Source organism: Ranitomeya variabilis, chromosome 6 (assembly GCF_051348905.1).
Source record: "Ranitomeya variabilis isolate aRanVar5 chromosome 6, aRanVar5.hap1, whole genome shotgun sequence".
Lineage (NCBI taxonomy): Eukaryota > Metazoa > Chordata > Amphibia > Anura > Dendrobatidae > Ranitomeya > Ranitomeya variabilis.
This window is the reverse complement of record NC_135237.1, coordinates 17,452,821-17,888,815: the sequence shown is the minus strand read 5'-3', so window position 1 is coordinate 17,888,815 and position 435,995 is coordinate 17,452,821. Positions and strand designations below refer to the sequence as shown.

The 435,995-nt window shown below is 47.4% G+C and overlaps 2 protein-coding genes across 4 annotated transcripts; one reads left to right on the top strand and one right to left on the bottom strand.

Moving 5' to 3' along the window:
• The first annotated feature begins 50,086 nt into the window (after positions 1-50,086).
• Positions 50,087-82,967, top strand: AOC1 (amine oxidase copper containing 1). Its single transcript, XM_077267975.1, has 5 exons — positions 50,087-50,153; positions 56,559-58,108; positions 64,210-64,498; positions 82,132-82,264; positions 82,440-82,967. The coding sequence occupies exons 2-5, from the start codon at positions 56,569-56,571 to the stop codon at positions 82,713-82,715; spliced, it is 2,238 nt and encodes a 745-aa protein (XP_077124090.1). The 5' UTR covers positions 50,087-50,153; positions 56,559-56,568; the 3' UTR covers positions 82,716-82,967.
• Positions 82,968-102,046: 19,079 nt separating this feature from the next.
• KCNH2 (potassium voltage-gated channel subfamily H member 2) lies at positions 102,047-403,367 on the bottom strand. Of its 3 annotated transcripts, XM_077267972.1 has the most exons (18): positions 403,285-403,367; positions 393,251-393,388; positions 390,211-390,362; positions 350,477-350,707; positions 265,287-265,448; positions 262,618-263,055; positions 259,926-260,140; positions 152,970-153,392; positions 150,618-150,659; positions 131,066-131,468; positions 122,098-122,297; positions 120,297-120,549; positions 120,024-120,217; positions 119,672-119,771; positions 119,243-119,509; positions 118,981-119,167; positions 110,574-110,730; positions 102,047-109,097 (listed from the first exon to the last, which is right to left on the bottom strand). In XM_077267972.1, exons 3-18 carry the CDS (start codon positions 390,284-390,286, stop codon positions 108,918-108,920), a joined length of 3,528 nt encoding a protein of 1,175 aa, XP_077124087.1. In that variant the 5' UTR covers positions 390,287-390,362; positions 393,251-393,388; positions 403,285-403,367; the 3' UTR covers positions 102,047-108,917. The 3 variants fall into 3 exon arrangements, with proteins under 3 accessions (XP_077124087.1, XP_077124089.1, XP_077124088.1); XM_077267974.1 differs by lacking the exon at positions 150,618-150,659; XM_077267973.1 differs by lacking the exons at positions 393,251-393,388; positions 403,285-403,367 and having other exon boundaries at positions 390,211-391,682.
• Positions 403,368-435,995: the final 32,628 nt, after the last annotated feature.

The window sequence follows — 435,995 nt, the reverse complement described above, 5'->3', positions numbered from 1 at the left end:
TACACCGGGACACACCTGAATATATCACCACGCACCTGTATACACCGGGACACCCCGGCTCATACCTGTATATACCTGTATACACCGGGACACACCTGAATATATCACCACGCGCCTGTATACACCGGGACACCCCGGCTCATACCTGCACACACCTGTATACACCGGGACACACCTGAATATATCACCACGCACCTGTATACACCGGGACACCCCGGCTCATACCTGTATATACCTGTATACACCGGGACACACCTGAATACATCACCACGCACCTGTATACACCAGGACACCCCGGCTCATACCTGTATATACCTGTATACACCGGGACACACCTGAATATATCACCACGCACCTGTATACACCGGGACACCCCGGCTCATACCTGCACACACCGGGATACACCGGGACACCCCGGCTCATACCTGCACACACCTGTATACACCGGGACACACCTGAATATATCACCACGCACCTGTATACACCGGGACACCCCGGCTCATACCTGTATACACCGGGATACACCGGGACACCCCGGCTCATACCTGCACACACCTGTATACACCGGGACACACCTGAATATATCACCACACACCTGTATACACCAGGACACCCCGGCTCATACTTGTATATACCTGTATACACCGGGACACACCTGAATATATCACCACGCACCTGTATACACCAGGACACCCCGGCTCATACCTGCACACACCTGTATACACCGGGACACACCTGAATATATCACCACACACCTGTATACACCGGGACACCCCGGCTCATACCTGCACACACCTGTATACACCGGGACACCCCGGCTCATACCTGCACACACCTGTATACACCGGGACACCCCGGCTCATACCTGCACACACCTGTATACACCGGGACACACCTGAATATATCACCACACACCTGTATACACCAGGACACCCTGGCTCATACCTGCACACACCTGTATACACCGGGACACACCTGAATATATCACCACACACCTGTATACACCGGGACACCCCGGCTCATACCTGCACACACCTGTATACACCGGGACACACCTGAATATATCACCACACACCTGTATACACCAGGACACCCCGGCTCATACCTGTATGTACCTGTATACACCGGGACACACCTGAATATATCACCACGCACCTGTATACACCAGGACACCCCGGCTCATACCTGTATATACCTGTATACACCGGGACACACCTGAATATATCACCACGCACCTGTATACACCGGGACACCCCGGCTCATACCTGCACACACCTGTATACACCGGGACACACCTGAATACATCACCACGCACCTGTATACACCAGGACACCCCGGCTCATACCTGTATATACCTGTATACACCGGGACACACCTGAATATATCACCACGCACCTGTATACACCGGGACACCCCGGCTCATACCTGCACACACCGGGATACACCGGGACACCCCGGCTCATACCTGCACACACCTGTATACACCGGGACACACCTGAATATATCACCACGCACCTGTATACACCGGGACACCCCAGCTCATACCTGCACACACCGGGATACACCGGGACACCCCGGCTCATACCTGCACACACCTGTATACACCGGGACACACCTGAATATATCACCACGCACCTGTATACACCGGGACACCCCGGCTCATACCTGTATACACCGAGATACACCGGGACACCCCGGCTCATACCTGCACACACCTGTATACACCGGGACACACCTGAATATATCACCACACACCTGTATACACCAGGACACCCCGGCTCATACCTGTATATACCTGTATACACCGGGACACACCTGAATATATCACCACGCACCTGTATACACCAGGACACCCCGGCTCATACCTGCACACACCTGTATACACCGGCTCATACCTGCACACACCTGTATACACCGGGACACACCTGAATATATCACCACACACCTGTATACACCAGGACACCCCGGCTCATACCTGTATATACCTGTATACACCGGGACACACCTGAATATATCACCACGCACCTGTATACACCAGGACACCCCGGCTCATACCTGCACACACCTGTATACACCGGCTCATACCTGCACACACCTGTATACACCGGGACACACCTGAATATATCACCACGCACCTGTATACACCAGGACACCCCGGCTCATACCTGCACACACCTGTATACACCGGCTCATACCTGCACACACCTGTATACACCGGGACACACCTGAATATATCACCACGCACCTGTATACACCGGGACACCCCGGCTCATACCTGCACACACCTGTATACACCGGGACACCCCGGCTCATACCTGCACACACCTGTATACACCGGGACACACCTGAATATATCACCACGCACCTGTATACACCTGGAGCGCCCCCAGACGCAGGGCCGCGGGGTACTCAGTACCGGGCCTCTCTGTCTCGGTCTTGGGGTTGTCACGGTGGCTAGACCCGGTCCGTGACCCTGCTAAGGGGCGTCCAATGAAAGGTGTGATGATGGTGCGTGGTGCAAGGTGCGATGAATAACGAGGACACAGGGTTGCAGTCTCTTTACCTCTTTACTGAAGGTTTCGGGGTCCGCAATCCAGAGCACTGCTAACAGGGCTGGCTGAGACCGGCCGGTCCGAAGGCACATCCAGAGTTCTCTTTGCAGGTGGAAATCTGTGCCTTCCTACTAGCGCCTGTGTGTTGTAGTACCTCCCTGCTGAGCACCACGGGATAGTCCTCACAACTGCTGTGTCTGTTTCTGATGTTCTTTCTCTTCGTCCCCCAGATGATATGGATAGGACGCACCCGTATGACGGGGTAGACCTGGAGTTATGTTATAGGGACCCTAGTGACGCCCCTCTCCCACAATTGCCCCTACGTCTGCTTAGGTGATTTAGGTGAGGCAGACAACCTAAAGTTAACTGTCCTGCCGCTGTTTGAAGTAATGCTTGGAGCCCAATACTTCCTCGGCGTTCCGGCCACCGGCTACGCGCCTCAGTAGGATGTTGCCGATCTCGGGGCACGACTCCTACTGGTTCTATTCTCCTTTGTGCTGTGATCTCGTTTCTCACTTCTCCACAATAAACCTCGCTTTGTGTCCTTTCTTAGGATGCCACCGCAACGGGTGCAGGCGCGGCTCCGTAACGATCTGTCCTTTTCGCTAGGCCAATGTCAGGATCCCACCCCTGACAGAGACCCCCCTGAATCTTCCCAGGAACTCCCTCTCTCACAGGATGTTGCCTGGGCAAAACCCAGTCGGCTTCTGACTAACTTCCTATCCGACCCCCAGTTTTACCAGATTGTGAGGAGTGGCCTAATACATAGAACCCTTTGCTCCCCCTGGAGGCCGGAGTGTGAAGTGTAATGTGTGACTGTGATACCTGGTCAGGTGAACTCCTTTAGTCCCATCAGACGTAACATCACTCCCCTTAGTGGCAGAGCGACATTACTGCAACGACCAGGACTCTGGGGCGCTGCACTCCCCCCCGGTTAAATCCAGTACTCCCGGACTGGGAAGAACAACAACAATACATGTTAGCAAAAGACATACAAAATTTTGAAATGCAATGAACAAGTAAATTTAACAGCGCTTCCCTTTATGGGAGGTGAGGACACTTAATAATAATAATAATAATAATCTTTATTTATATAGCGCCAACATATTCCGCAGCGCTTTACAGTTTAACAGTTTCAAACAACAATCATAGGTAACAATACACTTGAACGTTACAAACAGAAACATATTTACATTTTTACTCAAGGTTATAAATAACACTTATGACTAAGGCTAGTTTCACACTAGCGTTAACTGCAATACGTCGCAAATGCGTCGTTTTGCCGAAAATACGCATCCAGCAAAAGTTCTTGCTGGATACGTTTTTTCGTCATAGACTAACATTAGCGACGCATTTGCGACGCATTGCAAAACGTTGCGTCCGTTTTGCGACGCTTGGGCGTGTGGTAGCGGACCGTCGGGAAAAAAAAACGTTACATGTAACGTTTTTTGCTCCCGACGGTCCACTTTTTCCGACCGCGCATGCCCCCACCTCCCCGCACTTCCCCGCACCTCACAATGGGGCAGCGGATGCGTGGGAAAAATGCATCCGCTGCCCCCGTTGTGCGGCGGAGACCACGCTAGCGTCGGGAACGTCGGCCCGACGCACAGCGACGGGTTGTTCCCGACGCTAGTGTGAAAGTAGCCTAACTCTACTATAAATAACCATCATTACCCAGCCGGGTATTCTATCTACTAAGTGCAAATTTTGAACAATAATTTAACTTTTCCTTTAAGGGCATATAAGCTGAACCCACTAAAGGCTTACTATAAAATTCTAAAATATAAATTAACTTTGTCTTTATTTCTCTGACTTCGAACATGCAGGACCGCCTGGCTACTCGTCCGGGCCTACTGCCTCTTTTCTTCTATAAGCTCAATTTTTATTCACAGTATAAGATCAATCAACCATCTCTCTATGATTTCCAGGAGGACTCACTAACCCCTACGGGTTCACTTATTGAAATTCGGCTTTCAACTCTTTCCTGTCCTCAATCTCTAGTAACATCATCGAACATTTCCTATTATTTCTTAAATAACTACACACTATTCACTATTCAACATTCTTAAAGTAACATTATACTTAAGTGCAACACATGAGCATTCCCTTTAAGAGGGGACCAAGTCTCTGAGGTAGTGCAGACTCTCTATCTGCAAGTCCCTTTAAGGCAAGAACTTCTGGGCTGTATTCAAGAACAGCCTCTTCAAAAAGTTCTCCTTTTTGTAAAACCAGTAGGGGGCACCTTTAAGAAGGTGCGAACTATTTACAACACAGTTTGTGAACCATTCACCGTCCATGATATGGCAGTCCTTGTAAACAATGATGAACAAAAGCAAAAACAATAGGGATCCCGGGTAAACAAAGGGATCCCTTTAACCCCTTAGTGACAGAGCCAATTTGGTACTTAATGACCGAGCCAATTTTTACAATTCTGACCAGTGTCACTTTATGAGGTTATAACTCTGGAACGCTTTATCGGATCCCGCTGATTCTGAGATTGTTTTTTCGTGACATGTTGTACTTCAAGTTAGTGGTAACATTTCTTCGATATTACTTGCGATTATTTATGAAAAAAATGGAAATATGGCGAAAATTTTTAAAATTTTGCAATTTTCAAACTTTGTATTTTTATGCCCTTAAATCAGAGAGATATGTCACAAAAAATAGTTAATAAATAACATTTCTCACATGTCTACTTTACATCAGCACAATTTTGGAAACAATTTTTTTTTTTGTTAGGGAGTTATAAGGGTTAAAAGTTGACCAGCAATTTCTCATTTTTACAACACCATGTTTTTTTTAGGGACCACATCACCTTTGAAGTGATTTTGAGGGGTCTATATGATAGAAAATAACCAAGTGTGACACCATTCTAAAAACTGCACCCCTCAAGCTGCTCAAAACCACATTCAAGAAGTTTATTAACCCTTTACGTACTTCACAGGAACTAAAACAATGTGGAAGAAAAAAATTAACATTTTACTTTTTTTTGCAAACATTTTACTTCAGAACCATTTTTTTTAATTTTCACAAGTGTAAAAACAGAAATTTAACCACAAATTTTGTTGTGCAATTTTTCCTGAGTACGCCGATACCCCATATGTGGAGGTAAACCACTGTTTGGGCGCACCGCAGAGCTTGGAAGTGAAGGAGCACCGTTTGACTGTTTCAATGCAGAATTGGCTGGAATTGAGATCGGACGCCATGTCGCGTTTGGAGAGCCCCTAATGTGCCTAAACAGTGGAAACCCCCCACAAGTGACACCATTTTGGAAACTAGACCCCCCAAGGAACTTATCTAGATGTGTGGTGAGCACTTTGAACCCCCAAGTGCTTCACAGAAGTTTATAACGTAGAGCCGTGAAAATAAAAAATCGCATTTGTTTTCACAAAAATGATTTTTTCGCCCACAAATTCTTATTTTCACAAGGGTAACAGGAGAAATTAGACCACAAAAGTTGTTGTGCAATTTCTCCTGAGTACGTCGATACCCCATATGTGGAGGTAAACCACTGTTTGGGCGCACCGCAGAGCTTGGAAGTGAAGGAGCACCGTTTGACTTTTTCAATGCAGAATTGGCTGGAATTGAGATCGGATGCCATGTCGCGTTTGGAGAGTCCCTGATGTGCCTAAACAGTGGAAACCCCCCACAAGTGATACCATTTTGGAAACTAGACCCCCCAAGGAACTTATCTAGATGTGTGGTGAGCACTTTGAACCCCCAAGTGCTTCACAGAAGTTTATAACGTAGAGCCGTGAAAATAAAAAATCTCATTTTTTCTACAAAAATGATCTTTTTGCCCCCAAATTTTTATTTTCACAAGGGTAACGGGAGAAATTAGACCACAAAAGTTGTTGTGCAATTTCTCCTGAGTACGTCGATACCCCATATATGGGGGTAAACCACTGTTTGGGCGCACCGCAGAGCTTGGAAGTGAAGGAGCACCGTTTGACTTTTTCAATGCAGAATTGGCTGGAATTGAGATCGGATGCCATGTCGCGTTTGGAGAGTCCCTGATGTGCCTAAACAGTGGAAACCCCCCACAAGTGATACCATTTTGGAAACTAGACCCCCCAAGGAACTTATCTAGATGTGTGGTGAGCACTTTGAACCCCCAAGTGCTTCACAGAAGTTTATAACGTAGAGCCGTGAAAATAAAAAATCTCATTTTTTCTACAAAAATGATCTTTTTGCCCCCAAATTTTTATTTTCACAAGGGTAACGGGAGAAATTAGACCACAAAAGTTGTTGTGCAATTTCTCCTGAGTACGTCGATACCCCATATATGGGGGTAAACCACTGTTTGGGCGCACCGCAGAGCTTGGAAGTGAAGGAGCACCGTTTGACTTTTTCAATGCAGAATTGGCTGGAATTGAGATCGGATGCCATGTCGCGTTTGGAGAGTCCCTGATGTGCCTAAACAGTGGAAACCCCCCACAAGTGATACCATTTTGGAAACTAGACCCCCCAAGGAACTTATCTAGATGTGTGGTGAGCACTTTGAACCCCCAAGTGCTTCACAGAAGTTTATAACGTAGAGCCGTGAAAATAAAAAATCTCATTTTTTCTACAAAAATGATCTTTTTGCCCCCAAATTTTTATTTTCACAAGGGTAACAGGAGAAATTAGACCACAAAAGTTGTTTTGCAATTTCTCCTGAGTACGTCGATACCCCATATATGGGGGTAAACCACTGTTTGGGCGCACCGCAGAGCTTGGAAGAGAAGGAGTGTCGTTTTACTTTTTCAATGTAGAATTGGCTGGAATTGAGATCGGACGCCATGTCACGTTTGGAGAGCCGCTGATGTGCCTAAACAGTAGAGACCCCCCACATATGACACCATTTTGGAAACTAGACCCCTTAAGGAACTTATCTAGATGTGTGGTGAGCACTTTAAACCCCCAGGTGCTTCACAGAAGTTTATAACGTAGAGCCGTGAAAATAAAAAAATCGCATTTTTTCTACAAAAATGATCTTTTTGCCTCCAAATTTTTATTTTACCAAGGGTAACAGGAGAAAATGGACCCCAGAAGCTGTTGTACAATTTGTCTTGAGTACGCCGACACCCCATATGTGGGGGTAAACCACTGTTTGGGCGCATGGCTGAGCTCGGAAGCAAAGGAGCGCCATTTGACTTTTCAATGCAAAATTGACTGGAATTGAGATCGGACGCCATGTCGCGTTTGGAGAGCCCCTGATGTGCCTAAACAGCAGAAACCCCCCAAAAGTGACCCCATTTTGGAAACTAGACCCCCCATGGAACTTATCTAGATGTGTAGTGAGAACTTTGAATGCCCAAGTGCATCACAGAAGTTTATAATGCAGAGTCGTGAAAATAAAAAATATATATTTTTTAACAATAAAGATTTTTTAGCCCCCAAGTTTTTATTTTCACAAGGGTAACAAGAGAAATTGGACCCCAAAAGTTGTTGTCCAATTTGTCCTGAGTATGCTGGTACCCCATATGTGGGGGTAAACCACTGTTTGGGCGCATGGCAGAGCTCGGAAGGGAAGGAGTGCCATTTTGGAATGCAGACTTTGATAGAATTGTCTGCGGGCGTTATGTTGCCTTTGCAGACCCCTAATGTACCTAAACAGTAGAAACCCCCAACAAGTGACCCCATTTTGGAAAATAGACCCCCCAAGGAACTTATCTAGATATGTGGTGAGAACTTTGAATGCCCAAGTGCTTCACAGAAGTTTATAATGCAGAGTAGTGAAAATAAAAAATATTTTTTTTCCCACAAAAAAGATTTTTTTAGCCCCCAAATTTTTATTTTCACAAGGGTAACAAGAGAAATTGGACCCCAAAAGTTGTTGTCCAATTTGTCCTGAGTATGCTGGTACCCCATATGTGGGGGTAAACCACTGTTTGGGCGCACGGCAGAGCTCGGAAGGGAAGGAGCGCCATTTTGCAATGCAGACTTTGATAGAATTGTCTGCGGGCGTTATGTTGCGTTTGCAGACCCCTAATGTACCTAAACAGTAGAAACCCCCACAAGTGACCAAATTTTGGAAACTAGACCCCCTAAGGAACTTATCTAGATATGTGGTGAGAACTTTGAAAGCTCAAGTGCTTCACAGAAATTTATAATGCAGAGTAGTGAAAATAAAAAAATATATTTTTTTCCAACAAAAAAGATTTTTAGCCCCCAAGTTTTTATTTTCACAAGGGTAACAGGAGAAATTGGACCCCAAAAGTTGTTGTCCAATTTATCCCGAGTACGCTGATCCCCCATATGTGGGGGTAAACCACTGTTTGGGCGCACGGCAGAGCTCAGAAGGGAGGGAGTACCATTTGACTTTTTTAGCGCAAAATTGGCTGTCGTGTTTGGAGACCCCCTGATGTACCTAAACAGTGGAAACCCCCCAATTCTAACTCCAACCCTAACCCCAACACAGCCCTAACCCTAATCTCAACCCGATCCATAATCCTAATCACAACCCTAACGATAATCACAACCCTAACCCCAAAACAGCCCTAATCTCAACCCTAACCATAACCCTAATCAAAACCCTAAATCCAACACACCCCTAACCCTAATCCCAACCGACGCAAGTGTGAAAGAAGCCTTAGGCTACTTTCAGACATAGCGCATTTTTGAGCGCTATTTTGCGGGCGCTTTTCAAAAATGTGCAATGTCATTTTCGTCTGCCGGCAAAGTGAATGAGAAATTCACTTTGCCGTTCAGACACACCGCAAAAAAACGCGGCGCTTTTGTCTGCAAACACGCCGGCGTAAAAAGAATTGACATGTCAATTCTTTACGCAGCGGCGTGTCTGCGTATCCCCCTAGGGCCCCATATTACCTTCCACACACAGCGCCTTTGTCCTGGGTGTCGGCGTCTTTGTACGGAGGGGTTGACACCCAGGACCGGACGTGACGTCGGACAGGAAGAGGGAAGCCCCCGCCCCCCAGTGAAGCAGCATGGAGTCCTTCTGTGTGTGTGTGTGTGTGTGCGTGTGTGTGCGTGTGTGTGCGTGTGTGTGCGTGTGTGTGTCCCCATGCGACGCTAGTGCCACCATTGTGCTAAGTCGCCGTATGGGACTACTACTCCCATCCGGTATTAGGATGGGAGAGTTGTCCCTGTGTCCGGCGACTTAGCACAATTGTAAAGTTACACAAAACACCTACACACAATACACATACATGACACACAGTACATACAACATATAACACAGAGTATATACTCACCAACAGCACACTTGTAGGCGAAGCCTTCGATCCTCCAGGAAAAAATCCAAAAATAATAAACCAAATTCATACTCCCTGTCCGCAGAATCCATAAAACGAGTGTCCCACGCCGATCGGCTGCTCTCCGGCGATACACTGCCAGGAGCGAAGCTCCTAGCAGTGTATCGCGTACTGTTCCGGAGTTCAATGACTCCGGCGTCTCGGTTAACAGCAGTACAGCTGCGTTGAACTTTCCCACGCAGCACTGCCGTTAAGCGAGAGTGCCGGGGTCAATGACCGCCGGTAAACTCGCTCGCGCATGCGCAGTGACACACCGACAGGAACTATGGCTCCTGTCAGTGTGTTGCTGCAGCCGTGGAGAGCAGACATATCTCTGGATGTGTCTGTTCTCCATGGAAAATCTTGATACGTGGCACTTAAATATGTGGCAATTAAATACGTGACACGTGGCACTTATACGTGATACGTGTCACTTAAATACGTGGCACTGAAATACGTGATACGTGGCACTTTGATACGTGGCACGTGTCTCTTAAATACGTGGCACGTGAAACTGAAAGATGTGGCACGTGGCACTTTGATACGTGGCACGTGGCACTTTGATACGTGGCACGTGGCACTGAAATATGTGGCACGTGGCACTTTGATACGTGGCACGTGGCACTTTGATACGTGGCACGTGGCACTTTGATACGTGGCACTGAAATATGTGGCACGTGGCACTTTGATACGTGGCACGTGGCACTTAAATACGTGGCACGTGGCACTGAAATATGTGGCACGTGGCACTTTGATACGTGGCACGTGTCTCTTAAATACGTGGCACGTGGCACTGAAAGATGTGGCATGTGGCACTTTGATACGTGGCACGTGGCACTTTGATACGTGGCACGTGGCACTGAAATATGTGGCACGTGGCACTTTGATACGTGGCACTTTGATACGTGGCACGTGGCACTTTGATACGTGGCACGTGGCACTTTGATACGTGGCACGTGGCACTTTGATACGTGGCACTGAAATATGTGGCACGTGGCACTTTGATACGTGGCACGTGTCACTTAAATACGTGGCACGTGGCACTGAAATATGTGGGACACGTTGCACAAAAAAGTTACATGTAGTTTTTTTTGTGTCGACGGTCCGCCGAAGCACGACGCATCCGTCGCACGACGGATGCGACATGTGGCAATCCGTCGCAATGCGTCGCTAATGCAAGCCAATGGAGAAAAAACGCATCCTGCAAGCACTTTTGCAGGATGCGTTTTTTCTCCAACGACGCATTGCGACGGAAGCCAAAAAACGCTAGTGTGAAAGTAGCCTAACCCTAGCCCTAGCCCTAACCCTAAATTTAGCCCCAACCCTAACCCTAACTCTAACCCTAACCCTAACTCTAACTCTAACCCTAACCCTAACCCTAACCCTAATTTTAGCCCCAACTTGTCTTCTCCTGCCGGCCGGCAGATGGCAGCAGATGGCGGGCGCACTGCGCATGCGCCCGCCATGATGAAAAAGCCGGCCGGCAGGAGAAGACAGAAGAGGACCCAGGGACCCCGGGTGAGTATTATAGGGTCCCCGAATCCCCCTATTTCTCTGTCCTCTGATGTGCGATCACATCAGAGGACAGAGAAATAACTGATCGCTTTTTTTTTTTTTTTTTTTTTTGCGGTCGCCGGTAAACTGTTAATTACCGGCGATCGCAAAGCAGGGGTCGGTGCAAATCGACCCCGATCATGTTCTTTGGGGTCTCGGCTACCCCCGGCAGCCGAGACCCCAAAGAACATCCGGGTGCCGGGCGGCGGGCGTACTGCGCGTGCGCCCGCCATTTTTTCCCGGAAAAAAGATGGCGGCGCCCATGGGGAGACACGAGGAGCACCGGGGGAGGTAGGTAAGTATTGGGGGGCTATTGGGGGCCATCGGGGACCACATTTCTCTGTCCTCCGATGTGCGATCACATCGGAGGACAGAGAAATTAAACGGCAAATCGCGTTTTTTTTTTTTTTGTTGCGACCGCCGGTAAACGGTTAATTACCGGCGATCGCAACTCGGGGGTCGGTAAAAACCCCCCGAATCATGTTCTCTGGGGTCTCGGCTACCCTCGGCAACCAAGACCCCAGAGAAAATCCGACTCTGGGGGGCGCTATTCACTTTTTCCACAGCGCCGTTAATTAACGGCGCTGTGGTTTAAGTACCCTTAGCGGCCGCCGTTAAAAGGCGTATCGGCGGTCGTTAAGGGGTTAAGGACTAACCCTGGTCGGGTCCAAAGCAGCAAAACAGCAGGAAAACAAACAGTTAACTATTTACAGTTTCAGGTTTCCGAGGTTTAGTTGGATGGCTTCCAGGGCGGCACCTGGCACTTAACCCTTCTTGGCCTGGGAAAAGTGAGGTCCAGGGTTACACCCAGTGCTGGATAAACACCGTTAATCCGTCTTTCATGTACGGTTAAATCATGCGCAGCGATGGAGGTCTGCGCAGCTTGAGTAGGGGCATTTGCTGCAGCAGAAGTAGCGGCTGCTGCAAGATCAGTCACTGGAACGGAGTCAGCAGCTGTGGCACTAGCGGTCGCGGGAGTGGTGTCAGTCATCAGGGCAGGGTCGTCCTTCATACCTGCTTCAGACGTGGTCCCTTCGGTGCCGGTCTGCTCTGCCTCCGCTAGGGTCCGGAACGCTGGTTGCGGGGCCTTGTGCTGCGACGTTGTCATCTCTGTTTGCAGCATCTCGCTTTCCGGCAGGGCCTTGCTTTCTGGCTTTGGAGCGCTGGAACTTCTTTCCTGCTCCGGACCAGACGAGGCTGCCGACAGGCATCTGATGAGGCCCCCGATGAAGGTCTTCTTCCACCCGGCCTCAGTGCTCAGCTGCGTCAGCAGGAGTTGGTCACTGAGCTCTTCCATGCTGGCCTGCAGGAAATCAGCTTCAGCGGTGGAGGCCTGGTTACGGTGCCCCTCCGGGTAGCTGGGGGAGTCCTCTGCTCTGACCCCACACTCCGGGTGGCTTGCCATGGCGTCCTCCACGTGGCTGACTTCTTCTTTGTCCTTTTCCCGCTCTCTCCTTCGTGGGCGGTTTCGCTTTCTTTGTCTCCGCCCTCCATTGAGAATCAGGAGGCGGATCTCGGCTGCGGACGGACACGTCTTCAAAGTACAGAAATATTTAGACTGGGCGGCCATTGTCGCACTCTTCAGCTTGTTTACGCCCACTCCACGCCCTTCTTCTCCTGCGCTCCTCTCAGCGCTGTAATGGCGGCGGTTTTGGCGGGAATCGGCAAAACACAGTCTTTGCAATCAATCACGGTTCAAGCACAATTCAGACACAGTTCTAAGGCACACATGACCTGATTCCTCAGGCTTAAGTAGATCCTGTTCGTGATGCCAAGTTGGAGCGCCCGCAGATGCAGGGCCGCGGGGTACTTGGTACCGGGCCTCTCTGTCTCGGTCCTGGGGTTGTCACAGTGGCCCGACCCGGTCCGTGACCTTGCTAAGGGGCATCCAATGAAAGGTGTGATGATGGTGCGTGGTGCAAGGTGTGATGAATAACGAGGACACAGGGTTGCAGTCTCTTTACCTCTTTACTGAAGGCTTTGGGATGCGCAATCCAGAGCACTGCTAACAGGGCTGGCTGAGACCGGCCGGTCCGAAGGCACCTCCAGAGTTCCCTTTGCAGGTGGAAATCAGTGTCCTTCCTACCAGCGCCTGTGTAGTGTAGTACCTCCATGCTGAGCACCACGGGATAGTCCTCACAACTGTCGTGTATGTTTCTGTTCTTTCTCTCCGTCCCCCAGATGATATGGATAGGACGCACCCGTATGGCGGGGTAGGCCTGGAGTTATTTTATAGGGACCCTAGAGACGCCCCTCTCCCACAATTGCCTCCGTTGTCTTCATTAGGTGATTTAGGTGAGGCAGCCAACCTATAATTAACTGTCCTGCCGCTGTTTGAAGTAATGCGTGGAGCCCAATACTTCCTCGGCGTTCCGGCCGCCGGCTACGCGCCTCAGTAGGATGTTGCCGATCTCGGGGCACGACTCCTACTGGCTATCTCCTTTGTGCTGTGATCTCGTTTCTCACTTCTCCACAATATACTTCGCTTCGTGTCCTTTCGTAGGATGCCACCGCAACGGGTGCAGGCGCGGCTCCGTAACGATCTGTCCTTTTCCCCGAAAGGGACCCCCATGAATCTTCCCAGGAACTCCCTCTCGCACTAGGTGTTGCCTGGGCAAAACCCAGTCAGCTTCTCCCTAACTTCCTATCTGGCCCCCAGTTTTACCAGAGTGTGAGGAGTGGCCTAATACATAGCACCCTTAGCTCCCCCTGGAGGCCGGAGTGTGAAGTGTAATGTGTGACTGTGATACCTGGTCAGGTGAACTCCTTTAGTCCCATCAGACGTACCATCACTCCCCTTAGTAGCGGAGCGTCAGTACTGCAACGACCAGGACTCTGGGGCGCTGCACACCGGGACACCCCGGCTCATACCTGTATATACCTGTATACACCGGGACACACCTGAATATATCACCACGCACCTGTATACACCGGGACACCCCGGCTCATACCTGTATATATACCTGCACACACCTGTATACACCGGGACACACCGGCTGATACCTGTATATACCGGGACACACCTAAATGTATCACCACGCACCTGTATACACCGGGACACACCTGAATGTATCAGCACGCACCTGTATACACCGGGACACACCGGCTGATACCTGTATACACCGGGACACACCTGAATGTATCAGCACGCACCTGTATACACCGGGACACACCGGCTGATACCTGTATACACCTGCACACACCTGTATACACCAGGACACACTTGTAAACATCTGCATACATCTGGACAGACCTGCACTGCCAATACTTGGATCTCGATTCCTCTGCACACATCTGAACATGGTTGTAAAAACCTGCTGACACCTGTTCACACCCAAAGACACGTGCATGCACCTGCAGATACCTGGACATACCTATACTAACTTGTAAACACCTGCACAGGTCTGAGTTTGGTTGCAGGTCCCACTTGTAGATACCTGGACAGACGTGCACTGCACACACGTGGAGTCACCTGCAGACACCTGTCACATTTGTAGATACCTAGACAGACGTGCACTGCACACACGTAGAGTCACCTGCAGACACCTGGTCCCACTTGTAGATACCTGGACAGACCTGCACTGCACACACATGGAGTCACCTGCAGACACCTGTCACATTTGTAGATACCTGGACAGACGTGCACTGCACACACGTGGAGTCACCTGCAGACACCTGGTCCCACTTGTAGATACCTGGACAGACGTGCACTGCACACACGTGGAGTCACCTGCAGACACCTGTCACACTTGTAGATACCTGGACAGACGTGCACTGCACACACGTAGAGTCACCTGCAGACACCTGGTCCCACTTGTAGATACCTGGACAGACCTGCACTGCACACACATGGAGTCACCTGCAGACACCTGTCACATTTGTAGATACCTGGACAGACGTGCACTGCACACACGGGGAGTCACCTGCAGACACCTGGTCCCACTTGTAGATACCTGGACAGACGTGCACTGCACACACATGGAGTCACCTGCAGACACCTGTCACATTTGTAGATACCTGGACAGTCGTGCACTGCACACACGTGGAGTCACCTGCAGACACCTGTCACATTTGTAGATACCTGGACAGACGTGCACTGCACACACGTGGAGTCACCTGCAGACACCTGTCACACTTGTAGATACCTGGACAGACGTGCACTGCACACACGTAGAGTCACCTGCAGACACCTGTCACACTTGTAGATACCTGGACAGACCTGCACTGCACACACATGGAGTCACCTGCAGACACCTGTCACATTTGTAGATACCTGGACAGACGTGCACTGCACACACATGGAGTCACCTGCAGACACCTGTCACATTTGTAGATACCTGGACAGACCTGCACTGCACACACATGGAGTCACCTGCAGACACCTGTCACATTTGTAGATACCTGGACAGACGTGCACTGCACACACATGGAGTCACCTGCAGACACCTGTCACATTTGTAGATACCTGGACAGACGTGCACTGCACACACATGGAGTCACCTGCAGACACCTGTCACATTTGTAGATACCTGGACAGACGTGCACTGCACACACATGGAGTCACCTGCAGACACCTGGTCCCACTTGTAGATACCTGGACAGACGTGCACTGCACACACGTGGAGTCACCTGCAGACACCTGTCACATTTGTAGATACCTGGACAGACGTGCACTGCACACACATGGAGTCACCTGCAGACACCTGTCACATTTGTAGATACCTGGACAGACGTGCACTGCACACACATGGAGTCACCTGCAGACACCTGTCACATTTGTAGATACCTGGACAGACGTGCACTGCACACACATGGAGTCACCTGCAGACACCTGTCACACTTGTAGATACCTGGACAGACGTGCACTGCACACACATGGAGTCACCTGCAGACACCTGGTCCCACTTGTAGATACCTGGACAGACGTGCACTGCACACACGTGGAGTCACCTGCAGACACCTGTCACATTTGTAGATACCTGGACAGACGTGCACTGCACACACACATGGAGTCACCTGCAGACACCTGTCACATTTGTAGATACCTGGACAGACGTGCACTGCACACACATGGAGTCACCTGCAGACACCTGTCACATTTGTAGATACCTGGACAGGCCTGCACTGCACACACGTGGAGTCACCTGCAGACACCTGTCACACTTGTAGATACCTGGACAGACGTGCACTGCACACACGTAGAGTCACCTGCAGACACCTGGTCCCACTTGTAGATACCTGGACAGACCTGCACTGCACACACATGGAGTCACTTGCAGACACCTGTCACATTTGTAGATACCTGGACAGACGTGCACTGCACACACGTGGAGTCACCTGCAGACACCTGTCACACTTGTAGATACCTGGACAGACGTGCACTGCACACACGTGGAGTCACCTGCAGACACCTGTCACATTTGTAGATACCTGGACAGACGTGCACTGCACACACGTGGAGTCACCTGCAGACACCTGTCACATTTGTAGATACCTGGACAGACGTGCACTGCACACACGTGGAGTCACCTGCAGACACCTGTCACACTTGTAGATACCTGGACAGACGTGCACTGCACACACGTGGAGTCACCTGCAGACACCTGTCACATTTGTAGATACCTGGACAGACGTGCACTGCACACACATGGAGTCACCTGCAGACTCCTGTCACACTTGTAGATACCTGGACAGACCTGCACTGCACCCACATGGAGTCACCTGCAGACACCTGGTCACACTTGCACACCTCCGCTCACACCTGGATAGGAGCAGGATATCTAATCTATCATGTTTTAAAATGAAAATAAAGTCCCACAGTGTCCTGTCTCTGCATAATGGCCTATCTGCTTAGACATAGTGTGACAACCCCAGCTACACTATCATTGCACAGTGAGTCAGATTTGCCATTCAGGGCATTGGAAAAGCTGGGTGACAACCACTGCATAAGCTATAATGGCAGCTATAGAGGTTGTTGGTGCGGTTTACCAGCAGCAGATATTGTATAAGGGTATGGCTCCACGGTCCGGAGGGGCGGCGGTATCGCCGCAGCGGCGAAGCCGCTCGGCGCTAAGCCCCGCCCCCTTTCTGGGACGCGATCATGCCGGATGTGTTAACTCTTCACATCCGGGATGATCGCTCTGTCCCATAGGGCCCTGTGATATGCCTTGCGGGGACGCTGCGTCCCCGCAAGGTGTACGGACATGCTGCGATCTGAAAAGACGCGCAGCATGTCCGGAGTCGCAGGGCCGCCGCGTGAGGGTTTCCACGCATAGTGGAGACGGGATTTCATAAAATCCCCTCCACTATGCTGGAACATCTGGAAGCTGCTTTTTTGACGCTGCAGCTCTGCGCAGCGTCAAAAAAGCAGCGTTTCCTGACCGTGGAAACATACCCTAACTAGGAAATTGCTGCATAGATCAGGACGACTCGTTACACGTAGTCCCAGAACTGTAGAGGAGACATGGGGCACGGCCAGAAATCGTGCGACATTGTGATCAGATCGTCTGAGGCCGCTGCCGCGTCTCAGGGACCTCAGGATGTGGGGCTACATTCTGGCCCATTACTCTTCTCGCCCCCTATAACGTCGCCCGCTGGGGTCCCCCGGTGGTTTAGACGCCTTTTTGCTCGTCTCCCATCCTTCTCATAACTCCATACAAGAAATTGCTCTGCAGAATTTAACTCTTCAGCTTCAACATTTGCAATGTCTGCAGCTGTGATGGCATATTGGGAGTTGTAGTTCTCCAGCAGATTGGGGCTCAGTTTGGGGTTTGCTGCTTTTAGGATGAGACTTTATCTGGCTGTGGCTGTCCTGCTCTCGCCCCAGGAGGTGTTGTCCACACAGAGCGGCAGACACAGTTTGTATTGACCCGCGAGGAAGTTAATCTGTGCTGACCCTATTAATGTTTCACTGGGTGTTGTACGCAGCGTTATCTAGATTGGGGGCTGTTATGTGCCGCTATAAACAAGAGTGCGATCTCATAACACATCCCTGTACCAGGAGGATTACAGGTCGGGATGTGGACCAAAGAGCTAGCAATCTACAGCCTGAGGCGCCCCTGTACTCCGAGCAAAGCCCCTCACACACATAAGATGGCAGCTGAAGAACATTTGGCTGACAGGTCTCTCCCCCGACAACCCCATACACAGGAACACTGGGCTTGGCTGCGCCCTCCTGTATTCTCTGTGAGAGAACCACTGCTGGACTCCTCTGTGTCCTCTGAGAGTTGTTGCGGCACTACTCTGTGTTCTCCAGATTCCTCTGTGTCCTGCAGACTCCTCTGTGTCATCTAAAAGCCGCTGTGGGACTCCTCTGTGTCCTCCAGACTCCTCTGTCCTCTGAGTGTTGTTGCGGCACTACTCTGTGTTCTCCAGATTCCTCTATGTCCGCTGATCGCCGCTGCGGCACTACTATTTGTCCTCCAGACGCCTCTATATCCTCTAAGAGCCGTTGCGGCACTACTATTTGTCCTCCAGATTCCATGGTGTCTTCTGAGAGCCGCTGCGGCACTACTATTTGTCCTCCAGATTCCATGGTGTCTTCTGAGAGCCGCTGCGGCACTACTATTTGTCCTCCAGATTCCATGGTGTCTTCTGAGAGCCGCTGCGGCACTACTATTTGTCCTCTAGACTCCTCTATATCCTCTGATCGCAACTGCATCACTACTGTTTGTACTCCTGACTCCTCTATATCCTCTAATCACTGCTACAGCACTACTTTGTGTCCTCCAGATTCCATGGTGTCTTCTGAGAGCCGCTGCGGCACTACTATTTGTCCTCCAGATTCCATGGTGTCTTCTGAGAGCCATTGTGGCACTACTATTTGTCCTCCAGATTCCATGATGTCCTCTGAGAGCTGTTGTGGCACTACTATTTGTCCTCCAGACTCCATGGTGTCTTCTGAGAGCCGTTGCGGCACTACTATTTGTCCTCCAGATTCCATGGTGTCTTTTGAGAGCTGCTGCGGCACTACTATTTGTCCTCCAGACTCCATGGTGTCTTCTGAGAGCCGTTGCGGCACTACTATTTGTCCTCCAGATTCCATGATGTCCTCTGAGAGCTGTTGTGGCACTACTATTTGTCCTTCAGATTCCATAGTGTCTTCTCAGAGCCGTTGCGGCACTACTATTTCTCCTCCAGATTCCATGGTGTCCTCTGAGAGCCGTTGGGGCACTACTATTTGTCCTCCAGATTCCATGGTATCTTCTGAGAGCCGCTGTGGCACTACTATTTGTCCTCCAGATTCCATGATGTCCTCTGAGAGCTGTTGTGGCACTACTATTTGTCCTCCAGATTCCATGATGTCCTCTGAGAGCTGTTGTGGCACTACTATTTGTCCTCCAGATTCCATGATGTCCTCTGAGAGCCGTTGGGGCACTACTATTTGTCCTCCAGATTCCATGGTATCTTCTGAGAGCCGCTGTGGCACTACTATTTGTCCTCCAGATTCCATGGTGTCTTCTGAGAGCTGCTGCGGCACTACTCTTTATCCTCCAGATTCCATGATGTCCTCTGAGAGCCACTGGGGCACTACTATTTGTCCTCCAGATTCCATGGTGTCTTCTGAGAGCCGCTGTGGCACTACTATTTGTCCTCCAGATTCCATGGTGTCTTCTGAGAGCTACTGCGGCACTACTCTTTATCCTCCAGATTCCATGATGTCCTCTGAGAGCCGTTGGGGCACTACTATTTGTCCTCCAGATTCCATGGTGTCTTCTGAGAGCTACTGCGGCACTACTCTTTATCCTCCAGATTCCATGATGTCCTCTGAGAGCCACTGGGGCACTACTATTTGTCCTCCATATTTCATGGTGTCTTCTGAGAGCCGCCGCAGCACTACTCTTTGTCCTCCAGATTCCATGGTGTCCTCTGAGAGCCGCTGCAGCACTACTATTTGTCCTCAAGATTCCATAGTGTCTTCTGAGAGCCGTTGCGGCACTACTATTTCTCCTCCAGATTCCATGGTGTCTTCTGAGAGCCGTTGCGGCACTGCTATTTGTCCTCTAGATTCCATGATGTCCTCTGAGAGCCGTTGTGGCTCTACTATTTGTCTTCCAGATTCCATGGTATCTTCTGAGAGCCGCTGTGGCACTACTATTTGTCCTCCAGATTCCATGGTATCTTCTGAGAGCCGCTGCGGCACTACTCTTTGGCCTCCAGATTCCATGTTGTCCTCTGAGAGCTGCTGTGGCACTACTATTTGTCCTCCAGATTCCATGGTGTCCTCTGACAGCCGCTGCGGCACTACTATTTGTCCTCCAGATTCCATAATGTCTTCTGAGAGCTGCTGCAGCACTACTATTTGTCCTCCAGATTCCATGGTGGCCTCTGAGAGCCGCTGTGTCACTACTATTTTGCAGCGCCCCAGAGTCCTGGTCTTTGCAGTAATGTCGTTCTTCCACCAGGGGGAGTGATGTTACGTCTGAAGGCAATAAAGGAGATCTCTTTACCAGGTATCACAAACCACACAACACACTTCACACACCAGCCCACCAGGGGGAGCTATGCTCCTATCTATTAGGGCACTCATTACAATTAGGTAAAACTGGTGGTCTGGATAGGAAGTTAGGCAGAAGCGAGCTGGACTTCACCCAGTAAGCTGCTATCTGAGCTCCTCTCAGGTAGTGGACCCCTGACAGTGGTGGGATCCTGTCGGAGGCCCAGACGGAAGGCCTCGGAGCTGCGACTGCCCCACGTGCGGCAGCATCCTAAAGAAGAGACATTAGAATGGAATTATATTGTAGCGAGTGAGAAACGAAGTCATAGCAAAAGGAGAGGAATCCATAAGGAGTTCTGCCCGGCAAAAGGCTGCCTCCTTCTGAGGCGCAGAATCCGGTAGCCAGAACACCGAGGGAGTAAGGATCTCTACGCTTTACTTCAGAGACTGGCAGGACAGTTAATTCCACGTTAGCTGCCCGACCTTATACCCAGGAGGCACGGTGGCAACTTGTGGGGGCTGGGGCGTGATAGAGTCCCTGTAAAAAGCCTCAGGCCATCAGTCATATGGGTTTGTCCTATCCTATCCATCAGGGGGACAGACATAAAGAGACATAACATCTACAATAGTTGTGAGGACTTTACCGAGAAGCTCAGCAGGGAGGTACTACAACACCCAGGCGCTAGAGGAAGGCTTCTATTTCCCACCTGGATAAGGGGACTCTGGATGTGCCTTTGGACCGGCCGGACTCTGCCTGCCCTGTGATCTGGTGCTCTGGACTGTGGATGCTGAAGGTTCCAGTAAAAGGTAAAGAGACTGCAACCTTGTGTCCTCGTTATTCACTGCGCCTTACACCATCTACACACCGGGAAGCCTTGGGGATATACTTCACCTGTGGGAAGGTATACCATCTATCTGCCATTACATCACCCCAGCGGACCCCTAAGCAGCATCAGTCACCCTGACCGAATACCACAGGTGGCGTCACGAACATTATCCCTTTAAAGACCTTTCCCCCTTTTACAAAGGACATGCCCGTTGAGAACCGAGTACCCCATTGCCCTACTGGGGGGGGTGATCCAATTTGTCCTCCAGATTCCATGGTGTCCTCTGAGAGCCGCTGGGGCACTACTATTTGTCCTCCAGATTCCATGGTGTCCTCTGAGAGCCGCTGGGGCACTACTATTTGTCCTCCAGATTTCATGTTGTTGCTTCAGAGTCAGGAGAGCTGCAGACCTCACAAGTGCATCCAGGTTTAATGCTGCTGACAGAACACACAATGACGTCCAGTGACGAATTCTACCATTGCAATCCTTGTCCTTCCTTTTATCCTCCTTTCTGTCCAGACGTCATGACTTCTTCCTCTAGCCTCTTAAGTGTTTTGCTGCTCAAACATATTCAGCTCTAGACTTCAACCTTCAACTGTAAAACCTATAAAACTATAATTTGATACATTTTACAGTTCTGCCCCCAAAATAACACACTGTGACCCCATAACCTGCTGTTCTCCCAGAATAAATGCAGCTAATCTCCCCATAATAATGATTATAACCTGTGCCCCCACGTCCTCTGTACCATACTCATCTATCCCAGGTCCCATGTTGGCAACTAGCAATGTGTTCTTCTCTGGCCAAGGACGCCTGCAGGGCAGCGATGCCATCACAATGCCGGTGTCTTTGCCCAGGAGCCGGGTGTGACAGTAGTGAGGGGGGAGAGCGGCATCAGCACTTAATAAATCAATGGCATGTGTCCTCAGTTGAATGCAGCAGGAGTCACACATCTCACTTTTACCCGGTTAATTTAACACCCAATTAAGAAGGGAACGGCCGGATCCCATGCCTGGTTATCACCTGCAGCGTTGGTGCCATCCTCTATTGTGCTGAGATAACTGACAGTTTTCAGAAAGGGACGTGGGTGATGTATAATACGGGCCATGGTGCCGGTCTCGGTGTGACCCAACATCCGCCATGTAACCTCCACAGATGGTAGTGGAGCTGGGATCTTCAGGCGGCACTGCCATGTGCTGCCCCTCACCTAACAAGCCGGGTCAACCTATTCCTGCCCTGCTAGACACCATAGACCCTTACAAAGTCACCGATAACAGATGTTGAAGGGGTAACATCATCTGAGCTTCATGGTGGTGGCCATATATAAGTGGCATTAAGTGCGGGAACGACTTCTTGTCCTTCCAACATTCACAACTGAGCTCCAAATTACCTCTGGAAGCAACATCATCACAAGTGGTGGACCAGGCATTTCATGACCGAGCAGAAGGCTCAGATCAGTATGCTCAATGTCAAGTGGCAGCTTGAGCAGTGTAAAGTCACTGATAACAAGCCGAACACAACGTGTGATCACCCGGCAGCCAGGATGTTTTTATAGTTCAAACTAAAAATGAGTGATTCGACTCATGCTGCCAAAGTCCAGATTAAAGACAGGTCCTCCTGTGACAGTCGGTCTTCAAATTACTCATCTTTAGTTTGGACCCTTTTTTTTTTTTGCAGGGAAAATGTTGTTTCAGGTGACTTTCCAGAATAAGCCGTCCTGTGTGTACATGAGGAATAACACTATTTCTGGACATTATATGACTTGTATTATGTATTTTTCCACCAGTTTTCTCATCTTCAGCCTCTCTCTCTAATTTTCAGTTGCCTCTGAGCTAGTGGGTAGAGACTATGCCTCCTGTACACCGCAAAACAGAGACTTGAGGGATTGCTGTTCCTCTGTCTTTATGTAGCATATATTCAGAAGCAGCAGACAGATGGAGGACATTATACAATAGTACTGAGATGGGTAGCTGTGAATCCAACACCCGGGTGAAAAGCACTTACTATAAAATGGCAGAAAGGACAACATGATATAGCAGTACTGAAAAGTGTAGACACGGAGTAAGATAAAACAATTATTAGAAAGCAGCAGCATTACATTACACAGCACTACTCAGCTTTACAACTGTGAATCCAGCATTGACGTGGTTGTGATAAACACATAACAGGAAATAGCATGAAGAACAGTATTTGTGCATGAAAATGAAGGTATCCAGCTCAGGAAATAAAATCAAAAGTCTTTATTTGGACAAATTTTAAAAAAGTAAGCTGCTTGACAAACCAGTGCATACTGGAGGAAGGAATGTCTTGAATAACTGGACGCGTTTCGAACACGTATAGTGCTGTTAGTCCTCAGATTTCCCACTGGACCTCCCGTCACCATCTTTATGGATCTCTAAGATCATTGACCTTCTGTACAAGGAAGACAAGGTGTCACCATTAGATAGCAGACGTGATCATTCTTACAAGATTTACTTCTACTGGATGGAAAGTCGACAGACTGATGAATACGGAGATCTTCTTCATCCGTGCCTTGAGACAATTCTTCAGTGTAAGGTGTGGTATGTGTATAACATATAATGCAAAGACCAGGGTGTCCTGACTTCTTTTGGAGTAAGTCAGGATACAGCCAGGAGATCATGCAGATATCCCATGTCTCCTTTTTGTCATGATCCAGCATCCGCTGCCTCCAATTGTGAGGAAAGTACACAACTGACTGACGATCGATGGACGAGGCCGGTCAGTGTGCGCTTCCCAGTGCAATGTACAGGTCCTTCTCAAAAAATTAGCATATAGTGTTAAATTTCATTATTTACCATAATGTAATGATTACAATTAAACTTTCATATATTATAGATTCATTATCCACCAACTGAAATTTGTCAGGTCTTTTATTGTTTTAATACTGATGATTTTGGCATACAACTCCTGATAACCCAAAAAACCTGTCTCAATAAATTAGCATATTTCAACCGTCCAATCAAATAAAAGTGTTTTTTAATAACAAACAAAAAAACCATCAAATAATAATGTTCAGTTATGCACTCAATACTTGGTCGGGAATCCTTTGGCAGAAAAGACTGCTTCAATGCGGCGTGGCATGGAGGCAATCAGCCTGTGACACTGCTGAGATGTTATGGAGGCCCAGGATGCTTCAATAGCGGCCTTAAGCTCATCCAGAGTGTTGGGTGTTGCGTCTCTCAACTTTCTCTTCACAATATCCCACAGATTCTCTATGGGGTTCAGGTCAGGAGAGTTGGCAGGCCAATTGAGCACAGTAATACCATGGTCAGTAAACCATTTACCAGTGGTTTTGGCACTGTGAGCAGGTGCCAGGAAGCATGAAATGCTCCAAAATCTCCTGATAGCTAGCTGCATTGACCCTGCCCTTGATGAAACACAGTGGACCAACACCAGCAGCTGACATGGCACCCCACACCATCACTGACTGGGTACTTGACACTGGACTTCAGGCATTTTGGCATTTCCTTCTCCCCAGTCTTCCTCCAGACTCTGGCACCTTGATTTCCGAATGACATGCAAAATTTGCTTTCATCAGAAAAAAGTACTTGGGACCACTTAGCAACAGTCCAGTGCTGCTTCTCTGTAGCCCAGGTCAGGCGCTTCTGCCGCTGTTTACCTGGGGAATGCGGCACCTGTAGCCCATTTCCTGCACACGCCTGTGCACGGTGGCTCTGGATGTTTCCACACCAGACTCAGTCCACTGCTTCCTCAGGTTCCCCAAGGTCTGGAATCGGTCCTTCTCCACAATCTTCCTCAGGGTCCGGTCACCTCTTCTCGTTGTACAGCGTTTTCTGCCACATTGTTTCCTTCCAACAGACTTACCATTGAGGTGCCTTGATACAGCACTCTGGGAACAGCCTATTTGTTGAGAAATGTCTTTCTGGGTCTTACCCTCTTGCTTGAGGGTGTCAATGATGGCCTTCTTGACATCTGTCAGGTCGCTAGTCTTACCCATGATGGGGGTTTTGAGTAATGAACCAGGCAGGGAGTTTTTAAAAGCCTCAGGTATCTTTTGCATGTGTTTAGAGTTAATTAGTTGATTCAGAAGATTAGGGTAATAGGTCGTTTAGAGAACCTTTTCTTGATATGCTAATTTATTGAGACAGGTTTTTTGGGTTATCAGGAGTTGTAGGCCAAAATCATCAGTATTAAAACAATAAAAGACCTGACAAATTTCAGTTGGTGGATAATGAATCTATAATATATGAAAGTTTAATTGTAATCATTACATTATGGTAAATAATGAAATTTAACACTATATGCTAATTTTTTGAGAAGGACCTGTATAGTATGCACACATCCGATCCGAACACATGGAGATATATATATATATACAGGGTGGACAGAAAATAATAACATTTATTTGGATTTATATATAAAATTATATTTACTAACACAAGCATAACATTGACAATAACATTTTATTCTGCACAATAATACTAAAGCCCTTAAATGTTATCAACGCCGGTGCTCAAACTGTTTTCCATCACAACTTGCACGGCTTTGACGTCTGCCTCTTACGCTTCGACAAACATTTTTGCACAAGTGTCTTTGGGTATTAATTTCTTGAAATGCATCTCTTATGTAATTTTTCAAATCACTGACACTTTTTGGTTTTCGACTATAAACTTTGTCCCTGAGTACTCCCTAAAAGAAAAAAACCATTGGGGTCAAGTCTGGTGAATGGTCTGCCGGCCAATCAAGTGGGCCTCTTCGGCCAATCCATTTATTAGGAAATGTTTCATCAAGATACTCGCCGACTACTCTTGAATAATGTGGAGGGGCCCCATCTTGTTGGAAATAAAGGTCATTTGAATTAGGCTGTTCCTGTAACTGGGGAACAAATTGATTCATTAGAATTTCGAGATACTTCTCTCGTGTGACTGTTCCATTAACAAAATGGTCCAAAAACACCAAAACTTGAAATACCACCCAAACATTGACACCAGGCTCATTTAGTTGTTGCTCTAATGTTAAATGCATGTTCTCATTATACCAGTAAATACAATTATGTCTGTTAACCCCTTAATCCCATTGGACTTACTATCCCGTCAAGGTGATCTGGGACTTAATTCCCAGTGATGGGATAGTACGTCCAGTGCGATCGCCGCCGGGTGTCAGCTGACTATCGCAGCTGACATCCGGCACTATGTGCCAGGAGTGGTCACGGACCACCCCGACACAGTAACCCCTGGCACACTGCGATCAAACATGATCGCAGTGTTCCGGTGGTATACGGAAGCATCGCACAGGGAGGGGGCTCCCTGCGGGCTTCCCTGAGACCCTCGGAGCAACGCGATGTGATCGCGTTGCTCCGAGGGTCTCTTACCTCCTCCTCCCTGCAGGCCCGGATCCAAAATGGCCGCGGGGCTGCATCCGGGTCCTGCAGTGAGGTGGCTTCACAGCGCCTGCTCAGAGCATTGCTGGTAAGCCTCCCTGCTGTGCCTGTGTGATCGCTGATCTGACACAGTGCATAGCAAAGTGTCAGATCAGCGATCTATCAATATAATGTGATGCCCCCCCTGGGACAATTTAAAAAAGTTAAAAAAAAAAAAAAAAAAAAATCCTAAATAAATAAATAAAAAAAAAAATATATATATATATATATATATATATATATATATATATATATATAGTTACAATAAATACATTCCTTTATCTAAATAAAAAAAACAATAAAAGTACACATATTTAGTATCGCCGCATCCGTAATGACCCGACCTATAAAACTGTCCCACTAGTTAACCCCTTAAGTGAACACCGTAAAAAAAAAAAAAAACGAGACAAAAAACAACTTTGTTATCATACCGCCGAACAAAAAGTGGAATAGCACGCGATCAAAAAGACACATATAAATAACCATGGTACCGCTGTAAACATCATCTTATCACGCAAAAAACTAACCACCATACAGCATCATCAGTGAAAAAATAAAAAAGTTATAGTCCTCAGAATAAAGCGATGCCAAAATAATTCTTTTTTCTATAAAATACTTTTTATCGTATAAAAGCGCCAAAACATAAAAAATGATATAAATGAGATATCGCTGTAATCGTACTGACCCGAAGAATAAAACTGCTTTATCCATTTTACCAAAAGCGGAACGGTATAAATGCCCCCCACAAAAGAAATTCATGAATAGCTGTTTTTTTGGTCATACTGCCTCACAAAAATCGGAATAAAAAGCGATCAAACAATGTTACGTGCCCGAAAATGTTACCAATAAAAACGTCAACTCGTCCCGCAAAAAACAAGACCTCACATGACTCTGTGGACCAAAATATGGAAAAATTATAGCTCTCAAAATGTGGTAACGCAAAAAATATTTTTTGCAATAAAAATCGTCTTTTTTAAAGGGAACCTGTCACCTGAATTTGGCGGGACCAGTTTTGGGTCATATGGGGCGGGGTTTTCGGGTGTTTGATTCACCCTTTCCTTACCCGCTGGCTGCATGCTGGCCGCAATATTGAAATGAAGTTCATTCTCTGTCCTCCGGAGTACATGTCTGCGCAAGGCAATATTGCGGCCAGCATGCAGCCAGCGGGTAAGGAAAGAGTGAATCAAACACCCGAAAACCCCGCCCCATATGACCCAAAACTGGTCCCGCCAAATTCAGGTGACAGGTTCCCTTTAAAAACTGTAGTGAAACACTTGGGGGTTCCAAATTCTCACAACACATCTAGACAAGTTCCTTGGGTGTCTAGGTTCCAATATGGGGTCACTTGTGGGGGGTTTCTACTGTTTAGGTACATCAGGGGCTCTGCAAATGCAATGTGACGCCTGCAGACCAATCCATCTAAGTCTGCATTCCAAATGGCGCTCCTTCCCTTCCAAGCTCTGCCATGCGCCCAAACGGTGGTTACCCCCCACATGTGGGGTATCAGCGTACTCAGGACAAGTTGCACAACCACTTTTGGGGTACAATTTCTTCTGGTATCCTTGGGAAAATAAAAAATTGGGGGCGAAAACTTCATTTTTGTGAAAAAATATATTTTATTTTTACGGCTCTACATTATAAGCTGTGAAGCACTTGGTGGGTCAAAGTGCTCACCACACATCTAGATAAGTTCCTTAGGGGGTCTACTTTCCAAAATGGTGTCACTTGTGGGGGGTTTCAATGTTTAGGCACATCAGTGGCTCTCCAAACGCAACATGGCGTCCCATCTCAATTCCAGTCAATTTTGCATTGAAAAGTCAAACAGCGCTCCTTCCCTTCCGAGCTCTGCTATGCGCATAAACAGTGGTTTACCCCCACATATGGGGTATCAGCGTACTCAGGACAAATTGTAAAACATGTTTTGGGATCCATTTTCTCCTGTTACCCTTGGTAAAATAAAACAAATTGGAGCTGAAGTAAATTTTTTGTGAAAAAAAAATTAAATGTTCATTTTTTTTAAAACATTCCAAAAATTCCTGTGAAACACCTGAAGGGTTAATAAACTTCTTGAATGTGGTTTTGAGCACCTTGAGGGGTGCAGTTTTTAGAATGGTGTCACACTTGGTTATTTTCTATCATATAGACCCCTCAAAATGACTTCTGGTCCCTAAAAAAAATTGGTGTTGTAAAAATGAGAAATTGCTGGTCAAATTTTAACCCTTATAACTCCCTAACAAAAAAAATTTTGTTTCCAAAATTGTGCTGATGTAAAGTAGACATGTGTGAAATGTTACTTATTAAGTATTTTGCGTGACTTATCTCTGTGATTTAAGGGCATAAAAATTCAAAGTTGGAAAATTGAGAAATTTTCAAAATTTTCGCCAAATTTCCATTTTTTTCACAAATAAACGCAGGTTATATCGAAGAAATTTTACCACTAACATGAAGTACAATATGTCACGAGAAAACAATGTCAGAATCACCGGGATCCGTTGAAGCGTTCCAGAGTTATAACCTCATAAAGGGACAGTGGTCAGAATTGTAAAAATTGGCCCGGTCATTAACGTGCAAACCACCCTTGGGGCTTAAGGGGTTAATATGGCCAGATAATCACTCCATATAATGTTATCTAAAATTACTGGATTTTCTTCCATTTTGTTAAGCATAATCTCACTAGAGTGCAGCCTCCTGTCTGGATCATCCTCCAATAAACCATGAATTAGACGTGGGCGATAAGCTTCCACCCAATAGATTTCAGGATTCGCATGATGGAAGCTCGTGACATTCCCAATTCTAAAGAGACTTCTGTGGACTTTTTTGGACTCTGACCAAATGTTTCAGCAACAAGTTGTTTCTTATTTTCTGTACAGGCGGTTCTGGGTCGACCAGTTTTTGGAGCATTAAGGATGGAGCCAGTGGCATCAAATTTGTCACGAAGGCGGTCACTGGTTTGTCTCTTTGGGGCTCGAGGACCAAATGTTTCAACCCAAATTGCTCCAACTGTTTCAGCATTTTGAGATTTCCCACTCTCTTTTAAAATCAATTTTCTTTGATCTGTATTTAAATTATTTGCCATTATGGGTTATCTGAATTATCTGAAAAAAAAAAAGATGTGGGGGAGATTTATCTGTGAAAACTGGATCTGTGAAACTGACTCAGTTGCCCTTGGCAACCAATCAAATTCCACCTTTCATTTTCCAAAGAGTCAGTCTAGAATGAAAAGTGGAATATGATTGGTTGCTAAGAGCGACTGAATCAGTTTCACTTTACATCATGTTTGATAAATATGATATTTATGATATGTAATATATAAATATATATATATACTTTAGTAGGTCACCGCCAACCTCTGCAGTAACCATGGAAAAACTAGCAGCCACCACCACCCATTTATACAGACCGATTGGACACCTGTTTCTGGTAACGTGGCCTCATGAGTCTTCAGGGGTGCGGTTTACAGAGCAAGGGGGATGAAACTATTAGATTTTATATATTGAGTTGGAAAAGTAGGTAGTGTTTACAAAAATATACATAAGAAGTTACAAAATGGACAAAACAATACGGTATGCACAATTACATAAAAATAACAGGGATAACTAAAAATACCAGTCCCCCTGGAGGTCCCAGGTGGGAGATACTAATGCCATATTTCCAATCATGATTTTAGCTCTCTATAGATAGGAGACATGGCATATATAATGTTATCCATTGGGCCGATATTAATTTGCAACTGATGCTCGCCACTTCATCGCAACAACAAAAATATGTGTCTCATAACCACAGTACATAAGCCGGTCACAAAAAAAGAATACTCATAACTGGACTCTCGGCTCCAAAGAGTCTGCACTCCATCAGATAACCCACTTTAATTACTTGTTAACTGCAGGAGGTGATACTGTAGCTGAACAGGGGTCAGATGTTTAGAGGGTGAGCTTTTGTCCACTTTCCAAGTTATGATGAAGCCATGCTTCAATCCCCAATATCAGGGTGACACATCTCTTCTCACGAGATGGTTTAGATATTGGTTTAATTTTAACATTACATCAATGACCGTGTAATTAACTTTTTTAAATAAATAGAGAATTAAAAAAAGAAGAGGATATTATACAGCAGTACTAAGCAGTGTGGATGTGAAACCAACACTGAGGTAAGATAAAAGACCAGAAAGCAGCAGCATAAAGGGTTTTATACAGCAGTACTAAGCAGTGTGGATGTGAAACCAACACTGAGGTAAGATAAAAGACCAGAAAGCAGCAGCATAAAGGGTTTTATAAAGCAGTACTAAGCAGTGTGGATGTGACACCAACAATGGGGTGAAATATTTAGAATGTAACAGGTTTCAGAGTAAATGATCAGCACAGGAGGCAGGTGGAAGAGTTAGGTCTAGTGATTGATAAACTCAAATACGAGGCAGTCACTGCAGACTATCAGGGCATGCTAGTAGTGGTAGTTCCCCAACAACTTAGAATCCCCCAAGACAGACAGACTTGATTAGAGTCCAAAATGCAGAAATCTTACTCTTCAGTTTTAGCTCTCACTAGAGAAGAAAACCGGATGTGCGGAGGTTGCCGGGAACAGCAGGGCAACACTTAACTAAACCTCCAAATGTTTATATGTTGTAACCATCCTGCTGATTAGTGGGGCTCCAGGTCCTGAGACCCCCACCAATTATATAAAGCTCTTTTCAGCAAGTTGAGCTCCTGCATGGCTGAATGCACAGACTTGCTGTTCAGGCCTTACACCACTATGTGCATGCTGAGGCAGGTATTGTAAAACAATGGGGAGACAGAGAGCGCAATAGGGTCTTATCCACGTTACACAGAGGAGAATATGCACCAAATTTGCTCACCTGGTTAGGATGAGATTAGAGCATGTAGACAGCGGCTGCTGCAGATCCACAGGTCTTCACCGACCAGAGAAAATAATGTCTTCAAAGGGAAATTTGTAGTTAAAATTCTGCGCTGCCGCTAAGATGAATTTCAGGAGAGTATAGTTGATTCACAGTGGTTTTATTCAACGCGTTTCAGGGGTCTCATGCCCCCTTCATCAGGAAATACCATACAGAATATACAGGCATCACAGGTATAAATAGTTTTGCTAGGTTAAAAAAATGAGCTCCACCAGGTCAGATGACTCAGTGTCAAAGTTCAATGATAACACACAATTAACAATTCAAACGATTAGAGAGGTATATATAATGAAAAAAATACAATGACTTCTTTTATATTTCTAGGCAATAGTTCAAAATTTGCAACATTAAGGAGGAAATAAAAAAAAAAAAAAAACAAACAAAAAAAACCCGATCTCTATTTAAATGGACAAGAACCTGTAATAAAAGGAGTTACTCCAGTTCAGAAGCGAATGCCTTACAGATGAACTACCGTGGGGAATCAACAAGCTGCTATTTTCTTATTGAAAATCCATTGGAATATTTACATTGAATGTGGAATAAAATCATGTTTTATTGCAGCGCCCCAGAGTCCTGGTCGTTGCAGTACTGTGGCTCTGCCGCTAAGGGGGGCTATGGTACGTCTGATGGCACTGAAGGAGTTCACCTGACCAGGTATCACAGTCACCAATACATTTCACAGTCTGGCCTCCAGGGGGAGCTAAGGGTGCTATTTATTAGGCCACTCCTCACAATCTGGTAAAACTGGGGGTTAGGCAGGAAGTTAGAGAGAAGCTGACTGGGTTGGAACCAGGCAACATCCTGTGGCAGAGGGTGTTGCAGGGGAAGATTCAGAGGGGTCTCTGTCAGGGGTGGGATCCTGACAGAGGCCTAGCGAAAAGGACAGAACGTTACGGGACCGCGCCTGCACTACATCGCGGCGGTATCTCAAGAAAGGACAAGAAGCGAGGTTTATTGTGGAGAGTGAGAAACGAGATCAAAGCAAAAAGGAGGAAACACCAGTAGGAGTCATGCTGTAAGATCGAGGCAACATCCTACTGAGGCGCATAACCGGTGGCCGGAATGTCGAGGAAGTATTGGGCTCCAAGCCTAACTTCAAACCTACGGCAGGACAGTCAGTTATAGGCGGGCTGTCTCACCTAAATCACCTAAGCAGACATAGGGGGCAACAGTGGGAGAGGGGCGACTCTAGGGTCCCGGAAGAGCTCCGAGCCTACCTGTCATACGGGTGCGTCCTAGCCATATCATCTGGGGGACGGAGAAGAACATCAGAACAGACATAAGTTGTGAGAGAAGAACATCAGAAACAGACACAACAGTTGTGAGGACTATCCCGTGGTGCTCAGCAGGGAGGTACTACAACACACAGGCGCTAGAAGGTAGGCACTGATTTCCACCTGCAAAGGGAACTCTGGATGTGCCTTCGGACCGGCCGGTCTCAGACAGCCCCGTTAGCAGTACTCTGGATTGCGGATCCTGAAGCCTTCAGTAAAGAGGTAAAGAGACTGCAACCCTGTGTCCTCGTTATTCATCGCGACCTGCACCACGCACCATCACCTACACCTTTCATTGGACGCCCCTTAGCAGGGTCACGGACCGGGTCTAGCCACCGTGACAACCCCAGAACTGAGACTGAGAGGCCTGGTATAGAGTACCCCGCGGCCCTGCGTCTGGGGGCGCTCCATTATTATTTTCCATTCAAAAATATAAATATATATGAGAATTAATTTGTGGTGGTTTGGGGTGATCTAAAATTACGAAAATTATAATTAGTGAGTTTAAAAATTGCGTCACGTACATAAGAGTAACAATTTAAGCAGCGAACCAGCGCTCGAAGTGAGCGCAGAAACAAAATGAAAGTGACACTTCACCTGTCCAAGGGCCAATGATAGATATCATATATAACAAGAGACAATATAGCATTGCCAAGGGAGGGGAATGAATACACAGCACTCAGTGATCACAAACAACTAGGGTTGAGCGACTTTGACTTTTTTAGGGTCGAGTCATGTTTCGCGAAACCCAACTTTTTGAAAAGTCGAGTCGGGCGAAATCGGCCGATTACTACGAAAAGTCGAGGATCGGCTGGAACACGAAACCTTATGCACGTCAATGGGGATTTTTATTTATTATTTTTTTTTATTTTTATTTTTTTTCTCTCTCTCTCTCTCTCTCTCTCTCTCTCTCTCTCTCTCTCCCCTCCGTCCCAGCACAGAAAATCTCGTGTTACACATTGCAAATCCCTACTGCGCACAAGCGATAAAATGATGATAGCCGTGCACGCCCCTAACACCTATGTCATCACTCTGCCCACACTCCTTCATTGGCTAAAAAAATGGCGCTAAACGCGTCATACGAAACGCGACTTTGGCGCCAAGATCGCGTACGGCATGGCTGACCCCACACAGGGATCGGGTCGGGTTTCATGAGACGCCGACTTTGCCAAAAGTCGGCGACTAAGGGTACTGTCACACAGTGCAATTACGATCGCTACGACGGTACGATTCGTGACGTTCTAGCGATATCGTTACGATATCGCAGTGTCTGACACGCAGCAGCGATCAGGGACCCTGCTGAGAATCGTACGTCGTAGCAGATCGTTTGAAACTTTCTTTCGTCGCTGGATCTCCCGCTGTCATCGCTGGATCGTTGTGTGTGACAGCGATCCAGCGATGCGTTCGCTGGTAACCAGGGTAAACATCGGGTTACTAAGCGCAGGGCCGCGCTTAGTAACCCGATGTTTACCGTGGTTACCAGCATAAAAGTAAAAAAAACAAACCGTACATACTCACCATCTGATGTCTGTCAGGTCCTTTGCAGTCTGCTTCCCGCTCTGACTGTGAGCGCCGGCCGGAAAGTGAGAGCAGATCACAGCGGTGACGTCACCGCTGCGCTCTGCTCTCACTGTACGGCTGCACTCAGTCAGAGCAGGAAGCAGACTGCAAGGGACCTGACGGACATCAGATGGTGAGTATGTACGGTTTGTTTTTTTTACTTTTACGCTGGTAACCACGGTAAACATCGGGTTACTAAGCGCGGCCCTGCGCTTAGTAACCCGATGTTTACCCTGGTTACCAGCGAACCTCGGCATCGCTCCAGCGCCGTGATTGCAAAGTGTGACAGCAGTCTACGACGCTGGAGCGATACTTATACGACGCTGCGACGTCACGGATCGTGCCGTCGTATCGACGAAAATTGCACGGTGTGACAGTACCCTTATGAAAATGAACGATCCGTTTCGCTCAACCCTACAAAGAACAGCAGATAAAAAGGGACCCCTGGCAGCAGAAAAAAGGATGATTGAGTTAAGTGCTCCTGTCGGGAGGGGTCATTACACCCTGTGAAGCTGCCACAATCAGCACCAGCTCCCAGGATTTAATCCCAAGAGTAAATAGACCATTGTTCAGGACACAGTTGTGATGGAGACAATTTGTATGGATAAAAGGAGTGAAAGCGCTCCTCTCCAGGGCAGACTCAGACTATGCCCACATGAGGAATTTGATCAATACAGGGCAGAGGAAGAAGAATTTTCTTGTAAAAAATATAAAAATAAGAGGAATTACATGGAATAAAGGCAGAAATTACAACTAAAACATATCAATGAATGACTCCAAGATAATCCTAAATGAAAATGTATATTTAAATCTTAAATGGCTCAAAGCACAAAAGGATTAAAAAAATCAATCATAACTATGCAAATAAAAATATAAATATAGAGATATCAAATTCATTAAAAAAGGGGGGAGGGCTGCGCATTCAGATAAAACCTTGGTAGTTCTATTATATATATATAAATAAATAAAAATATAAAAATAGGGGGGGGGGGAATAAATAAATAATTTAAAAAAATGCACTATTCAGATGAAAACCTCAGTTATTTCATTTACGCCTTGTGGTTTTCGGCTCCCTAATTTGTAGATCCAATATACTTCTTTCCTATTTAGTTTCATGGATCTGTTAGGTACATGCTTAGGTATATGATCGATAGGGCTGATTTTTAGTAGTTTAAAGTCCTTATTATGCACTAGGGCATAATGTCTGGACAGACCATGAGTGAGTAAGCCTTTTTTTATATTGTGACAATGGGAATTCAGTCTGAGGTGAAGGGGCTGTGTGGTTCTCCCCACATACTGTTTACCACAGGGACATTCAATAACATATATTACAAAGTCAGAATTGCAATTCAGAAAAAAAGGAATCATAAATTTTTCTTTAGTGGAGCAGGAAATTATACAATCAGATTTATGATTTATGCTGGAACAGCATAAGCAATTTTTTGTGCCACATTTAAAAATTCCTTTGGTGGAATTACTGGTGAGAAACCCATTGGCCCCTGTATGGGATCTCAAGCGACTAGGGACTATTAAGTCCTTAATTGTGGGGACTCTTCGAAATGTGATCCCCGGATTTCTCAGAAGAATTCTATTTAAAATAGGATCATTTAGCAGTATGTGCCAATTCTTGTGGAAAATTTTACGGATTGCCTTGTGTTCGGTGGAGAATTGTGTTATGAAGTTCAGTGCATAATTATTATTAGTTACTCTTTTTTCTTTCTGCTCTAATAATGTTCCCTGATTAAATTTAATAGCGTTTTTTAAGGCGTTTTTAATTAAATGTGAAGGATAGTTCTGGGCACAAAATCTTTTCTTTAAAACATTAGACTGTTCTTTGAAGTCTGTGTCTAATGAACAGTTCTTTCTGATACTGTTAAATTGGTTGCTGGGGATATTATTTAACCATTTGTTGTAGTGTCCACTGCTGTAATGGATGTAACCATTGGTATCTACTTTATAAAAAAATGTTTTACTACAAATCTTTTCTTCTTTAACAAAAAGGGTGACATCTAAAAAATTGATTGAGAAATTATTATGGACTACTGTAAAATAAAGATTCCAACTATTAAAATTTATCGTCTGGATAAAATGTTCAATATTATTAGTGGAGTTATCCCAAATAAAAAATAAATCATCAATGAATCTCTTATATAAAATAATATTTTTACACCAATTCTCATTAAAAATAAATATTTCTTCAAAAATCCCCATAAAAAGGTTAGCAAACGTAGGCGCTACCTTCGAGCCCATTGCGGTCCCTTTGATTTGCTGTTAAAATAATTTATCAAAAGTAAAATTGTTTTTCATGCTGAGGCAGGAGCGCATTAGCGGAGAGCCTCTGCCCAGTCTATTGAGCCGCTCACCGGGGTCTCAGGTTGTGGACCCCCATCAAGCTTAAAAAAAAAACTTTGGGGAGTTTGCTTACACTGTAAAGATTACTATTCGGAGCAGCAGGCACCATCCATTGGAAATGACAAATCCACCTCTGCTACATCTATCAAATCGATACAGTAGAAATAAAGACGAGATGTTACAAAGTCACTGAACATTCCATGCTGAACTGTGAAATGTAACATGGTGTGAACTCTGTCATATCAGACGTTAATTCCCATAGATCAGGGAGATTAGCAGTGGGAGATATGGAGCGGCCTCACGGCTGCGATAACCTTCAGGACAGTTCATGTGTGACACCAAATTCCACTTGAGCTGCGATCAGCGAGGCAGGTGATCGGAATCGCAGTGACATGGATGGCACTTAATGAATAACCCGCGACGCTATAAATCCAGAATGTCAATGGCAGCAAAATACAATCGCCCCTTGCGCCATGGAGGACTTTAATCCGACACTCGTCCAGATTTGGGAATATTCTCGGGTGAAAACCAAAGCTGTAAATCAGGTGGCGCTCACAAATTGTGTAATTACTGCTCCCAATGTACTGATCATATACACTCCAGTCACACCCAAAGCTGCAGAGTGCAGAGCAGCGCTCAAAGTTCAGCTCTACATTTATAAGAAAGCTCTGGCGGTACAATACAGAAAACATCACGGATTGTTTCCAAGTGCAAACAGCAGAAGTGTGAATGCAGCAGTGGAGGGAACAAGATTAAAAGCCAAAACAATTAAATAAAAAATAAAGGCCCCTAATCATCATTTGTGGGATTTTAAATTACCAGCAGAATAGTGAGTGCAGCTCTTGGGTATAATACAGGATGTAACTCAGGATCAGTAATGTATGTACACAGTGACTGCACCAGCAGAATAGTGAGTGCAGCTCTTGGGTATAATACAGGATGTAACTCAGGATCAGTAATGTAATGTATGTACACAGTGACTGCACCAGCAGAATAGTGAGTGCAGCTCTGGGGTATAATACAGGATGTAACTCAGGATCAGTAATGTAATGTATGTACACAGTGACTGCACCAGCAGAATAGTGAGTGCAGCTCTGGGGTATAATACATGATGTAACTCAGGATCAGTAATGTAATGTATGTACACAGTGACTGCACCAGCAGAACAGTGAGTGCAGCTCTGGAGTATAATACAGGATGTAACTCAGGATCAGTAATGTATGTATACAGTGACTGCACCAGCAGAATAGTGAGTGCAGCTCTGGGGTATAATACAGGATGTAACTCAGGATCAGTAATGTAATGTATATACACAGTGACTGCACCAGCAGAATAGTGAGTGCAGCTCTGGAGGATAATACAGGATGTAACTCCGGATCAGTAATGTAATGTATGTACACAGTGACTGCACCAGCAGAATAGTGAGTGCAGCTCTGGGGTATAATACAGGATGCAACTCAGGATCAGTAATGTATGTACACAGTGACTGCACCAACAGAATAGTGAGTGCAGCTCTGGGGTATAATACAGGATGTAACTCAGGATCAGTAATGTATGTACTCAGTGACTGCACCAGCAGAATAGTGAGTGCAGCTCTGGAGTATAATACAGGATGTAACTCAGGATCAGTAATGTAATGTATGTATATAGTGACTGCACCAGCAGAACAGTGAGTGCAGCTCTGGAGTATAATACAGGATGTAACTCAGGATCAGTAATGTATGTACACAGTGACTGCACCAGCAGAATAGTGAGTGCAGCTCTGGGGTATAATACAGGATGTAACTCAGGATCAGTAATGTAATGTATGTACACAGTGACTGCACCAGCAGAATAGTGAGTGCAGCTCTGGAGGATAATACAGGATGTAACTCAGGATCAGTAATGTAATGTATGTACACAGTGACTGCACCAGCAGAATAGTGAGTGCAGCTCTGGGGTATAATACAGGATGCAACTCAGGATCAGTAATGTATGTACACAGTGACTGCACCAACAGAATAGTGAGTGCAGCTCTGGGGTATAATACAGGATGTAACTCAGGATCAGTAATGTATGTACTCAGTGACTGCACCAGCAGAATAGTGAGTGCAGCTCTGGAGTATAATACAGGATGTAACTCAGGATCAGTAATGTAATGTATGTATATAGTGACTGCACCAGCAGAACAGTGAGTGCAGCTCTGGAGTATAATACATGATGTAACTCAGGATCAGCAATGTATGTACACAGTGACTGCACCAGCAGAATAGTGAGTGCAGCTCTGGGGTATAATACAGGATGTAACTCAGGATCAGTAATGTAATGTATGTACACAGTGACTGCACCAGCAGAATAGTGAGTGCAGCTCTGGAGGATAATACAGGATGTAACTCCGGATCAGTAATGTAATGTATGTACACAGTGACTGCACCAGCAGAATAGTGAGTGCAGCTCTGGGGTATAATACAGGATGCAACTCAGGATCAGTAATGTATGTACACAGTGACTGCACCAACAGAATAGTGAGTGCAGCTCTGGGGTATAATACAGGATGTAACTCAGGATCAGTAATGTATGTACTCAGTGACTGCACCAGCAGAATAGTGAGTGCAGCTCTGGAGTATAATACAGGATGTAACTCAGGATCAGTAATGTAATGTATGTACTCAGTGACTGCACCAGCAGAATAGTGAGTGCAGCTCTGGAGTATAATACAGGATGTAACTCAGGATTAGTAATGTAATGTATGTACACAGTGACTGCACCAGCAGAATAGTGAGTGCAGCTCTGGGGTATAATACAGGAGGTAACTCAGGATCAGTAATGTAATGTATGTACACAGTGACTGCACCAGCAGAATAGTGAGTGTAGCTCTGGGGTATAATACAGGATGTAACTCAGGATCAGTAACGTAATGTATGTACACAGTGACTGCAACAGCAGAATAGTGAGTGCAGCTCTGGGGTATAATACAGGATGTAACTCAGGATCAGTAATGTATGTACACAGTGACTGCACCAGCAGAATAGTGAGTGCAGCTCTGGGGTATAATACAGGATGTAACTCAGGATCAGTAACGTAATGTATGTACACAGTGACTGCAACAGCAGAATAGTGAGTGCAGCTCTGGGGTATAATACAGGATGTAACTCAGGATCAGTAATGTATGTACACAGTGACTGCACCAGCAGAATAGTGAGTGCAGCTCTGGAGTATAATACAGGATGTAACTCAGGATCAGTAATGTAATGTATGTATATAGTGACTGCACCAGCAGAACAGTGAGTGCAGCTCTGGAGTATAATACAGGATGTAACTCAGGATCAGTAATGTATGTACACAGTGACTGCACCAGCAGAATAGTGAGTGCAGCTCTGGGGTATAATACAGGATGTAACTCAGGATCAGTAATGTAATGTATGTACACAGTGACTGCACCAGCAGAATAGTGAGTGCAGCTCTGGAGGATAATACAGGATGTAACTCCGGATCAGTAATGTAATGTATGTACACAGTGACTGCACCAGCAGAATAGTGAGTGCAGCTCTGGGGTATAATACAGGATGCAACTCAGGATCAGTAATGTATGTACACAGTGACTGCACCAACAGAATAGTGAGTGCAGCTCTGGGGTATAATACAGGATGTAACTCAGGATCAGTAATGTATGTACTCAGTGACTGCACCAGCAGAATAGTGAGTGCAGCTCTGGAGTATAATACAGGATGTAACTCAGGATCAGTAATGTAATGTATGTATATAGTGACTGCACCAGCAGAACAGTGAGTGCAGCTCTGGAGTATAATACATGATGTAACTCAGGATCAGCAATGTATGTACACAGTGACTGCACCAGCAGAATAGTGAGTGCAGCTCTGGGGTATAATACAGGATGTAACTCAGGATCAGTAATGTAATGTATGTACACAGTGACTGCACCAGCAGAATAGTGAGTGCAGCTCTGGAGGATAATACAGGATGTAACTCCGGATCAGTAATGTAATGTATGTACACAGTGACTGCACCAGCAGAATAGTGAGTGCAGCTCTGGGGTATAATACAGGATGCAACTCAGGATCAGTAATGTATGTACACAGTGACTGCACCAACAGAATAGTGAGTGCAGCTCTGGGGTATAATACAGGATGTAACTCAGGATCAGTAATGTATGTACTCAGTGACTGCACCAGCAGAATAGTGAGTGCAGTTCTGGAGTATAATACAGGATGTAACTCAGGATCAGTAATGTAATGTATGTACTCAGTGACTGCACCAGCAGAATAGTGAGTGCAGCTCTGGAGTATAATACAGGATGTAACTCAGGATCAGTAATGTAATGTATGTACACAGTGACTGCACCAGCAGAATAGTGAGTGCAGCTCTGGGGTATAATACAGGAGGTAACTCAGGATCAGTAATGTATGTACACAGTGACTGCACCAGCAGAATAGTGAGTGCAGCTCTGGGGTATAATACAGGATGTAACTTAGGATCAGTAATGTAATGTATGTACACAGTGACTGCACCAGCAGAATAGTGAGTGCAGCTCTGGGGTATAATACAGGATGTAACTCAGGATCAGTAACGTAATGTATGTACACAGTGACTGCACCAGCAGAATAGTGAGTGCAGCTCTGAAGTATAATACAGGATGTAACTCAGGATCAGTAATGTAATGTATGTACACAGTGACTGCACCAGCAGAGTAGTGAGTGCAGATCAGCTGCTACTCATTGTGGTGATTGTGGGTGCGGTCGCCACTGAACCTGCTGTGTGCTCCTCAGCTCCTGAGAACCACCACCTCTCCACACGGGGACCTGCTCTCTCTCTTACCGAGGGAGGAAGTGGGTTTCCTGGGATGAGTGACGGAGCCAAGTCCCAGGCTTCTGCTTCTCGGACCAGGCTGGCGGGGGGGCAGAAGGAACCAGCTACCAGCCTGCACATCAGAGGATTCGGGGGTGAGACGCTCCATCAGGAGTCGCAGCAATGTGGCTCCTACTACCCCCAGGTCTGCAAAGACCCAGAGAAGCCGCAAGGCTTCCATGGAGGAGAAGCCTGCTAGTGTGCAAGATGGCGGTCCTTCCGGAGGAAAACTGAGTGCTCACGGTGGTGAGGCCGACCTCACTGAGGAGGGTTGGGCACTGCAGAGACCCCGGGAGTCTGTGTCCACCTATGCCTCCTGGGTCATAAGCCACCTCCGTGAGTACGAAGAGGCTAGTAAGGCACTGAGAAGGCTTCGGGAGGATCTGCGCAGCACAAGCAACAAAGCTGCAGGTTCCTCCAAACCGAGGAAGAATCAGCTCCAGGCAGAGGTAAGGAGACTGAAAGTTGAGATCAATGAGCTTGAAGTCAGAAAAGCTTTCATTAGAGAAAAAAGTGGACCATTTAAGGAAAAACTTATTAATGAAGATCGATTCAGAGAAATGGCTGATAACAGAGAGCAAAGGCAGATGGGGCTGCAGCCTGAGTGCCAGGTGAATGATGATGATGAGGAGGAGGATGATGACCAGCAGAAAGCCCCACCTGGCAGCCTGCTTAGTCACTCACAGGCCACGTGCAGCAAGCTCCCTGCTGGACAGGCGACAATGACATCTCGTCGCAGTTCTGCTGGCTCTGGGGAGGACAGTGACAACATCGGCCAAGGAGGGGCGCTAATGGCAGGGATCAAGCTCCTGGAGTCCCCAGTGTGCCTTCAGAACTTCCATCTTGGTGATGATTTACCAGAGGAGGCACTTGGGGGCCAGAAGAAAAAGGCAAAGGAAACCACCAAACCTAAGCTGCAGGAAGCGGTAAGCTATGTGTATGCCCCCCTCCCTGTACCCCCTGAGTCGGCTGCAGGGTCAGCTCGTTGTATAAGCCCCATTGCCCAGCCCAGGTTCTGCTGTGGATCCGGTGCAAAGGCACGGGGAGATTACAAAGCAACGCAATGAGGCGCAGAGCTCCATCTCTGCTTGTAGTAGCAGGGACGTAGCAGCAGGTGCATCAGCCGAGAGGCTGGACAGTGAGGGCGGCCCGGTGGCGGGAGAACGGTCAGGCCACGATACTGTGGTCCGCTCCTCAGTGGGAGGGGGGAGCGGCCCGGTGTTGGGGGCAGCTTGGGTAGCCTCGGTGCCGCTGAATACTGTTGCCGCTGATCACTTAGTTGAGGAGCGGCGGCAGCGTGAGGGGGTTACCAGGGCTGGGAGTTCCGGTCCTCCCAAAGTCCTATTTTGTGTTGGTGCTGCTGGTCAACAAGATCCTGATGCTAAGGATCAGCGGTGCCTCACAGCAGCTAAAGATCAACGGCGCCTGGTAGCAACCATGAAGCAGCGGAAAATATCAACTGATGATGCGGAGGGCACACATAAAACCAGGGGTGAGGTCACCTCCAGTTCTGTGGAGGAGACTCAGCCCCTTGTGCCTGATGATGCGGAGGCCAAAGTGTCACCCCCTGTTGTCACTGGTCCAGCAGGAGTGAATGTGGTGGGTATGGATGCGGAAAACTCTTTGTCTAGTGGTGTGGTTGCTGGTTTGGTAGAGGATGAGAGGGTTATGGAGGTGGGTAATGCTGTTGGTGTGGATGTGGTCACTGGTCCGGTTGCCCCCCCGGTGGTGGCAGCGCCTGTCAGGAGCTTTGCCGCTGTCACCTCTGGGGGAAATAGGGCGTCCTCCTCGTCTCTGGGCTCTGGGGACGGCATGTTGCAATGGTGTCTCTTGGAGGCTCTAAAGAGGGGGGAGAGATCACTAATGGTAGAGGGTTGAGAGGTTGATCTATCCTTCTGGATAGAGAGGCATGGCCTCGGGGCCTTCCGAGAGCAAAGAGTGGGGGATACAGTGTGGTCCCTCCCAACAGCCGGGCCGGGTAGTGTGCGTAGGAATATGGTCCGTCTTCGGTGGAGGGGCAGTGATGCATGTCCTCCAAGGTCGAAGGTTGTGGAGCTCCTGCTGAGGATGGGCTTCAAGGCAATTGACATCTATGCCTTGATACATCCCTATTCCACACCTGAGTTTGATGTCAGCTTTGTTCGGCCGGAGGGGCTTGAACTCTTCTGGTCGAACTATGAGTTGGCAAAAAATGAGCCCGGCTGGCGAGACTTTGCCGTTCAGGCGGTGTCTCGCCAAAATCAAGTCAAGAAAGTGACCGTGATGACATGTAACGAGTCGCTTTCTTGTTATGACATCATGACGTGGCTTGGCCGGTATGGAGAGGTAATAGAGATGCCAAAGAAAAACCGTGACGAGTTTGGTATCTTGTCAGGGGCCTGGACGTTTATGGTAAAACGTAAGCGTTCAGGTGGTACGGTTGCCCACATACCATCATCTGCCTTCCTGGGTAGGGATCGTATCCTGGTCTTCTACCAGGGGCAACCAAAGCTCTGTCACAAGTGCGGCGACCCCACACACTTCAGCGCAAACTGCACTGTGCAGAAATGTGCATTGTGTGGGGATATCGGCCATCTTGCTGCATCTTGTGTGATTAGGTGCCACCTGTGTGGTGAATTAGGTCACCCATTCATCCGTTGTCCTCACTCCTTCGCTAACGCAGTCGTGACCCCGGTGGGAGAAAGCCGCGAGGCTGATTCTGCTGGGGAAGGGACTAGCAGGGGTGAGGGAGCTGAGGGGCCAAGGAGGAAAAGCAATAAAAAGACGCCTGCCCAGCTGAGGCGTCTAGACAAGCGCAGACAGGATAGGGAGCTGGGCGAGCCTCTGGCTACTGTGGCGGCCCCTGTCCTGGATGCCAGTCTTGCTGCTGAGGCCCCGAAGGATGATGAGTTGGATGAGGAGGTCAGGAGGATCCACAGGGAGGAAACCGCCACTGCCTCCGAATCCTCCCATTATGAAAGTATGGATGAGGATAATAGGCAGTGGCTACAGGAAAAGCGTAAGCTTGGCACCAAAAAGAAGAGAAAGAAGGGAGATAAAACATCTTCTCCCACTCTGACCAAGGTACCTAAGGAAGGAAAAACTGACTCCCCTCTGGTTGGTCTTTCTAACCGGTTCCAAGCCCTTGAGAACATCTCTTCATCTGAGGGTGAGGTTCCGGCTTCGGCGGGGCTTACAGGGGGCGCCAAGTCTCTTTCTTCTGGGAATGTAAGGTCCTTGGAGGGAGGGACTGGCCCAGAGTCTGGAAACGAGGAGGATAAAAATAAAAAACATGTGGAAATGGACACCTCTATGTCATTAAAGAGGGGGAAGGATTCCTCCTCTGAGGCAGAGGATAAGGGGAGTGGGAAGAAAGCCATCTAACTCAATCACCAATGATGGCGGTACCCACTCAGTTGACGCTGGCGTCCATTAATGTCGCCAGCATAAAGTCAAATACAGCTAGATTTGCGGCCTTTGATTTTCTCAGCCGGGTTGAAGCTGACATTTTCTTTTTGCAAGAGACCAGGCTGCCAAACATGGCAGACGTGTTTAAAGCTAAAAGGGAGTGGAGACTCGGGCCCTCCTATTGGTCTCTTGCGGCCGAGCCGTATAGCGGAGTGGCGGTCCTTTTTACCGCACCGGTGGAATGCCGACGGGTTATTGAGTAAGAAATGGGGAGGTGCCTGATCTTAGATGTCCTCATGAAGGGACAAGAGCTCCGGCTCATTAACATCTATGGTCCCCAATCTAAGTGGGACCAGAAGTGTTTCTTTATGAGGATCAAGCCCTACCTTTTTACAAGTCGGCAGGTTGTCTTTGGAGGGGACTTCAATGCTGTCACGAGGCCCCAAGATAGAGGAGGTTCCAGAGACAAGTTGACTTATGATAGCGTCGCCTTTAATAGTATAGCTAGTGAGGCTCGCCTGGTAGATGTCCACATTCGGCACACCCCAGGCCACGAGGGGTTCACCTATCATAGAGGTGACTGTAGGTCCAGAATAGATAGGTTTTATTTAAAGGAGGAAGCTGTCTCTTCAGCAGTGTCTGTTGTTGAGGTGGAGTTCTCCGACCACTGTTTAATTTTGTTTTCTATGAATGTTACAGAGACCCTCCGGATGGGAAGAGGCTTTTGGAGGCTCAATTCGTCTCTCTTGGAAGAAGCGGAGATAAGACAGTCCTTTGAGGATTTTCTTCAGAGCCAGGTACCCTTACTGGATCTTTGTAGTAGTAGGTCAGAGTGGTGGGAGATGTTCAAGGAAAGGGTGGCGAGATTCTTCCGCCAGCTCTCGAGCCTCAGGAGTCTGAGCAGGTATCGCCTGTATCAGGGTCTGAGGAGGAAACCCGAGCATCTTGTCTCAACTGGAGGTAGCCGCGAGGAGATCTCCAGAGTGAAATCTTTGCTTATGAGGTGTCAGTACGATAGACACGCATCTTTGGTTTTTGAGAGGGATTACGGGAAGTACCGCTCGCCCGACCCTTACAGAAACTGCAAGATGTCAGTGAATAGTAAAGTGGTTACAGGACTGGTCGACACTACGGGGTCCCTGGGGCGATCCAGATCAGGGATCCTGGAGGTTGTCAGATCCTTCTACTCGCACCTCTTGGGGAAGAGGGATCTTGATTGGGATGAGATGTCGGCTTTCCTGGCAGAAGCTGTCCCCGAACCAGGGGTAGACCCCTCTCTTGACGTTTTGACAGAAATGATCAGGGAAGAGGAAGTTCAGTTGGCGATTGAAGGGCTTGCTCCCAAAAAATCGCCTGGTCCAGATGGCTTAACATCTGAATTCTATAAGACCTTTAAGGAAGTTTTGGTTCCCCTCTTGACTGAGGTATTCAATGAGTGTCTTTCCTCGGGCACTCTGCCGAAGTCAATGAGGAGGTCTGCTCTGATCATCTTGTCAAAGGGTAAGGACCCGTCTTGCATTGAGAATTGGCGTCCCATAGCGCTTCTCAATGCAGACAGGAAGGTTCTGGCAAAGGTGCTGTTTAATCGGCTGGTGAAATTTGCACCCCGACTCCTTTCGGGGGCCCAGCATTGCTCTGTTCCAGGCCGCAGCACATTTAGTGCTGTGCTCTGTGTCCGAGAGGCAGTGGAGCAGGGTAGGGCTGGTCACTGGAAGGGGTACATGCTGTCACTGGACCAGGCAAAAGCGTTTGATCGGGTTAATCACGAGTACCTCTGGTCCGTCCTTCTGAGATATGGCCTGCCGGGGGGGTTTGTTGATTGGCTTAAGACCTTGTACAGTGGGGCAGAGAGTTTCCCGCTTGTGAATGGTTGGATTGGTAGCTCTTTTGAGGTTGGGTCCGGTGTTCGCCAGGGTTGTCCCTTGAGCCCGCTGCTGTACGTGTTTGCGATTGATCCTCTTCTTAGGAGGGTGGAGCGTGGACCGTTGGCCGGGATCGGGATGGATCAGGCAGCACCGGAAGCCACTCTGAGGGTGGTGGCGTATGCCGATGATGTCACTGTGTTTGCTTCCTCTCACGAGGAGGCAGGGTGGCTGATGTCAGAGGTAGATCGCTACTCGGAGGCATCCGGGTCCAAGATCAACCGGGATAAGTGTGAGAGTCTCTGGCTGGGAGGAGGAGATCCTGGTTTTGAGCTCCCGGACACCCTTCCAGGACCCAAAGTCTCTGCAAAAGTCCTTGGCATCGAATTTGGCCAGGGGGATTACCCCAAACAAAATTGGGACAGCAGGCTAGAGATCGCCACTCAGAAGGTGAACCAATGGAAGGGTTGGTCTTTGACCCTAAGGGAAAGGGTAAACCTGAGCAAAACTTACCTGCTCCCTTTACTGATTTATCTGGGCAGTGTGTGCATCTTGCCGGAATCTCTCTGGACTCGGGTCTACAGTTTGTTCTTCCAACTGTTATGGGGGAATAGACTGAACCTGGTCAAGAGGGAGGTTACTTACCGTACGAGGAGACTAGGAGGGTTGGGTATGGTCAACCCTGTGGTATTCCTTGTGGATACCTTCATTAAGATCAATATCGCAAACCTCTGGAAAGAGAGGGCTCCTCCATGGGTATTCTCCTGTAGGGGATGGTTTCAGCCTTTCTTCCAGGAATGGGAGACAGGAGGGCAAGTGAAGGATCTTCGCACACCGCATGGACATCTTCCAGCTTACGCTACCTTGGTTCTGAAGGTAATTCGTCGGTGGGGTCTGGGAATGTGGGAGATCAGGACTCTGCCAAGGAAACTACTTGACAGTAGGGTTCTGTTGACCCATTTCCAGAGGCCTCTGGCGCTCAGGGACTGCCCAAGTCGGGATCTTGGGGTGGGTTTGCATCTTTTGAATTCTATCAGGATCCCCTCGAAGTTTTGGGACTTGGCTTGGCGCTGCTTCCATGGGAAACTGTGTGTGAGGGACAATCTGAAGTGTAGAAGCTCTGAGGACAGGAATTGTCCTCGGGAGCATTGTGGTACCTTGCTGGAAAGCATGGACCACTTCCTGCTTCATTGTCCCTTCAACACAGAGGTGTACAACAGGGTGGGCGCCTTCATTGGCTGGTCTCGGCTGGCCGGTCTCTCCTATGCGGAATGGGCCTATGGAGCATTCGGAGACCTGGGTGGTCGGGACCGCTGCACCTTATTTCTAGTTAGCGCAGTGGTTAGGTATCACACGTGGAACGCACGGTGCTTAGTATCGACGCAACGAAAAATCCTCCCAGTGGACGATGTGTTTAGGACCATACTCGGTGACCTGGTGAAGGTGCGCTCTCTGGAGTATGGGAGACTGGGCGCACGGAGGGCCGCGCTCCTCTGGAGGGGCTTTTCTTTTAGTGTGCCCTAGTCTGGTCATCTCCTTTCCTGGTGGTGGGCTGCTGCTGACACTGTAGATTTTTGTTTTGTTTGATCATTATACAGTGATGTAGGGCTGCAGGCGCCGAACTTGGGCTTCGTGTTTTGTAATTATTGTGGTGTGTGCTGCTGTATATAATGTATATATTGTATATGGGGATATAGATTTGGGTGTAGGTGTTAGGTTGGGTGGTGGGAAAAGGGGGGAGGTGGGATTATCTTGGACATTGGGTTGTTTGGGGGAAAAACTGGCACTGCCTGATCTGGCCTATGGACGTTGGACATGGACTGAGGCGTGAGACGCAGGACCAGCTCTCAGGTCAGTGCGGGGGGTTGGGAATGGAGGATAGCTTGTAGTATTGTATATATTTGTTTAATTTGTAGTTATTTTATTTAAAATAAAAAAAAAAATAAAATAAAAAAGTTCATGTATATAGTCTTTGTTTTCCATTGTTTATTTTATTTGTTATTATTATTTTGTTTGGTGACCGGACCTGAAGTTATTGTTCTGTATATACTGTATAATATGTGTGAGAGGAGAGAATGAGCGGCTGGACCAGTGTTCAGTATACTGATTATTTTCTGGCTAATATTTTTGTTATGTTTTCTGCTATTATTGTTGTTATGTTTTTCATTTTTATAATAAAAGATCTACAGGATGTAACTCAGGATCAGTAATGTAATGTATGTACACAGTGACTGCACCGGCAGAATAGTGAGTGCAGCTCTGGGGTATAATACAGGATGTAACTCAGGATCAGTAATGTAATGTATGTACACAGTGACTGCACCAGCAGAATAGTGAGTGCAGCTCTGGAGTATAATACAGGATGTAACTCAGGATCAGTAATGTAATGTATGTACACAGTGACTGCTCCAGCAGAATAGTGAGTGCAGCTCTGGAGTATAAAACAGGATGAATCTCAGGATCAGTAATGTAATGTATGTACACAGTGACTGCTCCAGCAGAATAGTGAGTGCAGCTCTGGAGTATAATACAGGATGTAACTCAGGATCAGTAATGTAATGTATGTACACAGTGACTGCTCCAGCAGAATAGTGAGTGCAGCTCTGGGGTATAATACAGGATGTATGTGCCTATGTTGTGATACGGACCCCAATTCTCCTTGTATGTTGTGCTGTGATTGTCCTGGTGGCCTTTTCTCCACATGTGCCCTAGTGGCCCCTGGCGTGGTCTGCTCCGCTGTCTGGTTCCTGCAGCGCCGTGTTTATGGGCTGTTTGCGGTGGTTGTGTGCACTTTTAGCTGTCAAGGTTCAGGTTGTGCATGTTTTGCTGTGTGTGGCCCCGGCCTCTCCCTCCTGTCACTCACGGCTCCTTCCCTCCTCCCTGTATAATAAGTTCTCGCTGCAGTGCTGATAACATACGGGGAGATCCAGGTAACTGTGCGCTGCATCCAGCTCAGCAGGTGAGTCGGCCCCGTCGCTGCGGATGTTGCACATGAAGCATCACCCTCCCGCCTCACATACAATCACATCAGACCCAGGGAGTGAGGAGGAGGCAGAGGATGATGACGGATCTAATCACGGCACAGAATCAGGCAGAATAATCCCAAAACCAAAGCCGTGCGTACCATAGAGTCCGTGCAGCCGCTATGGAGACTCCGAGACGAGGGAGCCCGGATCAGTGCAGCGTGGCCCCTGACTATGGGTGATGGATCCGGAGATTTGGGCTCCTCATCTGCATAGTTCTTTCTAGCTTCTTTACAATCCTTATGTGCAGACGATCAGTAACCGCTGCAGGTTGGACGCTGTGTACTTGTGCAGCGTCCGGATGTTACAGCATAGTGGATGTCAAGAAATCCCATGTCCACCATGCGTCCACAGACCCCTGCGGAGACGGATATGTGGTGCGTCTCCCCAGACCGCAGCGTGGCAATTTCACCCGTACAACGTATTGGACGCGGTGAATCCGCACGGTTCAGTGATCACAGAGGAGTCACCTGCGTTTAATAGATGGCAGCGAATATACGCTGCATCCAGAGCGCTGCCACTTCCACATCATCTGCACATACCCTTATCGTGTCCTGTGATCTCATACAAGGATACAGTGTGTACAATGTGGGTGCAATATGGGTACAATGTGGGTACAGTGCGAGTATAATGTGTGAACAGTGTAGATACAGTGTGTGTACAATGTGGGTGCAATGTGAGTACAGTGTGGGTGCAATGCATCAGGGGGATTATTTTATGCACAATTTTACAAGAATGGAGAGATAAATCTGAGACATCCTGTAATCTATAAAACATAGAATGTTTCAGAAATTGGATGTTACATTTGTGGAATCCCGTGATCGTCCTTTCACTTTGTGACACAGAATATCGTTGAATTACACTTCATATTTTGTTCTGACCCTGACTATTATTTTGCAGCACAGAACACAATCCTGTAAGGTGCATTTGCCCGTGTCCTCCAGTACTCGCTTCCTTTGTCACACAGTATAATGCAAACAATACTGGTCTTATGACAAGATACAATTATTTGGGACAGAACAAAGAACATTTTGAATTTCGATATCATCAACAAAACTCTGTGCTGATAAATTCTTTATATACTGGCTTTGTGGATGAGAGAGATAAGTTTGTATTGTATTCTGTAGTGGATGGGCAACCAGTGTAATGACTGGCACAGGGGAGAGGCATCGGTGCAGCGGCTGGACAGACATAGGGTCCTGACTGCTGTATTCAGAATGGATTGCAGAGGAGAAAGTTTGCTAAGAGGGAGACCGATCAGTAGAAAGTTACAATATTCCAGACGATAATGAATAATAGTGACAGTAAGAGATTTTGCAGTCCCAAAGCTGAGAAAAGGTCGGATTCTGAAGATGTTTCTAAGAGGCAGGAAACATGAGCGAATGAGTGATTGGATATTGGGAATAAAGGAAAGTTCTGTGTCAAATATGACTCCAAGACAGAGAGCATATTAGATAGAGGGGAGGACATAATATTAGAGTCAGCAGAAAGACAATCCTTGGTATTTTGTATTAAAGTGAGGGTGATGTCAGGAGACAATGTGTATAATTGGTGTCATAGGCAGAAAGATGGGACTGAAAACCGAATCTACTGATTGTCCAATCGGGGCAGTATACAAGAAGAAGAGGAGGGGGCCTAGGGCTGAGCCCTGAGAATCTCCAATAGTAAGGGGAAGAGGAGCGGAGGGGGCCTAGGGCTGAGCCCTGAGAATCCCCAATAGTAAGGGGAAGAGGAGCGGAGGGGGCCTAGGGCTGAGCCCTGGGGAACCCTGATAGTAAGGAGAAGAGGAAAGGAGGGGGCCTAGGGCTGTGCCCTGGGGAACCCTGATAGTAAGGAGAAGAGGAGAGGAGGGGGCCTAGGGCTGTGCCCTGGGGAACCCTGATAGTAAGGAGAAGAGGGAGTTGAAGACTGAGCCCTGAAGATCCCTGATAGTAAAGAGGAGCGGAGGGGGCCTTGGACTGAGCCCTTAGGAACCCCGATAGTAAGGGGAAGAGGAGAGGAGGGGGCCTAGGACTGATCTCTGAGGATCCTCGATAGTAAGGGGAAGAGGAGAGGAGGGGGCTGAGGACTGAAATGCTATTTCTGTATTCTCGGCCTTCAGGATTTTGAATGCCCTTTGTTTTAGTCTGATTAAACTTTGTAGTGTCTTATTGATCCATAATGGTTTATTTTTATTCCTGGACATTTTATTACCAGAGGATACACGTTTTTTGCAGGATTCTTATAGTATACCCTTAAACATGCCCCATTTATGTTCGGTATCCCCAGTTACCATGAGATGGTTCCAGTCTACATGATTAAGCTCTTCCCTTAAATTGTTGAAATCAGCTTTGGCATTTCCCCTTTAGAATGTTTGATTGAAAATTACTTTGAGTCTTCCCATATTATGGTCACTACTTCCCAAATGCTCCCTGACGTGTAGAACCAGATCCAGCAGATCACCTCCCAAGGTCGGTTCATCTATCAGCTGAGAGCGGTAATTGTCGTGAACTGTGGATAAGAAATTGTAGCTTTTGGCAGAACCAGAAGATCCTATTCTAGATAAAATCCTCCATGATAAGGACCCTATTACTGTTTGGTGCCTTTTTAATTTGCTGCAGCATTTCCTCCTCTCCCTGTTCCTCTATATTAGGAGGCTTGTAGCAAACTCCAATTAGCAGCTTTCCATTATTGCCGTCCCCGTGTACATTTACCCATAATGACTCTACATTGTCGCAGCGCCCCCAGTGTCGTCATTGAGCACAGTTTTAATTTAGATTTAATAAAAAATACACCCCTCCATCTTTTATGTCTTTCTAAATGTAGTGTAACCCTCCATGTTTGTCATTCAGTCATGGCTCTCATCCAGCCAGGTCTCCGTAATGCCCATCGTATCGTTTTTTGTGGCTGACATAAGAGTCTCCAGTTCATTCATTTTGTTTGCAAGACTTCTTACATTTGCCAGTAGACATTTAATACTATTAGCACAAGTATTACTCCTTGCAACCTTCCAATGTTCCTTGCATGTCCCAGCCCCCCTAAATCCTCAGTGACCCCAACTGTCTTACTCTCTCATCTACCTTCTCTCCCCCCAGATATTAGTGTAAAAGCTCCTCCATCTGTCTGACCATTTTTCCCCCAAGCGCAGCTGCACCCTCACCATTGAGGTGCAGCCCATCCCTACAGTAGAACCTGTAGCCAACAGAGAAGTCGGCCCAGTTCTCCATGAACCCAAACCCTTCCTTCCTGCACTAATTTAAGCCACTTATTTATCTCCCTAAGCTCTCGCTGTCTTTCTAGTGACGCTCATGGCACTGGCAGTATTTCTGAAAACACCACCTTGGAGGTCCTGGCCTTCAGGTTTGCTCCTAGTTCCCTGTAATCATTTTTAAGGAACTTCCAACTCTTATCGAAAATTGATTCCAGCTCACCCAGTGGCTCCATGCTCATCCACCTGGGGCTCAGACACCGGCCTCACATCAAGGAAAATACAAAAAATTAGAGTCCGGCTCAACAGGACTGGATTTTCCTTTTCTTTTTCAAAACAAAATATGGTGCATACAAAAGAAAAATTTACATGGTCGACATGACCCAGTTAACACGTTTCGACTGCACTAGGCCGTCATGAGTAAGACTGCCTAGTGCAGCGTCAACTGGGTCATGTCGACCATGTACATTTTTCTTTTGTATGCACCATATTTTGTTTTGAAAAAGAAAAGGAAAATCCAGTCCTGTTGAGCCGCACTCCAATTTTTTCTAACTTCCAACTCCCTCTAACTTTGTCATTGGTACCGATGTGTACCCTGACCCCTGGGTTTTCCCAGCCCGTCCCAGCAATATGTCTATCCGATCCGCCATATGTCGAACCCGAGCACCCGGTAGACAACACACTATTCGGCATTCACGGTCTTGGCGGCAGATGACCCTGTCTGTCCATCTAATTATAGAGTCCCCCACCACCAGCATCTGTCTGGCCTTTGCTGAACTCCTATGTCCCTCCTTCCTACAGCTGTCGTTTTCCGGGTTGCTAGTAGCATCTTCCTGCTGGCGTGGTCCCAGTCCTGGGCCTGCAGTCCTAATAGCAGCCAATCAGGCATATTTAGTAGGTTGTGCCAGATCAGGACTGGGCTCCCTGGCACTTTTTCCCCTACCTCTTCTTCTAACATTTACCCAGCTACCTACTTCTGGGTCCTGGTCTTCCCCACCTCCACCTTTTCCCATATCACCGGCCCCAGCCAGCGCAAGCTCAGTTTTCACTAACTGTAAGCCATAATCATCAACATTAACAGAAATAAACACGTGAAATAGATCACTCTGTGTGTAATGACTCTATAGAATATAGGAGATTCACTTGTTGTGTTGAAGAACTGAAATAAAGTCACTTTTTGATGATATTCTAATTTAGTGAGAAGCTCCTGTATGTACTTACCTGCAGCCCTGTACGTAAATGTATCCCTAAACAGTCTACAGTTGCCTGTTTTAATCAAGTGTTGCAACATACCATAAAGGGAAGTTGTTGTGATTTTACTTTTGCATTAATAATTATTTTAATACAAAATTAAGTGCACTGGTTTAATATTTTTATTTTTATTTTTTTTTGTGCAGCCGCCATTTTCATTTGCTGGTGTAAGTGTCTGAGCACGGCACTTACACACCTAAAATACAGCAGCCCCTGTACATCGGAGACGTATGGTCAGTGTCAGTGTCTGACTGCATCTCCTCCATTGTGTCCAGATCACAGCTCTGGGAGGAGATAGAGGACATTTTTTAAGCCCATACTTGCACTACAAGTTACACTTTCCTCATCATTGCGCACATAGCTCAGTGAAAGTGGTGACAAGGTGCGGGGAGCGGTGGTCCGGGATGAGGGGAGTATGGCGGAGAGTCAGCGGTGAGCGGCAGCCTGACATTAGTAGTACAATACCAGCCACTGTCACCGCAGTGTTCAGAGCACAGTAGAGTAACATCGCGCTGTTGTGCTCTGAGCCCTGACTCAGTTCTGCTGTCAGAGGAAGCCTCATGTGATACAGCCAACAGCCACGTATCTAATGCCCATCCTGTGTGATACCCCCCAGAGCCACGTATCTAATCACCATTGTGAGATACCCCCCAGAGCCACGTATCTAATGACCATCGTGTGTGATACCCCCCAGAGCCACGTATCTAATCACCATTGTGAGATACCCCCCAGAGCCACGTATCTAATGACCATCATGGGTGATACCCCCCAGAGCCACGTATCTAATCACCATTGTGAGATACCCCCCAGAGCCACGTATCTAATGACCATCGTGTGTGATACCCCCCAGAGCCACGTATCTAATGCCCATCGTGTGTGATACCCCCCAGAGCCACGTATCTAATGACCATTGTGTGAGATATCCCCCAGAGCCACGTATCTAATGACCATCCTGTGCGATACCCCCCAGAGCCACGTATCTAATGACCATTGTGTGAGATACCCCCCAGAGCCACGTATCTAATGCCCATCGTGTGTGATACCCCCCAGAGCCACGTATCTAATGACCATTGTGTGAGAGATCCCCCAGAGCCACGTATCTAATGCACATCCTGTGCGATACCCCCCAGAGCCACGTATCTGATGACCATTGTGTGAGATACCCCCCAGAGCCACGTATCTAATGACCATCGTGTGTGATACCCCCCAGAGCCACGTATCTAATCACCATTGTGTGTGATACAGCCAGAGCCACGTATCTAATGCCCATCCTGTGTGATACCCCCCAGAGCCACGTATCTAATGACCATCGTGTGTGATACCCCCCCAGAGCCACGTATCTAATGCCCATCCTGTGTGATACCCCCCAGAGCCACGTATCTAATCACCATTGTGAGATACCCCCCAGAGCCACGTATCTAATGACCATCATGGGTGATACCCCCCAGAGCCACATATCTAATCACCATTGTGAGATACCCCCAGAGCCACGTATCTAATGACCATCGTGTGTGATACCCCCCAGAGCCACATATCTAATGACCATCATGTGTGATACCCCCCAGAGCCACGTATCTAATGACCATCATGTGTGATACAGCCAAGAGTCATTTATCTAATGACCATCATGGGTGATACCCCCCAGAGCCACGTATCTAATGACCAATGTGTGAGATACTCGCCAGAGCCACATATCTAATGCCCATCCTGTCAGATATCCCCCCAGAGCCACAAATCTAATGACCATCGTGTGTGATACAGCCAAGAGTCATATATCAAATGACCACCATGGGTGATACCCCCCAGAGCCACGTATCTAATGACCATCGTGTGTGATACAACCCATTCCTATTCTAGGCCAACTTTACTTATTTTTTTCTTCTGCTTTGTTCCCTCTTCCTAGACTTTCCAGGATGGACCTGAAATTTATCCTACAGTTGCTGATTTTAATGTCTGCTGTAAAAGCCGGTCACTTCTCAAAATCATTTTCCAAGGGTCGGTATATGGCATCTGTCTTCTCAGACCTGACCTCAGAGGAGATGACCTCAGTTCATACTTTCCTCGCGGACCAAGAGCAGCTTAGCTTAGTCCCCATCAGAAGTCAATTTGGCAAAAACTCAATCTTTATGATGGAGCTTAATTTGCCGAAAAAGAGGTTTGTCCTGAACTTTTTAGATAACGACGGCCCCAAACCTCAACGAGAAGCCAAGGTGGTCGTATACTTTGGAGATCAGGCTCAACCGAACATCACGGAATATATTGTTGGCCCCCTGCCTCACCCTTATTATTACCGCCCAGTAACTTCGAAACGCAACAAGCCTGTAAGATTTGAGTCACGGCCAATGACTTATATGGAATATGAGAAAATCCAAAAACGTCTGTTGGAGCTCACCAAGGAGTTCAACCACATCTTAGTGGAGTCCTCTGGCTTCTCCTTCTACAACTGCTCATCCCGTTGTCTTACCTTCACGGACATCGCCCCTCGTGGCCTGAATTCTGGAGAACGTCGCTCGTGGTTGTTGCTCCAGAGGTACGTAGAAGGGTTCTTCCTCCACCCTATTGGAGTCGAGCTTCTCTTAAATCATCGCTCAATGAACCCTAAAGAGTGGACCATCGATAAAATCTGGTACAATGGCCAATACTTTGATAGCGTGAAAGAGCTGGTCCGAAAGTATGAGAAGAACGAAGTGACCAAGATACACCTACCGGATGACACAACAGACCCTTATTCTACCTTCATACCCCGTGGAGATTTTAATACTAAAACTCATATACAAGGTCCAAAAATATGTGAACCTCAAGGAAAACGTTACCGAGTTCTGGGCAACTATGTAGAGTATACCGGCTGGACCTTTGCTTACCGGGTCCGTCCATCTGCCGGCCTGCAAATATTTGATATCCAATACAATCATGAGAGGATAGCCTACGAGGTGAGCATCCAGGAAGCCATAGCCTTCTATAGTGGGGTCTCACCGGGTGGTACGCAAACAAAGTACATTGACTCCGGGTGGGGAATGGGAACAGTTCATTATGAGTTGTCGAAAGGAATTGACTGTCCTGAAGGAGCCACCTACCAGGACCTCTACAATTATTACGACACAGACAAACCGCTACGATATAAGAATGCATTGTGCATCTTCGAGCATCCCACTGGGATACCCTTACGGAGACATTTTGACAGCAATTACAATGGCGGCTACAATTTCTACGCCGGGGTTGAAAATTATGTCTTGGTGGTGAGGACCACATCCACCGTCTATAACTATGACTATATCTGGGACTTTCTGTTCTACCAAAATGGAGTAATAGAGGTTAAGGTGAGTGCCACGGGGTACATCCATGCCACTTTTTTCACCCCTGATGGCCTCCACTTTGGAAGCAGAGTCTACAGCCACGTTCTGGGGAACATGCACACACACTTGATCAATTATAAGGTGGATCTAGACATTGCAGGTAAGAGAGACTACAACTGAGGACATTGCTTTGTTTTTACACTGTACATTATAGTAAAGAACTCTTCATCCTCCTTAGAATCAGTGGGACATTAGCAGATGTCGGATTTTAGACTTCCATTAAATCTTTCCCTTGTGTCTTTGTGCGCACAAACCTTTCCTGTTGTGAGGTCAGAGCACATTAGAGAGGACCTGATGCCAAAACACATGGGGACAGATTTTGCTCTTATTTTATTTCCGCTCATCTCCTGAGTATTAAGCTGTTGTGTTTTTTTTTTTTTTTAATAAATCCACATGATTCTAGAGCTACAGGTCTTTTTATTTAGTGCTAAATTTTATGGTCCTTATGAGGAGGGTGTGGCTCATAGGCTCCTCTTGGGTGTGTCTTTGCATAATTACACTTTGAGCCACTCCCCTTTGTAAAGATTATAAAAAAATTAGCACCAAATAAAACAACCCATATCTAAGGAACCGTATGGCAGATCAAAAAAAATATTCAGGGGAGCAGTCAAAATAAAATAAAGAGCAAAGATTGCCCACTTTTGGCCTAATGACAGGTCTTCTTTAAGTGTATCATAAAGCTCGTCGGCCCCTCCGAAATCTGTATCAGGGCCTCTACCTACCATGTTTCATTTATGACATGGCTGTCTTCTTATCTGCAGAGGAATCTTTGGGCCCCTCAGATACCTGGTGTCACTGCGACTCCTAGATCCCCAAACCCTGTGACCTTGTAGGTCTGTGACTCTACAGATAACTTGTATTATTAATATTTGCTGTAGAAAGTGTGAACATTATCTTATCTGTAGGGAACAGATTGTGAAAGTCTTCACACCCTTCATCTGACCCTTCAACTCTCAGGATGACTCAATTCTATATCCTCTGATAACACAAATAAATCCTCAGATAATTCCAATCATCATGAGCCGAACATATCAGCACCAGAGAGAAATCATCTAATGTACACATGGGTCCTACAGAATACCAAACTTGGAGCTGTATTATAGTAGTTATATTCTTGTACATAGGGGCAGTATTATAGTAGTTATATTCTTGTACATAGGGGCAGTATTATAGTAGTTATATTCTTGTACATAGGGGCAGTATTATAGTAGTTATATTCTTGTACATAGGAGCAGTATTATAGTAGTTATATTCTTGTACATAGGGGCAGTATTATAGTAGTTATATTCTTGTACATAGGGGCAGTATTATAGTAGTTATATTCTTGTACATAGGAGCAGTATTATAGTAGTTATATTCTTGTACATAGGAGCAGTATTATAGTAGTTATATTCTTGTACATAGGAGCAGTATTATAGTAGTTATATTCTTGTACATAGGAGCAGTATTATAGTAGTTATATTCTTGTACATAGGGGCAGTACTATAGTAGTTATATTCCTGTACATAGGGGCAGTATTATAGTAGTTATATTCTTGTACATAGGAGCAGTATTATAGTAGTTATATTCTTGTACATAGGGGCAGTACTATAGTAGTTATATTCCTGTACATAGGGGCAGTATTATAGTAGTTATATTCTTGTACATAGGAGCAGTATTATAGTAGTTATATTCTTGTACATAGGGGCAGTACTATAGTAGTTATATTCCTGTACATAGGAGCAGTATTAGAGTAGTTATATTCTTGTACATAGGGGCAGTATTATAGTAGTTATATTCTTGTACATGGGGGCTGTATTATAGTAGCTATATTCTTGTACATAGGGGACAGTATTATAGTAGTTATATTCTTGTACATAGGGGCAGTATTATAGTAGTTATATTCTTGTACATAGGAGCAGCATTATAGTAGTTATATTCTTGTACATAGCGGCAGTATTATAGTAGTTATATTCTTGTACATAGGGGCAGTATTATAGTAGTTATGTTCTTGTACATAGGGGCAGTATTATAGTAGTTATATTCTTGTACATAGGAGCAGTATTATAGTAGTTATATTCTTGTACATAGGGGCAGTATTATAGCAGTTATATTCTTGTACATAGGAGCAGTATTATAGTAGTTATATTCTTGTACATAGGAGCAGTATTATAGTAGTTATATTCTTGTACATAAGGGGCAGTATTATAGTAGTTATATTATTGTACATAGGGGCAGTATTATAGTAGTTATATTCTTGTACATAGGAGCAGCATTATAGTAGTTATATTCTTGTACATAGGAGCAGTATTATAGTAGTTATATTCTTGTACATAGGAGCAGTATTATAGTAGTTATATTCTTGTACATAGGAGCAGTATTATAGTAGTTATATTCTTGTACATAGGGGCAGTACTATAGTAGTTATATTCCTGTACATAGGGGCAGTATTATAGTAGTTATATTCTTGTACATAGGAGCAGTATTATAGTAGTTATATTCTTGTACATAGGGGCAGTACTATAGTAGTTATATTCCTGTACATAGGGGCAGTATTATAGTAGTTATATTCTTGTACATAGGAGCAGTATTATAGTAGTTATATTCTTGTACATAGGGGCAGTACTATAGTAGTTATATTCCTGTACATAGTGGCAGTATTATAGTAGTTATATTCCTGTACATAGGAGCAGCATTATAGTAGTTATATTCCTGTACATAGGGGCAGTATTATAGTAGTTATATTCTTGTACATAGGAGCAGTATTATAGTAGTTATATTCTTGTACATAGGAGCAGTATTATAGTAGTTATATTCTTGTACATAAGGGGCAGTATTATAGTAGTTATATTATTGTACATAGGGGCAGTATTATAGTAGTTATATTCTTGTACATAGGAGCAGCATTATAGTAGTTATATTCTTGTACATAGGAGCAGTATTATAGTAGTTATATTCTTGTACATAGGAGCAGTATTATAGTAGTTATATTCTTGTACATAGGAGCAGTATTATAGTAGTTATATTCTTGTACATAGGGGCAGTACTATAGTAGTTATATTCCTGTACATAGGGGCAGTATTATAGTAGTTATATTCTTGTACATAGGAGCAGTATTATAGTAGTTATATTCTTGTACATAGGGGCAGTACTATAGTAGTTATATTCCTGTACATAGGGGCAGTATTATAGTAGTTATATTCTTGTACATAGGAGCAGTATTATAGTAGTTATATTCTTGTACATAGGGGCAGTACTATAGTAGTTATATTCCTGTACATAGGGGCAGTATTATAGTAGTTATATTCCTGTACATAGGAGCAGCATTATAGTAGTTATATTCCTGTACATAGGGGCAGTATTATAGTAGTTATATTCTTGTACATAGGAGCAGTATTATAGTAGTTATATTCTTGTACATAGGAGCAGTATTATAGTAGTTATATTCTTGTACATAGGAGCAGTATTATAGTAGTTATATTCTTGTACATAGGGGCAGTATTATAGTAGTTATATTCTTGTACATGGGGGCTGTATTATAGTAGCTATATTCTTGTACATAGGGGACAGTATTATAGTAGTTATATTCTTGTACATAGGGGCAGTATTATAGTAGTTATATTCTTGTACATAGGAGCAGCATTATAGTAGTTATATTCTTGTACATAGGGGCAGTATTATAGTAGTTATATTCTTGTACATAGGGGCAGTATTATAGTAGTTATATTCTTGTACATAGGAGCAGTATTATAGTAGTTATATTCTTGTACATAGGGGCAGTATTATAGTAGTTATATTCTTGTACATAGGGCCAGTATTATAGTAGTTATATTCTTGTACATAGGGCCAGTATTATAGTAGTTATATTCTTGCACATAGGGGGCAGTATTATAGTAGTTATATTCTTGTACATAGGGGGCAGTATTATAGTAGTTATATTCTTGTACATAGGGGCAGTATTATAGTAGTTATATTCCTGTACATAGGGGCAGTATTATAGTAGTTATATTCTTGTACATAGGGGCAGTATTATAGTAGTTATATTCTTGTACATAGGAGCAGCATTATAGTAGTTATATTCTTGTACATAGGAGCAGTATTATAGTAGTTATATTCTTGTACATAGGGGCAGTATTATAGTAGTTATATTCTTGTACATGGGGGCTGTATTATAGTAGCTATATTCTTGTACATAGGGGACAGTATTATAGTAGTTATATTCTTGTACATAGGGGCAGTATTATAGTAGTTATATTCTTGTACATAGGAGCAGCATTATAGTAGTTATATTCTTGTACATAGCGGCAGTATTATAGTAGTTATATTCTTGTACATAGGGGCAGTATTATAGTAGTTATGTTCTTGTACATAGGGGCAGTATTATAGTAGTTATATTCTTGTACATAGGAGCAGTATTATAGTAGTTATATTCTTGTACATAGGGGCAGTATTATAGCAGTTATATTCTTGTACATAGGAGCAGTATTATAGTAGTTATATTCTTGTACATAGGGGCAGTATTATAGCAGTTATATTCTTGTACATAGGAGCAGTATTATAGTAGTTATATTCTTGTACATAGGAGCAGTATTATAGTAGTTATATTCTTGTACATAAGGGGCAGTATTATAGTAGTTATATTATTGTACATAGGGGCAGTATTATAGTAGTTATATTCTTGTACATAGGAGCAGCATTATAGTAGTTATATTCTTGTACATAGGGGGCAGTATTATAGTAGTTATATTATTGTACATAGGGGCAGTATTATAGTAGTTATATTCTTGTACATAGGAGCAGTATTATAGTAGTTATATTCTTGTACATAGGGGGCAGTATTATAGTAGTTATATTATTGTACATAGGAGCAGTATTATAGTAGTTATATTCTTGTATATAGGGGCAGTATTATAGTAGTTATATTCTTGTACATAGGAGCAGTATTATAGTAGTTATATTCTTGTACATAGGAGCAGTATTATAGTATTTATATTCTTATACATAGGAGCAGTATTATAGTAGTTATATTATTGTACATAGGGGCAGTATTATAGTAGTTATATTCTTGTACATAGGAGCAGCATTATAGTAGTTATATTCTTGTACATAGGGGCAGTATTATAGTAGTTATATTCTTGTACATAGGAGCAGTATTATAGTAGTTATATTCTTGTACATAGGGGCAGTATTATAGTAGTTATATTCTTGTACATAGGAGCAGTATTATAGTAGTTATATTCTTGTACATAGGGGCAGTATTATAGTAGTTATATTCTTGTACATAGGAGCAGTATTATAGTAGTTATATTCTTGTACATAGGAGCAGTATTATAGTAGTTATATTCTTGTACATAGCAGTATTATAGTAGTTATATTCTGTTACATAGGGGCAGTATTATAGTAGTTATATTCTTGTACATAGGGAGCAGTATTATAGTAGTTATATTCTTGTACATAGGGGCAGTATTATAGTAGTTATATTCTTGTACATAGGGGGCAGTATTATAGTAGTTATATTCTTGTACATAGGAGCAGTATTATAGTAGTTATATTCTTGTACATAGGAGCAGTATTATAGTAGTTATATTCTTGTACATAGGAGCAGTATTATAGTAGATATAATCTTGTATATAGTGGCAGTATTATAGCAGTTATATTCTTGTATATAGGAGCAGTATTATAGTAGTTATATTGTATATAGGGGCAGTATTATAGTAGTTATATTCTTGTACATAGGGGCAGTATTATAGTAGTTATATTCTTGTACATAGGAGCAGTATTATAGTAGTTATATTCTTGTATATAGGAGCAGTATTATAGTAGTTATATTGTATATAGGGGCAGTATTATAGTACTTATATTCTTGTACATAGGAGCAGTATTATAGTAGTTATATTCTTGTACATAGGAGCAGTATTATAGTAGTTATATTCTTGTACATAGGAGCAGTATTATAGTAGTTATAATCTTGTATATAGTGGCAGTATTATAGTAGTTATATTCTTGTATATAGGAGCAGTATTATAGTAGTTATATTGTATATAGGGGCAGTATTATAGTAGTTATATTCTTGTACATAGGGGGCCGTACTATAGTAGTTATATTCTTGTATATAGGAGCAGTATTATAGTAGTTATATTCTTGTACATAGGAGGAGTATGATAGTAGTTATATTCTTGTACATAAGGCAGTATTATTATTATTCTATTTTTTAATATTTAGGTACAGAAAACATCTTTGAAACCATTGACCTGAAATATGAGAACATTACAAACCCTTGGAGTCCTGATCACTTTATTGTTCAGTCCCGTATTGATCGTGTCCAGAGAAGCAGTGAGCGTCAGGCAGCTTTCAAGTTTGGATCTCATGTCCCCCGGTATCTAATGTTCCAAAACCCCAACAAGAAGAATAAGTGGGGACATCAGAAGAGCTACAGAATTCAGTTCAACTCCCACGGCCACAGCGTGCTGCCTCGGATGTGGGCTGAGGAGAAAGGAGTCTCATGGTCCAGGTAAGTGTGATGAGAGGACATCTGGGCTTACATTGTTCTGGAGGTACTAGGATGACCCATCATTTCGGAATACACAATAAATATAGGTGCAGCTCACAAAATTAGCATATCATCAAAAAGACAATTCATTTCAGTTCTTCAACACAAAAGTGAATCTCCTATATTCTATAGAGTCATTACACACAGAGTGATCTGTTTCACGTGTTTATTTCTGTTAATGTTGATGATTATGGCTTACAGCCAATGAAAACCCAAAAGTCATTATCTCAGTAAATTAGAATACGCTATAACACCAGCTTGAAAAATGATTGTAAAATCTGAAATGTTGTCCTACTGAAATGTATGATCAGTAAATGCACTCAATACTTGGTCAGGGCTCCTTTTGCATCAATTACTGCATCAATGTGCCATGGCATGGAGGCGATCAGCCTGTGGCGCTGCTGAGGGGTTATGGAAGCCCAGGTTGCTTTGATAGCAGCCTTCAGCTCGTCTGCATTGTTGGGTCTGGTGTCTCTCACCTTCCTCTTGACAATACTCCATAGATTCTCTATAGGTTAAGGTCAGGAGAGTTTGCTGCCAATCAAGCCCAGTGATACTTTTAGAGCATTTCATGGGTTCCTCTGCTGACAAGCTTTTTGGAGATGTAAAAATGTCAGTCTCCAGCAGGACTTGGCCCCTGTCCACACTGCCATAAGTACCAATACCTTGTTTACAAACAACAGTATCACTGGGCTTGATTGGCAGCAAAGTCACCTGTCATCAGGGCCGGACTGGGACTAAAATTCAGCCCTGGCATTTGAAGTTACACAGGCCCACTTGTCACATGGTGACTGTATAATATCTTTGTACACTTGTAGGCAGGGCCGGTTTTAGGCAAAGTGGGGCCCTAGGCAAAGTTTAAAATGGGGCCCCAAATGCTAACATATTGCACATCACACAAAAGCATTTCGGTTGTATTTACATGCGCTGAGTTCAGCCCGCTAAGGCTACGTTCACATTTGCGTTGTGCAGTGCAGCGTCGGCGACGCAACGCACAGCGCATGCAACACGCAGCTTTTTGTGACGCATGCGTCCAATTTGATTTTCGGCGAAAAAAAAAAAAGCATCATGCAGCGTCCTGTGCGCCCTGACGCTTGCGCCAAAAAAGACGCATGCGTCACAAAACGCAAGACAGCGCATGTCCATGCGCCCCCATGTTAAATATAGGGGCGCATGACGCATGCGCCGCTATGCGTCGCCGAGCCTGCGCCCGACGCAACGCAAATGTGAACGTAGCCTAAATGAGTTTGATCGACAATACTGAAGTTGTTCAAGACTTGTTTCCCGGCCTCTTTCCACCATCTGAGACAGAATGATGGGACAGAACGATCACTAACAGATCACCATACAGTATCATGTTATCAGCAGCACATCTACAGTTTACACCCGCGATGTGCTGCTGAGAACAAGGATTTTTGTTCCGGCAAAAACAATCTGAATATGCAGCATTTTACTTGTTTAGTAAAATACACCCCATTGTCCTCCATATATTATAATGTGCACCACAGTCCTCCATATAGTATAATACACTCCCTATAGTCCTCCATATATTAAAATACACTGCTCCGTCCTCCACAGAGCAGAATACACTCCTCTTAGTCCTCCATAGAGCATAATACACTCCACATAGTGCTCCATATAGTATAATGCACCGCCATAGTCATCCATGTAGTACAATTCACTTCCCATAGTATAATGCACCCCATAGTTCTTCATATAGTATAACATATTCCCCATAGTCCTCGATACAGTATAATGCAGCCCACATACAGTATAATGCAGCCACCACCCTACAGAGAATAATGCAGCCACCCCAGAGTATAATGTAACCCCCCATAGAATATAATGCAGCCCCCCATAGAGTATGATGAAATCACCACTCATAGAATATAAATATAATACAGCCACCCATAGAATTTAATGTATATAGAATACAGCCCACCTCCCCATAGAATATAATGCAGCCCCATCAGAGTATGATGCAATCATCCCTCATAAAATCTAATACAGCCCACCTCCCCATAATATATAATGTAGCCCCCCATAGAATATAATGCAGCCCCCCATAGTATACAAGACAGCCTCCCCCATACAATATAATATACCCCCCATAGTATATAACACAGCCTCCCCTACAGAATATAATATACCCCCGCAATAGTATATAACACAGCCACATAGTATATAACACGGCCTCCCCCATAGAATATAATATACCCCTTATAGTATATAGCACAGCCTGCATAATATAGCACAGCCCGTGTAGTAGTATACAGCACAGCCCGCGTAGTATACAGCACAGCCCACACAGTGGTATATACAGCACAGCCCACAGTGCTATATACAGCACAGCCCACACAGTGCTATATACAGCACAGCCCACACAGTGCTATATACAGCACAGCCCACACAGTGCTATATATAGCACAGCCCACACAGTGCTATATACAGCACAGCCCACACAGTGCTATATACAGCACAGCCCACACAGTGCTATATACAGCACAGCCCACACAGAGGTATATACAGCACAGCCCACACAGTGCTATATACAGCACAGCCCACACAGGGGTATATACTGCACAGCCCACACAGGGGTATATACAGCACAGCCCACACAGGGGTATATACAGCACAGCCCACACAGGGGTATATACAGCACAGCCCACACAGGGGTATATACAGCACAGTCCACACAGGGGTATATACAGCACAGCCCACACAGTGGTATATACAGCACAGCCCACACAGGGGTATATACAGCACAGCCCACACAGTGGTATATACAGCACAGCCCACACAGGGATATATACAGCACAGCCCACACAGGGATATATAGAGCACAGTCCACACAGGGGTATATACAGCACAGCCCACACTGGGGTATATACAGCACAGCCCACACAGTGGTATATACAGCACAGCCCACACAGGGATATATACAGCACAGCCCACACAGGGATATATAGAGCACAGTCCACATATATACAGCACAGTCTGGTTTCTCTGCTACTGACTGGTACTGACCTTTTGCTCTTGTCTGACTCTGTTTTGGTTTCCTTATTTGTACTGCATTATCCTCTGGTATCGAATCGACTCGGCTCTCTGACTAATTCGCTGTATTAGGGTATGTGTCCACGTTCAGGATTGCATCAGGATTTGGTCAGGATTTTCCATCAGTATTTGTAAGCCAAAACCAGGAGTGGGTGATAAATGCTTAAGTGGTGCATATGTTTCTGTTATACTTTTCCTCTAATTGTTCCACTCCTGGTTTTGGCTTACAAATACTGATGGAAAATCCTGACCAAATCCTGATGCAATCCTGAACGTGGACACATACCTTTACTGTTGGTCTGTGTCACGGGGATACAAGGAGGGCGAGAGCTAATAACCCGGGCCCCTGCAATTTCCCTCAGACTAGGGTAACCCTGTCTGACCCTCTACCTGAAGTTTACACTGAAGGTGTGCATGTTCAGGCCTCCACCCTCACCCTGATTCCTGATTCAGCCCTAGACTGAACACCACCGCCCACCACCCAGTGAATGCAATAGACCAATACCCACAATTATAACAAACAAGGATAAAGGAAAATATACACCACGCCGCAGTCAATCAGGAATACACTATAAATGTGCAGGGCAAAATAAATACAAATATAGGAAGGAGTAAATAAGACAAAGGAAAATACACCACCAGCAACGATTCTCCAACAACCAGCTCTCCACTCCGGACCGAGATAACTACGGATAAGACAGAAGCTATAATCGGCGACGCCCAAAGATCAGGAGAACCATTTAAAGGAAATGGGCATGGCCCAGCTTCCAATCCGAGGATCAGATAAATTAACCCTGGAGCAGCCAGACGAAAACTAGCCGACCCCAATGAGCAAACAGCGGTCAAACGCGGAATTACCGCTGTCTGTCAGACGACCTGGTCTGGACAGTGTCCGACATGACAGTACCCCGCCTTCTACGAGGGACCCCAGGGCCCTCACGGCTTATAGGACCCGGCTTGTCCGGATGGCGACGATGAAAACACCTGACCAGCTGATCCGCATGAATGTCCGAGGCTGGTACCCAGGACCTCTCCTCAGGCCCATAACCACGCCAGTGTACCAAATATTGTAAAGTGCGGCGCACCACACGAGAGTCAACCACCCTGGAGACTTCAAATTCTAGGTTACCATCCACCAAGACTGGAGGTGGCATAGGCGCCGCGTCCACAGAACCCACCACCTTCTTAAGAAGAGACCTGTGGAACACGTTGTGTATTTTATACACCGTAGGGAGCTCCAGTCGGTACGCTACTGGGTTAATGACGGCGGTGACCCTAAATGGACCAATAAACCGTGGACCCAATTTAAGGGATGGTATCTTGAGTCTTATGTTTTTTGTGGATAACCACACCCAGTCATCCACACTCAGGTCCGGACCTGGCACACGCCTACTGTCAGCCACACGTTTGTACCTAGCACCCACACTCAACAGGCGCTGTTTCACTCTCCTCCAGACTGATGACAATTGTGTTCCTAACTGGTCTTCCTCCGGAACGCCGGAAGAGCCTCTCTGACTCAACGTACAAAACTGAGGATGTAGCCCGTAAACACAAAAAAACGGAGACTCCCCAGACGACTCCTGGCGGTGATTATTGATGGCAAACTCAGCCAAAGGAAGAAAGGTAGACCACTCCTCCTGGTTATCAGAGACAAAGCAGCGCAAGTACTGCTCCAAATTTTGGTTCATACGCTCGGTCTGACCATTTGACTGGGGATGAAACGCAGACGAATGAGACAACTTGATCCCCAGCCGTGAGCAAAATGCTTTCCAAAATTTTGCTACAAACTGAGTACCCCTATCTGACACGATGTCAGACGGAACTCCATGAAGCCTGACCACCTCCTGCACAAACACCTGAGCAAGAGTCTTAGCGTTGGGTAAAGAAGGCAAAGACACAAAGTGTCCACAATCACCAAAATGACCGTGTTCCCAGCTGAGGGAGGCAAATCCGTGATGAAATACATGGAGATTTCCGTCCATGGCTTACTAGGTACCTCCAGAGGAAGTAGTGTGCCAACAGGACGGGAGCGGGCGTCTTCGCCCTAGCGCACGTGGTGCAAGCTGACACATATGAGACCACGTCCTGTCGGATTTTGGGCCACCAAAAACCGACATGACACCAACTCCAAAGTACCTCTAACCCCTGGGTGACCAGCCAGGACAGTATCATGATGCTCCGCCAACACCTTTAGGCGGAGATGAAGCGGTACAAAAGATTTGTTGATGGGAAGCTCAGATGGTACCTCCTCCTGAGCCTCGGCAATCTCAGCCTCAACCTCGGTAGTGAGGGCTGAAACCACAACACCCTTTTGGAGAATGGGTACTGGGTCTTCCCGAGGTTCTCCCCCCGGAAAACACCTGGACAGAGCATCCGCCTTAGTGTTTTTAGACCCTGGTCTGTAAGTGACAACAAAGTTGAACCGCGTGAAAAACAATGCCCAGCGAGCCTGCCTGGGGGACAAACGCTTGGCTGACTCCAAATACAGCAGATTCTTATGATCGGTAATAACAGTAACCTGATGTACCGACCCCTCCAGGAAGTGTCGCCATTCCTCAAAGGCCAACTTAATAGCCAACAACTCCCTGTTGCCGATATCATAGTTACGTTCAGCGGACGACAGTTTTTTAGAGAAATAGGCGCACGGACGCAAACTACTCAAGGATGAGCCTTGTGATAGTACCGTCCCCACACCAACCTCAGACGCATCGACTTCCACAACAAAAGGTTTCGATACGTCTGGCTGCACAAGAATGGGGGCTGAAACAAAACTGTTCTTGAGAAATTTAAATGCGTGCACAGCAGCCTCAGGCCAAACGGAGAAATTGGTACCCTTTTTAGTCATGTCAGTTAGCGGTTTAGCAATGATAGAAAAATCCTTGATAAATTTCCTATAGTAGTTAGAAAACCCAAGGAACCACTGAAGTGCTTTCAGGTTATCAGGACGCTCCCAATGCAGCACCGCTTGCACCTTAGCGGCGTCCATTTTAAACCCAGAAGCAGACACAATATAACCCAAGAACGGCAACTCTTGAACAGAAAATACACATTTCTCAAGTTTAGCATACAGCTTATTCTCTCTGAGAAGCTGTAACACCTGCCTGACATGATCTAAATGAGCATCACGGTCGCAAGAATATATGAGGATGTCATCTAGATACACGATAACGAATTTCCCCAACACATGCGAGAACACAACATTGATGAAATGTTGGAACACTGCAGGTGCGTTTGTCAACCTAAACGGCATCACCAAATTTTCAAAATGACCCTCAGGGGTATTAAAAGCCGTCTTCCACTCATCACCTTGACATACTCTTATGAGGTTGTACGCCCCCCTGAGGTCAAGCTTGGTAAACCACATAGCACCTGCCACCTGGTTGAACAAGTCAGGTATCAGTGGCATAGGGTATGGATCACGAACCGTAATCTGGTTCAACTCCCTGAAATCCAAACACGGGCGTAATCCGCCATCTTTCTTCTTCACGAAGAAGAACCCTGCTGCCACCGGCGAGGATGACGGCCTGATGTGCCCTTTGCTCAAACTTTCAGAAATGTAATCCTTGAGCGCTTGTCTCTCCGGACCGGAGATGTTAAACATCCTCGCTTTAGGCAACTTGGCCCCTGGTTTAAACCTGATAGAACAGTCATAGGGACGATGTGGCGGCAACTCTGAACAACCCTTCTCAGAGAACACATCTGCATAATCCTGAAGTGACTCAGGAACGCTTGAAGTCACAGCGGACACACATGTGGCCAGGCAATTCTCTTGACAGAAATCACTCCACTGGATTATGTCCTGAGTTTTCCATTCAATCACCAGGTTGTGCATAGACAACCATGGAAAACCCAGAACCAATTGTGCCGGAAGACTCTTGAGCACCTTACATGTGACCTGCTCGAAATGAAGAACCCCAATGTGGAGTTTAACCTCAGCCACGAACTCAGTAATCTCCCCCTGTGGAAGAGGAGCAGAATTGATGGTGACCACATGGATAGGATGAGGCAGTTTTTCAATCTTAAAACCAGCAGTGCGCGCAAACTCCTCATCAATGAGATTTGTGGTGGAACCACTATCCACAAAAATAGTGATTGGTATCTCTCTGCCAGCGACAACAACTTCGGCAGGGAGCATGCACTGAGAAATCATCATGGAGGATATATGTAGCGCCCCCACTGCCGCAGGGCCGAGGGGTACCCGGTACCGGGCCTCTGAGTCTCTGCTCTGGGGTTGTCACGGTGGCTAGACCCGGTCCGTGACCCTGCTGAGGGGCGTACAGTGATAGATGTAGATAGTGGTGGTGGTGCGGTGCAGTAAATAATGAGGACACCAGGTTGCAGTCTCTTTACCTCTTTACTGAAGATCTCTGGGTCCTCAATCCGGAATACGGTTAACCAGGCTGCGCAAGTCCGGCCGGTCCAATGGCACCTCCAGAGTTCTCTTTTCAGGTGGAAATCTGTGCCTTCCTGCTAGCGCTATGTGTTGTGGTCCTTTCCTGCTGTGCTTACGGAAAGTCCCCACAACTGTTGTGTCTGTTTCTTAAGTTCCCTCACAACTCGATTAGATGATGTTCTGCTAATCTTCCGTCCCTCCCTGATGTTACGGTTAGGACGGCACCCGTATGACGGGTAGGCTCGGAGCTCTTCCGGGACCCTAGAGTCGCCCCTCTCCACAAGTTGCCCCCTATGTCTTCGTAGGTGATTTAGGTGAGACAGCCCACCTATGACTGACTGTCCTGCCGTTGGTTTGAAGTATTGCTTGAAGCTAGATGTATGAATACTTCCTCGGCGTTCCAGGCCGCCGGTTGTGCGCCTCAGTAGAATGTTGCCTCGGTCTCACAGCACGACTCCTACTGGTGTTCTCCTTGTTGCTTTGATCTCGTTTCTCGCTCAGCACAATCTATCTCGCTTCTAATCCTTTCTTGGGGTACCGCCGCTATGCTGAGCAGGCACGGTCCCGTGACGTTCTCTCAAGTTGCCAGGCCTCTGTCAGGATCCCACCCCCGACAGGGACCCTACCGAATCTTCCCCCCCCACAACACCCTCTGCCACAAGGTGTTGCCTGGTTCCAACCCAGTCAGCTTTCTCCCTAACTTCCTGCCTGACCCCCAGTTTTACCAGTATGTGAGGAGTGGCCTAATGAATAGAACCCTTAGCTCCCCCTGGAGGCCCGACTGTGAAAAGTATTGGTGTCTGTGATACCTGGTCAGATGAACTCTTTCAGTGCCATCAGACATACCATAGCTCCCCTTAGTGGCGGAGCCACAGTACTGCAACGACCAGGACTCTGGGGCGCTGCACCCCCCCCCGGTTAAATCCAGTACTCCTGGACTGGGAAGAAAACAACAATACAGGTTAGCAAAAAGACATACAATTTTGAAAATGTAATAACGATAAGTAAGCTTGAACAGAGCTTCCCTTTATGGGAGGTGAGGACACTTGAACGTTACAAACATGGTTAAACATTATAAATTACAGGCTGTAAACAACTCCTGTTACCCAACCGGGTATTCTACTCAGTGCAAACTTTTGAATAATAAGTTAACATTGTCCTTAAGGATGTACACTTCCTATCCACTAAAGACTTTACTTATAAAACATTATGAAACTGACTTCTTCTTCAAGGGCGTACAGACTAAACCCACTAAAGAATTATTCTGAACTCTCTCTCTTTCATTCTCCTTCGTTAAATCTGCAGGACCGCCTGTCCTAACTGCTCCAGGCCTACTGCCTCTCCTTTCTTTACAGGACCGCCCCTTTCAGCCCGGGCCTACTGCCTTTTCAACTACTATACACAGTATAGAACATAACATTTACTTTCGGTTTGAAATCACTGAGCCATCCTTACATGGCTCCTAAGAGGACTCACTGACTAACCCCGTATGGGTTCACTCTCTGTCCTCATTTTTCTATCAACGCTATCAATCATTTCTTACAATCAACTAGTTGGATACATATAACTTTTACATGTAAGCATCATCATCACTTTCTTTTTGTCAAGACATTATTGCTATCTATCTGTCTTAAAGCAATACCATTCTTTAAGTGCAACAAGTGAACATCCCCTTTAAGAGGGGACCAAGTCTCTATGAGGTAGTGCAACTTCTCAAGCTGCAAATCCGTATGCAGCTAGGACTCCAATACAAGTTCCAAGAATCGTATCTTCGCAAAGAGTCCGTCTTTTGTATAAAACCAGTAAAGAGCACCTTTAAGAAGGTGCAAACTATTTACAAGCAGTTTGTATCATGCATTGTTCATGATCCAGCAGTTCTTTCAGTGATGAATAAACAGGAAACAAAACAAAAAGCAGAAGAAGGGATCCCGGGTAAACAAAGGGATCCCTTTAAGAATAACCCAGGTCGGGTTTAAAGTAGCAAAAAGCAGGGAAACAAACAGTTAACTATGTACAGTTTCAGGTTTCCGAGGTTTAGTTGGACGGCTTCCAGGGCTGCACCTGGCACTTAACCCCTCTTGGCCTGGGAAAAGTGAGGTCCAGGGTCACACCCAGTGCTGGACAAACGCCGTTAATCCGTCTTTCATGTACAGTTAAGGCTACGTTCACATTTGCGGTGTGCGCTGCAGCGTCGGGCGACGCAGCGTCACCGCATGCGTCATGCGCCCCTATATTTAACATGGGGGCGCATGGACATGCGTCGCACTTGCGTTTTGCGCCGCATGCGTCCCTGCGGCGCCCGCGTCCGGGCGCAGAGGACGCAGCAAGTTGCATTTTTGCTGCGTCCAAAATCAATGAAAAAAAGGACGCATGCGGCGCAAAACGCAGCGTTGTGCATGCGTTTTGCTGCGTTTTTGTTTGCGTTGTGCGTTGCGGCGCCGACGCAGCGGCGCACAACGCAAATGTGAACGTAGCCTAAATCATGCGCAGCGATGGAGGTCCGCGCAGCTTGAGTATGGGCATTTGCTGCAGCAGAGGTAGCGGCTGCTGCAAGATCAGTCACTGGAACGGAATCAGCAGCTGTGGCACTAGCAGTCACTGGAGTGGTGTCGGTCGTCAGGGCAGGGTCGTCCTTCATACCTGCTTCAGACGTGGTCCCTCCGGTGCCGGTCTGCTCCGCCTCCGATGGGGTCTGGAACGCTGGTTGCGGGGCCTTGCGCTGCGGCGTTGTCATCTCCGTTTGCAGCATCTCGTTTTCCGGCAGGGCCTTGCCTTCTGGCTTCGGAGCGCTGGAACTTCTTTCTTGCTCCGGACCAGACGAGGCTACCAACAGACGTCTGGCGAGGCTCCCGATGATGGTCTTCTTCCACCCGGCCTCAGTGCTCAGCTGCGTCTGCAGGGGTTGGCGGATCAGCCCGTCTGCTCCGGTCTGCTGGAGGTCAGCGTCAGCTGTGGAGGTCTGGCTGCGATGCCTCTCCGGGTAGCTGGGGGAGTCCTCGGCTTCGACCCCACGCTCCCGCTCCGGGTGGCTCGCCATGGCGTCCTCCATGTCGCTGACTTCTTCTCCCTGGTCCTTTTCCCGCTCTCTCCTTCGTGGGTGGTTTCGTTTTCGTTGTCTCCGCCCTCCATTGAGGATTAGGAGGCGGATCTCGGCTGCTGACGGACACGTCCTCACGGTGCTGAAATATTTAGACTGGGCGGCCATTGTCTTTCGCGCTCTTCAGTTTGTTCACGCCCACTTCCACGCCCTTCTTCTTCTCCTGCGCTCGTGGCGCTGTAATGGCGGATTTTGGCGGTAAATGGCAATACACAGTCCTTGCAATAAAGCACAGTAAATCACAGTTCCAAGGCACACATGACCTGATTCTTCAGGCTTAAGTAGATCCTGTTCGTGACGCCAAGTTGTAGCGCCCCCACTGCCGCAGGGCCGAGGGGGATACCCGGTACCGGGCCTCTGAGTCTCTGCTCTGGGGTTGTCGCGGTGGCTAGACCCGGTCCGTGACCCTGCTGAGGGGCGTACAGTGATAGATGTAGATAGTGGTGGTGGTGCGGTGCAGTAAATAATGAGGACACCAGGTTGCAGTCTCTTTACCTCTTTACTGAAGATCTCTGGGTCCTCAATCCGGAATACGGTTAACCAGGCTGCGCAAGTCCAGCCGGTCCAATGGCACCTCCAGAGTTCTCTTTTCAGGTGGAAATCTGTGCCTTCCTGCTAGCGCTATGTGTTGTGGTCCTTCCCTGCTGTGCTTACGGAAAGTCCCCACAACTGTTGTGTCTGTTTCTTAAGTTCCCTCACAACTCGATTAGATGATGTTCTGCTAATCTTCCGTCCCTCCCTGATGTTACGGTTAGGACGGCACCCGTATGACGGGTAGGCTCGGAGCTCTTCCGGGACCCTAGAGTCGCCCCTCTCCACAAGTTGCCCCCTATGTCTTCGTAGGTGATTTAGGTGAGACAGCCCGCCTATGACTGACTGTCCTGCCGTTGGTTTGAAGTATTGCTTGAAGCTAGATGTATGAATACTTCCTCGGCGTTCCGGCCGCTGGTTGTGCGCCTCAGTAGAATGTTGCCTCGGTCTCACAGCACGACTCCTACTGGTGTTCTCCTTGTTGCTTTGATCTCGTTTCTCACTCAGCACAATCTATCTCGCTTCTAATCCTTCCTTGGGCACCGCCGCTATGCTGAGCAGGCACGGTCCCGTGACGTTCTCTCAAGTTGCCAGGCCTCTGTCAGGATCCCACCCCCGACAGGGGCCCTACCGAATCTTCCCCCCCCACAACACCCTCTGCCACAAGGTGTTGCCTGGTTCCAACCCAGTCAGCTTTCTCCCTAACTTCCTGCCTGACCCCCAGTTTTACCAGTATGTGAGGAGTGGCCTAATGAATCGAACCCTTAGCTCCCCCTGGAGGCCAGACTGTGAAATGTATTGGTGTCTGTGATACCTGGTCAGATGAACTCTTTCAGTGCCATCAGACATACCATAGCTCCCCTTAGTGGCGGAGCCACAGTACTGCAACGACCAGGACTCTGGGGCGCTGCACTTACATAAGCTCAGATTGGACTCCTCCACCCCCTCTGAGCTCAGAAGTTTTCCGCCGTTGCGTTTTTCTTTAACAGCAGAGGACAGATATTAATAAAATGACCAGTTTTAACGCAGAAAAAACAGGCTCCCTGCTTCCTGAGTACAGGGGTACGACTCTTAACATGTGACACCCCTCCAATTTGCATAGATTCCGTGGGCTCACGTGCAGCAACCTCACGTGAACCTAAACCTTCACCCACAGGCGGCGTCTCATGATTCCCCTGACGCAAACGGCGATCAATGCAGACAACAAGACTCATAGCGGAATCTAGTGAAGCAGGAGTCTCGTACATCAGGAGGGCTTTTTTAACCCTATTAGAAACTCCATGAATAAAGTGACTCCACAATGCTGGCTCATTCCACTGAGTGTCAACCGCTCAGCGGCGAAATTCAGAACAGTAATCCTCTGCAACACGCTCCCCCTGGCAAATAGTGCGTAACTTAGATTCTGCTAGAGCCATTCTGTCTGGATCATCGTAAATGTGTCCTAGTGCAGAAAAGAAACCCTCCACTGAGTTAAATGCAGCAGAATCAGATGGCAACGAAAATGCCCATGCTTGGGGATCCCCGCTTAATAATGACAACACCAGGCCCACACGTTGAACCTCATTACCAGAGGAGATCGGGCGCATATGGAAATACAGTTTGCAAACTTCACGAAAAGAAACAAATTTACTGCGTTCCCCAGCAAATTTTTAAGGCAAAGGAAACTTGGGCTCATTAACTCCTCCTGTCGCTCCAGCCTGTATATTAGATACTGTTAGTCCCTGTTGCTGCACTGCTCCCCTCAACTCAGTGACCTGTAGGGACAGCGCCTCCAACTGGCGGGTTATGGAAGTCATGGGATCCATGACAAAACACAGAGAAGAAAAAAAAAAAGGAACCCCTTTTTTTTTTTGTTAGGCCGATTATAATGTCACGGGGATACAAGGAGGGCGAGAGCTAATAACCCGGGCCCCTGCAATTTCCCTCAGACTAGGGTAACCCTGTCTGACCCTCTACCTAAAGTTTACACTGAAGGTGTGCATGTCCAGGCCTCCACCCTCACCCTGACTCCTGATTCAGCCCTAGACTGAACACCACCGCCCACGACCCAGTGAATGCAATAGACCAATTCCCACAGTTATAACAAACAAGGATAAAGGAAAATATACACCACGCCGCAGTCAATCAGGAATACACTATAAATGTGCAGGGCAAAATAAATACAAATATAGGAAGGAGTAAATAAGACAAAGGAAAATACACCACCAGCAACGATTCTCCAACAACCAGCTCTCCACTCCGGACCGAGATAACTAAGGATAAGACAGAAGCTATAATCGGCGACGCCCAAAGATCAGGAGAACCATATAAAGGAAATGGGCATGGCCCAGCTTCCAATCCGAGGATCAGATAAATTAACCCCGGAGCAGCCAGACGAAAACTAGCCGACGCCAATGAGCAAACAGTGGTCAAACGCGGAATTACCGCTGTCTGTCAGACGACCTGGTCTGGACAGTGTCCGACATGACAGTCTGCTTCATAGCAGGATTCTCAGCTCACCACTCTGTTGCCATCTAGTGGAGTTTGTGCTACTCTGCATTAACCCTCAGTACTACAGCGTGACATCACCTGACCCTAACCCCATAGAGAAACTATGGAGTATTGTCAAGAGGAAGATGAGACACCATACCCAACAGAGCTGGAGGCTGCTATCAAAGCAACCTAAGCCATAATCGTCAACATTAACAGAAATAAACACGTGAAATTGATCACTCTGTGTGTAATGACTCTATATAATATATATGTTTCACTTTTTGTATTGAAGAACTGAAATAAATTGACTTTTTGATGATATTCTAATTTTGTGAGATGCACCTGTATATAGTGAGATGTGAAGTCTTGCACAGGTGAGATGTTTATAATGCATTTCTCCAGTCTCTTCATTCTTTAGTGCTAAAGTAACAAAATTTTAGAACGTGAAAGTTTGGCTATAAATCTGTTGTATTCTGAAACATCTACATTATATGACATTGGATAAAAACTTGATTTAAAAGATTAAATAAATCTATTCTCCAGCTTTATCAATGTTTGATGAAAGCTTCCGTAACTTTGTGGTAAATTCACTGACTGGTGGAAGAAAGAATACAGAACTGTTAATAAACTCAATAAAATTAAGACCTAACAAAGGTAATCCACAACAATTGCACTTTGCCCTTCGAGATATAATGATAGACCCACATTACTGGTCTCAGGGACAGCATCAATACATGGATTACACAGCCTTCTAAAGTGCATAGTCAATTTTGTGGATGAAGGCGAGGATTACATTTAATTTTAAGCTAAATTGTACCCCCCCTCTTCACCTGACGGGTGTCATTGATTTATAAGACTGCTCGTATCAAGCTCCCATGAATAAAATAAGCAGAAAAAAACCTCCGGATGTGCCCATAAATATTGTGAAGGGTGAAACGCGTTGAGGTGACAACGCAGACGCTGGGGCCTGTAGTATCACAGCTCAGAGCTTTTGCTACATTTTGGAATTATTTATTCCCCTAAGCGAGGGGCAATGTGTGCTTGTTAAGTCAGGGGTTAATTTTATTGAGTTTATAGTTCTGTATTATTTGTTCCACCACAGTCAGTGAATTAGTTTAATTGTTGGCAATTTTCTGAGGCTTTAGGGTCGTCTTTCAGCGACAAGTAACTTTATCGTAGGCTGCATGTCGGAATTATTGACTTTGTTCAAGATCTCTGCTTGCTGTCAGTAAATGGGAACAGTGTACTTTGTATTCAGAACCTGTATATACTTAAAGGGATTGTCTCTTCACAAAATTTTGCCTGCAAACAATTTGTGCTTTACTTACCCTCCTCAAGCTGCAGCCAATCACTGAGCTCAGCAGCGCTGCCAATGTAGCCGGCACAAACCATTGAGCTCAGTGATCGGTAACAGCGCTGTCATGACAGACATAGACTGGGGAACTAATAGTGACAGAACGCTGGACCGGGGGAGGGTTTGGAAAGCTCAGATTTTTTTTTTTTGCAACTAAGATAAAGTTCACATGTTCAGTATTCGGTCAGTGTTTCACATCAGTGACTTACTAAAGCACTTTTTTTGGTTTTGCAACCTCATTGAGCTTTGAACTTCATAGCCAGGTGTATGCAATCATGAGAAAAGCTACTTAAAGTGGCCACTTGCAAGTTGTTCTCCTGTTTGAATCTCCTCTGAAGAGTGGCATCATTGGCTCCTCAAAACAACTGTCAAATGATCTGAAAACAAAGATTATTCAACATAGTTGTTCAGGGGAAGGATACAAAAAGCTGTCTCAGAGATTTAACCTGTCAATTTCCACTGTGAGGAACATAGTAAGGAAATGGAAGAACACAGGTACAGTTCTTGTTAAGGCCAGAAGTGGCAGGCCAAGAAAAACATCAGAAAGGCAGAGAAGAAGAATGGTGAGATCAGTCAAGGACAATCCTCAGACCACCTCCAGAGATCTGCAGCATCAACTTGCTGCAGATGGTGTCACTGTGCATCGGTCAACTATACAACGCACTTTGCACAAGGAGACGCTGTATGGGAGAGTGATGCGAAAGAAGCCGTTTCTGCAAGCACGCCACAAACAGAGTCGGCTGAGGTATGCAAAAAGCACATTTGGAGAAGCCAATTTCTTTTTGGAAGAAAGTCCTGTGGACTGATGAAACCAAGATTGAGTTGTTTGGTCATACAAAAAGGCGTTATACATGGCGGCAAAAAAACACAGCATTCCAAGAAAAACACTTGCTACCCACAGTAAAATTTGGTGGAGGTTCCATCATGCTTTGGGGCTGTGTGGCCAATGCCGGCACCGGGAATCTTGTTACAATTGAGGGACGCATGGATTCCTCTCAGTATCAGCAGATTCTTGACAATAATGTTCATGAATCAGTGACAAAGTTGAAGTTACGCAGGGGATGGATCTTTCAGCAAGACAATGATCCAAAACACTGCTCCAAATCTGCATTCATGCAGAGGAACAATTACACTGTTCTGGAATGGCCATCCCAGTCCCCAGACCTGAATATCATTGAACATCTGTGGGATCATTTGAAGAGGGCTGTCCATGCTCGGCGACCATCAAACTTAACTGAACTGGAATTGTTTTGTAAAGAGGAATGGTCAAAAATACCTTCATCCAGGATCCAGGAACTCATTAAAAGCTACAGGAAGTGACTAGAGGCTGTTATTTTTGCAAAAGGAGGATCTACTAAATATTAATGTCACTTTTCTGGTGAGGTGCCCATACTTATGCACCTGTCAAATTTTGTTTGAATGCAGATTGCACATTTTCTGTTAGTACAATAAACCTCATTTCAAGGCAGAAACATTACTGTGTCCAACAGTTATTAGATATATGAAACTGAAATAGCTGTTGCAAAAAAAAATAATTTTTATAAAACATTAAGCTTAAGATTAATAGGGGTGCCCAAACTTTTTGATATAACTGTATTTAACCCGTGATTGTCCCACTCCTGATTGACGCTACAAATACTGATGTAAAATACTGACCAAATACTGAACGTGTGAACGTGGCCTAACTGAGCATATAGGGAGAAGTTTGGGGACGGACAACACCTTTAAACTGTTGCTACAATTGTATCCAGTGTGGACAATTGTTTTGGAGCTCGGACTCTAGAGTGATACAATGTATCGGCTCAGATAAGATGTAACAAGTAATAGAGGGAACAATTTGTGGCCGATGTGTTTAGCTCACAGAGCATGACGGCCTGCTGGGAGTAGTAGTTTCACAGCAGCTGGGATGTGGCAGACTTCTCCATTGATGGGTGGTCTCTAGTGTTGAGCGATACCTTCCGATATTTGAAAGTATTGGTATCGGATCGGCCGATATCCGAAAAATATCAGATATCGCCGATACCGATACCAATACAAGTCAATGGGACACAAATATCGGAAGTGATCCTGGATGGTTCCCAGAGTCTGAAGGAGAGGAAACTCTCCTTCAGGCCCTGGGATCCATATTAAAGTAAAAAATAAAGAATAAAAATAAAAAATATGGATATACTCACCCTTGGACGAGCCCTGGCTGTCACCGCTGCAAGCGTCTGCCTCCGTTCCTAAGAATGCAGAGCGAAGGACCTTCGATGACGTCGCGGCTTGTGATTGGTCGCGTGACCGCTCATGTGACCGCTCACGCGACCAATCACGAGCCGCGACGTCATCGCAGGTCCTACACTCACTGCATTCTTAGGAACGGAGGCAGACGCTTGCAGCGGTGACAGCCAGGGCTCGTCCGAGGGTGAGTATATCCATATTTATTTTTATTCTTTATTTTTTACATGAATATGGATCCCAGGGCCTGAAGGAGAGTCTCCTCTCCTCCAGACCCTGGGAACCATACGCACCGCACACGCCTGGGAACTTATAGGAACTACCGATTCCGATTTCCTATATCACAAAAATATCGGAACTCGGTATCGGAATTCCGATACAGCGAATATCGGCCGATACCCGATATTTGCAGTATCGGGATGCTCAACACTAGTGGTCTCATCTCGCTGTCCTTTTTATGCCCCCCTGACCTGCAGATACAGCCTGGCAGTGACCCGACACAGAGAATCGGAGCTGGCCAGCAGCAGCCTGTACATCCAGTGCGACCCCTGGGACCCCGACATCTATTTTGAGAATTTCATCCGTAATAACGAGGACATTGTGAACAAGGTGAGTACGGTCTACTTGGTCTTTAGGCCTCTTCATTACTCCGGTGTTTGTCTCCATCTCGTCCATTTTCACCTTCTTCCCTTTTTCTGGTCTTTTCTGATGATTTCGTTTTTCCTTCTCCATTTTTTTTACAAACATTCGTGTTCATTGATGTTCCTTCTGATTTATGATTTAGGATCTTGTCGCTTGGGTGACAGTCGGCTTCCTCCATATCCCCCACGCTGAGGACATCCCAAATACTTCCACACCAGGAAACGCGGTGGGTTTCTTTCTTCGACCTTTCAACTTTTTTAATGAGGACCCATCCGTGGCCTCCAGGAGCCCGGTCATAGTGAAACCCACGGACAGTGGCTTCACCAAAGTGAACATCCAGCGTTGGACTCCTGAAGTGCTCGGTCAGTGCGTGACGGACAAACCCTTCCGGTACAACGGAACTTACTTCTCCGACTGAATCCTGAGGATTCACCAAAAATCGGGACATAGAAGATGGAGAGAAGGAAGGTCAACATGAGGAACGTTCCATCATCTCTGGGAACAAAGTGTCAGATTTAGGCCAAATAAAGAAATCAAGGAAGGTGCAGACAAGACACAAGAAACCAGTGGTCTCACACCGCAGAGTGCCCACTTACATGGTCATAAATATATTTGCAATATCAAGTAATTCTATACCATGCCATTAAATATAAAATATAAATAATACCTCAACAATAAGGCAAATTATTACCGCTATATACCAGACTGGTGTGAAGACATCGATGCATCTCTGGAAAGTTTTCCATCAACCATTTCTACTTCTTTGTTGTTTCATCACATAACATCTTATGACAGCCACATATTGCTCCAATAAGAGCCTCAATGCCCCTATATAAGAAACCCCTATAGTGGATCAAAAAGACAAGCTTCCTATATAGAGAGATAGAAGTAAAATTTTGGTCTGCAGCCACCACTAGGGGGAGCTCCCTGTATACAGAGATACATGATAAGATCCTGTCTGCAGACACCACTAGGGGGAGCTCCCAGTATACAGAGTTACATGATAAGATCCTGTCTGCAGCCACCACTAGGGGAACTCCCTGTATACAGAGATACATGATAAGATCCTGTCTGCAGCCACCACTAGGGGGAAGCTCTCTGTATAGAGATACATGATAAGATTATGTCTACAGTCACCACTAGGGGGAGATCACTGTATACAGAGATACATGATAAGATCCTGTCTGCAGTCACCACTAGGGGGAGCTCCCTGTATACAGAGATACATGATAAGATTCTGCCTGCAGTCACCACTAGGGGGAGCTCCCTGTATACAGAGATACATGATAAGATCCTGTCTGCAGCCACCACTAGGGGGAAGCTCTCTGTATAGAGATACATGATAAGATTATGTCTACAGTCACCACTAGGGGGAGATCACTGTATACAGAGATACATGATAAGATCCTGTCTGCAGTCACCACTAGGGGGAGCTCCCTGTATACAGGGATACATGATAAGATCCTGTCTGCAGCCACCACTAGGGGGAGCTCCCTGTATACAGAGATACATGATAAGATTCTGTCTGCAGTCACCACTAGGGGGAGCTCCCTGTATACAGAGATACATGATAAGATCCTGTCTGCAGTCACCACTAGGGGGAGCTCCCTGTATACAGAGATACATGATAAGATCCTGTCTGCAGCCACCACTAGGGGGAGCTCCCTGTATACAGAGATACATGATAAGATTCTGTCTGCAGTCACCACTAGGGGGAGCTCCCTGTATACAGAGATACATGATAAGATTCTGCCTGCAGTCACCACTAGGGGGAGCTCCCTGTATACAGAGATACATGATAAGATTCTGCCTGCAGTCACCACTAGGGGGAGCTCCCTGTATACAGAGATACATGATAAGATCCTGTCTGCAGTCACCACTAGGGGGAGCTCCCTGTATACAGAGATACATGATAAGATCCTGTCTGCAGCCACCACTAGGGGGAGCTCCCTGTATACAGAGATACATGATAAGATTCTGTCTGCAGTCACCACTAGGGGGAGCTCCCTGTATACAGAGATACATGATAAGATTCTGCCTGCAGTCACCACTAGGGGGAGCTCCCTGTATACAGAGATACATGATAAGATCCTGTCTGCAGTCACCACTAGGGGGAGCTCCCTGTATACAGAGATACATGGTAAGATCCTGTCTGCAGCCACCACTAGGGGAAGCTCCCTGTATATAGAGATACATGATAAGATCCTGTCTGCAGCCACCACTAGGGGGAGCTCCCTGTATACAGAGATACATGATAAGATCCTGTCTGCAGTCACCACTAGGGGGAGCTCCCTGTATACAAAGATACATGATAAGATCCTGTCTGTAGCCACCACTAGGGGGAGCTCTCTGTATACAGAGATACATGATAAGATTCTGTCTACAGTCACCACTAGGGGGAGATCACTGTATACAGAGATACATGATAAGATCCTGTCTGCAGTCACCACTAGGGGGAGCTCCCTGTATACAAAGATACGATAAGATCCTGTCTGCAGCCACCACTAGGGGGAGCTCCCTGTATACAGAGATACATGATAAGATCCTGTCTGCAGCCACCACTAGGGGGAGCTCCCTGTATACAGAGATACATGATAAGATTCTGTCTGCAGTCACCACTAGGGGAAGCTCCCTGTATACAGAGATACATGATAAGATCCTGTCTGCAGCCACCACTAGGGGGAGCTCCCAGTATACAGAGATACATGATAAGATTCTGTCTGCAGTCACCACTAGGGGGAGCTCCCTGTAGACAGAGATACATAATAAGATTGTGTCTGCAGCCACCACTAGGGGGAGCTCCCTGTATACAAAGATACATGATAAGATCCTGTCTGCAGTTACCACTAGGGGGAGCTCCCTGTATACAGAGATACATGATAAGATCCTGTCTGCAGCCACCACTAGGGGGAGCTCCCTGTATACAGAGATACATGATAAGATCCTGTCTGCAGCCACCACTAGGGGGAGCTCCCTGTATACAGAGATACATGATAAGATCCTGTCTGCAGCCACCACTAGGGGGAGCTCCCTGTATACAGAGATACATAAGATCCTGTCTGCAGCCACCACTAGGGGGAGCTCCCTGTATAGAGATACATAAGATCTTGTCTGCAGCCGCCACTAGAGGGAGCTCCCTGTATAGAGATACATAAGATTCTGTTTGTAGCCACCACTAGGGGGAGCTCCCTGTATACAGAGATACATGATAAGATCCTGTCTGCAGCCGCCACTAGAGGGAGCTCCATGTATACAGAGATACATAAGATCCTGTCTGCAGCCACCACTAGAGGGAGCTCCCTGTATACAGAGATACATAAGATTCTGTCTGTAGCCACCACTAGGGGGAGCTCCCTGTATACAGAGATACATGATAAGATCCTGTCTGCAGTCACCACTAGGGGGAGCTCCCTGTATACAGAGATACATGATAAGATTCTGTCTGCAGCCACCACTAGGGGGAGCTCCCTGTATAAAGATACATGATAAGATCCTGTCTGCAGCCACCACTAGGGGGAGCTCCCTGTATACAGATACATGATAAGATCCTGTCTGCAGCCACCACTAGGGGGAGCTCCCTGTATACAGAGATACATGATAAGATCCTGTCTGCAGCCACTACTAGGGGGAGATTTTTACAGAACTACTGCAGGCTTTTGCAGCCAACTCTAGCTCACTACACAACTTATAGGTGTATAAAGCCATAATTAGAAGGTGATTACTATATACAGATATCCACAGATGCAAATTTATACACTTCACCACTCTAGGGAGGTGACTACAGCCACTGATAGGCGAAGCTCACTACATACAGATTTACACAGCTAACACTAGGGGGAGCTCACTAGACAAATATTTATACAGCCAAAAATAGAGGGAGCTCACTGCATACAAATTTAAATAGTCACCACTAGAGGCAGCTCACAATGTATAGAATTATAAAGATGCCACTAGTGAGAGATAACTACATACAGAGTTATTTATACAGCCGCAACTAGGGAAGCTCAATACATATACATGTATATAGTCACCACTAGGGGGAGGTCAGTACATAGATTTATACAGTGGCCTACAGGGGGTGCTACATACATACGGATTTATACAGCCACCACTAGTGGGAGCTCACTACATACAGATTTATACAGTCACCACTAGGGGGAGCTCACTGCATACAAATTTACAAAGTCAGCACTAGGGGAAGATCATTTCATATAAATTCATGCAGTCACCAGTAGAGGGAGCTCACTACATACAGATTTATAGTCACCACTATGAGGAGCTCACTGCATACAGATTTATACAGCCACCACTAGGGGAAGCTCACTACATAGATTTATACAGCCACGAGAGGGAGCTCACTACATATAGATTTATACAGCCACCACTAGGGGGAGATCACTACATATAGATTTATACAGCCACCATTAGATGGAGCTCACTACATACAGATTTATACAGCCACCACTAGGGGAAGCTCACTACATAGATTTATACAGCCACGAGAGGGAGCTCACTACATATAGATTTATACAGCCACCATTAGAGGGAGCTCACTACATACAGATTTATACAGTCACCACTAGAGGGAGCTCACTACATACAGATTTATACAGCCACGAGAGGGAGCTCACTACATATAGATTTATACAGCCACCACTAGGGGGAGATCACTACATATAGATTTATACAGCCACCACTAGGAGGAGCTCACTACATACAGATTTATACAGCCACCACTAGGGGAAGCTCACTACATACAGATTTATACAGCCACCACGAGAGGGAGCTCACTACATGCTGATTCTTACAGTTACCACTATGAGGAGCTCACTACATAGAGATTTATAGTCACCACTCGAGAGAGATCTTTACAGTTGGAGAAATACACTGCCAATTTTGCAAGTTTTCCCACCTACACAGAATGGAGAGGTCTGTAATTTTTATCGTAGGCACACTTCACCTGTTAAGTGACAGAATCTTAAAAAATCCCAAAAAATCACATTGTATGATTTTTCCATAATTAATTTGCATTTTATTGCATGAAATACACTACCGTTCAAAAGTTTAGGGTCACCCAGACAATTTTGTGTTTGCTGTGATAACTCATACTTTTATTAATCAAATGAGTAGCCAAATGAATTGAAAATCTAGTCCAGACATTGACAAGGTTCGAAAAAAAAGATTTTTATTTGAAATAATAATTTTCTCCTTCACACTTTGCTTTCGTCACAGAATGCTCCTTTGCAGCTGACCTTTGGCATTCTAGCAGTTAATTTGCTGAGGTAATCTGGAGAACTTTCCCCCCCCCCGTGCTTCCAGAAGCCCCTCCACAAGTTGGTTTGGCTCGATGGGCACTTTTTGAGTACCATACGTTCAAGCTGCTCCCACAACAGCTCAATGGGGTTGAGATCTGGTGACTGCGCTGGCCACTCCATTACAGATAGAATACCAGCTGCCGGCTTCTTCCCTAAATAGTTCTTGTATAATTTTGAGGTGGCTTTGGGTCATTGTCCTGTTGCAGGATGAAATTGGCTCCAATCAAGTGATGTCCACAGGGTATGACATGGCGTTGCAAAATGGAGTTATAGCCTTCCTTATTCAAAATCCCTTTTACCTTGTACAAATCTCGCACTTTACCAACACCACCAACCAACTTCACTCAAATGTACCTTCCAAGTTATCCCCCAAGTACCCTCACTTGTATTCCCTTCCTTTGAAGTCGCTGCTGTCAGACTCTACGTCCCCTTCTCCATGCGAGAGGCAGTGGTGTATCGTCCTCCCGGCCCCTCTCATCAGTTCCTGGATCACTTTGCCACCTGGCTTCCACACTTTCTTTCCTGTGACACCCCCACCCTTATCATGGGTGATTTCAACATCCCCATTGCTTCTCCCCTCTCCCCATCTGCTTCTCACCTTTTATCTCTAACCTCCTCTTTCGGCCTCTCGCAGCATACTTACTCTCCAACGCATGAAGATGGAAACTCCCTTGACTTGGTCTTCTCCCGGCTTTGCTCAGTGGATGATTTCAGAAACTCCCCTCTCCCGCTCTCTGACCACAACCTTCTTTCATTCTCTATCAAGAACTGCCATCCCGCTCAGGTCACCCCCACTTTCCACACTTATAGAAACATACAGGCCATTAACACCCAGAAACTTATGAAGAACTTACAGTCCTCATTGGCCCCAATCTTCTCCATCTCATGTCCTGATTCTGCTCTGAAGCATTACAATGAAACCCTGCAAAGTGCCCTGGATGAAGCTGCTCCTCCTATACATAGAGCAACTCGACACAGACGGCGACAACCGTGGCACGCGCTGCAAACACGTTTCCTGCAGCGGTGCTCCAGGTGCGCGAACGTCTGTGGAGAAAATCTAATCTACCCGAAGATTTCATCCATTATAAGTTCATGCTAAAAACATACAACTCTGCCCTTCACCTCTCCAAACAAACCTATTTCAACACCCTCATCACCTCACTGTCCAATAACCCTAAACATCTCTTCGACACTTTCCAGTCCCTACTCAACCCAAGAGAGCAGGCCCCAACCACAGATCTCCGCGCTGACGATCTGGCCAATTACTTCAAAGAAAAAATTGACCACATTCGACAGGAAATCATCTCCCAATCTCTTCATACCAGGCACTGTCCTCCCTCCCCCACTGCATCTAGTTCACTCTCTGACTTTGAACCAGTTACAGAAGTAAGCAGGCTCCTTGCATCTTCTCGCCCGACCACTTGCACCAGTGACCCCATTCTGTCACATCTCCTCCAGTCCCTTTCCCCGGCTGTCACCTCTCACATAACAAAAATATTCAACCTTTCCCTCACTTCCGGTATTTTTCCCTCCTCATTTAAGCATGCCATCATACATCCATTACTTAAAAAACCCTCCCTCGACCAAAACTGTGCCGCTAATTATAGACCTGTCTCTAATCTTCCCTTCATCTCTAAACTCCTGGAACACCTGGTCCACTCCCGTCTTACCCACTATCTCTCAGATAACTCTCTTCTCGACCCTCTTCAATCTGGCTTCCGCTCTTTACACTCTACTGAAACTGCCCTCACTAAAGTCTCTAATGACCTACTAACAGCTAAATCTAATGGTCACTACTCCATGCTAATTCTCTTGGATCTTTCCGCAGCATTCGACACTGTGGATCATCAGCTCCTCCTCCCTATGCTCCACTCCATCGGCATCAAGGACACCGTTCTCTCTTGGTTCTCCTCCTATCTCTCTGACCGATCCTTCACTGTATGTTTTGCTGGTTCCTCCTCCTCTCCCCTTCCCCTTACTGTTGGGGTTCCTCAAGGATCAGTCCTAGGCCCCCTCCTCTTCTCTTTGTATACTGCCCCTATTGGTCAAACAATCAGTAGATTTGGTTTCCAGTACCATCTCTATGCTGACGACACCCAATTATACACCTCTTCTCCTGTTATCACGCCGACCTTTTTAGAAAACACCAGTGATTGTCTTACCGCTGTCTCTAACATCATGTCCTCCCTCTATCTGAAACTGAACCTGTCAAAAACTGAACTCCTCGTGCAGGGCCGGACTGGGACTGAAATTCAGCCCTGGCATTTGAAGTTACACAGGCCCACTTGTCACATGGTGACTGTATAATATCTTTGTACACTTGTAGGCAGGGCCGGTTTTAGGCAAAGTGGGGCCCTAGGCAAAGTTTAAAATGGGTCCCCAAATGCTAACATATTGCACATCACACAAAAGCATTTCTGTTGTATTTACGTGCGCTGAGTTCAGGCCGCTAAACGAGTTTGATCGACAATACTGAAGTTGTTCAACGCTTGTTTCCCGGCCTCTTTCCACCAGCTGAGGAATAATGATGAGACAGAACGATCACTAATAGATCACCATACAGTATCATGTTTTCAGCAGCACATCTACAGTTTACACTGGCAATGTGCTGCTGACAACAAGGCTTTTTGTTCCAGCAAAAACAATCCGAATATGCAGCATTTTACTTGTTTAGTAAAATACACCCCATAGTCCTCCATATATTATAATGTGCTCCATAGTCCTCCATATAGTATAATACACTCCCTATAGTCCTCCATATATTAAAATACACTGCTCAGTCCTCCACATAGTATAATACACTCCTCATAGTCCTCCATATAGCATAATACAATCCTCATAGTGCTCCATATAGTATAATGCACCGCCACAGTCATCCATGTAGTACAATTCACTTCCCATAGTATAATGCACCCCATAGTTCTTCATATAGTATAACGTATTCCCCATAGTCCTCGATACAGTATAATGCAGCCCACATATAGTATAATGCAGCCACCCCAGAGTATAATGCAGCCACCCCAGAGTATAATGCAGCCACCCCAGAGTATAATGCAGCCACCCCACAGAGTATAATTCAGCCACCCCAGAGTATGTAACCCCCATAGAATATAATACAGCCCACCTCCCCATAATATATAATGTAGCCCCCCATAGAATATAATGCAGCCCCCCATATTATATAACGCAGCCTCCCCCATAGAATATAATATACCCCCACAATAGTATATAACACAGCCACATAGTACATAACATGGCCTCCCCCATAGAATATAATATACTCCCCATAGTATATAGCAAAGCCCGCATATTATATAGCACAAACCGCATAGTATACAGCACAGCCTGCATACTATAGCACAGCTCGCGTAATAGATAACACAGCCCACACAGCAGTATTCAGCACAGACCACACAGTAGTATACAGCACAGACCACACAGTAGTATACAGCACAGACCACGTAGAAGTATACAGCACAGTCCACACAGTAGTATACAGCACAGCCCACAGAGTAATATATACAGCACAGCCCACAAAGTAATATATACAGCACAGCCCACAGAGAACTATATACAGCACAGCCCACAGAGTACTATATACAGCACAGCCCACAGAGAACTATATACAGCACAGCCCCCAGAGAACTATATACAGCACAGCCCACAAAGAACTATATACAGCACAGCCCACAGAGAACTATATAAAGCACAGCCCAGAGTACTATATACAGCACAGCCCAGAGTACTATATAAAGCACAGCCCAGAGAGTACTATATACAGCACAGCCCAGAGAGTACTATATACAGCACAGCCCAGAGAGTACTATATACAGCACAGCCCAGAGTACTATATACAGCACAGCCCACAGAGTACTATACACAGCACAGCCCACAGAGTACTATATACAGCACAGCCCACAGAGTACTATATACAGCACAGCCCACAGAGTACTATATACAGCACAGCCCACAGAGTACTATATACAGCACAGCCCACAGAGTACTATATACAGCACAGCCCACAGAGAACTATATACAGCACACAGTAGTATACAGCACAGAGCACAGCCCACAGAGAACTATATACAGCCCACAGTAGTATACAGCACAGAGCACAGCCCACAGAGAACTATATACAGCACAGAGCACAGCCCACAGAGAACTATATACAGCCCACAGTAGCATACAGCACAGAGCACAGCCCACAGATAACTATATACAGCCCACAGTAGTATACAGCACAGAGCACAGCCCACAGAGAACTATATACAGCACAGAGCACACAGTAGTATACAGCACAGAGCACAGCCCACAGAGAGCTATATACAGCCCACAGCAGTATACAGCACAGAGCACAGCCCACAGAGAACTATATACAGCCCACAGCAGTATACAGCACAGAGCACAGCCCACAGAGAACTATATATAGCACAGAGCACACAGTAGTATACAGCACAGAGCACAGCCCACAGAGAGCTATATACAGCCCACAGCAGTATACAGCACAGAGCACAGCCCACAGAGAACTATATACAGCCCACAGCAGTATACAGCACAGAGCACAGCCCACAGAGAACTATATATAGCACAGAGCACACAGTAGTATACAGCACAGAGCACAGCCCACAGAGAGCTATATACAGCCCACAGCAGTATACAGCACAGAGCACAGCCCACACAGAACTATATACAGCCCACAGTAGTATACAGCACAGAGCACAGCCCAGAGAGCTATATACAGCCCACAGTAGTATACAGCACAGAGCACAGCCCACAGAGAACTATATACAGCCCACAGCAGTATACAGCACAGAGCACAGCCCACAGAGAACTATATACAGCCCACAGCAGTATACAGCACAGAGCACAGCCCACAGAGAACTATATACAGCCCACAGCAGTATACAGCACAGAGCACAGCCCACAGAGAACTATATACAGCCCACAGCAGTATACAGCACAGAGCACAGCCCACAGAGAACTATATACAGCCCACAGTAGTATACAGCACAGAGCACAGCCCACAGAGAACTATATACAGCCCACAGCAGTATACAGCACAGAGCACAGCCCACAGAGTACTATATACAGCCCACAGCAGTATACAGCACAGAGCACAGCCCACAGAGAACTATATATAGCACAGAGCACACAGCAGTATACAGCACAGAGCACAGCCCACAGAGAACTATATACAGCCCACAGCAGTATACAGCACAGAGCACAGCCCACAGAGTACTATATACAGCCCACAGTAGTATACAGCACAGAGCACAGCCCACAGAGAACTATATACAGCCCACAGTAGTATACAGCACAGAGCACAGCCCACAGAGAGCTATATACAGCCCACAGCAGTATACAGCACAGAGCACAGCCCACAGAGAACTATATACAGCCCACAGCAGTATACAGCACAGAGCACAGCCCACAGAGTACTATATACAGCCCACAGCAGTATACAGCACAGAGCACAGCCCACAGAGAACTATATATAGCACAGAGCACACAGCAGTATACAGCACAGAGCACAGCCCACAGAGAACTATATACAGCCCACAGCAGTATACAGCACAGAGCACAGCCCACAGAGTACTATATACAGCCCACAGTAGTATACAGCACAGAGCACAGCCCACAGAGAACTATATACAGCCCACAGTAGTATACAGCACAGAGCACAGCCCACAGAGAACTATATACAGCCCACAGCAGTATACAGCACAGAGCACAGCCCACAGAGAACTATATACAGCCCACATCTCTTCTCTTCCTCCCCTCACCTCCTCCGAGAATGGCCCCACAGTCCAGAAAAAAAAAAAACTCTCCTCACCTCTCCTCGTGCCCCGCGTTGCTTCCTGGTTCCTGCTCCTGTCTCAGCAGCTGCAGTCTGCCCGGGACACAGCAGGTGCGCGATGATATGACATCATCGCGCACCCGCAGTGTCAGAGGCAGAGCGGGGAATGATGGGAGAGGAGCGTCTGTAGACGCTCTCTCCTCCATCATTGCATTCAACTGTACCGGCGTCTATACGCCGGTATAGTTGAATGCGACGGCGGGGGCGGCGGATTGAGCGGCCCACCACTGGCACCGGCCCTTCTGGCATTTGCCAGAAGTGCCCTATGGCCAGTCCGGCCCTGTCCTCGTGTTCTCTCCCTCTACTAACCTACCTTTGCCTGACATTGCCATCTCCGTGTGCGGTTTGTTATGATCTGGTGACCTTGGAGCCGCATGAGACTTTCTCAGGAGTAGGTGGAACCTGTACTGACCGCAAACCCTAAACTGTCACCGCAACTAGAAGTAGCCGTGGGGTGTACCTAACACATCCTAGACACCTCGACACAGCCGGAGGACTAAATACCCCTATAGATGGAAATGGGAATTCTATCTTGCCTCAGAGCAGAACCCCAAAGGATAGGCAGCCCCCCACAAATATTGACGGTGAGTATTAGAGGAAAGACACACGCAGGCAGAAATCAGGATTTAGCAAAAGAGGCCACGCTAGCTAAATAGGAAAGGATAGGACAGAATACTAAGCGGTCAGTATTAAAACCCTAAAAATACCCACAGCAGATAATACAAAAATTCCACCATCTAACTAAAGACATGGAATGTATATCTGCATCTCCTGAGAATCCAACTTGACTGAAATATCCAAACACAGTCTAAGCTGGACAAGAAAAAACATTGAATAGTACTGAATTGTAAAGCACACAGCATGTGTGCTGTAGAAACAAAACCAGACACTTATCTTTGCTGATTTGGCAGCAGGGCAGGAGGAACCAGACAGAGATGCAAAACCTCCAAGAACAATGGACAACTGGCAAGGGCTAATGAATCCTGCACACATAAATATCCCAGTCAGAGCTGCAATCAGCAGGGACACCTGCCCAGGATTGCAACCCAGGGACAACTGCATTACTACCAACAACCACCGGAGGGAACCCAAGAGCAGAATTCACAACAGCGGTTCCACCATTACTCCCAAGCAACAAGCCCGCTGCCTTGGGGTCATCCTTGATTCCGAGCTTTCATTCACCCCCACATCCAATCACTGGCTCGCTCTTCTTATCTGCATCTCAAAAATATTTCTAGAATTCGCCCGTTTCTTACTTTCGACTCTGCAAAAACTCTTACTGTCTCACTTATTCATTCTCGTCTGGACTATTGTAACTCTCTACTAATCGGCCTCGCTCTTACCAAACTCTCCCCGCTCCAATCTGTCCTGAATGCTGCTGCCAGGATCATATTCCTCACCAACCGTTACACCGATACCTCTACTCTGTGCCAGTCATTACACTGGCTACCCATCCACTCCAGAATCCAGTACAAAACTACTACCCTCATCCACAAAGTACTCCATGGCTCAGCACCACCCTACATCTCCTCTCTGGTCTCAGTCTACCACCCTACCCGTGCCCTCCGCTCCGCTAATGACCTCAGGTTAGCATTCTCAATAATCAGAACCTCCCATTCCCATCTCCAAGACTTTACACGTGCTGCGCCGATTCTTTGGAATGCACTACCTAGGTTAATACGATTAATCAAAATTTCGTACAAAATATCAGTGGCGCTCGCTACACTACTTCCTTGCAGCAGATTTTATCACAGTACCACTTATCTGTGTCGTCTACTCAAAGTAATATATAGATAATAATATATCTGCGCTAGGAATAATCCCCCTTTTTTTTTTTTATTATAAAACAATGGGTCAGAGAGCAACCTTTCTTATTTTAGTTGCCAGCTAATCACGATAATATCTATGCTTTTACCTTTCTAGACGCAGAGGAAGACCTTTAGTTTTTTTTTCCTCTTTTTCCGTGCCAACCAGGCTCTTTATAGATAAGATTTTCATCCAAACTTGGATACTATAAAGTGAACGCATAGATTTTCTTTAGTATAAATAAGGTGCACTTATTATCCCAGATAAATATAACAAAATAAATAGAAAATACCTAAAACACACATATAAAACAAGCAGCTCAAGTTTTTTAGGATGTTTACCAGAGGGGAGGTTACCTTCTATATACCGGTTTGTTTCTCCGCTCCTATGTAGCTGTAGAAAACTTCTTGTTCTTTGTCCTGATTTCCGGGTACGATGAATGGATTATGCCGCTCCTGGGGGTGGTGAGCGCTGCTCCGGCCGGTAGCAGCGCTACAACGCACCCGTGACTAGCAGCCAATAGCGTGGGGTGGCTGCGCGCTGTATGAATTAGCCGCTCGGTCTCCCGACAATGCAGGACCTAGCGTGACGTCACAGTCACGTGTTAGTACACGTGACTGGCTATGGATAGCGCGATGGACCAAAAAGACCGACGCGTTTCGGAATAGACGTGTTCCTTCTTCAGGGACAAAGAACAAGAAGTTTTCTACAGCTACATAGGAGCGGAGAAACAAACCGGTATATAGAAGGTAACCTCCCCTCTGGTAAACATCCTAAAAAACTTGAGCTGCTTGTTTTATATGTGTGTTTTAGGTATTTTCTATTTATTTTTTTATATTTATCTGGGATAATAAGTGCACCTTATTTATACTAAAGAAAATCTATGCGTTCACTTTATAGTATCCAAGTTTGGATGAAAATCTTATCTATAAAGAGCCTGGTTGGCACGGAAAAAGAGGAAAAAAACTAAAGGTCTTCCTCTGCGTCTAGAAAGGTAAAAGCATAGATATTATCGTGATTAGCTGGCAACTAAAATAAGAAAGGTTGCTCTCTGACCCAATCTAATACGATTAATCCCCAATCCCCACAGTTTTAAGCGTGCCCTAAAAACGCATTTGTTCAGATTGGCCTACCGCCTCAACGCATTAACCTAACTATCCCTGTGTGGCATAATAAAAAAAAAAAAAAAACATAATCAGGTTCCTCACATCATGTTCTCATACACTTTATGCAGTTAATAGCCCTCTGTGTCTGTACTGCTACATACTTAGGCTGATAACTGGTTCATGCAGCTTTACATGAACACCCGAGCCTTACACTATGGCTGGTCCGAACAACGAAAACAATTGTTACCATCCACCTCTCGTGTCTCCCCTTTTCCTCATACTTTGTAAGCTTGCGAGCAGGGCCCTCATTCCTCCTGGTATCTGTTTTGAACTGTGATTTCTGTTATGCTGTAATGTCTATTATCTGTACAAGTCCCCTCTATAAGTTGTAAAGCGCTGCGGAATATGTTGGCGCTATATAAATAAAATTATTATTATTATTAACACCAAAGCAACCCCAGACCATCACATTACCTCCACCATGCTTGACAGATGGCGTCAGAGACTCTTCCAGCATCTTTTCAGTTGTTCTGCATCTCACAGCCAAACTGTTTTCAGCTGTGCTGACATACTTGCACAAGGGTTTTCAAGGGTATTCTAACCATCCATTAGCCTTCTTACACAGTTAGCAAACACAAAGTACCATAAGAACACTGGAGTGATGGTTGTTGGAAATGGGCCTCTATACACCTATGAAGATATTGCATTACAAACCAGACGTTTGCAGCTAGAATAGTCATTTACATTAACAATGTATAGAGTGTATTTCTGAATCATTTAATGGTAACTTCATTGGAAAAAACTGTGCTTTTCTTTCAAAAATAAGGAAATTTCTAAGTGACCCTAAACTAAGTGTAAGTATTTGACACAATAGAAAAATAAAACTTAATATTTGGTCCAGAAACCATTGCTTGCAGTTAGAGGTCAGATGTTTTCTGTAGTTCTTGACCAGGTTTGCACACACTGCAGGAGGGATTTTGGCCCCCTCCTCCATACAGATCTTCTCCAGATCTTTGAGGTTTTCGGGGCTGTCGCTGGGCAACATTGAGTTTCAGCTACCTCAAAAGATTTTCTACTGGGTTCAGGTCTGCACACTGGCTAGGCCACTCCAGGACCTAGAGATGCTTCTTACGGAGCCACTCCTTAGTTGCCCTGGCTGTGTTTCGGGTCATGGTCATGCTGGAAGACTCAGCTACGACCCATCTTCAATGCTCTTACAGAGGGAAAGACGTTGGCCAAACTCTTGCGAGACATGACCCCATCCATCCTCCCTTCAATACGGTGCAGCTGTCCTGTCCCCTTTTCAGAAAAGCACCCTCAAAGTATGATGTTTCCCCCACCATTCTTCACAGTTTGGATTGTGTTCTTTGGGGTTGTACTTATCCTTCTTCTTCCTCCAAACACGGCGATTGGAGTTGATACTAAAAAGTTTTACTTTGGTCTCATCTGACCACGACCTTCTCCCATGCCTCCTCTGGATCATCCAGATGGTCATTAGCAAACTTCAAAAGAAGTATATAAAGTAAAGAAGTGAGTAGTATATAAGTTGAAACGATATCGAAACCATAATTAAGAGCAATTAAATTAGCTAAGAGGAACAGAGACAGTACAGAGAGAGCGGTATGAATACCGGGCTTTCCAGTCATTGATGAGATGGATGTAGCAGAGGAGCAGGAGGTTCACGGTGATAAGATTGAGGACTGGAGACTTAGGATAGAAGAATGGCTGGGAGAACATTTACAGAAACAGAACGTGGTGGTGACATCTTGAAAGTATAGAGCAATAGTTTAGGAAAGAGTTTATACAATTACAGAGTAGTTTGTGAAGAAAGTATCCCTAGAGGGGTCTTTCAGGTCAGGGGTCTTGCACAATGCTGGATTGATGCTGTAGAGACTTTATTAAGCAATGATCTCCTTATCCGGGTGTGAGTGATCCAAGGCAGTATCAGCAGTATAACAGTCTTCAAATGGCTAACCCTCTCAGTAACAGGACCCCCTGGGCTGCTGGAGACCTGTATTCTATATTCAAGCAGTAAAAAGTTGTCCAGTGAACCTGAGATTTCAGGACATGGGGGTGGGAGGTGGGGGGACTTAAGAAAAGGGGTCTTCAAAATAAATCTACAGTTACAGTCCACGATTCTGGCTCCTGATGTTTTGGGAGTAATGGGGATTGTTGTTGATTTATGTGGTTGGACAAAAGAGCGACCATTTGTGCCGAAATTGTGTCTGTGGAGGAGGAGGAGGAGGAGGAGAGTCACAAAGTTCCTATTGCCAGTCTAGGTTCATGTACTGATGACAATTAAGTTTTAAAAAATGAATTGAAACAAAAACTTCCCTGAATTGTGGATTTCAAAGAAAACTGATCGTGGGTTAATGGAAAGTCAAGTTAAAGTTATGGTGAAAAGCTGCCACCTTCCATCGTTCGTACCAAATTCCTGAGGACGCCGTCCCTTACCTAAGAGCTACGGTCAGTGAGCTGGGACAACAAGGTGTTGTTAGAAAAGGTAATTCTCTGTGTAACAGTTACATTTTACTAGTAAAAAAGGAAGATGGCAGCTTTTGCAGGGATGTAGACTTATAAATAAGTACACCCCCTCAGCGGCTGCTCACCTAGTTGCATCTGTCCTTGTAGTTATGTCACAGCTAAGGAGCGATGGTAAAGAGTTTTCTGTTTGGATATTGCAAAGGGCTTTTTCTCAGTCCCCCTAACACCTGAATCTGTCCACCTTTTTGCATTCACTTTTGAGAATGTGCAGTACTTGTTCACGCAGTTTCCCAGTAAGGACTTTGTTACAGTGATCAAATACTTATTTCAGGCAATAAAATGCAAATTAATTATGTAACAATCCTACAATGTGATTTTCTGGATTTTATTTTTAGATTCTGTCTTTCACAGGTGAAGTGTACCTAAGATAAAAATTACAAACCTCTCTGTTCTTTGTAGGTGGGAAAATTTGCAATATCGCCAGTGAATCAAATACTTATTTTCCCCACTGTATATGATACTTCTCATTTAGGTGAGAGTCTAGGAGGCCATTGCTTTTTACAGTGGGGTTCACCCATTTGCCATGAAATCTGAGGTTATTGACTGAGGAATGATTGCAATTAACCATGAATTGGCCAAAGGTATTGATTGTCGTACAAGGAGGAATACCATTTTTACAACCAAGACAACCGGGTTCATTAGAATGTTTTAAGCATCTTCGAGATGCCCATTGCGGTGCCCTTAATATCGTCACTTCAATGGTGGCTACAACCTCTACTCCGGACTGGAGAATGGTGGAGAGGACAACATCTATAATTATTATTATATTTGGGACATACTCTTCTACCACAATGGAGTGACAATCCACACGACTGACTCCATTCAGGGCACTTTATTCACGCCAGCATGCGAGAAAAGAGGGCCAACATGCTGTTTTCGCACAGGTGTCCCCAGCTATGTGTCCACTTCTTTGAAGACCGTAGTCCTGTAACTATTTCTATTCTCATCCATCTGAGCAACTTCTTGGATTATTGATTATTACCCAAGATATCTGTGTAGTCATCTCAGATCATGCAATATCCCTATCGTTCCTATGATCCAAGGTCCACTGCGTCCATGGTTGGGGTACGGCTTGTTGTCTCTTTTGTGGGTAACAGTTTAGGCCCTCACCCACAGGTTATAGCTTGGCAGTGACCAGTCCTAGGGACTACGAGATAAGGAGCAGCAGCCGTTATAACCAAAATAATCCTTGGGAGCCGGTCAATATTGAGAAGTTCACTCAAAACATTGAAAAAACTGTGACCTTGGTGAGAACTTACATTTTTTCTTTTTTGGGCAGAGATCCATGGGTGAATCTAAATAAACAGTGTGGATCGATTCACAGGACTCCCGTCCAGATCAGTGGTCCCCGTCGGCTGGACGGGGGGCCGTGAATCTCTTACGTTCCGGCGTCTATTGATCCCCCAGGGCCAGAGCGATGTCATCTGTGCATCCTGATCGTCTCTAGTTGTGGATTATTTTTTGTTCTTCATTCACAGTCAGAGCCGCCAGAACTTTCTCATCTTTATGTGGCGTCACTACACGAACACTACACGTGTTCACACGGTGCAGAAACCTGTGTTTTTGGTTTTCTGCAGAATCCGCATCTAACTACACGCTAACAATGTTTCTGTTTATTGCATTTTTCATGCATTTTCCCCCTTATTTGATGCATTGTGTGTTTAATGTAGTTTTTAAAAATACAGAATGTCTTTGATTCTGCACTTAAAAAAGTAACTGTTTTTTTCTTGTGTTTTTTTCAGGCTTCACATATCAACCTCTAGAGAAAAAAAAAAAGCACGAAAATCGCAGAGTTCAGCAGCATCTTTAGAGCGGAGATTTCATGGAATCGCATCCACTTTGCTTGGACAGTTAAAAACAGGAGAATTTCTGTGCAAAAAAGCAGAAAAAAAAACGCAGTATTTCCGCTACATGTGAACATGGTTTAAATGCCCAAGCAAAGTGGATGTGATTCCATGAAATCTCCGCTCTCGATGTGTCTAAAGACGATGCTGAAATCTGCGGTTTTGATGCTTTTTTTTCATCTAAAGGCTAGAAGCCTGAAAAAAACGCAAGAAAAAAAACGCTGTTGCATTGATAAGCGCAGAAACAAAGCTTTTATGTACTATTAAAAGAGAATTAAAAATACGGATTCACATCTGCAGCAAAAACGCATCAAATAAGGGGGAAAACACATAAAAGAAACGCAGCAAATACCCAATAATTACAGGGGGTTGTTAGTGCATCATGTGATGCGGGCACCTGCAGAAAATGTGCTGGAAAAATGCAGCATTTATGCTACATGTGAACACGGCCCTCAGCATTATATTTTTATTCCATTTATATGGGTTTAATGGAAAAAAATTAATTGCACCATTTTTACGGCACTTACCGATTACCATAAATAATCTGATCGTTGTGTTGTGCGGATCGTTATGATTACAGGGACACCAAATATGTCCATGTTATTTGCTTTGTGATGTTTAGTTTTTTGTTTTTTTTTCATAATTTTGTTTCAGCCATTTTATAGGAAGAAAAAAAATATCTTATTTTTAGAATACAGGGACATGGAAATATTCTGCTATGTATAGATATATCTCTATGTACCTGTACAATCTGCCTGCAATGCAAATTCACATAAAAAAAAATTCTCCCATTCTCGTCAGTGCAGTCCACGGCTCGCAGATTTAGCTGCTGCCTGCGATGATACAGGTTGACGGTTCCAATCCTGGGAAGAATAAATCTGAAGAAAATAATTAATGAATGTGTGCAGCGCGATGCCGACCCTGCACCCCTAGGAGGAGAAGCTACGATGCAATGACGATGTCGAGAGACGACATAGCACTGAGTGAATGTAAAAATTGGGACACGGCTCCCTGAGATTCGGACAGACCCGCTGGAGCCAGGATGGTGTTGAGCCATGATTTTGTGATGTAGCAGATGCAGAGCTTTTCTGGGAGACGGGCACATATCAGAATGTGGATTCAGCAGATGATACCGTGGACCATCACTGTACCCGAATGTGTCTGTGTTGCCCCCATTTCCACTCGCCACCCCTGCATCTCTCTAACCCATGTAACACGTCTGCACATTCGGCGCTCACACGGCATCAATATAAGAATATAACGACCACCACTCTGGATTCTCGTATCCTAATATTTGGTTTATTGTAATTTTCATTCATTTAAATAAGGTATTTTATTTTTACATATTATTCCTAGAAAACCTCTACATTCTGCATTCAGACACATGCTGAGGAAGTAGTGTGCATAGTATTGAATGTCATACGCCCAAACGCCAACAGAAAAGCCCCCGCCCGCCCCCTGACGGAACGACAGGCGCTATTTACACCTCATACCTCCACGGTTGGACCCAGGGTAACACGGAAAGGAATGAGCGCGGGGTCACGATGGCTTTATACAGAGGACACACCGGGAGAGGTTCTCGCACAAGGAGACGTTTTATCTTTGGATCTGATCGGCGGCGCCATCGCTATCTGTGTGAGGAGGGTCGAGGGTCACCGGACTGCGCTATATAATTGCTATTAAGGAAGCAAAATAGTCAGTTTTATTTGCCCCATATGTTATAAGGGACCGGCGGAGTTGTCATGGGCACAAGGCGAAGTTGCTCAGACCTTAAAGTGAACCTCCGACTTAAAATTCCTTCACGAGGCGCTGACAATGTCAGGTCCTACAGCAGTGGCAGTAGTAGTACGCTCCTCAACAATGAAATGACAACACGAAGAGGAGCAAGGCGTGAAATGATGGAAATTGCAGGATGGAAACGTCGCTGATCTGAAAATCATGATAACACGGACACAATTTCAAAAATTCTGGATTTCTTGAGTCTTGGGTGTGAGCCACGTGCAGAAAACCTGGAGACGCCGCAGCCATGGGAGCTCATTTAGGCCCCACAGACTGACCTCGCACCACTGCTCACATCATGGGGAAAAGCAGGACGGCAATGGAGGCTAATTATCCACATGACACCCCAGACCACACGTTGCTGGTGCTACTTTGAGCATCCTGCGTGGCTTAAACTGGCTCACGTGGCTGCAGTGTCTCCAGGCTTGTCTCCATCCAGCACATTGGGGACATCATTGGTTGGTGATTACACAGGAGCGGTCAGCAGCGTCTCCAGACTTGTCTCCACCTAGCACATCCGGGACGTCATTGGTCAGTGATTACACAGCAGCTGCCGGCAGCGTCTCCAGACTTGTCCCTATCCAGCACATCGGGGATGTCATCAGTCTGTGATTACACAGGAGATGTCGGCAGCGTCTCCAGACTTGTCTCCATTCAGCACATTAGGGACGTCATTGGTCGGTGATAACACAGGAGCTGTTAGCAGCGTCTCCAGACTTGTCTCCATCCAGCACATTGAGGAGATCATTGGTTGGTGATTACACAGGAGCTGTCGGCAGCATCTCCAGACTCGTCTCCATCCAGCACATCAGGGACATCATTGGTCAGTGATTACACAGGAGCTGTCAGCAGCGTCTCCAGACTTGTCTCCATCCAGCACATCGGGGACATCATTGGTGGATGATTACACAGGAGCTGTTGGCAGCGTCTCCAGACTTGTCTCCATCCAGCACATTGGAGACGTCATCAGTCTGTGATTACACAGGAGCAGCCAGCAGTGGATCTTGATGATTTGCCCAAGTGCATTCAGCAGCAGAACCTTTCTCAGACGACCATTAATAACCTTAGTGACAGCAGCCGAGACCGGAAGTGTCCGAGATTTCTGCACGAGGCTCAAACTTCAGACTGGATAAATCGAGAAGTTTTGAGAATGTCGTTTCCATGTTTTTATCATTGACATGCCATCACCATGTGTATCATCCTGTGATTTCAATCACGCCACGACTTTTCCTCCTTGGTGCTGTAACTTCATTGTATAATTACGGTAGTTGCAGGGGTCGGACCTGGGAATACACATTTTTGGAACCTTTGTGAGGCCTGGTACCCCGATCCAAGGTCTCAGGTGACCTCTCCCTCTATATATGGCTATTGATTCAATCATTGTGATTATGGACGGTTCATTATCGCTAATAGTGATGGAATAGGCTGGTACCGGTTCCTAGCACTACGGCACATGCGTTCAGCCGCCGTTCTGTAGGTAAAGCCGGAGCCAATAGATTTAATCCTATCAATTTAGTAACAAAAAAGAGGTAGTGACAGCCGGAACGCCGACCCGGGCAGCAGGACGTGGCGCTCAGCAAACGTTGTAGCTCTTTCAGCTCTTTTGAGTTCATTGTTGAGTTCTATTTTGCTTTATGTATCTGGAGTTACATTGCATGTCATACTCAAGACACATCCAAAGCTGCACTGGGAAATCTGCCCTTCTTCTCTTAGCTTTGTGCTCACATCCAGGAGTGACCCCCGGCTGGTATAGTGTCTGTCATGGGCTTTGTTAGGGTCCTGTGGATGTATGGTTTTCCAACCACCGCCAAATCACCCAGAATGCAATGCGGTGGGGTGCAATGCATTATGGGATCTCACCTAGTCCCTGAGCAGAGAGACCGAAACCGCAGCAACTTTGCCTTCCTGCAATGGTGTCTGGTGTTCCCTGCAGATAATGTGTACAATGAACCAGCAGAGGGCAGCAGTGAGATGTGAGATAGCATCCTGAGAGCTAACAGGGAAGCAGGAGAATTTAGAATGCAGCTTTGACTGTGAATGGAGGACAACACACAATACAAATATTATAAGGTGACTAAAACCATACACTGATGTCAGGAACGAGTCACCGACACATGATAAAAGATAGATGCATTAAATAAAGTGACCCGACACTGGGTCAGTCAGGAATTGGTAATATTCAGAAATGCCTCAAGAGAGCAAAAAGTTGTGCAAAAAACAAAAATAACTAATATCATATCCGACATACAGCAGCCAGGACGTATTCTGACGCTTCTAAAAATCAAGCTAATGAGTCAAAGGAGAGGGGGAGGGGACGCTACGCGGCGGCGCCGCTGAGAGGATGCACAATCATGAGCTTTGTGTTTTCAGGCACAATTACCCCCAAGTATTCGGAGACTTGGTGCAACTAAAATCAGCAGCCTCAGTATTGTATGTACAGTAAGAAATAAATAACACCGCAGGTCTTCGTGAGATCCGCAATGACATCGCCCCCTAGAAATATGCAGTGATGGACACGGACTTGTTCACATGGTACCATAACCCCCCTACAGGGAATCAGCCCCTCCGAGTAAATGCCAGAATAACGTCCATTACATGGAATCAGTGACATATTTTACGGTGGTGGGTGATGTGAACAAGGCCTACTTGTGAGACGGAACAAAGTGGACTGTAGTGTAAATATCATAACAAGACTACACGGAGAACATATAGCTGGGAACGGCCATCGGTAACAAAACTACACGGAGAACGTGAACATATAGCTGGGAACGGCCATCGGTAACAAAACTACACAGAGAACTTGAACGTAAAGCTGGGACGGCCATCAGTAACAAAACTACACAGAGAACGTGAACGTAAAGCAGAAAACGGCCATTGGTAACAAAACTACACGAAGAACGTGAACATAAATCAGAAAACAGCAACGGGTAACAAAACTACACGGAGAACGTGAACGTAAAGCTGGGAACGGCCATCAGTAACAAAACTACACAGAGAACGTGAACGTAAAGCAGAAAACAGCAATGGGTAACAAAATTACACGGAGAACGTGAACATAAAGCTGAAAACGGCCATCGGTAACAAAACTACACAGAGAACGTGAACATAAAGCTGGGAACGGCTATCAGTAACAAAACTACACAGAGAACGTGAACGTAAAGCAGAAAACAGCAATGGGTAACAAAATTACACGGAGAAAGTGAACATAAAGCTGAAAACGGCCATCGGTAACAAAACTACACAGAGAACGTGAACGTAAAGCTGAAAACGGCCATCGGTAACAAAACTACACAGAGAACGTGAACGTAAAGCAGAAAACAGCAATGGATAACAAAATTACACGGAGAACGTGAACATAAAGCTGAAAACGGCCATCGGTAACAAAACTACACAGAGGACGTGAACGTAAAGCAGAGAACGGCCATCGGTAACAAAACTACACAGAGAACGTGAATGTAAAGCTGGGAACGGCCATGGGTAACAAAACTACACAGAGAACGTGAATGTAAAGCTGGGAACGGCCATGGGTAACAAAACTACATGGAGAACGTGAAGCTGAAAACGGCCATCGGTAAAAAAAATTGCATGGAGAATGTGAACGTAAAGCAGAAAACGGCCATCGGTAAAAAACTACATAGAAAACGTGAATGTAAAGCTGAAAACGGCCATGGGTAACAAAACTACATGGAAAAAGGTGAACGTAAAGCTGGGGACGGCCAAGGGTAACAAAACTACACGGAGAATATGAAGCTGAAAACGGCCATCGGTAACAAAAATTACATGGAGAATGTGAATGTACAGCTAGGAACAGCCATGGGTAACAAAACTAAACAGAGAATATAATAGCCATGGGTAACAAAACAACATGGAGAACATGAACATAAAGGTGGGAACAGCCATGGGTAACAAAATTACATGGAGAATGTGAACATAAAGCTGGGAATGGCCATGGATAACAAAACTACACGCAGAACATGAACGTAAAGCTGAAAACGACCATCGGTAACAAAACTACAAGGAGAACATGAACATAAAGCTGGGAACGGCCATGGGTAACAAAACTACATGGAGAATGTGAATGTAAAGCTGAAAACGGCCACGGGTAAATAAACTAAACAGAGAACATAAAAGTGGCAATGGGTAACAAAACTACACCGAGAACATGAACGTAAAGCTGAAAACGGCCATGGGTAACAAAACTACATTGAGAACGTGAACGTAAAGTTGGGAACGGCCATCAGTAACAAAATTACATGGATTATGTGAACATAAAGCTGGGAATGGCAATGGGTAACAAAACTACACCAAGAACAGGAACGTAAAGCTGAAAACGGCCATGGGTAACAAAACTACATTGAGAACGTGAACGTAAAGTTGGGAACGGCCATCAGTAACAAAATTACATGGATTATGTGAACATAAAGCTGGGAATGGCCATGGGTAACAAAACTACACGCAGAACGTGAACATACAGCAGAAAACGGCCATCGGTAACAAAACTACAAGGAGAACGTGAACGTAAAGCTGGGAACGGCCATGGGTAACAAAACTACACAGAGAACGTGAACGTAAAGCTGGGGACGGCCATTGAAGCAAACAGAGCAAATGTCGCATTAGATTTTCCAGTGTAAATTGTGTTCGCCGGATGACGAATTTACCCCGGATTTCATTGTGACTTTTGAGTTTCCCAGTTTTTTCACCCATTGTGACAAAGGAGTATCCAAATCATTACGCTCCTATGCCGTAGGGTGTGAAAATAATAGAAGCTACATTATAAAACCTAAGATGACGATACCTCCGTGCTACACCAGCAGTCAGTGCTAGACTTTCTGATTACACGGCAGAACATCTGGCAGAATTATCCTTCAGGTGGCCGCCATCTCAGCCGGCAGTGTCTCAGGAGCAGCAGATTGGTGTCTAACGCTGAGCTGGGACACTACGATCAGATGTTGCTCTGCCGCTTCTAAACTCCCCCGCACATTATAGGATCCCAGATACACACTTGTGGCACTGATGACAAGCTTGATGGCTGTTTCCAATAGCAACCAGCAGAATTTTGATCACATCAGAGCCAGATAAGTAATAAAAAAGTTTACAAAGTTATTTTTCTTTTGGAGGGTATCTTTTTGCAAATTGGATTTCTTTTCACCAATTTTGCACTGTTTGGCTTTTAAAGGCTTTTGGTTTGGCTGCAGAATGAGGTATCTGAGAATCTGCCAGTGAGCGCGTTCTGAGTGGGAATTTTTTTCCTCTCTTATGACCACACCAAAGCTCAGCTCAGCTCTGATGTGGTCTGTACATGTCCAGCACGGAGGAGATCAGAAGAAGAAAGTTCAGAGAGTTACTGACTCTCCTATCGGAGGCTATGACTCTGACAGATAATTCTGTGATAGACTAAGATACCAGAGACCTTCACGGGGTAGAACCGGCAGAGCAACATCTGTAATGACCCGAAGGTCCCTATCTCTCGGAGCTCAGGAAATGGGCAGTGAGACCTGGGTCACCCCTGAGAAGCTCCTCCAGAACTTTGTGCTTATTGTAGAACTTCATGGATTTGGATAAAAGATGCGGAAACAAAGCAGAAACACGAGTGACGAGAACAGTCACTGACTATGGTACCGGTCCGTGCTCCTACCCTGTGGCACAATGCTCTGCAGACTCGCAAGGTCAAGGAGAAGGACAGTAGGTTACAGAACAAAAAACTTGACCCAACTCCAGGAGACTCATGGACCACACAGGTGAACAGGACGTTATATCTGTGAGCAGGAAGACATCTCGTCTGCAAGGAACCCCACTTCCTCGAGGACCCCCCACCAAAGGCAGGTCTGGAAAACGACCACCATCTCATGTGAAAACAACCAGTATCGAGAGAGCGGAGACGACGAGCCATTAGAGAACGTTCTGTGGAGCTGACGGAGAACGTTCAGGGTCTGGATGACGGGAGTAAAGAATTTGCCCCCCGGCGTTGAGTCCAGTCCTCTCGATGATATATTCACTCCATTCCCCCAGATACAGTGCTATGTCACCTCTGGTAAGAGAGTGGCGGGGGAAATTATAAATATGGGTGGTCTGAGGAGACCACGGAGCTGCGCGTCTACGTACGGCTGCCCGCGGCTGGCACTCAAGACGCTGATATCACAGAAACGTCATTACCCAGCTAGGATGCAGAATTCCCATGGATGGTTCTCGCCCAGAAGGGAGGATTCTACGCCGTGGTTTCCATCCCCCGCGGCATCCGTCCACAGAACGCTGTGTCGGGGGTCTACGTTTCCTGGCGAGACGTCATATGGCCTTTGTATCATTATTTTTGTTTGCCAGGGTTTGGCTTGTGCCCATAGTCTGAGAGTAGTTTCCTTAATGTACCGTCCCCTAACTGCCCGGGTCTGAGCAATGTCTCTGTGGGGTCCTCAAGTCCAGGGGGTCCTCCAGGTTCCCGGGAAGTGACAGGCGCCGAGGGCAACATGTGGGCTCCGTGTGGAGACTCTGGGGGGCCACAGGCGTTTCACATAACTTATAATTCATTCCTTCCATGTCCTGGTATTGAAAAACCTGCGAGGAGGAGAAGACATCATCAAAAGGGCGCAATAATCTGCAGAATATATCACTATGTATCTGGAGGCGGAGAGGACGGAGCAATGCTCTGCAGATCTATAGCAAGATCAGGGGTGCAATAATCTGCAGAATACATCTCTATGTATCTGTCAGGAGGAGGGGACGGAGCAATGCTCTGCAGATCTACAGAGAAATCAGGGGTGCAATAATCTGCAGAATATATCACTATGTATCTGGAGGAGGAGAGGACGGAGCAATGCTCTGCACATCTATAGAGAGTTCAGAGGTGCAATAATCTGCAGAATACATCACGATGTATCTGTCAGGAGGCGGAGGGGACGGAGCAATGCTCTGCAGATCTACAGAGAGATCAGGGGTGCAATAATCTGCAGAATATATCACTATGTATCTGGAGGAGGAGAGGACAGAGCAATGCTCTGCAGATCTATAGCAAGATCAGGGGTGCAATAATCTGCAGAATACATCTCTATGTACAGTATCAGTCAGGAGGAGGGGAAGGAGCAATGCTCTGCAGATCTACAGAGAGATCATGGGTGCAATAATCTGCAGAATATATCACTATGCATCTGGAGGAGAGGACGGAGCAATGCTCTGCAGATCTATAGCAAGATCAGGGGTGCAATAATCTGCAGAATACATCTCTATGTATGTCAGGAGGAGGGGACGGAGCAATGCTCTGCAGATCTACAGAGAAATCAGGGGTGCAATAATCTGCAAAATATATTACTATGTATCTGGAGGAGGAGAGGACAGAGCAATGCTCTGCACATCTATAGAGAGTTCAGAGGTGCAATAATCTGCAGAATACATCACTATGTATCTGTCAGGAGGCGGAGGGGACGGAGCAATGCTCTGCAGATCTACAGAGAAATCAGGGGTGCAATAATCTGCAAAATATATTACTATGTATCTGGAGGAGGAGAGGACAGAGCAATGCTCTGCACATCTATAGAGAGTTCAGAGGTGCAATAATCTGCAGAATACATCACTATGTATCTGTCAGGAGGCGGAGGGGACGGAGCAATGCTCTGCAGATCTACAGAGAGATCAGGGGTGCAATAATCTGCAGAATATATCACTATGTATCTGGAGGAGGAGAGGACAGAGCAATGCTCTGCAGATCTATAGCAAGATCAGGGGTGCAATAATCTGCAGAATACATCTCTATGTACAGTATCAGTCAGGAGGAGGGGAAGGAGCAATGCTCTGCAGATCTACAGAGAGATCATGGGTGCAATAATCTGCAGAATATATCACTATGTATCTGGAGGCAGAGAGGATGGAGCAATGCTCTGCAGATCTATAGCGAGATCAGGGGTGCAATAATCTGCAGAATACATCACTATGTATCTGTCGGGAGGCGGAGGGGACGGAGCAATGCTCTGCAGATCTATAGAGTGATCAGGGGTGCAATAATCCGCAGATTCCTGCTGCTGGGGTGCCCTGATTTACCTGAGAAGAGGACGCCATGTTCTGCTCTCCACACGGGGGGCAGCCGGACATCTGCGGGGGGGAGGACACAGTGCTGTACGCCGGGGGCACGATCACCATCTGCTTCTGGAGTAACTGCATGATGGTGTTTATGTCATTCACCATGCGGTGCTCCAACCTGCGGAGGAAAAGGTGGGAACAGAAGAGGTGATGATGACAACAGGGGGCTACAAGAGGCACCGATGACGGGGTCTGCGGTACTAGGGGGGTAATATTACAGGGGTCTGCAGAACTAGGGTAGAATAATATTACAGGGGCTGCAGTACTCGGGTGGTATTGGTCAGGGTAGAATAATATTACTGGGGCTGCAGTACTCAGGTGTTAATGGTCAGGGTAGAATAATATTACAGGGGGCTGCAGTACTCGGGTGGTATTGGTCAGGGTAGAATAATATTACAGGGGGCTGCAGTACTCGGGTGTTAATGGTCAGGGTGGAGTAATATTACAGGGGGCTGCAGTACTCGGGTGGTATTGGTCAGGGTAGAATAATATTACTGGGGGCTGCAGTACTCGGGTGGTATTGGTCAGGGTAGAATAATATTACAGGGGGCTGCAGTACTCGGGTGGTAATGGTCAGGGTAGAATAATATTACAGGGGGCTGCAGTACTCGGGTGGTATTGGTCAGGGTAGAATAATATTACAGGGGGCTGCAGTACTCAGGTGTTAATGGTCAGGGTAGAATAATATTACAGGGGGCTGCAGTACTCGGGTGGTATTGGTCAGGGTAGAATAATATTACAGGGGGCTGCAGTACTCGGGTGTTAATGGTCAGGGTGGAGTAATATTACAGGGGGCTGCAGTACTCGGGTGGTATTGGTCAGGGTAGAATAATATTACAGGGGGCTGCAGTACTCGGGTGGTAATGGTCAGGGTAGAATAATATTACAGGGGGCTGCAGTACTCGGGTGGTATTGGTCAGGGTAGAATAATATTACTGGGGGCTGCAGTACTCGGGTGGTATTGGTCAGGGTGGAGTAATATTACAGGGGGCTGCAGTACTCGGGTGGTATTGGTCAGGGTAGAATAATATTACAGGGGGCTGCAGTACTCGGGTGGTAATGGTCAGGGTAGAATAATATTACAGGGGGCTGCAGTACTCGGGTGGTAATGGTCAGGGTAGAATAATATTACAGGGGGCTGCAGTACTCGGGTGGTAATGGTCAGGGTAGAATAATATTACAGTGGGCTGCAGTACTCGGGTGGTAATGGTCAGGGTAGAATAATATTACAGGGGCTGCAGTACTCGGGCGGTAATGGTCAGGGTGGAGTAATATTACAGGGGGCTGCAGTACTCGGGTGGTAATGGTCAGGGTGGAGTAATATTACAGGGGGCTGCAGTACTCGTGTGGTAATGGTCAGGGTGGAGTAATATTACAGGGGGCTGCAGTACTCGGGTGGTAATGGTCAGGGTGGAGTAATATTACAGGGGGCTGCAGTACTCGGGTGGTATTGGTCAGGGTAGAATAATATTACAGGGGGCTGCAGTACTCGGGTGTTAATGGTCAGGGTAGAATAATATTACAGGGGGCTGCAGTACTCGGGTGTTAATGGTCAGGGTAGAATAATATTACAGGGGGCTGCAGTACTCGGGTGGTATTGGTCAGGGTAGAATAATATTACAGGGGGCTGCAGTACTCGGGTGGTATTGGTCAGGGTAGAATAATATTACAGGGGGCTGCAGTACTCGGGTGGTATTGGTCAGGGTAGAATAACATTACAGGGGGCTGCAGTACTCGGGTGGTAATGGTCAGGGTAGAATAATATTACAGGGGGCTGCAGTACTCGGGTGGTAATGGTCAGGGTGGAGTAATATTACAGGGGGCTGCAGTACTCGGGTGGTATTGGTCAGGGTAGAATAATATTACAGGGGGCTGCAGTACTCGGGTGTTAATGGTCAGGGTAGAATAATATTACAGGGGGCTGCAGTACTCGGGTGGTATTGGTCAGGGTAGAATAATATTACAGGGGGCTGCAGTACTCGGGTGGTATTGGTCAGGGTAGAATAATATTACAGGGGGCTGCAGTACTCGGGTGGTAATGGTCAGGGTGGAGTAATATTACAGGGGGCTGCAGTACTCGGGTGGTATTGGTCAGGGTAGAATAATATTACAGGGGGCTGCAGTACTCGGGTGGTAATGGTCAGGGTAGAATAATATTACAGGGGGCTGCAGTACTCGGGTGGTAATGGTCAGGGTAGAATAATATTACAGTGGGCTGCAGTACTCGGGTGGTAATGGTCAGGGTGGAGTAATATTACAGGGGGCTGCAGTACTCGTGTGGTAATGGTCAGGGTGGAGTAATATTACAGGGGGCTGCAGTACTCGGGTGGTAATGGTCAGGGTGGAGTAATATTACAGGGGGCTGCAGTACTCGGGTGGTAATGGTCAGGGTAGAATAATATTACAGGGGCTGCAGTACTCGGGCGGTAATGGTCAGGGTGGAGTAATATTACAGGGGGCTGCAGTACTCGTGTGGTAATGGTCAGGGTGGAGTAATATTACAGGGGGCTGCAGTACTCGGGCGGTAATGGTCAGGGTGGAGTAATATTACAGGGGGCTGCAGTACTCGGGTGTTAATGGTCAGGGTAGAATAATATTACAGGGGGCTGCAGTACTCGGGTGTTAATGGTCAGGGTAGAATAATATTACAGGGGGCTGCAGTACTCGGGTGGTATTGGTCAGGGTAGAATAATATTACAGGGGGCTGCAGTACTCGGGTGGTATTGGTCAGGGTAGAATAATATTACAGGGGGCTGCAGTACTCGGGTGGTATTGGTCAGGGTAGAATAATATTACAGGGGGCTGCAGTACTCGGGTGGTATTGGTCAGGGTAGAATAATATTACAGGGGCTGCAGTACTCGGGCGGTAATGGTCAGGGTAGAATAATATTACAGGGGGCTGCAGTACTCAGGTGGTATTGGTCAGGGTAGAATAATATTACAGGGGCTGCAGTACTCGGATGGTAATGGTCAGGGTAGAATAATATTACAGGGGGCTGCAGTACTCGGGTGGTATTGGTCAGGGTAGAATAATATTACCGGGGCTGCAGTACTCGGGTGGTAATGGTCAGGGTAGAATAATATTACAGGGGGCTGCAGTACTCAGGTGGTATTGGTCAGGGTAGAATAATATTACAGGGGCTGCAGTACTCGGATGGTAATGGTCAGGGTAGAATAATATTACAGGGGGCTGCAGTACTCGGGTGGTATTGGTCAGGGTAGAATAATATTACAGGGGGCTGCAGTACTCGGGTGGTAATGGTCAGGGTGGAGTAATATTACAGGGGGCTGCAGTACTCGGATGGTAATGGTCAGGGTAGAATAATATTACAGGGGCTGCAGTACTCGGGTGGTAATGGTCAGGGTAGAATAATATTACAGGGGGCTGCAGTACTCGGGTGGTATTGGTCAGGGTAGAATAATATTACAGGGGCTGCAGTACTCGGGTGGTAATGGTCAGGGTAGAATAATATTACAGGGGCTGCAGTACTCGGGTGGTATTGGTCAGGGTAGAATAATATTACAGGGGCTGCAGTACTCGGGTGGTATTGGTCAGGGTAGAATAATATTACAGGGGGCTGCAGTACTCGGGCGGTAATGGTCAGGGTAGAATAATATTACAGGGGGCTGCAGTACTCGGGTGGTATTGGTCAGGGTAGAATAATATTACAGGGGGCTGCAGTACTCGGGTGTTAATGGTCAGGGTAGAATAATATTACAGGGGCTGCAGTACTCGGGTGTTAATGGTCAGGGTAGAATAATATTACAGGGGCTGCAGTACTCGGGTGGTATTGGTCAGGGTAGAATAATATTACAGGGGCTGCAGTACTCGGGTGGTATTGGTCAGGGTAGAATAATATTACAGGGGGCTGCAGTACTCGGGTGTTAATGGTCAGGGTAGAATAATATTACAGGGGGCTGCAGTACTCGGGTGGTATTGGTCAGGGTAGAATAATATTACAGGGGCTGCAGTACTCGGGTGGTAATGGTCAGGGTAGAATAATATTACAGGGGCTGCAGTACTCGGGTGGTAATGGTCAGGGTAGAATAATATTACAGGGGCTGCAGTACTCGGGTGTTAATGGTCAGGGTAGAATAATATTACAGGGGGCTGCAGTACTCGGGTGGTATTGGTCAGGGTAGAATAATATTACAGGGGCTGCAGTACTCGGGTGGTAATGGTCAGGGTAGAATAATATTACAGGGGCTGCAGTACTCGGGTGGTAATGGTCAGGGTAGAATAATATTACAGGGGCTGCAGTACTCGGGTGGTATTGGTCAGGGTAGAATAATATTACAGGGGGCTGCAGTACTCAGGTGTTAATGGTCAGGGTAGAATAATATTACAGGGGGCTGCAGTACTCGGATGGTATTGGTCAGGGTAGAATAATATTACAGGGGGCTGCAGTACTCGGGTGGTAATGGTCAGGGTGGAGTAATATTACAGGGGGCTGCAGTACTCGGGTGGTATTGGTCAGGGTAGAATAATATTACAGGGGGCTGCAGTACTCAGGTGTTAATGGTCAGGGTAGAATAATATTACAGGGGGCTGCAGTACTCGGATGGTATTGGTCAGGGTAGAATAATATTACAGGGGGCTGCAGTACTCGGGTGGTAATGGTCAGGGTGGAGTAATATTACAGGGGGCTGCAGTACTCGGGTGGTATTGGTCAGGGTAGAATAATATTACAGGGGGCTGCAGTACTCGGGTGGTAATGGTCAGGGTGGAGTAATATTACAGGGGGCTGCAGTACTCGGGTGGTAATGGTCAGGGTAGAATAATATTACAGGGGGCTGCAGTACTCGGGTGGTAATGGTCAGGGTAGAATAATATTACAGGAGCTGCAGTACTCGGGTGGTATTGGTCAGGGTAGAATAATATTACAGGGGGCTGCAGTACTCGGGTGGTAATGGTCAGGGTAGAATAATATTACAGGAGCTGCAGTACTCGGGCGGTAATGGACAGGGTGGAGTAATATTACAGGGGGCTACAGTACTCGGGTGGTAATGGTCAGGGTGGAGTAATATTACAGGGGGCTGCAGTACTCGGGTGGTAATGGTCAGGGTGGAGTAATATTACAGGGGGCTGCAGTACTCGGGTGGTATTGGTCAGGGTAGAATAATATTACAGGGGGCTGCAGTACTCGGGTGGTATTGGTCAGGGTAGAATAATATTACAGGGGCTGCAGTACTCGGGTGGTAATGGTCAGGGTAGAATAATATTACAGGGGCTGCAGTACTCGGGTGGTAATGGTCAGGGTGGAGTAATATTACAGGGGGCTGCAGTACTCAGGTGGTATTGGTCAGGGTAGAATAATATTACAGGGGGCTGCAGTACTCAGGTGTTAATGGTCAGGGTAGAATAATATTACAGGGGGCTGCAGTACTCGGATGGTATTGGTCAGGGTAGAATAATATTACAGGGGGCTGCAGTACTCGGGTGGTAATGGTCAGGGTGGAGTAATATTACAGGGGGCTGCAGTACTCGGGTGGTAATGGTCAGGGTGGAGTAATATTACAGGGGGCTGCAGTACTCGGGTGGTATTGGTCAGGGTAGAATAATATTACAGGGGGCTGCAGTACTCGGGTGGTATTGGTCAGGGTAGAATAATATTACAGGGGGCTGCAGTACTCGGGTGGTAATGGTCAGGGTGGAGTAATATTACAGGGGGCTGCAGTACTCGGGTGGTATTGGTCAGGGTAGAATAATATTACAGGGGGCTGCAGTACTCGGGTGGTATTGGTCAGGGTAGAATAATATTACAGGGGGCTGCAGTACTCGGGTGGTAATGGTCAGGGTAGAATAATATTACAGGAGCTGCAGTACTCGGATGGTATTGGTCAGGGTGGAGTAATATTACAGGGGCAGCAGTACTCGGGTGTTAATGGTCAGGGTAGAATAATATTACAGGGGGCTGCAGTACTCGGGTGGTATTGGTCAGGGTAGAATAATATTACAGGGGCTGCAGTACTCGGATGGTATTGGTCAGGGTGGAGTAATATTACAGGGGGCTGCAGTACTCGGGTGGTAATGGTCAGGGTGGAGTAATATTACAGGGGGCTGCAGTACTCGGGTGGTATTGGTCAGGGTAGAATAATATTACAGGGGGCTGCAGTACTCGGGTGTTAATGGTCAGGGTAGAATAATATTACAGGGGCTGCAGTACTCGGGTGGTATTGGTCAGGGTGGAATAATATTACAGGGGGCTGCAGTACTCGGGTGGTAATGGTCAGGGTAGAATAATATTACAGGAGCTGCAGTACTCGGGTGTTAATGGTCAGGGTAGAATAATATTACAGGGGGCTGCAGTACTCGGGTGGTATTGGTCAGGGTAGAATAATATTACAGGGGGCTGCAGTACTCGGATGGTAATGGTCAGGGTAGAATAATATTACAGGGGGCTGCAGTACTCGGATGGTAATGGTCAGGGTAGAATAATATTACAGGGGCTGCAGTACTCGGGTGGTATTGGTCAGGGTAGAATAATATTACAGGGGGCTGCAGTACTCGGGTGGTATTGGTCAGGGTAGAATAATATTACAGGGGGCTGCAGTACTCGGATGGTAATGGTCAGGGTAGAATAATATTACAGGGGGCTGCAGTACTCAGGTGGTATTGGTCAGGGTAGAATAATATTACAGGGGCTGCAGTACTCGGGCGGTAATGGTCAGGGTAGAATAATATTACAGGGGGCTGCAGTACTCGGATGGTAATGGTCAGGGTAGAATAATATTACAGGGGGCTGCAGTACTCGGGTGGTATTGGTCAGGGTAGAATAATATTACAGGGGGCTGCAGTACTCGGATGGTAATGGTCAGGGTAGAATAATATTACAGGGGGCTGCAGTACTCGGGTGGTATTGGTCAGGGTAGAATAATATTACAGGGGGCTGCAGTACTCGGGTGGTATTGGTCAGGGTAGAATAATATTACAGGGGGCTGCAGTACTCGGATGGTAATGGTCAGGGTAGAATAATATTACAGGGGCTGCAGTACTCGGGTGGTAATGGTCAGGGTAGAATAATATTACAGGGGCTGCAGTACTCGGGTGGTATTGGTCAGGGTAGAATAATATTACAGGGGCTGCAGTACTCGGGTGGTATTGGTCAGGATAGAATAATATTACAGGGGGCTGCAGTACTCGGGTGGTAATGGTCAGGGTAGAATAATATTACAGGGGGCTGCAGTACTCGGGTGGTATTGGTCAGGGTAGAATAATATTACAGGGGGCTGCAGTACTCGGGTGTTAATGGTCAGGGTAGAATAATATTACAGGGGCTGCAGTACTCGGGTGGTATTGGTCAGGGTAGAATAATATTACAGGGGGCTGAAGTACTCGGGTGTTAATGGTCAGGGTAGAATAATATTACAGGGGGCTGCAGTACTCGGGTGGTATTGGTCAGGGTAGAATAATATTACAGGGGCTGCAGTACTCGGGTGGTAATGGTCAGGGTAGAATAATATTACAGGGGGCTGCAGTACTGGGGTGGTAATGGTCAGGGTGGAGTAATATTACAGGGGGCTGCAGTACTCGGGTGGTAATGGTCAGGGTAGAATAATATTACAGGGGGCTGCAGTACTCGGGTGGTATTGGTCAGGGTAGACTAATATTACAGGGGCTGCAGTACTCGGGTGGTATTGGTCAGGGTAGAATAATATTACAGGGGGCTGCAGTACTCGGGTGGTAATGGTCAGGGTGCAGTAATATTACAGGGGGCTGCAGTACTCGGATGGTAATGGTCAGGGTGGAGTAATATTACAGGGGGCTGCAGTACTCGGGTGGTAATGGTCAGGGTGGAGTAATATTACAGGGGCTGCAGTACTGGGGTGGTATTGGTCAGGGTAGAATAATATTACAGGGGGCTGCAGTACTCGGGTGTTATTGGTCAGGGTAGAATAATATTACAGGGGGCTGCAGTACTCGGGTGGTATTGGTCAGGGTGGAGTAATATTACAGGGGCTGCAGTACTCGGATGGTAATGGTCAGGGTGGAGTAGTATTACAGGGGGCTGCAGTACTCGGATGGTAATGGTCAGGGTGGAGTAATATTACAGGGGCTGCAGTACTGGGGTGGTAATGGTCAGGGTGGAGTAATATTACAGGGGGCTGCAGTACTCGGGTGGTAATGGTCAGGGTGGAGTCATATTACAGGGGGCTGCAGTACTCGGGTGGTATTGGTCAGGGTAGAATAATATTACAGGGGCTGCAGTACTCGGGTGGTATTGGTCAGGGTAGAATAATATTACAGGGGCTGCAGTACTCGGGTGATATTGGTCAGGGTAGAATAATATTACAGGGGGCTGCAGTACTCAGGTGGGGTGCACTTTTATGTATATGATGGGGTCTGGCAGTGATTTGTGCCCATCACCTGTTGAGCTGCTTTTGCAGTTGGTCCAGCCTGTTCCCTAATTCACATTTTTGCCGCCGGCTGAGGGAAGGCACAGGAGCGCTGAGGGTGGAGTGGGTTGGTATGGTGCATCGCGGCAGCTCCTGGTACTGACGGCCATGCCGGTCACCCCAAAAGCTAAAGATGTTTGATACGCCGGAGAACGCTCCTGGAGAGAAGGACACAGCGTGAGCCGTGGATACAGCGATGGATGGGCACTGACCGCAGATCCCCTGCGCGGTACCTGACAGATGATTGCACACGTCTCCCCCGCTCTGATCACCCTCTGCCTCTGCTCCGCTCGCTGCTGTGAAGTTACTGCACGTGGCGTGTGTTGGTGACAGCTCAATGGTGCTGGACACTGGTGCCGGCTGCTCGTCATCGCTGGACGCTGGGCTGGACGGGGGGCTGCTGTGCTGCTCGCCCCAACTCTTATCCTCCGGCCCCAGATTGTTCCGGATCAGCCTGCTCGCCCTCTGACCTTTCCTGACCTCCCCGACATTGTCAGCATCTGGGGGGGGGGCACAGAAAATGTAGATATGAATTACCATTCACTCCCACCATGCAAGGAAGATCCCTCCATCTTCAAGATTTCTGACAAGAACCTGTCCTAGAGAAATCCGGCATGGTATATACCTCTGCTGCGTGGCTTATAAGTAAGTGCCCCCCTTACCTTTCTCTGTCCGTCTGCGGAATGACAGCTTGCGTCGTCTGAGCTTGTTAAATCCGCTGTCAGACTCGTCGCTGCTCGGAGATCCGGGGATCATGTTGGTCTGAAATGAAAAGTTGCAGAAAAACTGATGTGAGCAACTTTGTGGCAGGAAACTCTGATGCACAGTACAGCAGAACATTTCTGTGCAGCTCTGGTTGTAACTGGAGTATAAGGCATGATAAATCTCATATATAATTAGGATACGTGAAGGAAGGCTTCCACAGAGGTGAGCATGTGAAACCCATGGCAGACAGCGGGGCAAGGCCCAGGGGCGCCATGATCATCCTACGAGGCTTGGCCGGGTTACACTCACGTCTCGCAGGTTAAAGGTGATCTCTAAGCTGGACCAGAAGTAGTCGGAGAATTCGGGATACATGTCCAGCACTTCCAGCAAGTCTTCCCGATGAATCTTGTGAAGGTCACAGTAGGTCAAGGCTCGGACGTCAGCGTTGGACTTCCCAGGCCGGGCGTACAGATTGAGGGGCTCTCCGAATATATCATTCTTCCCTGTGGAGTAGATGATTTGGTCAGGAGGGTCCGCAGCACTGACAGAGGGGCACAATACAGGTGACTTTTCAATACTCACCCAGTATGGCAACCACCACGTCCCCACGTAAAATCTCAATCGATCCCCGGGACAGGAAGTACAGAGCAGTTAGGACATCGCCCGCGTGCACCAGGGTGTCCCCAGGAGGGGCATGGGTGGTCTTAAACTTCATGGCCAGGGCCCGCAAACAGCCCTTTGCGGCTCCTTTGAAAGGTTTACAGTTCTGAAGAAGACTTCTGTTCAGATGGAGACAAATGTCAGCCTGGAGGCACTCGGGGAATCCCTTCAAGACCTGGGTAAGGAGAACACAAAATAAACCAAAGTATGAGAAAGACGGGTCGAGAGACGGGGAACAGAGACCAGGGAGAATGATGTACGGAAGATGGCGAAGAGCAATGGTAGGTACAGGAGGGCACACAATGGAGGAAGGTAAAGAAGACAGGTGGACATGAGTGACTATGGGTACAGAAGACAGGAGAAGATACGTGACTGTGGGTACAGAAGACAGGAGTGACTGTGGTTACAGAAGACAGGAGGACATATGTGACTGTGGGTACAGAAGACAGGAGGACATGAGTGATGGTGGGTACAGAAGACAGGAGAAGATACGTGACTGTGGGTACAGAAGACATGAGTGACTGTGGGAAAAGAAGACAGGAGGACATGAGTGATGGTGGGTACAGAAGACAGAAGGACATTAGTGATGGTGGGTACAGAAGACAAAAAGACACGCGTGACTGGGGGTACAGAAGACAGGAGGACATGAGTGATGGTGGGTACAGAAGACAGGAGGACATTAATGATGGTGGGTACAGAAGACAGGAGGACATGAGTGATGGTGGGTACAGAAGACAGAAGGACATTAGTGATGGTGAGTACAGAAGACAGGAGGACATTAGTGATGGTGGGTACAGAAGACAGGAGGACATTAATGATGGTGGGTACAGAAGACAGGAGGACATGAGTGATGGTGGGTACAGAAGACAGAAGGACATTAGTGATGGTGGGTACAGAAGACAGAAGGACATTAGTGATGGTGGGTACAGAAGACAGGAGGACATTAGTGATTGTGAGGACAGAAGACAGGAGAATATATGTGACTGTGGGTACAGAAGACAGGAGGACATGAGTGATGGTGGGTAAGGAAGAGTGATTGTAAGGACATAAGTGATGGTATGTACAGAAGACAGGCGGACATAAGTAAAGGTGGAGACAGAAGACAGGAGGACATGAGTGATGGTGGAGACAGAGGACAGAAGCACATTTGTGATTGTGGAGACATGAGACAGGAGCACATAAATGGTTGTGATGAACTAAGACAGGAGGATGTGAGTGATTGTGGGGACAGAAGACAGGAGGACGTGAGTGATTGTGAGGACAGAAAACAGGAGCACATTTGTGATTGTGGAGACATTAGACAGGAGAACATAAATGATTGTGGGCACATAAGACAGGAGGACAAGAGAGATGGCGTGTACAGAAGACAGGAGGACATACCGTACGTGACGATGGAGACAGAAGACAGGAGCACATTTGTGATTGTGGAGACATGAGACAGTTCACCACAATCTTTTGTTATCCTAAGGCAGGAGGACGTGAATGATTGTGGGGACATAAGACAGGAGGACATGAGTAACTGTTGGGACATAAGACAGGAGGACATGAGTAATGAGTGTACAGTAGACAGGAACACATGAATGATTGTGGAGACAGAAGACTGGAGGACATGAGTGATTATGGAAACATAGAACAGAAGGACATGAGTGATTGTGGGGACATAAGTGACGGTGAGAAGATAGGATGAAGGACACAGAATGACAGAGAGTAAAGCTGCACTCACTGCATTCATGTCGATGCCATTAGTATAAGACCAAGCATGCTGGAAATACTCCTCTAATCGCTGACGCAAGGGGTTAGGAATCTGATGGAAACGGATGAACTCGCGGACGCGCAGCATCTGGGTGTGGTACCGGGCAGTGCCGGAGTACAGGCGCTGGATGATTGCAGAGACATTCCCAAAAATACTGGCATACATGAGCGCTGTGGAAACAAAAGACCAGAGTTAGGGAAAAAACAACTAATACAGGATGTAACTCAGGATCAGTAATGTAATGTATGTACACAGTGACTGCACCAGCAGAATAGTGAGTGCAGCTCTGGAGTATAATACATGATGTAACTCAGGATCAGTAATGTAATGTATGTACACAGTGACTGTACCAGCAGAATAGTGAGTGCAGCTCTGGGGTATAATACAGGAGGTAACTCAGGATCAGTAATGTAATGTATGTACACAGTGACTGCCCCAGCAGAATAGTGAGTGCAGCTCTGGAGTATAATACAGGAGGTAACTCAGGATCAGTAATGTATGTACACAGTGACTGCACCAGCAGAATAGTGAGTGCAGCTCTGGAGTATAATACAGGGTGTAACTCAGGATCAGTAATGTAATGTATGTACACAGTGACTGCACCAGCAGAATAGTGAGTGCAGCTCTGGGGTATAATACAGGATGTAACTCAGGATCAGTAATGTAATGTAATGTACACAGTGACTGCACCAGCAGAATAGTGAGTGCAGCTCTGGAGTATAATACAGGATGTAACTCAGGATCAGTAATGTAATGTATGTACACAGGGACTGCACCAGCAGAATAGTGAGTGCAGCTCTGGGGTATAATACAGGATGTAACTCAGGATCAGTAATGTATGTACACAGGGACTGCACCAGCAGAATAGTGAGTGCAGCTCTGGGGTATAATACAGGATGTAACTCAGGATCAGTAATGTATGTACACAGTGACTGCACCAGCAGAATAGTGAGTGCAGCTCTGGGGTATAATACAGGATGTAACTCAGGATCAGTAATGTAATGTATGTACACAGTGACTGCACCAGCAGAATAGTGAGTGCAGCTCTGGGGTATAATACAGGATGTAACTCAGGATCAGTAATGTAATGTATGTACACAGGGACTGCACCAGCAGAATAGTGAGTGCAGCTCTGGAGTATAATAAAGGATGTAACTCAGGATCAGTAATGTAATGTATGTACACAGTGACTGCACCAGCAGAATAGTGAGTGCAGCTCTGGAGTATAATACAGGATGTAACTCAGGATCAGTAATGTAATGTATGTACACAGTGACTGCACCAGCAGAATAGTGAGTGCAGCTCTGGGGTATAATACAGGAGGTACCTACAGGATCAGTAATGTAATGTATGTACACAGGGACTGCACCAGCAGAATAGTGAGTGCAGCTCTGGGGTATAATACAGGATGTAACTCAGGATCAGTAATGTATGTACACAGGGACTGCACCAGCAGAATAGTGAGTGCAGCTCTGGGGTATAATACAGGATGTAACTCAGGATCAGTAATGTAATGTATGTACACAGTGACTGCACCAGCAGAATAGTGAGTGCAGCTCTGGGGTATAATACAGGATGTAACTCAGGATCAGTAATGTAATGTATGTACACAGTGACTGCACCAGCAGAATAGTGAGTGCAGCTCTGGGGTATAATACAGGAGGTAACTCAGGATCAGTAATGTAATGTATGTACACAGTGACTGCACCAGCAGAATAGTGAGTGCAGCTCTGGGGTATAATACAGGATGTAACTCAGGATCAGTAATGTAATGTATGTACAAAGGGACTGCACCAGCAGAATAGTGAGTGCAGCTCTGGGGTATAATACAGGAGGTAACTCAGGATCAGTAATGTAATGTATGTACACAGTGACTGCACCAGCAGAATAGTGAGTGCAGCTCTGGGGTATAATACAGGGTGTAACTCAGGATAAGTAATGTAATGTATGTACACAGTGACTGCACCAGCAGAATAGTGAGTGCAGCTCTGGGGTATAATACAGGGTGTAACTCAGGATCAGTAATGTAATGTATGTACACAGTGACTGCACCAGCAGAACAGTGAGTGCAGCTCTGGGGTATAATACAGGATGTAACTCAGGATCAGTAATGTAATGTATGTACACAGGGACTGCACCAGCAGAATAGTGAGTGCAGCTCTGGGGTATAATACAGGATGTAACTCAGGATCAGTAATGTAATGTATGTACACAGTGACTGCACCAGCAGAATAGTGAGTGCAGCTCTGGGGTATAATACAGGAGGTAACTCAGGATCAGTAATGTAATGTATGTACACAGTGACTGCACCAGCAGAATAGTGAGTGCAGCTCTGGGGTATAATACAGGGTGTAACTCAGGATCAGTAATGTAATGTATGTACACAGTGACTGCACCAGCAGAATAGTGAGTGCAGCTCTGGAGTATAATACAGGATGTAACACAGGATCAGTAATGTAATGTATGTACACAGTGACTGCACCAGCAGAATAGTGACTGCAGCTCTGGGGTATAATACAGGATATAACTCAGGATCAGTAATGTAATGTATGTACACAGTGACTGCACCAGCAGAATAGTGAGTGCAGCTCTGGGGTATAATACAGGAGGTAACTCAGGATCAGTAATGTAATGTATGTACACAGTGACTGCACCAGCAGAATAGTGAGTGCAGCTCTGGGGTATAATACAGGATGTAACTCAGAATCAGTAATGTAATGTATGTACACAGTGACTGCACCAGCAGAATAGTGAGTGCAGCTCTGGGGTATAATACAGGATGTAACTCAGAATCAGTAATGTAATGTATGTACACAGTGACTGCACCAGCAGAATAGTGAGTGCAGCTCTGGGGTATAATACAGGAGGTAACTCAGGATCAGTAATGTAATGTATGTACACAGTGACTGCACCAGCAGAATAGTGAGTGCAGCTCTGGGGTATAACATACGATGTAAATCTGGATGCTTATAATAATTATTACTAAATTTAACATGTAAAATTCTGCTCAGTGGTAATGATATTGTGACAAATGCTCCTTGCAATGGATGCAATTACCTACTGTCCACTAGGTGGCAGCTCGTCATATAATAATTTTTAATATGGAAATTCAATAAGCAGCCTTCACTCTGGAGCAGGACGGTCAGCTCTGAATGGACATAAATTGCTGCCCCCGATGCAGCTTGGGATGTGATATTTACAATTGAGCATAAAAAACAAAAAAAAACGGCTGACGTCATTGAGACGAAGCTGCAGCAAATGTTAGCCTCAGGGTACTGGGGATTTGCACAAAGTAGAGAATGGTAGGAAGCGTCAGGCAGGTGCAGGACCTGGGGACGGTTCTGAGCCTGTAGCAGACGGAGTAGGTGCGTGGTGCCCAATGTGATGACATCTAACAACATGCCTTAATGACTGTGGTACTTGTCATGTGATGCGTCTTATCTGCCCCGATGTGTACAGCGCCTCTAGTGGACGCCCCTCCATCCACCGGCATTACTCCGAGGATGTGCAGATCAGAGTATGGAGGTCACAGAGAAATCTATACCGCTCCATGTGACAAATGCATCAAGTGTTATGTACAGGCGGTGAATGAAGGGTCTGCAAACAGGCAGCACGTAGAGGGTTAAATAACACCAGCATATCAGACAGAGGGGGAATACTGCACAGTGTGACCTGCACCGACCACCACTGAGCAAGACACAGAGGTACACAGTGATCAGAGAAGAGGCTGAGGTGAGGAGGCCGAGCCCGACCACCACTGAGCAAGACACAGAGGTACACAGTGATCAGAGACATGGCCAAGGTGAGAAGGCCGAGCCCGACCACCACTGAGCAAGACACAGAGGTACAAGGGGCTCAGAGACACAGCCGAGGTGAGGAGGCCGAGCCCGACCACCACTGAGCAAGACACAGAGGTACACAGTGATCAGAGACACGGCCGAGGTGAGGAGGCCGAGCCCGACCACCACTGAGCAAGACACAGAGCTACAAGGGGCTCAGAGACACAGCCGAGGTGAGGAGGCCGAGCCCGACCACCACTGAGCAAGACACAGAGGTACACAGTGATCAGAGACACGGCCGAGGTGAGGAGGCCGAGCCCGACCACCACTGAGCAAGACACAGAAGTACAAGGTGCGCAGTGCTCAGAGACACAGCCGAGGTGAGGAGGCCGAGCCCGACCACCACTGAGCAAGACAAGAAAGTACAAGGTGCGCAGTGCTCAGAGACACGGCCAAGGTGAGGAGGCTGAGCCCGACCACCACTGAGCAAGACACAGGAGTACAAGGGGCTCAGAGACACAGCCGAGGTGAGGAGGCCGAGCCCGACCACCACTGAGCAAGACACAGAAGTACAAGGTGCGCAGTGCTCAGAGACACAGCCGAGGTGAGGAGGCCGAGCCCGACCACCACTGAGCAAGACAAGAAAGTACAAGGTGCGCAGTGCTCAGAGACACGGCCAAGGTGAGGAGGCTGAGCCCGACCACCACTGAGCAAGGCACAGAAGTACAAGGTGCACAGTGCTCAGAGACACGGCCGAGGTGAGGAGGCTGAGCCCGACCACCACTGAGCAAGACACAGAGGTACAAGGTGTTTAGAGACACAGCCGAGGTGAGGAGGGACAGGCAAGGAGACCCTGGTCCTGGATCACCTGTCAGCTGAGTCGTGATAGGCAGCCATATTACTATATACACTGGTCAAAAAATAAAAACACTAAAATCCTACTACCTAGATATCACTGAATTAAATATTCCAGTTATAAATCTTTATTCCTTACATAGTGGAATGTGTTGAGAACAATAAAAAATAACAATTATCAATGTAAATCACAACTAATATCCCACGGAGGTCTGGAGTTGGAATGATGCTCAAAATCAAAGTGGAAAATGAAATTACAGGCTGATCCAACTTCAGTGGAAATGCCTCAGGACAAGGAAATGATGCTCAGTAGTGTGTGTGGCCTCCACGTGCCTGTATGACCTCCCTACAACGTCTGGGCATGCTCCTGATGAGGCGGTGGATGGTCTCCTGAGGGATCTCCTCCCAGATCTGGACTAAAGCATCCGCCAGCTCCTGGACAGTCTGTGGTGCAACGTGACGTTGGTGGATGGAACGAGACATGATGTCCCAGATGTGTTCAATTAGATTCAGGTCTGGGGAACGGGCGGGCCAGTCCATAGCTTCAATGCCTTCATCTTGCAGGAACTGCTGACACTCCAGCCACATGATATCTGGCATTGTCCTGCATTAGGAGGAGCCCAGGGCCAACCGCACCAGCATATGGTCTCACAAGGGGTCTGAGGATCTCATCTCGGTACCTAATGGCAGTCAGGCTACCTCTGGCAAGCACATGGAGGGCTGTGCGGCCCTCCAAAGAAATGCCACCCCACACCATTACTGACCCACTGCCAAACTGGGCATGCTGAAGGATGTTGCAGGCAGATCGCTCTCCACGGTGTCTCCAGACTCTATCATGTCTGACACATATGCTCAGTGTGAATCTGCTTTCATCTGTGAAGAGCACAGGGCGCCAGGGGCGAATTTGCTAATCCTGGTGTTCTGTGGCAAATGCCAAGCGTCCTGCACAGTGTTGGGCTGTGAGCACAACCCCCATCTGTGGACGTCGGGCACTCAGACCATCCACATGGAGTCGGTTTCTAACTGTTTGTGCAGACACATGCACATTTGTGGCCTGCTGGAGGTCATTTTGCAGGGCTCTGGCAGTGCTCCTCCTTGCACAAAGGCTGAGATAGTGGTCCTGCTGATGGGTTGTTGCCCTCCTACGGCCCCCTCCACGTCTCCTGGTGTACTGGCCTGTCTCCTTGTATCTGCCCCATGCTCTTGACACTGTGCTGACAGACATAGCAAACCTTTTTGCAGCATTGATGTGCCATCCTGGATGATCTACACTACCTGAGCCACTTGTGTGGGTTGTAGACACCAACTCATGCTACTGTACAGTACATCTAGGGGTGAGAGCAATGACAAAAATGCAAAAGTGATCAAAACAACAGCCAAAAAGGATGAGAAAGAGAATTGGTCTGTGGTCACACCTGCAGAACCACTTCTTTATAGGGGTTGTCTTGCTAATTGCCCATCATTTATTCCTGCTGTCTGTGCCATTTGCACATCAGCAGGAGGAATTCATTCACAATCTGTGTTGCTTCACAACTGGACAGGGTTATTTCACAGAAGTGTGATTCACTTGGAATTACATTGTGTTGTTTAAGTGTTCACTTAAATTTTGTTGAGCAGCGTATTTTTATATTCTTGTACATAGGAGCAGTATTATAGTAGTTATATTCTTGTACATAGGAGCAGTATTATAGTAGTTATATTCTTGTACATAGGGGCAGTATTATAGTAGTTATATTCTTGTACATAGGAGCAGTATTATAGTAGTTATATTCTTGTACATAGGGGCAGTATTATAGTAGTAATATTCTTGTATATAGGAGCAGTATTATAGTAGTAATATTTTTGTACATAGGGGCAGTATTATAGTAGTTATATTCTTGTACATAGGAGCAGTATTATAGTAGTTATATTCTTGTACATAGAAGCAGTATTATAGCAGTTATATTCTTGTACATAGAAGCAGTATTATAGCAGTTATATTCTGGTACATAGAGGCAGTAGTATAGTAGTTATATTCTTGTACATAGGGGGCAGTATTATAGTAGTTATATTCTTGTACATAGGAGCAGTATTATAGTAGTTATATTCTTGTACATAGGGGCAGTATTACAGTAGTTATATTCTTGTACATAGGGGCAGTATTATAGTAGTTATATTCTTGTACATAGGAGCAGTATTATAATAGTTATATTCTTGTACATACGGGCAGTATTATAGTAGTTATATTCGTGTACATAGGAGCAGTATTATAGTAGTTATATTCTTGTACATAGGGGCAGTATTATAGTAGTTATATTCTTGTACATAGGGGCAGTATTATAGTAGTTATATTCTTGTACATAGTGGCAGTATTATAGTAGTTATATTCTTGTACATAGGAGCAGTATTATAGTAGTTATATTCTTGTACATAGGAGCAGTATTATAGTAGTTATATTTGTGTACATAGGAGCAGTATTATAGTAGTTATATTCTTGTACATAGGGGCAGTATTATAGAAGTTATATTCTTGTACATAGGAGCAGTATTATAGTAGTTATATTCTTGTACATAGGGGCAGTATTATAGTAGTTATATTCTTGTACATAGGAGCAGTATTATAATAGTTATATTCCTGTACATACGGGCAGTATTATAGTAGTTATATTCGTGTACATAGGAGCAGTATTATAGTAGTTATATTCTTGTACATAGGAGCAGTATTATAGTAGTTATATTCTTGTACATAGGGAGCAGTATTATAGTAGTTATATTCTTGTACATAGGGGCAGTATTATAGTAGTTATATTCTTGTCCATAGGAGCAGTATTATAGTAGTTATATTCTTGTACATAGGAGCAGCATTATAGTAGTTATACTCTTGTACATAGGGGCAGTATTATAGTAGTTATATTCTTTTACACAGGGGCAGTATTATAGTAGTTATATTCTTGTACATAGGAGCAGTATTATAGTAGTTATATTCTTGTACATAGGAGCAGTATTATAGTGGTTATATTCTTTTACACAGGGGCAGTATTATAGTAGTTATATTCTTGTACATAGGGGCAGTATTATAGTAGTTATATTCTTGTACATAGGGGCAGTATTATAGTAGTTATATTCTTGTACATAGGGGCAGTATTATAGTAGTTATATTCTTGTACATAGGGGTAGTATTATAGTGGTTATATTCTTGTACATAGGAGGCAGTATTATAGTAGTTATATTCTTGTACATAGGAGCAGTATTATAGTAGTTATATTCTTGTACATAGGAGCAGTATTATAGTAGTTATATTCTTGTACATAGGGGCAGTATTATAGTGGTTATATTCTTGTACATAGGAGCAGTATTATAGTAGTTATATTCTTGTACATAGGGGCAGTATTATAGTAGTTATATTCTTGTACATAGGGGCAGTATTATAGTAGTTATATTCTTGTACATAGGGGTAGTATTATAGTGGTTATATTCTTGTACATAGGAGGCAGTATTATAGTAGTTATATTCTTGTACATAGGAGGCAGTATTATAGTAGTTATATTCTTGTACATAGGAGCAGTATTATAGTAGTTATATTCTTGTACATAGGGGCAGTATTATAGTAGTTATATTCTTGTACATAGGGGCAGTATTATAGTAGTTATATTCTTGTACATAGGGGTAGTATTATAGTAGTTATATTCTTGTACATAGGGGCAGTATTATAGTAGTTATATTCTTGTACATAGGAGCAGTATTATAGTAGTTATATTCTTGTACATAGGAGCAGCATTATAGTAGTTATACTCTTGTACATAGGGCAGTATTATAGTAGTTATATTCTTGTACATACGGGTAGTATTATAGTGGTTATATTCTTTTACACAGGGGCAGTATTATAGTAGTTATATTCTTGTACATAGGAGCAGTATTATAGTAGTTATATTCTTGTACATACGGGTAGTATTATAGTGGTTATATTCTTTTACACAGGGGCAGTATTATAGTAGTTATATTCTTGTACATAGGAGCAGCATTATAGTAGTTATACTCTTGTACATAGGGCAGTATTATAGTAGTTATATTCTTGTACATAGGAGCAGTATTATAGTAGTTATATTCTTGTACATAGGAGCAGTATTATAGTGGTTATATTCTTTTACACAGGGGCAGTATTATAGTAGTTATATTCTTGTACATAGGAGCAGTATTATAGTAGTTATATTCTTGTACATAGGGGTAGTATTATAGTGGTTATATTCTTGTACACAGGGGCAGTATTATATTCCCGCATTATCACCCAGTGCATGGAGAATAAGATACAGTCAGCGTTTTACTTACATCCAATCAGCATGACACAGATGGAGAAAATCTTCTCAGAATTGGTGTTGGGTGACACATTCCCAAAGCCGACACTGGTCAGACTGCTGAAGGTGAAATAGAGTGCGGTGACGTATTTATCGTTGATGGTCGGGCCGGATTTGGTGTTGCTGTTGTTGTACGGCTTCATGATCTGGGTGCCCAGCGAGTACAACCATCCGATTGTGCGGTATTCCGGGTCGTAGTGTTCCATGTGTCCGATCGCGTACCAGATACAGGCCAGCCAGTGAGCGATGAGGGCAAATGTGCACATCAAGAGGAACAGCACGGCCGCCCCATACTCAGAGTAACGGTCCAACTTTCGGGCCACTCGTACCAAGCGTAAAAGGCGGGCAGTTTTCAGGAGGCCGATTAGGGTGGTAGTCTGCAGAAAAAAATAAGAAAATGCAGAATAAAACCACGTGGAATATAAATCCTGTGGGGAGTAAAAGATGGACAGAAGAGGAAAATAGAAGGATGGGAGGAAAGGAAGGTAAAAAAAAGAGCAGGTGACAAGCACATCCCAAATCCCACACTGCAGAAATATCAGTAATCATCTCACTACGGTACTGGACGGCAACTCTCATCATCCTATGCCTCCGAGGGGCTTTAGTTCATTCATAGCTGGAGACTGTATCACTAACTCTAAAAAAAACTCTAAGAAAATGAATGATAAAGTAAGAATATGAAGTCTCTTACCGTTTTGTGTATACAGCACCGATGCAGATCTGTGACCGCTAACTAGAAACAGTTTACAGACTAAGGTCTCCTTCACACGTCAGGGTCTCTGGAACGTGTGGTGACAGTTTTCACATGTATCAGAGACACCTACACATGTAGACCCCCCAAATCTATGGGGCTGCACACGTCACTGTATTTCCACCAACCGTGTGGAAAACACATTGACGTGCCGTTTTTTGCCGGCAGCGCGGTCCGCAATACATCCCGCACACTGATGACATCCGTGTGCCATAACTGTGACCTGTACCGGCATCTGGGAAAGCAATGCAGTTAGCGATGTTCCCAGGTGTCAGGCTCTTAATCCAGCTCTCATCATTGCCACCTTGTCTCCCTGCGATTAGCGAGACCAGGAGATGCTGATGAGATTTGTAGTCAGCACCAGCCGTCTGTGTATCACGAGTATGAAATGTATAAATAATTTAAAAAAAAACAACAACATAGTTTCCTTAATTCTCCAAACCAGCTGAGGCAAAACAGACAGCTGGGGGCTGGTGTTAATATTCTGGGAAGGGGCCAATAGCCATAAAGGTTCCCAGCGTATTAATATCAGCTCACAGCTGTCTGTTTAGTCTTTACTGGCTAGTAAAAGGGGGGGACCGAAAAAAATGATGTGCGGTCCTCCCCTTATATTTACTTACCAGCAAAGGCTAAAATGACAGATGCAGGCTGATATTAATAGGCTGGGAAGGGGCCAATGTTATTGGCCCCCTCCCAGACTAATAACAGCAGCCCTAAGGTGCCCCAGAAATGGCGCATCCATTAGACGCCTTCACTCTTTCCACTCGCACTGGTGCGGTTGCAAGTGGGGTAATAGCTTTGGGGTTGATGTCAGCGGTTTTATATCCGCTAATATCAAGCCCAGGAGTTAGATCAGACAACCCCACTATTAACTCCGTTGTCAAATTTAATAAAGACACACACAGAGGAAAGTCCTTTAATTGAAATAAACACTCCCTGACCATCTATTACCTGACTTTTTCCCACGACGATCCCAAACTCTGCGATATCTAGATAGTGTTGTGAGCGGTAACATCAGGGGTGCGACCGCTCACCACACCAGCCGGAACACACTGAGCTGAGCATGATAACCGCTGCCTGTGATCGGCGGTAACCTTAATGATGTCACCGCTCGTCACTGCAGCAGCGTTCTCACGTTCAGCTCAGTGTGTTCCGGTTGGCGTGGTGAGCGGTCGCACCCCTGATGTCACCGCTCACCACACTATCTAGATGTAGCAGAGTTGGGGATCTTCGTGGGACTTCAGCATTATGGAATAACAGAGGACAGGTGAGGATTATTTTGGTTTTTTATTTTTACATTAATAAATGGGCAAAAAGAGTGTCAAGGAGATTTCCATTAAAAGACCATTCTTGGCGTATTTCTGAATTAAATTTGACAACAGGGTTAGCAATGGGGGTATCTGATAGCCGTCTCTCCATTACTAACCCCTGGACTTGATGTCAGCGGACATAAAACAACTGACATCAACCCCAAAGCTTTTACCCCTCTTGCCACCGCACAGGGCAAGTGGGAAGAGCAGAGGCTGAGCGCCTGAATTGGCCCATCTAATGCCTGCGCCATTTCTGGGGCGGCTGAGGGCTGATGTTATTAGTCTGGGAGGGGGCTAATATCCATGGCCCCTTCCCAGCCTATTACTATCAGCCTGCACCTCTCCGTTAGGCATTTGCTGGTTAATAAATATAGGGGAGACCACCCGTAATTTTTTCGAGGAGGGGGGGTCTAGCAAACAGCTGTGAGCTGTTAATAGGGTGGGAACCTTTATGGCTATTGGCCCCTACCCAGAATATTAACACTAGCTACCAGCTGTCGGCTTTCCCTCAGCTGGTTGGGAAAATTAAGGGGTACCCCACACCATTTTTTATTTAATATATGTGATACACAGATTGCGGGTACTGAAAAGTCTCTTTAATGTCGCTTGTTCGCGCCGATCGTAGGGAGACCAAGAGGCAATGACGAGAGATTGATTCAGAACCTGGCAACATCACTAACTGTACTGCTTTTCCCAGACGCCGGTAAGGGTCACAGTGATGACACACAGATGTCACCAGTGTACAGGATGTATTGCGGACCATGCGGCTGGCAAAAACGGACATGTCTGCGTGTTTTGCACACGGACATACGATCTGTGGAAACACACTGATATGTGCGCAGACCCAAAGATTTGAATAGGTGTACGTGTGCAAGTGTCTCCGATACGTGAGAAAACTGTCACCACATGTGCGCTAACTGCACTGCTTTTTCCTAGACGCCGGTACGTGCCACACTGAGAGATACGGACGCTACATGGATATGACACATGGACACACACAGCGCCGGCACTGGTTATTCCAATACCGGTAATATCAGGACGTGTGAAAGAGGCCTAATGTAGAGAGGGGAGTAGAGGAGGATGAGTAACAGGAGCTGACTACACAAGGTGCCTCTGTAGTCTGTAACCATGGAGACGCACAGATCTGCATAGGCACTGTACACACAAAACAATAGGAAGTATGAATATAATAATGTCAACCTGGAATCCACAACAACTTAAAGGAAAAAGGGGAAAGGAGGGCATCAAAGAAAATCCTGAGTGCTTCACTACTTCCTGCTCCTTCAGTAATGGAATGTATTGAAGATCCCAATAATCAGCTGCTGATTCAGTAATCTGACAGGCATATACCAGTAAGTGACAGCTACACAGCGCTGGGTCAATGCTCGACATCACCACAGCGTGCTGTATTCTCAAGAGTGACCCTCAGTGGAGCTATTAGACTGTGTAATGCGGGCAGGACTGTGTAATGTAGGCAGGACTGTGTAATGTAGGCAGGACTGTGTAATGTAGGCAGGACTGTGTAATGTAGGCAGGACTGTGTAATGTAGGCAGGCCTGTGTAGTGTGTGTAATGTGGGCAGGGCTGTGTAATGTGGGCAGGACTGTGTAATGTGGGCAGGACTGTGTAATGTGGGCAGGACTGTGTAATGTGTGTAATGTGGGCAGGACTGTGTAATGTGGGCAGGACTGTGTAATGTGGGAAGGACTGTGTAATGTGGGAAGGAATGTGTAATGTGGGAAGGACTGTGTAATGTAGGCAGGACTGTGTAATGTAGGCAGGACTGTGTAATGTAGGCAGGACTGTGTAATGTAGGCAGGACTGTGTAATGTAGGCAGGACTGTGTAATGTAGGCAGGCCTGTGTAGTGTGTGTAATGTGGGCAGGCCTGTGTAATGCGGGTAGGCCTGTGTAATGCGGGCAGGCCTGTGTAATGTAGGCAGGACTGTGTAATGTAGGCAGGACTGTGTAATGTAGGCAGGACTGTGTAATGTAGGCAGGACTGTGTAATGTAGGCAGGACTGTGTAATGTGTGTAATGTGGGAAGGACTGTGTAATGTGGGAAGGAATGTGTAATGTGGGAATGACTGTGTAATGTGGGAAGGACTGTGTAATGTGGGAAGGAATGTGTAATGTGGGAAGGACTGTGTAATGTAGGCAGGACTGTGTAATGTGGGAAGGACTGTGTAATGTGGGAAGGACTGTGTAATGTGGGCAGGACTGTGTAATGTGGGCAGGACTGTGTAATGTAGGCAGGACTGTGTAATGTAGGTAGGACTGTGTAATGTAGGCAGGCCTGTGTAGTGTGTGTAATGTGGGCAGGGCTGTGTAATGTGGGCAGGACTTTGTAATGTGTGTAATGTGGGCAGGACTGTGTAATGTAGGCAGGACTGTGTAATGTGGGAAGGACTGTGTAATGTGGGCAGGACTGTGTAATGTGGGCAGGACTGTGTAATGTGGGAAGGACTGTGTAATGTGGGCAGGACTGTGTAATGTGGGCAGGACTGTGTAATATGGGCAGGACTGTGTAATGTGGGAAGGCCTGTGTAATGTGGCAGGACTGTGTAATGTGGCAGGACTGTGCAATGTGGGAAGAACTATGCAATGTGGGAAGGACTGTGTAATGTGGGCAGGACAGTGTAATGTGGGCAGGACTATGTAATGTAGGCAGGACTGTGTAATGTAGGCAGGACTGTGTAATGTAGGCAGGACTGTGTAATGTGGGAAGGACTGTGTAATGTGGGCAGGACTGTGTAATGTGGGCAGGACTGTGTAATGTGGGAAGGACTGTGTAATGTGGGCAGGACTGTGTAATGTGGGCAGGACTGTGTAATGTGGGAAGGACTGTGTAATGTGGGCAGGACTGTGTAATGTGGGCAGGACTGTGTAATATGGGCAGGACTGTGTAATGTGGGAAGGACTGTGTAATGTGGGCAGGACTGTGTAATGTGGGCAGGACTGTGTAATGTGGGAAGGACTGTGTAATGTGGGCAGGACTGTGTAATGTGGGCAGGACTGTGTAATATGGGCAGGACTGTGTAATGTGGGCAGGACTGTGTAATGTGGGAAGGACTGTGTAATGTGGGCAGGACTGTGTAATGTGGGCAGGACTGTGTAATGTGGGAAGGACTGTGTAATGTGGGCAGGACTGTGTAATGTGGGCAGGACTGTGTAATATGGGCAGGACTGTGTAATGTGGGAAGGCCTGTGTAATGTGGCAGGACTGTGTAATGTGGCAGGACTGTGCAATGTAGCCAGAACTGTGCAATGTGGGAAGAACTATGCAATGTGGGAAGGACTGTGTAATGTGGGCAGGACAGTGTAATGTGGGCAGGACTATGTAATGTAGGCAGGACTGTGTAATGTAGGCAGGCCTGTGTAGTGTGTGTAATGTGGGCAGGGCTGTGTAATGTGGGCAGGACTGTGTAATGTGGGAAGGACTGTGTAATGTGGGCAGGACTGTGTAATGTGGGAAGGAATGTGTAATGTGGGAAGGAATGTGTAATGTGGGAAGGACTGTGTAATGTAGGCAGGACTGTGTAATGTGGGAAGGACTGTGTAATGTGGGCAGGACTGTGTAATGTAGGCAGGACTGTGTAATGTGGGAAGGACTGTGTAATGTGGGCAGGACTGTGTAATGTGGGCAGGACTGTGTAATGTGGGCAGGACTGTGTAATGTGGGAAGGACTGTGTAATGTGGGAAGGACTGTGTAATGTGGGAAGGACTGTGTAATGTGGGAAGGACTGTGTAATGTAGGCAGCACTGTGTAATGTGGGAAGGACTGTGTAATGTGGGCAGGACTGTGTAATGTGGGCAGGACTGTGTAATGTGGGAAGGACTGTGTAATGTGGGAAGGACTGTGTAATGTGGGAAGGACTGTGTAATGTGGGAAGGACTGTGTAATGTGGGAAGGACTGTGTAATGTGGGAAGGACTGTGTAATGTGGTCAGGACTGTGTAATATGGGCAGGACTGTGTAATGTGGGAAGGCCTGTGTAATGTGGCAGGACTGTGTAATGTGGCAGGACTGTGCAATGTAGCCAGAACTGTGCAATGTGGGAAGAACTATGCAATGTGGGAAGGACTGTGTAATGTGGGCAGGACAGTGTAATGTGGGCAGGACTATGTAATGTAGGCAGGACTGTGTAATGTAGGCAGGCCTGTGTAGTGTGTGTAATGTGGGCAGGGCTGTGTAATGTGGGCAGGACTGTGTAATGTGTGTAATGTGGGAAGGAATGTGTAATGTGGGAAGGAATGTGTAATGTGGGAAGGACTGTGTAATGTAGGCAGGACTGTGTAATGTGGGAAGGACTGTGTAATGTGGGCAGGACTGTGTAATGTAGGCAGGACTGTGTAATGTGGGAAGGACTGTGTAATGTGGGCAGGACTGTGTAATGTAGCCAGAACTGTGCAATGTGGGAAGGACTGTGTAATGTAGGCAGGACTGTGTAATGTGGGAAGGACTGTGTAATGTGGGCAGGACTGTGTAATGTGGGCAGGACTGTGTAATGTGGGCAGGACTGTGTAATGTGGGAAGGACTGTGTAATGTGGGAAGGACTGTGTAATGTGGGAAGGACTGTGTAATGTAGGCAGGACTGTGTAATGTGGGAAGGACTGTGTAATGTAGGCAGGACTGTGTAATGTGGAAAGGACTGTGTAATGTAGGCAGGACTGTGTAATGTGGGAAGGACTGTGTAATGTAGGCAGGACTGTGTAATGTAGGCAGGACTGTGTAATGTGGAAAGGACTGTGTAATTTAGGCAGGACTGTGTAATGTGCGCAGGACTGGGTAATGCAGCCAGGACTGTGTAATGTGGGAAGGACTGTGTAATGTCGCTTGTTCGCGCCGATCGTAGGGAGACCAAGAGGCAATGACGAGAGATTGATTCAGAACCTGGCAACATCACTAACTGTACTGCTTTTCCCAGACGCCGGTACGGGTCACAGTGATGACACACAGATGTCACCAGTGTACAGGATGTATTGCGGACCATGCGGCTGGCAAAAACGGACATGTCTGCGTGTTTTGCACACGGACATACGATCTGTGGAAACACACTGATATGTGCGCAGACCCAAAGATTTGAATAGGTGTACGTGTGCAAGTGTCTCCGATACGTGAGAAAACTGTCACATGTGCGCTAACTGCACTGCTTTTTCCTAGACGCCGGTACGTGCCACACTGAGAGACACGGACGCTACATGGATATGACACATGGACACACACAGCGCCGGCACTGGTTATTCCAATACCGGTAATATCAGGACGTGTGAAAGAGGCCTAATGTAGAGAGGGGAGTAGAGGAGGATGAGTAACAGGAGCTGACTACACAAGGTGCCTCTGTAGTCTGTAACCATGGAGACGCACAGATCTGCATAGGCACTGTACACACAAAACAATAGGAAGTATGAATATAATAATGTCAACCTGGAATCCACAACAACTTAAAGGAAAAAGGGGAAAGGAGGGCATCAAAGAAAATCCTGAGTGCTTCACTACTTCCTGCTCCTTCAGTAATGGAATGTATTGAAGATCCCAATAATCAGCTGCTGATTCAGTAATCTGACAGGCATATACCAGTAAGTGACAGCTACACAGCGCTGGGTCAATGCTCGACATCACCACAGCGTGCTGTATTCTCAAGAGTGACCCTCAGTGGAGCTATTAGACTGTGTAATGCGGGCAGGACTGTGTAATGCGGGCAGGACTGTGTAATGCGGGCAGGACTGTGTAATGTAGGCAGGACTGTGTAATGTAGGCAGGACTGTGTAATGTAGGCAGGACTGTGTAATGTAGGCAGGACTGTGTAATGTAGGCAGGCCTGTGTAGTGTGTGTAATGTGGGCAGGGCTGTGTAATGTGGGCAGGACTGTGTAATGTGTGTAATGTGGGAAGGACTGTGTAATGTGGGAAGGAATGTGTAATGTGGGAAGGACTGTGTAATGTGGGAAGGACTGTGTAATGTGGGAAGGAATGTGTAATGTGGGAAGGACTGTGTAATGTGGGAAGGACTGTGTAATGTGGGAAGGAATGTGTAATGTGGGAAGGACTGTGTAATGTGGGAAGGACTGTGTAATGTAGGCAGGACTGTGTAATGTGGGAAGGACTGTGTAATGTGGGAAGGACTGTGTAATGTGGGCAGGACTGTGTAATGTGGGCAGGACTGTGTAATGTGGGAAGGACTGTGTAATGTAGGCAGGACTGTGTAATGTGGGAAGGACTGTGTAATGTGGGCAGGACTGTGTAATGTGGGAAGGACTGTGTAATGTGGGCAGGACTGTGTAATGTGGGCAGGACTGTGTAATGTGGGAAGGACTGTGTAATGTGGGAAGGACTGTGTAATGTGGGAAGGACTGTGTAATGTAGGCAGGACTGTGTAATGTGGAAAGGACTGTGTAATGTGGCAGGACTGTGCAATGTGGGAAGAACTATGCAATGTGGGAAGGACTGTGTAATGTGGGCAGGACAGTGTAATGTGGGCAGGACTGTGTAATGTGGGCAGGACTGTGTAATGTGTGTAATGTGAGAAGGACTGTGTAATGTGGGAAGGAATGTGTAATGTGGGAAGGACTGTGTAATGTGGGAAGGACTGTGTAATGTAGGCAGGACTGTGTAATGTGGGAAGGACTGTGTAATGTGGGCAGGACTGTGTAATGTGGGAAGGACTGTGTAATGTGGGAAGGACTGTGTAATGTGGGCAGGACTGTGTAATGTGGGCAGGACTGTGTAATGTGGGAAGGACTGTGTAATGTGGGAAGGACTGTGTAATGTGGGAAGGACTGTGTAATGTAGGCAGGACTGTGTAATGTGGAAAGGACTGTGTAATTTAGGCAGGACTGTGTAATGTGCGCAGGACAGTGTAATATGGGCAGGACTGTGTAATATGGGCAGGACTGTGTAATGTGGGAAGGCCTGTGTAATGTGGCAGGACTGTGCAATGTGGGAAGAACTATGCAATGTGGGAAGGACTGTGTAATGTAGGCAGGACTGTGTAATGTGGGAAGGACTGTGTAATGTAGGCAGGACTGTGTAATGTGGAAAGGACTGTGTAATTTAGGCAGGACTGTGTAATGTGCGCAGGACTGGGTAATGCAGCCAGGACTGTGTAATGTAGGCAGGACTGTGTAATGTGGGAAGGACTGTGTAATGTAGGCAGGACTGTGTAATGTGGAAAGGACTGTGTAATTTAGGCAGGACTGTGTAATGTGCGCAGGACTGGGTAATGCAGCCAGGACTGTGTAATGTGGGAAGGACTGTGTAATGTGGTCAGGACTGTGTAATATGGGCAGGACTGTGTAATGTGGGAAGGCCTGTGTAATGTGGCAGGACTGTGTAATGTGGCAGGACTGTGCAATGTAGGAAGAACTATGCAATGTGGGAAGGACTGTGTAATGTGGGCAGGACAGTGTAATGTGGGCAGGACTATGTAATGTAGGCAGGACTGTGTAATGTAGGCAGGCCTGTGTAGTGTGTGTAATGTGGGCAGGGCTGTGTAATGTGGGCAGGACTGTGTAATGTGTGTAATGTGGGAAGGACTGTGTAATGTGGGCAGGACTGTGTAATGTGGGAAGGAATGTGTAATGTGGGAAGGAATGTGTAATGTGGGAAGGACTGTGTAATGTGGGAAGGACTGTGTAATGTAGGCAGGACTGTGTAATGTGGAAAGGACTGTGTAATTTAGGCAGGACTGTGTAATGTGCGCAGGACTGGGTAATGCAGCCAGGACTGTGTAATGTGGGAAGGACTGTGTAATGTGGTCAGGACTGTGTAATATGGGCAGGACTGTGTAATGTGGGAAGGCCTGTGTAATGTGGCAGGACTGTGTAATGTGGCAGGACTGTGCAATGTGGGAAGGACTGTGTAATGTGGGAAGGACTGTGTAATGTAGGCAGGACTGTGTAATGTGGAAAGGACTGTGTAATTTAGGCAGGACTGTGTAATGTGCGCAGGACTGTGTAATGCGGGCAGGACTGTGTAATGTAGGCAGGACTGTGTAATGTAGGCAGGACTGTGTAATGTAGGCAGGACTGTGTAATGTAGGCAGGACTGTGTAATGTAGGCAGGCCTGTGTAGTGTGTGTAATGTGGGCAGGGCTGTGTAATGTGGGCAGGACTGTGTAATGTGTGTAATGTGGGAAGGACTGTGTAATGTGGGAAGGAATGTGTAATGTGGGAAGGACTGTGTAATGTGGGAAGGACTGTGTAATGTGGGAAGGAATGTGTAATGTGGGAAGGACTGTGTAATGTGGGAAGGACTGTGTAATGTGGGAAGGAATGTGTAATGTGGGAAGGACTGTGTAATGTGGGAAGGACTGTGTAATGTAGGCAGGACTGTGTAATGTGGGAAGGACTGTGTAATGTGGGAAGGACTGTGTAATGTGGGCAGGACTGTGTAATGTGGGCAGGACTGTGTAATGTGGGAAGGACTGTGTAATGTAGGCAGGACTGTGTAATGTGGGAAGGACTGTGTAATGTGGGCAGGACTGTGTAATGTGGGAAGGACTGTGTAATGTGGGCAGGACTGTGTAATGTGGGCAGGACTGTGTAATGTGGGAAGGACTGTGTAATGTGGGAAGGACTGTGTAATGTGGGAAGGACTGTGTAATGTAGGCAGGACTGTGTAATGTGGAAAGGACTGTGTAATGTGGCAGGACTGTGCAATGTGGGAAGAACTATGCAATGTGGGAAGGACTGTGTAATGTGGGCAGGACAGTGTAATGTGGGCAGGACTGTGTAATGTGGGCAGGACTGTGTAATGTGTGTAATGTGAGAAGGACTGTGTAATGTGGGAAGGAATGTGTAATGTGGGAAGGACTGTGTAATGTGGGAAGGACTGTGTAATGTAGGCAGGACTGTGTAATGTGGGAAGGACTGTGTAATGTGGGCAGGACTGTGTAATGTGGGAAGGACTGTGTAATGTGGGAAGGACTGTGTAATGTGGGCAGGACTGTGTAATGTGGGCAGGACTGTGTAATGTGGGAAGGACTGTGTAATGTGGGAAGGACTGTGTAATGTGGGAAGGACTGTGTAATGTAGGCAGGACTGTGTAATGTGGAAAGGACTGTGTAATTTAGGCAGGACTGTGTAATGTGCGCAGGACAGTGTAATATGGGCAGGACTGTGTAATATGGGCAGGACTGTGTAATGTGGGAAGGCCTGTGTAATGTGGCAGGACTGTGCAATGTGGGAAGAACTATGCAATGTGGGAAGGACTGTGTAATGTAGGCAGGACTGTGTAATGTGGGAAGGACTGTGTAATGTAGGCAGGACTGTGTAATGTGGAAAGGACTGTGTAATTTAGGCAGGACTGTGTAATGTGCGCAGGACTGGGTAATGCAGCCAGGACTGTGTAATGTAGGCAGGACTGTGTAATGTGGGAAGGACTGTGTAATGTAGGCAGGACTGTGTAATGTGGAAAGGACTGTGTAATTTAGGCAGGACTGTGTAATGTGCGCAGGACTGGGTAATGCAGCCAGGACTGTGTAATGTGGGAAGGACTGTGTAATGTGGTCAGGACTGTGTAATATGGGCAGGACTGTGTAATGTGGGAAGGCCTGTGTAATGTGGCAGGACTGTGTAATGTGGCAGGACTGTGCAATGTAGGAAGAACTATGCAATGTGGGAAGGACTGTGTAATGTGGGCAGGACAGTGTAATGTGGGCAGGACTATGTAATGTAGGCAGGACTGTGTAATGTAGGCAGGCCTGTGTAGTGTGTGTAATGTGGGCAGGGCTGTGTAATGTGGGCAGGACTGTGTAATGTGTGTAATGTGGGAAGGACTGTGTAATGTGGGCAGGACTGTGTAATGTGGGAAGGAATGTGTAATGTGGGAAGGAATGTGTAATGTGGGAAGGACTGTGTAATGTGGGAAGGACTGTGTAATGTAGGCAGGACTGTGTAATGTGGAAAGGACTGTGTAATTTAGGCAGGACTGTGTAATGTGCGCAGGACTGGGTAATGCAGCCAGGACTGTGTAATGTGGGAAGGACTGTGTAATGTGGTCAGGACTGTGTAATATGGGCAGGACTGTGTAATGTGGGAAGGCCTGTGTAATGTGGCAGGACTGTGTAATGTGGCAGGACTGTGCAATGTGGGAAGGACTGTGTAATGTGGGAAGGACTGTGTAATGTAGGCAGGACTGTGTAATGTGGAAAGGACTGTGTAATTTAGGCAGGACTGTGTAATGTGCGCAGGACTGTGCAATGTGGGAAGGACTGTGTAATGTGGGAAGGACTGTGTAATGTAGGCAGGACTGTGTAATGTGGAAAGGACTGTGTAATGTAGGCAGGACTGTGTAATGTGGAAAGGACTGTGTAATTTAGGCAGGACTGTGTAATGTGCGCAGGACTGGGTAATGCAGCCAGGACTGTGTAATGTGGGAAGGACTGTGTAATGTGGTCAGGACTGTGTAATATGGGCAGGACTGTGTAATATGGGCAGGACTGTGTAATGTGGGAAGGACTGTGTAATGTGGTCAGGACAGTGTAATATGGGCAGGACTGTGTAATATGGGCAGGACTGTGTAATGTGGGAAGGCCTGTGTAATGTGGCAGGACTGTGCAATGTAGCCAGAACTGTGCAATGTGGGAAGAACTATGCAATGTGGGAAGGACTGTGTAATGTAGGCAGGACTGTGTAATGTGGGAAGGACTGTGTAATGTAGGCAGGACTGTGTAATGTGGAAAGGACTGTGTAATTTAGGCAGGACTGTGTAATGTGCGCAGGACTGGGTAATGCAGCCAGGACTGTGTAATGTGGGAAGGACTGTGTAATATGGGCAGGACTGTGTAATGTGGGAAGGCCTGTGTAATGTGGCAGGACTGTGTAATGTGGCAGGACTGTGCAATGTAGCCAGAACTGTGCAATGTGGGAAGAACTATGCAATGTGGGAAGGACTGTGTAATGTGGGCAGGACTATGTAATGTAGGCAGGACTGTGTAATGTAGGCAGGCCTGTGTAGTGTGTGTAATGTGGGCAGGGCTGTGTAATGTGGGCAGGACTGTGTAATGTGGGAAGGACTGTGTAATGTGGGCAGGACTGTGTAATGTGGGAAGGAATGTGTAATGTGGGAAGGTATGTGTAATGTGGGAAGGACTGTGTAATGTGGGAAGGACTGTGTAATGTAGGCAGGACTGCGTAATGTGGGAAGGACTGTGTAATGTGGGCAGGACTGTGTAATGTGGGCAGGACTGTGTAATGTGGGAAGGACTGTGTAATGTGGGAAGGACTGTGTAATGTGGGAAGGACTGTGTAATGTGGGAAGGACTGTGTAATGTGCGCAGGACTGGGTAATGCAGCCAGGACTGTGTAATGTGGGAAGGACTGTGTAATGTGGTCAGGACAGTGTAATATGGGCAGGACTGTGTAATATGGGCAGGACTGTGTAATGTGGGAAGGCCTGTGCAATGTGGCAGGACTGTACAATGTAGCCAGAACTGTGCAATGTGGGAAGAACTATGCAATGTGGGAAGGACTGTGTAATGTGGGCAGGACAGTGTAATGTGGGCAGGACTATGTAATGTAGGCAGGACTGTGTAATGTGGGCAGGACAGTGTAATGTGGGCAGGACAGTGTAATGTGGGCAGGACTGTGTAATGTGGGCAGGACTGTTTCATGTAGACAGGACAGTGTAATGTGGGCAGAACAGTGTAATGTAGACAGGACAGTGTAATGTAGACAGGACAGTGTAATGTGGGCAGGACAGTGTAATGTGGGCAGCACTGTGTGATGTGGGAAGGACTGTTTAATGTAGGCAGGACTGTGTAATGTAGGCAGGACTGTGTAATGTAGACAGGACTGTGTAATGTAGGCAGGACTGTTTCATGTAGACAGGACTGTGTAATGTAGGCAGCACTGTGTGATGTGGGCAGGACTGTGTAATGTAGGCAGGACTGTGTAATGTAGACAGGACTGTGTAATGTAGACAGGACTGTTTCATGTAGACAGGACTGTGTAATGTGGGCAGCACTGTGTGATGTGGGCAGGACTGTGCGTTGTAAACAGAACTGTGTAATGTAGGAAGGACTGTTTAATGTAGGCAGGACTGTGTAATGTGGTTAGGACTGTGTAATATAGGAATGCATGGCTATACAGCTCAGGAGCAGAGCTTCTCTTCTTCTCTCGGTGTGATTGGGAAACGGAGAATTAATTTGGAACCTAAATCATGTAATCATCATAACTTACACACTCAGCAAACTAGTAGAGTATACGGCACACACAGAACAGCACACGGCATGCACACAGTGCAGTATACAGAATTCACACACACACACAGAACAGCATATGGCACATACACAGTACAGTATACAGAACACACAGTACAGTATACAGCACACATAGTACAGTATACAGCACACACACAGTACAGGGTACGGCACACACACAGTACAGTATACAGCACACACAGTACAATATACAGCACACAGTACAGAGTACGGCACACACACAGTACAGTATACGGCACACACAGTACAATATACAGCACACACAGTACAGGGCACGGCACACACACAGTACAGTATACAGCACACACACAGTACAGGGTACGGCACACACACAGTACAATATACAGCACACACAAAAAGCTATTGTATACGACACACGCACAGTATAGCATTTGGAACACACATAGCACAGTATACGGCATACACAATACAGTATACAGCACACAGTACAGTATACGGCACACACAGTACAGTATAAGGCACACTCACAGTACAGTATACAGCACAGACACCGAACAGTATACGGCATGAAAAGTACAGTATACGGCACACACAGTACAATATGCAGCACACCCAGTACAGTATATGGAACACACACAGTACGGTACACACACAGTAGAGTATGCGGCACACACAGTACAGTATACGGCACACAGTACAGTATATGGCACAAACAGTACAGTTTACGGCACACACAGTACAGTATATGACACACACACAGTACAGTATATGGCAAACACACAGTACAGTATGACACACACAGAACAGTATATGGAACACATACTGTGATGATAATGTATAATATGATTTTTAGTTTTCCCTGTTAGCACACATATTGTGGGCTCTGGCCCCCCTTCTCTCTTTGTTTCTGCTGTGTGTGAATCCCAAATTCCTTATAGCCCCCACCTCAAGAATTTTTACGACTTCTGCAGCTGCAATGCACAATTCTCTCATCTAGTAACAGCTGAAACTGGTCTAGTTTCTCTCAGAAGACATGCGGTTCTTTGTTCTATTATAATAAGATATTGGGCCACCGATTTGGGCTAGGAAAATAAGGAATATATACTGCTAACTTCCATCGGTAGATCTGTCAAACACTGTAAGCACGAGCAGCTAACCACAATGAGTAGAAAGTGCAGATTTCTCCGGAACGGTGGGTAACAACTAGGACAAATTTGGTATCATTAGAAAGCCAATTTTAATACAAGATGAATGATGGATGTGCTGTGATTCTGACATGTTCTCAAGCTAAGATATGAGAATTATAAGTTTTGTTGGTTAAAAACTGTACATCTGAGGAGGGGAGGGCAATGGTAACTTGCCCCTTTCGTGATGTCACAAGCCTGCAGATATAAGTGACTGCCAGTGAGCCCAACCTGCAGTCTTGCCTGAGGAGCTGTTATGGCAGGTCTTGTCTCATGAATTGGGACATTTGGGGCTCCGCCTACCAGCATGGTTGCCTGAAATGATCTGAGCACATGTAAGGGTTAATTTCTCGTTTAATCCATGTTTATTTTATAATTGCTTTGTACATACGTTAAATTGTCTCATACTGTAACATCTTTATATACCTTTTATAAACACTGCCTGAATTTTTTATGGAGTAAAACTTATAAATTACTAGTTTCGTTCTCCTGTTCTAAAACGTACCCCAAGTCCTCTGAAGTTGATTACGCTACTGAATTGGGTTGGCTTCGGACCCTTTTAATCGGAGCTGGTGGCAGCATACTTGTTCTGTGGATTTGGGAGTCGTTGCAGCGACGGCGGCATTGATAATAATTGCTCCTGCCTGAGTGGGAGTAGTTATATCGCCCTCGCTGCAGCGTGTTCAATAGCCAGTACAAAGCAGGTAGCCTTGCTGGTGACAAATTATCCTAGGTGTAGTTCCCTGACTGACCTGAGGGTAAGGGGGGCGCCAGAGAGCTGCAAACTCCAAACTGGAACTGGAAAGTGGGATATACATAAATTCCTGCAGTTCGTGATATTGTAGCAGCAGTGGGATAACTAAAATAAGCCCCTGCGGTAAACTGATAGGTCAATAGCCTTTGTTTGTGTTTTTATCACATTGTAGCAGTGGAGGGATAACTAAGATAAGCCCCCTGCACATGTGATAGCCGTGTGCTGGCCAAAGGTTACCCCCGTATCGTGACATTTTGGTGACAGTCACGGTGGGATCCGTAACATATCGGTGACAAGCACGGTGGGATCCGTGACACACACAGTACAGTACAGAGCACACACAGTACAGTATATGGCACACACGCAGTACAGTATATGGTACACACAGAGTACAGTATACGGCACACATACAGTAGAGTACACAGCACACAGAGTACAGTTTACTGCACACACACAGTACAGTATGACTCACAGTACAGTATATGGCAAACACACACAGTACAGTATATGGCACACAGTAGAGCACACAGCACACACACAGTACAGTATACGGCACACAAAGTGCCGTATACGGCACACACACAGTACAGTACACAGCACACACATAGTACAGTATATGGCGCATACACAGTACAGTATATGGCACACAGAGCACACACCACACACACAGTACCGTATATGGCACACACAGTACCATATACGGCACACACAGTACCGTATACGGCACACACACAGTACAGTACACAGCACACACATAGTACAGTATATGGTGCACACACAGTACAGTATATGGCACACAGTAGAGTACACAGCACACACACAGTACCGTATAAGGCACACACACAGTACAGTACACAGCACACACACAGTACAGTATATGGCGCACACACAGTACCGTATACGGCACACACAGTACAGTATATGGTACACACAGTACAGTATATGGCACTCACACAGTACCGTATACGGCACACACACAGTACACAGCACACAGTACAGTATATGGCGCACACACAGTACCGTATACGGTACACACAGTACAGTATACGGTACACACAGTACAGTATATGGCACACACAGTACAGTATATGGCACTCACACAGTACAGTATACGGCACACACAGTACAGTATACGGTACACACAGTACAGTATTTGGCACTCACACAGTACAGTATATGGTACACACACAGTACCGTATACGGCACACACAGTACAGTATACGGTACACAGTACAGTATATGGCGCACACACAGTACCTTATACGGCACACACAGTACAGTATACGGTACACACAGTACAGTATATGGCACACACACAGTACAGTATACGGTACACACAGTACAGTATTTGGCACTCACACAGTACAGTATATGGTACACACACAGTACAGTATATGGTACACACACAGTACAGTATATGGCACACACAGTACAGTATACGGTACACACAGTACAGTATATGGCACACACAGTACAGTATATGGCACTCTCACAGTACAGTATATGGCACACACAGTACAGTATATGGCACACACAGTACAGTATACGGCACACACACAGTACAGTATACGGCACACACAGTACAGTATACGGTACACAAAGTACAGTATATGAATATATATCACACAATACACCTGAAATAAATTACAAATAAATTACATTCCCATTCATATATATATATATGTGTAGAAAATATACAGAGATTTTAAATGAGTCACCCAGGTGCACTGTGTAACAATCGCTGTGGAAGCCACAGCAGAGACCAGACTAAAGCCAAAGCAATTCAGTAAGGGTCAAAAGAACCAGATGAGATACCAAGACATAGACATATCAAAATATACTTTTATTACTAAGCGTGACAATGGTTACAAGATATTAGAATTACATAAATCCACAAATATAAAATAAAATAAAGTAATTTAATTTAAAAGCTACAAAAAATTGCACGGCACCAGGAAGATTAGGATGAAAAATAATAATATCACTCCTAGTTCCAGCCCCTCTGTAATAGCAGGATGTCTTAGATTGCGCTGACCACACGTAATTAAATGTTTCTGTGCCAAGTCCAACTCAGTGGAAAGCAATAAGAAAGTGCATAAGTGCCATATCCAAATTAAAGTGACCAGTTATAAGCATAAGTTAATTCCAATGTATACATAAAGTGACAAAGTGCAAAAGATTTATCACAAAGTGCATAAATAGCACAAGAATCTATCCAAAGGAAGTGCATAAATAAAGTGCCAATATATGCTGGACATAGCCTTCTATGGGAAGAGAGGGGTTCAGCGATTATATAGTTGTATATACCTGTGGGGGCTGAATCCTGTGCCTGCGCCTCTCCCGACGCGCGTTTCGGATTTGATTTGTCCTTCGTCAGGGGGAGTTGACGAAGGACAAATCAAATCCGAAACGCGCGTCGGGAGAGGCGCAGGCACAGGATTCAGCCCCCACAGGTATATACAACTATATAATCGCTGAACCCCTCTCTTCCCATAGAAGGCTATGTCCAGCATATATTGGCACTTTATTTATGCACTTCCTTTGGATAGATTCTTGTGCTATTTATGCACTTTGTGATAAATCTTTTGCACTTTGTCACTTTATGTATAGATTGGAATTAACTTATGCTTATAACTGGTCACTTTAATTTGGATATGGCACTTATGCACTTTCTTATTGCTTTCCACTGAGTTGGACTTGGCACAGAAACATTTAATTACGTGTGGTCAGCGCAATCTAAGACATCCTGCTATTACAGAGGGGCTGGAACTAGGAGTGATATTATTATTTTTCATCCTAATCTTCCTGGTGCCGTGCAATTTTTTGTAGCTTTTAAATTAAATTACTTTATTTTATTTTATATTTGTGGATTTATGTAATTCTAATATCTTGTAACCATTGTCACGCTTAATAATAAAAGTATATTTTGATATGTCTATGTCTTGGTATCTCATCTGGTTCTTTTGACCCTTACTGAATTGCTTTGGCTTTAGTAAAGTACAGTATATGGCACACACACAGTACAGTATATGGCACACACACAGTACAGTATACGGTACACACAGTACATTATATGGCGCACACACAGTACAGTATACGGTACACAGTAGTGTACGGTACACACAGTACAGTAAATGGCACTCACACAGTACAGTATACGGTACACACAGTACAGTATATGGCACACATACAGAACTGTATACGGCACACACAGTTTATGGCACACACACAGAACTGTATACGGCACGCACACAGTAGAGTATACAGAACACACACAGTAGAGTATACGGCACACTCTATAGTACAGCTGCTTGTATTGCACCACATCACAGAGTTATTTTACCTCTTTTCGGCTCTTTGGACTTTCTTCGATCCTCTTCATCAACTTGAAAGAAAAACATTTTCTTATTCAGTTTCTTGCCTTCTTTGGCACCCAGACCTCCCCTCCACTGACAATATTCACCATTTCTGATAGTTTAGGGGTCTTACACTAAGGATGCAATTACGTTTTATTAGGCAACCAAAGGGAATCTCGAGGTAGAGGACGCATCTCCTTAAGTTATGTACATCCTTCAATGTATTTCAGCAACGTAATAGTAAAAAACCAGTTGTAGTGTCTGTCATCTTAAAGGGAATATATAGCGAGGGCCCTCTCATCTAGATGCTATAAAGACCACCCCTTGCTTCTGTGGAGCACTTGGCACTTATAGCAATGGCCAAGTCAACTGTGTAATATTTCACTTCACCTGCGGGGGTGCTATAGTAGAATTGAGCACTGGCTGCCAGGTTCTTTCATAGAGTTCAGCTGATCACTAAGGGCCCAAGTCACTTCATCAAGAAACTCTTGAGATTAAAAGAGTACTGCGGAACTCTAATTTTGAATTGAAGGGATACCTCACATCGATGGTGACTACTGAAAAATTCTTATCTTTTGGCTACTGGAAAGTAAACATTCACAGTAAGGTCATCAGCTTCTCTGATTAAACAAAAACCTAATTTACAGAGAACCTGGTACACCCAGAATTGGATAATACACACATCAGATTTAGAGACTAAAGAAGTCTTCATTTTGGCCAGAAGGAAGACCTTCAACTAATAATTTTGGAGTGAAGGACATCATGAGAGCTACATCACTACCGGTTTTGAAGTGAAAGTAGTCCCCAAACCTCTATTAACGGTGATAACCCTCAGTTTTGGAGTAAAGGAGGTAAAGTGTAACATGTTTTTTAATAAGTTATAGGTGCTGAACAATCCAATACATTTTGGGGGATTCAGGTTTTGAGACCACCTATAGCTCAGAAGACTCGTATTAATCAGTTTTGGAGTGAAAATGGTCCTCGGACCTATATTAATGGTTTTCACCCTCTGTTTTGGATTTTAAAAAGTCTTCAAATCTTTTCTAATGATAATCACCCTCAGTTATGGAGTGTGGAGAGTGCCCAGATCTTTATTAATGGTGACCACCACAAGTTTTGGAGTGAAGGACATCCTCAGATTTATATTAATGTTGAACACTCTTAGTTTTGGATTGAAAACACTTGTCAGATCGTTATTAATGGTGACCATAAAAACCTCAGGTCTTTATTAATAGTGTCTGCCTTCAGTTTTGAAGTGAAGGAGGTCCCCAGCCATATATTAATAATGACCACTGTAAGTTTTTAGATCTTTATTATTGGTAACAAGTCATCAGATCGTTATTATTGGTGATCACCCTCAGTTTTGGAGTGAAGGTAGTCCTTAGATCGTTATTATTGGTGCCCACCCTCGGTTTTGGAGTGAAGGAAGCCTTCGGGTCTTTCTTATGGTGACCACCCTCAGATTTGGAGTGAATGATGTCCTCAGATCTTTATTAATGGTGAGCACTATCAGTTTCGAAGTGAAGGAGGACATCAAATCCATATTAATTGTGACCACCCAAATTGCTATAGTGTAGAAGAACCTCAAATCTTTACTGAGGTCCTTGACCTTTGGTTGCCTAAACCTCTGGGAAATCTGAAATAACTCTTGTGTTGAGGAAACTGCAATATTAACATTAATGAAAAGTTTGTCAGTTCTGTAGGAGGAAATCCATCTGACACGATCTACCATGGCTTCCAGGGATAACATGGACACCCGTTTTCTTCATGTATGCGGTGAGACAATACGAGACTTGACATATCGAGTGGAGCCAGTGAATTTATGGTTTGCACATACATGTCCAACGACTCTTGAGAAAGTGGACCAAACAGAAATGAAGCAACAGCAGAGTGGTAGAAAGTCAGTGGATAGGAAGGAAGTAAAAAAAAACAAACAGCCAGGTCGTGAGTGGCTGAAAACCGTCACATTGTCCAGAAGGTGCATGATCATTCCTTATTGTGTGAACACAGCTGGGTATCATACAAAACACACAATCAGGCACTAATACACACATGTACACATGCAAAGCCCACCACCGTCTACTTTATATGCAATAAATTATACACAATATGACAAAAAGTATGTGGAGCCCTGACCACCACATCTATAGGAACATCTATAGGCTTCCCATGCCTGTCTCTGGACATGAATCCCGGAGGAGCGTCTCTCACCTTTTCAGACTATGTCATCCGTATGTATCATATCACAAACAATATATCTCACGGCCAGGAAGAAAAGGGTGGAGCGTGGTGGCAGCCAGTGACAACATAACATACAGCAAAAGAGTGGACCACCTTACCTCCTCGGAGCCAGAGCCAAAAATTAGAAGATCAAAAGGAATGGCAGCCACCATGTCAATGAGGAACCAGCCTTTGAAGTAGTGTATGGCGATCTTGCCCGGGTGGCTGACCACTTCTTCATTGGTGTTGACGTAGGTGGTGCGGAAGTTGATGAGGATATCGATAATGAACATGATGTCAACCATCAAGTCCACCACACTGAGCGGGTTGCAGGAGTAGCCACAGTTTTCCTTCTGCTCCTCCTGGTCGTTCAGAAGGAAGGCAGCTGAGTATGGCGTGAAGATGGCGGTATAGATGACGAGCAGGAGGATGAGCCAGTCCCAGACTGCTTTAAAGGGACTATAGTGGAGAATTGTCCATTTGTGGATACGAGGAGCTTGTAGTTTGTACTCGGGAAGGACATCGGCTCCTAACGATAGGACCTGTAAAAATAAAAGATGCCACATATAAAATATTGTCAATGTATCAAGTGGTCAATGTATCAAGTGGTCAATGAATGTCAAAGGGCAAAGAAAATAATAAAAAGACCATTGCCAAAACCATCAACATATGAGCCCAAAACGACAACATGTTCTTCTAGCCAAAGACCCAAACTAACTATATTAGCTGTATTAGAAATGCAAAACTAAGAAATTGAAGACCACCTCATCCAGTAATCAGAATGAAAGGGGTTAGAAAAACACATCTGCTATCTATCAAAAACATAACTGCCCATGGGTTACGTCAGCGGAGCAGCAATATCACACACAATCTGAAGACAAGAGTGGCGCTCTTTTGGAACACAACCTTGATGATTCCTTTATGGACAGAAAACACAATCACCTGGTACTGGGGGACATCAAAGAGTCTCAGGGTCCTTGTGTCCTGTGATGTGTAAGTATGAACCACAACCAGAGGGTGACCCTAGTTTATTCAAAGTGAACAAAGATGAAAGGATGGCTTGGGCCTTCTAAACGTCTACATTGATGTCACCAATTTTAGAATTTGTTTCTTAACTTCCGCTCCGTGATACATAACGAGAAAATGTGTCTATATCTCTCTGTCAATGGCAAATTTGTTTCCTAACCCATTACCCATTGTGAAATGTAGCTCCAAAACTCTGCTAATCACACGGTGATGCCCTCCAGTTGTGTGGAGTTACGGGAAGCTTTCCGCAGGGATCTGTGAAGATGTACGGCGCTGACATTCATGGCTATATATACACAAGGAAGGGGCCCGAGGCTCACAGCTACCGACCCTGAAAATCACATCCGGGAAAGTGATGTCAGGAGGAAGGTCAAACAACAGCGCAGGATGCGGACACCATGACCCTCTTCACCCTACATAATGTCATAGGATAAACCCCCAATATATAGAACAGGGAGCAGCAATGGAGTGGCTGAAACTAATCGCATGATCTTTCATGTAATCATATTCCATTTCCAGTGAAATCCAATCAGGAGGAGAAGTTAGCGACTCCCTCCATGACGGATGACCCAGCCCTGATCTCGAGAAGCCCTAGAAATAAGAATGCCGCTATTTGTAATCATGGACGGTCCCTTTAAGAATATTTATTTGAGCGGTCACCTTTCAGGATGGACGGGAGATATCTAGTATGGCCGCCTGTACACGTACCTACGGGGTGGTCACTCATTAACATTAAATACTTTTCATGAATTGGATCTGAAGATAAAACAAGTTCGGTGGACAGCTGATCATCCATTGTGATTCACACACCCTCCGAATCACATGGACTGGATGATGAGGACTGAATTTCTCTTGATGACTACTGATGGGAAGGAAGACAATAGACAGAAAAGTCTACAGACCAGTGGTAACCAGTGCTAGAATCGGTTTACTGGGAAGATGCAAAGAGTTAATATTCTTCCCTTTGTGCTGCCTCCCTATTGACCAATAATCTGGAAACGCCATGAATCAGTCCGGGCCTCGCGTTCTCCCACCGCCTCCATGATATTTACAGGTTCATTACTGCTCTGCCGCACATCAGCCGGTGGTTGTAATAACCATCTCCATCCCTGGATAATCCATCTACAGCTGGATACTCGCCCCCCACTAGAATATGTCTTATCCTTATTCCTGTCTTGTCTCACCGCTTCTATATTATCTGCCCCCCTAATGTACTCACTCCTACTTCTTTACTGTAACCCTCCTGTATTATCCGCCTCCCTTCTGTATTATCCATCCCCCACTTATATTGTCTGCACTCTCTTACATTATCCTCCCCTCTCCCATATTATCCTCCCCTCTCCCGTATTATCCTCCCCTCTCCCGTATTATCCGGCCCTCTCCCGTATTATCAGCCCCACTCCAATATTATCCGCTCCTTTCCCGTATTATCCGCCCCTCTCCCGTACTCTCCTCCCCTCTCCCGTATTATCATCCCCTCTCCCGTATTATCCGCCCCTCTCCCGTATTATCCGGCCCTCTCCCGTATTATCAGCCCCTCTCCCGTATTATCAGCCCCTCTCCCATATTATCCGCTCCTCTCCCGTATTATCCGCCCCTCTCCCGTACTATCCTCCCCTCTCCCGTATTATCCTCCTCTCTTCTGTATTATCCTCCCCTCTCCCGTATTATATGCCCCTCTCCCGTATTATCCTCCTCTCTCCCGTATTATCCTCCCCTCTCCCGTATTATCCTCCTCTCTCCTGTATTATCCTCCCCTCTCCCGTATTATCCTCCTCTCTCCTGTATTATCCTCCTCTCTCCTGTATTATCCTCCCCTCTCCCGTATTATCCTCCCCTCTCCCGTATTACCCGCCCCCTCATGTATTATCCATCCCTCTCTAATATTATGTCCCCTTCTTGTATTATTGTATTATTTGCCCTCCACTTGTACTATCCACCCCCTTTTCATATTATCCGCCTCTTGTATTATTCGCCCCTCTCCTGCATTCTGCAACAGTCCTGTATTATCAGCCCCCTCTTGTATTATAAACCTCTCTCCTGTATTATGTGCCCCTCTCCTGTATTATCCACCCCCTTTCATATTATCCACTTCTTGTATTATTCGCCCCTCTCCTGCATTATCTGCTCCAGTCCTGTATTATCAGCCCCTCTTGTATTATCCGTCCTCCTCCTGTATTATCCATCCCTCTTTAAAATTATCTGCCCTCCACTTGTATTATCCACCCCCCTTTTGTATTATCCGCCTCTTGTATTATTCGCCAGCCTCCTGTATTATTTGCCCCTTTCCTGCATTATCCGCCCCTCCCATGTATTATCCGTCCCTCTACTGTATTATTTGCTCCTCCTCTGTATTATCCGATCCCCTCCTGTTTTATCAGCCCCCCTCCAGTATTATCCACCCTTCCGTCCTCCTCCTGTATTATCTGCCCCTCTACTGTATTATTTGCGCCTTCCCTATATATTCGCCCCTTCTGTATTCTGACCCCTCTCCTGTATCATCCGCCCCCCCTTATATTATCTGCCCTCTTATATTATCCTCCCTTCTCCCGTATTATCCCCCTCTATTATGAGACCCTTCCATTTATTATTCATCCCTCTCCTATATTATCCACCCCTCCAGTGTATTATCCATCCCCTCTCTTGTATTATCTGCCTCTCCAATATTATCCGCCCCTCCCCTGTATCATCCGTCCCTCTACTGTATTATCTGCCCCTCTACTGTATTATTTGCCCCTCTCCCGTATTATCCCCCTCTATTATGCGACCCTCGCCTATATTATCCGCCCCTCTCCTGCATTATCCGCCCCTCTCCTGCATTATCCGCCACTCTCCTGCATTATCCGCCACTCTCCTGCATTATCCGCCACTCTCCTGCATTATCCGCCCCTCTCCTGCATTATCCGCCCCTCTCCTATATGATCCACCCCCCTCTTCTGCATTATCCGCCCCTCTCCTGTATTATTCGCCCCTGTCCCATATGATCCACCCCCCTCTCCTGCATTATCCGCCCCTCATCTGTAATTTGTGCCCCTCTCCTGCATTATCCGCCCCTCTCCTGCATTATCCGCCCCTCTCCAGCATTATCCGCCCCTCTCCCATATGATCCACCCCCCTCTTCTGCATTATCCGCCCCTCTCCTGCATTATTCGCCCCTCTCCCATATGATCCACCCCCTCTCCTGCATTATCCGCCCCTCATCTGTAATTTGTGCCCCTCTCCTGCATTATCCGCCCCTCTCCTGTAATTTTTGCCCCTCTCCTGCATTATTCGCCCCCCTCCCATATGATCCACCCCCCTCTCCTGCATTATCCGCCCCTCTCTTGTAATTTGTGCCCCTCTCCTGCATTATCCGCTCCTCTTCTGTAATTTGTGCCCCTCTCCCGTAGTTTCTTCTACTCTCCTGCATTATCTGCCCCTCTCCTGGGCATTATTCTGGTTTCGGAAGAGCAGGTAGATGGAAAAGGCTCCTGAAAAGCCACGGCGCCCCACTATAGTTCTCTCTGAATGGGAATGATTGTCCTGGTGTTACAATGTTATCTTCCCGCACTCAGGACACCTCATCTATTTCTGGAGACGCAGCTCGGGCTCCTCCACTTAATCTACTGTTTGTGGCCATTGTTCATGGCAATGTTTTACAGTAAGAGCCAAAATCTGCAAAGCTAGCATAATTCTGCTCACCCCGGGGTGCGAGTGATGAAAGCAGCAATTCCAGAATGTGCCGACGCTGTATAGAAGACGCGGCACCCCCGCCTGATCACAAGCCTCATATATACAGGATCATTCACATTTCAAGTAATAAAGCTTATTACATCCTGCATTATGTATATATAATACTCTGCATCACTGGCGCATTGTAGCCTGCAGCCTGTTCATCACATTTCTTCCTCCTGAATCTTCCCCCATCACCTGTGAGTGATATTATTGAGAAGTGGAAGGAACAGCAGCAACTCAGAGATAAACAGAGAGATGGGGAGGGAACACTAAGCTAACATAAATTAATTCAAGTCTCCAGGTCCAGATGAATTACATCCTAGGATACTGAAGGAGATAGCAGAGGAAATTATTCAACCACTCTCCATAATCTTTTAAATTCCTGGAGAATGAAGACTTCCCAGAAGATTGGAGAAGAGCAAATGTTGTCCCTATCTTCAAAAAGAAGATGGAGCCAGGAAATTACAGGCCAGTGAGCCTTACTTTTATACCAGGAAAGATCTTTGTACAAATTATTAAAGGGAACCTGTCACCCCCAAAATGGAAGTTGAGCTAAGCCCACCGCCATCAGGGGCTCTTTTTCACATCTTTCAGGATACATCGGGGGCTTATCTACAGCATTCCAGAATGCTGTAGATAAGCCCCTGATGCCGGTGGGGTTAGCTCAACTTCCATTTTGGGGGTGACAGGTTCCCTTTAAACAAAATGTATGTAAGTATTCAGAAAATAATACAGTAATTAACCAGAGCCAGCATGGGGTTTTAACTAATAAGTCATGTCAGACTAATCTAATTTTCTTCTATGATGGAATCACTGACTGGGTGGATCAGGGAAATGTGGTACATATAGTATATCTTGACTTCAGCAAAGCATTTGGGAATGTTTAGCAGCAAAAAAGAAGGCTAAGAGGAGACTTAATAGCTGTCTACATAAGCTGTCTACATATATCAGGGCTGTCACAGTGTAGAGGGATCATCCTTATTCGCATTTGCACATGGAATCACGAGAAGCAATGGAATGAAACTGAAAAGGAGAAGATACAGATTAGAAAAAACTTTTTGACAGTGAGGGTGATCAAGGAATGGAAATGGCTGCCACGAGAGGTGGCGAGTTCTCCTGCAATGGAAGTCTTCACATAAAGGCTGGACAGACATATGTCTGAGATGATTTAATGAATCCTGCACTGAGCAGGGGGTTGGACACGATGACCCTGGAGGTCCCTTCCAACATTTTACGATTCTATGAGGTGAAGACCCCGTAATGTTATAGAGCAGGTGGACCGAGTGCTGAGGGCAAAAAAGTCACCACTGCTCTGCTGACCCCATAACTGCAGAGTCCAGACCTCCTCTGGTATCAGAACAAACACTGCACCCCCACCAGGAGCTTCATGGCTGAACAGCTGCATACATGCAGCCGTACATCACCAAGCACAATGCCAAGCATCGAATGGAGTGATGTAAAACCGCCACCACTGGACTCTGGAGATGTGTTCTGTGCAGTGACAGATCACACTTATCTATCTGAGTCTGATGGAGGAGTCTGGGTTTGAGGATTACAGGAGGATACTGACTGCAGATGGTGGAGGGGGATAATGCTATAGGCTGTTATCAGGGGGCGGCCTTGGCCTCTTAGTTCCAGTGATGGGAAATCTTAATCTGCAGCACAAGTCATTGTGGACAATTGTAGCTTCAGCTTTGTGGGAACAGTTTGGGGAAGACCCTGATCTGCCCCCCATGACAGCTCCCAATGCACAAGGGCTATACAGACATGGAGGAGGGGAGAACATGAGCAGCCGCACAGACCCCATCTACCAACTATAATGGAGACTGTGAGCTCAGCCTCCCTCAATATAAGATTAATTCCAGACCCTCCTAATAACCAGAACCCCCATGTGTATCTGCTGGCGCTGTGATTCCTTCCATGGCTGCAGCATTTCGCTCACATGGAGGGGCCGATCATTAGAGACTCCCGGCTTCACAGCCAAGAAGCGATCAATCGTGTACGCTCTGAGCGACAAGATCAATACCGAGCGGAAGAGACGGAAAGCACAGGAGACCTCGCAGCACATCTCAAGCACCAAGGCTAAACCCCCGCGTGTCCTCAGGGGCTGTGCAGGCACCTGCAGTGACCTCAAGGGAAACTCCACCCCAAAATATATCATTGTCTTATAGATTTACGTGGTTATAGGGCAGTGCAAAAGCATCTGACCGCTACAACTGCCTCCTACCAGTGCAATATGTTAAGAATGGAAAGTATGTGGGTTGTATCCGCGCTGCAAGGTGACGACGAAACATCAAAGTGTTGTTTTTTTTATACGCGTTTCAAAATGTAGCCCACTTCTTCAGGAAACAAAAACCATATATCTCTTATTAGCGCAAAAAAACATTTATGGAATCTCAAGACAAATATGATTGGACAGAAACAGATATGCTAACATTTTTAAGGCTGCTTAAGCCCCACCAAGGAACATCCGGCTTTTCTAGTGACGCCCCTAGTCAGCCATGGAATACTCAGATTTAGGCGGGGTTTCGGTAACCCGTCCCCTTTCGGTCCAGGAGTCCCCAGAAATCTGGAACAGTTCACACCTATACAAAAGTAACCTAAGTACCCAGACAACACCACCTCTCCACCCACGGATACATGTGTCCTCATCCTCCGATGACTAGCAGTGCACAGACCACAAGAAGTGACCACAGGGTCCAGCAACTATTAGGTCATCTGTAAAAAAAAACAAACAATGAATAGAAATACGGATATATTAAAAAAAAAAAAGGATGTGTGAATGGTTCCATTAAACTGAATATCAACTAATGAGAATCAAACTTTGCTTTAGGATTTTGATTCAGCAGAAAAAAATAAATAATAAGAAAACACAAAACTAATGAAAATGTCCTGGACAAAAAAAATGTTACTCAAAGTATTTTGACTATAGGGACATGTGAAACTAAGGTGTGTCCTGTTCATTAGCATCACAGGTGTCTACAGACTTTGTAATCAGTCGCCTTTTTGAGTGGTGAAAAGTAGTCACTGTGCTGTTTGTGATCACGGTGTGCACTGAACATGGAGCAAAGGAAGGGGAGCGTTGTCTCAGGAGATCACAAAGAGAATGATAAGGCTATAAGACATCTCCAAACAGCTCGATGTTCCTCTTATTACAGCTGCACATATTCTTCAGAAGTGTAAGATCTATGGCCCTGTAGATGACCTCCCTGGATGTGATCGCAAGAGCAAAATTGATGACAAAATGAAGAGACGGATAATGCGAAAGGGAACCACAGAGCCCAGAACAACTTCCAGAGAGCTTACCATCCGTCACTGTCTTGGCCAAAGTGGACTTCATGGAAGACAAGCAAGGAGGACATCACTGTAGAAAGCAAATCATAAAAAAGTGTGCCTGAAATTTGTCAAAATAGCCACAAAGCTTCTGGGAGAGCGTCCCAGAACTGGAGCTTTTTGGTGTCACATCAGCTGTATGTTCACAGACGCAAAAATGAAGCAAAGAACGTAGTACCTGCCGTGAAACATGGAGGAGCTCGGGGACGTTCTCGGACAGACCAGTTACCGTCCATCTGGCACAGAGGTCTTAAACCTGTGCAGGGTACAATGAAATCTCAAGAACATCAAGGTATTCTGGAGTCAAGTGTGCTGCCGAGTGTCAGAAAGAAGCTTGGTCTGCTCACAGGTCATGGCTCCTCCAACAGGATAATGACCCAAAACATCCAAGAAGGACTGAGAGCAAAGTATCGGAGTCTTCTAAAGAGGCTTCTGTGACCCTGATCTAAATCCTACAGAACATCTGAGGACGGAGCTGAGACCTGCAGTCTGCAGAAGACGTCTCCACACCTGAGACACAAGGAGCCGTCTGCTCATGAGGAGCGGGCAAGATCCCTGTGAACACAGCAAAAGGGCGTACAACAAAATCTGAAGTTAAGGAACCACCATCAATCCAGAAGGAAATCCTCATTCTTATGATTGACATTCAGGGAAGTGACACTGAAAGTTCCTTTTGTCAGGTTCCCATTATTCCGTGGCCGTTTTGGGGTTTTCTTACTTTACCACGAGGCACCAACATTTTTTTCCATGTGTGCATTGACACCAATTTGAGTTTTAAAAATCTGCAAATCTGTGGTTTTGATATTTTTCTCTCCTCACGGCGTTTACCATACCGGTTAATTAATTTTATGTTTTGTAAGATAAGACTTTTACGGATGTGGCGATACCAAATATGCATATGTTTACGTCTTTAGGGGGAGGGAAATCCAATTTTTTTTTTTTTACTTTTTGTTTTTAATTCTTTTCTATTTTATTGTTTAGTCTCCTTGGGGACTTGGTCTTTGCCATACTGCTGTATTGTGGTCTATGGTGTAAATGATGGTGTCCTAGAAAGCCCTGCCTAAAATGGCAGCCATGGAGGCCTCGGGGGACTGGGTGGGCTCAGCTCCTATGTTTTTCTTGCATTTGAGAACTTAGAAAAGATAAAACCCCAGCAAGTGAAAGTCTCCAGTAGCTGAACCTTCTGTGCCTGCTATGGAGAGCCGGGATTTGTGGGGGTCCCAGAATATTTCGATAATTCCTGCCTTACACCACACACTAATCAGTCAATATTGGCCCCGCCGTGTATTACGGCGCGGTTGGTGGGTTATTGATCTGTGTAAGCGCTCGGTCTCCAGCGGCTTTTCCACACGGGTCACATGACGACTTCTGAGCCGGGAATCGTCTGCTCCATTTACTACCCAAACACACAGCCGAACGCTGGATGAATGCTAAATCCACAGCAGAGACCAGAAAACCGCTCCGGTGACCAATCTGCTTTTATGTCCTTTATTGAGGCAGGAGGATTCGGATGCGGGAAAGAAATGGAGAAAATTTCCGTGAAAATAAAAAATTAAAGGGGCATCCATTTTTTTTGTAGAGGTCTTGGCACTTGCTAATGCATCATGGGAAATAACTTGTGATTGACTCTTAATTCTAAGACGTAGTGACTGGAGCAGTACTAGTCCATCTGTCTGCAGCGCTTGTCTAGTATGGAAGTCACATCACTAGTATAATCAGTGCCGACTCATGCCGTACAAGGCGCCATATAGCGCCATACACTGGCCACGTACACCCGCCTAAGTAATAGTGCTATACCAGTCTCCATGTGGATAATAAACTGCACAGTGCATTAATAGCAGCGACACACACTGCCTAAGTGATCACCACTATACAGTGCCCAAATATTACCGCCATACAGTGACCATAAAACACTTCTATACATGTGTCTAAACCAAATATATTACATTGTACAGTGCCAAAGTAGTAATACTAGAAATATCATCTCCCTACAGTGAATATCACCATTCAGTGCTGAAATACCATCTCCCTACAGTGAATATCACCATTCAGTGCTGAGATAACATCTCCCTACAGTGAATACCACCATACAGTGCTGAAATAACATCTCCCTACAGTGAATACCGCCATACAGTGCTGAAATACCATCTCCCTACAGTGAATACCGCCATACAGTGCTGAAATAACATCTCCCTACAGTGAATATCGCCATACAGTGCTGAAATAACATCTTCCTACAGTGAATATCGCCATACAGTGCTGAAATACCATCTCCCTACAGTGAATACCGCCATACAGTGCTGAAATAACATCTCCCTACAGTGAATATCGCCATACAGTGCTGAAATAACACCTCCCTACAGTGAATATCACCATACAGTTCTGAAATACCATCTCCCTACAGTGAATGTCACCATTCAGTGCTGAAATAACACCTCCCTACAGTGAATATCACCATACAGTTCTGAAATACCATCTCCCTACAGTGAATGTCACCATTCAGTGCTGAAATAACACCTCCCTACAGTGAATATCGCCATACAGTGCTGAAATAACACCTCCCTACAGTGAATATCACCATTCAGTGCTGAAATAACACCTCCCTACAGTGAATATCACCATACAGTGCTGAAATAACATCTTCCTACAGTGAATACAGTGAATATCACCATACAGTTCTGAAATACCATCTCCCTACAGTGAATATCACCATACAGTGCTGCAATAACATCTCCCTACAGTGAATATCACCATACAGTTCTGAAATACCATCTCCCTACAGTGAATATCACCATACAGTGCTGAAATAACATCTCCCTACAGTGAATATCGCCATACAGTGCTGCAATAACATCTCCCTACAGTGAATATCACCATACAGTGCTGAAATAACACCTCCCTACAGTGAATATCGCCATACAGTGCTGAAATAACACGTCCATACAGTGAATATCACCATACAGTGCTGAAATAACATCTCCCTACAGTGAATATCGCCATACAGTGCTGCAATAACATCTCCCTACAGTGAATATCACCATACAGTGCTGAAATAACACCTCCCTACAGTGAATATCGCCATACAGTGCTGAAATAACATCTCCCTACAGTGAATATCACCATACAGTTCTGAAATACCATCTCCCTACAGTGAATATCACCATACAGTGCTGAAATAACATCTCCCTACAGTGAATATCGCCATACAGTGCTGCAATAACATCTCCCTACAGTGAATATCACCATACAGTGCTGAAATAACATCTCCCTACAGTGAATATCACCATACAGTTCTGAAAATATCTCCCTACAGTGAATACCGCCATACAGTGCTGAAATAACACGTCCATACAGTGAATATCGCCATACAGTGCTGAAATAACATCTTCCTACAGTCAATATCGCCATACAGTGCTGAAATAACATCTCCATACAGTGAATATCACCATACAGTGCTGAAATAACATCTCCATACAGTGAATATCACCATACAGTGCTGAAATAACATCTCCATACAGTGAATATCACCATACAGTGCTGAAATAACATCTCCCTACAGTGAATATCGCCATACAGTGCTGAAATAACATCTCCCTACAGTGAATATCACCATACAGTGCTGAAATAACACCTCCCTACAGTGAATATCGCCATACAGTGCTGAAATAACATCTTCCTACAGTGAATATCGCCATACAGTGCTGAGATAACATCTTCCTACAGTCAATATCGCCATACAGTGCTGAAATAACATCTCCATACAGTGAATATCACCATACAGTGCTGAAATAACATCTTCCTACAGTCAATATCGCCATACAGTGCTGAAATACCATCTCCCTACAGTGAATATCACCATACAGTTCTGAAAAAATATCTCCCTACAGTGAATACCGCCATACAGTGCTGAAATAACACGTCCATACAGTGAATATCGCCATACAGTGCTGAAATAGCATCTTCCTACAGTGAATACCGCCATACAGTGCTGAAATAACACCTCCATAAAGTGAATATCGCCATACAGTGCTGAAATAACATCTCCATACATTGAATACCACCATACAGTGCTAAAATAACATCTCCCTACAATGAATATCGCCATACAGTGCTGAAATAACACCTCCATACAGTGAATATCGCCATACAGTGCTGAAATAGCATCTCCCTACAGTGAATATCGCCATACAGTGCTGAAATAACTTCTCCCTACAGTGAATATTGCCATACAGTGCTGAAATAACATCTCCCTACAGTGAGTATCACCATACAGTGCTGAAATAACATCTCCCTACAGTGAATATTGCCATACAGTGCTGAAATAACATCTCCCTACAGTGAATATCGCCATACAGTGCTGAAATAACATCTCCCTACAGTGAGTATCACCATGCAGTGCTGAAATAACATCTTCCTACAGTGAATATCATCATACAGTGCTGAAATAACTTCTCCCTACAGTGAATATCGCCATACAGTGCTGAAATAACTTCTCCCTACAGTGAATATCGCCATACAGTGCTGAAATAACATCTCCCTACAGTGAATATCGCCATACAGTGCTGAAATAACATCTCCCTACAGTGAATATCGCCATACAGTGCTGAAATAACATCTCCCTACAGTGAGTATCACCATGCAGTGCTGAAATAACATCTTCCTACAGTGAATATCATCATACAGTGCTGAAATAACTTCTCCCTACAGTGAATATCGCCATACAGTGCTGAAATAACTTCTCCCTACAGTGAATATCGCCATACAGTGCTGAAATAACTTCACCCTACAGTGAATATCACCATACAGTGCTGAAATAACATCTCCCTACAGTGAGTATCACCATACAGTGCTGAAATAACTTCTCCCTACAGTGAATATCGCCATACAGTGCTGAAATAACATCTCCCTACAGTGAGTATCACCATGCAGTGCTGAAATAACATCTTCCTACAGTGAATATCATCATACAGTGCTGAAATAACTTCACCCTACAGTGAATATCGCCATACAGTGCTGAAATAACTTCACCCTACAGTGAATATCGCCATACAGTGCTGAAATAATACTGTCATACAGTGGCCAAATGATGAGGTTGCCCCTGTGTGCAGTCTATGGAGGTGGCGAGCAGCAGCTGATATTCATGGGTCTGTTGGACAGGTAAGTGCTTTTCAGGCAACCACTTGGGGTCTCCATACATCCGGGGGATTTATGCTGCAATGTGCCTGTTCTCAGCCGCGTCCCTGCAGGTTGAGCAGCCGATCATCTTCTGCTGCCGCCGTCTGTCGGATCCATTGTCGCTCCTGGTAAACATAAATCCATGTTATTGTTCCTGCACATAAAAGCCGAGTGCGGTGTGACACCCGGCGTGGCGGCACTGATACGTGGCTGATTTTAATGAGTTCTGATATTTCTGTCTGCCAAATACTCCACCTGCCCCCCGCGCTGCAGACGCTTACAGTCAGCAAAAAAAAAAAAACAGGATTGGTATCGAAACATTTTATTTCTGGGTTGTCGCTTCTCGGGACCCCAACAGCATCCCTCAAAAAATAAATATGTAAGCTGCCCTGTGTGAACAAGAGGAATAACAATATTTCTGTCCTTTATGTGACTTGGATTCTGTAGTTCCACCATTTTCTTCGTCTTCAGACTATCTCTAGTTTTCAATTGTCTCTGAGCTACTGGGTGCAGACTGCTATGATGCCTCCCATACACAGCACACATGGACATGAGGGATCCTGGCTCTTCTGTCTTTAAGAAATGTTCAGAAATAGCTGCAGCATGGGGGACATTATACAACAGTACTGAGCAGTGTAGCAGTGAATTAAACACCATACTGAGATACAACATTTACTAGAAAGCAGCAGCATGGAGGACATTACACAGCAGTACTGAGCAGTGTAGCAAGGAATCTAGCAGTAGAGTGATATAAAACACGTACTAGAAAGCAGCAGCATATTATACAGCAGTACTGAGCAGTGTAGCAAGGAATCTAGCAGTGGAGTGAGATAAAACACATACTAGAAAGCAGCAGCATGGAAGACATTATACAGCAGTACTGAGCAGTGTAGCAAGAAATCTAGCAGTGGAGTGAGATAAAACACGTACTAGAAAGCAGCAGCATGGAGCGCATTATACAGCAGTACTGAGCAGTGTAGCAAGAAATCTAGCAGTGGAGTGAGATAAAACACATACTAGAAAGCAGCAGCATGGAAGACATTATACAGCAGTACTGAGCAGTGTAGCAAGAAATCTAGCAGTGGAGTGAGATAAAACACGTACTAGAAAGCAGCAGCATGGAGCACATTATACAGCAGTACTGAGCAGTGTAGCAGTGAATTAAACACCATACTGAGATACAACATTTACTAGAAAGCAGCAGCATGGAGGACATTACACAGCAGTACTGAGCAGTGTAGCAAGGAATCTAGCAGTAGAGTGATATAAAACACGTACTAGAAAGCAGCAGCATGGAGCATATTATACAGCAGTACTGAGCAGTGTAGCAAGGAATCTAGCAGTGGAGTGAGATAAAACACTTACTAGAAAGCAGCAGCATGGAGGAAATTATACAGCAGTACTGAGCAGTGTAGCAGAGAATCTAGCAGTGGAGTCAGATGAAACAGGTACTAGAAGCAGAAGCATGGAGGACATTATACCGCAGTGCTGAGCAGTGTAGCTGGGAATCTAGCAGTGGGTGAGATAAAACTCTAACTAGAAATCAGTACCAGGATCCATTTCTGTGCATCTTTCACTCTGCTCCTCCCTCCTCCATACCACTATCAGTACCTAGAGACTTTAATAGGCATCTAAAATCTGATACCTCAGTGAGCCGGCTGTCCATTTTATTGTGACCAAGGTGGATTTTATAAATATTTCAAAGTGAAGGATGAGTGAAGGACGCGGGGTAAGAGGCGACTCATAGGTGTCAAAAAAGTACTGTAATGTGTATGAGGCGGGAAAGGCCACAGAGCGCCGATGACCCAGAAGTAAAGCCGGAGCATGCGCTCTACGGCAGGGTAGAGAGAAGAGCGCCTGTGCAGGAGAGTGATCGGGGGACACTGTGAGAAGAGCGCCTGTGCGGCAGAGTGATCGGGGACACTGTGAGAAGAGCTCCTGTGCGGGAGAGTGATCTGGGGGCACTGTGAGAAGAGCGCCTGTGCGGCAGAGTGATCGGGGACACTGTGAGAAGAGCTCCTGTGCGGGAGAGTGATCGGGGGACACTGTGAGAAGAGCGCCTGTGCGGGAGAGTGATCGGGGGACACTGTGAGAAGAGCACCTGTGCGGGAGAGTGATCGGGGGACACTGTGAGAAGAGCGCCTGTGCGGGAGAGTGATCGGGGTACACTGTGAGAAGAGCGCCTGTGCGGGAGAGTGATCGGGGGACACTGTGAGAAGAGCGCCTGTGCGGGAGAGTGATCGGGGGACACTGTGAGAAGAGCGCCTGTGCGGGAGAGTGATCGGGGGGCACTGTGAGAAGAGCGCCTGTGCGGGAGAGTGATCGGGGGACACTGTGAGAAGAGCGCCTGTGCGGGAGAGTGATCGGGGGACACTGTGAGAAGAGCGCCTGTGCGGGAGAGTGATCGGGGGCCACTGTGAGAAGAGCGCCTGTGCGGGAGAGTGATCGGGGGGCACTGTGAGAAGAGCACCTGTGCGGGAGAGTGATCGGGGGACACTGTGAGAAGAGCGCCTCTGCAGGAGAGTGATCGGGAGACACTGTGAGAAGAGCACCTGTGCGGGAGAGTGATCGGGGGACACTGAGAAGAGCGCCTGTGCGGGAGAGTGATCGGGGGACACTGTGAGAAGAGCGCCTGTGCGGGAGAGTGACCAGGGACACTGTGAGAAGAGCGCCTGTGCGGGAGAGTGATCGGGGGACACTGTGAGAAGAGCGCCTGTGCGGGAGAGTGATCTGGGGGCACTGTGAGAAGAGCGCCGGTGCGGGAGAGTGATCGGGGGACACTGTGAGAAGAGCGCCTCTGCGGGAGAGTGATCGGGGGACACTGTGAGAAGAGCGCCTGTGCGGGAGAGCGATCGGGGGACACTGTGAGAAGAGCACCTGTGTGGGAGAGCGATCGGGGGACACTGTGAGAAGAGCACCTGTGTGGGAGAGCGATCGGGGGACACTGTGAGAAGAGCACCTGTGCGGGAGAGTGACCGGGGACACTGTGAGAAGAGCGCCTGAGCGGGAGAGTGATCGGGGGACACTGTGAGAAGAGCGCCTGTGCGGGAGAGTGATCGGGGGACACTGTGAGAAGAGCACCTGTGCGGGAGAGTGATCGGGGGACACTGTGAGAAGAGCACCTGTGCGGGAGAGTGATCGGGGGACACTGTGAGAAGAGCGCCTGTGCGGGAGAGTGATCTGGGGGCACTGTGAGAAGAGCGCCTGTGCGGGAGAGTGATCGGGGGACACTGTGAGAAGAGCGCCTGTGCGGGAGAGTGACCGGGGACACTGTGAGAAGAGCGCCTGAGCGGGAGAGTGATCGGGGGACACTGTGAGAAGAGCACCTGTGCGGGAGAGTGATCGGGGGACACTGTGAGAAGAGCGCCTGTGCGGGAGAGTGATCGGGGGACACTGTGAGAAGAGCGCCTGTGCGGGAGAGTGATCGGGGGACACCGTGGATGATGTAGGATGCGTCACCCACACGAGAACGTGGAGGAGGGATGAAAGAGAAGAGGAGGCAGCGGATCAAGACTAGCGATGGCCATCGGGTGTAATGAAAGGTCTTTTTTGGGGACTGCAGATGGGGTTAGGGAGGGACTTATTTACAGCATTCTAGTATGCTATATGAAGGGTCTTAATGGTGGTGGTCCCACTTTATATGGGGAAAACTTGACGACAGGTTCTCTTTAACCCCTTAATGACCGGGCCAATTATTACAATTCTGACCACTGTCCCTTTACGAGGTTATAGCTCTGGAACACTTCAATTGATCCCACTGATTCTGAGATTGTTTTTTCGTGACATATTGTACTTCATGTTAGTGGTAATATTTCTTTTGTATGACTTATGTTTATTTATGAAAAAAAAACCAGAAATTTGGCAATTTTTTTTTAAATTTTTGCAATTTGTAAACTTTTAATTTTTGTGCCTTTAAATCAGAGATATGTTACACAAAATAAATAAATAACACATCCCACATGTCTACTTTACATCAGCACAATTTCGGAAAAGTATTTTTTTTTGTTAGGAAATTATAAGGGTTAAAAGTTGACCAGCGATTTCTCATTTTTCCAACAAAATTTACAAAACCTTTTTTTTTAGAGACCACTTCACATTTGAAGTCACTTTGAGGGGTCAATATGACAGAAAATACCCAAAAGTGACACCATTCTAAAAACTGCACACCTCAAGGTGCTCAAAACCACATTCAAGAAGTTTATTAACCCTTCAGGTGCTTCTTCACAAGAACTAAAGCAATGTAGAAGGAAAAAATGAACATTTAACTTTTTTCACAAAAAATTTACTTTAGAACCAAACGTATTTTTTTTCACAAGGGTAAAAGGAGAAAATGGACCACAAAATTTGTTGTGCGATTTCTCCTGAGTACTCCGATATGTGGGGGAAGCCACTGTTTGGCGCATGGCAGGGTTCAGAAAGGAGGGAGCAGCGTTTGACTTTTTGAACGCAAAATTTCTGGAATCGATGGCGGGCGCCATGTCGCGTTTGGAGACCCCTGTTGTGCCTAAACAGTGGAAACCCCCCAATTTTAACTCCAACCCTAACACAGCCTTAATCCCAACCCAAACCCTAACCACGACCCTATCCCAACACAACCCCAACCCTAGCTCCAACCATAACCACAGCTCGAACCCCAACCCTAACTGAAAAGAATGGAAATTTTTTTTTGTTATTATTTTTACCTAATTAAGGGGGTGATAAAGGGGAATTTGATTTACTATTTGTTTTTATTTTGATCACTGTGATGGGGTCTTTCACAGTGATAAAAATGAACAAATAGGAAAATTCTCCTATTGTTGCCGGGTGCCGGCCGGTAGATATCAGCAGGTGCACTGCGCATGCGCCCATCATTTTCTTCCGGGAAGATGACGTGGGGGGCAGGAGGATCCAGGGATGGCGGAGGTACTGGGGGGATCGGGGGACCCCATTTCTCTCTCCTCTGGTATGCTAGATCAGGGGTCCCCCAACTCCAGTCCTCAAGGCCCACCAACAGGTCATGTTTTCAGGATTTCCTTAGTATTGCCCAGGTGATAATTGCATTACCTGTGCAAAACAAAGGAAAACCTGAAAACATGATCTGTTGGTGGGCCTTGAGGACTGGAGTTGGGGAACACTGTGCTAGATCATATCAGAGGAGAGAAAAATTAATGGAAAACCGTGACAGGTGTTGGTAAAAACCGACCCTAATCATGTTCTTTGGGATCTCACCTACCCAAATAGCAGAGACCCCGGAGATTTTCCGACACTGGGGGGCACTATACACTTATTTCTCAGCGTCGTTAAAAAGAGTATCAGCGGCCATTTAGGGGAATTTGTCACCAGATTTTTGCCACCAAATCTGAGCGCAGCATCATGTAGGTACAAAGACCCTTATTCCAGTGATGTATCTCTTGCTGGGCTGCTTGCTGTAGTTTTGGTAAAATCTCTGTGTCACAAACAGGAGATTAAGACTAGTAAACATGCTTCCATGTAATCTTCCATATTAATAAGCTCTGTATAACCCTGCACCCAGCACTGACTGGCAGCTTTCTGCCTATGCACAGTGTATACAGAAAGCAGACAATCAGTGGTGTGGGTGAGGTTATTTTGAAGTCAGCATTCAGAGAACTGCTAGATTTGCAGCGGATAAAACTTTTTATATGTCAAAACTGCAGCAAGCAACCCAGTAAGTGATAAATCGCTGGAATCAGAATCTTCGCTGATCCGTCAGATGGCGGTAGCAAAAATGTGCTGACAGATTCCCTGTCTGGCAGCACAAAATGACTGTGCAAACCAAGCACAGGCGCTCACTGTACCCTAGGCGTTGCTGAGCAGTTCAGTGCATCTTCCATGTAGATAGTAGGTGGCACCTCACTGCTCGGCCACACCAAGGGTGCACTCTGCGCCTGTGCTTGGTGCTGACAGGCATGAGATTCATCTGCAGCAGCTCGCTGAGTATTTCCCAGTTACCATGGGGCCAAAAAATCAAGTATACACAGATATATAATACAAAATGCAGTTTTTTTCCATTTGTCCCTTGGGCTGAAATGCGCAATGATTCGCATAGTCCCAGCGATCTTATGCCTGTAGCAAAGGTTACAGCGGTGCCGGAACGTTTCCACTGCGCACAATATATCCATGGGCGTTAGATCCCGGCTCTCCCACTGATCGACACCACAATAAGTCGGATTCTGCCGCTTGCTGCGTCTTTATCAGTGCGACGGTCTCTTAAATGTTTTTGCCTTCTGAAGTGGCGCCATTATTTTCCTAATCAGCTTAATTTCCACTATTATGCAAATGAGGATCGGCGCAGTTTATTTTTATAGACGCGAGTGCTGGAAACGGCTACAGTGTAACAATTTGATATTTTAGATATCATTTCTTTATAATATTAAATAAACACAATGTTTAGCCTTGAGTCGTCCTCCGCTCTTAACTTAGATGCAGTATTTTTTTAGTTGTTCCCTTAAACACCAATATGGCTATCTCTTTATGAGGTTGTCACCCAGCTTTCCAGGACTCCTGACCGGTAAATCTGCCTAGATATACCATGCTACATGGAGGATGGAAAACTATTGCCAACTGGAATTAAGAGATAAAGAGAAGAAAAAAATCAACAGCAAGCGGCGCGGTCTCGGGGCCAACGACGGACGCTTACCGGCTGCAGCGTGTTCCGCAGGTCCATGGAGACGCACCTTCTACAGCCTGGACCTGATAACACACATCAAGCTCCTTCCTGGTAGGAGGGAAGAGGGCACCTCCCGCGCACAACAGCTGTGCCCTCTATCCCCTGGGATGGCACAAGGCAGACATGAAAGTACAACAGAGGACAGACAGGACAGGAGGGACCGAACACAATGTAGAGGGATCGGGAGGGGCACAGAAAGAAATGGGATAAATACAGAGAAAGTGGAAGCAAGTACACGAGGGAGAAGAAACAAAGGTCAAAGTGGGGAGAAGAGACCAAGGACAAAGGAGGGAGACGAGACGAGGGGCAAAGGGGGAGAAGAAACAAGGAGCAAAGTGTGTGTGGGGGGGAGAAGAAACAAAGGTCAAAGTAGAGAGAAGAAACAAGGGGCAAAGGGGGAGAAGAGACAAGGGGCAAAGGGGGAGAAGAGATGAAGGGTAAAGTGGGGAGAAGAGACAAGGTGCAAAGGGGGAAAAGAGACAAGGGGCCAGAAGAGACCAGGTGCAGAGGAGGGAGAAGAGACCAGGGGCAAAGGAGGGAGAAGAGATGAAGGGCAAAGGGGGAGAAGAAACAATGAGCAAAGTGGGGGGAGAAGAAACAAGGGGCAAAGGGGGGAGAACAGACAAGGGGGAGAAGGCAAAGGTGGAAGGGAGACAAGGGGCAAAGGGGTGAGAAGAGATGAGGGGCAAAGTGGGGAGAAGAGACAAGAGGCAAAGGGGAGAAGAGACAAGGGGCCAGAAGAGACCAGGGGCAAAGGAGGGAGAAGAGACAAGGGGCAAAGGGGGAGAAGAAACGAGGTGCAAAGGGGGAGAAGATACAAGGGGCCAGAAGAGACCAGGGGCAGAGGAGGGAGAAGAGACCAGGGGCAAAGGAGGGAGAAGAGATGAAGGGCAAAGGGGAGAAGAAACAAGGAGCAAAATGGGGGGAGAAGAAACAAGGGGAAAAGGGGGGAGAAGGCAAAGGGCAAAGGGAGACAAGGGACAAAGGGGTAAGAGATGAGGGGCAAAGTGGGGAGAAGAGACAAGGGGCAAAGGGGGAGAAGAGACAAGGGGCCAGAAGAGACCAGGGGCAAAGGAGGGAGAAGAGACAAGGGGCAAAGGGGGAGAAGAGATGAGGTGCAAAGGGGGAGAAGATACAAGGGGCCAGAAGAGACCAGAGGCAGAGGAGGGAGAAGAGACCAGGGGCAAAGGAGGGAGAAAAGATGAAGGGCAAAGGGGGAGAAGAAACAAGGAGCAAAATGGGGGGAGAAGAAACAAGGGGCAAAGGGGGGGGAGAACAGACAAGGGGCAGAAGACAAAGGGCAAAGGGGTGAGAAGAGATGAGGGGCAAAGGGGGTAGAAGAGACAAGGGGCAAAAGAGACACGGACAAAGGTGGGAGAAGAGACAAGGGCAAAGAGGCAGAATAGTCAAGAGGCAAAGGGGGAGAAGAGACGAGGGGCAAAGGAGGGAGAAGAGGTGAGGGGCAAAGGGGGAGAAGAGACAAAGACAAAGTTGGAAGAAGAGACAAGGGCAAAGAGGCAGAATGGTCAAGAGGGAAAGGGGAGAAGAGACAAGGGGCAAAGGAGGGAAAAGAGATGAGTGACAAAGTAGGGAGAAGAGATGAAGGGCAAAGGGGAAGAAGAGACAAGGGGCAAAGGGGTGAGAAGAGATGAGGGGCAAAGTGGGCAGAAGAGACAAGGGGCAAAGGGGGAAAAGAAACAAGGGGCAAAGGAGGGAGAAGAGGCGAGCGGCAAAGGGGGATAAGAGACGAGGCAAAGATGGGAGAAGAGACAAGGGCAAAGAGGCAGAATAGTCAAGAGGCAAGAGGAGAAGAGACAAGGGGTAAAGGGGCAGAAGAGACAAAGGGCAAAGGGGGCAGAAGAGAAAGGATAAACAGGGAGAAGAAACAAAGGCAAATAGTTGAGAAGAGACATGGGGCAAATGGGGTTGAACAGACAAGGGGCTAAGAGGAGAAACAAGACAGAGGAAGGATGCACTGAAATGAGGAGATAACAAAGACTCAGAGGTGAACAGGATAGAAAGTAGATGAAGAGCAGGAAGAGATTACAGCAGAGAGAAACAGAGATAACAGGAAAAGAGAATAAGTTAAGACTATCTTCACATGTCCAGTAATGATCCATTAGAAAGGACCCAGCAAAAATCCATTAGAAAAAAAGTTGTGTTGACACAACCTTTTAATCCGCTGATCTCTGGATCCATTTTTTTAACGCTGGAGTCAATGGATTGATTAAGGCCGCAAGGAAAGTAGCTAAGTAGCTAAGGAGCAGAGAAAGGAGAGACAAAAAGGATAGAGAAAGAGAAGAAAGAAAGAAGAATTAGAGAGGATCTAGTAGGGACAAGCAGTAGAGAGAGAATATGGAGAAAGAAAGCTAAAAAGAGTATAGATAGACCGAGCGATAAACTATAAAGACAGACGGAGAGCAGAGAAAAAGCGGCTGAGGATGGACAGAGACAGAAAGAAAAGTCAGAAACAGAGTGGCTGATAGAGAGTAGACATAGAGAGAACAGAGATGGAGGGGGCGAGAAGAGTGGAAGCTGTTGTGCTCTGCCAGATTATCACTTTCCACAAGTAAAAAGTTGTAAACTCCGAAACAAAAAGTGACAGAAGCTGGATCAAAGACACAAATTAAGTTGTCGAGCACAGGGCAGGTGGCATTGAGAATGGCAGTGACAGAGACGGCGGTGGGTGATGGCCCCGGTCTACGGGTGGGATGAGAAGAACGCAGTGTTCTTCTACACTGTATATTTAATCACCAGGAGAGGTAGGAACGGACTGTACATGCTGCTGCTCCGCGCCCCCCCGGTAACAGATGACAGTCCATGGCGGCACTGACATCCGCCGAGCGCCACATAATGAATCCTGTGATGGCTCCGAATCAAGAGACAATTACCCAACCCATAAATAATGTAATAACCCGAGCGCACAGGAGCCGCCTGTCAGAAATAGTCCTCCTGATTCATGGCCTGGATAAATCCCGCTGTCATGCTGCCGGCCAGGCTCACTGATCTGCCATTAACCCTTTATAAATAACCATTTCAAGGGCACTAACCTATTGAGGACCTCCACCCAACAGGTGTCCTGGTTTTCATATTTCTCGTAAACTGCAATGGAGAAAGCTCAGCACATGGTCGCCCCGATCCCGTCCTACTTTCCTCGTCAGCCGCATTGTTTGATACCAGTGGATCCGGGATCCAGGGACCGCATCCTCCAATTAGGGGGGGTATGAGAAAAAAAAATATTTGAGATTTTTACAGGAAAGAAATATATCTTGGTACCGTGTTAGCCAGTGGATAGAAAAATATTTAGAATTGAGAGTCCTCAGTGGTTGATACCTTTTAATGGCTAACTGAAAAGATGGTAACACATTGCAGCTTTCGAGACTACATACGTCTCTTCATCAGGCAAAGACTAAAACAAATTCTGAAGAATCACATATTTATTTTTACCTTTAAAGGTAACTTCAAATCGCAGAAAGACAGGAGAGTCTGGGAATATAAACTGATGACGACCTTTGACACTAACTGCAGGAATGAATGTGTCACATGGATTTATGTCTTTTTACATTAACTAAGGAACTTGCCCCTCAGACCATGTGGGGTCATCACAACAGAGACCCTAATCACAGGACAATAAAACAATCCTTATCTAAGAATTGGCCCAATATTTATGGACGTAACTGTTTATCACCCATGGTAATTCTGCTTCATGTCACCTGGCTTATCCATGGTTTTTTTCCCCTCTTTTTTTTTTTTTTTCTCTGTACTATGTTGTGCATAAATATGTGATTCTTCAGAATTTGTTTTAGTCTTTGCCTCATGAAGAGACGTATGTAGTCTCAAAAGCTTGCAATTTGTTACCATCTTTTCAGTTTGAGATTTTTACATAAATTCTGAGCCACATGCCTCCTTCCTACAAAGTCTGTACAGGAGTGCTGCAAGGCCTGTCTGCTTTATGGCAGCTGCGATAAAAGTCTCTATCGATGAGATGTTTCTGCTGAGATGAGCCTCTAGAAAAAATGGGAGGACTCTGCTGACCCTGAACTATTATCATAATATGATGACCCTGTTGACTCTGCCCCTTAGAAATAATTAGATAACTCTGCTTACCGTTCTCTTATACTAATCTTGCCCTAAAATTAATAAAATTACTCTGTCGACCCCACCCAACAATGATAAAAATATGATCCTTCGGGTGCTTTCAGATGTCGGTATAACTTGGGGCGAGGTCAGAATTTAGTGCACGGACTGCCCAGCGTCTCTCCTGACCTGAATGTGACCGCTTCATGTATTTCCCTGGCCTCCATTAATTAGGCATTGTTGCTGACCCGACCGTTTTATAATGAGTTGACTCTGCTGACACTGTCTTCTATTAATAATGAGATTGTGAAGGAACAAATTAAGAAAGATTCTCCATTTTGTGCTTTTGACTCCATTTTCTTGTTGCTTAACCCCTTCCCGACCCATGACGCCTATGTGGCGTCATGGAATGATCGCATCCCTGCAGATCGGGTGAAAGGGTTAATTCCTATTTTACCCGATCTGCAGGGAGAGGGGGAGTTGTACTTCAGCCTAGGGGGGGTGGCTTTGCCCCCACGTGGCTACGATCGCTCTGATTGGCTGTTGAAAGTGCAACAGCCAATCAGAGCAATTTGCAATATTTCACCTATGAAAATGGTGAAATATTGCAATCCAGCCATGGCCGATGCTGCAATAGCATCTGCCATGGCTGGAAATCATGTTCTGGCCCCCCCCCACCGCCCCCGATCTCCTCCCCAGTCCTCCGTTCTGTCCGGTACCCCCCTCCGTCCCCCTGTTCGCTCCCCCATGCTCCTGTCCGCTCCCCCGTGCTCCTGTCCGCTCCCCCCGTCCTCCGATCCCTCCCCCTGTGCTCCGATCCACCCCCCCACCACCCCCTCATACTTACCGAGCCTCCCGAAGTCGGTCCATCTTCTCCCTGGGCGCCGCCATCTTCCAAGATGGCGGGCGCATGCTCAGTGCGCCCGCCGAATCTGCCGGCTGGCTGATTCATTACAGGTACATTTTGATCGCTGTGGTAGGTTCTACCACAGCGATCAAAATAAAAAAATAATAAATAACCCCCCCCCTTTATCACCCCCATAGGTAGGGACAATAATAAAATAAAGAAAATATTTTTTTTTCTTTTTCCACTAGGGTTAGGGTTAGAACTAGGGTTAGAACTGGTGGTAGGGTTAGGGGTAGGGTTAGGGTTACGGGTAGGGTTAGGGTTAGGGGTAGGGTTATGGCATGTGCACACAGAGCGGATCGGCCGCGGATCCGCAGCGGATCGGCCGCGGATCCGCAGCAGATCGGCAGCGGATCCGCAGCGGATCGGCCGCGGATCCGCAGCGGATCCGCAGCGGATTGGCCGCGGATCTGGAGCGGATTGGCAGCGGATTGGCCGCGGATCCGCAGCGGATCGGCAGCAGATTGGCCGCGGATTGGCCGCGGATCCGCAGCGGATTGGCCGCGGATCCGCAGCGGATTGGCCGCGGATCCGCAGCGGATTGGCCGCGGATCCGCAGCGGATTGGCCGCTGCGAATTCGTAGCAGTTTTACATCAAGTTTACAGTACCATGTACACCTAAGGAAAACCAAATCCGCTGTGCCCATGGTGCGGAAAATTCCGTGCAGAAACGCTGCATTGTATTTTCCGCAGCATGTCAATTCTTTGTGCAGATTCCGCAGCGTTTTACACCTGTTCCTCAATAGGAATCCGCAGGTGAAATCCGCACAAAAAAACACTGGAAATCTGCTGTAAATCCGCAGGCAAAACGCAGTGCCTTTTACCTGCAGATTTTTCAAAAATCGTGCGGAAAAATCTCACACGAATCCGCAACGTGGGCACATAGCCTTAGGGTTAGGGTTGGAATTAGAGTTAGGGTTGGAATTAGGGCTAGGGTTTGAAATAGGGTTAAGATTAGGCTTGTGGTTAGGGTTACGGATAGGGTTAGGGGTGTGTTGGGGTTACAGTTGTGGTTAGGGTTGGGATTAGGGTTACGGTTGGGATTAGGGTTAGGATTAGGGTTGGAATTAGGGTTACGGTTGTGTTGCGGTTAGGGTTGTGGTTAGGGGTGTGTTGGGGTTAGGGTTGTGATTAGGGTTATGGCTACAGTTGGGATTAGGATTAGGGGTGTGTTGGGGTTAGTGTTGAAGTTAGAATTGAGGGGTTTCCACTGTTTAGGCACATCAGGGGTCTCCAAACGCAACATGGCGCCACCATTGATTCCAGCCAATCTTGCGTTCAAAAAGTCAAATGGTGCTCCCGCCCTTCCAAGCCCCGACGTGCGCCCAAACAGTGGTTTACCCCCACATTTGGGGTACCAGCGTACTCAGGACAAACTGGGCAACAACTGTTGGGGTCCAATTTCTCCTGTTACCCTTGCAAAAATAAAAAATGACTTGCTAAAACATAATTTTTGAGGAAAGAACAATTATTTTTTATTTTCATGGCTCTGCGTTATAAACTTCTGTGAAGCACTTGGGGGTTGAAAGTGCTCACCACACATCTAGATAAGTTCCTTCGGGGGTCTAGTTTCCAAAATGGGGTCACTTGTGGGGTGTTTCTACTGTTTAGGCACATCAGGGGCTCTGCAAATGCAATGTGACGCCCGCAGACCATTCCATCAAAGTCTGCATTTCAAATGTCACTACTTCCCTTCCGAGCCCTGACGTGTGCCCAAACAGTGGTTTACCCCCACATATGGGGTATCAGCGTACTCACAACAAACTGGGCAACAAATATTGGGGTCCAAATTCTCCTGTTACCCTTGTGAAAATAAAAAATTGCTTGCTAAAACATCTTTTTTGAGGAAAGAAAAATGATTTTTTATTTTCACGGCTCTGCGTTGTAAACTTCTGTGAAGCACTTGGGGGTTGAACGTGCTCACCACACATCTAGATAAGTTCCTTGGGGGGACTAGTTTCCAAAATGGGGTCACTTGTGGGTGGTTTCTACTGTTTAGGCATATCAGGGGCTCTGCAAACGTAACATGATGCCCGCAGACCATTCCATCAAAGTCTGCATTCCAAAACGTCACTACTTCCCTTCCGAGCTCCGGCATGTGCCCAAACAGTGGTTTACCCCCACATATGGGGTATCAGCGTACTCAGGAGAAACTGGACAACAACTTTTGGGGTCCAATTTCTCCTGTTACTGTTGCAAAAATAAAAAATTCTGGGCTAAAAAAATATTTTTGAGGAAAGGAAACACATTTTTTATTTTCACGGCTCTGCGTTATAAACTTCTGTGAAGCACTTGGGGGTTCAAAGTGCTCACTACACATCTAGATAAGTTCCCTTGGGGGTCTACTTTCCAAAATGGAGTCAATTGTGGGGAGTTCCTACTGTTTAGGCACATCAGGGGCTCTGCAAACGCAACCTGACGCCCGCAGAGCATTCCATCAAAGTCTGCATTTCAAAACGTCACTACTTCCCTTCCGAACCCCGACGTGTGCCAAAACAGTGGTTTACCCCCACATATGGGGTATCATCGTACTCAGGAGAAACTGGACAACAACTTTTGGGGTCCAATTTCTCCTATTACCCTTGGGAAAATAAAAAATTGTGGGCTAAAAAAATCATTTTTGAGAAAAGAAAAATTATTTTTATTTTCATGGCTCTGCGTTATAAACTTCTGTGAAGCACTTGGGGGTTCAAAGTGCTCACCACACATCTAGATTAGTTCCTTCGGAGGTCTAGTTTCCAAAATGGGGTCACTTGTGCGGGAGCTCCAATGTTTAGGCACACAGGGGCTCTCCAAACGCGACATGGTGTCCGCTAATGATTGGAGCTAATTTTCCATTCAAAAAGCCAAATGGCGTGCCTTCCCTTCCGAGCCCTGCCGTGCGCCCAAACAGTGGTTTACCCCCACATATGGGGTATCATCGTACTCAGGACAAACTGGACAACAACATTTGGGGTCCAATTTCTCCTATTACCCTTGGGAAAATAAAAAATTCTGGGCTAAAAATCATTTTTGAGGAAAGAAAAATTATTTTTTTATTTTCACGGCTCTGCGTTATAAACTTCTGTGAAGCACCTGGGGGTTATAAGTGCTCACTATGCATCTAGATAAGTTCCTTGGGGGGTCTAGTTTCCAAAATGGGGTCACTTGTAGGGGAGCTCCAATGTTTAGGCACACAGGGGCTCTCCAAACGCGACATGGTGTCCGCTAACGATTGGAGCTAATTTTCCATTCAAAAAGTCAAATGGCACGCCTCCCCTTCCGAGCCTTGCCGTGCACCCAAACAGTGGTTTACCCCCACATATGAGGTATCGGCATACTTAGGAGAAATTGCCCAACAAATTTTAGGATCCATTTTATCCTGTTGCCCATGTGAAAATGAAAGAATTGAGGCTAAAAGAAATTTTGTCTGAAAAAAAAGTACTTTTTAATTTTTGCGGATCAATTTGTGAAGCACCTGGGGGTTTAAAGTGCTCACTATGCCTCTAGATGAGTTCCTTGGGGGGTCTAGTTTCCAAAATGGGGTCACTTGTGGAGGAGCTCCAATGTTTAGGCACACAGGGGCTTTCCAAACGCGACATGGTGTCCGCTAACGATGGAGATAATTTTTCATTCAAAAAGTCAAATGGCGCTCCTTCCCTTCCGAGCCTTACCATGTGCCCAAACAGTGGTTTACCCCCACATGTGAGGTATCGGTGTACTCAGGAGAAATTGCCCAACAAAATTTAGGATCCATTTTATCCTGTTGCCCATGTGAAAATGAAAAAATTGAGGCTAAAATAATTTTTTTGTGAAAAAAAAGTACTTTTTCATTTTTACGGATCAATTTGTGAAGCACCTGGGGGTTTAAAGTGCTCACTATGCTTCTAGATAAGTTCCTTGGGGGGTCTAGTTTCCAAAATGTGGTCACTTGTGGGGGAGCTCCAATGTTTAGGCACACGGGGGCTCTCCAAACGCGACATGGTGTCCGCTAAAGATTGGAGCCAATTTTTCATTCAAAAAGTCAAATGGCGCTCCTTCCCTTCCGAGCCCTGCCGTGCGCCCAAATAGTGGTTTACCCCCACATATGAGGTACCAGCGTACTCAGGACAAATTGGACAACAACGTTCGTGGTCCAGTTTCTCCTTTTACCCTTGGGAAAATAAAAAATTGTTGCTAAAAGATCATTTTTGTGACTAAAAAGTTAAATGTTCATTTTTTACTTCCATGTTGCTTCTGCTGCTGTGAAACACCTGAAGGGTTAATAAACTTCTTGAATGTGGTTTTGAGCACCTTGAGGGGTGCAGTTTTTAGAATGGTGTCACTTTTGGGTATTTTCAGCCATATAGAACCCTCAAACTGACTTCAAATGTGAGGTGGTCCCTAAAAAAAATGGTTTTGTAAATTTTGTTGTAAAAATGAGAAATCACTGGTCAAATTTTAACCCTTATAACTTCCTAGCAAAAAAAAAATTTGTTTCCAAAATTGTGCTGATGTAAAGTAGACATGTGGGAAATGTTATTTATTAACTATTTTGTGTCACATAACTCTCTGGTTTAACAGAATAAAAATTCAAAATGTGAAAATTGCGAAATTTTCAAAATTTTTGCCAAATTTCCGTTTTTTTCACAAATAAACTCAGAAATTATCGACCTAAATTTACCACTAACATGAAGCCCAATATGTCACGAAAAAACAATCTCAGAATCGCTAGGATCCGTTGAAGCGTTCCTGAGTTATTACCTCATAAAGGGACACTGGTCAGAATTGCAAAAAACGGCAAGGTCATGAAGGGGTTAAAGATAAATTCTGTTATTTAATTAGGTAAAAGGTTATAGCTGCCATGAAGTAACTTTATCTTGTTGTTCTCAAGTTTGTTATTCAACGAGGCTATTGTTTATGTTCTGCTACAAGGCCACAGTGTTCTCTTGAACCAGATAATGGGCTCTGGGGTGTATCGCTATACAAGACTCTGAGGCACCTGTTGGTATGCTTTTTCTATGCCAAGAAGACACGACCATATATGTAGTTTCCGGTTTTTCTGTATCCTCATGGGATAAGTTTTTCTTGCATTCTTATAGGTTAAGAACTGTGAGCGTGTTCTTATGCTGATTGGTTGAAGTATAATTTCTATGATTATGAAAAGTGATACACAATAAAACGGGGGCTAGAGATCTGCTTGATCCCCCAGAGACACACGTCTCCGTCTGGTCATTTTCAGTTGCCAGCAAAGCCCTGTAGATTAATTTGGAAATCACTGAGTCAACCGTGAAGGATCACTTTAGATCCTCCCTCAACAAGATGACTCTGCTGACCATATCTGAGTCTGCATAGCAAAGCTGTACAGTAACCTGATGATTAGAAGCATGTATATGCTCTTCTTGCTTGTTGTAGAAAATGTCTTTACAGTATCATTTGGGAATAATTTATGAGCCGAGGATGTTACAGGGGCATTCTCAAGTTCTTACAGTGCTTTAATCAGTAGTCAGCATGAAAACAATAAAGTTTACTCTTGATTTTCTTTTTCTACCTGCTATCATTCTCCTGCAATGATAGATGTTATCTTTAATAGTTTACAGCTTGTTTTCATGGATCCTGGCATCTAGATCCGGGCACAGGCCCAATATGCACAGTAGCCAAGTTCCAGGAGAGAGGTTAACTCTTAACATACCAGCCAACTCTTTCTCAGTCCAATGATTTGTATACAGCAGTTATTTGCTCACCTCCCTCTCCTCGCTTACAACATTACCAGGCGGCAGCTTTCAGAGCAGGTCTAATCATGGCTCTCACTGTCTAAAGATGTGTGTTGTACTTTCACACTAGCGTCGTGCACTGCACGTCGCTATGCGACGTTGCAGCGCACCGACGCTAGCGTTGGAAGCGCCGCACAACGGGGGCAGCGGATGCTGTTTTTCCACGCATCCGCTGCCCCATTGTGAGGTGCGGGGAGGCGGGGTGCGGATTTCCGTCCGCGCATGCGCGTTCGGAATTGCTGCACACAACGCACAAAAAAAGTTACATGTAACTTTTTTTGTGCCGACGGTCCGACGCAACCGTCGCACGACGGTTGCGACGTGTGGCATTGCGTCGCTAATGCTAGTCTATGGAGAAAAAACGCATCCTGCAAGCACTTTTGCAGGATGCGTTTTTTCTGCAAAATGACGCATAGCGACGTGCAGTGCACGACGCTAGTGTGAAAGAGTGTAAACATAGTAATAGCAGTGTAGACTTAGGGTACTGTCACATTCTGCAACTTTCCAACGATCACGACCAGCGATACGACCTGGCCGTGATCGTTGGAAAGTTGTTGTGTGGTCGCTGGGGAGCTGTCACACAGACCGCTCTCCAGCGACCAACGATGCCGAAGGCCCCGGGTAACCAGGGTAAACATCGGGTTACTAAGCGCAGGGCCGTGCTTAGTAACCCGATGTTTACCCTGGTTACCATCGTAAAAGTAAAAAAAAAAAAAACGTACATACTCACATTCCGGTGTCCGTCAGGTCCCTTGCAGTCTGCTTCCCGCTCTGACTGACTCCCGGCCGTAAAGTGAAAGCAGATCACAGCGGTGACGTCACCGCTGTGCTCTGCTCTTACTTTCCGGCAGTCAGTCAGAGCGGGAAGCAGACTGCAAGGGACCTGACGGACACCGGAATGTGAGTATGTACTGTTTTTTTTTTTTTTACTTTTACGATGGTAACCAGGGTAAACATCGGGTTACTAAGCGCGGCCCTGCGCTTAGTAACCCGATGTTTACCCTGGTTACAAGCGAACACATCGTTGGATCGGTGTCACACACACCGATCCAACGATGACAGCGGGAGATCCAGCGACGAAAGAAAGTTCCAAACGATCTGCTACGACTTACGATTCTCAGCAGGGTCCCTGATCGCTGCTGCGTGTCAGACACTGCGAGATCGTATGGATATCGCTGGAACGTCACGGATCGTACCGTCGTAGCGACAAAAGTGCCACTGTGAGACAGTACCCTTAGAACAAACCACTAATAGCTGAATGTGTTACAGCAGACCTTGTGCTGAGCTTTACAGTTCTACTAATACTATAGCTTAACTCTTCATCATATATGTTACTTAAGAAGAGCCCGCCCTGCCGAAAACCAAGGAAAAAGGACCCTGCACTGCTCCCAGCTGCTCAACAGGCCACTTGAGAACGCCTCTTTAATATCCATTGTGTCCCATGCTACCATTTATATTTGTTCTTTGGTCAGAAGTGTCTCATATGTTACAGCACACGCTAACAGCGCTGTTATTGTGTACAGCGCCTCATACCAGGTTTTGGATGTCCTTGGATTTGCCGATTGTTTTGACTGGAGTGCAGTGTATCCCCACGGTAAGCAATAACCTTCAGAATGCTACCTACCCCTATTATCAGCCCCGCAGTCTCGCCAGCTCTCTGTTGCCCCACATGTCTTAGTTTGCTCCCCCGAGCTCTCTCTCTGCTTCATTTTTGTTCTTCACTTTTTTGTTCCTCTTTTTATCCCTCAGCATCTCTGCTCTCTCATCGCTCTTCAGTATCTCTTGCGGTCTCATTAATTCTCAGTCTATTTGGTGCTGTCCCTTTTCTATTCCCCAATCTGTCTCAGCCTCGATTACTTGCCATCTCACTACCTTTTCTTCTGCTGTTGAGTCTCGGGTCACTCATAGGCTCTCAGTCTCTCTCTCAGTTACTCTGATGTCTTTCTCTGTCTCTTAATTTCCAAACCATCTCCCAGTTTTCCTGCGGTTTCACTCACACCATCTATTCTCAGGCTGTCTCTCTCATTCCCTCTATTCTACACCTGTCTCTCGCTCAATTTCTCTGCTGTCTCTCCATTACCTTAGTTCCTACTTTCTTGCTGTCTCATCCAGTCCCTCTGTTTTTGTGCTGTCTCTCTGTTTTCTTACCATCTTTCTGTTACCTGCTGTCTATTCCAGTCTATACCGTAACTCTGCTGTCTCTCTGTCATGTCTCTGTCAATAAATCTGTTCTCCAGCTGTCTCAGTTTTTCTGCTGCCTCTCAGTCTCTTAGTTTCCCTATTGTTTCCATGTTCCCTTGCTGTCTCGCACAGCCCCACTATGTTCCAGCTGTCTCTCTCTCACTGTACTGCTCTCTCTTTATGCTTCTCTGCTGTCTCACTCACTATGTTCCAGTCACGCACTCTCTTGGCTGAGTGTACGGTCTTCCTTGGTCTCTTTGCTTTCCTGCTTTCTCAGTCTCTCCAGTTTCTTGATGCCTCTTGCGCTCTCGCGTGCCATTGCTCACCCGTTTGGTCTCTTTATGTTCATCTGCTTTCTCTCTAGTTTCTGCCCCCAAAGCTCTCGCTCTTTTCTGCTGTCTCTCTTTATCACCCAGATGACCTTCTGTTTCTTTGCTCTCTTTTTTTCACTGTTTCTCTGCTGTCTCTCACTCAGTCTCCATCCACCTGCCATCTTTTCCTCCTCTGCTGTCTCAGTTCCTCCGCTATCTCCATGCCCCTTCAGTTTCTTCTGTTTCCCTGTTAGGACGCCACTGGTTCCACTGTTGTCTCGCTCTGTCTCTATTCCTTACAGTCTCTTTCCTTCTCAAGTCTCTATCTTTCTTTGCAGTCTCTTTTCCTCTACTGCCTCTCATCCTTTACTGTCTTTTCTTATGCTGCATTTCACATCTTTTGCTGTCTCTTTTCCTCTTCTGCCTCTCACATCATTTGCTGTCTCTTTTCCTCTTCTGCCTCTCACATCATTTGCTGTCTCTCTTTTCCTGTTGCCTCTCTTCCCTTGCTGTCTCTTTTCCCATGATGCATGTCTCTTCCTTTGCTGTCTCTCTTGTCCTTTCCTACTTCTTTTCCTCAGCTCCCTCACTCGTCCTTTGCTGTTTCTTTTCCTCTGCTGCCTTTCTCATCCTTTCCTACTTCTTTTCCTCAGCTCCCTCGCTCGTTCTTTGCTGTCTCTTTTACCCTGCTGCCTTTCTCATCTTTTGCAATCTTTTTCTCTTCTGCCTCTCCCATCATTTACTGTCTCTTTTCTTGTTGTCTCTCTTCCCTTACTGTCTCTTTTCCCATGCTGTCTCTCTCGTCCTTTCCTACTACTTTTCCTCAGCTCCCTCGCTCGTCCTTTGCTGTCTCTTTTCCTCTAAGCGCTCTTTTCCCATCTGCTGCTAATAAGAGCGGATCGCTCATTGTTCCTTTTAATTAGGGGCGCTCTGGAGAATCTCATTAGTAAACCCTTGATACATGTGGCGCTCTCTCTATGTGACATCTTGTGAGACATGGACCCCAGTCCTCGGCGCCGCGCAAAGTAGATTCGTCCTTACACCATATGTTCTGTCCTGTGAGGAGTCTAAATACAACCTCCATGTGTCGCGTCAATGTCACACCAGAGGAACGGATTACATTCCCGGCAGCCAATCACAGCTGCAGGACATGGTGGCACAGTGCTGCTGTCTCGCAGGACAACGTGGCATGGTGGCACAGTGCTGCTGTCTCGCAGGACAACGTGTCATGGTGGCACAGTGCTGCTGTCTCGCAGGACAACGTGTCATGGTGGCACAGTGCTGCTGTCTCGCAGGACAACGTGGCATGGTGGCACAGTGCTGCTGTCTCGCAGGACAACGTGTCATGGTGGCACAGTGCTGCTGTCTTGCAGGACAACGTGGCATGGTGGCACAGTGCTGCTGTCTCGCAGGACAACGTGTCATGGTGACACAGTGCTGCTGTCTCGCAGGACAACGTGGCATGGTGGCACAGTGCTGCTGTCTCGCAGGACAACGTGGCATGGTGGCACAGTGCTGCTGTCTCGCAGGACAACGTGGCATGGTGGCACAGTGCTGCTGTCTCGCAGGACGTGTCATGGTGGCACAGTGCTGCTGTCTCGCAGGACAACGTGGCATGGCGACACAGTGCTGCTGTCTCGCAGGACAACGTGGCATGGTGGCACAATGCTGCTGTCTCGCAGGACAACGTGTCATGGTGGCACAGTGCTGCTGTCTCGCAGGACAACGTGGCATGGTGGCACAGTGCTGCTGTCTCGCAGGACAACGTGTCATGGTGACACAGTGCTGCTGTCTCGCAGGACAACGTGGCATGGTGGCACAGTGCTGCTGTCTCGCAGGACAACGTGGCATGGTGGCATAGTGCTGCTGTCTCGCAGGACAACGTGTCATGGTGGCACAGTGCTGCTGTCTCGCAGGACGTGTCATGGTGGCACAGTGCTGCTGTCTCGCAGGACAACGTGGCATGGTGGCACAGCGATGCTGACTCGCAAGACTGTGGCCCTGGGCTGAAATACAAGCTATCGTGTGTGTCATGAGGATTATCACTATTTCTGGCCAGAATATGACTTGTATCCTACATTTTTTATCAGTTTCATCAGCGGTACAGTCAAATATTATGGAAGGGAGGTGCCTTTAACTTGTACATGCCATATATTATCTTTCTTTTTCATATTTTTAGCAAAATGTAGGCATTTATTCTGACACGAGCGTCCGCAGCATGGAGGACATTATGCCACAGTATTTAGCAGTCTGACATAAAACAATTACTAGAAAGCAGCAGCATGGAGATAATTACATAGCAGAACAAGGCAGCATGGCTGTGAATCCAGCTCTGGGGTGAGTTAAAACACTTACTAAAAATAAGCATAAAGGACATTATACCACACTACGCAGTGTTGCTATGAATCCAGTTTTGGAGTTGGACTAAAACTTTCTAAAAAAACAGCAGCATGGAAGAAATTACATAGCAGTACGATGCAGAGTAGCTATGAATCCAGCTTTGAAGGGGAGATAAAACACTTAATAGAAAGCAGTAGCAAGGAGGAAATTACATAATTACATAGTAGTACTAGGCACTGAGGCTGTGGATCCAGCTCTGGGGTGAGATTAAACACTTACTAAAAATCAGCAGCATGGAGGCAATTACATGGAAATGCTAAGCAGTGTGGCTGTGAATCCAGCTCCGGTTGTGAGATAAAACACTAGAAAGCAGCAGCATAGAGGGAATTATACTGCAGTACTGCTATGAATTCAGCTCTGGAGGTGAGCTAACATACTAGAAATCAGCAGCATGGAGGAAATTACATAAAACCGTAGTGAATCCAGCTCTGTGTTACCATAAACACTTTACAGAAAGTCGCAGCATGGAGGATATTATTCAGCAGTTATCCCTCCCTCTTTGTAAGCTTCAAGTGCAGCTATAATCTGATTCCTCAGTGAGCTGGCAGTCTGTCTGGATTTTAGCAGTTTTCTGTGTCAGTGATAAGTTCAGGCCGCACGGAGAGGCGGAGAAGCTCATAAACAGAGAAAGCAGCGGATTTCTCTGACATTATAAAGTTTGATGAAATTACTGTTTCTGTGATACTTTGTAGACATTCTTCTCCCCATGGGCCGATACACAATGGCGCTGGTGTGACTGGTTTCACACTGGATTTCTCTCTGCCACAAACTTATGTCGATGGTTATAATTATCTCAGAACATTACATGGAAGTCGGGATCCCGGGATTATGGATGTGACTGCACAGATCTCGCGAGTCAGACCCATAATGATACGATATTACTGCCCCAATGAGATAATGATACGATATTACTGCCCCAATGAGATAATGATACAATATTACTGCCCCCAATGAGATAATGATACAATATTACTGCCCCAATGAGATAATGATACAATATTACTGCCCCCAATTAGATAATGATACAATATTACTGCCCCAATGAGATAATGATACATTATTACTGCCCCAATGAGATAATGATACAATATTACTGCCCCCAATTAGATAATGATACAATATTACTGCCCCAATGAGATAATGATACGATATTACTGCCCCCAATGAGATAATGATACAATATTACTGCCCCAATGAGATAATGATACAATATTACTGCCCCCAATTAGATAATGATACAATATTACTGCCCCAATGAGATAATGATACAATATTACTGCCCCAATGAGATAATGATACAATATTACTGCCCCCAATTAGATAATGATACAATATTACTGCCCCAATGAGATGATACAATATTACTGCCCCCAATGAGATAATGATACAATATTACTGTCCCAATGAGATAATGATACATTATTACTGCCCAAATGAGATGATACATTATTACTGCCCCCAATGAGATAATGATACAATATTACTGCCCCCAATGAGATAATGATACATTATTACTGCCCAAATGAGATAATGATACAATATTACTGCCCCCAATGAGATAATGATACAATATTACTGCCCCAATGAGATAATGATACAATATTACTGCCCCAATGAGATAATGATACAATATTACTGCCCCCAATTAGATAATGATACAATATTACTGCCCCAATGAGATAATGATACAATATTACTGCCCCAATGAGATAATGATACAATATTACTGCCCCCAATTAGATAATGATACAATATTACTGCCCCAATGAGATGATACAATATTACTGCCCCCAATGAGATAATGATACATTATTACTGCCCCAATGAGATAATGATACAATATTACTGTCCCAATGAGATAATGATACATTATTACTGCCCCAATGAGATAATGATACAATATTACTGCCCCAATGAGATAATGATACGATATTACTGCCCCAATGAGATAATGATACAATATTACTGTCCCAATGAGATAATGATACATTATTACTGCCCCAATGAGATAATGATACAATATTACTGCCCCAATGAGATAATGATACAATATTACTGCCCCCAATGAGATAATGATACATTATTACTGCCCCAATGAGATAATGATACATTATTACTGCCCCAATGAGATAATGATACAATATTACTGCCCCAATGAGATAATGATACAATATTACTGCCCCAATGAGATAATGATACGATATTACTGCCCCAATGAGATAATGATACAATATTACTGCACCAATTAGATGATACAATATTACTGCCCCAATGAGATAATGATACGATATTACGGCCCCAATGAGATAATGATACAATATTACTGCCCCAATGAGATAATGATACGATATTACTGCCCCAATGAGATAATGATACATTATTACTGCACCAATTAGATGATACAATATTACTGCCCCAATGAGATAATGATACAATATTACTGCCCCAATGAGATAATGATACGATATTACTGCCCCAATTTATTATTATCATTATACATTTTTATAACGCCATTTATTGCATGGCGCTTTACATGTGAAAAGGGGGCAAATATAGACAAATACAATTAAACATGAGCAAAAAACAAGGCACACAGGTACATAAGGAGGGAGAACCCTGCCCGCGAGGGCTCACAGTCTGCAGGGGATGTGTGAGGATACACTAGAAGAGGGTAGAGCTGGTTGTGCAGCGGTTCAGTAGGTTGAGGATCACTGCAGGCTGTAGGCTTGTCGGAAGAGGTGGGTCTTCAGGTTCTTTTTGAAGGTTTCTATGGTAGGCGAGAGTCTGATGTGTTGGGGTAGAGAGTTCCAGAGTATGGGGGAAGCACGGGAGAAGTCTTGGATGCATGATAATGATACAATATTACTGCCCCCAATGAGATAATGATACAATATTATTACAGGTCTCAGTGTATTAATGTATTAAACTCATTGAAAAGGGTAATATTATATCAGTGCACTGGTGGTAACAACAGGGTGCTAATGTTCTGGAACCTGGGGGGCGTACAGGGTCTTCTTAACCCCTTCCCTCCCCAGGACGCACACTGTATACCGTATACACAGGATGCACACTATATACCGCATACACAGGATATACACTATATACCGCATACACAGGATATACACTATATACCGCATACACAGGATATACACTATATATCGTATACACAGGATGCACACTATATACCGCATACACAGGATGCACACTATATACCGCATACACAGGATATACACTATATACCGCATACACAGGATATACACTATATATCGTATACACAGGATGTACACTATATATCGTATACACAGGATGCACACTATATACCGCATACACAGGATGCACACTATATACCGCATACACAGGATGCACACTATATACCGCATACACAGGATGCACACTATATACCGCATACACAGGATATACACTATATACTGCATACACAGGATATACACTATATATCGTATATACAGGATGCACACTGTATACCGTATACACAGGATGCACACTATATACCGTATATACAGGATGTACACTGTATACCACATACACAGGATGTACACTGTATACACAGGATATACACTATATACCGTATATACAGGATGTACACTATATACCGCATACACAGGATGTACACTATATACCACATACACAGGATATACACTATATACAGGATGTACAGTATATACCGTATACACAGGATGCACTGTATACCGCATACACAGGATGTACACTATATACCGTATACACAGGATATACACTATATATCGTATACACAGGATGCACACTATATACCGCATACACAGGATGCACACTATATACCGCATACACAGGATATACACTATATACCGCATACACAGGATATACACTATATATCGTATATACAGGATGTACACTATATACCGTATACACAGGATGCACACTATATACCGTATATACAGGATGTACACTGTATACCACATACACAGGATGTACACTGTATACACAGGATATACACTATATATCGTATATACAGGATGCACACTGTATACCGTATACACAGGATGCACACTATATACCGTATATACAGGATGTACACTGTATACCACATACACAGGATGTACACTGTATACACAGGATATACACTATATACCGTATATACAGGATGTACACTATATACCACATACACAGGATATACACTATATACAGGATGTACAGTATATACCGTATACACAGGATGCACTGTATACCGCATACACAGGATGTACACTATATACCGTATACACAGGATGTACACTATATACCGCATACACAGGATATACACTATATACCGCATACACAGGATGTACACTATATACCGTATACACAGGATGTACACTATATACCGCATACACAGGATATACACTATATACCGCATACACAGGATGTACACTATATACCACATACACAGGATATACACTATATACAGGATGTACAGTATATACCGTATACACAGGATGCACTTTATACCGCATACACAGGATATACACTATATACCGTATATACAGGATGTACACTGTATACCGCATACACAGGATATACACTATATACCGTATATACAGGATGTACACTATATACCGTATACACAGGATGCACACTATATACCGTATACACAGGATGCACACTGTATACCATATACACAGGATGCACAATGTCACGATAATGTAAAAGTGCCATATTGTGAGTTTAATTTCAGAAGGTTACATGGCTTTCCAGACACATGGTGCAGATTCGGCCCTATAGCAGACACACTCTGTGTAATTTGATACCAATGTATGAGCAGTTTATGGCTTTTAGCTGCAGCACACAAACCTCCCTAAAACTACTCATTCCCTCCTCCCGTATAATACCAGCCAAAACTAGTATAGCCCCTTCCAAACTGCATGAGATCCTTTGTTCGATTAAAGTGATATATCGTGGCACCGATCCGGACTAGAGATATAAGAATTATATATTCCGGATGTCCATCGATAGCTCTATCACTCACTGAAAGCGCTAGCAGATAAACACAATGAGTGCAAAGTGCGGATTTCTTCGCAAGCTGTTCAGGTAATTACTCCGTGTTTACACTTAAAAGAATCTCCATGATGTGGGGCACATTCTGATCATCGTGTCTTTCTTATATAGGCTCATACAGCGAGACAGGTGTAAAAATATTTTTGATATTCTAAGTAAGGGGGAGGTTTCAGTCTCTAAGTGATGTCACCACAGGGGGAGTGCCTGGGTTTTAGGCTAGGGAATAACTTAGTGAGACAGCATTCTTGCAGTGTCTTTTGTCCGGGGTCCAGCAGCTATACAGAGGGAGGCTATGCATCTGTATATATACCCACCCTTCCCCCCAGCACACGGCCAGTAAAGATGATACAATGACATGACGACCTGTAACAGTTAATTTCAATTTTAATCCCATTTTATTTGTAATTTGTATTGTACATATGATATTGTCTCCATTATAATTTCTTTTTATACTTTGTAAATACTGCCTACCTTTTTTTGGAGTAAAATATAAAATTACTAGCTTGTCTCTCCGTGCTCTAAACGAACTGTCGCATCCTCTGAAGGGAATTACGCTACCGATTTGGGTTGGCTCCGGACCCAGTAATCCTTGGAAAATCGAAGCTGGTGGCAGCATACTTTTTCCTGGGCAATTGGGCGTCTTTTTAGAGACCGGCGGCGTTGATAATTATTGTTCCCGCCTGTGTGGGAATAGTTATATCGCCTTCGCTGCAGCGTGCCCAATAGCCAGTACATAGCAGGCAACCCTTCTGGCGACTAATTACCCTAGGTGCTGTACCCTGACTGAGGGGGCGCCAGAGAGCTGCAAGTTCCAAACCAGAACTGGGAAGAGGGATATAGATAAATCTCCTTCCGAAGGAACCACGGGCAACCAAACAACCCCGGTTCGAGACAAATTGGTGTGAGTGGTGGGAATGATAACGGCATCCTCCCCGTGAACCGTGACATATTGGTGGGATCCCTGGCATATCCGGTGGGATTCGTGACACACACTATATACCGTATATAGAGGATGTACACTATATACTGTATACACAGGATGTACACTATATACTGTATACACAGGATGCACACTATATACCGTATACACAGGATGCACACTATATACTGTACCTTTTGTGTTTGGCATTAAAGACAGACACAGCTGGAAGTGAGTCCAGTTTTTTTGGACTTCAGATATAACAATCTGACAGTAAAACATAGTGTGAACAAGCCTCACCTGCCGTCTCTCCACCTCCTGCTGCAGCTGTATCATCCCCCCGCACTGCTCCCCTCTCCCAGCACATTAATAATTCACTCTGATTTTGCACGCTAGGGATGGTACAGTTATCGTGAACATGAAAGTGTGACACTATAACAGAACAGCTGCCTTATATTTGACGCTATATAACCTTACACTGCATAGTACCACTTCTCCTGTCCTGTATTATACACTGCACAGTACCACTCCTCCTGTATATATACACTGCACAGTACCACTCCTCCTGTCCTGTATATATACACACTGCACAGTACCACTCCTCCTGTATATATACACTGCACAGTACCACTTCTCCTGTCCTGTATATATACACTGCACAGTACCACTCCTCCTGTCCTGTATATATACACACTACACAGTACCACTCCTCCTGTCCTGTATATAAACACTGCACAGTACCACTCCTCCTGTCCTGTATATATACACTGCACAGTACCACTCCTCCTGTCCTGTATATATACACACTACTCAGTACCACTCCTCCTGTCCTGTATATATACACTGCACAGTACCACTTCTCCTGTCCTGTATATATACACTGCACAGTACCACTCCTCCTGTCCTGTATATATACACACTACACAGTACCACTCCTCCTGTCCTGTATATAAACACTGCACAGTACCACTCCTCCTGTCCTGTATATATACACAGCACAGTACCACTCCTCCTGTATATATACACTGCACAGTACCACTCCTCCTGTCCTGTATATATACACACTGCACAGTACCACTCCTCCTGTCCTGTATATATACACTGCACAGTACCGCTCCTCCTGTCCTGTATATATACACTGCACAGTACCACTCCTCCTGTCCTGTATATATACACCGCACAGTACCGCTCCTCCTGTATATATACACTGCACAGTACCACTCCTCCTGTCCTGTATATATACACTGCTCAGTACCACTCCTCCTGTATATATACACTGCACAGTACCGCTCCTACTGTATATATACACGGCACAGTACCACTCCTCCTGTCCTGTATATATACACTGCACAGTACCACTCCTCCTGTCCTGTATATATACACTGCACAGCACCACTCCTCCTGTATATATACACTGCACAGTACCACTCCTCCTGTCCTGTATATATACACCGCACAGTACCACTCCTCCTGTATATATACACTGCACAGTACCACTCCTCCTGTATATATACACACACTGCACAGTACCACTCCTCCTGTATATATACACTGCACAGTACCACTCCTCCTGTATATATACACTGCACAGTACCGCTCCTCCTGTCCTGTATATATACACTGCACAGTACCACTCCTCCTGTATATAGACACTGCGAAGTACCACTCCTCCTGTATATATACACTGCACAGTACCACTTCTCCTGTCCTGTATTATACACTGCACAGTACCACTCCTCCTGTCCTGTATATATACACTGCACAGTACCACTCCTCCTGTCCTGTATATATACACACTACACAGTACCACTCCTCCTGTCCTGTATATAAACACTGCACAGTACCACTCCTCCTGTCCTGTATATATACACTGCACAGTACCACTCCTCCTGTATATATACACTGCACAGTACCACTCCTCCTGTCCTGTATATATACACACTGCACAGTACCACTCCTCCTGTCCTGTATATATACACACTGCACAGTACCACTCCTCCTGTCCTGTATATAAACACTGCACAGTACCACTCCTCCTGTCCTGTATATACACACTGCACAGTACCGCTCCTCCTATCCTGTATATATATACTGCACAGTACCACTCCTCCTGTCCTGTATATATACACTGCACAGTACCACTCCTCCTGTCCTGTATATATACACTGCACAGTACCACTCCTCCTGTCCTGTATATATACACTGCTCAGTACCACTCCTCCTGTATATATACACTGCACAGTACCGCTCCTACTGTATATATACACGGCACAGTACCACTCCTCCTGTCCTGTATATATACACTGCACAGTACCACTCCTCCTGTCCTGTATATATACACTGCACAGCACCACTCCTCCTGTATATATACACTGCACAGTACCACTCCTCCTGTCCTGTATATATACACCGCACAGTACCACTCCTCCTGTATATATACACTGCACAGTACCACTCCTCCTGTATATATACACTGCACAGTACCACTCCTCCTGTATATATACACTGCACAGTACCACTCCTCCTGTATATATACACTGCACAGTACCACTCCTCCTGTATATATACACTGCACAGTACCACTCCTCCTGTATATATACACTGCACAGTACCACTCCTCCTGTATATATACACTGCACAGTACCACTCCTCCTGTCCTGTATATATACACCGCACAGTACCACTCCTCCTGTATATATACACTGCACAGTACCACTCCTCCTGTATATATACACTGCACAGTACCACTCCTCCTGTATATATACACTGCACAGTACCACTCCTCCTGTATATATACACTGCACAGTACCACTCCTCCTGTATATATACACTGCACAGTACCACTCCTCCTGTCCTGTATATATACACTGCACAGCACCACTCCTCCTGTATATATACACTGCACAGTACCACTCCTCCTGTCCTGTATATATACACTGCACAGTACCACTCCTCCTGTATATATACACTGCACAGTACCACTCCTCCTGTATATATACACTGCACAGTACCACTCCTCCTGAATATATACACTGTACAGTACCACTCCTCCTGTATATATACACTGCACAGTACCGCTCCTACTGTACTGTATATATACACGGCACAGTACCACTCCTCCTGTCCTGTATATATACACTGCACAGTACCGCTCCTCCTGTCCTGTATATATACACTGCACAGTGCCACTCCTCCTGTCCTGTATATATACACTGTACAGTACCACTCCTCCTGTCCTGTATATATACACTGTACAGTACCACTCCTCCTGTATATATACACTGCACAGTACCACTCCTCCTGTCCTGTATATATACACTGCACAGTACCACTCCTCCTGTCCTGTATATATACACTGCACAGTACCGCTCCTCCTGTATATATACACTGCATAGTACCACTCCTCCTGTCCTGTATACACGGCACAGTACCACTCCTCCTGTCCTGTATATATACACTGCACAGTACCGCTCCTCCTGTCCTGTATATATACACTGCACAGTACCACTCCTCCTGTATATATACACTGCACAGTACCGCTCCTCCTGTATATATACACTGCACAGTACCACTCCTCCTGTATATATATATACTGCACAGTACCGCTCCTCCTGTCCTGTATATATACACTGCACAGTACCACTTCTCCTGTATATATATACTGCACAGTACCACTCCTCCTGTATATATACACCCTACAGTACCACTCTTCCTCCTGTATATATACACTGCACAGTACCGCTCCTCCTGTATATATACACTGCACAGTACCACTCCTCCTGTATATATACACTGCACAGTACCACTCCTCCTGTATATATACACGGCACAGTACTACTCCTCCTTTCCTGTGCACTGGGTGGAATTCGCAGTATCAGTGATGTGTTGGCACTGCGCTCCAGCACTTCCATGCAGCCCGCCGGGTATAACTCCAGCACAGGATGGTAATGTGACTGATCAGACACGACCTGATCTGCTCTGATGGTTTCTCGGTCTTGTGATGATGTGGTGGCCGGCAGCGCAGCGAACAAGGAAGGGAACTTGTCCTGTAATACAGACGATAGGACGATACTTCGAGGAGACAGGCAGCAGCGTTACGGTCTCTGCAGACGGTGTGAGGCTGACCCTTATGCAGGCACATTACATCCTGCTCTGCACACAGCGCTCCCCAGTCCTGTGCTCCGCGTGCAGAGCTTCTTACTGCTCTGATCCTCTGTAACAAGTGTTTAGTATTATGAGTGTAATCGGCATGTTTCCATCCGCTAACAGCAAGCAGAGATCTGGAAAATGGTAAGAAGGTGAAACAACCAATATTTGAACATTACAGAATCTGACGGCGCTCAGCACACCCTGGCACCGACTGACAGCCAACACTCCAATATCAGTGCAGAGACGGCTGTCAGTCAGTTGCGGGAGCGATCACCGCTGCCGTCCACTCTGAACTGAGCGGTGCCTGAAGCTTTGCCGCCTAGGTGACTGAAAGCTGGAGGCTGCAGGGAGGAATAAAGTTAATTTCCTCCCAGTAGCCGAGGTTTCAGTGCGCCGAATGCATGGCTTTAAGATGCTATTAACCTGCAGATTAGCCCCCATACCTGCAGATTAGCCCCATACCTGCAGATTAACCCCCATACCTGCAGATTAACCCCATACCTGCCCCTATACCTGCAGATTAGCCCCATACCTGCAGATTAACCCCCATACCTGCAAATTAGCCCCTATAGCTGCAGATTAACCCCATACCTGCAGATTAGCCCCATACCTGCAGATTAGCCCCATACCTGCAGATTAGCCCCCATACCTGCAGATTAGCCCCCATACCTGCAGATTAACCCCATACCTGCAGATTAGCCCCATACCTGCAGATTAGCCCCCATACCTGCAGATTAGCCCCCATACCTGCAGATTAACCCCATACCTGCAGATTAACCCCATACCTGCAGATTAACCCCATACCTGCAGATTAGCCCCCATACCTGCAGATTAACCCCATACCTGCCCCTATACCTGCAGATTAGCCCCATACCTGCAGATTAACCCCCATACCTGCAAATTAGCCCCTATACCTGCAGATTAACCCCATACCTGCAGATTAGCCCCATACCTGCAGATTAGCCCCATACCTGCAGATTAGCCCCCATACCTGCAGATTAACCCCATACCTGCAGATTAACCCCATACCTGCAGATTAACCCCATACCTGCAGATTAACCCCATACCTGCAGATTAGCCCCATACCTGCAGATTAACCCCATACCTGCAGATTAGCCCCATACCTGCAGATTAACCCCATACCTGCAGATTAGCCCCATACCTGCAGATTAGCCCCCATACCTGCAGATTAACCCCATACATGCAGATTAGCCCCACACCTGCAGATTAACCCCATACCTGCAGATTAACCCCATACCTGCAGATTAGCCCCACACCTGCAGATTAACCCCATACCTGCAGATTAGCCCCATACCTGCAGATTAACCCCCATACCTGCAGATTAGCCCCATACCTGCAGATTAACCCCATACCTGCAGATTAGCCCCATACCTGCAGATTACCCCCATACAGGCAGATTAGCCCCATACCTGCAATTAGCCCAATACCTGCAGATTAGCCCCATACCTGTAGATTAACCCCATACTTGCAGATTAACCCCATACCTGCAGATTAGCCCCATACCTGCAGATTAACCCCCATACCTGCAGATTAACCCCATACCTGCCCGTATACCTGCAGATTAGCCCCATACCTGCAGATTAGCCCCTATACCTGCAGATTAGCCCCTATACCTGCAGATTAACCCCATACCTGCAGATTAACCCCATACCTGCAGATTAGCCCCATACCTGCAGATTAGCCCCATACCTGCAGATTAGCCCCATACCTGCAGATTAGCCCCATACCTGCAGAATAACCCCATACCTGCAGATTAACCCCATACCTGCAGATTAGCCCCATACCTGCAGATTAACCCCATACCTGCAGATTAGCCCCATACCTGCAGATTAACCCCATACCTGCAGATTAGCCCCATACCTGCAGATTAACCCCCATACCTGCCCCTATACCTGCAGATTAGCCCCATACCTGCAGATTAACCCCCATACCTGCAGATTAGCCCCTATACCTGCAGATTAACCCCATACCTGCAGATTAGCCCCATACCTGCAGATTAGCCCCATACCTGCAGATTAACCCCATACTTGCAGATTAACCCCATACCTGCAGATCAGCCCCATACCTGCAGATTAACCCCCATACCTGCAGATTAGCCCCCATACCTGCAGATTAGCCCCCATACCTGCAGATCAGCCCCATACCTGCAGAACAGCCCCCATACCTGCAGATTAACCCCATATCTGCATATTAGCCCCCATACTTGCAGATTAACCCCACACTTGCAGATTAGCCCCACACTTGCAGATTAGCCCCATACCTGCAGATTAGCCCCATACCTGCAGATTAACCCCATACCTGCAGATTAACCCCATACCTGCAGATTAACCCCATACCTGCAGATTAGCCCCCATACCTGCAGATTAATCGCAGTTGGGGACCTTTGAAGGTTCCCAAATAGGGGTCTATTGGGGGAATGCTTTCCTTGTAAGAGAGTGCCAGTGTAAGGAGACTTATAAGCCATACAATGCTTCTCTGGAGAATAAAGAAGCGTGGAATTTTTGACAGCTGTAATTGTACGCGGTCTGTTTCACTCCTCTAGGTGCTCTCACCAAGTCGGCTCCTTGGGGCTATTCTGATGGAGCGTTCTTAGTCGGACAATTGCCCTAACAAGTATAAAGAGTGTGGTGCTGAGCGCTTTCGCATTAAATGGCTCTGCCCCGGCATTCACCTTTATCAGATGGCTCTGCACGCACAGCTGTGCCCGGCTCCTCTACAATGGAGCAGTTAGTTTTGCCCCGTTCTGCTGCGCATGCGCCGCTCCCGATGTCACCTCTGCTTCATCACTCGCTGCTGCCACATCTGTGCCCTCCGAAATAAAGGTGATGTCCAAGAAGTAATGGTGACACCGGCGCATGCGCACAATAAACCAGGACCTGATTCTGCGCTGTTTGGTGAAAGCGGGACGCCGCGTGAAATATCACCCACATCATCCACATGCACAGTGAGAGACCGCTATATCACCGCTGCAGCCAATCAGGGAGCATGTGACAGGGTGGGCCGGATTAGTATATGGCACCGGATTGATACAAAGTTACTTCCTAAGATATTCCAGGCTGCTGGCTACTAAGCGATACATTTTGGAATTGTATTTTTAGGTGGTGTGAACGTTTACAAGGGGGGACCCTGGTGACCCTGTTAGAAGGAGGCCGATTCCAGGGAGCCTCACTGCTAAGACCCCGAGCGATCAGCTTTAATTAGAGATTAAACCCTTCAGTAGAGCGCCACCAGTGGAGAAATGAAACATTACACTGATCCCATATAATCCACACGGCTGCGTAATGCACAGAGGCGGGGGTCCTGTGATGACCCCACTGTGATAGATGGATTGTTGCACCCATGGTAGAGAATAAGTAATGTCATAAGCAGAAGGGACAGATGTCGATCGCTGGCAGGAATCTGGAGACAGGACGATCTGCATTTTGTATGTTCTCGTCATTCAGGGTGGAACGTGGCTCATTGGGAACGACAGATCTGCGTCCCCCTGATGACACAGATCACGGCGAAACGATCAATGGCGAAACCATCGCTTCATCTTATGTCGCGGTCCTAGAAAATAACAATTCACCAATAAACGGAAAGGGAGTGCCAAGCCATGAACAGAAACAGTCTATGATGCTATAATATACTCACCGATCCCCCACGGCTCTAATCCTGATCCCCTGCCAGTCTCTGTACTGCCCTGCAGCTGATCACATGCTCCCTGATTGGCTGCAGCGGTCATATAGCGAGATGAGATCAGCTCCAATGAAGTCGAGAGACGATTGGGGACCAAGAAGCATCAGGACCAGAGAGACGGGAAATCTAGATTATATTATAAGCGGTTTTGTATATGAATGGACATCCCCTTTAAATCCATGTATTACACAAAGGAAAGGGGCTTAAGTGATGACTGAATTCTCAGCCCATCTGCCATCATTTAGAATCCCTTTACAAAAGCAAATCCTAGACGTGGAGTTTACAGAGGTAATATAATGGTATAACCGCGCCTGCAGGGTAAAGCAAGGAAGAGCCGCAATAAGGGCCCGATGCGGAGCGCTCATCCATCACCGGTGCGGAGCCGATCAGTACAGTACACACCTGTCATGTCCCCGAGACGCATGAGGGAGTAATAACACTGCTGTGGTCTATGTGAGCGGCCGGGGGCAGCACAGGTGTGTCATCTCCCCCCGCACAGGTGTGTCATCTCCCCCCGCACAGGTGTGTCATCTCCCCCCGCACAGGTGTGTCATCCCCCCCCCCCCGCACAGGTGTGTCATCTCCTCCGCACAGGTGTCATCTCCCCCTGCACAGGTGTGTCATCTCCCCCCACACAGGTGTGTCATCTCCACCGCACAGGTGTGTCATCTCCCCCGCACAGGTGTGTCATCTCCCACGCACAGGTGTGTCATCTCCCACGCACAGGTGTGTCATCTCCCTCGCACAGGTGTGCCATCTCCCTCGCACAGGTGTGCCATCTCCCCCGCACAGGTGTGCCATCTCCCCCGCACAGGTGTGTCATCTCCCCCGCACAGGTGTGTCATCTCCCTCGCACAGGTGTCATCTCCCCCCCACAGGTGTGTCATCTTCATCGCACAGGTGTGTCATCTCCCCCGCACTGGTGTGTCATCTCCCACGCACAGGTGTGTCATCTCCCCTGCACAGGTGTGTCATCTCCCCTGCACAGGTGTGTCATCTCCCTCGCACAGGTGTGTCATCTCCCTCGCACAGGTGTGTCATCTCCTCCGCACAGGTGTGTCATCTCCCTCGTACAGGTGTCATCTCCCCCGCACAGGTGTGTCATCTCCCCGGCACAGGTGTGTCATCTCCCCCGCACTGGTGTGTCATCTCCCACGCACAGGTGTGTCATCTCCCGCGCACAGGTGTCATCTCCCCGGCACAGGTGTGTCATTTCCCCCGCACAGGTGTGTCATCTCCCCCGCACTGGTGTGACATCTCCCCCGCACAGGTGTCATCTCCCCCGCACAGGTGTGTCATCTCCCCCGCACAGGTGTGTCATCTCCCTCGCACAGGTGTGTCATCTCCCTCGCACTGGTGTGTCATCTCCCCCGCACAGGTGTGTCATCTCCCTCGCACAGGTGTCATCTCCCCCGCACAGGTGTGTCATCTCCCCCGCACAGGTGTGTCATCTCCCCCGCACTGGTGTGTCATCTCCCCCACACTGGTGTGTCATCTCCCCCGCACAGGTGTGTCATCTCCCTCGCACATGTGTGATCTTCCCCGCACAGGTGTGTCATCTCCCTCGCACAGTTGTGTCATCTCCCCCGCACATGTGTGTCATCTCCCCCGCACAGGTGTGTCATCTCCCCCGCACAGGTGTGTCATCTCCCCCGCACAGTTGTGTCATCTCCCTCGCACAGGTGTGTCATCTCCCCCGCACAGGTGTGTCATCTCCCCCGCACAGTTGTGTCATCTCCCCCGCACAGGTGTGTCATCTCCCTCGCACAGGTGTGTCATCTCCCCCCGCACAGGTGTGTCATCTCCCCCGCACAGGTGTGTCATCTCCCTCGCACAGGCTCTGTGGCGCTCGGTGCCCGCGGCTCTGGGAAATAACTAATGATTATGTGTTGTTGCAGGATCAGCAGCTTGTGGTGGTTATCAGCAGACGTCAGAGGAGCCGTATGACCGTGCGCTGAACAAACCATCGGAAAACCCCCAAGGCTCCACCAGCTCCAGAAATAGACGCGAAATCTGGGACAAGCAGGGAACGAGCGGCTGCGCGACTGGACCTGAGGACAAGGGGAGCAGCGAGTGCAGGTCAGGAGCGGCCGCTGCAGAGGGAAGGCAACGGTCACAAGGTGCGCAGCACATCTGTATGTGATGGCCAGGCCGGGGGGAAAAATGTACACGGCACTACACCTCCCACCGGACACAGTGCACATAGTACTACACCTCCCACCGGACACGGTGCACATAGTACTACACCTCCCACCGGACACGGTGCACATAGTACTACACATCCCACCGGACACGGTGCACATAGTACTACACCTCCCACCGGACACGGTGCACATAGTACTACACCTCCCACCGGACACGGTGCACATAGTACTACACCTCCCACCGGACACGGTGCACATAGTACTACACCTCCCACCGGACACGGTGCACATAGTACTACACATCCCACAAAACACAGTACTACTCCCACCAGGGATAAATGCCCTGATGTTGCAGTCGCTTTATCCAGTGATGTGGGGACACAGACAAGAGGGATCTGCAGACAATCATCCCCGTTTTTCACTCATCACCCCACAAATCAATAGGATCAGTCATGGGGTCAGGAGCAGAGGTCAATCCCAAAAACTACACTTCCACCTGAAGAGAAACAGACACCCTTGTGGTACCAGACGAGGACACAATGACACTCGGGGTACAGGATAATTACACTGACACTGAGGGTACAGGATAATGACACTGACACTCGGGGTACAGGATAATGACACTGACACTGGGGGTACAGGATAATGGCACTGACACTCGGGGTACAGGATAATGACACTGACACTGGGGGTACAGGATAATGACGCTGACACTCGGGGTACAGGATAATGTCACTGACACTGGGGTACAGGATAATGACACTGACACTGGGGGTACAGGATAATGACGCTGACACTGGGGGTACAGGATAATGACACTGACACTGGGGGTACAGGATAATGACACTGACACTCGGGGTACAGGATAAGGACACTGACACTGGGGTACAGGATAATGACACTGGGGGTACAGGATAATGACACTGACACTGGGGTACAGGATAATGACACTTGGGGTACAGGATAATGACACTGACACTGGGGTACAGGATAATGACACTTGGGGTACAGGATAATGACACTGACACTGGGGGTACAGGATAATGACACTGACACTGGGGGTACAGGGTAATGACACTGACACTCGGGGTACAGGATAATGACACTGACACTGGGGGTACAGGATAATGACACTGACACTGGGGGTACAGGATAATGACACTGACACTGGGGGTACAGGATAATGACACTGACACTCGGGGTACAGGATAATGACACTGACACTGGGGGTACAGGATAATGACACTGACACTCGGGGTACAGGATAATGACACTGACACTGGGGGTACAGGATAATGACACTGACACTGGGGGTACAGGATAATGACACTGACACTGGGGGTACAGGAGAATGACACTGACACTGGGGGTGCAGGATAATGACACTGACACTGGGGGTACAGGATAATGACACTCGGGGTACAGGATAATGACACTGACACTGGGGGTACAGGATAATGACACTGACACTCGGGGTACAGGATAATGACGCTGACACTCGGGGTACAGGATAATGACACTGACACTGGGGTACAGGATAATGACACTCGGGGTACAGGATAATGACACTGACACTCGGGGTACAGGATAATGACACTGACACTGGGGGTACAGGATAATGACACTGACACTCGGGGTACAGGATAATGACACTTGGGGTACAGGATAATGACACTGACACTCGGGGTACAGGATAATGACACTGACACTGGGGTACAGGATAATGACACTGACACTGGGGTACAGGATAATGACACTGACACTGGGGGTACAGGATAATGACACTGACACTGGGGGTACAGGATAATGACACTGACACTGGGGGTACAGGATAATGACACTGACACTGGGGGTACAGGATAATGACACTGACACTGGGGGTACAGGATAATGACACTGACACTGGGGGTACAGGATAATGACACTGACACTGGGGGTGCAGGATAATGACACTGACACTCGGGGTACAGGATAATGACACTGACACTGGGGTACAGGATAATGACACTGACACTGGGGGTACAGGATAATGACACTGACACTCGGGGTACAGGATAATGACACTGACACTGGGGGTACAGGATAATGACACTGACACTGGGGTACAGGATAATGACACTGACACTGGGGGTACAGGATAATGACACTGACACTCGGGGTACAGGATAATGACACTTGGGGTACAGGATAATGTCACTGACACTCGGGGTACAGGATAATGACACTGACACTCGGGGTACAGGATAATGACACTGACACTGGGGTACAGGATAATGACACTGGGGGTACAGGATAATTACACTGACACTCGGGGTACAGGATAATGACACTTGGGGTACAGGATAATGACACTGACACTGGGGGTACAGGATAATGACAATGACACTGGGGGTACAGGATAATGACACTCGGGGTACAGGATAATGACGCTGACACTCGGGGTACAGGATAATGACACTGACACTCGGGGTACAGGATAATGACACTGACACTGGGGGTACAGGATAATGACACTGACACTGGGGGTACAGGATAATGACACTGACACTCGGGGTACAGGGTAATGACACTGACACTCGGGGTACAGGATAATGACACTGACACTGGGGGTACAGGATAATGACACTGACACTCGGGGTACAGGGTAATGACACTGACACTCGGGGTACAGGATAATGACACTGACACTGGGGGTACAGGATAATGACACTGACACTGGGGGTACAGGATAATGACGCTGACACTGGGGGTACAGGATAATGACGCTGACACTCGGGGTACAGGATAATGACGCTGACACTCGGGGTACAGGATAATGACACTGACACTCGGGGTACAGGATAATGACACTGACACTCGGGGTACAGGATAATGACACTGACACTGGGGGTACAGGATAATGACACTGACACTCGGGGTACAGGATAATGACACTGACACTCGGGGTACAGGATAATGACACTGACACTGGGGGTACAGGATAATGACACTGACACTGGGGGTGCAGGATAATGACACTGACACTGGGGGTACAGGATAATGACACTGACACTGGGGGTACAGGATAATGACACTCGGGGTACAGGATAATGACACTGACACTGGGGGTACAGGATAAGGACGCTGACACTGGGGGTACAGGATAATGACACTGACACTCGGGGTACAGGATAATGACACTGACACTCGGGGTACAGGATAATGACACTGACACTCGGGGTACAGGATAATGACACTGACACTCGGGGTACAGGATAATGACACTGACACTCGGGGTACAGGATAATGACACTGACACTGGGGGTACAGGATAATGACACTGACACTCGGGGTACAGGATAATGACACTGACACTCGGGGTACAGGATAATGACACTGACACTGGGGGTACAGGATAATGACACTGACACTGGGGGTGCAGGATAATGACACTGACACTGGGGGTACAGGATAATGACACTGACACTGGGGGTACAGGATAATGACACTCGGGGTACAGGATAATGACACTGACACTGGGGGTACAGGATAAGGACGCTGACACTGGGGGTACAGGATAATGACACTGACACTCGGGGTACAGGATAATGACGCTGACACTCGGGGTACAGGATAATGACACTGACACTGGGGTACAGGATAATGACACTGACACTGGGGGTACAGGATAATGACGCTGACACTGGGGGTACAGGATAATGACACTGACACTCGGGGTACAGGATAATGACACTGACACTCGGGGTACAGGATAATGACACTGACACTGGGGTACAGGATAATGACACTGACACTCGGGGTACAGGATAATGACACTGACACTGGGGTACAGGATAATGACACTGACACTGGGGGTACAGGATAGTGACACTGACACTCGGGGTATAGGATAATGACACTGACACTGGGGTACAGGATAATGACACTGACACTGGGGGTACAGGATGATGACACTGACACTGGGGGTACAGGATAATGACACTGACACTCGGGGTATAGGATAATGACACTGACACTCGGGGTACAGGATAATGACACTGACACTGGGGGTACAGGATAATGACACTGACACTCGGGGTACAGGATAATGTCACTGACACTCGGGGTACAGGGTATTGACGCTGACACTCGGGGTACAGGATAATGACACTGACACTCGGGGTACAGGATAATGACACTGACACTGGGGGTACAGGATAATGACACTGACACTGGGGGTACAGGATAATGTCACTGACACTCGGGGTACAGGATAATGACGCTGACACTGGGGGTACAGGATAGTGACACTGACACTGGGGGTACAGGATAATGACACTGACACTGGGGGTACAGGATAATGACACTGACACTCAGGGTACAGGATAATGACACTGACACTGGGGGTACAGGATAATGACACTGACACTGGGGGTACAGGATAATGACACTGACACTCGGGGTACAGGATAATGACACTGACACTCGGGGTACAGGATAATGACACTGACACTGGGGGTACAGGATAATGACGCTGACACTGGGGGTACAGGATAATGACACTGACACTCGGGGTGCAGGATAATGACACTGACACTCGGGGTACAGGATAATGACGCTGACACTCGGGGTACAGGATAATGACCCTGACACTCGGGGTACAGGATAATGATGCTGACACTGAGGGTACAGGATAGTGACACTGACACTCGGGGTACAGGATAATGATGCTGACACTGGGGGTACAGGATAATGACACTGACACTGGGGGTACAGGATAATGATACTGACACTGGGGGTACAGGATAATGATGCTGACACTGGGGGTACAGGATAGTGACACTGACACTGGGGGTACAGGATAATGACACTGACACTGGGGGTACAGGATAATGACACTGACACTGGGGGTACAGGATAATGACACTGACACTGGGGGTACAGGATAGTGACACTGACACTGGGGGTACAGGATAATGACACTGACACTCGGGGTACAGGATAATGACACTGACACTCGGGGTACAGGATAATGACAATGACACTGGGGGTACAGGATAATGACACTGACACTGGGGGTACAGGATAATGACACTGACACTCGGGGTACAGGATAATGACACTGACACTGGGGGTACAGGATAATGACACTGACACTGGGGGTACAGGATAATGACACTGACACTCGGGGTACAGGATAATGACACTGACACTCGGGGTACAGGATAATGACACTGACACTGGGGGTACAGGATAATGTCACTGACACTCGGGGTACAGGATAATGTCACTGACACTCGGGGTACAGGATAATGACGCTGACACTGGGGGTACAGGATAATGACGCTGACACTCGGGGTATAGGATAATGATGCTGACACTGGGGGTACAGGATAGTGACACTGACACTGGGGGTACAGGATAATGACACTGACACTGGGGGTACAGGATAATGACACTGACACTGGGGGTACAGGATAATGACACTGACACTGGGGGTACAGGATAATGACACTGACACTGGGGGTACAGGATAGTGACACTGACACTGGGGGTACAGGATAATGACACTGACACTCGGGGTACAGGATAATGACACTGACACTCGGGGTACAGGATAATGACGCTGACACTGGGGGTACAGGATAATGACGCTGACACTGGGGGTACAGGATAATGACACTGACACTGGGGGTACAGGATAATGACACTGACACTCGGGGTACAGGATAATGACACTGACACTGGGGGTACAGGATAATGACACTGACACTCGGGGTACAGGATAATGTAACTGACACTCGGGGTACAGGATAATGACGCTGACACTCGGGGTACAGGATAATGATGCTGACACTAGGGGTACAGGATAATGTCACTGACACTCGGGGTACAGGGTAATATTGACGCTGACACTCGGGGTACAGGATAATGACACTGACACTCGGGGTACAGGATAATGACACTGACACTGGGGGTACAGGATAATGACACTGACACTCGGGGTACAGGATAATGACGCTGACACTGGGGGTACAGGATAATGACACTGACACTCGGGGTACAGGATAATGACACTGGGGGTACAGGATAATGACACTGACACTGGGGGTACAGGATAATGACACTGACACTCGGGGTACAGGATAATAATGCTGACACTCGGGGTACAGGATAATGACACTGACACTCGGGGTACAGGATAATGTCATTGACACTGGGGGTACAGGATAATGACACTGACACTCGGGGTACAGGATAATGACGCTGACACTGGGGGTACAGGATAGTGACACTGACACTGGGGGTACAGGATAATGACACTGACACTCGGGGTACAGGATAATGTCACTGACACTCGGGGTACAGGATAATGACACTGACACTGGGGGTACAGGATAATGACACTGACACTCGGGGTACAGGATAATGTCACTGACACTCGGGGTACAGGATAATGACACTGACACTGGGGGTACAGGATAATGACACTGACACTCGGGGTACAGGATAATGACACTGACACTGGGGGTACAGGATAATGACACTGACACTCGGGGTACAGGATAATGACGCTGACACTCGGGGTACAGGATAATGACACTGACACTTGGGGTACAGGATAATGACACTGACACTGGGGGTACAGGATAATGACACTGACACTGGGGTACAGGATAATGACACTGACACTCGGGGTACAGGATAATGACACTGACACTCGGGGTACAGGATAATGACACTGACACTGGGGGTACAGAATAATGACACTGACACTGGGGTACAGGATAATGACGCTGACACTGGGGGTGCAGGATAATGACACTGACACTGGGGTACAGGATAATGACACTGACACTGGGGGTACAGAATAATGACACTGACACTGGGGTACAGGATAATGACACTGACACTCGGGGTACAGGATAATGACACTGACACTGGGGGTACAGGATAATGACACTGACACTGGGGGTACAGAATAATGACACTGACACTCGGGGTACAGGATAATGGCACTGACACTGGGGGTACAGGATAATGACACTGACACTGGGGTACAGGATAATGACACTGACACTGGGGGTACAGAATAATGACACTGACACTCGGGGTACAGGATAATGACACTGACACTCGGGGTACAGGATAATGACACTGACACTGGGGGTACAGGATAATGACGCTGACACTGGGGGTACAGGATAATGACACTGACACTGGGGGTACAGGATAATGACACTGACACTCAGGGTACAGGATAATGACACTGACACTCAGGGTACAGGATAATGACACTGACACTCGGGGTACAGGATAATGACACCGACACTCGGGGTACAGGATAATGACACTGACACTCGGGGTACAGGATAATGACACTGGGGGTGCAGGATAATGACGCTGACACTGGGGGTACAGGATAATGACGCTGACACTGGGGGTACAGGATAATGACGCTGACACTGGGGGTACAGGATAATGACACTGACACTGGGGGTACAGGATGATGACACTGACACTCGGGGTACAGGATGATGACACTGACACTCGGGGTACAGGATAATGACACTGACACTGGGGGTACAGGATAATGACACTGACACTGGGGGTACAGGACATAATACTACACGCCTGGATATATTGGGATGTACAGTGTTTGCGGTCTGTGTATGTAAGTGATTGCCGGTGTATACAAGTAATGTGGCTTGGGGGTCCCGATGAGGCTGCTGAGGGGGATAAGACCCCTGTGAGCCGCTTATGCTGTCATCTGTGCCCGCTCCTCTGCAGCCATTAGCGTTAAGCTCAGATCCTGGCAGATTTATGCGACTCACTCAAAGGGATAAAAGAGCAGTGACATATGTGAACCAGATGGTGCCAGCGCCTGACACCTAGAGACTCTGTACACAGATCACAGTGACAGCGCACCTGGCCACAGAGACAGCGTACAGAGCTCACAGTGACAGCGCAGAGCCTACAGAGACAGCATACAGAGCCTACAGAGACAGCATACAGAACCTACAGAGACAGCGCACGGAGCCTACAGAGACAGCACGGAGCCTACAGAGACAGCATGGAGCCTACAGAGACAGCACAGAGCCTACAGAGACAGCACGGAGCCTACAGAGACAGCACAGAGCCTACAGAGACAGCGCACAGAGCCTACAGAGACAGCGCACAGAGCCTACAGAGACAGCACAGAGCCTACAGAGACAGCACGGAGCCTACAGAGACAGCACAGAGCCTACAGAGACAGCGCACAGAGCCTACAGAGACAGCGCACAGAGCCTACAGAGACAGCGCACAGAGCCTACAGAGACAGCGCACGGAGCCTACAGAGACAGCACAGAGCCTACAGAGACAGCACAAAGCCTACAGAGACAGCACACAGAGCTCGCAGTGACAGCACAGAGGCTAGAGAGACAGCACAGAGCTCACAGAGACAGCGCAGAGCCTACAAAGACAGCACACAGAGCTCAGAGACAGCGCAGAGCCTACAGAGACAGCACACAGAGCTCACAGTGACAGCACGGAACCCACAGTGACAGCATAGAGCCCACAGTGACAGCACACAGAGCCCACAGTGACAGGGCAGAGTTCACAGCGACAGCGCACAGAGTTCATAGTCAGTGACAGCGGCCAGAGCTCACAGTGACAGAGCACATGGCTCACAGTGACAGCGCAGAGTTCATAGTGACAGCGCACAGAGCTCCCAATGACAGTGCACAAAGTTCAGTCAGTGACAGTGCACAGAGCTCCAAGTGACAGCGCACATGGCTCACAGTGACAGAGTAGAGTTCATAGTCCGTGACAGCGCACAGAGCTCACAGTGACAGCGCACAGAGATCACAGTGACAGCGCACAGAGATCACAGTGACAGCGCACAGAGATCACAGTGACAGCGCACAGAGATCACAGTGACAGCGCACAGAGATCACAGTGACAGCGCAGAGATCACAGTGAAAGCGCACAGAGATCACAGTGACAGCGCACAGAGATCACAGTGACAGCGCACAGAGATCACAGTGACAGCGCACAGAGATCACAGTGACAGCGCACAGAGATCACAGTGACAGCGCACAGAGTTCATAGTCAGTGACCGCACACATGCCTCACAGTGACAGTGCACATGCCTCACAGTGACAGCGCACAGAGCTCAGAGTCAGTGACAGCCTACAGAGTTTACAGTAACAGCGCACAGAGCCTACAGTAAGTGCAGGAAGCTGAGATTTCAGAGGCCATTTACATATGGTCCTGATGTGGAGGACACCCTGAAGATAAAAGGTTCCTCTTACCTGAATTATAAGAAGCAGATCTGCCGAGTCAAGGAGATTCCTTACAGGCAGAAGCGCTATAGTCCAAGGGGGACTATCTCCAGAGGATTCAGAGCTCTGTATCAGTGCTTCTGGTGTATGATGGTGGTCTTAGGTTCAGCACTGTGCAGGTGGAGCAGAATGGATAGGTGTGTGATGGGGAACCAAGGGTTAATAAGCCCCAGTGTCCTGTCTGGACTATTCCTGCCTCTGTGCAGGTGGAGCAAAAGAGTGACTGCAGCGCTACCATGATGGTCCAGTCAACTTACAGGAATAGATTGAAGACAGTTTTAGGATCCATTAGTACCTGAGAAGCGAATATAAATGGCGGCTAAAGTGCATCTGGTGAGGCCGAGGCCCGAAACAGCAGGTCCTTATTAGAGAGCGGCTGTGAGGAGCCGACATCCAGAACTCTCCGAGCTCACAGAAAGATAATGGCACGAGCGAGGAGGACACGCTGATCTCCGGAAGATAGGAGGCTGCCAATACTCAGCATCCACCTGCACCCCAAATACTGGGCCTGGTACCTACCCTGCACCCCAAATACTGGGCCTGGTACCTACCCTGCACCCCAAATACTGGGCCTGGTACCTACTCTGAGGCTCAGGAGCCGGGGGGGGGGGGGGAGGGGGGGGGAAGCGAGAAACTCAGTAGTCAAGGGGTGATAGACGCTCAGCAGTCAGGGGGGGTGACAGACGCTCAGCAGTCGGGGGAGTGAGAAACGCTCAGGAGCCGGGGGGTGACAGACGCTCAGGAGTCGGTGGGTGACAGACGCTCAGGAGTCGGTGGGTGAGAGACGCTCAGGATTCGGGGTGACAGACGCTCAGCAGACAGGGGGTGACAGATGCCCAGCAGTCGGGGGGTGACAGACACTCAGCAGTCGGGGGGTGACAGACACTCAGCAGTCGGGGGGTGACAGGCGCTCAGTCGGGGGGTGACAGACCGCTCAGTATTAGTAGCTATCACCCCCCCCCCCCGCTGCTGAGTGGCTGTCACCCCTCCCAACTACTGAGCGTCTGTCACCCCTGGCTCCTGAGCGTTTCTCACTCCCCTGACTGCTGAGCGTCTGTCACCCCCGACTCCTGAGAGTCTGTCACCCCCCGACTTCTGAACGTCTGTCACCCCCCGACTCCTGAGCGTCTGTCACCCCGACTCCTGAACGTCTGTCAATCCCCGTCTCCTGAGCGTCTGTCACCCCCGACTCCTGAGCGTCTCTCACCCACCGACTCCTGAGCGTCTGTCACCCCCGGCTCCTGAGCGTTTCTCACTCCCCCGACTGCTGAGCGTCTGTCACCCCCGACTGCTGAGCGTCTGTCACCCCCGACTCCTGAGCGTCTGTCACGCCCCGACTCCTGAGCGTCTGTCACCCCCCAACTCCTGAGCGTCTGTCACGCCCTGACTCCTGAGCGTCTGTCTCCCCCTGACTCCTGAGCGTCTGTCACCCCCGGCTCCTGAGCGTTTCTCACTCCCCCGACTGCTGAGCGTCTGTCACCCCCCCCCCCCGACTGCTGAGCGTCTGTCACCCCCGACTCCTGAGCGTCTGTCACGCCCCGACTCCTGAGCGTCTGTCACGCCCCGACTCCTGAGCGTCTGTCACCCCCCAACTCCTGAGCGTCTGTCACGCCCTGACTCCTGAGCGTCTGTCTCCCCCAACTCCTGAGCGTCTGTCACCCCCAACTCCTGAGCGTCTGTCACCCCCAACTCCTGAGTGTCTGTCACCCCGACTCCTGAGCGTCTGTCACCCCCCGACTGCTGAGCGTCTGTCACCCCCCCGACTCCTGGGCGTCTGTCACCCCCCCGACTCCTGAGCATCTGTCACCCTCCTGACTCCTGAGCATCTGTCACCCCCCTGACTCCTGAGCGTCTGTCACGCCCCGGCTCCTGAGCATTTCTCACTCCCCCGACTGCTGAGTGTCTGTCACCCCCCCAACTGCTGAGAGTCTGTCACCCCGACTCCTGAGCATCTGTCCCCCCCGACTCCTGAGCGTCTGTCACCCCCCGACTCCTGAGCATCTGTCACCCCCCCGACTCCTGAGCATCTGTCACCCCCTGACTCCTGAGCATCTGTCACCCCCCTGACTCCTGAGCGTCTGTCACCCCCGGCTCCTGAGCGTCTGTTACGCCCCGACTCCTGAGCGTCTGTCACCCCCCGGCTCCTGAGCGTCTGTCACCCCCCGGCTCCTGAGCGTCTGTCACCCCCGGCTCCTGAGCGTCTGTCACCCCCCGACTCCTGAGCGTCTGTCACCCCCGGCTCCTCAGCGTCTGTCACCCCCCGGCTCCTCAGCGTCTGTCACCCCCCGGCTCCTCAGCGTCTGTCACCACCCAGCTCCTGAGTGTCTGTCACCCCCCCGGCTCCTGAGCGTTTCTCACTCCCCCGACTGCTGAGTGTCTGTCACCCCCCCCCCCAACTGCTGTAGGTCTGTCACCCCGACTCCTGAGCGTCTGTCACCCCCCCGACTCCTGAGCATCTGTCACCCCCCCTGACTCCTGAGCGTCTGTCACGCCCCGACTCCTGAGCGTCTCTCACCCTTGCTACTCTCTGTACTTTCTTCATAAGAAAACAGAATATTATTAAGACGATCGATGAAGCGGTCACCGTACACTGCGGCAGGAAAAGCAACAGAGCGGGAATAAGGAGATCCTGACGCTCTTCTATATAGACGGAAAACATGCCATGATCACCGCGCTCTCCACACACAGATGGACATATTCAGCCATTTCCATTCCTCTCCATCACTGTGTGTCAGTCTCCACTGCAGCTCTGCCATTATATTCATACTCTGTACTCCTCCTTCTAGACCTGTACTCTGCTTTCGACACAGTTGACCACTGCCTCCTACTACAGATCCTCTCCTCCTTTGGCATCAAAGACCTCACCCTATCCTGGATCTCCTCATACCTTTCCAACCGCACATTTAGCGTCTCCCACTCCCACACTACCTCCTCATCCCACCCTCTCTCTGTTGGAGTCCCCCAAGGCTCTGTTCTAGGACCCCTACTCTTCTCAATCTATACACTTGGCTTGGGACAACTCATAAAGTCCCATGGCTTCCAGTACCACCTTTATGCTGATGACACTCAGATCTACCTCTCCGGCCCAGACGTCACCGGTCTGCTGTCCAGAATCCCAGAGTGCCTATCAGCCATATCCTCCTTCTTCTCCTCTCGCTTCCTCAAACTCAATGTGGACAAATCTGAACTCATCATCTTTCCTCCATCTCATAGATCTTCCATACCTGACCTATCTATCGCAATCAATGTCATCATGCTTTCCCCCGTACCCGAAGTCCGCTGCCACGGAGTAACCTTCGACTCTGCCCTGTCCTTCAAACCGCACATTCAAGCTCTTTCCACCTCCTGTCGCCTCCAGCTCAAAAATATCTCCAGAATCCGTCCTTTCCTCAACCCTCAATCTACTAAAATTCTTGTGCATGCCCTCATCATCTCCCGCCTTGACTACTGCAACATCCTTTTCTGTGGCCTCCCTGCTAACACCCTTGCACCTCTCCAGTCCATCCTTAACTCTGCTGCCCGACTAATTCATCTCTCTCCTCGCTACTCCTCCGCTTCCCCCCTCTGCAAATCTCTTCACTGGCTCCCATTCCCTCAGCGTATCCAGTTCAAATTACTAATACTGACCTACAAAGCCATCCATAACCTGTCTCCTCCATATATCTCTGAACTAATCTCCATATATCTTCCCTCACGTAATCTCCGGTCCTCACAAGACCTCCTTCTCTCCTCCACACTTATCCGCTCCTCACCCAATCGCCTCCAAGACTTCTCCCGAATATCCCCCATCCTCTGGAACTCTCTGCCCCAACACATCCGATTATCAACCATATTTGGATCCTTCAGACGGAACCTGAAAACTCATCTCTTCAGGAAAGCCTACAGCCTGCACTGACCCCGCTGCCTCCTCACCACTATCGAAGCTACCGCCTCACCAACACCGGGGCTCCTTCAACCCCCAACCTACTGTCTCCTTCCCCATCATCCTGTAGAATGTAAGCCCGCAAGGGCAGGGTCCTCGCCCCTCTGTATCAGTCTGTCATTGCTAGTTTGTTTACTGTAAGTGATATCTGTAACTTGTATGTAACCCCTTCTCATGTACAGCACCATGGAATCAATGGTGCTATATAAATAAATAATAATAATAATAATATTCATGAAGTAGGAGAATCATAGTGAGCAGAATGTATGGATCAGTGAGAGAAGTCATTCTGCTGAAGAGCTGACAGTCATCCATCTACCTGGCCCACAATCCGCAGTGTGGCAGAGGAGCTGACAGTCATCCTGGCCCACAATCCACACCGTTCCAGAGGAGCTGACAGTCATCCTGGCCCACAATCCGCAGTGCGGCAGAGAAGCTGACAGTCATCCTGGCCCACAATCCGTAACGTGGCAGAGGAGCTGACAATCATCCTGGCCCACAATCCGCAGTGCGGCAGAGAAGCTGACAATCATCCTGGCCCAAAGTCCGCAGAGGAGCTGCCAATCATCCTGGTCCACAGTCTGCAGCGGGGCAGAGGAGCTGACAGTCATCCTGGCCCACAGTCCGCAGTGCGGCAGAGGAGCTGACAATCATCCTGGCCCACAATCCACAGCGCGGCAGAGGAGCTAACAATCATCCTGGCCCACAGCCCGCAGCACGGCAGAGGAGCTGACAATCATCCTGGCCCACAGTCCGCAGCGCGGCAGAGGAGCTGACAGTCATCCTGGCCCCCAGTCCGCAGCGCGGCAGAGGAGCTGACAGTCATCCTGGCCCACAGTCCGCAGCGCGGCAGAGGAGCTGACAATCATCCTCGCCCACAGTCCGCAGCACGGCAGAGGAGCTGACAATCATCCTGGCCTACAGTCCGCAGCATGGCAGAGGAGCTGACAATCATCCTGGCCCACAATCCGCAGCACGGCAGAGGAGCTGACAATCATCCTGGCCCACAGTCCGCAGCACGGCAGAGGAGCTAACAATCATCCTGGCCCACAATCCGCAGCACGGCAGAGGAGCTGACAATCATCCTGGCCCACAGTCCGCAGCGCGGCAGAGGAGCTGACAATCATCCTGGTCCACAATCCGCAGCGCAGCAGAGGAGCTGACAATCATCCTGGCCCACAGTCCGCAGCACGGCAGAGGAGCTGACAATCATCCTGGCCCACAGTCCGCAGCGCGGCAGAGGAGCTGACAATCATCCTGGCCCACAATCCGCAGCGCGGCAGAGGAGCTGACAATCATCCTGGCCCACAGTCCGCAGCACGGCAGAGGAGCTGACAATCATCCTGGCCCACAGTCCGCAGCGCGGCAGAGGAGCTGACAATCATCCTGGCCCACAATCCGCAGCGCGGCAGAGGAGCTGACAATCATCCTGGCCCACAGCCCGCAGCACAGCAGAGGAGCTGACAATCATCCTGGCCCACAGCCCGCAGCACGGCAGAGGAGCTGACAATCATCCTGGCCCACAGCCCGCAGCACAGCAGAGGAGCTGACAATCATCCTGGCCCACAGTCCGCAGCGCGGCAGAGGAGCTGACAATCATCCTGGCCCACAGTCCGCAGCGCGGCAGAGGAGCTAACAATCATCCTGGCCCACAGTCCGCAGCGCGGCAGAGGAGCTGACAATCATCCTGGCCCACAATTCGCAGCGCGGCAGAGGAGCTGACAATCATCCATCTACCTGGCCCACAATCTGAAAATCATCGTGGCCCACAGTCTGCAGCGCAGCAGAGGAGCTGGCAATCTAGTACATAAGCCTACTGATTATTGATTGAGGGAAAATGAAATTTCCCTGGCTGTCGGCGTCTGATGAATGGTGTGTGGCCGGCTGCGGAGATGTGTGCGGGGGTCCCGGGTCTGCGAGGGGCGTCAGCGACACGGATTCTTACACACATCTCTGTGTTCTGCGATGAATGATAAGTGAAGATAAATTGCAGGTGGAGAAGATGAGCGGAGGCACCGCAAAATACGTCCTGTGCGAAATTAGTCATCAGGTCTGCGCCTCTGACAGCTCGGGGGGCCTCGGCTGCTAAGCGCTGCTGCATGATTCTGGAGATATCCAGCTCCACAGGCATCTGACCTTATTAGTCCCATTCACCAGCACCGCTCATCCTGAGCCCCCTGATTCATGAAAGTCAATCCTACAGCAGTGAAGACTGACACCAACACATGCGGAGCAGTAAAACAGAGAGTCGGGAGGTGAGAGTGGCGCCAAGTCCTGTTAGCGGTACAACCCTGGCACCAACCTCTACATTACTGTTCAGTCTGAGCCTCCTGATTCATATAGTCACACGCCAGGCCAAAAGTCGGGATCTAGGTCATTTACACCCAGTGGAAAGTTGGGTGAAACTTTGCATGAGAGGCTGAATAGAACACCCCAAGGCGGATATTTCCACTCTTTTTCTTGGGAGTGATTGTACAGCGAGGAGACGGCACAGGGCAGGGTCAGTTACAGAATGCGGTAACACGCGGCGTCCATTCACAAAGATAATCAACCCAATGTGACCCCAGACAGACCGATCCGCGGGGCCATGTCACAGAAAAACAGCGCCATTCACCATCCACCTTCTCCGGGTAACATTGCGACTGGCAGTGAATGGGTCAGGAGCGGCTGCAACGCTGAACATTAATAATTAGCAGCCGCCCGGAGGGTTTACAGAGGAGCGAGAAAGGCAAATATCGCGGACCGGATGCCCCGACGCTCGCGCGGACCGGCCAGAATATGGCGTAGATGCAGCAGAGCTGATAGCATCTCACTGAACACTGCCGCAATATTCGCATGTATAAATAAATCCGCTCTGAGGAGCGGGATGACGAGGCCGGCTCTGCTACATACACACCTGAACACGGCACAAAAAGGCCGACACAGACGGAAGCAAAAATTCCCCTTTATTGTCACTTTGTATACGACACTTATTGACTTCAATAAAAGACAAAACACGGAAGGTTCCAAGACATCAAGTGTCCGACATCTGTCAGATGGAACAGAGCCGAGAGCAAGCAGAGATGAGGTAACAGAGGGCAGAGAGGAGGCAGCGGAGGGCAGAGATGAGGTAGCAGAGGGCAGAGATGATGCAGCGGAGGGCAGAGATGAGGCAGCGGAGAGCAGAGATGAGGCAGCGGAGGGCAGAGATGAGGCAGCGGAGGGCAGAGATGAGGCAGCGGAGGGCAGAGAGGAGGCAGCGGAGGGCAGAGAGGAGGCTGCGGAGGGCAGAGATGAGGCAGCGGAGGGCAGAGATGAGGCAGCGGAGGGCAGAGAGGAGGCAGCGGAGGGCAGAGAGGAGGCAGCGGAGGGCAGAGAGGAGGCAGCGGAGGGCAGAGATGAGGCTGCGGAGGGCAGAGATGAGGCAGCGGAGGGTAGAGAGGAGGGGGCGGAGGGTAGAGATGAGGCAGCGGAGGGTAGAGATGAGGCAGCGGAGGGTAGAGAGGAGGGGGCGGAGGGTAGAGAGGAGGCAGCGGAGGGCAGAGAGGAGGCAGCGGAGGGCAGAGAGGAGGCAGTGGAGGGCAGAGAGGAGGCTGCGGAGGGCAGAGATGAGGCAGCGGAGGGTAGAGATGAGGCGGCAGAGGGCAGACATGAGGCGGCGGAGGGCAGAGATGAGGCGGCGGAGGGCAGAGATGAGGCAGTAGAGATGAGGCAGCAGAGGGCAGAGATGAGGCAGCAGAGGGCAGAGATGAGGCAGCGGAGGACAGAGATGAGGCAGCGGAGGGCAGAGATGAGGCAGCGGAGGGTAGAGATGAGGCGGCGGAAGGCAGAGATGAGGCGGTAGACAGCAGATGCAGACTGATGTACACAGGAAGACGGAGCAGTAACAGCAATTGCAAACGGAGCTCACAATCTAATATCACACAATGTATCACTACTCCCATCATCCCCGACCACAGAGCTCACAATCTAATATCACACAATGTATCACTACTCCTATCATCCCCGACCCCAGAGCACACAATCTAATATCATACAGTGTATCACTACTCCCATCATCCCCGACCTCAGAGCTCACAATCTAATGTCACACAATGTATCACTACTCCCATCATCCCCGACCCCAGAGCTCACAATCTAATATCACACAATGTATCACTACTCCCATCATCCCCGACCCCAGAGCTCACAATCTAATATCACACAATGTATCACTACTCCCATCATCCCTGACACCGGAGCTCACAATCTAATGTCACACAATGTATCACTACTCCCATCATCCCCGACCCCAGAGATCACAATCTAATATCACACAATGTATCACTACTCCCATCATCCCCGACCCCAGAGCTCACAATCTAATATCACACAGTGTATCACTACTCCCATCATCCCCGACCCCAGAGATCACAATCTAATATCACACAATGTATCACTACTCCCATCATCCCCGACCCCAGAGATCACAATCTAATATCACACAATGTATCACTACTCCCATCATCCCCGACCCCAGAGCTCACAATCTAATATCACACAATGTATCACTGCTCTCATCATCCCTGACCCCAGAGCTCACAATCTAATATCACACAATGTATCACTACTCCCATCATCCCTGACACCGGAGCTCACATTCTAATGTCACACAATGTATCACTACTCCCATCATCCCCGACCCCAGAGATCACAATCTAATATCACACAATGTATCACTGCTCTCATCATCCCTGACCCCAGAGCTCACAATCTAATATCACACAATGTATCACTACTCCCATCATCCCTGACACCGGAGCTCACATTCTAATGTCACACAATGTATCACTACTCCCATCATCCCCGACCCCAGAGATCACAATCTAATATCACACAATGTATCACTACTCCCATCATCCCCGACCCCGGAGCTCACAATCTAATATCACACAATGTATCACTACTCCCATCATCCTCGACCCCAGGACCTCACAATCTAATATCACACAATGTATCACTACTCCCATCATCACTGACCCCAGAGATCACAATCTAATATAACACAATGTATCACAACTCCCATCATCCCAGACCCCAGGAGCTCACAATCTAATGTCACACAATGTATCACTACTCCCATCATCCCCGACCCCAGGAGCTCACAATCTAATATCACACAATGTATCACTACTCCCATCATCCCCGACCCCAGAGATCACAATCTAATATCACACAATGTATCACTACTCCCATCATCCCCGACCCCAGAGATCACAATCTAATATCACACAATGTATCACTACTCCCATCATCCCCGACCCCAGAGCTCACAATCTAATATCACACAATGTATCACTGCTCTCATCATCCCTGACCCCAGAGCTCACAATCTAATATCACACAATGTATCACTACTCCCATCATCCCCGACCCCAGAGCTCACAATCTAATATCACACAGTGTATCACTACTCCCATCATCCCCGACCCCAGAGCTCACAATCTAATATCACACAATGTATCACTACTCCCATCATCCCCGACCCCAGAGCTCACAATCTAATATCACACAATGTATCACCACTCTCATCATCCCTGACCCCAGAGCTCACAATCTAATAACACACAACGTATCACTACTCCCATCATCCCTGACACCGGAGCTCACAATCTAATATCACACAATGTATCAGTACTCCCATCATCCCCGACCCCAGAGCTCACAATCTAATATCACACAATGTATCACTACTCCCATCATCCCCGACCCCAGGAGCTCACAATCTAATATCACACAATGTATCACTACTCCCATCATCCCCGACCCCAGAGCTCACAATCTAATATAACACAATGTATCACTACTCCCATCATCCCCGACCCCAGAGCTCACAATCTAATATCACACAATGTATCACTACTCCCATCATCCCTGACCCCAGAGATCACAATCTAATATCACACAGTGTATCACTACTCCCATCATCCCCGACCCCAGAGCTCACAATCTAATATCACACAATGTATCACTACTCCCATCATCCCCGACCCCAGAGCTCACAATCTAATATCACACAATGTATCACTACTCTCATCATCCCTGACCCCGGAGCTCACAATCTAATATCACACAATGTATCACTACTCCCATCATCCCCGACCCCAGAGCTCACAATCTAATATCACACAATGTATCACTACTCCCATCATCCCCGACCCCAGAGATCACAATCTAATATCACACAATGTATCACTACTCCCATCATCCCCGACCCCGGAGCTCACAATCTAATCTCCTATCACACAATGTATCACTACTCCCATCATCCCCGACCCCAGAGCTCACAATCTAATATCACACAGTGTATCACTACTCCCATCATCCCTGACCCCAGAGATCACAATCTAATATCACACAATGTATCACTACTCCCATCATCCCCGACCCCAGAGCTCACAATCTAATATCACACAGTGTATCACTACTCCCATCATCCCCGACCCCAGAGCTCACAATCTAATATCACACAATGTATCACTACTCCCATCATCCCCGACCCCAGAGCTCACAATCTAATATCACACAATGTATCACTACTCCCATCATCCCTGACCCCAGAGCTCAAAATCTAATATCACACAGTGTATCACTACTCCCATCATCCCCGACCCCAGAGCTCACAATCTAATATCACACAATGTATCACTACTCCCATCATCCCTGACCCCAGAGCTCACAATCTAATATCACACAGTGTATCACTACTCCCATCATCCCCGACCCCAGAGCTCACAATCTAATATCACACAATGTATCACTACTCCCATCATCCCTGACCCCAGAGCTCACAATCTAATATCACACAGTGTATCACTACTCCCATCATCCCCGACCCCAGAGCTCACAATCTAATATCACACAATGTATCACTACTCCCATCATCCTTGACCCCAGAGATCACAATCTAATATCACACAATGTATCACTACTCCCATCATCCCCGACCCCAGAGCTCACAATCTAATATCACACAGTGTATCACTACTCCCATCATCCCCGACCCCAGAGCTCACAATCTAATATCACACAATGTATCACTACTCTCATCATCCCTGACCCCAGAGCTCACAATCTAATATCACACAATGTATCACTACTCCCATCATCCCCGACCCCAGATCTCACAATCTAATATCACACAATGTATCACTACTCCCATCATCCCCGACCCCAGAGATCACAATCTAATATCACACAATGTATCACTACTCCTATCATCCCCGACCCCAGAGCACACAATCTAATATCATACAGTGTATCACTACTCCCATCATCCCCGACCCCAGGAGCTCACAATCTAATATCACACAATGTATCACTACTCCCATCATCCCCGACCTCAGAGCTCACAATCTAATATCACACAATGTATCACTACTCCCATCATCCCCGACCCCAGAGCTCACAATCTAATATCACACAATGTATCACTTCTCCCATCATCCCCGACCCCAGAGATCACAATCTAATATCACACAATGTATCACTACTCCCATCATCCCCGACCCCAGAGCTCACAATCTAATATCACACAATGTATCACTACTCCCATCATCCCCGACCCCAGAGATCACAATCTAATATCACACAATGTATCACTACTCCCATCATCCCCGACCCCAGAGCTCACAATCTAATATAACACAATGTATCACTACTCCCATCATCCCCGACCCCAGAGCTCACAATCTAATATAACACAATGTATCACTACTCCCATCATCCCCGACCCCAGAGCTCACAATCTAATATCACACAATGTATCACTACTCCCATCATCCCTGACCCCAGAGATCACAATCTAATATCACACAGTGTATCACTACTCCCATCATCCCCGACCCCAGAGCTCACAATCTAATATCACACAATGTATCACTACTCCCATCATCCCCGACCCCAGAGCTCACAATCTAATATCACACAATGTATCACTACTCTCATCATCCCTGACCCCGGAGCTCACAATCTAATATCACACAATGTATCACTACTCCCATCATCCCCGACCCCAGAGCTCACAATCTAATAACACACAACGTATCACTACTCCCATCATCCCCGACCCCAGAGATCACAATCTAATATCACACAATGTATCACTACTCCCATCATCCCCGACCCCGGAGCTCACAATCTAATCTCCTATCACACAATGTATCACTGCTCCCATCATCCCCGACCCCAGAGCTCACAATCTAATATCACACAGTGTATCACTACTCCCATCATCCCCGACCCCAGAGATCACAATCTAATATCACACAATGTATCACTTCTCCCATCATCCCTGACCCCAGAGATCACAATCTAATATCACAGTGTATCACTACTCCCATCATCCCCGACCCCAGAGATCACAATCTAATATCACACAATGTATCACTACTCCCATCATCCCCGACCCCGGAGCTCACAATCTAATCTCCTATCACACAATGTATCACTGCTCCCATCATCCCCGACCCCAGAGCTCACAATCTAATATCACACAGTGTATCACTACTCCCATCATCCCTGACCCCAGAGATCACAATCTAATATCACACAATGTATCACTACTCCCATCATCCCCGACCCCAGAGCTCACAATCTAATATCACACAATGTATCACTACTCCCATCATCCCCGACCCCAGAGATCACAATCTAATATCACACAATGTATCACTACTCCCATCATCCCCGACCCCGGAGCTCACAATCTAATCTCCTATCACACAATGTATCACTGCTCCCATCATCCCCGACCCCAGAGCTCACAATCTAATATCACACAGTGTATCACTGCTCCCATCATCCCCGACCCCAGAGCTCACAATCTAATATCACACAATGTATCACTACTCCCATCATCCCCGACCCCAGAGATCACAATCTAATATCACACAATGTATCACTTCTCCCATCATCCCCGACCCCAGAGATCACAATCTAATATCACACAATGTATCACTACTCCCATCATCCCCGACCCCAGAGCTCACAATCTAATATCACACAATGTATCACTACTCCCATCATCCCCGACCCCAGAGCTCACAATCTAATATCACACAATGTATCACTACTCCCATCATCCCCGACCCCAGAGATCACAATCTAATGTCACACAATGTATCACTACTCCCATCATCCCCGACCCCAGAGCTCACAATCTAATATCACACAATGTATCACTACTCTCATCATCCCCGACCCCAGAGCTCACAATCTAATATCACACAATGTATCACTACTCCCATCATCCCCGACCCCAGAGCTCACAATCTAATATCACACAATGTATCACTACTCCCATCATCCCCGACCCCAGAGCTCACAATCTAATCTCCTATCACACAATGTATCACTTCTCCCATCATCCCCGACCCCGGAGCTCACAATCTAATCTCCTATCACACAATGTATCACTACTCCCATCATCCCCGACCCCAGAGCTCACAATCTAATATCACACAGTGTATCACTACTCCCATCATCCCCGACCCCAGAGCTCACAATCTAATATCACACAATGTATCACTACTCCCATCATCCCCGACCCCGGAGCTCACAATCTAATCTCCTATCACACAATGTATCACTACTCCCATCATCCCCGACCCCAGAGCTCACAATCTAATATCACACAGTGTATCACTACTCCCATCATCCCCGACCCCAGAGCTCACAATCTAATATCACACAATGTATCACTACTCCCATCATCCCCGACCCCAGAGCTCACAATCTAATATCACACAATGTATCACTACTCCCATCATCCCCGACCCCAGAGATCACAATCTAATATCACACAATGTATCACCACTCTCATCATCCCCGACCCCAGAGCTCACAATCTAATATCACACAATGTATCACTACTCCCATCATCCCCGACCCCAGAGATCACAATCTAATATCACACAATGTATCACTACTCCCATCATCCCCGACCCCAGAGCTCACAATCTAATATCACACAATGTATCACTGCTCCCATCATCCCCGACCCCAGAGCTCACAATCTAATATCACACAATGTATCACTGCTCTCATCATCCCCGACCCCAGAGCTCACAATCTAATATCACACAATGTATCACTACTCCCATCATCCCTGACCCCAGAGCTCACAATCTAATATCACACAATGTATCACTACTCCCATCATCCCTGACCCCAGAGCTCACAATCTAATATCACAGCTCTGGGGGAATGTTCTGGTTTTCTGCAGGACCCCCCTCCATTATCACTGCCCCCAGGACGGGTGGGCTCGCGTTAACCCCTTCCTCACCTCCTGAGCCACCAGGCTGGAGATCCTCACTGCCCTCTTGACCCGCGTGTCCTTCCGCCCCTTGTCCGCGCTGACGCTCTCCTTCCTCCGCAGGGACATGGCGGGATGAGGCACCAGCAGCCTTAGCTCCTGGCCGGGGCTGTGCGCGGCTGGCATCTCTCCGGCTGTCTCCGTGCCCCGGGCATCGTGCGGGCGTCTGGCGGGGGGCACGGGGAGAGGCGAGCGCCCATGGAAGCAGTCAGGGCGGGCTGAGGCGGCGGCGCTGGTCCCTCTGTGCGCGGACTTCTCTCATCCCATCCTCGGGGTCTCCGGTGCCTGGAGCCGTGTGTGAGCGGAGCCGCGTCTGGATGTGCGGGGACCGGCGCTATCCGCAATCCATCACTGGGCTGCGCGGACGCCCTCACCTGCCGCACGTCCCGTCCCCCTCATGTCTCCGGCTGCGAATAATCCTCCACACGGGGCTGGCGGGACCGACACGGGCAGCTCCCTCCCCTCACTCCGACAGTACCCCCACTGCCCCCTGCCACAGACCCCCCCACTGCCACAGACCACTGCCCCCTGCTACAGACCCCCACTGCCACAGCTCACTGCCCCCTGCCACAGACCCTCACTGCCCCCTGCCACAGACCCCCACTGCCACAGCTCACTGCCCCCTGCCACAGACCACTGCCCCCTGCCACAGACCCCCCACTGCCACAGCTCACTGCCCCCTGCCACAGACCACTGCCCCCTGCCACAGACCCCCCACTGCCACAGCTCACTGCCCCCTGCCACAGACCCCCCACTGCCACAGCTCACTGCCCCCTGCCACAGACCCCCACTGCCACAGCTCACTGCCCCCTGCCACAGACCCCCCACTGCCATAGACCACTGCACTGCCCCCTGCCACAGACCCCCACTGCCACAGCTCCCTCCCCTCAGCTCCGACAGTACCCCCACTGCCCCCTGCCACAGACCCCCACTGCCACAGCTCACTGCACTGCCCCCTGCCACAGACCCCCCACTGCCACAGACCCCCACTGCCCCCTGCCACAAACCCCCACTGCCACAGCTCCCTCCCCTCAGCTCCAACAGTACCCCCACTAACCCCTGCCACAGACCCCTCCACTGCCACAGCTCACTGCCCCCTGCCACAAACCCCCCCACTGCCACAGCTCACTGCCCCCTGCCACAGACCCCCACTGCCACAGCTCACTGCCCCCTGCCACAGCTCCCTCCCCTCATCTCCGACAGTACCCCCACTGTCCCCTGCCACAGACCACTGCCCCCTGCTACAGACCCCCACTGCCACAGCTCACTGCCCCCTGCCACAGACCCTCACTGCCCCCTGCCACAGACCCCCACTGCCACAGCTCACTGCCCCCTGCCACAGACCACTGCCCCCTGCCACAGACCCCCCACTGCCACAGCTCACTGCCCCCTGCCACAGACCACTGCCCCCTGCCACAGACCCCCCACTGCCACAGCTCACTGCCCCCTGCCACAGACCCCCCACTGCCACAGCTCACTGCCCCCTGCCACAGACCCCCACTGCCACAGCTCACTGCCCCCTGCCACAGACCCCCCACTGCCACAGACCACTGCACTGCCCCCTGCCACAGACCCCCACTGCCACAGCTCCCTCCCCTCAGCTCCGACAGTACCCCCACTGCCCCCTGCCACAGACCCCCACTGCCACAGCTCACTGCACTACCCCCTGCCACAGACCCCCCACTGCCACAGACCCCCACTGCCCCCTGCCACAAACCCCCACTGCCACAGCTCCCTCCCCTCAGCTCCAACAGTACCCCCACTAACCCCTGCCACAGACCCCTCCACTGCCACAGCTCACTGCCCCCTGCCACAAACCCCCCCCCACTGCCACAGCTCACTGCCCCCTGCCACAGACCACTGCCCCCTGCCACAAACCCCCCCACTGCCACAGCTCACTGCCCCCTGCCACAGACCCCCACTGCCACAGCTCACTGCCCCCTGCCACAGCTCCCTCCCCTCAGCTCCGACAGTACCCCCACTGTCCCCTGCCACAGACCACTGCCCCCTGCTACAGACCCCCACTGCCACAGCTCACTGCCCCCTGCCACAGACCCTCACTGCCCCCTGCCACAGACCCCCACTGCCACAGCTCACTGCCCCCTGCCACAGACCCCCACTGCCACAGCTCACTGCCCCCTGCCACAGACCCCCCACTGCCACAGACCACTGCACTGCCCCCTGCCACAGACCCCCACTGCCACAGCTCCCTCCCCTCAGCTCCGACAGTACCCCCACTGCCCCCTGCCACAGACCCCCACTGCCACAGCTCACTGCACTGCCCCCTGCCACAGACCCCCCACTGCCACAGACCCCCACTGCCCCCTGCCACAAACCCCCACTGCCACAGCTCCCTCCCCTCAGCTCCAACAGTACCCCCACTAACCCCTGCCACAGACCCCTCCACTGCCACAGCTCACTGCCCCCTGCCACAAACCCCCCCCCACTGCCACAGCTCACTGCCCCCTGCCACAGACCCCCACTGCCACAGCTCACTGCCCCCTGCCACAGCTCCCTCCCCTCAGCTCCGACAGTACCCCCACTGTCCCCTGCCACAGACCCCCCACTGCCACAGACCACTGCACTGCCCCCTGCCACAGACCCCCACTGCCACAGACCACTGCACTGCCCCCTGCCACAGACCCCCCACTGTCACAGACCACTGCACTGCCCCCTGCCACAGACCCCCACTGCCACAGCTCCCTCCCCTCAGCTCCGACAGTACCCCCACTGCCCCCTGCCAAAGACCCCCACTGCCACAGACCACTGCACTGCCCCCTGCCACAGCTCCCTCCCCTCAGCTCCGACAGTACCCCCACTGCTCCCTGCCACAGACCCCCCACTGCCACATACCACTGCACTGCCCCCTGCCACAGACCCCCACTGCCACAGCTCCCTCCCCTCAGCTCCGACAGTACCCCCACTGCCACAGACCACTGCACTGCCCCGTCACAGACCCCCACTGCCACAGCTCCCTCCCCTCAGCTCCGACAGTACCCCCACTGCCCCCTGCCAGACCTCCCACTGCCACAGACCACTGCACTGCCCCCTGCCACAGACCCCCACTGCCACAGCTCCCTCCCCTCAGCTCTGACAGTACCCCCACTGCCACAGACCACTGCCCCCTGCCACAGACCCCCACTGCCACAGCTCCCTCCCCTCAGCTCCGACAGTACCCCCACTGCCCCCTGCCAAAGACCCCCACTGCCACAGACCACTGCACTGCCCCCTGCCACAGCTCCCTCCCCTCAGCTCCGACAGTACCCCCACTGCTCCCTGCCACAGACCCCCCACTGCCACAGACCACTGCACTGCCCCCTGCCACAGACCCCCACTGCCACAGCTCCCTCCCCTCAGCTCCGACAGTACCCCCACTGCCACAGACCACTGCACTGCCCCGTCACAGACCCCCACTGCCACAGCTCCCTCCCCTCAGCTCCGACAGTACCCCCACTGCCCCCTGCCAGACCTCCCACTGCCACAGACCACTGCACTGCCCCCTGCCACAGACCCCCACTGCCACAGCTCCCTCCCCTCAGCTCTGACAGTACCCCCACTGCCACAGACCACTGCCCCCTGCCACAGACCCCCACTGCCACAGCTCCCTCCCCTCAGCTCCGACAGTACCCCCACTGCCACAGTCCACTGCCCCCAGCACTGCGCCCTGCCACAGACTGCCACAGCTCACTGCCCCCTGCCAGACCTCCACTGCAACAGCTCACTGCCCCCTGCCACAGACCCCCACTGCCAAAGCCCACTGCCCCCTGCCACAGACCCCCACTGCCACAGCTCCCTCCCCTCAGCTCCGACAGTACCCCCACTGCCACAGACCCCCACAGCCCACTGCCACAGCTCCGACAGTACCCCCACTGCCACAGACCACTGCCCCCTGCACTGCGCCCTGCCACAGACCCCCACTGCCACAGCTCCCTGCCACAGACCCCCATTGCCACAGCTCCCTCCCCTCAGTCTCCCAGTACCCCCACTGCCACAGCTCTCTGCACTGCCCCCTGCCACAGCTCCCTGCACTGCCCCCTGCCACAGACCCCCACTGCCAAAGCCCCCTGCCACAGAACCCCACTGCCACAGCTCCCTGCCCTCAGCTCCGACAGTACCCCCACAGCCAAAGCCCCCTGCTCTGCCCCTGCCACAGACCCCACTGCCGCAGCTCACTGCCCCCTGCCACAGACCCCCACTGCCAAAGCCTCCTGCCACAGACCCCACTGCCAAAGCCCCCTGCCACAGCTCCCTGCACCCTGCCACAGACCCCCACTGCCACAGCTCCCTGCCAGACTCCCACTGCCACAGCTCACTGCCCCCTGCCACAGACCCCCACTGCCCCAGCTCCCTGCCAGACCCCCACTGCCACAGCTCCCTGCCACAGACCCTCACTGCCCCCTGCCACAGCTCCCCACTGCCCCCTGCCACAGCTCCCTGCCAGACCCCCACTGCCACAGCTCCCTCCCCTCAGCTCTGCCAGTGCCCCCCACTGCCACAGCTCCCTGCACTGCCCCTCCTGCCACAGACCCCCACTGCCACTGCTCCCTGCATTGCCCCTCCTGCCACAGACCCCCACTGCTACAGCTCCCTGCACTGCCCCCTGCCAAACCCCCACTGCCACAGCTCCCTGCACTGCCCCTCCTGCCACAGACCCCCACTGCCACAGCTCCCTTCACTGCCCCCTGCCACAGACCCCCACTGCCCCTCGTGCCAGACCCCCACTGCCAAAGCTCTCTGCTCCCTGCACTGCCTCTCCTGCCACAGACCCCCACAGCCCCCTGCTACTGACCCACTGCCAAAGCCCGCAATGCTCCCTGCCAAAGCCCACTGCCCCTCCTGCAACAGCCCCCCTGCCCAAAGCCTACAGCCCCAATGTCAAAAGCCCACTGCCCCTCCTCCACACACACCCTGCCAAAGCACACTGCCCTCCGCTACTGCCCCTCATGCCACCGCCCCCTGCCACAGCCCCCAACTACTGCCACTGGGGCCTGCTACTGCCCCCTGCCAAAGCCTACAGCACCACGGCTCATCTGCTGCCAGCTGTGAACTGGTGTTACACCCTGTATCGGTAAGTATACACTACCTGGTGCACATCACACTGTGATCACCACCGCGCACACTATGACTGTACATACTGCCACCGCACACACTGACACTGCCACCGCACACACTATGACTGTACACACTGCCACCGCACACACTGACACTGCCACCGCACACATTATGACTGTACACACTGCCACCGTACACTCTGACTGTACACACTGCCACCGCACACACTATGACTGTACACACTACCACCGCACACACTATGACTGTACACATTGCCACCGCACACACTATGACTGTACACACTGCCACCGCACACACTATGACTGTACACACTGCCACTGCACACAGTATGACTGTAAAAACTGCCACCGCACACACTATCACTGTACACACTGCCACCGCACACACTATCACTGTACACACTGCCACCGCACACACTATCACTGTACACACTGCCACCGCAGACACTATCACTAAACATACTGTTAGCGCACACACTATCACCAACCACACTACCGCGGCACACACAACCACTGCCATCGCACACACTATCACTGCACAAATTGCCACCGCACACAATAAGGCCGGCGTCACACTGGCGAGTTTTACGGACGTAAGAGCGCAGAAACTACGTCCGTAAAACCCGCATTACATACGGCACAATTATTCTCAATGGGGCTGCTCCTATTAGCCGTATATTACGGTTCAGTATTATACGGCTTTCTACGGCCGTACAAAATCGCAGCATGCTGCGTTTGTCAGCGTATTGCGCAAATAATACGCCAATGAAAGTCTATGGGGGCGAGAAAAATACGGATTCCACACGGACCAGCAGTGTGACCTGCGAGAAATACGCAGCGGTGTTAGTGAAAAGTCGGTAATTCAATTGCCGGCTTTTTCCTTCTCCTTCACAAACCCGACAGGATATGAGACATGATTACATACAGTAAACTGTTATGACCCCAATGGCGAGGGTCTCAGAGGAACGTGGAAGTCTGCAGAATACAAAAATCCAGCTCATAGGGCAGTGGTAACTGGGTTGACCATATATCTACTCCTAACGCCAACACTAGAAGTAGCCGGGGATCATTCCTACGTTGATTCTAGATGACACGCGCCAGCCGGAGAATCTAGCTACCCCTAGTAGAGGAAAACAAAGACCTTTCTTGCCTCCAGAGAAGGGGACCCCAAAGCTGGATAGAAGCCCCCCACAAATAATGACGGTGAGGTAAGAGGAAATGACAAACACAGAAATGAACCAGGTTTAGCACAGAGAGGCCCGCTTACTAATAGCAGAATAAAGAAAGGTAACTTATATGGTCAACAAAAACCCTATCAAAATCCACACTGGAAATTCAAGAACCCCCGAACCGTCTAACGGTCCGGGGGGAGAACACCAGCCCCCTAGAGCTTCCAGCAAAGGTCAGGATATAGATTTGCAACAAGCTGGACAAAAATACAAAACCAAAACAAATAGCAAAAAGCAAAAGGCAGACTTAGCTGATATAACTGGAACCAGGATCAGTAGACAAGAGCACAGCAGACTAGCTCTGATAACTACGTTGCCAGGCATTGAACTGAAGGTCCAGGGAGCTTATATAGCAACACCCCTAACTAACGACCCAGGTGCGGATAAAAGGAATGACAGAAAAACCAGAGTCAAAAAACTAGTAACCACTAGAGGGAGCAAAAAGCAAATTCACAACAGTACCCCCCCCCTTAGTGAGGGGTCACCGAACCCTCACCACGACCACCAGGGCGATCAGGATGAGCGGCATGAAAGGCACGAACTAAATCGGCCGCATGAACATCCGAGGCGACCACCCAGGAATTATCCTCCTGACCATAGCCCTTCCACTTGACCAGGTACTGAAGCCTCCGCCTGGAGAGGCGAGAATCCAAGATCTTCTCCACCACGTACTCCAACTCGCCCTCAACCAACACCGGAGCAGGAGGCTCAGCAGAAGGAACTACAGGCACAATGTACCGCCGCAACAAGGACCTATGAAATACATTGTGAATAGCAAACGACACAGGAAGATCCAGACGAAAAGATACAGGATTAAGGATTTCCAATATCTTGTAAGGCCCAATAAAACGAGGTTTAAATTTGGGAGAGGAGACCTTCATAGGAACAAAGCGGGAAGAAAGCCACACCAAATCCCCAACGCGTAGTCGGGGACCCACACCGCGGCGGCGGTTGGCAAAGCGCTGAGCCTTTTCCTGTGACAACTTCAAGTTGTCCACCACATGATTCCAGATCTGCTGCAACCTATCCACCACAGAATCCACCCCAGGACAGTCAGAAGGCTCCACATGACCCGAAGAAAAGCGAGGATGGAAACCAGAGTTGCAGAAAAAAGGCGAAACCAAGGTGGCGGAACTAGCCCGATTATTAAGGGCAAACTCAGCCAACGGCAAGAATGTCACCCAATCGTCCTGATCAGCAGAGACAAAACACCTCAAATAAGCCTCCAAAGTCTGATTGGTTCGCTCCGTCTGTCCATTAGTCTGAGGATGGAAAGCAGACGAAAACGACAAATCAATGCCCATCCTACTACAAAAGGATCGCCAGAACCTGGAAACGAACTGGGATCCTCTGTCTGACACAATATTCTCAGGGATGCCGTGCAAACGAACCACGTTCTGGAAAAACACAGGAACCAGATCGGAAGAGGAAGGCAGCTTAGGCAAAGGAACCAAATGGACCATCTTGGAGAAGCGATCACATATCACCCAGATAACGGACATGCCCTGAGATAGCGGAAGATCAGAAATGAAATCCATGGAGATATGTGTCCAAGGTCTCTTCGGGACAGGCAAGGGCAAGAGCAAACCGCTGGCACGAGAACAGCAAGGCTTAGCTCGAGCACAAGTCCCACAGGACTGCACAAATGACCGCACATCCCTTGACAAGGAAGGCCACCAAAAGGACCTGGCCACCAGATCTCTGGTGCCAAAAATTCCCGGGTGACCTGCCAACACCGAGGAATGAACCTCGGAAATGACTCTGCTGGTCCACTTATCCGGGACAAACAGTCTGTCAGGTGGACAAGACTCAGGCCTATCAGCCTGAAATCTCTGCAACACACGTCGCAGATCCGGAGAAATGGCTGACAAGATAACTCCATCTTTAAGAATACCAACAGGATCAGCGACTCCAGGAGCATCAGGCACAAAGCTCCTAGAAAGAGCATCGGCCTTCACATTCTTTGAACCTGGTAAATACGAGACAACAAAATCAAAGCGGGAGAAAAACAATGACCAGCGGGCCTGTCTCGGATTAAGGCGTTTAGCAGACTCGAGATACATCAGATTTTTGTGATCAGTCAAGACCACCACACGATGCTTAGCACCCTCGAGCCAATGACGCCACTCCTCAAATGCCCATTTCATGGCCAACAACTCCCGATTGCCCACATCATAATTTCGCTCGGCAGGCGAAAACTTCCTAGAGAAAAAGGCACAAGGTTTCATAACAGAGCAACCAGGGCCTCTCTGCGACAAAACGGCCCCTGCCCCAATTTCCGAAGCATCCACCTCAACCTGAAAGGGAAGTGAGACGTCAGGCTGGCACAAAACAGGCGCCGAAGTAAACCGGCGTTTCAACTCCTGGAAAACCTCCACGGCAGCAGGAGCCCAGTTAGCTACATCGGAGCCCTTCTTGGTCATATCCGTCAAAGGTTTCACAATGCTAGAAAAATTAGCGATAAAACGACGGTAGAAGTTAGCGAAGCCCAAGAACTTCTGAAGACTCTTAACTGACGAGGGCTGAGTCCAATCAAGAATAGCTCGGACCTTGACTGGGTCCATCTCCACAGCAGAAGGGGAAAAAATGAACCCCAAAAAGGGAACCTTCTGTACACCAAAGAGACACTTAGAGCCCTTGACAAACAAAGAATTTTCACGCAAAATTTTAAAGACCAACCTGACCTGCTCCACATGCGAATCCCAATTATCAGAAAAAACCAAAATATCATCCAGATAAACAATCAAAAATTTATCCAGATACTTCCGGAAAATGTCATGCATAAAGGACTGAAAAACTGAAGGCGCATTGGAGAGCCCAAAAGGCATCACCAAGTACTCAAAATGACCTTCGGGCGTATTGAATGCGGTTTTCCATTCATCACCTTGCTTAATGCGCACAAGGTTGTACGCACCACGAAGGTCTATCTTGGTGAACCACTTGGCACCCTTAATCCGGGCAAACAAGTCAGACAACAGCGGTAAAGGATACTGAAATTTGACAGTGATCTTATTTAAAAGCCGATAATCAATACAAGGTCTCAAAGATCCGTCCTTTTTTGCCACAAAAAAGAATCCCGCACCAAGAGGGGAAGAAGACGGACGAATATGTCCTTTTTCCAGAGACTCCTTGATATATGAACGCATAGCGGTATGTTCAGGTACCGACAGATTAAACAGTCTTCCCTTAGGAAATTTACTGCCTGGGATCAAATCTATAGCACAGTCACAGTCCCTATGAGGAGGCAGTGCACTGGACTCAGACTCACTGAAGACATCCTGATAATCAGACAAATACTCCGGAACTTCCGAAGGCGTAGAAGAAGCAATAGACACAGGCAGGGAATCCCCATGAATACCACGACAGCCCCAACTTGAGACTGACATAGCCTTCCAGTCCAGGACTGGATTATGGGTCTGTAACCATGGCAGCCCTAAAACAACCAAATCATGCATTTTATGTAAAACCAGGAAACGTATCACCTCGCGGTGTTCAGGAGTCATGCACATGGTAACCTGTGTCCAATACTGCGGTTTATTTGCTGCCAATGGCGTAGCATCAATACCCCTAAGAGGAATAGGATTTTCTAATGGTTCAAGAGTAAAACCACAGCGCTTAGCAAATGAGAGATCCATGAGACTCAGGGCAGCACCTGAATCTACAAACGCCATGACAGGATAAGACGACAGTGAGCAAATCAAAGTTACAGACAGAATAAATTTAGGTTGCAAATTACCAACGGTGACAGGACTAACAACCTTAGCTATACGTTTAGAGCATGCTGAGATAACATGTGTAGAATCACCACAGTAGTAGCACAAGCCATTCCGGCGTCTATGAATTTTCCGCTCATTTCTAGTCAGGATTCTATCACATTGCATTAAATCAGGTGTCTGTTCAGACAACACCATGAGGGAATTTGCGGTTTTTTTATCACATTGCACCGAATTAGGTGTCTGTTCAGACAACACCATGAGGGAATTTGCGGTTTTGCGCTCCCGCAACCGCCGGTCAATTTGAATAGCCAGTGCCATAGTATCATTCAGACCTGTGGGAATGGGAAAACCCACCATAACATTCTTAATGGCTTCAGAAAGGCCATTTCTAAAATTAGCGGCCAGTGCACACTCGTTCCAATGTGTCAGCACGGACCATTTCCGAAATTTTTGGCAATACACTTCAGCCTCGTCCTGCCCCTGAGACATAGACAGCAAGGCCTTTTCTGCCTGAATCTCAAGATTGGGTTCCTCATAAAGTAAACCGAGCGCCAGAAAAAACGCATCAAGATCAGCCAATGCCGGATCTCCTGGCGCCAGCGAAAAAGCCCAATCCTGAGGGTCACCCCGTAAGAACGAAATAACAATTTTTACTTGCTGAGCAGAATCTCCAGATGAACAGGGTCTCAGGGACAAAAACAATTTACAATTATTCACGAAATTCCTAAACTTAAACCTGTCTCCGGAAAACAGTTCAGGAATCGGTATTTTAGGTTCTGACCTAGGATTTCTGATAACATAGTCTTGTATGCCCTGCACACGAGTAGCCAGCTGGTCCACACTTGTAATCAAGGTCTGGACATTCATGTCTGCAGCAAGCATAGCCACTCTGAGGTAAAGGGGAAGAAGAAAAAAAAAACTCAGAATCTTCTTTCTTATAATCCCTCTTCTGCAATGCATTAAACATTTAATACTGGCCTGGCAAACTGTTATGACCCCAATGGCGAGGGTCTCAGAGGAACGTGGAAGTCTGCAGAATACAAAAATCCAGCTCATAGGGCAGTGGTAACTGGGTTGACCATATATCTACTCCTAACGCCAACACTAGAAGTAGCCGGGGATCATTCCTACGTTGATTCTAGATGACACGCGCCAGCCGGAGAATCTAGCTACCCCTAGTAGAGGAAAACAAAGACCTTTCTTGCCTCCAGAGAAGGGGACCCCAAAGCTGGATAGAAGCCCCCCACAAATAATGACGGTGAGGTAAGAGGAAATGACAAACACAGAAATGAACCAGGTTTAGCACAGAGAGGCCCGCTTACTAATAGCAGAATAAAGAAAGGTAACTTATATGGTCAACAAAAACCCTATCAAAATCCACACTGGAAATTCAAGAACCCCCGAACCGTCTAACGGTCCGGGGGGAGAACACCAGCCCCCTAGAGCTTCCAGCAAAGGTCAGGATATAGTTTTGGAACAAGCTGGACAAAAATACAAAACCAAAACAAATAGCAAAAAGCAAAAGGCAGACTTAGCTGATATAACTGGAACCAGGATCAGTAGACAAGAGCACAGCAGACTAGCTCTGATAACTACGTTGCCAGGCATTGAACTGAAGGTCCAGGGAGCTTATATAGCAACACCCCTAACTAACGACCCAGGTGCGGATAAAAGGAATGACAGAAAAACCAGAGTCAAAAAACTAGTAACCACTAGAGGGAGCAAAAAGCAAATTCACAACAGTAAACCATCTCATATCCCCATTTTTTTGCATATTCCACACTACTAATGTTAGTAGTGTGTGTATGCAAAATTTGGGCGCTGTAGCTGCTAAAATAAAGGGTTAAATGGCGGAAAAAATTGGCGTGGGCTCCCGCGCAATTTTCTCCGCCAGAGCGGTAAAGCCAGTGACTGAGGGCAGATATTAATAGCCAGGAGAGGGTCCATGGTTATTGGCCCCCCCGTGGCTACAAACATCTGCCCCCAGCCACCCCAGAAAAGGCACATCTGGAAGATGCGCCTATTCTGGCACTTGGCCACTCTCTTCCCACTCCCTGTAGCGGTGGGATATGGGGTAATGAAGGGTTAATGCCACCTTGCTATTGGAAGGTGACATTAAGCCAGATTAATAATGGAGAGGCGTCAATTATGTCACCTATCCATTATTAATCCAATTGTAGGAAAGGGTTAAAAACACACACACACACACACACACAAATGATTAAAAAGGATTTTAATGAAATAAACACAGCGGTTGTTGTAATAATTTATTGTTCTCGCAATCCATTTGCAGACCCTCGCTTGGAAAAATAATAAACGCACAATATACATACCTTCTGGTGAACCGTCTCGTCCCACGAGGTAATCCATCTGAAGGGGTTAACTAATATTACAGGCAGGAGCCCTGCTAAATGCAGCGGTGCTCGTGCTTGTAATTCCCCGGCGAATGAATGAAATGTAGGTCATTGACCTACATTTCCTTCAGTCGCGGTGATGCGCCCCCTGGTGGATGTCCTCATATGACCTGGAGCGTGGGAAAAAGTTCCCAGGCTGCAGTTCATGAGAACATCCAGCAGGGGCGCCTCACCGCGACTCAATGTAAGTACAGATCCAGCTTTCCTTTCAGCACCCGGTGATTACAGGCACGAGCGAGTGGTTTATCGCAGCTCGTGCCTGTAATATTAGTTAACCCCTTCAGATGGATTACTTCGTGGGACGTGATCTGACATCAGAAGGTATGTATATTGTGCGTTAATTACTTTGCCAAGTGAGGGCCTGCAAATGGATTGCGAGAACAATAAATTATTACAACAACCGCTGTGTTTATTTCATTAAAATCCTTTTTAATCATGTGTGTGTGTGTGTGTGTGTTTTTTAACCCTTTCCTACAATTGGATTAATAATGGATAGGTGTCATAATTGACGCCTCTCCATTATTAACCTGGCTTAATGTCACCTTCCAATAGCAAGGTGGCATTAACCCTTCATTACCCCATATCCCACCGCTACAGGGAGTGGGAAGAGAGTGGCCAAGTGCCAGAATTGGCGCATCTTCCAGATGTGCCTTTTCTGGGGTGGCTGGGGGCAGATGTTTGTAGCCACGGGGGGGCCAATAACCATGGACCCTCTCCTGGCTATTAATATCTGCCCTCAGTCACTGGCTTTACCATTCTGGCGGAGAAAATTGCGCGGGAGCCCACGCCAATTTTTTCCGCGATTTAACCCTTTATTTTAGCAGCTACAGCGCTGAAATTTTGCACATACACACTACTAACATTAGTAGTGTGGAATATGCAAAAAAAAAGGGGATATGAGATGGTTTACTGTATGTAATCATGTCTCATATCCTGTCGGGTTTGTGCAGGAGAAATGAAAAGCCGGCAATTGAATTACCGGCTGTTCACAGATATCGCGCTGAATGAAATATAAATACAGAATATATATATATGTGTCTCAATGACATATATATATATATATATATATATATATATATATATATATATATATACTGTATATATGTTTTCCCGAACATTTGAGCACATAAATCCATTAGATGTCGGTTTTGCAAGCCTGCGCGAAAATCTCGCAGTACGGATGCCATACGGATTACATACGGAGGATGCCATGCGAAAAATACGCTGACACACCCTGCCTACGGATCACTATTTTGGGAACATTTCACCGTATTTCGGCCGTATTACGGCCGTAAAATACGGACCGTATTGTCTTACGCCGAGTGTGACGCCGGCCTAATACTGCATGTACTGACAGCGCACACACGGTTACTACCATACACACTATCAGCGCACACATAACAAATACACACTAACACTACTAAGATCACCATTTAATGCACACACTACCACTGCACACGCACACAACTACACACTATCACTAAACACATATCACACACATTACTATACACTGTATCACGGCAAATACAACTTCTACACACACTAGAACCGCACACACAGTAACACTGCACACACTACCAACACACAACTATAATATACACTACTACCACACATACACACTACACTACCATTGCACACAAACTAACACTACAACATATTACCACCACACATATTACTACTATACACAATAGCACTGCAAACACTACCACCAAACATACAACTACTGGATAGACTACACCCGCGCACACATTATGCACACACACTACCACTGAAAGATATTATTACTGCACACACTACCACTGAACACACAACTATAATACTTTGACAGCACACAGTACCACTGCACACATTACCACTTCATACACTACCAAGGAAAACACAACTGCTACATACACTACCACTGCACAAACAACTATTTTACACACTACCACCACACAATTACCACTGCGCACACTACCACTGCGTAGAAATTACCACTGCACACATAACTGCTGCACACACAACTACTACACTACACATTATCACCCCACATACAACTACCATACACACTGCTACCGCACATACACTATGCACACACTAGTTTAATATACACTACCACCACACATATACAGTGGCATTTAAAGTTTGTGCACCCCCGGTCAAAATTACTGCTATTCTGAATAGTTAAGCAAGTTGAAGATGAAATCATCTCTAAAAGGCCTAAACTTACAGATGACACATTTCCTTTGTATTTTTGGGCAAAAAAAAAAAATATTTTTAATTTTAAAACTTACAAAAAGGAAAAAGTTTGTGCACCCTTGGAGATTTGTGTGCTCAGATAATTTTGACCAAGGTTTCAGACCTTAATTAGCCTGTTAGGGTTATGGCTTGTTCACCATCATTGTTAGGAAAGACCAGGTGATGCAAATTTCCCAGCTTTATAAAAAAAAAAAACAGCCTCCTCTAACCTTGTGCCAAAAACCAGCAGCCATGGGATCTTATAAGCAGCTGCCGAGCACTCTGAAAATGGTGGAGGCCACAAAGCAGGAGAAGACTATAAGAAGATAGCAACGCGTTTTAATTTTGCCCTTTCCTCATTTTGAAATGTAATTAACAAATTGCAGTTACCAGGAACAGTGGAGGTCAAGATAAGGTCTGGAAGACCAAGCAGAATTTCATCGAGAGCTGCTTGTAAGATTGCTAGAGGGACAAATCAGAACCACCACTTCACTGCAAAAGACCTTCAGAAAGATTTAGCAGACTCTGGAGGTGTGGTACATTGTTCTATTGTTCAGAGACTCCTGCACAAATATGGCCTTTATGGAAGAGTCACCAGAAGAAAACCTCTCCTGCGTCCTCACTATACAGTTCAGGGTCAGAAGTATCCGAAAGAACATCTAAACAATACAATTTGGAAACAAGAACTGTGGACCGATGAGGATAAAATACAAGTGCTTCTCACAAAATTAGAAAATCATCAAAAAGTCAATTTATTTCAGTTCTTCAATACAAAAAGTGAAGCTCATATATTATAGTCATTACACACAGAGTGATCTATTTCACGTTTATTTCTGTTAATGTTGATGATTATGGCTTACAGCCAATGAAAACCCAACAGTCATTATCTCAGTAAATTAGAATAATTAACAAAAAAACACCTGTAAAGGCTCCTAAGCGTTTATAAAGGTTCTTTAGTCTGTTACAGTAGCTCCACAATCATGGGGAAGACTGGTCCCAGAGTCTGGAGGAAGAGTGGAGAGGCCACAATCCAAGCTGCTGGAGGTCTAGTGTGAAGTCTCCACAATCAGTGATGGTTTGGGGAGCCATGTCATCTGCTGGTGTAGGTCCACTGGGTTTTATCAAGACCAAAGTCAGCGCAGCCGTCAACCAGGACATTTTAGAGCCCTTCATGCTTCCCTCTGCCGACAAGCTTTATGGAGATGGAAATGTCATTCTCCAGCAGGACTTGGCCCCTGTCCACACTGTCAAAAGTACCAATACCTGGTGTAAAAACAACAGAATCACTGGGCTTGATTGGCAGCAAACTCGCCTGACCTTAACCTCAGAGAATCTATGGAGTATTGTCAAGAGGAAGATGAGACACCAGACCCAACAATGCAGACGAGCTGAAGGCTCCTATCAAAGCAACCTGGGCTTCCATAACCCCTCAGCAGCGCCACAGGCTGATCGCCTCCATGCCACACCGCATTGATGCAGTAATTGAAGCCAAAGGAGCCGTGACCAAGTATTGAGTGCATTTACTGACCATACATTTCAGTAGGACAACATTTCGGATTTAATAATCATTTTTCAAGACGGTGTTATAAAGTATTCTAATTTACTGAGATAATGACTTTTGAGTTTTCATTGGCTGTAAGCCATAATCATCAACATTAACAGAAATAAACACGTGAAATAGATCACTCTGTGTGTAATGACTCTATAGAATATACGAGATTCACTTTTTGTGTTGAAGAAATTAAATAAATTCACTTTTTGATGATATTGTAATTTTGTGACAAGCCGCTGTATATATACAGTTTATATATACAGTCATGGCCAAAAGTATTCACTCCCCTGCAATTCTGTCAGATAATACTCAGTTTCTTCCTGAGGTCATTGTCCTGCTGGAAGACCCATGACCTCTGAGGGAGACCCAGCTTTCTCACACTGGGCCCTACATTATGCTGCAAAATTTGTTGGTAGTCTTCAGACTTCATAATGCCATGCACACGGTCAAGCAGTCCAGTGCCAGAGGCAGCAAAGCAACCCCAAAACATCAGGGAACCTCCGCCATGTTTGACTGTAGGGACTGTGTTCTTTTCTTTGAATGCCTCTTTTTTTTCTCCTGTAAACTCTATGTTGATGCCTTTGCCCAAAAAGCTCTACTTTTGTCTCATCTGACCAGAGAACATTCTTCCAAAACGTTTTATGCTTTTTCATGTAGGTTTTGACAAACTCCAGCCTGGCTTTTTTATGTCTCGGGGTAAGAAGTGGGGTCTTCCTGGGTCTCCTACCATACAGTCCCTTTTTATTCAGACTCCGACGGATAGTACGGGTTGACACTGTTGTACCCTCGGACTGCAGGGCAGCTTGAACTTGTTTGGATGTTAGTCGAGGTTCTTTATCCAACATCCGCACAATCTTGTGTTGAAATCTCTTGTCAATTTTTCTTTTCCGTCCACATCTAGGGAGGTTAGCCACAGTGCCATGGGCTTTACACTTCTTGATGACACAGCGCACGGTAGACACAGGAACATTCAGGTCTTTGGAGATGGACTTGTAGCCTTGAGATTGCTCATGCTTCCTCACAATTTGGTTTCTCAAGTCCTCAGACAGTTCTTTGGTCTTCTTTCTTTTCTCCATGCTCAATGTGGTGCACACATGGACACAGGACAGAGGTTGAGTCACCTTTAATCCGTGTCACCTGGCTGCAAGTGTGATTTAGTTATTGCCAACACCTGTTAAGTGCCACAGGTAAGTTACAGGTGCTGTTAATTACACAAATTAGAGAAGCATCACATGAGTTTTTGAACAGTGCCAATACTTTTGTCCACCCCCTTTTTATGTTTGGTGTGGAATTATATCCAATTTGGCTTTAGGGCAATTCTTTTTGTGTTTTTTCATTTAAGACAAATTAAATGAAGATAATAATACCAAAGAATTTGTGTTTGCAATCATTTTCAGGAAGGAACTGAGTATTACCTGACAGAATTGCAGGGGTGTCAATACTTTTGGCCATGACTGTATATATATATATATATATATATATTCATCTTTTACTTCCTTATCTGTTCACAATAACAGTAATTTTGATCAGGGGTGCCCAAACTTTTACCAGCCACTGTCCACATTCAGACACATGGGTCCGGGCACCAATAGATGAAATGATCAGTGACCTCAGTGATACAGTGTCAGGGTCACAGGCCGGTACATGACCCACTGACGACGGCGCTGACGCACGCTCTGACGCCAGTTAATGGGACCCCACAGTGGTGACGCAGCTCGTTTCCTTGTCTGTGCGGTTGTGGCATCCTGACTAATTACGTATTGTGGATTATCAGCTGTGACGCCGGGGGGACACCGCGCCGGGAGCCGCTCTACTGACACTGTCTACGTAGTAAAGCTGGCGGCCCGGTCTACTACTGAATCACACGGCGTACGGAGGAGACCCTGCTAGGAGAGAGCGAGGAGCCAGGAGCAGCGCTCGTTACACCCCGCTCATTAATTAACGGGATGGCAGATCGGATCACAGGGTTGATGTGTCCTTGCTGCTAACGATCCGGCGTCCATCACTTACACATCACTGCAGCCGGCGGACGCTGGAGAGCACTAGTAACCACAATATATGGAGAAAAGTATGTGCCCCCCATAGTCTGACCTCCCACCCTACACATAATATAGAGAAAGGTATGTGCCCCCATAGTCTGACCTCCCATCCTACACCCATAGACATAATACAGAGAAAAGTATGTGCCCCCCATAGTCTGACCTCCCACCCTACACCCATAGACATAATATGGAGAAAAGTATGTGCCCCCCATAGTCTGATCTCTATCCTACACCCATAGACATAATATGGAGAAAAGTATGTGCCCCCCATAGTCTGACCTCCATCCTACACCCATAGACATAAGTGATGGGTGTCTCAAAAGGAAACTGCTGCTGGTACCAACCTATTGCGCGGTACCACCAGCGGAACACCGTCGCACCACACACACATACACACTCTATACGCCGTACGCACACCACACACTCACGCAGCCGCTTGCGTGGTACCACCAGCAGAACACCGTCGCGAACACGCTGCCGGCATTAGCCAAATGATTCACTGACCGCCGCGATATTTGTACAGGAGGAGCGCATGTGCAGTTTTAATGTGGCTGCCGCTATCTGTGTGCACAAAGATGGCAGCGGTCCGATTTACTGTGCCTGCATGAATTACGCACAGGTGCAGTGAATCATTCGGCTGATCCCGGCGGCAGATGCGTGACGTGTCTACAGGAAGAGGACGCCGGTCACATTAAAGGGGTTTTCCAACGAATGAACGTTCATTTTAAAAATAGCCTGTGTCTGACCGTGTACGGAGCATACCACATCTCTTGGGCAGGGGAGGAAGCAAAAGACAATGCTGACATTACAGCAGGGGATCACAGAGGATTCATTTTGTGACGTAAAATATTTCACTGACTGTTTTTAAACAATATTTTACCTCACAAAAATGTATCCTCTGTGATCTCCTGCTGTAATGTCAGTATTGTCTTTTGCTTCCTCCCCTGCCCATACCCAGTGGTATGTTCTGTACACGGTCAGACACAGACAATTTTTAAAATGAACTTTTGTTAGTGGGAAAATCCCTTTAAAAATGGCTCCTCCTAAAAAGTACACCAATGACAGGAAAGCAGCAAAGGCACAACGTCGAAAACCACAACGGGCAAATGAGACTCTTGAAGACCAACAGCATCGCTGGGACAAAAACAATGCATATAAGCGTAGGTGTCAAGCACATGAGTCCCCTGATGAAAGTCATTATATTATCACAGGATGCCATTAGACAACCACAGCGCCGCATGCCTGCCCCCATCGTGACATTACCGCCCTCCTGATGTGATAGCATCCGGCCTCCATCTAGTCTATAAATAATGAGTATCCTGCCGGGCAGTACGTACCCCCATGACTCTCATTCTGGCTGGAGCGAGTGCAGTTCCCAGTTCCGCTCACCGGGGGGCGGTCATCTCCTCAGATCCATCTCACATTGTGGTCCGAGACGTGTTCTGTTCTCCGTCTGCGTCCAAACTGCATGTGGCCAAGACTAAGAGACGGAAACTTAACCCCTGACTGCGCAGAGACCAGACGCAGCACAGCCTAATAAGGAAGCGAGCGCAGCGCAGACCCTTTCTATAAAAAGACAAAAATAACACTTTCTAGTGGGAAAAAATGTCACGGTTCTGAACCTTTCCTTCCTCCATCAAAAACTACACAAGATGTCTCTTTATAGAGGACCCTGCATGGGAGGTGAGCTGAAAGAGACCCCCCATGTCCATACACCTGTAACAACACTACAGAGACCCCCATGTCTCTACCTTTATGATAACACTACAGAGACCCCTACATGTCTCATGAACACCGGTGATAACACTACAGAGACCCCCCATATCTACACCTGCAATACCTCTACAGAGACCCCCATGTCTCTACACCTGTAATAACACTAGAGACTTCCATGTCTCTACACCTGTAATAACACTACAGAGACCCCCCATATCTACACCTGCAATACCTCTACAGAGACTTCCATGTCTCTACACCTGTAATAACACTACAGAGACCCCCCATGTCCATACACCTGTAATAACACTACAGAGACCCCCATGTCTCTACCCCTATGATAACACTACAGAGACCCCCACATGTCTCATGAACACCGGTGATAACACTACAGAGACCCCCCATATCTACACCTGCAATAACTCAGAGACCCCCATGTCTCTACACCTGTAATAACACTAGAGACTACCATGTCTCTACACCTGTAATAACACTACAAAGACCCCCATGTCTCTACCCTATAACACTACAAAGACCCCCATGTCTCTACGCTATAACACTACAGAGACCCTCATGTCTACACCTGTAATAACACTACAGAGACCCCCATGTCCATACACCTGTAATAACACTACAGAGACCCCCCATGTCCATACACCTGTAATAACACTACAGAGACCCCCATGTCTCTACCCCTATGATAACACTACAGAGACCCCCACATGTCTCATGAACACCGGTGATAACACTACAGAGACCCCCCATATCTACACCTGCAATAACTCAACAGAGACCCCCATGTCTCTACACCTGTAATAACACTAGAGACTACCATGTCTCTACACCTGTAATAACACTACAGAGACCCCCCATATCTACACCTGCAATAACTCAACAGAGACCCCCATGTCTCTACACCTGTAATAACACTAGAGACTACCATGTCTCTACACCTGTAATAACACTACAAAGACCCCCATGTCTCTACCCTATAACACTACAGAGACCCTCATGTCTACACCTGTAATAACACTACAGAGACCCCCATGTCTCTACCCCTATGGTAACACTACAGAGACCCCCAAGTCTCTACCTGATAATAATACTACAGAGACCCTCATTGTCTCTACCCCTATAACACTACAGAGACCCCCCATGTCTCTACACCTGTAATAACACTACAGAGACCCCCATGTCTCTACCCCTATGATAACACTACAGAGACCCCCATGTCTGTACACCTGTAATAACTCTACAGAGACCCTCATGTCTCTACACCTGTAATAACTCTACAGAGACCTCCATGTCTACACCTGAAATAACTCTACAGAGAACCTCATGTCTCTACCCTATAACACTACAGAGACCCCCACATATCTCTCCACCGGTAATAACACTACAGAGACCCCCATGTCTACACCTGTAATAACACTACAGAGACCCTCATGTCTACACGTGTAATAACACTACAGAGACCCCATGTCTCTACCCCTATGATAACCCTACAGAGACCCCCCCATGTCTCTACACCTGTAATAACACTACAGAGACCCCCATGTCTGTACACCTGTAATAACTCTACAGAGACCCCCATGTCTCTACCCCTATGATAACACTACAGAGACCCCCATGTCTGTACACCTGTAATAACTCTACAGAGACCCTCATGTCTCTACACCTGTAATAACTCTACAGAGACCCCCATGTCTACACCTGAAATAACTCTACAGAGAACCTCATGTCTCTACCCTATAACACTACAGAGACCCCCACATATCTCTCCACCGGTAATAACACTACAGAGACCCCCATGTCTACACCTGTAATAACACTACAGAGACCCTCATGTCTACACGTGTAACAACACTACAGAGACCCCCATGTCTCTACCCCTATGATAACCCTACAGAGACCCCCCCATGTCTCTACACCTGTAATAACACTACAGAGACCCCCATGTCTCTACCCCTTTAATAACCCTACAGAGACCCCCATGTCTCTACACCTGTAATAACCCTACAGCGACCCCTCCATGTCTCTAGACCTGTAATAACCCTACAGAGACCCCCCATGTCTCTACACCTGTAATAACCCTACAGAGACCCCCATGTCTCTACCCCTATGATAACCCTACAGAGACCCCCCCATGTCTCTACACCTGTAATAACACTACAGAGACCCCCATGTCTCTACCCCTTTAATAACCCTACAGAGACCCCCATGTCTCTACACCAGTAATAACCCTACAGCGACCCCTCCATGTCTCTAGACCTGTAATAACCCTACAGAGACCCCTCCATGTCTCTAGACCTGTAATAACCCTACAGAGACCCCCCATGTCTCTACCCCTATGATAACCCTACAGAGACCCCCCCATGTCTCTACACCTGTAATAACACTACAGAGACCCCCATGTCTCTACCCCTTTAATAACCCTACAGAGACCCCCATGTCTCTACACCAGTAATAACCCTACAGCGACCCCTCTATGTCTCTAGACCTGTAATAACCCTACAGAGACCCCTCCATGTCTCTAGACCTGTAATAACCCTACAGAGACCCCCCATGTCTCTACACCTGTAATAACCCTACAGAGACCCCTCCATGTCTCTAGACCTGTAATAACCCTACAGAGACCCCCCATGTCTCTACCCCTTTAATAACCCTACAGAGACCCCCATGTCTCTACACCTGTAATAACCCTACAGCGACCCCTCCATGTCTCTAGACCTGTAATAACCCTACAGAGACCCCCCATGTCTCTAGACCTGTAATAACCCTACAGAGACCCCTCCATGTCTCTAGACCAGCTGATGTTGGACCCATCTGTACACAATGTTGTGTGCGGCACAGGTGACCGCCGTTTGGCTCCGGACGATCAGCGGTGGTCTGACCCTGGACACTGTCTCGGTTGGGTCTATCGCTCCGCACAGATTTTTGTCCCTCGTTTCCAAGGACAGAAAGTTCATCTATGAATATTCATGATGCAGACGAAATGGAGAAGACCTTTACTGTTTAATTTACTGCTTCCCGAGAAAGGCTCCCACGGGAGGAGACACCTGGTGTTTGCAGCTCCTTCTAGTAGAGAATTCCCAGCCCCAACCACCTGGAAGACAGCCACTCCATCCATAACACGGGCGATAGGAGATCTCCTGGGAGCCGAGGAATCTGGGTCATGTATAATGCTGAATATTAGGAAACGAATGGTGGAACGTGATCTGATGATCATTAGGAGTCATAGTGAGGCACATCCCCGAGATGGAGAGCCCTCAAGTTGGGTCGTATGAAGAACCAAAAACAGGTCTTCCAAGAAGTTATAGACTTTGTAGCTGCGTCCAGTCCTTAGACTATCATGTAAGGAAATACCTTCACGTCTCATACCGTCCTTGTAACTGAGGTTCCTTGGGATCTTATAAATCTGGGTTACTATACAGTACGTAGAAAAGAAGGTGGAAGAAGACTACAAGCCTGGCAATAAATACATAGGGGTTGGAGGTAATGTATGATGTGGAAACAGAGGTTAAAGGAGTTTTCGGGCACAAAGATTACTGAAGCATTGTGAAGCCTTCAAGAAACAAAGAAATTTCATAATGAACTTGCTGTTAAAATTCTGCTCTGTTCCCGAGTTGCGACACTGGGCTGTGGCCTCCTTCATTCTTGCCACATCCATACAGAGTACCGGTGCTTCTGGCCTGTGCATAGAATGACCACAGCCTGTAAGTCAAGCACAGAACTGCAAGCAGGAGGCAGGGATCAGCCAGCAGCTCAAATAGCAGTGAATGGAGATGTAATGGGGGTGTGGCCATCATAGCTCTGCAAGCAGGAGGCGGAGCAAAGCCAGCAGTAAATAGTTGATCTCATGGGTGAGTGGTTAGCATAGTCCTATATTCAGGAGGCAGAGTTCAGCCAGAAGCTCTGACAGCAGTGAATAGTGATGTCATGGGGTAGTAGACAGCATAGCTCTGCAAGAAAGAGGCAGGGCTCAGCCCGCATTGAATAGTGATGTCATGGGGTAGTGGACAGCACAGACCAGCAAGCAGGAGGAGGGGTTCAGCCAGAAGCTCTGACAGCATTGAATGGTGAAGTCATCGGGGAGTGGCCAGCACAGCTCTGCAAGCAGGAGGCAGGGCTCAGCCAGCAGATCTGACAGCAGGGAATGCTGAGGTCATGGGGGTGTGGCCAGCACAGTCCTGCATGCAGGAGGGGGACTCAACCAGCAGATCTGGTAAGAATAATAGCGGCACTCCAAGAACTGGTGCACAAGTAAGATCCCAAAGCATATGGTATTATGAAGGACTTGGCACTCAGATAAGTAGTAGTACAGTGTGATGTTTCAGCAACGCGCCAGCACATGAACAAGTGGTGGACACCGTGTTCACGCTGCCACATCGACGCTGAATTCACTAAGGACTCTTGAGGCCTTACCTCCAGACATTATGTCTTCTCTACTCACAGTTTACCAGTGTGCACTCTGATGAAGGTCCTTGCCGACTTAAACGTCACACTGTACTACTGCACTGTAAATAAACCTTTAGATCTCTACTTATCTGAGGGCCAAGTCCTTCATAATACAAGCAGATCTGGCAGCAGTAAATGTTGATGTCATGGGGGAGTGGCCAGCACAGTCCTGTCTACAGGAGGTGGGGCCCAGCCAGCAGTGGGGGTGTGTCCAGCACAATCCTGTACACAGGAGGTGGGGCTCAGCCAGCAGTGGGGGTGTGGCAGCACAGTCCTGTACACAGGACGCTGGGCTCAGCCAGCAGTGGGGGACTGGCAGCACAATCCTGTACACAGGAGGCGGGGCTCAGCCAGCAGTGGGGGACTGGCAGCACAATCCTGTACACAGGAGGCTGGGCTCAGCCAGCAGTGGGGGACTGGCAGCACAGTCCTGTACACAGGAGGTGGGGCTCAGCCAGCAGTGGGGGTGGCCAGCACAATCCTGTACACAGGAGGCGGGGCTCAGCCAGCAGTGGGGGGGGGTGGCAGCACAGTCCTGTACACAGGAGGCGGGGCTCAGCCAGCAGTGGGGGTGTGGCAGCACAGTCCTGTACACAGGACGCTGGGCTCAGCCAGCAGTGGGGGACTGGCAGCACAGTCCTGTACACAGGAGGCGGGGCTCAGCCAGCAGTGGGGGTGTGGCAGCACAATCCTGTACACAGGACGCTGGGCTCAGCCAGCAGTGGGGGACTGGCAGCACAGTCCTGTACACAGGAGGTGGGGCTCAGCCAGCAGTGGGGGTGGCCAGCACAATCCTGTACACAGGAGGCGGGGCTCAGCCAGCAGTGGGGGGGTGGCAGCACAGTCCTGTACACAGGAGGCGGGGCTCAGCCAGCAGTGGGGGAGTGGCAGCACAGTCCTGTACACAGGAGGCGGGGCTCAGCCAGCAGTGGGGGAGTGGCAGCACAATCCTGTACACAGGAGGCGGGGCTCAGCCAGCAGTGGGGGACTGGCAGCACAGTCCTGTACACAGGAGGCGGGGCTCAGCCAGCAGTGGGGGAGTGGCAGCACAATCCTGTACACAGGAGGCGGGGCTCAGCCAGCAGTGGGGGACTGGCAGCACAGTCCTGTACACAGGAGGCGGGGCTCAGCCAGCAGTGGGGGAGTGGCAGCACAGTCCTGTACACAGGACGCTGGGCTCAGCCAGCAGTGGGGGACTGGCAGCACAGTCCTGTACACAGGAGGCTGGGCTCAGCCAGCAGTGGGGGTGGCCAGCACAATCCTGTACACAGGAGGCGGGGCTCAGCCAGCAGTGGGGGTGGCCAGCACAATCCTGTACACAGGAGGCGGGGCTCAGCCAGCAGTGGGGGACTGGCAGCACAGTCCTGTACACAGGAGGCTGGGCTCAGCCAGCAGTGGGGGTGGCCAGCACAATCCTGTACACAGGAGGCGGGGCTCAGCCAGCAGTGGGGGAGTGGCAGCACAATCCTGTACACAGGAGGCTGGGTTCAGCCAGCAGTGGGGGACTGGCAGCACAGTCCTGTACACAGGAGGCGGGGCTCAGCCAGCAGTAGGGGACTGGCAGCACAGTCCTGTACACAGGAGGCGGGGCTCAGCCAGCAGTGGGGGAGTGGCCAGCACAATCCTGTACACAGGAGGTGGGGCTCAGCCAGCAGTGGGGGACTGGCAGCACAGTCCTGTACACAGGAGGCTGGGCTCAGCCAGCAGTGGGGGAGTGGCAGCACAATCCTGTACACAGGAGGTGGGGCTCAGCCAGCAGTGGGGGAGTGGCAGCACAATCCTGTACACAGGAGGCGGGGCTCAGCCAGCAGTGGGGGAATGGCAGTACAATCCTGTACACAGGAGGCGGAGCTCAGCCAGCAGTGGGGGAGTGGACAGCACAGTCTTGTCTACAGTAGTCGGGGCCCAGCCAGCATTGGGGGAGTGGCCAGCAGAATCTTGTACACAGGAGGCGGGGCTCAGCCAGCAGGTCTGATAGCAGGGAACATTGAGGTCATGGGGGAGTGGCCAGAACAGTCCTGTCTACAGGAGGCGGGCCCATCCAGCAGTGGGGGAGTGGCCACAACAGTCCAGTACACAGGAGGCGGGGCTCTGCCAGCAGCTCTTAGAATAATGTATTTAAACACTGTTGTCATGGTCAGTGAGCATGAGCAGTTGTGAGTGACGGGGATGTGCACAGGGAGGGAGATTGAAATCTCAGAAGCAGCGCTGGCTCCACAGACAATACTAAGCTTATCAGCTACTGTTGCCATGTCCCACAATACAGAAAACTGAGAACCCAACCAGGAAAACTAAGGAGAAAAAGGAAAATTATGGAAAATCAAACTAGGAAACTATTTAGAACTGAGTCAAGGAAACTAAGGAAAACTAAACTGGGAAAATTTTTAAAAAATTAAGGAGAACTAAGCTGCAAAAATTTTGGAAAACTAAATTAGAAACTAATCGAGCCAGGAAAATTAAGGAGAACTGTGAAAACTAAGAACAAGATTGGAAAGACAACTATAGAGAACCATGCCTGAAAAACTATGAAAAGCTAAACTGGGAAAACTATGGAGAACCAAACTGGGAAAACTAAGGAGAACCGAACGGGGAAAACTAAGGAGAACCAAACTGGGAAAACTAATGAGAACCAAACTGGGAAAACTAATGAGAACCAAACTGGGAAAACTAATGAGAACCAAACTGGGAAAACTAAGGAGAACCAAACTGGGAAAACTAAGGAGAACTAAACTGGGAAAACTAAGGAGAACCAAACTGGGAAAACGAAGGAGAACCAAACTGGGAAAAAGAAGGAGAACCAAACTGAGAAAACTAAGGAGAACCAAACTGGGAAAACTAATGAGAACCAAACTGGGAAAACTAAGGAGAACCAAACTGGAAAAACTAAGGAGAACCAAACTGGGAAAACTAAGGAGAACCAAACTGGGAAAACTAAGGAGAACCAAACTGGGAAACTTAAGAACTGGGAAAACTAAGGAGAACCAAACTGGAAAAACTAAGGAGAACTAAACTGGGAAAACTAAGGAGAACCAAACTGGGAAAACTAAGGAGAACCAAACTGGGAAACTTAAGAACTGGAAAAACTAAGGAGAACCAAACTGGGAAAACGAAGGAGAACCAAACTGGGAAAACTATGGAGAATCAAACTGAAAAGCTATGGAGAACCAAACTGGGAAAACTAAGCAGAACCGAACTGGGAAGGCTTTGGATATAATGCTGGTGGATTTGGGCCCGCTGCACCACTGGCCGGGCTTGCTGTGGAGGGGTGTGACTAACTACCTGGTGTTCACTAGAGCCTCTGGTGGTTGGGTTAGCCTTGGTCGCAGGTAGTCACCAGGTGCCACTGCAGGGCTGCAGCAGCTGACCGGAGGGTCCGAGGTGCAGTACAGGAGGGCAAAGACAACATGTGGTCAAATGGTCCGAGGTCTGGGCAGGCAGCACAGGATCAGTGTGAATAGTTGGAGTCAGGAACGGAGAGGTCAGACAGGATGGAAAACTAGGTAACGATAATCAGACTACAGGACAGCATGCAAAAAAACAAACGGGGTAGGAACCAATATTTCGGTGAGGAATGGTGGGAGGAGCTGCCTTAAAAAGAACCTGCTCACACGTGATAGGCTGGGGGAACCAGATCTCTGCAGGACACCGCATGGTTAAATTCATGCAGAGACCGAGCACGCTCCCTTAAGGCCAGATGGGAACACTATGCGGTAGCAGTGTGCAGGAGGAAACAAACTTTAGCGGAATGGCCTGCGGCAAAGAGAAACCGCATAGTGAATTGGTCGGTGCTGAGGAACCATTTAAATTCCCGCTGTGGTAATGGAGAACCAAACTCTGTAGAATCAAACTTAGAAAGCAATGGAGAACCAACCACGTTGGGAATACGACAGAGACGCAAAATAAGGATAATGTTGATAAACGCCTCGTTAAATTGTGGAGAAACAAAAAAGTGCAAAAATGAAAAGCTAATCCAGGTATAGACATAGGAACAATCTTGGAAAACTACAGGCAATAAATTAGAGGAACTTCAGGAACCATTTCAGAGATAATAAGGAAGAAAACTGGGGAGTGAAGCCTGAAGAAATACCGAAAAATGTTGCTGTATCACTTAAGCTGCATTCACACATCTGAGGGAGTGACGGTGCGCTCCGCCATTTTCTCTCAGACAGCACACATGCTAATCATTAAAATCTGACCAGAAGAAAACATGCAAATGATAGAACATCTATTCACTGACAGGAAACAGAGACCTTGAACATGGTGAAGAATAAGTGCAGAGCTGTGATGAATGTGCCGCACCGCAGCAGCGCACCGTCCTCCGCTACTCTGTGTACTCACTTCATCGATTTCATGGCGACCGCCCATTAGTTATAAATCCTCAGAATCAGCGGTGCAGAGCACAAACCAGACGCCGCTCCTCAATATTCATCTTTAGTGAGAACCTTGAAAAGAACATTGGACTCTCGTCTCTGAAGGAAGCGGCTGAGTCCGCAGCCAATCACATCACTGTGAAGGGTGACACATGCCCGCGGGCCGGGGTCTAATATTTCAGAGAAGTGGGAGCTGGGGGCTGTAATTTATTTATGTTTTAGTTCTGCAAACAGTAAATCTAATTTCAGACAGAAGAGATGTGAAGTATGGAGGAACCAGATATACCGGCAGTCACTGCTGTGGGGCTCCCATAAGTGGGGGTTCCAGAGTAAGATTTTTGTCCCCCTTTTTCATGGGTGACCGACCTCGCATGGACCCTTCATGGGAGAGCAGTCACTAAAGCTAATCGGGGCTATGTCTCCAACAGATAATGGAGCCCTCGTCTCCTACAGATAATGGGGCCCTCACCTTCTACAGATGATGGGGCTCTCGTCTCCTACAGATGGTGGGGCCCTCACCTCCTACAGATGATGGGGTCCTCGTCTCCTACAGATGATGGGGCCCTCGTCTCCTACAGATAAGGTGGCCCTCGTCTCCTACAGATGGTGGGGCCCTCACCTCCTACAGATGATGACGTCTTCGTCTCCTACAGATGATGGGGCCCTCGTCTCCTACAGATGATGGGGCCCTCGTCTCCTACAGATGATGGGGCTCTCGTCTCCTACAGATGGTGGGGCCCTCACCTCCTACAGATGATGGGGTCCTCGTCTCCTACAGATGATGGGGCCCTCGTCTCCTACAGATAAGGTGGCCCTCGTCTCCTACAGATGGTGGGGCCCTCACCTCCTACAGATGATGACGTCTTCGTCTCCTACAGATGATGGGGCCCTCGTCTCCTACAGATGATGGGGCCCTCGTCTCCTACAGATGATGGGGCCCTCGTCTCCTACAGATGATGGGGCCCTCGTCTCCTACAGATGATGGGGCCCTCGTCTCCTACAGATGATGGGGCCCTCGTCTCCTACAGATGATGGGGCCCTCGTCTTCTACAGATGATGGGGCTCTCGTCTCCTACGGATGATGTTATCTTCCTTTACTACAAATGATGGGGCCCTCGTCTCCTACAGATGATGGGGCCCTCGTCTTCTACAGATGATGGGGCCCTCGTCTCCTACAGATGATGGGGCCCTCGTCTCCTACAGATGATGGGGCCCTCGTCTCCTACAGATGATGGGGCTCTCGTCTCCTACGGATGATGTTATCTTCCTTTACTACAAATGATGGGGCCCTCGTCTCCTACAGATGATGGGGCCCTCGTCTTCTACAGATGATGGGGCCCTCGTCTCCTACAGATGATGGGGCCCTAGTCTCCTACAGATGATGGGGCCCTCGTCTCCTACAGATGATGGGGCCCTCGTCTCCTACAGATGATGGGGCCCTCGTCTCCTACAGATGATGGGGCCCTCGTCTCCTACAGATGATGGGGCCCTCGTCTCCTACAGATGATGGGGCCCTCGTCTTCTACAGATGATGGGGCTCTCGTCTCCTACGGATGATGTTATCTTCCTTTACTACAAATGATGGGGCCCTCGTCTCCTACAGATGATGGGGCCCTCGTCTTCTACAGATGATGGGGCCCTCGTCTCCTACAGATGATGGGGCCCTCGTCTCCTACAGATGATGGGGCCCTCGTCTCCTACAGATGATGGGGCTCTCGTCTCCTACGGATGATGTTATCTTCCTTTACTACAAATGATGGGGCCCTCGTCTCCTACAGATGATGGGGCCCTCGTCTTCTACAGATGATGGGGCCCTCGTCTCCTACAGATGATGGCGCCCTAGTCTCCTACAGATGATGGGGCCCTCGTCTCCTACAGATGATGGGGCCCTCGTCTCCTACAGATGATGGGGCCCTCGTCTCCTACAGATGATGGGGCCCTCGTCTCCTACAGATGATGGGGCCCTAGTCTCCTACAGATGATGGGGCCCTCGTCTCCTACAGATGATGGGGCCCTCGTCTCCTACAGATGATGGGGCCCTAGTCTCCTACAGATGATGGGACACTAGTCTCCTACAGATGATGGGGCCCTCGTCTCCTACAGATGATGGGGCTCTCGTCTCCTACGGATGATGTTATCTTCCTTTACTACAAATGATGGGGCCCTCGTCTCCTACAGATGATGGGGCCCTCGTCTCCTACAGATGATGGGGCCCTTGTCTCCTACAGATGATGGGGCCCTAGTCTCCTACAGATGATGGGGCCCTAGTCTCCTACAGATGATGGGGCCCTCGTCTCCTGCAGATGATGGGGCCCTCGTCTCCTATCACTCATGGGGTCCTCATCTCCTACAGACGATGGAATTCTCGTCTCCTACAGATGATGGGGCCCTTGTCTCCTACAGATGATGGGGCCCTCGTCTCCTACAGATGATGGGGCTCTCGTCTCCTACGGATGATGTTATCTTCCTTTACTACAGATGATGGGGCTCTCGTCTCCTACAGATGATGGGGCCCTCGTCTCCTACAGATGATGGGGCCCTTGTCTCCTACAGATGATGGGGCCCTAGTCTACAGATGATGGGGCCCTAGTCTCCTACAGATGATGGGGCCCTCGTCTCCTACAGATGATGGGGCCCTTGTCTCCTACAGATGTTGGGGCCCTCGTCTCCTGAAGTTGATAGAGCCATCGTCTCCTGCAGATGATGGGGCCCTCGTCTTCTACAGATGATGGGGCCCTTGTCTCCTACAGATGATGGGGCCCTAGTCTCCTACAGATGATGGGGCCCTCGTCTCCTGAAGTTGATAGAGCCATCGTCTCCTGCAGATGATGGCGCTCCCTCATCTCCTACAGATGATAGAGCCATCGTCTCCTGCAGATGATGGGGCCCTCGTCTCCTATCACTCATGGGGTCCTCATCTCCTACAGACGATGGGATTCTCGTCTCCTACAGAAGCAACTCCTGATCATGTAGACTCCTCTTGTGTCTTCATACTAAGGGTGATTTGGCCTTTAGGACCTTCTTCGATCAATAGAATGAAGACACTGGATAACATCAGTGAAGTCAAAGAAGCAACCCCATAGTGTGAAGATATAATGTTCTTTCTCACTGCAGGGCCTGGAAGTGCTACCAGATCCATCCAATCTGACATTTGGAGGGTCCTCAGTGCCTGGACCCCACCAAGTATATGAAGTATAAATACCAACAGCGAGCAGCTGCTTCATTAGTTGTCAGGGTCCCATGTAACAGGGTACATCAGCATCCTACCTGTGTGACCTTCTCCGTCACATTGTGGGTTCGGTCCTTCAGCTTGGACGGAGCAATAATCTCCTTTTCGTTGGAAGGCGACGTGAGAAATGAGTCTCCCTTAAAGTCCACAAAGTTGAGGGTTATCTGCGGGATCTTACTGATCGTTCTGTACTTCATGAGGTCGGAGTCCGATGTCGAGTTCAGGAGATTCACCCGCACGTTGTTCATGGCCCCTGCGCAGAAGATAAAGGGTTAAAGCCAACAGGCGTAAGATCCATGTCACCGATCAAGGCGATTATTCCCACAAGTGTCTATCAGATTAAGGTCTGGGGATCGGGCCGGCCGCTCCTTAACCCTAATGGTGTTGGATTGGAACCAAGATATTGCTCATTACTGGTGTGTTTAGGGTCATTGTCTTGTTGAAACACCCATTTCACGTAAATGTAAAAAACGCAGCATGTTCATTAATTTTGTGGATTTCCCACTATATTATTGCATTGGGAACCTCCGGAAAAAAACGCAAAATATTTGAAAGAAAAACGCGAAAAAAACGCATGCGGATTTCTTGCAGAAAATGTCTGGTTTTGTTCAGGAAATTTCTGCAAGAAATCCTGATGTGTGCACATAGCCTTAGTGTTATTTTTGGTTTGTTTATTTATTTTTTACACTGGACCCATTTTCAGCAAGTCCCTGACTCTCCTTTACCATCTTGCTCAGCTTTTGCCATCTTAATTGATGCCTTTGCAGAGGGCTGCCTGGTACTGTACTCTGCATAGGCAGCGACTGAGATGCCAACACTCGCTTTGTTATATTTCATCATCTCGGCTGCTGTCTATGCAGAGCGCTGACTCATCTCCGGGTCTGCACACTGCATAGGAGCTGCCGGCAGAGACTGAGATGCCGCTGGCTGCTTTATCTGTGCAGCTCACTCGCCACCAGTGCATGAATACAAGAAAGGAGCGTTCTTGCTGCAGGCTGCCAGGGCAACCACCTGTGTAGCTTCCCCGTGTTACCCCTCTGGACCTTGTCCTGAAACACCTGGGTGGATTGGAGAATTAGGTCTTGCAATGCAATGTTGTGGACCAGTGTGCTGACCACGCTATGTGGCTAATATGTGCGGTGATCCTATGTTATACCTGACAGGTGCGCAGGAGGCGCCATATCCGCCCAGTGAGGTCCGACCGCAGCTGCCGAATCACCGTAAATCTGCCCCAGTGTGACAGGACGTGGGGGTCCGCATCTCACCTCTGCCAGCGGAGGCTTAATTACAGCCAGACAGAAACAGGAGGCCACCAGTTAATTAGGGGGTAACAGGATTAGCCGCAGTGCTCCAAGTGTCTAATCAGTGTAATCCGTCCTCTTCATTGACTTAATCCCTGGGCATTTAGGGTCCACAGATCATTAACCCATTAATTGTCTGGTTTTATGCCAGACGGAGCGAGCAAGGTTTATAGTTCTGGGTTATTAGAGATGGAGGAAGACGAGAGGGACTGCAGGAAAACGGGGCTGATAACCTGACCGAGGGGCTGACAACATGACCGAGGGGATGACAGCATGACCGAGGGGATGACAGCATGACAGAGGGGCTGAAAACATGACAGAGGGGCTGAAAACATGACAGAGGGGCTGACAACATGACCGAGGGGCTGACAACCTGACCGAGGGGCTGACAACCTGACCAACAGGCTGACAACATGACCAAGGGGTGGGCAACATGACCAAGGGGTGGACAACATGACCAAGGGGTGGACAACATGACCAACAGGCTGACAACATGACCGAGGGACTGACAGCATGACAGAGGGGCTGAAAACCTGACAGAGGGGCTGACAACATGACTGACAGGCTAAAAGCATGACAGAGGGGCTGGCAACTTGACCGAGCGGCTGACAACCTGTCCGAGGGGCTGACAACCTGACCGAGGGGCTGACAACCTGACCGAGGGGCTGACAACCTGACCGAGGGGCTGACAGCATGACAGAAGGGCTGACAGCCTGAGAGAGGGGCTGACAACATGACAGAGGGGCTGACAGCATGACAGAGGGGCTGACAACATGACCGAGGAACTACTAACCTGACCGAGGGGCTGACAACATGACCAACAGGCTGACAACATAACCGAAGGGCTGACAACATGACCGACGGGATAACAGCATGACAGAGAGGATGACAACATAACAGTTTTGAGGTCACTCTGATCGTCACTGTTATGGGGACACTCTGACCGCCACTTATGGGGGGCACTCTGATTGTGTCACTGTTATGAGGGCACTTTGGCCGCCACTGTTTTGAGGGGGGCTCTGACTGTCACTGTTATGAGGGTGCTCTGATGGTGTCACTGATATGTCGGAGCTCTGTCCGCCACTGTTATGGGGGTGCTATAACTGTCATTTTTAATGGTGAAAACTGACTGTGTAATTGTTAGGGGGGGCACTCTTGCCGCCACTGTTATGGGGGGGGGGTCTGACCGCCAATCTTATGGATCAGTCTCGCTGTCAGAATCTGGACATGATGCTGGTGGGCTCCCTGACATCTGACCTCCTACAGGTGTCAGCTCCAGTTGTCAGCGGCCATATTTCTGCAGTCCGCCTGCACAGAGGCAGATGTCAGAGAGACAAGCAGAGTCAGGGCACAATAACTGGGGGCCCCTGATCTCAGCAGAGAACAGACTGCGCCCCCCACAGGCCGCCTGCAGGACATGGCATCTTACCTGTGCTAGAATTACGCTTCCGAAACTTCTTGTCCAAGTCAACCTTCATGGCCTCGATATCGTCCACGGAGGAGGCCCTGCGGATGCTGTAGAAGCTTTCCCGAGAGCGGCTGCGGGTCAGGCTACAGTTAGAGAAGGACACGTCAAGGTTCAGGTGGTCCTTGTCTGCCCAGGGAGAGGACGGTACTGTGGGGTCTTTGCTGCTATCTTCGTCCCTCTTGGGCTCGGTGCTGCCGATTAGTGCCTGCTGGTCCTCCGGGCGCGAGCCCACACAGTTATCCACCGGAGCGACGGTCACGTCTTCTAGAGCCATGGAGTCGCTGTTGTGCTTGGAGAAGTCGACCACCACGACATCTGGGTCCTCCTGCGGCAGAGACTGCTTACTGCCCGTCAGAGTCAGCAGCGCAGGAAACTTCAGCCTGAACGACTTCCCTCTACCTGCAAGAAAGCAACACAGCATGAGAGCAGGGAATGTGCAGGACGCCAAGGGTAGGGAATGTGCAGGACACGAGGGGCAGGGAATGTGCAGGACACGAGGGACAGGGAATGTGCAGGACATGAGGGGCAGGGAATGTGCAGGACGCCAAGGGTAGGAAATGTGCAGGACACAAGGGGCAGGGAATGTGCAGGACGCCGGGGGGCAGGAAATGTGCAGGACACAAGGGGCAGGGAATGTGCAGGACATGAGGGGCAGGGAATGTGCAGGACACGAGGGGCAGGGAATGTGCAGGACACCAGGGGCAGGGAATGTGCAGGACACAAGGGGCAGGGAATGTGCAGGACACCAGGGGCAGGGAAAGTGCAGGACGCAAGGGGCAGGGAATGTGCAGGACACCAGGGGCAGGAAATGTGCAGGACTCGAGGGGCAGGGAATGTGCAGGACACGAGGGGCAGAGAATGTGCAGGACACCAGGGGCAGGAAATGTGCAGGACACAAGGGGCAGGGAATGTGCAGGACACCAGGGGCAGGGAAAGTGCAGGACGCAAGGGGCAGGGAATGTGCAGGACACGAGAGGCAGGGAATGGGCTGGACGCCAGGGGCAGGGAATGTGCAGGACACAAGGGGCAGGGAATGTGCAGGACACAAGGGGCAGGGAATGTGCAGGATGCCAGGGGCAGGGAATATGTAGGACGCCAGGGGTAGGGAATGTGCAGGACGCCAGGGGTAGGGAATGTGCAGGACGCCGGGGGCAGGGAATGTGAAGGACACGAGGGGCCGGGAATGTGCTGGATGCCAGGGGCAGGGAATGTGCAGGACGCGGGGGGCAGGGAATGTGCAGGACGCCGGGGGGCAGGAAATGTGCAGGACACAAGGGGCAGGAAATGTGCAGGACATGAGGGGCAGGGAATGTGCAGGACACGAGGGGCAGGGAATGTGCAGGACACCAGGGGCAGGGAATGTGCAGGACACAAGGGGCAGGGAATGTGCAGGACACCAGGGGCAGGGAAAGTGCAGGACGCAAGGGGCAGGGAATGTGCAGGACACCAGGGGCAGGAAATGTGCAGGACTCGAGGGGCAGGGAATGTGCAGGACACAAGGGGCAGGGAATGTGCAGGACACCAGGGGCAGGAAATGTGCAGGACACAAGGGGCAGGGAATGTGCAGGACATGAGGGGCAGGGAATGTGCAGGACATGAGGGGCAGGGAATGTGCAGGACACCAGGGGCAGGGAATGTGCAGGACACCAGGGGCAGGGAATGTGCAGGACACCAGGGGCAGGGAATGTGCAGGACACCAGGGGCAGGGAAAGTGCAGGACGCAAGGGGCAGGGAATGTGCAGGACACGAGAGGCAGGGAATGGGCAGGACGCCAGGGGCAGGGAATGTGCAGGACACAAGGGGCAGGGAATGTGCAGGACACAAGGGGCAGGGAATGTGCAGGATGCCAGGGGCAGGGAATATGTAGGACGCCAGGGGTAGGGAATGTGCAGGACGCCAGGGGTAGGGAATGTGCAGGACGCCGGGGGCAGGGAATGTGAAGGACACGAGGGGCCGGGAATGTGCTGGATGCCAGGGGCAGGGAATGTGCAGGACGCGGGGGGCAGGGAATGTGCAGGACGCCGGGGGCAGGGAATGTGCAGGACGCCGGGGGCAGGGAATGTGCAGGACAGCAGGGGCAGGGAATGTGTAGGACATGAGGGGCAGGGAATGTGCAGGACACGAGGGGCAGGGAATGTGCAGGACGCGAGGGGTAGGGAATGTGCAGGACACAAGGGGCAGGGAATGTGCAGGACAGCAGGGGCAGGGAATGTGTAGGACATGAGGGGCAGGGAATGTGCAGGACACGAGGGGCAGGGAATGTGCAGGACGCGAGGGACAGGGAATGTGCAGGACGCGAGGGGCAGGGAATGTGCAGGACGCGAGGGGCAGGGAATGTGCAGGACGCGAGGGGCAGGGAATGTGCAGGACGCGAGGGGCAGGGAATGTGCAGGACACGAGGGGCAGGGAATGTGCAGGACAAAAAGGGCAAGTTATATACAGGACACGGATGGGTTATATACAGGACACCGGCAAGTTATATACAGGTCACGGACGGGTTATATACAGGACACCGGCGGATTATGTACAGGTCACGGGGTTTTTATATACAGGAGCAGTAGGGAATTAATGGAACTCTCGGCCCCTCTGGTGATACATGACATATTGTGCTGCATTTAATATGCACCTACCTGGCGGGAACCAATGTGACTGCACCCTGTGATTGGAGTTCTTGGTAGGGGAGGTCAGATGCTCCTTCTCCATCACCACCTCAAAGTTCAGGATGAACATGATGACGGCGCCACCCTCATTCTTCACAGGTACGACATCTACCAGACACAAGAAGCAGCTTCCTGCAGAGAGGAGGACAGCGGGTGAGGACTACAGGGCAGCACAGGGCCTACCACCACATATCTATACCAGCTGCTGACAGGAGTCCAGATCTGTGCCTGCTGGCAGTCCGGGATCTGATGATCACACAGAGATCTGAGAACTGCAGCTGTGAGATCACAACATGACCAGGAGAGACATGAAGAGCTGACAGCAAGCAGAGACCTTGGAGAATATAGAAAGCGGAAGAGAAAATTACAGAATTTTCTATTATACAATGATTAACGTTTATTTCCTGAAATTGGAAAATGCCTCTAGATAGAGGGGTGCAGTACTAGACTGCACTGTGTTATGGCAGGTCTGAGGGGGCGGAGCATGATAAAGGGGTGGAGTGTGCTACCGGTGTAAGGCACCGCCCCCGCGGATCTCTAGAATGTGTTATCTGCTCATCGGTGTCAGAAGAAAGTAACCAAGAGAGTTATATATCCAGGAGCCCCCGGACCCTGATGTGTGCGGAGACTGAGCCTAGATCCCTCAGATCAGCATAACGATGAGGGGAAAATGGATCACAGAGGCCCAGAATATACACGGATGGCTACGAAACGCAGCAGGGTAGTCCCCATCCCAGAGAAGGCAGCAAAACAGGGACATTTTTCTGTAAGACATTCTGGATTTGTAGATTTATTACAGCCCCATAAATGTATATCCGTCTCCACAGATCATGGCCTTCTGCATATTACTATATAACAATATTTTCTGGAAGCAGAACCCCGATAATGCAGCGGAGAGCAGCGAGACCACTACTGACAGATTCCAGCGCTGAAGACCATCAGGGCTCACATCTATCGGGATCAGAGTAACATGGATGCAAGTTGAGGGGTCAGGAGGACCCCAATATATAAAATCCTGACAGCCACAGACGACCTGCTGCATAAAGGAGGCGACAGGAAAGGAGCAATTATTTGTGTCAGGATATTGTGTTCAATGTATCTAAGAAACATTAGAAAGGAAAACACAAGTACAGGAGCTTCTCACAAAATTAGAATATCATAAAAAAATTAATTCATTTCAGTTCTTCAACACAAAAAGTGAATCTCCTATATTCTATAGAGACATTACACACAGAGTGATCTATTTCACGTGTTTATTTCTGTTAATGTTGATGATTATGGCTTACAGCCAATGAAAACCCAAAAGTAAATTTTGCATTTCATTTGGAAATCAAGGTCTCAGAGTCTGGAGGAAGAGTGGAGAGGCCACAATCAAAGTTCAGGGCCGCCATCAGGGAATTACTGCCCTTACTGCTGTATGGGGCCCGGTCAGCAGCAGTACACAGAGGGGCCCGCAGATCCGGGGCCCCACTGTTGTGCTTCTACTGATCGGGCCCCATCGTGCACTATAATACTGTGCACTGCGGTGCACATGTCGGCGCTGGGGCCCAGGAGCCTTTTTGGAGCTGTGTACGGCCATCTTACCTAGTCGGCTGCGCAGCTCCTACTCGGCTGTAGCTAGAATGTATGGGCTCCCTGCAGGTCCTGACTACAGCCCATACATTGTAGCAGTCTCAGTAGTGAATGTGCTAGAATGTATGGACTCCCTGCAGGTCCTGACTACAGCCCATACATTGTAGCAGTCTCAGTAGTGAATGTGCTAGAATGTATGGGCTCCCTGCAGGTCCTGACTACAGCCCATACATTGTAGCAGTCTCAGTAGTGAATGTGCTAGAATGTATGGGCTCCTGTCAGGTCCTCTCAGCAGCCCATACATTCTAGCTGCTGCTTCACTGCTGGAAACGCTAGACGCCCCGGGAACGACTGAGGTAAGTATAATAAACATTTTTTTTTTTAAATGGGGGGGAGTGAAACTGCAGATGATGAATTGTGTTTGAGGGGGTACTGCATATGATGAAATGATAGGGGGCTGCAAATGATGAAGTCAGGGGGGATAGGGGACTGTAAATGCTGTGGGGTTGATGGGGACTGCAAATGATGATGTGGGGGTGATGGGGACTGCAAATGATGATGTGGGGGTGATGGGGACTGCAAATGATGTGGGGGTGATGGGGACTGCAAATGATGTGGGGGTGATGGGGACTGCAGTTTGAGGGGGTACCGCACATGATGAAAAGATAGGGGGCTGCAAATGATGAAGTAAGGGGGACTGCAGATGACGTGAAGGGGGGATAGGGGACTAAATGATGACGTAAGGTGGACTGCAAATGATGAAGTGGGGGTGATGGGGACTGCAAATGATGAAGTGGGGGTGATGGGGACTGCACATCAAGTGAGTGTGAGGGACGGTGGACAGCAATTGAATTGAAGGTGGGGGTGGGGAGAACCAATGGTGTATTGAAGGTGGGGAGAGCAAATAATGAATTTTGAGGGTGGGGAAGAGCAGTTAATAATGAATAGAGGGTGGGAGAAAGAGAGAAGACATGACAATGAATTGAGGCAGAAGGGGCATGTAACTATAATGGATCGGGGTAAGGGTTAGAGTGGGTGGAACATAGTGGGGTCGTTGAGGATAAAGTGACTGGAAATAAATTGGGGGAAAGAGTACAGGTGCTAATTAATTTATATATTAAATGGGGAAAGTGGCTATATACAGATAGTGGGGGCACAGTGGCGGATTATAATTTATATTTGGAATGGTGGGTTGCATAACAACCAATTATATATTAATGGTTGGTGAACGTCTGTATTTAGATGTGTAGTGTAGAAGAAAGGGAAAAAGTGGGGAATGTGCTCTGGAAGCGGTGCTCTAGAAAACTGTTATTTTATGCAGAGATGAGTCCTGGCTGAAAGAAGTGATGGTGGTCTGTGCTGGATTAAAAAGAAACGCAAAGATGAAGGACTTCAGCTAGAGACGTCACTGGTGAGTCAGTGTGTTACCTGTACACTGACACTATACACTGTATACTATATACAGAGGTCCTGTGTATAATGTCACTAGTGATCACTATATTACATGTACACTACACTATGTTCCAAATTATTATGCAAATGACATTTTTCTCGGATTTTCCTAAATGGTCAGTGCAAATGACAGTCAGTCTAATAAAAGTCATCACCCGTTAGATTATACATCGAATTTTATTGAAGAAACCTCCCAATGATAACAGTATAATCTCCAAAATGAATAAAAACTCAAAATGCACTGTTCCAAATTATTAGGCACAGTAGAATTTCTAAACATTTGATATAAAGAACTGAAAATGCTCATTTGTGGAATTTGCAGCATTAGGAGGTCACATTCACTGAACCAAAAAGCTCTTTACCTCCAAAACCTCCTAACAGGCCAAGTTACATGTAACATAGGAGCCCTTCATTGATGTCACCTTCACAATTCTTGCATCCATTGAACTTGTGAGTTTATGGAGAGTTTCTGCTTGTATTTCTATACATGAAGTCAGAATAGCCTCCCAGAGCTGCTGTTTTGATGTGAACGGCCTCCCACCCTCATAGATCTTTTGTTTGATGATAATCCAAAGGTCCTCTATAGGGTTGAGGTCAGGGAAAGATGGTGGCCACACCATGAGTTTATCTCCTTTTATGTCCATAGCAGACAATGACTCAGAGGTATTCATTGTCAGCATGAAGATGATTTTGTTCCTGAAGGCACGTTTCTGCTTTTTAGACCATGGAAGAAAGTTGTCAGCCACAAACTCTATTTACTTTGCTGAGGTCATTTTCACACCTTCAGGAACCTTAAAGGGCCCTACCAACTGGTTCCCCATGATTCCAGCCCAAAACATGACTCCGCAACCTCCTTGCTGACGTTGCAGCCTTGTCGGGACATGGTGGCCATCCACCAACCATCCACTACTCCATCCATCTGGACCGTCCAGAGTTGCTCGACACTCATGAGTAAACAAGACTGTTTGAATATTAGTCTTCATGTATGTCTGGGCTCACTGCAACCGTTTCTGCTTGTGAACACTGTTTAGGAGTGGCCGAATGGTAGGTTTATGCACCACAGCAAGCCTTTGAAGGATCCTACACCTTGAGGTTCGAGGGACTCCAGACGCACCAGCAGCTTCAAATAACTGTTTGCTGCTAGGTAATGGTATTTTGTCAGCTGCTCTCTTAATCCAATGAATTTGTCTGCCAGAAAACTTCCTCATTATGCCTTTATTTGCATGAACTCTGTCTGTGCTATGTTTCAGTCACAAATCTCATCAGAGTATGATGATCACTCTTAAGTTTTCGTGAAATATCTAATTTTTTCATACCTTGTCCAAGGCATTGCACTATTTAACGCTTTTCAGCAGCAGAGAGATCCTTTTTATTTCGCATATTGCTTGAAACCTGTGACCTGCATAATAATGTGGAACATCATTTTTGAGTAGTTTTCCTTTAATTCGAGTCACCTGGAAAACTAATTATCACATGTGTTTAAGATTGATTTCAGTGATTCATTGAGCCCTGAGACACAATACCATCCACGAGTTTATTTGAAAAACAAAACAATTAAATCTTTAAGACACTTAAATCCAATTTGCATAATAATTTGGAACACAGTGTATACACTATATACAGAGCTCCTGTATATGTCACTAGTGATCAATGTATTACATGTACACTGTACCCTATATACAGAGCTCCTGTGTATAATGTCACTGGTGATCACTATATTATCTATACACTATATTCAGAGCTCCTGTGTATAATGTCATTGGTGATCATTGTATTACCTGTACACTATATACAGAACTCCTGTGTATACTGTCACTGGTGAGCCCTGTATTACCTGTATGCTTACACTATATATAGAGCTCCTGTGTACAGTATAATGGCACCAGTGATCACTGTATTACCTGTACTCAGACACTGCATACTAAGTACAGATCTCCTGTGTATAATGGCACTTATGGTGATAGTATTTTTTTCTTTCTATTAATGATCAGTATTGTACTATTCAGTCACAATGTGGTGGTAATATGTTGTCCGGCCATGGTGTGCCAGTATTTGTTCCTTGTATGTGCTATTATTTGGCCACTATGTGGTGGTAATATGTGGTCTGGTCATGGTGTGGTGGTATTTGTTCCTTGTATGTGCTATTATTTGGTCACTATGTGGTGGTACTATGTGGTCTGGTCATGTTGTGTTGGTATTTGCTCCTTGTATGTAGTTGGTCACCATGTGGTGGCAATATGTGGTCTGAACATGCTGCGGTGGTATTTGTCCCTTGTATGTGATATTGTTCGGTCACTGTGGTGGTAATATGTGGTCTGCACATGGTGTGGCGGTATTTGTTCCTTGCAGATAGTATAATAGGTCACTATGTGGTGATAATATGGTGTCTGGTCATGGTGTTGTGGTATTTGTCCCTTGTATGTGGTATTATTGGTCATTTGAAAAATTGAAAAATAAATAAAAATATACTTAAATTGTATTGCATATTATAACAAATGTTTAATAAGTTACAGTAGAGTAGGGCCCGGCCAAAAGAGTCTACCTTGTCGTCGTGGCAGATTAAAAAAACCTTTTGGCCAAAACAAAATCTGCTGGCTATGTGTATGATCTGGTGATGGGAACTGTTAATGTGTGAGTGGTAAGAAGTGGAGTTTTTCCAAGAGACAGCGGTGGGGCTGTGGACAGTTCGAGGGGTGGAGCCTGGGTGGAGTCTTAAGGGGGCCCCGAAAATTTTGCCAGTATGGGGCCCCAAAATTCCTAGTGGCAGCCCTGCAAAAGTTAGCGAAGCCGTCTACCAGGACATTGCATAGCACTTCATGCTTCCCTCTGCCGACAAGCTTTTTGGAGATGGAAATGTCATTCTCCGGCAGGACTTGGCCCCTGTCCACACTGCCAAAAGTACCAATACCTGGTGTAAAAACAACAGTATCACTAGGCTTGATTGGCAGCAAACTCTCCTGACCTTAACCTCATAGAGAATCTATGGAGTATTGTCAAGAGGAAGATGAGACACCAGACCCTACAGTGCAGACGAGCTGAAGGCTGATATCAAAGCAACCTGGGCTTCCATAACCCCTCAGCAGTGCCACAGGCTGATCGCCTCCATGCCACGCCGCATTGATGCAGTAATTGATGCAAAAGGAGCCGCAACCAAGTATTGAGTGCATTTACTGAACAGACATTTCAGCAGGACAACATTTAAGATTTTACAATCATTTTTCAAACTAGTGTAAAGTATTCTAATTTACTGAGATAATGACTTTTGGGTTTTCATTGGCTGTAAGCCATAATCATCAACATTAACAGAAATAAACACGTGAAATAGATCACTCTGTGTGTAATGACTATAGAATATAGCAGTTTTTGTCCTGAAGAACTGAAATAAATTCACTTTTTGATGATATTCTAATTTTCTGAGATGCATGTGTATAATAACAGAAGGCCTGATCCAGAGCAACTCTATAACTGAGAGAGGTATTATTGCATAATGTGTGGTGTTACATGGGACTGCAAGTGACATCTACTACATTATCTGTACTCAGAGTTATCACTGTGTTATCTGTGGTGTTACATAGGACTGCAGGTGACATTTACTACATGATCTGTACTCAGCGAGTTATCACTGTGTTATCTGTGGTGTTACATAGGACTGCAGGTGACATCTACTACATTATCTGTACTCAGAGAGTTGTCACTGTGTTATCTGTGGTGTTACATGGGACTCCAGGAGACATCTACTACATTATCTGTACTCAGAGAGATATCACTGTTATCTGTGGTGTTACATAGGACTGCAAGTGTCATCTACTGCATTATCTATATTCAAAGAGTTATCACTGTTATTGGTGGTGTTAAGGTACCGTCACACTAAACGATATCGCTAGCGATCCGTGACGTTGCAGCGTCCTGGCTAGCGATATCGTTTAGTTTGACACGCAGCAGCGATCAGGATCCTGCTGTGATGTCGCTGGTCGCTGAATAAAGTTCAGAACTTTATTTGGTCGTCCGATCGCCGTGTATCGTTGTGTTTGACAGCAAAAGCAACGATACCAGCGATATTTTACACTGGTAACCAGGGTAAACATCGGGTTACTAAGCGCAGGGCCGCGCTTAGTAACCCGATGTTTACCCTGGTTACCAGCGTAAAATGTAAAAAAAACAAACAGTACATACTCACATGCGTCCCCCGGCGTCCGCTTCCCACACTGACTGAGCGCCGCAAAGTGAAAGTGAAATCACAGCACAGCGGTGACGTCACCGCTGTGCCCTGCTACTGCCGGCGCTCAGTCATTGCAGGAAGTGAACGCCGGGGGACGCATGTAAGTATGTACTGTTTGTTTTTTTTACATTTTACTCTGGTAACCAGGGTAAACATCGGGTTACTAAGCGCGGCCCTGCGCTTAGCAACCCGATGTTTACCCTGGTTACCCGGGGACCTCGGCATCGTTGGTCGCTGGAGAGCGGTCTGTGTGACAGCTCTCCAGCGATCAAACAGCGACGCTGCAGCGATCGGCATCGTTGTCGCTATCGCTGCAGCGTCGCTTAGTGTGACGGTACCTTTACATAGGACTGCAGGTGACATCTACTACATTATCTGTACTCAGAGAGTTGTCACTGTGTTATCTGTGGTGTTACATAGGACTGCAGGTGACATCTACTACATTATCTGTACTCAGAGAGTTATCAGTTATCTGTGGTGTTACATAGGACTGCAGGTGACATCTACTACATTATCTGTACTCAGAGAGATATCACTGTTATCTGTGGTGTTACATAGGACTGCAAGTGTCATCTACTGCATTATCTATATTCAAAGAGTTATCACTGTTATTGGTGGTGTTACATAGGACTGCAGGTGACATCTACTACATTATCTGTACTCAAAGAGTTATCAGTTATCTGTGGTGTTACATAGGACTGCAGGTGACATCTACTAGATTATCTGTACTCAGAGAGATATCACTGTGTTATGGGTGGTGTTACATAGGACTGCTGGTAACATCTAGTACATTATCTGTACTCAGAGATATCACTGTGTTATCTGTGGTGTTACATAGGACTGCAGGCGACCTCTACTACATTATCTGTACTCAGAGAGATATCACTGTGTTATGGGTGGTGTTACATAGGACTGCTGGTAACATCTACTACATTATCTGTACTCAGAGAGATATCACTGTGTTATCTGTGGTGTTACATAGGACTGCAGGCGACTACTACATTATCTGTACTCAGAGAGATATCACTGTGTTATCTGTGGTGTTACATAGGACTGCAGGCGACTACTACATTATCTGTCCTCAGAGAGGTATCACTGTGTTATCTGTGGTGTTACATAGGACTGCAGGCGACCTCTACTACATTATCTGTACTCAGCGAGTTATCACTGTGTTATCTGTGGTGTTACATAGGACTGCAGGTGACATCTACTATATTATCTGTACTCAGAGAGTTATCACTGTGTTATCTGTGGTGTTACATAGGACTGCAGGCGACCTCTACTACATTATCTGTCCTCAGAGAGATCGCGCTGTGTTTTGGGTGGTGTTACATAGGACTGCTGGTATTGGACCTGGAGGGCTGTGGGTCTCTGTGGCCGGTGATGTAATGTCACATATGAGGCGTGTGGCACGTGCCGTTATACAGCGGGCGTTGCGGTTACGCCGCTGTTCTTCTGACTTGTCGGTCTGATCTTTCCTGTTAATAGTTGGGCGAGGAGAGCACCGTGCACACACTGCAGTAATCCTGCGCTCATCCTCGCTCCGGGGAGAGGAGGCCTTAATCTGCCTAATCCCAGACACATGCTTCCTAACAAGCAGAATTCCCTTTGCACGGCGCGGTGCGACCATGGACATGTGACGTAATGGAAGCCTCTGATCCCTTAATCCTGAAGAGAGCGTCCTTAATCCACTGCGTTCGCCTGAGTCTTCGAGTGCTAAACACACGGATCCTGGCAGCTGCCCTATACAAATAATGGGGGAGAAGCAAACAGTGCGCGGCGCAGGCGTCCAGCGGAAAATCCCGACACCCGCCGGATCTGCTGTATCCTAGACTTCAGTCACGGGAATAAGATATCTCTGTACCGTGTTCACCAGTAGAAAATAACATTAACATTAGAGAGACCTCAGTGGTGGATTCCTTGAAGTGGCGAACTTCAGATACAAGACGCAACGTCTGAAGAACACAAGAAACCTTCCATCTTGCATCTGAAGCCTAGAACTTGAGACGTTCCTGTTCAGTGCCGCATCCACTTTTTTCTGGAGAATGTCAGTCATGCTCTGGTCGTCCGGCCCACGCACAGATGTCCATCTTGGAAACTGTGGTGACGGCACAACATTGATCCGTACAATGGATCCCATCATCATATTACTCAGTAGTTGTGGCCTAAAGTTATTTTCACCCATTTTGCCTCTTTAGTGTCTTTCACTCTATTATTCAGATGTTTCTATGGTTACTGACATAGAATTATAAACAGTTTATAAAGTTTTACACTTATTAGACATATAGTAAAGCCTAAGTATTCCGATGGATGCCCCTTATTCTCCAGATTTCCACCCTTCGCCCGGTAGAAGGATAACGACTTCTGGCCAGAACCTGAGTGATGGACGCCAGTCATAATCATTCCTCCCACACACTGGAAGGGGGCTTCATCAGAAAAAAACTCAACAAGAAGTACAGGGATTGGCCAGCAAAGAACGGGGGTAAAGTAATGTTCTCCGATTAAGTCCCCTTCACAATGTTGGGACAACAGCAAGAATGAGTGTCCAGAGAAGAGAAGATGACGACACTGCCATGAGTCCTGTGTCTGCCGGCACTAAAGCCTCCTGGGACCATTCATGAGTGGGGGCTTCTCATCCATGAAGGGGCTGGAGAATAAGGGGCAGAAGTCTGGAGAAAAAAGGGCAGAAGTGTGGAGAACAAGGGGCAGGAGTGTGGGGAATAAGGGGCAGGAGTCTGGGGAATAAGGGGCAGGAGTGTGGGGAGTAAGGGGCAGGAGTCTAGAGAATAAAGGGCAGGAGTCTGGGGAATAAAGGGCAGGAGTCTGGAGAACAAGGGGCAGGAGTCTGGGGAATAAGGGGGCAGGAGTTTGGAGAATAAGGGGCAGGAGCGTGGGGAATAAGGGGCCGGAGCGTGGGGAATAAGGGGCAGGAGTGTGGTGGGGAATAAGGGGCAGGAGTCTGGAGAATAAGGGGCATGAGTGTGGAGAATAAGGGGCAGGAGTCTGGAGAATAAGGGGCAGGAGTCTGGAGAACAAGGGGCAGGAGTCTGGGGAATAAGGGGGCAGGAGTTTGGAGAATAAGGGGCAGGAGTCTGGAGAATAAGGGGCAGGAATGTGTAAGAGGCAGAAGTCTGGGGGGATAAGGGGCAGGATTCTGGAGAAAAAGGGGCAGGAGTCTGGGGAATAAAGGGCAGGAGTCTGGAGAACAAGGGGCAGGAGTCTGGGGAATAAGGGGGCAGGAGTTTGGAGAATAAGGGGCAGGAGCGTGGGGAATAAGGGGCCGGAGCGTGGGAAATAAGGGGCAGGAGTGTGGTGGGGAATAAGGGGCAGGAGTCTGGAGAATAAGGGGCATGAGTGTGGAGAATAAGGGGCAGGAGTCTGGAGAATATGGGGCAGGAGTCTGGAGAACAAGGGGCAGGAGTCTGGGGAATAAGGGGGCAGGAGTTTGGAGAATAAGGGGCAGGAGTCTGGAGAATAAGGGGCAGGAATGTGTAAGAGGCAGAAGTCTGGGGGGATAAGGGGCAGGATTCTGGAGAAAAAGGGGCAGGAGTCTGGGGAATAAAGGGCAGGAGTCTGGAGAACAAGGGGCAGGAATCGAGAATAAGGGGGCAGGAGTTTGGAGAATAAGGGGCAGGATTCTGGAGAATAAGGGGCAGGAGTCTGGGGAATAAGGAGCAGGAGTCTGGAGAACAAGGGGCAGGAATCTGGGGAATAAGGGGGCAGGCAGGAGTCTGGAGAATAAGGGGCAGGAACGTGTAAGAGGCAGAAGTCTGTGGGATAAGGGGCAGGATTCTGGAGAATAAGGGGCAGGAGTCTGGGGAATAAGGGGCAGGAGTCTGGAGAATAAGGGGCAGGAGTTTGGGGAATAAGGGGCAGGAGTCTGGGGAATAAGGGGCAGGAGTCTGGGGAATAAGGGGCAGGAGTCTGAGGAATAAGGGGCAGGAGTCTGGAGAATAAGGGGCAGGAGTCTGGGGAATAAGGGGCAGGAGTCTGGGGAATAAGGGGCAGGAGTCTGGGGAATAAGGGGCAGGAGTCTGGGGAATAAGGGGCAGGAGTCTGGGGATTAAGGGGCAGGAGTCTGGAGAATAAGAGGCAGGAGTCTGGAGAATAAGGGGCAGGAGTCTGGGGAATAAGGGGCAGGAGTCTGGGGAATAAGGGGCAGGAGTCTGGGGAATAAGGGGCAGGAGTCTGGAGAATAAGGGGCAGGAGTTTGGGGAATAAGGGGCAGAAGTCTGGAGAATAAGGGGCAGGAGTGCGGAGAATTAGGGGAAGGAGTGCAGGGAATAAGGGGCAGGAGTCTGGGGAATAAGGGGCAGGAGTCTGGGGAATAAGGGGCAGGAGTGTGAGGAATAAGGGGCAGGAGTCTGGGGAATAAGGGGCAGGAGTCTGGGGAATAAGGGGCAGGAGTCTGGGGAATAAGGGGCAGGAGTCTGGGGAATAAGGGGCAGGAGTTTGGGGAATAAGGGGCAGGAGTTTGAGGAATAAGGGGCAGGAGTCTGGGGAATAAGGGGCAGGAGTCTGGAGAATAAGGGGCAGGAGTCTGGGGAATAAGGGGCAGGAGTCTGGAGAATAAGGGGCAGGAGTGTGGAGAATAAGGGGCAGGAGTCTGGAGAATAAACGGCAGGAGTCTGGGGAATAAGGGGCAGGAATGTGGAGAATAAGGGGCAGGAGTGTGGAGAATAAGGGGCAGGAGTGTGGGGAATAAGGGGCAGGAGTCTGGAGAATAAGGGGCAGGAGTTTGGGGAATAAGGGGCAGAAGTCTGGAGAATAAGGGGCAGGAGTGCGGAGAATTAGGGGAAGGAGTGCAGGGAATAAGGGGCAGGAGTCTGGGGAATAAGGGGCAGGAGTCTGGGGAATAAGGGGCAGGAGTGTGAGGAATAAGGGGCAGGAGTCTGGGGAATAAGGGGCAGGAGTCTGGGGAATAAGGGGCAGGAGTCTGGAGAATAAGGGGCAGGAGTCTGGGGAATAAGGGGCAGGAGTCTGGGGAATAAGGGGCAGGAGTCTGGGGAATAAGGGGCAGGAGTTTGGGGAATAAGGGGCAGGAGTTTGAGGAATAAGGGGCAGGAGTCTGGGGAATAAGGGGCAGGAGTCTGGAGAATAAGGGGCAGGAGTCTGGGGAATAAGGGGCAGGAGTCTGGAGAATAAGGGGCAGGAGTGTGGAGAATAAGGGGCAGGAGTCTGGAGAACAAAGGGCAGGAGTCTGGGGAATAAGGGGCAGGAATGTGGAGAATAAGAGGCAGGAGTGTGGAGAATAAGGGGCAGGAGTCTGGGGAATAAGGGGGCAGGAGTTTGGAGAATAAGAGGCAGGAGTCTGGAGAATAAGGGGCAGGAATGTGTAAGAGGCAGAAGTCTGGGGGGATAAGGGGCAGGATTCTGGAGAAAAAGGGGCAGGAGTCTGGGGAATAAAGGGCAGGAGTCTGGAGAACAAGGGGCAGGAATCGAGAATAAGGGGGCAGGAGTTTGGAGAATAAGGGGCAGGATTCTGGAGAATAAGGGGCAGGAGTCTGGGGAATAAGGAGCAGGAGTCTGGAGAACAAGGGGCAGGAATCTGGGGAATAAGGGGGCAGGCAGGAGTCTGGAGAATAAGGGGCAGGAACGTGTAAGAGGCAGAAGTCTGTGGGATAAGGGGCAGGATTCTGGAGAATAAGGGGCAGGAGTCTGGGGAATAAGGGGCAGGAGTCTGGAGAATAAGGGGCAGGAGTTTGGGGAATAAGGGGCAGGAGTCTGGGGAATAAGGGGCAGGAGTCTGGGGAATAAGGGGCAGGAGTCTGAGGAATAAGGGGCAGGAGTCTGGAGAATAAGGGGCAGGAGTCTGGGGAATAAGGGGCAGGAGTCTGGGGAATAAGGGGCAGGAGTCTGGGGAATAAGGGGCAGGAGTCTGGGGAATAAGGGGCAGGAGTCTGGGGAATAAGGGGCAGGAGTCTGGGGAATAAGGGGCAGGAGTCTGGGGATTAAGGGGCAGGAGTCTGGAGAATAAGAGGCAGGAGTCTGGAGAATAAGGGGCAGGAGTCTGGGGAATAAGGGGCAGGAGTCTGGAGAATAAGGGGCAGGAGTCTGGAGAATAAGGGGCAGGAGTTTGGGGAATAAGGGGCAGAAGTCTGGAGAATAAGGGGCAGGAGTGCGGAGAATTAGGGGAAGGAGTGCAGGGAATAAGGGGCAGGAGTCTGGGGAATAAGGGGCAGGAGTCTGGGGAATAAGGGGCAGGAGTGTGAGGAATAAGGGGCAGGAGTCTGGAGAATAAGGGGCAGGAGTCTGGGGAATAAGGGGCAGGAGTCTGGGGAATAAGGGGCAGGAGTCTGGGGAATAAGGGGCAGGAGTTTGGGGAATAAGGGGCAGGAGTTTGAGGAATAAGGGGCAGGAGTCTGGGGAATAAGGGGCAGGAGTCTGGAGAATAAGGGGCAGGAGTCTGGGGAATAAGGGGCAGGAGTCTGGAGAATAAGGGGCAGGAGTGTGGAGAATAAGGGGCAGGAGTCTGGAGAATAAAGGGCAGGAGTCTGGGGAATAAGGGGCAGGAATGTGGAGAATAAGGGGCAGGAGTGTGGAGAATAAGGGGCAGGAGTGTGGGGAATAAGGGGCAGGAGTCTGGAGAATAAGGGGCAGGAGTTTGGGGAATAAGGGGCAGAAGTCTGGAGAATAAGGGGCAGGAGTGCGGAGAATTAGGGGAAGGAGTGCAGGGAATAAGGGGCAGGAGTCTGGGGAATAAGGGGCAGGAGTCTGGGGAATAAGGGGCAGGAGTGTGAGGAATAAGGGGCAGGAGTCTGGGGAATAAGGGGCAGGAGTCTGGGGAATAAGGGGCAGGAGTCTGGAGAATAAGGGGCAGGAGTCTGGGGAATAAGGGGCAGGAGTCTGGGGAATAAGGGGCAGGAGTCTGGGGAATAAGGGGCAGGAGTTTGGGGAATAAGGGGCAGGAGTTTGAGGAATAAGGGGCAGGAGTCTGGGGAATAAGGGGCAGGAGTCTGGAGAATAAGGGGCAGGAGTCTGGGGAATAAGGGGCAGGAGTCTGGAGAATAAGGGGCAGGAGTGTGGAGAATAAGGGGCAGGAGTCTGGAGAATAAAGGGCAGGAGTCTGGGGAATAAGGGGCAGGAATGTGGAGAATAAGGGGCAGGAGTGTGGAGAATAAGGGGCAGGAGTGTGGGGAATAAGGGGCAAGAGTCTGGGGAATAAGGGGCAGGAGTGTGGAGAATAAGGGGCAGGAGTGTGGAGAATAAGGGGCAGGAGTGTGGAGAATAAGGGGCAGGAGTGTGGAGAATAAGGGGCAGGAGTGTGGAGAATAAGGGGCAGGAGTCTGGGGAATAAGGGGCAGAAGTGTGGAGAATAAGGGGCAGGAGTGTGGAGAATAAGGGGCAGGAGTGTGGGGAATAAGGGGCAGGAGTCTGGAGAATAAGGGGCAGGAGAGTGGAGAATAAGGGGCAGGAGTGTGGAGAATAAGGGGCAGGAGTGTGGAGAATAAGGGGCAGGAGTCTGCGGAATAAGGAGCAGAAGTCTGGAGAATAAGGGGCAGGAGTGAGGAGAATAAGGGGCAGGAGAGTGGAGAATAAGGGGCAGGAGTGTGGAGAATAAGGGGCAGGAGTCTAGAGAATAAGGGGCAGAAGTCTGGAGAATAAGGGGCAGGAGTGTGGAGAATAAGGGGCAGGAGTGTGGAGAATAAGGGGCAGGAGTGTGGAGAATAAGGGGCAGGAGTGTGGAGAATAAGGGGCAGGAGTGTGGAGAATAAGGGGCAGGAGTCTGCGGAATAAGGAGCAGAAGTCTGGAGAATAAGGGGCAGGAGTGAGGAGAATAAGGGGCAGGAGAGTGGAGAATAAGGGGCAGGAGTGTGGAGAATAAGGGGCAGGAGTCTAGAGAATAAGGGGCAGAAGTCTGGAGAATAAGGGGCAGGAGTGTGGAGAATAAGGGGCAGGAGTGTGGAGAATAAGGGGCAGGAGTGTGGAGAATAAGAGGCAGGAGTGCGGAGAATAAGAGGCAGTGCTGGGAATATTGAGGAATCACAGAAACTTCATGGATTTGTTAATCAAATTGTAAAACCTGATAGAATGTTTATAATTGTACGTCTATTACTAAAGAAACCTCCGACTAAGAGACAAACAATGAAGAGACAAAATGTGAAAACCAAAATCTGTGTCAGTCTCAAAAGTATTGGCCACGACTGTACAATCTGCTTCTCCCATAGACTACACCTCACAACTATACTGTGCTGCCACCTGCTGGCTGCAAACACCATCACACCAGTTAAACATGTCAATTTTCCAAGTAAATCTATTTGTAAAGGTGCTATTGACATGAAATTATCCCCTGATGTCAGTAACAAGCCATCCAATCTACAAATGCAAAGAAATCACCATAGATGTCCATAAATAATGTGTAATAATGAGAAATGACAAAGGGAAAAGTATTGCGCACGATTATTAAAATGTATTTAATACTTCATATAAAAGCCTTGGTTGGTTCCAGACACCTCCTGTATGGAGAAACTAGTCGCAGGCATTGCTCAGGTGGGATTTTGGCCCACTCTTCAACACAAACTCTTCCCATCCTGAAGGTCCCGTGGCTCCTTCTATGAACTCAGAGCTTTAGTTCCTCCCATACATTTCCTACTGGATTCAGCTTTGGAGAACGGCTCAGCCTTCCTTAAAGATTTATTTTTTTTATGAATCCAATTGATCGTTTCCTTGGCTGTGTGTTTCGGATCATTGTCTTGCTGAAATATCCACCATGGTTTTATCTTCATCATCCTGATAGAAGGCAGCAGATTTTTTGGAAAAATGTCTACATTTCTGTTTTTTTCAGTCAAGAAGGGGTGCAGAGTGCACATTAATAAGAAAAAATGAACTTTTTTTTAATTTACCAAAGGGCTGCAATGAAACAAAGAGTGAAAAATGTAAAGGGGTCTGAATACTTTCCGTACCCACTGTACATGGTGATTTCTTTGCCTGTGTGGATTGGATGGGTGGTTAGAGACATCTGGTGAGAATTTCATATCAATAGCACCTTTAGAGTGGCAGGCGCGGTACTGACTAAGGAACGTGCCTCAGACTGTGGAGCCCCTATAAACAAAGCTGGAAGGAATACAGTGCGGCGCCCAATTCCCCCTCCGACTACTCCCCAGGTGATGCACTAATTGGGACGCCCCGACTGACCAATGGGGGTAAAGGGGAAGGGGCGTCCAGCCACACCCACTTGGGTTAAATTCTGGTGCCAGGGGCCAGTGCCTTCCTGTTTCCTCCGGCTGACCCCTGGAAGCTGTTGTGCTTTTGGAAGACCCCAGACTTAGAAAATTGCTGATGTGATCAATACGCATTTCACCGACTGTATATACAGTGCTCAGTAAGTACAATTTGAAAAGTAATATTTTAATCAATATCTCACTGAACACCAGAACGATTTCCGAATATTTTGACCAGACAGTTTCATAGAACATTTTTTAACCCATGTCACTACAGAGCGGTACAGCTGTGCATTCATGATCCCATCAATGACACGCAGCCCCCAACACCAACAGCTCATGTGCTCCCAGAAAAGGACACGGCCACCACCATGTCTCACTGTAGGCACCATGCGTTTTCCTTTGTTCTCCATTATGACACCATGCAGATTTGAAGTTATTAGTTCCATAAACCATTCTCCTGGTGTCATCACTCCAGAGTACAGAGTCACAAGAGTCTTCATACTTTTCAGCTTTGGCAAACTGTTGGCAGCTTTTTAGTGCCTGGACGACCAACATGCTGCCATTTCTCTGCAGTTTATGCCGGGTTGTGTTACCCCAGTTTGGCTTTCTATGGCTTTAGAAAATTTCAGAGAACTTACAGTACAGACCAAAAGTTTGGACACACCTTCTCATTTAAAGATTTTTCTGTATTTTCATGACTATGAAAATTGTACATTCACACTGAAGGCATCAAAACTATGAATTAACACATGTGGAATTATATACTTAACAAAAAAGTGTGAAACAACTGAAATTATGTCTTATATTCTAGGTTCTTCAAAGTAGCCACCTTTTGCTTTGATGACTGTTTTGCACACTCTTGGCATTCTCTTGATGAGCTTCAAGAGGTAGTCACCGGGAATGGTTTTCACTTCACAGGTGTGCCCTGTCAGGTGTAATAAGTGGGATTTCTTGCCTTATAAATGGGGTTGGGACCATCAGTTGTGTTGAGCAGAAGTCTGGTGGATACACAGCTGATAGTCCTACTGAATAGACTGTTAGAATTTGTATTATGGCAAGAAAATAGCAGCTAAGTAAAGAAAAACGAGTGGCCATCATTACTTTAAGAAATGAAGGTCAGTCAGTCCGAAAAATTGGGAAAACTTTGAAAGTGTGCCCAAGTGCAGTGGCAAAAACCATCAAGCGCTACAAAGAAACTGGCTCACATGAGGACCGCCCCAGGAAAGGAAGACCAAGAGTCACCTCTGCTTCTGAGGATAAGTTTATCCGAGTCACCAGCCTCAGAAATCGCAGGTTAACATCAGCTCAGATTAGAGACCAGGTCAATGCCACACAGAGTTCTAGCAGCAGACACATCTCTACAACAACTGTTAAGAATTAACCAAAAGCACAACGGGAATCAGCATGATACAGACAAATGTCCATTCAAATATGCCTGAAACTACGTACATATATCATATGCTGAAAAAAGGAAAAGGACTAGATAAACAGACTAGTCGCTAATGAAACTATAACAGAACATTGGTCACAAGGACCCTGAAAAAACGACCACAAAGTCCATATAGAACAATATGTCAAAAATCTTTATTAACCTTTAAAAGTTGTTTTTAGAAAATACAAAATACAAAACAGGTAAGGTAGGGTACCACATGGTGTACATGGACACCGCACAGATGTGAAAAATACCAAGGGCGCACGGAACCAGGGGAAGAAACACCTGCAGGGGCCCCCTGAAGAAGGTGTGCGACCGAAATGCGCGTCGGGGTGGGCGCACGGACCCGGGGGAAGTCTATACACTGCACGCTATTTAGAGGTAATGTACACCCTGAATTCTATCTTTGTTGAGTATTAGACCTAGCTATATCGCCATGTTATATACAGGGCTACGGTTGATAACTATATCTAGCACTGTGCACCCAATGCTCCTGTTATAGATGGTATTGCTATCTGCATAGATTGTCTGTAATTTAGATATCTGTTTTGGGTAAGCTTTAGACTTTCTATAAATACAATTGATATATGCGGGTGTTTCTTCCCCTGGTTCCGTGCGCCCTTGGTATTTTTCACATCGGTGCGGTGTCCATGTACACCATGTGGTACCCTACCTTACCTGTTTTGTATTTTGTATTTTCTAAAAACAACTTTTAAAGGTTAATAAAGATTTTTGACATATTGTTCTATATGGACTTTGTGGTCGTTTTTTCAGGGTCCTTGTGACCCATGTTCTGTTATAACAACTGTTAAGAGGAGACTTTGTGCAGCAGGCCTTCATGGTAAAATAGCTGCTAGGAAACCACTGCTAAGGACAGGCAACAAGCAGAGGAGACTTGTTTGGGCTAAAGAACACAAGGATTGGACATTAGACCAGTGGAAATCTGTGCTTTGGTCTGATGAGTCCAAATTTGAGATCTTTGGTTCCAACCACCGTGTCTTAGTGTGACGCAGAAAAGGTGAACGGACGCACTTTACATGCCTGGTTCCCAGCGTGAAGCATGGAGGAGGAGGTGTGATGGTGTGGGGGGGCTTTGCTGGTGACACTGTTGGGGATTTATTCAAAATTGAAGGCATACTGAACCAGCATGGCTACCACAGCATCTTGCAGCGGCATGCTATTCCATCCGGTTTGCGTTTAGTTGGACCATCATTTATTTTTCAACAGGACAATGACCCCAAACACATCTCCAGGCTGTGTAAGGGCTATTTGACCAAGAAGGAGAGTGATGGAGTGCTACGCCAGATGACCTGGCCTCCACAGTCACCAGACCTGAACCCAATCGAGATGGTTTGGGGTGAGCTGGACCGCAGAGTGAAGGCAAAAGGGCCAACAAGTGCTAAGCATCTCTGGGAACTCCTTCAAGACTGTTGGAAGACCATTCCCGGTGACTACCTCTTGTAGCTCATCAAGAGAATGCCAAGAGTGTGCAAAGCAGTCATCAAAGCAAAAGGTGGCTACTTTGAAGAACCTAGAATATAAGACATAATTTCAGTTGTTTCACACTTTTTTGTTAAGTATATAATTCCACATGTGTTAGTTCATAGTTTTGATGCCTTCAGTGTGAATGTACAATTTTCATTGTGATGAAAATATAGAAAAATCTTTAAATAAGAAGGTGTGTCCAAACTTTTGGTCTGTGCTGTACACTGCACAGTACCACTCCTCCTGTATATATACACCGCACAGTACCGCTCCTCCTGTCCTGTATATACACACTGCACAGTACCACTCCTCCTGTCCTGTATATATACACTGCACAGTACCACTCCTCCTGTATATATACACCGCACAGTACCACTCCTCCTGTATATATACACTGCACAGTACCACTCCTCCTGTCCTGTATATATACACTGCACAGTACCACTCCTCCTGTATATATACACTGCACAGTACCACTCCTCCTGTATATATACACTGCACAGTACCACTCCTCCTGTATATATACACTGCACAGTACTCCTCCTGTATATATACACTGCACAGTACCACTCATCCTGTCCTGTATATATACACTGCACAGTACCGCTCCTCCTGTCCTGTATATACACACTGCACAGTACCACTCCTCCTGTCCTGTATATATACACTGCACAGTACCACTCCTCCTGTATATATACACTGCACAGTACCACTCCTCCTGTCCTGTATATATACACTGCACAGTACCGCTCCTCCTGTCCTGTATATATACACTGCACAGTACCACTCCTCCTGTCCTGTATATATACACTGCACAGTACCACTTCTCCTGTCCTGTATATATACACTGCACAGTACCACTCCTCCTGTATATATACACTGCACAGTACCGCTTCTCCCGTCCTGTATATATACACTGCACAGTACCGCTCCTCCTGTCCTGTGTATATACACTGCACAGTACCGCTCCTCCTGTCCTGTATATATACACTGCACAGTACCGCTCCTCCTGTCCTGTATATATACACTGCACAGTACCACTCCTCCTGTATATATATACACCGCACAGTACCACTCCTCCTGTATATATACACTGCACAGTACCACTCCTCCTGTCCTGTATATATACACTGCACAGTACCATTCCTCCTGTCCTGTATATATACACTGCACAGTACCACTCCTCCTGTATATATACACTGCACAGTACCACTCCTCCTGTATATATATACACCGCACAGTACCACTCCTCCTGTATATATACACTGCACAGTACCACTCCTCCTCTCCTGTATATATACACTGCACAGTACCATTCCTCCTGTCCTGTATATATACACTGCACAGTACCACTCCTCCTGTATATATACACTGCACAGTACCACTCCTCCTGTCCTGTATATACACACTGCACAGTGCTACTCCTCCTGTCCTGTATATATATACACTGCACAGTACCACTCCTACTGTATATATACACTGCACAGTACCGCTCCTCCTGTCCTGTGTATATACACTGCACAGTACCGCTCCTCCTGTCCTGTATATATACACTGCACAGTACCGCTCCTCCTGTCCTGTATATATACACTGCACAGTACCACTCCTCCTGTATATATATACACCGCACAGTACCACTCCTCCTGTATATATACACTGCACAGTACCACTCCTCCTGTCCTGTATATATACACTGCACAGTACCATTCCTCCTGTCCTGTATATATACACTGCACAGTACCACTCCTCCTGTATATATACACTGCACAGTACCACTCCTCCTGTATATATATACACCGCACAGTACCACTCCTCCTGTATATATACACTGCACAGTACCACTCCTCCTCTCCTGTATATATACACTGCACAGTACCATTCCTCCTGTCCTGTATATATACACTGCACAGTACCACTCCTCCTGTATATATACACTGCACAGTACCACTCCTCCTGTCCTGTATATACACACTGCACAGTGCTACTCCTCCTGTCCTGTATATATACACTGCACAGTACCACTCCTCCTGTATATATACACTGCACAGTACCACTCCTCCTGTCCTGTATATACACACTGCACAGTGCTACTCCTCCTGTCCTGTATATATACACTGCACAGTACCGCTCCTCCTGTCCTGTATATATACACTGCACAGTACCACTCCTCCTGTATATATATACACCGCACAGTACCACTCCTCCTGTATATATACACTGCACAGTACCACTCCTCCTGTCCTGTATATATACACTGCACAGTACCATTCCTCCTGTCCTGTATATATACACTGCACAGTACCACTCCTCCTGTATATATACACTGCACAGTACCACTCCTCCTGTATATATACACTGCACAGTACCACTCCTCCTCTCCTGTATATATACACTGCACAGTACCATTCCTCCTGTCCTGTATATATACACTGCACAGTACCACTCCTCCTGTATATATACACTGCACAGTACCACTCCTCCTGTCCTGTATATACACACTGCACAGTGCTACTCCTCCTGTCCTGTATATATATACGAATAATGACTGTGAGTAGGAGAAGAATAGACACACGCAGGTAGAAAACAGGATTTAGCAAAAGAGACCACTCTAGCTAAATAGGAAAGGATAGGACAGATTACTAGGCGGTCAGTATTAAAACCCTTCCAAAAATATCCACAACAGATGATACAAAAAGTTCCACAATCTAACTAAAGACATGGAATGTATATCTGCCACTCCAGAGAATCCAGCAAGACTGAGAAAATACTGACACAATCTAAGCTGGACAAGAAAACACAAAGAATAGCACTGAATTGTGAAGCACACAGCATGTGTGCCACAGGAAAAAAAAAACAGACACTTATCTTTGCTGATTTGGCAGAAAGACAGGAGGAACCAGGCAGAGGTCCAACACCTCCCAACAACAATTGACAACTGGCAAGGACTAATGAATCCTGCACACCTAAATACCCCAGTCAGAACTGCAATCAGCAGACACACCTGACCAGGACTGCAATCCAGGGACAACTGCATTACCACCTACTACCACCGGAGGGAACCCAAAAGCAGAATTCACAACACCATTCCTCCTGTCCTGTATATATACACTGCACAGTACCACTCCTCCTGTATATATACACTGCACAGTACAACTCCTCCTGTCCTGTATATATACACTGCACAGTACCACTCCTCTTGTATATATAAACTGCACAGTACAACTCCTCCTGTCCTGTATATATACACTGCACAGTACCACTCCTCCTGTCCTGTATATATACACTGCACAGTACTACTCCTCCTGTTCTGTATATATACACTGCACAGTACCACTCCTCCTGTCCTGTATATATACACTGCACAGTACCACTCCTCCTGTCCTGTATATACTGTATACACTGCACAGTACCACTCCTCCTGTCCTGTATATCTACACTGCACAGTACCACTCCTCCTGTATATATACACTGCACAGTACCACTGCTCCTGTCCTGTATATATACACTGCACAGCACCACTCCTCCTGTATATATACACTGCACAGTACCACTCCTCCTGTCCTGTATATATACACCGCACAGTACCGCTCCTCCTGTCCTGTATATACACACTGCACAGTACCACTCCTCCTGTCCTGTATATATACACTGCACAGTACCACTCCTCCTGTCCTGTATATACACACTGCACAGTACCACTCCTCCTGTCCTGTATATATACACTGCACAGTACCACTCCTCCTGTATATATACACTGCACAGCACCACTCCTCCTGTCCTGTATATGTACACTGCACAGTACCACTCCTCCTGTATATATACACTGCACAGTACAACTCCTCCTGTCCTGTATATACACACTACACAGTACCACACCTCCTGTCCTGTATATATACACTGCACAGTACCACTCCTCCTGTATATATACACTGCACAGTACCACTCCTCCTGTATATATACACTGCACAGTACTCCTCCTGTATATATACACTGCACAGTACCACTCATCCTGTCCTGTATATATACACTGCACAGTACCACTCCTCCTGTCCTGTATATATACACTGCACAGTACCACTCCTCCTGTATATATACACTGCACAGTACCACTCCTCCTGTCCTGTATATATACACTGCACAGTACCGCTCCTCCTGTCCTGTATATATACACTGCACAGTACCACTCCTCCTGTCCTGTATATATACACTGCACAGTACCACTTCTCCTGTCCTGTATATATACACTGCACAGTACCACTCCTCCTGTATATATACACTGCACAGTACCGCTTCTCCCGTCCTGTATATATACACTGCACAGTACCGCTCCTCCTGTCCTGTGTATATACACTGCACAGTACCGCTCCTCCTGTCCTGTATATATACACTGCACAGTACCGCTCCTCCTGTCCTGTATATATACACTGCACAGTACCACTCCTCCTGTATATATATACACCGCACAGTACCACTCCTCCTGTATATATACACTGCACAGTACCACTCCTCCTGTCCTGTATATATACACTGCACAGTACCATTCCTCCTGTCCTGTATATATACACTGCACAGTACCACTCCTCCTGTATATATACACTGCACAGTACCACTCCTCCTGTATATATATACACCGCACAGTACCACTCCTCCTGTATATATACACTGCACAGTACCACTCCTCCTCTCCTGTATATATACACTGCACAGTACCATTCCTCCTGTCCTGTATATATACACTGCACAGTACCACTCCTCCTGTATATATACACTGCACAGTACCACTCCTCCTGTCCTGTATATACACACTGCACAGTGCTACTCCTCCTGTCCTGTATATATATACACTGCACAGTACCACTCCTACTGTATATATACACTGCACAGTACCGCTCCTCCTGTCCTGTGTATATACACTGCACAGTACCGCTCCTCCTGTCCTGCATATATACACTGCACAGTACCGCTCCTCCTGTCCTGTATATATACACTGCACAGTACCACTCCTCCTGTATATATATACACCGCACAGTACCACTCCTCCTGTATATATACACTGCACAGTACCACTCCTCCTGTCCTGTATATATACACTGCACAGTACCATTCCTCCTGTCCTGTATATATACACTGCACAGTACCACTCCTCCTGTATATATACACTGCACAGTACCACTCCTCCTGTATATATATACACCGCACAGTACCACTCCTCCTGTATATATACACTGCACAGTACCACTCCTCCTCTCCTGTATATATACACTGCACAGTACCATTCCTCCTGTCCTGTATATATACACTGCACAGTACCACTCCTCCTGTATATATACACTGCACAGTACCACTCCTCCTGTCCTGTATATACACACTGCACAGTGCTACTCCTCCTGTCCTGTATATATACACTGCACAGTACCACTCCTCCTGTATATATACACTGCACAGTACCACTCCTCCTGTCCTGTATATACACACTGCACAGTGCTACTCCTCCTGTCCTGTATATATACACTGCACAGTACCGCTCCTCCTGTCCTGTATATATACACTGCACAGTACCACTCCTCCTGTATATATATACACCGCACAGTACCACTCCTCCTGTATATATACACTGCACAGTACCACTCCTCCTGTCCTGTATATATACACTGCACAGTACCATTCCTCCTGTCCTGTATATATACACTGCACAGTACCACTCCTCCTGTATATATACACTGCACAGTACCACTCCTCCTGTATATATATACACCGCACAGTACCACTCCTCCTGTATATATACACTGCACAGTACCGCTCCTCCTCTCCTGTATATATACACTGCACAGTACCATTCCTCCTGTCCTGTATATATACACTGCACAGTACCACTCCTCCTGTATATATACACTGCACAGTACCACTCCTCCTGTCCTGTATATACACACTGCACAGTGCTACTCCTCCTGTCCTGTATATATATACACTGCACAGTACCACTCCTACTGTATATATACAGTGCACAGTACCACTCCTCCTGTCCTGTATATATACACTGCACAGTACCACTCCTCCTGTCCTGTATATATACACTGCACAGTATCACTCCTCCTGTCCTGTATATATACACTGCACAGTACCACTCCTCCTGTATATATAAACTGCACAGTACCACTCCACCTGTCCTGTATATATACACTGCACAGTACCACTTCTCCTGTCCTGTATATATACACTGCACAGTACCACTCCTCCTGTATATATACACTGCTACAACTCCTCCTGTCCTGTATATGTACACTGCACAGTACCACTCCTCCTGTATATATACACTGCACAGTACAACTCCTCCTGTCCTGTATATACACACTACACAGTACCACTCCTCCTGTCCTGTATATATACACTGCACAGTACCACTCCTCCTGTATATACACTGCACAGTACCACTCCTCCTGTATATATACACTGCACAGTACCTCTCCTCCTGTCCTGTATATATATATATATATATATATATATATATATATATATATATATATATATATATACACTCACCGGCCACTTTATTAGGTACACCATGCTAGTAACGGGTTGGACCCCTTTTGCCTTCAGAACTGCCTCAATTCTTCGTGGCATAGATTCAACAAGGTGCTGGAAGCATTCCTTAGAGATTTTGGTCCATATTGACATGATGGCATCACACAGTTGCCGCAGATTTGTCGGCTGCACATCCCAAAGATGCTCCATACAAGGCAGGATGGATCCATGCTTTCATGTTGTTTACGCCAAATTCTGACCCTACCATCCGAATGTCGCAGCAGAAATCGAGACTCATCAGACCAAGCAACGTTTTTCCAATCTTCTACTGTCCAATTTCGATGAGCTTGTACAAATTGTAGCCTCCGTTTCCTGTTCTTAGCTGAAGGGAGTGGTACCCGGTGTGGTCTTCTGCTGCTGTAGCCCATCTGCCTCAAAGTTCGACGCACTGTGCGTTCAGAGATGCTCTTAGGCCTACCTTGGTTGTAACGGGTGGCGATTTGAGTCACTGTTGCCTTTCTATCAGCTCGAACCAGTCTGCGCATTCTCCTCTGACCTCTGGCATCAACAAGGCATTTCCGCCCACAGAACTGCCGCTCACTGGATTTTTTTTCTTTTTCGGGCCATTCTCTGTAAACCCTAGAGATGGTTGTGCATGAAAATCCCAGTAGATCAGCAGTTTCTGAAATACTCAGACCAGCCCTTCTGGCACCAACAACCATGCCACGTTCAAAGGCACTCAAATCACCTTTCTTCCCCATACTGATGCTCGGTTTGAACTGCAGGAGATTGTCTTGACCATGTCTACATGCCTAAATGCACTGAGTTGCCGCCATGTGATTGGCTGATTAGAAATTAAGTGTTAGCAAGAAGTTGGACAGGTGGACCTAATAAAGTGGCCAGTGAGTGTATATATATATATACATATACACTGCACAGTACCACTTTTCTCTTCTCTTCCCAGTGCGATACTACATAGACTTGCTCAGAACTGAGTATTCGGACTTCATTTACCAGTGAATGAGCAATCAATGGCGACACATATTCCTTATTACCTGGTACCATATAAATCAGAGCGACACAAAGTGACAGAGAGCAATGGCGCCATTAGCACGGAACCATTATTTATCTGTAGATTACTGGGCCAGTTTGGGCTCTTTGTTATTTTTTCTTCAGAAGTCATATTACACAAGTCCGGCACACACCGTCCCAGGCACAGATACTGCTATATCCCATCACCAATAAACCTATAGGGCCTTATTCATTAAGGTGTTTACCATCGAGTACCTCCTCCATTACCTGTTCCCGGCCTCTGGTACCCGTCCTGAATACTCCCAGCATCTCCTCTTTTCCCCAATCCTAGGATAGTGTAACTCTTCTGTCACCCTCATATTGAGCATAGGAGCACGGCTCCACTATGGATAGCTAATCAGGGGAGAAGAGCTGATGCTCTCTTCCCCCCATTTTTGTATGACCCCCTCCGATGTGTTGCGGCCACCTCCTGTGAAGTGGTCAGCAGGAATCGTAAAGAACAGGCTGGTGTGGTGACACTTTTCTGTCCCTGTGTAAATAGGTTCTTCTTGACTTCAAAGCAATGGCCTAGACAGGATGGAGCCATGTACCAGATATGAATATTGGGCTTTTAGTGATAGATGTAGGTTCTATAGATGTGGAAGCAATATTTTCTTCATTGTGGCACAGTGTCAAATCATGATAGGTTATATGGAGATACTATCTCCCACCTGGGACCTCCAGGGGGGCAGATATCATTCAGATGAGCCGCATCCCAATTACTTGACCCCATCTGAGGTCACCAGGGGAAGTAGGTGGAAGTACAGTATATAAATACAGTATATAAAATGTAATAGCTGTGTTCCTCTTGCTCTGTAAACCGCACCCCTGAAGCCTCGTGAGGCGCAAAATTACCAGAGACTGGTGTCCAATTGGCCTCTAATAAACAACTAGTGGTGCCAGTTAGTTTTTCATTGGTTATTGTGCAGCTTGGTGGTGAACGTACTAAAGTATATACATATATATATATTTGAATCGATGTGTATATATTATACGTTCACTGTAAGGCTGGGGTCACATGACCAGTGTGATAAAAGATCATTCAGAGTTGCATCCAGAAAATATTTTTTCTCTCCCTTGTCATCTATGTACAATCCGTTTTTTTACTCAGCAGCAATTAATAATTTCCGGGACCAGTTACAATTCCCACCTCACAGAATTGCAATTCTGAAAATACGGTCGTCTGCACGAGCCCTGAAATCGCCCAATAACCTACCTAGTAGCAGTAAGGCTGCCGTCACACTAGCAGTATTTGGTCAGTATTTTACATCAGTATTTGTAAGCCAAAACCAGGAGTGGGTGATAAATGCAGAAGTGGTGCATATGTTTCTGGTATACTTTTCCTATAATTGTTCCACTCCTGGTTTTGGCTACAAATACTGATGTAAAATACTGACCAAATACTGATAGTGTGACGGCAGCCTAATAGTCGCAGGCTCCTCCATCAATCGTCAGTCAATTGTGTGATGGTCCTGACAGATTGGTGACCAATTCATCTTTACCAAACCAATTCTTAAACCTCGTGTTTTCTGTCTTCTTCCATCGAAAAATTATCCATTTATTGAGCCTGATCTTACAATGTTCAGAGTCTCCTGCTCTCCCCAGTCTGAGAGCCTCTTGCTCTCGCCAGTCTCAGAATCTCCTGCTCTCACCAGTCTCAGTGTCTCCTGCTCTCACCAGTTTGAGAGCCTCCTGCTCTCGCCAGTCTCAGAGTCTCCTGCTCTCACCAGTCTCAGAGTCTCCTGCTCTCACCAGTCTGAGAGCCTCCTGCTCTCGCCAGTCTCAGAGTCTCCTGCTCTCGCCATTCTCAGAGTCTCCTGCTCTCACCAGTCTGAGAGCCTCCTGCTCTCGCCAGTTTCAGAGTCTCCTGCTCTCACCAGTCTCAGAGTCTCCTGCTCTCACCAGTCTTAGAGTCTCCTGCTCTCGCCAGTCTCAGAATCTCCTGCTCTCACCAGTCTCAGAGCCTCCTGCTCTTGCCAGTCTCAGAGTCTCCTGCTCTCGCCAGTCTCAGAGTCTCCTGCTCTCACCAGTCTTAGAGTCTCCTGCTCTCACCAGTCTCAGAGTCTCCTGCTCTCGCCAGTCTCAGAGCCTCCTGCTCTCGCCAGTCTCAGAGCCTCCTGCTCTCCCCAGTCTTAGAGCCTCCTGCTCTCGCCAGTCTCAGGGTCTCCTGCTCTCACCAGTCTCAGGGTCTCCTGCTCTCACCAGTCTGAGTCTCCTGCTCTCACCAGTCTCTGTGTCTCCTCAGCTCACAATTATCAGATCATCCTCAACTCACAGATCCCAGCATCTATTCTTCTAATGGCTTCCCAGTATCTCTGGCTCAAACCAGTCCCAGTATCTTTGCCACTAACCAATCCCATTACCTCTGCCACTGACCAGTCCCATTATCTCTGCCACTAACAAGTCTCAGTCACTAACCAGCCCCACTATCTCTGCCACTAACCAGTCTCTGTCACTGATCAGTCCCATTATCTCTGCCACTAACCAGTCTCTACCACTAATATTCACAGTATCTCTATCACTAACCAGACCCAATATCTCTGCCACTAACCAGTCCCACTATCCCTGCCACTAACCAGTCTCTGTCACTGATCAGTCCCATTATCTCTGCCACTAACCAGTCTCTACCACTAATCTTCACAGTATCTCTATCACTAACCAGTCCCAATATCTCTGCCACTAACCAGTCTCCGTCACTAATCAGTCCCATTACCTCTGCCACTAACCAGTCTTTGCCACTAACCAGCCCCATTATCTCTGCCCTAACCAGTCTCTGCCACTAACCAGTCCCATTATCTCTGCCCTAACCAGTCTCTGCCACTAACCAGTCCCATTATCTCTGCCACTAACCAGTCCCATTATCTCTGCCACTAACCAGTCTGTCACTAACCAGTCCCAGTATCTCTGCAACTAACCAGTCTCTGCCACTGACAAGTCCCAGTATCTCCGTCACTAACCAGTCCCAGTGTCTCTGCCTCTAACGAGTCTCTACCACTAACTAGTCCCAGTTTCTTCTCATCTTACTATTCCCAGCATCTCTTCCTAAACAGTCCTAGTTTCTCCTCCTCACAATTCTTAGATAATCCTCACAGTGGCTCAGTGGTTAGCACTGTATGGTGGCTCAGTGGTTAACACTGCAGCCTTGCAGCGCTGGAGTCCTGGGTTCAAATCCCACCCAGGACAACATCTGCAAGCAGTTTGTATGTTATCCCCGTGTTTGCGTGGGTTTCCTCCGGGCACTCCGGTTTCCTCCCACACTCCAAAGACATACTGATAGGGAATTTAGATTGTGAGCCCCATCGGGGACAGTGATGATAATGTGTGCAAACTGTAAAGCGCTGCGGAATATGTTAGCACTGTATAAAAATAAAGATTATTATTATTATCCTCCACTCACACTTCACAGTATCTCTTCCTAGAAAAATTCCCAGTATCTCTTGCTCTAACCATTTCCCAGTATCCTCTCACTATTCCCAGTGTCTCCCCCATCACATCCCCAGTTTTTCCTCCTCTTATGATTCTCAGCATCTCTTTCTCTATCCACTCCAGGTACATTCCTTTAACACATCCAATTTCTCCACCTATCACCTGCCCCACATCTCTTGTTCTCACCTCTTCCAGTTTCTCCTCCTTTCACCTTTCCCAGTTTCTCCTCTCACTATCCCTAGTATCTTCCCGTCATCTCTAGTTTTTCCTCTGTTTCTCCTCCTCTCACCAGTCCCCAGTTTCTCCTCCTCACACCAGTCCCCAGTTTCTCCTCCTCTCACCAGTCCCAGTTTCTCCTCCTCTCACCAGTCCCAGTATCTCCTCCTCTCACCAGTCCCAGTTTCTCCTCCTCTCACCAATCCCAGTTTCTCCTCCTCTGACCAGTCCCAGTTTCTCCTCCTCTCACCAGTCCCAGTATCTCCTCCTCTCACCAGTCCCAGTTTCTCCTCCTCTCATCAATCCCAGTTTCTCCTCCTCTCACCAGTCCCAGTTTCTCCTCCTCTCACCAGTCCCAGTTTCTCCTCCTCTCACCAGTCCCAGTTTCTCCTCCTCTCACCAGTCCCAGTTTCTCCTCCTCTCACCAGTCCCAGTGTCTCTTCCCAGTAATCTCCCTCTTGCCCAGGTAGGCTCCATCCCCGTCTCGCTCCAGTCTCCAAGTTTCCTTTCTCTGCCCCTGACCCCGGCTGCCCCTGACCATGGCTGCCTCTCAGCCCGGCTGCCCCTGACCCCGGCTGCCCCTGACCCCGGCTGCCCCTCTCCTCCACTGCTCCCCACTTTATTCCAGTAGTGCAGATGATTTCGCCAGGGAAGATCAATGCTGCAGAATATGAGCGGAGGCGGCAGAGGACGGGGAGGAAGGAGATTTATCACCGAATCCCTGACACCAAACACAATAACAATGAAAAATTGTAATAAAACTTTATTACCTTCTGCTTCAATTACCAAAGAAAACGAGACCGAGGAGACGAGAGGAGAGAGCGACCGGCATGGCTGTCAGTGTAAGGGGCTGAAGATGGAGTATCGTGATGCCCCCAAAAGTGGATCAGAGGAGCTGACACCCCAAAACTAGGAACCTCTACCCCCAAGGACAGACAGCGCCCCCGTGTGGCCGTCCTGTACCCTACACTCTGAGTGATCGCAGCTCTGACAGCCGCGCAGTGATGGCCGTATACTGTCCATATAGCATCGCCTGTATACAGGGGGCGACGCCGCTGCTTCCCCTGGTGGATGAAGAGGAGAATGCACCCACCATTACTGTTATTTCTGGCGTCATTTCTCTACCTGAGATATATTCTCACCTCCAGGCGCGATAAATATATATATGCGATACAGCCTTAAAATTTTTAGTTGTGCCATTGTTTTTTGGATTTCGTTTTTAATCACCAGGTGAAAATAATTCTTCACTTCGTTACGATTACAGAGGCGCCAAACTTGTACCTTTTTATTATTATTATTATTATTATTATTTTTCCTGGATAAAAACTTCAGAACTCTATAAATAAGAATATTTGGTTTGTGTTACCATTTCTACGACATGTAACTTTTTTATTTCCCTGTCGCTGGGGCTGCGCGACGCCTCGTTTTCTGCGTGTTGACACCATTTGGGGGAAGGCGGAAACCGAAAAATGACAATTCTGGGACTTAGATTTTTTCTTTACAGTTTAATGTATTAGTTAATTTTACAGCTCAATAGATTGCACGTCTGCGGATGGAGAGACAACAACGTTTGTTTTTCTTTTAATTAAGAAAAGGGAGATTTCATTTTTTTGATACTTTTATTAATCTTCACACGGCTCAGGCCGCTGTGGTCACAGGCAGAAATTTTATCCCGTTCAGTCCCATCTTGTCCCCGGAGACGAGCGGCATCAATGACAGCCGCTTCTCCGAGCGCTAGCAATGGCTGATAATGATAAAGGTCTCGTCTAATATTCCTGACTACACCCCAGAGATCGTCCTGCTCACACAGCTGAGGTTTGTTACAGTGTCATATGTGCTGATCACGCCTTTGTTAGAGGCAAGTTCACACGGAGGGTTTTTTATGCTTTTTTTTAGTAACAGCAAAATTAATGAAGTGTCAAAAATATTCATTCGGTGCGCATTCTTTCCCTGTGTTTAAAAAGAAAAATGCTGCACGTCACTGCGTTTATATTGTAGTTTTCCCCCTTGAGAGCAAATGACTTCAAAATTAAAAAAATAAAAAACAGTAAAAAAAAAAAAAAACACATCATAAACATAAAAAATGTGTGGACTTTCTGTTGCGTTGTTGCTTTAGTTTTTCACCCTAAAAAAAAAAGTGAATAAAAAAGCTACGTGGAAGGTCAGATACCGTGTTTTTTTTCAACTGTGTTTTTCTGTACAGAAAATTGTCTTTGATAATTCAAGTGGATGTGAGTGCAGGAAAGCTCCGGCCAAATGGAAGCAAAGTCGTGGATGAACTCTGCAGTTTTAGTGCATTTTTTACTCTGCTTCTGAAAAATGCATGAAGAATATGCAGAGGTGTTTTTAAGTGCAGAATCTGTACCAAAAAAATGCTTCGAAACTGCATGAAAAAGCATTAAAAAAAGTGGCAAAAATGCAACAATAATCAGAGCAGAAATGAAAACAATAATACTAGAGCAGAAAACATAGTTATACAGACCATCAGCGTAAAGGCCCTACATCTAAAGGGTTAATAGGCCAAATGTATTATGGACACTCCATAAATACTAAGCAGAACACCAAAAAACAGAGTACTGGTCCATTTTTCAAAGGTATAACAAAGTTCTATTCAAAAAACACATGGACAAGGTGATATGAAAGGTTCATCCATACAAGTACGGTGGATACGGGGAATGAACCCCGGACACAATACTGATGGATTAGTGCAAAAATGACGATCATAAAGTGCTAGTGCTTCTGTATTTCTTATCATCTCAATATAATAGATGCATGGCTTTGCTGGTGGGGATATTTTTTACCCTTAATATTTGTCTTCTTTTGACAATTTAATTGATTCTGACTGAATTTCCCAGCAATATCATGTTTTATATTGAGATGTTTTATATTGAGATGATAAGAAATGTAGAAGCACTAGCACTTTATGATCGCCATTTTTTGCACTAATCCATCAGTATTGTGTCCAGGGTTCATTCCCCGTATCCACCATACGTGTATGGATGAACAATTCATATCCCCTTGTCCTCATAGATATAATGTGCATGTCTATGTACCTATATACCTGTCTTTATATGTGTTTCTTGAATAGAACTTTGTTATATCTTTTCCAATGGACCATTACTCCGTTTTTTGGTGTTTTGCAATAATCAGAGCAGGTTGCAATTGCTGATTTTGCTGTGGAAAAAACGTAGAAGAAAAAAAACGCAGCTTTTTTTGCAAGTGAGAACATGGCCTTAGGCTCTGTTCAGACCCTCCATGGCAGACGAGGAGCGGGCAGCGCTGTGTTTATTGTAGAATGACAGAAGCCAGCATATTTAGAATTGAGAGTCCTCAGTGGTTGATACCTTTTAATGGCTAACTGAAAAGATGGTAACAAATTGCAAGCTTTCGAGACTACATACGTCTCTTCATCAGGCAAAGACTAAAACAAATTCTGAAGAATTTGTTTTAGTCTTTGCCTGATGAAGAGACGTATGTAGTCTCGAAAGCTTGCAATTTGTTACCATCTTTTCAGTTAGCCATTAAAAGGTATCAACCACTGAGGACTCTCAATTCTAAATATTTTTCTATCTACTGGCTAACACGGTACCAAGATATATTTCTTTCCTGTATTAGAAGCCAGCATGAAACCTACAGACGCCTTCAGGAGAGACGCTGCAGACCATGGTGTAGTCGCTATCGCTCATCCTGTGCGGCTGCACAGAGTCTGGACCCCAGCCCCATCCTATAATGGAGATTGTGAGCCCGGACCCCCAACATCAGGGTCCGACCCCACAAATGTCCTCCTGAATGAAGGGGCAAAAATTCCCACAGATGCCTCCAAAATCTTATAGAAAATCTTCCCAGAAGAGTGAGAGCCGTTATATCTGCAGAGGACGACTCCATATTATGTCTATGGGTGTAGGATGGAGGTCAGGTAATGGGAGGTCAGATAATGGGGGGCACAAACTTTTCACCATACTCTGTGTGTTTATCTCACTGCCCCTGCAGTACTGATGAGCGAGCAGCAGATGGCGGCACAGCACCACTCTCCTCGCTGTCATACTATGGTTATTACCACCCAGGACGCAGGTGATGGAGGACGGGGGGTCTCCAATATTCACACTGAGCTCGCAATGCTGCAGTCGTGTACAATCTGCGGTTGTGATGGCAGCATGGAGACTAAGGACCCTCGGTGAGCTGTGTCATGGGGTCACTCCCTCATGCAGGACTATGCGCCTCAAATCAGGGGATACAATGAAGGGGGAAATATACAGAAATAATACAGAGGAGATCCACACAGGACGGCACGGACAATCCGAGAGGGGCTAAAATATTATCCTACACCTGTATATACAGATCACAGTACACGGACCCCTGCATCACACCCCAAATACATACAGACCAGGCCTGCTTAGCGTCTACACACCCTAAACCAGTCCCCTAAATACATACAGACCCCAAACCAGTCCCCTAAATACATACACACCCCAAACCAATCCCCTAAATATATACACACCCCAAACCAATCTCCCAAATATATACACACCCCAAACCAGTCCCCCTAAATATACACACCCCAAACCAGTCCCCTAAATATATACACACCCCAGACCAGTCCCCTAAATATATACACATCCCAAACCAGTCCCCCAAATATATACACATCCCAAACCAGTTCCCTAAATATATACACACCCCAAACCAGTCCCCTAAATATATACACACCCCAGACCAGTCCCCTAAATATATACACATCCCAAACCAGTCCCCCAAATATATACACATCCCAAACCAGTTCCCTAAATATATACACATCCCAAACCAGTCCCCTAAATATATACACATCCCAAACCACTCCCCCAAATATATACACATCCAAAACCAGTTCCCTAAATATATACACACCCCAAACCAGTCCCCTAAATATATACACACCCCAGACCAGTCCCCTAAATATATACACATCCCAAACCAGTCCCCCAAATATATACACATCCCAAACCAGTCCCCTAAATATATACACACCCCAGACCAGTCCCCTAAATATATACACACCCCAAACCAGTCCCCTAAATATATACACACCCCAGACCAGTCCCCTAAATATATACACACCCCAAACCAGTCCCCTAAATATATACACACCCCAGACCAGTCCCCTAAATATATACACATCCCAAACCAGTCCCCTAAATATATTGTGGCATAGCGACTGGTCATGTGATTAATGGACGGTATGTATCGCAGAGGTGGGTGGCCCTGTGATGGAAGCCTGGGTATGTTTTGCTCAAGCAGATCTACTGCTGAGGGATTTGTTTACATTGGGAAGGCTTCCAGGTGATTGGAGAGATGGGTGGGTTCAGTCACCTACAATCCCACCCAAAGAGGCGTGTCTGAACACGTAAGATGGTTTTGTGTGTAAGGACCTGTGGTGATGTCACGCTCACCTGACTGGCCATGTGACAGGTACCTGGGTGTGGCTACACCTATGTAAAGGAGGTGTGTGTAGCACATGGAGTGAGTGTGTGGGTGTGTGTCAGGGTGGACACACTTCCATGTGTCCTGGCTGGACACTGCAGAGTGGCCTGTGTGTTGGACAGTTCCACGTGGGGACAGACGTCCTGAACAACACACAGAGACCATATTTAGGCTGGAGAGCCTACGTGCTGGACATAGCACAGCCTGTGTGCCCACAGACCTGAGAGAGCGGAGCTCTATTATGGACATTGAGGAATCACCTGTCTGACATAAGACTGTTTACCTGTTGTTCCTGTTGCAATGTGGTTTATGGAGCAATAAACCTGTGAACTTTTAAGGAAACGTGTCTCCTGAGTGTCACCCGTCGCACCTGAGCGAGTACAACCCCTACAATTGGTGTTTCGAATGTGGGCAATGATCCAAGGAACACAGGTTGCAGCGCTGGCTGGTCTGAGCCAGAAGAGTGGACGGTCTTGACAACCGTGTGTAAAACTGACTGGGGTCAGTGAGAACTGCTGTTTATGGGATACCTCTGAGGAGAAGAGGGATCCGGGAACCTGTGTGGCAATGACAGGTAACGGATGGAGATCCGTGATGTTCTGACCGGGGTCAGAGTGGAAGGAAAAGAGAGACATTGCGTCTGGGCACCTCTGAGGCCAAGGGGTGTCCAGGAACCCGTAAAAGTTGCCAACGGGAAAACGGTCTGAAACCCGTGTATTATGCTGGTCGGGATCAGTGAGAAATTGTGTTTGGGCTGTAAAGCTGGGTGTGTAACAGACCGGAGTCTGTGTTATTCTGACCGGGGTCAGTGTGAGACTGTGTTTTTTCTATAAAGCACGTGTGCAGGTGCTTGCTGTGGACCGGCGAGTCCATGTATTTCTTTTTTCTTCTCTGATCAACTTGCTGTGGCTCGGCGGGGCCACGAAGACTGAAGGCATCTGGTGGTAACTCGGCGGGGTTACGAAGTTTGCTGTGGATCGGCGGGTCCACGAAGTCTGCGGTGCAGAGCCTTGTGAAGTGTAGCTGCAGTTGCAGCAAAGAGAAAAAAAAAAAAACATTGCTGGTTTAGAGCGTGCAGACTCTTAAAGGGCCAGTGCCAGGCCAGAGTCACATTGGTGTGCTGTGCGAACTGGGGCCTGAGAGTACTGTGGGAAGTCCATAGGGTGTACCCCAGAGTGGGGCGGTAACACAAAAGGGGGTGGAGTCCCAAAGGGGGGGGGTGACCCAAATAGGGGTGGTGGCCCAAAAAGGGGTGGCGGCAAATGCTCTGATGGACTGTTGCTGGGTTCAGTGTTCGAACAGCGCATGTTCAGAATATTGTACTGACTTTTCATCTGACAAGATGACACAGAGCTGTTCTGTAGAAGTCAATGGAGTGTGCGTGACTGGACTTCTGGACTCAGGGAGCCTGGTGATGCTGGTGAGCACCACATTCCCTGTCTATCTGATTCCCGGAAGGAAGATGGAAGTCCACTGCATTCATGGGGTCGCTAGGGATTATCCGGTGTCCAGGGTAATCATTGAGACGCCCATTATTATTGTCAGCCATGATGTACCTGTAGTCCCAGACTTACCATTCCCTGTTGTAATAGGCCAGGACTTTGAAAGGTTTTGGGACTTGTGGGAGGAAAGGGGAGTGTCTGATTGCTCAGAACGGACTCGGAATGACCCTAAGGGAGCCCCACCACAACTGGCGGCTGTAGTGTTTCCGAGTGGTGTGATGTATGAAAAGGAGATAGCGACACCTAATGTCAGTAGTCCAGAGTTACGGGTGACCGGAAGAAAGTGTGAGTTTGACACTTGTTTAAATGGGGAATTGCTGTTCCAGGATGACAGGGTGAGAGGGAGTGACTCCTATCCAGACTGTGACTCGAGCGCAAAGGGAAAAAAGTGCAGTAAGGAGGAGTCGAGTAAAAATCGCAGGTCTTCATCTCGTCGTCGGGGCCGCAGAAAGGCGGGACAGGTTACACCCTCTGAGAAGAGAGATGATGAGGAAGAGACAGGGTCAGGTACAGATCAGGTTACTGTCCTTGATAAGGAGGTCACTTTACCTCTGACAAATCCCAACACAGAGGTAGGGCTGGAATTAAAACAGACCGGTGGTAGTCCCATATCTGCAATGCCCGGAAAGAGTGAAGTGGCTCAGTATGATGAAGTACCTGATGCTGAAGAGATGGAGAACTCTGAAGTTACCAAGAGTCCAGAGGTACCGAAGAGTAAAAAGACAGAGAGCCCAGGAGAGACCATAGAGGTGGATGCAGAAACAGGTGGAACTCTGAAGAGAGAGTATCGGTGGGCAAGAGACCCCATCCGAAAGTTTAATTAAAGAACTGGTGGTGCGACATGTGCTAGCCAATAGAGAGCAGGACCATAACATAGAGCTGCTTAAAGGAACAGTTGAACGAGAAAGGGTCCTGAGGCAAGCAATTGAGCACAAAGTGGGTGACCTAGAGAAGGAGGTCTTTGAACTCAGACGTCACCTGTCGGTGTGTCGGGCCGTGAATAGGGTCGTATTGAAAGATACGGAGGTGCTCAGAATGGCTCAAGAAAAGCATCAGCAAGAGCTTCTCCAGAGAGAGGAAGAGCGTCGCTGCCTGGCAGAGGAGTTGCCAATGCCCATCTTGGCGAAGGCTCAAGCAGAAGAAAAGACTGAGGAAGAGTTCGTGCTGAAAGCGGAGCAAGACAGTCACCCGGTCGTGGCAGATGTCCGTGAAGATGAGACCCCGCTATCCAAGAGCATAATAGAAGTACCCGAAGACATGCGAGAAGCGTGCGCCAGGAAGAGTGTGCATGAGGCATTTAGAAAGGCGGTAGAGACGTGTAGTGTGCACTGGGTGCCTGAGACTCAGCAATTGGTCATACTGTTGACTAGGGAAGTCACAGTGAAGCGGGTGGCTGTCCTGAGGGATATGCACCTACACTGCCTCCGTACAAAACAGAGGATCATTTTGAAGAATGATGAAGCCGTTCGACGTTTGGAGCGTGAAAGGAAAGCTCTTAGTCGGTTGGGCTTAGTGGAAGACACAGTCCAAGTACCCAAAGTTCTGGTGGTGAAAGTCATTGGGAAACTTGGGAGAGTGATGCAGGAGATGGTGGATAAATCCGGTCTGAAGAGACTGAGGATACCGGCTGATGAAGAGGTCCAGGTCATGGATGAAGATGGGATGGTTCCGTTCCTGGTTGTCGGATCCAGAGAGAGTCTTAGGAATATTCGCATGCTCCTGGAATATCGCACGGCATACCTAAGGGAGGTAGAACAGCTGAGACTTGAGAGACTGCAAGTTAATAAACAGCTGCCAGAGAGGCGAAGAAGTTCGCGTAAGACCAGAAGTCCTCAAGCTGAAGCTAACAGAGGACATAGAGAAAAATGGGTGGATTGCTCTCCAGGCAATAAAGACCATGGGAGAAGGTGGCCTGATGAAACAGGTAGAAATAGTGACTTGTCAGTTAGCTCAGGGCTCAGTGACCTAAGCGGGAGATCCTGTAGCAGACGAGATGACAAGGGGTCATCGTTATCAAAGGATGTGACGGAAAGGGATGACGAATGCCGACGAAAGGGTTCAGTAAACAGGCCCTGACTTTGACAGACGGTTTGACTGTCAGGGACGACTGAGAAGGATCTCTAGTCGGGTAATAGAAAGTGCCAAGCCCCACGTCTTTAGGCAGAGGGGGGGAATATGTGGCATAGCGACTGGTCATGTGATTAATGGACGGTATGTGTCGCAGAGGTGGGTGACCCTGTGATGGAAGCCTGGGTATGTTTTGCTCAAGCAGATCTACTGCTGAGGGATTTGTTTACATTGGGAAGGCTTCCAGGTGATTGGAGAGATGGGTGGGTTCAGTCACCTACAAACCCACCCAAAGAGGCGTGTCTGAACACCTAAGATGGTTTTGTGTGTAAGGACCTGTGGTGATGTAACGCTCACCTGACTAGCCATGTGACAGGTACCTGGGTGTGGCTACACCTATGTAAAGAGGTGTGTGTAGCACATGGAGTGAGTGTGTGGGAGTCTGTCAGGGTGGACACACTTCCATGTGTCCTAGCTGGACACTGCAGAATGGCCTGTGTGTTGGACGGTTCCACGTGGGGACAGACGTCCTGAACAGCACACAGAGACCATATTTATGCTGGAGGGCCTACGTGCTGGACATAGCACAGTCTGTGAGCCCACAGACCTGAGAGAGCGGAGCTCTACTATGGACATTGAGGATTCACCTGTCTGACGTAAGACAGTTTACCTGTTGTTCCTGTTGCAATGTGGTTTATGGAGCAATAAACCTGTGAACTTTTAAGGAAACGTGTCTCCTGAGTGTCACCTGTCGCACCTGAGCGAGTACAACCCCTACAATAAACACACCCCAAACCAGTCCCCTAAATATACACATCCCAAGCCAATCCCCCAAATATATACTCACCCCAAACCAGTCCCCTAAATATATACACACCCCAAACCAGTCCCCTAAATATATACACACCCCAGACCAGTCCCCTAAATATATACACACCCCAAACCAGTCCCCTAAATATATACACATCCCAAACCAGTCCCGTAAATATACTGAATCCAGTGGATATTTTTCATGCACCAAAGGCCACTCTGTGCAGACTCGGGGTGATCCCCCCACAAGGTCCGAGGCACCAGAGAGTTTTCAAAAGGATAAAACGCAGCTTTTATTCCATTTTTTAAAACATCTGGAAAAAGTACAAAAATGAGGCAGATGATGTGATGTTTCGACCCTATTACTCCTTTTTCAAGCGAGAAACACAGATAAAAAATCAGCCATAGTCTGTATTTCTGGCTTGAAAAAGGAGTAATACGGCCGAAACATCGCATCATCTGACCCTCTAAATACAGACCCCAGAACAAACCCTCTAAATAAAGACCCCAGAATAAACCCTCTAAATACAGACCCCAGACCTGACCCTCTAAATACAGACCCCAGTCCTGACCCTCTAAATACAGACCCCAGAACTGACCCTATAAATACAGACCCCAGACCTGGCCCTCAAAATACAGACCCCAGACCCGACCCTCTAATTTCAGACCCCAGTCCTGACCTTCTAAATACAGACCCCAGGCAAGATACCTTTAAATACAGACCCCAGACCAGATCCCTAAATGGTCTCCAGACCTTGGAGAAGCGTTTTCGCCTCAATCAGGCGTACAGGACTCCTCTATGTACAGTACTTCCCTCCATGCCTGCAGTGATGGCAGGACTCCGGAGTTCACTGCCCGGAGTTGCTCTGACTCCGGAGTTCACTGCCCGGAGTTGCTCTGACTCCCGAGTTCACTGCCCGGAGCTGCTCTGACTCCCGAGTTCACTGCCCGGAGTTGCTCTGACTCCCGAGTTCACTGCCCGGAGTTGCTCTGACTCCCGAGTTCACTGCCCGGAGCTGCTCTGACTCCGGAGTTCACTGCCCGGAGCTGCTCTGACTCCGGAGTTCACTGCTCGGTGTTGCTCTGACTCCGGAGTTTACTGCTCGGATTGGCTCTGAGTAATCAGAGACTGCCATAAAGAAATATCCAAGGAAAAGAAATAAAAATGAAAAGACAGCTTAAGTAATGCAGTTATAGCATCCAAAGAGGTGGTCACTCAGATCTCCCAGCACCCTGAATAGAGATCCTGACATATTATACAGAGATATAGCTATTACTGCATAACTGGCTGGGTTATTAGTAAAGCTGAATATTAACTCATGTATATACTTAAAGGACGCACTTATGCTACAAGAACAAATAAAAAAATGATATTTACTGGGAATTTTCTATCCAGAATGTCCTATAGTGACAGCAAATGAAAGGTGCATGCAGATCTTCACATCACCACAAGAGGGCGATGTTCCACCACACAGCACCGCCCGGCGGAGCAGCACAGGCATCACTGGCCCTCCTGGGATTAGGATTCCTGGAAGATCCCTTTATTAAGGACGCAGAATAAATAATAAGGCCTCATATATAAAGAGAAATCATAACTAAAGTCTTCAGCAACTCGCCTTAAAGGGCAGTGGGAGCAGCGATAATGGCTGGGGTCTGGGCCGAGGGCTTGAACATTATGGCTGAAAGCTCTTTGTGGTGGGAATCACCAGAGTTGAACGGTCTCATCTTATGTCACAGCAACACAAGGAAGGGGAATTGTCAGGAAAACTTTATTATTATGGACGATGCGCGCCTGCGCCCCAAAATAATAATGAAATCTTCTCTGTAGAGATCCCATGAGCCAGTCAGGAGGAATCTAGTGTGGAAGATGCATGCAAATCAGGCTGAAAGTGCACTTTGGGCGTGTCACTGCAGAGATAGACCCGCCCCCAATGCACCGCCAGCCTAATTTGCATATTTTTTTCTCTGTACTGGCAGAACGGATCTCTACAGAAATGCACCATTATCATTGGGGAGAAGCACCTCGACAGCCGCACACTGCCCCCACATATGGCAGGGACTGGCAGGGTCCTTTTATATTCCTCCGGACTTATTACAACGGTCCAAAGTCACCATGTGATAGTAGATAATTCTCTATTCTTCCTTCATCTTGTATGGAGCCCGGGATGAATGATTAATTACCCTGCAGCGCTGCAGGTCACCTGCTAAGGGCGCCGCGCCAGGGTGTGAGGTGTAACCCCCGCAGCATGAAGCCCCCGTGTACAATATCGGGCACAGTCTCACATGTAATGTACAGAAGAAAGGGGTCCCCAGCGGCTCCACAGCGTCCTCATCATCATCACACTCACCGAGGAGCCACTGTCCAGACTCCTCCGCATCACACACCTGCACCACCTCCGCATCACACACCTGCACCACCTCCGCATCACACATCTGCGCCTCCTCCGCATCACACACCTGCACCACCTCCGCATCACACACCTGCGCCTCCTCCGCATCACACACATGCGCCTCCTCCGCATCGCACACCTGCGCCCCCTCCGCATCGCACGCCTGCGCCTCCTCCGCATCGCACACCTGCGCCCCCTCCGCATCGCACGCCTGCGCCTCCTCCGCATCGCACACCTGCGCCCCCTCCGCATCACATGCCTGCGCCCCCTCCGCATTGCACACCTGCGCCCCTTTCGCTTCGCACACCTGCGCCCCCTTCGCATCACACCTGCGCCTCCTCCGCATCACACACCTGCGCCTCCTCCGCATCAGACACCTGCGTCCCCTCCGCATCGCACACCTGCGCCCTCTCCGCATCACACGCCTGTGCCCCTTCCGCATCGCACACCTGCGCCCCCTCCGCATCGCACACCTGTGCCTCCTCCGCATCGCACACCTGCGCCTCCTCCGCATCGCACACCTGCGCTCCCTCCGCATCACACCTGTGCCCCCTCCGCATCACACACCTGCGCCTCCTCCGCATCACACACCTGCGCCTCCTCCGTATCGCACAGCTGCACCTCCTCCGCATCGCACACCTGCGCCTCCTCTGCATCGCACACCTGCGCCTCCTCTGCATCGCACACCTGCGCCCCCTCCGCATTGCACACATGCGCATCCTCCGCATCGCACACCTGAGACTCCTCCGCATCGCACACCTTCACCTCCCCCGCATCGCACACATGCGCCTCCTCCGCATCACACACCTTCGCCTCCTCCGCATTGCACACATGCGCCTCCTCCCGCATCGCACACATGTGCCTCTTTCCGCATCGCACACATGCGCCTCCTCCGCATCATACACCTTCGCATTGCACACATGCACCTCCTCTGCATTGCACACATGTGCCTCCTCCGCATCGCACACATGCGCCTCCTCCACATCATACACCTTCGCATTGCACACATGCGCCTCCTCCGCATTGCACACATGCGCCTCCTCCGCATCGCACACAAGCGCCTCCTCTGCATCGCACACATGCGCCTCCTTCCGCATCGCACACATGCGCCTCCTTCCGCATCGCACACATGCGCCTCCTCCGCATCATACACCTTCGCATTGCACACATGCACCTCCTCTGCATTGCCCCATGCGCCTCCTCCGCATCGCACACATGCGCCTCCTCCGCATCAAACACCTGCCCCTCCCCCGCATCACACACATGCGCCTCCTCCGCATCAAACACCTGCGCCTCCCCCGCATCACACACATGCTCCTCCTCCGCATCATACACCTCCGCATCGCACACATGCGCCTCCTCTGCATCAAACACCTGCGCCTCCTCCGCATCAAACACCTGCGCCTCCTCCGCATCAAACACCTGCGCCTCCTCCGCATCATACACCTCCGCATCGCACACATGCGCCTCCTCCGCATCAAACACCTGCGCCTCCTCCGCATCGCACACATGCGCCTCCTCCGCATCAAACACCTGCGCCTCCTCCGCATCGCACACATGCGCCTCCTCCGCATCAAACACATGCGCCTCCCTCCGCATCATACACCTCCGCATCGCACAAATGCGCCTCCTCCGCATCAAACACCTGCGCCTCCTCCGCATCGCACACCTGCGCCTCCTCCGCATTGCACACCTGCGCCTCCTCCGCATTGCACACCTGCGCCTCCTCCGCATCGCACACCTGCGCCTCCTCGCCTTAATGGGTAAGGACTGATAACACCTCTATATACAGTAGATAACACAGAACCCACCATTCACAATAGATGATGTCACAGCTCACCTCCTCTACCTGTACAATGACTGATAACACCTCTATATACAGTAGATAACAATGATATTTACTGGGAATTTTCTATCCAGAATGTCCTATAGTGACAGCAAATGAAAGGTGCATGCAGATCTTCACATCACCACAAGAGGGCGATGTTCCACCACACAGCACCGCCCGGCGGAGCAACACCGGCATCACTGGCCCTCCTGGGATTAGGATTCCTGGAAGATCCCTTTATTAAGGACGCAGAATAAATAATAAGGCCTCATATATAAAGAGAAATCATAACTAAAGTCTGCAGCAACTCGCCTTAAAGGGCAGTGGGAGCAGCGATAGTGGCTGGGGTCTGGGCAGAGGGCTTGAACATTATGGCTGAAAGCTCTTTGTGGTGGGAATCACCAGAGTTGAACGGTCTCATCTTATGTCACAGAAACACAAGGAAGGGGAATTGTCAGGAAAACGTTATTATTATGGACGATGCGCGCCTGCGCCCCAAAATAATAATGAAATCTTCTCTGTAGAGATCCCATGAGCCAGTCAGGAGGAATCTAGTGTGGAAGATGCATGCAAATCAGGCTGAAAGTGCACTTTGGGCGTGTCACTGCAGAGATCGACCCGCCCCCAATGCACCGCCAGCCTAATTTGCATATTTTTTTCTCTGTACTGGCAGAACGGATCTCTACAGAAATGCACCATTATCATTGGGGAGAAGCACCTCGACAGCCGCACACTGCCCCCACATATGGCAGGGACTGGCAGGGTCCTTTTATATTCCTCCGGACTTATTACAACGGTCCAAAGTCACCATGTGATAGTAGATAATTCTCTATTCTTCCTTCATCTTGTATGGAGCCCGGGATGAATGATTAATTACCCTGCAGCGCTGCAGGTCACCTGCTAAGGGCGCCGCGCCAGGGTGTGAGGTGTAACCCCCGCAGCATGAAGCCCCCGTGTACAATATCGGGCACAGTCTCACATGTAATGTACAGAAGAAAGGGGTCCCCAGCGGCTCCACAGCGTCCTCATCATCATCACACTCACCGAGGAGCCACTGTCCAGACTCCTCCGCATCACACACCTGCACCACCTCCGCATCACACACCTGCACCACCTCCGCATCACACATCTGCGCCTCCTCCGCATCACACACCTGCACCACCTCCGCATCACACATCTGCGCCTCCTCCGCATCACACACCTGCACCACCTCCGCATCACACACCTGCGCCTCCTCCGCATCACGCACCTGCGCCCCCTCCGCATCGCACGCCTGCGCCTCCTCCGCATCGCACGCCTGCGCCTCCTCCGCATCGCACACCTGCGCCCCCTCCGCATCGCACACCTGCGCCCCCTCCGCATCGCACGCCTGCGCCTCCTCCGCATCGCACACCTGCGCACCCTCCGCATCACATGCCTGCGCCCCCTCCGCATCGCACACCTGCGCCCCTTTCGCTTCGCACACCTGCGCCCCCTCCGCATTGCACACCTGCGCCTCCTCCACATCACACACCTTCGCCTTCTCTGCATTACACACATGCGCCTCCTCCCGCATCGCACACATGTGCCTCTTTCCGCATCGCACACATGCGCCTCCTCCGCATCATACACCTTCGCATTGCACACATGCGCCTCCTCTGCATCGCACACATGTGCCTCCTCCGCATCGCACACATGCGCCTCCTCCGCATCATACACCTTCGCATTGCACACATGCGCCACCTCCGCATCGCACACATGCGCCACCTCCGCATCGCACACAAGCGCCTCCTCCGCATCGCACACATGCGCCTCCTTCCGCATCGCACACATGCGCCTCCTCCGCATCATACACCTTCGCATTGCCCACATGCGCCTCCTCCGCATCAAACACCTGCGCCTCCTCCGCATCACACACCTGCGCCCCCTCCGTATCACACACCTGCGCCTCCTCCGTATCGCACAGCTGAACCTCCTCCGCATCGCACACCTGCGCCTCCTCTGCATCGCACACCTGCGCCCCCTACGCATTGCACACATGCGCATCCTCCGCATCGCACACCTGTGCCTCCTCCGCATCGCACACCTTCACCTCCCCCGCATCGCACACATGCGCCTCCTCCGCATCACACACCTTCGCCTCCTCCACATTGCACACATGCGCCTCCTCCCGCATCGCACACATGTGCCTCTTTCCGCATCGCACACATGCGCCTCCTCCGCATCATACACCTTCGCATTGCACACATGTGCCTCCTCCGCATCGCACACATGCGCCTCCTCCGCATCATACACCTTAGCATCGCACACAAGCGCCTCCTCCGCATCGCACACATGCGCCTCCTTCCGCATCGCACACATGCGCCTCCTCCGCATCATACACCTTCGCATTGCACACATGCACCTCCTCTGCATTGCCCACATGCGCCTCCTCCGCATCGCACACATGCGCCTCCTCCGCATCAAACACCTGCGCCTCCTCCTCATCACACACATGCGCCTCCTCCGCATCATACACCTCCGCATCGCACAAATGCGCCTCCTCCGCATCAAACACCTGCGCCTCCTCCGCATCGCACACATGCGCCTCCTCCGCATCATACACCTTCGCATTGCACACCTGCGCCTCCTCTGCATCGCACACCTGCGCCTCCTCCGCATCGCACACCTGCGCCTCCTCGCCTTAATGGGTAAGGACTGATAACACCTCTATATACAGTAGATAACACAGAACCCACCATTCACAATAGGTGATGTCACAGCTCACCTCCTCCTCCTGTACAATGACTGATAACACCTCTATATATAGTAGATAACACAGGATCCACCATTCACAATAGATGATGTCACAGCTCACCTCCTCCTCCTGTACAACGACCGATAACACCTCTATATACAGTAGATAACACAGGATCCACCATTCACAATAGGTGATATCACAGCTCACCTCCTCCTCCTGTACAATGACTGATAACACCTCTATATACAGTAGATAACACAGGATCCACCATTCACAATAGGTGATATCACAGCTCACCTCCTCCTCCTGTACAACGACCGATAACACCTCTATATACAGTAGATAACACAGGATCCACCATTCACAATAGGTGATATCACAGCTCACCTCCTCCTCCTGTACAATGACTGATAACACCTCTATATACAGTAGATAACACAGGATCCACCATTCACAATAGGTGATATCACAGCTCACCTCCTCCTCCTCCTGTACAATGACTGATAACACCTCTATATACAGTAGATAACACAGGATCCACCATTCACAATAGGTGATGTCACAGCTAACCTCCTCCTCCTCCTGTACAATGACTGATAACGCCTTTATAGACAGTAGATAACACAGGATCCACCATTCACAATAGGTGATGTCACAGCTCACCTCCTCCTCCTGTACAATGACTGATAACACCTCTATATACAGTAGATAACACACGATCCACCATTCACAATAGGTGATGTCACAGCTCACCTCCTCCTCCTGTACAATGAATGATAACACCTCTATATACAGTAGATAACACAGGATCCACCATTCATAATAGATGATGTCACAGCTCACCTCCTCCTCCTGTAAAATGACTGATAACACCTCTACATAGTAGATAACACAGGATCCACCATTCACAATAGGTGATGTCACAGCTCACCTCCTCCTCCTGTACAATGACTGATAACACCTCTATATACAGTAGATAACACACGATCCACCATTCACAATAGGTGATATCACAGCTCACCTCCTCCTCCTGTACAATGACTGATAACACCTCTATACACAGTAGATAACACAGGATCCACCATTCACAATAGATGATGTCTCAGCTTACCTCCTCCTGTACAATGACTGATAACACCTCTATATACAGTAGATAACGCACGATCCACCATTCACTTAGGTGATGTCACAGCTCACCTCCTCCTCCTATACAATGACTGATAACACCTCTATATACAGTAGATAACACAGGATCCACCATTCACAATAGGTGATGTCACAGCTCTCCTCCTCCCCCACCTGTACAATGACTGATAACACCTCTATATACAGTAGATAACACAGGATCCACCATTCACAATAGGTGATGTCACAGCTAACCTCCTCCTCCTCCTGTACAATGACTGATAACGCCTTTATAGACAGTAGATAACACAGGATCCACCATTCACAATAGGTGATGTCACAGCTCACCTCCTCCTCCTGTACAATGACTGATAACACCTCTATATACAGTAGATAACACACGATCCACCATTCACAATAGGTGATGTCACAGCTCACCTCCTCCTCCTGTACAATGAATGATAACACCTCTATATACAGTAGATAACACAGGATCCACCATTCATAATAGATGATGTCACAGCTCACCTCCTCCTCCTGTAAAATGACTGATAACACCTCTACATAGTAGATAACACAGGATCCACCATTCACAATAGGTGATGTCACAGCTCACCTCCTCCTCCTGTACAATGACTGATAACACCTCTATATACAGTAGATAACACACGATCCACCATTCACAATAGGTGATATCACAGCTCACCTCCTCCTCCTGTACAATGACTGATAACACCTCTATACACAGTAGATAACACAGGATCCACCATTCACAATAGATGATGTCTCAGCTTACCTCCTCCTGTACAATGACTGATAACACCTCTATATACAGTAGATAACACAGGATCCACCATTCATAATAGATGATGTCACAGCTCACCTCCTCCTCCTGTAAAATGACTGATAACACCTCTATATACAGTAGATAACACAGGATCCACCATTCACAATAGGTGATATCACAGCTCACCTCCTCCTCCTGTACAATGACTGATAACACCTCTGTATACAGTAGATAACACAGGATCCACCATTCACAATAGGTGATATCACAGCTCACCTCCTCCTCCTGTATAATGACTGATAACACCTCTATATACAGTAGATAACACAGGATCCGTCATTCACAATAGGTGATGTCACAGCTCACCTCCTTCTACTACTTGCAGAGAAACCTTTGCACATGTAACACTCCATTATAGTGGTAAAAATTATTGTCGCAGCTCACCTTCTCCCTTCTTCCTGTACAATGACCTCTGCCCAGGTCACAGAGCATGCCCGCAACAGTCTCAATATGAGATGGTTACTGCTCACCTCCTCCCCCTTCCTGCCCACTTTGGAAAAGTTCCTTTGTAAATCCGTCAGCTAGCAATGAACTTCACAGATCACAGATCTCTGCGGCAATGTGGGTGCACGTTACCCCTTCTCCAGCCTGGGTGACCCCCTACTTGTACGATTGTCCTTGTAGCATAAAAATGCAAAAAAAAACCCCAAAAAACAGAAGATGCATTTTCTATAGATCGCTACTGGACTTGACCTCAGTTTTACGGTTGTCACACACAGAATTGTTTCGGTGTCTCTGGCTGATAACAGGGAGCAATAAACCGAATCCAAATGCACAGCAAGATGGAGAAACATTAGGGTAAGTGTAGTTCCCCTTTAAGAGCAGGTGATGCCCCCTGTATTGCGGAGCGGACAGCTCTGTACCAAGAGAACAAAGCAGAGCTGAGAGCGCTCGTTATGGGTGACAGCCAGATAAAACGAGCTATTTCCGTCCAACCCTAGAGAGCTCATTACGCTGCCGAGGGTTTAGGATTGTGCCAGACATTGCTGGATGTGACCCGCGTGCCCCGGGGCTGGAGACAATCCCATGCACCCCCCAGCGCTGGCATAAGGTGGTGGTCCCCCACAGCCCAGGAGCGAGTGTGATCAGGCTGCACGCGGTAATGATCGGCACAGTCCCCGGGGGTTCACAGTAATTCAATACTGTTAGTGGGGCAGCGCTGGAACAATGGCGACACTAAGGGACCGAATCCGGAGAAGTCTCTGCTAATGAGAAAAAACGACTTCTGGGAAATAACAGTTACATAGCGGCAATGTGAACGAAAGGCGTCGTACGTGTCATAAATCCACTAGCGAAAGAAAACCACATAGGTCAGTGACTGCCTGCAGCAGTCACGTAAATAACTGGCAGGAACAACCGGAACGTGAGCAGTGGTTTCTTACTTTATTCCCGCTGCTCCCCTGAATATTCAGTTTTTTGTTTTTCTCAGATGCAACATACGGTTCCAGAGATATGGGCCTTTTTATTTAGAGCTAAGTGTTATGGTCTTTAGAAGGGGTGTGGCTCACAGGGTAATTATGCAGGGCAACCCTGAGACACGCCCCAGAGGAACCTGTGAGCCACACCCCCTAGGAGAAACCATTAAAATTAGCACCAAATAAAAAGGCCATTATCTCCAGAACCGTATGACGGATTTAAAAGAAACAAAAAGCAAAACACTCAGAAGCGGGAATCTAATAACACAGGCCCTTTCTGACCTGGGGACAGGTCCTTAGTATCGTCACAGTATGCCCTAAGCTCTCAGGATCCCTTTAGTGGCGGCTATAGGAGGATCACATTCTTTTCTGCCACGGCAGAGGATCTGGAGCTCTGTCCGGTGTAAAGAGATAGTAAGAAATGAATCTTTGCTCAATACTGGACAATATGATAAAAGGTGGAAATTCCCTGGAAATCCCAGCAAATGTGAGCCACTAGTCCGTATGTGGGGTGAAAATCATTAAGCCGTCAGCTCTCGGAGGCAGACCGTACATGTAATATGTGACTGCGGTGCCACACTTGTGCACAGGACGTTTCAGGTACTGCAGCTCAACGCTAGTCTCATCAACAGAGCAGAGCTGCAGTACCGCATGAAACCCCGTAACAAATGTGGCGCTGTTGGGCAGCCGTGTATTCTCCAGACTGGTATGTGCTTTCTGCATTTTGGTAAGGAAGAATATATCAATAGTAATCTGTAGGCGGCAATGACGAAGACCGGAGCAGACACAATGAGCCAGCACCAAGACAGGGCTTCATGCTAAATTACACACAGTAATGGGTTTTTCTACAGCCTGATATGATCCACAGGTGTCATGGGACATCACGTCAAAACTGTTGAAGCAGAACTGAGCAGAATAAGACTAACCCTTTCAGGGGTCATATAGGATCGGTGAGGGTCTTACACCCTACAAGCCCACCAGCCAGATGTTAGCAAGTATAATGTATACAGTGTAGAAAACCAGAGCAGCACAGCGCCAAACACGGTATAGTAGCTATTCGCGGTACTGCAGTTCAGATACTTCTGCAGTACCGAGAACGACCACTATGCTGTGTACTGACGCTGACTTTTTGCTGCTTTATTATGCAAATTTTAAGCTGTGTTTTACAGCACCAACAGAAGCTATGAGATTTCAGAAATCTCATGCACACGCACATGTTTTTTTCCTGACTGAATGGGAAAACTGCAGCATGTCACTTCTTTCATTGTTTTTTTCACCCATAGAAAGCAATGAGTAAGTGCAAAAAAGCAGGTGTAAGGTTTTGCTGCGTTTTTAGTGAAAAAAGCAGGTACAGCACGATGTGAAACACATTTATTTTCATGATTTTACCATAAACCATAATGTCCTGGTCTTCTCATCTAAGAACGGCAGCTAGGATTAGCACAGCTTAATGTAATTAGAGATGTGTAAAGGAAATACTTGCCTGATCATCTCAATGCACAACCAATGTGGAAAACTAAACATTGCCAGACCAAGGTGTAAAACCAAACATTGCCCAACCAAGGTGTAAAACTAAACATTGCCCCACCAAGGTGTAAAACCAAACATTGCTCAACCAAGGTGTAAAACTAAACATTGCCCCACCAAGGTGTAAAACCAAACATTGCTCAACCAAGGTGTAAAACTAAACATTGCCTGACCAAGGTGTAAAACTAAACATTGCCTGACCAAGGTGTAAAACTAAACCTTACCAGACCAAGGTGTAAAACTAAACCTTACCAGACCAAGGTGTAAAACTAAACCTTACCAGACCAAGGTGTAAAACTAAACATTGCCTGACCAAGGTGGAAAACTAAACCTTACCAGACCAAGGTGTAAAACTAAATATTGCCCGACCAAGGTGGAAAACTAAACCTTACCAGACCAAGGTGGAAAACTAAACATTGCCCGACCAAGATGTAAAACTAATAACAAAAAACTGACTGGCACTTCCAACCTAACCCATCTCTTCAACCTATCACTAACAACTGGTGTTTTCCCCTCAAGCTTTAAACATGCCTCCATCACACCTATCCTCAAAAAGCCCTCTCTTGACCCATCCTCTGTATCTAGCTATCGCCCTATATCACTTCTCCCCTATGCCTCCAAACTACTGGAACAACACGTCTACCTTGACCTGTCCTCCCACCTCCCTTCTTGCTCCCTCTTTGACCGCTTACAATCTGGCTTCCGATCACACCACTCCACTGACACTGCCCTAACTAAGGTCACCAATGACCTCTTAACCGCCAAGAGCAAGCGACACTACTCTGTCCTCCTCCTCCTGGACCTGTCGGCTGCCTTTGACACAGTGGACCATTCCCTATTATCACAGACCCTCTCATCCCTTGGCATCACAGACTTGGCCCTATCCTGGATCTCGTCATACCTAACAGACCGGACATTCAGCGTCTCCCACTCACACACCACCTCCTCACCTCACCCCCTATCTGTCGGAGTCCCGCAAGGTTCAGTCCTAGGGCCCCTGCTCTTCTCTGTTTACACCTTTGGCCTGGGACAGCTCATAGAATCTCATGGCTTCCAGTATCATCTCTATGCTGATGACACACAGATCTACATCTCTGGACCAGATATCACCTCCCTACTAACCAGAATCCCTCAATGTCTGTCCACTATTTCATCCTTCTTCTCCGCTAGATTTCTGAAACTTAACATGGACAAAACAGAATTCATCATCTTTCCCCCATCTCACGCGACCCCCCCCAACGAACCTATCCATTACAGTAAATGGCTGCCCACTCTCCCCAGTCCCACAAGCTCGCTGCCTCGGGGTAATCCTGGACCCTGATCTCTCCTTCAAACCACATATCCAAGTTCTTTCCACTTCCTGCCGCCCTCAACACAAAAATATTTCACGGATCCGTACATTCCTCAACCAAGAATCTGCAAAAACCCTAGTCCATGCCCTCATCATCTCCCGCCTCGACTACTGTAACCTCCTGCTCTGTGGTCTCCCCTCTAACACTCTCGCACCCCTCCAATCTATTCTAAACTCTGCTGCCCGACTAATCCACCTGTCGCCCCGCTATTCCCCGGCCTCTCCCCTCTGTCAATCCCTTCACTGGCTCCCCATTGCCCAGAGACTCCAGTACAAAACCCTAACCATGACATACAAAGCCATCCACAACCTGTCTCCTCCATACATCTGTGACCTCGTCTCCCGGTACTTACCTACACGCAACCTCCGATCCTCACAAGATCTCCTTCTCTACTCCCCTCTTATCTCCTCTTCCCACAATCGTATACAAGATTTCTCTCGCGTATCACCCCTACTCTGGAACTCTCTACCACAACACATCAGACTCTCGCCTACCATCGAAACCTTCAAAAAGAGCCTGAAGACCCACCTCTTCCGACAAGCCTACAACCTGCAGTAACCACCGATCAACCAAACCGCTGTATGACCAGCTCTATCCTCACCTACTGTATTCTCACCCATCCCTTGTAGATTGTGAGCCTTCGCGGGCAGGGTCCTCTCTCCTACTGTACCAGTTATGACTTGTATTGTTTAAGATTATTGTACTTGTTTTTATTATGTATACCCCTCCTTACATGTAAAGCGCCATAGAATAAAGGGCGCTATAACAATAAATAATAATAATACAATAACAGGTGCAAACTAGGAGCAGCCACCTCCATAAATAATATACAAAAAAAATTGCACTCTGTTGTGCTAAAGCATGTAGACACGGAATATATGAAATATGAATAGCAATACTGACCTGGATAATAAGAAAAAATTGAGATGCTTGGCACATAATTTGGCCAAGTCATGCATGCCCAGCAACCAATGACAAGGTGGTCTTACGCTGCTGGGACCCTACGTGTCTAGTGTGAATACCTCTCTTAGGCTGACATATGAATTCCTGGGTAAATGTGAATACCTCTCTCAGAAGCCTGCATTTATGGGGAGGTAGGATCCTGCTGTAATTAAAATCACCACATGGTGGAGGGTGGAGTGCTCGATCAGAGAGCTAACATACAAATAACAAAAGACTGACTGGCATTTCCAAACTAATGTGAACAGGTGCAAACTGGGAGCAGCCACCTCCATATATAATATACAAAAGAAAGGGAATTCAGACTTCAGCCTAAGAGGTACTCACACTAGACACGTAGGGTCCCAGCAGCGTGAGACTACCTTTTCGTTGGTTGCTGGGCATGCATGAGTTGACCAAATTATGTGCCAAGCGTCTCAATTTTTTTTATTATCCAGAGCAGTATTGCTATTCATATTTCATATATTCCATGTCTACATGCTTTAGCACGACAAAGTGCACTTTTTTTTGTACAATGTGTAAAACTAAACATTGCCGGACCAAAGTGTAAATCTAAACATTGCATGACCAAGGTGTAAAACTAAACATTGCCCGACCAAAGTGTAAATCTAAACATTGCATGACCAAGGTGTAAAACTAAACATTGCCCGACCAAAGTGTAAAACTAAACATTGCATGACCAAGGTGTAAAACTAAACATTGCCGGACCAAAGTGTAAATCTAAACATTGCATGACCAAGGTGTAAAACTAAACACTGCCCGACCAAAGTGTAAAACTAAACATTGCCCGACCAAAGTGTAAATCTAAACATTGCATGACCAAGGTGTAAAACTAAACATTACCCGACCAAAGTGTAAATCTAAACATTGCATGACCAAGGTGTAAAACTAAACATTGCCCGACCAAAGTGTAAAACTAAACATTGCATGACCAAGGTATAAAACTAAACATTGCCCAACCAAGGTGTAAAACTAAACACTGCCCGACCAAACTGTAAAACTAAACATTGCCCGACCAAGGTGTAAAACTAAATATTGCCCGACCAAGGTGTAAAACTAAACATTGCATGACCAAGGTGTAAGAATAAACATTGCCTGAGCTAGGTATAAAACTAAACATTGCCTGACCAAGGTATAAAACTAAACATTGCCGGACCAAAGTGTAAAACTAAACATTGCATGACCAAGGTGTAAAACTAAACATTGCCTGACCAAGGAGTAAAACTAAATATTGCCCGACCAAGGTGTAAAACTAAACATTGCCCGACCAAGGTGTAAAACTAAACATTGCCCAACCAAGGTGTAAAACTAAACATTGCATGACCAAGGTGTAAGAATAAACATTGCCTGACCAAGGTATAAAACTAAACATTGCATGACCAAGGTGTAAAACTAAACACTGCCCGACTAAGGTGTAAAACTAAATATTGCCCAAACCACCTTTTTGTAAGCAGCTGCTTTACTGCCAAGAGAGACAATTTTGCCTGCTGAAAAAAAAAATGCAGCAAAAACGCAACGTGTGAACATAGCCTAATGGTGGCAGCTCCAGGAATCAGCCGAGTAGTGAGGGAGCTGGGTGACAGACTCCCTCCATTCTGAGCCATCAATATTTTACACCCTGACAACCCCTTTAAGAGAATGGAATAAGCACATCTTAAAATAGAGGGAAAAAATGGGGTTCAAGATGGGGGCCAGGTGGTCTACATCCTGGCTGTGTAATGAAAAACATGAATATTTCGCTTCCCCTTTCCCGGAGTCTGCAGGAAATGATGAGTGTAAGATCGATGAGGATTAATAACAAACACGGAGACGTTTTCCTGAATATTTCCCCTATTCTGTCATCTGTCGCTGCAGCGGCCTCAGCACATGTCACACAGACGCGGCTCATTGTGCAGAAGCTCCGGAGACAGATCCAGACTCTGCTGACCCGGGCTCCATAAATAATCCATCACAAGGGTGACAGATCAAGTATCTGCCACACAGACGCTATCCCTTTAATTGGACAACACCTGCTACGCCAGCACGCACGTCTAATACATTAGATTACACACAGGAAACGAGACAAGATGGCGGTCAGATGGGAGACCCCCTAATAAAATCTTAGCGGGAACATACGGCAACAACCTGATAAAATTATGCAGACTAAAATAAATTCAGACGGAACCTGAAAACCCATCTCTTCAAGAAAGCCTACAATAACCATTCTGCCACCTCGCCACCGCCAGAGCCGCCGCCTCACCAGCGTCAGAACCGCCACCTCGCCATCGCCAGAGCCGCCGCATCGCCATCGCCAGAGCCGCCGCATCGCCATCGCCAGAGCCGCCGCCTCACCCTCTACCTTCTGCCTCTTCCCCATTATCCCATAGAATGTAAGTCCGCAAGGACAGGGTCCCCTCCCCTCTGTACCAGTCTGTCACTGTAAACGATATCTATAACTCTGTATGTAACCCCTTTCTCATGTACAGCACCATGGAATTAATGGTGCTATATAAATAAATAATAATAATAATAATAATAATAATAATAATAATAAAGCACAATCCTCGCACTGGTCCGGGACACATCTAAACCATCCGCCAATACCACATATACAGATTGAAACATAGTGTGCAAGGCTGTACTCCTGTATAAAGTGGCATATTCTTGTACATAGGGGCAGTATTATAGTAGTTATATTCTTGTACATAGGGAGCAGTATTATAGTAGTTATATTCTTGTACATAGGAGCAGTATTATAGTAGTTATATTCTTGTACATAGGAGCAGTATTATAGCAGTTAGATTCTTGTACATAGGAGCAGTATTATAGTAGTTATATTCTTGTACATAGGGGCAGTATTATAGTAGTTATATTCTTGTAGAAAGGGGCAGTATTATAGTAGTTATATTCTTGTATATAGGGGCAGTATTATAGTAGTTATATTATTGTATATAGGGGCAGTATTATAGTAGTTATATTCTTGCACATAGGGGCAGTATTATAGTAGTTATATTCTTGTACATAGGAGCAGTATTATAGTAGTTATACTCTTGTACATAGGAGCAGTATTATAGTAGTTATATTCTTGTACATAGGAGCAGTATTATAGTAGTTATATTCTTGTACATAGGAGCAGTATTATAGTAGTTATATTCTTGTACATAGGGGCAGTATTATAGTAGTTATATTCTTGTACATAGGAGCAGTATTATAGTCGTTATATTCTTGTACATAGGGGCAGTATTATAGTAGTTATATTCTTGTACATAGGGGCAGTATTATAGTAGGTATATTCTTGTACATAGGAGCAGTATTATAGCAGTTATATTCTTGTACATAGGGGGCAGTATTATAGTAGTTATATTCTTGTACATAGGGGCAGTATTATAGTAGTTATATTCTTGTACATAGGAGCAGTATTATAGTAGTTATATTCTTGTACATAGGAGCAGTATTATAGTAGTTATACTCTTGTACATAGGGGCAGTATTATAGTAGTTATATTCTTGTACATAGGGAGCAGTATTATAGTAGTTATATTCTTGTACATAGGAGCAGTATTATAGTAGTTATATTCTTGTACATAGGAGCAGTATTATAGTAGTTATATTCTTGTACATAGGGAGCAGTATTATAGTAGTTATATTCTTGTACATAGGAGCAGTATTATAGTAGTTATATTCTTGTACATAGGAGCAGTATTATAGTAGTTATATTCTTGTACATAGGGGCAGTATTATAGCAGTTATATTCTTGTAGTTCGGGCAGTATTATAGCAGGTATATAATATTTTGTATTATTTCCATATATAACATAATTTCTGTGTCGGGGCTTTCGGTATCCTTCACACGCTGATATCAGGCAGTCTCCGCACCGTTATGGCAGTCAGCTCAGGACACGTCGCAGTTACAGGACAGTAAATATCAGTCACAAACACAATAGTCGCGGCTCGCGTTACACATCTTGTCAGTGAGAGCAGGGAGCGCGTTAACAGAACATCCCGAGATGAGAGGAAAACATGTCTACACATGTCACGCTGTCTCTGGGAAAAATACACCGAGAAGATTACACTCGACGTCTTCATGAATAAATTACGAGATGTAGGAATAGGACGCGCTACATGTCTGAGGGCGATATATGGCACCGCCAGACGCGGAGGCGCACAGGCCGCAGCACATAGGGTTCATGGCGGGAATCTGCAGCGTTCAGAAAGCGAATTTTTGGGGGTTTTTCCCAACAAGGTGAAAACCTCACCAAGAGAAATAAAGTGACCTGTCCTCATGACTTTTTTGGGGTGAATATAGATCAGGCGGGTTTTTTTTTTTTTAAGAACTGCAATTGAGGCACAGGGCAGCAGAGGGGGCAAAGTGCTGGAGATTGGCACCATTGGGTTACCAGGATGGGGAGGTCGTCATCAGGCGGATGAGGAAGATGTTTGTGCTACTCGTGGCCGGAGGACATCATCAAGGTGGTCTGGGTGGAATGGAGGAGATATGGAAAGAGAACCCCGCTCTCAGGGATAGCGTAAGTGGATGTCAGGGCGGCCGGGAGATTACAGTCGTGGAGAAAAGTTTTGAGACTGACACAAATTTTATTTTTCACACAGTTTGTTCCTTCAGTTTTTATTGTGACGATTTACATTAACTCCTGACAATGATAAAGAATGATCAGATGACTGAAGAGGAGTCGCAAAGTCATTACTTGCCATGAAAATCAATTTAACAACAAGAAACATTGCCACTGAATTTCAGCAGATATCCATCTACCGGGGTGAAGAAGTCTGGGGAATAAGGGGCAGAGATCTGGAGAATAAGGGGCCGGAGTCTGGGGAATAAGGGGCAGGAGTGTGGAGAATAAGGGGCCGGAGTGTGGAGAATAAGGGGCAGAAGTCTGGAGAATAAGGGGCAGAAGTCTGGGGAATAAGGGGCAGGAGTGTGGGGAATAAGGGGCAGGAGTCTGGGGAATAAGGGGCAGGAGTGTGGAGAATAAGGGGCCGGAGTGTGGAGAATAAGGGGCAGAAGTCTGGGGAATAAGGGGCAGGAGTGTGGAGAATAAGGGGCCGGAGTGTGGAGAATAAGGGGCAGAAGTCTGGGGAATAAGGGGCAGGAGTGTGGGGAATAAGGGGCAGGAGTGTGGAGAATAAGGGGCCGGAGTGTGGAGAATAAGGGGCCGGAGTGTGGAGAATAAGGGGCAGAAGTCTGGGGAATAAGGGGCCGGAAGTCTGGGGAATAAGGGGCAGGAGTGTGGGGAATAAGGGGCAGGAGTGTGGGGAATAAGGGGCAGGAGTGTGGGGAATAAGGGGCAGGAGTGTGGAGAATAAGGGGCAGGAGTCTGGAGAATAAGGGGCAGAAGTCTGGGGAATAAGGGGCAGGAGTGTGGAGAATAAGGGGCCGGAGTGTGGAGAATAAGGGGCAGAAGTCTGGGGAATAAGGGGCAGGAGTGTGGAGAATAAGGGGCCGGAGTGTGGAGAATAAGGGGCAGAAGTCTGGGGAATAAGGGGCAGGAGTGTGGAAAATAAGGGGCCGGAGTGTGGAGAATAAGGGGCAGAAGTCTGGGGAATAAGGGGCAGGAGTGTGGGGAATAAGGGGCAGGAGTGTGGAGAATAAGGGGCCGGAGTGTGGAGAATAAGGGGCAGAAGTCTGGGGAATAAGGGGCCGGAAGTCTGGGGAATAAGGGGCAGGAGTCTGGGGAATAAGGGGCCGGAAGTCTGGGGAATAAGGGGCCAGAAGTCTGGGGAATAAGGGGCAGGAGTCTGGGGAATAAGGGGCAGGAGTCTGGAGAATAAGGGGCAGGAGTCTGGAGAATAAGGGGCTGGAGTCTGGAGAACAAGGGGCAGGAGTCTGGGGAATAAGGGGCAGGAGTGTGGAGAATAAGGGGCAGGAGTCTGGGGAATAAGGGGCCAGAAGTCTGGGGAATAAGGGGCCCGAAGTCTGGGGAATAAGGGGCAGGAGTCTGGGGAATAAGGGGCAGGAGTCTAAAGAATAAGGGGCAGAAGTCTGGAGAATAAGGGGCCGGAGTCTGGAGAACAAGGGGCAGGAGTCTGGGGAATAAGGGGCAGGAGTGTGGAGAATAAGGGGCAGGAGTCTGGGGAATAAGGGGCCAGAAGTCTGGGGAATAAGGGGCCCGAAGTCTGGGGAATAAGGGGCCCGAAGTCTGGGGAATAAGGGGCAGGAGACTGGAGAATAAGGGGCAGGAGTCTGGAGAATAAGGGGCAGGAGTCTGGAGAATAAGGGGCAGGAGACTGGAGAACAAGGGGCAGGAGTCTGGGGAATAAGGGGCAGGAGTGTGGAGAATAAGGGGCAGAAGTCTGGGGAATAAGGGGCCAGAAGTCTGGGAAATAAGGGGCCCGAAGTCTGGGGAATAAGGGGCAGGAGACTGGAGAATAAGGGGCAGGAGTCTGGAGAATAAGGGGCAGGAGTCTGGAGAATAAGGGGCAGGAGACTGGAGAACAAGGGGCAGGAGTCTGGGGAATAAGGGGCAGGAGTGTGGAGAATAAGGGGCAGGAGTCTGGGGAATAAGGGGCCAGAAGTCTGGGGAATAAGGGGCCCGAAGTCTGGGGAATAAGGGGCCCGAAGTCTGGGGAATAAGGGGCCCAAAGTCTGGGGAATAAGGGGCCCAAAGTCTGGGGAATAAGGGGCAGGAGTCTGGGGAATAAGGGGCAGGAGTCTGGAGAATAAGGGGCAGGAGTCTGGAGAATAAGGGGCAGGAGTCTGGAGAATAAGGGGCAGGAGTCTGGGGAATAAGGGGCAGAAGTCTGGAGAATAAGGGGCCGGAGTCTGGGGAATAAGGGGCAGGAGTCTGGGGAATAAGGGGCAGGAGTCTGGGGAATAAGGGGCCAGAAGTCTGGGAAATAAGGGGCCCGAAGTCTGGGGAATAAGGGGCAGGAGACTGGAGAATAAGGGGCAGGAGTCTGGAGAATAAGGGGCAGGAGTCTGGAGAATAAGGGGCAGGAGTCTGGAGAATAAGGGGCAGGAGTCTGGAGAATAAGGGGCAGAAGTCTGGAGAATAAGGGGCCGGAATCTGGGGAATAAGGGGCAGGAGTCTGGGGAATAAGGGGCAGGAGTCTGGGGAATAAGGGGCCCGAAGTCTGGGGAATAAGGGGCCCGAAGTCTGGGGAATAAGGGGCAGGAGTCTAGAGAATAAGGGGCAAGAGTCTGGAGAATAAGGGGCAGGAGTCTGGAGAATAAGGGGCAGGAGTCTGGAGAATAAGGGGCAGGAGTCTGGGGAATAAGGGGCAAGAGTGTGGAGAATAAGGGGCAGGAGTCTGGAGAATAAGGGGCAGGAGTCTGGAGAATAAGGGGCAGGAGTCTGGAGAATAAGGGGCAGGAGTCTGGAGAATAAGGGGCAGGAGTCTGGAGAATAAGGGGCCGGAGTGTGGAGAATAAGGGGCAGAAGTCTGGGGAATAAGGGGCAGGAGTGTGGAAAATAAGGGGCCGGAGTGTGGAGAATAAGGGGCAGAAGTCTGGGGAATAAGGGGCAGGAGTGTGGGGAATAAGGGGCAGGAGTGTGGAGAATAAGGGGCCGGAGTGTGGAGAATAAGGGGCAGAAGTCTGGGGAATAAGGGGCCGGAAGTCTGGGGAATAAGGGGCAGGAGTCTGGGGAATAAGGGGCCGGAAGTCTGGGGAATAAGGGGCCAGAAGTCTGGGGAATAAGGGGCAGGAGTCTGGAGAATAAGGGGCAGGAGTCTGGAGAATAAGGGGCAGGAGTCTGGAGAATAAGGGGCCGGAGTCTGGAGAACAAGGGGCAGGAGTCTGGGGAATAAGGGGCAGGAGTGTGGAGAATAAGGGGCAGGAGTCTGGGGAATAAGGGGCCAGAAGTCTGGGGAATAAGGGGCCCGAAGTCTGGGGAATAAGGGGCAGGAGTCTGGGGAATAAGGGGCAGGAGTCTAAAGAATAAGGGGCAGAAGTCTGGAGAATAAGGGGCCGGAGTCTGGAGAACAAGGGGCAGGAGTCTGGGGAATAAGGGGCAGGAGTGTGGAGAATAAGGGGCAGGAGTCTGGGGAATAAGGGGCCAGAAGTCTGGGGAATAAGGGGCCCGAAGTCTGGGGAATAAGGGGCCCGAAGTCTGGGGAATAAGGGGCCCAAAGTCTGGGGAATAAGGGGCCCAAAGTCTGGGGAATAAGGGGCAGGAGTCTGGGGAATAAGGGGCAGGAGTCTGGAGAATAAGGGGCAGGAGTCTGGAGAATAAGGGGCAGGAGTCTGGAGAATAAGGGGCAGGAGTCTGGGGAATAAGGGGCAGAAGTCTGGGGAATAAGGGGCAGAAGTCTGGAGAATAAGGGGCCGGAGTCTGGGGAATAAGGGGCAGGAGTCTGGGGAATAAGGGGCAGGAGTCTGGGGAATAAGGGGCCAGAAGTCTGGGAAATAAGGGGCCCGAAGTCTGGGGAATAAGGGGCAGGAGACTGGAGAATAAGGGGCAGGAGTCTGGAGAATAAGGGTCAGGAGTCTGGAGAATAAGGGGCAGGAGTCTGGAGAATAAGGGGCAGGAGTCTGGAGAATAAGGGGCAGAAGTCTGGAGAATAAGGGGCCGGAATCTGGGGAATAAGGGGCAGGAGTCTGGGGAATAAGGGGCAGGAGTCTGGGGAATAAGGGGCCCGAAGTCTGGGGAATAAGGTGCCCGAAGTCTGGGGAATAAGGGGCAGGAGTCTGGAGAATAAGGGGCAAGAGTCTGGAGAATAAGGGGCAGGAGTCTGGAGAATAAGGGGCAGGAGTCTGGAGAATAAGGGGCAGGAGTCTGGGGAATAAGGGGCAAGAGTGTGGAGAATAAGGGGCAGGAGTCTGGAGAATAAGGGGCAGGAGTCTGGAGAATAAGGGGCAGGAGTCTGGAGAATAAGGGGCAGGAGTCTGGAGAATAAGGGGCAGGAGTCTGGAGAATAAGGGGCAGGAGTCTGGAGAATAAGGGGCAGGAGTCTGGAGAATAAGGGGCAGGAGTCTGGAGAATAAGGGGCAGGAGTCTGGGGAATAAGGGGCAGGAGTCTGGGGAATAAGGGGCAGGAGTCTGGAGAATAAGGGGCAGGAGTGTGGAGAATAAGGGGCAGGAGTGTGGAGAATAAGGGGCAGGAGTGTGGGGAATAAGGGGCAGGAGTCTGGAGAATAAGGGGCAGGAGTCTGGGGAATAAGGGGCCGGAGTGTGGAGAATAAGGGACAGGAGTGTGGAGAATAAGGGACAGGAGTGTGGAGAATAAGGGGCAGGAGTGTGGGGAATAAGGGGCAGGAGTGTGGAGAATAAGGGGCAGGAGTGTGGAGAATAAGGGGCAGGAGTGTGGAGAATAAGGGGCAGGAGTGTGGAGAATAAGGGGCAGGAGTGTGGAGAATAAGGGGCAGGAGTGTGGAGAATAAGGGGCAGGAGTCTAGAGAATAAGGGGCAGGAGTCTAGAGAATAAGGGGCAGGAGTCTAGAGAATAAGGGGCAGGAGTCTGGGGAATAAGAGGCAGGAGTCTGGGAAATAAGGGACAGGAGTCTGGGGAATAAGGGTCAGGAATCTGGAGAACAAGGGTCAGTAGTCTGAGGAATAAGGGGCAGGAGTCTGGGGAATAAGAGGCAGGAGTCTGGAGAACAAGGGGCAGGAGTGTGGGAAATAAGGGACAGGAGTGTGGGGAATAAGGGGCAGGAGTCTGGGGAATAAGGGGCAGGAGTGTGGAAAATAAGGGGCAGGAGTGTGGAGAATAAGGGGCAGTAGTGTGGAGAACAAGGGGCAGGAGTCTGTGGAATAAGGGGCAGGAGTGTGGGGAATAAGGGACAGGAGTGTGGAGAATAAGGGACAGGAGTGTGGAGAATAAGGGGCAGGAGTGTGGGGAATAAGGGACAGGAGTGTGGGGAATAAGGGGTAGGAGTGTGGGGAATAAGGGGCAGGAGTGTGGGGAATAAGGGGCAGGAGTGTGGGGAATAAGGGGCAGGAGTGTGGGGAATAAGGGGCAGGTGTGTGGGGAATAAGGGGCAGGAGTGTGGGGAATAAGGGGCAGGAGTGTGGAAAATAAGGGGCTGGAGTGTGGAGAATAAGGGGCAGAAGTCTGGGGAATAAGGGGCAGGAGTCTGGAGAATAAGGGGCAGGAGTCTGGAGAATAAGGGGCAGGAGTCTGGAGAATAAGGGGCAGGAGTCTGGAGAATAAGGGGCCGGAGTGTGGAGAATAAGGGGCAGAAGTCTGGGGAATAAGGGGCAGGAGTGTGGAAAATAAGGGGCCGGAGTGTGGAGAATAAGGGGCAGAAGTCTGGGGAATAAGGGGCAGGAGTGTGGGGAATAAGGGGCAGGAGTGTGGAGAATAAGGGGCCGGAGTGTGGAGAATAAGGGGCAGAAGTCTGGGGAATAAGGGGCCGGAAGTCTGGGGAATAAGGGGCAGGAGTCTGGGGAATAAGGGGCCGGAAGTCTGGGGAATAAGGGGCCAGAAGTCTGGGGAATAAGGGGCAGGAGTCTGGAGAATAAGGGGCAGGAGTCTGGAGAATAAGGGGCAGGAGTCTGGAGAATAAGGGGCCGGAGTCTGGAGAACAAGGGGCAGGAGTCTGGGGAATAAGGGGCAGGAGTGTGGAGAATAAGGGGCAGGAGTCTGGGGAATAAGGGGCCAGAAGTCTGGGGAATAAGGGGCCCGAAGTCTGGGGAATAAGGGGCAGGAGTCTGGGGAATAAGGGGCAGGAGTCTAAAGAATAAGGGGCAGAAGTCTGGAGAATAAGGGGCCGGAGTCTGGAGAACAAGGGGCAGGAGTCTGGGGAATAAGGGGCAGGAGTGTGGAGAATAAGGGGCAGGAGTCTGGGGAATAAGGGGCCAGAAGTCTGGGGAATAAGGGGCCCGAAGTCTGGGGAATAAGGGGCCCGAAGTCTGGGGAATAAGGGGCCCAAAGTCTGGGGAATAAGGGGCCCAAAGTCTGGGGAATAAGGGGCAGGAGTCTGGGGAATAAGGGGCAGGAGTCTGGAGAATAAGGGGCAGGAGTCTGGAGAATAAGGGGCAGGAGTCTGGAGAATAAGGGGCAGGAGTCTGGGGAATAAGGGGCAGAAGTCTGGGGAATAAGGGGCAGAAGTCTGGAGAATAAGGGGCCGGAGTCTGGGGAATAAGGGGCAGGAGTCTGGGGAATAAGGGGCAGGAGTCTGGGGAATAAGGGGCCAGAAGTCTGGGAAATAAGGGGCCCGAAGTCTGGGGAATAAGGGGCAGGAGACTGGAGAATAAGGGGCAGGAGTCTGGAGAATAAGGGTCAGGAGTCTGGAGAATAAGGGGCAGGAGTCTGGAGAATAAGGGGCAGGAGTCTGGAGAATAAGGGGCAGAAGTCTGGAGAATAAGGGGCCGGAATCTGGGGAATAAGGGGCAGGAGTCTGGGGAATAAGGGGCAGGAGTCTGGGGAATAAGGGGCCCGAAGTCTGGGGAATAAGGGGCCCGAAGTCTGGGGAATAAGGGGCAGGAGTCTGGAGAATAAGGGGCAAGAGTCTGGAGAATAAGGGGCAGGAGTCTGGAGAATAAGGGGCAGGAGTCTGGAGAATAAGGGGCAGGAGTCTGGGGAATAAGGGGCAAGAGTGTGGAGAATAAGGGGCAGGAGTCTGGAGAATAAGGGGCAGGAGTCTGGAGAATAAGGGGCAGGAGTCTGGAGAATAAGGGGCAGGAGTCTGGAGAATAAGGGGCAGGAGTCTGGAGAATAAGGGGCAGGAGTCTGGAGAATAAGGGGCAGGAGTCTGGAGAATAAGGGGCAGGAGTCTGGAGAATAAGGGGCAGGAGTCTGGAGAATAAGGGGCAGGAGTCTGGAGAATAAGGGGCAGGAGTCTGGGGAATAAGGGGCAGGAGTCTGGGGAATAAGGGGCAGGAGTCTGGAGAATAAGGGGCAGGAGTGTGGAGAATAAGGGGCAGGAGTGTGGAGAATAAGGGGCAGGAGTGTGGGGAATAAGGGGCAGGAGTCTGGAGAATAAGGGGCAGGAGTCTGGGGAATAAGGGGCCGGAGTGTGGAGAATAAGGGACAGGAGTGTGGAGAATAAGGGACAGGAGTGTGGAGAATAAGGGGCAGGAGTGTGGGGAATAAGGGGCAGGAGTGTGGAGAATAAGGGGCAGGAGTGTGGAGAATAAGGGGCAGGAGTGTGGAGAATAAGGGGCAGGAGTGTGGAGAATAAGGGGCAGGAGTGTGGAGAATAAGGGGCAGGAGTGTGGAGAATAAGGGGCAGGAGTCTAGAGAATAAGGGGCAGGAGTCTAGAGAATAAGGGGCAGGAGTCTAGAGAATAAGGGGCAGGAGTCTGGGGAATAAGAGGCAGGAGTCTGGGAAATAAGGGACAGGAGTCTGGGGAATAAGGGTCAGGAATCTGGAGAACAAGGGTCAGTAGTCTGAGGAATAAGGGGCAGGAGTCTGGGGAATAAGAGGCAGGAGTCTGGAGAACAAGGGGCAGGAGTGTGGGAAATAAGGGACAGGAGTGTGGGGAATAAGGGGCAGGAGTCTGGGGAATAAGGGGCAGGAGTGTGGAAAATAAGGGGCAGGAGTGTGGAGAATAAGGGGCAGTAGTGTGGAGAACAAGGGGCAGGAGTCTGTGGAATAAGGGGCAGGAGTGTGGGGAATAAGGGACAGGAGTGTGGAGAATAAGGGACAGGAGTGTGGGGAATAAGGGGCAGGAGTGTGGGGAATAAGGGACAGGAGTGTGGGGAATAAGGGGTAGGAGTGTGGGGAATAAGGGGCAGGAGTGTGGGGAATAAGGGGCAGGAGTGTGGGGAATAAGGGGCAGGAGTGTGGGGAATAAGGGGCAGGAGTGTGGGGAATAAGGGGCAGGAGTGTGGGGAATAAGGGGCAGGTGTGTGGGGAATAAGGGGCAGGAGTGTGGGGAATAAGGGGCAGGAGTGTGGGGAATAAGGGGCAGGTGTGTGGGGAATAAGGGGCAGGAGTGTGGGGAATAAGGGACAGGAGTGTGGAGAATAAGGGACAGGAGTGTGGAGAATAAGGGGCAGGAGTGTGGGGAATAAGGGACAGGAGTGTGGGGAATAAGGGGTAGGAGTGTGGGGAATAAGGGGCAGGAGTGTGGGGAATAAGGGGCAGGAGTGTGGGGAATAAGGGGCAGGAGTGTGGGGAATAAGGGGCAGGTGTGTGGGGAATAAGGGGCAGGAGTGTGGGGAATAAGGGGCAGGAGTGTGGGGAATAAGGGGCAGGTGTGTGGGGAATAAGGGGCAGGAGTGTGGGGAATAAGGGGCAGGAGTGTGGGGAATAAGGGGCAGGAGTGTGGGGAATAAGGGGCAGGAGTGTGGGGAATAAGGGGCAGGAGTCTTGGGAATAAGGGGCAGGAGTCCTTTATTTTAAAATAAAAACCCAGACTCATCTTTCACCTATTTGTTTCCCAAAAAAACACCCCTGCAGGTCCGTCGTACTCCAGATCGATGTCCCACAGCAAACCCAGACTCATGACAGCGCACTGACACACTGATACAGACAGCACACAGGCCGCACACTGTCAGCACCCAGGCCGCACACTGTCAGCACACGGGCAGCACACTGTCAGCAGGCGGGCCGCACACGGTCAGCACACGGACCGTACACTGACAGCACACGGACCGCACACTGACACACTGATACAAACAGCACATTGACCGCACACTGACACACTGTTACAGACAGCACACGGACCGCACACTGACAGCACACTGACACACTGATACAGACAGCACACAGGCCGCACACTGTCAGCACACGGACCGCACACTGACAGCACACTGTCAGCAGACGGGCAGCACACTGTCAGCACACGGACCGTACACTGACAGCACATTGACCGCACACTGACAGCACATTGATCGCACACTGACACACTGATACAGACAGCACACGGACCGCACACTGACAGCACATTGACACACTGATACAGACAGGACAAGGACACACAGGTGTCACACAGAAGTCACGTACACACGGACCATGGATCTCAGCACGTAAACACAAGGACATACGCATTGGGCCTAAAAGAGCGATAAACACTGAAGAGGTAAAATGTGAAAAACACGTTTTATGTCAGTCTCGATATTTTTGTCCAGAAGGACGGCAGATTGTCAGCTCTGTGGAGCAGGTGATGGAGTGATGGCGTAAGTACAGGATATAACACAGCCGGGATACGGACTCACGATCAGACTGGGGAAGCAGCGTGGAGACGGACCGGTGCTCATTAAATATGACACAGCTCTGACTAATCACATAATATCTCTCCAGAGACATCTATTATTTATCCGCGACTATCTATAGTCAGAGGAATATTCATATTAGCGCAGAGTCCGTGTCTGTGAGATCCTCTGGCTGCAGAGATAACACGAGTCCAGAGTGCCAGAAAATCGCAATGATCCCAGTCTGTGCATCTTTATAGCGCAGCTCCTTCTGCTGCACGTTCTCTCCCCCACAGACCTACACTATACAAAGTCGGCAGCACTGCGCTCACACTCCGTCCTCTGTCTGCACATTCCCCTCGTTTCTAATAAGATCCTGAATGTTTTCAAGAAAAATCAGAGTGCAAAAGACCTAAATCAAGTCACTGCATCAAGGAGAGGCAGTCCACTGTGCTACACATGGAGATTCCTATAACATCTTCACATTTTGTTAACTCCGACAGGAAGACAAAAGGTGGAGTGTGCAGGGCAAGATATGCAATACACATAATTCTGCTGGATCGTAATGGAAACGGTCAGCAAGCCTGCGGCCAAACAACCCTCCAAAAGCGTAGGTGAGATTCTGAAATGCAGAAGGAAAGTGTCTGATGTAAAGATGTCACTAAGGCTACTTACACACTAGCGTCGTGCGCTGCACGTTGCTATACGACGTTGTGGCGCACCGACGCTAGCTGTGAAAGCGCCGCACAACGGGGGCAGCGGATACAGTTTTCCAACGCATCCGCTGCCCCATTGTGATGTGCGGGGAGGAGGGGGCGGAATTCTGGCCGCGCAAGCGCGGTCGGAAAGGACGCTCACAACGCACCAAAAAACGTTACATGTAACGTTTTTTGGTGGCGACAGTCCGACGCAACAAGACGCAACCGTCACACAACGGTTGCGACGTGTGGCAATGCGTCGCACTGCGTCGCTAATAATAGTCTATGGAGAAAAAATTGCTTGCAGGATGCGTTTTTTTTCTGCAAAACGACGCATAGCGACGCAGTGCACGACGCTAGTGTGAAAGAGGCCTTACAAGAATGTATCACAGCAAGATCTGTGCAGACACAAGGGGAGTCCCAGCAACAGAATAGTGAGTGCAGCTCTGGAGTATAATACAGGATGTAACTCAGAATCAGTAATGTATGTACTCAGTGACTGCACCAGCAGAATAGTGAGTGCAGCTCTGGGGTATAATACAGGATGTAACTCAGGATCAGTAATGTAATGTATGTACACAGTGACTGCACCAGCAGAATAGTGAGTGCAGCTCTGGGGTATAATACAGGATGTAACTCAGGATCAGTAATGTAATGTATGTACACAGTGACTGCACCAGCAGAATAGTGAGTGCAGCTCTGGGGTATAATACAGGATGTAACTCAGGATCAGTAATGTAATGTATGTACACAGTGACTGCACCAACAGAATAGTGAGTGCAGCTCTGGGGTACAATACAGGATGTAACTCAGGATCAGTAATGTAATGTATGTACACAGTGACTGCACCAGCAGAATAGTGAGTGCAGCTCTGGGATATAATACAGGAGGTAACTCAGGATCAGTAATGTAATGTATGTACACAGTGACTGCACCAGCAGAATAGTGAGTGCAGCTCTGGAGTATAATACAGGATGTAACTCAGGATCAGTAATGTAATGTATGTACACAGTGACTGCACCAGCAGAATAGTGAGTGCAGCTCTGGAGTATAATACAGGAGGTAACTCAGGATCAGTAATGTAATGTATGTACACAGTGACTGCACCAGCAGAATAGTGAGTGCAGCTCTGGAGTATAATACAGGAGGTAACTCAGGATCAGTAATGTAATGTATGTACACAGTGACTGCACCAGCAGAATAGTGAGTGCAGCTCTGGAGTATAATACAGGAGGTAACTCAGGATCAGTAATGTAATGTATGTACACAGTGACTGCACCAGCAGAATAGTGAGTGCAGCTCTGGGGTATAATACAGGATGTAACTCAGGATCAGTAATGTAATGTATATACACAGTGACTGCACCAGCAGAATAGTGAGTGCAGCTCTGGGGTATAATACAGGATGTAACTCAGGATCAGTAATGTAATGTATGTACACAGTGACTGCACCAGCAGAATAGTGAGTGTAGCTCTGGAGTATAATACAGGAGGTAACTCAGGATCAGTAATGTAATGTATGTACACAGTGACTGCACCAGTAGAATAGTGAGTGCAGCCCTGGAGTATAATACAGGATGTAACTCAGGATCAGTAATGTAATGTATGTACACAGTGACTGCACCAGCAGAATAGTGAGTGCAGCTCTGGGGTATAATACAGGATGTAACTCAGGATCAGTAATGTAATGTATATACACAGTGACTGCACCAGCAGAATAGTGAGTGCAGCTCTGGGGTATAATACAGGATGAAACTCAGGATCAGCAATGTAATGTATGTACACAGTGACTGCACCAGCAGAATAGTGAGTGCAGCTCTGGGGTATAATACAGGATGTAACTCAGGATCAGTAATGTAATGTATATACACAGTGACTGCACCAGCAGAATAGTGAGTGCAGCTCTGGGGTATAATACAGGATGAAACTCAGGATCAGCAATGTAATGTATGTACACAGTGACTGCACCAGCAGAATAGTGAGTGCAGCTCTGGGGTATAATACAGGATGTAACTCAGGATCAGTAATGTAATGTATATACACAGTGACTGCACCAGCAGAATAGTGAGAGCAGCTCTGGAGTATAATACAGGATGCAACTCAGGATCAGTAATGTATGTACACAGTGACTGCACCAGCAGAATAGTGAGTGCAGCTCTGGAGTATAATACAGGAGGTAACTCAGGATCAGTAATGTAATGTATGTACACAGTGACTGCACCAGCAGAATAGTGAGAGCAGCTCTGGAGTATAATACAGGATGTAACTCAGGATCAGTAATGTAATGTATGTACACAGTGACTGCACCGGCAGAATAGTGAGTGCAGCTCTGGGGTATAATACAGGATGTAACTCAGGATCAGTAATGTAATGTATGTACACAGTGACGGCACCAGCAGAATAGTGAGCGCAGCCCTGGAGTATAATACAGGATGTAACTCAGGATCAGTAATGTAATGTATGTACACAGTGACCGCACCAGCAGAATAGTTAGTGCAGCTCTGGAGTATAATACAGGATGTAACTCAGGATCAGCAATGTAATGTATGAACACAGTGACTGCACCAGCAGAATAGTTAGTGCAGCTCTGGAGTATAATACAGGATGTAACTCAGGATCAGTAATGTAATGTATGTACACAGTGACTGCACCAGCAGAATAGTGAGTGCAGCTCTGGGGTACAATACAGAAGGTAACTCAGGATCAGTAATGTAATGTATGTACACAATAACTGCACCAGCAGAATAGTGAGTGCAGCTCTGGAGTATAATACAGGATGTAACTCAGGATCAGCAATGTAATGTATGAACACAGTGACTGCCCCAGCAGAATAGTGAGTGCAGCTCTGGAGTATAATACAGGATGTAACTCAGGATCAGTAATGTAATGTATGTACACAGTGACTGCACCAGCAGAATAGTGAGTGCAGCTCTGGGGTATAATACAGGATGAAACTCAGGATCAGCAATGTAATGTATGTACACAGTGACTGCACCAGCAGAATAGTGAGTGCAGCTCTGGGGTATAATACAGGATGTAACTCAGGATCAGTAATGTAATGTATATACACAGTGACTGCACCAGCAGAATAGTGAGTGCAGCTCTGGGGTATAATACAGGATGAAACTCAGGATCAGCAATGTAATGTATGTACACAGTGACTGCACCAGCAGAATAGTGAGTGCAGCTCTGGGGTATAATACAGGATGTAACTCAGGATCAGTAATGTAATGTATATACACAGTGACTGCACCAGCAGAATAGTGAGAGCAGCTCTGGAGTATAATACAGGATGTAACTCAGGATCAGTAATGTATGTACACAGTGACTGCACCAGCAGAATAGTGAGTGCAGCTCTGGAGTATAATACAGGAGGTAACTCAGGATCAGTAATGTAATGTATGTACACAGTGACTGCACCAGCAGAATAGTGAGAGCAGCTCTGGAGTATAATACAGGATGTAACTCAGGATCAGTAATGTAATGTATGTACACAGTGACTGCACCGGCAGAATAGTGAGTGCAGCTCTGGGGTATAATACAGGATGTAACTCAGGATCAGTAATGTAATGTATGTACACAGTGACGGCACCAGCAGAATAGTGAGCGCAGCCCTGGAGTATAATACAGGATGTAACTCAGGATCAGTAATGTAATGTATGTACACAGTGACCGCACCAGCAGAATAGTTAGTGCAGCTCTGGAGTATAATACAGGATGTAACTCAGGATCAGCAATGTAATGTATGTACTCAGTGACTGCACCAGCAGAATAGTGAGTGCAGCTCTGGGGTACAATACAGAAGGTAACTCAGGATCAGTAATGTAATGTATGAACACAGTGACTGCACCAGCAGAATAGTTAGTGCAGCTCTGGGGTACAATACAGAAGGTAACTCAGGATCAGTAATGTAATGAGTGTACACAGTGACTGCACCAGCAGAATAGTGAGTGCAGCTCTGGAGTATAATACAGGATGTAACTCAGGATCAGTAATGTAATGTATGAACACAGTGACTGCACCAGCAGAATAGTGAGTGCAGCTCTGGGGTACAATACAGAAGGTAACTCAGGATCAGTAATGTAATGTATGTACACAGTGACTGCACCAGCAGAATAGTGAGTGCAGCTCTGGGGTATAATACAGGATGTAACTCAGGATCAGTAATGTAATGTATGTACACAGTGACTGCACCAGCAGAATAGTGAGTGCAGCTCTGGAGTATAATACAGGAGGTAACTCAGGATCAGTAATGTAATGTATGTACACAGTGACTGCACCAGCAGAATAGTGAGTGCAGCTCTGGAGTATAATACAGGATGCAACTCAGGATCAGTAATGTAATGTATGTACACAGTGACTGCACCAGCAAAATAATGAGTGCAGCTCTGGGGTATAATGCAGGATGTAACTCAGGATCAGTAATTTAATGTATGTACACAGTGACTGCACCAGCAGAATAGTGAGTGCAGCTCTGGAGTATAATACAGGATGCAACTCAGGATCAGTAATGTAATGTATGTACACAGTGACTGCACCAGCAGAATAGTGAGTGCAGCTCTGGAGTATAATACAGGATGTAACTCAGGATCAGTAATGTAATGTATGTACACAGTGACTGCACCAGCAGAATAGTGAGTGCAGCTCTGGAGTAAAATACAGGATGTAACTCAGGATCAGTAATGTAATGTATGTACACAGTGACTGCACCAGCAGAATAGTGAGTGCAGCTCTGGGGTATAATACAGGATGTAACTCAGGATCAGTAATGTAATGTATGTACACAGTGACTGCACCAGCAGAATAGTGAGTGCAGCTCTGGAGTATAATACAGGATGTAACTCAGGATCAGTAATGTAATGTATGTACACAGTGACTGCACCAGCAGAATAGTGAGTGCAGCTCTGGAGTAAAATACAGGATGTAACTCAGGATCAGTAATGTAATGTATGAACACAGTGACTGCACCAGCAGAATAGTGAGTGCAGCTCTGGAGTAAAATACAGGATGTAACTCAGGATCAGTAATGCAATGTATGTGCACAGTGACTGCACCAGCAGAATAGTGAGTGCAGCTCTTGGGTATAATACAGGATGTAACTCAGAATCAGTAATATAATGTATGTACACAGTGACTGCACCAGCAGAATAGTGAGTGCAGCTCTGGAGTATAATACAGGATGTAACTCAGGATCAGTAATGTAATGTATGTACACAGTGACTGCACCAGCAGAATAGTGAGTGCAGCTCTGGAGTAAAATACAGGATGTAACTCAGGATCAGTAATGTAATGTATGTACACAGTGACTGCACCAGCAGAATAGTGAGTGCAGCTCTGGGGTATAATACAGGATGTAACTCAGGATCAGTAATGTAATGTATGTACACAGTGACTGCACCAGCAGGACAGTGAATGCAGCTCTGGGGTATAATAAAATATGGAAGAGATATTCAGCTTTGTGGGGTTCTGTTTGATGCCTAATCTAATGCTGGACATGGACTATTATCATCAAGTTGCTTTCATTTATATGTTACTTATAAGACTGAGACAAGTGAAACCAGCATTACAAATGTCCCCTCCTATACACCATGATCCAAATTATTATGCAAATTGGATTTAAGTGTCATAAAGATTGAATTGTTTTGTTTTTCAGATAAACTCGTGGATGGTTTTGTGTCTCAGGGCTCAATGGATTACTGAAATCAATCTTATACACATGTGATTATTAGTTTTCCAGGTGATTCTAATTGAAGGAAAACTACCGTACATACTCGAGTATAAGCCGAGATTTTCAGCCCATTTTTTTGGACTGAAAGTCCCCCTCTCGGCTTATACTCGAGTCATACCCAGGGGTCAGCAGGGGAGGGGGAGCGAGGGCTGTTTAATTTTACTCACCTGCTCCTGGCGCAGTCCTTGCACATCCCTGCTTCCCAGCGCCCCAGCTTCTTCCTGCACTGAGCGGCCACATGGTACCACTCATTACAGTAATGAATATGCGGCTCCACCTCCCATAGGGGTGGAGCCGCATATTCATTATTGTAATGAGCGGTAACGGTGACCGCTCAGTACAGGTAGAAGCTGCTTCGCTGGGGAAGCAGGGATGTGCAGGGACCGCGCCAGGAGCAGGTGAGTATAACGGGGAGGGGAGCGCAGCGCTGCGCGATGTTCACCTGCTCCTCGTTCCGGGCACCGCTCCGTCTTCAGCGTCTTCTGCAGTGACGCTCAGGTCAGAGGGCGCGGTGACGTGGATAGTGCGCGCCCTCTGCCTGAACAGTCAGTGCAGAAGACACTGAAGATGGAGCGGTGCCCGGAAAGAGGATCAGGTGAATGTTGTAAGTGCCGGGGGCCTGAGCGACAGAGAGGTGAGTATGTGATTTTATTTTTTTTATCGCAGCAACAGCAAATGGGGCAAGTGTCTGTATAGAGCACTTTATGGGGCCATAACATTTGTGCAGCACTATATGGGGCAAATGTCTGTATGGAGCATCTTATGGGGCCACAATCAGTATTTGTGCAGCATTATATTGGGCAAATGTGTCTATGGAGCATGTTATGGGGCCATTATTAACCTTTATGCAGGATTATATGGGGCATATTTTAATATAGAACATCTTATGGGGCCATCATAAACTGTATGGAGCATTATATGGGGCTCCTGATTCAATATGGATATTCAAAAACACTTAAACTACTGATGTCTCAATTAGTTTTACTTTTATTGGTATCTATTTTTACTTTTGACATTTACCGGTAGCTGCTGCATTTCCCACCCTAGGCTTATACTCGAGTCACTAAGTTTTCCCAGTTTTTTGTGGCAAAATTAGGGGGTTCTGCTTATAGTTGGGTCAGCTTATTCTCGAGTATATACGGTACTTAAAAATGATGTTCCACATTATTAAGCAGGCCACAGTTTTCAAGTAACATGGGAACTAAAAAGGATCTCTCTGCTGCTGAAGAGCGTTAAATAGTGCAATGCCTTGGAAAAGGTATGAAAACATTAGATATTTCATGAAAACTTAAGCGTGATCATCATTCTGTGAAGAGATTTGTGACTGATACAGAGCACAGACAGAGTTCATGCAGATAAAGGCAGAATGAGGAAGGTTTCTGCCAGACAAATTCATTGGATTAAGAGAGCAGCGGCCAAAATACCATTACAAAGCAGCAAACCGTTATTTGAAGCTGCTGGTGCCTCTGGAGTCCCTCGAACCTCAAGGTGTAGGATCGTTCAAAGGCTTGCTGCGGTGCATAAACCTACTATTCGGCCACTCCTAAACAGTGTTCACAAGCAGAAACGATTGCAGTGGGCCCAGACATACATGAAGACTAATTTCCAAACAGTCTTTACTGATTACTTTACTGATGAGTGTCGAGCAACCCTGGATGGTCCAGATGGATGGAGTAGTGGATGGTTGGTGGATGGCCACCATGTCCCAACAAGGCTGCGACGTCAGCAGGGAGGTGGAGGAGTCATATTTTGGGCAGGAATGCTGGTAGGGCCCTTTAAGGTTCCTGAAGGTGTGAAAAGTATATAGAGTTTCTGACTGACAACTTTCCTCCATAGTATAAAAAGCAGAAACGTGCCTTCAGGAGCAAAATCATCTTCATGCTGACAATGCCCCATCTCATGCTGCAAAGAAACCTCTGAGTCATTGGCTGCTATGGGCATAAAAGGAGATAAACTCATGGTGTGGTCACCATCTTCCCCTGACCTCAACCCTATAGAGAACCTCTGGAGGATCATCAAGCAAAAGATCTAAGAGGGTGGGAGGCCGTTCACATCAAAACAGCAGCTCAGGGAGGGAAGAAATACAAGCAGAAACTCTCCAAAAATTCACAAGTTCAATGGATGCAGGAATTGTGAAGGTGACATCTAAGAAGGCTCCTATGTTACATGTAACTTGGCCTTTTAGGAGGTTTTGGCGTTAAATAGCTTTTTGGTTCAGTGAATGTGACCTCCTAATGCGGCAAATTCCACAAATGAGACTTTTCAGTTCTTTATATCAAATGTTTAGAAATTCTACTGTGCCTAATAATTTGGAACAGTGCAATGTGGGGTTTTATTCATTTTGGAGATTATACTGTTATCACTGGGAGGTTTCTTCAATAAAATTCAATGTATAATCTAACGGGTGATGACTTTTATTAGACTGACTGTCATTTGCACCGACCATTTAGGAAAAGCCGAGAAAAATGTCATTTGCATAATAATTTGGAACATGGTGTAGCTGTGAATGAGCAGAGCACAGAATGTGCGGTATGTTGTGTATTTCGTGCCGTGTCTATGGTCCGGGCATCGCACCCTACGCTGTGCGGCACCTCACGGTCGCGGACAGGATCTGGGTCATATTCCCGCCACCTCTCCCTCTATCTAATCAGCAGCGATAACAACAAATACTTCTCAATCAGCCAATTAGTCAGAACAGATTTTTCTGCATTAGGCTGAGAGCCTCTTCTATGGACGATGCTGGGGGCTCCATGATGGGGGCAGATGAAGGATTTTACCTCTCCTGACTGTCCTCATTATACAGCTCTGCCCCTAATACCATTCATTACTCCAGGAGAGCGGGGGAGGGGACCAGGACAGCTGACAATGTAATGTCATGGCTGACATTGTGTACCGGAAGGACAGCATGGAGGAGTTACAATGTATCTGGCAGATTTCTAGAGCAAACTCTACGGGGGTCTTGAATCCCACCTTGCTCTTTTAAAATGCACCAAAATTTTTAAGGACAATTGGGCGCATTTTTATCTTTCCATGAGTCAGAAAACAAAACTTGACACCCCACATTGGCAGGATGAAGTTGTGTAATAAGATTTATGTCAATTTCTGAGATAAAGAAAAAAACAAAAAAGAGTAAAAAGTTGATTTTTATTTTAGAAAAAAAAAAACAAGCACCAAAACATCTTTTTTGTTTTTAACTCCATGATTGTGGTACTGAAGATGTCTGCTAGCTGTTGTGAGGCCAGTAACAGGCTGAGAATCCCTCCTGAGCCTCTTAACAGCTGACTGGTTGTTACAATCGCATCGTGTTAACAAAAGAGCCTGGACCCCAGACAGACACAATGTAACAAATTATCAGCTGTAGAGATGGACTTGTCCCATGCTGCTCTAATGATCTCTCTCCACCTCTGTCCCTGATTTTCACTGACTGCAGCTCTGATATCACGTCTACAGCATGTGAGAGGTCCACCCAATCAGCAGTGACAGCACAAGATTGTCTGCAGCGGTTACATGCTGTACTTGTGACATCAAATCAGCAGCCATGGAGAAGCAGTGCTGCAGCAGCTGGGAGGATGTACGGCTCACTTTTTTGTTATTTTTGCTAAGAGGACTCGTAAAAATTAGGCTGGGAGGACTGTCCAGAATGGATACAATTTGTATGAGCTTTTTAGCCTCTGGATATAAACAAGAATATTCCAAGCGGACGAGGGAAGGGGGTATTGTAGATCCCCGCTCTCCTGACTCTAGGTCTCTTGCAGACTGCAGCAGGTTTTCTACAACTTTATATTCCTGCTCACACTTCTCTTGCAGACTGTAGCAGGTTTCCTACCACTTTATATTTCTGCTCACACTTCTCTTGCAGACTGCAGCAGGTTTCCTACCACTTTATATTTCTGCTCACACTTCTCTTGCAGACTGCAGCAGGCTTTCTACAACTTTATATTCCCGCTCGCACTTCTCTTGGAACACTGGAGCAGGCTTTCTACAACTTTATATTCCTGCTCACACTTCTGTTGCAGACTGCAACAGGTTTTCTACAACTTTATATTCCAGCTCACACTTCTCTTACAGACTGCAGCAGATTTTCTACAACTTTATATTCCTGCTTACATTTCTCTTACAGACTGCAGCAGATTTTCTACAACTTTATATTCCTGCTTACATTTCTCTTACAGACTGCAGCAGGTTTTCTACAACTTTATATTCCTGCTCCCACTTCACTTACAGACTGCAGCAGGTTTTCTACAACTATATATTCTCACTCACACTTCTCTTGCAGACTGCAGCAGGTTTTCTACAACTTTATATTCCTGCTCGCACTTGTCTGCAGCAGGTTTTCTACAACTATATATTCTCGCTCGCACTTCACTTACAGACTGCAGCAGGTTTCCTACCACTTTATATTTCTGCTGGCAGTTCTCTTGCAGACTGCAGCAGGTTTTCTACAACTTTATATTCCTGCTCACACTTCTCTTGCAGACTGCAGCAGGTTTTCTACAACTTTATATTTAACTCTTTTGTTATTTCTCCCATGAAGACTAATTCCAGAAGAGTTGTCGTGGGGTTCTTAGTGACCTTGCTTGCTGGCGCACTCCCTGTCCATCTGTTCCATAGTCCCTCCAATGGGTATTTTAGCAATCCCCTGCAGTTCATTCTAATGCTAGCATTTTATATGATGGGGGTCTATGGCCAAGTTCACATGAGGCGCTCACAATACATTTTTCGGAAGATCAAAAACATAAGTGGCAATTTTACAGCGTTTTCGTAAAATTGTGCTTTAAAAAAAAAAAAACGCATTGTGTGAACACAGTCCAATAAGTAATAATGGGACTGAGGGACTATATGGTTGTCAGGTGCTAGTCGTTAAGATACACAGTAGATGCCCTGATATTATGGCGACTGTCAGCAAAGTCACCATCTCCAAAGGGACACAAGTGAGGCGCGAGGCGTGTACCACGTAGCACACTGTACATGTTTACATGGCACCGCCGATCGATGCGGCCGCTCATTGCCCCATAGGTCTTCCACATCTTTCCAACTGCCTCCAATTATTGATGAAGCCTCCAGGCTGGATGACATCTGCATCGATCCCTGTGCGTCTGAACAACTCTTCCAGCGGCTCCTAAACTCCTCTGCTGCAATGCAGCCCGTGCTCATTAACGCCGAGCAAGCGCCAGATGACTCCTTCCCAGAATCCTCTGGGGCCGGGAATACACACCAGACACATAAATGATTACACTACACGCCGGGGAGGCAATGAATATGGGGGATCAGCTGAGCACCAACACCATCCATCTACACCCACCAGACGCCCAACTATGGATGTACTAGAAAGATGTGCAATACACAGGTGTACAGGAGTGCAATAATATACAGGTGTACAGGGGTGTAATAATATACAGGTGTATGGGATACAGGGGTGTATTAATATCCAGGTGTAGGGTACAGGGGTGTAATAATATACAGGTGTATGGGACAGGGGTGTAATAATATACTGGTATACGGGGGACAGGAGTGTAATAATATACAGGTGTACGGGGTACAGGGGTGTAATAATATACAGGTGTATTGGGTACAGGGGTGTAATAATATCCAGGTGTACGGGGGACAGGGGTGTAATAATATACAGGTGTACGGGGGACAGGAATGTAATAATATCCAGGTGTAAGGGGTACAGGGGTGTAATAATATACAGGTGTATGGAGGTGTAATAATATACAGTTGTATGGGACAGTGGTGTAATAATATACTGGTATACGGGGGACAGGAGTGTAATAATATACAGGTGTACGGGGGACAGGGGTGTGATAATATACAGGTGTACGGGGTACAGGAGTGTAATAATATACAGGTGCATGGGGGACAGGGGTGTAATAATATACAGGTGTACGGGGGACAGGGGTGTGATAATCTACAGGTGTACGGGGTACAGGGGTGTAATAATATATAGGTGCATGGGGGACAGGGGTGTAATAATATACAGGTGTACGGGGGACAGGGGTGTAATAATATACAGGTGTACGGGGGACAGGGGTGTAATAATATACAGGGGTGTAATAATATACAGGTGTACGGGGACAGGAGTGTAATAATATACAGGTATACAGGGGTGTACGGGGTACAGGAGTGTAATAATATACCGGTGTACGGGGTACAGGAGTGTAATAATATACAGGTGTACGGGGTGTAATAATGTACAGGTGTACGGGGTGTAATAATGTACAGGTGTACGGGGTACAGGAGTGTAATAATATACAGGTGTACGTGGTGTAATAATATACAGGTGTACGGGGTGTAATAATATACAGGTGTACGGGGTGTAATAATATACAGGTGTACGGGGTGTAATAATTAATATACAGGTGTAGAGGGTGTAATAATATACAGGTGTACGTGGTGTAATAATGTACAGGTGTACGGGGTGTAATAATATACAGGGTACAGGGGTGTAATAATGTACAGATGTACAGGGGTGTAATAATATACAGGTGTATGGGGTACAGGAGTGTAATAATATACAGGTGTACGTGGTGTAATAATATACAGGTGTACAGGGTGTAATAATATACAGGTGTACGTGGTGTAATAATTAATATACAGGTGTACGGGGTGTAATAATGTACAGGTGTACGGGGTGTAATAATATACAGGGTACAGGGGTGTAATAATGTACAGAAGTGACCATACTTTTAGAACAGGTTAGGGTCAGGCAGTGATTCCCTCTGAGGGGCGCAGGATTATAGACCCCTCCCGTCCATTTATCGTCATTGTCCCTGGTGACTCGGTGCCGCCCCTCCCCCGCAGAACCCTCCGTCCTGAGCTGTAATAACGCCGCCGTGTGACCTCTTATGATAAATCCCAGAAATACTATTACATGCTGCGGATTATAATAAGAGCAAATCCTGCCGGCCAATTAACCCTGAGCGTCTGCGGCTCACCCTGACCCTGTGCTGCCCTGACTGCGGCATCCACATCCCACGTGTACTGTGTATCTACTACATGCAACTGTAGCAAACCCTCAGCTCTGAGAAGTGTTAGGCTTAGGCTATGTGCACACGTTGCGGACTGGTCTGAGGATTTTTCCACACTGATTTTGATAAATCCGCAGGGCAAAAACACTGCGTTTTTGCTGCGGATTTACCGCGGTTTTTGTGCGGATTCTACTGCGGTTTTACACCTGCGGTTTTCTAATATGGAGCAGGTGTCAAACCGCTGCGGATTCCGCACAAAAAATTGACATGCTGCGGAAAAAAAAACGCTGCGTTTCCGGGCGTTTTTTTTCCGCAGCATGTGCACAGCGTTTTTTGTTTTTAATAGGTTAACATGGTACTGTACACCGCATGGAAAACTGCTGCGGATCCGCAGCAAAAACCGCAACGTGTGCACATGGCCTTACACCTTTTTTTTTTTTACAATCAAGTCTCCTTTCCCAGACGGCAAGCCTACTGAAACAGACTTATAAACACTTAGGAAGACTTTTCAGGTGTCTTTTTGTTAATTATTCTAATTTACTGAGATAATGACTTTTGGGTTTTCATTGGCTGTAAGCCATAATCATCGACGTTAACAGAAATAAACACGTGAAATAGATCACTCTGCGTGTAATCACTCTATAGATTATATGAGATTCACTTTTTGGTGATATTCTGATGTTGTGAGAAGCCCCTGTGTGTATATATATATATATACAGTATATATATATATATATATATATATATATATATATATATATATATACTGTATATATAATATTTATAGATCTCTCCTCGGCTGCGGCGATGTCCTCGATTCCAGTGTAAGCAGAGTCTTCAGATTTACTTCCATCCAGGCCCCGGTGAGAGGAGCCGTAAATCCTCGGCGTCACGTTCCGGGCAGGAATGGAACAGATGTATAAATAGAAAACTGTTTTTCACTTCACCTTGAAGAGGATTGTTCCAAGTGCTGGGGAGCTGCGTACACAGAGCGCGGGTCTGTGAGCGACACCGTCCACATCAATGTCCACACCAGGAAGAATGGAGATATGATGTGAACGGCCATTTGGGCCCATGACAACTCTGACCACAAGGGGACGCACGGTTGTCAGACTCTGGCGCCAATTTAAATAAAGAATTCCAAACCTTAAAGGGGTGGTCCGAATTCATGCAAAAACGTTGAAAACGCAGGGCATGTGATAAAATAATAAGCTACGCGCTACTTCACGGCTGCCACCCCAGTGCGGCGCTCCGGTACTCCCGGCAGTCACACAGAGAATGAATGGAGCGGAGGAGGAGCGGGGGCCGGGAGAATCCTAAACCGTATCCTGGAGATCGTTGCGGTTGAAGGGTTCGGACCCCACAGCGATCAGTGAGCTCTGTCCTACAGCATGGGAAGAGGAGAGTAACCCTAAGAAAGAATGCCATGAAAACCGTATGGAAAACGCCTTAAAATGCTTCGCCAGAATCTACAGCCAGAATGTTGTTCTCGGCCATATGATAAATATATGAAATATATAAAATAACATATACAGAAATAAATGGTTCCCCAATATGCAACAATCCAAGGCCTGTTCACAGTTCACACACAGTATTTTTTTTTCTTTTCTGCATGAAAAACGCAGGGAATAGGCAAAAATCTGCAGCGTAAATTATGAGCATTTTTGTTGTTGGAGGATTTTATGCATTTTGGAAGCTTTTTTGTGGCAAAGCCATTTTGATCTCAATTTGGAAAAACTGCAGAAAAATCGCAGAAAGAACTGATGTACGCTATTTAAAAACAAACAAACACGACATTGTAGAAATCTCATTGTACTGTAACTTTAAAAAGCTGTGATTTTCCACATGAATAAAAGACAAAAATCTTATCTAAAACGCTACGTGTGAAGGAACCCTAACAGCAAAATGCCTTGGATTTCTAAATCTCATTTGTTCAGTTTTTTTCTCCTTTGTGATGCGTTCTCAATTCTTCAAGCGTTTTTAATGCATTTTCCCCACTGACAAAAAAAAGGCTGAGCACCAAAATAATGTGCATGAAAAGAAAGCAGAAAATCGCCAGTAACGTACGCCGCAGCTTTCTGGACATAGCATCTTTGCTGAGTTTTCTTTCTGCATGATAAACGAAGCCTATGTGTGACTGTATGCTGATTGCACCTGAAGAAGACCCTGTTCGCAGCTTGAAACACGAGTTACTGAGCAGCAACAACTTCCACTTCCCTTCTCCCTCCAGCAGACGTTCTGTGTCCTCCAACCCAATGTTCAGCTACTGATAGTGAGTAAAGAGGCTGCCGAATATATTTACCCCTCGGTACATTCACTGATTATAGAGGAAATCCACTGATCGATGCTCAGCTTTACCTGGGAGACACCAGCTCTGCCTGCTATAGTCAATGGACCAGCTGCCTGCTACAGTCAATGGACCAGCTGTCTGCTATAGTCAATGGGCTAGCTGTCTGCTACAGTCAATGGACCAGCTGCCTGCTATAGTCAATGGACCAGCTGCCTGCTATAGTCAATGGACCAGCTGCCTGCTATAGTCAATGGACCAGCTGCCTGCTACAGTCAATGGACCAGCTGCCTGCTACAGTCAATGGACCAGCTGCCTGCTATAGTCAATGGGCTAGCTGTCTGCTACAGTCAATGGACCAGCTGCCTGCTATAGTCAATGGACCAGCTGCCTGCTATAGTCAATGGACCAGCTGCCTGCTACAGTCAATGGACCAGCTGCCTGCTATAGTCAATGGACCAGCTGCCTGCTATAGTCAATGCACCAGCTGCCTGCTACAGTCAATGGATCAGCTGTCTGCTAGTCAATGGACCAGCTGCCTGCTATAGTCAATGGACCAGCTGTCTGCTACAGTCAATGGGCCAGCTGCCTGCTATAGTCAATGGACCAGCTGTCTGCTACAGTCAATGGACCAGCTGCCTGCTATAGTCAATGGACCAGCTGCCTGCTATAGTCAATGGGCCAGCTGCCTGCTATAGTCAATGGACCAGCTGTCTCCTACAGTCTATGGGCCAGCTGCCTGCTATAGTCAATGGACCAGCAGCCTGCTATAGTCAATGGACCAGCAGCCTGCTATAGTCAATGGACCAGCGTGGTGCCACCAGGGTGATAGAGGACCATGGAAGGAAAAGAGTCATGAATCTGAGCTGCGGCCATTTTTCCCAGTAAACGCTGTAGGAACTTACCGTCTTTTCGATAGAAGGAGATCTCCACCTTCCGCTCCTCGGATCCCACCAGGGCCTGAGCGATCTGTGACACCGCGCTGGAGGTGGTGCGAGGACCGTACAGGAAGTCGCAGGTGCAGGGCCTCTGCATGACCTCCGCCCTCGTGTACCCGCACATGGTGCAGAAGCCATCGTTACAGTAGATGACGGCGCAGTTTTCCACACGAGCGTTGGCGATAATGAACTTCCGACCTAGGAGAGAAGACAGAGGGGGCATCAGTGTGACAGAACGGCAAGACATGCTCCTATACTGGAGCAGCCGCCAGCACGAGCCGGCGAGGGACGCAGCACCGCTGCCTCCACACTGACCACCTGCACACCAGCGCTGTATTACCACATCTGGTGGTGACCCCGAGTCACAGCCTGCGCTCACTGCTCTCATGGTTGTTGGACACATATCTAACTAGTTTTGTTTTTTTTTTACAACCAATCACATGCTTTCTCTCATTTTCCAACCTAAAAGAAAATGTCAAGCACAATCTGATTGGTTGCTTTGTACAAAACATGAAACATTTAGTAACCAATCAGCTCTGCTCTGGAAGAATGAAAGCACAGCTGTGATTGGTTGCTATGGGCAGCTCAACTGCACTAGACGAGGCCCTTAGCAACCAGTCACTTGTATAACTGAAAGCACTGCTCTGATTGGCTGTCATGGGCAGCACCATGGGACCCAGCAGAGTTAATGGGGTTTGTAGAGAATTCCTTGGAGCTTTTTTATTTACTTTTATAGTTTTTTAAACCTTGTATAAAGTAAATCATGAGGCCATTGAGCTCGGCCCCGGGCGCAGTCTTCACTCGGAACCGGAAACACGGACATCGGAGCTGACATTTCTGGTTGCTGTAACTCCTCCAAAAACGTCAATAAAAGATGAAGAAAGTGTTGTAGGCCCCAAAATGGAGTCAAACACGAGTCCTCAGACCTCTTCACCCACAGTTTGTTTCTCCATTTTCTATGGCCTGTAACTTTTTTTTTCCTTTAAATTTTTACAATTTAAGCCATTAAAATATTTATATATATAATAGTCCTGACCTGGAGAATCATGTGACCGGGGCCATAAAAAAAGCTATTGGAATTTTTTTCCCGTTTTTCAGTACATTATAAAATGAACGGTATCATTGTAAAATACAACACGTCTCGCAAAAAAAAGAAGAAGTCCTGATCCAGCTATGTTTAAGGGGGAAGAAATGTGACTTCTGGAAGTAAAGGTGGAAAAACTGAAACTGAGCTGTGACAGGACGGGGTTAAGCCGCGTCGGTGTCCGGGCGGAATCCGTTTTTTTTCTAATCTGAGCCTCGGATGAAATTTTCAGAAAAAACAAAACAGATCTAATTATTAGATACATTTCCATTATTAACCTCGGAATCCACATTTGATCGTCTACATTTTTTAATTTTTATGTACGAAAACGGACGTAAAAACGCAGACGTATGGATTCTCATGGCTTGTGGCTTGGACTCCGCCATTAGGCTATGTGCACACATTCAGGATTTCTTGCAGAAATTTCCTGAGCAAAACAGGACATTTTCTGCCAGAAATCTGCATGCGTTTTTCTCGTGCTTTTACCGCGTTTTTGGTGTGGGTTTTTTTGCGGATTTTTCCGGAGGTTCCTAATGCAATAATATAGTGGGAAATCCGCAAAATTAATGAACATGCTGCGTTTTTTACCGTGATGCGTTTTTTTTTTGCCGAAAAAAATGCATCATGTGCACAAAAATTGCGGAATGCATTCTAAATGATGGGATGCATAATGTATGCGTTTTTTTCGCATTTTTATAGCGAAAAAAACACGAAAAATCTGCTACGTGTGCACACAGCCTTACAGTGTATGGGGATCTAGCAGACTCGCAGATCTCGCCCTTATTTCTGGAGGTGGCGTGTCGCCCGTATCTACCTATGACCACAACTGTAAAAACCTCTCATTTCTAATGATATTTTATTTCTCTCTTTGCTGTAAGTCTCAGAGATCGGCGACGACCTGGTGACATTTTACGAACGACCTCGACTTCCCTGATTATCTCGTCTGAAGTCCCATTTTGATTTTTAGTAAAATTGGCTTTGTGGAGAGTTTTTCAAGGCGTTATTGGAGCAGTAACTTATTGAAACCTCTCCAAACCTAAAAAAAAAACTACAGAAAAACTTTGCGTTTCTGCTCCAACAAATCTGCAAAAACTCCTCTGTGTCCACATAGCCTTTGTGGAGCTGAAGAAGCCGGGAGGATCCGGTTTTCTGCTGTTACTTGTAGTGTTTTCTTTACGCTGCAGTGGCGTCACACGATGGTCACATTAATATGGGCTTTGTAGTCATTTTACAATTGTGCCTTAGATGGGATGTAGTTAAGGACCAGGCGATTTTTTCCTTCTTGCTCTCTCATTTTTCCGCCCCTTTTGTGGACACAGCAGTCTTAGGGCTTTTTTTTGCGGGACAAGTTGTAGTTTAGAATGACACTATTCACTTTATATATGATGTACAGAGAAATGTGGGACAAAATGGTGAAAAGAAAAAAGTAATTCTGCCATTGTCTTTTGGTTAATTTCTACAGTCTTAATTGTGCGGTAAACTTGACCCGGTAACTTTATTCTCCAGGTCAGTACGATTGCACAATACCAAACTTGTAAAATGTTCTTATGTTATTTTAGCGGTGAAGCGGTGAATGTTGTAATAATAAAAAAATAAGAAGAATAAAAAAATGTATCTCCATTTTCTGAGACCTTTAACTTTTGTATTTTTTTCCAGTGCATGGAGCAGTGTGGGGACTTAAACATTTTCTCCCTTCTCAAGAATGGTGGGATTTTACATTTTCTTATTGATTGCTTGTCGCCTAGGTTACCGGCCACCTTTGCAGTTTATCAGCTGAGGCTGACAATGTAGGCATAAAGTGCAGCGCTTACAAGTGCTTTTCTATTCAGCTTGTAAGCGCTGCTCTTCAGCTGATCACCTGCCTCTGCTTGCCACATGAGAGAGTACACAATTCTGGGTCAGCAGCAAACGATAGGTGATAACTTGCTGATCAGTAGCTGTCCAGTCAGTGGGAGAATCAGGGAGTTTCTACCTCCGTTACAATATGGAATGGGAAATCGGACCCCCAACCGCTGCTGCATTCATTGTATATTGAATTGATGGAAAAAGCCACATGCAGCGCTCAGCAGACCCATAAGTAATGAATGGAGCAACGATCCCGAATGTTCACAACTCCATACTGCAGACCCATAAGTAATGAATGGAGCAACGATCCCGAATGTTCCCAACTCCATACTGCAGACCCATAAGTAATGAATGGAGCAACGATCCCGAATGTTCACAACTCCATACTGCAGACCCATAAGTAATAAATAGAGCAACGATCCCGAATGTTCACAACTCCATACTGCAGACCCATAAGTAATGAATGGAGCAACGATCCCGAATGTTCACAACTCCATACTGCAGACCCATAAGTAATAAATGGAGCAACGATCCCGAATGTTCATAACTCCATACTGCAGACCCATAAGTAATGAATGGAGCAACGATCCCGAATGTTCCCAACTCCATACTGCAGACCCATAAGTAATGAATGGAGCAACGATCCCGAATGTTCACAACTCCATACTGCAGACCTATAAGTAATAAATGGAGCAACGATCCCGAATGTTCACAACTCCATACTGCAGACCCATAAGTAATGAATGGAGCAACGATCCCGAATGTTCACAACTCCATACTACAGACCCATAAGTAATGAATGGAGCAATGATCCCGAATGTTCACAACTCCATACTGCAGACCCATAAGTAATGAATGGAGCAACGATCCCAAATGTTCACAACTCCATACTGCAGACCCATAAGTAATAAATGGAGCAACGATCCCGAATGTTCATAACTCCATACTGCAGACCCATAAGTAATGAATGGAGCAACGATCCCGAATGTTCCCAACTCCATACTGCAGACCCATAAGTAATGAATGGAGCAACGATCCCGAATGTTCACAACTCCATACTGCAGACCTATAAGTAATAAATGGAGCAACGATCCCGAATGTTCACAACTCCATACTACAGACCCATAAGTAATGAATGGAGCAATGATCCCGAATGTTCACAACTCCATACTGCAGACCCATAAGTAATGAATGGAGCAACGATCCCAAATGTTCACAACTCCATACTGCAGACCCATAAGTAATAAATGGAGCAGCGATCCCGAATGTTCACAGCTCCATACTACAGACCCATAAGTAATGAATGGAGCAACGATCCCGAATGTTCACAGCTCCATACTACAGACCCATAAGTAATGAATGGAGCAACGATCCCGAATGTTCACAACTCCATACTGCAGACCCATAAGTAATGAATGGAGCAACGATCCCAAATGTTCACAACTCCATACTGCAGACCCATAAGTAATAAATGGAGCAGCGATCCCGAATGTTCACAGCTCCATACTACAGACCCATAAGTAATGAATGGAGCAACGATCCCGAATGTTCACAGCTCCATACTACAGACCCATAAGTAATGAATGGAGCAACGATCCCGAATGTTCACAACTCCATACTGCAGACCCATAAGTAATGAATGGAGCAACGATCCCAAATGTTCATAACTCCATACTGCAGACCCATAAGTAATGAATGGAGCAACGATCCCAAATGTTCACAACTCCATACTACAGACCCATAAGTAATGAATGGAGCAACGATCCCGAATGTTCACAACTCCATACTGCAGACCCATAAGTAATGAATGGAGCAACGATCCCAAATGTTCACAACTCCATACTACAGACCCATAAGTAATAAATGGAGCAGCGATCCCGAATGTTCACAACTCCATACTACAGACCCATAAGTAATGAATGGAGCAACGATCCCGAATGTTCACAACTCCATACTGCAGACCCATAAGTAATGAATGGAGCAACGATCCCGAATGTTCACAACTCCATACTGCAGACCCATAAGTAATGAATGGAGCAACGATCCCGAATGTTCACAACTCCATACTGCAGACCCATAAGTAATAAATGGAGCCGCAATCCCGAATGTTCACAACTCCATACTGCAGACCCATAATTAATGAATGGAGCAGCGATCCCGAATGTTCACAACTCCATACTTTCAGGGATAAATGTTTAGCGATATCCCTACAATTTGTCATTTTCCAATCTTTAGTGATTGAAGTTCATTCCACGTTGTTTAACCAGCAGGAGCTAGAAATTCCCCAAACGAGCCCAGAAAAGAGGAAAAAATCCTATCTTAAAAAGCCGCCTATGCCTCGCCGCACACACACAATACATCGCACTCCTATAAAATCTCGGCAAATAGGAAAGCGATGGAGCGTTGCCGCTTTTTTCCTGTCTGCAGGTCGGATTGGTCACCAGTATAAAGAAGCGGCGGTGGAAGATTACAGGGACATCGTTTATACCGCGCTCATAAATTATTCAACGTTATCTCACATGTAAGGCGCAGCGTTCCCCAGCACATGGAACCAATTATCCTGCCAGGCAGGATCGTATGCCCGCTCTGCCACAATCACTCTGCTCAGCTCAAAGGAAGATACAAAGAGGGTTGTAAAAATATTCACACCCATGATGAGTATAACAAAGGGGAAAATCTATACAAGCATGCCACTCGGACCAGGTAAAACCTCCGCAAAGTCACTTCTCATTACCTGGCGGCAGGAGGTTCTAGGGTCTCATGTTCCGCAGACCATTTCTGAACTGGTTTTCTTATTTTTTCATATCCTCAAAGCAGTTCTCCAAATTACCACAGCACAAAGCAAGAAGGGGACAGAAAGAGAAAGCTGTCACCGGTTGTCTCCAGATTCCTGAGGCGGGTGGTGACAACAGTAACGTATGGTGGCTGATGTCTACAGTGATGCATGGTAGTTGCTGATGTCTACAGTGAAGCATTGTGGTGGCTGATGTCTACAGTGAAGCATTGTGGTGGCTGATGTCTACAGTGATTCATGGTAGTTGCTGATGTCTACAGTGAAGTATGGTGGTGGCTGATGTCTACAGTGAAGTATGGTGGTGGCTGATGTCTACAGTGAAGCATGGTGGGGGTTGATGTCTACAGTGAAGCATGGTGGGGGTTGATGTCTACAGTGAAGCATGGTAGTTGCTGAATTCTACAGTGAAGAATGGTGGTGGCTGATGTCTACAGTAAAGAATGATGGTGGCTGATGTCTACAGTGAAGCATGGTGGTGGCTGATGTCTACAGTGAAGCATGGTGGTGGCTGATGTCTACAGTGAAGCATAGCAGGGACTGAGTGATGCCCACAGTGAATTATGGTGGAGGCTCAATAATGCTTGCAATGAAGCATGGCAGGTCCTCAGTAATACCTATAATGTAGAATGGTGGGGGCTTGATGATGTCTGCAGTGAAGCATGGCGTGGGCTCAGTGATATCTACAGTGAAGAATTGCAGTGCCTGGATGATGGTTTCAGTGAATCATGATGGTGCCTCAGTGATGCCTACAGTGAAGAATGGCACAGGCTCAGTGATATCTAGAGTGAAGGATGGCAGGGGATTGGTGATGCCTATAGTGATGCAAGGCAGTGGCTCTGTGATGTCTACAGTGAAGCACTGCAGGGCCTCGGTGATGCCAAAAGTGAAGGATAGTGGGGGGTCAGTGATGTCTACAGTGAAGCATGGCGGATGCTTTATAATGTCTACAGTGAATCAAAGCAGTGCCTTGGTGACGCTTACAAAAAAGGATAGTGGTGGCTCGGAGAAGCCTACAGTGAAGCACAGCAGTGTCTCTGTTGTCTCAGTGACATCTACAGTGAAGAATGGTAGTGCCTGGATGATGGCTTCAGTGAAGCCTGATGGTGCCTCGGTGATGTCTACAGTACAGTACAGCATGGCAATGGCTCTGTTATCTAAAGTGAAGCATGGTGGTAGCTCAGGGATAACTACAGTAAAGAAAGGCGCTGGCTCAGTGATGGTTACATTGACGCATAGGAGGGGCTCAGTGATGCAGCACATGAAGGAAAAGATGGCTTCAATCAAGTATTAAGAAATCCTAAGGGAAGGCACCATTTCTTCTGTGAAGAGCTGAAGCTTGGGTATAATTGGAACTTCTAACAGGACAAGGATCCCATCATACCTCACAGTCCACAAACCTTGGTTTCAGAAGAAGTTGTGGAAGAATCTGGAACGGCCATTAGTTACTTGACCTGAGCCCCATTGAAAATCTTTGGTGGGATAAGAAATAGGCAACTGCAGCAAACGCAAGAATATCAGCGACCTAGAGGCCACTGCCCATGAGTAATGGGCTAAGATTCCTCAGAAACACTGACTGAAGCTGGTGTCTGGTGATGAATCACTTCTGCAACAAATCATAAAAGCCAGAGGTGCAGCAGGTCATAACAGCCAGAGGTGCAGCAGGTCATAACAGCCAGAGGTGCAGCAGGTCATAACAGCCAGAGGTGAAGCAGGTCATAACGGCCAGAGGTGCAGCAGGTCATAACGACCAGAGGTGAAGCAGGTCATAACGGCCAGAGGTGAAGCAGGTCATAACGGCCAGAGGTGCAGCAGGTCATAACAGCCAGAGGTGAAGCGGGCCATAACAGCCAGAGGAGAAGCAGGCCATAACAGCCAGAGGAGAAGCAGGGCATAACAGCCAGAGGTGAAGCGTGCCATAACAGCCAGAGGAGAAGCAAGGCATAACAGCCAGAGGTGAAGCGGGCCATAACAGCCAGAGGAGAAGCAGGGCATAACAGCCAGAGGTGAAGCGGGCCATAACAGCCAGAGGAGAAGCAGGGCATAACAGCCAGAGGAGAAGCAGGGCATAACAGCCAGAGGAGAAGCAGGGCATAACAGCCAGAGGTGAAGCGTGCCATAACAGTCAGAGGAGAAGCAAGGCATAACAGCCAGAGGTGAAGCGTGCCATAACAGCCAGAGGAGAAGCAATGCATGACAGCCAGAGGTGAAGCGGGCCATAACAGCCAGAGAAGCAGGGCATAACAGCCAGAGGTGAAGCGGGCCATAACAGCCAGAGGAGAAGCAGGGCATAACAGCCAGAGGAGAAGCAGGCCATAATAGCCAGAGATGAAGCGGGCCATAACAGCCAGAGGAGAAGCAGGGCATAACAGCCAGAGGTGAAGCAGGGCATAACAGTCAGAGGTGAGGCAGGCCATAACAGCCAGAGGTGAAGCAGGCCATAACAGCCAGAGGAGAAGCAGGTCATAACAGCCAGAGGAGAAGAAGGTCATAACAACCAGAGGTACAGAAGGTCATAACAGCCAGAGGTGAAGCAGGCCATAACAGCCAGAGGTGAAGCAGGCCATAACAGCCAGAGGTGAAGCAGCCAATAACAGCCAAAGGTGAAGTAGGTCATAACAGCCAGAGGTACAGGTCATAATAGCCAGAGGTGAAGCAGGTCATAACAGCCAGAAAGGGCTCCACTAAGGACTAAAGAAGCTGTTCATGAAGGAATGATAATTCTGAGGCTGCAGGAGTCAGTAAAAGTGGCATCTCGTGCTGAATATCAAGACACCAATTGTTATGTTCTTTTTAAGTTTCATTGGTTTCAAAACAGGGGAAAAGTTTGTGATTTTGTTGAGGGATGATCTAAAGTGATCCTTCACGGTTAACTCAGTGATTTCCAAATTAATCTACAGGGCGTTGCTGGCAACTGAAAATGACCAGAGGGAGATGTGTGCCTCTGTTTGGGGGGGATCAAGCAGATCTCTGGGCCCCCGTTTATTGTGTATCACTTTTCATAGTCATAGAAATTATACTTCAACCTATCAGTATAAGAACACGCTCACAGTTCTTAACCTATAAGAATGCAGAAACAGTCTGTGCGTCAAAGTCTCGTAGAACAATACACTCTCAGTCTCATGTCCTGTCCAGATTGCAAAAATCAAGGTCTCATAACAGCTGTAAACTTTAGCCTACTAACAAAATTTATCATAAAACAGCAAAATGGAGTCAAAAAGCACAAAATGGAGAATCGTTCTTAATTTTTCCCTTCACAATTTTAGATAACAAACCGAATTAACAATGGGGGGAAAATGGTGATTACAGGTGTATAGTGAACACGCTGTACACATCACATATAAGCAACATGCAGAACCTGTACACAGCTGTCATCACCATGTGCCTGCGCGTGACCTCAGGACAGGGGCGCGACCCGATCTCTCAGGGTCAGGGAAAGTGAAAGTCGAGGATTAAGAGATAAACCAATCAAAGTGGAAGCTTATTAGGACCAGTGATCCCACAGACCAGATTATCCAAGAAGCTGATACCACGACCTGCCCAAATCACCCGCACATGGCTCACTACACACCCCGGAGCCGGCAATGATGGGGCAGTAGTGCTAGTACATGACAAACCCAGACACAGCTCAGCAGACAGTACCACACAGGACAGGATTAGATACATGGCTCAGCAGACAGTATCACACAGGAGAGGATTAGATACACAGCTCAGCAGACAGTACCACACAGGATAGGATTAGATACACGGCTCAGCAGACAGTATCACACAGGATAGGATTAGATACACGGCTCAGCAGTCAGTATCACACAATAGGATTAGATACAGAGCTCAGCAGTCAGTATCACACAGGATAGGATTAGATACACAGCTCAGCAGACAGTATCACACAGGATAGGATTAGATACACAGCTCAGCAGACAGTATCACACAGGAGAGGATTAGATACACGGCTCAGCAGACAGTATCACACAGGAGAGGATTAGATACACAGCTCAGCAGTCAGTATCACACAGGATAGGATTAGATACACAGCTCAGCAGACAGTATCACACAGGATAGGATTAGATACACAGCTCAGCAGACAGTATCACACAGGATAGGATTAGATACATGGCTCAGCAGACAGTATCACACAGGATAGGATTAGATACACGGCTCAGCAGACAGTATCACACAAGATAGGATTAGATACACAGCTCAGCAGACAGTATCACACAGGATAGGATTAGATACACAGCTCAGCAGACAGTATCACACAGGAGAGGATTAGATACACGGCTCAGCAGACAGTATCACACAGGATAGGATTAGATACACGGTTCAGCAGTCAGTATCACACAATAGGATTAGATACAGAGCTCAGCAGTCAGTATCACGCACGATAGGATTAGATACACAGCTCAGCAGACAGTATCACACAGGAGAGGATTAGATACACGGCTCAGCAGACAGTATCACACAGGAGAGGATTAGATACACAGCTCAGCAGACAGTATCACACAGGAGAGGATTAGATACACGGCTCAGCAGACAGTATCACACAGGAGAGGATTAGATACACGGCTCAGCAGACAGTATCACACAGGATAGGATTAGATACACGGCTCAGCAGACAGTATCACATAGGATAGGAATAGATACATGGCTCAGCAGTCAGTATCACACAGGAGAGGATTAGATACACTTCTCAGCAGACAGTATCACACAGGATAGGATTAGATACACAGCTCAGCAGACAGTATCACACAGGATAGGATTAGATACACGGCTCAGCAGTCAGTATCACACAGGATAGGATTAGATACACAGCTCAGCAGTCAGTATCACACAGGACAGGATTAGATACACGGCTCAGCAGACAGTATCACACAGGATAGGATTAGATACACAGCTCAGCAGTCAGTATCACACATGATAGGATTAGATACACTTCTCAGCAGACAGTATCACACAGGAGAGGATTAGATACAGCTCAGCAAACAGTATCACACAGGATAGGATTAGATACACGGCCTTTCCTGTGCGGGCAGTAGCCTGATGATAATTAGGGCAGTAATTAGTTAATAATTAGCTCCGCCTTCTGCATCTTATCTCTCCGCCTCCTGTATCGGTGACCCCGGGGGTGCGGACACTTCCAACAAACCCGGGGTCGCTTATTTCTGACATGTTTGGGTTTCCCGATCGTTAATGCATCGAGTTAATTAACCGAAGACAAACATCATTTAACCTCTGCCTGCGGCACAGAGCCGGCAAAAACTAAACTCTGACCGCCAGCGGTGAACGCAGGGTTAAAGACATGACCGCCCGAGGATGAGGATGGGGACATCGTCCAGGGGTCCCCGATACTTAGCCCCTTTCTGAAAAATGTGGCTTATCTGTTCTTGGAAAAACTGGACAACAATTAGTATGAACCTTCCTGACCTCAAACTTCTCACAGCTGAGGCATTGTAACAATTGTATCCAGTCTAGATAATCCTACACTCAGCAGTGATCTCCATCCTGCGCTGAGGGGTTGTTACAATGTATCAGTCTGGGGGTCTGGGCTGAGGGATTGTTACAATGTATCAGTGCAGGTAACATGTATCAGTCTGGGGTCTGGGCTGAGGGTTTGTTACAATGTATCAGTGCAGGTAACATGTATCAGTCTGGGGTCCAGGCTGGTGGGTTGTTACAATGTATCAGTGCAGGTAACATGTATCAGTCTGGGGTCCGGGCTGGGGGGTTGTTACAATGTATCAGTGCAGGTAACATGTATCAGTCTGGGGTCTGAGCTGGTGGGTTGTTACAATGTATCAGGTTGGAGACCGTGTTCAGAATTGTCTAAAATGGATGCAAGTGTTACAAACCATCAGCTGTAGTAAGTATAGGGTGGGTTCACATGTTCAGGTTTTGCGGTACAAGTGAATGGAGTTTTTGGGGGGTTTTGGTTATGTAAATGATCTGGTAAGTGCCCTGAAGGCGGTCCTAGTCCCAGGAAGTGCTCCAGCTCTCCTCAGTAAACCTAATGCCTCCTCAGCCTATAAGGGGTTGTCCAGTGAAGTTATCACTGTGCACAGGACTGTGAGACCCCCACTGATCGGCAGAATGGGGTACTTCTATCCTTTTTAGAAAGGCGCACAGGTATAACTGCGGCTCCATTACCCACAGGCTGCTGAGCGCGGATCTTTCCAGCAGCCACCAAGGGAACGATGGTAGCGATGGTTGAGAATGTGCAGTGTCACCCCTTCCTGCCAGACGTCGGACCCCCACCGATCAATTACATGTTACCGAATAGCCCCCGCCTGCAGTTCACATGAAGATCTGCCATATCCTGCGGCTAATGTGCAATGTATGACGGGAGAGAGGTCGGTTGTTTGCCAAGATAATTAAGTGCAATCACAGTTTTCGGAGCCGTCCACTTGAAATAAAAAGGTCGGAAAAATCAAAAATCAAATCTCTTCCAATTTATTTCTGCTGTAAACCCGCTGAGATCGTCAGAGCGTTTTTTTTCTGATTCAGGTTTTGAAAAATGCCGGGTGGGAGAAAAGGGCAAAAAAACATCCCAAATACTTCAGGAAAAAAAGGCAGAAACAAAAAGAAAAAACCTCCTGTAAGAAGGATCTGTGCTCGCGGCGTCATTTGCTGTCGTTCTTGCTGCGGCTCTCCAGGTGCAGAGAAGAAAGGACATAAGATGGGAAACGTGCACAGGGTCGTGTTCACATTGCTGGGCATGATCTTTAGTTTATGCTTTTGCAGCGATTATTTCTGTGAATTCCGGGTGGAAAAACGCGCAGTGTGCACACAGCCGAAGAGTTGTCAATTCTGATTTTCTCAAAAAAATCTCTGCACAAATTCTAACACAGATGCATCCACACTACATGATTGTTCCCAATAATCTGAGGGCTAAACACGCACTGACCAGGCCCGTCCATCATTCATGTGAGCGCTGGGGTCAGCCATTCGTGGAATTGGTCACATGAATGGTGGATGTGACGTCATAACTGCGAACTGAATAATTAATTGAGAATTAGTTATTTAAGCATTTTTACATATTTCCAGATTTTGCACTTTTTAAAAAATCCTGCATATATTTATCCCCTTCCTTGCAAAGCGTGAACATGCATAGCTCTAATATCAGGTGTAGGGAGTGGACGCAGGAGCTGTGCCATACTACCGGCGCCTGCCTCTACCAGCCAGCGCCTGCTTCTAAATGCCTGCCTCTACCAGCCAATGCCTGCCTCTAAATGCCTGCCTCTACCAGCCAGCGCCTGCTTCTAAATGCCTGCCTCTACCAGCCAATGCCTGCCTCTAAATGCCTGCCTCTACCAGCCGGCGCCTGCTTCTAAATGCCTTCATCTACCAGGCAATGCCTGCTTCTAAATGCCTGCCTCTACCAGCCGGCGCCTGCTTCTAAATGCCTGCCTCTACCAGCCTTCGCCTGCCTCTAAACCCCTGCCTCTACCAGCCTTCGCCTGCCTCTAAACCCTGCCTCTACCAGCCAATGCCTGCTTCTAAATGCCTGCCTCTACCAGCCAATGCCTGCTTCTAAATGCCTGCTCCTAAATGCCTGCCTCAACATGCACCCCTTCTGAGGAAGAACAGCTGAAACGCGCATACAGGGGTCCACTGTTGCAAGTCCAACTCTGGGTAATTATACTTATTGGTAACCCTGATCTAAAGACTGCATAAAAATGTCCGTATTGTGAGCCTATCCTCCCTGCAGACCTAAGGTTCGGATTAATGCCACTACAGCGTTACCTTGATATCCGTCCCTTCTGCCCAGCAGCGCAGATTTGGGGCGCCTTCCAGCATCACCGTGCATTATGTCTGCAGCTCAAGCACTCAGCACTTCACTAATACGGTCTTGTATCCTATGCGTTTTGTCGCTTTTTAAGGTGTTTGGTATGATAATTGTCTACTCATCTATAACTGCTGCCTTGTGAGAATTTGCTTGTAACAGGTGTTTACCTATTTATCTACGCACTTTATATACAACAGTATCTGCATGTATTGATCATCTATCCCTTGCACAGTGTCTGTCGTATTCTGTACAGCATGTGCTGCCATCGCCTTTGTTTCTAGGTCATCATGCTTTTAATGTGTACTTTGCAATTAAAATAAAAATAATTTATATTTATTTTGCTCTTGGAGGTTTTTTTTTTCTCTATTGGTTTTCCTGAGCGCTCCGTGCACCAGGTGAGAAGAGAATAACTGTCCTGAGCGCTCTGTGCACCAGGTGAGAAGAGGATAACTGTCCTGAGCGCTCCGTGCACCAGGTGAGAAGAGGATAACTGTCCTGAGCGCTTTGTGCACCAGTTGAGAAGAGGATAACTTTCCTGAGCGCTCAGTGCACCAGGTGAGAAGAGGATAACTGTCCTGAGCGCTCTGTGCACCAGGTGAGAAGAGGATAACTTTCCTGAGCGCTCAGTGCACCAGGTGAGAAGAGGATAACTGTCCTGAGCGCTCGGTGCAGCAGGTGAGAAGAGGATAACTGTCCTGAGCGCTCTGTGCACCAGGTGAGAAGAGAATAACTGTCCTGAGCGCTCTGTGCACCGGATGAGAAGAGGATAACTGTCCTGAGCCTCTGTGCACCAGGTGAGAAGAGGATAACTTTCCTGAGCGCTCTGTGCACCAGCTGAGAAGAGGATAACTGTCCTGAGCGCTCTGTGCACCAGGTGAGAAGAGGATAACTTTCCTGAGCGCTCAGTGCACCAGGTGAGAAGAGGATAACTGTCCTGAGCGCTCGGTGCAGCAGGTGAGAAGAGGATAACTGTCCTGAGCGCTCTGTGCACCAGGTGAGAAGAGAATAACTGTCCTGAGCGCTCTGTGCACCGGATGAGAAGAGGATAACTGTCCTGAGCCTCTGTGCACCAGGTGAGAAGAGGATAACTTTCCTGAGCGCTCTGTGCACCAGCTGAGAAGAGGATAACTTTCCTGAGCGCTCTGTGCACCAGCTGAGAAGAGGATAACTTTCCTGAGCGCTCAGTGCACCAGGTGAGAAGAGGATAACTGTCCTGAGCGCTCGGTGCAGCAGGTGAGAAGAGGATAACTGTCCTGAGCGCTCAGTGCACCAGGTGAGAAGAGGATAACTGTCCTGAGCGCTCTGTGCACCAGGTGAGAAGAGGATAACTTTCCTGAGCGCTCAGTGCACCAGGTGAGAAGAGGATAACTGTCCTGAGCGCTCGGTGCAGCAGGTGAGAAGAGGATAACTGTCCTGAGCGCTCTGTGCACCAGGTGAGAAGAGAATAACTGTCCTGAGCGCTCTGTGCACCGGATGAGAAGAGGATAACTGTCCTGAGCCTCTGTGCACCAGGTGAGAAGAGGATAACTTTCCTGAGCGCTCTGTGCACCAGCTGAGAAGAGGATAACTTTCCTGAGCGCTCTGTGCACCAGCTGAGAAGAGGATAACTGTCCTGAGCGCTCTGTGCACCAGGTGAGAAGAGGATAACTTTCCTGAGCGCTCAGTGCACCAGGTGAGAAGAGGATAACTTTCCTGAGCGCTGTGTGCACCAGGTGAGAAGAGGATAACTTTCCTGAGCGCTCAGTGCACCGGATGAGAAGAGGATAACTTTCCTGAGCGCTCTGTGCACCAGATGAGAAGAGGATAACTTTCCTGAGCGCTCTGTGCAGCAGGTGAGAAGAGGATAACCATCCTGAGCGCTCCGTGCACCGGATGAGAAGAGGATAATTTTCCTGAGTGCTCAGTGCACCGGATGAGAAGAGGATAACCATCCTGAGCGCTCTGTGCACCGGATGAGAAGAGGATAACTGTCCTGAGCCTCTGTGCACCAGGTGAGAAGAGGATAACCATCCTGAGCACTCTGTGCAGCAGCCATGTCAGCAGCTCTGTGTCCAGGCTGGGAATGGAGCAGCTCTTCCTCTCCTCCTCCAGCAGGGAGTCTCAGCTCTGCCACAGCTTCATTACATCTGGCCATCATCACCAAAGTCTGCAGCTGCTGAAATTTTGACTAAACACATTATTTTCTTAAAGAAACCATTGTGGGCAGCTCTTATGTAATCAGTAGTGGGAAGTCATTAATGAAATAATCCGTGCGGCCGCCCGTCTGATGAACATCTTTCATCCCTAATATCCGGCGAGATTTCCTGATTGCTCCGGTTCAGACAACCGGCCAGAAGAAAAGCCCTAAAGTGAGAGATAACGGCTCTCGGCGTTTAGTGAGATCGTCCCGACTAAGCCAAGAAATGAAACCTAAGAGGGTTTGGAATGAGATTAAAGATTAATTCTCTCTGAGAAGTTGGGATCCTCAGGATGAATAAAAGGCAGAAGCCTCCGAGGAGGAGGAGGAGGAGAGGGGGGATTTCCATTACTGTCATCCCTGCACAGCTGGATCCTCTGTTACAGAAGGAAGACTCTGGCATGGCTGCCACTATATATCCGGTGTGGGCTCACACCATGAGGTGGGTTTAAGTCGCAGGTTAGGATGAGCAGCACGGACCAGAGGCAATGATACAACAGAACTGGACAAGGCGCACACCGAGTGGAACAGCGAGGACCAGTACAGCTGGATAGGGAGGTAGACATGAGGATCTGCAGGGCTGGAGTGCAAGATTCAGCAGAGACGTGTGTGCAAACTACAATTAGGATGAGTAGGGATGATTAGGTAGACCGGTATCTTGATTCCACAGAACTGAGTGTGCGGACAGCACCCTGAATCAGCAGAGGACAGTAGGTAATGCAGGCAGATACCTTAGTGAGCAGAGCTGGATGAGTAGGGACAGGGATCATGATTCCACAGAACTGAGTGTGCGGACAGCACGTTGAATCAGCAGAGGACAGTAGGTAATGGAGGCAGATACCTTAATGCAGCAGAGCTGGATGAGTAGGGACAGGGATCATGATTCCACAGATCTGAGTGTGCGGACAGCACCCTGAATCAGCAGAGGACAGTAGGTAATGGAGGCAGATACCTTAATGCAGCAGAGCTGGATGAGTAGGGACAGGGATCATGATTCCACAGATCTGAGTGTGCGGACAGCACCCTGAATCAGCAGAAGAAAGTAGGCAATGGAGGCAGATACCTTAATGCAGCAGAGCTGGATGAGTCGGGACAGGGATCATGATTCCACAGATCTGAGTGTGCGGACAGCACCCTGAATCAGCAGAGGACAGTAGGTAATGGAGGCAGATACCTTAATGCAGCAGAGCTGGATGAGTCGGGACAGGGATCATGATTCCACAGAACTGAGTGTGCGGACAGCACCCTGAATCAGCAGAGGACAGTAGGTAATGGAGGCAGATACCTTAATGCAGCAGAGCTAGATGAGTCGGGACAGGGATCATGATTCCACAGATCTGAGTGTGCGGACAGCACCCTGAATCAGCAGAGGACAGTAGGTAATGGAGGCAGATACCTTAATGCAGCAGAGCTAGATGAGTCGGGACAGGGATCATGATTCCACAGATCTGAGTGTGCGGACAGCACCCTGAATCAGCAGAGGACAGTAGGTAATGGAGGCAGATACCTTAATGCAGCAGAGCTGGATGAGTAGGGACAGGGATCTTGATTCCACAGAACTGAGTGTGCGGACAGCACCCTGAAACAGCAGAGGACAGTAGGTTATGGAGGCAGATACCTTAATGCAGCAGAGCTGGATGAGTAGGGACAGGGAGCATGATTCCACAGAACTGAGTGTGCGGACAGCACCCTGAATCAGCAGAGGACAGTAGGTAATGCAGGCAGATACCTTAATGCAGCAGAGCTGGATGTGTGTCCAGCACTCGGGAACAGAAGAGATGAGCCGCACAATGCTGTAGCAGAGATGGAAGTGCGGACAGCAGTCAGGAAGAGCAGAACTGAGTAGAAAACCAGTCACCTGGTTGTAGCTGAGCTGAAGAGGAAGACTGGCCAGAGTCCTGGATAGCACGCCGCAGCATAGTGCAGAGTTGGTTACTGGGGACTTCCCAGTCCGACACTGGACCCAACTTAAATATTTTAGCAGTAATGTAATAAGTAGTACGGAGGAGACAAACAGAAGGACAAAGGTTTGGTGTAACCCGGTGATATCGGGAGTCAGGTGGTGACTTGACCCGAGTGCTGGGACTTCCCTGGAAGAGAAGGACGAGGAGCAGCTTCATTCCTGCGCTGGACACTGAGCGGCCGTAGAAAAGAAACCAACAAAACCTTCATATTAAGAGGAGCTTCATTTTTGTGCAGCTTTATTGTCCATTTTGGTTAGACAAGAAAAGGATTTTGCGCCTCCGTCCTTTGGTTCCTGTATTTTCAGACAACCTGATCTCAGCTGATAATATATTACGATAATTTGCAAATCAATTTATTTAAAAGTTCTGTTACCTTATCCCCCCCCAAAATCCTTCCAAAATGCTGGCCACGAGGGGTCGCTGTGAGGAGCTGGCCTTGTTCGATGACTATCGGACCAATGGACGTAGAGCGGGCTCCACAGCTCTATGGGATGCAGATTTTTTCCAGCAAGGAGCACCGGTTATATCGATATTGTGTTTTATTAGAGATTTGCTTGCTGTGATTTCTTAGAGATTTGCTTGCTCGTCAGTTCAGTCTCAGGAATCAATGTTTCTATTCAGTGACAGTAAGCAGAGGAAGACGTGCAGGTTGGATCTTATGTATACGTAAGGCCAGACTCGAGATTGGTAATGAAGGAACGCAATCATACCATTGTTCTCCAGGCCCAGTCCCATTGTGTGGATGAGGATAGCAGACCCAGCAGAGCCGTCACCACAGGGGGTCTCACATGTAGTCCCAGGTGACGGGTGCAGCATGAGGAAAATACCTCCACCAAAACAGTTAGCTTTGGGGGGAGGGGGGGACGTGAACACTTCTGCCCATTCAGGGGGCTGATCTCAGGGAGGGAGGTCAATAAGCCACGTGTTTATGGAGGAGTTGGTGGAGTGACGAGGAGAGGAGAGGATCTATGGCGGAGGTCCTGTGCCCATGTTTGGATGGCCTACGGAGTTCAGAGATCGGTTGGACTGGACACACGTGCTACCGTTGAGGGATCTGGCGTCTGGATTTGAGGAACTTTCTTGAGGACTGTTGCTGCTGGATACATGGGCTTCGGTTGTGTTATCTGTCATCTGGAGGAGCCTGGGACTGTGACTACAGACTATACTGGCGAGAGATACGACATCTGCGGGCCAACAAAAAGTTGAGACAGCGAGTACGGGGGCAGTAGCACTAATGGCCCCCGGGAGGGGATCTTATGTACGGAGGACATTGTATTTTGACCATATACCCGAAGTTGTTGTAAAAATCATGGATGTAAGGAATAAAAAAAAATAGTTCTATCATCAACCTCCTAGGTGATTATTACAACACACAACCTCAGATCTTCGCAGTCTCCGTTCTGTATAACTTGCCTGTTATCAAGTGCAATCCATCTAACAGCAGAGACGACGAGACGGATTACAGATGGTGCAGGCGGCCCGTTGTCCCTCAGTTGGATGTGAGGACGGGTCCTTTTCTCTCTACAGGAAGTGGGGTGGATCGTTGTCTTTCTACAGGAAATGGGGTGTGGGTCTTTGTATTGTGACAGGAAGTGGGGGGTGGGTATTTGCCTCTATACAGGAAGTGGGGCGTGGGTCTGTGTTCCTCTACAGGAAGTGGGGTGGATCTTTGTCTTTCTACAGGAAGTGAGAGCGGGTATTTGCCTCCATACAGGAAGTGAGAGCAGGTATTTGCCTCTATACAGGAAGTGAGAGTGGGTATTTGCCTCCATACAGGAAGTGAGAGCGGGTATTTGCCTCCATACAGGAAGCGAGAGCGGGTATTTGCCACCATACAGGAAGTGAGAGCGGGTATTTGCCTCCATACAGGAAGTGAGAGCGGGTATTTGCCTCCATACAGGAAGTGAGAGCGGGTATTTGCCAGCATACAGGAAGTGAGAGCGGGTATTTGCCACCATACAGGAAGTGAGAGCGGGTATTTGCCACCATACAGGAAGTGAGAGCGGGTATTTGCCACCATACAGGAAGTGAGAGCGGGTATTTGCCTCCATACAGGAAGTGAGAGCGGGTATTTGCCAGCATACAGGAAGTGAGAGCGGGTATTTGCCACCATACAGGAAGTGAGAGCGGGTATTTGCCACCATACAGGAAGTGAGAGCGGGTATTTGCCTCTATACAGGAAGTGAGAGCGGGTATTTGCCTCCATACAGGAAGTGAGAGCGGGTATTTGCCTCCATACAGGAAGTGAGAGCGGGTATTTGCCTCCATACAGGAAGTGAGAGCGGGTATTTGCCACCATACAGGAAGTGAGAGCGGGTATTTGCCTCCATACAGGAAGCGAGAGCTGGTATTTGCCTCCATACAGGAAGTGAGAGCGGGTATTTGCCTCCATACAGGAAGTGAGAGCGGGTATTTGCCTCTATACAGGAAGTGAGAGCGGGTATTTGCCACCATACAGGAAGTGAGAGCGGGTATTTGCCTCTATACAGGAAGTGAGAGCGGGTATTTGCCACCATACAGGAAGTGAGAGCGGGTATTTGCCAGCATACAGGAAGTGAGAGCGGGTATTTGCCTCCATACAGGAAGCGAGAGCGGGTATTTGCCTCCATACAGGAAGTGAGAGCGGGTATTTGCCTCCATACACGAAGCGAGAGCGGGTATTTGCCTCCATACACGAAGCGAGAGCGGGTATTTGCCTCCATACAGGAAGCGAGAGCGGGTATTTGCCTCCATACAGGAAGTGAGAGCGGGTATTTGCCAGCATACAGGAAGTGAGAGCGGGTATTTGCCACCATACAGGAAGTGAGAGCGGGTATTTGCCACCATACAGGAAGTGAGAGCGGGTATTTGCCTCTATACAGGAAGTGAGAGCGGGTATTTGCCTCCATACAGGAAGTGAGAGCGGGTATTTGCCTCTATACAGGAAGTGAGAGCGGGTATTTGCCTCCATACAGGAAGTGAGAGCGGGTATTTGCCTCTATACAGGAAGTGAGAGCGGGTATTTGCCAGCATACAGGAAGTGAGAGCGGGTATTTGCCAGCATACAGGAAGTGAGAGCGGGTATTTGCCACCATACAGGAAGTGAGAGCGGGTATTTGCCACCATACAGGAAGTGAGAGCGGGTATTTGCCTCTATACAGGAAGTGAGAGCGGGTATTTGCCTCCATACAGGAAGTGAGAGCGGGTATTTGCCTCCATACAGGAAGTGAGAGCGGGTATTTGCCTCCATACAGGAAGTGAGAGCGGGTATTTGCCACCATACAGGAAGTGAGAGCGGGTATTTGCCTCCATACAGGAAGCGAGAGCTGGTATTTGCCTCCATACAGGAAGTGAGAGCGGGTATTTGCCTCCATACAGGAAGTGAGAGCGGGTATTTGCCTCTATACAGGAAGTGAGAGCGGGTATTTGCCACCATACAGGAAGTGAGAGCGGGTATTTGCCTCCATACAGGAAGCGAGAGCGGGTATTTGCCACCATACAGGAAGTGAGAGCGGGTATTTGCCAGCATACAGGAAGTGAGAGCGGGTATTTGCCTCCATACAGGAAGCGAGAGCGGGTATTTGCCTCCATACAGGAAGTGAGAGCGGGTATTTGCCTCCATACACGAAGCGAGAGCGGGTATTTGCCTCCATACACGAAGCGAGAGCGGGTATTTGCCTCCATACAGGAAGCGAGAGCGGGTATTTGCCTCCATACAGGAAGTGAGAGCGGGTATTTGCCAGCATACAGGAAGTGAGAGCGGGTATTTGCCACCATACAGGAAGTGAGAGCGGGTATTTGCCACCATACAGGAAGTGAGAGCGGGTATTTGCCTCTATACAGGAAGTGAGAGCGGGTATTTGCCTCCATACAGGAAGTGAGAGCGGGTATTTGCCTCTATACAGGAAGTGAGAGCGGGTATTTGCCTCCATACAGGAAGTGAGAGCGGGTATTTGCCTCTATACAGGAAGTGAGAGCGGGTATTTGCCAGCATACAGGAAGTGAGAGCGGGTATTTGCCAGCATACAGGAAGTGAGAGCGGGTATTTGCCAGCATACAGGAAGTGAGAGCGGGTATTTGCCTCCATACAGGAAGCGAGAGCGGGTATTTGCCACCATACAGGAAGCGAGAGCGGGTATTTGCCTCCATACAGGAAGTGAGAGCGGGTATTTGCCAGCATACAGGAAGTGAGAGCGGGTATTTGCCACCATACAGGAAGTGAGAGCGGGTATTTGCCACCATACAGGAAGTGAGAGCGGGTATTTGCCTCTATACAGGAAGTGAGAGCGGGTATTTGCCTCCATACAGGAAGTGAGAGCGGGTATTTGCCTCCATACAGGAAGTGAGAGCGGGTATTTGCCTCCATACAGGAAGTGAGAGCGGGTATTTGCCACCATACAGGAAGTGAGAGCGGGTATTTGCCTCCATACAGGAAGCGAGAGCTGGTATTTGCCTCCATACAGGAAGTGAGAGCGGGTATTTGCCTCCATACAGGAAGTGAGAGCGGGTATTTGCCAGCATACAGGAAGTGAGAGCTGGTATTTGCCTCTATACAGGAAGTGAGAGCGGGTATTTGCCACCATACAGGAAGTGAGAGCGGGTATTTGCCTCTATACAGGAAGTGAGAGCGGGTATTTGCCTCCATACAGGAAGTGAGAGCGGGTATTTGCCTCCATACAGGAAGCGAGAGCGGGTATTTGCCACCATACAGGAAGTGAGAGCGGGTATTTGCCAGCATACAGGAAGCGAGAGCGGGTATTTGCCACCATACAGGAAGTGAGAGCGGGTATTTGCCAGCATACAGGAAGCGAGAGTGGGTATTTGCCTCCATACAGGAAGTGAGAGCGGGTATTTGCCTCCATACACGAAGCGAGAGCGGGTATTTGCCTCCATACACGAAGCGAGAGCGGGTATTTGCCTCCATACAGGAAGCGAGAGCGGGTATTTGCCTCCATACAGGAAGCGAGAGCGGGTATTTGCCAGCATACAGGAAGTGAGAGCGGGTATTTGCCACCATACAGGAAGTGAGAGCGGGTATTTGCCACCATACAGGAAGTGAGAGCGGGTATTTGCCTCTATACAGGAAGTGAGAGCGGGTATTTGCCTCCATACAGGAAGTGAGAGCGGGTATTTGCCTCCATACAGGAAGTGAGAGCGGGTATTTGCCACCATACAGGAAGTGAGAGCAGGTATTTGCCAGCATACAGGAAGTGAGAGCTGGTATTTGCCTCTATACAGGAAGTGAGAGCGGGTATTTGCCACCATACAGGAAGTGAGAGCGGGTATTTGCCTCTATACAGGAAGTGAGAGCGGGTATTTGCCTCCATACAGGAAGTGAGAGCGGGTATTTTCCTCCATACAGGAAGCGAGAGCGGGTATTTGCCACCATACAGGAAGTGAGAGCGGGTATTTGCCAGCATACAGGAAGTGAGAGCGGGTATTTGCCTCCATACAGGAAGCGAGAGCGGGTATTTGCCTCCATACAGGAAGTGAGAGCGGGTATTTGCCTCCATACACGAAGCGAGAGCGGGTATTTGCCTCCATACAGGAAGTGAGAGCGGGTATTTGCCTCTATACAGGAAGTGAGAGCGGGTATTTGCCTCCATACACGAAGCCAGAGCGGGTATTTGCCTCCATACAGGAAGTGAGAGCGGGTATTTGCCTCCATACAGGAAGTGAGAGCGGGTATTTGCCACCATACAGGAAGTGAGAGCAGGTATTTGCCAGCATACAGGAAGTGAGAGCGGGTATTTGCCACCATACAGGAAGTGAGAGCGGGTATTTGCCACCATACAGGAAGTGAGAGCGGGTATTTGCCTCTATACAGGAAGTGAGAGCGGGTATTTGCCTCCATACAGGAAGTGAGAGCGGGTATTTGCCTCCATACAGGAAGTGAGAGCGGGTATTTGCCACCATACAGGAAGTGAGAGCAGGTATTTGCCAGCATACAGGAAGTGAGAGCTGGTATTTGCCTCTATACAGGAAGTGAGAGCGGGTATTTGCCACCATACAGGAAGTGAGAGCGGGTATTTGCCTCTATACAGGAAGTGAGAGCGGGTATTTGCCTCCATACAGGAAGTGAGAGCGGGTATTTGCCTCCATACAGGAAGCGAGAGCGGGTATTTGCCACCATACAGGAAGTGAGAGCGGGTATTTGCCAGCATACAGGAAGTGAGAGCGGGTATTTGCCTCCATACAGGAAGCGAGAGCGGGTATTTGCCTCCATACAGGAAGTGAGAGCGGGTATTTGCCTCCATACACGAAGCGAGAGCGGGTATTTGCCTCCATACAGGAAGTGAGAGCGGGTATTTGCCTCTATACAGGAAGTGAGAGCAGGTATTTGCCTCCATACAGGAAGTGAGAGTGGGTATTTGCCAGCATACAGGAAGTGAGAGCTGGTATTTGCCTCTATACAGGAAGTGAGAGCGGGTATTTGCCACCATACAGGAAGCGAAAGCGGGTATTTGCCTCTATACAGGAAGTGAGAGCGGGTATTTGCCTCCATACAGGAAGCGAGAGCGGGTATTTGCCTCCATACAGGAAGTGAGAGCGGGTATTTGCCAGCATACAGGAAGTGAGAGCGGGTATTTGCCTCCATACACGAAGCGAGAGCGCGTATTTGCCTCCATACAGGAAGTGAGAGCGGGTATTTGCCACCATACAGGAAGTGAGAGCGGGTATTTGCCTCCATACAGGAAGTGAGAGCGGGTATTTGCCACCATACAGGAAGTGAGAGCGCGTATTTGCCTCCATACAGGAAGTGAGAGCGGGTATTTGCCTCCATACACGAAGCGAGAGCGGGTATTTGCCTCCATACAGGAAGTGAGAGCGGGTATTTGCCACCATACAGGAAGTGAGAGCGGGTATTTGCCTCCATACAGGAAGCGAGAGCGGGTATTTGCCAGCATACAGGAAGTGAGAGCGGGTATTTGCCTCCATACAGGAAGCGAGAGCGGGTATTTGCCTCCATACAGGAAGCGAGAGCGGGTATTTGCCTCCATACAGGAAGTGAGAGCGGGTATTTGCCACCATACAGGAAGGGGTCTTTGTTTCTCTACAGGAGGTGGTTGAATCCAGGAGAGCTGCACACCTCCATACACAGTAAGGCCGGCGTCACACTCAGCGTAAGACAATAGGGTCCGTTTTTTACGGCCGTAATACGGAGAAATGTTCCCAAAATAGTGATCCGTATGTCCTCCGTAGGCAGGGTGTGTCAGCGTATTTTGCGCATGTCATCCTCCGTATGTAATCCGTATGGCATCCGTACTGCGATATTTTTTCGCAGGCTTGCAAAACCGACATCTAATGGATTTATGTGCTCAAATGTCCGTTAAAACATATATACAGCATATATATATATATATATATATATATATATATATATATATATATATATATATATATGTCATTGAGACACATATATATATATTCTGTATTTATATTTAATTCAGCGTGATATATGTGAAAAGCCGGTAATTCAATTGCCGGCTTTTCATTTCTCCTTCCCAAACCCGACATGATATGAGACATGATTACATACAGTAAACCATCTCATATCCCTTTTTTTTTGCATATTCCACACTACTAATGTTAGTAGTGTGTATGTGCAAAATTTGGGCGCTGTAGCTGCTAAAATAAAGGGTTAAATGGCGGAAAAAATTGGCGTGGGCTCCCGCGCAATTTTCTCCGCCAGAATGGTAAAGCCAGTGACTGAGGGCAGATATTAATAGCCAGGAGAGGGTCCATGGTTATTGGCCCCCCCTGGCTACAAACATCTGCCCCCAGCCACCCCAGAAAAGGCACATCTGGAAGATGCGCCTATTCTGGCACTGGGCCACTCTCTTCCCACTCCCGTAAAGCGGTGGGATATGGGGTAATGAAGGGTTAATGTCACCTTGCTAATGTAAGGTGACAATAAGCCAGGTTAATAATAGAGAGGCGTCAATTATGACATCTATCCATTATTAATCCAATAGTACGAAATGGTTAATAAAACACACACACACACATTATTACAAAGTATTTTAATGAAATAAAGACACAGGGTGTTTTAATATTTTATTAGACTCTTAATCCACCTGAAGACCCTCGCTTGGCAAAATAATAAACCCACAATATACATACCATCCGAGGATCTGTCAGGTCCCACGATGTAAATCCTTCTGAAGGGGTTAAATCAATTTACAGGCAGGAGCTGCGCTAAAGCACTCGCTCGTGCCTGTAATCCCCGGGTGCTGAAAGGAAAGCTGGGTGATCTGTACTTACATTGAGTTGCGGTGAGGCGCCCTCTGCTGGATGAACTCATATGAACTCGAGCGTGGGAACTTTTCCAAGGCTCCAGTTCATGAGGACATCCAGCAGAGGGCGCCTCACCGCGACTCAATGTAAGTACAGATCACCCAGCTTTCCTTTCAGCACCAGGGGTTTACAGGCACGAGCGAGTGCTTTAGCACAGCTCCTGCCTGTAAAATGATTTAACCCCTTCAGATGGATTTACTTCGTGGGATGTGACAGATCCTCGGATGGTATGTATATTGTGGGTTTATAATTTTGCCAAGCGAGGGTCTTCAGGTGGATTGAGAGAGCAATAAAATATTAAAACAACCTGTGTGTTTATTTCATTAAAATATTTTTTTATAATGTGTGTGTTTTTTAACCCTTTCAGACAATTGGATTAATAATGGATAGGTGTCATAATTGACGCCTCTCCATTATTAATCTGGCTTAATGTCACCTTACAATAGCAAGGTGGCATTAACCCTTCATTACCCCATATCCCACCGCTACACGGGAATGGGAAGAGAGTGGCCAAGTGCCAGAATAGGCGCATCTTCCAGATGTGCCTTTTCTGGGGTGGCTGGGGGCAGATGTTTGTAGCCAGGGGGGGCCAATAACCATGGACCCTCTCCTGGCTATTAATATCTGCCCTCAGTCACTGGCTTTACCATTCTGGCGGAGAAAATTGCGCGGGAGCCCACGCCAATTTTTTCCGCCATTTAACCCTCTATTTTAGCAGCTACAGCGGCCAAATTTTGCACATACACACTACTAACATTAGTAGTGTGGAATATGCAAAAAAAAGGGGGATATGAGATGGTTTACTGTATGTAATCATGTCTCATATCCTGTCGGGTTTGTGAAGGAGAAATGAAAAGCCGGCAATTGAATTACCGGCTTTTCACTAACACCGCTGTGTATTTCTCGCAGGTCACTCTGCTGGTCCGTGTGGAATCCGTATTTTTCTCGCCCCCATAGACTTTCATTGGTGTATTTTTTGCGCAATACGGTGACAAACGCAGCATGCTGCGATTTTGTACGGCCGTAGAAAGCTGTATAATACGGATCCGTAATATACGGCTGATAGGAGCAGACCCATTGAGAATAATTGTGCCGTTTGTTTGGCGACTTTTACGGACGTATTTTCTGCGCTCTTACGTCCGTAAAACTCGCTAGTGTGACGCCGGCCTAACAGTGTGAGATAAACAGGTCTCATTTTACAAAGTGAACCACACCTGGGGTGGATATATGGTGAGCAGCCGTCTCTCCCAACCACCAACCTGTTCTGGCCGTTTAATCCCTTTTAGTAGGTTTATCTCCCATCCACTAGATGTCGGACAGCCCCTTACAATGCCGGGTTAAGTTTTTTCGTGTGAGAAGAATGAAGTATAGAATAATCAAGTGGAAAATCCGTTCCTCTTCTCACCACAATTCTTCGGACTTCTGATAGATACAATCCGAAGTAACGGAAAGCGACCGCGACTTCTCCAGTTTTCAGCGTTACATTAGATATTAGTCCCCATTTGATGGTTGCACCTCCATTTTTAGATATAAGATCATACCATTAATAATTTGCAGGTGATAAGCCGCTTTCCGACACCTCCGATTCCACCTATTTTCATGGGAACGTGGCCAACTTGTGGTGAATCCGCAGCAATATTCTCAGCCCTTCATCTGCCCAAGTGAAAAGGCCAAAAAATTAACGAACCTACCATCATTAGTAAACAATGTGAAAAAGGTTCTCCAGCGTGGTCAGGAATAAAACTTCACGGTCATTGTAGAAACATTAAAAGGACATACAGTGGATACACTTGGAAGCCCAAGATGGCTAACGACCAACGCGTTTAATCATGGTCTTTCACATTGTTTGCTTCTGCAGGCGCAGAGCCGGGGCGACTCCCTGCGTGGACTTCATCTGAAGAGGTGATAGACGGTGAGCTGACTCTCCTACTCCCTGTTCCTGTATATATACACACCATCATTAGTGTATACGTCCAACAGTGGCCATAAAAGCACTGTATACAGAGCCTCGCGTAGCTTCATGAGTGAGAATTCACAGTCATGGAGAATTCACAGATCTGTGCTGCAAATTTCTGAGACTGATCCATTCATATAAAACGGAGCGTGCACAAATTAAGAATCCACAGACGTGGGGATCCAGAGCTGAATTGTGACACCAGAAAATCTAATTACTCAATGTACAATAGTTATTTTTATTATTACCTCTATTGGTGTAATAGTGAGTACTTCCCAAACAGAATTGCAAAAAAAAAAAAAAGAGCAGATCAGCCTGAACACTGAGCCTAGAGAACCAACAAGGAAATGGGGCTACAACCACACAGGACATTGCCGCAGAGGAAAACTGGCATCAAATGGTGCAAATTTACTGCGTGGAACGAGTGAAAATCCAGAGCACAATACGACAGGCCGCACGAGGCACATGGGCAGAGCTGCTCAATTTATCTTGGGAATCTTCTGCCCAACACCAGGTTGAAAGGTTAGAAAAGCTCATCCACAATCCTGGTACATCCGATAATCTGGTGTCAATCAGGACCAAAGGAACGTTGACAATACGAGTGTTATTCCGCAGCACTGATTTCGCCCCCCCAAACTTTATATAAATCAATAGTACAAGTGTGTGTGAGTGTAATACACCCTCAGATTACAGCTGCTTACTGAAAAGGGAAATAAGGGCACAGAGCTGGAGTGACAGCTACACTGTTCAGTAGTCCTGAATAATGTTTTCCATGCTGTTGTTATCTAGTAAGTACAGTATCTTGTCTCATACCGTAGACGAATCCACAGCTACATTATACTAATTTTTGCTGGATAAAGTCCTCCATGCTGCATTTTAGTAAGTGTTTTATCTTACACCAAAGCTGGAACCACAGCTGCACTGCTTAGTACTGCTGAATAATGTCCACCATGCTCTAGCTGCTTTTTGGTGTTTTATTTTACCCCAGAGCTAGATCCACAGCTGCCCTGCTTAGTACTGCTGAATACTGCTTCCTATGTGTCATCTCAGCCCAAAGCTAGATTCACAGCTGAACTACTTAGTACTGCTGAATAATGTACTCTATGTTACTGCAGCTTTCTATTGAGTGATTTATGTCAACCCAGAGATAGATTTACAGTTGAACTACTTAGTGCTGCTAAATAATGTGCTCCATGCTCCTGCAGCTTTCTATTGAGCGGTTTCTCTCAACCCAGAGCTGGATCCACAGCTGCACTACTTACTACTGTTGAATAATACCCTACATGCTACTGCGATTGTTTTATCTCATCTCAGAGCCCAATTCACAGCTGCACTGCTCAGTGATGCAGTATAAGGTCCTCCATGATGCTGACGAGTCTGAACATGTGCTACATAGAGAAAGGAGAGCAGGAATCTCATTTGTGCTGTGTACAGGAGACATGAGAGGAGCTACTCACCACCCAACAGTTTCTGAAAACTAAAGAGTCTGAAGAAAGGAAAACTGATGAAAATGCAGGTTTTTATTTATATAAGGGCCAGAAACATTGTTATTCCTTATGTTCACACACAGGCCAGCTTAGTCTGAAACTTTAAGCTTCAAGATGGAGTTTTCTTAATAAAACTGGAGACGCCATAAAGAATGGGTTTGTAATATTTGCCTTCCCCCGGAGGCCTGTTGATTCCACCGAGCTCGGCCCTCACTTAAGAGCTCAATTATAGTCACTTTACTTTTGCATAATTACATAAAATCTGATTTTTCAGCTTTATGAAATATAAATGCAATAAATCTCTGATAATGTGCGGCACGCATATCCCTGACTGAGACGAAAGCGCAGGAAATAGAGAACGTCAACCTCCACGGGGACCCAGAAGAAATTATACACATTAGCGGTAATGGACCGCGCCGCACCCATCGGAATCCGCTGGACAAAGAGGCGCCAGAAATGTGGCTGCCGGGATTTAATAATGAACTCTATGGGAAATGGGAATAATGCAGTGGCCATTAAAGGGTCACCCCAACCTTAGGACAATGGCTTAGAGCAAAAGGTAACCTGGGAAAGAATAAGGAGATGCCTTATGATACACGGAAAGATGGGGAAACCTACGGATCTGCCTCGTTATGGGAACATGGGAATACAGTAGGACCCTATGGATCTCTATGGGTGCCCGATATGTACAACCATTGGACTACACAGAGGAGGGAGGGCCAGGTATGCCCCCATCAACAAAACGGCCTTGTCCTTGTACCCGCTTCCCAATCACTTACATGAAGAGGCCAATTCTTCACCTACCAGTTAGGAAATCAAATTTAAGACCGTCATTCTTTACACTGCAGGCTGCATGTAAATGCAAAATACAAGTTTATACAACAAGAAAGTGACTGTTTATGCTGCTCTTTCCCTTCAAAAGCCACATATATGTAGATAGACGGCTTCTCATGGCCGAATTACCGGTACGATCTGCTCCATTACGGTGCAATTATGGTCTTCGACTCCAACTCTGCTGCACTGTCTGCTGGTATCTATGGTGGTCGGAGATTCCTCTTGTATCCCCAAGTCCAAGGGCGGATGTCCTATGTCAGGTGTAACCCACTTTCCATAAGCAGAGAATCCATTCCTCCACTCTCTACCCCTCCTGCCTAGGTCGTCACAGTCTTAGACAGTCACCACAGCATTTTTTTTATTTACTTTTTTTTTACATTCTCATAACTTTTTATATAGAAACACTTTTCCTTCCTAAAAATTGTAAAATCGTTATTTTTTGCGTCGCCTTCTTCTGAGAGCCAGACGTTTTCTGTTTTCCTCTGGAGCCTTGTGAGGAATCGTTCATTGCAGTCGTGACTTTCATTGGTGCTATTGTCTTTTTTTTGTTCTCCTGGTGATGTGATCGTATGACTCATTTCATTGCTATCATTTTTCTTTATATTTTGACAAAATAAAATAAATATAAATAAAATAATAGATAAAATGGGTTTTTTTTTTAATTAAAATATTATAGATTTTTTTCAATATGGCATTACATCTTTGCCTGATATTTTTACATTGCCTGGCAGTATATTAGGAGATCAAACCTGGAGACTAATGTGAGCCTCCTGGGCGCTGACACTGACCGGCTGCCATAAGGTGTCAGCAAGCAGCAAACATGTCCCCCGGCTGACTGACAGGTCGTTTGCTCTGGTACATGGACACCGGCCTGTCAATCATCCAGGGGACCTGTCAATCATCCAGGGGACCTGTCAATCATCCAGGGGACCTGTCAATCATCCAGGGGACCTGTCAATCATCCAGACGCTGAGAAGCTGATCCTGCATTATCGACTCGCCAATGCACTGCCAGAGACTACTTCAAAAAGCGATTTCTTGCTGCCGAGGAAACATTTTTTGGGTCATAAAGGGATCAACTTACTTATTTTTTAAAGGGCTACATGATCATTTAAGATCTGAAAACAAATGATCTCCCATCCACTGTAGAGGGGATAACTTACTGATCACTGAGGATTGGACTGCTGGGACCCCCAGAGGTCTACAGACCGGGCTTTGTAACCCAGCGAAAGGAAGTTTACATTCCCTTCGTTAATGTAGCAGAGGTGCTGTAACACACACTGTGCCCTGGACCGAGGATAGCCTGGAGGGGCAAGACTAGGCGAACACCTGACTCTGCGCTAGAGCCCCCGATGGTGGGTTACACTTGGCTTCAGGTGGACCCCAGGTGCTAATCTCCATGACAGACCCCGGACACACAGCAGCTGACCCCCAAAGGGAACGGCCAGGAATGGATGGCACAGCAGGCGCAGGACAAGTACGGGTAGACTCGGCTGGCATACAAGTGGACACGGTATGTACTGACAGGCACGGAACATTGAGCAGATTAGTGATATTACAACATTGCACTGTCTGCGCTGACCAGGACTTAAAAAAACGGACAAAAAGGCCTCCATGTCCTCACTGTCATTTTCTGCAGAGCTCTTTACCACCTTCAACATGCAAAAATCATCAACAGAACATGGAGTTTGGGCTGCCACCGTGCCACGAAGTGCATCTGTGAGTAATTCACTCTGCTGCTGCTCTCGATGCTGCTGCTGGTGATGCTGGAGATATTGCTAGTGCTTCTTGAGCTGTTGCTAGCGCTGCTGGAGAAGTTGCTGGTGCTGCTGCTGGAGCTGTTGCTGGTGCTGCTGGAGAAGTATATAATCTTGTGCTGTGGGCAAGGTAAATGAGGAAGGTATAATAAAAGACAAAACAATAAAGGGAAAAGCGACTGTAATAGGCCAATGTCCCACAAGAAAGTTGTGCTGAGTATAAATGAAACAAATAATCAAGTTAATCAAGTGACATTTATACCTGATAAAGTCCGTCCCTCCAAGTGCAGAGCACCCCGACGCGCGTTTCGGATTAAATCCTTCCTCATTTACCTTGCCCACAGCACAAGATTATATGCCCCTTATGCTCGGTTACATATCACACTATTTTCACTCCCATGATATAGGTTAGATTCCCTCACACACTGTCCTTGGTACATTACATATATAATATAAGGCAGTATATACCGCTCATACACATAGATCTATTTATTCCCCTTCCATCGTTAGTTAGTTCCTAGCCTAAAGTTTTTTTTATCACCTTTACTTATATTTATTATTATTTTTCACATTAGCATATCGCCCCCCTCTTTTCCATCACTTCTACACATTGTTTGGCATTGTACACCTTCTGCGTTTTTGTAATTTTGCACATTTGCGTTTTCTCACATGGCTGTGTGCTTATGATATATAGCTATATACAGCTGTATGTATAATATATATATATATTTATATTTTAATTTATGTGGCTATACTGTACTCTCTTTTTTAAGTTCATAGACTGTTGGCAATATACACTTTCTGTCTCTCTTGTATATTTGCATATTTGCGTTTTTCCACATGACTGTATACTTATGAGATGTAGTGATGTATAGCTACATATAGGTATAATTATTCATCCTTCTGTGGGTATATTGTGCTGCTTATTCAGAGTCGTACACAAGTTGGCACATACCATAGTCCTTCCTGATAATTCTTTCATATATTTTTAATCACCCCAAGTACAGGCACATGTTGTAGTACCAGCCGCCAAAAACTAAATAAAGGCTATTTTATTCTTCTATATATTTCTTTGGCTTTATTTCTATATAATATATTATTTACATCGTCATTTGTTTCCTATCCCGGTCCGTTTGTTGTTCATCGTCTTTTTCTCCACACACACACCCAGGGGTGGAGATATTGTGAGCAGCCTACCAGCCCGAAATCTTCAGCTGCTCACAATTACTAATATGGCTGATTTAAGCTACTTTCACACATCAGGTTTTCAGTGTCAGACTAAATCCGGCGAATGTTGGAAAAACTGGATCCGGTGCAGATTTTGAAAAACTGATGCGACGGATCCGGTTTTTTTTTACGGATCTGGCTAGCCTATCTAGAGTATTGGATAAAAAAAAAATTGGAGCATGCTCAGTTTAAAAAAACGGATCAGGCAGCCGGATCCCTCTTTTTCCGGATTCGGCACCTTCCGGCTCCCATAGGCTTTCATTGTAGCAAAGAGTCGGAATCTCCGGATTCGGCACTTCAGGCTTTTTCGCCGTAGACAAAAAACGTTGCAATGGACGTTTTTTCAAGAAACCGGAAGTGGCAGATTTGCCGGATCTGGCGAAAACCGGATGAAGCGCAATGTCATCCGCTGCAATCCGGCACTAATACAAGTCTATGGGAAAAAAAACCTGATCCGGCGGCAACATTCGCCTGATCCGGTTTTTTGAAAATTAGCCAGATTTAGCCTGACGGCGAAAGCCTGATGTGTGAAAGCAGCCTTACCCCTCCTAGTACTATGTGTACTAGAGCATTTCTCCTGGTTTATATCACAGAGGGCATGCACCTCTGTTATACACATCTCTCATCCACCAAGCCACCTTACAACGTACAGAATAATACAGATACTGAGAATTACACCCAGGATACAGGCAGAAGGAGTGGTACTGTGCAGTGTATATATACACAGGACAGGAGGAGTGGTACTGTGCAGTGTGTATATACAGGAGGAGTGGTACTGTGCAGTGTATATATACAGGACAGGAGGAGTGGTACTGTGCAGTGTATATATACAGGAGGAGTGGTACTGTGCAGTGTATATTTACAGGACAGGAGGAGTGGTACTGTGCAGTGTATATATACAGGAGGAGTGGTACTGTGCAGTGTATATATACAGGACGGGAGGAGCGGTACTGTGCAGTGTATATATACAGGATGGGAGGAGCGGTACTGTGCAGTGTATATATACAGGAGGAGCGGTACTGTGCAGTGTATATACACAGGACAGGAGGAGTGGTACTGTGCAGTGTATATATACAGTATAGGAGGAGTGGTACTGTGCAGTGTATATTTACAGGACAGGAGGAGTGGTACTGTGCAGTGTATATATACAGGAGGAGTGGTACTGTGCAGTGTATATATACAGGACGGGAGGAGCGGTACTGTGCAGTGTATATATACAGGACAGGAGGAGTGGTACTGTGCAGTGTATATATACAGGAGGAGCGGTACTGTGCAGTGTATATACACAGGACAGGAGGAGGAGTGGTACTGTGCAGTGTATATATACAGTATAGGAGGAGTGGTACTGTGCAGTGTATATTTACAGGACAGGAGGAGTGGTACTGTGCAGTGTATATATACAGGAGGAGTGGTACTGTGCAGTGTATATATACAGGACGGGAGGAGCGGTACTGTGCAGTGTATATATACAGGACAGGAGGAGTGGTACTGTGCAGTGTATATATACAGGAGGAGCGGTACTGTGCAGTGTATATATACAGGAGGAGTGGTACTGTGCGGTGTATATATACAGGAGGAGTGGTACTGTGCAGTGTGCAGTGTATATATACAGGACGGGAGGAGCGGTACTGTGCAGTGTATATTGTAGCATAGCGACTGGTCATGTGAATGATGGACGGTATGTATCGCAGAGGTGGGTGACCCTGTGATGGAAGCCTGGGTATGTTTTGCTCAAGCAGATCTACTGCTGAGGGATTTGTTTACATTGGGAAGGCTTCCAGGTGATTGGAGAGATGGGTGGGTTCAGTCACCTACAATCCCAGCCAAAGAGGCGTGTCTGAACACGTAAGTTGGTTTTGTGTGTAAGGACCTGTGGTGATGTAACGCTCACCTGACAGGTACCTGGGTGTGGCTACACCTATGTAAAGAGGTGTGTGTAGCACATGGTAAGAGAGAGAGAGAGATTGAGTGAGTGTCTGTCAGGGTAGACACACTTCCGTGTGTCCTGGCAGGACACTGCAGAATGGCCTGTGTGTTGGACGGTTCCAAGTGGGGATGTCCTGGAAGCACACAGAGACCATTCCAGGCTGGAGAGCCTACGTGCTGGACATAGCACGGACCGTTGGTGTTGGAGACTCCTGGGAGTAGAGTCATCCTGGAAGCACCTGGAGACCGTAGACCTGGACGGTCTGTGTTGAGGACCTGGGACTGACCTGAAGTCAGTGTAAGGAGTGGAACTTCTGAGAGGTAACCCCGGACAACGGGATTATAATATACAGCAGAGAAGCCTATCTGCTACGTGAACTGTCTAATGTTTCATGGCTGTAATGAAATGGACTGAACCCTGTCTGGTTTATGCAGAGTTTGAATAAACCATATGGACTGACATGTGTGAGATATCGTGCCTGAAGTGTTTATCCTGCTGCCAAGCGAGTATCCCCAAGACCCGTAGCGGGTGAAACGCTACAATATATACAGGACAGGAGGAGTGGTACTGTGCAGTGTATATATACAGGACAGGAGGAGTGGTACTGTGCAGTGTATATATACAGGACAGGAGGAGTGGTACTGTGCAGTGTATATATACAGGACAGGAGGAGTGGTACTGTGCAGTGTATATATACAGGAGGAGCGGTACTGTGCAGTGTATATATACAGGAGGAGTGGTACTGTGCAGTGTATATATACAGGAGGAGTGGTACTGTGCAGTGTATATATACAGGACAGGAGGAGTGGTACTGTGCAGTGTGTATATACAGGACAGGAGGAGTGGTACTGTGCAGTGTATATATACAGGACAGGAGGAGTGGTACTCTGCAGTATATATACAGGAGGAGTGGTACTGTGCAGTGTATATATACAGGACAGGAGGAGTGGTACTGTGCAGTATATATACAGGAGGAGTGGTACTGTGCAGTGTATATATACAGGACAGGAGGAGTGGTACTCTGCAGTATATATACAGGAGGAGTGGTACTGTGCAGTGTATATATACAGGACAGGAGTGGTACTGTGCAGTGTATATATACAGGACAGGAGGAGTGGTACTGTGCAGTGTATATATACAGGAGGAGTGGTACTGTGCAGTGTATATATACAGGAGGAGTGATACTGTGCAGTGTATATATACAGGAGGAGTGATACTGTGCAGTGTATATAAACAGGAGGAGTGGTACTGTGCAGTGTATATATATACAGGACAGGAGGAGTGGTACTGTGCAGTGTATATATACACAGGACAGGAGGAGTGGTACTGTGCAGTGTATATATACACAGGACAGGAGGAGTGGTACTGTGCAGTGTATATATACAGGAGGAGTGGTACTGTGCAGTGTATATATACAGGAGGAGTGGTACTGTGCAGTGTATATATACAGGAGGAGTGGTACTGTGCAGTGTATATACATAGGAGGAGTGGTACTGTGCAGTGTATATACATAGGAGGAGTGGTGTCGGGGAGAAGACTGACCGCACCTGACAATACGCAGCGTTTCACATGACGCTTCATTATCTCCCTTGACACGCCGTTATCCATCTGTCACAGGACACTTGTCTGATGTGACGCAGCGTTATCTCATGTGACTCCCCCCTATCTTGACAAGTACCAGTAAATCTCATCTATTTCCAGACACCCCCGAAGTCAAGAACATGTTCCCATACAATCTCCAGAAAATAGAAGCCCTGCCTCGGTCACATTGTCCTTTTTGCTTCTTCCTGGTCATATCTGATTCTGGGAAAGCTGGGTGACTGTCAGCACACCATCATTCCCCCAAACTCCTAAAGGCACATCCATTTGCATTTGTATATGCCCCTTCTTTGCACACTCGCATTTTCACATCTTGTCACAGATTCTCTGGGATTTGGGTCTGGACGGTGACTGGGCCGTTCGTACATAGGAATATGGTCTGATCTAAACCCTCCACTGTAGGTCTGGCAGGATGTTGAGGGTCGCTGTCCTGCTGGAAGATGGACCTACACCCCAGTCTCCATTCTTTTGCAGCCTCTAACAGGTTTTCCTCCAGAATTGCCCTGTATTTAGCTTCATCCATCTTCCCATCAATTCTGAGCAGTTTCCCTGCCCCTGCTGAAGAAAAGCCTCCCCACAGCATGATGCCACCACCATGTGTGACAGTGGGGATGGTGTTTTCGTCATGTGCAGCGTTAGTTTTCCACCCACATAGCATTTTACATTTGGCCCAAAAAACTCTCCTTGGCTCTCATCTCAACAGAGCTCCTTCTACAAGCTCGCGTTGTCCACTACATGACTTTTTGCAAACTGCCAACGGGACATCTTACGTCTTTGGAAAAGGCCTTTCTTCTTGCAGCTCTTCCATGAAGGACAGATTTGTGTAGTTTACGACTAAACAGTTCTCCTGTGGATATATTGTCCCTCTTGAGCTGTGGATCTCTGCAGCTTCTCCAGGGACCATGGGCCTCTTGGCTTCTTCTCTAATTAGTGTTCTACGACATGTTTAGAGCTTGGGCTACTTTTTTTATACCCTAACCCTGCTTTACTCTTCCCCCACAACTTTATCTCTGACCTGTCGGGTGTAGAGAGTGTGGGAACTGACACTGAAACACCCACCGGTGAATTATCCCTCCACCAGACTGTACAGCGGCGTGTTCTCCTGACATTCACCAAACCCGGAGTCCGACCTGAAGAATTATAAGGAGCAGAACGAGATCTAAGGTTTGTTACAATGTGACTGTTCTGCGGCACTCAGCAGCGGCACTACAGCTCCCTGCTTGTTACAATGTATCAGTGCAGATCACAAGTCTGGGGTCCAGGATCCGGAGACAGTCCACACTGGATACAGGGAGGATGTGGAGAAGGTCATGTATCCAAATATTACAGGAGCGGAGGGAGACCGGGATTTACAAAACCTTGTGCGATGGAAAGAAGCCACAAAGCAGACGACCGACCGCTAAAGAGGTATAGAAAGTGAAAGGAGACGTCTGATTGGTCTCTACGGTCAGCGATAATGTTTTTTCTTTACAAACAGAACACTCGCTGAGAAAAGCCAGAGCCCAAAGTACCCGCTATATACACAGCTTCACACACTGTGACTGCGCTAATTAAAGGGACAGTACACGTTATAAAACACCGACATCGGGGCTACACTCATCACATCCGCACTAGTTATCTGCCAAAAGGACGGACGAAACAATGGGAACCAAGGAAAAGTCCAACGGAGAACAACACTGTACTAGATGTCACCTGCAGTCCTATGTAACACACAGATAACACAGTGATCTCTCTATATACATATAATGTAATAGATGTCACCTGCAGTCCCATGTAACACCACAGAGAACACAGTGATAACTCTGAGTACAGATAATGTAGTAGATGTCACCTGCAGTCCCTGGAACACCACAGATAACACAGTGATCAGCTATGGATACAACACATGTAGGGACCCCGTATACATGGTCGGCTATGGATACAACACATGTAGGGACCCCGTATACATGGCCGGCTATGGATATATCACATGTTGGGACCCCGTATACATGGTCGGCTATGGATACATCACATGTAGGGACCCCGTATACATGGTCGGCTATGGATACATCACATGTAGGGACCCCGTATACATGGTCGGCTATGGGTACATCACATGTAGGGACCCCGTATACATGGTCGGCTATGGATACAACACATGTAGGGACCCCGTATACATGATCGGCTATGGATATATCACATGTTGGGACCCCGTATACATGGTCGGCTATGGATACATCACATGTAGGGACCCCGTACACATGGTCGGCTATGGATACAACACATGTAGGGACCCCGTATACATGGTCGGCTATGGATACATCACATGTAGGGACCCCGTATACATGGTCGGCTATGGATACATCACATGTAGGGACCCCGTATACATGGTCGGCTATGGATACAACACATGTAGGGACCCCGTATACATGGTCGGCTATGGATACATCACATGTAGGGACCCTGTACACATGGTCAGCTATGGATACATCACATGTAGGGACCCCGTATACATGGTCGGCTATGGATACATCACATGTAGGGACCCCGTACACATGGTCGGCTATGGGTACAACACATGTAGGGACCCCGTATACATGGCCGGCTATGGATACATCACATGTAGGGACCCCGTATACATGGTCGGCTATGGATACATCACATGTAGGGACCCCGTATACATGGTCGGCTATGGGTACATCACATGTAGGGACCCCGTATACATGGTCGGCTATGGGTACATCACATGTAGGGACCCCGTATACATGGTCGGCTATGGGTACATCACATGTAGGGACCCCGTATACATGGTCGGCTATGGGTACATCACATGTAGGGACCCCGTATACATGGTCGGCTATGGGTACATCACATGTAGGGACCCCGTATACATGGTCGGCTATGGGTACATCACATGTAGGGACCCCGTATATATGGTCGGCTATGGGTACATCACATGTAGGGACCCCGTATACATGAACATCTTAGGATGAGACCCAGCAATAATCTATTTCTTACTTTGTCCTTCGAATTTCCTTATAATGGTGTCCAGAAAGGTGTTCTGAGGGGCGACGTGACCTCTTCGGACAGGCATCCTTATCCCATGGGTAGCCGCTGCCGTCTATCCTCCTTCACACCGATCACATGAAGGCTGGTGGTACGTGCCACCTCTAAAACAACACGTACAATGTCCGAGTCCGATTCAAAGTATATCCAAAAAACGTTACATAGAGAGGTCTCCAGTCCCACCACAAAGAGCCAAAGTAATGTTCCCGGTACCACGGGGCAGAGCCAAAGTAATGTTCCCTGTACCACGGGGCAGAGAAAAAAGTAATGTACCAGGGGGCAGAGCCAGAGTCGGGTCCACGGGGCAGAGCCAAAGTGTCCCAAGCTCGGGGTACGGAGAAGCCGGGATTACCGGAGTGCGAACCTCAGGCCGTGCAGCTACCCGATGCCCGTGGTCTTCTGGCGGCTCATTGGTGACTGCTAATCTCTCACCTGGGGCCGGGTAATATACGGGGAGGGTCTAGGAGACAATCCAATAATGCCGGGCAGTGCCCCTGCACCTGCTGCCGCCCGACACCTGTACTCACATCAACCGCGGACTGTCAGTGCCAATCCCGGGGGCTCATCTGCACGTGTGCCGGGGGTGGGGGCGCTGTTAACCCTTTAAGCCTCAGCAGGCAGTCTAGTCAGACAATAGCAGTCAGGGCTGGCAGCGCATTCATCCCTGGAGCCGGCAGTCATGCTGGGAACAGCGGCTGACACTTATCTGCTCCTATTATTAGCAGGACCCTCGCCCTCCTTGCACTCAGCGTGGTCCGCAGTAAGGGTCCACAGGGCACAGGCACAAGGTAACCGCAGGCCCGGGTGCCCCCACCACCACCTGTAGGGTAACGGTCAATGGTATCGGCACACAAAGGAAATGAACCTGTCAGCAGGACCCTCTAAGGGATGCCAGGTGCCCACCCTAAGGTATCATGGAGGTCAGGACTTCTGGCCACAGGGGCAACGGCCACGTGAGACGCTGTCCAGGAAACTTCCGGAGGAGCGGATGCAGGCGCCCGTCCTGAGCCTGGCACACTTGTTCCGTCCTACAGGGTGGTCTTCAGGTGAATGAAGCCCCTGCGTTCCAGCACGCCAGACGAATAGCGGGTGATGGAGATATCCCAGTGGCCTTGGGTGCTGGCGGCGCTATTATCCCATGATCCTTTGTTGGGGAAGGCGGGAATCGGTGGCGAGCGTGCACGGGAGGGAGGTCGGAGCCTTGAGATCCGGGCGACGGGGTGTATTTTTGTGCCACCTGCTCGGGCGCCCCCCGGTCGGTGACTACGCCGCTCTCGTCTGGCAGGGCGCAGGACGCGTGCTGTAGCGTGGGGCTGGCAGGGCGCCGGGGCCGTCTCCTCCAGAAGGCATCCCCTTATTAGGAGAGGAGGCAGCAGGGGATGCTGGAGGAGACGGATGGTGTTGTGCCTGGTCTTGCTTGTTGATGCCGCTGCTCCTCCTCCTCCTCACAGTCCTCCCCCTCCGCTGTCAGACAGAAGGGATTCCCAGCTGGGAAGCATCACAGGCTCCGTCTTATGGGGGCACCGGCCTGTGTGCAGCCCCCCAGAGACGTGCTGCTGCCGAGCCTCCAGCTACAGGACGCATCCATCACAGGCGCAGGTGGAGCAGCAGAGCTAGGGTTAAAGGGGCAAATGAGGGAATCACGGATAATAGGGTAAAAGGTGTCATTATGTGCAGGGCAGTACAGAGGTGTGGGTGCTGGAGGGGGAAGCGCAAGGGACCGGCCAGGAGGAACAAATGGGGCACAAGGGGCCGGGCAGGAGGAACAAATGGGGCACAAGGGGCCAGGCAGGAGGAACAAATGGGGCACAAGGGGCCGGGCAGGAGGAAAAAAAAATGGGGCACGAGAGGAAGCCAAGAGGAAAAAATGGAGCACAAGGGGCCGGCTAGAAGGAAAAAAAATGGGGCACGAGGGGCCGGCCAGGAGGAAAAAAAATGGGGCACGAGGGGCCGGCCAGGAGGAAAAAATGGGGCACAAGGGGCCGGCCAGAAGGAAAAAAAAATGGGGCACAAGGGGCCGGCCAGAAGGAAAAAAAAATGGGGCACAAGGGGCCGGCCAGGAGGAAAAAAAATGGGGCACGAGGGGCCGGCCAGGAGGAAAAAAATGGGGCACGAGGGGACGGCCAGGAGGAACAAAAAAGGCACGAAGGGCCGGCCTGGAGGAACAAATGAGGCACGAGGGGTCGGCCAGGAGAAACAAATGAGGCACGAGAGACCGAACAGCAGGAATAAATAAGGCACGAGGGGCCGGACAGGAGGAATAAGTGAGGCACGAGGGGATGTCCAGGAAGAATAAATGAGGCGCAAGGTGCCAGACAGGAAGAATCAGTGTTTATATGAAGGCCGGGGGGATTAATACAGGGATTAGCCAAAAACAGGATATTTACATCTCAGAGCTAATCCTGACCCAACAGGAGCACAAACTGAGGAGGAGGCCGGAGCGCAACTGACCTCATACAATATATATATCAGAACCTGAGCGACAGATCACATGTATCAACTAAAGGGGAACTGACCGCTCCCAACATTACACAGACTGTCACTATTAGGCCGGAGACACACTGGTGCGAGATACGGCCGAGTCTCGCTGGTTAAAAGCAAGCTGTGGCACCGGCACTCCGGAACGGAGCGTGCGGCTCCATGTATTGCTATGCAGCTGCACGCTCCGCTCCGGAGTGCCGGTGCCACAGCTTGCTTTTAACCAGCGAGACTCGGCCGTATCTCGCACCAGTGTGTCTCCGGCCTTAACAAGAGGTGCAGACTGAATATCAAAACTGAACCCGAGCTATGTCCTGTATTATACCCCAGAGCTGCACTCACTATTCTGCTGGTGCAGTCACTGTGTACATACATTACATTACTGATCCTGAGTTACATCCTGTATTATACCCCAGAGCTGCACTCACTATTCTGCTGGTGAAGTCACTGTGTACATACATTACATTACTGATCCTGAGTTACCTCCTGTATTATACTCCAGAGCTGTACTCACTATTCTGCTGGTGCAGTCACTGTATAGAAAGTTCCTGGCGTCCGATCAGCTCCAGTATGGCAGTGGGAGATGACACCGTGTGGACCTCGTCCAGTGTCAGCAGCTGTAGAAGATGAGACGATGCATCGATGTTCAGTCCTGGGGAGAGAAAACCACTCAGTGTATATATGTGTATATATGCAGCCCAGACATCCCAAGGAACTTCATCTCCAGGGGCAGCGAGTATGCATCCAATCCGACCATGTGTGATACTGTCTGCTGTATCTAATCGAACTCCATATACACAGAGTAGGGGGCTCCGCACTAACTGTACACATATATATATATACTAGACTGTGGCCCGATTCTAACGCATCGGGTATTCTAGAATATGCATGTCCCCGTAGTATATGGACAATGATGATTCCAGAATTCGCGGCAGACTGTGCCCGTCGCTGATTGGTCGAGGCAACCTTTATGACATCATCGTCGCCATGGCAACCATTATGACATCTACGTCGATACTGTGCCCGTCGCTGATTGGTCGAGGCCTGGCGGCCTCGACCAATCAGAGACGCGGGATTTCCATTATGACATCATCGTCGCCATGCTGTGCCCGTCGCTGATTGGTCGAGGCCCGGCGGCCTCGACCAATCAGAGACGCGGGATTTCCAGGACAGACAGACGGAAAAACCCTTAGACAATTATATATATAGATATATATACACAGTGTCGGGGGCTCCGCACTCTCTGTAATTGTATGTATGTATGTATGTATGTATGTATGTATGTATGTATGTATGTATGTATGTATGTATGTATGTATGTATGTATGTATATATATATATATATATATATATACACACTCACCGGCCACTTTATTAGGTCCACCTGTCCAACTTCTTGTTAACACTTAATTTCTAATCAGCCAATCACATGGCGGCAACTCAGTGCATTTAGGCATGTAGACATGGTCAAGACAATCTCCTGCAGTTCAAACCGAGCATCAGTATGGGGAAGAAAGGTGATTTGAGTGCCTTTGAACGTGGCATGGTTGTTGGTGCCAGAAGGGCTGGTCTGAGTATTTCAGAAACTGCTGATCTACTGGGATTTTCACGCACAACCATCTCTAGGGTTTACAGAGAATGGTCCGAAAAAGAAAAAAAATCCAGTGAGCGGCAGTTCTGTGGGCGGAAATGCCTTGTTGATGCCAGAGGTCAGAGGAGAATGGGCAGACTGGTTCGAGCTGATAGAAAGGCAACAGTGACTCAAATCACCACCCGTTACAACCAAGGTAGGCCTAAGAGCATCTCTGAACGCACAGTGCGTCGAACTTTGAGGCAGATGGGCTACAGCAGCAGAAGACCACACCGGGTACCACTCCTTTCAGCTAAGAACAGGAAACTGAGGCTACAATTTGTACAAGCTCATCGAAATTGGACAGTAGAAGATTGGAAAAACGTTGCTTGGTCTGATGAGTCTCGATTTCTGCTGCGACATTCGGATGGTAGGGTCAGAATTTGGCGTAAACAACATGAAAGCATGGATCCATCCTGCCTTGTATGGAGCATCTTTGGGATGTGCAGCCGACAAATCTGCGGCAACTGTGTGATGCCATCATGTCAATATGGACCAAAATCTCTGAGGAATGCTTCCAGCACCTTGTTGAATCTATGCCACGAAGAATTGAGGCAGTTCTGAAGGCAAAAGGGGTCCAACCCGTTACTAGCATGGTGTACCTAATAAAGTGGCCGGTGAGTGTATATATATAGTGTGTCGGGGGCTCCGCACTCTCTGTACACATATATATACACAGTGTCGGGGGCTCCGCACTCTCGGTACACACGTATATATACACAGTGTCGGGGGCTTCGCACTCTCTGTACACATATATACACACACTGTCGGGGGCTCCGCACTCTCTGTACACACATATATATACACAGTGTCGGGGGCTCCGCACTCTCTGTACACATATATATACACAGTGTCGGGGGCTCCGCACTCTCGGTACACACATATATATACACAGTGTCGGGGGTTCCACACTCTCCGTACACACATATATATATATACACAGTGTCGGGGGCTCCGCACTCTCTGTACACACACTATATATATATATAGTTTCGGGGGCTCCGCACTCTCTGTACACATATATATACACTGTGTTCCAAATTATTATGCAAATTGGAATTAAGTGTCATAAAGATTTAATTGTTTTGTTTTTCAAATAAACTCATGGATGGTATTGTGTCTCAGGGCTCAATGGATCACTGAAATCAATCTTAAACACATGTGAGAATTAGTTTTCCAGGTGATTCTAATTAAAGGAAAACTACTTAAAAATGATGTTCCAAATTATTAAGCAGGTGACAGTTTTCAAGTAACATGGGAAAGAAAAAAGATCTCTGCTGCCAAAAAGCATCAAATAGTGCAATGCCTTGGTGAAGGGATGAAAACATTAGAAATTTCCCGAAAACTTAAGCTTGATCATCGTACTGTTAAGAGATTTGTGACTGTATCTGAGCACAAATGTGTTTGTGCTGATAAAGGCATAATGAGGAAGATTTCTGCCAGGCAAGTTCATCGGATTTAAGGTACCTTCACACGAAACGACTTTGTAACGATATCGCTAGCGATCCGTGACGTTGCAGCGTCATCGCTAGCGATATCGTTTAGTTTGACACGCAGCAGCGATCTGGATCCTGCTGTGATATCGCTGGTCGCTGAATAAAGTCCAGAACTTTATTTGGTCGTCCGATCGCCGTGTATCGTTGTGTTTGAAAGCAAAAGCAATGATACCAGCGATGTTTTACACTGGTAACCAGGGTAAACATCGGGTTACTAAGCGCAGGGCCGCGCTTAGTAACCCGGTTTACCCTGGTTACCAGCGTAAAAGTAAAAAAAACAAACAGTACATACTCACCTGCGCGTCCCCCAGCGTCTGCTTCCTGACACTTACTGAGCGCCGGCCCTAAAGTGAAAGTGAAAGCACAGCGGTGACGTCACCGCTGTGCTGTTAGGGCCGGCGCTCAGTCAGTGTCAGGAAGCAGACGCTGGGGGACGCGCAGGTGAGTATGTACTGTTTGTTTTTTTTACTTTTACGCTGGTAACCAGGGTAAACATCGGGTTACTAAGCGCGGCCCTGCACTTAGTAACCCGATGTTTACCCTGGTTACCCGGGGACCTCGGCATCGTTGGTCGCTGGAGAGCGGTCTGTGTGACAGCTCCCCAGCGATCAAACAGCGACGCTGCAGCGATCGGCATCGTTGTCGCTATCGCTGCAGCGTCGCTTCGTGTGAAGGTACCTTAAGAGAGCAGCTGCTAAAAAGCCATTACAAAGCAGCAAACAGATATTTGAAGCTGCTGGTGCCTCTGGAGTACCTCGAACCTCAAGGTGTAGGATCCTTCAAAGGCTTGCTGTGGTGCATAAACCTACTATTCAGCCACCCTTAAACAGTGTTCACAAGCAGAAATGGTTGTATTGGGCCCACACATACATGAAGACTAATTTGCAAACAGTCTTGTTTACTGATAAGTGTTGAGCAACCCTGGATGGTCCAGATGGATGGAGTAGTGGATGGTTGGTGGATGGCCACCATGTCCCAACAAGGCTGCAACAACAGCAAGGAGGTGGAGGAGTCATGTTTTGGGCTGGAATCATGGGGAACCAGCTGGTAGGGCCCTTTAAGGTTCCTGAACGTGTGAAAATGACCTCTGCAAAGTAAATAGAGTTTCTGACTGACAACTTTCCTCCATGGTATAAAAAGCAGAAACGTGCCTTCAGGAGCAAAATCATCTTCATGCTGACAATGCCCCATCTCATGCTGCAAAGAAACCTCTGAGTCATTGGCTGCTATGGGCATAAAAGGAGATAAACTCATGGTGCGGCCACCATCTTCCCCTGACCTCAACCCTATAGAGAACCTTTGGAGGATCATCAAGCAAAAGATCTATGAGGGTGGGAGGAAGTTCACATCCAAACAGCAGCTCTGGAGGGAAGAAATACAAGCAGAAACTCTCCAAAAACTCACAAGTTCAATGGATGCAGGAATTGTGAAGGTGACATCAAAGAAGGCTCCTATGTTAACATATAAAGCCCCCGTCACACTTCGCGAGATCGCTAGCGAGATCGCTGCTGAGTCACAAGTTTTGTGACGCAACAGCGACCTCAGTAGCGATCTCGCTATGTGTGACACGTACCAGCGATCAGGCCCCTGCTGTGAGATCGCTGGTCGTGTCGGAATGGCCTGGACCTTTTTTTGGTCGTTGAGGTCCCGCTGACATCACTGAATCGGTGTGTGTGACACGGATTCAGCGATGTCTTCACTGGTAACCAGGGTAAACATCGGGTTACTAAGCGCAGGGCTGCGCTTAGTAACCCGATGTTTACCCTGGTTACCATTGTAAATGTAAAAAAAAACAAACTGTACATACTCACATTCCGGTGTCCGTCAGGTCCCTCGCCGTCTGCTTCCCGCACTGACTGAGTGCCGGCCGTGAAGTGAAAGCACAGCACAGCGGTGACGTCACCGCTCTGCTGTTAGGGCCGGCGCTCAGTCAGTGCAGGAAGCGGACGCCGGGGGACGCGAAGGTGAGTATGTACTGTTTGTTATTTTACATTTTACACTGGTAACCAGGGTAAACATCGGGTTACTAAGCGCGGCCCTGCACTTAGCAACCCAATGTTTACCCTGGTTACCCGGGGACTTCGGCATCGTTGGTCGCTGGAGAGCGGTCTGTGTGACAGCTCCCCAGCGACCACACAGCGACTAAACAGCGACGCTGCAGCGATCAGCATCGTTGTCTGTATCGCTGCAGCGTCGCTAAGTGTGACAGGGCCTTTACTTGGCCTGTTAGGAGGTTTTGGAGGTAAATAGCTTTTTTGTTCAGTGAATGTGACCTCCTAATGCTGCAAATTCCACAAATGAGCATTTTCAGTTCTTTATATCAAATGTTTAGAAATTCTACTGTGCCTAATAATTTGGAGCAGTGCATTGTGGGGTTTTATTCATTGTGGAGATTATACTGTTATCATTGGGAGGTTTCTTCAATAAAATTTGATGTATAATCTAACGGGTGATGACTTTTATTAGACTGACTGTCATTTGCACCGACCATTTAGGAAAATCTGATAAAAATGTAATTTGCATTATAATTTGGAACATAGTGTATACACAGTGTCGGGGGCTCCGCACTCTCTGTACACACATATATATATACACAGTGTCGGGGGCTCCGCACTCTCTGTACATATATATATATATACACACAGTGTCGGGGGCTCTGCACTCTCTGCACACATATATATACACAGTGTCGGGGGCTCCGCACTCTCGGTACACACATATATATATATACACAGTGTCGGGGGCTCCGCACTCTCGGTACATATATATATACACAGTGTCGGGGGCTCCGCACTCTCGGTACACACACATATATATATATATATATATATATATATACACAGTGTCGGGGGCTCTGCACTCTCTGCACACATATATATACACAGTGTCGGGGGCTCCGCACTCTCGGTACACACATATATATATATATACACAGTGTCGGGGGCTCCGCACTCTCGATACATATATACACACAGTGTCGGGGGCTCCGCACTCTCTGTACACATATATATACACAGTGTCGGGGGCTCCGCACTCTCGGTACACACATATATATATATATATATATACACAGTGTCGGGGGCTCCGCACTCTCAATACATATATACACAGTGTCGGGGGCTCCGCACTCTCTGTACACATATATACACACAGTGTCGGGGGCTCCGCACTCTCTGTACACATATATACACAGTGTCGGGGGCTCCACACTCTCGGTACACATATATACAGTGGGGCAAAAAAGTATTTAGTCAGTCAGCAATAGTGCAAGTTCCACCACTTAAAAAGATGAGAGGCGTCTGTAATTTACTTCATAGGTAGACCTCAACTATGGAAGACAAACTTAGAAAAAAAAATCCAGAAAATCACATTGTCTGTTTTTTTATCATTTTATTTGCATATTATGGTGGAAAATAAGTATTTGGTCAGAAACAAACAATCAAGATTTCTGGCTCTCACAGACCTGTAACTTCTTCTTTAAGAGGCTCCTCTTTCCTCCACTCATTACCTGTAGTAATGGCACCTGTTTAAACTTGTTATCAGTATAAAAAGACACCTGTGCACACCCTCAAACAGTCTGACTCCAAACTCCACTATGGTGAAGACCAAAGAGCTGTCAAAAGACACCAGAAACAAAATTGTAGCCCTGCACCAGGCTGGGAAGACTGAATCTGCAATAGCCAACCAGCTTGGAGTGAAGACATCAACAGTGGGAGCAATAATTAGAAAATGGAAGACATTCAAGACCACTGATAATCTCCCTCGATCTGGGGCTCCACGCAAAATCCCACCCTGTGGGGTCAGAATGATCACAAGAACGGTGAGCAAAAATCCCAGAACCACGCGGGGGGACCTAGTGAATGAACTGCAGAGAGCTGGGACCAATGTAACAAGGCCTACCATAAGTAACACACTACGCCACCATGGACTCAGATCCTGCAGTGCCAGACGTGTCCCACTGCTTAAGCCAGTACATGTCCGGGCCCGTCTGAAGTTTGCTAGAGAGCATTTGGATGATCCAGAGGAGTTTTGGGAGAATGTCCTATGGTCTGATGAAACCAAACTGGAACTGTTTGGTAGAAATACAACTTGTCGTGTTTGGAGGAAAAAGAATACTGAGTTGCATCCATCAAACACCATACCTACTGTAAAGCATGGTGGTGGAAACATCATGCTTTGGGGCTGTTTCTCTGCAAAGGGGCCAGGACGACTGATCCGGGTACATGAAAGAATGAATGGGGCCATGTATCGTGAGATTTTGAGTGCAAACCTCCTTCCATCAGCAAGGGCATTGAAGATGAAACGTGGCTGGGTCTTTCAACATGACAATGATCCAAAGCACACTGCCAGGGCAACGAAGGAGTGGCTTCGTAAGAAGCATTTCAAGGTCCTGGAGTGGCCTAGCCAGTCTCCAGATCTCAACCCTATAGAAAACCTTTGGAGGGAGTTGAAAGTCCGTGTTGCCAAGCGAAAAGCCAAAAACATCACTGCTCTAGAGGAGATCTGCATGGAGGAATGGGCCAACATACCAACAACAGTGTGTGGCAACCTTGTGAAGACTTACAGAAAACGTTTGACCTCTGTCATTGCCAACAAAGGATATATTACAAAGTATTGAGATGAAATTTTGTTTCTGACCAAATACTTATTTTCCACCATAAAATGCAAATAAAATGATAAAAAAACAGACAATGTGATTTTCTGGATTTTTTTTTGTCAGTTTGTCTCCCATAGTTGAGGTCTACCTATGATGTAAATTACAGACGCCTCTCATCTTTTTAAGTGGTGGAACTTGCACTATTGCTGAATGACTAAATACTTTTTTGCCCCACTGTATATACACACAGTGTCGGGGGCTCCACACTCTCTGTACACACATATATATATATATACACAGTGTCGGGGGCTCCGCACTCTCTGTACACATATATATATACACAGTGTCGGGGGCTCCGCACTCTCTGCACACATATATATATATATATACACAGTGTCGGGGGCTCCGCACTCTCTGTACACACATATATATACACAGTGTCGGGGGCTCCGCACTCTCGGTACACACATATATATATATATACACAGTGTCGGAGGCTCCGCACTCTCTGCACACATATATATATATACACAGTGTCGGGGGCTCCGCACTCTCGGTACACACATATATATACACAGTGTCGGGGGCTCCGCACTCTCTGAACACATATATACAGACAGTGTCGGGGGCTCCGCACTCTCTGTACACACATATATACAGACAGTGTCGGGGGCTCCGCACTCTCGGTACACACATATATATACACAGTGTCAGGGGCTCCGCACTCTCTGTACACACATATATACAGACAGTGTCGGGGGCTCCGCACTCTCGGTACACACATATATATACACAGTGTCAGGGGCTCCGCACTCTCTGTACACACATATATACAGACAGTGTCGGGGGCTCCGCACTCTCTGTACACACATATATATACACAGTGTCGGGGGCTCCGCACTCTCGGTACACACATATATATATACACAGTGTCAGGGGCTCCGCACTCTCTGTACACATATATATACACAGTGTCGGGGGTTCCACACTCTCGGTACACATATATATATACACACAGTGTCGGGGGCTCCGCACTCTCTGTACACACATATATATACACAGTGTCGGGGGTTCCACACTCTCGGTACACACATATATATACACAGTGTCGGGGGCTCCGCACTCTCTGTACACATATATATATACACAGTGTCGGGGGCTCCGCACTCTCTGTACACATATATATATACACAGTGTCGGGGGCTCCGCACTCTCTGTACACACATATATATACACAGTGTCGGGGGTTCCACACTCTCGGTACACACATATATATACACAGTGTCGGGGGCTCCGCACTCTCTGTACACATATATATATACACAGTGTCGGGGGCTCCGCACTCTCTGTACACATATATATATATATACACAGTGTCGGGGGCTCCGCACTCTCGGTACACACATATATATACACAGTGTCGGGGGCTCCGCACTCTCGGTACACACATATATATACACAGTGTCGGGGGCTCCGCACTCTCTGTACACACATATATATACACAGTGTCAGGGGCTCCGCACTCTCTGTACACATATATATACACAGTGTCGGGGGCTCCGCACTCTCTGTACACATATATATATACACAGTGTCGGGGGCTCCGCACTCTCTGTACACATATATATATATATACACAGTGTCGGGGGCTCCGCACTCTCGGTACACACATATATATACACAGTGTCGGGGGCTCCGCACTCTCTGTACACATATATATATACACAGTGTCGGGGGCTCCGCACTCTCTGTACACATATATATATACACAGTGTCGGGGGCTCCGCACTCTCTGTACACATATATATATATATACACAGTGTCGGGGGCTCCGCACTCTCGGTACACACATATATATACACAGTGTCGGGGGCTCCGCACTCTCTGTACACACATATATATACACAGTGTCAGGGGCTCCGCACTCTCTGTACACATATATATACACAGTGTCGGGGGCTCCGCACTCTCTGTACACATATATATATACACAGTGTCGGGGGCTCCGCACTCTCTGTACACATATATATATATATACACAGTGTCGGGGGCTCCGCACTCTCGGTACACACATATATATACACAGTGTCGGGGGCTCCGCACTCTCGGTACACACATATATATACACAGTGTCGGGGGCTCCGCACTCTCGGTACACACATATATATACACAGTGTCGGGGGCTCCGCACTCTCTGTACACATATATATATATATACACAGTGTCGGGGGCTCCGCACTCTCTGTACACATATATATACACAGTGTCGGGGGCTCCGCACTCTCGGTACACACATATATATACACAGTGTCGGGGGCTCCGCACTCTCTGTACACACATTATATATACACAGTGTCGGGGGCTCCGCACTCTCGGTACACACATATATATATATATATATATATACACAGTGTCGGGGGCTCCGCACTCTCTGTACACACATATACACAGCGTCGGGGGCTCCGCACTCTCTGTACACATATATATACACAGTGTCGGGGGCTCCGCACTCTCGGTACACACATATATATACACAGTGTCGGGGGCTCCGCACTCTCTGTACACACATATATATACACAGTGTCGGGGGCTCCGCACTCTCTGTACACATATATATACACAGTGTCGGGGGCTCCGCACTCTCGGTACACACATATATATACACAGTGTCGGGGGCTCCGCACTCTCTGTACACACATATATATACACAGTGTCGGGGGCTCCGCACTCTCTGTACAAATATATACAGTGTCGGGGGCTCCGCACTCTCGGTACACGCGCACTCTCGGTCACGCACGCGCGCACACAGCACCGTCTTTCCTCACCGCGACGTTCCCTCCCGCGCGCAGTTCTCTCTTCCCAGCAGCCTCCGGGCAGTCTGAGGAGCCCCGCCCCTATGTTGATTTAGACCACACCCTTTTATTTAAAACAGCTGTCTGCAGTGTGCGGAGGAGCCGCCAGGTGGCGCTGTGGAATCTCAGTCACGTCTTCTGGCTCTGAGGTGAGTATGTGCAGTGTTGGTGACGCAGCACATTCTGGGGGTTGTAGTTCTTCTGCCCTCAGTATACCCTTGTACATTTTTTTCCTGAGGCCGCCATATTGATTGTTACTTTTTCCCAGTAATCAGTAGGTACATATCACGTATGCAGGACTGTGTGGAGCAATGGTGGCTACATTGTTTGTCACTTGATTTCCTGGACTCCATTCATTCCAGGACCCCTACTTATGTGTTATCACTTGACTTTCTGAGACCCCTCAATGTAAATCCTGGGTGTGGGCAATCATGGCCCCTCCTGCTGCAATATAGGGAAAGTCCAAACATTGGTGGTCACCCTGCTGAGCTGGACCCCGGAAGGACTAGTGCCCCCCCCCCCCGAAGCTGTGAATCCCTCCCTGAAGCCGTGACCCCCCCCCCTCCCTCCCTGAAGCCGTGACCCCCCTCCCTCCCTCCCTGAAGCCGTGACCCCCCTCCCTCCCTCCCTGAAGCCGTGACCCCCCTCCCTCCCTCCCTGAAGCCGTGACCCCCCCCCTCCCTCCCTGAAGCCGTGACCCCCCTCCCTCCCTCCCTGAAGCCGTGACCCCCCCCTCCCTCCCTGAAGCCGTGACCCCCCCCTCCCTCCCTGAAGCCGTGACCCCCCCCCTCCCTCCCTGAAGCCGTGACCCCCCTCTCCCTCCCTGAAGCCGTGACCCCCCTCTCCCTCCCTGAAGCCGTGACCCCCCCCTCCCTCCCTGAAGCCGTGACCCCCCCCTCCCTCCCTGAAGCCGTGACCCCTCCCTCCCTCCCTGAAGCCGTGACCCCTCCCTCCCTCCCTGAAGCCGTGACCCCTCCCTCCCTCCCTGAAGCCGTGACCCCTCCCTGAAGCCGTGACCCCTCCCTCCCTCCCTGAAGCCGTGACCCCCCCCCTCCCTCCCTGAAGCCGTGATCCCTCCCTCCCTGAAGCCGTGGCCCACCCCCACTCCCTCCTTGAAGCCGTGACCCCCCCTCCCTCCCTGAAGCCGTGACCCCCCCTCCCTCCCTGAAGCCGTGACCCCCCTCCCTCCCTGAAGCCGTGACCCCCCCCCTCCCTCCCTGAAGCCGTGACCCCCCCCTCCCTCCCTGAAGCCGTGACCCCCCCCTCCCTCCCTGAAGCCGTGACCCCTCCCTCCCTCCCTGAAGCCGTGACCCCTCCCTCCCTCCCTGAAGCCGTGACCCCTCCCTCCCTCCCTGAAGCCGTGACCCCCCCCCCTCCCTCCCTGAAGCCGTGATCCCTCCCTCCCTGAAGCCGTGACCCCCCCCTCCCTCCCTGAAGCCGTGACCCCCCCCCCTCCCTCCCTGAAGCCGTGACCCCCCCCCTCCCTCCCTGAAGCCGTGACCCCCCCTCTCCCTCCCTGAAGCCGTGACCCCCCCTCCCTCCCTGAAGCCGTGACCCCCCCCCTCCCTCCCTGAAGCCGTGACCCCCCCCCTCCCTCCCTGAAGCCGTGACCCCCCCCCTCCCTCCCTGAAGCCGTGACCCCCCCCCTCCCTCCCTGAAGCCGTGACCCCTCCCTCCCTCCCTGAAGCCGTGACCCCCCCCCCTCCCTCCCTGAAGCCGTGATCCCTCCCTCCCTGAAGCCGTGGCCCACCCCCACTCCCTCCTTGAAGCCGTGACCCCCCCCCTCCCTGAAGCCGTGAACCCCCCCCCTCCCTCCCTGAAGCCGTGACCCCCCCCCCTCCCTCCCTGAAGCCATGACCCCCCTTACTTAACCTACACTGATACATTGTAACGTCTCATCAGCTGTAGATCTCCTAAAGTCTCTATAAGTTTAGTAGGGGAAGCATGACTCACAGGCTTTCTCTATAAGTAGATGGGGAAGCAGGACTCACAAGCTTTCTCTATGAGTAGGTGGGAGATGCAGGACTCGCAGGCTTTCTATACGAGTAGGTGGGAGATGCAGGACTCACAGGCTTTCTGTATTAGTAGGTCGGAGATGCTGGACTCGCAGGCTTTCTATACGAGTAGGTGGGAGATGCAGGACTCACAGGCTTTCTCACAGTCTGGCATCTTTAAAACAGCTTTATTATGAAAATCTGTAATGAAGATATTGAGATCTACACCCGTGAGCTCAGCGACTTCCCATTACCCTATGTTATCCTCACACAGCAGCATGTGAGAGCTGGTAAGGATCTCCGCCTGCTTTACCTTCGTGTACGTTGCTGTCATTCTGGATAACTAGCACTGACCGGTAAGGCTATGTGCACACGCTGCGGATTTTCTGCGGATCCGCAGCACATTGGCCGCTGCAAATTCGCAGGAGTTTTCTATGCATTGTACAGTACCATGTAAACCTATGAAAAAGAAAATCTGCAGTGCACATGTTACAGACAAAAACGCAGGGAAACGTAGCGTTTAGGCTACTTTCACACTAGCGTCGTGCACTGCACGTCGCTATGCGTCGTTTTGCAGAAAAAACGCATCATGCAAAAGTGCTTGCAGGATTCGTTTTTTCTCCATTGACTTGCATTAGCGACGCATTGCCACACGTCACAACCGTCGTGCGACTGTTGCGTCGGACCGTCGGCACAAAAAAACGTTACATGTAAGGTTTTTTTGTGCGTCGTCAGCGTCTTTTCCGACCGCGCATGCGCGGCCGGAACTCCGCCCCCGCCTCCCCGCACCTCACAATGGGGCAGCGGATGCGATGTAAAACTGCATCCGCTGCCCCCGTTGTGCGGCGGTTTCACTGCTAGCGTCGGTGCGACGCAACATCGCATAGCGACGTGCGGTGCACGACGCTAGTGTGAAAGTAGCCTTATTGCGCAGCATGTCAATTCTTTGTGCGGATTCCTGCAGATTTACCAAAATCAGTCCGGAAAAATCCGCAAGCCTTTCCGCAACGTGTGCACATGGCCTCAGGCTGCAGTAAGGCGTTCTGCAGAGCTTGAGTTTTAGGAATGGGACGAGATGGTTTCCTCTTTGTGGAGGCCAAGATGCTGAAATCTCCGGACAAGAGACCACTACATGACGTGGAGGTCCTGCCACCTCCGCTCAGTATCAGCCATTCCAGGCTTGACCGGGCCGCTCCTCATCTGCACTCTCCAGCAGTGAAAGGGTGGATTATAAATGCCTCATTAGAGCATTACACACAAGCAGTATTATACATTCACAAGGTGACCCCATCCCCCGCCCCCAGCATTGATCTGGCAGCATCGGACACACGTGACTCTGCAGCATTAACAGAATCGATGCTCCGGCTCCTCATTGTGTCTTGATTCCTCAGTTATTGTCCCCAGTGTGACGTTCCCGGATTAGTGCTGGGATTGGCGGCTCAGCTCATAACCACGGGCTCCTGGCAGCTGTTGTGGAGGTCATGAAATGTCACCGCATCTCCCAAAGTCACAGATTCACAGTAAAATGCCTATAATCCTGTGTGCATGTATGTACAGTTGAAACCAGAAGTTTCCACCCACTATATAAAGACACATCTGCAGATTTTTCCCAATATCTGACCTGAAATCAAAATAAACCTTTCCCGTTTTAGGTCAGTTAGGATTACCATCATTATTAATATTTGCCAAATGCCAGAATAATGAGAGAGAAAACGTTTTAAGACATTTTTATTACTTCAAAGTCAGAAGTTTATATACACTAAGATTACTATGCCTTTAAACAATTCTGGACTGCCCATATGATGACATTATTGGAAGCTTCTGATAGGTTTTTGGCAACATCTGAGTTAGAGACACCTGTGGATGTATTGTGGATATCAGGAAAAGAATTGTGGACTTGCACATGTCTGGCTCATCCTTGGGTACAATTTCCAGATACCTGAAGGTGCCTCGTTCATCTGTACAAACAATTATATGCAAGTACAAACAAGATGGGAATGTCCAGCCATCATACCGCTCACGAAGGAGACGGATTCTGTGTCCCAGAGATGAACGTACTTTGGTCTGACATCTGCACATCAACCCAAGGACAAAAGACCTTGTGAAGATGATGGTGGAAGCTGGTAATATTGTGTCAATATCCACAGTGAAATGAGTACTGTATCAACATGGGCTGAAAAGGCCACTCTGCCAGGAAGAAGCCATTACTCCAAAAGAAACATAAAAAAGCCAGATTCACACGGGAAAAAACACCTTAATTTTTGGATAAGTCCCGTGGTCCGATGAAACAAAAATTTAACTTTTTGTGCATAATGATCATCGTTATGTTTGGAGGAAAAAGAGAGAAGCTTGGAAGCCTAAGAACACCATCCCCACTGTGAAACATGAGGGTGGCAGCATCATGTTGTGGGGTTGTTTTGCTGCAGGAGGGACTGGTGCACTTCACAAAATAGATGACATCATGAGAAAAGATTATGTGGTAATACTGTAGCAACAACTCAAGACATCTGACGTCTCTCCTCTCTCTTCACTTTCTCTCTTTCTCTTTCTTTCTCTTATCTCTCTCTCTTTTCTCCTCTCTTTTCTCTCTCTTCAATTCAAATGAGCTTTATTGGCAGAACTAAGTACATGTTAGCATTGCCAAAGCATATGGTAAAAATAGGGGGGTAGGGTAGGGAGGCATATAAAAATCTTTCCTCTCTCTCTCCTCTCTGGCTTTCCCCTGTAGTGGAAGTCAACTGCCTCAGAGTAACCCTCCACTTTGCACTCATCACCTCCAGCTCAAAAATATTTCTAGGATCCGTCCTTTCTTAGCCCTGAATCTACTGAACTGTACATCCCCCTCATCATCTCCCACCTTGCCTACTGTAATGTCCTATGTGGCCTTCTTGCTAACACCCTCGCACCTCTCCAGTCCATTCTTAAAGGGAACCTGTCACCTGAATTTGGCGGGACCAGTTTTGGGTCATATGGGCGGGGTTTTCGGGTGTTTGATTCACCCTTTCCTTACCCGCTGGCTGCATGCTGGCCGCAATATTGGATTGAAGTTCATTCTCTGTCCTCCGGAGTACACGCCTGCGCAATATTGCCTTGCGCTGGCGTGTACTCCGGAGGACAGAGAATGAACTTCAATCCAATACTGCGGCCAGCATGCAGCCAGCGGGTAAGGAAAGGGTGAATCAAACACCCGAAAACCCCGCCCATATGACCCAAAACTGGTCCCGCCAAATTCAGGTGACAGGTTCCCTTTAACTCTGCTGCCCAACTAATTCATCTCTTGCCTCTCTATTCCTCTGCAAATCCCTTAATTGGCTCCCTTCCTCAGCGTATCCAGTTCAGACTGCTAACTCTGACCTACAAAGTCCATACCTTATGGGGAAACCGCAGAAAGTGTGCTACGACCTTGCCTTGCAGGATGCCACATAGTACAATTAACGGGCGATTTTGTCACGTGTGGGGGGCTAGTCTGGCTGTCCTGGCACAACTAGTGCACCTCTGACGCTACCAGCAGGACAATCCTCCCCGTCCCAGATGTTCGACCTGTTACACCTGGTGCTAAAATGGCTGCAGCCCAAGACCTGCTTTTCATCGCAGGTGGTGAAAAGACTGTTGGTGGACCGATTCATGCACTAGCCACTCGATACGGAAATCCGTGCAAAGCTGGGTAGCCCAAGGAGATTCTCAGAATGCATATTGCCTTGTGAGTCTCATGAAAACGTACTTGGCTATGGAAAACTCCCTGAGCAATCAAGAGAGCCTAAGGTCACATTCCTGGGAGACCCAAAAGGAGCCATGTCTGAGGGGCGCACAAAAACCCAGGAGGGGTCAGACCTTGGTTCAAAGATTACAACTCGCACCATTATCTGTTGGAGGAGTCGAGTCCCGGGTCACATATCAGCCGTTTGTCTCTTGACTTTGGAGCCAATGGACTGCAGTATAGGCCGGCGCTACCCCTACTTTGCCTACCCTGCCTGCAGTGCCGTTCCTCACCCTGGTGAGGTGCCTCAGGAATACCAGGTGACTGTGAACGGTGTCCAAGTGACGGGACTTCTGGACACGGGGAGATTGGTGACCCTGACAAGGGCCACATTTCCACATGTGGTAGTCCCTGGGAAGGAAGTGGGGCACCGTGTAGCCATGTACATGCCATGAACTATCCTATGGCGCAGGTGGACATGTGCACAGAATGGTTCCATGTCTCACAAGGTGGAAGTGGGCAAGTTGCCTGCAATTGTCATCGGTCAAAATGTTCCTTTGTTCAGAAAACCTATGAGCTGAAGCTATAACACCCAGTTATCCGGTATGACACCAGGAAACGGCAATGCTAACAAAGGCCCATGATGTAAACTGTGGATTTCTGTTCACTGTACTGGCTAGAGAGGACGATGAAGAAGCCTCCACTGAAGCCAAGGTTTCTGACCTGGAGGAGTCCCAGGACAACTATGGGGCTGCCCAGCTCAGAGACATAACAGTAAAAGGTACCAAGGAAAATGTAAATGGGGATCCCCAGGAGACCGGAGCCAATAGTCTGTGTCCTTAAGGGGCCAGGCATAATTATTTAATGTCTTGTGGGGACAAAGTGAACGGACAAGTAAAAGAGCGCCTCCTCATGGTCAAAGGAAAAATCCTGGGAGTGTGATCGGTCAGCTCAAGTGATACAAGTTAAGCCTGGGAATCGGGTACTTGTGTTAGTGCCCACTGGAGAGAGCAAGTTCCTTACCCAGTGACAGACCCTATAGAGTGGTGGGAGAGGTCAACTATAAAGTACACCGACCAGGGAAAAAGAAGGCCTTTCCCAAATATGACGGCATCCTGCTAAAACCCTGGAAAGAAAGACCCTCTCGAACCACCTTGCTGGTTGGCCTGGTCAAAAGGCAAACTTGCCGCTGTCAAAGTGGCAGGAACTTTGCCGATGTCCAAAAATAGAGGCAGGTTCTTGGAGTTTTTAGGTCACCCTTGTGTCATCAAGCATGAGCCTCGCGTTCGGGTCAAGTTGAAGCTCTGTTGTTTGCTTGCAGATGGTAAACAGCCCATGGCTTCAGGCAGACAGAGAGGGTATGTAGCAATGTCAGGTAGGCTAGGGTTAAATTCTAGCTCTGCAGGCTTTGATTAGTATACCTGGATAGCTCTGTATATAACCAGGCTAGGTGTTCATCTGAGTCAGTCTGCTGGGGAGGCTGACCAGACTGGATGTGTCCTGAAGTTGGATCTGCACAGGACGTGTGCACCAAACTGCAAGTATCAGTGGTTGCTGTGGATGGTAGCATTTTTATTTGACCGAACTGGGGCTAGCTCAGCGGTGTCTGAGTAGCCAGGGTCTGTATTGTATAGTTAGTGCCTGGACAAGGCTAGGGATTTATGGTCATGAGTTTGATTTTGCTGCTATGCAACCTGGGGAAAGCAATAAAAACTGCTCCTGTTTGGACTAAATCTGTATTGCTTGTGTGAACACTACCTAAGGCCTACTTTTATAGTAATGCTGTTAGACTGCAGAGGTGACCAGTAACCTAATCTGCAGTGGCCAGTCTCCTAAGCAAGGAGTGCAGCACTTACAAGCTGCCTGCTGTAGAGCTAGTAAGCGCTGCTTTGAAGCCGGCCCGATCACTGGATCCCACCAGCTCCTCCGATGCTGCAGAGATAACACTGCCTCTTCTCAGCAGACCAGCAGCACGGCCATGTTGGCATCCGAGAGCGTCACTTAACCCCTTCATGACCCAGCCTATTTTGGCCTTAATGACCTTGCCGTTTTTTGCAATTCTGACCAGTGTCCCTTTATGAGGTAATAACTCAGGAACGCTTCAACGGATCCTAGCGATTCTGAAATTGTTTTTTCATGACATATTGGGCTTCATGTTAGTGGTAAATTTAGGTCGATAATTTCTGAGTTTATTTGTGAAAAAAACGGAAATTTGGCGAAAATTTTGAAAATTTCGCAATTTTCACATTTTGAATTTTTATTCTGTTAAACCAGAGAGTTATGTGACACAAAATAGTTAATAAATAACGTTTCCCACATGTCTACTTTACATCAGCACAATTTTGGAAACAAATTTTTTTTTTGCTAGGAAGTTATAAGGGTTAAAATTTGACCAGTGATTTCTCATTTTTACAACAAAATTTACAAAACCATTTTTTTTAGGGACCACCTCACATTTGAAGTCATTTTGAGGGTTCTATATGGCTGAAAATACCCAAAAGTGACACCATTCTAAAAACTGCACCCCTCAAGGTGCTCAAAACCACATTCAAGAAGTTTATTAACCCTTCAGGTGTTTCACAGCAGCAGAAGCAACATGGAAGTAAAAAATGAACATTTAACTTTTTAGTCACAAAAATGATCTTTTAGCAACAATTTTTTTATTTTCCCAAGGGTAAAAGGAGAAACTGGACCACGGACGTTGTTGTCCAATTTGTCCTGAGTACGCTGATACCTCATATGTGGGGGTAAACCACTGTTTGGGCGCACGGCAGGGCTCGGAAGGGAAGGAGCACCATTTGACTTTTTCAATGAAAAATTGGCTCCAATCTTTAGCGGACACCATGTCGCGTTTGGAGAGCCCCCGTGTGCCTAAACATTGGAGCTCCCCCACAAGTGACCCCATTTTGGAAACTAGACCCCCCAAGGAACTTATCTAGAAGCATAGTGAGCACTTTAAACCCCCTCGTGCTTCACAAATTGATCCGTAAAAATGAAAAAGTACTTTTTTTTCCCCAAAAAATTATTTTAGCCTCAATTTTTTCATTTTCACATGGGCAACAGGATAAAATGGATCCTAAATTTTGTTGGGCAATTTCTCCTGAGTACGCCGATACCTCACATGTTGGGGTAAACCACTGTTTGGGCACATGGTAAGGCTCGGAAGGGAAGGAGCGCCATTTGACTTTTTGAATGAAAAATTATCTCCATCGTTAGCGGACACCATGTCGCTTTTGGAATGCCCCTGTGTGCCTAAACATTGGAGCTCCTCCACAAGTGACCCCATTTTGGAAACTAGACCCCCCAAGGAACTTATCTAGAGGCATAGTGAGCACTTTAAACCCCCAGGTGCTTCACAAATTGATCCGCAAAAATGAAAAAGTACTTTTTTTTCACACAAAATTTCTTTTAGCCTCAATTCTTTCATTTTCACATGGGCAACAGGATAAAATGGATCCTAAAATTTGTTGGGCAATTTCTCCTGAGTACGCCGATACCTCATATGTGGGGGTAAACCACTGTTTGGGTGCACGGCAAGGCTCGGAAGGGGACGCGTGCCATTTGACTTTTTGAATGGAAAATTAGCTCCAATCGTTAGCGGACACCATGTCGCGTTTGGAGAGCCCCTGTGTGCCTAAACATTGGAGATCCCCTACAAGTGACCCCATTTTGGAAACTAGACCCCCCAAGGAACTTATCTAGATGCATAGTGAGCACTTATAACCCCCAGGTGCTTCACAGAAGTTTATAACGCAGAGCCGTGAAAATAAAAAATAATTTTTCTTTCCTCAAAAATGATTTTTAGCCCAGAATTTTTTATTTTCCCAAGGGTAATAGGAGAAATTGGACCCCAAATGTTGTTGTCCAGTTTGTCCTGAGTACGATGATACCCCATATGTGGGGGTAAACCACTCTTTGGGCGCACGGCAGGGCTCGGAAGGGAAGGCACACCATTTGGCTTTTTGAATGGAAAATTAGCTCCAATCATTAGCGGACACCATGTCGCGTTTGGAGAGCCCCTATGTGCCTAAACATTGGAGATCCCCTACAAGTGACCCCATTTTGGATACTAGACCCCCCAAGGAACTTATCTAGATGCATAGTGAGCACTTATAACCCCCAGGTGCTTCACAGAAGTTTATAACGCAGAGCCGTGAAAATAAAAAATCATTTTTCTTTCCTCAAAAATGATTTTTAGCCCAGAATTTTTTATTTTCCCAAGGGTAATAGGAGAAATTGGACCCCAAATGTTATTGTCCAGTTTGTCCTGAGTACGATGATACCCCATATGTGGGGGTAAACCACTGTTTTGGCACACGTCGGGGTTCGGAAGGGAAGTAGTGACGTTTTGAAATGCAGACTTTGATGGAATGCTCTGCGGGCGTCATGTTGCTTTTGCAGAGCCCCTGATGTGCCTAAACAGTAGGAACTCCCCACAAGTGACTCCATTTTGGAAACTAGACCCCCAAGGGAACTTATCTAGATGTGTGGTGAGCACTTTGAACCCCCAAGTGCTTCACAGAAGTTTATAACTGAGAGCCGTGAAAATAATAAATGTGTTTCCTTTCCTCAAAAAAATTTTTTTAGCCCAGAATTTTTTATTTTTGCAAGAGTAACAGGTGAAATTGGACCCAAAAGTTGTTGTCCAGGTTCTCCTGAGTACGCGGATACCCCATATGTGGGGGTAAACCACTGTTTGGGCACATGCCGGGGGTCGGAAGGGAAGTAGTGACGTTTTGGAATGCAGACTTTGATGGAATGGTCTGCGGGCATCATGTTACGTTTGCAGAGCCTCTGATATGCCTAAACAGTAGAAACCCCCCACAAGTGACCCCATTTTGGAAACTAGACCCCCCAAGGAACTTATCTAGATGTGTGGTGAGCACGTTCAACCCCCAAGTGCTTCACAGAAGTTTACAACGCAGAGCAGTGAAAATAAAAAATCATTTTTCTTTCCTCAAAAAAGATGTTTTAGCAAGCAATTTTTTATTTTCACAAGGGTAACAGGAGAAATTGGGCCCCAATATTTGTTGCCCAGTTTGTTGTGAGTGTGCTGGTACCCCATATGTGGGGGTAAACCACTGTTTGGGCACACGCCGGGGGTCGGAAGGGAAGTAGTGACATTTGAAATGCAGACTTTGATGGAATGGTCTGCGGGCATCACGTTGCATTTGCAGAGCCCCTGATGTGCCTAAACAGTAGAAACACCCCACAAGTGACCCCATTTTGGAAACTAGACCCCCGAAGGAACTTATCTAGATGTGTGGTGACCACTTTCAACCCCCAAGTGCTTCACAGAAGTTTATAACGCAGAGCCGTGAAAATAAAAAATAATTGTTCTTTCCTCAAAAATTATGTTTTAGCAAGTAATTTTTTATTTTTGCAAGGGTAACAGGAGAAATTGGACCCCAACAGTTGTTGCCCAGTTTGTCCTGAGTACGCTGGTACCCCAAATGTGGGGGTAAACCACTGTTTGGGTGCACGTCGGGGCTTGGAAGGGAGGGAGCACCATTTGACTTTTTGAACGCAAGATTGGCTGGAATCAATGGTGGCGCCATGTTGCGTTTGGAGACCCCTGATGTGCCTAAACAGTGGAAACCCCTCAATTCTAACTTCAACACTAACCCCAACACACCCCTAATCCTAATCCCAACTGTAGCCATAACCCTAATCACAACCCTAACCCCAACACACCCCTAACCACAACCCTAACCGCAACACACCCGTAACCCTAATTCCAACCCTAATCCTAACCCTAATCCCAACCCTAACCCTAATCCCAACCCTAACCACAACTGTAACCCCAACGCACCCCTAACTCTATCCGTAACCCTAACCACAAGCCTAATCTTAACCCTATTTCCAACCCTAGCCCTAATTCCAACCCTAACTCTAATTCCAACCCTAACCCTAAGGCTATGTGCCCACGTTGCGGATTCGTGTGAGATTTTTCCGCACGATTTTTGAAAAATCTGCAGGTAAAAGGCACTGTGTTTTACCTGCGGATTTACAGCAGATTTCCAGTGTTTTTTTGTGCGGATTTCACCTGCGGATTCCTATTGAGGAACAGGTGTAAAACGCTGCGGAATCCGCACAAAGAATTGACATGCTGCGGGAAATACAACGCAGCGTTTCTGCACGGAATTTTCCGCACCATGGGCACAGCGGATTTGGTTTTCCATAGGTGTACATGGTACTGTAAACCTGATGGAAAACTGCTACGAATTCGCAGCGGCCAATCCGCTGCGGATCCGCGGCCAATCCGCTGCAGATCCGCGGCCAATCCGCTGCAGATCCGCGGCCAATCCGCTGCGGATCCGCAGCCAAATCCGCACTGTGTGCACATGCCATAACCCTAACCCTACCCCTAACCCTACCCATAACCCTAACCCTACCCCTAACCCTAACCCTACCCCTAGTTTTAACCCTAGTTCTAACCCTAACCCTAGTGGAAAAAGAAAAAAAAATATTTTCTTTATTTTATTATTGTCCCTACCTATAGGGGTGATAAAGGGGGGGGTTTATTTATTATTTTTTTTAATTTTGATCGCTGTGATAGAACCTACCACAGCGATCAAAATGTACTTTGTAATGAATCTGCCGGCCGGCAGATTCGGCGGGCGCACTGAGCATGCACCCGCCATTTTGGAAGATGGCGGCGCCCATGATGGAGGCGGACGGGGACCGGGAGCCTCGGTAAGTATAAGGGGGGGGAGATCGGGGCACGGGGGGGCGTCGGAGCACGGGGGGGTGACATAGGAGCAGGGGGGAGCGGGCAGGAGGACGGGGGAGGGGACCGGACCCCATAATGGAGCACTGGGGGGGCGATCGGTGGGGTGGGGGGGGCACTTCAGGTTTTCCAGCCATGGCCGATGATATTGCAGCATCGGCCATGGCTGGATTGTAATATTTCACCAGTTTTTTAGGTGAAATATTACAAATCGCTCTGATTGGCAGTTTCACTTTCAACAGCCAATCAGAGCGATCGTAGCCACGGGGGGGTGAAGCCACCCCCCCTGGGCTGAAGTACCACTCCCCCTGTCCCTGCAGAACGGGTGAAATTGGAGTTAACCCTTTCACCCGCTCTGCAGCGACGCGATCATTCCATGACGCCACATAGGCGTCATGGGTCGGATTGGCACGGGTTTTCATGACGCCTACGTGGCGTCATGGGTCGGGAAGGGGTTAATATGCCCATCCATCCCCCGCACAGGTCCCTGGCATCTCGCCACCAGTGCAATATGTTTGGGTGAGGAGTTGGCTCACAGGTGGCGCCTGTCAGGCATCGTCTTGGCCCATCTGCTTGCAGGATGCTGCATCTCCTAGCTTCCAGTTTGCTGGTTTCTGTCCAAGGTCCTGAAAACGGTCACAGTAACCGTCGCGACTACGACCAGTGCAGATCCGGAAGATTTCTGCAGTGTGAAGAACGTTTCCAATGATGATGCTGCAACCCTGTGCTGCAGAGCTTGCACTCTGGGTAAAAAAGGGTTAAACCCAGAATTAAAAACCCACAGGATATGCAACACATTTCTCATCTGTCTGCCTCTGGAAGGCCCCAACATGCACCAGTCGCTCCGATCATTGTTACTGGGACTGCTGGAAAAAGCTGAGTGCTGCACTCGGATATCAATGGCAGTCCCATGCTAAGAATAACCTTTAAAGGTCCAGCGCACCTCGAGGCACCAGCGTTCAGCGAGGAGCAAGAGACAGATAAATGTAAGAGAAAATGTCTCTAGAGATTATATCAGTACTGGAGCGTTATAAGAGACTGATATCAGTCACATATGGTGTAATGTCTGGGGGTTATATCAGTACTGGAGCGTTATAAGAGGGCTGATATCAGTCACATATGGTGTAATGTCTGGGGGTTATATCAGTACTGGAGCGTTATAAGAGGGGCTGATATCAGTCACATATGGTGTAATGTCTGGAGGTTATATCAGTACTGGAGCGTTATAAGAGGGCTGATATCAGTCACATATGGTGTAATGTCTGGGGGTTATATCAGTACTGGAGCGTTATAAGAGGCTGATATCAGTCACATATGGTGTAATGTCTGGGGTTTATATCAGTACTGGAGCGTTATAAGAGGCTGATATCAGTCACATATGGTGTAATGTCTGGGGGTTATATCAGTACTGGAGTGTTATAAGAGGGGCTGAAATCAGTCACATATGGTGTAATGTCTGGGGGTTATATCGGTACTGGAGCGTTATAAGGGGCTGATATCAGTCACATATGATGTTATATCAGTACTGGAGCTGTCAGGAACCCCTGATCTCTGCCACCAATTTGTCACGATTCACACCTTGACCGTCACCCCTACGTCACGGATTGGGGTGACTTTAGGCCAACAGATGGCTATCACATGTGCAGGGGGGCTTATCTTAGGTATCCCTCCACTGCTACAATGTGATGAAAAAAACACACACAAGGCTATTGACCTCTTAGTTTACCCCAGGGGCTTATTTTAGGTATCCCACTGCTCTTCAATAGACCACGGACTGCAGGGATTTGTGTATATCCCGCTTACAGTTCCACTTTTCACTTGCAGCTCTCTGGCGCCCCCCTTTCTGTCAGGTCAGATTAGGTACTGCACCCTGGGTAATTAGTCGCCAGAAAGGCTGCCTTCTATGTACTGGCTATTGGGCACGCTGCAGCGACGCGATAAACTACTCCCACTCAGGCAGGAACAATAATTATCAACGACGCAGTTGCTACAACAACCCCCAAAGGCACAGTGCACACGGTATTGCTGCCACCAGCTTCGATTAAACGGGTCCGAAGCTAACCCAACACAGTAGCGTAATTCCCTTCTGGAGACAGGGTACGTTTTAGAACAGGAGAACGAATCTAGTATATTAAATATTATACCCCATAAATGATTTTCAGGCAGTGTTTATAAAAGTTATATTTTACAAAGATGTTACAAAAGAGACAATTGCAAATATGTACAAGGTAATTGTAACATAAAGGGATTTAAAGGAGAAAAGATAACACTCACATGTTCTCAGAGCATTGCAGGCAACCAGGCTAGTGGAGTTCCCATACGTCCCAGTGCCTTAGGACTTGCTCAGGGCTCTTCAGGAAAAAGCCTCAACTCTGCTGGAAGCCTGCCAGAAACTTAAAACCTGCAGCCTGTGACATCACAGAAAGGGGTTGGTTTACCCAGTCCGTCCTACCTCTCCAGTCTTACTAGCTTTACCACAAGTTTTTCTAATGCTTGTATCTCTGCTCCAGAACATGTCATAGTCATAACACACCCAGCATTCATCTCATATTAACGTTGGCATTCTAATGAGATCAAATATGTCCTATGTGTGATGCCTAATTGCAAAGAAATCCAAACTCTTTACCTGATGGAGTTATAAGCTCATGTTTAGAGTGATGGATAGATCCACCGAGGGAGATTAAGAATATATATTTTCCGGTTCTCAACTTAAATGGTTTGCCTAATATCTTACAAAAACAGAACAAAGGACTTTCATGGATTCTGGAAGCTTCTCTACCAGTTTAAGCTGGTACAACTGTCTATGCAGCTACGTTTAGCGGTCGTAAAAATTATTTTGGGATGGGTATGAGGGATTTTGGAGCTGAAAGTCAGGAATTTGCAGCTACAAGCCATAAAAGCTGTTGCAGAATCACTCCAAGAAGGGGGGCTTAGCCCACAGCATGCTAGCAAGAGAAACTAAACTTATATGATATTTCATACCATATCGTGACAGGAGCGTTATAAGAGGGGCTGATATCAGTCACATATGGTGTAATGTCTGGGGGTTATATCAGTACAGGAGCGTTATAAGAGGGGCTGACATCAGTCACATATGGTGTAATGTCTGGAGGTTATATCAGTACTGGAGCGTTATAAGAGGCTGAAATCAGTCACATATGACGTTTGTTGCGGTGTTGGGTAGCTCCTCCGGTGGACGCTGGCTTTCTCTGGTCTCATGGTGCAGACTCCTTGCCTGCAGTGTGATGGTCCCGGACTCTGTGTCCGCAGGACCCATAAATCTATTGCCCTTAGGCTCCATATTAGGGCAAAGAATGTATTATCTCCATCGCCTCCTTCCAGGTCATCAGCCGCTGTTCACACATTAAGGCTCCTCCGCTGTTCACTTGTCGGAGAAGAAGAAAGGTTCCTCCTTCCCCCTCTGTTGGTTCCTCTACATTGGGGCAGCACAGTGGTTCGGTGCTGAGCTCTGTAGACTTTCAGTGCCAGGAACACGTCTGCAAGGGGATTATATGTTCCCCACGTGTTTGCGGAAGATTTCTCCGGGTTCTCAGTTTAACTTCCATACTACAAAGACTAATTGGGAATATAAATCCTACAGATAAATGGAAGCAACTGCCAAAATATATAGAAACAAAACTACCAATTTTATTATACATACATAGTACAACACATATTAAAAAGATGGGGATACAAATACGCAAACAAGATGCAAGCACAGGGTATTACCCCTCTCATCAAAGATTGCTGTGTGAGTTAAAAATAATTATGATCAAACCCATGGGAGATCCTGCCTATATGTAAAAAATAGTCTATGCGTGACATACAGTACCACTTGCTATTGCGCAGTTTAGTGCTACCATTTGGGTAGTATCCTCAAACAGGATGGCTTTTTTTATATAGTCAGGGTCTTCCATGGGTTTGATCAGAATTGTTATTTTTTTACCTAAGTGGCCCGACAGCTAACCAAATCCCTATATACAAGATTATAACTACTATAATACTGCCCATATGTAGAAGAATATGACTACTATAATACTGCCCGTATGTACAAGAATATAACTACTATAATACTGATCCTATGTACAAGAATATAACTACTATAATACTGCCCATATGTACAAGACTATATCTACTATAATACTCCTCCTATGTACAAGAATATAAGTACTATAATACTGCTCCTATGTACAAGAATATAACTACTATAATACTGCCTCTATGTAGAATATAACTACTATAATACTGCCCCTATGTAGAAGAATGTAACTACTTTAATACTGCCTCCTATGTACAAGAATATAACTACTATAATACTGCTCCTATGTACAAGAATATAACTACTATAATACTGCTCCTATGTACAAGAATATAACTACTATAATACTGCTCCTATATACAAGAATATAACTACTATAATACTGCCCCTATGTACAAGAATATAACTACTATAATACTGCCCCCTATGTACAAGAATATAACTACTATAATACTGCTCCTATATACAAGAATATAACTACTATAATACTGCCCCTATGTACAAGAATATAACTACTATAATACTGCTCCTGTGTACAAGAATATAACTACTATAATACTGCTCCTATGTACAATATAACTACTATAATACTGCACCTATGTACAGAATATAAGTACTATAATACTGCTCCTATGTACAAGAATATAAATACTATAATACTGCTCCTATGTACAAGAATATAACTACTATAATACTGCCCCTATGTACAAGAATATAACTACTATAATACTGCCCCTATGTACAAGAATATAACTACTTTAATACTGCCTCCTATGTACAAGAATATAACTACTATAATACTGCTCCTATGTACAAGAATATCACTACTATAATACTGCTCCTATGTACAAGAATATAACTACTATAATACTGCTCCTATATACAAGAATATAACTACTATAATACTGCCCCTATGTACAAGAATATAACTACTATAATACTGCTCCTGTGTACAAGAATATAACTACTATAATACTGCTCCTATATACAAGAATATAACTACTATAATACTGCCCCTATGTACAAGAATATAACTACTATAATACTGCTCCTGTGTACAAGAATATAACTACTATAATACTGCTCCTATGTACAATATAACTACTATAATACTGCTCCTATGTACAAGAATATAAATACTATAATACTGCTCCTATGTACAAGAATATAACTACTATAATACTGCCCCTATGTACAAGAATATAACTACTATAATACTGCCCCTATGTACAAGAATATAACTACTATAATACTGCCCCTATGTACAAGAATATAACTACTTTAATACTGCCTCCTATGTACAAGAATATAACTACTATAATACTGCACCTATGTACAGAATATAAGTACTATAATACTGCTCCTATGTACAAGAATATAAATACTATAATACTGCTCCTATGTACAAGAATATAACTACTATAATACTATCCCTATGTACGGCGCGTTTCATTGAACGCGGGTACAGTAGACGGGTTATTAAAAAAGCCTACCATAGGGCTAAATACTCAACTCGCAACCATCTGTTATATAGACCCCAAGGAGACGGAGTAAAGACTGGAGGGGACCAACTAAGGTTTATTACAACGTTTCACCCACAGGCAGACAAAGTGAGATCAGCACTCACTAAGGCCTGGCCTATTTTACAAACTGATCCCATTATAAGTAAATTTCTTCCTAAAAGGCCACTGTTGACCTTTAGACGGGCAAAAAACCTGAGAGATTACTTGTCAAGAAGTCATTATGCGGGAAAGGGTCCAAGGACGTTCTTGGATGAGATACCGGTCGTGGGGGGATGTACCCCATGCGGCCGCTGCCTCGCATGTCCAAATGTGGACAGATGTAATGTATTTGCCAACTCTAGTGGCACAAGGAGCTACAATATCAGGAAGCACATTACTTGCACTTCCAGATATGTTATTTACCATGCCACATGTCCATGCGGACTGATTTATATTGGGATGAGGACCAGGCAATTAAAAGTGAGAGTTAGGGAGCATGTCTTGGGGATTGAGGCGGCTATCACCCAAAATGATACGTCTCTACTTAAAACAATCCCGAGACATTTTAAGATCACGCATCAGAGCGATAGCTCCCTGTTTAGGGTGCGTGGTATAGACATGCTGAACATTAATATCCGTGGTGGGAATTTGTTCAAACGTTTGGGTCAATTAGAAACACGGTGGATCTGGTCTCTCAACACCGTACACCCATTAGGCCTAAACGAGAACATTAGCTACACCCCTTTTCTTTAGTCGCCACACTGCTGTATACGGTTTGCCTTTCCACATCATGTGTGTTTTTTTTTTTGTTTTTAATTCATTCCTCTTGTCATCTAGGATTTCCATATTACTATACTGAATTGGGTGTTTTCCATCTGGACTTTGGCAAGATTACGCAACATGAAAACTACCGCACATGGACTGCCGTTCTTAAATGCTATATTTTTGTGTTACATTAAAAAGGTCATTCCTGGGGCATTCTCTATTGCTGTTGATATGATATATATTTTCATATGTTGTTGCATATAATGATTGTCTGTTATTAGCTGTATACAAGCCTTCTATGATCTTTTTGTATTTCATTATATGCCTAGTTTATGTCTGCTTATACTATATACCACTTGGTTTTTTATTATAGTATGTTTATTGCATGACTTGTACGGCGATTGTAATGTATGACTATTGCTATTCTTCTTTTAGCTTCTATGTATACAACATCTGTGAATGCGCATGTCCTATACGTGCAAATCTGTACTAGATCTACTTATAGATCTTTCATCTACTGTTATTATTGCCGTATGGTTACCTACTATCTGGTCGTTTTATATACCATCTGTTGCGTTGCCCTTCCATTTGCACTTAATACAGATGGTTTCCGCATACTTATGTACTGCCGCGCATGCGCCGTCCTGTTGTCGCTCTGCCCTATTCTCGGCGGCCGTGCACGTACTTCCTGATCACGTGGGGCCCCACGTGTTTCCGGTCGTCGGTGCCCGGCGCGCTGAGTTGGGCGGAAGTGATACAGTGCGGTGCTGCGCCGCACTAATTATGGGTCCTATTTATATATTCTCCTTGCCCATGCTTGTTCACGCGCCCCCTGAGGAAGGTATCCTAACCGAAACGCGCGTCGGGGTGGACTGGGGTCCCTGTGCTAGTGACTACTATCATCAGGTGATGTGCATATGTTTATACCTCTTCACAGATATACAGCCACCATTGTGTCTTGTGCTTGGGTGATAATGTTGGTGTTATAGATGGTATTACTGCAAATGGTGGTTTGTTCTGTTGCTATTGTGAGCTGCACTATATGTACTCACCTATATATATTTATTTATATATGATTCCATGGCTGGGGACTACCATACCTTGGGCTTCTACATGTTGTTGTTGGCATCCATTGCCATCTTTTAGCCCTGCTGTACATTATTTGTCTGGTGTTTTATCTATGTTTATACATCAATAAAGTATTATTAGATTTTTGGATTCTATGACTGCGTTGTGGTTCTCTCTTCTTTCTCATTTATGTTTAGCAGTTATCCTTTTGTCCATGCATGGGTGGTATATGGTTATGTAGTTATCTGGCCACATGGTGTATTTTTTTGGTTGATTCGATATACCACCAATAATGCATATTGGAATTTTTCTATATATCCCTATGTACAAGAATATAGCTACTATAATACTGCTCCTATGTACAAGAATATAACTACTATAATACTGCTCCTATGTACAAGAATATAACTACTATAATACTGCTCCTATGTACAAGAATATAACTACTATAATACTGCCCCTATGTACAAGAATATAACTACTATAATACTGCTCCTATGTACAAGAATATAACTACTATAATACTGCTCCTATGTACAAGAATATAACTACTATAATACTGCTCCTATGTACAAGAATATAACTACTATAAGGCCGGCGTCACACTGGCGAGTTTTACGGACGTAAGAGCGCAGAAACTACGTCCGTAAAACTCGCATAACATACGGCACAATTATTCTCAATGGGGCTGCTCCTATTAGCCGTATATTACGGTTCAGTATTATACGGCTTTCTACGGCCGTACAAAATCGCAGCATGCTGCGTTTGTCAGCGTACTGCGCAAAAAAATTGCCAATGAAAGTCTATGGGGGCGTGAAAAATACGGATTCCACACTGACCAGCAGTGTGACTTGCGAGAAATACGCAGCGGTGTTAGTGAAAAGTCGGTAATTCAATTGCCGGCTTTTAATTTCTCCTGCACAAACCCGACAGGATATGAGACATGGTTTACATACAGTAAACCATCTCATATCCCCTTTTTTTTTGCATATTCCACATTACTAATGTTAGTAGTGTGTATGTGCAAAATTTCAGCGCTGTAGCTGCTGAAATAAAGGGTTAAATGGCGGAAAAAATTGGCGTGGGCTCCCGCGCAATTTTCTCCGCCAGAATGGTAAAGCCAGTGACTGAGGGCAGATATTAATAGCCAGGAGAGGGTCCATGGTTATTGGCCCCCCCGTGGCTAAAAACATCTGCCCCCAGCCACCCCAGAAAAGGCACATCTGGAAGATGCGCCAATTCTGGCACTTGGCCACTCTCTTCCCACTCCCTGTAGCGGTGGGATATGGGGTAATGAAGGGTTAATGCCACCTTGCTATTGGAAGGTGACATTAAGCCAGATTAATAATGGAGAGGCGTCAATTATGACACCTATCCATTATTAATCCAATTGTAGGAAAGGGTTAAAAAACACACACACACATGATTTAAAAGTATTTTAATGAAAAAAACACAGCGGTTGTTGTAATAATTTATTGTACTCTCAGTCCATCAGGAACACCCTCGCTTGGAAAAATAATAAACGCACAAGATACATACCTTCTGCTGTCAGATCAGGTCCCACGAAGTAATCCATCTGAAGGGGTTAACTAATATTACAGGCAGAGCTGCGATAATCCACTCGCTCTGCCTGTAATCCCCGGGTGCTGAAAGGAAAGCAGGATCTGTACTTACATTCAGTTGCGGTGATGCGCCCCTGCTGGATGTTCTCATGAACTGCAGCCTGGGAACTTTTTCCCACGCTCCAGGTCATATGAGGACATCCACCAGGGGGCGCATCACCGCGAATGAAGGAAATGTAGGTCAATGACCTAGATTTCATTCATTCGCCGGGGATTACAGGCACGGAGCACAGCTGCATTATAGCAGGGCTCCTGCCTGTAATATTAGTTAACCCCTTCAGATGGATTACTTCGTGGGACCTGATCTGACAGCAGAAGGTATGTATCTTGTGCGTTTATTATTTTTCCAAGCGAGGGTGTTCCTGATGGACTGAGAGTACAATAAATTATTACAACAACCGCTGTGTTTTTTTCATTAAAATACTTTTAAATCATGTGTGTGTGTGTTTTTTAACCCTTTCCTACAATTGGATTAATAATGGATAGGTGTCATAATTGACGCCTCTCCTTTATTAATCTGGCTTAATGTCACCTTACAATAGCAAGGTGGCATTAACCCTTCATTACCCCATATCCCACCGCTACAGGGAGTGGGAAGAGAGTGGCCAAGTGCCAGAATTGGCGCATCTTCCAGATGTGCCTTTTCTGGGGTGGCTGGGGGCAGATGTTTGTAGCCACGGGGGGGCCAATAACCATGGACCCTCTCCTGGCTATTAATATCTGCCCTCAGTCACTGGCTTTACCATTCTGGCGGAGAAAATTGCGCGGGAGCCCACGCCAATTTTTTCCGCCATTTAACCCTTTATTTCAGCAGCTACAGCGCTGAAATTTTGCACATACACACTACTAACATTAGTAGTGTGGAATATGCAAAAAAAATGGGGATATGAGATGGTTTACTGTATGTAAACCATGTCTCATATCCTGTCGGGTTTGTGCAGGAGAAATGAGAAGCCGGCAATTGAATTACCGGCTTTTAACACATATCGCGCTGAATGAAATCTAAATACAGAATATATATATATGTGTCTCAATGACATATATATATATATATACTGTATATATGTTTTCCCGAACATTTGAGCACATAAATCCATTAGATGTCGGTTTTGCAAGCCTGCGCGAAAATCTCGCAGTACGGATGCCATACGGATTACATACGGAGGATGCCATGCGCAAAATACGCTGACACACCCTGACTACGGATCACTATTTTGGGAACATTTCACCGTATTTCGGCCGTATTACGGCCGTAAAATACGGACCGTATTGTCTTACGCCGAGTGTGACGCCGGCCTAATACTGCCCCTATGTACAGGAATATAACTACTATAATACTGCCTCCTATATACAAGAATATAACTACTATAATACTGTCTCCTATATACAAGAATATAACTACTATAATACTGCTCCTATGTACCAGAATATAACTACTATAATACTGCCCCTATGTACAAGAATATAGCTACTATAATACTGCTCCTATGTACAAGAATATAACTACTATAATACTGCTCCTATGTACAAGAATATAACTACTATAATACTGCCCCTATGTACAAGAATATAACTACTATAATACTGCCTCCTATATACAAGAATATAACTACTATAATACTGCCTCCTATATACAAGAATATAACTACTATAATACTGCTCCTATGTACAAGAATATAACTACTATAATACTGCCCCCTATGTACAAGAATATAACTACTATAATACTGCTCCTATGTACAAGAATATAACTACTATAATACTGCTCCTATGTACAAGAATATAACTACTATAATACTGCCCCCTATGTACAAGAATATAACTACTATAATACTGCTCCTATGTACAAGAATATAACTACTATAATACTGCCCCTATGTACAAGAATATAACTAGTATAATACTGCTCCTATGTACCAGAATATACCTACTATAATACTGCTCCTATGTACAAGAATATAACTACTATAATACTGCCCCTATGTACTGGAATATAACTACTATAATACTGCCCCTATGTACAAGAATATACCTACTATAATACTGCCCCTATGTACTGGAATATAACTACCATAATACTGCTCCTATGTACAAGAATATACCTACTATAATACTGCCCCTATGTACTGGAATATAACTACTATAATACTGCTCCTATGTACAAGAATATACCTACTATAATACTGCCCCTATGTACTGGAATATAACTACTATAATACTGCCCCTATGTACAAGAATATACCTACTATAATACTGCCCCTATGTACTGGAATATAACTACCATAATACTGCTCCTATGTACAAGAATATACCTACTATAATACTGCCCCTATGTACTGGAATATAACTACTATAATACTGCTCCTATGTACAAGAATATAACTACTATAATACTGCCCCTATGTACAAGAATATACCTACTATAATACTGCCCCTATGTACTGGAATATACAGTTAGGTCCATATATATTTGGACAGAGACAACATTTTTCTCATTTTGGTTATAGACATTACCACAATGAATTTTAAACAAAACGATTCAGATGCAGTTGAAGTTCAGACTTTCAGCTTTCATTTGAGGGTGTCCACATTAAAATTGGATGAAGGGTTTAGGAGTTTCAGCTCCTTAACATGTGCCACCCTGTTTTTAAAGGGACCAAAAGTAATTGGACAGATTCAATAATTTTAGATAAAATGGTCATTTTTAGTACCTGGTTGAAAACCCTTTGTTGTCCATGAGTTCAAGACTTCAGGCAGTCATTGCCATCACCAGACGCTGTGCTTCCTCCTTTTTGATGCTCTGCCAGGCCTTCACTGCGGTGGTTTTCAGTTGCTGTTTGTTTGTGGGCCTTTCTGTCTGAAGTTTAGTCTTTAACAAGTGAAATGCTGCTCAATTGGGCTGAGATCAGGTGACTGACTTGGCCATTCAAGAATATTCCACTTCTTTGCTTTAATAAACTCCTGGGTTGCTTTGGCTTCATGTTTTGGGTCATTGTCCATCTGTAGTAGGAAACGACGACCAATCAGTTTGCTGCATTTGGCTGGATCTGAGCACACAGTATGGCGGCTCTGAAGACCTCAGAATTCATTCCTGTGTCACATCATCAATAAACACTAGTGACCCAGTGCCACTGGCAGCCATGCATGCCCAAGCCATCACACTGCCTCCGCCGTGTTTACAGATGATGTGGTATGCTTTGGGTCATGAGCTGTTCCACGCCTGCACCATACTTTTCTCTTTCCATCATTCTGGTAGAGGTTGATCTTGGTTTCATCCGTCCACAGAATGTTCTTCCAGAACTGTTCTGGCTTTTTTAGATGTTTTTTAGCAAAGTCCAGTCTAGCCTTTTTATTCTTGATGCTTATGAGTGGCTGCACCGTGCAGTGAACCCTCTGTAGTTACTTTCATGCAGTCTTCTCTTTATGATAGATTTGGATATTGATACGCCGACCTCCGGGAGAGTGTTGGTCACTTGGTTGGCTGTTGTGAAGGGGTTTCTCTTCACCATGGAGATTATTCTGCGATCATCCACCACTGTTGTCTTCCGTGGGCGCCCACGTCTTTTTGCATTGATGAGATCACCAGTGCTTTCTTTCCTTCTCAGGATGTACCAAACTGTACATTTTGCCCCTCCTAATATTGTAGCAATTTCTCGGATGGGTTTTTTCTGTTTTCGCAGCTTAAGGATGGCTTGCTTCACCTGCATGGAGAGCTCCTTTACCGCATGTTTACTTCACAGCAAAACCTTCCAAATGCAAACACCACATCTCAAATCAACTCCAGGCCTTTTATCTGCTTAATTGAGAATGACATAAAGGCCCCGTCTCACATAGCGAGATCGCTAGCGAGATCGCTGCTGAGTCACAAGTTTTGTGACGCAACAGCGACCTCCATAGCGATCTCGCTATGTGTGACACGTACCAGCGATCAGGCCCCTGCTGCGAGATCGCTGGTCGTGTCGGAATGGCCTGGACCTTTTTTTGGTCGTTGAGGCCCCGCTGACATCGCTGAATCGGTGTGTGTGACACCGATCCAGCGATGTCTTCACTGGTAACCAGGGTAAACATCGGGTTACTAAGCGCAGGGCCGCGCTTAGTAACCCGATGTTTACCCTGGTTACCAAAAAAAACAAACAGTACATACTCGCCTTTCGGTGTCCCTTGCCGTCTGCTTCCTGCTCTCACTGACTCCCGGCCGTACAGTGAGAAGTGAGAGCGCAGCAGTGACGTCACCGCTGCGCTCTGCTCTCAGTGTACGGCGGCTCAGTGAGAGCAGGAAGCAGACGGCAAGGGACACCGAAAGGCGAGTATGTACTGTTTGTTTTTTTTGGTAACCAGGGTAAACATCGGGTTACTAAGCGCGGCCCTGCGCTTAGTAACCCGATGTTTACCCTGGTTACCCGGGTGCTGCAGGGGGACTTCGGCATCGTTGAAGACAGTTTCAACGATGCCGAAGTCGTTCCCCTGATCGTTGGTCGCTGGGGAGAGCGGTCTGTGTGACAGCTCCCCAGCGACCACACAGCGACTTACCAACGATCACGGCCAGGTCATATCGCTGGTCGTGATCGTTGGTAAATCGCTTAGTGAGACGGGGCCTTAACAAAGGGATTGCCCACACCTGTCCATGAAATAGCCTTGGAGTCAATTGTCCAATTACTTTTGGTCCCTTTAAAAAACAGGGTGGCACAGGTTAAGGAGCTGAAACTCCTAAACTCTTCATCCAATTTTAATGTGGATACCCTCAAATGAAAGCTGAAAGTCTGAACTTCAACTGCATCTGAATTGTTTTGTTTAAAATTAAATTGTGGTAATGTCTATAACCAAAATGAGAAAAATGTTGTCTCTGTCCAAATATATATGGACCTAACTGTAACTACTATAATACTGCTCCTATGTACAAGAATATAACTACTATAATACTGCCCCTATGTACCAGAATATAACTACTATAATACTGCTCCTATGTACCAGAATATAACTACTATAATACTGCCCCTATGTACCAGAATATAACTACTATAATACTGCCTCTATGTAGAATATAACTACTATAATACTGCCCCTATGTACCAGAATATAACTACTATAATACTGCCTCTATGTAGAATATAACTACTATAATACTGCCCCTATGTACCAGAATATAACTACTATAATACTGCTCCTATGTACAAGAATATAACTACTATAATACTGCTCCTATGTACAAGAATATAACTACTATAATACTGCTCCTATGTACAAGAATATAACTACTATAATACTGCTCCTATGTACAAGAATATAACTACTATAATACTGCCCCCTATGTACAAGAATATAACTACTATAATACTGCCCCCTATGTACAAGAATATAACTACTATAATACTGCCCCTATGTACCAGAATATAACTACTATAATACTGCCTCTATGTAGAATATAACTGCTATGGTGGTTGGAGGATCACAACTTTCTCCTTTTTCTCTTCTGACCTCCATTAACCTTTCATCTTGTTCTTTCTCATTCTCTTTGCAGCCTGTACATTTATATTGGGTTATTGACTCTTATTGACCCCTCAGCTCAAGATTCCTGATCTCCTATTTCACACAGATCATGTTCCTCATTGCCTTTTTTCTCCTGTTTCATGTTCTCTCCTTTATATGAAGGACGCTAAGAACCTTTAAGCTCAGAGATGAGGAGCAGTTTCCGGCTGGTTGTGGGCATACGTTGGTGGCCACTGATTGACCTGAACATCTGAGAGCGGGTTATGCAGTCATACAGCTCGGATGCCCACAGTACCAATCCCACAGACATTACAAGTGTCATTTAATCCTTATAAAACCAGATCAGACACTGGACTCGGGTTCCAGGTTATCAGTCTTTCTCACCCTGGAAAGAGGTTATTTGTCTTCTTGCTAAATAGACCTGACGAATACATCTATCAGCCATTGTGGGGAAATCTGTGCCATGGTATCAACAATTGTGCATTGTTACAATGTAGCAATTGTTTGCTATAAACACGTGATCTGACACACAGGTACCCCGCTTTTATATGTAGAATTGTTTTCGGGGATAAGATATGAGGTGTTCTTGAAGGATGATTGCAGGGGTCATCCTAACTGCGGCGTAATCAAGTCCCAAGCACGAAGCAAGAAAGGGGGTAAGGGAAATTACTAATTGTTTAGATCCAAGAAGTATCGTTTCTCCTTACGGAGAGTGACATGTTAAGCATGTCGAGGTGAGGAGACTTAAAGACGCAATGCTCCTCTGGGAAATATGCAAATTGTCTCTTCAGAGAGGAAGAGGACTAGAACTCTAGTGCCACCTATTGGAAGTAGCAATCCTAACAGTCAATGTCGACCCTTTAACGAGCCTTGTCACATGACCTAGGATAAGAGCCAAATTTGCAAATTGAGATCTGGTTTGGCTCTTATCCTAGGTCATGTGACAAGGTTCGTACCTTAGGCACTGTCGCCACCACAATGTCCATCCTTGTGTACTATGACCATCACACTGCCCCCAACGTAAACACCTCTCTGTGCTCCTTCATGAATTATACCCACCAAACCTTCCTCAATTATGAACTAGGATGTCCACCTTATGTTTCCACTTCTTCACTTCCTCACTTTTTATACTGAACACCCCATGCTGCCACACTCTCCATAATGATCCCCCCATGCTACTCCACTCTCCATACTGATCCCTCCACACTGCTCCACCCTCCATACGGAGACCCCGAGGATGCCCCACTTCCAATTTTGAGACCCCGCACACTGCCGCAATCTTCACGATGAGCCCCCCATGTTGCCCCTCTCCATACTAATCTCTCAATCTGCCCCTTCTCTAGATACTTAGCTCACCATACTGTCTCTTCTGCTTACTGAGCCCTTACACTACCACTTCTCCATACTGGGCACACTGCCCCACTCTTCATACTGATCCCCATTCTGCCAACTTCTTACTGAGCTATCCACTTTGCCCTACTCTTAATACTGAGATGCCCACACTACCCTACTCTCCATACTGAGACTCCCAGGCTGCCCCATTTTCTATTGAGACTCCTAGACTGCCCCACTCTACACAATGAGACCACCAGGCAGCCTCAGTTTCCATACTGAGACCTCCAGACTGCACTACTCTACATACTTGGACCCCTATGCTTCCCCAATCTCAGTACTGAGACTCCTCACACACACTACCCCTCTCTATACTGATTCCTCATGCTTTCATTGCTCTCCATACTGAGACCACCATGCTGCCCCTTTTATCCATACTGAGCCTTCCACTTTGCTCCACTCTTCATCATTTAACACCATGGCTGCCTCTCTCTCCATACTCAGACCCCCAATCTGACCCACTTTCCATTCTGAGACCCCCAGGCTGTTCCACTCTCCTTACTGAGCCCTCAATCTGCACTGCTTTCCATACTGAGACACCCACACAGCTCCACTCTCCATAATGAATGTTTCCCCACTCTCCACACTGAGACCACCAGACTGCCTATCTCTCCATACTAAAACCCCCATGCTTCCCCAATCCAAGTGCTGAGACCCCCACACTTGAAACTGACACATCATGCTCCCCCTTCTCTCCATACTGAGACCGCCATGCAACTTTTCTCCATACTGATACCACCATGCAGCGCCTTTTCTCCATATTGAGCCTGCCATGCTGCCCTTTTTCCACACTGAGCCCCCAATGCTGCCCCACACTCCATTCTGAGCCCCCTATGCTGCCCCACACTCCATGCTGAGCCTCCTATGCTGCCCCGCACTCCATACTGAGCCACCTATGCTGCCCCACACTCCATGTTGAGCCCCCTATGCTGCCCCACACTCCATACTGAGCCTACCGCTCTGCCCCACACTCCATACTGAGCCTACCGCTCTGCCCCACACTCCATACTGAGCCTACCGCTCTGCCCCACTCTATACTGAGCCTACCGCTCCGCCCCACACTCCATACTGAGCCTACCGCTCTGCCCCACACTCTATACTGAGCCTACCGCTCTGCCCCACACTCTATACTGTGCCTACCGCTCTGCCCCACACTCTATACTGAGCCTACCGCTCTGCCCCACACTCCATACTGAGCCTACCGCTCTGCCCTACACTCCATACTGAGCCTAGCGCTCTGCCCCACACTCTATACTGAGCCTAGCGCTCTGCCCCACACTCCATACTGAGCCTACCGCTCTGCCCCACACTCCATACTGAGCCTACCGCTCTGCCCCACACTCTATAATGAGCCTACCGCTCTGCCCCACACTCTATACTGAGCCTACCGCTCTGCCCCACACTCCATACTGAGCCTACCGCTCTGCCCCACACTCCATACTGAGCCTACCGCTCTGCCCCACACTCCATACTGAGCTTACCGCTCTGCCCCACACTCTATACTGAGCCTACCGCTCTGCCCCACACTCTATACTGAGCCTACCGCTCTGCCCCACACTCTATACTGAGCCTACCGCTCTGCCCCACACTCTATACTGAGCCTACCGCTCTGCCCCACACTCTATACTGAGCCTACCGCTCTGCCCCACACTCTATACTGAGCCTACCGCTCTTCCCCACACTCTATACTGAGCCTACCGCTCTGCCCTACACTCTATACTGAGCCTACCGCTCTGCCCCACACTCCATACTGAGCCTACCGCTCTGCCCCACACTCTATACTGAGCCTACCGCTCTGCCCCACACTCTATACTGAGCCTACCGCTCTGCCCCACACTCCATACTGAGCCTACCGCTCTGCCCCACACTCCATACTGAGCCTACCGCTCTGCCCCACACTCTATACTGAGCCTACCGCTCTGCCCCACACTCTATACTGAGCCTACCGCTCTGCCCCACACTCCATACTGAGCCTACCGCTCTGCCCTACACTCCATACTGAGCCTAGCGCTCTGCCCCACACTCTATACTGAGCCTAGCGCTCTGCCCCACACTCCATACTGAGCCTACCGCTCTGCCCCACACTCCATATTGAGCCTACCGCTCTGCCCCACACTCTATACTGAGCCTAGCGCTCTGCCCCACACTCTATACTGAGCCTACCGCTCTGCCCCACACTCTATACTGAGCCTACCGCTCCGCCCCACACTCTATACTGAGCCTACCGCTCCGCCCCACACTCTATACTGAGCCTACCGCTCTGCCCCACACTCTATACTGAGCCTACCGCTCTGCCCCACACTCCATACTGAGCCTACCGCTCTGCCCCACACTCTATACTGAGCCTACCGCTCTGCCCCACACTCTATACTGAGCCTACCGCTCTGCCCCACACTCCATACTGAGCCTACCGCTCTGCCCCACACTCCATACTGAGCCTACCGCTCTGCCCCACACTCTATACTGAGCCTACCGCTCTGCCCTACACTCTATACTGAGCCTACCGCTCTGCCCCACACTCCATACTGAGCCTACCGCTCTACCCCACACTCTATACTGATCCTACCGCTCTGCCCCACACTCCATACTGAGCCTACCGCTCTGCCCCACACTCCATACTGAGCCTACCGCTCTGCCCCACTGTCTATACTGAGCCTACCGCTCTGCCCCACACTCTATACTGAGCCTACCGCTCTGCCCCACAATCCATACTGAGCCTACCGCTCTGCCCCACACTCTATACTGAGCCTACCGCTCTGCCCCACACTCTATACTGAGCCTACCGCTCTGCCCCACACTCTATACTGAGCCTACCGCTCTGCCCCACACTCTATACTGAGCCTACCGCTCTGCCCCACACTCTATGCTGAGCCTATCGCTCTGCCCTACACTCTATACTGAGCCTACCGCTCTGCCCCACACTCTATACTGAGCCTACCGCTCTGCCCCACACTCTATACTGAGCCTACCGCTCTGCCCCACACTCCATACTGAGCCTAGCACTCTGCCCCACTCCATACTGAGCCTACCGCTCTGCCCCACACTCTATACTGAGCCTACCGCTCTGCCCCACACTCTATACTGAGCCTACCGCTCTGCCCCACACTCTATACTGAGCCTACCGCTCTGCCCCACACTCCATACTGGGCCTACCGCTCTGCCCTACACTCCATACTGAGCCTAGCGCTCTGCCCCACACTCTATACTGAGCCTAGCGCTCTGCCCCACACTCCATACTGAGCCTACCGCTCTGCCCCACACTCTATACTGTGCCTACCGCTCTGCCCCACACTCTATACTGAGCCTACCGCTCTGCCCCACACTCCATACTGAGCCTACCGCTCTGCCCCACACTCTATACTGAGCCTACCGCTCTGCCCTACACTCTATACTGAGCCTACCGCTCTGCCCCACACTCCATACTGAGCCTACCGCTCTGCCCCACACTCCATACTGAGCCTACCGCTCTGCCCCACACTCCATACTGAGCCTACCGCTCTGCCCTACACTCCATACTGAGCCTACCGCTCTGCCCCACACTCCATACTGAGCCTACCGCTCTGCCCCACACTCTATACTGGGCCTACTGCTCTGCCCCACTGTCTATACTGAAACCCCCACACTGCCCCTACTTTCCATAATTAAACCCCCACGCTGCCCTTACTTTCCATAATTAAACCCCCAGGCTGCCCCCACTCTCCATACTGAGATCCCCAGGCTGCACCACTCTTCGCACTGAGCTTCCCATACTTCACCTCTCCTTACTGACCCCTCATACCGCCTTTTCTCTCCATACTGAACCCGCCATGCTGTCCCTTCCCTTTCTACTGAGCCTGCCATGTTCATGCTACCCCTTCTCCATACTGAGCCCCCCATGCTGCCTTTTTCCATACTGTGCCCCCACACTGCCATTTCCTCGTATTGAGCTACCCCATACTTCCTATTCTCCGTACTGAGCCATCCACACTACTTCACCCTCCATTTTGTCCCTTCCACAATCCCTCACTTTGTAAGCAGAATCCCCAGTCTACAGTAATAGCCCCCCCCCAGACCCCAGTTTATAGTAATAGCCCCCCTGTCACCAGTCTAGAGTAATAACCCCCTGAAACTTCGGCTTGTTGTGCTTACCAGCACCTGGCGCCATTGTTTCTCCTCCTCTTTGGCGCTGTGCTGTGACGTCTGCAGCATGGTGAGGGCATCTTGTCGCGCTGCAGCTACATCAGCGACCCATCGTTCTAGGCACCTGACCTCCTGGGGCAAAACCGGGCCTATCTGTTATACATCCTGTAGGGTGCACACTCAGCACTAGGCCCAGGTCTTGGTGCAAAACAAGGTCAGCTTTATTGCGTTTCTCTGCACTCTAAATGAAAATGATTTATCCAAGATAA

Bases quoted from the DNA above. Each gene is read 5' to 3' on its own strand.
- KCNH2 (XM_077267972.1), bottom strand. From the start codon at position 390,286: ATGCCTGTCCGAAGAGGTCACGTCGCCCCTCAGAACACCTTTCTGGAC. The intron at 265,449-350,476 runs GTAAGTTCCTAC...TCCTCTCTGCAG, and splicing joins CTCCTTCTATCGAAAAGACG to GAAGCTGCTTCTTGTGTCTG. The intron at 120,218-120,296 runs GTGAGTATTGAA...TCTACTCCACAG, and splicing joins CGTGGTGGTTGCCATACTGG to GGAAGAATGATATATTCGGA.
- AOC1 (XM_077267975.1), top strand. From the start codon at position 56,569: ATGGACCTGAAATTTATCCTACAGTTGCTGATTTTAATGTCTGCTGTA. The intron at 64,499-82,131 runs GTAAGTGTGATG...CCTGACCTGCAG, and splicing joins AAAGGAGTCTCATGGTCCAG to ATACAGCCTGGCAGTGACCC. The intron at 82,265-82,439 runs GTGAGTACGGTC...TTTATGATTTAG, and splicing joins ACGAGGACATTGTGAACAAG to GATCTTGTCGCTTGGGTGAC.